Genomic DNA, 576,716 nt, shown 5'->3' with positions numbered 1-576,716 from the left:
GGGACAAAGATTCTGTAGTTTTATATATATAAGCTTTTCTTTTTAACTAATTTATTTATTTATTTATTTTTGGCTGTGTTGGGTCCTCCTTGCTGTGCACGGGCTTTCTCTAGTGGCAGCGAGAAGGGGCTACTCTTCTTTGCGGTGCACAGGCTTCTCATTGCCGTGGCTTCTTTTGTTGTGGAGCACGGGATCTAGGCACGCGGGCTTCAGTAGTTGTGGCACGCGGGCTTAGTAGTTGCAGCTCGCGGGCTCTAGCGCACAGGCTCAGTAGTTGTGGCGCACGGGCTTAGTTGCTCCACGGCATGTGGGATCTTCCTGGACCAGGGCTCGAATCCACGTCCCTTGCTTTGGCAGGCAAATTCTTAACCACTGCGCCACCAGGAAAGTCCCAGATTCTGTAGGGGTTTTTTGGGGGGGACACCCTAATCTTTTATTGGGGGTGCAGTTGGTGGTGGGGGGCTCTCACTGCAGAGCTTGTTCATTGGCGCTGCTTCCTCGGTTCTGTGGCTTCATCACCTCCAGCAGCTCGGGTGCGCTGGAGAAGGGCTGGATGTGCAGGGCCTCAAAGGCTTCATCTGCCCTGAAGGCTAGCCCCACAGTGGCTGGGGCCTGAGGCCATACTGTCTGGCTGGTGAAGCCACACTCGCCCAGTGTCTTTCTGTCATCCAGAAGCTGGTCGTCCTTGTACAGCCGCTCTTCCACCAGCGGCCGCTTGAGGATGCCCTAGGCAATGTGCTTCAGCTCGAACACGGTGCTTGACTCCTTGGCGTCCATGAAGATGGTGGTCTTGTGGCGCCCGATCATGAGGAACACGTCTATCGCAGCAGCTGCCTCTCCCTCTTGACGCACCCGTGCGGCCGCACTCCGCCCTGTTCCCGGCAGCCCACCCCCAAATTCCATATTTTTAACAACTAATTCTATTGCCTTTGAAATCAAGGGCCACACGTTGCATTAACAGGTTCAAAGTAAAATTACTTCTAATGATTCATCTCATTATTGCTTAATCTATGTAAACTTTTGTGATTCAGAATCTAGTACACAATTTCAGTCCATCAGAATCGTCATAAAAGTAAGTTTTTCATAGGGTATAGATGATCAGCTAATGTCCAAACAACCCTGAAGATTATTCAGAGCTTCCAATTACCTAAGTCTTAATTATTAAAATTTTGCTGGGATGGGTCATTATGATATCTACAAAATTTTATATTTGACTCTCCTTTTAATTTGACTCAGATGCAAATTTTAACTTTTTAAATTGTAAAATAAAATTTGAGGTGTTAACTTAAGGTCTGTTCATGTTACTAGAAAATTAACATGTTTTGATTATGGAGTAACATAAGTGACATGAAAGAAATCTGAAAGTAATCAGTGATATGACCCTGTAACCAAGATAGGATATATAGATAGGCCAGAGTGAAGGCACTTAAATATCTGATACACTGCTTTTAGACAAAATTTATGGTACCAGTGGCATTAATACTAAACAAAGAGCAAAATCCTGGTTCAAAATACCTAGCATGTAGCAGAGAGGCTAGTATATACGAAATTCTCTATACCAGTGTGTTGAACTTAGCTGAATTGCAAGGCTCTGCTCTATTCACCAAAAGTCTTTGCCAGAAAAGACCAATGAGAGAAAAAAATACTAACATAGTAGAAAGAGCTTTTTAATATGAGGGATGTATTCCCCAAAGCGTCTTTCCCTGTAGATTATTGCAGCCACCCTCACTCTCCGTTGTCTTTTTGTCATTTTGCTATACCCGATAAATGCTAAACTCAGATAAACACAAGAGTCTGTCTTCTCAGTGCCTGCGTTCAAGTAGCTGAGATCCTCTGGAGCAAATCACATCACCAGGTTGATTGATAGCACTTTCAGCTTGTAATTCCAAGTCTCAACTGAGCTCTCTATATCCTTTATGATCTTATCATATTATTCCAGTTTCTGGAGAGACTCTTTCCTCCCTTCATACTCCTTCAATGACAGACTCCTCCAATATCTCCTTCACCATCAGTGGATGACCTTAGTTAAATGTGGCTTGTAATTAAGACTGTGGACTCTAAAAGTAAGCTGTCTGGCTTTGTATTCATGTTCCAGCAATTTACCTAAATGCAACCTTAGGGATACATTTTTTTTAACAGTTCTGTGCCTCAGTTCCTTATCGGTAAAATAGAGACAATAATATTTCCTGCCTCATAAGATTATTATAAGTAGTAAATGAGTCACTATGGAAATCTTTTAAAATAATGCCTGCTGTCAATAAACCATCAATAAAAGTTTACTATTATCCTAATTCTTTTTTCACAGGAAAAGTAGAAGCCAACGGATAGAAATTCCCTTAACTACCCAACCCCATAACAACAAATCCATCTGCATCCTCATGACCTCATCTGAACCTCATTTCCTCCAAAAGGCCTTACTTCCTAATACCATCACATTGGGGTTAGGGTTTTAATATATGAACTTGGGGCAAACACAAACAGTCTGTGACATCGACCTATGACTAACTGGCTCCCACCCAAGACACTCTAGGTAAGGTTACAAATAATTTCCGTATTCCTAAACTTGGTGGTCACTTTACTCGAGCTCTTCTCTATGTTCAACATTGACTACCTTTTTCTTTGACTTCTATAACATCATGCTGCCCTGCTTTTCTTCTTATCTTCTTACCTCCTTAACTATCTACTCCATAGCTCATGCCAGAAGTGTCACAATATCCAGTCATCATCAAGTCTGATGATTCTACAACCTTAATATATGTAAGTGCATCCCTTTTCAAGACTACTGATTCCATCATAGACAAAATGATATTCTTCTGCCTAACCATCTGAAATCTCATTTTTATTTTTCACACAGCATCCAGTGATCATCTTAAAACCTTATCATATAGCTCTCCTTCTGAATAGTCACTTTTCATTATTTTTAGTTTGAAAGTTACGTTTTTACATTTATATTAACTTTACTATAAAAAAATCAAATATACTTCAAAGTAGGGAGAGTACTATAGTTAATTCTTACATATCCATCATCTATCCCTAATTATTGTTATAATTTTATCATTTTTCCTTCATCTACTTTCTATTTGCTCAATTATTTTTTATTGTGGTAAAATATACACAACATAAATTTTACCATTTTAACCATTTTCAAGCATATCCTTCTATAGTATTAAGTACACATTGTTGTCCAATCATCATCACCATCCATCTCCTGAAGATTACATTTTTGTGACATGACAAGTATGATAGGCATGAACTGTCCTCCACCCTGGGTCACTATAGGCAAGTCGGTCTGGCACTTATACACTTCCATGAATATGGCAGACTTACTCAAAACCTTCCCACCTGATTTTTCCTCTGCTTAAAATTATCCTTCTCTACTCACTGTTGAAGATTCAGCTTAACCATTAGTTCTTTCCTTAATAATGTGTAGTAGGCAAGGTCTCCAGCTATGCCTCCTACTTCCATACATAGAGAGAAAGTACATCATAGGGCAAACTCTAGAGCCAGATTGCCTGGGTTTGAATCTTGGCTCTGGGTGACCCTGGGCAAATCACTGTATCTCTTTGTGTCTCAATTTCTATCAGTCAAATGGGGATAAATGTTTCTAGGTTATTTTGAGAATTATTTAAATATTTAGAATATGGCCAGGAAGTTAATATTATATAAGTACTAGCAATTACTACTCTCCTCAAAGTACTTATGGATTTTGGGAAAGTTTTGTTAAATGTCTGTCTGCCTCCGTGGGTACCACTGCATTTGCAGAGCCCACATGGTGCCTGTCACATCAGTGCTCAATCACCATTGGTTGAAAAATTGAACAAAGCCGTCAGGTCTCTTCTTAAATAATACCAGCTCGGAATATTATTGTGAAGATCAAATTAAAGAATTCACGAAAATTTTCTTTCTAAGCTTTGAATCCCAGAGCACTTCAAAATATTGTTATTTTGGGAAAATCAGGCATAAGCAAACAAAAGTAAAGTGCATTTGAGTTGATGAGGAAGCACATATTAAATTGCCATAATACATAATATGTATTCTTGTATCCCAAAATTAATTCCTTGAAATGCTAGTTTAAGGAAAAATAGGAAAATTTTACTTAGATTAATAAATTTGGGAAATTTTTCAAATAATTGTCCCCTTTTGTAGTTTCACAACGTGGAGCATTAAAAAATGAAATTATTCAACTTTTTAACTCAGAATTTCATCAACGTATTTTTCTGACCACAAAACATTTTTTTGCAGATTATCTATTAATTAGCCATAGGAAGTAAGCTTCATAGAATCTAGCTTGGTAAACCCTGGGGTAGAAGTGATAATGATTTTAGCAAGAACAAGATCGTTGTATAACCAAATGGTCTGAGAATGCTTCAGGTACAAGTTGGAATGTGAGCTGAGCAATAGAAAGAATAGAATTTGGATAGGCCAAGAGAAAGGAAAAAAGCATTCTACATATAGATGACAAAATGTTAGCCACATAAATGGGATTAATTTGGTAAATATACGGCCAAACTTATATCAAATCTCAGAGTCTTTCCAATTTTTTTAATAGTAAAAACTATAAAATTTTTTAAAAATTTGATAGAGAAGCTGAGAATTGAACTAGCCCTTAAAGAGGGATGGGTTGGGGTAAGTGAGTGGTGTGGAAAAGAGAAAAAAACGTAAAGTTTTCTGAAAGGGAGTGGAAAAAATGGACAGACAGATTTGCCTTTATTGAGAGTCCTCCATGAGTTCTTTTCTATATATTTTATCATTAAATCTCCCAACAGCAATTCTCAAAAGCAGTCATCACTATCTGCCTTTTACAAATAAGTAATCTGAGGCTCAGAGAGCTTATGTGATAAGTCCAGTAACACACAGCAGAGTTTCAATCACAGTCTAAAATATATGTTCCATTATACCACACTGTCTTCTAAGTACAATGAAAAATTAAACATATCCACACTTTTCTACCCTTTGCTGCCAACCACCACTATCATCTCATTACACCCTCAATAATGTCTTTCATACACACATACCACCCTCTCCCTTGCCGCATCTCCACACAGACACACAGAAGATGTGCTCTTCATTTTTCTGACTATAATTGTATTGTCCTGGAGGGCAGCCACAAACCACGTGTGGCTATGGAGCACTTGAAATGTGGCTAGTTCAAATCGAGATATGCTGTGATGTAAAACACACACCAGATTCCAAAACCTTAGAACAAAAAGAAAGAAGGTAAAGTGGTTCATTAATAATTTTTATATTGATTATATGTTTAAAGAATAATATTTTGAATATATTGGATTAAATATACCATTGTTAAAGTTAATTTCACCTGTTTCTCTCTCCTTTTTCAAGCAACTAGTAGAAAAAATTTAATTACATAGGCAGGTTATATTTATGGCTCATATTTCTATTGTACAGTTTTGGTACATAATATAAACATTTTTTTGTCCTTTTACATACTGTACTTGAAATTCCCAAGATTTCTCCCACAATTAGGATTAATCCCTTAAAATGCAAGTCCTCTTAAATGTCTGACACATTAAGCCATTATCTTTTTTGAATGAATTTATCAGGAATTAACCCAGTTACCTGGGAAGGCCCTGAATGAATGGGGCTGAGGCAGGGAAAAGGTTTTTTGATTCAGGTAGATTCCAGGTTAGGTACAGAAGGTGGGGGAAATGAATGGGCACTTGTTTTGGTGCTGCAGGAAAGTACCTTGGTTGGCAGGTTGGCAGAGAGTGAGGGGCTCAAGGAAGTTAGAAAGAAACTGCAAAATAAAAGAATTGCCAACCTGCCAGTGTACCCAAGATGGGTCCTAAATATTCATTTTCATGACTTCTCGTTTAAAGACAGGATTTTGTTCCATAAAAGTTATGATCTTAATGCCAAAGATAGACTCTGATCCTGTGACTCTGGTCCCATAACTCTGAGTAAGGCTTCACCTCTGCAGTCTGGCCAGGGCTTTCTGGCAGCCCTCGGACTCATCAGGTACTGTGGACTTTGGTGGGTGTTTGGCTTGAGGGAAAGGGGCAGCAGTCACCCTTGGCAAATAATTAGCAAGGCCCAGTGAAGCTGTTGGTTCAAAGCCTCTGGGCTTGGAAGAGAAAGAATGACAGGCAGTATACTCCTCCATCAGTTATTTTGAGGAAAATTATCAGTATTCCTTATTTCAGGGACCTCCCTTTCTGTCAGTTCTCAATTAGTTGTTTCATTATACCTATAAATTTATTCCTGATATGTAAAACAATTTCTTGGGATATATTACACCAGATGCCTATCTGAGGCAATTTGAGTACTCTTCTGTCTGTACTTGAGAAATTGAGCATGTGCTGTATTTGCTGCTTTTAAATGTTAAAACATGTATAATAGCAAGTGGTGAAGAAAATGGCACTGTTTTAGATCCTTTTGTTTTATGTAACTTAGCATTTAGATACCACTGTGTGTAACTTCTCGAAGAGAAATTTAAAGGATAGAATGTGATCTTTAAAGAGGAGACTTATAATCTTATTGTTTGAGATGTTGTTATCACATAAATGACAATATGTTTTGTATGTTGTAAAAATGAAATGACTTTAACTGCGTTAAGTGATGAGGAAATACTGGGATAAAGATAACAGCCCCGTGATTATTTACTGTGTCACATTGGCCCAATTACTTCATGAAGTTTGTTTCTCTTCTATAACATGATGATAATTAAATCTCCCTCCTAGGGTTATGGTGAAGGAAAAAAAATGGATGGACTATAAGTTACAGTACACACCACCACCCAGAACAGAACAGATAACTTTCTCAGTGTTCTCCCTCCATTTTTAAAGTAGAGGGCATTACCTCTTTCACTCAAATATCAATTAAGGACATGCTAGAACAATTAGGTCTTCTTGGTAAATTCCCAAGTCCATTGTTCTAGCCACAGAGCGTCCTTCTCTGGGACACCCTGTTTGAAAGGCCACTCCATCCCTGTCCCTCATGAACACTTCTGCCTCTTTTGCTAGCAAAGTAAGAAAACAGCAATATTTTCTATCCCAGGTGAGCTATCACCTCTCCTCTTCCAACATTTACCTCTCTCTCTTTATCTAGCAGCCCTTCCTCAAGAAAACAGTCTTTATTTTGCACTTGAGCCATTAACTAGAGAGCCTTTCCGAGTCTGTGATATGATGGCAGGACCAGAGGCAGGACCTGGAGGTCTCAGTCTCCAAGACAGTCGCATTTTTCTCTCCTGGAAACTTACAGGACCACTGATTTCAGTTCATTAATCAAGAAGAGCTTTCAAATAAGGAGAACCTTACAAATGTGGATCCAGCAGCCTCAGGAGGTAATGAGTTTCCCATCGTTGGAGGTGCTCCAACACATGCTAGAAGACAACTTGTTTATTCACTGAGTAAATATTTAATGAGTTCCCACTTTGTGTCTGTGATGAGGTAACGGGGTAAAGAGTGAATAAGATGACAAGGTCCCTCAGTCAAAGTGCTTCTGATCTAGTAGAGGAAACAAATACAAAATCTAATAATGTTATATCACTAATACCTAGTGAAGACATCCCATAGAAAAGAATATCCAAGAGAGGTGTAAAAGCAAAATGAAGGTTAAAAGGGCAGAAAAAAACACATTTGGACAAAGAAACAGGATAAGAAAAGTCTATAGTGAAGAAAAAATATGGCCCCAGCAAAATACCCTCAAAATATGACGAGGATAAAAGAGGTATGGCAGGAGAGGAACTTGGAAAGATAAACGGGAATTCAGACAAGGAAATTTGAAAAGCCATATGCACATGTGAGTTTAGATGTGAAGCCAGGATGGACTGACAGTTTTGGGCAGATTGAGTGCTTGGGAGTCTAGCCCCAGCCCTGAACTCTGAGGGGTAGAAAGGAAACCTGCTTGGGTCCTGTCTTTACATCTCCAGTCCAGGGGAGTGCTCTCTCTGGCAGAGGGATGTTGGCATCTCTGACCTAAATATATGATGGGAAAGAGAAGGTTGTTCTGAAATTTCTGACTTTTGCTTCTTCCATTATCATTTCTTTTAAAAACCCAAAGGAAAATTTCCAAGCAGCCTTTACAGAGCCCATAGAAAAATGAGTGCCCCCTCAACCAGAGATCTATTTAGTGATTATCAGTGAGAAAGGAATTCCTTTCCAAAAAATCTGTTGGTACCCTGAAGATTAATTTACACCACTAGCAAAAGAAAACAAAAACATATATGAGAGATATTCCAGAGGAAAAAAAGGCTTGTATTACTAACATTTCCAGGAACAGGTTAATTCCTTCCCCCACCCCAACTCCTACCTGCCTAGTCACAAAGACATAAAAAATTTCTAGTAGAATGACTCAATCTTTTTTTCTCTAAATAACTTCTCATTAGCATAATAACAGTTAACATTAAATGAGCATTTACTATGGGCCAGAAACACATTAAATGTTTTATATGTGTTGCCTTAGTCAGTCCTCACATGACTGAGAGGTAGGTAGGTATCATTATTTCCATTTTATAGATAGGTAAACTGAGGCTAAGTGAGGCTGAGTAACTCAGTCAGCCACCACAGAGCTGGTAGTGATGGAGCCAGGGATTCAGGCTCAGAATCTCAACCACTATACAAGGGTTTCAAGACACTACCTGCATCATCAGTATCTGGAGTACTTGTTTAAGATGCAGATTCTTCAGGCCCATTCCAGGCCTATGGAGTCAGAATTTCTAGGAGTGGGGTCCAGAAATCACATTTCAATCAGGTACCCAAGGTGATTCTTTTGAACATTGAAGTTTGAGAAACACTCCGCTCTCTCTGTTATTCAAAATGACACTAATAGATTAAAGGAACTGTTCCAGACCTCTAGGGGAAGAAAAAGATCAAGGTAGGAACATAAGCTTGTGTTATCTGTCAGTTGAGTATGCTTGTTCAGAGCAGCAAAATTATCGAATTGGTAGAGACGAAGTCTACATCCTACTTGCCTCAGTGCTACAGCTCTAGTTAAAGCTGGCTGCTCCCCACAGTTGGCAACCCGTGTCACCCCTGGTCTTGTACCTGAAGCAGCCTTTCCTGACTGCCACGATTGACAGCATAGTGAGGAAGTACAAGGAGCAACACCCATAGGGCCTGGCCTCCCTTCTCTGTCCTTCACTAACCACATAAAAATAGATCAGTCATTTAAATTTCCTGGGCCTCAGTTTTGTTATTTGTGGAATGGGGATGATAATGCTCAGGAAAACAGCTTTAGGGCCAAGAGTAGATTAAACTTCATCTGATGCTGTGTGTGAAATTCATCTAGCCTAAATCCTGATGATGCCTAAGAGGTATTCAATAAATGGTGATGGTGGTTTTTTTTATAAATAGCCCAGCACCCTGGCTATTCCTTCTATTTTCTGCCCAATTTCAGGATAACAGGCCAAGAGCCTTGGTTTTTAGTTGAACAAATGTGGGTTCAAGTACTGACTCTGTCAATCACTAGATATGAGATCTTGGGCAAGGTCCTTAAGCTCTCTAACTTTTCTCATTTATGACACAGGGACAAATACCTACTTCTTAGAATTCTTTTAAGAATTAAAAGAAGTAAAGTATGAAAACTTCCAGGTACATGGTAGACACTCAACATCTGTTGTTTTCTCTCTCATTTTAAAACCAAATTACCTTGGTTTCTCAACAACCTCAGAAAGCAGTTTTGTTATAATTGTAGCATTGTGTATTTTATTGAATTCTAATTCCTTTCAAGTCTAATATAGTAATTTCTTATTAGCTTACTGACTAGAACCCAAACATTATCCAAATATTAGATATGGAGCATTTCCTAGGCCTTCCTTACACTGACTTCTCGTCTTTTCTTGTCAGTCCAAAGGAAATTTGGCCAGAATTTTTTCCCTTAGAGACTATATAACTCAAGCTGCTTCTTTTCCAGGCAAGACACTGGCAGCCAAAAGAGGTAAAGTGACAGAAAATCTAGGTGAGCTGCAAAGATGATTAAATAGTTGGAAAATGAGATTTATAGAAAAAGTAATCTTAAAAAATAGAAACTGTTTCTTCTGGAGATACTGAGGACAAGTCAGTAATGATCGTCAAGCACACCAAGGTTTATGCTACAAGGAAATGTGTTAGTTACCTTCCACTTCCGCAAAGGACAAAGGGCTCTGTACCAGAACACAGCATGAGGGATTTAGAGTAAATATAAGAAAGATGTTGGTAAGAACATAGCTGACAGGTGTCTCTGGTTTATTTTCTTTTATCCTTTATAAATCTCCTAGAATCATGATTCACATGTCAGGCTTTGGCCACATCTACTTACTTCTCTAAGCTTCATTCATTCACTCAGCACACAGTTGGGGAGCACTACATCTGCACCAAGCACTGTGCCAGACCCTGGGGACACAAAACCAGATGGGCATGGTCCCTATCTTTGTGCCATTATTGTCTAACTGGAGTGCATGTTATATACAGCGTCCTTAGAAAGGTAGATCTAGAGTATAATGATCATTTCCTGCACTAGGAATTTTGGAACTTTCTACAGCACCCTATTTCTACATACCCTATTTGGTATGTCCTTTCAAAGATCTTACCCTCCTTTTTAGTCTCATCTCTCAACATTCTTGTAACATGCTCTAATGACACACAGTTCCCTAGATATACCTTTGTGAAGAGATACTTTTGTACCTTAGGGTTTCCTCTGTTTGGCATGCTCTGCTCCCCACCATCACTGAGCCCCGGGGAGTAGACTGGTCCTCCCATTAAGTAATAGACAGATTGTCAGTTCTGTGTATCACTATCCCTGTGAGCCCTGAGAAAGAAGGAAACATGGAACATCATTGTGGTTTAGTGGTTAGCAAAGTATATAGAGAATCAATACAAGAAGGAAGGGAGAAAAGAATGAAGGAAAGAATAGAGAGAGGAAGGAAGGGAGGGAGGAAAGAAGGAGTTTCTTATGATGAGATAATATTTCTAAGTCTTGACTGTATTCCTCTCCCAAAGGCCTCTTCCCACTCCCTGCACAATCCACCCACCCCTACCCCTGCCCTCAGGTTGTAACCCACTGTAGTTACTAAAACAAAAATAAAATAGACTTGAGTCAGGAAGACTAAGACACATACCTACAGAATGAGTTTTTAAGCCAGCAGATAATAGATCAATGACCTTGGGTGAGAAAGAAGGAAGAAGGAGGAGTATCTCTCAGATCAGAAAGGAAGACACACAAGAACCTCAAGGCTACTAAGACTAAGGTTTAGAATAGGATGAGGAAGGACCTTCCTTTGAGAGTACCTGGGAGCTGCAGAAATACAAACTTAGTTCTAAGTCATCACACTTCTTCACATCCAAGGAGAACCAATTGCCCAGAGTCAGCCTCCTGCCCAGAGAGCATCAGTTTGGAGATAGCTGGTTAGGGCACTGGAGATGCTGCCCTGACTTCTGCCTACCTGGAGCATCCTGGACTTTTGCCATCCAGAGAACTTGTATGAGGGACCTAGACACTTACAGCATGAGAATGGTATGAAATAATTACAAACTGTCCGTGTTGGTTGAACACAAAGAACTTTATTTTTTTTTAATTAAGGTAAAATTGGTATACAATATTATATAAATTTCACATGTACAACATTATAATTCCACATCTGTATACACTACAAAGTGATCACCACCAAAAGTCGAGTTACAAAAAAAAAAAAAAATGGTGTTTTTTTTGTTCAGATGAGTGATATCATATGGTATCTCTCTTCCTCTGTCTGAATTATTTCACTTAATATATTACTCCCAAGTTCCATCCATGTTGTTGCATATGGCAAGATTTTATTATTTTTTATGTCTGAGTAATATTCCATTGTGTGTATATACCACATCTTCTTTATCCATTCATCCATAAAAGGACACTTACTTAGTTTGTCTACATATCCTGACTATTGTAAATAATGCTCCAATGAATCAAACCACTTTTTAAAATTGAAATAACATTGGTTTATAACACAGTGTAAGTTTCCTGTGCACAATATAATATTTCTACTTATATATACTGTACAGCATACTCAGCACTGAAAATTTAGTTTCAATCCATCACCATACAGTTGAACAACTTTACCCATCTTGCCCTCCCGCCTGTCTCTTCCCCTCTGGTAACCATTACTCTGTTCTCTGTATCTACATGGTTGTTTTTATTTGGTTTATTTATTTTATATTTTGTTTGTTGCTTTTTATATTCCACATATGAGTGAAATCGTACAGTATTTGTCTCTCTCTATCTGATTTATTTCACTTAGCATAATACCCTCAAGATCCATCTATGTTGTCACAGATGGCAAGGTTTTACCTCTTTTTATGGCTGAGTAGTATTCCATTATTATATATGTATGTATACACATACATATACCACATCTTCCTTATCCATTCATCCATCAATGGGCACTTAGGTTGCTTCCATATCTTGGCTACTGTAAATAATTCTGCTATGAACATTGGGGTGCATATATCTTTTCAAATTAACGTTTTCATATTCTTTGGATATATACCTACAAGTAGAATTGCTGGATCATATGTGAGTTCTATTCTTAATTTTTTGAGAAATCCCCCTACTGTTTTCCATAGTAGCTGCCCCAATTACATTCCCACCAACAGTGTGTGAGGACTTCCATTTTTCCATATCCTTCTCAACATCAAAGCTCTTCTCAAAAGGAGCACAATTTCTAAGACTTCTTGGATGGTCACCAATGTGCCCTTTAGCTTGGTCCTGCAATGGATTTTATGAAATGTGGGCAATCAGACCTATGACTACCATAACGGGCATCAGGAAAATTAATTTGGAACCTGTATAAGTTTCTTAGGACTGCTCTAACAAATTACCACAAGCTGGGTGGCTTAAGACAACAGTAAGAACTGACATGAGGACTTCCCTGGTGGCACAGTGGGTAAGAATCCACCTGCCAATGCAGGGGACACGGTCGATCCCTGATCCAGGAAGATCCCACATGCTGTGGAGCAACTAAGCCCACGAGCCACAACTACTTAGCCTGCATGCCACAACTACTGAACCCCACACACATAGAGCCCATGCTCCACAATAAGAGAAGCCACTGCAATGAGGAGCCTGCACACTGCACCAAAGAGTAGTCCCTGCTCGCTGCAACTAGAGAAAGCCCATGCACAGCAACAAAGACCCAACACAGTCAAAATTAAATAAATAAAAAAAGTTTTAAAAAAAGAAGAAATGACATGAAATCTATTATCTCACAGTTCTGGAGGCTGGAAGTCCAAAATCAAGGGAACAGCAGGTCCGTGCTCCCTTGGAAGGCTCTAGGAAGAATGTTTCCCTGCCTCTTTTAGCTTTTGGAGATTGCCAGCAATCTTTGGAGTTTGTTGGTTGTGGCAGCATGACTCCAATCTCAGCCTCTTTATCCACATGGTCGTCTTCCCTCTGTATGTATGTCTGTGTCTCTGTGTCTGTTTTTATAAGAATTAGGGCCAGTCCAAATCCAGTATGGCTTCATCTTAACTTGTATCTTAATTACATCTGCAAAAACCCTATTTCCAAGGTCACATTCACAGGTACCAGGGGTAAGGACTTAAATAGATTTTTCTAAGGGATGTAATTCAACCCACAACAGAACCCTAAATGTTATTTCTTACTGCAAACTACAGTGAAGTGGCAAATTAGATGCAACTATGCGATATGTTACTCTAAACACGTTTTTATTCAACTACGGGGAAAATCCTATCCCAAAAAATAACTCAACTACATTAGAATTTGCTAATTAGTGTTCTTCAGAATACTGTTTCTGAGGATGTAATTAGCTGTGCTGTGACTCAAGGGTTATGTATCTATTACAGCCCCAGTCAGAGAAGAACTAGTAGGTGATATACACTGTGTTGTATATCACATATTCTATATTGTATATCGCATATTATACACATATATATTGCATATATACAAGGGTTTTGATCTTATGTAATTATGCAAACTGTTTAAGGAATCTCTATAAAATTATCTTCTTGTTGTTGAAGCTTGAAGTCCATAGAACAGGCAATCAGGAAGAAAGATGGATGTAAAGTGTAGGAGATCAAGGATAAGCTAAATTCCATGAGTACAGCTGGAACCCATGTTAGTTCTTACTGCCTCTGATCGTTATGATATGGGCATCCTGTAAGAGAAGCTGGTGTCCTTTACCTTGGAGCTAAATATACAACTAGCCCAAGAGCTAGAGAAGCTGAAGGAGGATTTGTGGGAAGGTGGAGTATTTTCAGTGCCAGCTGCTGCCCCACATCAATAAAGTGAACCTGCCCATGACCAACTAAGTGTGAGAACTACAAAATAGCTGCTGCTCCATTTCTGCCATTCCAGCCTTCCACAGGAATGTCTCTTGTGGCCCACCATAACAAAAATGTAATTGCTTTACAATGGTGTGCTAGTTTCTGCTTTATAACAAAGTGAAACAGCTATACATATACATATATCCCCATATCTCCTCCCTCTTGCGTCTCCCTCCCACCCTCCCTATCCCACCCCTCTAGGTGGTCACAAATCACCAATCTGATCTCCCTGTGCTATGGGGCTGCTTCCCACTAGCTACCTGTTTTACATTTGGTAGTTTATATATGTCCATGCCACTCTCTCACTTTGTCCCAGCCTACCCTTCCCCCTCCCCATGTCCTCAAGTCCATTCTATACATCTGCATCTTTATTCCTGTCCTGCGCCTAGGTTCTTAAGAACCATTTTTTTTAAGATTCCATATACATGTTATAGCATATGGTATTTGTCTTTCTCTTTCTGACTTACTTCACTCTGTGTGACAAACTCTAGGTCCATCCACCTCACTACAAATAGCTCACTTTTGTTTCTTTTTATGGCTAAGTAATATTCCATTGTATATGTGTGCCACATCTTCTCTATCCATTAATCTGTCAATGGACACTTAGGTTGCTTCCATGTCCTGGCTATTGTAAATAGAGCTGCAATGAACATTGTGGTACATGACTCTTTTTAAATTACAGTTTTCTCAAGGTATAAGCCCAGTAGTGGGATTGCTGGGTCATATGGTAGCTCTATATTTAGTTTTTTAAGGAACCTCCATCCTGTTCTCCATAGTAGCTTTATCAACTTACATTCCCACCAACAGTGCAGGTGGGTTCCCTATTCTCCACACCCTCTGTTTGTAGACTTTTTGAAGATGGCCATTCTGACTGGTGTGAGGTGATACCTCACTGTAATTTTGATTTGCATTTTTCTAATGATTAGTGATGTTGAGCATCCTTTCCTGTGTTTGTTGGCAATCTGCATATCTTCTTTGGAGAAATGTCTATTTAGGTCTTCTGCCCATTTTTGGATTGGGTTGTTTGTTTCTTTGATATTGAGCAGCATGAGCTGCTTGTATATTTTGGAGATTAATCCTTTGTCAGTTGCTTCATTTGCATATATTTTCTCCCATTCTGAGGGTTGTCTTTTCGTCTTGTTTATGGTTTCCTTTGCTGTGCAAAAGTTTCAAGTTTCATTAGGTCCCATTTGTTTAGTTTTGCTTTTATTTCCCTTTCTGTAAAAGGTGGGTCAAAAAGGATCTTGCTGTGATTTATGTCATAGAGTGTTCTGCCTATGTTTTCCTCTAAGACTTTTACAGTGTCTGGCCTTACATGTAGGTCTTTAATCCATTTTGAGTTTATTTTTGTGTATGGTGTTAGGGAGTGTTCTAATTTCATTCTTTTACATGTAGCTGTCCAGTTTTCCCAGCAAGAGGGAAGAGGTTGTCTTTTCTCCATAGTATATTCTTGCCTCCTTTATCAAAGATAAGGTGACCATATGTGTGTGGGTTTATCTCTGGGCTTTTTGTCCTGTTCCATTGATCTATATTTCTGTTTTTGTGCCAGTACCATACTGTCTTGATTACTGTAGCTTTGTAGTATAGTCTGAAGTCAGGGAGCCTGATTCCTCCAGCTGCACTTTTCATTCTCAAGATTGCTTTGGCTATTCGGGGTCTCTTGTGTTTCCATACAAACTGTGAAATTTTTTGTTCTAGTTCTGTGAAAAATGCCCTTGGTAGTTTGATAGGGATTGCATTGAATCTGTAGATTACTTTGGGTAGTATAGTCATTTTCACAATGTTGATTCTTCCAATCCAAGAGCATGGTATATCTCTCCATCTGTTTGTATCATCTTTAATTTCTTTCATCAGTGTCTTATCATTTTCTGCATACAGGCCTTTGTCCCCTTAGATAGGTTTATTCCTAGGTATTTGATTCTTTTTGTTGCAGTGGTAAATGGGAGTGTTTCCTTAATTTCTCTTTCAGATTTTTCATCATTAATGTATAGGAATGCAAGAGATTTCTGTGCATTAATTTTGTATCCTGCTTGGTTACCAAATTCATTGATTAGCTTGAGTAGTTTTCTGGTAGCATCTTTAGGATTCTCTATGTATAGTATCATGTCATGTGCAAACAGTGTCAGTTTTACGTCTTCTTTTCCAATTTGGATTCATTTTATTTCTTTTTCTTCTCTGATTGCTGTAGCTAAAACTTCCAAAACTATTTTGAATAACAGTGGTGAGAGTGGGCCACCTAGTCTTGTTCCTGATCTTAGTGGAAATGGTTTCATTTTTTCACCATTGCCAACAGTGTTGGCTGTGGGTTTGTCATATATGGCGTTTATTATGTTGAGGTAAGTTCCCTCTATGCCTGCTTTCTAGAGGGCTTTTAATCATAAATGGGTGTTGAATTTTGTCAACAGCTTTTTCTGCATCTATTGAGATGATCATATGCTTTTTCTCTTTCAATTTGTTAATATGGTTTATCACATTGATTGATTGGCATATATTGAAGAATCCTTGCATTCCTGGGATAAGCCCCACTTGATCATGGTGTCTGATCCTTTTAATGTGCTGTTGGATTCTGTTTGCTAGTATTTTGTTGAGGATTTTTGCATCTATGTTCATCAGTGACACTGGCTTGTAGTTTTCATTTTTTATGACATCTTTGTCTGGTTTAGGTACAAGGGTAATGGTGGACTTGTAGAATGAGTTTGGGAGTGTTCCTCCCTCTGCTATATTTTGGAAGAGTTTGAGAAGGATAGGTTTTAGCTCTTCTCTAAATGTTTGATAGAATTCTCCTGTGAAGCCATCTGGTCCTGGGCTTTTGTTTGTTGGAAGATTTTTAATCACAGTTTCATTTTCAAGGCTTGTGATTGGTCTGTTTATATTTTCTATTTCTTCCTGGTTCAGTCTCAGAAGATTGTGCTTGTCTAAGAATTTGTCTGTTTCTTCCAAGTTGTCCACTTTGTTGGCATATAGTTGCTTGTAGTAATCTCTCATGATCCTTTGTGTTTCTGCAATGTCAGTTGTTACTTCTCCTTTTTCATTTCTAATTCTGTTGATTTGAATCTTTTTCCTTTTTTTCTTGATGAATCTGGCTAATGCTTTATCAATTTTGTTTATATTCTCAAAGAACCAGCTTTTGGTTTTATTGATTTTTGCTATTGTTTCCTTCATTTCTTTCTCATTTATTTCTTACCTTTATGATTTCTTTCCTTCTGCTAACTTTGGGTTTTTTTTGTTCTTTCTCTAATTGCTTTAGGTGTAACCTTAGGTTGTTTATTTGAGATGTTTCTTATTTCTTGAGGTGGGATTGTATTGCTGTAAACTTCCCTCTTAGAACTGCTTTTGCTGCATCCCATAGGTTTTGGGTCATCGTGGTTTCATTGCCATTTGTTTCTAGGTATTTTTTTAATTTCCTCTTTGATTTCTTCAGTGATCTCTTGGTTATTTAATAGTGTATTGTTTAGCCTCCATGTGTTTGTATTTTTTTAGAGTTTTTTTCCTGTAATTGATATCTAGTCTCATAGTGTTGTGGTTGGAAAAGACACTTGGTACAATTTCAATTTTCTTAAATTTACTGAGGCTTGATTTGTGACCCAGGATATGATCTGTCCTGGAGAATGTTCCATGAGCACTTGAGAAGAAAGTTTATTCTGTTGTTTTGGGATGGAATGTCCTATAAATATCAACTAAGTCCATCTTGTTTAATGTATCATTTAAAGCTTGTGTTTCCTTATTTATTTTCATTTTGGATGATCTGTCCATTGGTGAAAGTGGGGTGTTAAAGTCCCCTACTATGATTGTATTTATTACTGTCGATTTCCCCTTTTATGGCTGTTAGCATTTGCCTTATATATTGTGGTGCTGCTATGTTGGGTGCATAAATATTTACAAATGTTATGTCTTCTTCTTGGATTGATCCCTTGATGATTATGTAGTGTCCTTCCTTGTCTCTTGCAGTAGTCTTTAAAGTTGATTTTGTCTGATATGAGAATCGCTACTTCAGCTTTCTTTCCATTTCCATTTGCATGGAATATCTTTTTCCATCCCCTCACTTTCAGTCTGTATGTGTCCCTTGGTCTCCTGTAGACAGCATATATACGGTTCTTGTGTTTGTATCCATTCAGCCAGTCTATGTCTTTTGGTTGGAGTATTTAATCCACTTACATTTAATGTAATTATTGATATGTATGTTCCTATTATCATTTTCTTAACTGTTTTGGGTTTGTTTTTGTAGGTCTTTTCTTTCTCTGTGTTTATTGATGTAATGTCTTTTTTTGTATAAATCTATGAATAAATCTTAGAAAAACAGTGTAATGATATGCTGTGTTTCTTTTGATTGTCTGTGTCAATCTTTGTTACTAAGAAGAGAAGAATTTCTTCAATTTACTCATCGATATATAGAATCATTTTAAATTTTAAGGAAAGATATATTCCACAGTCTAGAGAAATTTAAAAATCAATCAAATTTCTCAAATCATCCTTAAGTAACCTCTTTTAAGTGTTGGACCTCTGTTTTTTTTTTCATTAAAGGCCTAATAATAAGTAAAGCTCATTTGATTTCCTATTTAAAAGAGACTATAAGGAATTCCCTGGCAGTCCAGTGGTTAGGGCTCCACACTTTTACTGCCAAGAGCCTGGGTTCAATCCCTGGTTGGAGAACTGAGATCCCACAAGCCACACAGTGTGGCCAAAAATAAAAAATAAAAAATAAAGTGACTATAGTTAAATATCCTGCAGAATCAATGCACACACACCTGCATCTTGCAACATATAATCATTGTATTAAATGTCTTAAAACTAGATTATAAAAATAGCTACCGGGCTTCTCTGGTGGTGCAGTGGTTGAGAGTCCACCTGCCAATGCAGGCGACATGGGTTCGTGCGCCAGTCCGGCAAGATCCCACATGCCGCGGAGCGGCTGGGCCCGTGAGCCATTGCTGCTGAGCCTGCACGTCCGTAGCCTGTGCTCTGCAACAGAAGAGGCCACAACAGTGAGAGGCCCACGTACCGCAAAAAAAAAAAAAAAGCTACCATTTGGGGCAGCATAATAACAGATAAGAGCATGGACTCGGGAACCAGACTGCCTGAACTTAAAATTGTCTTAGTCTGTTTGGGCAGCTACAAATGCTATACCATAGACTTGGTGGCTTATAAACAGCAGAACAACAGAAATTTATTTCTCATGGTTCTAGAGGCTGAGAAATTCAATATCAAGGCACCAGCAGGTTTGGTGTCTGGTGAGGGCCCTTTTTTGGTTCATAGTTGACCATCTTCTCACTGTATCCTTACATGGGGGAAGGGGGAAGGGAGCTCTCTGGGCTCTCTTTAATTAGGGCACTAATCCCATTTCTAAAGGCTCTACCTCATAACCTAATCATCTTCAAAGGGCCTCACTTCCAAATATCATCACACAGGGGATTAGGTTTCCACATATAATTTGGGAGTGGGGAGACACAAACATTGAGTATAGCAAGCATGGACTCTGAAACTAGATTGCTTAAACTTGAAACTCAGTTTTACCACTTATTAGCTGTGTGACACTAGGTAAGTTACTTAACTGCTCTAAGCCTCAGGGTTCTCATGTGTAAAATGGGAATAGTAATGTTTCCCCCTCCATGACTTATAACGAGTATTAAGGGATTTAATATTTGTAAAGAGTTTTAAACTGTGCCTGGTATATTGTGAATGGGGTGTGTGTGTGTGGGTGTGTGTGTCCAGTTCTTCACAGCAATCCCTGTTGTGACTATAATATTATTCCAATTTTATAGGCAAGGAAACTAATTCCTATAGAGGTGAAGTATTCTCCCTCAGGGCAAAACTCTTAGAGACAAAACCCTAGATGGCTCTAACACATGGTCTCCTTCCACATGGCCATGGCACCTTACAAGCAAAGATTTATGGCTCTCTGAGGCTTCTTCTAGAAAGTCTCAAAAGACAAGATCAAATTGGCTAGGTCCAGAAATGGAATTAGTCCCTCCCCCCAGGGGTGCTAAAGTTGTAGCTGTCACTCATTCTTGACCTAGACTAGATATGAATGCAGAACTTAGAATGACAGTCTCCATGGGTTTATTTTGCCCTGAGCTTACATAGTCCCTAGAAAGTTCTTTAAATACTTTCAATCAAGGACTCAGAAAAATTTTTAAAAATAACCTTGCACATACAATTAGAAACTGGCATGTGGGGAATTAAATAGAAGAGATGAAATTTTCTATGATTATCAGGGACTACTTGAAGGGAGGTGCTTTGAAGAAAATACCTCAGACTCTCAAAACCCTTGCAAGGGGGTCTGACACGACTTGTTGACAGCAAAGCTGACATGAGCTGAAGGGCAGAGACTCAGCAAGACACCTTCCTCTTTTAGCAGGTCAGAGACAAGGCTGGAAGGGTCTAGTACAGGAGTAGCTGTGTTATTATGATTTTAATGACTATTACAGAAACATAGGACAGGAAAATATTTTAAAACCAAGTACGAAAGAATCGCTTATCATGTTTCTGTGTAAGTATGCTTGAGAAACAGATTAAAAATAAATTTTCACATATGTCTACAATAGTCTAAGTAATTCTAAAGATACCATCAGGACACCAGATCACTGCTTCACTTTAGGCTGTGAAGTAGTGAAAAGGGAAGGGAGGTTTTGCTCACACTTCTTCAGGAAGCTCTTCTGATCTTTGCTGCCTGCATTGATCATTCACATCTCTGGACTCCTGCTGCCAATACAGTCAGTGCTACATGTTTTTAATCTGTGGTTCTTCTACTTGTTAACTGAGTGACCTAAAGCAATTGACCTAACTTCTCTCATCCTGTTTCCTCAGTGTTGAAATGAGAAAACTTATACCAATCTCATAGAGTTGCAATGAGAATGAACTTCAGTAATTGCAAAAGGACTTACAACAGTGCTTGGCACTTTGTGCTGTGGTTCTTGGCCTCTCTGCAATCCCATTTCCTGTTTCTCATAGTCAGTGGTATTTGATATCCCCACTGGGAACTATTTTAAGACCCACAAGGACTTAGAAATATCTGTTTCTGAGATTTTAACTATAAAATCATCACAATATAGATCAAACCACAGATATTCAAAGTCAATCTAAAGATATAAAATGACTCTTCTGGCATAATAAGCCCTGACTTATTGAATTAACTTTGTAAAAGAATGAATGTATAAGCAGCCATGGAAGCAAATCAGTGGTTTCATTACAACTCATGACAGAAGCCCAACTCAAATAACAACAACAATAATGATAATAACTTGTATATTACTATGATTATTAATCAGATCACTTAGCTGAAAATCCAGTGGCGATCTTATTTGAGCTACTAAACATACCAATTGTTCAAACAGTTTCATCAGAATTGCTCCTCTCCCCATTTCTCTGTTTTGCTTTCCTCTGTATTGGACTTATTATTAAGCAAACCCTCAACTGAGATAGTTGGTGACTCCTGGCAGCTCATATAGCCTTGGCTAGCACCATTATTATCCAAGTACTTACAAAGTCTTTGATCCACTGACATGGAATCCCATAAAATATCCCCAAGGAACCCACTTTACAGTAAAACAGGCAATGCTGTGGACACATAATAATGAGATAAATGTACTTCTCTGAGCACATAACATGCTAATGGCAGCTGGCCTCATAAGCAGGGATATGACTGTTTGAAGGACACTGGCTTGTCATCATGCCTTGAAAGGATGGGAGACCAACTTTTATACACTCTAGGACACCTTAGTACACTAAATTGATGACCATTGTGGGTGCTGGTGCTATTTTCACTGTTAATAGTATATATGCATCTGGGAACTAAGGAGTAGAAATAGAAATGGCCTTACTCACCATCACTCCCAAGGACCCACCTGAGGAATTTTTGCTTCCTGTGCTACAATGTTAGTCTCTGTGTGTCTGAAGCATTGGTTCCCAGAGATAACTGTGCTTCCCATTTCCACAGCTTTATGCTGTGTGGGTCAAAAAGTCCTGGATTCCAGAAATCAATGCTTCCACCAGAAGACAGAGTAAGGGTCCCATTGAACTCTAAGCTACAGCTTCTGCCAAGTCAGTTCAAACTGTTCATGCCAAGAGACCAGCAGGCCAGGAAAAGAGTCACCATTTTGGCATGACTAGGATCCTGATCATCAGGTGGAGGTTGCCACATGAAGGAGGAAGAGAAAAATACGTTTAGCACGCAGGTGGCCCCAGGGCTGTTCCTTGACACTCCCCTGCTCTGTTGGAAACTACAAAGATAACCTTGACCTGAGATGGGCATGGAGACCAAGGACAAAATTCTGTCTCCCCTCTCCACCCCAGGCATGACATCTAGCCCAGGAGAGGTACAAGCTGACGGTGAGGGGCCTCTAGAATGTGTGGTAAGAGAGGGAGATGAAGGGTATCAGTTCTGGTCTTGAGACAACTGCTTCCAGGAGAACTGTATGTAGTTCGTTCCACTAACCTTCCTCTCACATGTTTCTTCTGGAACAGAGACCACGCCCACCCCAACACCAGAATCCTGGAGGCAATGACCCAAGATGGGTGAACTTTCTATGTGAAGTTAATGGATCCAGGCGCTACATGGATGAGTTGTAGTGCATGCTGTGCTACCCAGATGCCCCAGGACTGAACATGCATGCTCCCAGCACCACTGGGAGAGCTGGCTGCTGATTTCTTTCCATGGAATCACTCTCTGGGGTTTTCCCTTAACAAAGGGGCTAACCTTACCAAAGATGACCCCTGTTAAATGCAAGGGTAAAAGAGGTCTGATTCCCTTACCTCAATTCAGGGCAATCTGAATGGCCATCTCAGGACCAGAAGGGTCCTCTGTTGTAACCACACATCTGACCTCTTTCTCTGCCCAGTTGTGCCTCCCTCATTTGCTTATAGGTGATGTTACTGAGATCACGACCCAGAACACCTCCTGCATACTGATCTTCATCTCAGAGTCTGTTTGCCTAGGTCCCTGATCTGAGACAGTAGCTAACATCTATGGAAAGCTTGCTATGTGCTAAATAATTCACACATGTTAACTCATTCAATGGGGATAAAAATAATATTTTCCCCATATGTCAGATGAGAATCTTTAGGTTTAGAGAGGGTTAAATGACTTATGTGAAGTCTAATAAGATAATTTGAGAATTAGACTTGGGACAAATATATACTTCAGATTGATCTCTTATGGAAATCTGGAATTCGAGTAAGATTTTCATTATCTGCAAATGTATATGATGATCCATGACAGGTCTAAATTGTAATTGCTAAGTTTCCATTTATATCACACATGTTCTGAGACTACTAGTGAAAATACCTGGAGATTAACCAGTGACCATATCTCAATGGGCCTTTATTGTACCCTCAGAAATTCCAAGGGTCAACTGTACTTATTGTGACCAAATTCTGGTATACAAGACTGGTGAAAGTTAAAATTAAAATAGGAAAGAAAGATATTAGTATTTATTGACTATCTTCTTTGCTCTGTACCAGTGTTTTTCAAAATTATTTTACCTCAACTCAGAGTAAGAAAAACATCTTTCACAGTGACCCAGTAGATACATTTATGTGTATATGTGTGTAAAAGAAACCAAACCAAAAAAATTTGCTATCCAATATGCACCTCATTAATATGGCAATGATTTTATATTCCATTCACATGATTTTAAGCTAGTTGTACCCACTGTACTGATTTCAAATTAAATGACCATGAAGAACAGTTTGAAAATCACTTCCCAATGCTAAGACGTTTCACATTATTTACTAATTTAGCTCTTTTAACAACCTTCCAAAGAACTTATTACTGTTATCACCCCATTTTTTCTCTAATGAGGTGCATGCTTTAACAACCGCCCTGAGATCCTACAACTCATAAATGACAGAGAAGAAATTTAGACAGATTAAACTGTTTAAACTGATTAAACTATTTTATGCACATTTCAACCATTTTGGTCAGCATGCAAAATGCTTAAAAAGAAGAGAACAGAGGAAAGAAATGAAGAAATATAGGTATTTTCTCCATCCATTGAAGCGGGTGTCTGTCAGCTTCACTGTCAGTTCCAGGAAAGAGGTCCCACCTAAAAATATGCCCCAAACTCAGTGAAGATGCTGGTAACTAAAGGCAGATGGTGACCTAGCCATTCACTGTGAGAATTTGTGGAACTGAGCATGCAGCTCAAGAAAATTCACCTTCCTAGCTAACTAATGTTTTCTAATCTTTGGGCAGCAAGGTATAGAGGTAAGGACGGTGTTTTTTCTCATCAATCTGGTTTAAACACCATTTCTTCTTCTTCTTGAGAAGTAAAAGAACTATCAAGTCAATCAATACTCCTATCGACTCTTTTCTGGAAATCAGTTCAGTGAGACCATTTGCCCTGATGTAACTTAAATGCTTTATTCACTCTGGAATCTTACTGATAAATTCATGTGAATTGTGACATATTCTCTGAGTGTGCACAGGTTTTATGTTTGTTGGCATTTGAGGGAAAGATGAATTTGAGGGACAAAATTCTCTTAATCAGTTTTAACTTCTTAAGCAACACAATTCTCATAACCAATACATTGACATAAGATGCACAAAGCATCTTCCTCTCCATGCAATTTTTTGTTTTCTACTATTCCTCAGATACGTATTTTACAATGAAAATGTATATAGTGACTGCTAAAAAGAACTATACATTTATATCTTTTTCAGTGGAGTGGTGGGGCAGAAACCAGTTTACATGGGATCATGTATGAAAGAAGAAAGAAAAATTGTAGACAAGTTTTTACAAAATCATCTATAGATTTAGTGTTATCTCCATCTATGTCTCAACAAAAATCATGTAAAACTGGCAAACAGATTTTTTTAATGAACTAAAAGCAACAACAGGCAAGAATAGCCAAATCATTCTTTTTTTTTAACATCTTTATTGGAGTATAATTACTTTACAATGGTGTGTTAGTTGCTGCTTTATAACATATTGAATCAACTATACATTTACATATATCCCCACATCTCCTACCTCTTGTGTCTCCCTCCCATCCTCCCTATCCCACCCCTCTAGGTGTTCACAAAGCACCGAGCTGATCTACATGTGCTATGCGGCTGTTTCCCACTAGCTATCTATTTCACATTTGGTAGTATATATAAGTCCATGCCACTCTCTCACTTCGTCCCAGCTTATCCCTCCCCTTCTCCATGTCCTCAAGTCCATTCTCTACATCTGCATCTTTATTCCTGTCCTGCCCCTAGGTTCTTCAGAACCTTTTTTTTTTTTAGATTCTGTATATATGTGTTAGCATACAGTATTTGTTTTTCTCTTTCTGACTTATTTCACTCTGTATGACAGACTCTAGGTCCATCCACCTCACTACAAATAACTCAATTTCATTTCTTTTTATGGTTGAGTAATATTCCACTGTATATATGCACCACATCTTTATCCATTCATCCGTCGATGGACACTTATGTTGTTTCCATGTCCTGGCTATTGTAAATAGAGCTGCAATGAACATTGTGGTACATGACTCTTGTTGAATTATGGTTTTCTCAGGGTATTAGCCCAGTAGTGAGATTGCTGGGTGGTGTGGTAGTTCTATTTTTAGTTTTTTAAGGAACCTCTATACTGTTCTCCATAGTGGCTGTATCAATTTACATTCCCACCAACAGTGCAAGAAGGTTCCCTTTTCTCCACACCCTCTCCAGCATTTATTGTTTGCAGATTTTTTGAGCCACATCATTCTTAAGGAAGAAAGAAAGTTTGTGTGTTCTGGGTGAGTGGACATTTGCCCTGGAACAGTTGTTTTTGAACATTAGTGTGTAATCAATAATAAAGAACACAGAGACCTACATGTGTGTTGAAGTAAGACCCACGCCTCTGTATTTTCACCAAGATTCCGAGCTAATTTTAATACCCATCCAAGCTTGACAATCACAGCCCCAGCTGACAACAAGACAAATTATAAAAACTATAGCAATTAAAACAGGGTAGTGCCAGTATAGGAAAAGATAAAGAGAACAATAGAACAAAAAGCCCAGAAGCACACAGGACTATATACATACTTGACATATAAAGGTGAATTGCAGATGGTGGGAAAGAAGAGTCTACACAAAACTGATGCTAGGAAGGTGTTATCTATATTAAAATAAAATTAGATTCCAAAGATCAACAAAATTTAAAGGACAGTAAAGGCTAATATTAAAAAGCCAAAACTTTAGAACTTTTAGATGAAAGTAAAAGAGAATAAATTTATGTCCTATAAGACCTTAGGGTAAAAAGGGGTTTCTTAAAGACAGATCTTTATAAGGAAAGCATTGATAAAATCTTTCTTTAAAAAACTTCTTGCATTTGCAACTATCTACAAGAAAGCAGATGTTTCCAGATATTGCTCAGCCAAAACAAAAATATTGAAATTCATTGGAGGCTAAGACTTGTTCAAGAATATAGTTGTCATTCCTAACAAGAATTTTAAATGTTTCTTTTCTAATTGTATAAATAAATATCCTGAAGTTCAATACATATGATACATTTATATTAATACTATGCTTTTACATACTCTTATTTTATATTAGATCTTAGTTTAACAAAAAAATCTTGTACTAATTTAAACCTCTTGCTTGACAAGCAAACCCAGGCCCAAAGAAGTTACTTAGCTTGCCCAAGATGACAGATTTAATTAGTCAAAACCAACTTGCCTGATGGAATAAAACCATTAAATACTTTCTAGAATATTATTATTCCTTAAATCCTTCTCTTTCATTGTCTTAATGTTGTTATTGTTAACCTCAGCATCAATAACATGAAAGTGAAATTATAAGGTCTTAAGTGGTGAATTTGGATTGTGATCATGAATAGGTACAGCCATTTAATAGCCAACAAAATAGATTTGTAGAAGTCATTAAGTTTTGTGGCAAGAAATAAACCAGGAATGTCTCTTTATTTACTTTCCCACGTACAATTGCATTATTATTGGGGTTTTGAATAAGTTGAATCAATCACCTTTTCTTCCTCTCAAGATTCTGAACAAATTGATAATCATACACAGGAAATATAAAGATCAAAATATCAATTTGATTACTGGTAAAGCTGGGCCAGAGAAGGCATTTTGGATATATGACCTCAAACTACGCCTCCTAAAATTTACCCCTACTCAGTCATAAGCATCAGTGGGATACAAAAGCCCTGGTCCCAGAAGCTTCCCCACAGAAAGAAGAAGAAAGAACACACAGACTGCTGGTAGGCAGACTGATCCCAGAGCGAGAGCAAGAAGATGCAAGACAATGCTCATGTCCCCATGCTTTTCCCACTCTTCCTCCTGTGGGGAGATAGAATACAAGAAACCTCCAAAATATTTATCCACCACATCTCTTTTTGAGAATGGAACTGAGGAACCCTCACGGAAGCATAAGGCTGGTAAAATATGGTGCCCCTTTTATAAGTTGGGGTCATAACAAGAATCCAATACAATACTTCAGATGGGAGGCTGAGGGGTTGAATGGATGGGCTGCTCACACACTGTGGAAAGTGCTAAAGGAAAATGACAAAGGATAGTGACAGTTCCCAAAGCTAGGAGCTGCACGTTGCATGCATGCTCTTCTCTATCTAAGGACTGAAGGGCAAAGGAAAGACAGAGAAATGGTTACCAAAACGTGGCAAAAGCTACGGTTGTAGGAGAGAGGAACAAAGCATCAGCCAGACCATGACCAGGCAGTGAGGGAACCAAGGGAACAGGTAACATGACCTCCCTTTATCTACTCACCTTCAGGTCTCCTCCCAGTGCCACCTACCATCCCCAGGGAGAACATGGTTGATGCAATCAGAGAAGTCAGTCTTCTAGGACAAAGGTCAGGATGGAAAATGGTTGAAGTTACATCTGGAGTAGCAGAGAATTCCAACACAGCCCCCAACACATGTGAATACAGCCCACAGAAGGGAACGTAAGCTATAATGGCTAAATAATATTATAGCGACCTGTCCTCAGTATCCAGTCATTAAGGGAAAATATTTATCAGGTCTCTAGACTCCAGTTGGTCAGACTGTGATCAGATTAATCACAAACAAGCACTGTATTCACAGGGCTTTTTAATTTAAATTTAAATTTTATTTTATTTAATGATTAAGATGAGAGTATGACTGAGATTCCTGATAATTTTTTAATGGTATTAAAGTATACTTGATTTACAATGTTGTGTTCATTTCTGCTGTACAACAAAGTGATTCAGTTATACATATGAGATTCCTGATAAATTTTTAACATCATCATACGTAAGGTATGTTCTTCTATCCATGAGCATTTATAAAATTCATGAAAGTTATGGAGGTAGACTCATTATAAGAAACACTTCCAATTGCACATGTAAATGTGTGTCAAGACAAAGGGTTCCCAGTGAAAAGTTAACTTTGGTGCCCTGAAGAAGAAGATGATGGGGGTAGCAGGGCAGGATACCCTCAAACACATAGAATTTTCTCCCAAATTTAAGGTTACTTTGACCCAGCTCAGTTTTCTTCTCAAAGAATGCCAAGTCCACTTAGAAATTCCACTACTTAGGCCTGGATCCCACTTAGTCATTTCACCACTCCAGAAGTACTTAGCTAAAAGCTAGACTTCTGCCAACATGTTATCAATTATTTTGTCAACGTTTAAAATTTTCATCTTCAGATGATTTACCTTTTAGAAAAAAAAATCAGCAGAAGAAGAAAACAAAATTTTCCCTAACAGATTAAGAATAGTGGAAGATCTAATTATTCTTTCTTCTAGGTAAAGTCTATACAAACTTAATTCCAAGGGAAGCATGGACCCTCTCTAACCTTTACTCTAGCAACTATATTCTAGCTCATCAACCACAAAAGCTCAGCTGAAGTCGTAGCTGAATGGTCTGCTATACATCTTTCTGTAATCTCTCAACTGTTTCAGCCTATGTGCCATTTGCTTTCTTTGTGGCCCTGTCTAAAAGAGCAATGCAAAGTATATTCATTTTGAAATATCTGAGTTGTACTTCTGGCAGTTTCTAATTCAGTGACCATATAATTTTTTCAGGCATTATATATTTTTTTCAATTTCTAAAAGCACATTCAGTATTGTATAACATGATTCACAATCAAAATTAAGTTGAGAATTTTAAAACCCAGTTTGAGATAAAACAACAACAACAAAAAATACCTATCATCTTAAAGCCAAAGTCAAGAATCACTGTGGTTTGTTCAATAAACTTCTACTGTTTCTGCAACATGCCAGGCAGAGTTCTGGTTCCAGAATAATATAAAGAGGAGAGATGGGGAGATATGATACAGACCCAATTTACCAGGAGAGACAAACCGGTATATAATTAATAATAATATACTGTATTGAACTCTATGTGTAGGCCTACCTATTTTCAATACCTTTTTTCTTTTTTACTAATAGGCATTCAATTTTAATTATAGTAGCAATGTGATCAACTAAAAATGTTTAATTTCCTGGCCTGTCTTGCCCTGAGGTGCATGCAATATTGTTCTGCCAATGAAATAAAGGCAGAAGTCCATGGAGAGGTTATTGCTTCCTGAATAAGCAGTCAAAATCTCCCTAGAATATACAACTTAGCTCCTTACCCCTCTGTTCATTCTCTTTCTTCTCAAGAATGTGGAAAAGATACCAGGAAGTGTAGCAGCCATTGTCCAACTGTGAGGCCTGGACAAAATGCTATATTTAAGGATGGCAGAGCAGAAGTGTGAAAAAAGATAGGCTTCCTGATAATCTCCTTGATGACCCTGTATAACCTCCTCCCAGAATGTTTGTTGCATGAGGTAAATAAACTGCAATCTGTTTAAACCATTGCTAAGACAGGCTATGACAGAAGAATGCCTCAAGTCCTCTAAAATACAAAAGAGGGGCCAAAGGGAGCTTTTCACAAGACACACTGTCCTTTGAAATTTGAGCATCAGTGGAAGGAAGAGGCAGTAGAATCTAAGGTTAGGGGGAGCTGGACTCAGAATGCTTGAGTTTATAACAATCTAGTTTCTGCTTTGTACCTAACTCTTGTGTATATTTAATCTCTCTATACCTCAGTTTCCTCTTCTGTAGAAGGTTAACTTTTGTATCTACTTCATAGCATAGTTGTAAGTATAAAACTGTTATCACTGGTGACACTATTAAAACAATACAGTGCACATCATGTGGCAGGTGCATGTGGGAGTACAGGGGACTGGGCTGCTGTCCTAATAGCTACATTCCCAGAGGCAGTTGTATACTGTTCATGCTGGCTGACTGTTATCACATATTTCTAGATGGATCTGTATTATCAGTTAATTCACTCAGGATTAAGAAGGGCTGATCAAACAATATCCTTTCCTCAGGATTGACTGAGCAATATGCAGTTTGAAGATTTTGCAGCTGTCAGATATATGCCATAGATGGATGCTTGAATAAGAACTTGGTTTTCGCTCTGATGATTCTTTATTATCCACATGTACCTCTCCTGTCTGTCACCTGCATTCTGTTATCAGTCACTTCCAGTTAGATTGATCACCCCCTATTCTTTTATTTCTTCTACTTGGCCAAAGGTGTTTCTAACCCACTCTAGCTTCTGAATTCCTCCTGAGGCCACTCCTGAGTTTCATGACTGCTTTAAAATGCATCCAGGATTTCGTTTTTATTTGGGTATGGTCAGGCCAACAGATCAGGAGACAAATGCCATTGTAAAAAGTTTGTTATTCACCATTTCCAGAGGAAGGGATCCTTCCAGGACACACAGGACCACATGGGGAAGCACTACGGTGAGTCAGGAGGCAGAAAGAGTGAGGGGAAAGCATAGCTAAAGGCTTCATTGTGGTTGTTGTGGGTAGGACAGTTGAGGCCATGTAAACAGTTCAGTATTGGCTAGTTTGAATAAGTTCTGTAGACTCTGGGCTATAAGGGTTGTTCCTAGTTGTCTAGTACCTGGCCCTGGGATGATTAGGGCACAGGAATATTGACTGATAGAGTGTAGAAGCTAGATAGAGGAGGTGATTCAGAGTATGGGCTCTGGACTGGTTGGTTTGCATAGTTTATTTTCTCCAGAAATTATCTGGCCCTGGGAGGGCAGTCTCTCCCTGGTCAGTGATGACCCCAAGATATCAATGTATCAGAAAATTAAAAAAAAAAAAAAAAAAAAAAAGCTTAATACAGGCTTGGGCTCCAGTTTTGTATTTGTTGATTTATGTATTTCAATTGTGTGCTTTTTTATTTTTCTTCTGTGCCATGTAAATGTCCAGTTCTAATAATCTTACAAGTAAATAAGTTATACACTGTTAAAAACATATTTTTTCAAAACAAAATTATTCAAGTGTTCAGATTGTGTTGGCTAGACTCTTTTGGGGTCTTTATTTCCCAGGTAATTGCTATGATTTTCCATTGTGAAGAGGCAAGTTTAGTCAGTTAAGTCTTTGAATAAAGAGGTACTTTCCAGTTTGCATTTAAACAACATTAATTGTTGTGCCTACACAGTTACTACAATTAGTCTAATATATATAATTATTCTGTAACATACACACACCCACCTACTGCTCATCTCACCACCTTTCTCCATCTTTCTTCTGCATCTTCTTTTAGAAACCATATTGTATTTTAGCTGGAGGTGGGGAGGCAGTATAGCAAATCCCAAGATACAATACAAATATTTCTCTAATAAAATGCCATACTTTTTAAAGTGCCTTTTAATCTTCACTTTCCCGAAAGGACACGTCTGTCCTGTGTCCCTCCCTAGTACATAACTCAAGGCTGGCACATAATAGAAGCTCAACAATAATTATTTGTTGAAAGAATAGTGAAGAAATTAATGTAAATAATGAATAATAAATTAATGTAATATAATGGGAGCATGAGCATATTTCCAGTTTGTGAGGAAGAAATTTCTCTAGAATTCTGCTAAATTACGTTGTTAAAGTTCACTTCTCCATTTCTTGTGGGCACAGAAAGATATGTCAAGAACAGTCACATCAGCCAATATAGTACTATTTAAATCACTGCTCTTCAATTTTCCCTACCAAAACTCCCAATACTCCCAAATCACAATCCAGCCAAAACTCCCAAATCGTGAACTCTTCTTAATTTTACTTTGTATTTATACAGCTCAGGTGAGTTTATAAAGCTCTGTTAGTCCATGGTCTCATTTAAACTTCACAACCACCTTGGGAGGTGATTAGGACAAGCTCTTGCTCCCATCAGCCCAGGGATTTACACACACATCAGCTCAATATTTTGAGCCTCCAAAAAAACAAAATCATCTTAGGGGTGATTGGGAATTGGACCCTTCATTAGGCTACCATACTCAGAAATCTCAACAATGGATGCAGCAGCTCAAATTATCCTGTCTACCTACATCTTATATAAAAAAGAAAACTTTTGCTCAAAAGCATAACTAATACACTTAAAGAGCCAGTGAGCACCAGGGTAGTGATTGAAGTTCAAACTGCCTTCTTTTCTTTAATCCACCTGGTTGAATGGTCTTTTAAAATTGTTAATACAGTAAAAAAAATTGCTGACTTTAGCTTCTTTGAAGTCATCAATGTAAGTATTGTGCCCTCTCTCTCTGTGTCTTTCTCACTTCAGGAGATTTCCTACAGCCCCATGCCCTCAGTTTTTCTCTATTTTCCATAACTTGAAAAGCAATCTAATAAACTCATTCACTAGCTCTCCAGCAATAAAAGCCCTGTTTTGTAGATTTTGCCAATTTCTGTGACATAAATACTCCTATCATTGCCAATTTCAAGGATGACTGTCTTTAACAATGGGATTACAATATTTCTGAAAAATTAATAATAATAAAAATTCCGATGATTATCTATCACCATTCTGAAAGGCATTTGTATTTACTAAGGCAGTGCTACTGCCCAAAGTATGGGAGCATCACATCACCTGGAAGATAGTTGGAAATGTAAATTCTTGGACCTCACTCCAAAGTTGAATCAGAAACTCTGATCACGGGGCTCAGGAATTTCTATTTTAACAACCATTTAGGTTATTCTTACACATACTTAGGTTCGAGAAGTATGGTATTAGTTTGCTAGGTTTGCCATAAAAAAAGTACCATAGACTGGATATCTTAAACAACAACTTCCTCATGGTTCTGGTGGCTAGAAGACCATGATCAAGGTATCAGCAGGTTTGGTTTCATTCTGACATCTCTTTCCTTGGCTTTTGTGGATGTTTTTTTTCTCCTTTTGTCTTCACATGGTCTTTTCTCTGTGTGTCTGTATTCTAATCTCCTCTTCTTGTAAGGACAAAAGTCATATTGGATCGAGGCTCACATCAATGACCTCACTGAACTTTACTAGGGGTTAGGACTTTAACATATGAATCTGGGTACACGATTTAGACCATAAGAGTGTCCAATAAGTATATCTTACATAAATGAATAAAAATAAGATGGGAGGGAGAAAAGAGCCAGTCATTGAAAGGCAAGGACCCACATGCTAATCGAACTACTCCTGAATATGGGCTTCATCAATAAGTTAGTGAGCAGAGAATGGTAGTAATTATCAAAAGCACTCAGTAGCTATATGAAAAAATTTGCACCAGCATGTGATTTTAGTTTTTATTAACTACTGTGTTTGTTATTCTTATAAATCAGAGTTAGATAGACCACCTGGAGATACTTTCACTGAGCAGATTTGATACTTGGCATCATCATTTTGGTGCCCCAATTCAGCAGACCAGGTAAGCTCCATTGCAAAATGGGAGCTAAAGAGGGCCTCTTTCTGTTTGTTGTCCTTCCTCTTTTTTTTTTTTTTTTCAGTACGTGGGCCTCTCACTGTTGTGGCCTCTCCGATTGTGGAGCACAGGCTCTGGACGCGCAGGCTCAGCGACCATGGCTCATGGGCCCAGCCGCTCCACAGCATGTGGGATCTTCCCGGACCAGGGCACAAACCCGTGTCCCCTGCATTGGCAGGCGGACTCTCAACCACTGTGCCACTAGGGAAGCCCTGTTGTCCTTCCTCTTACAATGTCAGGCATTAAGAACTGTTTTGCAAGACCCTTATATACCCAGACACACAAACACATAAAATAAAAGTGGGGAAATAATACATTCTCTGTTTTTGTTACAATTAAGTCTGCTATTTAGGGTCACTCATTTATTAAACTCTGATTCTGGAATATTTAATAATTCAACTTTGTCAGATTCATTGAAATGTGTCCAGGAGGGGCATTTGGGATACTTTATCCTAAAAGAAGTAATGCTTTAAATTTATATATAGCATTGCATTAGCAATCTCACATTCTGAAATTGTTCATGATAAAATTATATTCTCAGAGTTTTCCAGCATATTCTTCAAGATTTCTGTTATGAACATATCTTGAATCCTTGCACATGTAGAGTCATTTTAAGTCTTAGTGCCATTCCTATCTTAAGTGTTTTCATATCTTGTACATGAAGGAGGGCAAGCGTGAAAATGATCATTTATCTTTAAAAAATTAAGGTAAAATTAACAAATATCACTCTATGATCCCAAAATTTATCAGGTGGCTTCAAAGGGAAAAAAAAATAACACATCATCATTAGCAAACTCCCCAGGCAGAAACTCTGAAAAATTGCCTTTGATTAAATCTGATGCATCACATGTTTTTTGTAACTAGATCTGACCGATAGTTCCCATGGCATATCGGCCCAAAACTATTCAAATACTACAGTGCAACTCGCCTTTCTAATATAGGGCACAAATTTTCTCAAACAAGAAGGATAAAAGGTTTTCTTATTCTCCCTAGGAATTCCCGAAAAAAGAACCCTAGCATCCCAGAGGTAGAAAGGATGTTGGTGTTCATGTAGTTCAATTTCCCATTTAATCAGGAATTCCCTCTACACTACCCCTAACAAGCTGTCACCAGTCTTTGCTTGCACACTTTCTATGACAATGCAATTGCTGCCTTTGCAGAATCCCATTGGCACTGTCTGCATTATAGGGCAGCACTAAATTGCTGACTCATACACAAATTATAAATTGGATACTTGAACCCCACTTTCAGAACCTTTTATATCTTCTCTTCTGAATTAAAAAAAATCTAAATATGACTTAATGTTTTAACGCCTCTTTACCCTCAATACAGAAACATATTTATAATACAGCAATAAATACGTAAAAAATAAATCTTTGCCATGAACCTATGCTACATCAGCTACTGTCTTAGCTTTCTTCTTCCATAATATTCTGGAAAAGAATATCATATGGTTGGTTTTACTTCCTCACTTTCCCTTAAGTTTGGAGGCAGTTGAGCTTCCACCCCACAACATCACTGAAACCATTATTCTCAGTCTTATCCCTCTACATTTCTAAAACATCTAAATATTCCTGGTTCCACATTTCTTTCTAAAATGTCCTTCTCTCTTGTCTCCTCTGACACAATTCTTTATTCCCACCCATGTCCCCAGTCAATCCATTGCAGTATTCGTCTCATACTTATCTTGCTTATTCACTCCTTTATACTTACCCAGGTTTATCTCTTCTATTTTCTCCTTATTTTTAAACAAAACAAAAAGAAAAATGGCCTTCAGGAAGTTATGAAACCCCAAAAGACTGTATCCAAAATTTTGTATCTGTATGTGTGTGTATATTTCTAGAACTAAAAATATTTACTGAGTACTCAAAGTTTTCTTGAAATGAAATTCTACATTGCTCCTTGCATAAGTGCATCCACTCCTATGACATCAGCTGCCTCCTGTACCCATCACTAGGCAACTCCACCGATATCTCTCAAGTGCCTCAAACACAACAATACAGAAGCAAATAAATCACTATCTTACCACCACCACTAAATTTGCCTCTCATATGTCATTTGCTGTCTTTATAAATTCCAACACTATCCATCCAGTTGTCCAAAATATAAACCAAGTACTAATCCATAACCCCTCCTCCCTACTCTCCACATCCAATTGGTGATGAAGTCCTCTCAACTAGACCTCTTCAGAATCTTCAGAATTCATCCCCTCTCCATCTCTATATACTGCCTTACTTTAGGGTGCCATCATTTCTCAAGTCACTTAGTCTAACAGATCCCTAACTGATATCCCTGTCCCAAATTTACTTCTCTCCAATCCATTCTCTACATTTCTGCTAAGTGTTTAATGCCAATGCCCATATCTGATCTAGGCACGTGGCTATTTAAACTCCCTTTATAGCTTCCAGCTGTCTTCAGGGTAAAATCCATATGTCTTAGAATAGTATGCAAGGCTTTTCTTTACTTCTGCCTGAATGTTGAGCTAATCTCTTGCCACTCTCACCTTCCTATCTCTTGCATTTCTCCTTCTAGTGCCCCCTTACTCCAAGTATTCCCTGGTACCCTCTTCACCCCCAGTCATATGGCTAACTCCTACACATTCTTCAAAACTCAGCTCGGATATCACATCATCCATTCTTTTCTTTAGTTGTTCAACAAATGTTTATTAGGAGCCATCCCTTTGCTAGATATCTTGCAGACATAGTATGAATAAGATAGACATAATCCTTGCCCTCCTAGAATTTATCTTCTATATAGAAAAGCATTCATACCAATTAGTGCATAATTAGTTGTTTTATTAAAACAACAATAAGTTATTTTAGAAGTAAATATAAGGTATACCGAGAACGTGATTATGGTCCTGGTCTAGATTGGGATATCAGGGGAAACTTTCCCATGGAAATCACATTTAAGCTGAGATCTGAAAGATTTATAGCTGTTCCTGGGTGACGGAAGGGAAGGATTCCAGGTGCACTATGCAGAGGTCTTGAAGCAGAAACGTTCATGTTGTACTGGAGGAACTACAGTATGGCTGCAGCCCAGCGTGTGAGATATCAAGTGATACAATTTGAGTCTGGAGACTTAGGAAGGGCCCAGATTATGGTGAGATTCTGGAATCTTGCTAATGATTTAAGTCTTACTATAAGAATATTAAGTAAACCTAAAAGGGTTTTAAGTAGGCTAGTGCTACTATTAGATACACCTTTTTATCACTCTAACTTCTGTTCACAGAATGGATGGGCTACATGGAAAGAGTAGATACAAAGAGAGCTTTCAGGAAATTAGTGTAAGAGTTCAGGCGAGGTATGATGTTGACTTACACCAAATTAGTGCTGTTGCAGTTAGAAAACAGAAAAATATGAAAGTTGTTTGGAAGGTAAAACTAACAGTACTTGATAAAGGACATATAAGGCAGTTAAAGGCAAAGGATATTAAGGGTAACACCTATGTTTCTAGCTTGTTCAGCCATGTGGATGGTTATGCCATTCACTGATATAAGCAACACTGAAAGAGGAGCAAGTTTCATGGGACAGTCATTAGTCCAGTTTCCAACACATTAAGCTTGGAGGTGATGTTAGGTAAGTAAACCTTGAGGGCAAAAGTAGCAATGTCAAAGTTAAAGACATTAATTTAAGAGTAAGTGTATGGGTGGTAATTAAATTCAGAGCCATCATCAGCCCAGAATATAAAACAATAATAATAAAATTAATAATAATAGCTAGTATTTATCAAGATTTTACTACTAAGCCATTTCTTAATGGCTTAGCAGATATTAATTCATTAAGTCCTCACAAAAGCCTATTGGTACTATGATTATTATCCCCATTTTACAGATAAGAAATGTGAGGCTCAGAGAGATTGATGGTCACAGAGTGAGTTGAGTGACAGAGTATGGATTCAAACACAAGCAATGTCAGCTATTTAAGTCATCAAGATGGAAGAATAAGAATTCCCATCACTCCTTGCCCAACAGAAACACTAACAATGATACATGGACCAAAATACCTTTATGAGAAGTACAGAATCCAGCTAAAAATTGTAGTACCTTAGACAAGATCAAAGTTGAGAAGAGACACTTTGAAATAGGTAGTAGACCTGTTTAAGATGAAAACAAAGTAGTATATACCAAGACACACTATAATCACACTGTCAAATGTCAAAGATAATTTAAAAGCAGCAGAAGAAAAGCAACTAATCACATACAATGTGATTTCTCAGCAGAAACCTTGTAGGCCAGAAGGAAATGGGATGATATATTCAAAGAAATATATGTTCTGAAAGAAAAAAACTGCCAACCAAGAATACTATACATGGGCCTTCCCTGGTGGCACAGTGGTTGAGAGTCCGCCTGCCGATGCAGGGCACACGGGTTCGTGCCCCGGTCCGGGAAGATCCCACATGCCGCGGAGCGGCTGGGCCCGTGAGCCATGGCCGCTGAGCCTGCGCGTCCGGAGCCTGTGCTCCTCAACGGGAGAGGCCACAACAGTGAGAGGCCCGCGTACCACAAAAAAAAAAAAAAAAAAGGAATACTAGACATGGCAAAACTCTCCTTCAAAAATTAGGCCACCATGACTTTAATAAATCCACACAAATCCAGACAAAGACACTGCAAGAAAGGAACACTACAGGGCCAATATCCCTGATGAATGTAGAGGCACAAAACCTCAACAAAATACTAGCAAACTGAATTTAGTCGCAATTAAATGGATCATACACCATGGTCAAGTGGAATTTTTCTTGTATCTGCGATACAAGGCTGTTTTACCATACACGAATCAATAAATGTGGTTCACCACATTAACAGAATTAAAAATTAAAATCACATAATCATCTCAATAATAGATGCAAAAAAAGTCTTGACCAAATTCAACACCCTTTCATGATTAAAAAACCCTTAACAAGCTAGGTATAGAAGGCATTTACTGCAATATAATACAGGCCATATGTGAAAAGCTGACAGATAACATCATACCCAACAGTGAAAAACTGAAAGTTTTTCTTCTATGATCAGGAACAAGGCAAGAATGCCCACTTACCGGTTCAATTTAACATAGTACTGGAAGTCCTAACTAGAGCAATTTGGTAAGAAAAAGAAATACAAGGCATACAAATTGGAAAAGAAGAAGTAAAATCAGCTCTGTTTGCAGATGACATGGTCATGTAGAAAAACCTAAAGACTTCACACCCACACAAAAAAAGTTAGAACTAATAAAAAAAAAAAAACTGAGTAAAATTGCAGAATACAAAATCAGTGTCCAAAAATCAGTTGTATTTCTGTACAATAACAAGGGACTATCTGAAAGGGAAATCAGGAAAACAATCCCACTTACAATAACACTAAAAAGAACAAAATACTTAGGAATAAACTTAAACGAAGAGGTGAAAGATGTACACTGAAAACTATAAAACACTAATGAAAGAAATTAAAGAAGATATAAATAAATGGAAACACATCCCCTGTTCATGGATTAGAAGACAATACTGTTAAAAAGTCCATACTACCCAAAACAATCTACATTCAATGCAACTATCAAAGTCTCAATAAGTATTTTTCATAGAAATAGAAAAAGCAATCCTAAAATTCATTTGGAAACACAAAGGACCCTGAAGAGCCAAAGGAATCTTAAGAAGACCAGACCTGGAGGCATCACACTTCATCATTTCAAAATATATTACAAAGCTACACTAACTTTAAAATTATGATACTAGCATAAAAACAGACATATAGACCAATGAAAAATGATACATTTCAGAAATAAACCCAAGCATACATGGTCAACTTATCTTCAAGATAAGTTGCCAAGAATATATAGTACAGAAAGGATAATCTCTTCTACAAAATCATGTTGAAAAAACTGGATAACTACCTACAAAAGAATGAAATTGGACCCTTATTTATTTACAAAAAATAAACTCAAAATAGATTACATATTCAAACATGAGACCTGAAAATGTAAAACTCCTAGAAGAAAATATAGGGGGAAAGCTTTATGACATTAGTCTTAGCAAGGATTTCTTGGATATGATACCAAAAGCATAAGCAACAAAAGCAAAAATAAATAAGTGGGACTATATCAAACTAAAAACTTCTACACTGCAAAGGAAACAATCAGCAGAGTGAAAAGGCAATCAGCAGAATGGGAGAAATAGCTAAAAACCATATACCTGATAAACAGTTAATATTTAAAATATTTAATAAACTCTTACAACTTAATAGCAAAACCAAAACAGAACAAATTTCTAAAATGGGCAAAGGACTTAAATGGACATTTCTCCAAAGAAGACATAAAATGGCCAACAGGTATATGAAAAAATGCTCAACATCACTAATAGTCAGGAAAATTCAAATTCAAAAAATTTGAAAAAAATTCAAAAACCACAGTGAGGGCTTACCTGGTGGCACAGTGGTTGGGAAGCTGCCTGCCAATGCAGCGGACATGGGTTCGAGCCCTGCTCCGGGAAGATCCCACATGCTGAGGAGCAACTAACCCCATGTGCCACAATTTCTGAGCCTGCACTCTAGAGCTAGTGAGCCATAACTGCTGAGCCCACGTGCCACAACTATTGAAGGCCATGTGCCTAGAGCCCATGCTCTGCAACAAGAGAAGCCACCGCTGTGAGAAGCCCGTGCACCACAAGGAAGACCCAACACAGCCAAAAATATATAAATAAAATTAAGAAACTTATATTTTAAAAAAACCACAGTGAGATATCACTGCACACCTGTTAGAATGGCTATTATCAAAAAACAAAAAAAAAAGTTAAGGCACGGATATGGAGAAATTGGAATCCTTGTACAATGTTGGTGAGAATATAAAATGGTGCAGCCACTATGAAAAACACTATGGAACTTGCTCTAAAAATTAAAAATAAAACTACCATATGATCCAGCAATCCCACTTCTGGGTAGATATACAAAAGAATTGAAATCAAGATCTCGAAGAGGTATCTGCACTCCTGTGTTCACCACAGCATTTTTCACAATAGTCAAGATATGGCAATGACCTAAATATCCATTGATGGATGAATGGATAATGAAAATGTGGTAGATATATACAGTGGAATACCACTCAGCCTTAGAAAAGAAGGAGATCTTGCCATTTGCAACAACCTGATGAACCTGGAGAACACTATGCTAAGTGAAATAAGCCAGTCACAGAAGGGCGAAGAAAGCATGATTCCATTATATGAGGAACGTAAAATAGACTCATAGAAACAGAAAATAGAACAGTATTGCCAAGGGCTTGGGAGGGGGCCATGGGGAGTTGCTGTTCAAAAACTTTCAGTCTTGCAAGTTGCATAAGTTCTAAAGATCTGCTATACAGTATTGTGATTATAGTTAACATTATTTATTATACACTTAAAATTTTTTTAAAGGATATATCTCATGTTGTATTCTTACCACAAAAACAAACACACAAAAACACAGATACACAGGCAGTGTCACTCCAAAGAACAAACTCATAAACACTAACCCATTATGGTATATAAAAGGCACAAAAGAAGTATTTTCTGATTGACTGAATGAAGTAGTATTCCTTACAAACCATTCACCATGCTGGTTTACATACCCTAAAAATCCTGTAGTAGTTTCTAATTACTGCATTTGTGATAAAATTAAACTTCTAAGTCTTTTTCACCCAAATTATTGCCAAACCAGTTTTCATCCTCCTGTACTTATCTAATTATAGATTTAACCTCTGAGAACAATGTTATGATTACAACAGTTAAATTCCATGGCATTGCTTTTGCTCTGCTGCCAAATCAAGTTCACTTTGAATCCTCATGATTCTTGGCATTAAAGGGGACCCAGTACATGCACACTTATTTACTCTTCCTTAGTACTGATTCAACAGAGGATTTAGACCAAAAACTAATGCAGATGGTAAATGGAAATAGCACTCGTATTTATGATAAAGCATTGTGAATGTGGCTTAAGCATAAAGCAATGATACTGAACCCCAGAATTACAGAGTTTACCATCCCATCCTAGGCAGCATTAGACAACTAGGAGCCTTCTTGCAAAGTCACCTGCCCCTGTACAGCTTCCAGCAAGAAGAACAGAATTGAATGAATCCATCCAAAAGCATATAAGTTATTTGAGGAAAAGGAGGAAGAGCTGGGACTACTTCCACCCAGATCCTTCCCAAACTCAGCTATTGTCACAAAGAGAAACAAAGGGCAAACAAATAGAAAGGACAGAATGTATAAAATTTGATGTCCCTCAGAGAAAAGAAGACATGTAAATTTAAAAATGGATAATATTTGTCCATAAATGGAAAAATGATAATATTTGCTTAGTTTATCTTAGAGGATTGCTGTGATAATTAAATGAGACAATTAAAATTAAAATTCATTGAAAAAGAGAGAACACTATTAACTTGTTAAGGTAAATTGATCTTATTTATACCCAGGCAACCCTGAGTTTGAGTCTTTCATCTGCAAATAACTGTCAAACTTGGGCCAGTTGTTTAACTTCTCAAGGTACTCATCTATAAAATAATATTCATCTCAGAGTGTCTGTGAGTCTTCTAAAAATAGTATGTGTAAAATCTAACACACAACACTTACAATATGGGAAGCCCAGAAGATTTTCAATAGTAGTAATAGTAGTAGTATTAGTAGTAGTAGTTACTATTAATTAAAGGTATTCAGTATATCAGTGTAAAGCTTTCAAAGACCATAGGAACACTAGCAAAGGTATCATGCTTTTCCACCACCTGCTATTTTCACTCAACCTATAAAGATAAAGGTCTATATTATCTTTTTAACTGCTGCCTAATATTCCAATTGAATGATAATATCATAACTTAATTATTATAAATCCCCTATGGATCCTTATTTAAGTGGATATAAACAAGAAGTCATGAACCAACATGGACATGCATCTTTGTTCACCTTTTCAAATATTTCTTTTGAATAAATGTCTAGTAAAAACATCCATTTTTAGGGCAGTATTAGAATCAGTCTTTTCAGTCTGACATTTGTGGTACCTCCCATCGTCACACATAGTACTAAAAACATCCTGTATTTTTCAAGGCCCACCTTGAGTCTCTCTCTTTTCATGAAGCCTTCTTTGACTGTGAGACCCACACTCCCCTTCCCTGAATCAAGCAGTATAGTTTTTGGTTATAAACTCTCTTTTATTTTTCTGTTTCTCATATATTAACAGGTTTAACTTTCCACTATGTAAAAACTCCTAGAAATTAAAAATATAAATATATATTTCCTTGATGTGACTGAAATATATTAAAGATATTAGACCAAAATTAGGCCTAATTAGGAAGTAAATGAAATTAGTCTAAAACCATTTTCCCAAACTGGTACCATTTGCTTCTCTGCCCTTTTACCTTGCTTATTAAGCATTCCCTAGCAAAGAGAAGGTAAATAAATTTTAAGACCTCTAAGACAAGAGGTTATTTTAAAGGTTAACCAATCAATAACAGGCTGAAGTTCATTTTCTACAATTTTATTCGCAGCTCTTTGAGAGAAATCTGTTCACACACCACAGTGAATTTAAAGAACCAGATCACTTATGCATCCTTGGAAGGGGGCTGCTGGCAGTTGTTAACCAGAAGTGCTGCCTGGTAGATGTGCTTATAGCAGACCTGTGGGACTTGGATAATAGTGGTCCTGCACTGTCAGAGGAATGCATTTAATTTAGTTAGCACTTCTCTGAATACACTTAATTTTCTTCCATATGGCCAATTTTAAACTTTGTATAGGAACATAGGTTCTCAAAATTTACTAAAATTCAAGATTCTTGGAATCATGATCCAAATTTACACTGTGCTCCTAAAGTCAATACAGAGTCGTAATTAATTTACATGTGGGGTCAGCTATACAGATTAAAATACTATGTCATAAAGTTTCAAACATAGACTTTTAAAATAGTCTTGCTTAAAGTAATGACATGATGAAAAGAAATTTTAAAAATCCAAATATTGTGCCTGAACTACATTATTCAATATTTTAAGAGTTTTATGCACAAGTCCTTCCTTTATATTGAAAATGCAGGAATCTAAATTATATAATATTTCCGTGGGCCTATCTTTCAAATTAAGAAGACGGAGATGCTTTTATTTTTGTCTACAGTATAGTTTAAGTAAGATTTGTGGGCTTTTCAGTGGTTCAAGTACCCTAGCTGATTGCTTCTACATCCAGGAAATAGTGTATTTAAAGTTAGTTCTTCTGTGGAGACAACTGCTGATAAGCAAAGCTGTTTCCTTGGAAACGTCTAAGCAGCATCTGACAGCTTGCTGAGCATCTGCACAACAATTTATCTCGGTAGCCTGTCCCTAGACAAGCTGACTTAAGAGGAGTGGGTGGTAAACTAGGCTGAGGGGTCAAATCTGAATATTCTTTGGACAGCAAATTTCTCATTGTCAGTCTTCTTCAAAGACTCTATGCTGTCTCATTTTGTTATCTTGGAATTCATTCAGTGAGTAAAACATATTTAAAATTTAATATATAACAAAATCATAATTTGGGAATGATATTTTCTGGCTTATACTTTTAAAATATGAAGTGCTGGACTGCCTACTGAGGACCTCATCTCTGTTATGTAGAGGCCAGTCAGAGTCCAATCACAACAGACCTTTGGCATCACTGAAATGGACAACCTTTACCACTGTCACTCATCTATACTGTCTGAGAATAAAAACTGAGGAATCATTGGAACAGCAAAAAGAATCACAACTAACCCCAAAGCAAGTATTATGCTATGCATCACTCTAGTCCTGCTGTAAGTAAACAAACAAAAAAGTATACTAAAACATGTGTATCACATATTCTCATTTATTTGACACTGATCGTCTGTGTCACCAAAATGGCAAATCATGTGAAGAAGTTTAACACTAAGTAGTTGGGTTTGAGCAAGAGAGTCTACGGGGCTGAGTGATGACCTTACATTCTAGCTGAATGGTCCTCGACCAGCTGCATCAGCAGCACCAGAGTACTTCTCAGAGATGAGAATTTTCAGGCCACCCCCAAAACCTGCTAAATCAGAAACTCTGGGAGAGTGTCCAGCCATTTGTGTTCTAACAAGCCCTGCAGGGAATTCTGATATAGACTCAATTTTGAGAAGCACTGCTTTTAGCATGTACATTGTGGGATGGTTACACCTGAAAATGGTCCTCACATGTTGCTGGGATGGCTACCTACAGATTGTTGAACATGCCGATGACAGTAAATTATATGAAGGTGCCAGACCTGCCTTGGCAGAGGATTGAAAAGGGGGTCAGTAGGCTCAGAGCAGAGGGCAAACAAGAGACTATTATATGTGAGAACAGAGAATCTACAAGCTGTAGGATACCATGAGAGGGAGAAAAAAAATAACAGCTACTTCACTAAATTAATAGGGTATACTTTAATGAGGAGAACGCTGGCATCGCTGAGAACTTAGTAACGACTGTTCTCTGCAGTCAAGGTCAATGGTACAATATGTTGCTATGGAACTGAGCTCCCTACTGTCAATGGATCAATGCAGATGATGGTATTCTGAAACATCAGAGGCCCGATATTGCACTTACTCATCAGAGGCAAGATGGCTATAATTACTATAACAGGAGGAAGCTAGGCTGACAACAAGGTGCTAAGAGACCATAGGATTCCTAAGGACAATTCAGTCCAGCAGTGAACGAGGACATAGCTTGACGTATATAAACAAAAATGATCAAGAGCTGATGAACAGCTGCTGCACTGGAAAATTATAATCCTTCTTCTACTTTCCAGACATGAGCCAGTTTTCAGTTCCAGACCCCATCAATTGAAGGGGAATCTGGAACCCCTTAAAGAAGGACCCAAAACACCACAGAAGATATATGTGATTGACAGTCCCAAAATCTATCCCCAAAGCACTACACAGCCATTTACTAGATGAACCAAACTGGAGAGAGATAAAAGCCAGTTCTTTTGAGGACTGCTGGATACAGGATCTGAGTGATGACACCAAGGGAACTAAAATGCCATCATGACCATCTGTTAAAATGGAGACATGCAGAGGCAGGGTATAAATGGAGTCTTAGCCCATGTCCACATCACAGTAGGTATAACTGTTCCAGAGATTCACTGTGGTATCATTTCCCTAGGCCCCTGAGAGCAAAACTGGGAAGGATATTCAAAGGTGCTGTACAAGTTTCCCAATATATCCCTGATCTGCAGTGTGAGATTCATCATGGTAGCAAAGGCCAAACCCTTACAGCAGTCCCCCATCCTTAGCCAAGACAGTAAATCAGAAGCAATACCAAAGGCCACATGGAATATCAGAGATTAGTACCACTCTCAAAAATCTAAAGGATGGGCTTCCCTGGTGGCGCAGTGGTTGAGAATCCGCCTGCCGATGCAGGAGACACGGGTTCGTGCCCTGGTCCGGGAAGATCCCACATGCCGCGGAGCAACTGAGCCCGTGAGCCATGGCCGCTGGGCCTGCGCGTCCGGAGCCTCTGCTCCGCAACGGGAGAGGCCACAACAGTGAGAGGCCCGCATACCGCAAAAAAAAAAAAAAAAAAAAAAAAAAAAAAAAAATCTAAAGGATGCACAGTGTAACCCTTGTGTAGTAAACTCAGGAGATTATGGCAGATGATTGGAGACTACCATAAACTTAACCAAGGGGTAGCCCTAATTGCAGCTGCTGTGCCAGATGTAATATCTTCACTAAAAGAGGCCAACATGGCCTTTGGCCCTGGTATGTGCCAATTGATCTGGTAAATGCATTATTTTCAGTGCCATCGGATAGGAGGATCAAAAGAAGTTCTCATTAACATAGGTCCACAGCAGTTCACATTCATTCTCTTGCCTCAACTCTATTCCTCCCTCACTCTCGAAATACATCATCTCCATCATCTCAACCCTGGGCAAAACATCACACTGGTTTACTGTAACATATCAAATTATCTTTTTATTGACTAAAACATGTAATTAAAACATAATTGAGCCTAAGATCTTGGACAATAACAAACTGACTTAACAGACAAATAGGTGAGGACATTCCAAAGAGCCATCTGTGATAGACTCACCAATCTTGGCTGACCTTCCTTTTGTAAGGAATCTCACTCTAGCAAACTTAGATGAGACCATTTGAGCTACAAGTTTTCCACTGGAAACTTCAAGAGCCAGTATAGGCTCCTCTATGTGCACTGTCCTCTGCCACCATTGTCATTGTTCCAGACAGAGGCTGATCCATCATCCTGGGTCCCAGAGTGAATGTGATATGGAGCAAAGTCATGATGGACATTGTCCACAACAGACATTGTTGTAACAAGCTAGAGATATTTTTGGTATCCCCTGTTACACTCATAACCTAGCCTCTCCTGGCCAAACCAACATCCTTCTGTGATGAAGTTGACAAAGACCAGCCCTGCTCCCCAACAGGAATGAAATGAGATGCCTACAAGAAACTTTCCCAACAGTAAGCATCATATAATGTGATTAGTTCTAATAAAACTAAGGACTTCCCTATATGCCAGCTAAAGAGATGATCAATATAAAATGAGTTATGACATGCCAAGAAAGTCTGTTGAAATGATAGATGATGTTGCAAAGTCATTACAAACAAGAGGGAGCAGCACTCCTAGAAACTAGAAGAAAAAAGTTGAGTGGAGATGTTAGTTTTTCCAAAAACATATCTTGGGAAGAAGTCGCCCTGTTCAGTTAACAAAGAACATATGCCAATACTTTAAAAGTTTTCCCATTTTATAGGAAACTGATTCACTAGGATCCCATACTCTGTTGAAAACAATCCTTAAAACCATCTTATTCTATTTTCTCTCATTTTATATTTCCAATATTACTGTCCAAATTAATATCTATGTTTCCTGTTGATTTTAGAGAAAGAACAAATTGATGAGCCAACAAGAACATTCTGATCACTTGGCAGTCACATCTCATTACTAATTAATGATTAACATTCTGATCATAATGGACACAAAGCCTCTTTAAAAATAGTAAAACACTTTACACATTTGGCTTTTGTTCTTTCATTATCTTCAGCCTTGGCAATCTCATTGCAAACAGCTTATTGTACAAGGTAAACACTCAAATTTGTGTCTCCCAAACTGACAACTGTTCTATACTGTAGTCCTGGTGGATGTCTGGTCAACACCTCAAATGCATATAAGCAAATTCCATATATGGTGAATAGAGTCCTTTATCTCCCCGCCCAAAACCAATCCTATTCCTCTTTCCTTTTTTTTTTTTTTTTGTCATTGGTCCTAACCAGATAATAATCCTTCTCTCCTCTCTTGCCCTTGTTTCTTTTTATCCAAAATGGTAATTAGCTCTCTTCCTGCCCCTACTGTCCACTTTTGTCCTCCCTAGATTTTCACTGCTGAACCCACAGATGTCCTCACTAATTCTATAGCCAATCTCAAAACATTTCAGAAGTACATTAAAAACCTTTAGCTACCTCTCCTTCTAATATGTGGGTCTTAAAATTAACACTCTTTCCATAATCAGGGCTGGCATAATTCATGAATGTTTAGATTTTTTTTCCTGTCAACTAGACCTAGGACTCAAATATCCAATGGCAAGCTCTGGGCATACATGTGACCTCTAGGTAAAGTCAGTGCACTTCTAATCTTTCCAATGATCCTGCCCTATAAGGATTAGAGCTCATCCTAATCTCAGTCTAAGTGAAATGGTATCTGATACATTCCTTGGATCTTCTCAGTTTCCTTCCATGAGCCTCAGTTCTTTCTCCATTCCTCTACAATATATTGTTAGATCTGCCAGAATCTCACCATTGCCCTTGCCATATTGTTAGGCTCAACCCACATGTTTGGATGCTCTGACAATAGCCACCACTTCTAATGTCAGTTCTAAGACTATTTCCTCTAAGATTGTATGTCTTAAGCATCAGATGTTCTCTCCCGGGCATGTGCATGTGTCTCCCTTCCCCAGCTTGAGGTCCCCCATGACAGAGTAAGTGTCTGTTCCATCCACATTTCCTCACCTACTACATTGCCAAAGCCACATCATTTATTCATGAATCTATCCACATTCCGACAATCCAGTCTACTCTACCTCCATAATGCTTCTCAAATGTAGATGGCCCTCTGATATACACTACCACAAACTTAGTTCAGATGAGAGTTATTCAATAGAAATTCATATAAACCACATATGTAATTCTAAATTTCCCAACAGCCACATTATAAGAAGTTTGTCAGGTGAAATTAATTTTAATAATATATTTTATTTAACACTATGTCTAAAATATAATTTCAACATTTAATTAATATAAAAAGTATTCATATTTTTTGCACTCTTTTTTTAACTAAGTATTTGAAATCTGATCTGTATTTTATATTTACAACATATTTGAGTTCAGATGCTAAATTTTCATTGGAAATATTGATCTGTATTTAGATTTCATAAAATGTATAGTTGAAAAATAGATTCACATACCCATGTTGTTCCAAACACCAATAAAAATTTTCTAATAGCTGAATTGAGTAGCATTTTTAAAGATTTTTTATTATTTTTATTTTTTGGCCATGCCACATGGCTTGCGGGATCTTAGTTCCCCCCAGACCAGGGATTAAACCCAGGCCCTCGGCAATGAAAGCGCAGAGTCTTAACCATTGGGCTGCCAGGGAATTCCCTGAGTAGCATTTTTTAAATTTAGATTTAACTAAATTAAGAATTCAGTGCCTTGGTCACACTAGCCACATTTCAAGTGCTCAACAGCAGCATGTGGTGAGTGGCTACCATACTGGACAGTGTAGGTTCAGACTCATCACTCTCTCAGACTATCGTTAGAGCCTCCTAACTAATTTCTCTCCAGTTCCTTCCCACCCTAATCCTTTTATATACAGCTGGTAAATTAATCATCCTAAGGCAAATTTCTGATTATTTCTGTTCAAAGACTTTTGAGGTTTCCAGTAACATGATCAATTCCAAACCTCTTAACCTCTGGTCCTCACCGTCCTCAATGATTTGTCTTCAAAAACCTTTCCAACTTATTTCCTTTTATTCTCCTGGGCTTACATCCAAAGCTTTCACTCCCTCATGTCTGCTTATAGATTTCCTCTTTTATAATTTTCTTCTCTTCCACATCTTTCTATTATAATTCTACATAAAGACTTCAGTTTCATGTATAATTCTACATAAAGACTTCAGTTTCATCTTTCTATTATAATTCTACATAAAGACTTCAGTTTCATTTATAATTCTACATAAAGACTTCAGTTTCTGTTTCCTCTTTCTATTATAATTCTACATAAAGACCAGTTTCATGTATAATTCTACATAAAGACTTCAGTTTCATGTATAATTCTACATAAAGATGTCAGTTTCATGTATAATTCTACATAGACTTCAGTTTCAGTTTCCTCTTTCTATTATAATTCTACATAAAGACTTCAGTTTCATGTATAATTCTAAATAAAGACTTCAGTTTCACCTTTCTATTATAATTCTACGTAAAGACTTCAGTTTCATGTATACTTCTACATAGAGACTTCAGTTTCACATATACTTCTACATAAAGACTTCAGTTTCACGTTTCAATTGCAAACACTTACCCCACCACTGCCCCAGCTCCCAAAATCCCACTGAGATGACAACACAGAAATTTTTTAAAGGAAAAAAATCTCAAGGACAGGGAGAACTGCAAAAGAAGGAAGTGATAGCAGATGATGTAAGTCAACAAAATGTAAAATGTGGTAATCAAATGTGAGTGGCAACTGATTTCCAAAAGAAAGAAATGCTGAAATGTAGAGGGTAGGCCAACTACAAGTAAGCCAGTTTGTGTTGCAGAACCCCAGAAGGGTTTGGGAATTGAAGGTACTAGGTGGCTCTGAAGACTGGGTGAGGGGTGGCACTCAGCCTGGGGGATCAGCTAAATGTCTGTCTGAGGAGAAGATAGATTCCAGATTCCATACCTATTTAACTCATATAATTCAAAAATTTCTCCTTCTGTTCTTTGAACAGTAACATTAAGAAACAATTTGTGAACCATAATACTACACAAAAATTTTTCAACAATGTGCCTTTTATCCTCCATTAGACTGTGAGTTCCTGAGTGTAAGCACCATCTTGCACTCATTCCCTCCCACCCTCCAGCTTATAACACAGTGCATGGCACTCAAATATGAATGAGTGAAATGAATCACATGTGTCTAGTGCTTTGCTCTTTCCCTGGAGATTCACATTCAGTCTCGTCTGATCCTTACACTTCCATACGTGGGCAAATCGATTGTCATAATATCTGTGAACACTTATTGAGCTCGGTTTTAAGCCCTCACAGAATGCTACAACACAGATAAACTTAAATCATCCCCATTTTACAACTAGGAACTTAGGTACAAAAAGTTTAAGTAAATTGCACAAAATCATGCAGCTAGTAAGAAGTGAATTGAAATTTGAATGTTGACAGCCTGAATCCTGAGCTTTTGCTATTGACCAATTTCTTCTACTAATCACTATTCAAAAAGCAAACCAAAAGAAAAAATTCCATTTTATAGGAAACTGAGATCAGTTTACAAGTGTTCTAACTCAAGATCTTGAGTCATGTCTATTGTCTTGTTGTTCCCCATTGATATTTAGTGTATCAATGAGTGAATAAAAATGAGATCCACAAAAACAGACAGTTTCTCTCATGTTCATTGCTTTGTCCCACCACCTAAACCAGTGCACTTTATAAACGTTTGTCAACAATTCGAATAAATGGTCATTTGATTGAGAATAACATTAGTAAATATCTCTTCAATCATATCAACTCTGGATAAATTGGCCATCAATTTTTAGATTTTTTAAAAATTATTTATTTATTTATTTCTGGCTGAGTTTGGTCTTCGTTGCTGCTGGGGGCTTTTCTTTTAGTTGCGGCGAGCAGGGGCTACTCTTCTTTGTGGTGCGTGGGTTTCTCATTGTGGTGGCTTCTCATTGCAGAGCATGGCCTCTAGGCACACAGGTTTCAGTAGTTGTGGCTTGCGGACTCTAGAGCATAGACTCGGTAGTTGTGGCGCACAGGCTTAGTTGCTCTGTGGCATGTGGGATCTTCCTGGACCAGGGCTCGAACCCGTGTCCCCTGCATTGGCAGGTGGATTCTTAACCACTGCACCACCAGGAAAACCCAATTTTTAGATTTTTCAAGGTGAGAAATATGCTCTCAAAGCTCACAAAATTACACCAACCTGGGTACTTGGAATAAACAGTCTGCCAGTTCCTTAACCAATTCAGTTTAGTTTTCTAGGGAGAAGGTGAGCATTCAACCACAGAATCATCATTTTGCTGTAGTTTTGATAAACATTATACAAAGAAAAAATATTATATGTACATATATTACAAAGTGGAAAATAAAGTAATTATCTGGAGTTTCAGAGGGAATGAAAAATCATTTGCCTCTAATATAGTGATTTCCTAGGTAAAAGTCCTCCAATCTTTTGAAATAACCTGATTAGTTTATCATTCCTTTGCTATGTGTATAGAAGAGCCCAGGCTGGATTTTTCTGCCTCTCAGGGTGCCTTCCTTCTCTATGTCATGCCCTCCCAAGCAAGTGATAATAGCTATTTGACTTCAAGTCACTTCATTGTCCCTGCAGCTTCTACAGTTCGTCTTCTCTCATTGTTCCTATGTCAGGGATCTGACTTCTACCCCAATGTCTGCAGACTATTGGCATTGTCTCCATCTATACCCTGTTTCTGCCCTTTGAGTCCTACAGTAATAGAATATGATTCTTATACAGCACTACAACACACCTAATCAAATAGGGGATCTGTTTTACAACACAAGAGATAAATGTATGAAAAACCTCAGCCTTCAAGAAATTGCCTTTTATACAATGCTCCCTAGCTTATTCATCAAAACAGCATTCTCCATTGAGCAGCTTATTGAGAGAGAATGGCCACAGTGTTTTGTATTGATAAACTTGCTGCAGCTTCTTGGTCTCTCCTACCTAGAGCAGATTCCTTAAATGTCTGTGCTAACCAATTACCAGGCTTTCAGCAGGCTGCCTGGCTAAGATGAATTTCATAGGCTTAGTCACCAACCTCTATCTCTTTTCTTCATAATCTAGCCCTACCTCAAAATCCTTTTAACTGATAAACAGTAATATCTAGACTTTTCCAAGAGGCTTATAATTTAGTTACTGTTATGTTATAGAACTTTATGGAAATATGCATGTACAAAATGTTAAAAATCATTACCAATTGTATGTATATAATTTCCCAACAATGCATGTCCTTTACAGGCAAGTAATGAATACCTGTCAGAATATTTTAGTATTTATTTGTTCCAATTCTTAAAGGGAAGAAAAAACTACATGGATGCCCTTTACCCTCCCTAAGGGAAATGTGATGCCCAAGCAAGGAAAAAATTTTTCTGCAAGAAGATAAATTTTGTATCAGAAGTTCAGCTATAATTTAAGATTCACCAAAGATCTCACATTATTTTTTGGAACCTATTGTTAAAAGTGGGGAATAAATCTAACAAAGAAACTCCCACATACTTTGAAACCTTAATCTTTGTTTTGTTCAACTTAATCATTGCCGCTTTTCCTTTCTAAGGGACATTGACTATTTCCAGTTTATATTTAAATATCTAGAGGAAATAGAATGCAAAGGTCTTGGATATTTTTCTTCTTCCATTCTCAAAGTTTTCCTACAAATGAAATAACAAGGAGGGTCTACATATTTTCAAAAGCATGTCATCACCATAAACCAAAACTCCTTCACCATTCATGAAGGACCAGCCTTGTGCCAGACATTGGTTGAGCTCTGGGAACATAAACTGAGCACAGTCAACCTGCACGTGTCTAGTGAGAAAGACCCAACTCAGCTCTGACACATGTGAGGCATATGCCTGCATCATTTCCAAAGTCCTGGAGTTGCAGAAAAGGAGGAGGTCTTAGTCTTCTCAGAGGGTTGAGAGGCAAGGAAGCAGTGAAGCTTTTTGCCTTGGAAATGAGTATAATTTTTCCAAGAAGTAGGACAGCCCTTCTAAAACCCAAATCCAAAAGTAAAAGAAGTTAAGAAGACATGGATGAAGAGAAAGAGGAATGGAGGAAGGGGAAAAAGAAAGGAAAGAAAGAAAGAATTTTTATTTTATCCAAGTTACCTACTCATTGAATGCTAATTTTTACATAACAAAATCACATGATTGTAATTTGGGAAATATTCTGTCAAACTGGTCATTTGGGATCAGCTAATCAACAGAAAATGATGCTGTAGAAAAAAATATTTTAAACAAAGTCTTTTAAAATTTCAACTGAATGCAATCAGCCAGACGTTTGATGTATTTTTGATAAAACTTCCTTTTCAGAATGATCTGACAAGGTATTCCAAGGATGTCACAAAGTTAGTGGTCCCAGTGAAACAAGATGGTGGCTGGAGGTGCTCTCCCCAACCCAGAGGCTCTGCCTCTGATGATTCTCTGATGACTTCTCTGATTCATATCATCAAAATAACTCAAGCTTTGATATTTATTTATTACCTCAAAAATACCTTGAAGACTCATAACCCAACTACTTTATGATTCTGGTAATGATGGCAATCAGTATCAACCTTAAGTGACCAGCATAGCACAGAATCTCAAAACTTTGATATCTACATGGCTGGAAAGAAGAATGTCAAAGGATAAAATTTAAAAAAAGAACCAGTTTGTCTTTTCAGTATGGACCAGTTTGGCTTTTCACCATGCCAGTTACGCCACTGTCTCAGTTACTTCTCCTGACATCAGTGAGTAGAAGAATAGAAAAATCAGTCAGACAGTGATCTAGTTAGCATCTCTATCTGGACATGGTTGAATGGGGAGGATGTCCAGAATGGTAGCATTCACATTTCCACTAACTTTCTTGGGTTATTACTTGAGTAACCAGAAACAAGAGCCCTCACAGAAACTACTGCATATTAATTATTTACATTAAAATGTTGGATTATAAAAACAAACATCCAGAGACACTGGAGGAAACCCTGCAGAAAGACTGGTCTCCTATTTTTTTTTCCCCCTCTTACTGAAGGGGAAATATTACTTGGCAACATAATTTCAATGACTTAATCATAGTCTTTTATGCGATATTCCTTAATCTATATTAATATTCTCCTAATTAAAAAAATTAAGATTATTTTCATTTTTTCCTATAAGTTATGCTAAAATGAATGTCTTAATTGTAACCTATATATTGACCTTTGTCCATATCTCTGCTTATTTCTTTGTGATAGATGCCTGAAAGTGAAATTCCTGAGTAAACAATAGAAAACTACTCTTCTTGACACATATGGGCAAACTGCTTTTCAAAAAACATGTATCAGTTAATGCTGCAACCAGAGTAAAATGGTATCAGTCTCTGCAAACCCTGATCAGCATTGAATAATACCGTATTTTTATTCTTTGCCAATTTGATAAATGAAAATTTATAATTTGTTTACATATGCCTTGCCAATGATTAATAGTGAATTAAACACTTTCTTATAGTTATTCACCATTATTATTTCAATCATGTCTTTTCCCCATTTTTTTAGGTTTTTGTATGTTAATTTGTAAGAATTTTATATATTAGGAATTTTAACATTCATATTTGTCATAGATATCTCAGTTTGTAGTTTGTCTTTAATTTTGGTTGTTATGAAATGTGATATACAGGATAATTTTATATAAATATTCAAATATGTTGACTTTTTAAATCAAATTTCCCAATATGTTTATGAATGGAAACTCTCCCTATCTTGAAAATCACACTAAAAAATTAGGGGAAAAAATAGGTGACGGTTTTTTACATTTAACTCTTTGATCTAGTGAGGCTGAGTATCTTGGCCATTTAATAGAATTTTAATACATTCCCATTAATGTCACAATTTAAACATTTAGTCTTATAATATTTTGTTCTATGCTTTTATTTTCTATGCTTCCTCACTATTCTTTTGTTTCTATAGGATTTTTTTCTACTCTAATCATTTGAAATTTAATAATTGTACTTATTGTCTGCCTACAGATTTTTACCATTAAGGTATTTCCAAACTTTCTTTACCAAATATTCCAAGATAAACACCATCAAGAATTAAATAGCATTTTTTACTACCCACTATATAAATGAGGGACTTTAGCCTACTTTAACTTCCCTCCCCACTCCATCTCAATTTCCAGTATACTTTAAAACAATTGTTGGATTGTTTTTGGAGTTGAATTTTTAAAAATATTATATAACTTCTGTTTCAAGAATGTATTTGCCTTCAGTTTTGCAACCTTACCTATAATAAGAGATTCATTGAATTATTATGACAAGAAGTTACACAGATTAGGGAGAATTTATTGATTAGATATTCCATATTTTATTTTATTTTTTAACATCTTTATTGGAGTATAATTGCTTTACAATGTTGTATTAGTTTCTGCTGTATAACAAAGTGAATCAGCTGTACGTATACATATATCCCCACATCCTCTCCCTCTTGCGTCTCCCTCCACCCTCCCTATTCCACCCCTCTAGGTGGTCACAAAGCACCGAGCTGATCTCCCTGTGCTATGCAGCTGCTTCCCACTAGCTATCTATTTTACATTTGATAGTGTATATATGTCAATGCCACTCTCTCACTTCGTCCCAGTTTACACTTCCCCCCAACCCGTGTCCTCAGATCCATTCTCTACATCCACGTCTTTATTCCTGTCCTACCCCTAGGTTCTTCAGAACCTTTTTTTTTTTTAGATTCCATATATATGCGTTAGCATGAGGTATTTGTTTTTCTCTTTCTGACTTACTTCACTCTGTGTGACAGACTCTAGGTCCACCCACCTCACTACAAATAACTCAATTTTGTTTCTTTTTATGGCTGAGTAATATTCCATTGTATATATGTGCCACATCTTCTTTATCCATTCATCTAAATCTAATTTTTAATCAATTTTGTCTCATTGACTCACAAGCAATTCTCAGCTAGCAACCAAGCTTAGAGGGCATGCTATGCTACTGATGGTTTAGGATACACTCCTTGTGCCATCTGAATGTGATGTGAAGAGGAAAAGCTCAGGACCAACACAGAAGAGTCAGAATGTTATATGTCTCTCCATTCAAGAGTTTGAAACGCTCAACACCCACAACAACATAATCCTTTCCTAAGACTTAACACCTGCCATTTTTAGAAATTATTTAAAGTTATGTTTTCATTGTGCTTTTTCTGAATCCTCTTAGCTCTGTATATCTTTGCTTCTCAGTAAAAGATGCTAGCGGTCAAAAGTCATAAAATTTATTTCACTTTTCCCCTCAAGGGGGAAGACAGTTTTGTATATTAAATAAAAGGCAGACTATGGTAAGAGTGATTGTATTTCTAAATGTGATTTCAGATGTACCTTGCTTTACTTGATAGATTTACTTCTGGGTGGCAGTGTAAATTGATTTTTTATAAATCAAGTTATATATTAAATGCATTGAAGAAGTTTGCTATTTTAAACTTATCACATGATGAATCCTTTTATAAAACTATCATCAATTCCTTTGTAACCTATTTTATTTATATGAACTTTGCAATAGCCAGGTAGCTTATTTCCAAACCACTATGTCTTCCTCTCTTATAATATGTTACATTTTGGAAATGAAAAGCATGGTAATTCCTCTGAACAAAATGAAGAAACAATTGTATTGCATCCTTAAATCTTCTCATGGCTAAATAAGTTATTGACCATCAAGAGAGGAATAAAGTGGATATCAACTTAAGTACATGAAAGAAAAAGTATCCAGAAGGTAAGGTCTTGAGGGGAGGAGCAAGGAGATGAGGGTTGGCGTGGAACATCTCACCCAAGTAATGCATGAGACAAAGATAACAAATCTTGAAATGGTAACAAAGGCACAGCTGTGGAGACTATTCCAAATCAGATATCACGCATGTCAAACACGAGACCTCAGGGAAGGATAGAAGATAAAGTATAGAGCCAAAGTGACACTGAGACCAAGAAACTAGGAAAAATGAAGATGAAGAGTGATAAACAATAGGAAGACAGAGAAGCGTATTTTGGATTAGGCAAACAGTGCAATGAATAAACTACAGCTATGCAAATCAAAATGGGGGAATCTCAAAACATAATGATGAATGAGAAAAGCACATCTCAGAAACCTATATGCAGTATGGCTCAACGATACAATCAAAATATACAAAATCAAGGATGGATTGTTTAGAGATAAAATCATGTATGATAAAACTTTAATAAAGTCATGGACTTGAGGACATGGGGAGGGGGAAGGGTGAGCTGGGATGAAGTGAGAGAGTGGCATGGACATATATACACTACCAAATGTAAAATAGATAGCAAGTGGGAAGCAGCCGCATAGCACAGGTAGATCAGCTTGATGCTTTGTGACGACCTAGAAGGGTGGGATAGGGAGGATGGGAGGGAGACACAAGAGATAGGAGATATGGGGATATATGTAAATGTATAGCTGATTCACTATGTTATAAAGCAGAACTAACACACTATTGTAAAGCAATTATACTCCAATAAAGTGTTTAAAATAAAAATAAAGAGTGAGGGGAGGGCTTCCCTGGTGGCACAGTGGTTGAGAGTCCATCTGCCGATGCAGGGGACGCGGGTTCGTGCCCTGGTCCGGGAAGATCCCACATGCCGCAGAGCGGCTGGGCCTGTGCTCCGCAACGGGAGAGGCCACAACAGTGAGAGGCCCACGTACCACAAAAAAAAAAAAAAAAAAAAAAAAAAAAGGACTTCCCCTTACTGAAGGTGATCTTGCCAAAACTACTCCTGATTTCAACACTGAGTCCCCAGTATGGCAGCATTCCATGGAGGCACCAGCCAGTAAACTATTAGCAGGTTGATTATACTACACTGCTTCTATCATGGAGAGGACAGAGATTCATTCTCACTGGAATAGACATATATTCTGGATATGGATTTGCCGTCCCTCCCTATAATGCTACCACCATAACTACCATCCATGGAGTCACAGAATTAATTGGAAAATGAGACTGCCACCTAGCCATTTGATGCTCTTTATGCCACTGACCCAGCAGGCACAAAAGGTAGTAACTCTACTCCTAGAGAGACTGATTCTTATTTCCAAGGGGAAATCAAGTTGTTTCCACACAACAAAGGCAAAGAAACTTGTGTCTGGAAGCCAGGGGTTTCCAGGGCCCCTCATAATAGTTCTGTGCCCAATACTAGTAAAAATTAATGGAAGACTACAGCAACCAAAAAAGGCAGGACAATTGTGAATTTGGATTCCTCAGGAACGAAGGTTTGAGTCACTCCACCAGGGAAAGAACCCCAACCAACTGAGGTTCTGGCTGAGGAAAAAGAAAAAATATATAATGGGTAGTATAAGGAACCTCATAAATGATTACAGAAATGAGAACTATAGTAGTTTTACATATTTTCTCCTTGCTCGTGATATGAATAAGTTTATTTGTGTATGTTAACAATTTTCTTCTTGCAAGTCTCAGCCCATGCTTCCCTGCTACCTAACTTGGCCCATCAAATGTGGACCAGCTTTGGCCCAAAATAACCCAAAGACTTTCACCACCAGCCATGGTGGGCGGCAGCCATATCCTGTTCAACAACGTCTGAATCCTAGCCTCGTGTGGGTCAGAGGAGGAGGTCCAAGTGTGTCCTTCCTTGGATTCTCTCCCTCAGCCCTGGGGTATTCTGTAGAGTTCTCCTTTATTGCCTCTTCATAGCTAATCTCCTATAAATAGTTCATAATGCTTGATGTTAAATCATAACTATTCAAACTATTGCGTAGTTCTGTCTCCTGATTGGATCCAGGTTGAGACAAAAGCAAATGGGATAACCTAAAAAAAAAAAAAAAAAAAAAAAAAAAAAAATATATATATATATATATATATATATATATATATACATGTATAATGGAATCACTTTGCTGTATACCTGAAGCTAACACATTATAAATCAACTATACTTCAAAAAAATTTAATTTAAAAAAATAATAAAAATATATAGCAAGAAAAAAAATTTTAAAGCAAATGGGATGAATGCTCCAATTAAAAGACAATCACAGTTAATTTTTTTAATGTTCTGTTTATAAAATAAATATCTAAAGCTTAAGGATACAGAATGGATGAAAGGACACAGAAGGGGCAAAGATATCCCATGTAAAAGAAAGCTGGACTACTCATATCAATATCAGATAAAACAGACGTTAAGATAAAACATATGTCTAGAGATTGAAAGGACACTTCACAATAATCAAAACTGCAATTCCCCAGAAATATTACACTTTCTATCCACTTAATAACATGGCTTTAAATATATATAAAATGAAAACATGATAATAGTAGGAAGTTTTAATAAACCTCTCTCAGGAACTAATAAAACAAGCAAAGAATTCAATAAGTATATAAAAATTTAAACACTGGGGGCTTCCCTGGTGGCGCAGTGGTTGAGAATCCGCCTGTCAATGCAGGGAACACGGGTTCGTGCCCCTGTCCGGGAAGATCCCACATGCCGCGGAGCGGCTGGGCCCGTGAGCCATGGCCTCTGAGCCTGCGCGTCCGGAGCCTGTGCTCCTCAACGGGAGAGGCCACAACAGTGAGGGGCCGCGTACCACAAAAAAAAAAAAAAAAAAAAAAAAAAAAAAAAAAAAAAAAAAAAAAAAAATTTAAATACTGAATTGACAAACCTGATCTGACAAACCAACATCTGCAGAACATACTTTTTTCAAGAGCACGCCGGAATATTTTTTTTTTTTTTAACATCTTTATTGGAGTATAATTGTTTTACAATAGTGTGTTAGTTTTTCCTTTACAACAAACTGAATCAGTTATACATATACGTATGTTCCCATATCTCTTCCCTCTTGCATCACCCTCTCTCCCACCCTCCCTACCCCACCCCTCTAGGTGGTCACAAAGCACAGAGGTGATCTCCCTGTGCTATGCAGCAGCTTCCCACTAGCTATCTAATTTACATTTGATAGTGTGTATATGTCCCTGCCACTCTCTCACTTCGTCTCAGCCCACCCTTCCCCCTCCCCATATCCTCAAGTCCATGCTCAAGTAAGTCTGTGTTTTATTCCCGTCCTACCACTAATCTCTTCATGACATTTTTTTCCCTTAGAGTCCATATATATGTGTTAGCATACGGTATTTGTTTTTCTCCTTCTGACTTACTTCACTCTGTATGACAGACTCCAGGTCCATCCACCTCATTATAAATAACTCAGTTTCATTCCTTTTTATGGCTGAGTAATATTCCATTGTATATATGTGCCACATCTTCTTTATCCATTCATCTGTTGATGGACACTTAGGTTGCTTCCATGTCCTGGCTATTGTAAATAGAGCTGCAATGAACATTTTGGTACATGAGTCTTTCTGAATTATGGTTTTCTCAGGGTATATGCCCAGTAGTGGGATTGCTGGGTCGTATGGTAGTTCTATTTGTAGTTTTTTAAGGAACCTCCATACTGTTCTCCATAGCGGCTGTATCAATTTACATTCCCACCAGCAGTGCAAGAGGGTTCCCTTTTCTCCACACCCTCTCCAGCATTTATTGTTTCTAGAGTTTTTGGAATATTTTTTTTTAACGTACCGAATGCTAGGAAAAAAAGCAAAACTCAAAACATTTTAAAGATTTTAAAACACACACAATTTGTTGACTGCCAAGTCTATGTACCATCTTCAGACCTCATGCTGAGATCCAAAGCTTTATATCCAACCCATGACGGCTGGAGAGGGCTTGTGAGAGCAGATTTTGCCCATCTCTTCCCAACTCGGCATTAGTGATATTACATTGGTAGCTTACACTTGAGCACAACATGGTGTGAGTATTTACACCATAGAAATGAACAAATGCTACCCCTGAAAACAGCTTTCTTTACTGTTTGAGAGTCACTTATTAAACATTTACCAGCACACCAATGTATCCAATCAGTTCTGAACTGTCTCCACAAGGATGCTGTAAAGGCATCTCAATTTCCATAGATCTTAAACCAAACTTATCATCTCTGCTCTACAAGTTTGTGCAACCTGTATCAATGTTCTAATGTCATCACCAACTATCTACTTACACAAACTAAAACCCCAGATTTTTTAACTCTTCCTCTTCTTCACTCCCACATTTAATCAGTCACCAAGTTCTCTACATTTTATGTTCAAAACTTGTCTCAAATTTGTTCCCTTTTCTCCTGCTGCTTTTTAGTAAAAATACTTTATGATCTATACATGTGCTTCCAGCGTTGCTTTTCAAAATATTTTAAAACTAATTATAACTAGACTTGGGGAATTCCCTGGTGGTCCAGTGCTTAAGACGCCACGCTCCCAATGAAGGGGACCTGGGTGGATCCCTGGTCAGGGAACTAGGTCCCGTGTGCCACAACTAAGAGCCCACATGCCACAACTAAAGATCCCACATGCTGCAAGGAAGATCCCACACACAGCAACCAAGATCCTGCATGCTGCAACTAAAACCCAGCTCAGCCAAATAAATAAATAAATAGATGTTTTTAAAAATAAAAATAAAAAAAATAATTATAACTAAGCTTGACCAATCAGAGCAGAAGATAGCTCCAGTACAGCACAGGACCCTGCAGACACACCAGTTGCTAGATCAAGAGAAGGTCCTGTGTTCCTAGGGGTATATCAGGTAGCCAGAGCTGTGGGAGTGGGACACTCAGGAGCTCAGGAAAGCAATTTAACAGGCTGGAAGGATGTTATTTCAATATTTTAACAACATAAAAGGTATACCAATGTGTACCAGCTGAGTATTTGTCCTGAGTATGCTGTGTGTACCATAGAGGCACACAGGATAGTTTAAAGAGGTACATATAACAAACTTTTTAAAAATAAAATATGTGTTTCTATTACATGTTAAAAAATATAATACACTGAGGCCAAATTTTGAAATACATTTAGTGTAAATTAGATAGATACATAGATAGATAGAAGATAGGCAGATAGAAACTATCCTTGGCAAAAATTAGGTGAATGAGAGGACTTTGGAAACCATGGTGCCCTGCCTCCACTTTCTCCCCATTCCAACATTTCTCCTTCAGTGCTGCCAGAGTATTTTTTCTAAACACAGATTTGATACTTTAATTCCATAATTTAAATTGTTTGACACTTCTCCATTGCTTATGGAATAAAGTGCAAGCTCCCTAACAAGACATACAGTGGTCTTACAAGTGCTGCCTCAAAGAATGACTTTTACAATCTCACGAGAACCTCTACATTTTTAGCCACATCCTTCCATGTCTTGGTTCAGATATTCCCCAGCTGGCAAATGCCAATTATCATTCAAACCTCAGTACAAATGTCACTTATCCTGGGAGGCTTTTCCTAACATTTTACACAATGAATGGCATCTTCCCTTTGATTCTGATGAGCTTTTATAGCATCACCATTTAGAAGGCACAGTGCTGACTGGAAGAGGGTCCTTCTCCTTCCAATGGTCTCCGTTGAAAGGACTTGATTTCTCAGTGGCAACCATCTCCCAATGAATGGGCACAAAATATTAGAATTCTATATTAATTATGGCACACTCTATGTTCTTATAATAAAGAGAATACAAACACATAGTTTCAAGATAGAAGTGTCTTTCTCATGCAATAGCCCAGGAATGGTGAACAAGGTCTAGGAGAGAGAAGGTCCACCATTCTCAATATGCAGTGTCCATCTCTGCTTCCAAACTAGCTCCTCCACACTCATCCTCATGTCTGCATTGAGCAAGTAGGAGAGAAGCAGAAGAATAAGCACGCTTCTTCATCTACAGGGTATTTGGTAGAAGTTGCACAAATCACATCTTCTCAAGTGCCATTGTCTAGAACTTAGTCAGATGGCTCTATCTAATTACAAAAGAGCTTCAGGAACTTAGTCATTACCTGGTTAGCCATGTGCCCAGTCAAAATCTGAAAGGTTCTGTTACCAAAGGAAAATGGGGAAAAATGGACAGTGGATATAAATTATCAGTTGGTGCCTCAGACATGAAACACACATTTCCATTTTACCTACATATTAGGCATTCAGACAAAAGGTTTTATGGAGAAACTAACTGTCTGTTGGATTGCTGGTCCCAGTGAGGTTTCTGGTTACTGTGGTATTTTAGTCATTTATGGTCTCTTTTATTACTGTTATTGTTGCAGCTTATTCTATAAAACCAAGTATATATATGATCACAGTCTCTCCGCTCACATATAAATCCTGCTATTTTATGAGACCGCTAAACTCTGGGTCAGCTTGTGTGTATCCCTTATTTATATAGACAGAAAAGTAAATTAAATCAACCTTATTTTTTTATTTTCCACTCCAATAGTATAAATCTTGTTTCTTACAAGTAAGCCATCTTCCAAAAATACAGTTATCACATCCCTTTTTAAAACTGTGTGCATAGATCTGGAATTATCTATGAGCTCTTACCTTAAAACGTTTAGCTGACTCATAACACTTGCAATGTGGCTTCAGTTCCATAAACGATGCATTAAATCTGAGTAGGAAAGTATTGCAGTCAAAGTATGCATTCAATTTACTAAGCACCAATTATATTTTCTTAAAGTGCTTTCTTGGGCATAGTAGTAAAATCTATCAAGCTCTCCATCTGACTTCAAATTAATAAACGTTTGCCTCTGTACTGAGCAAAACTGCAGTAACTCTAGGATTAAGGAAACTTAATGAGATACAATTATGGACTGTGGGAGTTTGGCTTGAAGCAATAACACAATTTGTTTTGTATGAGAGAAAGATACTTTCATTTTTCCTACTGGGGGTTCTTCTTTCTGGACCACTGAGTATGAATTACTTCTAGAGGCCAAACATGTCCCAAAGTGAATATTCAAGCATGATTGAGAGCTGCCTCAGTGAGCCTGCCTAGATTAAGAGCATTCTCCAGTGCAAAATTAAACTAATAGCCTTTCATGATTCTCTGGATAATCAGAAACTGAGGGCCTGCATGTCAGAGATGGCAAACTGGTCTGTGAGTGCCACCACAATGCTTTCCATGCTATATGTGAAAGCAGCTGCCCTACACACCCTCGCTCGCTGTTTCAAGAGTTGGCACTCAACCGTACTTATATTAGAGGACAAGTTTTTAAGGTAAGGATTTTCCAGGTTTCCTCCTCTGCAGCCCGCTAATGAGGATTCGACCTTGACCCTCTCACTCTCTTCGTGTCCTCCACCATGAGAGGAGAAGCTCTGTGATACAGAGGGAAAAGACAAGAGTATGCAGACTTAGGCTAGAAGAAAAGTCACAGAGGGAGTTTTGAAGTAAGAGATATGGGACCAGCCACTGTACATGAAGGCAGGGGATGGGATAGGAAATTGGAGATACTTAGAATTGAATGGGGATTCTAAGAATCATGATGCTTAGGAAATATAAGAATACATATATCAATTTAAATTCCCACCAACAGTGCAAGGTGTTCCCTTTTCTCCACACCCTCTCCAGCATTTATTGTTTCTATAGTTTTTGATGATGGCCATTCTGACCGGTGTGAGATGATACCTTATTGTAGTTTTGATTTGCATTTCTCTGATGATTAATGATGTTGAGCATTCTTTCATGTGTTTGTTGGCAATCTGTATATCTTCTTTGGAGAAATGTCTATTTAGATCTTCTGCACATTTTTGGATTGGGTTGCTTGTTTTTCTGATATTGAGCTGCACGAGCTGCTTGTAAATTTTGGAGATTAATCCTTTGTCAGTTACTTCATTTGCAAATATTTTCTCCCATTCTGAGCATTGTCTTTTCATCTTGCTTATGGTTTCCTTTATCATCTCACACAGGTCAGAATGGCCATTATCAAAAAGTCTACAAACAATAAATGCTGGAGAGGGTGTGGAGAAAAGTGTACCCTCTTGCACTGTTGGTGGGAATGTAAATTGATATAGCCACTATGGAGAACAGTATATAGGTTCCTTAAAAAACTAAAACTAGAACTACCATATGACCCTGCAATCCCACTACTGGGCATACACCCTGAGAAAACCATAATTCAAAAAGAGTCATGTACCACAATGTTCATTACAGCTCTATTTACAATAGCCAGGACATGAAAACAACATAAGTGTCCATCAACAGATGAATGGATAAAGAAGATGTGGCACATATATACGATGGAATATTACTCAGCCATAAAAAGAAATGAAACTGAGATATTTGTAGTGAGGTGGATGGACCTAGAGTCTGTCATACAGAGTGAAGTAAGTCAGAAAGAGAAAAACAAATACTGTATGCTAACACATATATATGGAATCTAAGAAAAAGAAAAAAAAAAGGTCATGAAGAACCTAGGGGTAAGATGGGAATAAAGACACAGACCTACTAGAGAATGGACTTGAGGATATGGAGAGGGGGAAGGGTAAGCTGGGACAAAGTGAGAGAGTGGCATGGACATATATACACTACCAAACGTAAAATAGATAGCTAGTGGGAAGCAGCCACATAGCACAGGGAGATCAGCTCGGTGGTTTGTGACCACCTAGAGGGGTTGGATAGGGAGGGTGGGAGGGAGGGAGACGCAAGAGGGAAGAGATATGGGAACATATGTATATGTAGAATGGATTCACTTTGTTATAAAGCAGAAACTAACACTCCACTGTAAAGCAATTATACTCCAATAAAGAAGTTAAAAAATAAATAAGTAAAAAAAATTTTTTTTAAAGAACACATTTAAAAGACTTGAATTGCTTTGAAATTACTTATATTTGCTGAAATTTGGTCCATTGATTATGAGATTGATCTGACATTAAATCTAGTGGATAGTAGCTTTTAGGCATTACACCTATTTTCCCTCTGCACTGTATATTCTAAGAAGAAAGGAAGGGGCCAACTTTGACATTATATTTCTCAAATATTGGCAACTCAATGCCAACCTCAGCTTTCATCACTTTTTAAAATCACATTTATAGGCAACTGAGAGAACAGAGTCCCCACTGGTTATGTTGAGTGTAGATAGGACCAGAAAAGAGCTTGAGATGCCTCCATGGTGATGGGTTAAACCAGACACAGTCACATGGCAATTTCATCTTCCTCATGTAATCTAGTTAAACTCTTTAATAACTATGCCCTCTCTTAACTGCTCCACCTTCATTCCTTTGCTATCTGATGTCTGATCTCTGCAACTCTTGAGAAGCCAAAGGGCTCTGGCAACCTCACTAATATGGAGACAGTATAGCAAAGCAGGGGAGAAGAAATACCATTCATAACCAAGCAGAGATGAGTTTAAATTGTTACTTCACCCTTTACTTCCTTGGGGAAGTTACTTGAAATTAAGAAGCTGTACTTTCCTTGTCTGTAAAATAGGGATAATGATAGAAACTGTCACATAGGGTTATACTGAAGATTAAATGAGATAGCACTTGGCATGACACCCAACCCACAGTAAGTCCCAAATAAATGCTCGCCATTTTTATTATCACTAACACATTATAATGCTGTAGCTCAGTATTCATTAGCTGCAATTATTATTATTATTGCCATCCTATATCACCCTCCAACTCCTCTTTATCTCCACACCCTTGCCTTCTTCCAAGGTTGTATTCTGAACCTAATCTGCCTGACCCACTTATGGTGCTACTGTATTTGGGTGTGGTCAGAATCCATCACAATTTCCATCCAAGGCTTTCAAGATTAAAGGCTTTCCTGGACTCCCTGCTGGTATCCATCCTGCCCAACCAGCATTTTCTCACCTTCATCTCCCTGTGTGGGCTGAACTCACAGCTCTTCCCTGACACCATTAAGTCTAGCCTCCAATAGACACAAGTCCAGCGTTTAATCAAAACATTTTCCCCTGCATCATAATCGTTTTTGGAGCCCCCCCTCCCAAAATAAGAACTAATTCAAATGTCAACTTTTATCACATAATTTTCTAAGGATGTCTGAGAAGAAAGGACTTGGATTTTTCCTTTTAAGTCTGAAACATTTCAATGAAGTATAAAAATTTTAAAGGAGAACTTTTAGAGAAAAGCTTTAATGGAATTATTCTGATCCTGAAAAATCTAAACTAACTTACCCACAATTATTTTTCCTCTATTGAGAAGAAAGAAACCCATAGGGGACAGGAGAAAACAATTTTTAAATGGAGCAAATAAATCTCAAATTTTATGATTGTCTATACTCCCAGCAATCTTGTGAGATAGGTAGTGTCATCTCCATTACATAGATGAGGAAACAGATTTAAGCCACCCAACTAGAAAGCATCAAAGCTGAACTAAAAGCCTCATGTCTGACTTCAAAGATTATTACAGTACCAAACATCATACTCAGCAGCAGACTTAATGCTGTGACAGGGGTTTTTTTTTCCCTACACACTTCCTTGCTACTCTCACCAAATGTCTGTGATAACACATTAGTGCACTATTTATAGAAAGGCATGTTTTATTGGCTGATACTTCCTCAGTTTGAGCCAACTACCCTCTAGTGTGCTGCAACTTCTTCATTGAGTCCCCATGAAAGCCTGGTGTTCAGAGTCACGGGTCAACTCAATTCTGTTTACCAAACTCCCAGAGACTTTCAGAAATCACTTTACTGGAGTTTCAATGGTGAGAAAACAAGTTACACAGAGGACCTGCTGAGAGGGCAGCTGGAAAGTGTTCTGAGCAATTACAGACCAGCAGCTTTTCTTCCTCTTTCATCTTCAGAATCACAGCAGATTCAATGTTTGGAGGAGAAAAATAAGAGAACTCATGGAAAATCACCAGTGAGTTAAGTGAGAATGTCTCCAAGTTCTACTGTGTTGTGTAGCTCTGGTGAGCATCCCACCTGCCTCCATGCCAATTACTAGCAAAACTCCACTCTGAACCGATACCATGTCGGAAAGAGAAGAGGGTTGTATTATTTACTAGCACCAGAAAATTCTGCTTTTAACACACTTATTTTATCAACCCATCTTAACAGCTTTGCCCTGTGATTTTTTTCAATAACATCACTCCTTTAGTTTTCACCTGACAGTGAAGATCTCTAATGTGTGCAGTAGACATTAGTGCTTCTCACCAATATTTCCAGGCTCCTCTTTCCAGGCTGTAAGGATACTGTTCTTCTCTGTACTCTTGTGGTTAGTCCTGGCCAGGTGATTTGGCGAGGCCAATGAAATGTGTGCGGCAGATGTGAAGTGTGTCTCTTCCTGCCAGGGTTTTTAACAGCACTTGATAGAATCTCCAACTCTGCTTCTTTCCCTATCTGCAGTGATCAGGGGGCATGTGTTGACATAAAATTGCCATAAGAGCTGGAATGCTGAGCTAGGACATGGAAAACAGCCCAGTAGAGAGTCATTTAAACCACAGCAGGCATACTGTGAGCAAGAAATAAACTCCTTTTGTGCATAGCCACTAAGATTTCCAGGTTGCTCATTTACTGCCTATTGCAACATGTATCCGTTGTGTTTGTCTTGGGCTGAGAGGAGCAGAAAACTACACTGCAGTGGCCTAAACAAATAAGTCTATTTAGCTCACATCACAAGGAGACCCAAGGAGGCAATGCAGGACTGGTAGGATTGCTCAATGATATCTTCCATGATCCGGTCTCCTTCCATCTTCTTACTCTTCCATCTCTGGTTATGGCATTAGTCCTCATGGTATCATATGGTTCCTGCATCATGTCCATGTTGAGAGCAGGAAGAAGAGGCACGGCTTTGTCTTTCACTTTGGGAAAGGAAGTCCTCCTTGGAGATTTTTGCCGTTGTCTCATTGGCTAGAAATGCATGCTAAGGCCAACAGTAGCGTAGAGAGATATGGGAAGATGTTTCAGCTTTGGACTCTCCAAAGTGGAGGAAGATAAGGGAAAGGAGGTTTGGGAGGTAACCAGTCCATAGTTTCTGTTACTATGTGATTATGAAGAAGATAGGACCTTTTCAAGTAGTACTTAAATACAGTTTGTTTGTTTGTTTTGGTTTGTTTTGTATGCATTATAGAATGACTACCACATCCATTCTCTCTCTCTTTTTTTTGGCTGTGCCATGCAGCTTGTGGGATCTTAGTTCCCTGGCCAAGGACTGAACCTGTGCCCTCAGCAGTGAAAGCACAGAGTCCTAGCCACTGGACCACCAGGGAATTCCCCATTGTCTTTTTTTTCCCTTTTTTAATTGAAAAATAATTGACATATAACATTGGGTACATTTAAGGTGTGCAGTGTGTTGATTTAATACATTTGTACTGCAATATGATTACCACCATAGCATTAGCTAACCCCTCTATTAAATCACATCATTCTCATTTTTTGTGTGTGTGCAGGGAAAACAATTAAGATCTTGTCTCTTAGCAGCTTTGAAGTTTATAATACAGTATTGCTGCCTATAATCACTATGTTGTACATTGGCTCTCCAGAACCTATTTACCTACCAGTTGCAAGTTTTTACCCTTAAGCAACACCTCCCCAGTTTCCCAACCCACCACATCTGGTAACCACCATTCTACGACTTTCTACGAGTTTGGCTTTTTCACAGTCCACATAAAAGTGAGATCATACAGTATTTGCCTTTCTTTGTCTGACTTATGTGACTTAGCATAATTCCCTCAATGTCCATCCACGTTGTCCCAAATTGCAGGTTTTCTTCTTTCTCGTGGCTGAATATTCCATTGTATGTATACCACTCATCTGTTGACAGACGCTTACGTTGTTTCCATATCTTGGCTATTGTGAATATTGCTGCAATAAACATGGGAGTATAAACATGCAAATTGTTTTTAAAGACCTATTAGCTCACAAAACCAAATTTCAAATACAGTATTAAGAAGAACATTTATATAATAATACATTTTATGTTATAGCAAAATATATACATATCTTTCACTTTTGTATGGCTCACTCTGTTCCTGTATCAGGGACAATATCACAAAATCACAGATTTCCCCAAAAAAGATTAGCAGAAGAATTGAGCCCATCTACCAAACCACTAATTCCAGTCTTCATAAGCTAACTCTTTAATATCCCTGAGCCTTCAGACACACGTCACCTAATTTCCATGTAAGTCCAAAGCCTGGTCAGGTCACAAAATGGGGGATACTTATTTATTCATTCCACAGACATTTACTGAAACCTGCTCTGGAATAGGCAACTTACTATGCATGATATCTACAATTATGATAAGTGAGGCACCAACTCCACTTTCCAGGAACTCATTACCTGGAAAAATCTAGACGAATCAACAAGTATCTACAGTGCAATGAGAGCAATGACAATAATACTTATATAGTTATACCTCTAAGGGGGAAATACTCAGAGTGCAGAGAGAATGGGAGAAGATTGGAGGATGTGGTATTTGAACTGTGTATTGAAGATTTGAATAGAAACTTTCCAGGAAAAAGAGTTGGGAAAGAGATGATTCCACAATGAGAGGAAAGAAACATCCATAGTATTTAGTACCAGAATCGCAGAACTTGAAGATTCTCCAAGCTTTATGCATTTTGTCAACCCTCATTTTATACATTTTTAAAAAATATTGCAGCAATATCATGGCACAACTATATATGCCTGTTATCACTAGATTTTTCCCCCGATAAATTACACAAAGAGGGACTTCCCTGGTGGTGCAGTGGTTAAGAATCCACCTGGGAATGCAGGGGACACGGGTTCAATCCCTGGTCCGGGAAGATCCCACATGCTGCAATTACTGATGCCCACGTGCCTAGAGCCTGTGCTCTGTACAAGAGACTCCACTGCAATGAGAAGCCCGCGCACCACAATGAAGAGTAGCCCCTGCTTGCCACAACTAGAGAAAGCCCACTCACAGCAATGAAGACTCAATGCAGCCAAAAAAAAAAAAAAAAAAATTACACAAAGAAATGGGGGAAAAGAGAGATAACTAGAGGGTAAGAAGAGAGTCAGCCTTCACTTGTAAGATACACTGAGTTCAAAAGTCTGCCCTCTCAGGCCTGCAGTTATGATTAGGAAAGCCAAATGTGCTATTTCTTTTATATGTGATCCAATAAAATAGAATTTAAAATTACTGACTTTTTTCACCAGGGCTGAGGGAGGCTTTTGTGAGAGCATATGATATTATTGAGAACAGTGGGATTTGGTAGTCCTTTTGTGCCTCAATTTAAAAAGATCCCTCAAGCAGCTGAACTTATATTATCAGACCTGGCTTCTATTCCCTCTTTACTAGACACTGGAATATAGGGGAAGAAAACCTACAGAATACAACTTACCAGATCTTCTAGTTACATCCAATTAAATCATCAATGGGTAAAAATGGGCCTTTTCCTCACTGTAACTGTGTACATTTTATTCATTTGCACCAAGTATGATAGTCTTGGCTTCAGGCCCTTTAGATGAGGGAAAGTTCTGAATAAGACAAGTATCTAGTAAGTTCCACAAAAATGTAAACCATGTTCTCTTTGCCTTTGTTCTCTTCTGTAACTAATGTCGTGCACGTACCAGCTGCATCATAAAAATTTATTGGCTGGTTGGTTGAATGAGTTCATGAATGAGAAGAGAAGCTGTGGAGTTTAAGATAAAATAGCAGAATGTCATTTATTCCAGTGATTTGTATTGTTGCAAAATCTTATAGAAATTTCTCATAAACGAAGGAAAAATAGCTCTAGATAACAACAGCAGCACTTATTAAGTGCTTTGCATATACTAACTCATTTAGTCTTCCAAACACCCCCGTGGGAGTATCCTTGATGATGACTGAGGTCAATCAACCCAAATCACATGTCTGAGCACAAGGGAACTTTGAATTCCCCAAAGGAAAATTAGGGCTCTGAATAATAGATGATTGATTGGAAGCCAAAAAATGCCTACCACACTCAGAATGACTGACATCACCGAGACTGAGCCCACATCTTCTGTTTCAGACTAATGAGCCCTCACAATGCCCTACAATACAGCCCCCAGAACAAAAACATATATGAAGAGTCACTAATCCATTCATTTTTTTCTCATGCATACAATAAATATTTCATTCATTCAACTAACATTTACTGAGCAGGATTATTATTTCTTTCTTGACATGGATGCAGAAGCTATGTCCCAAAGACGTATCTTACTAAGTTTACTAAGAGGCTTTTAGAAGAAATTCTTCAATATGCTGGAAGCCTCATCTTTTCTCCATGCAATACTTTGAAGTGATCCACTTTCAGCTCAGAGGTGTGCGGGACATAATGTTTACAAATGTGGGACTGATATTTGTGAAAGATATTATTAGGGAAAGATCACCACAACTAGGGAGTCATAATCGGTTCATATATTGGGCTACATTCAGCTTAGGTGGTAAGAACCTCCCAAAGTCTTCCCCCACAGACAGACTTCCTCTTAACATCCCATGCAAAGCAGCCCTTCCTGTGAACCCCTATGTGCTCTTTCAACTTACCATACCATCTACAGAGGAGGGTCCAAGCTTCAAGCCAAGAGCACAAAGAAGAGGTTCTATGCCTTCTCTCTCCTCTTTTTTTTTAAATTGAAATGTAGTTGATGTACAATGTTATGTTAGTTTCAGGTATATTACCCAGTGATTTGACTTTTACACATAATATGAAATGCTCACCATGATAAGCCAGTAATCATCTGCCCCACACAAAGTTATTACAATATTTATTGAGCATATTTCTTATGCTGTATATTACTTCCCTGTGGCTTATTTAAAAGACGACAAATAACAAGTGTTGGCAAGGATGTGGAGAAAAGGGAACCTTTGTACACTGCTGGTAGGATTATAAATTTGTGCAACTGCTATGGAAAACAGTATGGAGGTTCCTCAAAAACTTAAAAAAAGAACTACTATTTGATCCAGCAACTCCACTTCTAGGTTTTTAACCAAAGAAAACAAAAAACACAAATTCGAAAAGATATATGCACCCCAATGTTCACTGCAGCATTATTTACAATAGCCAAGCTATGGAAGCAACTCAAGCACCCATAAATAGATGAATAAATTAAAAAGATGTAATACATGTGTATATAATGGAATATTACTCAGCCACAAAAAATTGAAATCTTGCCATTTGTGACAACATGGATGGGTCTAGAGGGTATTATACAAAGTGAAATAAATCAGACCGAGAAAGACAAATACCATATGACCTCACTTATATGTGGAATATAAAAAACAAAAACAAAACAAACAGACTCATAGATACAGAGAACAAATGGGTGGTTACCAGAAGGGGGGCAGTGGAAGGATGAGCAGATTAGGTGAAGGGGATTAAGAGATACAAATTTCCAGTCTCCTCTTCTTTATACACGATTTTAAATTCTACTTCCAGGTAAAGAAAAATGCAGCAGGACAAGAATAAATGAAAATGGAATAAACAGCATTTTAAAGAAGCTTCACTGCTCTCTTTTATTTTTAGACACTGTTCCTTCAACAATTATCCATCACATGCCTAACATGTGACAGGTCCTGTTCTGCACAGTGAACAAAATACACACGCAAATGTCTGCCCCTGTGAAACCTATGTTCTAGTGGACTTTCTGTTCCAGTAATATTCAAAGAAAACTGGCTCGAGCACAGAAAATAATTGAAATGCTTTATTAAGTTTTTTCAAATTGTCAAGAATGAGTCTTCAGTCTCAAAATGTCATGAACAGGACTCTCCCCACCCACAAACTCACCACCACCAGTACCGTAATAGTATTTGAAGAGAACAGGAACATTGCATCATAAATGCTGATATGAAGATATGCCTTGAATGTCAGGAATTTCAAACTTGGGTGAAGGAAAAATTGGGAAGGTGTAGGCTTTTCAGTTAACACTATACCAACTCAAGAATTAGGTTAAAATAGTCCAAAGTCAGCAAGTCAGACCTGAAGTGTTTTAGAGGAGAAAGAGATGGAGTCAGAGATCCCATGGAAAAGAAAACAGATTGTTGAATTACATCATGTAAAAATAACATTTGATGAATTAGATTTCAGGGAAGTTTTGGCTCACTGTCTGTTCATGCTCCCTGACAGCCTCTGTCTAGATATGGAGATCTGGTCAAATGTCCAGAGCCTGTCAGAATCTTATTCTTATTCTGAACAGATGCCTCATTGTGCAGGGTAATTTAGTGTTATCAATGAAGGAATTAACCAAATGACTCATGGAATTCATAACAAGCCCAGGAGTGCTCACCTGTAACACCTACGAACCAGGCCTCATGTTGGGGTATGGGTTTGCTAATGACCATATGTTATTAATCTCAAGGGACACATTTCCCTGATTTTAGACCTGGAAGATAAAGGCTCTTTAATTTCTGTGAAACCATAGGCAAAATTTTCCTGTGATTCATTAAACATGGGCTTGAAGTAACAGCAGCAATTCAGTAATGCAACATCCATCATCTGAGAAGTTATTGTCATTTGAATAGAGTGAATATGCAATGCAGTAAGTCCAGGTGTAGTAAATCCGACTAAATAGAAGTTGTCAGGTGTTTTTTTCCAATAAGTTTTGAAAAAGTAAGAAGGGGAAGAAATGTAACATTTACTAAATGACACCGATCTGACAGGTACCTTCTCACATTTAATCTGTACAGAAATCCTGAGTTTGACAGTATTCTAATCATTTTGTAGATAAGGAAACTGAGACCTAGAGCAGTAAGGTAACTTGAGTAACTTGCCCTTGGCCACACGTTCAAAAAGGTGGTGAAACCAAGATAGGAAAGCAAGTCTTAGCTTTCCAGGTGCTTACACTTCTGCATAAAACTACTCAGCACCATGAGGGTTTCCAGCGGGTGCAGCTATAATCCCTACCTTTGATGGATTTATAGTTCTGTTAAGGAGATGAAACACATAGATACAGAAACTAAAGAACAAAATAATAGAACACATCAGCAAAAAAGGTGCAATAATGCCTTGCGCATATATAGGCTTTTAGTTTCCAAGATGCGTTCATTTATGTTTTCTTCATCAAAAAGCTCCTGACATATTTCAAGCAAGGCATATTCCCATGTCTTTGCGTAGGATTTGGTATTTGAAAGAAATTGGAAGTTATCCTCACCCTTGCAAAAATTTAATCTTTACTAAAATATATTGTACATTCTGAAAACACTGGATGAGACCATTAGTTCCCACATAAGTTCGGGAGGCAGAGCACCCAAGAGACATAGACCTCTTTGAGGAGGGCTATGAGATATTGTTTCATAAATCCAAAATACCGAAAATGAAATAGTGTGATACGTTGAATATCATATTATGCTGGTATAAATGAGTGATAGCCAGGGCCAAAGGTTTAAGAAGAATGTGTAAGGGGCAGCAGAGAGACTTAACATTGAGAATGGATCTTCCAGTGCTTTTGGTTGACATTTCTGCAAACAATGTAAAAGCATCTTTCTCAATAGTGGATTATCTTGATTCACTACGTGGAACTCCCAAGAGGAGTGCTGAGAACCTTCAAGGAGGTGGTCCAGGAATTCTGACCCAAATTAAACCTCCAGCTGAATGATGCTTATTCATTTGCGAGGCTGTAACAACACAGTTTATATTCAACTTGGTTGATCAGTGACCCTTTTAGGGACATACTTTCATTTAGGGAAGTGGACTCGAGGTATATTGAATGACAATTACCTATAGGTTCAATACCAGGTGCTTCACCTTACATATACAAAATGCTGAAGGACGTATTGTTATCTTCATCTTTAGGTGAAGAAAGTGATATCTCCAGAGTCCAAAGCCACACACAGTCACACACAGTCCTCTTTACATGATGATAGCAGTTTTGCTGATCTCATAGAATTACCTTAAGGATCAAATGAGATAACAGAAAAAAAGAACTTTGAAAATTTTAAACTTTCACCTAAGTTTACTGTATCATCATCACTGTAATCATAATGATCATCAACATCACCATAAGATGCCATCAACAATGCATCACATTTTTAGAGTCATTAACAAAACTGTCATTTGATAACGAATATTAGCATCAAAATTATTTTACTTGACTTGCAGATGACTTTCTTTTTTTTTGGAATTTTGGAATTTTATTTTATTTATTTTTTTATAGAGCAGGTTCTTGTTAGTTATCCATTTTATACATATTAGTGTATACATGTCAATCCCAATCTCCCAATTCATCACACCACCACCCCTTTCACTGCCACTTTCCCCCCTTGGTGTCCATATGTTTGTTCTCTACATCTGTGTCTCTATTTCTGAGCTGCAAACCAGTTCATCTGTACCATTTTTCTAGGCTCCACATATATGCATTAATATACGATATTTGTTTTTTTCTTTCTGACTTACTTCACTCTGTATGACAGTCTCCAGATAACTTTCATCAAGATAGTTTTTATAATAAAAAAAGCATATCTCATCAGAGACTGAACAATATGATTTAATTTAGCCTGAAAAAAGAGAAAAATAAAGATCCAATAACTGTTCCATTTGTATTTATATTCACTTTAGTTATAGAAGCAATCTAACAGGAAAGCAAGAACAGTGAGAAACAGAGGAAGAAATATCACGCTTAACACAACCACACTAAGACAACCATTGTCAACATTTTAGTGTAAGTGCTTTCTAGTTTTCTAATATTCGTATTCTATATAACTATATTCAGTGTATGTATAAATATACAGATCCTGTTTTTAATTCACAAACATATCATAATCATTTTAAGGGGTTGTTACATGATCTTTATAACCTTTATTTATAACAGTTTCATTATAGACCACACAGATTATTTAACAAACCTTATCAGTAAATTCTAACTTTTCATAATTACTTATGATTTTGTGATTTAACAAAATTACTTTATGTATATATTCAATCTTTTTGATATTTTTAGGAGACACTAGCAAAACTTTGTACAAGAACAATTTGTGGTTCCAGATTCATCCCAACAGATATTTTTGCCAAAAGTCTATATTAGTATATAGTGTCACCAACAATCATTAGGAATGCTGGTTTTGACAAACATTTGTTACAATTGTTATATTATTATTTAAATTTTTTTTTACTAATTAATAAGAGGAAAAAATAATGCCTCTTTATTCTAAAATACATTTCTTTGCTATTAGTGAAAGTAAACATTTTTCTGTATGCATATTAGTTGTATATGCTCCTTTTTAAAAATTGAGATATAATTGACATTATTATTGTGTACGTTTAAAGTGTACAACATGCTAATTTGATACACTTACATATTGCAATATGACTACCACATTAGCCTTAACTAACACCTCAAATCATGTTTAACAATTATCATTTCTTCTTTGTGGTGAGAACATTTTGTGAATATTCCCATCAAATCCTTTACCCATTGATCCATCCCATTCTTAGTGATATTTCCTTAACAATTTATACAAGCTCTTTTTCTAAAGATGGTATTTTCCTCACCATAAACACTTACTAATGGTTTCCTCCTTTTCATGCTTGCCTTTTGGTTTTGATTGCTTTAAAGTTTAATATTTTAGTTCTACGTTTATGTAAATCTCTTTATTCCAATGTGATTTTTTCTTTCTTTGTTTTTTGGCGCGGGGCGGGGCGTGGGAATTTCTAAACTTAGAAATTTAGGCCCTCTGTAGAGGTTTCATAAATACTCCTTTCTGTTTTCTTCAAAATCTTGTAAAGTATAATTTTAAAATCTATCTCCTTGATCTAGTACAGCTCACAGTTCAGTGATGCCGGTCCCTCTCAGGTCTCATCACTTTCTGCCTTAGGCTCTTCTCTGAAGTTTCTTTATACTCTTCTTACTCTGCCCAACCCCTAAATGCTGGTACTTCTCAGAGATCTGCCCTGACCCTCTTCTCTTTTTCCTGTGCATATTACTGCTCCCCGGGCAGTCTTACCTACGCCCATTAACTTCAGTTACTCCCAGCATGGCTTTGACCTCCACATCCCTATCTCCAGACCTAACTGTCTATGTCAAAAATGCAGAGATCATCCTTGAGTCCTTCCTCCTTCACATCCTTGACAACCAGGTTCAATGGATTCTGCCTCTAATTTAGCTCCTCTCCCTCTTCCTTCATCTGGACAGCTGCAATTGCCTCCTTACCGGTCTTCTTGCCTCCTTCTCATCCCTTCCAACAGCTCCGGGTGATCTCGTTATCAACAGGCTGCAGCTTCCCTGTCCAAAGTTATCTGTTTATCAGCAGACCAGGAGTTACAATGAAGTCATGCAGAGATGGTCCAGAGAGGGGTACCTAACCAAGACTGAGATGAGGGGGTCAAAAAGGAGGAGTTGTTGGGGCATCCCTGGTGGCGCAGTGGTTGAGAATCCGCCTGCCGATGCAGGGGACACGGGTTCGTGCCCCGGTCCGGGAAGATCCCACATGCCGCGGAGTGGCTGGGCCCGTGAGCCATGGCCGCTGAGCCTGCGCGTCCGGAGCCTGTGCTCTGCAACGGGAGAGGCCACAACAGTGAGAGGCCCGCGTAACGCAAAAAAAAAAAAAAAAAAAAAAAAAAAAAGGAGGAGTTGATGGTAACTGTGAACGAAAAGTCAAAAGGAAGGAAAGCAAGGAATTCTTCCCAGAGGAAGCTATGGAGATAGATTCTAGTATCAATGTGTATTGAGGGTGTGACTCTGCCAGGCATTTTACCTATAATTACCCATTTAGTCTTCACAGCAATGCGTTGAAGTAGGTATTGTTATTAACCGCATCTTGTAGATGAGGAACTCCAGCAACAGGATAGCAAAGAATATGCCTTCAGTCACAGTGCTAGGGAATGGAAGAGCCAGACACACTAATCCCCAGGTCCATGCTCTTAGCCATTATGCAAAATTGCCTCTTTGGGGGTAGAGGGGCTATGGGGTGGGGAGAGGGAGAAAGAGATCTTTAGAGATTGAAGATTGATAAAGATATGACATTGGGCATCCTGGTTAGGTAAGCCATTAGTTCCAGTAAGGAATCCTGGGTAATGACCCTACCTTATTGTGTTCACTTTGGAAGGGTGATTAATATTTAAGCATCTCAGTTTCAGCATTTGAAAAAATTGAGTTCTTTGCACTTTCTCTTCTAGTCTCTCACCAGTCAAAAATACTACACCTTAGAGTATTACTAAAATTAAGTGTTATCAGAACCACTAGCATGCGTATCAAGGGAGAAGAGAAACTCATCATCTCTACAAACATTTCAAATATTGCTCCATTTCAAAATGGGTGGAGGAAGCTTAGTTTCCAAAGCCCTTGAGCTCTGCAATTCTTAGAATTTTATGCAATGTCATTCAGGTCTGGAGTCTGCTTTCCTTCTTCCCCCAGCTTTTAGACCCACTGAAGAACTTCTCAAAGCTTGTGAACCTCGTTGTCCAATACTCTATCCATCTTAAAAAGCAGCTTTGGGGAGTATAGTCCAGGTTCCCAAAAACAGGAGCAGGCACCTTCAAGAAATGATCTTTCTAACTGGCATCTTTACCTGCCACCTTAGTTCATCCAGTTTAAGGCTTGGGTCTGGACCTTCCTGAAAACAAAAATGCTGCCAATGAATTATTCTGGGGGAGAAATGTAGATGACCTCTGCCTCCAATGGTGTCAATTTAATTCAGTTTGTCTCCCAAGCATTAATCTTGCTTTCTTTCATTGAAAGAAAATTTTGTTGAGGACCTTTGTGTCAGTGACAAAGTTAATCAAAGGGTGTAAGGATTTCTTTTCCTTCTTTAGGAAAGTATCTTTTAACTAAATTTACACTCAGCCACCTACACTGTTTCAATAGTAATCCATTATTAACCAGGGTCTCCTAAATCCAAAAAATAAGAAGCCTAGACTATCAGCCTAGGAAACATTGAAAATTCTCATATTGTATGTGAAGCCATATTTCTTCTTGTTTCCTTGCCTTAGTAATTTAACGCAATTGCTCAGTGACTCAGTGCTTCTCCTTCTAAATGTGTTTGTTGGAAAGAACTTCAATATATGCTGTGGCTCAGAATAATATATCAACATTTGAGAAGGAAATTATAGATTTGGCAAATTCTCCTCCCATTTTGGGAATCCATGTGTAGATCTATGGAATGTTACTATAACCTATCCCTGTATCCTATTAGACTTTTGTTTTCTATTGATTGCTACATACAAAAGAGGCCAAAGCAATTTGCAGAAAGGTGGTATAAATAATCTAAAAAGAAAATGTCACAGGAGAATTAAATGGCACCTGAAAATTAGCTGCATTGTGTAATGGATCAGTATGAATTACAAAAGCAAAATAAATCTGAGCATTTGGACAAGAAGTTAGAAACGTAAGAGATGGGAGCATAATTTTTCACCCTAAAACCATTATATAACTCACTTCTTAAACTGTAAGGGAAAATACAACTAACAAGTGTTAATGAAATTAGCCTGTCTTACAGGTTAGGATAATATACAAAGAGGCAGGAAATCAGCCTTTGGAAATCTGTTTATCATTACGTATATTCAAAATATTTTTTAAAGTACACTCAGTGCAAAAACCTTGCAACTTTTTAAAATCTGTTATCTCACTGAATTTCTTCCGTTTCATTTTTTTTTGTCTTTGGTGAAATTAAACTTTACATTAGATTTGATTTTTATGAAATATTCTAAAATTCTAACCCCTTGCATAGCTTCTATTTTTATTTATTATAAATAGGATAACTATTTTTCCCTAAAATTATTAAACACTGAATATAAATTTTTAGATTACAAAAATAACAAAATTCACTTAATAATTCCTCCTTAAAAGGTAATATCAGACTGAAGGCTACTATTTAAACATCTATTTCAAAAGAAGCATCTGTAATTTTGCTGACATTTATGGGATCACATTCCCTTCATATTCAGCCCGTAACATACTGTTTGGTCCAAGGTTACATTTGTCTTGCTTTAAATGACATCATTTTGTTTCATCTCATTTTAACCCAGCATCAACAACTTGTATAGCCCCATCACACCTCCTTATACTCTTAGAATTCGTGTGTGTGTGGATGAATGGGTATAAGCCATCTCTTTCAGATTCAAGTTACTGTTGAAGAGAAGGTCATTACTCACAGGTCCAAGTAGCTAACAAGGCCCAAAGTGTTCAAGCAGGGATGCAAGCAGGCTGTTGTGAAGTGGGTCCTTCATTTCAGGCTGCCTAATGCCCACTTGCCATTGTCAGTCGTTACAACTTTGTCCCTTCCTCTCAGGCTGCCTTTGCACAGATTGATCTGCCCCTACTCCTCTGAGACTACAGTTCAATTTGGTTTTGGTTTCCTACAATAGCATAGATAGGTTCTGTTAAAGTGCTTTAGTCAGTTACTGTGAAGAATTTTCCTCACATTCCTTTCACCACTGCCCCCAATTTATTAGCCACGCAATATCTCCTTGTCTGTTATGAAGTAATAAATAAATAAAATAATGTGAAGAAATCCCAAGGAAATTCCAAGTATAGACCCATTCAACAGTTTTGATTCCTATTCCAGTGGCGCTTCACTTCCAAGCCAGTGATAAATGAGATAAGGCGCCCATCTGGAATGTGGTCATTTATCACCCATTAGGTAAAACCTCTACTGCAACTGTTATCATGAAAGGTTTCAGTAATGAGGAGAACGTGCAATTCTGTCCAGCCTCTCTTTCTAAACTTACTGGGAGCCCTGTGCTATGATTCTGAGCCATAAGGGTTGCTTACCAATTAACAAAAAACCCCACAGAAACCAAAACACCACACTCGGAAATGTGTAAATGATTCTTTAAACTGAGCACAAAGCCCAGGAACGAAGCTTCTCTGACCTGTTGTAACTAATGTTACCACCATTACCTCTTCCCTTCAATTATTCAGGCTTTCTCAATGCCTGGACTGGATTCCTGCTGACAATAATGTGCAGCACTCTCATTAATCATTTTCTTGTCATTGTATTCTGGCAGCGGGGAGGAAGTGATGCTCACTTCCAAAAATGGAATGCCTTCTCTCTCTGATAAATAGGAGAAAACTCTGTAATGAACATGTTATCTTGTCATGGGTAATTCCATCTTCAATTGTCTTGAGAAGAAGCATATAATATTGGTGCTGTGTATCTACGTATCATAGGCATACAATCCTGAAAATGTAAATAGATACTAAATTAAAATAAGTGCTTTTAAAAATAGCTATGCAAACATAAACTCTTAGCTATGCTAATAATTTCCGAGTCATGGAACACTGAATTTTTTAAGCAATAAATATTTGATGCATGAAGGCTGACATTTAGGTTTTTATTATTTATATACATGAAAAAGACCCATTCATGTGTGTATGTGTTTGAGTGCATACAAAACCATTTTTATCTCCCTACATTTGTTTACATTTGTTTGCAAAACCTATCATGCTGGATCACAGCTTTCAAAGATTTCTAGATTTCTAGAAGATTGTCATTGCACACAAATCCAACATAATAATATCATAAAGTCTAACATTTTTAAAAGATGGAATCACTGTTAAGCTCCATAAGTCCCATGTCTTCATTTTATAAATGAGGAGGTTGAAGTTCAGAAAATTATTATTCAAGAGGCTGGAAGTCCTTGCCGATCCACGTTCCCAGCTAGGATTTTTTCTTAACCCTGTGTTCATCCATGCTCCCATTCTGGCTTAATGTGAAGTCTCAAGCAAGGACGGGAGATCTTCAGTGCTCCCTGATCATCCGTTCAAACCTTGCTCTAATGTAGTTTGAGTATAATGAAAGACTGTCATCCCATTTTTCAGTTGAGAAGGCAGAGTTAGAAAACTTGAGCTAATTAGTTAGAGGCAGACTAGTCAGTCAGAGTTAGGCAGAGAGTGCATCAGTATCCAGGCTGCCTGGCATCTAACAACCAAAAGTGAACAGTATTACTATTATCAGGTGCCTGATATTCAGCTCCATTTCTCTTCTTTTATTCAGAAAAAATATATGTATATATGTTTCTTTTTCAGTGTATCTGTAGAAATGGCCATGTTTGTCTTTATACAAGTATAACTTAAGGGCTGAAAGGGCACTGGCAACGCATGAGTCTGAACACACCACTTGGATTATTCTCCCAGATGTCCTGCCAGTGGTCTCCCTGGAGGTCTCTGGGAGTCATTCTGGGGGTGTATGCTTAGTAGAAGGATGTTTCTAGAATCACTCCAATTAACTTTTAGTTTCATCCATACTATCTTTCACCTCTACAAAATGATGTAGTAAACGCAAACAACACTTATGGTTTTCAATATACTGGCCTGTGGATGAAAAGCATCAGCTAATCAATTTAGTTGATATGCGTAGTGAGAATGGCTTGAGAGAGGTCACCCCCCCCCACTGTGTCATACAGCAAAGTCAAGTGGAAAAGAAGAGACAACCACCCATTATTGAAAAGGCAACGTCTGTTTTGTAAGTTGTTTTCTTCCTTTTGTCCGTCTTTCATCCACACTTCCTTTCATGTTTCATCTTTTATGATTTTTCTTTTCCTGTACACAGTATTGTCTTTCACAAAACAGAGAAACTGAAATCGATTTCTTCTATAAATTAGCTGTTACATTGCCCTAATGAATAATTTCGCATTGATGAAATGAACCACAGACTGACAAGCATGGGAATATAGGATACATGGATCTGGGTTTGAGTCCTCATTCTGCCCCAAATAAGAAGAAGCTGGGTTACTTTGGGTAAGTCATTTAACCTCTCTGAGCCTATTTCTTCACTTGTAAAATTGATATCATCAACCAGAGTAATTGCAAGATACAAATAAGAGACTATATGTGACAGTGCTTACTAAATTAAGTTCTATATAAATGTTATTTTTAATAGTATCAGATTTTAATTAGTTTCTAATCTTGTTTCATATGGAAGGTAAAAATCAATGACTTTTGCTATAGATTGCATTGTAAGATTTTTATATTCAAGTTTTTGACAACAATATAACTTGAGATAGGAAATTCTGGCCACAGTAACTTGAGAAATGATTTTATCATTTGATCCCTAAACCAAATGTTAATGAAATAACTCACTGTAGCATGTAACTCAATTCACATCTCTGCTGATTGGTTTGACACAGAGCTGCCATTAGTCTGGAAAGAAGATCTGTTTGCAGAATTGAAGTGAAGATGGGGCCCCAGTGTAAATTGCATTTATAAAGTTTATCTGCCATCAAAACCTATCTAAACTTCAACTAAAATTTATAGCATTCTTGGTTATACCATCTCATCAGCACTCCAAGCCACCTCAGGTATTCTTATCTTTGTGTGTCTTATCTGATTGGCTGGAGCAGAAAGAGAAATTATGTTCTACTTCCTGCTGTCCTATCTTTCTGAGCTAAAAGTATCTGGCCCCAGGTTGTCACCATAAGTGAGCCCAGACATTTGTCAAAAACATTGGAGTGCCTTTACTGCGTAAAGGTATCCTCAAGAGTTTTTCCAGAGTTCATCTTCAAGGAGTTTACAATCTTCTGGTAAAGAATACTTTGGAAGATCAGTATATCAACCAAAGTAAATGGCAGTGCACACTTCTAAGGTCACAAGAGTTGCAAAGTCAAACATCACTGAAATGCAGATTACAAATTCAGAAGTAACAGCAATATTTTAAAAGGTAGGTTAGGGATGTGGTGATGGGGAAGATAAAGGTTTGTGAAGAAGAAGAAAGACAACACTTAGAATATTGTCACATCAAATAAAGTTCCCAAATAGTTTTTCATAACTTTCAAGGACTCCTCTTTGCCTTCACAACAAAGCTCAAACCCCTAACACAAAGCACGATTCATTGGCAAAGTAGTTATGGAATATTACTCTGGGCCAGGTAATGGGGAGGCCATAACAAACAAAAACTTCTGGGTCTGATTTTCTACACCTTGCCCACATCTTGCTCTATATAAGAACTCAGTACATCTATAAAGTTCGCCACCAGTCCCCTAATATTTCTGCTTCCTTGCCTTTGCTCTTCAAAGAATGACCTTCTCTTTCCTTTGAAATCCTTCTCATCTTTCAAGGCTTAGTTCAAAGGCACTGCCGTTGTAAACCTTGGGTAATAAAACTTTTGGGGCCAACTTCCAAAGCACTTACTCTGTACTAGCTGCTACAACAAAAATATGATAGACTGGGTGGCTTATATTCAATAGAAATTTATTTCTTATGGTTCCGGAGGCTGAGAAGTTCAAGATCAAAGTGCCAACAGATTCAGTATCTGGTGAAAGACCACTTCTTCGTTCATAGGTGGCCACTTTCTTGCTGTGTCCTCAGGCGGCAGAAGGGGAAAGAGAGCTCTCTGGGGCCTTTTTTATAAAGGCACTAATCTCATTCATGAGGGTTGTACCTTCATGACCTAATCACATCCCAAAGGCCCCACTCCTAATGCCATCACATTGGGGGTTAGGTTTCAACATCTGAACTTGGGGGAAACACAAACATTCAGTCTGTAGCAACCCCTATGATTAACTAATTAATAATCAATTAATAAACAAATTCATTCATTGGGAAGCATGTCATAAATGGAAGGAAAGTACGCCTTGGAGACATATTCATTAGGGGATCCAACATTAAGCTATTCATACACATATAAAGGACCATCTCTCTCGATGCCCTGATCCTCCTAAGGAGATGATATCACAGGTTTGCTTCTAGTGGCAGCTGAGTCAGTAAGGCCAGCACCCACAGCACTGTTAACAATTGAGGTAGAAGAATAAGGAAAGTGAAGACAAAATGATGAGACTTCAGTTCTGTTCAAAATCTAGTTGTGAAGCCAGATATGTAAAAGAAGTAGTTCTCACTGATAAATGGACATAATTCCTGAAAGACTTTGCACATAGCAATTTTACTGCAGAGTATACTACTTCTTAAAAATGACACCAAGAGGAAGACCTCAGTCAATGATAATCAGTGAGGTAAATGTGTTTCCTTTTTCCTTTTGTGCCTAAGGGAGATCATGTCCTAAGGCCTTAGCTAATCATCAAAGTGAACTTGGACCCCAAGGAGAAAGCAGCCCATTAAAAGGATATAACTGGCATTTGAGATTCAGATTTATTACATCTTTTCAATTTTCTCTTGAGAGAAATCTATTTAGAAATAATGAATAATTAAAATTAATATTAAAAAGCATATTTTAAAATCTTGTTGCAAGTCTTTCTCCATTTTTTCTTTTTTATTTCCTTATAATTTATAATGAGCAATATTCTTGACACTGGGAATTGGGAGCCCATGACATTCATCAAGCTCTTATTTTTCACTAGAATTCCTCACAAGGGGTAGTTGGTAGGGTTTTCTTTACTCATTTTTTTTAGTGTAATCTACAACTGTAGTGGGAAAAGTGCCTACAAATATTGCTGATGGGTGAAAAATGGCACATTCTCTGTTAACATTGGTGAGAAGCCAAGTACTGAGTGAACACTACTATTTGCAAAATGATTTCTGTGAAAGAGCCCAAAACTATGGTTACTGCTTTTCACTTTGCCCTGTTTGATGAGAAATTTCTTTCATAACAGGCAGGTTGTCTGCCCAGCTTGTAGCCTACTGACAAACTTCACTTTGCCTTTTCTTACAATTAATGCATTAGGCATGCTAAGTAGATCTCAGGTTCTATCCTATAATAGGAAGTGGGAAAGTTTGCAGAATCTGCAGGCAGGCTGGGATGGGAGAGAGTCTTTTGAGACCATAGTCTTTAACCTTGATGAGGAGTCTCTCTCCTCTGACTCCTTTGACCCCACAATTGCATTTCATCAGAAAACAGAGGTATCAGTCATGATTCTTAAATAGTCAACCAAAAGAACCAACTGATTTAAGCAGGAAAGGGATGTATTAAGGATTCTAGGTAGCTTTTGACATTGCTTGGCGGTTGGAGAACCAGGCTTGGAGGATTTGTTGCCAAATATAATGTCTACTTTACTCAGGAGCATGGTCCCAACAGACTCCCAGTACATCCGGCATTGACAGCACTGGTATGAGCCCTGGATGCACCTTCAGAGCCTCCTCCTCTCCTGGTTCTGGTAGCCACACATCTCTGGGGCTGCCTTCACACAATGGGTTCTTCTCAGTGCCTACTTCTCCTCATCACCACCTTCCAAATCGATAACTTATACATAAATGTCCGGTTAGCAGCACATAGATCCCATGCTTATGCCATAACTGCAAAGAAAGCTGGAAAAATTAGTTTCTGATATCTTCCATAGGGACTCCTAAAATAGAGAACTCCCCAAACTAGGCATGTTCAAAGACCCCAGACTGCACAAAAGAATGACAAAAGTCCACCCTTCCTTGGTTTCTCAGCAGAGCTGAAATATCAGCCAACATTCTAGGTCAGGGGGAACAAGAGGCTTGGGAGGGAATGATGTGTTTCTGTTCAACTCCTCTATTCCCACGGAACCCTTGCCACTTATTCTTGACTTATTAGCTGAGTGTCTTTGGGCAAATTACTCAACGTTTCTAGTCCAAGCCATCCTCCCAACTGAAGTCCCTCTGATTGCACACATGCCCTCCAACAGCTCATTTCCAGGCCCAGTTGAGCTTTAACATCATAAATCTGACGATGTTATTTCTAGGCTAAAGACACTCCAAAACTGCCTAAACACCTTATGGCAGCCTGCAAGACCCTATAGGATCTGGTCTCTGCCTAGATTTCCTTCAAGGCCTCTAGGGGATCATCCTTCCCCTCATTAGTTGTTACTCAACCCAACTGTTTCTGTAACACTGGCAAGTTTGTTTTGACTCAGAGCCCTTGCCCTGGGTTTTCCTTACCTGTAATGTTCTATCTCTAAATCACTGCTTGGGTGGATTCTTCTTATCATTCAGATCTCAGCTCAAATGCCACGTCCTCAGAGGGACTTTCCTGACCACCTTATTTAAATTGGACACCCTTCCCAAACTCTTTATACCATACCCTCTTTTCAAAATCATAGTTATTATCAATACCTAGATTATCTTATTTATCTATTCATCAAACTATTTTCTGTTTGCACTCCTGAAAAATGAGGTTCCTGTTCATCTTGGTATCCCCAGTGTTTAGAACTGTGCCAATTCCCTAAACTTCTGGCTTAATTCCTTCTACACACTTCTCATTCCAGACTTCTCTTCGCCCTACTTCCTTGCACCCTAATTGAGTTCCCTGTCATGTGTTTGAGCAGATGGGAACTCCCACTTCCCCTGAGGCAGATGGCGTCCTTCATGGCTAGTGTAGGCAGGGTATCAGTAGTCTGGGAGTTGATCACATGATCAGAGTGTACAGGCCTGTGAAGTTCGGAAGAAACTGAGTGGGAGAATGGGGAAGAAAGAGATGTCAGGCAGGCCGGAAGTCAGCTGGGCAAAGATGTGACAAAGGTGGCTATGGACACAGGGTTGATAACAAGAGTCAAGAGTCAGTTGACTTGCTGTCTAGCAAGAGCCTGACCTCAGCTGTCATTTCTTCCTGGATTAGCACAGCAGAGAAAAGCAAACAGGGCCAGGCAAACAAACCATATATCTCATCAAAGGTTGGTTTCTTAGAGACACAAAGACAGCAGAATTAACTAAAACATCCATATGCTTGGTAATGCTTGTTAATACCGAGTCCCAAGAGCCAGTGTAATCCAAATGGAAGAGGAGTCCATTTGGGCTTGAATTATCCCAGTGACATCTGAGGTCTCTGAGTTTTCTTAGCTTTAAAGGAAGGATGGCATATTTTTCCCTTCAAGTAAATTGTTTCCTTTTAACGTTTAGCTAAACTGCCTCCACTTTAAGTATGCCTGCAAACGAATATATCCTCAAACAGAAGTGTGTCCTCAGACAGGCATCCACTGAGATCCCTATATCTTAGAACTTGACCTGAATGTTGTGATGAGTGAATGAGGTAGGCAATAGTTTTCAGTCTTAGCTACTTTCTTTTTAATTCTTTGAAATATCTAGATAATCACTTGCTAATGGAGAACTAGCCATGATGTTATAAATTGTGGTTTGTGGTTTATGATTTGCAGTTGCATTAACCCAACCCCATAAAGAAGTCCAAATCTCTTACTCTCTAATCAAAGAACTTACCAGGGCCCAAAACTATTGAATGGCAGGTGGTGAGTGAGCAGGCAAGGAAGTGTTCAACCTCTTAGTTCTTCCACTCTACTCTTTGTCCTCCTGCCTGAAAGTTTTCACCCTTGTCCCTCTAAACCATCCTTCCTCTCCCATTGAGTGTTAGATAAGTTTCTGGCTTCTCTCTCCCTCTCCCCAAGGACAGTAATGTCTAATCATTCCCCACCTGGAGAGAAAAAGACCTTCAGGCAAGCTTCTTACTTGTCACTTATGTAGAAGACTTGTTTGAATCATTGTTTCTACTTTGATGTGAGGCAGTAGAGAGGGAAAGTCCCTCCTGGGTCAAGAGAGAGAAGGGGAGATAAATGCCTAGAAACAACCACATTATTGCTTGAATATATAACATTTACAAGGTTGCAAACCACAGAAACCACTTGAGGCATTTAGACAAACAAGGAGGACTTCATTAAAGAGGAAGTGTTGCTCTCCTCTTTCTATGGCAGGAAAGTCTGGGATGCAGGCAGACTTCAACTGTGACTTCGAGATTCAAGCTCTGTCTGGACCCATTTTCTACATCTTGCCTCTTGTCTATGTGTATGTTGCATGCCTTTCCCTCTCTCTCACTCTCACTCTTCTCTCTTGCTTTCCAGCTCTTTCTCTCCATCTGGTGCTTACTGTAGTCCTCGACCTGCTCTGACTCTGTCTTACCCAGCTTCCATTGCTTCTCTGGTGCACGTGTAAGAAACATGACCACTGATGCCTCCTGGATTTACCTGTTACAGGTCCAGACACCCAAATTCCCAGGGAAAGGACTTTGACAAGCCCACCCTTGAACTGATCAAAAGGGAGGTACTGATTTAGTGTTATATGAACATGGCAGCCAGAGCTAGTACTGCATCCATGTGAAAGCAGGTCACAGAGTGGGAGAGCAAGGAACCAAAGATGAGCAGCACACACAACAAATATCTACCGTATAATTTACTTATAACGCATGGCAAATTGTCTTCCTAATTTGTGAGTGTCATGCCAGTTGCATAGTGTATTTCATCTCACTTGAGAACAAAGAGGAGCACTAGACCCTTGGAAGTATTTGCAAGCCTATCTATTAATACAATAGAGATCATTCCGAAATTTGTATCAGCTACACTTAACTAAAGATGGGATCCTGCTTTTATTATTTCAATTGTGAGAAATTTCTTGGTGCTCTGTGTGGATGCCCACAAGATTAAGTGCTTAATCTACATTTTTAACAGATGGAGAGCTTTCTTCACTTACTGTAATTCTCATGTCTTGAGCCAGATGGAGTAAGGGGATTCAAAAATAATGGTGCATAAAGTAAATATCAATTGCTGCTCCTTCTTTTTTTTGAGTAAAATTTTAATGTCATTTTTTTCCTCCCTCTGTCTTTCCTCAAGGTTCTTTTTCAATCAGTCTTCCTCTTCAAGTCTATATCCTTGGTGACATCACAGTACAAAAATGTAGTAGGTGCTCAATAAATTCTTGCTGAAATAAACTGTGTTTATCTAATAGGTGCAAAGTGTCACATGACTGATTTTGCCACTTCTCCACCGATGCAACAAGCAAATAGGAAAGAGATAGATGTTAACGTACTTATTAATTTACATGAGAAGTCCTTTATGAATATTTCTGTGGTATTATTCATGATTGTCCTTGCAACTCTAGGCTGTGAAGGTATTTACTTTTTGCAGAATTAACTGTAGTGTGGTTCCCTTAGCGAAATACTAAAAATATTCTGTTCCACATATGGCTTTCTTGGTGTTAATATGTGCCGTTGCTAGATGCAACTACTCGTCTTTTATTTTGAATATATTCCAAGATCATTTGAAATGGTATGGGCAATTCATTCTAGAAGCATGTATTAAGAACTTCTTCTGTGCTAAGTGCTGTGTAATTCCCAATAAAAAGCTCAAATAAATGGTTATGGTAAGAAAATGTTTTTGCTTATCACTCCTAGTAGACATTCTACATCTTTCCAAAAACCTAACTATTAAGGTAGGCTATGTAAATTTTAATTTATAGCTTCTTCACTATTCCTAGTTCCAAATGATTCATATTTCCCTATTCTTTCCATAATCATAAGAGTTTTCAAAAATTGAAATCTGTTCCCATATCTCTTAGTTATTTTTTCTCATTTTAAAATAGATTAAACTAAGACTTACATGTGCTAGTGGTAAGTGGTTTTGTTGTTATTGTTGTTTTTTTCCTGACTTTTTAACTCAAATTTTTACTGTTCCCTTCTGGTGGTAGAAGGAAAGAAATATTTTTAACAGAAAAAAAAACTTGTAAAAAAATATTTTAAAAATAGAGACTATTTTCTAGGAATAACTTAACTGTTCTCTCTGTGTTTAGAGTTGTCTGCAAACCAGGTAGTGGAGCATGGCTACTAGTAGGTGATTTTGATCACTGTAACAACCAATAGAGGGGGCTTCCCTGGTGGCACGGTGGTTAAGAATCTGCCTGCCAATGTAGGGGACACAGGTTCAAGCCCTGGTCCAGGAAGCCACAGGGACACAGCTACTGAGCCTGTGCTCTAGAGTCCACAAGCCACAACTACTGAGCCCGCATGCCACAACTACTGAAGCCTGCGTGCCTAGAGCCCGTGCTCTGTAACAAGAGAAGCCACGGCAATGAGAAGCCTGTTCACCACAACGAAGAGTAGCCCCCCTCACCACAACTAGAGAGAGCACATGTGCAGCAATGAAGACCCAACACAACGAAAAATAAATAAAATAAATAAATAAATAAATAAACCAATACTGACACTGGACATGTAAAAAGCTTTCTTGAGGAAAAAGGTCATTTCCTTAAGAACTGAAATTAATTAAGATATATATCTAATAAGAATGTGAAGGAAGTAGAGATTTTTATTTTTTCCAGCCAACACAGCATTAAATTTTTGCTTGAAAGTCCATATACATTGAAAGAATTAGCGACGCCTTGAAAGTACTCTCAGCAATCCTTTTAATTTAGTAACCTCTTCATGATGTAAAAATGACTCAAGTGTATGTGTAACTGCCTAATTAATTTCTGGAAAGAAGGGGGTCTTCATTAAAGCATGTCTGTGAAACTCTAAATTCAGCGGAACACAGGTTTAACTCCAGACAGCTATTAAAGCTTTGACATATTCAACAACTCCATACCCATGAAGTACTGTTTTACTCTCTGATAGATTTTGCGTACAATTCTAATAGCATATTTTATCACAGGGCTTTAAGGTGTTACACAGCTACATTTGACAGTCTTGATTTGTAAAATGAGATTCAGAAAGGTTAAGTGATTTGGATCCTATTCTTTACTGCCCTAATTAAGCTCACGGGGCTCTGCCCAACCCATATCTGGGAAGAAAACAAACTGTGACACAGATAACACCGTCCATCTGGGTCACTGCAGCAGTTCTTAGTGATCCATCTGTACTGATACCAGAGATAGAGATTGGGAACACCCATTACTGTGCATCTGCCACCTCTACTCACTTTGATCTCCTCTTTTCTGAATTCCTGCTGTACTCATCCTTAATCCACACATTGGGCTATTAATCACGCATGGCTCTGCACTGTTGCTTAATTATTTCATGTTTATTTATTCTACTGACACATAATTATGAAACATTTACTGTGAAGAAAGTACTATTCTAGACTGGTGTGTGTGTGTGTGTGTGTGTGTGTGTGTGTGTGTGTGTGTGTGTGTGTGTGTGTTCTTTTTAATCTTATTCATGTAAATACCTCCATCTTATTCAAAAAGAAAAAAAAGAACTTAAGGAAACTATGGCAGTGAGGAAATATGGTTTCACTGTGCTCAGGAACTAAAACCTAGGAAAGAAGATAAGACCAATGTAGTGTTCATTAAGATACTCCACAAATATTCCAGTTCTTTTCTCCTAGATATATAGTTGAGTTGAAATTACCCTCTCTAAAGTTGGGTGTGATCATGTGACTTCTTTTGGCTAATGAAACATGAGTTGAAGTGATGTGTATAACTTCCAGGTGGAGGTATTAAGGGCCAATAAGTCAATTCACCACATTCCTTTTATTTTACCTTAGTGATCATAGAAGTATATGAGAAAGTAGTGCTTCCATCAGCCAGGGTTTTAAAGTGTCCACTATGAGCAAAGCTCCTCTCCCAGCCTTCACTGGATATGCAGCATGAGTGAGAAACTTTTGTTGTATTAAACCACTGTGATTTTTAAACAGTTTTATTGACGTATAATTTATATACAACAAAATTCTCCTGTTTAAAGTATACAATTCAGTAGTTTTTAGTACATCTACAAAGTTGTATAACCATCACCATAATCTAATGTTAGAACACTTTCATCAGAACAACATCAGTTAGAAGATTTAATCAACAAGAACTCTCATACCCATGAGCACTCACTCTCCATTCTCCTTCATCTTCCCAGCCCTAGGCAATCACTAATCTACTTCTGTCTCTATAAATTTACCTATTCTGGGCAATTCACATAAATTGACGTGTACAATATGTGGTCTTTTGTGACTGTTTTCTTTCACCAGGCAGATTATTTTGGAGATTCGTCCATGTTGTAGCATCTCTCAGTAATGTATTCCTTTTTATTGCTGAATACATTGTATGTATGTACCCATTTTGTTTATCCATTCATCATGTGTTGGACATTTGGGTTATTTCCACTTTTTGGCATTTATGAATAATGCTGTTACAAATATTTTTGTAAAAGTTTGTGTTGTTATATATTTTTGTTTATCTTGGAATTGCTCTAGGTGAAAATGCTGGATCATATGATAATCATGTTTAACATTTTGAAGAATTGCCAAACTACTTTCCAAAGTGACTGCATCAGGGACTGCCCTGGTGGCTCAGTGGTTGAGAATCCGCTTGTCAATGCAGGGGACACGGGTTCGAGCCCTGGTCCTGGAAGATCCCACATGCTGCAGAGCAACTAAGCCCATGTGCCACAACTACTGAGCCTGGGCTCTAGAGCCTGCGAGCCACAACTACTGAAGCCCACAAGCCTAGACCCCGTGCTCTGCAACAAGAGAAGCCACTGCAATGAGAAGCCACACACCGCAACGAAGAGTAACCCCCGCTTGCTGCAACTAGAGGAAACCCATGTGCAGCAAAGAAGACCCAACGCAGTTTTTAAAATTAATTAATTAATTTAAAAAAAAAACAAAAAGTGACTGCATCATTTTACATTCACATCAGCAATGCTTAAAGATTCCAATTCCTTCACATCCTTACCAACAATTGCTATTGTCTGGCTTTTTTATTATAGTCATTTAAGTGGGTATGAAATGGTATCTTACTGTACTTCTGATATGCATTTCCCTATTGAGTAATGATGTTGTTCATTCTTTCATGTACTTATTCATCATTTGTAAATCTTTTTTTGAGAAATGTCTAGTAAATTCTTTGATCATTTTATAACTGGTATATTTCTTATTATTGAGTTAGAAAAGTCCATTATATAATCTATACACAAGTCCCTTATCAAATATTTGATTTGCAAATATTGTTTCCCATTCTGTGGGTTGCCTTTTTGCTTTCTTGATGATAAGTTTGCAAGACAAAGGTTTTTAATTTTGACAGTGTCCAATGTTTTGATTTTTTCTTTTATCACTTGTGCTTTAGGTGTTATATCTAAGAAAACTTTGCCTAAACCAAGGTCACAAAGATTTACTCCTATGACTTCTTGTAGGAGTTTTATAGCATTAGCTCTTACCTTTAGATCTATGATCCATTTCAAGTACAATTTTATGTGTGCTGTGAGGTAGGGGTCTAAATTCATTCTTTTTTTTTTTTTTTTTTTTGGCTGCGTTGGGTCTTCATTGCTGCGCATGGGCTTTCTCTAGTTGCAGGGAGCGGGGACTGCTCTTCATTGTGGTGTGTGGGCTTCTCATGGCAGTGGCTTCTCTTGTTGCAGAGCACGGGCTCTAGGCACGCAGGCTCAGTAGTTGTGGCACACAGGCTCAGTAGTTGTGACCCTCGGGCTCTAGAGCGCAGTCTCAGTAGTTGTGGTGCACGGGCAGAGTTGCTCCGCAGCATGTGGGATCTTCCCGGACCAGGGGTTGAACCCGTGTCGCCTGCATTGGCAGGCGTATTCTTAACCACTGTGCCACCAGGGAAGCCCTAAATTCATTCTTTTGCATGTTGATATCCAGTTGCCCCAGAACCATTTGTTGAAAAGATTCTTATTTCTCCTATTGAATTGTCTTGGCATCTTCATCAAAAAGCAATTGATCATAAACATAAGAATTTCTTTCTGGTCTCTTAATTCTATTCTTCTAATTCTATTCTTTTTTTAATTGGAGTATAATTGCTTTACAATGTTGTGTTGGTTTCTGCTGTGCAACAAAGTGAATCAGCTATATGTATACATCTATCCCCTCCTTTGGACCTCCCTCCCATTCCCACCCCAATCCCACCCATCTAGGTCATCACAGAGCACCAAGCTGAGCTCCCTGTGCTATATAGCAGGTTCCCACTAGCTACCTATTTTACACATGGTAATGCATATATCTCAATCCTAATCTCCCAATTCTTCCCAACCTCCTCTTCCCCTGCCACGTCCACATGCCCATTCTGTACATCTGCATCTCTATTCCTGCCCTACAAATAGGTTCATCTGTACCATTTTTCCAGATTCCACATATATGCATTAATATATGATATTTGTTTTTCTCTTTCTAACTTATTTCACTCTGTATGACAGACTCTAGGTCTATCCTCATCTCTACAAATGACCCAATTTCATTCCTTTTTATGGCTATGTAATATTCCATTGTATATATGTACCACACATGTATCTATTCTATGCCAGTACCACACATAGTTACTGTAGCTTTGTAATAGGTTTTAAAATCGGGTAGTGTAAGTCCTTCAATCTTGTCATTCCTTTTTAAGGATTGATATGACTAGTGTAGGTTTTGCATTTCCATGAATTTTAAAGTAAGCTTGTCAATTTCTGCAGAAGGAAAGAAAGAAAGAAAGAAAGAAGGAAAGAAAGAAAGAAAGAAAGAAAAAGAAAGAGAAAGAAAGAAAGAGGGAGGGAGGGAAGGAGGGAGGAAGGAAGGAAGGGGGAAGGAGGGAAGGAAGTAGACCAGCTGGAATTTCAGGGAATTGCATTAAATCTATAGATAAATTTGGGGAGTATTGCCATCTTAATACTGAATCCTCTGATCCATGAACATAGAGTATCTTCATTTATTTAGATCTTCCTTTATTTTTTTCAAGAATGTCTTGTTGCTTTTGGTCTTGTACCTCTTTTGCTAAGTTTATTTTTAATGAGCTTTTACTCTTTTGGATGCTATTGTGAGTGAAATTGCTTTCTTAATTTCTTTCTTGTATTATTCATTGCTAATGTATAGAAGTGCAATTGATTTTTGTAATGTTGCTGAATTCATTTATTAGTTCTAGTATTTTTTAGTAGCTTTTTTGGGATTTTCTGCATAGAAGATCATGTTGTCTGCAAATATAAAGTTTTATCCTTTGTTTCTAATTTAATGCCTTTTATTTATTTTATTCTTAATTGCCCTCTCTAGAACCTCTGGTGTGATACTGAAGCAAAGAATCCCTGAGATTTTGAGGTCGGTTGTTATTGCAACATAACCTTGCCTTTATATCAGTAATGCAAACATTAGATGGAACAAAATAGAGATGGATTCCATTTAGTTGGCAAAATCAGGGAAGGCTTTTGTGAGAGTGATTTGAAAAGGATAAGCCTTGAAGGATGGAAGTGAAGCCATTCAGTACCAAAAACTACAATATTGAGTTTTACACCTTGATTTAGTCAAAGTTAATCAGTAAATGAAGAGTAGAGAGAAGACAGGAAACAAAAGTTAAGAACAGAATATTTGTGAGAAGCTGTACTGGAGAGTTGAGAATGAAGATAGAAAGATCAATCCAGAGGCTACTGGCTACTGCTAAAGCCTAGAGAGGAAATAGCAAGTGCCAGAGCTAAGAAGTAATTAATGCTGCCTGTTCCCAGATCCCTCCTCTGCTCACATTTAGAGCTTCAGCTGTACCTACACTGCTTTGAGCCAGGATCCTAGAGTCCCCCAACTCCTAGCTAAAGGATATTTACTAGCTACTGAGCATGAAATCTATTATGAACCTTTTTCCTGGCTCTATTTTGATCTTGGACCTCAATATCAGGAACAGTATGAGTTTTCCACATTTAAACTGCAAGATAGCTTTTCACATTCTGTGATCTCCTTTTCTGCTTTGCCATGGGCCCAGGAATCAATGTACTTCTCTTGCCTTTTTTCATGTTGCTCTAGCTCATGTCTTACCTAGATTTTCTCATCTCAGCTAGACTGCCTGTAGAGTAAAATCCAATGTCCTCAGCTCCTTTTGGTAGACCTGCAACCCTCATCCCCAAACACACAAAACAAGACACAAACAGCCAAAATTCCTCAAATGGAATTGTAGTCATTGACTGGTTTGTTTGATTTTGTTTGTTAGTTTTTACTAGACCTTATCAATATAAATTAAAATTTTTAAAAACTAAAAACTTTTAAAAATCCAACATAGTTTTGCTGTCACGACCCCCTTTTAAATTAATAACTATGTCTAGCTGGGCTTCTCTTCTAATAATAATCACCATCCCTGAGTACCAGGCACTGTGCTAAGTCCTTTAACACGTTTACTGTTCACCACTGAAAAGTAGTCGACTCATGTCCATTTCACAGAGAAGGACACTGAGGCTTAGAGAAGAAAATTTATTAGGCTATAGTCACAATTTCTAAATGTCGAAGCCAGTATTGGAACCCGCATTTATCAATTTGTTTCCAAAACCCACATCCTGCTATTATAACCTACTACCTTTTTGGGTAGAGCCCATGAAACCCCTTTTAGATTCTTGCTCTTGCATTGTTGGGCATTGTGACTCTGCTTCCATTCAACCCTTTTTTTCTAGAGGGTCAACTGATATCTTTCCAAGTATGTACTTGTCTTACTGGGTTTAGTAATGTTTAAGAAACCTCCAAACTGATTGATGATCATTTCATTAGAGTCTTCCTCTACACAGATAACATCTTTTTGGAGTCCCATACTAGATTGGACTGCCTGAGAACAGGGTTTGTCCTTGGAACAAAGAAATGCTTAACAGGAAGTGTTTAATGAATAAATGAACAAATAAAACAAGCAAATAAATAAAATGGATGAATATATGAATGGACAAGTTCAATACCTCATTCTTGCAACTGGCTTTTGCACTGTTTAAAGGCAGTGCCACCCTGTAGCAGAAAGAGAATGGAGATTGAATCCCAGCTTCACTGCTTAACAAGCTCTGTGAGGATGGATCATTACTTAACCTCTCCAAGCCTCAGATTGTTCCTTTGTAAAACGAGTAACAGCATCATACGGCATATTGAAGGCCATATGAGATATTGAAGGTAATGAATGTAACACAGAGTAAACATTCATTGACTATTACCTCCATTCTCTTACCTTTAAGACAAATTTTGCAACCTGAGTTTCCTCCTACTTTCCTTGTCTTGAGCTAGTTCTCCTTTGCCTGGATAATTACATTGGTATATGCTACCTAGCATCTAGAGATGGAGTATATCATAATGTTTGAAACTCAGATTCTGGAACTAGACTGCCTGCATTAAAGTACATACCCCACCACATCCTGTGTGATCTAGGCAAGCATCTTGACGTTACCTCACCCCAGTTTCCTCATATGGAAAATGGGAATAATAATAATGCCTTCCTCCCAGGGATGACAGCTTAGAATTAAATAAGTTAATGTCTATAAACTCATAGAACCATATATAGCCCAGTGAAAGGCATTTAAGTGTTTACTTTATTACTATTATTGTCATTGGCATTATTACTACTACTACTACTACTATTACTACTACTACTACCACCACCACTGCTTCAGGCACTTAAGTAAAAGTACCCTACAATGTTCTTCTTGAAGATAAGAGAACTGAATCTCTGCCTTCTTCATTTGCTATTGGTCTCCAGCTACTTGATGTTTACTACTGGATATCACAAGTGCCAATTGCCTTTCTGTCTAAACTCTAAGTTTTTTGCTGCTGAAAATTATCCCCAAGTACTTGCAATATCCTGAAGTTAGTCTGTCTCAATTTCAGGATGTATTCATTCTTTGTCTGTCCCATTTTGAGATATATAGAGTTCTACTGTTCCAAAATTAAGTGGTCCCTAGATCACTGACTGGTGTGTGTGGGTGTGTGTGTGTGTGTGTGTGTGTGTGTGTGTATGTGTGTCTGTGTTTGTGTACATATTACCTCTGCTGTCATATGGTTTCTGACTCTGCTGTGAACAGTCATTTCTCATTTCCAGATAGCAGCCCTTCCTCTTCCAATTCATTGTCTCGAATCTGCTGTGGTTCTGCCAACCAGGAAAACCCAGCTTGTTTGAATTGTGAATATAGTACATATGAAGAGACCCTGACAGAGAGCCTCTGGGATCTCCCATGAGTCAAGGGAGCGAGCAGCAGTGTGTGAACATTGTAACATATAGTGTGGTTGCTTAGAGGATTCTTCTTAGCTCACTTTCTTATTCTCGGTTGTGGTCCAAGAGAGGTGAGCTTTTTCAGGTATCTGAGTCTTAAAGAGGTAGAGCATCATTATCCTAATTTTATTCTAGAAATGCAAAAAGCATTCAATTCATCCCTTGTCCACAGCATCCAGATGTTCTGGGCCATATAAGAACAGATACTGTACACTTGCTCAGGGAGGTGTGTAAAGGTTTTAACCATCTGACCTCTGAACCTCCTTCTAGTGTTTAGAAAACTCTGTACTGCCTGAGTCTAGATGCAGGACAGATAGTCACTCTCCCTGGCTTCCTGGCCTCAGAATCCAGAGTGAAGATTACATGGCAATAGTGATGACAACATCTAGTGCCCAGTGGCAATGGTGCCAGTGATGGTATCCAGCGAATGGTACTGGTGGTGGCAGAGGTGTACTGCAGCATTCAGGCTGCAGCAGCAGCAGCAGTGTCAGTGCTATCCTAAGTGTCTGTTCTTGTGACACTATGTTGTGGATCCAGTGAGTTGACCTCTTCTGGTCCCCTCCCATTTTCCAAGCCTGGTTTTTCATCCCTCCCAGCAATGTTATTACTATCCAATAATTTTCCAGAAAATTGCTTATATGCTTAAGCCAATCAGCACCAGTTCTGTTGTTTTCCACCAAAAGCCCTGTGTTGGACAGATGGCTGATTTATTATTTTCTATCTAAACCATATATAAAGCAAACACTTGATTTCAAATGATAGTTTATTCTTTGAATTGAATTGGACCACGTATTGGATTATGGTTAGTAAATTTTATTGTCATATCCTTATTAGCACAATTATTCAGAAAAGGTGGCAAAATTCTATTTTGACTTACCACTTCCTATTTATTATAGTTTTACTCCCTTGAGTATCTTATAACCTAGCAAGTAGTGTTCAAATCATTTTTAAAAATCACTTTTCCCCTGTTTTCTTCTAGGACTTTTACAATTTCAGGTCTTAGGTTTAATCCATTTTGAGTTGATTTTTCTTCATGGTGTAAGAAAAGGGGACATTTTCATGCTTTTGCATATGGATATCTAATTTTCCTGAGAATGCTTATTGAAGAGACTATCCTTTCCTCATTTTGTATTCTTGGCACCCTTGCTGAAGATTAGTTGACTGTGTATGCATGGGTTTATTTCTGGGCTCTCTATTTTGTTCCATTGGTTGATGTGTCTGTTTTTATGCCAGAACTGTACTGTTTTGATTACTATAGCTTTGTACTATAATTTGAAATCAGGAAATGTAATTTGAAAAACAAATGTGCTTTGTTTTTCTTGCTCAGGATTGCTTTGGCTCTTCAGAGTATTTCGTGCCTCTATATGAATTTTAGGATTGTTTTATCTATTGATCTTAGCAATGATTTTTTTGGATATGACACCAAAAACACAGGCAACAAAAGCAAAAATAAACATGTAACATTATATCAAACTAAAAAGCTTCTGCACAGCAAAGGAAATCATCAACAAACCAACAGAATGGGAGAAAATATTTGTAGACCATATATCTTATAAGGGATAAATACCCCCAATATATATGGAACTCATACAACTTAATAGCAAAAAAATAAAGTAAAATAAAATAACCCAACTAAAACATGGGCAAAGGAACTAAATCAATATTTCTCCAAAGAAGACATACAAATGGCCAACGGATATATGAAAAGATACCAATAAAAAAATGATGACAATGAAAAAATCATTGTCAGGGAGATGTGAATCGAAACTACAATGAGATATCTCTTCACACCTATTAAGAAGGTTGTTATTTTTAAAATGAAAGACAAGGGTTGGCAAGGATATGGAGAAAAGAGAATCCTTGTACACTGTTGGTAGGAAGGTATATTGGTACAGCTTTTATGGAAACCAGTATAAGGGGTCCTCAAAAGATTAAAAATAGAACTATCATATGACCCAGCAATCCCACTCCTGGGTATATATTCAAATAAACTCATTTAAGCTCTCTGAGCCTCTTGTACTCATCTTTAAAACTGAGCTGTTAATAGAATTAAATGAAATGGATTTAGCTTTTGCTCAGTAAAAATATAAAAACCAATGTAAATAGGCAATGTACCTAACATTGCCATCCAAGCAGAATGTTTTATACACTATATTATTTGGTTTTCCTAACAACTAGTATAAAATGTATAGAAAATGCAAATGATGTTTATCAATTTGGCCAAATGAATCGTGTTATATATTGGTAGCCATGTGGTATATTATAATTAACCTATAGTTTGGTGTTCAGAGATCCAGTTTTTAGACTGGTTCTACCATCCACCAACTGAGTGAACTTGGACATGCCATTAAAATTGCCTGACCCGCTTTTTCATTTTAGAAAAATGGGGAGTAGGGTGGAGTATAGTTAATCCAGAACCTACTTCACAGGGTTAGAATCAAAATGAGTTAACAGGTATGAAAGTGCTTTGTAAAGAGTGATTCTCCAAATAAGTATCAGATGATGGAAGAGAGAAGAGGGTGTCTAAAGGTACTGTATTTGTGACTAATGTCATGAGGTGGAAAAATATTTGACGATCATAAAATGAAAATAAAATATTCAATTTAGAAATATAAAATAATCTACAGATTTTTTATTAAGAAACTTACCTTACTTTCTTCTACTTTGTATGACGTACATAGTGCTCTCATAACAATGTAATTGTATAGAAGGTTGTAAGAGGCAGACTGCTCAGAAAATACATTACACAGAATTGGAAGGGGGTGGATATAAAGTTAGAATTTCTGAGTCATGAAAACATCAGATAGCAATTTCAGAAAGGTGTAACTTTATTTAAAACCAAGCTGCTGTGAATTCTATCATGCTGCAGACACCTCTGAATCAACAATCTCTGTTGGCAAATTGTTATGCTGACAAATTCTCTCATAAACTGAAAATTTCCATTTTGTAAACAAGTAAGTGGGTTCCTGATGGTCTGGATTATATCCTGAGCTGGAACTCTAGAAAACAGATTCCTTGCTTGAGTGACCCTGCATAATCCATTTCTCATTTTAGCAAAGAGATTCAAATATTTATCACCCATACCAGGGAGCAACTGTGAACTTTAATGTAAAATTAAAACACTTCTACAAGTTTGGGAAACACAAAAACACATGGCTGTCTTCACTGGCTAGATTTTATGTAATAGAGTAGCATGGTGTGTTAATTTGGTCATCTTTATAACACTAGGGGCTCTATTTCCACTTCTATCCACAATAGGAAAAATGCAGAACACTGGTCCAGAAACATCCAGGCCAGAATATTTGATGTACAGAAATGCAAATGTACGTGCAGGTAAATACAGTTTTGATGATGTATCTTCCTTCTCTGCTGGGTCAGAGTCAATGTTCTTTATGATCATCACACCCATTATCTAAGCAGAATGAACTGAACATGTGATACAGCCATGCAGCTAGGTGAAAAATCACCAGCTTTCACAGGAAAGAGATGTAGGTGAGGTACATTTAAATACCATGGACTTTGAAACAAGCAACCTGCACATACATCACAAGAGGTATACAAGGGACAATGGTGTCCAAGAAGAGGCATCAAGTAGGAAGATGAGAGGTATTTGGCCCAGATCCCATATACAGTGGGATTAAATGAGAAACCTATTAAAAGCTTTATACAGTGTCTAGCTTACAGACGTTTAACATATCAATATTATTAGACATTAGTTTTCTTTCCTCCTGTTTTATAAAATTACTTTGTGGGAGGGGCATTATCTATATACTAAGGAGAGTTGGATTCCTTGACTGCAAGGAATCCTTCTAGCTTTATGAGTAGAATGAACCTGTCAGTAATTTAACCTTTGAGCAGCCCTGTTTTATCAAGGGCTGGCATCACTGTTTATAAAGATAGTAACCTCTTTGTGGTCCTCTGGCCTGCAAATTGGGGTGAGTGAGAGGATGGAGAGGGGAATACCTGTTCCTGATCACAACCTTGGTCCCAAGCCCATTTTTCATGTACTTTTATTTTCCTAATTCTATTTCTAGGTGCTTTTCTAGATCCTCCAGCCAACTTCAGGGATGGTATGGATTTACCTGTGGTCTTATGAGGAAAAGACAGGACCCAAGGAAAACAAGGAATTTGGAAGTCTTTGTCATTAGATGAACATCCTACAAGTTGGAAGAGTCTAGTCTTGTGTGAACTTGTGGCAGAACTTCTTTCCTATTTGGTCTGTGATAACCAGCCTTCCACACCTGTGAACACAGGCCTGAACACCTATTTTTCAGGTTACTAAAGATGCCAGCCAGGGTCAGACCTGGGCAAAATTAGAAAACAAAGGTGGAGTGTCAGAAAGACTACTGAGACAGGGGCCCCAGTACCTGGATCCCGGCTCAAGCATTAACTAGTTATATGACTTTGGGTAAGTCATTTCTCTTTTTTGAGCCTTGGTTTTGTGTGTGTGTAAAATGGGAGTAATAATAACATGTTTGTAAAGTGTTTTAAACAGATAAAAACAGAGCAGTCTCCATACTGTAAGTCAGGGCCTGTCTTTCACATTCATGCCCACTCTTTCCCTTCCCTTTCCAGTTTCTCTCCCTCCCCACCCTCCACTTGTACAGCCTACAGTTCCTCAGGGTGGGAAACAGATCTAGTTAATTCATAACAAAATGTTTGCACCGTGAGTGACTCTTCCCTTATGCCATCTGCATGCTAATGAATGAATCTCTGTTTTTAGGCTATCCAATGTTAGCAAGAGACAGAATGGAAGAAGGTAGAAGTGTGTGTTTGGGGGGTGGGGCAGGGGGACGCTGGGTATCCTTAGGTAGAAACCGCCCTGATAACCCAAAGACAGCAGCCTGCTCTACCTGACGCAAAGCTGGCTGTGCTGGGAGCCTTAGGAAGCTTGGTCCCACAGATACTGTGAAATTCTGTCTCCTCTGCATCCTTGGTCTGCAGTGACACTGGCAGATGCTAAACTTCGGCCTGTCTAGAACACTTAATTAGGTTATAGAGGCTGCCAAAAATCCCAAAGTCATCCTAAGAAAGTGAAACACTTTGAGATCTGAAACAAAGGTCAGAAGACACAAACACTAGTTTGATTTTTAAGAGAGAAACCAACAGATAAGGAGGCAGGGTGGGGGAGGGCGGGGGGGGGATGGACGAGAAGGAGAGGAAGGCAGGTGGGCCCTTGACAATATGACAACTCCTCGTCAGTCTCATAAACAACACTGAGATCAGGCATAAAGTGGTCCTGGCTCTCCTTTCTCCAGTAACAAATACTGTATATTCATAAAGGATGATACTGTAATAGACACTGTATATTCATAACCTCTTCCAGGGAGCCCAGTCTGAACCTCCTGGGCATCAGGAGAGCTTTCAGAGAGTTGTCCTTACTGCTGAAGAAAGTTCCCACCTGGGAGTAATGAGGTTGGAGAGAGAAAGGAGATAATTTGCTAAACGGGATCAGTTGAACTAACACATGGGCACGTTCAAGGTTTTCTTTATTGGTTGCATCAAATTATTACAAAGTAAGGACTGCTGTCTGCCCCCCTGGTTCTCAGTACTGAAGAGGCAGCCTTAAAAACCCAGAGACCCAATTCTCCGAAAAGGTTACCCCAGAAAGTGTGTGCTGGTGATGCGGCGGGGTGACAAAATAAACAGCAGTGCGTAGGACTTCACTGCCACCAGCAGGGCCCAGAAGAAGTGCAGGCCAGGAGGAGGCCAGGAGCTGCCTACAGCAGAAGCCCCAGGTGAGAGGCTAAAACTAGCAGCTGAGCTACCTTCAACCTGTGCCCACCCGCCCCCTCCCCAATCTCAAAGATTTGGAAAAGCTATTCTTCCTCTCTAAAAGACAGGGGTTCCTGCCCTAAAGCTCAATATAAGGGGTTTGGAGACCAAAGTCCAGGCTAAGGCTCTAAGCACGCCCTCCTCACTTCTGCCACCCCACAGCACAATCACACTTCCTTCGTGCCCCTGGAATTTGCAGAATTTTGGAGGTGCGATGAAGTGCGGCCCGGAGATGGCAATTTTATGGCTCGGTCCCTTTACATCTCACGTCACCCCGGACATGGATCAGACCCCTTGCACTGTCCACCTCACTGTTGCCTCGACCCCAGGCAACAGTCCCCCATGCGCTCTGGCCACGTTGGATCAGCGTCAGGTGGAGCCAACTCACGCTCTGCACGAACTTGGAAAAAGCTGCTCCACGCCGACTCTGATCTCTAGCACCTGGCTCCAATCCGTGGCCACCTGCACTTTGCGGGACGGTGCGCGGGGCGGCGCTCCCCCGAGTCCACACTGGCCTACGGAGCGCAGGGCTCGCGGGGCTCCCGGCATCCTCCCGTGCGGCGGGGCCCCGGAGCCTCCGGGCTGGCGGAACGGCCCGGGAATGCGACCGGGCGGGAGCAGGAAGGAACCCCTGGAGACTTAGAGACCTCGGGAGGGCTCGCTGCGGAGATCGGCTCTAGGAAAGGTTCCGTGACCACGCGGCGAGGAGCACGTGAGCGGCGCTGCTTCGCTATAAAAACCCCCGGCTCTGCTGGGCGTGGGGAACGAACGGAGCGGCAGGACTCGCCACCTGCGCCAGGAGAAACGGCGACGGTGATATTCCCTCCAGGACGCCCGAGACGGTCCCGAGTTTTGGTGCTTCGATCCCTGGGAGTCTGGGCTCCGTGGTGCGTCCAACTTTGAGGCGGAATTCCCAGCACTTAGGCAAAAAACGCGCAGACGCCGGGATGCGAGCGTTTTTGAAGATGCTCAGGGCTAGTTTGACCTTTAGTAGAGTTGGCGGAGGGGTAGCAGAAATCTCGGGCTAATTTCTTTCTGGTCGTCCACCGAAGAGGCAGCCAGGAGCGCCCGAGATCGTCCTCAGAGAAGCCTGGGAGACCCCTGGCAGCCCGAGACGCCCCGCGCCAGAGCCGCCCTTATTTAATTAAGTCGCGGGATATTCCTGTGCGGCTGGCGATAAACTCCGGACGCCTTTTGTAGATAAAGTTTGGTCCGCTCCACTTGCCCGCTCTGTCCCGGCCCTGTTGACCGCCCCCTCCTGTAGCGGCGGGCGCCGGCGGGGACATGGCCATGGGCTCGGCTTCCCGGCGCAAAGAGGCGCCGCGCGCGTAGCCGCCGCCACGCTGACCCCCCGCTCCCGCCCGCAACTGCGCTGAGCCCTGGCAACAAGCGAAGGCTGACGCCCAGAGCGGCAGGAGGCGGCGGTGAGAGGGGCCCGAGGGTCCGTATGGCCGCTCTCCGCCGGCCGTTGGTGTGCGCCACGGAGCTCGCCCGCGTCGCCTCGGGCTCGGAGCGGCTCTGAGCCGCGCCGCCTGCGGGGATCGATCTAGCCGTTCCGCGGAGCCGCGGGCAGGAACCCGAGAAGCAGGAGTCGGCGGCTCTTCCTCCCTGAAGGCAATGTGGCCGGCCGGCGCGGGCACCAAGCTGCCCTGTCCCCGGGACTCTGCGCTCCGGCGGGCGGCTTTCTCTGGGAACCTCACCGCCCTGCCTTCTCACCTGATGCCAGCGGGCCGCAGCGTCCGGGTCTTCATCAGCGCCAACCCTGAAGGTAAGTCCCTCGCTTGCGCTTGTTCGTCTGTCCTTCTATCCGTCTGCGCGGCGGGAGCCAGAGAGAGTGCCATGGCACAGCCGGGCGCGCCGTGCGTCCCCGGCGCTCCCTTTCTCTAGCTAATACCGAGGCTGTCCTGAGCGCTTGGGACTTTAATTTGAATCACTTTTCTTCTAACCTCGCTCATTCCTTCTGCATGCTGACTTCCCCTGGGACACCCATTTCTCTTGGTCTAAGAAATGTCCGAGGTATTAAAAGACGCTTCTGGAAGCCTCATCCGGCCACTCCCCACCCCCACCCCGTTTTTCTTTCCTTTAGCGGTTTCTTCTCCGAGGTTATCGTGAAACGCAAATAATACGTCCTCTCGCTCTCTCGGCTCCGCGGCAGATTCCTGAATGGGGGGCTACCTCCTCTGCCACTTGTTCAGGCCGAGGCGAAGTGAGATCCTGGGATTCCCCGAGGCTTGCCTCTTGCCGGTGTGCTAGTGGGACCCTTTGTCTGGGGGAGCTAAGGAGACCCTTGTGAACCCAAGATCCGCAGAGATCGAGGGGAAACGCGCTGTGTGGTCCTGAAACAGGCTGACGCGGGTTTCCAGGTGGAGCGTTCAGGATGATTTCATCTCTACAGTTGGGTCTTGGGCTAGATCGCCCCGGTCTAGAACTTGGCCTTCTGAGTCGTGTTCCAGCTAAAGGCTGGGGACCTGTTAGCTGCTAAATGAAAACTTGTTGATTTTTTGCACTCACAAACCACAGCGGCTGAGCTCCGGGTGGTCAGTTTCTCTCTCATCACTGCCTATCAATTCCCAGTCCTGAACGTTAACTTTCATTCCCAGTAAGTGAAGAAAAAGTACGATGCATTTGACTTGGCTTGGATAAAACTCTAAGAGTCGCTCTTTCCCAGAAAAATAAATGTTTGGCCCTAAGATGAGTTTATAGGAGACTGAAATAGGCGTGTGAGATGGGAAACTTGTTACACTCTAACAAGCCTTGGTTCTGACAAAGGAGTAAAGGAAAAAAAGAAAGTTAACGGTCATATGGATAGAATCATCATTTCAAAACCCAGGGTTCTGGGTTCTGGTTGCTTGTGAAAAGCATTCAGAGGATCTATAAAAAATAGCTTTCTAAAAAAATTACTGTTTCATAAAACGCTAGCAGAAATTTCAGGTACAGTTCACCTATGACAAGGGGATTGGGAAAAGAATCAAATAGATAACCCACAGTGATTAGTATTAGAAGGGCTGTATACTTTTGAGGGAGGGTATGACTGTCCTTTTATCAGTTTACAACTCAGTTTCACAGCACTTAGTAATTAAGGAGGCTTTTTGAAAGCTGCAGTACATTCTTTAAAATTCCTTTCATCTGAACTATGTCTTACAGGATTTTTTACTTAAATCTGGATAAAGAAAACTGTGGGGCTGTGCAGCATGTTGAAGGACCTAAGGAAGTTTGCAACTTAAGTTTTTGGTGTTGTTTTAAAAAATATTGGTAAAACAGCAGTATTGAGAGAATTTAATTTTCCTGAGCTTAAAAAAAAAAACCTCATAAGAAGTGTTAAGTATGCTGATGTAAAACCAGTTAAGTAACGCTTTTCTTTTAAAAAGTTGTTTTTAAATACAGTGAAAGGTCTGCTAATATCATTAGTAGTTTATTTTTCTTTGAATTTGTAATTTCTAGGATAAAAATCAGTGATAATGGATTTATATCAAGTTAGCTTAATATTGGATTAATATTCAAGATTAATGTCATTTTTCTTAAGCCAGTACATGTGATTCTATAAATTTTCCCGTTTCTTGAAATACAATAGAAGCTTCAGCGTGTATTAACATTAGGACAGCAGACAAGAGAGGGAGTGGATCATGGCTTCTGGTCACTGAGCTGGGCAGCTTGCACATTGATCTTAAAAGACCAGAAATGTGAATCTTACCTGAGAAATTGCAATAGGAGCAGGACTTCAACTTTTATCCCAAATGGAGAGCCGAGGGTATATTAAATAGAAAAGACAGAGGAAGGTTTTTTTTTTTTAAGATTCTGAACATGAAGCTTTGCGATCTCCGTAAATGCTCTGGCAGAGACAGCACTTTACCACCAGATCTTTATGGATATGACTCAGGAAGCAAATGGTTGTGTTTTGGTGTGATCCAATATTAGATTGTTGGCCAATACTCAAGAGCCTCTCCACTGTCAAATTAAGACAAAGAAAATTATCTCATGCTTTTCTTTACAAGCGGGAATCCAGTTTATGCTCTAAATAAAATCTTCTCTGTGTTGAACTCATAGCAGCTTTTAAGAATCCAGGAAGGATCTCCCTTAGATTGCTTTACAAAGCTTGTATGAAATTTCCCTATCAGTAATTAAGATAATACATGTTTTTAGAACATAGATTAGCTCAGTCAGTAGTTCGGTTTTCATTCTCAAACCCTGTGAGGATGGTGGACCAGAGGGTGTTCTCTCTATTTTACAGACGAGAAAACTGAGGCACCAGGTTAAGCTAGTTGCCTGAACTCATCTAGCAGAATGAAACAAGCTGGAGCCTGCAGGGGCCTCACAACATCTCTCTTGGTACTTAGGTTCATGCCTGATTTCTGTAAATGTCTTACACCCATATGGTCAAGAAAATCAGCTGGCTGTAGTCAACAATGCTGGCCTTCCTCTTGAAGCCTGACAGCTGCAAGAAGCTGAGCAGCAGGAAGGAACCATAGCTGCCCTGACCCACTTTACCCCCATGAAAAGGTAGCCGTTAGAGCATTCAAGGAAATGGCAGGATTTTCTGAACTCTAAAGGACACATTCCTATTCAAAAGTATATTTGCATCAGACCTGTCCCCACTGTATGATAGACACTCGAGAAGAACCAGTATTGGGGAGGAGTAACTGTCCCCCGTTCTCTTGCGTGGACGGACCTTGGACTTCATCTAGTCCCACCTTCCACCAACGTAGCAGTCCCATCTGTGGCATCTTTATTAATCCTTGAAATCTTTCCAGTCATTTAACCACTGTCTCTCTGCCAGAATGGCACTTATACTTCCTTGGAACAGTGGTTCTAAAGCACATATAAATTTCTCCACTGTGATTAGCCTGAATTGAATTGTCTGTGAATATGCAGAGGAGAGGAGCCTGCACAGTTCTCTCCCTGTGACTGAAATTGGAGGGGCCTATTAAATAGTATTCCTCTTCTCTGCTTCAGTTCTTACCCAAGGCTCCTTTTCTTATAAGGACACGTCTCATATTGGGGACTCTACTTTCATCATCCCAAAGGCCCCACCTCCAAGTATGATCACATTGGGAGTTAGGGCTTCAACATATGAACTGGGGGGGGGGGCAAACACTCAATCCATAACATTCTTCCCCAACCCCCCCGCAAAATTCATGTCCTCCTGGCATGCCAAATACATTTATTGCATCCCAGCAACTGCAAAAGCCTTGTCTTGTTGTAGCATCAACTCTAAAGTCTAAAGCCCAGAGTCTCAACTAAATAATATGTGGGTGAGACTCTAGATAGGACTCATCCTGAAGCAAAATTCCCCTCCAGCTGTGAAGCTGTTAGGTAAGTTATAGGCTTCCAAAATACAATGAGGGGATGGGCATAGGATAAAGTTTTTCATTCAGGAAGGAATGAGAAAACTGGGAAAATTGGAAGGAAGAAAAGGATGAAGGGTTCCAAGCAAATCCAAAACCTGGCAAGGCAAATGCCATTAAGTGTTAAGGCTCTAGAATAATCCTTTTTGATTTGATGCTTTGCCTTCTGGACCTGCTGGGGCGGCAGTCTCGCCTTTATGGCTCTGCAGGGAGGGAATCACCCACCCAGGCTCCAGGAGGCCCTGCCCCCAAGTCTTTAGGCAGGGGCCGCCTCCTCTGTTGAAGCCCAGGTGATGCCCTCCCCCCAACTTTGAAACCAAGGAGGCAGCCCTGATGATCTCTGAATCTTTGGGGTCATTCTTCCTTTGTCTTCAAGAAGAACACATGTTCACAGGCAGTAGCCCTGTGTTTCTAGTCCTGTAGGGCCCAAGAGGTCTGACAGCCTTCCTTTCTGTCAACCTGTCTCCTCCAGTTCACACTGGCTGTGTTTCTGCTGGGCAGGGTTGGGGTGGTGGGTAGAGGGGGACGGTCCATGCTTCACACCTATACTCATTTCTTTACCAAATGGTTGTGTGACCACACCCTTACTGTTCTTTTCAGAACAAACCTCCACTTGTTTTTTGCAATATGGATAGGCAGAGCTTTCAAGATCATCAAGTTCTGGTTCCTTTTTGCTTAACAGTTATTACTTCAGTTCATCTCTCTTTCTCATTTTACTATAAACAATTAGGAGAAACCAAGCCAATCCTGCAATAAATACTTTCTTAGAAATCTCCTCAGCTGAACATCCAGTTTTGTTGGTTCTAAATTCTACCTTCCACAAAACACTGTTCAGCCAGTTCTTTGCTACTTTATAAGTCACTTTTTCTCCATTGTCCAATAACATGTTTCTCATTTCTGAGAGTCACCAGAAGGCCTTTGTCTTCGATGGTCTGTCTGGTCATGATTGTTTATGTATTCTCTGAGAAGCCATCTTTCCAGCTCTCCTCTTTTCTTTCTGCGCTCTTACCAGTGTCTCCTTTAACAGTCCTTCATGGCGTTCTTGGCTTTTTCTAGCATGCATCTCAAAATTCTTCTAGCCTCTACCCGGTTCCAGAGCTGTTTCCACATTCTTAGATATTTGTTAGAGCAGCACCCCACTTCTTGGTACCAAAATCTGTCTTAATTTCCTAGGGTTGCCATGACAAATTACCATAGATTGGGCTTTAAACAACAGAAATCTATAGTCTTATGATTCTGGAGTCTAGAGCCTGAAATCAAGGTGTTAGCAGGGCTGTGCTCCCACTGAAGGCTCTAGGGAAGAAACTTTCTCTGCTTCTTCCTACTTTGATGTCAGTCCTTGACGTCTGTGGGCTTGTGGCTTTATCACTCCAGTCTCTGCCTCATCCTCGTATGGGGGAGAGAGAACTCTTGTGTCTCTTCTTCTAAGGACAGTAGTCCCATCATGGGACCCTACCCTCGTGACCTCATCTAAACCATTATCTCCCAAAGGCTTCACCCCAAAATACCATCACATTGGGGGGGTTAGGACTTCAACATGTGAATTTGGGGGGATACAGTCTTTCAGTCCATAATAGGTAACGTCTAAACCTGAAAAAAGACCAAATATTGCCTTTATAACTAATAAAAGCTGAAGCAGGCCAGTACTGCTTATCTGTGATCCTTTGGGCCAGATACGATTTTGCAATTCCACATTTTTTTAGATTTAGGGGGAAAATGGTGCATATACTGTTTATTATTATTAATATCTGATAACCAGATATGAATATATTTATAAGAAAACATGACTAAGTGCTGTACTGTAGAACTTTCTGCAATGCTGAGGGTCTTTATCTGCATTATTCTATGTGAGAGCACTATTTACATATGGCTGTTGAGCTTTTGAAATGTGGCTAGTATGACTAAATTTGAATTTTTAATATTTCATAGTAATTGACTTAAATTTAAATGGACTCATGTGACTATTGGCTGTTGTATTGGACACATAGCTCCAAGTGGGGTAATAAGGACTTGCTGCCAGATGAATTGGGGAAAACATTTGTTTTCAACACTGGGGGATTTTGTAATTGCAGGTAAGGGCTGTGGCTCTTTACTGGGGAATGTGGCTTTTAACTTGAGGCAAGTGAGTTTCCCAGTACTGAACCTCAGAATTGCACAGACTTACCCTCCGCATCACTATCAGCAGTGGACAAAGTCCAGACCCCTCCCCATGGACCGAGTTGAGCCCTCTAAAACTTAAACTTAAGATACGGAGGAGCTGAGAAGAATGACAGGTTTACTTACAAGAGAGAAAGAAGGGGCTGGGCTATTTGTGCTCAGATTTTCCTTCCAAATGCATCCATCAGATAAAGACACTTGTCCCCTGAGGAATAAGTGCCGTCCCTGTCCACGGCTACTGGTAGATCCATCCCTCTGTAAGTCAGGAGACAGCTGGAGCAGAGAGAAAGATACCTCCAATGCCTCTTTTGTTTGTTTCACATCCCCCCACGCCCCCACACACAGATTTATGCACTGGTCATCTTTGAAGATTGTGCACTTTTGTCCACAATGTCAATGATCGGATGCTGAGTCCATTCCCACTTAGACATTTTACTTTACTTGCCTTTGCATCTTCCCTGACTCTCTTCTCCATTCCTTTGGAGTCTTGGTAGGAAAGCTTATTCTCCAACTGGCGGAAGCCGCAGTAACAAGAGAGATAATCGCTACAGTTGCTGCATCCAATGGCCATTGGCTTTAGCTTGGGCTCCCAGACAAGAGGCAAAACAATGTGCTTCAAGAAATTCACAAGAAACCTATGAATATTCTTTACCATGGTTCTTCTTACCTTTCTTACAATGCTAATATCCAGGCTCCTTGTTTTTTCATTGTTTTTATGAGTCATTGGAAAAAATAGTTAAGCACAAGAAGCGTATATATACTCTTCTGATGCTGCAAGAACATCTTTCAAAGTTGAGAGTCTTAAAGGACAATATCGTGAATGGCTATTTTATGAGAAATGCACACAGGACACTTATAATAAATGAATTATAGAATTTTAGTGGTTGAGTCTTCAAGTCCTTCAGCAAACATTATTCAGGCAGGAGAGAATACTAGATACAAGTACAGACTTGAGAGCCAAACTCGCCAGGTTTGACGACTCCTCAGTCCACCGTGTAATGCAATGATTTCTTAAGCAAGTTGTTTAACTTATTTGTTCTCAGTTTCATAATCTCTAAAAGACAGTAGTACCTGCCTCACAGGGTTATTGAGTAGATTAAATAAGCTAATAGACGTAAAGCACTTAGAACAGTGCTGGACACTTATTAAACACTGTTTGCTATTATTATCCTTATTATCTTTATTAGTTTCCACTTTGATCCGGACACTGCAGGTATGGATATGCGGAGAGGAACAAGGCATTTTGTGCCCTCAAGGGAATGCCGTCTGTGAAGCTATCAGAACTCAGTAGTAAAAGCAAAAGCAGTTCCAGATACTGTAGGAAACGAACGTTGTAAGGGTTGAAGGAGTGAAAGTCAGGAGCACCATTAGGCATTTAGGTCACATTGCCAAAGCTGTCACCCAGAGGGCAGGAAAATGTAGAAGCCACTGCCAGGATCACAGCTGCCGCTGGGGACTGGGTAGCTGACTGGCTTCTACAGCACACGCATCTGCTGAACCCGAGTGTCAACCACAGCTGGTGGCAGAAGAACCTCCCTGGTTCCCCTTTGCCCTCCAGATCTCACACAGATTGTCCATCTGGCAGAATGGGATTGCATTCGGACCCTGGCCACAAGTGCGACTAGGACCCTCCAGGCTTCCAGCCCCTCCACCACAAGGGAGAGAGTGAAAGAAGTGCTATCGGATGTTCAACCCCAAGAAACAGTATCTGGCCCGGGGTGAGAGGGAAGGCATAGTCACTCATTCGCTTATTCAACCACTGATAAGTGAATGAGTGAAGCCCCCACTCCATATGGGTGCTGTTCTGGTGCTTAGAATACAACAGTAACAAAACAGGCCAGGTCTCTGCTCTCACAGAGTTTACATGAATCATAAATTATATGTGATGGGCACTGAGCTGAAATATGAGCAGAGCATTAAAGAGACAATGGAAGGAGTACCTCAGCCAGCTTGGGGCTGAGGGTGCGGGGTTGGGAGGGCTCCCCAGAGGAAGGAGTGGAGAGCCACGGTGTAGAAACTGTTCCCTACGATAAATGAATATGAGGCAAAGAGATGGCGAGATCTCTACAGGGAATAGAGAGGGATAATCTTGATTATTCAATGAAGAGCTTTTATCCTTTTGAATAAGAGTGGCGCTGATGTCTTGAGGTGATGGTATCGTTTGTCCCTTGAAAGTGGCTCATTTAGAATGACATTTGATAAAGTGTGACTTGGACCATATAGGTACTCTGTGTCCAAATAGATCATGACTTTATGGTTTAATAAATCATCTACTGATCTTTAAAAATTCTTGTTACACCATAGCAATGGTGCATTTGCCATTTTAAAGGGTGTCTGCAAGTTTGCATTTTGTTTCAGTTTTCTGTTGCTGTGTATCAACTTGCCCCAAAACGCAGTGACTTAAACCAGTGATTTACCATTTCTCACTCCCGTGTCTGGCTCTTCTGTGCTCCTCCGTGAGGGCTCCCTCGCTCCAGCTTATTCTCATCATTCAGGATTCATTGTAGGGGATTGGCCCCCCAGAGAAAGGAAGTGGAAGCTGCTGGGCCTCTTCAGGCCTGGTCTCCAAAGTCCCAAAAGGTCACTTTCCCTGCCCCTGAGTCCTATCTATGTGAGTCATTAAGGTGAGCCTAGAGTCAAAGGGAGGGGAAGTAGACCCCATCTCGTGATGTGGGGGTGAGGCATGTGCATGCAGGGAGGGGAGGATTTCTTGGTGGCCAACTATGAAAGCTACTGAACGTCCCAGTTATATTGTGTGGTTTCTTTGGCTTGGCTTTGTCATAATTAGATTAAATGAGATAACACATGAAAATGTGGTAAACTGATAGCCCGACACATAGCAAGTGCTCAACAAGCATTACTAATCATAATAGTTGCTGTTGTGATGATGATGAGTTGTTGAGGCTTGACAGTGACTCTGTAAACTGTACCCTTCTAGATCCTCCTACAAATTCTGAACTGAGGGAAAAAAGACCAAAGAGTTTGCAGATAGGAGATCAAATTGTCACCACTTTTGCTGATAAAGGTAACACCAGAGGATGCTTTTGTTCTTCCTAACACTAAACATCGGGATGAGACAAGTCTTCTGTCCCCACACTGGCAGTGGGGCTGGGGAGGGTGAGTGACGGAGGGGCTGCTCCACAGAACATGGAGTCTGGGGCGGGGAGCACAGCCACGCTCTCTGTGGACAGACGGGTCACTTCCCCAGGGAGAGGGGTGAGCAGGTGGGTGGAGCTTGTTTGGTTTATTCTTCCCACATTTTCCAGTCAAACAAGTCACCCCTTAACTTCCCACCCGATTCTGGGGAGGGTAGGCGAGGCAGTAAAGAGAGTCCGGGAGTCTTCCGCTCCAGAAAGGCTGCTCTCCCCTAGCACGAATATTCACTTATTTAGATTTTAACATTTGTACACGGTGGAAGCCTTCAGTTACCCAGGATCATTTAAATCAGATCATCTAGTTTGACATACCCCAAATTATATCCCAGTGAAATATCTTAATACAAAGAAGAAGAGACAGTGAGCTATAGGGTGTTACACACCTTATATATAAAAGCAGAAATTACATGCAAATACCGTATCAGAATACTTTTGTAAGATAAGTGCTTAGCATGGCTTTGGGAAAAGTCACTTTATCTCTCTAGAAATAATTTGTGGGTTTCCCTGGTGGCGCAGTGGTTGCGAGTCCGCCTGCCGATGCAGGGGACACGGGTTCGTGCCCCGGTCCTGGAGGATCCCACATGCCGCGGAGCGGCTGGGCCCGTGAGCCGTGGCCGTTGAGCCTGCGCGTCCGGAGCCTGTGCTCCGCAATGGGAGAGGCCACAACAGTGAGAGGCCCGTGTACCGCAAAAAAAAAAAAAAAAAAAAAAAAAAAAAGAAACAATTTGTTTTAAACCACTAAGTTTTGGGGTACATTGATATGCCTCAATAGACAACTAAAAAGTACAAACTCACAAACACCTTTTAAGATGGCAAATGACAGAATTCCTACAGAGTAACAGGCACTCATCTACAAAGCAGTCGAGTTTGATAAAGTAAGTGGACAGTTCTTTTCAACTCAGGAAATTCTTTTAAGTCTCGTTCTTAATGGTCGTGTGATTTAAATAAAAGTAAAACTTGTAGTAGATGCCTCACAAGGATTCATAGGTGCTGAGTTATGTACAATCTAAAAGAAAATGATATTAAAGATTCCTTTGTATAACTTCTTCAGAGCTTTAGTTTCCATCATATTTTTTGCTGTAATTAAACAGAATTCATTCTACAAATTAACATATGTTGGTTGTTGTATAATTAGAAAAAGATTTGTGTGATACTAAGTTACTGAAAGGTTAAAAAAGTGCAGCTTTGGATGCAATTCAAAGGGAATAATACCCACTTCCAATTAAATACTTCCTTGAAATCTCATTTTCAATCCAGAATATTTCAAAGACTTTGACATGGGGGTACACTCAAGACAGAGAGCAAAGCCCAGATGTCAGGTGTCTTATTCCAAGAGTGATTGCAGAATCTAACTCAGAAATGAAATCACAAAATTGAAAGGGTATCCTTCATAATGCTGAATCCAATCCATTATGTATAGTATCATTCAGAGATTCTTGCCCCTGAATATATTTTCTTTAGATTTTATTCTAAGCATCAGCTGCACTATTTGTTAGATAGGCATTGTATACACCAAACTCCTAACTGATTGGTGTGGAGAGTTACAAAGGAAGTAAGAGACACATGCTGCTGCCTTTATTTTTTAGACTCATCCATCTAGGAGGCAGGACCAACACAACTGCCAAAAATATCAATGCAAACACTGGCTGTGAGAGGGATGTTTGTGTGCAAAGGTCAATTGGAATAATTGGAATCAAACTGTCATATCTGATATCCCAGTCAGGCATGAAAACTGGTCAAGTTTTGTTAAAAGGGAAAGACCAAGATGTATCAAATCTAAGAAAGAGACCCCTCTACTGTAGTGGAGTGGCCAGCGGGGAAACTGGTCCAGCTGCAGGTGATGAGAACCAGTCTCTCTGCTGAGACCACTGAAAAGAAGACATGAAAATAAAAGCTCCCTCTTAAGCCCAGGGTCACTCTCTTCGGAAGCCCAAATAATCTATGTAGAGAATCCACTGTAATAACAGTAAAAGGAATATGCAGGAAAAGTGTAAAAAGATCCAGACCTTCCCACCTCTGAGAAGCTACCATGGGTAGGTATGTATATGCAAACTTGCGGGGGATGATTGCATTCATAAAATAGAAATTTCACAATTTAATGAAATCACTCCGAACTAGCAAATCTTATAAAGTGGGAGGCTTTTGTCACGTGGCCCCCCAATTTTTTGGCACTCCTCCCTTTGACAGGTGGAATCTCTGACGTCTTTCCTTGAATCTGGGCTCTCTGACTGGTTTAGGCCAATAGGATACAGAAGAAATGGCTGGGCCCAGGCTTTTAGGAATTGGTCACTTCATTTTCTGTCTTTGAAACACTTGTTCCGTAGACCCCAGCCACCCTTGAAAAGATCCCTTAAGAGAAGTGAGCGGTAGCACCACGTTGCCAGCAAGGAGGAGGAGCTATCTTGGAAGGAGTCTCCCCCCACGCCCCCTCTGCTGAGTCCCCAAACAGGCCAGTGTTGTATGGAGCAGAAACCCCTTCCCCACCAAACCCCGCCCAAATTGCAGACCCAAGAGAATAATGAATGATGACCGTTTTGATTTGTTATGCAGTAATAGATAAGTAAAAGGCATAAAATGAAACAAATGCACTATAGTGTGGAGTGGCTAAGGTGAAAGAATCTGGGGGGCAGATCTGGATTTGCATCCAGAGATTTGTTACAATCTTGGTAAAGCATTTAATTTCCTCAAGCTTCATTGCCCCTCAAACTGCTGAATGTTGAGCATAATATTGGGTTGACCAAAAAGATGGTTAGGTTTTTTTCCGTAATATCTCACGGAATAATAACAATGGTAACTATCTTACAGGGCTAGCATGAGAAATAAATAAGCACCTAAGACAATGCCTGAAAGATAGGGAGAGCTTAAACATCCTAGATCAGAATTTGCTAAAAGCCCTAGGCGATACAGAAAAGAAGAGGTATAAGGTTACAAGGGAATGAGAATTACTTGAATAACCGCCCTTTTGTAAATTGTGGCATGAAATGGGTCATTGTTCCTAAATTATGCCACCTATATAATCATGTAAGCTTTTAGCTAGAGGGGACAACGTAAAACAGTGTATTTTTTTTTTTTTTCTTTTTTTGCAGTGCGCGGGCCTCTCACTGTTGTGGAGCACACGCTCCGGACGCGCAGGCTCAGTGGCCATGGCTCACGGGCCCAGCCGCTCCGCGGCACGTGGGATCTTCCCGGACCCAGGCACGAACCAGTATCCCCTGCATCGGCAGGCAGACTCTCAACCACTGCGCCACTAGGGAAGCCCAAAACAGTGTATTTTTTAAATGTTGGTTTAACACATAAATTTAGCCCAAATTATGAGGCGTTAAGTTAATAAGTTACATCTTTAAATAATAGAGCAGCCACACCTTATAACTTACTTTCAAAAAAGTTATCTGGAGAAAAAAGCCTGTTTTGAAACCAGATGTAGCAAGCAGATTTCAATAAAATGACATTCAAAGAGAATAAAAAGTTAGCGCTTTCTCCTTTTAATGTAAGATGTACTAAAATCTTGTACTAAAAATCATTTCTTTCACACATAGAGTCCCTTTAATGTTGCTTTAAAGCCGCATGAAGGTTCATAGTCATTTTTTAAAACTCCTGTTAATCTTTTAGGCCTTGATGCACAGTTTGCTTTGCCACAGATGTTCCAAAGAGCATGTTGTGGCCACATTTATGTGGGAAGGACCACTCTTGTTAAAAAAAAAAAAAAAAAAAATGAGCAGCCATCTTTATCTAGGAAGGATTTCAATACAAATCTCATGTATGATTGAAAACTGTCTCATTCCAAGTGGCTACTATGGTAGAATGCCCCAACCCTTATGTATGTTGATCATTCTTGTGTGCCTGTAAATGTTACTGTAAGCCTGCATTATATTGAGGAAATAACATAGGCATTCCTGTTGATGTTTGGGGTGGAGGAGAGAAGAGAGGAGACGTGAAGAGAAGGGAGGAGATGGAGCTCTTGGGTGAATCAGTGCATAAATAGAGCCAGGGGTAGATGGATGATAAGTTGAATCTGGAAAGGGTTAATTCATCTGTTCACTAATTCTGCCCTATAAATCTCAGAGTAGCATGGAATTGAGAGAGAAGGCCCTGGCATCTAAGAATTTTGAAACAGAAACAATTTTTGCTTTTGAACTTTGAGTTTGTACTCCTTGGAAAGAGCTAGGTACTTCGGCAGTCTAGTCCCTGTTGGGGCAGGAGAGCCAGAATGCTGAGCGTCAGTTGGGCGGAGGAAAACCAGGAGCCTGCCATCCTGGATGTACCTTGTATGATTAGTTTGAAAAAAAGGGAATAGGGCTTCTCTGGTGGCGCAGTGGTTGAGAGTCCGCCTGCCGATGCAGGGGACACGGGTTCGTGCCCCGGTCCGGGAAGATCCCACATGCCGCGGAGCGGCTGGGCCCGTGAGCCATGGCCGCTGAGCCTGCGCGTCCGGAGCCTGTGCTCTGCAATAGGAGAGGCCACAACAGTGAGAGGCCTGCATACCGCAAGAAAAAAAAAAAAAAAAAAAAAAAAGGAAATCGAGGGCTTAGCCAAATGCTTTGGTACTTCTACCAAGATTTTTTTTTTTTTTTTTTTTTTTTTCTACCAAGATTTTTAAATGTTTGAAACTCACTCTTTGGATTCAGTACTTATTTTCTAATCTTTTCTTTTTGTCGTTCCTTACCATTTTCCTTTTGGAAACTTACAATCTATCGCAACTCTGTCAAAAAGAAAAAAAGTTTCACTTTTGCTGATAATCGTGAATAGGGTCAGAGCAGACCCATGCTCTGCAGGTGGGCTCTAGTGGGTGTGTAAGCGCGAGGGAGGGGTCCCTTTTTACACTCTGCTGACCTCAAAATGCGTAAGTAAGTTGCCTCTCTGCCAGCACCTGCTCATGGGGGCAGGGCAGTACAGGTTTCTAGGCCACGAGTTTCATTCGATACCACGGCATCCAAGAATCACAACACTAGCATCCTAGATTCAGTACTGCCAAATGTTTACCTGTTGTGTGACCTGGGGCAGGTTCTAGAATGTCAATCTTCCTTTTCTGTCAGAAGAAAAAACATCTATATTGTATCAGTGTATCTTACGGAGTTCTGAGGACTAAATTCTAATGTCATGTACACACAGTGAGCCCTACATAGAAACAAAGCATTCTTCTTTTCTTAAAACTCTTCCAAATACATGAATCATAAAGTGACTCTAAGCCAATATTAAGTAATTCGGTTCCCGTAAAATAATTAATATTGAGTACTCACACAGAGTAGGTGCTCAAGAAAGACTTGTTGAATTCAAAGTCATCTTAAGAGAAATGAAAGTGGAGAGGAGGTGGGGGCAGTCTATCCACAGATCCAGCCTTCCCAGGCGTTCCTGCAGGACCAGCTCTAGTGCACAGAACCCATCCCCCTAAGCTCCAGTCCCTGTCACCTCCCACCCTCACCTCCAGCAGAGCCAACCCTCTCTCTGGCAATATACCCAAACTCCTCATACCTGTATGGCTCTCCTGCTCTTCTGGGTGAGACTAGGTCCCTACAGGGGTGGTTGTAGAGACCCAACTGTGCAGACCCCATCTCCCAGGCTAGAGCTGCCATGAAGCCACATTCTATGAATACAGCTCCTGATTTTTTGCTGTAGCCCCCCAAGGGAGCGGAAAATTGGCAGAGAAGGGCATCTTCCTCTCAGGAAAGCAGGGACTGAAGGATGATGAGATGAGAAGAGATTTCTGCCATGAAACCAGACAACAGCAGTGCAGTTTTATGCTCCCGTGCAATTCTCACAAAAACAATGAGAAATCACATACTGCTAATGTTATGGTCTAGCTGCACTGTGACTTTGGGGACCCGTTAGGAACCTTGCCACCTTCTGTAACATTATCTTTATGGCAAGTTTCATTTTGTGTTCCATTTAAATCATGCGCAGTCAGGCTTGCGTATCAGCCATTTAGAAGTTGGAGAGATTTGAGCGTTTTCTCTAGAGAACTTTCTCGTTTTCTAATAGCCTTGTGTGTGCGTGTAGTATAATGTTTGTGTCCTAGAGGCGACCTGTGGTTAGGAGGCATGAAATGGACTGAAACATTTTGCCTTCTACTTTTGGTTTGGACAGTACCTCTGCTACCTTGGGCAGTTCTCCCTGGGACTGTTTTCCTCACCTGTAGAATGAGGTAGATGAAAAACAGGACTTCTGGGACCTCTTCCAGCTTCAGTATTACATTACTCCATTTCTTTGAAACTCCACAGCATTTCCATTTTGTTTTATTTGTTTTTAAGAAGAGGAAGTGTGGGCTCTAGCTCTGCCTCCTACCTTTGTGAACAATTACTCTATCGTTGGAAAAATGATGATAATATCCCCTGACCTCCTTGACTCAGATGTTTGTCATGATAATGGATGGAGAAGCACTTCTGAAACTGCAGTGTACTGCAGAAGTGAACACTGTTGATTATTTGAATGTCGAAAGTACAGCAGGGGACAACCAAGTCGGTGAGAAACCTCACCAGGTTTTAGAAACCCTTCCCACCTGTTCAGTATTAAAACTGGAGAGTGTGAGTAGCATGAAATAAGCATAAACGTCCTCTTCTTCAGGCCCACAGATGAGACTTCCAGGTTGACAAACTTGTTGGGCCTTTGGGTGAGGTGGTTGAATATAAACTCCTGGATAGAAGGAGTTGCATCTCCACCCTGAATTGTGTGATGGGATTCATCATGTGTGTACATCCAGCACAGGATACACACGGGTACTAGTGAGTAATCGAGCTTAAAGGTTCACAATCTGGAGCTGGAAACACTTGAGTTTGAGACCTTGCTCTGTGCCATTTTCTGACTCGGTGACCTTAAGCAAGTTATTTAAGCAAATCTACAATTAGAGAAATTTTCTCTAAAATTGAACATATCATAGGATTCTTGTGAGGCTTAAATAAGATAAAGCTTGTGAAATGCTTATCACCTGCCTGGAACATAATAAGTCTTCATTAAGTGTTAACTAGGTTTATTTTTATCATTCTTGTTATTTATTGGCTCCATTATCTCCTTACCTAGCAGATGCTGACAACTCAGCTAGTTAAAGAGGTGACATCAAGCCTGGCTCAACTAGCTGGCAGTCATTAAAAATACAAAACAAAAAAATTCATCTGCCAGTGGTATCTTTGTTGCCCACTCAATTAGAAGAGGGAAAGATATGTGACATGATGATACAGTTGGGAAACATTTATATTCTGTTTGTTTATATTAAGCCAGAATGTTTATTTCCAACTGTCAAGGTTGACATCTTAAGAGGCCATGGTTGTTACAAACATTTTTAAAAGTGCCTTTGTAGAATTATCGTCAGAAATAAGTTTATGAGCTAGGAGGATAGGCATGCCTTCTTGCTTTACAGTCAGACCTGGTTCAGAAATTCACAACAGTCATTTTACAAATATTGAGGGCTTTCTACATGCAAGACACTGTTCTAAGCCCACATGATATAGAATTTAAATATGTTAAATAACTGTTTATTTAACATACACATCACCCCTACTGTCATGGATTTCATGTTCTAATGGAGGAATCGTGAAAAAAGCAAATAAATGAAAATATCTTTAAAATATCTTTGTAAACTTTGTAAACTCCTTGGGATGACACATACCATGAAGAAAAATGAAGCAAGGTAAGGAGAAAGAGTAATGGGTAGAATTACTTTCCCATCAATGAGTGGTCAGAGAAGGTCTGCCTGATGAGATATTTGAACAGAGCCATGCACGGAAGGGAATAAGGGAGCCAGCGGGATAACATGGAGGACAAGCATTTCTGCCAAGAAGTGCATGCAAAGAAAAAGCAGTAAGTGCAAAGGTCCTGAGGCAGAGCATGCCTTAGGTGCCCAAGGAGCAACAAGGTCAGTGTGGTGGAGAACAGATGGAGACAGGGCAATTTTCACAAAATGTAACACCCCAGTATAGCAGGCACCAGCCAACCAGAACAGATACTGTCTATCAGCAGCCAGTAAGCTGCACCTGTGTGTCTCCACTGAGCATCAGCCTTGGTAGACAATGAGATCAGGGAACATATGGGGGCCAAGATCATGTGCAGCCAGCATGTTATCTAGACTTAGCTCCATAAACCAACTTTACCCACAAAAGATAAGGATTTTTCACTATTTATTTGGGTAGTATCCCATTCATTGATTCCATTTATTTTTAAAAGTGATTCTAAGAGAAGTTTCCAAAAGTATTTCCAACATTGTTGGAAAAGAGGGTGTGTCAATATCCACTTGGATGTATATGTAGGTTTGTTAAAAACGAACCTGATCAGTGTTTTGTTTTGTTTTACATTCAGCAGTTATTCAGTGTCCTAATGATGTAGAAAGATGTGCAGCCTAACCTGCTTCTACTGGCTGCCTGGGTCCCAGGGAACTAGAATGGAAAGGGATGAGAGACATAATAATCATATATTTAGAGGAAGCAGGTGGCAAAAGGCCCCAATCCTTGGAAATAATACCCATACAAGAGAGGAAAAAGCCATTTAAACATATGTGACCTGAGTAGACAGGAAATCCTCTGTGAGGTGGCAGAGAAGATGGGGCCAGCCTTGGTCTCTGGGTGCTGGAAAGTTGCATTGGCTCTGCTTGGTGTAGCTCCAGGTGGATCCTTTAACCAAGGCTCCTAGGAAATCTTTTACAAATTCGTTTTATTTTATTTTTTTTTAATGAGTTCAAAGTTTATTTCCACTGAATGGATGAGAAGGTCTTTCGGATCAAAAGAGGAAAAAGAGTCAAATTTCTTGAACTTTAAAATATTAGTCTATAAGAAACATTAGAACAAAAAATTTAAACTTAAAAAGTAGATTTTAGGGCTTCCCTGGTGGCGCAGTGGTTGAGAATCCGCCTGCTGATGCAGGGGACACAGGTTCATGCCCCGGTCTGGGAAGATCCCACATGCTGCGGAGTGGCTAGGCCCGTGAGCCATGGCCGCTGAGCCTGTGCATCCGGAGCCTGTGCTCCGCAGCGGGAGAGGCCACAACAGTGAGAGGCCCATGTACCACACACACAAAAAATAATAATAGATTTTATATCATCCTTGACTTTTTATCCATCCAGATACTGGAAAGTTTATTTGTTATACATTTCTGAGTAACATAACATTATTACTTGGTATTTATAAAATATCTTCATGGAGAACATATCTTATTTTTTATTTTTTTATTTTTTTAATCTTTATTGGAGTTTAATTGCTTTACAATAGTGTGTTAGTTTCTGCTTTATAACAAAGTGCATCAGGTATACATATACATATATCACCATATATCTTCCCTCTTGCGTCTCCCTCCTCCCACCCCTCTAGGTGGTCACAAAGCACCTAGCTGATCTCCCTGTGCTATGCAGTTGCTTCCCAGTAGCGATCTATTTGACATTTGGTAGTGTATATATGTAAATGCCACTCTCTCACTTTGTCCCAGCATACACTTCCCCTTCCCCATGTCCTCAAGTCCATTCTCTGAGGCTGCGTCTTTATTCCTGTCCTGCTCCTAGGTTCATCAGAACCTTTTTTTTTAAATTCCATATATATGTGTTAGCATATGGTATTTGTTTTTCTCTTTCTGACTTACTTCACTTTGTATGACAGACTCTAGGTCCATCCACCTCACTACAAATAACTCAATTTTGTTCCTTTTTATGGCTGAGTAATATTTCATTGTATATATGTGCCACATCTTCTTTACCCATTCATCTGTCGATGGAGACTTAGGTTGCTTCCATGTCCTGGCTATTGTAAATAGTGCTTCAGTGAACATTGTCGTACATGACTCTTGTTGAATTATGGTTTTCTCCAGGTATAGTCCCAGTAGTGGGATTCCTGGGTTGTATGGTAGTTCTATATTTAGTTTTTTAAGGAACCTCCATACTGTTCTCCATAGTGGCTGTATCAATTTACATTCCCATCAACAGTGCAAGAGGATTCCCTTTTCTCCACACCCTCTCCAGCATTTATTGTTTCTAGATTTTTTGATGATGGCCACTTTGACCTGTGTGAGGTGATACCTCATTGTGGTTTTGATTTGCATTTCTCTAATGCTTAGTGATGTTGAGCATCCTTTCATGTGTTTGTTGGCAATCTGTATATCTTCTTTGGAGAAACGTCTACTTAGGTCTTCTGCCCATTTTTGGATTGGGTTATTTGTTTTTTTGATATTGAGCTGCATGAGCTGCTTGTATATTTTGAAGATTAATCCTTTGTCAGTTGCTTCATTTGAAAATAGGTTCTCCCATTCTGAGGGCTGGCTTTGCATCTTGTTTATGGTTTCCTTTGCTGTGCAAAAGGTTTTAAGTTTCATTAGGTCCCATTTGTTTATTTTTGTTTTTATTTCCATTTCTCTAGGAGGTGGGTCAAAAAAGATCTTGCTGTGATTTATGTCATTGAGTGTTCTGCCTATGTTTTCCTCTAAGGGTTTTATAGTGACTGACCTTACATTTAGATCTTTAATCCATGGAGTTTATTTTTCTGTATGGTGTTATGGAGTGTTCTAATTTCATTCTTCTACATGTAGCTGTCCAGTTTTGACAGCACCACTTATTGAAGAGGCTGTCTCCTCCATTGTATGTTCTTGCCTCCTTTATCAAAGAGAAGGTGACCATATGTGCGTGAGTTTTTCTCTGGGCTTTCTATCCCGTTCCATTGATCTGTATTTCTGTTTTTGTGCCTGTACCATACTGTCTTGATTACCATAGCTTAGTAGTATACTCTGAAGTCAGGACGCCTGATTCCTCCAGCTCCATTTTTCTTTCTCAAGATTGCTTTGGCTATTTGGGATCTTTTGTGCTTCCATACAAATTGTGAAATTTTTTATTCTAGTTCTGTGAAAAATGCCATTGGTAGTTTGATAGGGATTGCATTGAATTTGTAGATTGCCTTGGATAGTATAGTCATTTTCACAGTGTTGATTCTTCCAGTCCAAGAACATGGTATATCTCTCCATCTGTTTGTATCATCTTTAATGTCTTTCATCATTGTCTTCTAGTTTTCTGCATACAAGTCTTTTGTCTCCTTAGGTAGGTTTATACCTAGGTATTTGATTCTTTTTGTTGCAGTGATAAATGGGAGTGTTTCCTTAATTTCTCTTTCAGATTTTTGGTTGTTAGTGTATAGGAATGCAAGAGATTTCTATGCATTAATTTTGTATCTTACTACTTCACTAAATTCATTGATTAGTTCTAGTAGTTTTCTGGTGGCATCTTTAGGATTCTCTATGTATAGTATCATGTCATTTGCAAACAGTAACAGTATTACTTTTTCTTTTCCAATTTGGATTCCTTTTATTTCTCTTTCTTCTCTGATTGATGTGGCTAAACCTTCCAAAATTATGTTGAATAACAGTGGTGAGAGTGGGCAACCTTGTCGTGTTCCTGTTCTCAGTGGAAATGGTTTCATTTTTTCACCATTGAGAATGATGTTGGCTGTGGGCTTGTCATATATGGCCTTTATTGTGTTGAGGAAAGTTCCCTCTATGCCTACTTTATATGGGTTTTTTATCATAAATGGGTCTTGAATTTTGTGAAAAGCTTTTTCTGCATCTATTGAGTTGATCATACGGTTTTTTGTTTTGTTTTTCTTTAACATATTTATTGGAGTATAACTGTTTTACAATGGTGTGTTAGTTTCTGCTTTACAACAAACTGAATCAGTTATATATATACATATGTTCCCATATCTCTTCCCTCTTGCGTCTCCCTCCCTCCCACTCTCCCTATCCCACCACTCTAGGTGGTCACAAAGCACCAAACTGATCTCCCTGTGCCATGCAGCTGCTTCCCACCAGCTATCTATTTTACATTTGGTAGTGTATATATGTCCATGCCACTCTCTCACTTCGTCACAGCTTACCCTTCCTCCTCCCCATATCCTCAAGTCCATGCTCTAGTAGTTCTGTGTTTTATTCCCGTCTTACCCCTAGTCTCTTCATGACATTTTTTTTTCTTAGATTCCATATATATGTGTTAGCATACGGTATTTGTTTTTCTCCTTCTGACTTACTTCACTCTGTATGACAGACTCCAGGTCTATCCACCTCATTACAAATAACTCAGTTTCATTTCTTTTTATGGCTGAGTAATATTCCATTGTATATAAGTGCCACATCTTTTTTATCCATTCATCTGTTGATGGACACTTAGGTTGCTTCCATGTCCTGGCTACTGTAAATAGAGCTGCAGTGAACATTTTGGTACATGACTCTTTTTGAATTATGGTTTTCTCAGGGTATATGCCCAGTAGTGGGATTGCTGGGTCGTATGGTAGTTCTATTTGTAGTTTTTTAAGGAACCTCCATATTGTTCTCCATAGTGGCTGTATCAATTTACATTCCCACCAACAGTGCAAGAGTGTTTCCTTTTCTCCACACCCTCTCCAGCATTTATTGTTGCTAGAGTTTTTGATGATGGCCATTCTAACTGGTGTGAGATGATATCTCATTGTAGTTTTGATTTGCATTTCTCTAATGCTTAGTGATGTTGAGCATTCTTTCATGTGTTTGTTGGCAATCTGTATATCTTCTTTGGAGAAATGTCTGTTTAGGTCTTCTGCCCATTTTTTTATTGGGTTGTCTGTTTTTTTGTTATTGAGCTGCATGAGTTGCTTATAAATTTTGGATATTAATCCTTTTTCAGTTGCTTTATTTGCAATGGTTTTCTCCCACTCTGAGGTTGTCTTTTGGTCTTGTTTATGGTATCCCTCGCTGTGCAAAGGCTTTTAAGTTTCATTAAGTTCCATTTGTTTATTTTTCTTTTTATTTCGATTTCTCTAGGAGGTGGGTCAAAAAGGATCTTGCTGTGATTTATGTCATAGAGTGTTCTGTGTATGTTTTCCTCTAAGAGTTTGATAATGTCTGGCCTTACATGTAAGTCTTTAACCCATTTTGAGTTTATTTTTGTGTATGGTGTTAGGGAGTGTTCTAATTTCATACTTTTACAGGTAGCAGTCCAGTTTTCCAGGCACCATTTATTGAAGAGGCTGTCTTTTCTCCACTGTGTATCCTTCCCTCCTTTATCAAAGATAATGTGACCATATGTGTGTGGGTTTATCTCTGGGCTTTCTATCCTGTTCCATTGATCTATATTTCTGTTTTTGTGCCAGTACCATACTGTCTTGATTACTGTAGCTTTGTAGTATAGTCTGAAGTCAGGGAGCCTGATTCCTCCAGCTCCATTTTTCGTTCTCAAGATTACTTTGGCTATTTGGGGTCGTTTGTGTTTCCATACAAATTGTGAAACTTTTGTTTCTAGTTCTGTAAAAACTGCCATTGGTAGTTTGATAGGGATTGCATTGATTCTGTAGATAGCTTTGGGTAGCAGAGTCATTTTCACATTGTTGATTCTTCCTATCCAGGAACATGGTATATCTCTCCATCTATTTGTATCATCTTTAATTTCTTTCATCAGTGTCTTATAATTGTCTGCATACAGGTCTTTTGTCTCCTTAGGTAGGTTTATTCCGAGATATTTTACTCTTTTTGTTGCAGTGGTAAATGGGAGTGTTTTCTTAATTTCACTCTCAGATTTTTCATCATTAGTGTATAAGAATGCCAGAGATTTCTGTGCATTAATTTTGTAACCTGCTCGGTTACCAAATTCATTGATTAGCTCTAGTAGTTTTCTGGTAGCATCTATAGGATTCTCTATGTATAGTATCATGTCATCTGCAAACAGTGACAGCTTTCTTCTTCTTTTCTTATTTGGATTCCTTTTATTTCTTTTTCTTTGATTGCTGTGGCTAGAACTTCCAAAACTATGTTGAATAAGAGTGGTGAGAGTGGACAACCCTGTGTTGTTCCTGATCTTAGTGGAAATGGTTTCAGTTTTTCACTATTGAGAACGATGCTGGCTGTGGGTTTGTCATATATGGCCTTTATTATGTTGAGGAAAGTTCCCTCTATGTGGGAAAAAAGGAGTGGGGTTTTTATCATAAATGGGTGTTGAATTTTGTCAAAAGCTTTCTCTGCATCTATTGAGATGATCATATGGTTTTTCTCCTTCAGTTTGTTGATATGGTGTATCACGTTGATTGATTTGCGTATATTGAAGAATCCTTGCATTCCTGGAATAAACCCCACTTGATCATGGTGTATGATCCTTTTAATGTGCTGTTGGATTCTGTTTGCTAGTATTTTGTTGAGGATTTTTGCATCTATGTTCATCAGTGATATTCGCCTGTAGTTTTCTTTCTTTGTGATGTCTTTGTCTGGTTTTGGTATCAGGGTGATGGTGGCCTCGTAGAATGAGTATGGGAGTGTTCCTCCCTCTGCTATCTTTTGGAAGAGTTTGAGAAGGATAGGTGTTAGCTCTTCTCTAAATGTTTGATAGAATTCTCCTGTGAAGCCATCTGGTCCTGGGCTTCTGTTTGTTGGAAGATTTTTAATCACAGTTTCAATTTCAGTGCTTGTGATTGGTCTGTTTATATTTTCTATTTCTTCCTGGTTCAGTCTCAGAAGGTATGTGCTTTTCTAAGAATTTGTCCATTTCTTTCAGGTTGTCCATTTTATTGGTATATAGTTGTTTGTAGTAATATCTCATGATCCTTTGTTTTTCTGCAATGTCAATTTTTACTTCTCCTTTTTTCATTTCTAATTCTGTTGATTTGAGCCTTTTCTCTTTTTTTCTTGATGAGTCTACTGGTTTATCAATTTTGTTTATCTTCTCAAAGAACCAGCTTTTCATTTTATTGATCTTTGCTCTTGTGTCCTTGACTTCTTTTTCATTTATTTCTGATTCGATTTTTATGATTTCTTTCCTTCTGCTAACTTTGGGTTGTTTTTGTTCTTCTTCTCTAATTGCTTTAGGTGTAAGGTTAGGTTGTTTGAGATTTTTCTTGTTTCTTGTGGTAGGATTTTATTACTATAAACTTCCTTCTTAAAACTGCTTTTGCTGCATCCCATAGGTTTTAGGTCATTTTGTTTTCATTGTCATTTGTTTCTAGGTATTTTTAAAATTTCCTCTTTGATTTCTTCAGAGATCTCTTGGTTATTTAATAGTGTATCATTTACCCTCCATGTGTTTGTATTTTTTACAGATTTTTTCCTGTAACTGATATCTAGTCTCATAGCATTGTGGTTGGAAAAGGTACTTGATATTATTTTAATTTTCTTAAATTTACCAGGGCTTGATTTGTGACCCAAGATATGATCTGTCCTGGAGAATGTTCCATGAGCCCTTGAGAAGTGTATTCTTTTGTTTTTGGATGGAATGTCCTATAAATAATTAATTAAGTCCATCTTGTTTTATGTGTCACTTAAAGCTTGTGTTTCCTTATTCATTTTCATTTTGGGTGATCTGTCCATTGATGAAAGGCAGGTGTTAAAGTCCCCAACTATGATTGTGTTACTGTCGATTTCCCTTTTTATGGTTGTTAACATTTGCTTTATGTATTGAGGTGCTCCTATGTTGGGTGCATAAATATTTACAATTGTTATATCTTCTTCCTGGATTGATCCCTTGATCATTATGTAGTGTCCTTCTTTTTCTCTTGTAATAGTCTTTATTTTAATGTCTATTTTGTCTGATAGAAGAATTGCTACTCCAGCTTGCTTTTGATTTCTATTTGCATGGAATACCTTTTTCTCTCCCCTCACTTTCAGTCTGTATGTGTCCCTAGGTCTGAAGTGGGTCTCTTGTAGACAGCATATATATGGTCTTGTTTTTGTATCCATTCAGCCAGTCTATGTCTTTTGATTGGAGCACTTAATCCATTTACATTTAAGGTAATTATTGATATGTATGTTCCTATTACCATTTTCTTACTTGTTTTGTGTTTGTTATTGTAGATCTTTTCCTTCTCTTGTGTTTCCTGCCTAGAGAAGTTCCTTTAGCATTTGTTGTAAAGCTGGAGTTGTGGTGCTGAATTCTCTTGCTTTTGCTTGTCTGTAAAAGTTTTAATTTCTACATCGAACCTGAATGAGATCCTTGCTGGGTAGAGTCATCTTGGTTGTAGGTTTTTCTCCTTCATCACTTTAAATATGTCCTGCCACTCCCTTCTGTTTTGCAGAGTTTCTGCTGAAGGATCAGCTGTTAACTTTATGGGGATTCCCTTGTATATTATTGGTTCTTTTCCTTTGCTGTTTTTAATATGTTTTCTTTGTATTTAATTTTTGATAGTTTGACTAATATGTGTCTTGGCGTGTTTCTCCTTGGATTTATCTTGTATGCGACACTGTGCTTCCTGGACTTGATTTACTATTTCCTTTCCCATATTAGTGAAGTTTTCAACTATAATCTCTTCAAATATTTTCTCAGTCCCTTTCTTTTTCTCGTCCTCTTCTGGGATCCCTATAATTCGAATGTTGGTGCATTTAATGTTGTCTCAGAGGCCTCTGAGACTGTCCTCAGTTCTTTTCATTCTTTTTTCTTTATTCTGCTCTGCAGTAGTTATTTCCACTATTTTATCTTCCAGGTCACTTATCCATTCTTCTACCTCAGTTATTCTGCTATTGATTCCTTCTAGAGAATTTTTAATCTCAATTATTGCATTGTTCATCATTGTTTGTTTGCTCTTTAGTTCTTCTAGGTCCTTGTTCAACCTTTCCTGTATTTTCTCCATTCTATTTCCAAGATTTTGGATCATCTTTATTATCATTACTCTGAATTCTTTTTCAGGTAGACTGCCTATTTCTTCTTCATTTGTTTCATCTGGTGGGTTTTTACCTTGGTCCTTCATCTGCTGCGTGTTTCTCTGTCTTCTCATTTTGCTTAACTTACTGTGTTTGGGGTCTCCTTTTACAGGCTGCTTGTTCGTACTTACTGTTGTTTTTGGTGTCTACCCCCAGTGGGTAAGGTTTGTTCAGTGGGTTATGTAGGCTTCCTGGTGGAGGGGACTAGTGCCTGTGTTCTGTTGGATGAGGCTGGATCTTGTCTTTCTGGTGGGCAGGACCGCATTCAGTGGCGTGTTTTGGGATGTCTGTGACCTTATGTTTTTAGGCAACCTCTCTGCTAATTGGTGGTGTTGTGTTCCTGTCTTGCTAGTTGTTTGGCATAGGGCTTCCAGCACTGTAGCTTGCTGGTCGTTGAGTGGAGCTGGGTCTTAGTTTTGAGATGGAGATCTCTGGCAGAGGTCTCACCGGTTGATTTTATGTGGGGCCAGGAGGTCTCTGGTGGACCAGTGTCCTGAACTTGGCTCTCCCACCTCAGAGGCTCAGGCCTGACACCTGGCTGGAGCGCCAAGACCTTATCAGCCACACGGCTCTCTAAAGAGAGCAGTGTGTGTGGTGAGTCTGTCCTCTAGCCAGTGGGTCTGACATTGACACACTCCCACCTCTGCTCCTGTTAAAAATTCTTTAAGAGGGAAAACTAAGGCAGCAATTCTGAAGCCCATTATAAAGTTGATGGACCACCAGCACTATCGTGTCTGCATTAGTGAAGGCAGTAGCAACAGCAATGAGATTGATGGTGATCAGTAGCGGAAGCTTACGTGAATTCACCTGGGGCACCTTACAGCCCAGCAGCAGCTGTGATATGCCCGCTGTCATGGACAGTGGGAATGCATGGTATGGGTTTCACAGCTGCTAAGATCCCAGGTCACTGTATATGTAATAAAACCTATAATTGCAGCAGCAAAATGTAATGGCATGCAAGGAGAATGTGTAAGCCACGTGTTTCATAGCAGATCCCCAAGGTAATCAAGAGTTTCATACTGGCTATTACTTTTTCATTCATGCATGTGTCCGTTTACTCACAGGACCAATAAGTGTATGGTTGGAGCTGTCCACTGCTTCCCCTCCCCCAGTCTGGTTTGGAAGCTGAGGGAGCATGGGTTACACAAGCTTTCAAGATGTTAATAATCACAAAGGATTGTGTGGCTTTTGGCTCTAGAATCTGAAAGTGCCAGGTGTACCTGGATTTCACTACTTCATAGCAGTGTGTCTTCTTTCTGTGAGCCTTTTAAATGGGGCTAGTAATAGGACTTGTAAGCTTCCTATGAGAATTACTGGGATAATATATGAAAAGCTCTTAGCTCTGTGCCTGGCATAATAGACACATTAAAGCTAGTTTTGATGATTTAAAATGGGAATCGAATTATAGACTGGGGAGTGTGGGGTAAGAGGAGGAGAATGAAGAGGAAGAAGAGGAGGAGAAAAGAGAAGGAAAAAGGTCGAGCAGAGGGAGAGGAAAGGAGTTAGGGAGGAGAACATGCAGGGAAAAAAATAGCCGAGAAAAAAAATCAAACAAATGTGCCAAGCTATGTGAAGACAAAATATTCAAGCTCCCTATAAATTTTAAGAGAGTCAGAAATTATTTAAGAACCAGAGACTGATAGACTGGAAGGGGCCCTAATGATGTTTTTTTAAAGGAGAATAATTTTTTTTTACATGAAGAAGAAATGATTTTAGCAGGGTTTTAGATGATCATTGGAATCAAATGATTGCTTTTTTTCCTGACTGTTTGCTGAGTTCCTGTAAACAGTGAGATGAGTAATACTTTCTGAGCATCCCTGAAACAAGATAGTAATTAAAGAGAATGCTAGAGTTGTATCTGATGGTTATTAAGATGGAGATTCCAGAGTACAGTTAATAGCCATTCCATTCATTTCAGATTGAACTAACCAAGCCATTCCAAACCAAAGGAGATTTTGGACTCAAACTCCAATCTGTCTGTCTGCTTCCAATTCTAAGAGGTAACTGTCAGCTTAAAATTCAGTGCCTGGCCGAATTCAGATGTGTGATAGGTGATCATTTTTACCAGTCCCTTCCTACATAATAGGAGGACATGGAGAATTTGAGTGGTTTGCTGAAAGTTACATAGCTGGCATAAACCCCATCTGTCAATAGCATTTCAGAAGATCTTGCTTTATTCTGGATGTGATTTGGGTAGTTTCTCCCCCTTAGGTAAAATGATGTTTTTCTATCCCACCTCATCCTGGAGTTGTTTTATCATTTTGGTTTTTTAAAACTTGCTGACCTTTTTCCTAAATAGGTCATTTGGTTGTACAACCAGTAAACTTTGTGTTCTGGAGATTTTGCCCAAGGAGGTTGAATATAGTTATATCTGAATGTGTCCATATATTTCAATATGTATTTGAAAGCTGCTAAGGTTATATAGCACTATGAAATTTCCTGCTCCATAAAATAAAATGAAAACAATGCCCTTATCCTGTAACAAGACATTTTCAAAAGTTCAAAACATGTAAAAATGAGGCTTTATTCTGTAAGAAGTAAAATCAGAAATAAATACAGGATCTCGCCCTTTTTCATTAATGCCATTATATTCTGTGTACATAGGTAAGTAATTTCCCATTTAAGTTCTATAAAAGACTGATCATATTTAGATGTATGTAATATGTTTCTAAACATTTTAGCCACTTAATATCATTTTCTAATCAAAATGACATCTGCAAGATAAAAATAAAATTTAGAACATTTGTTTTTAGAATAACTTTTCTAACCATAACAGCTATACTATCAAAACACACTGAAGGTGTTTACTGCAAAATCTATAGGGTAGAATGAACCTCAGAATAGGTCTGCCAGCCATGAAGTACTTAAATTAACGCAAATTTCAGCAATATTAAAAACAGATCAGGGACTTCCCTGGTGGCGCAGTGGTTGAGAGCCTGCCTGCCGATGCAGGGGACACAGGTTCGTGCCCCGGTCCAGGAAGATCCCACATGCTGCGGAGCGGCTGGGCCCGTGAGCCATGGCCACTGAGCCTGTGCGTCCAGAGCCTGTGCTCCGCAACGGGAGAGGCCACAACAGTGAGAGGCCCACGTGCCGCAAAAAAAAAAAACAAAGAAACAGATCAAAACATTCTGTCAAGCCCAAGTCCAGACCATTCCATGACTTGATTGTAAACTTTTCTACCCCTCCAAAACAAGGGGGAGACAGAAGAAAAAGGTCTGTTTCATGGTAGTGACAATACTGAATAATTAAAAAGGGGGGTTGGATAAGACCTCAAGATCCAGATATAAAATGATTACAGCTGCCTTTAAACAACGCAGGTTTGAACTGTGCGGGTCCACTTACACATGGATACTTTTTGGTAGTAAAAACTACAGTACTGGGCAGTCTATTGTTGGTTAAGTCTGTGGATGTGGAGGACCTGCAGACATGAAGGAGACAGACTGTTATACGTGGATTAAACCCCCATGTTGCTCAAGGGACAAGAGTACTCCCAAGAGGGTGACCTGTGGGAAATTACACGAACAAGTAAAATGTAATTGAGTCTACTCTGCACAGTCTCTGTAAAGTCACACGGAAGTTTGAGACATGGGATCTACACCCATGAACTTGCAAAATAGCTACTGGCATTGACATCTGAAAAGTTAGGAAGCATCTAACAAACGTAAAACATTTGGATTAATTTAGTATTGCTTCCATAACAAGTTATCACAAATTTAGTGGCTTAATACAACACAAATTGACTGCCTTATAGTCCTAGAGGTCAGAAGTCTGAATTAGTTTCACTGGGCTGAAGTCAAGGCATAGACAGGCTTGCATTCTTTCTGGAGGTTCTAGGGGAGAATCTGTTTCCTTGCTTTTGCCAGCTTCTAGAGTCTGCCTGTACATCTTGGGTCATGGCCCCCTCTGCATCTTCAAAGCCAGTAGTGTAGCATTGTCCACATCTCTCTCTATGACCTCTGTTTCCATTGTCATGTCTCCTCTAATTCAGCTTTCATAGTTACATTTCCTCCTCTCTCTCTGACCTCCCACTCTGGTTTTAGTGTGTTTTTTGAAAACAGATTTGCGTGTTTACCTTGTACCAGGAATTATTATTATTATTACAATATAAGTAAAATAATAACTGATAATAATTACAACAACTAATGATAAGTGGGCTCTGCCCCCAAGGGCTTCATGTCTGATAAAGGGAGAGAAACACAGAAAGAGAAAATAATAATTGGATGTAATGAGAATAGTGAAAGCTGCTTGACCCTAGTGTTATGGGCCCACCACATGCCTGACTCCAGTCCTGATTCCTCAACCATTGTCTACTCTTCTTAATCTGCTTCTCCCTTACCTGCTCCTGTGACCTGTCTTATTTCCAATAGGAGCCCTCTGTGCAAAGAAGATAGCTTTGTAGTCAGAAATTCATCAACCCAGAAGCATCTATACTACCCCTTACCACATGTGGGATAAAGTCTTATCTCCAAGAACCTGATTTGCCAAGCCTTCGATAATTTGGCATTATCCTACCAGCCAGCTAATTTCCTTCTGTACCCTACCCTCACCATATCCCCTCAAATGAAGCTTTTGTGTTTCAATGTTAGGGTCGACCTCCTAGGGGAATTATTTAATATCAATGTTTTAAAAAATCATATAGATCCCATTATTGCTTCACCTTATCTCATGTCTATGCCTTGTTTCCCAATTCATTGTCAACTATTTAAGGACTAGGACTCTGTTACAGTCATCTATCAGTTATGAGCACCTTGGACAGTGCCTTGCCAGACAGGTGCCTAGTGAATGAATGTGCAGTATTACAATACATAGCTTGACTGTTGATAAGACAATTAAAAATGTAGATTGCCATATGGTCCTTTTATACAGTAAGATCACTCACTGGCATTAGTCATGTCCTGTAATTATTAAGAGTTTTCAAAAGGCTATTTAATAATACTTAGGGGAAAAAGCAGACCATTGGCATGAGGAGTTAGTTTTTAAGAAAATTATTCTGGCAGCCATATGCACGAGGGGTTGAAGAGGTGAGGGAAACTGGAGGCAGGTAGACAAGCCGTAAGGCAGATGCAGTAAATCAAGCATAAGAGGTGAGTGAGTATCTGGAGAGAGTTTCCCAAACACCTGGCATAGCCTATTAACATCCATTATTTAAATGTTGCTAGAGCTTATTTGACAAATGGAAATAAGTTATCAGGCTTTATTCCATTAATTGATCAAAAAAAGTCCATTTTTAGGCAAGTAAGATGAGAGTGAATTCCAAGCAGTGATTTTTAAGCCTAATCTTCAAAGAATTCCTTTGACATTGTAAGATTTATTGGTATTACATCTATGTGTACATTGATGGTTTTATAGGAATTAAATAGCCTGCATCTTTCGCTAGAAAAAACACATACTTGTATTACAATCACAAATAAGGTTTTTAGAATAAAAATTGAACATATTGATAGTGGGGATGCCAGTCATAATTTGATTTGATTCAAGACAGCCACTGCTTGTCTCTTTTCATGCTGCTGTCAATGATTGGTTGTACTTTTTAATTAGGGAGAATATGACCTGTGCAAAATTGATGAGTAGAATATTAAATTAAAAAGTGGAAGGTTTATCCAGTCTTCTGAACAATGATCTTTCATGAAGCACAATTTGTGTATAATGAAACACACATATATTGAGTGTACAAATTGAATTTTGACAATGGATTCACTTGTGCATCCACACCATAACAGAGCTATAGAACACTTCCATCACCCCCAAAACTACCCATGTGCTCCCACCTGTCAGTCTCCACCCTACATAAGCATCATTCTTCTGATTTCCATCACCATAGGTTAGTTTTATTTTTGAATTTTATTCCAGTGTAATCATACAGTAGGTACTTGATCTGGATCCTGTCACTCAGCATAAGGTTTTGGAGATTCGTCATTGTTGGGTTTGTATCAGTAGTTCATTCTTTTTTTTTTTTTTATTGTTGAGTCCTATTCTGTTTTGTAAACATACAACTTGTTTGTACATTATCCTTTTGATGGACATTTAGGTCGTGTCCAGTTTTTTGCTCTTAATTTTTTTTTTTTTTTTTTTTTTTGTTGTTGTTGTTGTTTTGCGGTATGCCGGCCTCTCACTGTTGTGGCCTCTCCCGTTGTGGAGCCCAGGCTCCGGACGCGCAGGCCCAGCGGCCATGGCTCACGGGCCCAGCTGCTCTGCGGCACGTAGGATCTTCCCGGACTGGGGCACGAACCCGCGTCCCCTGCATCGGCAGGCGGATTCTCAACCACTGCGCCACCAGGGAAGCCCTAGTTTTCTGCTCTTAAGAATTAAGCTGCTAAGAAAGTTTTTAAGAGTGTCTCTATATTTTTTCATTGTTGATTAAATACCTAGGAGTAGAATTGCTGACTCAAAGGCTGGCTGGATGCTTAACCTTATAAACTGTCAGTTTCTGAAAATAGTTGTGCCATTTTACACTCCCGTCAGCAATAGATGAGCAATTAATATGCTTTACATAATTTGGTGTTGTCAGTCTTCTGTTGCATGTGAAGTAGTACTGCACTGTGGCTTTAACTTGCATCTTTCTGAGTAAAATTGATATTGAGCATCTTTTCATGTGCTTATTGGATGTTCATATATCTTTTTTGTGAGATGTCTTTCAGGTTTTTAACTGATTTTTCATTGGGTTGTTTGTCTTTTATTATTGATTGGTAGAATTATATATTCTGGATACAAGTCTTGCGTCAAATATACATACTACAAATATTTGTTCACAGTCTGTAACATGCCTGTTTTATTTCCTAAACTGTCTTTTGATGAGCAGAAGTTTTCAATTTTGGTGAGGTCTACTTTATCAATTTTTTAATATTTAGTGCTTTTTGTGTCCAAAGAAATCTTTTCCTTTTCCAAGATAGCAATTATTTTCTCATGTTTTCTTCGCGAAACGATGTAATTTTAGCATTTAAGTTTAGGTCTCTGCTGCAGTTTGATTTGATTTTTTATATATGGTATGAGACGGGTTGGGATTCATTTTCTACGTGTTATCTGGTTGACCTTGTGCCATTTGTTTACAAGACTTTCTTTTCTCGCGTTGAATTGCTTTGACAACCTTGTTGAAAATCAGTTAACCATATACATGGATCCATCTTTGGACTGTGTTCTGTTTTATTAGTTACTTTGTCAATCCCTACTCCAGTACCACACTGCTCTGATTACTGTAGCTGTACAGTAAGCCTGGAAATCGGGTAGTTTAAGTCCTTCAACTATGTTTTTCTTTTGAAAGATTCCTTTGGCTATTTCAGATCTTTCTAATTTCCATGTAAATATTAAAATCAGTCCATTGCTATAAAACAGTCTTCTGGGATTTTGGTTGGGATTCCATGGAATCTGTAGATGAATTTGGAGATAATTTGACATCCTAACAATATTGAGTCTTCTAGTCCATGAACATGGATATCTCAACAATGTATAGTAGATTTCAGTGAAGAGGTCTTCCACATCTTTTGTTAAATTATTTCCTAAGTATTTTAAACTTTGTATGCCATTTTAAGTGGAAATATCTTATATGATTTTCTAAGTGTTTGCTGCTAGTATATAGAAATACAGTTGTTATTTTCTATTGACTTTATGCTCTGTGATTTTACTAAGTTTACTTGTGAGTTCAAATAATTCTTTTGTAAATCCCTTAGCATTTTTTAGATAGACAATCATGTCTTTTGGAAATAAAAGTTACATTTCTGCCTTTAGGTCATTACATTTTATTTCTATTTCTTACCTTATTGTACAAGCTTATTATACTCCAGAATAAGTTGTCGAACAAAGGTAATAAGAGGAGATGTTTTCCTTGTTCCTGATCTTAGGGAAAAACTGAATATTCCCAATCTTAGGGAGAAAATATTCAATATTTCACTATTAGATATTAGCTGTAGGTTTTTTTTGCAGTGGCCTTTTATCAGATTGAGAATGTTCAAATCTATTCCTGATTTTCTGAGGACTTTTATTATGACTATGTTTGAATTTCATCAAAGGTTTTTTCTGCATCATTTGTGAAATAATCATAAGGGGATTTTTCTCCTTAATTCTGTTATTGTGGTGAATTATATTGTTTATTTTCAAATGTTAAACCAATCTTTACTTCCTGGGATAAACCTAACTTGCTTGTATTGTATTACCTTTTTATATATTGCTGAATTTGATTTGCTAATATTTTAAGGACCTTTATTCTGTACTCATGAAGGTTATTGATCTGTAGTTTTAACATATTTGTCTGATTTGAATAATGGTACTACTGGCCTCATAAAATTAGTTGAGAATTGTTCCCATCACCTCTATTTTAAAAAATCATTTGTGTAAGAGTAATAGTCTTTCTTCACTAAATGGTTGACAGAGTATACCATTGAAGCCATGTGGGCCAGTGTTTCTTTTGAAGGAACATTTTAGAATTCAATTTTCTTTAATAGATACAGGACAATTAAGAGTGTCTATTTTATCTATTTTATCTTACATCAGCTCTAGTAGATTGAGGTTTTCAAGGAATTTGTGTATTTCATTGAAGTTTTTAAATTTATTAGCATAAAATTATGCATAATATTCTGTTATTTTATTGACATCTGTATGATGCCTAGTGGTATCCCCTCTGTTCCTGAAACTGATAATTTGAGTCTTCTCCCTTTTTTGCTTAATCAATTTTGCTAACATTAATCATCTTAGTATTTATTAATCTTATTCATCTCTCAGATAGCCATCTTTTAACTATGTTAATTTCCTTTGCTTGCTTTCTTTTTCATTGCTTTCTGCTGTTATTTCCTACACTCTACTTATTTGGGATCAATTTACACCTTTCCTATTTTCTTACAGTGAAACTTAAATTATTGATTTTAAACCACTCTTGTGATACAGGCATTTATGGCATAGCATATGGTCTGTCCTGGAGCATGCTCCATGTAAGCTTAAAAAAGTGTGTATGCTGCATACATTGGGGAAAGTGTTCTATAAATGTCAGTTAGATTGAGTTGGTTGATAATGTTTTATATCATTGCTGCTGTTCTGCCCAATTGTTCTATCAATTATTGAAATCTCCAAATAATATCTATTTTTCCTTTTAATTGTATCTGGTTTTGCTCTGTTGTTAGGTACACATATTTATCATTGTTAAATTCTTCTGATGTTTTGACCCTGTTATTACTTAAAACACCTCTGTCTTCACTAATAGTTCTTGACCTGGAGTCTATTTTGCCTGATGTTAATGTAGCCTCTCCAGTTCTCTCATGCTTAGTGTTTGAGTTCATATGTGTTTTCATGCTTTCACATTCAATTCAGTTGCGTCCTTGAATCCAGAGTGTGTCTCTTATAGAGAGCATGTAGTTGGATCTTTTTGAAATCAAGTCTGACAACTGCTATCTTTTGACTAGTTTTTAACCATTCATATATAATGTAATAGTAATATAGTTGGATTTAATATATTTCAGATTTCCCATTTCACTATTTTTCTGTGTGCCTTTTTTTTTGTTTCTCTGTTTCTCCTTGACTGCCTTTTGTCATGTTCTTAGTATACCATTTTAATTCCTCTGTTGATTTTTAAACTATATTTTTATTGAGATATAATTAACATATAACACTATGTTAGTTTCATGCATGTAACACAATTCAATATTTGTATATACTGTGAAAGATCACCATAATAAATCTAGTTAACATTGGTCACCATACATAGTTACAAATTTTTTCTTGTGATGAGAACTTGTAAAATTTATTCTCTTACCAAGTTTCAAATATACAATGCAGTATTATTAGCTATAGTCACCATGCTGTACATTACATCCCTATGACTTGTTTTTGTTTGTTTGTTTGTTTGGTTTTTTGGTGGTGGAATTTTTTTTCTTCACACACACACACTGTATTTTATTTTTACAAGAGATAAATAAACTGACACCAAGCATTGTAAATGGATGACCACAACAAAAGCAACAATGATTGCAATTACCAAACATGAAATACACTCATACTATTTCATAACATTGACATTCAGTCCAGTAGTCCTCCACTGTAACAGCTTCTTTACTTTGCAGTGAAAATTGATTTGTATATTTTTTGCCTCTGAGTCCTTCTGGGATTTTTTTTTTATTCAAACAAAGTCACAAAAATTATAATCATCCTCATCAGTTCACTCAGTCCCATGTAATTAATTTTTTTATCTTGATCTTTTGTTAGTGCTTTTATGAATTCATCAGTTTTCCATTAGAATTCTGAAAATGCTTATTCATTCAGTTGAGCATTACAGTCAGTTACCAGAAACCTGTACTTGTCAGAGTCTTTTCTATTAATTCCTTGAAGATGAAACCCTTTTATAGGAACATTTTTGCAAAAACATCAGAGTAAATGCAATTGACAAGGAAATTTAGTTATTTCTGAGATATATATTTTAAAGTAATAACTAGAATTATGATTTATAACATTATACCAGAACATATAAGATTTTTAGAAATTTCATGTAATGTCTGAAACATTTATATTAACATATTTCCATACAAATAACCCAAAGAAAGTTTAGTATTAATTGTTTTTGTTTGTTTTTTTATACTGCAGTTTCTTGTTAGTCATCAATTTTATACACATCAGTGTATACATGTATGACTTGTTTTATAATTGGAAATTTATACCTTTTAATCACCTTCACCCATAATGTCCACCCTAAACTATATTTTAAAATTATTTTCCTAGTAGTTGATTTAGGGATTATAACATTTTTCACAGTCTCCTTCACCTTAACACTAACTTAATTCAGTAAAATACAGAAATTTGTTTCAAAATTACTCCATTCCCTCCCCCATGTTAATATTGTCATATATAGTTATAGCTATATAAGTAATAAGCCCAATAAAATGGTCCTGTGCTGTCTCATTTCCCATCTAAGTTCTTTAAAAGACACAAGTTGCATAAAGCAATAATCATATTTCTATAGAGTATTTTATATTAACACACAAATTTACCATTTCTAGTGCTTTTCATTTTACCCACTGGATTCAAGTCATTGTCTAGAGTTCAGTCCCTTTTAGTCTGATGGGCTCTTCAGTATTTTTATAAAGCAAAGACTACTAGCAACAAATTCTCTGTCTTTATTTATGAATTTGACTTTCATTTTTGAGGGATAGCTTTTCTGCATATAGAATTCTTGGTTTATAGGGTTTTTAAAAATTCCTTTCATCATTTTGATTTTGTCATTCCACTGCCTTCTGGCCTCCATTGTTTCTGGTGAGAAGACTGCCATTATTTTTTATTGATCCTCTGCTGTATGGAATTACTTATTTTTCTCTTTCCATGTTTAGAATTGTCTGTCTTTGGCTTTCCACACTTTTACTATGATGTGTTCAGGTGTGAATCTCTTTGTATTTATTTTACTTGCATCTTGTTGAACTTCTTGGATATGTAAATTAATAGTCTTCATCAGATTCAATAGAGGAATCAAAAGCTTTACAGACAAGCAAAAGCTAAGAGAATTCAGCACCACCAAACCAGCTCTACAACAAAGCTAAAGAAACTTCTCTAAGTGGGAAACACAAGAGAAGAAAAGGACCTACAAAAACAAACCCCAAACAATTAAGAACATGGTCATAGGAACATACATATCGATAATTACCTTAAACATGAATGGATTAAATGCTCCAACCAAAAGACACAGGCTTGCTGAATGGATACAAAAACAAGACCCATATATATATATGCTATCTACAAGATACCCACTTCAGACCTAGGGACACATACAGACTGAAAGTGAGGGGGTGGAAAAAGATATTCCATGCAAATGGAAATCAAAAGAAAGCTGGAGTAGCAATGCTCATATCAGATAAAATAGACTTTAAACTAAAGAATGTTACAAGAGACAAGGAAGGACACTACATAATTATCAAGGGATCAATCCAAGAAGAAGATATAACAATTATAAATATATATACACCCAACATAGGAGCACCTCAATACATAAGGCAACTGCTAACAGCTATAAAAGGGGAAATCAACAGTAACACAGTAATCCTGGGGGACTTTAACACCTCACTTACACCAATGGACAGATCATCCAAAATGAAAATAAAGAAACACAAGCTTTAAATGACACAATAGACCAGATAGATTTAATTGATATTTATCGGACATTCCATCCAGAAACAGCAGATTACACTTTCTTCTCAAGTGTGCAGGAACATTCTCCAGGATAATCACATCCTGGGTCACAAATCAAGCCTCAGTAAATTTAAGAAAGTTGAAATCATATCAAGCATCTTTTCTGACCACAATGCTATGAGATTAGAAATGAATTACAGGGAAAAAAATGTAAAAAACACAAACACATGGAGGCTAAACAATATGTTACTAAATAACCAAGAGATCACTGAGGAAATCAAAAACTACCTAGAGACAAATTACAATGAAAACACAATGATCCAAAACTTACGGGATGCAGCAAAAGCAGTTCTAAGAGGGAAGTTTATAGCTATAAAAGCCTACCTCAAGAAACAAGAAAAATCTCAAATAAACAATCTAACCTTACACCTAAAGGAACTAGAGAAAGAAGAACAAACAAAACCCAAAGTTAGCAGAAGGAAAGAAATCATAAAGATCAGAGCAGAAATAAATGAAATAGAAACAAAGAAAACAATAGCAAAGATCAATAGAACTAAAAGCTGGTTCTTTGAGAAAAAATAAAAATAGTCTTCATCAAATTTGGGACATTTCAACTATTATTCAAGAATTGTCCTGCCTTTGCCTTTTTCTCTCCTTTCCTGCTAGGGCTCTCACATATGTTTGTATGCTTGACATCCTACAGGTCTCTAAGGGTCTGTTCATTTATCTTTATTCTCAGATCTTCAGATTGGATTATTTCTGTTGATCAACCTTGAATTGCACTGATTCTTCTGCCATTTCAAAGATATTATTACTTTCTAGTGAATTTTTATTTCTGTTACTATACTTTTTAACTCCAGAATTCTTTTTATAATTTATCTGTCCTTCTTGATGATCTCTATTTATTCATTCATTGTTGTCATACTTTTCTGTAATTCATCAAATATGGTTTCCTTTACTACTTTGAACACATTTATAATAGCTTCTTTGAAGCCTTTGTCTACTGTACAATCAGGGAACATTAGAGTTGGTTTCTAAAGACTACTTTTTTCCATGAATATGTGTCACACTTTCCTGTTTCTTCATATGTTTCACAGTTTTTTTATTGAAAACTTGATAATGTAGCAACTCTGGATTCTGATATTTTCCCTGAAGATTATTGTTGTTGCTGTTTTTTGTTTGTTTCACTCTTTAGTAATTTGCCTGAGCAAATTATGTGAAATCTGTCTCCCCTGTAGTATGCTTCCACTGATATCTCTGCTCAGTTTGTATGTAGACATATACATAGGGTTTTTTGTATGTTTTAGGTTTTAGGTCTGGTGTTCTGGGAGTCATCACATATGTCCATATAGGTTGGTCATGAGAGGTTGTGCTCAACCACTTGCCAGTATGTCCTCTGTTCACAATTTATAAATCTCTATATGGGGTGGGTAATGCATTTAAACCTCAGGTTATTTTAAATTTTGCTCTGGTCTTTATCTGGGCACTTTGAGGTCTTTCATGTGTATGTGCATAGCCTTAGATGTGGTTAGGAGTATGAATAGCTTGGATCCTCTCTGGTATTCTCTTCATGTGCATGTAGCCTCAGCCATAATTATGCTTTCCCCAACATGACAGTATCCTCAGGCCAGTAGAACTACTTGGCCCTTCTCACTTGCCCACTATTGAGGTCATCATTTCTATCAAACACACCACTGGGAATGGGCATTCCCCACCACTCCAAATTAAGTGAGCCCCTTTACCTGCAGCAGATAAAATGCCAACCCCATGGCCTGGCCTGGCTTGGCCTGCCCTGGCAGAACCTCCATGTCAGTCTTGCTGGCCAACAGCAATTGTGAGACACCAATAATTTTAAGTGACATTTCTTCAAATATGCAACTAGAAATTGATTAAACATGGTTATATAGGTTGGAAAAGCAGTAAAGCAGCACTTACATGAATCCTGAAATGCATTGCTGCCCTTGTGAGAGTTTTGACCATTCAGCCATCCCCTGAACCTTCATGGAAATGAGCACCCACTTCCTTGACCATTTCAATGTAGTTAAATGGACCCAACCATAACAACAGAGAAATAGGCTATTTCCCAAAACACACACATCTGCAAGGTAAACGTTTAGTCCATTTTCTGACTTTATTACCATCTTCACCCATCCCATTATGTGCAATTGGCTGTACAGCCCCCTCCCTGAAAAGAGCAGGGAACACAGTCAGTCCGTTTTATTAAATGCAGCTTATTCAGCCCCCAGAAAAAGATCTTCTGACTGTTATTGTCAATTCTGTCAAAACATTAGGACAGGGCAGAATAAAACTGACCGACATAGGTATTTACCTCTCTTGCATTTGGCTGTTTTGTGTAACATTCAGAATAATGGGCACAAAAAAAGAAGACAGAATGCAAAAGAAGATGAAAATAAGATGGTGAAATACACATGGTTAATATCAAACCATATTTTTAAATAGAGAAGATATAGAATTCACTGCTAAGCTTTTCTGGGTTTAGGTCTATTTGTGGCAAGGAGCTTTATTATCACTTTGTTTTATAGGTTTCTTCTTGAATATCAGTCCCTTTGGAAGCCAAAATACACAGAAATAGGACAAAGCCTTTGGTGGAAAATCCTCCTCACCAAATGGAAATATTGATTTATGAACAACAACAAGAAGTTGTGTAACAATAAGACTGCACCTGCAGAAGAAAAAAATTAACATAGTAATTTGCTGTATACTTTCATAATTGCATAGTGGTATCTCTAGAAATAATATGTAGAAATAGAAATTCATTGTAAATGAATATCAGTTGCTTACTCCCAAATGTATTTTAAAGTTACTATAACATCTGAGTTTGATTGCAGGAAATACACAGTGAAAAGCAGAAACATTTCTATTATATCTGTATTATCTCAAAAATTATTTTACATTATACTTAATGTAAAATAATTGTTAATGGTATGTTTGTAAGTCTATTTCAAACTCTTATTTACTTATTTACTGAAAAAAAATCAGTTAAGAGCAAAATCTCTTTCAAAAAATTTGCTGCTTTATACTCAGATTATATTATCACCTGTAGCTAATGTTAAATATGGCAGCAGAATAAAATCAAGTGAAATGATGCCTCTAAAAAGTACAAAACAAAACCAAAAATAAAAACAAGAAACAGAAAATTATCCCTAAGTTGTGGCAGAGATCTTTTCTCTAGAAAGAATTTCCTTAAGGAAAAGAATGAAGAGAGACAGGTTTATCATTTCAGAATCCAGGGAGAGTTTTATATAGGAATCATTTAGGACCAGTGAGGCAAAGCATCTGGGTCCCAACTGGTCATAAAAGAGGAAAAGTAGCTGCTATCTGGCTGCATAGTTGTTTTATCGTTCTCCCCTTGTGTATCCATAGTACTGCATTGACCCGGGCTCCAGCAGGAAACAGATGGCACACTCAAACTAGATTATTTCTAGAGAGTTTAAGAAGGGGACTTTCAGCAAAGCTGTGGGGAAAGTGGAGAAAAATTGCAGCACTCTGGGACCAGTAAGAATAGAGCTGTTACCACCTCAGGTCCAAAGGACCTAGAAGAAAGCATATTTACAGAGTACTAGAGAGAAGCCTCTCTTAAGGGGACCCTACAGGGCAGAACCCTGGAGAATAGAGATGTTAACATCTCTTTCCTTTTTGTCTCTGACCTCGTGCTGTGGCGCCCAGGGTCCACACACCACAGGAAGCTGGAGGACAAGAGGACACATTGATAGAGTTTCTACGCATCAGCCTCCTGGCTGAGGAGAGAAAAGGTAGAGAAGGGCAGGGAGCAGAGCTCGAGGGGCAAATGGAAGAAAGCTGATCCCTGTGTTATTTTAGAATGCTGCTCTTATAGAACTTATAGTCCAGTGGGGAGACGTGGTTAAAAACAACCACAACAAAATTAAATATGAACACCAGAGAGAAAAGCATAAATGCACTACTCTAATCCAAACATTTTTATGAAGAACCTTCCTCCTATCTAAGATGAACTACCCAACAGGTATCCCCTTGGGGCAGTCCGTGGTCCCCTCTCTTTTGAAACACAATAGTGTTTCTGGGACCAGTTGACTTTAGTAGAATTATATGTTTTTTGAAAAGCTACTGTGTGCCAGGCATATAGTTTAAATTTGGTAGTATAAAGTTGGTAAAGACTCAATTCCAACCCTCAAGGGCCTGGTAGGAAGAGAAGAAAGGCACGTTCAAACAGTATCTGGATGGACCTATCAAGGGAGACCCGAAGGGGGGTGGGGAGGAAGACTGGGACTCATTGCTCCTCTTAAACGCTTTGTATGTATAAATTCATTCTTCCCCTCACTAACCCAAGAGGATTCGTTAGTCATCCTCATCTTACATATGAGAAAACTGAGTCACAAAAAGTTAAAAGCCCAAGGCTACATAGTCAGTAAGCCTTGGAGGTGGGATTTGAGCTAGGTACTGTGGCTCTAGTCCTGCGGCCAATTCTAAGCCTTACACTGCCCTCCCAGCCACTTCCCAACTCTGAAAGGTAACAAAAAGAGGAAGAATGGGAGGAGGGAAGTGTTTTTAATGATAATGATAGCTGTCATTTAAGGAGGAACTACAGACATACCTTGGAGATCCTGTGGGTTTGGTTGCAGACCTCCATAATAACAGGAATATTGCAATAAAGTCAATATGAATTTTTGGTTTCCCAGTGTGTATAAAAGTTATGTTTACACTATACTGTATTCTGTTAAATCTGCAGTAGCATTATGTCTAAAACAATGTACATACGTTAATTTAAAAATACTTTATCGCTGAAAAATGCTGTCATCTGCGCATTTAGCGAGTCATAATTTTTTTGCTGGTGGAGGGTCTTGCCTCCACGTTGATGGCTGCTGACTGATTAGGGTGATGTTTGCCAAAGGCGGAGGTAGCTGTGGCAATTTCTTCACGTAAAACAACAGTGAAGTTTGCTACCTCCATTGACTGTTCCTTTCCTGAATGATTTCTCTGTAGCATGCAATGCTGTTTGATAGCATTTTATCCATAGGAGAACTTCTTTCCAAATTTTGAGTCCTCTCAAACACTGCCACTGCTTTATGAACTAAGTTTCTATAATATTCTAAATCATTTCTTGTCCTTTCAACAATCTTCACAGCATCTTCACCAGAAGTAGATTCTATCTCAAGAAACCACTTTCTTTGCTCAGCTGTAAAAGCAATTCCTCATCCGTTAAAGTTTTATCATGAGATTGCAGCAATTCAGTCACATCTTCAGGCTACACATCTAATTCTACTTCTCTTATTATTTCCACCATATCTGCAGTTCCTTCCTCTGCTGCAGTCTTGGACCCCTCAGTCATCCATGAGGATTGGAATCAAGTTCTTCTAAACTCCTGTTAATGTTGCTATTTTGACCTCTTCCCATGAATCTCGAATGTTCTTCATGGCATCTAGAAGGATAAATATTTTCAATTGACTTTCCCCAGATCCATGAGAGGAATCACTATCTATGGCATCTGTAGCCTCACAAAATGTATTTCTTTTTTTTTTCTTGGGGGGGGTGGGTGGGTGGGTGGTGAGTATTTGTTCTTTTATTCCTTCCATTTTTATTGAGATATAATTGACAAACAGCACTGTAAGTTTAAGGTGCACAGCATAATGATTTGACTTACATACATCATGAAATGATTATCACAATAAGTTTAGTGAACATCCATTATCTCAGATACGTACAAAAGTAAAGAAATAGAAAAAAAAATTTCTTGTGATGAGAATGCTTAGGATTTACTTTCAGCAAAATTCATATATAAATACAGCAGTGTTAATTATATTTATCATGTTGTACAGTACATCCCTAGTTCTTATTTATCTTATAACTTGAAGTTTCTACCCTTTGACTGCCTTCATCCAATTCTTCCTCCCCGCAACCCCCGCCTCTGGTAACCAAAAATCTCTTCTCTTTTTCTAAGTTTATTTGTGAAGTGTAATTGACCCACCACACTATGTTAGTTTCTGTTACACAACATAGTGATTCACTTCTTCTGTACGTTTCAAACTGATCACCATGACAAGTCTAGTCACAATGCATCACCATACAAAGATATTACATAGGTATTGACTAACTGTATTCCTCACACTGTACAATTTCATACCCTTGACTCATTTATTTTGTAACTGGAAGTTTGTACCTCTTAATCTCCCTCACCTATTTCTTTCCTTCCCCTAACCCCCTCCATTCTGGCAAACACCTGTTTGTTCTCTGTATCTATGACTGTTTTTGTTTTCTTATGTTTGTTCTTTTGTTTTTTAGATGTCACATATAAGTGGAATCATACAGTATTTATCTTTCTCTGACTTATTTCAATTAGCACAATACCCTCTAGGTCCATCCATGTTGTTGAAATGGCATTATTTCTTTCTTTTTTATGGCTGAGTAATATCCTCTTGTATATATGTGTACCACAGCTTCTTTATCCATTTGTCTGTTGATGGATGCTTGGGTTGCTCCCATGTCTTGCCTATTGTAAATAATGCTGCAGTGAACATAAGGGTGCATATATCTTATCTAGCATTTTCATTTTCTTTGGATATAAACCCAAAAGTGGAATTGCTGGGTCATATGGTAGTTCTGGTTTTCGTTTTTTTTGAAGACTCTCCATAGTGGCTCCTCCAATTTACATTCCCACCAGCAGTGCTCAAGGGTCCCTTTTTTGCCACATCCTTGCCAATACTTATAATTTATTTGTCTTTTTGATAATAGCCATTCTAACAGGTGTGAATTGGTATCTCATTGTGGTTTTAATTTGCATTTCCCTGATAATTAGTGATGTTGAGCATCTTTTCATATTCCTGTTGGCCTTTTGTATGTCTTCTTTGGAAAGATGTCTATTCAGATCCTCTGCCCATTTTTTAATCAGGTGGTTTGTATTTTTTGATGTTGAGTTGTATGAGTTATATGTGTATATTTGGGGTATTAACCCTTTATCAGATATATTGTTTGCAGGTTTCTTCTCCCATTCAATAGGTGGCCTTTTCATTTTGTTAATAGTTTCCTTTGCTGTGCAAAACCTTTTTAGTTTTATTAGGTCCAATTTGTTTATTTTTGCTTTTGTTTCCCTGGCCTGAGGAGAAATATCCCCCAAAAGTATTACTAAGACTGATGTCAAAGAGCTTACTGCCTCTGTTTTCTTTTAGAAGTTTTATGGTTTTAGGTCTTATTCAAGTTTTTAATCCATTTTGAATTTATTTTTGTGCATGGTGTGAGAGAGTAGTCCAGTTTGATTCTTTTGCATATAGTTGTCCAGTTTTCCCAACACCACTTATTGAAAAGGTTTTCTTTTCCCCATTGTGTATCCTTCCCTCTGTTGTCATAGATTAATTGCCCATATAACTGTGGGTTCATTTCTGGGCTGTCTATTCTGTTCCATTGATCTGTGTGTCTGTTTTTGTGCCAGAACCTACTGTTTTGATTACTGTAGCATTGTAGTATAATTTGAAATCAGGGAGCATGATACCTCCAGTTTTGTTCTCTATTTAGATTGTTTTGGCTATTTGGGGTCTTTTGTGTTTCCATACAAATTTGGGGGTTATTTTTCTCTTACCAAGCCTTCTCCATTAGAGGAATCACTATCTATGGCAGCTATAGCCTTACAAAATGTATTTCTTAAGTAATAAGACTTGAAAATCAAAATTACTCCTTGATCAATGGGCTGCAGAATAGATGTGTATTAGTAGATGTGAAAACGTCATTAATCTCATTGTATATCTCCATCATAGCTCTTGCGTGACCAAGTACCTTATCAATGAGCAGGAATATTTTGAAAGGTATCTTTTTTTCTGGTGAGTAAGTCTCAGTAGTGGGCTTAAAATATTCAGTAAACAATGTTATAAACAGATATGCTGTCATCCAGGCTTTGGTCCATTTATAGAGCGCACACAGAGTAGACTGAGCCTAATTCTTAAGGATCCTAGGTTTCTGACAATGGTAAATGAGCACTGGCTTCAGCTTAAAGTCACCAGCTGAATTAACCCCTAGTGAGACAGTCAGCTTGTCCTTTGAAGCTTTAGAGCCAGGCATTGACTTCTGCTCTCTAGCTATGAAAGTCCGAGATGGCAGCTTCTTCCAATGTAAGGCTTTTTCATCTATGTTGAAAATCTGTTGTTTAGTATAGCCACTTTCATTATCTGAGCTAGATCTTCTGGATAACTTGCTGCAGCTTCTACATCAGCACTTGCTGCTTCTCCTTGCACTTTTATGTTATGGAGACTGCTTCTTTCCTAAACCTCATGAACCAGCCTCTGCCAGCTTCAAACTTTTCTTCTGCAGCTTCCTCACCTCTCTCAGCCTTCATAGAATTGAAGAGTTAGGGTCTTGCTCTGGTTTTGGCTTTGGCTTAAGAGAATGTTGTGTCTGATTTGATCTTCTACCCAGACCACTAAAGCTTTCTCCATATCAGCAATAAAGCTGTTTCTCTTTCTTATCATTTGTGTGTTCACTGCAGTAGCACTTTTAATTTCCTCCAAGAATGTTTCCTTTGCATCCACAACTTAGCTAACTGTTTGGCACAAGAGGCCTAGATTTTAACATGCCTTCCTCATTAAGCTTAATCATTTCTGGTGTTTGATTTAAAGTGTGACTCTTACTTTCACTTGAACACTTAGAGGCCATTTTAGGGTTATTAATTGGCCTGACTTCAATATTTTTGTGTCTCAGGGAATAAGGAGGCCCAAGAAAAGGGAGAGAGACAGGGTAGTGGCTGGTTGATGGAGCAGTCAGAACACACATGTTTATTAATAAGTTAATTGTCGTATGGGTGGGATTTGTGGCTCCCCCAAGACAATGACAATAGTTAACATCAGAGATCACAGATCTCAAGTATAACAATAATGAAAAAGTTTGAAATATTGTGAGAATTGCCAAAATGTGACACAGAGACATGAAGTTTGCAAATGCTGTTGGAAGAATGGTACGGATAGATTTAATCAATGTAGAGTTGCCACAAACCTTCAATTTATAAAAGCAGGCAGTATCTGTGAAGCACAACAAAGCAAAACACAATAAAACGAAGTCTGCCAGTACTGTGTTCCAGCATTGTTAACCACTTTATTTTTATTTTTTTAACCAGTACTAAATAATTAATGATTATTTAATCTTCTCAAACCACACATGTACTATAAGCAGGTTAAAAGCATGGAGTAATGATTCTCTGAAGTCTCCCATCTTTGCACTGGGTACCTTCTGTCCATCATACATGATGATACAATGAGATTCATCACTGTCTAAAAATAGAAGAAATTATAGTAATAGAATATTAAGATCAATATAAAAACTTTATACTATGTTTTTACTCTATCCTATTATCTTACATTTTAATCATCATGATATAAAATACTTTTATTTTAAGCTAACTTACAGGTATAAGAATCACAACTAGGGCTTCCCTGGTGGCGCAGTGGTTGAGAATCCGCCTGCCGATGCAGGGGATACGGGTTCGTGCCCCGGTCTGGGAAGATCCCACATGCCGCAGAGTGGCTGGGCCCGTGAGCCATGGCCGCTGAGCCTGTGCGCCCGGAGCCTGTGCTCCGCAACGGGAGAGGCCACAACAGTGCGAGGCCCGCATACCACAAACCCGCCCCACCCCCCCCCCCAAAAAAAAAAAAGGAATCACAACTAAAACTCTCTCCTTTACACAAAGACAGTAACATTTTTGTAGCTAAATCAAAGTGGTCTGACTAAATATAGCTTTCTGAAGTGTCTGCAATGTTGTTAATTCCCTAGGGAGAAATAGAAAGGTCTGTCTTTGCCATACAATTTCTCTTCAGTACAGTGAGTATAATGTTGCTTATCTCAGGCAATATTTTAGAGCAGTTATGCATAGCTGTTTAGTGTTCAATAACTTAATAGTCTCTCAATTTAAAATAGCCAGCCTATGTCTTGCAGAAACCACACAGTTCTTTTAATGGAAAGCTGTTAAAATGAAAAACAAAAAAAGGCATCCCATGACCTTAAGCATAGGATATGTAATCCATTGCTCAGACTGGAAAAAAAAAGATTACTTATAAAATGATTACATTATAGCCTTATTTCATTTCTGAGGTAGGAAAAAAATTGCAGAATAACAGTGGTTTCCCCCACCAAGCCTTGCTTTATTTCTTGACTTTGAAGTAATTTATGTGCTTAGGAAAGCCTGTTGAGAACTTTATTCTACTCGGATAGTATTTCTTGCACACTGAATGCAGTTTGGGCTGTAAAAATAGTAAAGCCTCTCTCTCTTAAGCATCAGTAATTCTTTTTTTGGTTTTTTTTTTTTTTTTTACATCTTTATTGAAGTATAATTGCTTTACCATGGTTTATTAGTTTCTTCTGTAAAACAAAGTGAATCAGCTATGTGCATACGTATATCCCCATCTCTCCTCCCTTTTGCGTCTCCCTCGCACCCTCCCTATCTCATCCCTCTAGGTGGTCACAAAGCACTGAGCTGATCTCCCTGAAGCATCAGTAATTCTTTAAGTCAGACCCATTGACCTTTCCAGTCAGTCTGATTCCTTGCACAATTTAAATTGTGGAAATATGCGGTGCAGTACCATCATTGATGCTCAACAATTATTGGATTTGTATTTGGCTCCAGCTATTATACTAGGCACGTTCGCAAAATATCTCTCTGTTTTAGGTTTTGAGGCATTGGTTTCGCCTTTCCTGGGTTCTGCTTGTATGGCACTTACTGATATTGTGGGTAAAGTTGCACCATGAGTATCCTTGGAAAATTACTTTACCTCTCAAGACTCCCATTTCCATAACTGTAAAAGTTGTTTCAGAGTTTCTTCTGTTAGAATTGTGAGAAATTGACAAATGTCAAGAATGTAATGATAATAGGTACCCTCTAATTAACACACAGGACCTTGAGTGATTATTAAGTTATTTTCAGATTATTAGGAAGGCATTACTATTACTTCTCTTTTACTGATAAGGAAGCCTAAGCTCAGAGAGTGTTAGTAACTTGCCCAGCATCACACAGCTGGCATGTACTGGAGGCAGAGCTCACATCTGCATCTGCCTGACGCTGAAGCTCCAAGCCACTGCTGTGCTGCACTGCAGTCATTATAGACTCACCTAATTGCCTCAAATCCAGCCTTCTGCATTCAGTGAAAAGCCTTCTCCCACCCAAAATGTATAAATGATCAGAATTTATACTGGTAATATTTTAATGTAGCAAAATCTGTTGTATCCAACTATGGAAGAATATTAGGCTCAATACATGTGGCTTTAGGGAAAATTCTCTATGAGGACCAATCAGCTTTTTTGACAGACAAAATAATTTCTAAAAGATAGCACTTATGTTCTCTTTAATGTGTGTGTTTAATTTTTTAGTTCTATGTGCTTGTATATGTCACCTAAGAGTTCTTAATGACACTGGAAGATTTTAGTTCTATATTATGATAATCATAGTGGCCAACGTTATAATTAATTACAAATGTAGGACTGTATTGTTGCCACAGTTTATTGAAATCCTAATCTTTCTGTTTAGGGGCATTACATCTTTTGAGAAGCCTGGTATATTCGAGTGATTTGACACTCAACAGGATAAGATTCAACAGTGTTTAAGTCTTAAGATTTTTGTAGTATTCCTAAAGAATTGGAACTTAAATTTTATTAGTGGGTATCATATGGAAATTTACATGTAGTGGGGGAATCAGATAATTTGAGAAAGAGTTTTACTGATACCTTGATAGTATATGAGGAGTATAAAATGATCAAGAAAACTGTCATCTCTGGGAAGGGTATTTAGGATCCTTCTATGTGCTCTTTTTTTTTTTTTAACATCTTTATTGGAGTATAATTGCTTTACAATGGTGTGTTAGTTTCTGCTTTATAAAAAAGTAAATCAGTTATACATACACATATACATATATTCCCATATCTCTTCCCTCTTGCGTCTCCCTCCCTCCTACCCTCCTTATCCCACCCCTCTAGGTGGTCACAAAGCACGGAGCTGATCTCCCTGTGCTATGCGGCTGCTTCCCACTAGCTATCTGTTTTACATTTGGTAGTATATATGTGTCCATGCCACTCTCTCACTTTGTCCCAGCTTACCCTTCCCCCACCCCATGTCCTCAAGTCCATTCTCTAGTAGGTCTGCGTCTTTATTCCCGTCTTGCCTCTAGGTTCTTCATGACCATTTTTTTTTTTTTAGATTCCATATATATGTGTTAGCATACGGTATTTGTTTTTCTCTTTCTGACTTATATCACTCTGTATGACAGACTCTCAATTTTGTTTCTTTTTATGGCTGAGTAATATTCCATTGTATATATGTGCCACATCTTCTTTATCCATTCATCTGTTGATGGACACTTAGGTTGCTTCCATGTCCTGGCTATTGTAAATAGAGCTGCAATGAACATTGTGGTACATGACTCTTTTTGAATTATGGTTTTCTCAGGGTATATGCCCAGTAGTGGGATTGCAGGGTCGTATAGTAGTTCTATTTTTAATTTTTTAAGGAACTTCCATACTGTTCTCCATAGTGGCTGTATCAATTTACATTCCCAACAACAGTGCAAGAGGTTGCCTTTTCTCCACACCCTCTCCAGCATTAATTGTTTGTAGATTTTTTGATGATGGCCATTCTGACCAGTGTGAGATGATAAAGGAAACCATAAACAAGAAGAAAAGACAACCCTCAGAATGGGAGAAAATATTTGCAAATGAAGCAACTGACAAAGGATTAATCTCCAAAATTTACAAGCAGCTCATGCAGCTCAATATTGAAAAAACAAGCAACCCAATCCAAAAATGGGCAGAAGACCTAAATAGACATTTCTCCAAAGAAGATATACAGATTGCCAACAAACACATGAAAGAATGCGCATCATTAATCATTAGAGAAATGCAAATCAGAACTTCTTTGTGCTCTTGAATGGGGTTAGGAGATGAAGATTCTGGGGAATGTCCTCAGAGCTCTTGGGGCTTAAGTTTTCTCATTTAAACTAAGAGGTTGGCTCTTAATCAGTTTACTATACACATTCTATGAGATTGAAGGATCACTGCAAACGTTTTATTTAAGTTGCTTTAAAATATATTTTGGCAACATCCTCTGGAAGGTCATTAGCATTGAGTTATTCTAAATCAATATAGCCCCTCTAATCCATAGCCCAGAACGTTCCATCAGCCTCAGGACCTCACAGTCCATCTTGGGGGACTTCCCTCAATTCCTTGGCTCTACCAGTGCCTGTTAGACTTCTTTCTATGGCCCCAGACCTCCAGGTTCTCCTTTAGCCAGAGTGACCCCATGCATCTGATGGCCTTCTTGCTACAGCTCGTTTACAGGAAACTTTCTCTTGTGATGAATCATATAAAAGTAGGGAGTGAAGGAAGGCAGTTCCGTTGGAAGGGTAGAATGCAGATGAGGGGCACATACCTCTCTGCCCAACACCAGTGAGTATCTGGTGCTCAGGATGCTGTGATAGCCCTTGTGGTTGGTTATCGCCCAGAACCAAGCTTGTACATTTGTCTTTGCAGCCATGCACTCTCTTTATGTCCCTTCAAGACTAGAGACCTGTGGTTGGGGGTATCAGAGAGGGTTGTAGACAGAAATACTGGGAGCTTGTTTGCCTTCAGGGATGACATTCTTAGTAGTTGTTTGACTTGTGAGATGCCTCTCTCTGTCAACTCCACTGTTAGAGATATTCTTCCATGTATAATGATGGGCAGGACTGATTTAAAAAAAAAAAAATCTTTGAACTGTATATGACCTTGGGTACCATCTTGGATACCCTGTTAATTTAATACTCCTTCACATACCACCCCCATCCCACGATACACTCATGTTAAACTAGTCATTATTGACAAAACTTGAATTTAGTTCATGGGTCTCCCTTTCTAACCAACTTTACAGCACACTATGTAACTTTTAAGGAAGTAGTCATTTTATTTTGTGGGGTTTCTTTTGTTGATCTCTGATATGTGTTCCCTGTAATTCAGTAACATTTGGTTATTTTTCCAAAGCTCTGAAATCATTGGGGGGAAAAGGGGTGCTAAAACAAATTTGTAAATAATTATCCTAAAAGTTTCTCCTTTATTTTCAAATATGATTTAATTGGCTAATCTCTAAGACCTTCTGTAATGTACAATATAATGATGTATTTGTACTATTATAGAAGAGATTAATAAGGGCATCCTGATTTGTAATTTTTATAAGTACCCAATAATCGAATCAAAAAGATACTTTGGCATTTTCACAAATTCATTTTTATTATATTAACTGATTTGCTATCCTCATGACGGATGCTATTTCCTAACATTTAATTTTCTTTGAGAAAACATATACGGTTTTAAAAATTTTTTAACCCTCAAATTTGTTTTATTTGATTACAAAAGTAATACATGCTTGCTTAAAACATTTTAAGACACTACAGAAATACACAAGGTAAAATGTAAGTTTCTTCTTTCCATCTTCCCCACTCCCTTCAAGGAATATCTACTGTTAATAGTTAGGTATGTATTCTTCTAGACTTCCTTACTTTTCATACAAACAAAAGTAAGTAATATATAGTTTTTAACTTTTTTACAAAAATGAGGTCATAGTACAGTGTAACATGATTCTGCAACTTTTTTCAACCAACAATATGTTATGGTACTTTTATCAAAGTTATATATAGTTTTTTTAATGACTGTGGAGTATTTCAGTAGTATGGATCAATACTGTATTGATTAACATTTAGGGTTTTTCCCCCAATTTTCACCTTTTATTTTTGTTCACTTATTAACTTTTTTTTTAATTGAAGTATAGTTGATTTACAATGCTGTTGTTAATTTCTGCTGTACAGCAAAACGATTCAGTTATACATATACATATATATATATATATATACACACACACACACACACATTCTTTTTTATGTTCTTTTCTATTATGGTTTATCACAAGATATTAAGTATAGTTCCCTGTGCTAAAGCTGTAGGACCTTGTTGTTTATCCATTCTGTATATAATAGTTTCCATCTGCTAATCCCAAACTCCAACTCCATTCCTCCCCCTTGGCAACCACAAGTCTGTTCTCTATGTCTATGAGTCTGTTTCTGTTTTGTAGATAAGTTCATTTGTGTCATATTTTAGATTCCACATGTAAGTGATATCATATGGTATTTGTCTTTCTCTTTCTGACTTACTTCACTTAGTATGATAATCTCTAGGTCCATCCATGTTGCTGCAAATGGCATTATTTCATTTCTTTTTATGGCTAAGTAATATTCCATTGTATATATTTACCACATCTTCTTTATCCATTCATCTGTTGATGGACATTTAGGTTATTGACATGTCTTGGCTATTGTAAATATTGCTGCTTTGAACATAGGGGTGCATGTATCTTTTTGAATTATAGTTTTGTCAGGATATATGCCTGGGAGTGGGATTGCTGGATGATATGACAACTCTAGTTTTAGTATTTTTGAGGAACCTCCATACTGTTTTCCATAGTGGCTACACCAACTTATACTCCCGCCTACAGTGTAGCAGGGTTTCCTTTTCTCCAACACTCTCTCCAGCATTTGTTATTTGTAGACTTTTTAATAATGGCCATTCTGACTGGTGTGAGGTGTGACTGGTATCTCATTATGGTTTTGATTTGCATTTCTCTAATAATTAGTGATGTTGAGCATCTTTTCATATGCCTGTGGGCCATCTGTGTGTCTTCTTTGGAGAAATGTCTATTCAGATCCTCTGCCCATTTTTAACCAAGTTGTTTGGTTTTTTGTTGTTGAGTTGTATGAGCTGTTTGTATATTTTGGAAATTAAGCCCTTGTCAGTCACATCATTTGCAAATATTTTCTCCCATTCTGTAGGTTGTCTTTTCATTTTATGGTTTCCTTTGCTGTGCAAAAGCTTGTAAGTTTGATTAGGTCCCATTTGTTTATTTTTGTGAGAAAGCATGTATGTTTTGGTTTCATTTGTACTGGATAATATTTTCTAAATTATCTTTAGTTAACCATATTTTTACTTTATTTGGGATTCTAATATATATCTATGTATTATCATCATATTATTCTGTTGAAAGTTTTATGCAGAAGTTTATAGTAAGCTGATTTTTTTCCATCAAAAATTTTATATGCAGAAAATTCTCTCCTCTTTAATGCTCAGAATGTAGGGCATTCTGTTTAGTAGTGTTACTGTTTATACCAATCAAGTGATAGCAATTTTAAAATTACTTTATCAAACCTATACCGAACAGAATTTCACTCCAATTTTTTGAAGACTCATCAGGTATACATAAGGATTTTGAAGCAGCCTCTTAGAATCATGACATCAATTGGCCTTAGGCCATATGTGTGGAGGAGAGTCAATTAAAGGTATTGCCCATAGAAATCTGCAGAGAACAATTTTCTGTTTTAGTTGACTGAACAGTAGGAAATAGAATCAGAGTACCATTTAATACATAAAGGTTACTTTCAAATAAAACTTTTATTGCCATCTATAAGAAAAATTCTTAACTTTCAAGTGTGATTGGTAAGTTCATCATTTTTATGTAGTGTGTTTTCTCTAGCATCAGCTTTAGAGACTCCTTTACTTAGCACTTTTGTTAATGAGAACAGCAGTGATGATGAAATCCCCAAGATACCCTAGTGTTGAAATACGCAAATCACGCATGTGCTTATTGGGTCAGGTTTCCCCCACTGTCAGAGTTGAAGTACGTTAACTTTTTCCTGCCTTGTTACATTACTGTGAACAGGCCCTTGCATTCTGGAACATGAAATTAGCTTCATAATATGCTTACTTAGATATTAGTGAATTCCAGTTGGCATTGAGCTGTGCATGTGCACAGAAAGGGGTAGAAAGGGCAAGAATTAATGGGGGGTAATTACATGGGGTAGAAAGGGTAAGAATTAGAATCAGCGTTGTGTGCCAGTAGAACGAATGTGGACCCTGGAGTGTGTAGCCCGGATTAAACTATGCATTGGCCAGTATGACTTCTGTGCACTTGGGTAAGTTCCTTAGCAACTTTGAGTTTCCTTGTGTGTAAAATAAAGATCATGATACCAACTTCAGGTGATTATTGTGAAGTTTAGTGAAACAATGTATGTCACAGTAGCTGAGCAGTTACTGAGAAGGTCTTTTTTTTTTTTTAAGTACTTTATTTTTTTTTTTAACATCTTTATTTGAGTATAACTGTTTTACAATAGTGTGTTAGTTTCTCCTTTAAGAGAAGGTCTTAAGTGTTAGTTGAGTATGAATCTTTACTCCTTGTATTCTCACAAAGCTTAACTTGGTTTAGTGACACTAAAGGAAAAAAAAAAAACAGTGGAAAGAAGATAGGAGATTTTCTAGTGTGCAGTGTTTTATGTGGATCCTTTATGTCAACAGGAATAAAGCCAATGCAAGGAAAATTAATTTCACACATTAGCTTTCTGCAAATGCCTCCTGTTCCAGGATTTCTTTGGCCAGTATCACTTAACCCTGAGGTGAAAATGAATATAGCAAGAGGGAGAAACAGTTGTTCAATTTATTACAATAGCCAAGCCATCAAATTAAACATGTTATTTATAGTGTTTCTAATTGTCAGCCTAATTGGCATATTTTTCAGGCTAGCATTCAAAGAATTTAATCGGCAGCCCATTCTTCCACAGAGGTTTAAGGTTATATCCTGGACAAGACTTCAAGCATCAGTCTCTTCTGCCACCTCTGGGGATCCATGTGCACAGCAGGAGGGTTTGTAGAAACTGCTCTAAGCTGCCCGTTTGAATTTGTTACTCAGTGCTAAGCAATAGAACTAAATCTGTGGTTGGTTATCATGAGATTAACTGAGCCCAGTTATTGTAGAAGCATAAAGGAATGGGCATGATTATATTAGATGAATCACTTGTTAGCTATTTAAATAAAACAGAGCTCTAAAAAAAACATGTTTATAAATTTGTGATGAATTATTAGTAGTTGGTTTTTATATTTTATGTGAATTCCACATATGGTTTACATCAGTATTTTAGCTTTGGCTTATTTTCTTTTTACTCCCTGAGGTTTGCAATGACTTTTCATGATGAATCTCTTAACCTAGAATTCAGGCTGGTGCCTAAATATTGATGGATATTTGCATAGATACCTCCAACATGGTTTCATTATTCATTTTACTACATCAATTAATATAATCTAGCTTTGGATGCTGTAAATTGGAAATTTCCACATAACTCCTATATTTTGGGGGGAGGATATGTCAAAATATATATTTTTCTTTAAAAAATTTTTTTTTAACATCTTTATTGGAGTATAATTGCTTTACAATGGTGTGTTAGTTTCTGTTCTACAACAAACTGAATCAGTTATACATATACATATGTTCCCATATCTCTTCCCTCCTGCGTCTCCCTCCTTCCAACCCTCCCTATCCCACCCCTCTAGGTGGTCACAAACCACCTAGCTGATCTCCCAGTGCCATACGGCTACTTCGCACCAGCTATCCACCCCACGTTTGGTAGTGTATATATGTCCATACCACTCTCTCACTTCGTCCCAGCTTACCCTTCCCCCTCCCCATATCCTCAAGGACATGCTCTAGTAGGTCTGTGTTTTATTCCCGTCCTACCACTAGGTTCTTCATGACATATTTTTTTCGTGGATTCCATATATATGTGTTAGCATATGGTATTTGTTCTTCTCCTTCTGACTTACTTCACTCTGTATGACAGACTCCAGGTCCATCCACCTCACTACGAATAACTCAGTTTCGTTTCTTTTTATGGCTGAGTAATATTCCATTGTATATATGTGCCACATCTTCTTTATCCATTCATCTGTTGATGGACACTTAGGTTGCTTCCATATCCTGGCTATTGTAAATAGAGCTGAAATGAACATTGTGGTACATGACTCTTTTTGAATTATGGTTTTCTCACAGTATATGCCCAGTAGTGGGATTGCTGGGTCGTATGGTAGTTCTATTTGTAGTTTTTTAAGGAACTTCCATACTGTTCTCCATAGTGGCTGTATCAATTTACAATCCCACCAACAGTGCAAGAATGTTCCCTTTTCTCCACACTCTCTCCAGCATTTATTGTTTCTAGATTTTTTGATGATGGCCATTCTGACCAGTGTGAGATGATATCTCATTGTAGTTTTGATTTGCATTTCTCTAATGATTAATGATGTTGAGCATTCTTTCATGTGTTTGTTGGCAATCTGTATATCTTCTTTGGAGAAATGTCTATTTAGATCTTCTGCCCATTTTTGGATTGAGTTGTTTGGTTTTTTCTGTTATTGAGCTGCATGAGCTACTTGTAAATTTTGTAGATTAATCCTTTGTCAGTTGCTTTATTTGCAACAGTTTTCTCCCATTCTGAGGGTTGTTTTTTGGTCTTGTTTATGGTATCCTTTGCTGTGCAAAAGCTTTTAAGTTTCATTAGGTCCCATTTGTTTAGTTTTGTTTATATTGCCATTTCTCTAGGAGGTGGGTCAAAAAGGATCTTGCTATGATTTATGTCATAGAGTGTTCTGCCTATGTTTTCCTCTAAGACTTTTACAGTGTCTGGCCTTACATGTAGGTCTTTAATCCATTTTGAGTTTACTTTTGTATGTGGTGTTAGGGAGTGTTCTAATTTCATACTTTTACATGTAGCTATCCAGTTTTCCCAGCACCACTTATTGAAGAGGCTGTCTTTTCTCCACTGTATATTCTTGCCTCCTTTATCAAAGATAAGGTAGCCATATGTGTGTGGGTTTATCTCTAGGCTTTCTGTCCTGTTCCATTGATCTATATTTCTGTTTTTGTGCCAGTACCATACTGTCTTGATTACTGTAGCTTTGTAGTATAGTCTGAAGTCAGGGAGCCTGATTCCTCCAGCTCCATTTTTTGTTCTCAAGATTGCTTTTGCTATTTGGGGTTGTTTGTGTTGCCATACAAATTGTGAAATTTTTTCTTCTAGTTCTGTAAAAAATGCCACTGGTAGTTTGTTAGGGATTGCATTGAATCTGTAGATTGCTTTGGATAATAGAGTCATTTTCACAATATTGATTCTTCCAATCCAAGAACATGGTATGTGTCTCCATCTATTTCTTTCAGCTTTAATTTCTTTCTTCAGTGTCTTATAATTTTCTGCATACAGGTCTTTTTTCTCCTTAGGTAGGTTTATTCCTAGATATTTTACTCTTTTTGTTGCACTGGTAAATGGGAGTGTTTTCTTAATTTCCCTCTCAGATTTTTCATCATTAGTGTATAAGAATGCCAGAGATATCTGTGCATTAACTTTGTATCCTGCTACTTTACCAAATTCATTGATTAGCTCTAGTAGTTTTCTGGTAGCATCTGTAGGATTCTCTATGTATAGTATCATGTCATCTGCTTTACTTCTTTACTTCAGTGACAGTTTACTATTTCTTTTCCAATTTGGATTCCTTTTATTTCTTTTTCTTCTCTGATTGCTGTGGCTAGAACTTCCAAAACTATGTTGAATAAGAGTGGTGAGAGTGGACAGCCTTGTCTTGTTCCTGATCTTAGTGGAAATGGTTTCAGTTTTTCACCATTGAGGACAATGTTGGCTGTGGGTTTGTCATATATGGCCTTTATTATGTTGAGGAAAGTTCCCTCTATGCCTACTTTCTGCAGGGTTTTTATCATAAATGGGTGTTGAATTTTGTCAAAAGCTTTCTCTGCATCTATTGAGATGATCATATGGTTTTTCTCCTTCAGTTTGTTGATATGGTATATCACGTTGATTGATTTGCATATATTGAAGAATCCTTGCATTCCTGGAATAAACCCCACTTGATCATGGTGTATGATCCTTTTAATGTGCTGTTGGATTCTGCTTGCTAGTATTTTGTTGAGGATATTTGCATCTATCTTCATCAGTGATATTGGCCTGTAGTTTTCTTTCTTTGTGACGTCTTTGTCTGGTTTTGGTATCAGGGTGATGGTGGCCTTGTAGAATGAGTATGGGAGTGTTCCTCCCTCTGCTATCTTTTGGAAGAGTTTGAGAAGGATAGGTGTTAGCTCTTCTCTAAATGTTTGATAGAATTCGCCTGTGAAGCCATCTGGTCCTGGTCTTTTGTTTGTTGGGAGATTTTAAATCACAGTTTCAATTTCAGTGCTTGTGATTGGTCTGTTCATATTTTCTATTTCTTCCTGGTTCAGTCTCGGCAGGTTGTGCATTTCTAAGAATCTGTCCATTTCTTCCAGGTTGTCCATTTTGTTGGCATAGAGTTGCTTGTAGTGATCTCTCATAATCTTTTCATTTCTGCAGTGTCAGTTGTTACTTCTCCTTTTTCATTTCTAATTCCATTGATTTGAGTCTTCTCCTTTTTTTCTTGAGGAGTCTGGCTAATGGTTTATCAATTTTGTTTATCTTCTCAAAGAACCAGCTTTTAGTTTTATTGATCTTTGCTATCGTTTCCTTCATTTCTTTTTCATTTATTTCTGATCTGATCTTTATGATTTCTTTCCTTCTGCTAAATTTTGGGGTTTTTTGTTCTTCTTTCTCTAATTACTTTAGGTGCAAGTTTAGGTTGTTTATTCGAGGTGCTTCCTGTTTCTTAAGGTAGGATTGTATTGCTATAAACTTCCCTCTTAGAACTGCTTTTGCTGCATTCCATAGATTTTGGGTCATCGTGTCTCCATTGTCATTTGTTTCTAGGTATTTTTGATTTCCTCTTTGATTTCTTCAGTGATCACTTCGTTATTAAGTAGTGTATTGTTTAGCCTCCATGTGTTTGTATTTTTTACAGATCTTTTCCTGTAATTGATATCTAGTCTCATAGCATTGTGGTTGGAAAAGATACTTGATACGATTTCAATTTTCTTAAATTTACCAAGGCTAGTTTTGTGACCCAAGATATGATCTTTCCTGGAGAATGTTCCATGAGCACTTGAGAAAAAAGTGTATTCTGTTGTTTTTGGATGGAATGTCCGATAAATATCAATTAAGTCCATCTTGTTTAATGTAGCATTTAAAACTTGTGTTTCCTTATTTATTTTCATTTGGGGTGATCTGTCCATTGGTGAAAGTGGGGTGTTAAAGTCCCCTACTATGATTGTGTTATAGTTGATTTGCCCTTTTACGGCTGTTAGCATTTGCCTTATGTACTGAGGTGCTCCTATGTTGGGTGCATAAATATTTACAATTGTTATATCTTCTTCTTGGATCAATCCCTTGATCATTATGTAGTGTCCTTCTTTGTCTCTTGTAATAGTCTTTATTTAAAAGTCTCTTTTGTCTGATATGAGAATTGCTACTCCAGCTTTCTTCTGATTTCCATTTGCATGGAATATCTTTTTCCATCCCCTCACTTTCAGTTTGTATGTGTCCCTAGTTCTGAAGTGGGTCTCTTGTAGACAGCATATATAGGGGTCTTGTTTTTGTATCCATTCAGCCAGTCTGTGTCTTTTGGTGGGAGCATTTAATCCATTTACATTTAAGGTAATTATTGATATGTATGTTCCTATTACCATTTACTTAATTGTTTCAGGTTTGTTCTTGTAAGTCTTTTCCTTCTCTTGTGTTTCCTGCCTAGAGAAGTTCCTTTAGCATTTGTTGTAAAGCTGGTTTGGTGGTGTTGAACTCTCTCGGCTTTTGCTTGTCTGTAAAGGTTTTAATTTCTCCATCAAATCTGAATGAGATCCTTGCTGGGTAGAGTCATCTAGGTTGTAGGTTTTTTTCCTTCATCACTTTAAATATGTCCTGCCACTCCCTTCTGGCTTGCAGAGTCTATGCTCAAAGATCAGCTGTTAACCTTATGGGGATTCCCTTGTGTGTTGTTTGTTTTTCCCTTGCTGCTTTTAATATATTTTCTTTGTATTTAATTTTTGATAGTTTGATTAATATGTGTCTTGGCGTGTTTCTTCTTGGATTTATCCTGTATGGGACTCTTTGTGCTTCCTGGACTTGATTAACTATTTACTTTCCCATATAGGGAAGTTTTCAACTATAATCTCTTCAAATATTTTCTCAGTCCCTTTCTTTTTCTTGTCTTCTTCTTGGACCCCTATAATTCGAATGTTGGTGCGTTTAATGTTGTTCCAGAGGTCTCTGAGACTGTCCTCAGTTGTTTTCATTCATTTTTCTTTATTCTGCTTTGCAGTAGTTATTTCCACTATTTTATCTTCCAGGTCACTTATCCATTCTTCTGCCTCAGTTATTCTTCTATTGATCCCATCTAGAGTATTTTTAATTTCATTTATTGTGTTGTTCATCATTGTTTGCTTCCTCTTTATTTCTTCTAGGTCCTTGTTAAATGTTTCTTGCATTTTGTCTATTCTATTTCCAAGATTTTGGATCATCTTTACTATCATAATTCTGAATTCTTTTTCAGGTAGACTGTCTATTTCCTCTTCATTTGTTAGATCTGATGGGTTTTTACCTTGCTCCTTCATCTGCTTAATGTTTTTCTGTCTTTTCATTTTGCTTAACTTACTGTGTTTGTGGTCTCCTTTTCGCAGGCTGCAGGTTCATAGCTCCCGTTGTTTTTGGTATCTGTCCCCAGTGGCTAAGGTTGGTTCAGTGGGTTGAGTAGGTTTCCTGGTTGACGGGACTAGTGCCTGTGTTCTGGTGGATGAGGCTGGATCTTGTCTTTCTGGTGGGCAGGTCCACGTCTGGTGGTGTGTTTTGGAGTGTTTGTAGCCTTATTATGATTTTAGGCAGCCTCTCTGCTAATGAATGGGGCTGTGTTCCTGTGTTGCTAGTTGTTTGGCATAGGGTGTCCAGCACTGTAGCTTGCTGGTCATTGAGTGAAGCTGGGTCTCGATGCTGAGATGGATATATGGGAGATTTTTGCCGTTTGATATTACGTGGAGCTGAGAGGTCTCTTGTGGACCAGTGTCCTGAAGTTGGTTCTTCCACCTCAGAGGCACAGCCCTGATGCCTGGCTGGAGCACCAAGAGCCTTTAATCCACACGGCTCAGAATAAAAGGGAGAAAAAAATAGAAAGAAAGGAAGGAAGAAAGAAAGGGAGGATAAAATAAAGTAGGATAATTTAAAGTTATTAAAATAAAAAATAATTATTAAGAAGAAAAATTTTAAAAAGAAAAAAAACAGGACGGTCAGAACCCTAGGACAAATGGTGAAAGCAAAGCTATAGAGACAAAAATCTCACACAGAAGCATACACATACACACTCACAAAAAGAGAAAAAGGAGGGAAAAATAATATATCTTGCTCCCAAAGTCTTCCTCCTCTATTTGGGATGATTTGTTGTCTATCCAGGTATTCCACAGATGCAGGGTACGTCAAGTTGACTGTGGAGCTTTAATCCACTGCTTCTGAGGCTGCTGGGAGAGATTTCTCTTTCTTTTCTTTGTTCGCACAGCTCCTGGGGTTCAGCTTCGGATTTGGCCCCGCCTCTGCGTGTAGGTCGCCTGAGGGCATCTGCTCTTCGCTCAGACAGGACGGGGTTAAAGGAGCAGCTGCTTTGGGGGCTCTGGCTCACTCAGGCCGGGGGGAGGGAGGGGTACGGATGCGCGGTGAGCCTGCGGCGGCAGAGGCCAGCATGACGTTGCACCAGCCTGAGGTGCACCGTGCGTTCTCCTGGGGAAGCTGTCCCTGGATCACGGGACCCTGGTAGTGGCGGGCTGCACAGGCTCCCGGGAGGGGAGGTGTGGATAGTGACCCGTGTTTGCACACAGGCTTCTTGGTGGCGGCAGCAGCAGCCCTAGCATCTCATGCCCGTCGCTGGGGTCCGCACTGATAGCTGCGGCTCGCGCCCGTCTCTGGATCTCCTTTACGCGGTGCGCTTAATCCCCTCTCCTCGCGCACCAGGAAACAAAGAGGGAAGAAAAAGTCTCTTGTCTCTTAGGCAGGTCCAGACCTTTTCCCGGACTCCCTCCCGGCTAGCTGTGGTGCACTAGCCCCCTTCAGGCTGTGTTCACGCCACCAACCCCAGTCCTCTCCCGGCTTCTGACCAATGCCCAAGCCTCACCTCCCAGCCCCCACCTGTCCTGGCGGGTGAGCAGACAAGCCTCTCGGGCTGGTGAGTGCTGGTCAGCACTGATCCTCTGCAGGAATCTCTCCACTTTGCCCTCCACACCCTGTTACTGCGCTCTCCTCCACGGCTCCGGCTCCGAAGCTTCCCCGTCCGCCACCCTCAGTCTCCGCCCATGAAGGGGCTTCTAGTGTGTGGAAACCTTTCCTCCTTCACAGCTCCCTCCCACTGGTGCAGGTCCTGCCCCTATTCCTTTGTCTCTGTTTTTTCTTTTTTCTTTTGCCCTACCCAGGTATGTGGGGTGTTTCTTGCCTTTTGGGAGGTCTGAGGTCTTCTGCCAGCATTCGGTAGGTGTTCTATAGGAGCAGTTCCACGTGTAGATGTATTTCTGATGTATCTGTGGGGAGGAAGGTGGTCTCCGCGTCTTACTCTTCCACCATCTTCTCTGTCTCTCCAACTTCTATATTTGTTTTTGAGTCATCATTAGTAGCTGTCATTTGAAATATGCTTATACCACATATTGGCACAGAAGCACCATTTTTGAAAAATAAGCAATTTACTAAGAAATTAATGCTTTGATTTAATTCATTTATGTCAGAAATTCCAGTCAGAAATTCCAATATTACTGAGTATTGTTTACTGAGTAAATAGGGTCATTTCATCCATTTTTTCTAGTACATTGATTTGTATGAAAGAGTACTTCTGTAAATGAATCTATTAAGATAAACAGTTTTACTCAGGAGAGAGGTTATTATTTTGATAGTTGCATTTTTTTTCATTTGTTTCCTCTCTCCCCTCCTTAAGTGCATTCCAGAAAACACCATATAGTCTGTGATTGATGTCATTGGTACTTACATTATGGTTTGTCAACTTTTTTTCCTTTAATTATAAAATTTTTAATTCTGAAGAATTTTAGACCTGCTGAAAATGCACCATCGAGGTTTAACCAATGTTTTGCCATATCGGTTTCAGATACTTTTTAAAAGAAATTTTATTCATGTGGTGGAAATCCTGACCACTGCTCTCTGTCCCCCTTCCCTAGAAGGAGCAGAGCATGAGTGTATATATGGTGTAGTATGTCTTAAAAGGTTACAAGATATAGGTGTTCTATATACTGAACATGATACATTCTGCCAGAGCAGATTGTAACATGAGTTAAGAAAATCAAAGGAACTGATTTTTTTTTTTTTCTACTTTGGAAGGCATGCTGATGCTCTACCATGAACTAAAAGTGGTCTCAGCTGAAGATGCTCTTGTCCTAAATGGATTACCATTCCATTCCAGTTCTCAATGCCTTGGTCCATTGTGTGTCCACATGTTTTATTCCCGTCAAAGGATGGTCTTAAGCCTGAAACAGGAACAGAACTGCCACTTTGTCTGCTGCTAACTACCCCCCGCCACCTTTCTTCCCATCTTTGGAGGATTCCCCTTGAAATCATGATGAAAATCTGAAATTCCAAGAAGACCTAGACCTGTATCTATTTTTCTTTACTGTGTCTAAAACAGTTTCTGGTATGTACTAGGAATTCCATAAATATTTGTTGATTAAATGAATGAGTAACAGATAATGAGAACTTTTCCTATTTTCCTGAGATTTTTATAATTTCTTCATTATTCCATCCTAACCTTTCATCCACGACCTTAATTTCTGACTTTGCATAGCCAAAGGACTCCTTGGAGGAAGCTCCATACTTAAGTTTTCAGTGCTAATGTACCTGCATCTAAATAGGGGCCAAGCAACCATTTTCTCCAACATTTTTTAGTGAAAATTTTCGAACATACAGGCATGTTGAGAGAATTGTATAGTAAACGATCATATACCTACCACCTAGATTCTACAACTAATATTTTACAAATTTATGTTTCTCCACCCCTTTTTTATTATATGCATTTCAAAGTAAATTGCAATCATCAGTACACTTCACCCTTAATATATCACATCATGAGTATCATTAAATAGAGTTCAGTACTTGACAGATCTTTCATTTGCTTTTTGAGGTAAAATTTACATGCAGTGAAATGTGTAAGTCCCAAGTGCACCATTTGATATGTTTTGAATAAACCTTAAAGTAAATATAGAATGTTTCCATCCCCTGAAATTTCCCTTATGTCCCTTCCCAGTCATTCACCCGTCCCCACCCCCAGAGGCAATCACTGTTCTGATTTTTTTCTATCGCAGATTAGTTTCAAGCAACCGATTATTGGCAAATGCTTTTTTCCTCATTAAATAAAAAAAAAATGGTTGGATTTGGTCACATGCATAGGTGCCCTGCATGAAGGCTGAATGAGCAATCCATTTTCCATTTTCACATCCATGCAATTTTCTGAGGCTATAATAATTTAACCATCTTCTAATTCCTTTCTCACAGTTACAGGTAAGCTAAGGGAAGAAGAAGCTGTCCTTAGAAAGATAAGCACACCATTTCAGAAATAATATCAGCCGGCATTTATTAACAGCATACTTTGTAGCAGGTACGGGGCTAGACATTGAGGATGCCAAGATGAATAAAATATGTAGATGTAACAGCACAGGAGACTGACGCAAAAGCCAATAACTATTAGTCATTTGTTTACTATGTTCAAAAAATAGTTATTGAGCCTCTCCTGTGTGCCAGGCAGTGGGGATATAGCCCCGAACAAGACAAACATGGTTCCTGCCCTCAAGAGCTTCAACCTAGAGTTGAAGGCAATCCTTAGTGATTTTAAGTGTGCCAAGTATCCCAAATCAGAAGTACAGTGTGTTACAGGAGTGTATAGCAGGCAGAAGGAACTTAGGTCTTCTGGGAGGTTGTAGGTAGTCAGAAAAGGCTTCCTGGAAGAAATTGCCTTAAGCTGATAATCTAGAGGACAAGCAGGAATAAACTAGGTAAAGCAGATTACCTGCAGGAGTTAGATTACAGGCATGTGGAAACAGCGTGAGAAAACAAATGGCAGGTTGGAAAATGGAAATAAGGTATAGAGAGCAAGGAGGAAGCTGCCAGAAAGTGAAAGCTGGAAAAGTAGATGGAGTAAATCCATCTTGGATTCTTGCAACATTTATCAGGAGAAGGTGAAGGTATTTGACATACTGAGTCATCATCATCTTCACTCTTCACTCCCTAGATAAAATTATTGGTTTATTGGATTAGCTTTTGAGTGTCGTCTAGAATTGGCTGCATTGTTGTTTCAGAAAGAAGCAATTCTAAAAGGACAAGTTAAAGAGTCCTAAAGTTAAGAAATGATATGACTAAAGGAATTAAATACTTGGTAATGTATTTCACTAAGGAGGTGAAGAAAAAAAAATGATATGACAAAGTTTTGGTTTAATCGACTTCTTAAACTGTGCAGCTCTGTCTAGTCTGGAACCCTGAGACCAAACCTGAAAGGGATCACAGGGATTCTTTGACCAAAGGCCTGAATTTAGCCATCCACTTCAGAGACCCAAGATCAGCCCAGGGCATGCTGCAGGGGTAACCATTCTCATGAGCAGGCGTTCCCTGAGTAGTTAGTTCAGCAATTTAAAAATAACTAAATGTGGCCAAGTTCTCACTTTCATATCACTTTGATTTTCTTGCATTTTTTAATACCTTGTAATAAAATTGAGATGCCATAACAAAAATAATAGTCCAATCTAAAGATTGCTGTGAGATATTAAAAAAAAAAACCTTAAATGCAACATTTTGTTCATCCCAGATTATACAGGGAAAAAAATGCAATGACTCAGCTGTTGCGTTGAACTGCATGCTGTTGCTGATAAAATCTCCATTACCTTTTTGTAAATTTAATTACATCAGTCTAGTGGGCTCCATGCAGATATTTACTTTTAGTATAATGGATTTTTAAGGGAAAATGTTCCATGAAAGCACTGAGCATTGAATATTTCATTTGAAAGCAAATGCTAAAAGTTTTTTTTTTAATTTTTATTTATTTTTGACTGCGTTGGGTCCTTGTTGCTTCACACAGACTTTCTCTAGTTGCAGCGAGCAGGGGCTACTCTTCGTTACAGTGCTCAGGCTTCTCATTGCGGTGGCTTCTCTTGTTGCAGAGCACGGGCTCTAGGCGCACGGGCTTTGGTAGTTGTGGCACGCGGACTCAGTAGTTGTGGCTCGCAGGCTCTAGAGAACAGGCTCAGTAGTTGTGGCGCACGGGCTTAGTTGCTCCGCAGCATGTGGGAACTTCCTGGACCAGGGATCATACTGTGTCCCCTGTGTTGGCAGGCAGATTCCCAACCACTGTGCCACCAGGGAAGCCCTAAAAATATTTTTATAACATTCAATATTGAGACTTTGGGAAAAAGTAAAGTAAAAATATCCTTTAAAGGATTAAAAGTAAACTTTTACAGCCTTCAGCTATGAGGAGTATCTAGAATTTCACACTAATAATAATATTAATATATTATTGATAAGTGCATTAGAGTGAGGGTTAACTCTGCTAACACTTTGGCTGACTTTTTTTTCTGTGTGAAATTATATTAATATTCTTCATATGGTGTGATATGACTAAGACAGCTCACCTGTTTAGTGACAAGACCAGATGAACACATCCATAAATTTATAAGGATCAAGATATTTAAACATATTTCAAAACAAAATTAAGGCACCATCTTACCTATACCTTTGGTATAGGTAGCATGTTAAACACTTTGCTGGAATTCTCAGTTCTTGAAAAAATGGAAAAATTGAATGTGTGCTGAGTCCTTAGACCCTGTAACTGAAGATCATTTTGGGTTAATTATATTAACAGGATCACATAGCATTAGATTTTAAATATATATATATATATGTGCTCATGGCAAGGGAGCAATACATATTTGCTAATAATTCATTAGCAGTATCTAACGAATCCATGTTCTTCCCTAAAAGCAGTCATTATGGGAGCTCTTTTGATCCCCATTTGATGTCTTCAGGAGGAAGTTTTTTTTAGAACAAAAATGTCAATTTAAATATGATCTTCCAATTTGCCAGTTTTTGATGAACATCAACTATGATGTGAATGTTTATCACTTTTGCATTTCATATGTTGCCAAAATGGATTAATTACCTTCCTTTTCTAATAGCTGTGTATAGTACAGTATAGTACATTATATTAACTCCCTTTAAAGCATTATTTCTCATACATTTGTACATTTAGTTTATTTTGTAACCAGATGGTGGAGGATGGTGTTGATAGTGTGTAACAAGAGCAATTTATATGAAGAATGAATATTTGCTTTTACTAATGATAGTAAGAAGTTAAAGTGCTTTCTTATTAATGTGGAAGGAACCTTCATCTATTGTTATTCCTACTAGTTCTTTCAAACCATGTATTATTGATAAGTACTTAACGAATGTTAAGCCTGGGACACTGCATTAAAATATATATATATATATATTCCGACTTCAGAAAACCAAAGGAGTCCTGTCAGTAAACATTCTGAACTAGTCAAAAGCACAGTAAAAAGTTTATAGGTAAACATCAGAAGACAAGTCGAGTCGAGAGTGTTCCGCAAGTCACAGGAAGTTCCCCCCGACCCCGCCGCCAGCACCCTCATGGAGGGGGGTTTTCTGTGTTGTCAGGTGAGAAAGTAATGAGAGGGGAACCACAGAGCTGACGCAGTAAGACAGGTGTTGAGAGCTTCCAATTTTGTTGCTGTAACAATCGCTAATGTCCCCAGGGCTCCCACACACCAGTGAAAGAGTAGGTATACAACAGTTTGGGAATGAGTATTGATGCTCTTGACAGTTTTAACTTTAGTATACTACTAACTAGCAGTTGATGCCACGCTATTTCAGAGAAATCCTTGGTACTAAAGACCACAACCTAGTACGGAATTCCCAGGACCGTCTTTTTTTTTTTTTTTTTTAAATAAGCTTCCCTCAAACCCCAAGTACCCATTTCCTTCATGCTGACTTTCCATAAGGAGCAGCTAAGAAGGATGTGTCCCAGGCCCCAAATGTCCATCTCACCTGTTGCTAATTTGTAAGACAGCAGCAAACTGAGGGAGAGTGTGGACAACGCTGGTGAAAATGTGGCTTCTGCCTTTATTTCCATGTTCTAGATATTCCAATGAAATGGACTATGGTTTTGTCCATGACAACAATTTTTGCCTATGACAGAAAAATTTTGCTTTGATAGGTTTGATTATTTTTAAGGATCTGAGACCTGCTTCATGATTGATGAAATATATGGTAATCATTTAAGACTCCAAAGAAAAGAGTTAGCAAAAAATTAGAATCATACAGGTCTTAAAAGATCATCCAGAGTATTCCATAATGCTCCCATCCCTGTAAATGACTTACATCCTGTGTTTGAATAGCAGCACATCTGTCTTTTTAAGCAGCCCATTGCATCTGGAAAGCTCTATCAGTGCCTGTATTTTAATAGCTTTGCCAAACCAAAGGCAGGTTTCACTGTGTGCTGCTTTCCTGATTCAACAGGCTTGATTCTGCATTTCTTCATTGTAATTATTTAATTCTCACTTGTCTTATGGGTTAGGCACAAAATCTGAGTCTTCCTTTGCTCTGATTTTGGCTTCCGTTATCTCTACTGTGTAACCAATAATTCCCATAAACTTCATCTGCTACTCTAATTTGGCTTTCATCAGCTCCTGGATTTCCAAATGTATCTGATGCATTTCTGGGACAGCCTTCCAAACAGTATCTTCCCTTCCAGAACAGTTCTCCTGCCCAAAGCCTAACTTATTTTATTGTACTACTATGTTTCTAGTCTTCCAGGTTGAAAGTATATTTCATTAACTTTTTATTTTGACATACAGTCAATCCTCATTATTCACAGATTGCATGTTAGTAAATTTGTCCACTGGATAAAATTTTTAACGCCCCCCCCCCCAAATCAATACTCACAGTGCTTTTGCGGTCATCATGGACACGTGCAGATGGGTGAGACATTTGAGTCACCCAGTGTGCCCAGTTCCCTGCCAAGATCGAACAGGGGAACACTGTGCCTTCTTGTCTCAGCTTAATACTGCAAACAAATGCTCTTTTCATGGTCTATTCAGTGCCACATTTTCTACATTTTTGTGGGATTTTTTCTTGGGAATTTTGCTATGCAAAATGGCTCCAAAGTACAGTGCCAAAGCACATGAGCATAGTGTTCCTAAGTGTAAGAGAGCTGCTAAGTGCGTTAGGGAGAAAACCTATGTGCTAACGAGCTTCACTCAGGCATGAGTCATGAGTCGTAGTGCTATGGGCCAATGTGAGTGAATCAGCAATATATATTAAAGTCTTTGAACAGAACACACATAAAACAGGTTTTGTATTGATCGGTTGAAAAAAAATAATAATACTGTGACCAGAGGCTTGCAGGAACCTAACCTTTTATCTCTCTTAGGAGCAAGGCTTCAATGTTCCCTAATTCTGTGTTGACAGAAACTTCATAGAACATTACTGCAGATAATGAGAAAGGACTGTCATTTCAGACTTACAGAAAAGTTGCAAGAAGAGTAAAGTGAATTTACGTATACCCTTCATCAGGAGTCCCCAGATGTTAGTATTTTACCACATTTGCTTTATGCCCCCTCCCCCCCATGTCTATGTGTGTGTATGTGTGTATACACACACCTATAATTCTAACATATATCTGTATCATTTGCACTTAAATGCTTCAATGTGTATTTCCTAAAAATAAGGACATTTCCTTATATAACAATACAGTTATCAATTAGGAAACTAACATGAATTCAGTATTCCCTAACCTATAGATCCTAATTTATCCCTTGCTGCAATAATACTGGATCATGGGTTGCATTCAGATGTCATGTCTCTGTAGCCATCTGTAATTTAGTACAGTTCCTTGGTCCTTGACATTAATATTCTTGAGGAGCATACATCAGTTATTTTGTAGAATAATGTTTCTTCATGATTAAATTTTTTTAAGATTTTAAAAATATTTTATTATTACTTATTTTTAGCTGTGTTAGGTCTTTGTTGCTGTGCACGGTCTTTCTTTAGCTGCGGTGAGCGGGAGCTACTCTTTTTTTTTTTTTTTTTTACACACACACACACACACACACACACACACACACACACACACACTGTATTTTATTTTTACAAGAGATAAATAAACTGACACCAAGCACTGTAAATGGATAACCACAACAAAAGCAACAATGATTGCAATTACCAAACATGAAACACACTCGTACTATGTCATAATATTGACATTCAGTCCAGTAATCCTCCACTGTAACAGGGAGCTACTCTTTGGTGCAGCGCGTGGGCTTCTCATTGTGGTGGCTTCTCTTATTGCAGAGCACAGGTTCTAGGGCACGTGGGCTCAGTAGTTGTGGCTCACAGTCTCTAGAGCGCAGGCTCAGTAGTTGTGGCGCACGGGCTTAGTTGCTCCGTGGCATGTGGGATCTTCCAGGACCGGGGCTTGAACCCATGTCCCCTGCATTGGCAGGTGGATTCTTAACCACTGCACCACCAGAGAAGGCCTCTTCATGGTTAAATTTATATTATGCTTTTTTTGGCAGGAATATTACAAAAATGATGTGTCCTGCTCTGGACATGGTATCAGGAGGAATAGGTTATTGATTTGTTCCATTTCTCATAATGTTAGTTGATCACTTATTTAAGGTGGTGTCTGCCAGGTTTCTCCATTGCAAAATTATTGTTGATGTCCTCCAGCCAGAGACCCCCCCCAGGAATACACCTCTGGTTAAACAAAGTTGGGTTTGTTGGCTCAGAACAACAAGGGAGAGGGCACACCATGAGGAACCGTGGGGCATCTCAGTAAGAGTGTATTAAAAGGTGCTTATTATCAGATTTGGACTTATATGATCAATTATTGGGGGGAGGTTTCAAGGAAATGTGGTTTTACTCTAGAGTGGGTGCTATCAAAGTGGGCGGTTCACTGTTGGTTATATTAATAATTTGTATATAGGAGACAAGAGGAATGGAGCAAAGCTAAACCTGTGTTTGAAAGAAGCAACACTCACGTCGGTGGGGAGAGGAGGATGTTGGTCATTTTTTGTGGTTTGGACAATATTCCTGTTGGTTTTTTTTTCTGTATCCACATGTGATTATGGAGTGGTTCTGTTTTTGTTTCATTCCAGCATGGCCATAGAGTGTCTAATATTGGCGTTCTATGAAATTATTTACATTCAGCAAGGGAACACCATCACCTAGGTGTGAGAGCCAGATCTGCTCCTGTTTGATAATTGTCAGGGACTGATTTTTTTCTTGTTTATTACTATTTTCACTCTTTATTAATTAATGTAAGCATCCCTACTGAAGTAGGTAGGTGGGTAGACAGATGGGTGGGTGGCTGGGTGGATGAAAGTACAGATGGATGGGAAGGGAGAGAGCGCTTCCTCACAATAGAAAGTTAATTGATAAATGTAAGAAATGATAGAAGTAGAAAATCATTATTTGCCAACCATAATAATTTGAGGCAAGGATCTTCAATAGATGCTCTAACTAGTGGATGAAAGGTTGAGGAACAACAGGACACTTTATAGTCTCAAAGTATTTCCATACAAGATACCTATCAATTACAAAAGAAAAATAGCTATTTTATAAAGCAGAAAAATTGTAATCACTCTGGTGTGATGGTGGTGGTGATAAAAGCCAACTTTTACTGAAAAGTTACTGTGTGAGAAGTACTTTATATTGATTTAATCCCAATGAGGTAGATAGTATGGACATTCTGCGGTTTTTAAAGGCTTATGATCTAGCCCTGGATATGCCCTTGATATTTAACCAAGCCAGTATTCAAACCCAGGATTCCTCTTAACAGCCGTACTATGCCACCTCTTTCTCGCATATATAAAATCTGTCACTCAATTTCCCGTTAAAAGTTTCTCCTTTGTGCCCCTTCTTTTCCCGCTGTAATCAGAGTATAAACTGTCTTTACCTTGTGTATGGATTACTGCCACAGTTTCCAAGAGATCCTCCCTATTCCTGTTTCTTCTTTGTCAAATCTGCCATATGGAGTGTTTCCCTTTGTATCTTTCCATAAGAACACATTTATCATGTCATCACCATGCCTACTTCATCAAATCCACATCCCTCATTTTCAAGACCTTCAGTAATTTGGTCCCATTACCATAATTTGATTCCCTATCCCATTAGGAAGTTTTGTTCACAGACCTCTACCCCCTAAGCTCCAGGTCTTCTTGTCCATCAGGAAAGCTCTCTTTTCTACCCTATTCTTTTTCTGAATTCTACTCATTTTCAAGTCATAGCTTCTCCAAAATCTTTCCCCAGCTAGGGCCTCAAAATCAGTCTGGTGTCTAAATGTTTTCCATTCAGTTTAATATGGAATTGTTTTCTGTTTTCTACAGGTGCCTTAGTTTTGACTCTGTCTAAAGCAAGTTCATTTGTGCGGGGGACCATGCAGTGTTTTGTTTCCCCAACACCCAGCTGAATGTTGGGTACATGGTAGAGTCTGAACAAACGGAGAACTGGCTGACTGATGAATTACTCTAAACAGACAGGTCAGCCAAGTGCAGGGAGACCCCTGTAAGTAAGCGACAGCTGCATTTTGGACATGGTATGAAAATGTTTTTCTTGGAATTGACTGAAGTGGATGAGAAATTGCTTTTGTTCTGTATGTTCCTCTGTATGTATTCTTTCCTCTCCCATTTGATTATGAGAAATAAATGCTGTTGACCCCCAAATTCCCAGAACACAGAGGAACAGCAAAAGACTGATAATTTATAGACTAATTATAATATAACCCCGTACATCGTACAACAAACCACACTACTTGATGTTCCTCTAACACATCCTGAATTTCTTAAGCCCTCCTCATTTTCCTCATGCTGCTACTCTTCTAGAAGATATTTCTTCCTTCCTACCTGAGAAAATCTTGTCTATATTTCAAGTCCTAACTTAACTGTCATCTTCTCTGATAAACTCTCCCTAATCATTAGACAAAATTAATCATTCCTCTCTTCCTGCTTTAGTAGAGTTTTGCTTATCCCTCTATTCTAGAACTTGCTATGCATTACTGGGAACTACATTCTTAGCTGACTGCTGTCTGGCCCCAATATATTGTGAATGCTGAGGGCAGTAGTTGTGGCTCACGGGCTCTAGAGCACAGGCTCGGTAGTTGTGGCACACGGGCTTAGTTGCTCTGCAGCATGTGGGATCTTCCCGAACCCGGGCTCAAACCCATGTCCCCTGCATTGGCAGGGGGATTCTTAACCACTGTGCCACCAAGAAAGCCCAGGATCTAGGGTTTTATTCTTATCATGCTATTTTTATCTAAGATTTTTAAAATTTTATTTATTTGGTTGCCCTGGGTCTTAGTTGCAACATGTGGGCTCCTTAGTTGAGCCTCACCAGCTCCTTTGTTGCGGCATGCAAACTCTTAGTTGTGGCAGGTCTGTGGGATCTAGTTCCCTGACCAGGGATCAAACCCGGGCACCCTGCATTGGGAGCACTGAGTCTTAACCACTGCATCACCAGGGAAGTCCCTATCTAAGACTTTTAAATTCTATCTTTTTAAGCCCCAATATTAAATGTTATTATTTTATGTTACTAGTTTTTAAAGTATAATTGACATACAACATTATTAGTTTCATAGATACAACATTTTATTATTTTCTTTGTTTACATACCCAGAAGTGGAATTGCTGGGTCATATGGTATTTCTATTTTTAATTTTTTGAGGAACCTTCATATTGTTTTTCACAGCTGCACCAATTTACATTCCCACCAGCAGTGCATGAGGGTTCTTTTTTTCTACAGATCCTCACCAACACTTGTAATTTCTTGTCATTTTGACAAAAGCCATTCTGACAGGTGTGAGATGATAACTCACTACGGTTTTGGTTTGCATTTCCCTGATGATTAGTGATGCTAAGCATCTTTTCATCTACCTATTGGTCATCTGTATGTCTTCTTTGGAAAAGTATCTATTCAGATTCTCTGCCCATTTTTAAATTGGATTGTTTGTTCTTCTGTTGTTGAGCTATATGAGTTATTTGTATAGTTTGGATATTAACCCCTTATTCGATATACGATTTGCAAATGTCCCCTCTCTTTTCGCTTTCTTATTGGTTTCATTGGTGTACAGAAGCCTTTTAGTTTGACGTAGGAACTAATTTATTTTTAGGCTTAGCTGTATATCTACCAGTTTATTTGCACACCAATACTTCTTGCATCTCAGATTTTCTTCTACCTGAAATAAATCCTTTAGAATTTCCTTCTAAAGAAATAAGCCACAGAATAGAGAGCTCAGAAGTGAACCAACATTTATATGGGCAATTAATCTACAACAAAGGAGGGAAGAATATACCGTGGGGAAAAAACATCCTTTTCAGTAAATGGTGTTGGGAAAACTGGACAGCTACATGCAAAAGAATCAAACTGGACTACTCTCTCACACCATGCACAAAAATAAATTCAAAATGGATTAAAGACTTAAATGTAAGACCTGAAACCATAAAGCATAAGAAGAAAACATAGTCAATAACTCTTTGACATCAGTCTTAGTATTATTTTTTTGAATATGTTGCCTCAAGCAAGTGAAACATAAGCAAAAATAAGCAAATGAGACTACATCAAACTAAAAATCTTTTGCACAGTGAAGGGAACTATCAACAAAATGAAAAGGCCACCTACTGAATGGGAGAAGATATTTACTGACAATATATCCAATAGGCGGTTAATAACCAAACTATATAAAGAACTTGTACAACTCAACATCAAAAAACAAACCTGATTAAAAAATGGGAAGAGGATCTGAATAGACATTTTTCCAAAGAAGAAATACAGATGGGCAGCAGGCACATGAAAAGATGTTCACCATCACTAATCATCAGGAAAATGCAAATCAAAACCACAATGAGATATCACCTCACGCCTGTCAGAATGGCTATATCAAAGAGACAACAAGTGTTGGTGAGGATGTGAAGAAAAGGGAACCCTTGTGTAGTGTTAGTGGGAATGTAAATTGGTGCAGCCACTATGGAAAACATATGGAGGTTCCACAAAAAATTAAAAATACAACAACCTTATCCAGCAATTTCACTCCTGGCTATTTTATCCAAAGAAAATGAAAGCACTAATTAGAAAAGATATATGCACCCCTGTGCCCACTGCAGCATTATTTACAATAACCAAGATATGGAAGCAACCCAAGCACCCATCAGTAGATGAATGGATAAGGAAGATATGGTGTGTGTGTGTGTGCGTTTATACACACACACACACTAATCAAAATAAGTCAGATAGAGAAAGACAAATACTGTGTGATTTCACTTACAGTGTGGCATCTGGGAAACAAAACAAATGAACAAACATAACAGAACAGAGTATAGATACAGAGACCAAACAGGTGTTTGCTAGAAAGGAGGGGTGTAGGGAGAGGAAAGAAATAGGTGAGAGAAATTGAGGTACTAACTTCCAGTTGCAAAATAAGTGAGTCACAGGTATGAAATGTACAGTGTGGGGAATACAGTCAGAAAGTATGTAATATCTTTGTATAGTGATGTATCTTAACTAGACTTATTGTGGTGATCATTCTGAAATGTATAGAAAAAAATCACTATATTGTGTAACAGGAACTAACATGGGTTAGTCGTAGGTCCAGAAACAAACAAACTCACTCATAGAAAAAGAGGCCAGATTTGTGGTTATCAGGGGGAGGGGTGAGCAATGGATAAAGACAGTCTAAATGTACAAACTTCTAAGATACATAAGTACTAGGGATGTAATGTACAACATGGTAAATATAATTAACACTTTATATGTGAAAGTTAAGAGAGTAAATCCAAAGAGTTCTCATCACAAACAAATTTTTTTTCTATTCAATTTTGTATCTATATGAGATGATGGGTGTTCATTAAACTTGTGATAAGCATGATGTATATAAGTCAAATTATTCTGTACAACTTAAACCTAGATATTGCTATATGTAAGTTATGTCTCAGTGAAACAAAAAAATAAAATAACTGATATGAAACAAAGAAGAAAGGAAACTCACTTTTTGTTTTTCTAAAAATATCCTCTTTTGCCGAAAGATTACTTTGTTGCTTATTTAATTCTAGGCTGACAGTATAGTTATTTTTTAAAAATCTTTATTGGAGTATAATTGCTTCACAATACTGTGTTAGTTTCTGTTGTACACCAAAGTGAATCAGCCATATGCATACATATGTCCCCGTATCCCCTCCCTCTTGAGCCTCCCTCTCATCCTCCCTGTTGCAAAGCACGGAGCTGATCTCCCTGTGCTATGCTGCTGCTTCCCACCAGCCATCCATTCTACATTTCATAATGTATATATGTCGATGCTACTCTCACTTCACCCCAGCTTCCCCCTCCCACCCGTGTCCTCAGGTCCATTCTCTATGTCTACATCTTTATTACTGCCCTGCCAATAGGTTCATCAGTACCATTTTTTTTTTTTTTTTAGATTCCATATATGTGTGTTAGCATACAGTATTTGTTTTTCTCTTTCTGACTTACTTCACTCTGTATGACAGACTCTAGGTCCATCCACCTCACTACAAATAACTCAGTTTTGTTTCTTATGGATGAGCAATATTTCATTGTATCTATGTGCCACAACTTCTTTATCCATTCATCTGTTGATGGACACTTAGGTTGCTTCCATGTCCTGGCTATTGTAAATAGTGCTGCAATGAACATGCGGTACATGTCTCTGTTTGAATTATGGTTTTCTCAGGGTATATGCCCAGTAGTGGGATTGCTGGGTCATATGGTAGTTCTATTTTTAGTTTTTAAGGAACCTCCATACTGTTTTCCATAGTGGTTGTATCAATTTACATTCCCACCAATAGTACAGGAGAATTCCCTTTTCTCCACACCCTCTCCAGCATTTGTTTCTAGATTTTTTGATAATGGCCATTCTGACTGGTGTGAGGTGATATCTCATTGTAGTTTTGATTTGCATTTCTCTAACAATTAGTAATGTTGAGCATCTTTTCAGTGCCTCTTGGCCCTCTGTATGTCTTCCTTGGTAAAATGTCTATTTAGGTCTTCTGCCCATTTTTTTAATTGGATTGGGGTTTTTTTTGATATTCCATGAGCTGTTTGTATATTTTGGAGATTAATCCTTTGTTGTTTCATTTGCAAATATTTTCTTCCATTCTGAGGATTGACTTTTTGTCTTATTTATGGTTTCCTTTGCTGTGCAAAAGCTTTTAAGTTTAATTAAGTTCCATTTGTTTTATTTTCATTACTCTAGGAGGTGGGTCAAAAAAGATCTTGCTGTGGTTTATGTCAAAGAGTGTTTTCCTATGTTTTCCTCTAAGAGTTTTATGGTGTCTGATCTTACATTTTGGTCTTGATTCCATTTGGAGTTTATTTTTGTGTATGGTGTTAGGGAGTGTTCTGATTTCATTCTTTTACATGTAGCTGTTCAGTTTTCCCAGCACCACTTATTGAAGAGGCTGTCTTTTCTCCACTGTATATTCTTGCCTCCTTTATCAGAGATAAGGTAACCATATGTGTGTGGGTTTATCTCCAGGCATTCTATCCTGTACCACTGATCTATATTCCTGTTTCTGTGCCAGTACCATACTGTCTTGATTACTGTAGCTTTGTAGTATAGTCTGAAGTCTGGGAGCCTGATTCCTCCAGCTCCGTTTTTGTTTGTTTTTTTGTTTGTTTTTTGTTTTTTCCCCCATATGTGGGCTTCTCCTGTTGCGGAGCACAGGCCCCAGATGCACAGGCCCAGTGGCTATGGCTCACGGACCCAGCTGCTCCACAGCATGTGGGATCTTCCTGGACTGGGGCACGAACCCGTGTCCCCTGCATTGGCAGGCGGACTCTCAACCACTGCCCCACCAGGGAAGCCCTGTTTGGGGTCTTTTGTGTTTCCATACGAATTGTAAAATTTTTTGTTCCAATTCTGTGAAGAATGCCATTGGTAGTTTGATAGGGACTGCTCTGAATCTGTAGATTGCTTTGGGTAGTATAGTCATTTTTACAATATTGATTCTTCCAATCTAAGAATATGGTATATTTCTCCATCTGTTTATGTCATCTTTGATTTCTTTCATCAATGTTTTATAGTTTTCTGAGTACAAGTCTTTTGCCTCCTTGGGCAGGCTTATTCCTAGGTATTTTATTCTTTTTGTTGCAATGGTAAATGGGATTGTTTCCTTAATTTCTCTTATTTTTCGTTGCTGGTGTATAGGAATGCCAGAGATTTCTGTGCATTAATTTTGAACCCTGCAACCTTACCAAATTCAATGATTAGTTCTAGTAGTTTTCTGGTGGCATCTTTAGGATTCTCTATGTATAGTATCATGTCATCTGCAAACAGTGACAGTTTTACTACTTCTTTTCCAATTTGTATTCCTTTTATTTCTTTTTCTTTGATTGCCATAGCTGGAACTTCCAAAACTATGTTGAATAATAGTGGCAAGACTAGACATCCTTATCTTGTTCCTGATCTTAGAGGAAATGCTTTCAGTTTTTCACCATTGAGTATGATGTTTGCTGTGGGTTTGTCATATATGGCCTTTATTATGTTGAGGTAGTTTCTGTCTATGCCCACTCTCTGGAGAGTTTTTATCATAAATGGGTGTTGAATTTTGTCAAGAGCTTTTTCTGCATCTCTTGAGATGATCATATGGTTTTTCTTCTTCATTTTGTTAATATGGTTTATCACATTGATTGATTTGCATATATTGAAGAATCCTTGCATTCCTGGGATAAACCCCAAGAATTCGTGTGTGTGAGTGCATGTGGCTTAATAGTCTTTGAAACTTTTAATTTGCTGAAATTCATTAGGCCTGTTAGAAATTATGCTTCTCAAGCACTAGGGGTCACAGTGTGACATGCAGTATTTTATTCACTGTGCCCCGAGCAAGGATCGAACCTGTGCCCCCTGTAGTGGAAGCATGGAGTTCTAACCACTGGACAACCAGGGAATTCCTTGTCAGACTTTAAATAAAATGAATTTGCACTGCTAACCTACAAGAGGCCAAGCTTGTGATTACAAATATCAAGGAGGTTGTTTTTTCTTCCACCTAGTGCGAATGGTATAGCAGCAGGTTTTCTTGGTGATCAGGATTGATTTCTGATTCACCCTCACACTGAAGGTCTTAGCTCTTTGGGGTCATGGCCTTTTGCAAAGATTTCCTGTTAGACTCATCAGTTTGGGGCTCTGTGCTTTGTGTCCAATCTACCCTGCACCCACAGAAGACAAAAATCAACACTAGAGGTCACCAGGGCTTAGTGGAAAATAACCAAAAGCTGGCCTCAGAGATCCCTTATTTTCTGAGATTACTGCTTTCACTGTGCCTTGGGCCTCTGTGCATTGCTTAGTTTCATTCAAACTATGTCACACATTTTAAAATATATATTTTAAAATATTTGTATGCCATATTTGGGTTGTTTTAGTGTCATATTTGTGAGGGTTCTTTTCCTCAATATTACCAGAAATAAGCCCAGCATTGTTATCTTTTATAGTTTACTCCTTTTTCCTAAAGTGTATTGAGATGTAGCAATAATACAGTTAGTGAATTCCTACTGGGAACTTTTAAGAGTATTTGGATAAACTGGTGATTTTTTTTTTTTAACTTAAGCCTTCATTTCTTTATTTTTGGCTGAGTTGGGTCTTCATTGCTCCACGCGGGCTTTCTCTGGTTGCTGCAAGCAGGGGCTCCTCTTCATTGCGATGCGCGGGCTTCTCATTGCAGTGGCTTCTCTTGTTGCAGAGCACAGGCTCTAGGTGCACGGGCTCAGTAGTTGTGGCTCGCAGACTCTAGAGCGTAGGCTCAGTAGTTGTGATGCACAGGCTTAGTTGCTCCACGGCATGTGGGATCTTCCTAGACCAGGGCTCAAACCCCTGTCCCTTGCACTGGCAGGCGGATTCTTAACCGCTGCACCACCAGGGAAACCCTAAACTGGTGATATTTTTTAAATTACATTTTAACTATGGTTTTCCTAAACCTTTGAAAACTATCTTGAAAATTTAATCATTTTAAGAACTACAGTGATCATCATCAAGATCATGATTGTTGTAGCTACTTTACTATAAATCTTCCAGTGCTAAAAATTCTCATAAGTAATAAAAGATGCTTTAATCTTTGACTCCCCAAATTGTTTGATACAATAATTGCAACATTTATTGAGTATTTACCATATGCCAGGTGGTGTTGAAAGACTCCATCTAATCTTCACAACAACCTCATAAGCTTGATACTAGTAATTTTGATTCCACATGACAAATGAAAACAAAAAAGACATCTTTTAATTTGCCTGAAATCACACAGCTAGCAGGTGAAGAGCTGGGATTCAGACACGGGGAGTTTGGTTCTAGAACCACAGTTAATCCCTCTACTGTCTTTTCTGTTTGATAACAGTTGGTGTACTTAACAGATCAGATAATGAGCAAGATTGACCAAAGTGTGCTTTAAAACTTCATTTCAATAATGGCACCGAAAAAATAATTGAAAAATATGCTGGGGTTTTGATAGGGACTGTGTTTGATCTGTAGATCAGTTTGGAGAATCTCAAGCCTGTAATTGGTGAGGATTGCCATGCTAATAATATTGAGTCTTCCCATCCATGAAGATGAAAGATCTCCTTTTAGATCTTTCTCTTAGCAAGGTCTTATGGTTTACAATGTATGTATTGTGCTGCTCTTGTTAAATTTGTTTTTCAGTGTTTTATTATTTTAATACTATTGTAAATGCATTTTTTCTATTTCATTTTTGGATTGTTTGTTGTGAGTATAGAGAAATACTGTTGATTTGTATAGTCTATTCAGCCACCTTGTTGAAATCGTTTATTAGTCATTGTATTTTTCCTCTGGATTCCTCAGGGTGTTCTACATACAAGACCTTGTCAACTGAGAATATTTTTTTTCCTTTTCAGTCTAGATGCCTTTATTTTTAATTTTTTCTTCACTGTACTGACTACAACCTCCAGTAAAATGTTGACTATAAGTGATAATGTGTTCCTGATCATAGGTGGAAAATATTCAGTCTTAAGCCATGAAACATGGTGCTAATTGTAGGGTTTTGTGTAAGTCCTTTATCAGGGCAAACAAATTATTTTCTGTTCCCCGTGGCTGAATGGGTATTAGATTTTGGCAAAAGATTTTCTGCCTATGTGGAGTGATCATATGGTCATGCCCTGTATTAATGTGGCATATTCCACATTAAACTAACCTATCATTCTTGTACTATATCCCCTTTGGTGACAGTGTATATATTGCTGGGGTCAGTTTGCTAGTATCTTGCTAAGAGTTTTTTGCCTCAGTGTTCATGAGGGATATATATTGGTCTGCAGTTTTTGTTTTGTGTTTTTTCTTTGATGTTATTGTCTCGTTTGGGGTTTAGGATAATATAGACTTAAAGAATGAGTTGAAGTGTTCCTTCTACTCTTTTCTGAAAGTGTAAGGGATTATTTCTTTAAATATTGAAATATCAGTTAAATACTCTGGGGTGGTGATTTTCTTTGGGAATATTTTAAATAACTAATTGAAATTTTTTAACTTGTAGATCTCTTCAGATTTTCTTTTCCTTGAGTCAGTTTCAATAATTTCTGTTTCTAGAATTTATTCATTTCACCCATGTTTTCTAATTTATTAGAAATAAAGTTATTGTTCACAGTATATCCTTAAATTTTTTTAAACTTCTGTAGCATCAGTATGCTACATGGCATTTCATTCCTAATTATAATAATTATGTATGAGGAAGTCCTTGCCTCCCTTGAATTCACAAGTCTAATGGGGGAGACAGACTAAAAATAAATAAATTTAAAATATTATATTTATAATAAATTAAAATACATGATGTTATATAGGGGTGAACAAAGTGCTATGGGGTGATCAGGGCATGCCTGTCTCTGTCTAGTAAGCATTCACAAACTGCTGCCTTTGATTGGGACTCAGGATCGGAGTCTGCCAAGCAAAGGGGATGCAGTAGATAGGGGATTCTGGGCATGGAAAGCGGTATGTGTAAAGACAAGGCTCGGGTTCAAGTAATATCTGAAAAATACCATGGAGGGTGCATGATAAAGAGCAGTAGATGATAGAAATTAGGTTGAAGATACATTTACACCTGCTGAATATTCTGGCCTTCATCCTCTGGGCCACCAGATGCCAGCCAAGGTCTTTAATGATCAAATTAGTTTTCGCTTTTGTTTTGTCTTAGAATTTATCTCCAGCAGCTCTGTGGAGCTTAAGACTGCAATGAGAAGGGACAGGTAACAGGTCAATCAAATAGGAGACTTTTGGACTCTAAGGGCTGAGAGATGGTGAGTACAAAAATAGAGAGTAGACAAAAAAGCATAGCCAAATTCAAAAGAAGATTATGATAAAATTGACAGGATGTGGTGATATGGAAATAAGGAATGGTGAGGGTCATGGTTGGGCACAGAGGACTTGGAGGGCATGGAGAGGAGGTAGCCTCTGGGAAGCTGCCAGACAGGATATCAACCCAAACAACAACAAAAGTCAGATAAGATGTCCAGATGAATCATTGGCTAAGGGACCAGGTAAAGAGGGAAAATCCAGGCAAGAGCAAACCTACAGAGACTTGGGAACCCAGGCTGGAATGACAGCTGTAGGTGGATCCTAAATAAGTTTTGTGAGCTGCCAAGAGGGAAATGACTTAATCTAACATCCGTGCTCTTAAGGTTGGGTGAGGTGGGACAGTAAGAAGTTCCAGTCCCACATGGACATTTTGGCACTCTTATTTTTAATAAAAGCTTGGAATTAATCTAAACCCTGCTTGAAGTAGGATAATGATATTGACTGATAATTCTGCGCCAGCTAATGTTCTTCCTGCAGGTAACTCAGATACTACACAGAGACCGTCATTAATTCTGAAATCATAGAGGAATTATTTAGAAAGCAACTCTTTGAAAACCTCTGTACTGCTGCCAAAGTGTTAATGCATCTTTTCAAAGCATTTAGGAGCTGGACAGATACAAATGGATGCAGTGACTATAAAGAATAAATGATGACATACCTCGTCTTGATCTACACTTTTGTAAGAGGTCCCTTTTTATGTGTGACATCCTGTGACTTAATTTTTCCTATCCATGACATTCTAGTGTTTTTTAATTGCCAACCGTCCGGATGTGCTGTCAGTATGAATCAGGTTTTTTGTATAATTAAGCCAGTTTATCTGTCATCCAGCATAATTAATCCCTTCTATTTTAATTACTTTTCCATTTCCAGAGCCAATCATCCTATATTAATACAAATATAGGAAAATCTGAGTCACTTTTGTAATATAAGTAATAATACAGAATGCCTGTCATACACTTCCCTCACATCTTTAGAAACATTTAACATAATTTGATAAGATATTAGTATTTTGCCGGAAACGCAGAAACCAGGAAAGACATCAGTATTTCAGTTCATTCACTTACTTCATGAAGTCAACTTTCTAAACCCGATCATGTATTTCCCAGAATTTCACAGTCTTGATTCCATGTCCAACCAATGGCATATTGTAATGTAGGAAGCCTTTCTGTTTCTGGAGGTAATTGCAGAGATGCATTGCCTGTCAGCTCATTTTTATCCCTGGTGCCTGTGTGGGTTTTTTCATGTACTCCTTCCTTAATTGAGCGTGACTCTAGTCACTGGAGATGCAGCAGTGAAAGAGACAGAAGAAGGTTCTGAGTTCCACTGAGCTCACGTGGCAGTGGGGGAGACACATAGTAAACAGATAATTATCACCAATCGTGATGAGTAATGTGCAAAGAATTTGAAGAAGATGGTGTGATAGAGAGGGGTTCTATAGCTGGAGGGCTCAGCGAAAGCCTCTCTGCAGAGGTGGCATTAAAGCTGACACTTAAATGACAGATGACATGAAATGATCATGGGACTAAGCATTCCAGGAGGACGTCATGGCTAGAGCAGAGGTCACCAGTGAGAATATAACCCAGGAACCATATGAACGCCAGCGCTGCTTGAGTGACATGAACAGGGCAAGTGGTAAGAAATGAGCTTAGAGAAGGAGAGAACATTCAAGGTAAGAGTGGGGATTTCATTCCAAGTTCCATGAAGAGCTGCTGGAGGATTTTAAACAAGAGAGTGATGTGATCGGATTTATGTTTTTACATAAATCTGGCTGCTGTGTGGAGAATGGATTGACGGAGGCAAGTATGGAAACAGCAAGATAGGGTCCAGGTGAGAGATGAGTTTGGCTTGTACCAGAGGTGCAGAGAAGTAGATTCATTCAGGATTTATTTAGAGATGGATGGAGCAAGAGAACTTATTGATGGGTTGGCTGTTGAAGGGTGTATTATAGAAAGGGAAAAACCTGTCACGGATAACTGAGATTTTTGTTTGTTTGTTTGTTTCATAAATATTAGGACTTCAGCATCCCTTAACCATTCTGGGAAGCTCTTGCATTTGTCATTTTCAAAGATTGATTCTTTGCACAGTTGCATATTTTCCATGGTTAGAGCAGACTATGGCATTCGGCTCTCTAAGTTCAAATCCAGGTTCTCCAACTTAGTGGTCACATGACCTCAGGCATGTCTCTTAACCCCTTTATATTTGTTTCCTCTTATTTTAAAAATGGACTGATAATTTTCATAGGGTTTTTGACAGAAGTGACTAAGAAAATACACATAGAAAAACTTAGCACACTACTAGTCTACAGTAAGCATTCAGTAAATGTTAGTAATCAGATATTGCATTTCTGTCTTAGCCTCCTTACTATGACACATTCAGGTCTTGGGACCCAGTAATAAGAGTTATAATAACATTTTTAAGAAGCAAATTTCTGCTCATTTCATAATTTTTTTCATGTATTATTTGAATACTATTTTTTTTTAGAATATCTTACCAATAATCCTTGTTTAATATAGTCCCAAATTCCACATCTGGTAGTATCTCTTCATTTTTAAAGTGACTTTTTGTTATTTGGGTCTTAAAACTAGGTTGCCTTTTAGAGAGATTGAATATCATCAGCTTTACTTCAAAGTTAGTGTTTTCAGCCCTTACAGTGGGGTGAGGGAGGATGGGCACCTGATCCCAAGATTATATAAATCATGTGGAAGCTTAATCTGCTGCTTCCACCAGTGCCGTAATGACACATGGGCACTGCTCAGGTGTACCCTCCTCAACGCGGTTCTCCTGCTTTCCCTTTGGACTTAGGTCCATGTTGGATCTATGGGGGGAAAAGACCCTACTTGTTTGGATCACAGAGTAATCTCGAAGACCTTGTATTGAATCTTTGGTTCCCATGTAAACACTGGTTCCTGTCACTCTGTCAAGCTGCCGCTGCATCTCAGACTCTTGGGATTGGTTGTTTGCCTCTCAAAACAGGCTTGAGAGCAGTAGGAAAGTAGAGTAGGTCAACACGGCATATGGTTGAGTTTGCATGGACAGATGTGCTTGAGAATAACAAGGACAGTCTTTTAAATTGGTTCCTGAGTTATAAATGTGGTATGCAGATGTTTCATGGTTATGGCTACGATTGAGGTACATTTAGCAAATGGTCCTTTTCATGAGATAACACATTAACCTAATTTTTTAAGCTCCGATTCTTATCTTTCTCTGAAGTTAACTGGGCGAGGACCATTCTCTTTGCTGTAAGCATCGTACAGCGTCATCACTGATGTGGATCACTGTCCAGCACAAGTGGCTATAGAACCCCTTTCTGTGCAGAACATTCAGCATTAAATACATACATATGTTATGGTTCTTCTGGTTTCAGGTTCTCTGTTTCTTCTCGTATTTTTTAATGACACAGATAATTTTTAAATATTTTATTTCGAAGCTTTTACACACTGTGGCACATGTAAAACGACCCCCTCTCTGATATAACAGGTCCCTAAGCCCAGGGTGGGAGATGCTAATGTTGAGCCATTGGCCAGTGGAATCTACTAGTTTTAGACGTTGTCTCCTACAATTTGTCGCTCCTGACTATTGTGCTGATTGCACAGATGCTGTACTGAATCTTGTAAAAGTAGCATTGTTTCTAAATACTGTAGGGAATGATAGAGTCTGGATGTTTTTGGAAATCAGTAATCAGTGTGTGTGTCTGTGTGTGTGTGTGTTTTGAAATATTTACACTCAATGGAGCTACACCTGATAGCCTTACAATTTTTCCTTCTACCTCTTTGAAAGACAGTGTGGTTGTGGCTATGTAAGAGCACCGTGTGAGGGTCTACATGGGTATAAAGAATGAGCTGTGAATTCCCAGCTCTGCCAGCACACACAGAACTTACCCAGCGTTCCCATTCGCCCTGTGTGCATGGTAAACATCTCGGCTACCCCTGCTCTGTTAAGAGCAAGTCTTCTCCAGCAGGCAAATATCCCATCATTTCATGATGCAGCACCCCAGCTTGATTATATTAATGTTAATGTTTATTTGTAAGCTTTCTTTTTTTTTCCAGAAATGTGTACTATGTGGACATAACTCACTTTCTGTGTGTTTGCTTTTCTTCCACAGACACGGGAGCAGAAAGACAGGCACTAAGAGAAAACGTGTATCCTAAATTAAGAGAATTCTGCAGAGAAAACTATGGATTAGAATTTCAGGTAATGCTGATATTAATTTCATTTTTAATTATGTCAGCTAAATAACTAATGTTTGTTTCTTGTCACAGTTTGGGTGTTATAAAATATGTTTTAAGCTCCAAAATATTTCATTTCTTTAAGCGTGGGTGAAAAGAAACACTGGAAAATGGAAGTAAAATATTTAGTCATTTTTGATGTTTTGCACTTTTATGCTCTGCTTCTTGGACCCTACCCGGTATTGGCTCATCTTTCTCTTCGAATTATGTTTATTTGCTTTTTTGCTAACCTCCACTAATGTCAAAAAGGGCAAGGTTGCTGAGCACCTGCCTTTAAGCTGGCATCTCTAGAAATGTTTTGCATCAAAAAATTGGGACCAACTCTCTCCCAAGTATTTCTTTTTAGCAGCTTGGTCGGTCCTTGCCTTCTGTCCTACCTTTTAGTTTTTGTTTGCATTGAAGAATGTCCTTTTCCCCAAGCATTTTGGGAATTTACCATTTACCAAAAACAAACCATCAGTGTTTCAAGAAACAGTAACTGTGCATGTCATTGCTAAAATTCATAAACATCCTGGCATTTGTAGACACTATTGATGAGGCCACCTAATAGAAAAGTACCAGAAGACATTGGGCATATCTTAGACATCCAAAAACTTTTTTTAAGTGAATGGCTCCTGCAACTATAGATAGCGTTATTTAGTCAGAATTCGTCACCTTCATTTGCAATGGACATCTTAACTCTACAGTGCTATCCTAACTACATGTTTACATTGTTAAGTAAGGACTATGGACTAGAGGTTTGTGGTGTAAGAGTACAAAATATGTCATTGTTTTATGTTTTTTTTACTCTTTGGGTTGGAAGAGAGTTTTTTGGGTTTTTTTTTTAATTTAATTTTATTTTTTTGTACAGCAGGTTCTTATTAGTTATCCATTTTATACGTATTAGTGTATATATGTCAACCCCAATCTCCCAATTCATCACACCGCCCCCCCGCCCCCCCACCGAAAATGTGTCATTGTTAATGGAAGAAAATTTCACCCCTCATTTGTTTCCTTCTGAATACAGTGGAACCTCGAACAATGCAGGGGTTAGGGGTGCTGACCCTCTGTGTAGTTGAAAATACACGTATAACTTTACAATCAGACCTCTGTATCCACTGTCCCTCCATATCCGAGGATTCAACTAACCATGGATCATTTCATACTGTAGTATTTACTACTGAAAAAATCCACATGAGTGGATCCACACAGTTCAAACCTGTGTTATTCAAGGGTTGACTTGTAAATATTTTGTCTTGATATACTTCCTAGTGCCTTCTAATAGGATGTATAAAATAAGAGTTTCAAAATGGCTTTGATCTCAGTGCATAGTGTTTGTTGGCAGCAAGCCATTGTGACGCACATATTGAATAGTTACTCATAAGTCACTGTTTACTTGAAAAATCATCAACCTAAATTCCTTGTTGTGAAGTCAGCACTACTTTCTCTGAGGAATCTCGTTCTACTGATAACAAAGTCTCAACTGTTAAAAATTCTGATATGTCAAGATTCCCAAAGACTTAGGCATTCCTTGGGGACTCAGTTACTGTAAAGAAATGTATCCAAGCCTATTAATCCCATCTTTGAGTTTATTTGGGTTTGCATCACTTTTGTCAGTAGAAGAAAGTTGAGCTACAGAACAGCCTCCATAAAACATGGAATTGATTAGGATTAGCTGAGGGGAAAAAAGGAAAAAATGTATTTTCTACATTTAAGTAGGTACAGGAGAAGACAGATAAAGCCAAAGGAAAACTGTAGAAGGCAAGGTCCATAGAAGAAATTGATGGCAAGGATCATTCCAGGCAGATGTATTGAATCAGTCAGTAAGATACTGGACAGCAGAGGAAACAGCACTGGGTAAAGCATGATATGGAATTGAGCCCCAGCTCTTGACTGTGAGTGACTTAACCCACCCGCTGGTCCTTTCGTGTCTAAAATGGGGGTGGTGACAGTTTACACATCTGAGGTTGTGTTTAGAATACAATATGCAAGGTTGCATTTGGTTCCCACCTTGCAAAGTAGGTTGGTTATAGAGCTCCCTGAGGCTGTGTTTACTAGAGAGATGGTTCTCTTTTCTCAGCTGCAGCAAAAATGTGCCAGAAGCTTCACAAAAAAATGAATTTAGCCGTACAGTGTTCTGGATTCCATCTTTGTGCATTGGACTCAGGAGAAACGCATTTCCTAGAGTTACTCAAACATACCAGTCTGTTTCCTGCTTTCTTGCCTTTGCTGTTCTTACCACCTACAATGCTTTTCCATCTGCTTCTTCCCCTGCTTCACCTTCTAAGTCCTACTCATTCCTAGGACTCTTCCTGTCTGATCTTAAGTCATGCCCCTCTTCTCCTTGCCCACTTCTCTGCAGCTGTGTGTCCTCCATTTGGTCCCTTGAACACTTCAAGCCTATTCCATTTAAGGGTTCTTCTCTGGCTGTCTCTCTATAGGAATGTCTCTCCCTCATCTTTTCATGGGTGCTTACTCACTGTCCTTCAAGTCTCTGCTGAAATGTCACTTCCTAGAGTTGCTTCCCTAATGACCCAATCTAAAGTAACCCCCTAGGTGTGCTGTCTTTTACATCATCCTATTTTAGTTATTTGCATAGCATGTGTCAGTGTTGGATATTTTTCTTGTTTACTCATGTATTGGCTTGTTTCTGTCTTTCTTCCAAGATTGTAAGTTCCACGGGAACGTAGCTGCCTTTATGACAGCTACGTCCTAGAATAGTGCCTGGCACATGGTAAAACTCCAAAAGAATGTTGAATGAATGAAGTCTGAGCCCAAACATTACTTGCTTAAAGAACTGTTCTCTGATACCGTCATTCCTCCCAGGTTATACCACATACCCTGCTCCCCTAAAGTCCTGTGTATAACTCCCAGTCACTGATCCAGTTCATTTAAGAAGTGTTTATTGACCATTGACAACATGCCAGTCAACATTCCACATGCTGGAAATACAGGGAAAAAACCCTCAGACCCTCTTCTTGTGGATCTTCCAATATTGTTGAGAGAGGCAGACAATAAACGGTCAATTCCAATGGTAATAGATGAATTTTGCTGAGTAAATGCTTTTAAGAAAAGTAAAACACGATAAAGGGAGGTAGGGAATGCCAGGCAGTCAGAGAAGGACTGAGTAATAAGACAGCCTTTGAGCAGAGATTTGCAGAAGGTAATGGAGCAAATCATGCAGATGTTTTGGGAGGAGAATTCCAGACATAGGTAACCAGGAAAAGGGTCTGGAATTGGAATGTGTTTAGTATATTCTAGGCACAGTAAAGAAGCCAAGTGGGAATGGAGTAGAATGGAGTAATGAGTAAGATAAATGATTGTAGGAGATAACATCAAAGGAAGATCATACCTTATGGACTAAGAGTAAGGACTTAGAATGTTACTGAGTAAGAAGTGAAAGAGTGACAGGATTTATTTTTAAGAGGTTCGCTCAAGCTTTGTGAGGGGACTGGAGTGGGGGTGGGGAGAGATGGCAGAAGCAGTAAGGCAGCGCAAGTAAGAAATGATCATGGTGCAGACTAGAATGAGCGGCAAAGATAAGGAGACATCCAACTAGGTACGTTTTTCATCGCCTGTCTATAACGTCTAAAACTTCTCTGCACTGGAACTGTGTCTTATTCAACTTATCCCAGTGATTGGCCTACTATGTGCCAGGTACTGGATTATTTAGTTAAATCTCTATTGAACTAAGTTGATAGACTGCAGAGTTACACTTCAAGCTAGGCCATATACTTTTTTCTCTATTCCTGTTCGGCAGACTAGTACTTCCTTTATTTTTTCATTTAAACTAAGAGTTTTAATGAAAATGCACCAGCCTCTCTGATTATGTGAACTTCAACTAATTCCATGTGTAATATACATAGTTGACTGCTTGAAGATGGGAACATTAAATGGAAAGAATGTCAAGCCTACTCAGAGCAGAAAACACACATGGCTCAGAGAACGGCAAGGGGTTTAAATAAGATGTTATTTGATTTGCCAGTGTTCAGTGAGTGCCCTTGACTATGGAGAAGAGGATCAAAGGAAGTACAGGGGAGTAAGTTGGGAAAAATGAAGACAGATTGGGGTAAAAGCAGGTAGTGCAGGACCCAATAAATAAAGGGCTTGTAATTATCTGCAAGCCCTGCTTTGAGATGTTTCATCTCCATTCTTCTTGCTAAGACCCTGATCTAACCTTAACTGCTTCAAAAAATTAGATGAAGGGACTTCCCTCGTGGTGCAGTGGTTAAGAATCCACCTGCCAATGCAGGGGACACAGGTTCGAGCCCTGGTCCGGGAAGATCCCACATGCCGCAGAGCAACTAAGCCCATGCACCACAACTACTGAGCCTGCGCTCTAGAGCCCACATGCCACAACTACTGAGCCCGTGTGCCACAACTACTGAAGCCCACACACCTAAAGTCCGTGCTCCCCAGCAAGAGAAGCCACCGCAATGAGAAGCCTGCACACCACAACAAAGAGTAGCCCCCGCTCACTGCAACTAGAGAAACCCACGCACAGCAACGAAAACCCAAGGCAGCCAAAAATTAAAAAAAAAATTTTTAAGCTATTAAAAAAAAAAAAAAGATGAACAAAGAGGATCTTAACTGATCTTGTTCTCTGCTTACCCACAGTTGGTTGCAAGTCCTGGAGGAAGAGACTAGTCCTCGCTTATTTTTAAGTCTCCTGGGCCTGGAAGAGTGCTTGACATTTACTGGGTTTAGTAAAAGTAGCAAGCAGAGCTGCCTACACCATCATCCTACTTGAGTTCTTCTATACATCACCAGAGTAACCTTACTTAAATGTCAGGTTGTCATTTCCTTTGCTTAAAACCTTATAATGGCTCCCTGCTGCCTATGGGGTCCCTCTTTAATGTGATCCCAGCTGTCTCCCCAATTTCATCTGCCATTTTCCCCAACATAAACACTCCATGCCAGTTTGGCCATCCTCAGCCTATCCTTGGAGCACATCTTGCTGATCACTCATTCTTGACTTGAAAATCTCATTCGCTGTACCTATTGCAGTTCTCCCCTCTTATCAGAAATACCCTTTCTCCTTTCCCGCCTACCCTTCAAACTCCAGCCCAAGTTCTTGCTTTCTAAGAAGTCTTTTCTGATTCCCAAATATTCCCCCTCTATTCCCTGAACTCTTATAATCTGCCCCATCCTGCCCCCACAGGTACCCTGAGCAGGAGTAAACCTGATTGGGGTAGGGACCTCCAACGGGGGTACGTGATTGATTTGGGCGCTTAGCCACTGCTCCATTTTGAAAACAGTTTCATTTCAGTCCAGTCACTCAACTTAGTTGCGTTCCTTAAGAATACCTTCTGACAGCAAACATTATTAGTGGGCATCTAGTATTCCTCTCACATCACTTAGTAACCAAAGTAAATAACCCTGTTCCTTTTTCTTCACTTTTAATATCCAATAAATCCCAAAGACCCGTGGATTCTACCTCCTAAATATTTCTCCAGTGTATCCCAGCTGTTCAAGTCTATATTACTATCATCTTGACTATTGCAGTAGATATGCTGCGGGCCTGTTTACCTTCATCTCATCCTTCTCCTCCCCGGCCTCAACCCTTCCACCCACCTGGACCACCTAGTCCACCCTCCACCATATTTCTGCAGTGGTATCTCTGAAATACACATCTGACTCTTTCATCCACAAGATACATTCTGCACGTCTTAGCCGGGCATACAAGTTTCTCTTTTCCACCCCTGTCCACTGAGGTCTTGTCTGTCCCCTCCCACACAGGTAGCCTGTTTTACCCTTTCTAATCTACGTTCAGTTCCCCAAACAAGTTCTTTTTTTCCCCCTGAGTCTTCAGACCCACTGTGCCCTCTGTTTCAGTTGCTCTTAAATTGTCCACCATGCCAATGACTAAAAAATTTTCTACTCATCCTTTAAGAAACAGTGAATTTCCTTCTTTAAGATTCCATAGTGCTTTATTTATAGTCTTTTTTTAAAAAACATCTTTATTGGAGTAAAATTGCTTTACAATGGTGTGTTGGTTTCTGCTTTACAACAAAGTGAATCAGTTATACATATACTTATGTTCCCATATCTCTTCCCTCTTGTGTCTCCCTCCCTATCCCACCCCTCTAGGTGGTCACAAAGCACTGAGCTGATCTCCCTGTGCCATGCGGCTGCTTCCCACTAGCTGTCTATGTTACATTTGGTAGTATATATATGTCCATGCCACTCTCTCACTTCGTCACAGCTTACCCCTCCCCCTCCCCATATCCTCAAGGCCATGCTCTAGTAGGTCTGTGTTTTATTCCCGTCCTACCCCAGGCTCTTCATGACATCTTTTTTTCTTAGATTCCATATATATGTGTTAGCATACGGTATTTGTTTTTCTCCTTCTGATTTACTTCACTGTATGACAGACACCAGGTCCATCCACCTCACTACAAATAACTCAGTTTCGTTTCTTTTTATGGCTGAGTAATATTCCATTGTATATATGTGCCACATCTTCTTTATGCATTCCTCTGTTGATGGACACTTAGGTTGCTTCCATGTCCTGGCTATTGTAAACAGAGCTGTAATGAACACTGTGGTATGTGACTCTTATTGCATTATGGTTTTCTCAGGGTATATGCCCAGTAGTGGGATTGCTGCGTCTTATGGTAGTTCTATTTGTAGTTTTTTAAGGAACCTCCATACTGTTCTCCATAGTGGCTGTATCAATTTATATTCCCACCAACAGAGCAAGAGTGTTCCCTTTTCTCCACACCCTCTCCAGCATTTTTTTTTTTCTAGATTGTTTGATGATGGCCATTCTGATCAGCGTAAGATGATATCTCATTGTAGTTTTGATTTGCATTTCTCTAATGATTACGGATGTTGAGCATTCTTTCATGTGTTTGTTGGCAATCTGTATATCTTCTTTGGAGAAATGTCTATTTAGGTCTTCTGCCCATTTTTTTATTGGGTTGTTTGTTTTTTTGTTATTGAGCTACATGAGCTACTTGTAAATTTTGGAGATTAATCCTTTGTCAGTTGCTTAATTTGCAACTGTTTTCTCCCACTCTGAGGTTGTCTTTTGGTCTTGTTCATGGTATCCTTTGCTGTGCAAAAGATTTTAAGTTTCATTAGGTCCCATTTGTTTATTTTTGTTTTTATTTTCATTTATCTAGGAGGTGGGTCAAAAAGGATCTTGCAAAAAAAAAAAAAAAAAAAAAAAAAGGATCTTGCTGTGATTTATGTCATAGAGTGTTCTGCCTATGTTTTCCTCTAAGAATTTTACAGTGTCTGGCCTTACATGTAGGTCTTTAATCCATTTTGAGTTTATTTTTGTGTGTGGTATTAGGGAGTGTTCTAATTTCATACTTTTACATGTAGCTATCCAGTTTTCCCAGCACCACTTACTGAAGAGGCTGTCTTTTCTCCACTGTATATTCTTGCCTCCTTTATCAGAGATAAGGTAACCATATGTGTGTGGGTTTATCTCTGGGCTTTCTATCCTGTTCCATTGATCTATATTTCTGTTTTTGTGCCAGTACCATACTGTCTTGATTACTGTAGCTTTGTAGTATAGTCTGAAGTTAGGGAGCCTGATTCCTCCAGCTCCATTTTTCATTCTCAAGATTGCTTTGGCTATTCGGGGTCGTTTATATTTCCATACAAAGTGTGAAATTTTTTGTTCTAGTTCTGTAAAAACTGCCATTGGTAGTTTGATAGGGATTGCATTGAATCTGTAGATTGCTTTGGGTAGTAGAGTCATTTTCACATTGTTGATTCTTCCTATCCAGGAACATGGTATATCTCTCCATCTATTTGTATCATCTTTAATTTCTTTCATCAGTGTCTTATAATTTTCTGCATACAGGTCTTTTGTCTCCTTAGGTAGGTTTATTCCTAGATATTTTATTCTTTATGTTGCAATGGTAAATGGGAGTGTTTTCTTAATTTCCCTCTCAGATTTTTCATCATTAGTGTATAAGAATGCCAGAGATTTCTGTGCATTAATTTTGTATCCTGCTACTTTACCAAATTCATTGATTAGCTCTAGTAGTTTTCAGGTAGCATCCTTAGGATTCTCTATGTATAATATCATGTCATCTGCAAACAGTGACAGCTTTACTTCTTCTTTTCCTATGTGGATTCCTTTTATTTCTTTTTCTTCTCTGATTGCTGTGGCTAGAACTTCCAAAACTATGTTGAATAAGAGTGGGCAACCTTGTCTTGTTCCTGATCTTAGTGGAAGTGGTTTCAGTTTTTCACCATTGAGGACGATGCTGGCTGTGGGTTTGTCATATATGGCCTTTATTATGTTGAGGAAAGTTCCCTCTATGCCTACTTTCTGCAGGGTTTTTATCATAAATGGGTGTTGAATTTTGTCAAAAGCTTTCTCTGCATCTATTGAGATGATCATATGGTTTTTCTCCTTCAGTCTGTTGATATGGTATATCACGTTGATTGATTTGCATATATTGAAGAATCCTTGCATTCCTGGAATAAACCCCACTTGATCATGGTGTATGATCCTTTTAACGTGCTGTTGGATTCTGTTTGCTGGTATTTTGTTGAGGATTTTTGCATCTATGTTCATCAGTGATATTCGCCTGTAGTTTTCTTTCTTTGTGATGTCTTTGTCTGGTTTTGGTATCAGGGTGATGGTGGCCTCGTATAATGAGTTTGGGAGTGTTCCTCCCTATGCAATATTTTGGAAGAGTTTGAGAAGGATAGGTGTTAGCTCTTCTCTAAATGTTTGATAGAATTTGCCTGTGAAGCCATCTGGTCCTGGGCTTCTGTTTGTTGGAAGATTTTTAATCACAGTTTCAATTTCAGTGCTTGTGATTGGTCTGTTTATATTTTCTATTTCTTCCTGGTTCAGTCTCAGAAGGTATGTGCATTTCTAAGAATTTGTCCATTTCTTCCAGGTTGTCCATTTCATTGGCATAGAGTTGCTTGTAGTAATCTCTCAGAATCTTTTGTATTTCTGCACTGTCAGTTGTTACATCTCCTTTTTCATTTCTAATTCTATTGATTTGCGTCTTCTCCCTTTTCTTCTTGATGAGTCTGGCTAATGGTTTATCAATTTTGTCTATCTTCTCAAAGAACCAGCTTTTAGTTTTATTGATCTTTGCTTATGTTTCCTTCATAATTTTTTCATTTATTTCTGATCTGATCTTTATGATTTCTTTCCTTCTGCTAAATTTGGGGGTCTTTGTTCTTTCTCTAATTGCTTTAGGTGCAAGGTTAGGTTGTTTATTTGAGATGTTTCCTGTTTCTTAATGTGGGATTGTATTGCTATACACTTCCTTCTTAGAACTGCTTTTGCTGCATCCCATAGGTTTTGGGTCATCGTGTCTCCACTGTCATTTGTTTCTAAGTATTTTTTGATTTCCTCTTTGATTTCTTCAGTGATCACTTCGTTATTAAGTAGTGTATTGTTTAGCCTCCATGTGTTTGTATTTTTTACAGATATTTTCCTGTAATTGGTATCTAGTCTCATAGAGTCATGGTTGGAAAAGATACTTGATACGATTTCAATTTTCTTAAATTTATCAAGGCTAGATTTGTGACCCAAGATATGATCTATCCTGGAGAATGTTCCAAGAGCACTTGAGAAAAATGTGTATTCTGTTGTTTTTGGATGGAATGTCCGATAAATATCAATTAAGTCCATCTTGTTTAATGTATCATTTAAAACTTGTGTTTCCTTATTTATTTTCATTTTGGATGATCTGTCCATTGGTGAAAGTGGGGTGTTCAAGTCCCCTACTATGATTGTGTTACTGTTGATTTCCCCTTTTATGGTTGTTAGTATTTGCATTATGTATTGAGGTGCTCCTATGTTGGGTGCATAAATATTTACAATTGTTATATCTTCTTCATTGATCAATCCCTTGATCATTATGTAGTGTCCTTCTTTGTCTCTTGTAATAGTCTTTATTTAAAAGTCTCTTTTGTCTTATATGAGAATTGCTACTCCAGCTTTCTTCTGATTTCCATTTGCATGGAATATCTTTTTCCATCCCCTCACTTTCAGTCTGTATGTGTCCTTAGGTCTGAAGTGGGTCTCTTGTAGACAGCATATATATGGGTCTTGTTTTTGTATCCATTCAACCAGTCTGTGTCTTTTGGTGGCAGCATTTAATCCATTCACATTTAAGGTAATTATTGATATGTATGTTCCTATTACCATTTACTTAATTGTTTCAGGTTTGTTCTTGTAAGTCTTTTCCTTCTCTTGTGTTTCTTGCCTAGAGAAGTTCCTTTAGCATTTGTTGTAAAGCTGGTTTGGTGGTGCTGAACTCTCTCAGCTTTTGCTTGTCTGTAAAGGTTTTAATTTCTCCATCAAAGCTGAATGAGATCCTTGCTGGGTAGAGTCATCTTGGTTGTAGTTTTTTCTCCTTCATCACTTTAAATACGTCCTGCCACTCCCTTTGTGCTTGCAAAGTTTCTGCTGAAAGATCAGCTGTTAACCTTATGGGGATTCCCTTGTGTGTTATTTGTTGTTTTTCCCTTGCTGCTTTTAATATGTTTTCTTTGTATTTAATTTTTGATAGTTTGATTAATATGTGTCTTGGCGTGTTTCTCCTTGGATTTATCCTGTATGGGACTCTCTGTGCTTCCTGGACTTAACTATTTACTTTCCCATATAGGGAAGTTTTCAACTATAATCTCTTCAAATATTTTCTCAGTCCCTTTCTTTTTCTCTTCTTCTTCTGAGACTCCTATAATTTGAATGTTGGTGCGTTTAATGTTGTCCCACAGGTCTCCGAGACTGTCCTCAGTTGTTTTCATTCTTTTTTCTTTATTCTTCTCTGCAGTAGTTATTTCCACTATTTTATCTTCCAGGTCACTTATCCGTTCTTCTGCCTCAGTTATTCTAATATTCATCCCATCTAGAGTATTTTTAATTTCATTTATTGTGTCGTTCATCATTGCTTGCTTCCCTTTTAGTTCTTTTAGGTCCTTTTGAAATGTTTCTTGCATTTTGTCTATTCTATTTCCAAGATTTTGGATCATCTTTATTATCATTATTCTGATTTTTTTCAGGTAGATTGCCTATTTCCTCTTCATTTATTAGGTCTGGTGGGTTTTTACCTTGCTCCTTCATCTTCTTTGTGTTTTTCTGTCTTTTCTTTTTGCTTATCTTACTGTGTTTGGTGTCTCCTTTTCTCAGGCTGCAGGTTCATAGTTCCCGTTGTTTTTGGTGTCTGTCCCCAGTGGCTAAGGTTGGTTCAGTGGGTTGAGTAGGTTTCCTGGTTGAGGGGACTAGTGCCTGTGTTCTGGTGGATGAGGCTGGATCTTGTCTTTCTGGTGGGCAGGTTCACGTCTGGTGGTGTGTTTGGGGTGTCTGTAGCCTTATTATGATTTTAGGCAGCCTCTCTGCTAATGGATGACGCTGCATTCCTGTGTTGCTAGTTGTTTGGCATAGGGTGTCCAGCACTGTAGCTTGCTGGTCGTTGAGTGAAGCTGGGTCTTGGTTTCCAGATGAAGATCTCTGGGAGATTTCCACCATTTGATATTACGTGGAGCTGAGAGGTCTCTTGTGGACCAGTGTCCTGAAGTTGGTTCTCCCACCTCAGAGGCACAGCCCTGATGCCTGGTTGGAGCACCAAGAGCCTTTAGTCCACATGGCCGGCCCGCCGGCCCCATGACTGTTGTGGCTTTGGCCGCCGGGGCCCCTCCAGAGCCATCAGCCTCAGTGAGGCCTCCCTCCCCTCGGGCTCCAGGACAGTTCCATGACGGCAGAGGGAAGAGACCCCAAGCTGGGAGTTCCAGCTCTGCCTATTTCTAGTATTTAATAGCATCTGTCATATTGTTTTAATTACTTTAAAAATGCCTTTCTCCCTAACTGGAAGCTCATCAAGGTCAGAAGTCATATTATTTATATCTTTTTATCACCAGTCCTTTTTAGAGTACCTGGTTCATATTATATACATAATAAATGTTGATTAAAGTGAATTTATTAAATGAATAAGACCCAGAAGCTGAGAGTCTAGACCAGTGCTGTGCAAAAGAAATATAATGAGAATCACAGATGCAAGCCATGAATGCAATTATATTCTCTAACTACGTTCTGAAAAGTAAAAGGAAGCAGAAAAAAAAATTTAAGAACATATTTAAGCCAATTTATATCCAAAATATCATTTCAACACATAATCAACAAAAAAATTATTAGTTATTTTATATTCTTTTTTTCATACAAAGTCTTCAAAGTCCAGTGTATATTTTACCACACAACACATCCCAATTCAGACTGGCCACATTTTGGGTGCTCAGTAGTCAAATGCTCCCATGCTGGACTGTGAAGTTCTAGATGGGAGTGGTCAGGCTGAGGCCATTCTAACAGGGATGAGAGCCTGACTGCCCAGTAACAGGTGTCCTGCTGCAAGTGACGGAGAGACTTAATTAGAGGAGCTTCTGTAGGGAATGGAAATTCATTTGTACATGTAAAAAAAAAAAAAAAAACAGATAATGATTAAGAAAATAATTTCACTAGTCAAATTAGTAACTTTTCCTTTTATTTGATCACTTTTGGACATTGCATTAGTAGGGTGTGTCAACTAAAAAGAAACACACACACACACACACACAATGTAGAAACTATGAGTCAGATTTTTGGTGTCTTACTGAGGACTATAGCCTGGGAGACAGCCTCTCAGAGAGCTCCAAGAAACTGTTTGGAGAGGTAGGGGGAGGTCAGTACATATGTGATTTTGGCAAAAGGGGAACGTGCAACAGAGCACACATCTCGGTAGAAGGTTGCTACTAGTCACAAGGAGCTGGTATGTTAGGTAATGGTTTTAGTGCTTTTCTAAGTATGGGAAGATGCAAGAATCCAGGTTCATAAAAATTTTCTCCTGAAAATATCTAACTATCTGAAGGCCTGTTCTGCCAGGTTTCCCAGAGCACAGAGTGCCTCCTTCCTGATCTTGGCCCTGAACTCCTTTCAGGGTATGTTGAAGGTCATACTGCAACATGGCTGCAGTGGCTAATGACTTAATTCTTGTAGAGCCAGATGGTGAGCAACGTTCTTTAGTTGGCAGGTGCATAATATGAAATAGTTAATGTGGTGTTCAAAAGTACTGTGGAATTGGAGCTGAGTAACGATATGAGGCAATGGACTAAAACTTATGTTCAAGCAGTTCATTTGCCTGCTGTCTTAAGACTTAAAGTTTATTTGAAATCAAAAGAGGAAGGTGATGGAAACCTTATTTCCCAATATTAGATGAACAGTCCTTGTCTTGATGGGTGCCATTTGTTACCTTTTGCAGCTTTGCTAAAGATAGCTTTTAAAAAATTCCCCCATAAGCCTTTGCAATTAAGTATGATAGCTTGGTCTCAAAGCAGGAACTCCTATGCCGACCCAGCCCTTTTCCTTCTCTCCGGCAGGCAAGTGTTGAGTCCCTAGGTGTGTAGGGAAGTGTGAATGAAACCTGCAGCTCCAGCCAGCAGGAAGATCTTGCCAAACCTGCTCTCTGCCTCGCAATGCCATAGTGGTGCCACCTGAAGGCACCAGAGAGGAAGATGCTCATCCTTGGTGGAGGTACCTCCTGAGGCCCCTTTGGTCTAGAGTTTGTCCTTCTATTCTTTGCTTGACATTCCATCTCTTCATGTTTCCTTTAGAAGCACAGGTCCAGACCTGTCCACGTGTTTTTTTCATCCCTAGACCCCGAAGTAGATGTCATCTTCTGAAGCTGGTGCCTGTGCATGAGTGAGCCCCACATCAGCATCTCCAACCCTCACCAGTTACATGAAGATAGTTGTTTTTTGAATGTTAAAATATCTAAAATGGAACCCATCCTTCTCCTTTTTCCCAATTTCCCAGTCGCTACTATTCCCCAGTATTCCAGACTTTAAAACTGTGGCTCATAGTTCATTCTTCACCCTTTACAACCTAGATCCAAATTGCACTGTTCCTAGTTGATTCACTTGCCACAGTGTTTCCTGGAAATTGGCCTGGTCTTCCAGTTTCACAAGGCTCCATCTTTATTCAGGCTTCTGTTTCTTGATAGCTGAATGATTATGGCAACGTCTTCTTGATCTTTCCTTACCCTGGGTGATTTTGTGTTCTGCTCCAGACTGTACATAGCAGAGCAGCTGCTCAAATAACCTTTAAACTGTATTTACCAGATCATTCATTCTAAGACGCATTTATTTTTCACATTTTTACGTCTCAGAAATCAGGATTCATCTTACAAACAAATGGTGTGTCGTGGTGTAATTGGCAGTGCGTTTCTTTTTTAGTGGAATGTACAATATTAGAGCAGCCTAATACTGATATTTTAAATTCAGTAAAATGCAGCACATTATGTAATTTATGGGGTACAGTGGAAACAGCATAAGTTTTTCTGTTAGAAAGACTAGGATTCAAATTCTGGGTCTGCAAATTCACCAGTCCTGTGACTCTGGGCAAATTGCTTGATTTCCCTAACACACAGTTGACCCCTCTGTAAAGTGAATGGGGTAGTACTTATCTTCCAGGATTGTTACAAGAATTCAGTGAGATGATGCAACATGCCTGGCACGTGGAAGCACTTAACCAATGTTCATTTCTTTCTTTCACCTTTAAGTCTTTCTCCTGAACAAGAACCTAGTGTAATGAAATTATTCATATGCATTTTTCTTTTGCCTTATTGAGTACAGTAGGAGACCTTTGATCAAGGCCTCTGTCTCTCTGAGGGGTGCTTCGTGTCTGGTGCAGAAGGAATGCTAATGGGAAGAATATTCAAGAAATATTGTCATGCACACAAGAAAGGATTATGTAGCAAGACAAAAACCTTGAAGGTCACACTATCAGCTTGTGAGAAGATTTCTCTAAATTCCTTAAATCACATCTTTAGCATATCAACTAGAACTTAGCACTCTGACTCTGGAGATCTAATATGTAGAGAAGAGGGCCCAGCTTGTCAATAAGGCAGAGCCAGGACCTATCCAATGTGGTCTCTAGAAAAATGGTGGAAGGAGACAGAGAGGGGCAGAGTTCGGGAGATCTGCTTCTCCATCCCCCTTCTCCGAGTTCTGCTTCAGAAAAGGGGAGGTGGGTTAGATGAGTGAGAACAGGTGGGTGCATGGGTAACACTGAGGGCAGCTTACCCCTGCTCTCTACTTAGGACTCTGGAAAGAGATGGCCTTACAGCAATCATGGCCCTGCCCCTCCCTCCGCTAACGGACCTGGGTGTGGCCACATCATGGCCATGGCAGCAAGAGACCATGAAGTTTCACTTCCCAAGCTGCCCTCAATTACTGTGTGTCACATTTGCTAAGTTAAGGGCCACTGTTAGTCTCCATGACAGGGAGAGGAGACCACACCAAAGGGCTAGGGTGGAAAAACTGGATGGAGCATGGGCCCAAGGCCTGGGACTTCTCAGCCCCAGGAGGGGAGGGTGGCCCTGATTGCTGCAGAGCAACACCAGGCTCTGACCAAGCTGAGAGGGAGAGGCCAGCCCATGGGTTACAACTGCCCCAAGCACAGCCATGCTGCCAGCAACCAGGAGTGCAGTGGGCATCACCTGGGGACTGTGCCCTAGGAATCCATTTTTCCCCTTCAGGATATGAGGTCACTCAGACATCATGTTAGGAAAAGAAGGAGGCTTTTGAAAGAGTCGGCATCTTGAGTCAAGGGAGAATAAGCACTTAATAAAGAGTCCTTGGAAACATGAGTTCAAACTAAGGTTGACACTGGATAGAACAGAAGCTCATTTTACCCTGGTACCCAGAGGATAGAGACTTAGGCAGGAGACCCAAACCATTTTAGACAAAATTAAAAAGCTACATTCTCTATGTACATCCAAGCTGTAGGTCAGGTGAAATTATGTGAGTCTTTTATTAGCCTGACCTTATTAATAATTACTGACTAATAATTCCTTAGTCTCACACTGAAGGTCCATCAGTTGTGTCCACCTGCTTTTCTTCCACTGCATCCTCACCACGACCCTCCTTTTCTACTGAACGCTGTCTCCTTCTCTATATTCATTTTTTTCCTCCTGTCTGCCTGCCTGCTCAGGAATCTCAAAATGCATTTTGCCTCCTGAGTTGCCAAAATACATCACTGGCTTTATAATTGATAGGATGTGTTGTGATGCCCTTGGACTTTTCTCCACATTGTCAACTAATCACTCCTTTTCCATTGTCTATTAATCAAATGCGTGCCTCTTTCTAAAATGAAATGCATCTCCCCTCATTGAACCACACATCATTTCACTCAGGCCAGCACTTCAATTTGTCTAGCTCGCTTTGCATTTTGATTCTGTCCATCAAAGCCTGGACAGGCCTTAACCAAGTTCCTATTCTGTAAAAAGTCTTAAAAGCGTGTTACATCATCCTGCTCCCATCCATGAGCCCATTTATAAAAAGGGGAGAGGAAGATTAATAGAGAAGATAAAAGGGAAGGAAATCATTATGTCATTATTGACCTTCCTTGCTCCAGTTGAATTATAAATATTGGCTCAACATCTCTGCAGTGTGGAATGGCTCTTCTCGAATTCTCAGGCCTGACTTCCCAAGCCGGTATTTTTGTTCCTCCTTTACTTTGTGCACACAGGCAATTTTATATAGAGCAGTGGCATTGTGGCAAACTCCAAAATTTACTGGAGGAGCTATACTTTGCTGAACATTTAATTCCGCTAAATTGTGGCTATCAATTATGCCAACTCTGGAAATCACCCAAGAGGATTAGTCCCTCAATAAACAGAATGAGAGATCCCCGTTTGCAGGTGACATTTAAGTATCCCAGTCAGGTCCAGTCACCATGAAGTCTTTCTCAGATTCTGAACACAAGGTAGCTATTTCCACCCTCATTTTCTATTTCTTGTAGGATGGAGAGAAGACCTTATAACAAGTCTTTGCACAAAGAACATTCACTTAAGAGGTCTGCTTTGTCAGTAATTAGTTACAAACCACTGGAAAAGTAACGTAAGCCCAGTTTTCTTATCTATTAAGCAGAGTGTTTCTTCAGCCCAATCTTGTCTCCTCTCAGCTCCCCAAAGGATGATTCTGTGACCTCATCTCTATCTGAGCAGGCCGTGTCACATTTCTGTCTTTGCAGTTCCGTCCTCTTACCCTCTCTGAAGAAGTCTCCTATGCATGTATCCTTCAGGTCCAGACTCCTGTCTTACTTCCTCACTGATGTCTACCCCAAATCCCCAGGGCAGGTTAAGGTGCTTGGTCCCATGGGCTTCACTCATTTATTCACAGACATTTATTGAGCCTCTGCTCTACATAGGCCAGGTTGTGGGTGCAGTGGATACCTCAGTGTTGAAAACAAACATAGTCCCTGTCCTCAGAGTTTACAGTCTCAGCGAATACAGTCATCACAACAGTGGCCATGGTGCTGCTTACTGCAGAGGAAATACAGGGAGCTCTGGGCGTGCATGATGGGGGGGGCCTCGTTGAACCTAGAGGCATCAGGAAGGCCAGCTGAGGGACTGATGTCTACGCTGAATGCTGAACGATGGGTAGATGGCCAGGTTAAACAGAAGAGTATTTCAGGCAGAAGGAACATATTTTCAAAAGCAAATTTGGGAGGGAATTTTAACATTAGGTAGTACTCACTGCCTGCCAGGCACTTTTTCTAAGTGCAGTATATACATTAACCTGTTTAATCTTTGCTAGGAGCCCAGGAGGTAAATTCTATCTTCTACATTTTACTAGATAAGGACACTTAGAAATTCAGAAGTAAATAACTGCTAGAGATCCCACAGCTAATAAGTGGCAGAGTCAGAATTTGAACCAATGTAGTTTGGCCCCAGTGTCTGTGCTCTTAATTACTGCATCAAAAAGCCTCATATTCATACATTCACAAAAATTTAAGTATGTATAGGTATGTAAATGTACATGTATATATGTAAATACATGTGCATATGTAAATATATGCTCACATGTACACACACGTGTGAGGAGTATATACACAGCTGGAGCATGACCCATGAGAGAGAAAGTGGTATAAGGTAAGGTTGGAGAGTTAGGCAGGGACTAGGTCATGGAAGATCTCAGAAATCAGGTCATAGATTCTAGATACTATCTTTGGGTGATGGGAAGCTTAAACATGGAAAGTGCTGTAAAATAATGTTAACAGCCCAGGTTCAAATCCCACCTCTGCTACCTGTGTGATTTTGAGCCGGTTACTTCCCTGTTCCTCAGCTTTTTCATCCATAAAATAGGGATAATATTTCTGTCCACTCATAAGGTTAAGGAGTAAATAAGTTACCCTAGGGCTTCCCTGGTGGCACAGTGGTTGAGAGTCCGCCTGCCGATGCAGGGGATGCGGGTTCGTGCCCCGGTCCGGGAAGATCCCACATGCCGCGGAGCGGCTGGGCCCGTGAGCCATGGCCGCTGAGCCTTCGTGCCCGGAGCCTGTGCTCCACAACAGTGAGAGGCCCGCGTACCACAAAAAAAAAAAAAAAAAGTTACTCTATGTAGTGTCTGGTGGAATGAAAGGAAATCCTAACATTGGCGATCAGATTTGCATTTTAACAAGAACCCTCTGCCTGTGGTGTAAGTGAATGGATTCGAAGAAGCAAGGACATGATTTGGGAAGTTGCAGCAGTGATGCAGGCCCAGGTGCACGAAGCAGATCACTCCCATACAGTGGCTGCCGAAAGCCCGCTGCCAGGAACAGAGCCAACTTTGGGTTTTTCACTCAGGCACATCATTTGTTTGTGGTCAAGTGTCCTGCCCCTGAAGGCAGTTGGTGCCCATAGCTGCAGCCGGGCTGAGGTTCCTTTATACGGTGAGTCCCCAGCTCAGACTCAACCTAGATGCGCACGGCTCCTGCCTTGTGGCAGCTTCTGTCATCAACGACTCCTGACACCTTCTCTGTGTCCCCAAGTTCATTAAGCCTTAATAGGCAGAGGTTCTGCCTCGGTTAAGAGTTCAGTTCTTTCTTACCATCACATTACAATTGTTAGGACTGTCCATAGGCTGAATCTCCCAAGACACAGAGGCATCAGGTCTGAGCAGTTAGTCGCCTTTAGGAGGCTTTGGATGAAACATTATCCTAACTCACACTGTTGGATCCTCTTTCTTTCTGGTGATCGTGTACAACCACTGGGGCCAGCCAGTTCTTTCTGGGCTTGATTTAGGACCTGATTTTCCCAGAAATGTCTGTTTTAGTCGTGCTCGCATATATCCTAGTCAGATAGCTCATGACCAAGATAATAATTGCAGGTGACGTAAAGTCGTCAGTGTTTGCAATAGTTCTAGTAAAAGTGTGGCCAAGGGTTTTTTTGCTTTTGGGGGTTTTTTTCTCTTGTGTCCCATGCAGCTGGGGAAAGTCATTCTAACCAGAGTAAGAATTTGATAAGTATAAACAATAACTTTTCCCTGGTAAACAGTATCTGACAAACCTAGTCTGAGGTCTAAGACTCTCTGCTGACCTTCTCCTGTGAGATGAACATTCTAGTAACAGGACACTGCTACTAAACTACATTCAAATGAGAACTGTCTGCATTCTGCACTGGCCTTGAAAGTTATATCCATAGCACAATAATGTTGCCCCTGTTCAAAATTTTCTGAACCTGCTCTGTGTTCTTTTGAATGTTTTTAGCAGTAACAGATACTTATCCCTTTTAAGAATAGATTTGATATTTTTAGAGAGCTAAAATTCTTTTCAAAGCCATGTCTTATAAATGTAAAGGCCAGTAAGGCTGGAGAAATACCATTTTAATAAAAACAACCTCCCAACTATAAAGGGGTGAGAGTTTTTCAATACAAAATGAGATAATTCCTACAGAGGAAATGCCCTGGGCAATGGCAGAATCATTAGAGTGAGTGTGTAGCGTCCCATGGTAATAACTTTGAGGAACAGCCTTCATCTTAGCACCATGTCTGTTCAGAAACAAAATCAGTCATACTGTCTCGGTAGTTACATTGTTTTGCATTCAGATAGTGTCATATAGCATGGGAAGATTGAGAAGGAAAATATTTTGGAAAATATTTAAATTTCAAAGGTTCTTTCTGAAGAAGTGATCATGTGAAGCCATTATGAATTGAAATTTGACGTTTTGTTATATTTTTGTAAAGCATAAGGCTATTATTTGTTTCTTACAGGTTGCTTTATCGTTTGTTCAGTAATCTTGGTATTTAAATCACGTCTGATTTCGAGTGGTAAAATTTGTTAGGGCTTTTATTCGCTGGCTTTTTGTTTGCAGACCAATTCAGCACATTGTAATGAGCATGATAAATTAGCTTCCCTAAAAATATTTTTAAACAAGTGAAATAAAATAAAATCAATTACTTTCCTGAACTTTTATACTTAATGATGAAATAAGTAAAGGCACATACAATGTGCTATCAACAAGGTAGTATTCCAATAAGTAGTAAATTAGATTCCAGTGTCTGCAGTGCCTGGACATTAGGCCAAAAGCTAAACTTAATTTTTTAAAGTGTGTAATAAATCTTGTCTTATTGAGCACTTTGGGTTCCAGCCACTTTTTGCCAGTTATTGATCATGTGGATATATTGCGTTTCTGTTTGCCCATAATGGTGTTTTGTGTTGCGTAAGCTAAATGTTTCATCTATTTATTTCCTGCTTGCCTTCATGGTTGCTTGATTTTATTTTTCATCATTTTCTGCTCATAAAGACACTTGAGAAAGAACAATTTAAATATTCTCTTACTTCCAGCTTTTCTTCTTTAAACAAAGCTACTAAAGTAAGGACACATGGAGTTATAAAGACCTGGATGAAGGCAGTGGTGGCCAAACTTTAAGGAAATAACAGATGCAAAAACTATTATAAAAGACTCCCATAGGTGTCAAATAAATCATGTGATATTTAAACTTCTATTTAAAAACATAAGTGAAAGCCTTGTTTTGACTTTTACCCTGGTCATTTGGCTCACATATATTTAGTTAGATCTTATTGTTTAGCTCTTAATATACTAGGTGCTTGATTTAAACATTCTGTTCTTGCTCTCAGTTCTTTGAGTTGGAGATGTAAGACCTGTGGAAAATCACAGTCCAAGCTAGCTGTGCAGACTATCATTGAGATACAATTCGGTTCACACATCATAGAATTTGCCCATTTAAAGTGTGTAATTCAATGTTTTTAGTATATTCCCAGTTGTGTAAGCATTACCAAAATTAATTTTAGAACATTTTCATCACCCAAAGAAGAAATCCTCTCCCCTCTGGCTATCATTTCCTAATTGCCCTATTCCCCTCCCTCCCAGCCCTAGGCAACCACTAATCTAGTTTTTGACTGTAGGTTTGCCTGTTCTAGACATTTCATGTAAATGGAATCATACAAAAGGTGATCTTTTGTAACTGACTTCTTTCACTTAGGATAGCATTTTCAAGGCTCATCCATGTTGTAACATGCATCAGTATTTCATTAATTTTTTTAAGATATTGATTGATTGATTGCTGTGTTGGGTCTTCGTTGCTGCACGCGGGCTTTCTCTGGTTGCAGCGAGCGGGGGCTGCTCTTCGTTGCGGTGCGCGGGCTTCTCGTGGTGGCTTCTCTTGTTGCAGAGCATGGGCTCTAGGCACGTGGGCTTCAGTAGTTGTGGCTCGCGGGCTCTAGAGCGCAGGCTCAGTAGTTGTGGTGCACAGGCTTAGTTGCTCCGCGGCATGTGGGATCATCCCTGACCAGGGATCGTACCCATGTCCCTGCGTTGGCAGGCAGATTCTTAACCACTGTGCCACCAGGCAAGTCCCTATTTCATTACTTTTTATTGCCAGAAAATATTCCATTGTGTGGATGTATACTACATTTTATTTATCCATTGATCACTTGATGGACATTTGGATTGTTTCCAGTTCTTAGCTATTATGAATAATGCTGTTATGAACATTCATGTACAAGTTTTTGTCTAGGCATAGGTCTTCATCTGTCTTGGGTATATACCTAGAAGTATTGCTGGATCATGTAGTAACTCTGTGTTTAACCATTTGGGGAACTGCCAGACTGTTTTCCAAAGTGGCTGCACCATTTTATATTCCCACCAGCAGTGCATGAGTTTTCCAATTGCTCCACATCCCTATCAACACTTGTTATCAGTCTTTTTGATTGTAGCCATCCTAGTGGGTATGAAGTGTTATCTTGAAGTTTTGATTTGCAATACCCTAATGACTAATGACATTATCTTTTCATGTGATAACATTGATTATCTTTATTGGCAATCTGTATATATTCTGTGAAGGTATGTCTACTCAGATCTTTTGTCCATTTTTAATTGGGTTATTTGTCTTATTGAGTTGTAGGAGTTCCTTATATATTCTAGATGCAAATCTATTATCAAATATGATTTGTAAATATTTTCTTTCATTTTGAGGGTGCCCTCTTCACTTTATTGATCTTTTGAAGCACAATTTTTTTTAATTTTGAGGAAGTCCAATTTATTTTTTTCGGTTACTTGTACTTTGCTATCATATCTAAGAAACCATTGTCAAATCCAAGGTCATAAAGATATTTTCTATAAAAATAGTTTTGTAGTTTTAACTCTTAATTTATGTCTGTGATCTGTTTTAATTTTTATATATGGCATGAGGTAGGGATTAAACTTTGTTCTTTTGCATATAGATATCCAGTTGTCTCAATACCATTTATTTCCTCATTGATTGTTTTGGCGCCCTTATTGAGTTAACTGTAAGTATGAGAATTTATTTTTGGAGTTTCAGTTTTATTCCATTGCCTATACTTATGCCAGTATCACACTGTCTTAATTATTGTAGCTTTGGTACTAAGTTTGAAATCTGGAAGTGTGAATCCTTCAAATTTGCTCTCCTTTTGCAAGATTATTTTGGCTGTTCTGGGTCTCTTGAATTTCCATATGAATTTTAAGATCAGCTTGTCAATTTCTGTAAGCCAGCTGGGAGTTTTATAGTGATTGCATTGAATCTATAGATTTATTTGGGGAGTATTGTCATCGTAATATTTGGTCTACCAATCCATTTATAGGGAGTGTCTTTCAATGGTGTTTTGTAATTTTCAAAGTGTGAATTTTGCATTTATTTTGTTACATTTATTCCTAAGCTTTTTATTCTTTCTGATGCTCTTTTAAATTGACTTATTTTTTTAATTTATCTTAGATTGCTCATTGCTACTATATAGAAATACAAGTGGGTTTTACATATTGATCTTGTATCCTACAACCTTGCACAACTCATTAGTTCCAACAGTTTTTTAGTGCTTTCCTTAGAATTTTCAATATACAAGATCTTGTAAACTATGAATAAAGGTGGGTCTACTTTTCCCTTTCCTATATGGATGCATTTTATTTTTCTTGCCAAGTTGCCTAGCTGGAATCTCCAATATACTGTTGAATAAAAGTGGTGAGAGTGGATATCTTTCTGTTGCTCCTAATCTTAGGGGGAAAGCTTTCAGTCTTCATTAAGTATGATGTTAGATGTAGTATTTTCATACATGCCCTTTATTCAGGTTGAAGAAGTTAATTTCTGCTCCTAGTTTGTTGAGTGTTTTGGTTTTTTTTTTTATCATGAAGGGGTGTTGGATTTTGTCATTTTTTTTCCTGTGTATGTTGAGACATATGGTTTTTGTCCTTTATTCTGTTAATATATAGTATCCTCCATTAGTTGATTTTCTGATGCTGAGTCAATCCTGCATTCCTGGAATAAGTCCCACCTCACTGTGTTGTATAACCCTTTTTATATGCTGCCAGGTTAGGGTTTTTAATATTTTTGCTGAGGATGTTTATTTTCTTGAGATGTTGCTTTGTGTTTTTCTTCTGATATTTTTGTCTGGCTTTGGTACCAGGATCATACTGGTCTCATAGAATAAGTTAGGAAGTACTCTCTTGTAAGTTTTGGAAGACTAATAATAATAATTTTGGAAGACTGAATAATATTATTATTAATAATATTAATTCTTTTGTAAATGTTTGGTAGAATTCACCAGTGCATCCATCTAGACCTAGGCTTTTTATGCAGCTTTTAAAAAATTACTATTTAATCTCTTGTTAAAAATGTCTTCACATTTTTCTATTCTGTCGAGTCAATTTATGTAATTTGTCTCTCTCTAGGAATTTGTCCATTTCATGTAAGTGATCTAATTCATTGGCATACAGTTGTCTGTAGTATTTTCTAATAATCCTTTTATTTCTGTAAGGTTAGTAGTAATGGCCTCTTTCGCCCCAGATTTTAGGAATTTGAGGTTGTTTTTGTTTCTTTTGGTGAATCCAGTTTTATCCATTTTGTTGATGTCTTCAAAGAATCTTTGATTTCATTCGTTTTTTTCTCTATCATTTTTCTATTCTTTTTTCATTAATTTCCATTGTAATCTATTATTTCCTTCCTTCTGCTTGCTTTGGCTTGCCCTTGATGCTTTTTCTATTGTCTTAAGTTAAATTATTGAAATCTTCATTTTTAATATAGGTGTTTACAGCTCTAAATTTCCTCTAAGTATGGCTTTACCTACATCCCATAAATTTGCTATGTTGTATCTTCATACTCATTCATCTCAAAGTAATTTTTAATTTCCCTTGTGATTTCTTCTTTGATTCATTGGTTATTTAGGAGTGTGTTAATTTCCATCTACTTATGAATTTTCCAAGCTTCTTTCTATTACTGATTTCTAGTATTGTTGCATTGTGTTCAGAGGACACACTTTATATGATTTAAATCCATTGAAGGTTATTGATGCTTGTTTTATGATCTAACATATGTTCTCTCCTGGAGAATGTTCTATGTGAACTTAAGAATGTATATTATGTTGTTGGGTAGATTGTCCTAAGACATGTTAGAACTAGTTCATTTATAGTATTGCTACAGTCTTCCAGGATTTTGTTCTTCCCACTATTAAATTATATATTCAAGTCTCCAACTATTATAATTGAATTGTCTATTTCTCCTTCATTTCTGTCAGTTTGTTTTTCATGTATTTTAAGGCTCTGTTCATTGCATATACATTTATAATTGTTACATCCTCCTGATGGATTGACCCTTTTATCATTATAAAATGTCCCTCTTCATCTTTAGTTATATTGCTTTAAAATTTCTTTTGTCCGATATTAGTATATATTTGTCTGATATTAGTATAGCCCCGTGAGCTTTCTTATGGTTGCTGTTTGCATGATAAATCTTTGTCCATCCTTTTTTTGAAATATTACATTTAATACAAATTCTCTTACATATATAGATTGTTTTATTGATTTTGTCTATTGCCATGCTGGTTCTACACTATTATAACACTTTCCATTTTTAAGTGAATTTTTAAAAATTTTTATTGCAGTATAGTTGACTTACAATGTTGTGTTAGATTCTGCTGTACTACAAAGTGAATCAGTTATACATACACATATATTCACTCTTTTTTAGCTTCTTTTCCCATGTAGGCCATTACAGAGTTTTGAATAGAGTTCCCTGTGCTATACAGTAGGTCCTTATTAGTTATTTCATACATAGTAGTATGTATATGTAAATCCCAATCTCCCAATTTATCTCTTCCCTCCCCTTACCCCCTGGTAACCATAACTTTGTTCTCTACGTCTATAACTCTATTTCTGTTTTGTAGATAAATTCATTTGTACCTGTTTTTAGTTTCCAAATGTGAGTGATACCATATAATATTTGTCTTTCTCTGTCTTACTTCACTCAGTATGACAGGCTCTAGGTCCATCCATGTTGCTGCAAATGACATTATTTTGTTCTCTTTTATGGCTGAGTAATACTCCACTGTATATATGTACCACATCTTCTTTATCCATTCCTCTGTTGATGGATATTTAGGTTGCTTCCATGTCCTGGCCATTGTAAATAGTGCTGCAGTGAACATTGGGGGGTGCATGTATCTTTTCAAATTATGGTTTTCTCTAGATATTTGCCCAGGAGTGGGATTGCTGGATCATATGGTAGCTCTATTTTTAGTTTTTTAAGGAACCTCCATACTGTTCTCCATAGTGGCTGTACAAATTTACATTCCTACCAACAGTGCAACAGGTTTCCCTTTTCTCCACATCCTCTCCAGCATTTGTGTGTAGATTTTTTGATGGCCATTCTGACTGGTGTGAGATGATACCTCATGGTACTTTTGATTTGCATTTCTCTAGTAATTAGTGATATTGAGAATCTTTTCATGTGTTTATTGGCCATCTGTATGTCTTTTTGGAGAAATGCCTATTTAGATCTTCAGCCCATTTTTTGATTGGGTTGTTTGCTTTTTTTTGATATTGAGCTGCATGAGCTGCTTGTATATTTTGGAGATTAATCCCTTGTCAGTTGCTTCACTTGCAAATATTTTCTCCCATTCTGAGGGTTGTCTTTTCTTTTTACGGTTCCCTTTACTATACAAAAGCTTTTAATTAGGTCCCATTTATTTTTGTTTTTATTTTCATTACTGTAGGAGGTGGATCAAAAAAGATCTTGCTGTGATTTATGTCAGAGTGGGGTTTTTAAAAGATTTTTTTTGATGTGGGCCATTTTTAGAGTCTTTATTGAATTTGTTACAATATTGGTTCTGTTTTATGTTTTGTTTTTTTTGGCTGTGAGGCATGTGGGATCTTAGTCCCTCAACCAGGGATTGAACTGGCACCCCCTACCTTGGAAGGCAAAGTCTTAACCACTGGACTGCCAGGGAAGTCCGCCAAAGAGTGTTCTTCCTGTGTTTTCCTCTAATAGTTTTATAGGATCTGGCCTTACAGTTAGGTCTCTAAGCCATTTTGAGTTTATTTTTGTGTGTGGTGTTAGGGAGTGTTCTAATTTCATTCTTTTACATGTAGCTGTCCAGTTTTCCCAGCAGAACTTATCAAAGAGACTGTCTTTTCTCCATTGTATATTCTTGCCTCCTTTGTCATTTTTTCCATCCTTTTAACCTTTTTAAATCTAAAGTGTACTCCTATAGAAGTATATAGTTGGATCTTGTTTTTATCTAATCTGACAGTCTCTCTGTTTGGACTTTGTAAACCATTCACACTTAATGGTATTATTGACATAGTTGGATTTACTTCTACCATTTTACTTTTATTCTATATGTCTGTCATTTCTGTTCCTCTATTCCTTCTTTGCTTTGTGATATGTGAATATTTTCTAGTTTAACATTTTAATTCCTTATAGTGAAAAAATCATTAATTTTTGAGTTATTTTCTTTGTAGTTATTTTAAGGCATATACATCTTAGTTATTATAAGTTATAGGTAGATTCTGATAAGTTAATTCCAGTGAGCTATAGAAAGACTACTCCCATATAGCTCTATTCCCTTTGCTCACTTTTGTGCTATTATTATTATATATGCAACATCTAATAAGTTACAGTGACATAATTATTACTTTATATAATTTTATGTGACAGAAGATGAGAGGAATGGCAGTTGTATATATAGCTTTTGTTACATTAACTTTCATTTTTACCATTTCTGTTTCTCATTTATTCTAAATTCTACCTTTCCTCAGATATCAAACAGTATTAGCCACAAGGATGGGGACCAGGTTCTGTGTATAGTTGTTAGTTTGTGCATGACACAACTAAGTTACCATTCACATTGCAGATTTGTGTGTTTGAAAGTTTATTGGCAGATGGCCAAAAATGGACTTGTTCTAGTAATTTCAGTATATGAAGTTCAGTAAATTACAATTCTGTCCAATTAAACTTCCTGTGATGAAGTATTCTATATCTGCATCTTCCAACATAAGTCAGTTATCACATGTGACTATTGAGCACTTGAATTTTTAATTTTAATTTATATTTAGTTTTAGATAACCACAACTAAGGGCTCTCATATTGGACAGTCAAGTTATAGTCTCAGATGTCCCTCTTTCTTAATATTGTGATTAAATCTTGTAAAGTAGATGAAAAGAAAGAACCCCAAAATCAGTGATGATAGTTACATGTTATAAAACTCATGGACTGAGCCACGGGAATATTTTTTTAAAGAAGTTCTTATATCTCTATCAGCCATCTAAGAACCCAAATGCAGATAGACAAAGATTTGATACAAACATGCCTGTGTGGGGCATTGGCCAGGAGATGGGAAGTACACAGAGCACTTGGGGCACAGTGGGGGACCCCATGCTCTGCTCCTACATCTCACTGAATGCCATGCAAACAGCCAGTAAGGAGGAGAGGTTTATTTTTCTGCTTGTGGGAAATAAAGGAAAAGAAGAAATCTTCAAAGCTACAGTTAGAAACATTTAGCTTATGCAGACAGCAATTGAGTAAAAGGAATGAAACCCATTCTGCTCTCCATAGCAAATTTTTTTTCAGAGTGTACTTGTAAAAGTTTTTTTACAGACTCTTTCCTCATCGTCTTTGAAGTGAGGAGATAGAGGATCCTATTATCCTCACTTCTCAGCAAGGCATACCTTTCATTGTTTTCCATACATGTTTTTTCAGATATGTATTACTGAAAGCCAAGCTGCTTAGAGATAAGATATAAACAAAATGTCTCTGTGTGATAACAGATTTTTCTTTTTTATTTTTTTAAATTTTTTTTACAGAAATGTACCTATTTAACTTTGGGTCAGTATATGTTGAATGCCCATTATGGTTTTCCCTTCTCACATTGAGACATAACAGTAAAATTATACACTGTTATTTGTCTCAGATAATGTAGTAACTATATCCCAGCTGCTTTCAGACTTCAGAAATCCTGTTACCATTTCAATATAATGAAAGCCTGAATTGCAAAGCCTCTGATATTTAACATTTCATTTTCTCTGGGGCCATGTCAACAGCATAATCAGGAACAAAAAAAAATTATAGTGTTCATCCCCAAACCATCATGGGATTTAAAAAAAATACCTCTTAAGATTGATCTTAAAAATCATTTTCCCTCTGCAAGGGAAAACATGGTGCAAAGAGAAAAGTTAGGGCTTCCCTGGTGGCACAGTGGTTGAGAATCTGCCTGCCGATGCAGGGGACACGGGTTCGTGCCCCGATCCGGGAGGATACCACATACCGCAGAGAGGCTAGGCCCGTGAGCTATGGCCTCTGAGCCTGCGCGTCCGGAGCCTGTGCTCCACAACGGGAGAGGCCACAACAGTGAGAGGCCCGCGTACCACACACACACACACACAAAAAAAAAAGTTAGAAGTCACATTAGCTTAATATTGTGAATAAGAATAAAGCCTACACATCAGTTGAGTTTTATGCACAGGTGAATTAACGCTGCCTCATCCATTGGTCCCCAGGTCATAGATCTGTACTGGGGAATTGATGAAGATGAATGGGACAGCCCTGAGCTCCAGAAGACCCGCATGAAGCTGCTGGAGGACTGTTTGAAAACTTCTGCAGGTCCATGTTTTGTTGTGGGTATAAAAAAACTTAATGCTTTCTATTGTAGATGAATGTGAGAATTCTTGATTTGTGATTCTTAAGGGGCTTTTTAGAATGGGGGAAAAAAACCTTGCTTTTCTGTATTTATTTAAAACTCTTAAACTGTCTCTTTGCCCTCAATGTGTGAGGATAAAATCCTCCCCTTTCCATAAGAAGTACTGCAAATTAACAGTGAATAATTTGAAGTGGTAATCAAAGGGTTGACTTGGGGTTGACAACAATTTCCACAACAACTTGTGATCAGCAGTAAGGCTTACTGTGTTAGTCCTCCACTAATTTTCCTAATTTTCCTTGTATTTTATCATGTAGTATTCTATCCTAGTATCTGTTTCTCAACATTAGAATTTCTGGCATATTTTTTTAAATACTGTGGCAGAAACACTGTTAAAGTAAACCAAACATACGGTCTCAGATCCACCAATAGGAATTGATACCCTGTGGGAAAAAATTGTTTTTGCAGTGATTTTTAGCTGGAGATGTTCAACAGGAACATTATTATTAGTTTGTCATTATTTTCTAAAGAATATCCACTCCTCTGTGTAAACACAGTGGTGGTAAGAAGCAGGTCACTCTATGGCAGGTGATGTGCAAAATCACTGCCTCTATTTAGCTGAAGAGAAAGACTTTATCCTGAATCCAAACAGCTCCTACCAATTGATAGGGAAGTTGGCCCTTTCGACACAGGATGTTCCAAGGCTGACGGATGACTGTTAAAATTACTAGTGAAGAAAATGTCATATCTTATATTTAAATGCTAGGTTCAGTGTATCAATAAAAGTTTTTAATATTTATTTGCATGTCCATCTATATTCAACTCCACATAAGATATAAGGTACATAAAGTCTATAATATTCTTAGTATGTGGATAAATTATTCATTTATCAACCAACTACCTACTGAATGCTGTTCTGTGCCAGGGGCTGCTCTTAGTGCTGGGGCAAGTTGACCCATATGAAATGGTCATTGTTTTAGGCCAGTTTCTTATGATTTAAAAGGAGAGTGTGGGAGGGGAGGCCACAGCATGGGGTTTGCCATCTTGAAGTTGGCTGTAAAGATTTTACTTGCATTTTGACACGAGAAGCCGGAGTGCGTTGAGCAGAGGACTGAAGAGACCTGACTCATTTTAAAGCTTACAACTGCTGGTGGTCAGACGGAGGGCAGAGCATGAAGAAACCCATTAGAAAGCTAATGCAATATGCAAAACAAGCAGAATACATGGTTGGAGGCAGGTTGAAGAATGGACATCTAAAAACAGTGTCTTGTGGTCTAAACAGATTGCAGAAAGTTCTGAAAGCCATACAGATACACAAAGAGCTAGTAGTGGAAGAGGAATTAAGACTTTTTCCCTAGACAACAGAGGCTATAGCTTCCTCTCAGGTTTTGGGGTCACAGATCCCTGGGTCTGACTGACATTTCACAGCTGTGGGACACTGGAGGAACTTCTTTACTATTCTAAGTCTTGGCTTCCTTCTATAAAATGGAGATAATAGTTACTTGCCTCCTGGGGTCTTTCTGGGGATGAAATGAATTTACAGGACACTTATAGTATCTCACATATAGTAACCCACAAAAGTGTTACTCATTTGTTGTTGTAATCATTATTTCTCAAAACTGTCTATATTATGGGTGATGCACTCATTACAAACTTGTCATCAGGGCTTCCCTGGTGGCGCAGTGGTTGGGAGTCCGCCTGCCAATGCAGGGGATGCAGGTTCATGCCCCGGTCCGGGAAGATCCCACATGCCGCGGAGCGGCTGGGCCCGTGAGCCATGGCTGCTGAGCCTGCGCGTCCGGAGCCTGTGCTCCGCAACGGGAGAGGCCACAACAGTGAGAGGCCCGCGTACCGCAAAAACAAAAACAAAAAAAGTTGTCATCAAACTAGAGAATAAAAATCAGTCTGGCAGAGGTGCTGTAGGAGAGATTCAAACATTGGAAGACAAGTTAGACCGGATTCTATCATGCTTAGAAAGCCAGATTTAGGAAGCATAAAGAGCTATGTGTATGCCCTGGGGCATATCTATTGCTGTGATCTCCATAGCTTTATACTGATCCAGCCTCAGAAATTCAGGAATGAGAGAGACATTCTTCTTTTATCACCCTGTAGAGTGTTATACCCAAACTAAAATTAGTCATGGCCATTAATCCCTATAATTTGCTGGTAGAGGAATGAATAAAGACTTTCCAAGTTCACGCAGGCTCTGAGAGTAAAGGTTAACTGATAGAACATCAGTAACAACTTCACTGAGCTTAAACAAATCATTTATCCCTCCTTCTCTTCCCTGTTACACGTTGAAACTCAAGGCAACCACGAGAAAACCCTGTGGACAGAGTCAGGATTATTCACCCCAGTGATCCTAAATCACGGAAGGTTTATTTCACTGCTTATAGGAGAAAGCACGCCTCTCATGGCCTGTCCTGTTGTAACTATGGTAACAGCGGGCATATGTGTGTTGCTTCTGAGCTCCGGTTTCCTTGCCCACTGCTCCCTTGTGACATTTCTACAAGTCATGATGACCCCCTGGGCTGCAAAGCATGGCATATTACTTCCCCTAATGCTGAAGTGTTTGGCAAGAAAATTCACCATTGCTGAATGAAAAAAGTGTTTTTATAACTTCAAAGCCTTCACAGATATTAGCCCTTATGTTAGCTACAAATTCAGTACCAAACAAAGCTTTCATCTTAAGTACCCAGGAAACTTCATTTCCTAAAAGTTGTCCTTTGAGATATGGCCTGAGGTCCTAGAGACACGCAGGCTGTGCCTGCTAATCCCAGACAACTCTTTGTATGCATGCTTTTGGTCAAAAGGATAGAGTGATAGAGTAAGGTACCTGGACACGTGTCCAGTTTCACTCTCAGGATTAACTTGGGAGATGTATCACATGGAAATACATCATCTCTACTGAGGAAGAATAGCATTTGTAGACATGTGTTTAGAGGAAGCCTCAGACAGTGGGAAAAACAGAATTTTTAGTTCACAACTGGAGTTAGAGCCCTAGTTCTGACAAGGCAGCTCACTGACCTCACCACACTTTAATTCTCACATCCATAAAATGGGAAAAAATAACAGTAAACTAAATGTTGAAGAAATATCAAAGGTTTGTTGTGGAAACCAAATGCGATGATGTATGTGAGAGTTTTTTATAAACTACAAAGGGCTACACAACCATTAGTTATTATTAAATTGTGATTTGTTATTTTCAAATGAACATAAAATGTTTTTATTCATACTGGGCATTTATGAGACATTGGAAAATTTTCCCTTTGAGAATGTTGACGATAGCCTCAATGTAGAAAGTGTTAAGTCTTGATTCAGACAGTCAAATATTAAAGGGTTTTTGAGTTCATTCATTCATTCATTTATGGCTGCGTTGGGTCTTCGTGGCTGTGCGCGGGCTTTCTCTAGTTGCAGAGAGCAGGGGCTACTCTTATTGTGGTGCGCAGGCTTCTCATTGCAGTGGCTTCTCTTGTTGCAGAGCGTGGGCTCTAGGCATGCAGGCTTCAGTAGTTGTGGCACACGGGCTTAGTTGCTCCACGGCATGCGAGATCTTCCCGGACCAGGGCTTGAATCCTTATAACCTGCATTGGCAGGCAGATTCTTAACCACTGCGCCACCAGAGGAGCCCTGGGTTCATTCTTAACATTGTCAAATGTAGAGCATATATATTAATTTACTGCAATTTACTTAGTAAGACCTTAATCTGCTCCCAAGGAGGGTTTTTGACCAGGATTGCAGTAAACAGGGAGATAGCTCACAGTTGAGTCCAAACTCACTATCTGTTTCTCCTTTTAAGTGCAGAGAATTGCCTCAGCCTTCGCAAAGTGTGGAAACTTTAGCAGAATCTTTCCCCCACCAATTTGTCCTACCCACTTAGTTCATAAAAAATCCTTATGAAGGGGAGAAGAATATTGCCTGTTGGAGAGAGCAGATTCCATGTACATGCTACCTATCCTATCCCCATTTCTCTTCACAGTGTGCATTTATGGGGAGAGGGGAATTTTCTTCTTGTCATCCCTCCAGATTTGGAGTACCCCCAGAGCATTGCTTGGGGAGTTTGGGCATTGACTCTGGACCTTAAGCAAAGGCCCATCTCTTGGCAGAAATTGATAAAAGCAAGTGCTCTGCTGGCTTGAAGAACTGGAGTTTGAAAAGCTTAGGTAACTTTAGTGAAGCTGCCCCCAAATGTGTGGGTGCTCTGGGGTGGGGGGCAGACAGCATCTCATTACATTCCCTCAATCCACAGTTTGGATGATGTGAAGATTTACTGAGGAAAAGGTATCAGCAGCTTACTCTAAGCGAGCCAGGCCAGGCCCATGCATCCGGTAAAAAGAGTGCCAATTAGAGACAGGTAAGAGGAGATTCCATGACTTCACATTCAGAGTCAGGACAAAGAGAATGCTGTCTGTGGTATTGTTTTGTTCATTGCTCTGTCAGTTGCTAGGAGTCTCAAGAAGCCAAAGCCCATGTAGCATTCTCATTGGGGCTACCAGATTGCACAGATATAATATGTTGGCATTGGAGAGAGAAACAGCCAAAGCCAAAGGAATGGGACTATTGCCATCATAGATGCTGAAGCAGCTTCCCCACCTGGCCCCCAACAACACACACACTGCCATCAGTGGCACGGGACAGAGAAAGAACAGGACATGCTCTTGCCTGCAGGCGCTCTTAAAACCAGTATGCACAAAGGGAGAAGATGGAAGCCCAGAGGGCTAGATTTTTAAACGAGAAACATGAAAACTAAAGGAGTTAGACTGCAAAATCTATTATTCAGCAAGTTTAAGTTTGTCCACTAGCCAGAAGAGTAAATACAAAGCCACAGCTGTTACTGGTAAAAATTAAACCATTCCATATTTGTACATCACTGAGTGACAGTAGTGAACTAAACCTACAGGATACAGATCAGCTCATCACCTTCACAGTTAAATTATGCCCACTTGACGGTTCAAGTTTAGTTTCTTACTTTAAATAATTTTAAGAAAATCATTCTGTGAGAGTTCTTAAATCATTGAATTTGAAGAAAATTAGGGTTTTTATAAAAGTTTAGCTTTGAAAAATAGTTCATTTTATCCACATTTCAACTTATGTTTGACTTATCATTTTAGGTACACTAAATAAAATACACATGAAAAATTAAAACAAGTGCTTAGTTTGTACTTTAGCAACATGTACAGGTTTTTTTTATTTAGTTCTCAAATTTATAAGTACAGATTTACTAAAAATAGTACTAAAATCAGAACAGATTTAAACTAGAAAATCATCTAAATTAAAGAATCTATACATTTTTTAAAGTCCTTTTAAAAAAACATTTAAATAAAAATCTACAACCTCAGATTTTCTAGATATATTTTGCTTGCACAATCAAGAATTCTTTACATATAAAATTAAGCTTGTCCAGTTTAAATCAGCTAAGATAGGTTCCATTAATAAATTGGTTCCAATAACAAATCACTTGATCACCAAAAAAAGTTAGAATGGACAAACATTAAAAAATATTGTTTAAAAAAAAAGCTAGTTATCTCACTGGTAGCAGCCAAGAGAGCCATTCAGTTAATTGTTGCTAATATAGAAAATGTTTCCACAATAAATTTTTATTAATGCATAAGCTGTTTTCATAGTTTAACTACTTCACAGCTTATGTAAAACAGCACATTTTTTGTGGAAAAAGAATTATGGAGAAAAGAAAGTGAACTGGAGAGCAGTTAACCTCCTTATAACTTAATTGGTAAGAAAAATGTTCACTTAAAACTAGGACTGTAACAACCTAAAGAGCTAGTAGAGCTATGGAGACAAAAATGATTAAAATTTCCAGAGAGGAGTCCTTCCTTGGTGAGCTGGTTTTACAGACAGAGGCATCCCAAAAGCACCAGCAGTGGTCATCATGAGACATTTGCTGGGCATTGGGCGACACGGATGATAGAGAGCTGGGATGAAAAAGCAGAGTAAGTTCTTCCACAGTCTTTTGGTATTTAGGAGACAAAGTCCACTAGAACCTAAGAGGAGTATTCAAAATTCTTGCCATTGAAACATTTTAGTGCAAAGCAAACTGAATCAAACTATAATAACCTAGTTGCACCCAGTTCAAATATTGAATGGACTGACATGATTAGCTTCTGAGTCTAACATAGGAAAATGAACCACTAAATAAAAACTCTTTTAAATAAAATGCCCAGAATACAATGAAAATTATAAGACATGCAAAGAATCAAGAAAATATGATTAATAAAAGAGAAAAAGTAAACAATAGAAGTCAACCCCCCAGATGAACAAGATGATGGAATGGGCAATCAAAAACTGTTAAAAAAATATGACAATGAAAATAAAAGGTTAAAGCAGAAACTAACACACCATTGTAAAGCAATTATACTCCAATAAAGATGTTTAAAAAAAGAAAAGGTAAAGGAATGAGAAGATAATTTCCACAAATGAAATATATTAAAAAAATTGATTTTAGAACTAAAAGACAGAAGATCTAAAATTAAAAACTCATTTGATATACATGTGGAATCTGAAAAAATTGGTGTAGAAGATCTTATTTACAAAGCAAAAATAGAGACACAGACTTAGAGAACAAATGTATGGATGCCAAGGGGGAAAAGGGGTTACACCTCCCTTTGCTTCAGATGAAACTAGAGCTTCATCACATCATGAAAAATGATCAGTTATGACCTTAAATCATCAGAAAAGAATAAATGATTTTGAGTTCTCTATTGAGAAAGATTTGCATCAAAATAGTTAAAGTCTAGCAAACTTGAGTTCTTCAGAATAACTCATTAAATCCCAGATCTCTAGATAGTGGAGGTGAAACTCTCTGCTCCTTTCACAAAATTCTCTAGTGTGTAGACATGAAGATCAAACGTATGGATACCAAGGGGGAAAGTGGGGGTGGGTAGGATGAATTGAGAGACTGGGAACACTATTGATACTATGTATAAAATAGATAACTAATGAGAACCTACTGTATTGCACAGGGAACTCTACTCAATGCTCTGTGGTGACCTAAATGGGAAGGAAATCCAAAATAAGAGGGGATGTATGTATATGTATAGCTGATTCACTTTGCTGTACAGTAGAAACTAACACAACAGTGTAAAGCAACCAAACTCCAATAAAATTTTTTTTAAAAACTCATTTGATGGGCTTAATAGGAGACTGAACATAAGACTGGATTAGAGAACTCAAAGAGAAGTCAGTAGAAAATATCCAAACTGAAGCACAGATTTTAAAAAATAGGAAAAACAGAATGGAGCAGAAGAGACATGTGAACCACAGTCAGTCTCTCATAAGTGTAACTGGAGTCCCAGAAAGAGATAGAAAAAGAGGATGGGAAAAGAAGTAACAAGTGAGAATTTTCCAAAACTGTTTAAAGACATCAAACCACACAGATTCAAAAAGCTCAGTAAACTGTGAGCAAGAAAATTGCATCTGAGTACATTAAACTGCTGAAAAAAAATAGAGAAAAATTAAAATCCATCAAAAGGAAAAAAATCATTACCTACAGAAAACCCAAACTTTCAGCTGATTTTTAATAGAGAAGCTCTGGAAATCAAAAGACAATGGAGGGCTTTCCTGGTGGCGCAGTGGCTGAGAATCCGCCTGCCGACGCAGAGGACACGGGTTCGTGCCCCGGTCCGCGAAGATCCCACATGCCGCGGAGCAGCTGGGCCCGTGAGTCATGGCCACTGAGCCTGCGCATCCGGAGCCTGTGCTCCACAATGGGAGAGGCCACAACAGTGAGAGGCCCGCCTAGCACCAAAAAAAAAAAAAAAAAGACAATGGAAAGTCCCAAAGATTGGAAACAAGATGGCGGAGTAAAAGGAGCTCCTCTCATGAGCACACCAAAATCACAACTAACTGCTGAAGAACTATCAATAAAAGAAAAACTGGAATCTACCAAAAAAGATATTCTACATCCAAAGACATGAAGAAACCATGACCTGGTAGGAGGGGCGCACTTGTGTTATAATCAAGTCCTGTACCACCCTGCGGGGGCAACCCACAAACTGGAGAATAATTACATCACACAAGTTTTCACACAGGAGTGAGAACTCCAAGGCCCAGGCCAGGCTCCCAAGCCTAGGGGATCTGGCATTGTGAAGAGGAGACTCCAGAGCATTTGGCTTTGAAGGCTATCAGGGCTTGATTGCAGGAGCTCCACAGGACTGGGGGAAACAGAGACTCCACTCTTGGAGGGTGCACACAAGGTCTCACACACATTGGGACCCAGGACAAAAGCAGTAACTCTGTAGAAGCCTGGGCCAGACCTACCTGCTGGTCTTGAAGAGTCTCCTGGGGAGGTGGGGTGTGGCTATGGCTCTCTCTGGGGTCATAAAAGCTGGTGACAGACACAGCGGGGACCTACGTGAACTCTGGCTAGAGGAAGACATTTTGGGTAGTTGGCACTGAGACCTGGCCCCACTCAACAGCCTGTAAGCTCCAGTGCTGGGACGCCTCAAGCCACAACAACAAACAGGGCAGGAACACAGCCCCACCCATCAGCAGACAGACTGCCTAAAGACTTTCTGAGCCCACAGCCACCTCTTGACATGCCCCCTGACACAGCCTTATTCACCAGAGTGCCAAGACCCAGTGCCACCCACCAGTGGGTAGGCATCACCACCCCTGCCCCTGGCCAGGAAGCCTTCACAAGCCTCTAGACCAGCCTCATCCACCAGGGGCAGACACCAGAAGCAAGAAAACTACAGTCCTGCAGAACTGAGTCCACAAACACAGGTCAGAACCTACCTGAGTCTCTGGCCCTAGGGTGACAAGAGAGGAGTGTACTGCTGGGACACATACAACATCCCCTATAGAGGGTCACTTCTCCAAGGTTGAGAAACATAACTAAGCTACTACATACATAAAGATACAAATAGAAATTTAAACAAAGTGGCATGGCAAAGGAATATGTTCCAGACGAAAGAATAAGATAAAACCCCAGAAGAACAACTAAGTGAAGTGGAGATAGACAATCTACCTGAGAAAGAGTTCAGAGTAGGGATCATAAAGATGATCCAAGAACTCAGGAAAAGAATGGATGCATGGAGTAAGAAGTTACAAAAGTTTTTAGCAAAGAGTTAGAAAATATAAATAACCAACAAACTTAAAGAATACAGTAACTGAAATGAAAAATACACTAGGGAGAATCAATAGCAGAATAAATGAGGCAGAAGAACGAATCAGTGAGCTGGAAGACAAAGTGGTGGAAATCACTGCCATGGAACAGGGTAAAGAAAAAAGAATGAAAAGAAATGAAGACAATTTAAGAGGCCTCTGAGACAACATCAGATGCACCAACATTCTCATTATAGGGGTCCCAGGAGAGAAGAGAAAGGGCCTGAGAAAATATTTGAAGAGATTATAGCTGAAAAATTCCTTAACATGGGAAAGGAAACAGTCACCCAAGTCCAGGAACACAGAGTCACATACAGGATTAACCCAGAAGGAGCACACTGAGACACATAGTAATGAAACTGACAAAAACTAAAGACAGAAAATATTAAAAGCAACAAGGGAAAAGCAACAAATAATATACAAGGGAATCTCCATAAGACTATCAGCTGATTTTTCAGCAGAAGCTCTGCAGGTGAAAGGGAGTGGCATTATATATTTAAAGTGATGAAAGGGAAAAACCTACAACCAAGAATACTCTACCCAGCAAGGCTGTGTTTCAGATTTGACAGAGAAATCCAAAGCTTTACAGACACACCAAAGGTGAAAGAATTCACCAAACCAGCTTTACAACAAATGCTAAAGGAACTTCTCTAAGTGGAAAAGAAAAGGCCACAACTGGAAAGAGGAAAATTATGAGGATGGGAAAGCTCACCAGTAAAGGCAAACATACAGTAAAGGTAGGAAACCATCCACATACAAATTTGATATCAAAACTAGTAATCATGAGAGGAGGAGAGTACAAATGCAGGATATTTAAAATGCATTTGAAATTAAGAGATCAGCAACTTAAAACAATCATGTATACATATAGACTGCTATATCAAAACCTCATGGTAGGGCTTCCCTGGTGGCGCAGTGGTTGAGAATCCGCCTGCCGATGCAGGAGACATGGGTTCGTGCCCTGGTCCGGGAAGATCCCACATGCCGCGGAGCAACTAAGCCCGTGAGCCATGGCCGCTAGGCCTGCGCGTCCGGAGCCTGTGCTCCGCAATGGGAGAGGCCACAACAGTGAGAGGCCCGCATACCACAAAAAAAAAAAAAAAAAACCTCATGGTAACCACAAATGAAAACTCTATAATAGATATAAACACAAAAACAGAAAAAAGAATCCAAACAACACTAAAGATAATCATCAAATTACAAGAGAAGAGAACGTAAGAGGAAAGGAAGAAAAAAGACCTACAAAAAACAAAGCCAAAACAAGTAACAAAATGGCAAAAAGAACATACATATCAATAATTACCTTAAATGTAAATGAATTAAATGCTCCAACCAAAAGACAGACTGGCTGAATGGGTACAAAAACAAGACCCATATATATGCCGTCTATAAGAGACCCACTTCAGATCTAGAGATGCATACAGACTGAAAGTGAGGAAATGGAAAAAAGGTATTCCATGCAAATGGAAATCAAAAGCAACCTGGAGTAGCAAGACTGGTATCAGACAAAATAAACTTTAAAGTACTGTTTCAAGAGACAAAGAAGGACACTACATAATGATCAAGGGATCAATTCAAGAAGAGGATATAACAATTATAAATTTATATGCACCCAACACAGGAGCAACTCAATATATAAGACATACGCGAATGGACATAAAAGGAGAAACTGACAGTAAAACAATAATAGTGGGGGATTTTAACACCCTACTTATATCAATGGACAGAATATCCAGACAGAAAATCAATAAGGAAACAAAGGGCTTAAATGACACATCAGACCATATGGACTTAATTGATATTTATAAAATGTTCCATCTGAAAGCAGTAGAATACACATTCTTTTCAAGTGCACATGGAACATTTTCCAGAATAGATCACATGCTGGACCACAAAGCAAGTCTCGGTAAATTTAAGAAAACTGAAATCATATCAAGCATCTTTCTCAACACTATGAGGTTAGAAATCAACTACAAGAAAAAATACTGTAAAAAACACAAACACATGGATGCTGAACAATATGCTACTAATCAACCAATGTATCACGTAAGAAATCAAAAAATACCTAGAGACAAATGAAAATGAAAACACAATGATCCAAAACCTATGGGATGCAGCAAAAGAAGTTCTAAAAGGGAAGTTTATAGAGATACAGGCTTACCTCAGGAAATGAGAAAAATCTCAAGCAACCTAACCCTACACCTAAGGCAACTAGAGAAAGAAGAACAAACAAAATTCAAAGTTAGTAGACGGAATGAAATCATAAAGATCAGAGCAGAAATAAATGAAGTAGAGCATAAGAAAACAATTAAAAAGATCAATGGAACTAAAAGCTAGTTCTTTAAACAGATAAACAAAATTGATAGAACTTTAGCCAGACTCATTAAGAAAAAAAAGAGCATTCAAATCAATAAAATTAGAAATGGAAAAGGAGATGTTACAACTGACACCTCAGAAACACAAAGGACCATAAAAGACTACTTCAGGCAACCATATGCCAATAAAATTGACAACATAGAGGAAATGGACAAATTCCTGGAAAAGTACAACCTTCCAAGACTGAACCAGGAAGAAACAGAAAATATGAACAGACCAACTACAAAAACTGAAATTAAATCAGTGATTTAAAAATTCCCAACAAACAAAAGTCCAGGACCTGACGGCTTCACAGGCAAATTCTATCAAACATTTAGAGAAGAGCTAACACCTATCCTTCTCAAACTCTTCCAAGAAACTGAAGAGGAAGGAACACTCCCAAGCTCATTCTACAAGTCCACCATCACCCTAATACCAAAATCAGACAAAGATATCACAAAAAAAAGAAAATTACAGGCCAATATCACTGATGAACATAGACACAAAAATCCTCAACAAAATACTAGCAAACCAATCCATCAATACATTAAAAGGATCATACGCCATGAACAAGTGGGATTTATCCCAGGGATGCAAGGATTTGTCTGCAAATCAATTGGTCTGATACACCACATTAACAAATTGAAGAATAAAAAGCATATAATCATCTCAATAGATGCAGAAAAAAAGCTTTTGATAAAATTCAACATACATTTCTGATAAAAACACTCAGTAAAGTGGGCATAGAGGGAAACTATCTCAACATAATAAAGGCCGTATATGACAAACCCACAGATAACATCATACTCAACAGTGAAAAGCTGAAAGTATTTCCTCTAAGATCAGGAGCAAGACAAGGATGCCACTATCATTCAACATAGTTTTGGAAGTCCTAGCCACAGCAATCAGAGAAGAAAAAGAAATAAAAGTAAACTATATTGGAAAAGAAGAAGTAAAACTGTCACTGATTGCAAATGACATGATACTATACTTAGAAAATCCTAAAGATGCTACCAGAAAACTATTAGAGCTCATCAATGAATTCAGTAAAGTTTCAGGATACAAAATTAATACACAGATATCTGTTGCATTTCTATTCACTAAATAATGAAACATCAGAAAGAGAAATTAAGGAAACAGTCCCATTTACAATCACATGAAAAAGAATAAAATACCTAGGAATAAACCTACCTAGGAGGCAAAAGACCTGTACTCCAAAACTATAAGACACTGATGAAAGAAATTGAAGATGACACAGATGGAAAGATATACCATGTTCTTGAATTGGAAGAATCCATATTGTCAAAAAGACTGTACTACCCAAGGCAATCTACAGATTCAATGCAATTCCTGTCAGATTACCAGTGGCATTTTTCACAGAACTAGAACAAAATATTTTTAAATTTGTATGGAAACACAAAAGACTATGAATAGCCAAAGCAATCTTGAGAAAGAAAAATGGAGCTGGAGGAATCAGGCTCCCTGACTTTATACTACAAAGCTGTAGTCATTAAAATAGTATGGTACTGGCACAAAAAAAGAAATATAGATCAACAGACATGGTAGAATGCCCAGAAATAAAGCCACACACCTATGGTCAACTGATCTGTGACAAAGGAAGCAAGAATATACAATGGAGAAAAGAGAGCCTCTTCTGTAAATTGCACTGGGAAAACTGGACAGCTACATGTAAAAGAATGAAATTAGAACACTCCCTAACACCATACACAAAAATAAACTCAAGATGGAATAAAGACCTAAATGTAAGACCAAATATTATAAAACTCCTAGAGGAAAACATAGGCAGAACACTCTTTCATATAAATTACACCAAAATCTTTTTGGATCCATCTCCTAGGGTAATGGAAATAAAAGCAAAAATAAACAAATGGGACCTAATAAAACTTAAAAGTTTTTACACAGCAAAAGAAACCATAAATGAAAAGACAACCTATGGAATAGGAGAAAATATTTGCAAATGATATGACTGACAAGGGATTAATTTCCAAAATATACAAACAGCTCATACAGCTCAATATCAAAAAAAAAAAAACTAATCAAAAAAATGGGCAGATCTAAATAGACATTTCTCCAAAGACATACAAATGGCCAAAAGGCACATGAAAATATGCTCATTGTCACTAATTATTAGGGAAATGCAAATCAAAACTGTAATGAGGTACCACCTCACACCAGTCTGGATGGCCATTATCAAAAAGTCTACAAATCATAAATGCTAGAGAGGGTGTGGAAGCAAAAGGACCCCTCCTACACTGTTGGTGGGAATGTAAATTGGTACAACCACTACAGAGAACAGTATGGAGTTTCCTTAAAAAACTAAAATTAGAGCTACCATATGATCCTGCAATCCCACTCCTGGGCATATACCCGGAGAATACCATAGTTAGAAAAGATACATGCACCCCAATGTTCACTGCAGCACTATGTATAATAGCCAAGACATGGAAGCAACTTAAGTGTCCATCAACAGATAGATGAATGAATAAAGAAGATGTGGTACATGTTTACAATGGAATATTACTCAGCCATAAAGAACAATGCCATTTACAGAAACATGGATGGACCTAGAGATTGTCATACTTAGTGAAGTCAGACAGAGAAAGACAAATATCATATGATATTACTTATATGTGGAATCTAAAAAAATGGTACCACTATTGATGAGGAAGACAGAATCTAGCAGAAAAGAACTTCTACAAATAAAGATATGAAGAAGGAACCGCAATGAGATGGGTATGTGCAGTATAGTGAAGACCCATACCTCAGGTTGGGCAACCCACAAACAAGAGGTTAATTACAATTGCAGAGGTTCTCCCAAAGAAGCAATGGGTCTGAGCCCCACATTGGCTCCCCATCCTGGGGGTCCTGCACCAGAAGATAAGCCCCTAGAACAATTGGCTTTGAAGGACAGTGGGGCTTACTTTTGGGAGACCTAGAGGGCTGTGGGAAATCGAGACTCCACTCTTAAAGGTTGTATACAAAAGCTCACATGCTCCAGGACCTGGGCAAAAGCAGTAATTTGAAAAAAGCCTGGGTCAGACCCACCTGCTGATCTTGCAGAGTCTCCCAGAGAGGAGGAGGCAACTGAAGCTCACCCTGGGGACACAAACACTGGCAGCAGCCATTATTAGGAGCTCATTCTACTACATGTTCACTGGTGCTGGCAAGTGCCATTTTGTAATCCTCCCTCTAGCTTATTAGCTTCAGGCTCAACCCCACCATGCAGCCTGTAGGCATTGGAACTAGGATGTCTCAGGCCAAACAACTAGCTAGGTGGGGATACAGACCAGCAGGCAGGCTGCCTTAAAAATGCCTGAACCCACAGCTGCACTGTGACACAGGTACTCCACCAGAGGACCCAGCCAAATGCAGCAGTGTGCATGCACTAGCCCTGGGACCAGCCTCACACACCACTGGGCAGGTACCAACCCTAGGAACACCTGGGATCTGACACTGCCCACCAGCCCCAGGACCACTGCAGCGAGCCGTGGCAGAACCCAGCCCACTCACTAGGAGACCAGCTCAAGAACCCTCAGGGCCTTGCAGGCAGAGATCCCAAGAACAGACTCTGCCCAGTGAGCCAGCACTAGCTCTGGAACACCCTGGTCCTCAGACCCCCCACACAATCAGTCCAAACCAGCTCTGGGACCTCTGGGACCCCTGGGCCCTGCAGCCAGAGACCCCAGGATCCAACTCTGCCTGCTAGTGGGCTGTCACTAGCCCCAAGTCCCAACTTCAACCACCAGTGGGCAGGCAATAATAGCCCTGGGATTCCCTGGATCCCAACCCCGCCCACCAGTGGCTAGTCACCATCACTAGGACCACCACAGCCTGCCCTGTCAAGACCCAACCAACATACCAGCAAGCTGGCACTATACCAGGGAACCCCACGTCCCTGGCTCTGACCACAACTCCAGCTCTGAGACACCTTGGGCCCTTCAGTAAGTGTCCTCAGGATCCAGCCCCACCTACCACAGGGATGACACCAGCTTCAGGAACCCCAGGGCCCTGCAACCAGAGACGCTGGTACACAGCTCCACCAACCAGTGAGCCAGCAATGGGAACCCCCAGCCCAGTCCCTGGCCCTGCCCTTGGGAAGCCCAGCACCAGCTCTGAGTTACCATGGACTCCTCACAGCTAACCACCCTGGGATCAAGTAACACCAGCAGACCAGCACAATCTTTGAGACACCCTGAAACCTTTAGCCAGATGTGTCAGGAACCAGCCCCACCTACAAACAGGCCAACAGTAGATCTGGGAACCCCTACCCTGTAACCACTCATCCCCAAACCTGACTCTGCCCACCAGTGAGTCACCACTAGCCCAGGGACCCCACCCCCAGGATTCCACAGACAGCTGTCTCATGACCCAGTCCTGCCAACCAGTGACTGGCAGCCTCTGAACAAGGCAGGGCCTGGCAGTCAACCAGACCAGAGGCCAGCCACAACTACCAGTCCTCCCCACAGTAGTCAGTCTGCCACAACAGAAGGACCCATACAGCCCACATAGAGGTACCCCTAGACCTTATAGCTCTGGTGACCAGAGAGGCATGTGCTGCTAGGAAGCATAGAATGTCTCCTACAAATGGCCACTTTTCCCAGGTCAGGAAATATGACCAACCTACCAGATACATATAACTTCAGACGGCAAATTAGGCAAAACAAGAGGACAGAGTAACATGTTCCAAATGAAGGAACAGGATAAAACCTCAGAAGAAAAACTAAGTGAAATGGAGATAGGCAATCTACTAAATAAAGAGTTCAAGGTAATGATTGTAAAGATGATCAAAGAACTCAAGAGAAGAATAGATGAACAGAGTGAGTAGTTAGATGTTTTTAACAGAATTAGAAAACATAAAGAAGAACCAAACAGATGAAGAATACAATAACTGAAATCAAAAATACATTAGAAGGGATCAACAGTAGATTAAATGATACAGAGGAATGGGTCAGTGAGCCTAAAGATAGATTAATGGAAATCACTGAACAGAAAAAAGAATGAAAAGAAATGCAGACAGGTTAAGAGACCTCTAGGACAACACTGATTGTACTAACATTTGCATTATGGGGTCCCCAGAGGAGAAGTGAGAGAGAAAGGGGCAGAGAATGTATTTGAAGACATAATAGCTGAAAATTTCCCTGACTTGGGAAAGGAAACAAATATCCAGGTCCAGGAGTAACAGAGAGTCCCAGACAGGACCAACCCAAAGGGGACAATCCAAGACACATTGTAATTAAAATGGCAAAAATTAAAGATAAAGAAGATATATTAAAAGCCACAAGGGAAAAGCAACAACTTACATACACGAGAACTCCCATAAGGCTATCAGCTGACCTTTCAGCAGAAACTGCAGGCCAGAAACTCTACAACCAAGAATACTCTACCCAGCAAGGCTCTCATTCAGGTTTGTTGGAGAGATCAAAAGTTTCACAGACAAGCAAAAGCTAAGAGTTCAGCACCCAAACCAACTTGACAAGAAATGTTAAAGGGATTTCTCTAAGTGAAAAAGAAAAGGCCTTAACTAGAGACTTGAAAATTACAAAAGGAAAAATCTCATTGGTAAAGGCAAATAAACAGTAAAAGTAGTAGTAAATCAACCATGAGCAAAGCTAATAGGAAGGTTAAAAGAAAAAAGTAGTAAAATCATTTTTCCCACAATAAGCAGTTAAGGCTACACACACCAAAAGAAAGATTCAAAATAATGATGTCAAAAACAGTAATTGGGCTTCTCTGGTGGCTCAGTGGTTGCGAGTCCAGCTGCCAATGCAGGGGACGTGGGTTCGTGCCCCGGTCCGGGAAGATCCCACATGCCACAGAGTGGCTGGGCCCGTGAGCCCTGGCCGCTGAGCCTGTGCATCCGGAGCCTGTGCTCCATCCACAACAGGAGAGGCCACAACAGTGGGAGGCCCACGTACCACAAAAAAAAAAAAAAAAAAAAACAGTAATCATGGGGGAAGAGGAGTAAAAATGCAGGGTTGTTAAAATGCATTGGAAGGGGAGCTTCCCTGGTGGCACAATGGTTGAGAGTCCGCCTGCCGATGCAGGGGACACGGGTTCATGCCCCGGTCCGGGAATATCCCACGTGCCGAAGAGTGGCTGGGCCCGTGAGCCATGGCTGCTGAGCCTGCGCGTCTGGAGCCTGTGCTCCGCAACAGGAGGGGCCACAACAGTGAGAAGCCCGCATACCACAAAAAAAAAAAATGAATTGGAGGTAACTAATAAGGACCTACTGTACAGCACAGGGAACTCTTCTCAATACTCTGTCCTGACCTATATGAGAAAATAATCTAAAAAATAGTGGATATATGTATAACTGATTCACTTTGCTGTACAGCAGAAACTAACACATTTTAAATCAACTACAATAAAAACTTTTTTTAAAAAGAACAAAAAGTGCTTGGAAAGTAAGAAATCAGCAACTTAAAATTATGTATGTGTATATATATATATGATATATATTGCTATATATTATCATGGTAACCACAAAACAAAAATCTCTAATAGATACACACACAAAAAAAGAGAAAGGAATCTAAACATAATACTAAAGATAGTCATCAAATCACAAGGGAAGAGAGCAAAACAAGAGGAAAGGAACAAAAAAAGAACTACAAGACAACCCCAAAGCAATTAACAAAATGGTAATAAGTACATACCTATCAATAATTACTTTAAATGTAAATGGACTAATGCTCCAATCAAAGAGAGTGGCTTAATGGATATAAAAAGAAGACCCACATATATACTATCTACAAGAGACTCACTTCAGATTTAAAAACACACAGACTGAAAGTGAGGAAAAAGGTATTCCATAGAAATAGACAAAGAAGGACATAACATAATGATCAAGGGATCAATCTGAGAAGATATAAGAATTGTAAATTTACAAGCACCCAACATAGCAGCACCTAAATACATAAAGCAAATATTAACAAACATAAATGGGGAAGTTGACAGTAACACAGTAATAGTAGGGGACTTGAACACCCCATTTACATCAATGGAGAGATCATTTAGAAAGAAAATCAATAAGGAAACACTGGCCTTAAATGGACTTAATAGATATGTATAGAAAATTCCATCCAAAAGCAGCAGAATATACATTCTTTTCAAGTGCATGTGGCGCATTCTCCAGGATAGGTCATATGCTAGGTCATAAAATAAGTCTCGGTAAATTTAAGAAAATTGAAATCATATTTAGCATCTTTCCTGACCACAACACTATAAGAGTAGAAATAAACCACAGGGGAAAAACTGAAAAAAATACAACCATGTGGAGGCTAAACATTATGCTACTAAATAACCAATAGATCACTGAAGAAATCAAAGAAGAAATAAAAAATTACCTGGAGACAAATGAAAGTGAAGATTCAATGATCCAAAATCTAGGACACCCAGCAAAAGTAGTTCTAAGAGGGAAGTTTACAGCAATAAAAACCTACCTCAGAAAACAAGAAAAATCTCAACCTAACTTTATACCTAAAAGAACTAGAAAAAGAACAAACAAAACCAAAGTTAGTGAAAGGAAAGAAATCATAAAGAACAGAACAGAAATAAATGAAATGGAGACTAAAAAGAAATAGAAAAGATCAAGGAAACTGGTTCTTTAAAAAGATAAACAAAATTGATAAACCTTTAGCCAGACTCATTAAGAAAAAAAGAGTGCCTGTCAATAAAATCAGAACTGAAAAAGGAGAAATTACAACTGACACCACATAAATACAAAAGATCATAAGAGAATACTTCAAACAACCATACTCCAATAAAATAGACAACCTAGAAGAAATGGACAAATTCCTAGAAATGTACAAACCCCAAAAACTGAAACAGGAAGAAATAGAAAATATCAACAGACAAATTACCAGTAATGAACTGGAATGAGGAATGAAAAAACTCCTAACAAACAAAAGTCCAGGATCCGATGGCTTCACAGGTGAATTCTACCAAACATTTAGAGAAGAGTTAACACCTATCCTTCTCAAACTATTCCAAAACATTGCAGAGGAATGAATGCTTCTTAACTCATTCTATGAAGCCAGCATCCAAAGGAAGATATCACAAAAAAGAAAATTATAGGACAATATTGCTGATGAACATAAATGCAAAAATACTCAATAAAATATTAGCAGAATAAATTCAGTGATACATTAAAAGGGTCATACACTATGATCAAATGGGATTTATACCAAGGATGCAAGGAAGGTTCAATATACACAAATCAATTAATGCAATAAACCTTAAACTGAAGAATAAAAATCATATGATCGACTCAGCTGTAGAAAAAGGGTTTTGACAAAATTCAACATCCATTTATGATAAAAACTCTCCACAATGTGGATATCAATGGAACATATCTCAACATAATAAAGGTCATGTATGATAAGCCCACAGCTAACATCATACTCAGCAGGGAAAAGTTGAGCATTTCCACTAAGATCAGGAACAAGACAAGGATGCTCACTCTTGCCACTTTTACTCAACATAGTATTGGAAGTCACAGCCACAGCAATCAGATAAGAAAAAGAAATAAAAGGTATCCAAATTGGAAGGCAAGAGGTAAAACTCTCAAGGGGCTGGAAAAAGAGAAAATTCAACCTAAAGAGATTCAAAGAAAAAGGAACATTCATCAGAATGCAAAAGCTTTTAAAACATTTTCAAAGATTCCCAGTACCATTTGTATACCTCTAAGGATAAAAGGAAGACAGGACTTTAGAGCTGGAAACAGCCTTGAGATCATTAAGTAACTAAGTAGCTAAAAATCCTACATTTTACACAGGTAAAAAATTGAGACCCAAAGAAGTGAAGGAATCCAATATATCCTGAGCTCCTAAAATACACCAACTGCTGTTCTGAGCACTTTTCAGTACACAGCCCATGGTGGCCATTATTCTTCCAGCACTATCAAAGAGGATACTGAGACTTAACTAGTTTCTGCAATCGACCTCAAGTCCTGCAACTAGTAAGAGATGGAGCCAGGATTCCAGCCTTGGTCTCTTTAATTCCAAAGCCCATACTCTTCCTACAACAAGACCCTAAATGGTTTAATTAGAAGCCATAGTAAGGTCTAGAACCCAAGTCCCTTTTTCCCAGTCTATTTTTATTTCCACTACAAAAGTGCAGAAAATGGAAAAATAATGCCCTGTTTTGTGGAATTCTTCTACATACAGTTGAATGAGTCAGATAAAATCATCACTCATCTAGTATGCAGTGTACTTTTCTCCATTGGGGAATGAAGCTTTGTTGCCCAAGGCTTTATTAAGGTTGTTTAAGCCAACCATTAAATTCTGTAATAAACTTTGTTTTTTTTAATCTAATTTCCCTGGACAGAGAAACTTGAAGCTGCCAAAATCTGTACTTGGAAACATCATACATGCAAATTGTGAAAACAACAAAGATTTCTTAGGTTTTTTTTTCCCTCACACTATCCAGTATCTACTCACAATACAAGGTCCATGTCTGCTATACTAAACCAACCTAAAGTCTCCATGTGATTCTGAATATGCACATTTCGCAATGTTGTTCAATAAAACAATCAGCAAATCTATGTAGTGCCTCTCGTGTATAAGACTTGATGCTAAGAGGTATAAAAATAACATACTATCTCTGTACTCTTAACTACCCACCTAAACAGAGAGAGAGGGGAAAGGGGATGTGCATGCAGTTAAATATTATACAATTTGACAAATTTGAAAATATTGTATTAAGTGCTAAGGGAGCCAGGTTGAGAAAATTGTTCTGACTCTGTGGGTCACAAAAGACATCCAGAGGAAGTAATGTTTGCAATGAAGCTAGAAGGACTAAGAGCTTTCCATCTTTAGATCTAAGACATGGGATATAAGGTGCCTTGAATGTCCAGAGGCCAGCAGTTCCTGCATGTAGTTAGAATATAGGTTTAATTACAGGGCATTGGGGAACATCAGGCAAGAAGTATAGTTTGAGGCCAGACCTTATAAGTAAGTTTCAGCTTACATTTTTAGCAGTGAGGAGGACTTTCTCATGTTCAGATGTGTTACTCTGGAGGTAGTGTTGTGAAGAGGCTGGAGGTGAGACACCTAACTAGGAGCCCAACTAATGTCATGATCCAGATGAAAGATAATCGATGTGGTGAGAGGTAAAATAGAGAGGAGGGCATAGATTAGAGACATTTAAGAAATAAAATTGATGTTGACTCTTTAAATGCGGGGGTTAAAGGAGAAGGATGAGTCAAAGGTGATTATGCCAATACCCAGGGTGTTGGCCCCTCCATCATCATATATGCTTACATATACACACAACAAATCACATTACAGAGTAACTCACAATCCACGTTTATAAAAGGTGATTATTTGCTGAAAATAAAATCTATACTGACTAGCAAGAATGTATACTATTCTTCATTCTTTTCTTCATATTCTCTGTGTTTTCTGATTCTTTTGTCTTAGTATGGGAAGAGAGTGAAAATGGTAACCAAGAGTGAGTAAGGAGGAAGTTGAATCACAGTATCAGTGTGTACCATCAATATTCTATGAATACTTCTCATATTGGTTTTTACTTTTCTTCTTTAAAGTATCAGGGACAGAGCAATTTTGTAAACAACTGTCATTGTTCCAATGCAAAGAAAACTCTGGAGTGGAGGTCAAAGCAGGTGTCCCAACTAGAAATATGCACAGATATAGGTCAGCCTTGTAGGTCTTCTGTTTTATGACCCCTTCTGTATTCTCAGCTGTCCATAGCAGCCACACAAGTACTGGGAGGTGCTGCTCTTCTTCCTGTTCTTTCTCTTCCTTCCTTAGCATCTGAGGTGCTGGAGGATGTACAGATCTGACTGTGAGGTTATCATTGCTCCTGACCCCTTTCCTGCTTTATTATGACAAGTTGCAAAACTATCTTCCCAGCCATTCTGCAAATCTAAACTGAATGATTTGAGGCAAATTAAATATTATAGCATTTTTATTTATGTGCACATGACATATGGAGGGGAGGTAATAGTTTGAACTATTAAATTCTAACTTGGATAAAGGGAATCTGTTTATTTTTACTTAGTTCAGCATTTATACTTTGTCTACTGTACAAAAACATGTATTGTTATTAATAAATGCTCCAGGTTTTCCAAACCCACCATTAAGATTAGTGTTTCTGGACTAGAATCAAATATTCATATACCACCAGCAACATCATACATAATTTAAAGCGTATCTTGTCACGCAAATGGATTCACCATGGTGCTTTCCCTTAACTATAAAATTTATTCTTGCCCCAATGGGAGCAGGCTTGTGGATTTTTACCCAGCATTGGAAGAGGCCCCTGAGTGAGCATTTGGAAGATGCTTTAAATTTTGTCCCTGTGAAAATGGAATTAATTGGTCTCCAACTTGAATACATTATAAATATAGAGGTTACCAAGATTAACCAACAACAGGGAAGCAATCATATCTTTAATTGCCTGTAGCAGTCTCAGTGAAGTACTGGGCTCAACTTTTTCCAAAATGTAGCAGATACATATAAAAGGAATCTAGAGTAGTCACTGCATCCATCTCTATACCTCATTTCTTCAAGACAGGAAGAATAATGAGGCTAAAGCTTGATTATAAAATGTTCAGCCTAGCTTAGTTTTTACTAGTTTTATAACTGTGTAATCTGGCACAAGCAAACCTACAGATTAAATGAAAGTGGTGTTTGTTTTTTAGTCTTCCTGTGGGACCCTTTACAGTGTAAGCATGGGTCTTGGTACTCTCACATGGACCACCACATTTGCCTTTACTTTCTTATTAATCATAATTACTGTTTTCTTTTCTAATTTCCTCTTAATAGGTGGCTGAAATAGACTATTAAAACAGCTTCTTTAATAAAGTTTAGGATGGAAAGCTGTTCCTGTGTTTATCAATGATGTCATGATTTCTGCTTTTATTCTAATTCAATCTGTTGAATTTTCTCAGGAAATTAAGGAGACAAGAGGCCTCCCTTTTCTCACTTTATCTTATATAACTGATAATTATGGTTGAGATGAACTGGCTCATACTTACTTGAGGGTACCAAGTATCTCACACAATTCTCTTTTTTGACCTTACAAACCAGACAACTGAATTTGTGTTCTACCTTTTTATTCCCTGGAGAAAATGTTAAAATATGTATTCCTGTTCTATCTAATTTTGCCCTTTAGTGCAGAATAATTTTTCCTTTCTTAAAAGTTTTTCTAATGCAAATAAATGAATTCTTACAAGGGCAAACTTTTTTTATTTTAACACTGTCCTTCTAAATTGAAGCAGACCTGTATTCATGGTAATGACTTTCATAAAGTGTGAAAAATGAATGCAATACATTTTAGGGGATCAAAAAGTCATTCCTATCTTTTGAAGTATCATGTATTTAAATAAGGTAATTAATAGTATCATACTCATATATAGTATACGGAAAATATGCTACTAGAATTTCTTTCAAATCATTGTTAGGTGAAATTAAAATAAGAATTTTATCTGAATAATAATTGTACATTTGAAAAACTTTATTTGTATCTCATTTTACTATCTTTATTATCTCTACCTCAAGACTATTATTAAAACTAAGGATGTTTCTTTGACTCATATCTTCATTCTAAAAAGTGTCCAGTTTCTTATATTTGGAGATTTAAGTTTCTACATAAACATATAAAACATTAGTGGGACCCATATACAGACTGTACTGGGAGTACTTTATGTGGATAATTCATTCACTCTTCCCAATAGTTTTTGAAGAAGTTACTCTTGTTATAACCATTGTACAGACGAGGTAATTGAGGAGAAAAAAGGGGATTCCTGACTGTTGCCAGTACATACTGCTAGTAAGGAACAATGCAGGACATGAACCCAGGTGGTCTGGTGCTAGGATTTACACGTTAACCATTCCACAGTGTTGCTTCTCAATTTATCTTCCCTCAGCTTTTGTTTCCTCTGAATTAAGATGTGTTCATTTCAATGTACAAAGTACTCTTAATCAAAGGGTCTTGAATTCCCCCTGGAACACAGACATCTATTAGTATCTCACCTTTTTTAGTGTGTTTGCAGCTCAGATATAGCAAGGTCTAAGAATAACATTCCTGACTTCTCCCAATATCAATCCATATTTTTTCATTCCTCTTTAAGGCACACTCAGCCACAGCACAGAAAACTGTTCATTTCTAGGAATGATTAGTTCCTAGAACTAATCATGAAGTTAGTTCATGTTTCTTTGTCGCCCATAGAATCCATCACCCCTCCAATCCTTGAGGAGAAAGTGAATGAAAGAATACAGACTTATATTGTAAATACCCTCTGACTCTCCCAGCTTTACAATGAACTGTGAAGATACAAGGCAAAGATAAAAATTTACAATACTAAAACCAAGACCAAATCAAGGAAGAAATTTAACTAGCTGTAAGATGTGTAGAGTGAAATTAAGATTCATGAACTCAAGACATAAATAGTGTTAAGAGCAAACATTTACTTGGCATTATTTATGTGCCAGGCACTGTTCTGCACTGGACATACAATAATTTGTGTAACCTCATAACAGCAGTAATGAGGTGTGGGTACTATTTTTACCCCCATGTTACAGATAAGGAAAGAAGCACACAGAGTTGGGATTTGAAGCCAGGTGGACTGACTCTGAGGCTCATGGTCTCAACTACTCTAACCATTTCTCCTGCACTTGATATGAGATGCTTCATTTGACCATACTACCTACTCTTTGCCTCAAAATCCAGGTCAGTTACATGCAATACAATGGGCAGTCATCATGGCTGTGCATGTACAGCTTTCCAAAAGAATTGTCCAAGTTCAATCAGTAAAAATTCGGGGGCTGCAAATGACCACAAACTAGGAACATGATAGAGGTTTGGTAGCTTACTGTAATTTAACATGGATATTCCCAGTAAACTAGTTGCTGTTTGGAAACACCTTATTAGCACTGCATTCTAAGAATTCTAAATATCCGTATACCCCATCACTGAAGACACAGAGAATTAGCAACAGTTGTGGATGGAAGGTCCAGCTCAAGCTACTAAATGCCTGTTAGACACTGATTTCTAAATTAGGAGAAAGGGCATCAGTTTGTTCTCCAGCAACAAACAGATGGAGAAGGAGAGTTGACAAACACCCAAATGGATAGAGATCAGGACAAAAGAGCAAGCCAGACATCCTGGATATTCACCAACATCAAGTTTGGGAAAAAAAGCTTTTGAAAAATATTTTACATATTAATAAAAATGGATTAAGAAGAAGGTAATACATCTGCAAATGATTTTCTACAAAAAAACAAAAGACTTCAGCAAACACATTGGCATCTTAGTAGCATTTGAGACTGAAAAATCATGTGGTGAGAACAGACTAACATGAAAAAAACAGCTAAATGGTAGGGATGGGTGACTTGCAAGGAAAACGTAGAATTAACACAGTAAAATTCAAGTCAGTCCAATGATACAGAGAATAAACATGAGATGGTTTCTCAGTATTCAGAAGAAAGAGATGAAAAACAAAAGGAAAAAAAGAGAGAGAGAGATCAAGGGCAGAGAAAGGAGTCCAACCCTAAAATTACAAGCATTTCCAGGAAGGAAAACACTAGGGTCAGAAGCAATAATCAGCAACAATACTGGAGAAAGAAAATCTGGACAAATGATTTTTACTAGCAATAAAAACATAGATCTTTGACAAATGTAACAAAATAGGGAAAATACATAGAAGTAAAATTAGGAATAAAGAGTGATTTAGCCATGGATATAGAAATAATAACCAGAAACAACACTAATATGTAGAACTGACTAGGTGCCATGAGTCTAAGAGTTACATATATAGAATTTTAAACATTTTCATAAGTAAGAAAACTTTTAAGTTGAAAATACTGTGTAAAACTCAATGCTGAGAAAGTTTCAAAGCTGAATATATGAATACTTTTCTGAGAAGTGTTAATTACCAAAATAGATTCAAGATGATTTGGATAAACTGGTAGTTGTAAAAAATATTGAAAATTCATTAAGGCATAACTTCCAGATATAAGCTTCCTTTTGCTTCCAAAAAGTTAAAAAAGAAAGAAAGAAAGAAAGAAAAGTGGTTCTACCTGTGTATTCTTCTATGCTTTCAAGAAACATATTCCCATGCTAAATAAATTGTTCCATTGTGAAGACAGAAAAAGGTGTAAAGCCATCCTATTCACTTTTTAAGCTGGCATAATCCTGACCCCAAACCTGACAGAGCACAAAAATTAATACCCCTTATCAATTTTAATATAGATTGAAAAATCCTTTACAGAAAAATTGCTAAACCAAATTTAGAAGTAGGTTTTTAAAAGTATTCACCATACTTAGGTTTTACCCCAGAAAGGTAACAAAGATTATTATTTGAAAGTCCATTAATAAGTAAATCAATGCTAAAAATATGTTAATTTCAACTGATGTCAAAAAAGGAACTTAATAACATTCAAGACCCTTTCCTACCAAGCAGTGAATTCTGTAAACCAACCAAGATTCTTCCTTTTAAGAATATCTACCATATGTTAGTAACCAACTTTGTGATTACTATAGGCATGCCCATGGCCTATCTCATAATTGTAAAATTAATGCTTATTGATAGGAATTTGCAGATGACTATAAAATAAAATATAAAACTAATCCATAATCTCACCTTCCAGAGATACTCATTTAACTAAGTTAGGGGTACCAACCCTCTGCACAGTTGAAACTCCACATATATGGTCTGCCCTCGAATATACCGTTCCTCCACATCTGCAGTTCTGCATCCACAGACTCAACCAACCCGGATCACGTAGTACTGTAGTATTTACTATTGAAAAAAATTGCGTATAAGTGAACGCATGCAGTTCAAACCTGTTTTAAGGGTCAACTGAACTGAACTTTGTTAAGAATATTCTGCCATAGGTATTATTGTTGTAATCCTCATTTTCCTGATGAGGAGACTGACACAGAAAGGTTAAGTAGCTTGCCCAAGGTTGCTGAGTAGGCAGTCACATAAACAAGGTATACATTCAAGCAGCGTTTCTCTAGAATTCACACCTTTAAACAATGTGTTAAATCGTCTCTTTAGAGAACTTTTTTCCAATATTTTATCATAAGCATTTCCCGATAATATATAATGTTCTTAAATTATTATTTCAATAATTTATCATATTCTAGCATACAAATGAACTATTATGTATTTAAATGTTGCCTATTTTTACATATTAGGCCATTTCTGATTATTATTATAAATATTAATGCATTTAACATTTTCATATAAATTCAAACCCATTTTTTCTTTGAGGATAAACTCCAAGATGCAGAATTACTAGGTCAAAAATCATGAATATTTGCGAACCATCCTGATTTTCTACTCGTTTTCTGGAAGGAATTTGCAATTTGTATTTTTACCCACAGAAGATAAAAATGCCCATTTCATAGCAACTTCATCAGCTCAGAATAGTGCCACTATTTAAAACTTTTGTAAATTTGATAGGTGAAAAAGAGTATCCTATTTCACATCTTTGGCTACTAGTAAAGTTTAATAACCTTTTCATATTTTATTAGCCATTGGAATATGGTTTTGTGGTTTGCCTATTAATTCCTACCTCAGAGAAAACAGCATAGCTAACAGTTAAGAACAATCATTTTTGTCAGAGGCTCTGGAGTTCTTAACTTTTAAGAAATTGAACATCCCTATACTATATTGTTCTCACACAAAGGCTGACATGAAATCTAGAAATCTAGGTTATCCTAGAAATCTAGGTTAATCCTGATCCCACAAACTTTAATCTCACTGAGCCTGTTTCTTTGTCTTTAAAGTAGGGATAATGATAATAATACTTCATTAGTTTATTGTCAGTATTAAATAAGATACTATATGACAAGTGTTTGATGTACAAATAGCAGACTTCCAATGGTTACTTTTTAAAAATATTGCTCCATGCTTTCATGTCACTTATTTAGACTTACATTAGACTCTATTTAGACTTATATTAGAGTTCTGTATGTACTTATAAATAGATGAATTCTCAGGAGGAATTTTTGTCTTTTTCCTCTATCCCTAGCATTCTAGTACCTAGCAAAAAGCCTGATACGTATTAGGAATATATACCTACTATGTTGGGCTGAATGTAAAATTATCAATACTTCCAAAGGACATTTTGTGATTAAATGTCAAGATTCCATCTAGCTAGCCTCTAAAACATTTTATCATTTTCCTATTGCAGAATTTAAAAGATAGAAATCCTCAAATTTAAGTTCTCAAAGGCAGCATTTAAAGTTTTAACTATTACTAACTACTTCGTTTAGGACAGAATCAACTACATTTAGGCCAAACTCAAGGGCAAATGCAAGAGTGGTGACCAACCCAATTACAGTCGATTTGATGAATAAAGATAGAGCAACCACAGTGTGGACCTCGGCAAAAGGAGGAGTGCTCACCCCTGCCTTCTCTTTCAATGAAAGATAAATGTTTTCAAAACTGTCTCCCAGTGTTTGGTGTAGTGAAACAAAAAACACTGACTGACACAGTTTTATAAAGACCTACAAATATCAACATGGTTTTTAAAATTATTTTCACTATCAGACCAAAGTTATTACAAAAGTTTAGGGGAAAAAACATTTTTAGATATTTTAGGTTAAACCATATTTTAGGTTAGAACATTTTTATAATAAAAATATAGGGCTTCCCTGGTGGCGCAGGGGACACGGGTTCGTGCCCCGGTCCGGGAAGATCCCACATGCCGCGGGGCGGCTGGGCCCGTGAGCCATGGCCGCTGAGCCTGCGCATCCGGAGCCTATGCTCCGCAACGGGCGAGGCCACAACAGTGAGAGGCCCGCGTACCACCAAAAAAAAAAAAAAAAAAAAAAAAAAAATTTATATATATATATATATATATATATATATATATATATATATATATATATATAAATTTGTAGGCCCGCTTTTGGTTATGATGATTAAGAAAAGAAACTTTGTATGGCTGTCTGTGCCTTTTATCCATCTTCAGCTCACCCCTCCCAACTTAGGAGCCTGTACCTGTTCCACATCCCTATTAATAATCATTTCACAAAAGGCTAACTGCAGTGACTGATTTGGAGAATTTTAAATGTTCTGTTACTATCTTCTTCTATACTGATGCCTGAACTGAAAAAAAAGGCATATACAACAGTCAACTTTATGGACAGGTTTAAGTTCAAGTTTATTATTTAAGCTTTCTCAAAGAGAAAAGTGAAACATAGGCCAAATAATCAAGCGTAATCCTAAGGCTCTTGGTTAAGGAGGTGAGCAGTGTGATAGGGTGTCAGGGTGTCATTTAGTTCATTTAGTTGTCATTCATGTTGGGTGACAGTCCACAATCTCAAGAAAGGTAGGAGGGAGCTCCATTTCCCCTTGCAGCCATGGCTGATGCCAGCCAGATTCTAACCTGGTTTTGCATGGATCTTAGGACAATTCCTTGACCTGTTATGTAATTACCTTTCTTCTGGCTCTTGTGTTTTGCCTTATTTCCCTAAACATTTTTTTTGAGTGACCTTTAAGTCACAGGGACTTATAATTTGGTGACTGTTGTAAAAGTGTTTCTTTCAATATCCCCTCCATGTGTCCTCTCTAAGTGTAATTTTATAAATTGTTTTTTAAAACCCTGCTTTTTCTGTAATGCTGGGCTCAACAACTGATTTCTTTAAAAACTGAGACATTTAAAGAATTGGGCATTTTGCTGAAATTCACAAGGACTTATTTGTTGTTTTAAAGCTGCTGAGGGAACCAATATTTGTGGGTTTTTTTGGTTTTGGGGTGTTTTTTTTTGCAGTATGCGGGCCTCTCACTGTTGTGGCCTCTCTCGTTGCGGAGCACAGGCTCCGGACGCACAGGCTCAGCGGCCATGGCTCACGGGCCCAGCCGCTCCGCGACATGTGGGATCTTCCCGGCCCGGGGCACGAACCCGTGTCCCCTGCATCGGCAGGCGGACTCTCAACCACTGCGCCACCAGGGAAGCCCCCAATATTTGTTTTTATAGTTTTACAATCATAAACTATAAAACTAATGGAATAGCTTGACTTCGTTTTGTTGAAGTTATAACACTGGCTACAATTTCAATTCACATTTTATCACTCAACTTTCAAACTAATTATATAAAGGAAAGCTGGAGCTTAGCAAATTCTTGATAACTTGGGCTCCACCATGTCCCCTACGAGTCCCCCCAAAACTTCTTTTACTCCGGATGTCACGGTGATTCAGTGGAAAACCACATAACAGTCCAATCTTTTGTTGTATTTAAGTTTCAGAAAAAGGCAGCACTTTTCTGGTCTGTTTTGCCACGTTTTCACAGGAAGAACTGTGATGGACTAAGCTAATGTAGTCATTCAAACCTGAGAGTAAGAATAAATATAACAAAACACTTACGGGACACTGTTTCCACATTTTCAACCAGTTAGGGTTTCCAACAGCATGATGAAGGTGCTGGTGTTATCTCCATTTTACAGAACAACTGAGGCACCGAGAGTATGAACGGATCACCCGGAAGAGAGGGAGCCAGACTGAAGATGCCACTGGTCTAGCTCCAGGATACATGCACTCTGGTGCCATGCGTTTGTGTATCACAAAGCACTTTTCATAATACGTTTATCACTTAATCCTCGTAATATCCCCTGGAGATATGAAAGTTGTATTACTGTTTGTTCACTTGAGTAAATGGAGGTGGAGAAGCCTGAGGCGGAGTGGACCAGGGCCGTGTACTGGGGAGTGGTGACATCATTTCAACCCCAGGCTCCCACGGCAAGCCTCCTACTCCCATCTCAAACCTCTGTCTCTCAGGGGGTTTTGTTTTTGTTTTGCCAAGGAACATGTTCATTAAATGAAAACTTAAGCTATCTCTTGACCAGAAAAATGAAGGCTGAAGTGTCCCAGTTGAAGCAGGGCGCTTACACATCCCTCCAAACTTACACATTCCCATTCCACCCCCAAGGCCCCAAGACGGCTCCGTGGAACACAACTGGGAATTCACTGCCTCATCCCGTGTTACCTTTCAAAACGTACAGAATGGATTTGTTCTCCCCTGCAAGGACTGAGTGGTAATAGGGGAAATGAGCATGGAGAGGCCAGAAATTCCTGGCAATAGGAAAAAGAGCATAGAGGAAAAGCAAGTTTTTATTTGGGTAAATCAGGGTTTGAACTTGGCACCTGTGAGCTTCAGTCTATTGTTCATCTATAAAATGGGAATAAGAATTGATGCCTCTCATTGAGCGCTTCTAGTGGGCCAAGTTACTAAGCATTCTTTCATTTAATCCTTACGGCAAACCTGTGAGGTGTAGGTATTGTCATCCCTAATTTGTAGATGAAAAATTGAGGCTCAGAGAGATGAGCTAACCTCCCCAAGGCTACTAGGCTAGAAAATGGCAGAGTTGGAATTCAAAACCACATCTGTCTGACTATAAAGCCTATGCCCCTTGGGCTTCCCTGGTGGCGCAGTGGTTGAGAATCCGCCTGCCAATGCAGGAGACACGGGTTCGTGCCCTGGTCCGGGAAGATCCCACATGCCGCAGAGCAACTAAGCCCGTGAGCCATGGCCGCTAGGCCTGCGCGTCCGGAGCCTGTGCTCCGCAACGGGAGAGGCCACAACAGTGAGAGGCCCGCATACCGCAAAAAAAAAAAAAAAAAAAAAAAGCCTATGCCCTTAACCTACAAAGGATTGGGGAAATTATGAGATAAAGCTCCTGCTTTGTGCCAGGCACATACTAGGCAGCCAATAAATGGCAGGTGTTATTTTGGGGAGATAGCATATTATTTAAGAGTCTAGACTCTGAATTCAGGGTTCAAATATCTTCTTTACTAGTCATAATGTGTGATCATGGACAGATTTTTTAATCTCCCTAGGCTTCAATTACTTCGTTCATAAAATTGGAATAATTTTACACCTATGCCACAGTTTTTGTGACAATCAAATGAGATACTGAGTTACTTAGCACTGACCCTTACCTATTGTGTATGTTAAATAAACACTTTGATTATTATTTGGAACTCTGTGCCAAGGAACCAGGGACAGGAGACTCAATAAAGTGGATTTTACAAGTAGCCTACATTATCTCATTTTGTTTTCACCAAAACTTTTATGAAGTGGTGCTACATGATTCCCATTTTACAGATACTACTTTGAGAGTTTAAATTTTTTTTTTCTCAAATGTTCATAGCCAGTAAGTGATAGAGCTGGAATGTGAACCCAGGCAGGTGGGATTCTGAGCCCTCATTGTCATTCTGCATCAATTCTGACAAGCTAATTAAGGTAGACTTTCCCCAGGGTTGAGGAGTCCAAGTGTCAGGGATTTAGCAGATTAGGAGAGTGCACTTCTTTTACTTGATTAGATTCAGAACCAGTTGAGAGGTAGTTGCAGGAATCAGGTAGATAGAGATTAAAATGTTACTTTCTCATGATAAAGCTATTGAAGAACATGGCTTAGATTTTTTTTTTTTTTTTTTTTTTTTTTTTTTTTTTTTTTTTTTTTTTGGTGGTACGCGGGCCTCTCACTGTTGTGGCCTCTCCCGTTGCAGAGCACAGGCTCCCGACGCGCAGGCTCCGCAGCCATGGCTCACGGGCCCAGCCGCTCCGTGGCACGCGGGATCCTCCCGGACCCGGGCACGAACCCGCGTCTCCTGCATCGGCAGGCGGACTCTCAACCACTGCGCCACCAGGGAAGCCCATGGCTTAGATTTGATACCAAACAAAATTATTAAATCTTTCGTGAGGCAGAATGACCCACCCACTGGCCAACCTAACGCCTCAGCTCCCACCCCTACCCCATAAAGCCTGCCCTGGCGGATTGGAACTGAGTGAGCTCTCAGCAGACAGATCCCAGGAAGAGAGAAGGGCCAACACATTTGGCTTCCATCCTCTCTCCCATATCACCAATCGGATAAGTGATTCCTCCTCTCCTGGATGGAGTGAGTGAAGGTAGAGAAAGGCCAGGGGTGTTACTCTAATGACTAGAAACACCCTGCGTGAGGTGTAGGATCCCATTTAACATTCCCGATTTGTGTTCTCTCAACTTCACTGGGCTCAACCTTTAAGACTATGGGGCATCTGGGTGTGTGACTACCCCCTCAGGTGAGGTTAACATCTGTCAGGGCAGGACAGCTCCTCAGACCAACTACTGCTTCTTTGGGTTTCCTCCCTGGACCATAGCTAGGCAGTATTCATTTTGTCCCCAGAAAGCTCCAAAATAGGTCAGAAATATACAATTATTAAATTAATATGAAAGCTACTCTGTACATAAATCTGAAATTCAGTCTGTATTCTATTTCCCATCCTAAATTATGTGCAACCATATTGTCCAACATAGCCCTTCAGAAGTTCTGTAATGAGGTTAAGAGACAGCATATAGCTATTCCAATACTGAAATGCTAATAATATAAACAGTCCTATTGAATATAAATCTCATCCCATTACTAATTGTACAGGGAAAAATTAAAGTTAAAAGATTAACATCCAAAAAATTAAAGTAGAAAGTAGTTAAGTCAAATTTCAAAATTAATTGATTCTTTTGCTTCTGTGGGATAAAATTTCTAAAATTAAAGTTCAAAATTCATCTTCTTGAATATCTTATTCTGTTCAGTCTCATTCACAGACAGTCTTGATACCTAGGACAAGCTAGGGCTCTCCTCCTCTGGATGGGTGTTACTACTTCAACATCTCAGAAATGATCATTCTGTGTCTCCAAAAAGAGAATAAAACGTCGCTAACCATCGTGGTGCTAATCCCACTCCCATGAAATTCAGAAAACAAGCCAAGCCCACGCCCTAAAGAAGGTAGCCCAGGCACCCTTACGTTCCATAAATCCATACTTTGTGCTGCCAAAAACCATAGCAGAGATTCAGTGGTGGCAAGTGAAAGAGCAGAAAAATCCTGGTTTCTACCTTGCCAGGATGCCAGTTCGTCTGTGCGTGCACTCCAGTGACTATGACCTAGATTCACTTGGGAGAAAATTCCCATCAAGAGATTAATTTTGGCACTTTGTTTATGAATTCAGGAGGACATTTCTCCTTACATGTACTGTCTCCCCTCCCAGGACATAACACTGAGACATTCCTGACTTGCAAACTGAAATTTTTGGAATGGTGGCAACCCCAGGCATCAAGCTTTATTTGAGAGTTGCCTGCCTCTCCCAATGGAAATATGAATGGGAAAAACGGGGCTGTCCCACATCTCTCCATTTCCCCTTTCAGCCCATGTTTCTGGCACCCCAGTCTGCACTGATGGTATGGACTCTAGTTATGTAACCACAGCCTTCTGTGAAACTCTTGTGACAAATGTCTGTCACTATCCCTTGCTATGGCATCACTTACATCTATTAAATGTGGTTCCTAGGGAGGATTTTCACTGAATCCACAGATGTTTCAACTGGAGAATTGCCCAAGGAAGTTTCCTGAACTGGAATTGCCGTTGGTGTCTTGGGAACCTGTTGAGAACCATTTCCTCTGCCGAGTTCCCATTAAACCACTGGCTTCCCTCTGTTTTTGACTGAAGCCTAAGGAGCATTTCTCTGTGTAATCTTTCTCTGCAGTAGCATCATCTAGCCTTTTAGGAAATCTCCGGGGAATTTCTAAGAGTTTAATCCTTAACATGGTCTCTTCCCTTTTCTAACACACATGGGACTAGCCCTGTTTACTAAATTTGAGGGCCTTCCTTCCCCTTTGATTTACAGATAAAACAATTGATTTTCTAAGGTATCTCCTTAGATCTCATTCTGTGGGTCTCCTATGATGAGAAATAGGAAATTATGAGCTCTTGATATGCCCTAGATTTCTACTTTTCAAATCACACCTCTCTGCCCCTGCTACGTTGGAGAATTCACCTGGGTGATATTCTCCCATGGGATCAGCATGGAACCAGGACCTGGACTTGCTCCATTACTGTCCTGCCTGTTTGCACGTAGTATGTCTCACCTTGTCTGTCTTCAAGTTCTCATCTCATCAATTTCTCAAGCAAGTCCCTCAAAGCATAGGAAACACCCGCATGCCTTCTACAATGACTCTATCACCTGAAAACTCATCCAGGAATTCTTTGCTGCCTTCCCCAGGCTACCATAACAAATCTTAAGATAACTACCTTCTATACTGACCCAATCATCAGGATATGGGTCCTCAATGTCTCTTACTGGGGACTCTGCTGGTTAAGGGTTTGCAAATGTTCTCTGGACTTCAGCAGCCTCTAGCGAGTAATTTCAGGTAGTTTTCTGTCCTCTTACTGGGTTTCCTTAGGCTCAAGGCACTCCTTCTGATCTAATATCAACCTTAAGGTCTCTCCTTAATAGGAGCAGACAGGTTTAGGCATGTCTCCTTATGTTTCATAGCTGTTTTTCAGACCTTCAAAGATTAGCCTGTCTTCTAAGATGTCAGCCTCTCCCTCAAGGAAATCTTTCTTTCCTTCGGCTTTTAATCAGTTTATTTTGTTTTCAGTCTTCTACTGCTTTTGATATGACTGTCACACCGAAGCACACTTTTCAAAGCACTTGAGTGCTTCCTTTATTCCCTCATTCTGAGCGACAGGCCTTTGGGTGATAATTTTACTGAGTTCTCGACTTCAACCCAAGAAGATGGCATATTCTACTTATTTATTCTGAATCTACTACCTTTCACGGATGACTCTTGAGGGCCTTTGGCAAGCACGTAATTACAAGAGCTTAGCCATCTTAATTCCCTCTTTTGGCCCTGAATGTAGTTCATGGATTCTGAGGCAGTCAGAATAATGCTGCCTTCCTGGGCCAGTAACTAATAATTTAAAGCTAGGAAGTCAGTCAGAAAGAGAAAGACAAATACCATATGATATCACTTATATGTGGAATCTAAAATACTATACAAATCAACGTATCTACAAAACAGAAACAGACTCACAGACAGAGAACAGACTTGTGTTTTGTGGGGGTGGGTGGTAGGGGAGGGAAGGAATGGGAGGTTGGGATTAGCAGAGGCAAACTATTACATATAGGATGGATAAACAACAAGGTCATACTATACAGCACAGGGAACTGAACTCAATATTCTGTGACAAACCACAATGGAAAAGAATATATATATATATGTATAACTGAGTCACTTTGCTGTACAGAAGGAATTAACATTGTAAATCAACTATACTTCAATAAAATTTAAAATGATAATAATTTAAAGGGCTTCCCTGGTGGCGTAGTGGTTAAGAATCCACCTGCCAATGCAGAGGACACGGGTTCCAGCCCTGGTCCGGGAAGATCCCACATGCCGCAGAGCAACTAAGCCCGTGCGCCACAACTACTGAGCCTGAGCTCTAGAGCCCATGAGGCACAACTGCTGAAGACCGCGAGCCACAACTACTGAAGCCCACGTGCCTAGAGCCTGTGCTCCGCAACAAGAGAAGCCACCGCAATGAGACGCCCGTGCACTGCAACGAAGAGTAGCCCCCGCTTGCCGCAACTAGAGAAAGCTCGCGCACAGCAACGAAGACCCAACGCTGCCAAAAATAAATAAATTAATAATAATAATAATAATAATTTAAAGCTAGAACCTTCCAGTGTTCGCAGTGCACATGGAGCTCAGCTATGTCTGCTCTTTCGAGTCGTGACCAACAGGCCCAGCTGAGAAACAGCAGCAAAAGGTCACTCAGCTCTTGACTATCTAAAAGGCCTGCACCAAACAAACACTTTCCCGATCTTGGCCTCCATTATGACTGCTTTCCAAGGTTGGCAGCTGCGGTCCTGTCTGCATATAAATATCTTCTCACCCATACAGAAACAGCCATTCACCTGTAAATAAAGCCGTCCTAAGCCAGAGTAGGAGTCCCACAAGATCCACACTTGCCAAAGCCTGAAGCCTTCCGCTCAGCTGTACTAGTTAAAAGCCAACAGTAAAAACCAGCTGCAGGGCACAATATTGACACCAGTCAACTACCAAGATTAAAACACGTGACCCCCCCACCACCACCACCGACCCTAGAGGCCCCAAAGCCATGTGCCTTGGCTCCACTAAAACCCTCTCTACTCTTGGTCTATTTCTCAAAGTTCCCGGCTGAATGCACCAGATGTTGGGAATTTAAGGATATCAGTAAACAGCACTCCTCTTACCCATGTTTAAATTCTGAACCTACTGAGATAAACACGGGAGTCGGGCAGGAACTTAAAAACCCACCTTTCCGTGAATTTAGCTGTTGGGAATTCCCAGGTAAGTGTGTCTGTCAAATTTCGCAATCACTACTTACCAGCCACAGCTGGACAGTCTCAGGCCTCCCCTGAGGGGGGGGACCTGTCTGTATACAACCAACTGCTCAAAGGGGAGAGCAGAACACGTTCTGTCTGCCCACAGGTGAATTCCAGAAAGAGGTACCCAGGTCCATCTCCCAAAGCCTCCAGAGACTCACTCCCCCAAATTGGAGAGCAGTGACTGAAGGAGGGCAGAAAAGGAAAGTGTTGCTCTAATGGGGGTCCCTCCACATGAAAACACCAGGAGCACAAAACTCCACCTCCACACAGAGTCGAAGACCACATGCAGCAGGAAAGCATGTGCTGTATCATCAGAACAAGGGCGGGAAACACATCAACTGGTTTGACATAATGTTACATTATATTATAACATACCATACCTAACATATACGTGATATACAGATATGTTACACACAGATCTTCCTCAACTTAGGATGGGGTAGCATCCCAATAAACCCACTGTAAGTTGAAAATATCCCAAGTCAAAAATGCCTGTAATACACCTAACCTACCAAACATCGTGACGTAGCCCAGCCTACCTTAATGTGCTCAGAACACTTAATCTACAGTTGGGCAAAATCATCTAACACAAAGCCTATTTTATAATGAAGTGTTGAGTATCTCATGTTATCGAGTACTATACTGAAAGTGAAAACAGAATGGTCATCTGGGTAAGAATGGCTGTAAGTGTACGGATGATCCCACGGCTTGCTGCCCATGTCCAGCATCATGAGAGAGTGTTAGACAACATATCAGTAGCCCAGGAAAAGATCAAAACTCCCTACTGAATGGGAATGGGGGAGGGGTGGTTCTGGTATTATTAATAAGACAAGAACAACAATAATATTTACCAAGTGCTCACTGCAGGCCAGGAACTCCCCTAAGTGCATTTATAATATTAGCTCATGTACCCGACCACAACATTTGAGCTCTTAACTGTGTGACCATTCATTGTTATCTGAAATTGAGTTTTCTAAAGAAATACTTGAGTGGAGGATTAAATGAAGTTTCTTAAAATTGCTAAAAATGTGTCCCTCTCTCAGAGAACATATCACCCTACCAAGGTGGTTGCCATGAAGAAGCCATCACTTGAGAGCTCAGTGGACATTTTTTCTTCCCCTGATGTTGGATATTTAGGGATTTTGTGAGATTTATCTACAGCACCTGTTCATCATATTGAATTTTGTTATTTCTACATAAAGGAATATTTCCAGAGATTTCTGCCACTAACCTGCACTAATATGTCTAAAAACTAAAAGCAATCCTACGTGTGTATTGAAATAAACTGCAATTCACAAAAAACATGAATCCCAGACAAAAGTACATTGACATGAAACCATAATGAATTTAGAGGTCATTTCTTAGCCAGAAAATTGAATGTAGAAATGTAGCATCTTTTCTGCAATATCCGGTCACCTATTTCTACCCAACCCCTAGCTGTTGGTGTCTCAGGTCTTGACCCTGGGTGCTGACTGGTTTTTCCCACTTATAGATTGTCCAGAAAGGGTCTTCAGTGTCATCTGCAGGTTGATGGGACCTACATGTGCAGTGCCGGCCCTGACCTCCACTTCAAGCTTCAGGCTCCCCATCTCCACCTGGATATCTCACATACATTGCAAACCTCTACGTCCAGAGCATAATTTTTTAATTTTCATCCTTACATCTCCCTCTCTTCCTTTCCAGTTCAGTAAATGCACCACCATTACTTGCATTGTTCAAGCAAGAAACCAGGACATTATCTTAGATCAGCACCTCCAATGGAAATACAGTGTGAACCACAAACATCATTTTACATTTTCTAGTAGTCACATTTAAAAATACAGTTAATTTAATATTACAGGCACACGTTGTCTTACAGTGCTCTGCTTTATTGCACTTTGCAGATACTGCAATTTTTACAACTTGAAGGTTTGTGGCAACCCTACAACATCAGATAATGGTTAGCATTTTTTAGCAACAGAGTATTTTTTAGTTCAGGTATGTACATTGCTTAGACATAATGCTGTTGCACACAATCAGCTACAGTATAGTATAAACATAAATTTTATATGCTCTGGAAAACCAAAAAATTCATGTGACTTGCTTTATTGTGATATTCCTTTATTACGGTGGTCTGGAACTGAACCTGCAATATCTTCGAGGTATGCCTGTATGTTGTATTTATTAATAATATATTGTATTCAATCCAATATATCAAATATTGCCATTTCTACATCAATATAAAATTTATCCATAAGGTAGTTTACTATTTTGTGCTAAGTCTTTGGAATCTAGAATGCATCTTACACTCAACAGAACATCGCGTGTCTTACTCGCCTCATTTCAAGTGCTGAGTAGCTACATGTGACTAGTGGCTACCATATTGGACAGTGCAGTCTTAGACTGAAGCTTTGTCTTTCACAATTAGATCCATTAGCATATCCTAATGGATAGTTGTCTCTATCTTGAGATACATGTAAACCATCCACTTGTCTGTACCTCCATGACCTTCACATCTTTCACCTCCTACAGCAGCCTTCCTGCTGCTCTGCAGAGCTCCTTTCACTCTTCCAGTCTGTTCTCCACCCAGCAGCCAAAGTGACCATTTTGAAGTAGTTATTCTTGTAACAAATGTTAAATGATTACATGCCAGGCTCTGTCTATAACACAGACAGCAATAGTTATAGACAGCAATAATTATAGACAGCAATAGTGGGCTAAGAGCAGCTCATCCAGGTACAAATCCTGCCTCTACATATGAGCTGAGTGACCTTGAGCAAATTGCGTGCCTCAGTTTCCTCATCTGTAAAATGGGAACAATAATAGTGTCTACCTTATGGGGTTGCCATGAGGATCCACTTAGTTAATAGATATAAAGTACCTACTTGGTACATAGAAAGCACTTCATAAGTGATGGTGATACTTTCCAAGTCATTCTGTAGTCTTGAATTTTGGGTTACTGACTTTTTAAAAATTCTTTTATATTATGATAAAATATATATCATAAAATTTGCCATTTTAACCATTGTACAATTCTGTGGCATTAATTGCATTCACAACGTTGTGCAACCATCACCACTAGCTATTTCCAAAACTTTTTCATCGTCCCAAATGAACCTCTGTATGCATTAAGCAAAAACTCCCCATCCCCCCCTCCCCCAACCTTCAGTATGAGTTACTGACTTTTCAGCTTCCATCATGGAGTCTACATCCAGCTGAGGGAAGACGGATGAAATAAAAAGATATTTATCATCATGTCTGCTAATGCTAAATACTGATGAAAAAAGAAAACCTCATAAGGGGATGGAGGACAGGAATGTTCTCACCAATGATCAAGACAGGTCTCTCTGCGAAAAAGATGTTGCCCAAAGAGGGGAATGAAGTGAAGGAGTGGGCTATGCAAAAATCCCAAGTCCTTCCCTTGTCAAAAACCCTTCAGTGGGACCCCTACGCCTACCCTGCCGCAGTTCAAATAAAACCAAAATTTGTTCCTCGGCCCAGGAGGCCTCTCATCACAGCCTCTGCCTCAGGCCCCTCTGCTTCTCCCCTATGGTGCTGTTTATTCCCCTTTCTTTAAAAGTATGTACTTTGAAGCCTAGATTTACAGAAAAGAAAATATTCCAGTGTGCTTCTATTTTGTACGAATTTAATCTGTGTATTGATATTGTTACAAACCTTCAACTTCTTACATTTTGTCATAGTTAGAAGCAAAAGGCGAACACATTTGGACTTAAATTCTGCTTCTGTCTCTTTGTACCATTGTGACTAGATTTCAAACCTTTCTCTGCCTTCTGCTGGCTCCACAGTGATGGGGGCTGCGGTTTATCAAGGGCAGGTCATGTTACTACACCTTTCTGGTACTCAGTTTCCTCAGCTGGGAAAGGGTTAGAATACAGACCTTACCAGGTGCTTGCGGTGGTGAAGGAAACCAGAGTAATGCAGTGTCTTACCTTTCCTTTGGTGTTAGTTACCATTAATAGAACTATTATTTTTTCAATAGCCACACTCCTTTTCTTATAAAATAATTTTTTGGCCAGATGTAAAATTAATATTAAATCATATGCATGTTTATTTTTCCTTTGCTCTGCAGAGTTCAGAACTGGGCTGTGCTTTCCATTCTTTAAATACGAGGGTTCCATCTAGTGGCCAAACTGTAGGACATAGCCTGTGGATATTGTGTTTTTCAATCTGTAGGTCTTGAAAAAATGTTTTTCAATGGAGTAAAATGGAATGTAAAGTATCAGAGTGATGAGAAATGCTTTATAAAATTCAACGGATACATTCCATGAAATTATTTTATTGAAATAGTAAAAACATATCCGTGTGTGTACTTAGGCACAATATGAACAGCTTTTTCTGACAGTGGCCATTTTTAAAACATTGAGCAAGTCACTGGTTTAGGGAACTTGGCTTATTTTAAGTTAGGGGTGAACATTGGGCTTAACTTGGGCTGACTATTGGAATTACTAGGGGAGCTTAAAAAATACTATTGCTTTGTCGCAACTCCAGAGATTCTGATTTATTTGGTCTGGGGTGTTACCTGAGCATCAGGATTTTTTAAAAGCTACTCAAGTGATTCCCAAGATTGGGACTTACCATCTTAGGTCCATCAAAAATTAGTTTTGTATGTGAGAGAACTGTGATCCAGAGTGTTTAAATAACTTGCCAGAAGTCACACTGGTAATTAGTAGAAAAGTTTCATGAAGGACCTTGATGGCTATTTTGAACCTGTCAGAAATTCATGAAATGTTTCATTTCATTTTTTGGAATCCTTTTAAAAGGGAGAGGGAGATAAAATGGAGAATATACAATGTCTATCTCTAGTCTGTTTTCCAAGTTATAAATTGATTTTTATATTTCAATAAATTTGTGGAGTTTATCTGTTAAATTTTCATTTATAGAGTTAATTCAAATTAGATTCTATGTGTCAATGTATTCTACATCACTGATTTTTTTTGTTTGTTTTCACAACATCCAGTTTGAGGGCATTTTTCACCTATATCCCTGATTATAATATAGTTTCACTTTCCTGTTATTTTCTCAGAAACTCTGCTTCTGTGTTGGTGATGCCTCATCTCCTACTAAGAACTAGGAAAGTATGTGTGACCAGCCATCAAAAACTGCACACCCTTGGGGCTTCCCTGGTGGCGCAGTGGTTGAGAATCCGCCTGCCGATGCAGGGGATACGTGTTCGTGCCCCGGTCCGGGAAGATCCCACATGCCGCGGAGCGGCTGGGCCCGTGAGCCGTGGCCGCTGGGCCTGCGCGTCCGGAGCCTGTGCCCCGCAACGGGAGAGGCCACAGCAGTGAGAGGCCCGCATACCACAAAAAAAAAAAAAAAAAAAAAAAAAAAAAAAAAACTGCACACCCTAAAAAGTATGATTAAATGCAGAGGTGCTCGTATTCTAGAAATCTGTGGTCTACAGAGAGAGAAGGCACACACATGGATTTTAGGATTAAAGAGACATATAAAACAGAACATTAGAATATAACACAAGCATATTCGTTATATGTCAAAGTGCCCACATCCAGCTGACAGGATAATATATATGTACCAGAGCAGTGACAGGCAAGGAAAGCTTTAAGAAGGTGATTTTTGAGTGGGGAGAAAGAGGGATTTAGACTTCAATAAAGGCTTGAAGTAAAGTTAACCGTTTTGTTTAGGTTAGAGTAAAAAACTTTTTGTATAGAAAAGAAGAAATTAGGGAAGGTTTTTAGTAGCTAGGAGAGGAGGAAAGAGAAATATCTGGTGAAGACATATGAAAAGGTGAAATGGATGTAGGGTTTCCATTATGAGGAGTTTTGAACGGTAGAAAAGTAGAGCCCCCAAAAGAACTCAGATAAAGCCCATCTTCCTCACCATCCAGAAGAGGGAGCTGAGTCATGGAGACCCCAACAGAGTGGCACCATCCCCCCAAGTTCTCCCTCCTGCTCCAGTGTTTTCCTTGGCTGTAGCACGTGGCCTCACCTCAGTGAATTTGAGGAGAACTAAGAATATCTTAATTCTTCATCAGCTTAAAAATATTCATTTGATGAATTAAAGTATGAATAATACAGAGGTAAAAACAACCTCTTAAACCCATATGCCTGTTAAAAGAAACTGAGGCATAGTAAAATTTTTAAGAATTTGAGCAAAAATCGATCAGAATCAGGGAGCATCTAATCTAGCAGATACAAAGGAGGAGCTGTACAAAACGAAAGACATTCATAGGCAGAAGGGAACAGGAACAAGGAAGTTATACTAGGCAAAAAAGCAGCTGGGTTATTTCAAGGTCATTTTCCTTTAGAGGAAGGCAGGGGGATATCAGGTGGATTACCTAACTAGTGCCTACCAGGCGATTCCTGATTGACTGGTTTAAGATTCCATTTCTAGGAGAGCCAAGACTATTATACAGTTACACCTAGGTTGGGTGACATGGGGCTTAGCATAAACGATTCCATTTGGGGCCTATTGTCCTGTTTTTAACATACTTATGAGTGTATTACACAGGCTTGAGCCTAATAAGCCTCCATTAAAACTAAAGACTAGGGACTTCCCTGGTGGCGCAGTGGATAAGACTCCATGCTCCCAGTGCAGGGGGCCCAGGGTTTGATCCCTGGTTGGGGAACTAGATCCCACATGCATACTACAACTAAGAGTTCGCATGCTGCAACTAAGAGCTGGTGAGCAGCAACTAAGGAGCCCTGGAGCCACAACTAAGGAGCCCACCTGCTGCAACTAAGACCCAGCACAACCAAGTAAATAAATATTTTTTTAAAAACCTAAAGACAAGAGCATAGATAATTAACCACTATCATTAAACAGCTGATACCATACATTTAGATCAGGGTTTGTGAACCTCAGTTCTGTGGACATTTTAGGTTGAGGGTCTATTGTGTGCATTGTAGGATACTTGGCAGCATTCCTGGTCTCTACCCATCAAATACCAGTAGCGACCCTTCCACCGCCCCCCCAGGTTATGACGACTGAAAATGTCTCCTGGAGGCTGAATTCCTTTCCCTCCCTGAACTACCACCCCCTCCTCATTGAGAAACACGGATGTAGATGATGTAAGAATGTCTTGGGATTTCAGTTAGCTGATCTAGGATTCGAGATAAGAAGTGGGCAGGGAGTCGCCAGCAGTGTACTGCCCTGAACTGTGCTATCTCCGTTTGTACAGCTCGAGCTCAGCTCTGGCTGATTGCTCCCGCAGAGCTCTGCACTCAGAGGGGTACTCAATAAACGCCTCTGGGAGCGAATTAGGACTCAGCAGTTGGCAGTTTACGCCCCTCAACATCATCTCCGCCAACCAGAGTTGTCTGACCCTTTTAGAGTCTCCTTAAAACTTAAAACAGGAACTGTCTCCCTCTCAGAGAATTTCTAAGGACGGAGGAATTCTCATTCACACTGGGATGTCTGTGAATGTCGCGGCCGCTTCAGAATTCTGACCCCAAAACACCCCAGTGGGCAGCTGACCCGGATCAGGCTGTCTTTCGGTTCTCCTGTCGGAATACATTGGCTCTGACCCACTGAGACTCAGGAAGTGGGAAGCAGAGGGCAGTGCGGCCTGGCCGTGAATGTTGGGCCTTTTTCTTAGAAAACAAAGGATCCACTTTAGGCTAGCAAGAAACATCCGGAAAAAACTCTGACCTTGATTCTAATCAAATAAAAGATGGGATTAAGAGAAAACTGTCTTTCATGCTATGAATTATCGTCATGTTGTTGGACTTTTTATCATATCGTTTCTGTCAGAACCATGTACATTACCTAATTCATAAAAGAAGCAATTGATCCTCAAAGCAAGTTTTTAGAAGAAGTTCTACAAGAATTTCAGTGGTTTTGATTTTTTAAATTAAGACCCTTCATTATTTCCTGGTCTCTCTGTTGTCATAAGAAATGCCTGAGCATCATAAAGAGTGGAAAAAATTCATAATTATCCAATACAACTTGAAAATTTCCAGAGAAAATAGTCCAGGTTTTATTTTTTGGTTTTTGGGGGGTTTTTTTGTTTTGTTTTGTTTTGTTTTGTTTGCGGTACGCGGGCCTCTCACCGTTGTGGCCTCTCCCGTTGCGGAGCACAGGCTCTGGACGCGCAGGCTCAGCGGCCATGGCTCACTGGCCCAGCCGCTCTGGGGCACGTGGGACCCTCCCGGACCGGGGCACGAACCCGCGTCCCCTGCATCGGCAGGCGGACTCCCAACCACTGCGCCACCAGGGAAGCCCCAGGCATATTTTTAAAGATGCAAAATGGACACAAATACCACCACAGACACCTTAATCGATCCTAGTGACTCTTAGTAGGGCACACTATTTTAGTCTTTTTTTCAAAATGCTTAGAAAACTGAATTCTGTACAGCAGCTAGCACTCAGCTGGCTTGAATTTGGGGTTACTGGCTTCCTAACTTCCCTTCTGCCTACTCTCTTCACAGCTCCTGATGTAACATGGATTTATCAGTTCCTGCTCCTTCTGAGGTTTTCCTCTTAGCCAACATCCCTCTCTCCTGTCAGACCTTTCTTCTCCTTAAGGCTCAAAGCCATGCGCGTTGGCCATAAAAGTTAGCCTGATTCCCTTAGTCCCTAGGCTGTGAGTACAAGGTTAACCTTTGACAGAGAACCCTTCACTTTGGTAAAGAATTGCAAAAAGAATGGTCCTCCGATGGCAAAGAATGTCCCTCCAAACATGAGTATTATTTTCAGGTATCTTCTAAGAACGAAGGAAAATGAAGTGGGGGAAGAGAAACATTTGAGGTGAATATGGAAGGCTTTGCAGCTCTCATCTGCCTAATATTTTCCATCCCTTAACATAACTGCACTAAGCACTGAAATAAATATATAATTTCACCTCACTGTTAATGTATAGTATCAGTTTTCATTCTGAGATCTTTCATTGTTTGTTAGTCTTTCCCTTATGTATTCGTCTGTATTATTTTCACACGATTAAAGAAGTCTCAGTAGGGGTGGGAAAAGGAGACCAAGTCTTTTCAAGAGAGACATTAAAAATAGTTAACACCAGAATGACCCAGAACAGAAGCTGGACATGAACAACAGAATCATTGATTCATAAGGCTGAAAATTCAACCTGTTGCACCTTGTATAATGTCTAGCACAGCAAGTGAGAGTGGTCTGCAGAAATAGGCATTTAAATACTCACAAAACAGAGGCAGACTCTCTCCATTTAATTCAAATAGGGGCTACATATAAGCCATAGCATTAATGTCCTTCAGTCATCACTAACTCCTTTTTCTATTTTAATTATCTGCAAGCTAGTCTCACTCTAGAGGAACAGGAAGATTATAATTAGTGTTTGCAGTGGAGACACAACCACGCACGTGAGAACTCTGCCCCTGATTGGCTGCTTTAGTTGGCACGCTGAAAACCTTGGCCCCTGTTACCCTCCTGGGAGCCTTTGCCTCAATTCCTGACCTCATCCTCCTCCTGGCCCTCGGTTGACAGAGATACAGTGCCCAGACATGTGAAGGGCCACAAAGCATTCCAAATCAGGGCAGCATGAAAATCAGGGCAGTGGTGACACATACTAACTAACTCAGACGGGACTGAGTCTTTTTAAATTTGTGTAACCAGTGTACTGAGAGAGCTGAAGTCAATTGAGGACACAAGGAAAGAGAATTTATTTTTTTCTTGCATCACTGCCTTCAAACATGCTTTGCTGGATCCCTTCCCCACCCTGGAAGCTCTCTGGTCCAGATGCTTTCAAGACTCACTTTCAAGTATTAAAAAAAAAAAAAAGTCCAGGTGAGTCTACATCAAAGTGTCCACTTCACACCCATCATGTTCTCGGGTCTGGAATAGAGGTAGAGAGGCCTGGGCAGTTCTGCACCATGTTTCCTTGTTCTTCCTTCATCCCACACTCAGCCTTGTGGCCCTCAAAATGCTGCTTCTGCCTTCAAGTCAATAAAGGGGAGGGAGGATAGAAGAAAAGAGCAGAAACTAACAGAAACTTATCCAACCCTGTCTGCCATCTTGCATTTCCACATCTGTGTCCAAATGCTGGCTCTCTCATGGAGCTCACCGTGAGGAGAACTTCAGTAGGACCTCCATCCTCCCTGACACGAGCAATATTATCTGATTCCTGCCCCTGCAGCCCCCCTCATTTTCTCTTACTGGTGGTGTCCCCACATTGGCATGTAGCCCTCGTGGGTGAAGCCTCATCAAGATGGCTCGAGCCTGGCTATTTGTCATGCATGATTCCATGAGTCCCTGAGAAACTCACACATCCTTACCCCTGACCTTGCCAGTCTCTGAAGGCACAGGCCTCCCTGCGCCGACTCCGCCTTTGTGGGCAGCTCTCATCAGGTTATTCCTTTCACGGTTCTCTATGAGCAAAGTGGGAACTAGTCTCCATATGTAAAAATCTTCCAAAGCTTCTGGGGCCACATCTTGGGTTCTCTCAAGAAATCTGAGTGTGTTCCACCCCCAGTGTTCACTGGAGAGGCATCTATGGGGGCTTCTCTAGCTCAGCAAGTCATAGTCAGGGAGTAAAATGTGGTCTCCCAGTCCCCACAGACAGTGCCTCCTATTCCCTCCTTTCATGGGGGTGAGGCTGGGGGAAACATCACTCATCCTGAGGCGGAGAACGAAGCAGACTCTCCTCCAGCTTCCTCCAGGGAATCTTTCTAGTCTTCAGCCTTCTGTCACATAGACTGGAGAAGGGTGGTGGGGGTGAGGGTCTCAGGAACAAGGTGATCACTGTTTAGTCAGCCCAGCAGGCGTGTCTAGCAACTCCTCTTTACAGGGTTGCAGTAGCCTATTGCTTGGGTTCCAGTGAAAATTCGGAGATTTCAGGAAGGGTCCCAGTGATGGCTAATTTTATACGTCAAACTGACTAGACTACAATACCCAGATATTTGGCCAAACACCAATCAAGATGTCACTGTGAGGGTTTTTTGTTTTTTTTTTTTTACATGAGATTAACATTTAAATCAGCAGACTGAGTAAAAACAGATTACTCTCCATAATGTGGGTGGGCTTCAACCAGTTGAAAGCTTTTTAAAAAAAGACTGGTCCCCCAAGGAAGGAGGAATTCTGACTGCAGACGCCTTCAGGCTCAAGCTATAATATCAGCTCTTACCCTGGGTCTCCAGCCTGCTAGCCTACCCTGCGAATTTCAGACTTGCTCCTCACCACAATCATGTAAGCCAACTCTTAAAAATATAGAGATACACACACACACACACACACACACACACACACACACTCTGTTGGTTCTAGAAGTTTCCCTGGAGAACCCTGAGTAATACAACCCTATTTAACATTTTATATCAGTTCTACAAAGAATCATAACTTGTTTTGCTCCCTCTGGACACCATGATTTTATTTTGCCAGTAATCAGTGGATTCTATCCACTGTAAACATCTGTTTATCAGTACCTGGAACAGTTCTTCAACTCAGAACTTTAAGAAGAAATAATCACCAAAAACTCAATACATATGATGAAATGAGAACAGTTTATAATTGTCTGGCATATAATTTTATACAGCCACATATACTATCCATGAGTTAGAACCATGTAGAAATACATGGATTCAAGCCCATCCAATTTGGGTGTCCAAATTGTTTTCCCAAAAATATGAATCAAATCTATCATGCTCAACTCCAGATTTCCTCTTGTGTCACCCACGCTCTTGCTGTCTAGTCTTGTGTGACCATATTGTTCTTGCTGTAAAGTAGCCCATGATGGAGTAAGGGTGATTTCAGAAGCCTTATTTCAAATTCATCAACGTTCTCAGGTTCACATCACACTTGCTTTAAAGTTCACTGTCAGTACATAGTATTTTCATTAGATGTAGTTCAAGGAAATCGTATTTCTCCAGCACACTCTACCAAATGCCTCCCCCTAGCAACCTGTTTCCTTGGGAACGGTCTCTCCCTCTCTCTGTGGTTCTACATCTTTCCGTTGCTCTCTGTCTGCTGCCCCTGGGTTCTGCATTGGCCACACTACGACCATAGAAGGTTCTCATCATGAACACTCATTTGTTGGAAGTGTATCTTTCCAGTTAAGTCCAAATTAAAACCAGAGTTCCCATTTGCCCAGAAAATATGAACCCGTGGTTGAAATGGTACCACTTAACTCCACGATTGAGTGGGTCACAAAATTCCATCACTACTGTTTCTAATTGACAGAGCTAACATTTACTAAATACTTCCTGTGGTCCAGGCACTGTTCAAAGCACTAATTCGTCCTCCCAAGAATCTTTGGAGTTTGGCACTGTAATTAGGCCATTTTACAGATGAGAGACCTGAAGTGCACAGCGGTTAAATAATGTATCTAGGGTCACACAGCCAGTGGGGCAGGAACAGGTTCAAAGCCCATGTTCTTTACTACAATGCTATGGCCGGCCCCCAGAAAGAACATCCTGCCTGAGGGTCAGCCTTATCTTTATAAAGAGACACTTTTATATATTTATTTGTGGCTAAATAGGTTTCTGTATATAGCTTTTAAAATTATATGTAACAATGTCTACACCAAAAAAGCTTTTGACAGGAATTTATATTACATGAAAGAATATTTTAAACGACACCAAAAAAAATTACTGGCTAAGCAATAAGGGGCTAGGGAGAGACAACTATATCAGAAAATCATTTCAAAGGAAGCTACCAGACTTGAACAGAAAGCTTAGCTCTGGGGTTCCTGGCAGCCGTGGCCAAAAGAGGAACATAGTAAATTTCACAGTTTTCATCATGTGATGAAAAGGAATCAAGGCAGTTCATGGAGAAAGGTACAAACTTTATAATACTGAATTGTGAGAGGAACCGATCCTATATTTTTATTTTGTTGTTGTTAATGACAGCTGTGTCTTCAACTGCATTTTCAATACAAAGCAGATGTCCACGTATGAAGGTCAATGAGAAGTTTATGTCTTAGTAATTTTCCCACCTGACCCCCTCAAGAAAAATTCAGATAAAGTTTTTCTCACAGGCAGGGCCAATCATATTTTCATTAAATGAGTGGCTCAGGCCCCAGGACTCACTTATTTAAGCCTCTCTGGCTGTCATCTGGCTCCAGGAAAACAGCAGCGAGAGACCTGAATTCAGCCAACATGAACTCCTTATGCCAGATTCTTTTTTTTTTTTTTTTAATTCCAGAAGTCATGGTTAACATAAGTGCTTTTAAATCAATTTCTATTTTTGCTTATTTCAATTTTACTTATTTTATGAGCTATAAGTCTTAAAGTTAGTTCTGAACTAAAATGATGAAAGATTTCCCTTTTAGATCACTCATTTGAAGAATCCATCATTTAACTTTGGTGGCTAAATATTTCCCTTATACCTAACCTTACAATAGATCTCCTTGCCACTTAAGACTACTTTCTCCAAATTCTGCCAATTGTTGATTTGAAGTGAATTTCTGATCCAGTCCTTCATGTGGGTAAGGTAATTGGCGTCTTCATCCTCTTTCTCCAGAATAAAGTCAATTCCTTTATCCTTTCACTAAAGTGCAGTCTCCATGCTTTTACTCAGGATTGTAACTTTACTTCTCCTTCTTCAAGTACAGCCCCATAGCAGCAGCAATTGTATTACCCGGGAGCGGCTTGGAAACAGATTCTCTGGTCCCACCCCAGACCTACAGAATCAGAAACTCTGGGTGGGGCTCAGCGTTACTGTGTTTGAACAAGCCCCCAGGTGATTCTGATGCATGCTTAAATTCAGCACCACTGCACCAGGCTTTCCTTTCTCAAGCTTTTTTTGCTGTCTCCCATGTTTTCTAAATCAGTAAGTAGCAGGTAACTGGAGCTAAGCCAGATTGGAGACTGTATCCCCATCTTAAAACTTGGGAGCTTCAACAACCTTGGAAATCAATGGACTCTAAACAGATACACGTAGGTAAACTGCTTCTTTTAAAATTCCTTCTCATTAGTTTGGTTTTCCATCTACTCTAATATTCCTGGTGTTAGTCTCCAAATGGTCTGATCTGTCTTATAGATCTTAAGTAATGAAGCAGCACAGAGCTAACAGCTCAGTTTCCCCTGGCAATCCTTCCAGTGGGAAAATAAAGAGAAATTACCTTCCTGAATTGTGTTTTGGGGAGTCAGGCTTGCTGTTCAGCACGTATTTTTCCATTTGCTTCTGGCTGTTAACCAAACTGCAGTAAAGAGGAGTTGCCCAGGCTTAGTCAGAAAATTGGAGTGATGGCATGAATTTCCCTTCTCATGGGACAGAGTTCCTAGTCATCATCATTGCGCTTAGAAGGGCCATTTTCGAAATAAAAATAGTCCTGAGTCTTGCCAAGTTTTAGAAAGCCGATTAAAAGTTCTCAGAGACTTCATTTCAACTTTGTGACTAATTGCCTGTGTACTGTTCTTGACAAGTGGCTAACAAATGGGCATTTTATGGAAGCCATGATGGAGAGTTTTGTTTTATTGTGACTATTAGTGCATTATAAACAAAATGCAAAGTGCATATTTTCTAATCTCAATGAACTTGCATTTCTTGAAATGAGACTTGGAAAAGCCAGATAACTTTTTCCTGAAGAACAATGGTTATATGTATTTTTGTTATGGTTCCTACAGCTATGCTTAGAAGTGGACTTAAAGAAGATTAAGTTGTCAAGAAGGAGCATTAAGGATTCAGTGACCTGTGCTGTCATTCATTGATGTTGTATAGTCACTTTGTTCAAGGCACTGATATTTGCCAAGCAGAGCACGTGAGAATAACACTCATGTAAAAAATATATATAGATAAGTATCAATAAATCACTCATTAAATTAGGGACCACACCTTCTGGAAAAGTCCATGATGCATATTTTGTGTAATAACTCTTTTTCACTTAGCCAATCACAAAACCTATCTGCTCTCTCTCTTCCTTGGGAAGAGATCTTCTTTCTCTCTTTACTGAGGGACAGAAGACATCCGCCATAAACCCCCTGACCTCCCCTGTTCATCTCCTCCTCCAATCTCATCTCCTTTTGGCCCGGTCTGTAGAGTATCTCAACAAGAAAGGCTGCTGTCCAAAGATACCACCTCGGCCTCAGCTGCCTCAGGATCTTCTCGGCCAGTTCTCTCTCATATCTTCAATCCCTCCCAGTCTAGTAGTATTTCTACATGGTTCTAATTCACAGAGTCTCTCCCAACTGTTTGGATGCCAAGCGGCTTCAGACCCTCATTTTCTCTTGCCTGGACTCTTACTTAACTAGTCCAACTGCAGCCTTTTTCTTCTTGGCATTTTACACCTGCTTACAAAGTATCGGAATTACCTTGTTAAAAGACATACGTGATTATGTTGGTCCCCTACTCAAAAACTCAGTGATATCCAAAAAGAATTTGAAAAAATATTAATAGGAATCTCAAGGTCCTCCACAATCCACCTCAAGACCCTCTGCCTTCCTTTTCAGAATGACCGTCTTCTTTACACTTCTCTCTGCAGCTCAAAAGGCTGCCTACTGTTCTTTGAGCATCACTGCCCAGCTTCAGACCTCTTGCCATTTCCCCATCTGCAATGTCTCTTCTCTGCTTGTTGAAATGCTTGTCCTCAGTGTGCTTCCAGTTCCAATCAATGGTACCCACCTCTGTGTACCCATTTTACACATTTATTACAACACTGCCTTCCATTGTGGCCAGCTGTTTGTGCCTGAGATCAGAGACAATGTCCTTTTCATTTGCTTATCTTTCTCAGTGACAAATTCGGTAATTTACCAAAATTAGATGTTTAGGCACTGAGTTATTCTAGATTGTGTGCTGTTAACCAAGTGGATAATCACAGAGGTATTACAGGGAAGCAAAGAATGTTAACTCGTTTTTATCAGACATTTCCTTCTTCTGCAATATTACTTAAATGCAATGTCCTTCACCCATGTCTAGAATATGTGTCTATTAACCAATTAAATTCTCATTTGAAGAAAGCATAATGGAAGCCCTTGTGTAAAAGTAGAAAGATAAGGCTGGGATTAGAAATTCAAAGTCCTGGGCTTCCCTGGTAGTGCAGTGGTTAAGAATCTGCCTGCCAATGCAGGGGCCATGGGTTAGATCCCTGGTCCGGGAAGATCCCACATGCTGTGGAGCAACTGAGCCTGTGCGCTACAACTTCTGAGCCTGCACTCTAGAGCCTGTGAGCCACAACTACTGAAGCCCGTGCACCTAGAGCCCGTGCTCCGCAACACAAGAAGCCACTGCAATGAGAAGCCCACGCACCGCAACTAGAGAAAGGCTGCTCACAGCAACGAAGACCCAACACAGCCAAAAATAAAATAAATATATTTTTTTTAATTCCTTAAAAAAAAAAGAAAGAAATTCAAACTCCTAGCCCTGGCCTTCTCCACTAACCTAGTTGCATGGGTTCAGGAATGTCACTTAATCTTTGGGGAAGACAGTTTCCTCAACTGTAAAATGAAAAGTTGGTACTATATTCTCCCTAAGGTGTCTATCATGTCTAAGATCTTATCATTTTTAGCCATCACCATTATCTTTTACCACCTTTTGTTACATAACATCTACTAGTTCAGTTTGATGAACAATTTTCCCTAGCACAGGTAACTATATGTTGAACGTTATGAGGATTTCTTGATGGCTGAAAGGTCTTAACCCAAGTAATTAACCCCCTGAGAGAGATTAAGCTGTTCACTTCTTCCTAGTCTTTCCATGCAATCACAAAGAACAAAGTTTACTGGATGAAAAAGCACTGGGAAGATTGCTAAACCCACAGCACACCACTCCTACCAGCTGCCATCTATTCATCCAACAATATCTACTGAACTTTTATTATGTGCAAGGCACTATTCTAGGCATGAGAATACGGTGATAAACAAGACAGATAAAGACCCTGCTTTCTTGGCGCTTATAGTAGAGGAGAAAACAGATAATTAACAAGAAAATAAAGGAATTTTAAAAAGGTCATTTTAGCTGGTGATAAGGTACAATTAGAAACAATATGACAAGGTGTTGTCGTAAGTACTTCAATGGCTAGTTTAGTTGGAAGGTCTAGCTGAGGTGACATCTGAGCTGATGGCTGAAATTAGAATGACAGAATCAGTCATGCATGCAAAATCTTAGGAATATCAAGAAAGCAACCCAACTGTAAGTCAGGATTTTAGTGGGACTATTTCAAGGGGAAATAACTCCTAGGAGTTATTTCGCCATTCTCCCCAGTGTCAATGACTTCTCCAAAGCTGAGGGAACTTTAGACCCAATTCAGAGTTCAAAATCTCTCTAAGGCAAAGCTACAATCCACAGATCACCTTTGATATCCTATAGCAGGTACTCTCACTTGTTTTTCCAATACACACACAAGATGGGGTTCACATTTGTAAAACACTCCTATGGGCAGACCCAGGTTTTTGATGACCTGGGACACAACAGGGATAGGCTTTGGGTCATGAGCAACTTGTGGAACTCTGCCCCTTTTAGTCCCATTCAGAAGTGTATATCAGAAGAAAAGTTAGTAAGAATGTCACTGTTAGACTTAGTGGTTGCCAGAGGTGAGGCAGGTGGGGGGGTGGGCAAAATAGACGAAGGGGATTAAGAGGAATATAGTCAAATATTATTGTAATAACTTTGGATTTGCGTAAGGTACAAAAATATTGAATCACTATGTTGTACACCTGAAACTAATATTTAAGTCAACTGATTTCAATTAAACAGAGAATGTCGCTGTTAATAGCCCTAATAATTTTTCATTCGCAAACTTTAGCGATTCCTTTTCAGTAACATTTGACATCTAGTGGCAGATGGAGTCTTAGGAATCAGAGACCAAAGAATTAGGTCCGTGCTCCCCAGTCAGTCCACATTTGAGCCACCCATCCTTCAATGCCTTATATCCCATTGCCTTCGGGCTCTGAATGGGAGCTCTGTCCCAGTCATGCTCCAGAGCTTAATGGATAGGACTATGACCTTGAAGTTCTGTTGACCTGAGCTCAGATCCTCGTTCTGCCATAAACTTGCATTCTCAACCTTGGGAACAATAGTACCTAACATAACTTCATAGCAAGTGCTATTATTATTGATAAAAATAAAAGTTTGGTTGTTATAGCCAGGCTTCTAGTTACCTCTTAAAAGCACCCTCCTCATTTATAATTGCAAGCATTATATCAATAGAAGGAGGCTGCTAACTCCATCTGGAAGGTCCTTTCCCACCCTCGCCCCAATCTGTCCATTTAAATCCTTTTTAACCATCAATGGCCAGTTCAAGTTTTGCTTCCATCCCCATCCACAGTCAACGTTCTGATTAGTTCCATTTTCTGAGATCCATGAGCCCCGACTGACACTATCAGGCTCTTTGTCCCTTCAAGTCTACTTGCCTGTCGCATGTCCCATTTTCTTTCCCATCCAACCTGTAACCTCAGGAAGGGCAAGAATGTTGCTCTTCATTTACTGTTACCTTCCCCTTCACTTAAGTGATGAATGAATAAATGAATTCTTACCCTTGATGTGAAGCCTTCCCTTGTGCCTCTAGTTCAAATCAATGGCACCCACCTCTATGAACGCATTTCATACTTTTTTTTAACAGCACCACCTTGCATTACAGTTGGTTGTATGTGCGTGAGAACAGGGGCACTTATATTCAGGCAACCAAACAGTAAGAATGAAGCAATCACTCATACAACTCAATAACAAAAAACAAACAACCCAGTCCAAAAATGGGCAGAAGACCTAAATAGACATTTCTCCAAGAAGACATACAGATGGCCAATAGGCACATGAAATGATGCTCAACATCACTAATTATTAGAGAAAAGCAAATCAAAACTACAATGAGGTTTCAACTCAAACCAGTCAGAATGGCCATCATTAAAATGTCTACAAATAACAAATGCTGGAGAGGGTGTGGACAAAAGGGAACCCTCTTGCAGTGCTCGTGGGAATGTAAATTGGTGCAGCCACTATGGAGAACAGTATGGAGGTTCTTCAAAAAACTAAAACTAGAGTTGCCATATGATCCAAAAATCCCACTCCCGGGTATGTATCCAGACAAAATTATAATTTGAAAAAATACATGCCCCCCCATGTTCATAGCAGCACTATTTACAATAGCCAAGACATGGAAACAACCTAAATGTCCATCAACAGATGAATGAATAAAGAAGATGTGGTATATGTATACAATGGAATACTATTCAGCCATAAAAAAGAATGAAATAATGCCATTTCCAGCAACATGGATGGGCCTAGAGATTATCATAGTAAGCGAAGTTAAGTCAGATCAGAGAAAGACAAATACCGTATGGTATCACTTATATGTGGAATCTAAAAGAGAACACAAATGAACTTTTCTATGAAACAGACTCAAAGACATAGGTAACAGACTTGTGGTTGTCAAGGGGGAGGGGGGTGGGGGAGAGTTGGATGGGGAGTTTGGGATTAGCAGATGCAAACTATTATATATAGAATGGATAAACGAGGTCCTATTGCATAGTACAAGGAACTATATTCAATATCCTGTAATAAACCATAATGGAAAAGAATATGAAAAAGAATGAAGCAATCTTGTGGAGAATGAGTTTAGAACCATGTAGGAGGAGACGGTTTTTTTGAAAATGTGGGTTGCAGTCTAATAGTGCATCAGGAAATCATTCTAACCCAGCAGGTTACCACCAGCAATTTTTATTGGAGTAGAACTGTAGAGAACAAAATGGAAAGCATCAAGGTTGACTGCAGATAATACAATTAACAATTATTGGTGAAACACCTTACGGACCCACTCCCAGAATGTCTGATTCTATAGGTCTGGGGTAGAGACCGAGATTTTCCATTTCTAAGAAGTGTGTGTGTATGTGTGTGTGTGAGAGAGAGAGAACACGATCACAGTATAAAATGTGTTTTTACTGTAGGTCACTGTCAAAGTTTGAGAAACATTGCTCTATCTCATAGATAGAAGAGTCAGGTCTAAGAGACACATCTTCATAATTTCACCCAAAATACTCTACGTATATTATCTCAGAATATTTTAAAATCCTTGGCTTTAGGATAGGAATCCTTTAGGCAGATAGGAATATATGATACTATTTGACCTCACAGAGTAAAAGGGGCCAAGGCATTTCAACAGAAATCTAAGGAACAAATCTTGGTTAAGCAGCCTATTTGGCATAACACAGGCATCCAGGTAGACAGTAACTGATTCAAAATCAGAACCCAGATTCAAAACGGTTAAATTGTAATTTCTTCACTAATTAAATGAGTGCTTTCTGAGCAAATGCCAATCATGCAAATCAAGGGTCTGTGCTTATCATAAGGGTTATGAAAAAATTTTATAAAGTTGTTTTTAATTTGTCAAAGAATCATGTTCATACCGCTTTTAAACTGTAAATATGCCATGGAAGTTGTCATGTTCCCAAATAAGCAACAAGAACAATAAAAGGCTGCAAATGATTAATAAGTACTGAATGGATGTATTAGAAATCTTCATCTTATAATCCCAAAGAGAATAAGTCTGAACAACAAACAGTGGTTGGTGAAACCACTCAGTAGAACAGGCATCAAGTGGATGCCACCCAAGCACTGGCAGTCTCAGCATCACAAACATCGGGTCAAACAGAGCCTATGTACCTCATGACTGATTCAGTAGGAGAGCATAGCATCATCTGTGAAGTATTCTTGCCTTAAAAAAAAAAAGTGGTGAACCTGAATGTAATCAAGGCTCTAAATCTGATTGCCAATTTATAGGAAATATAGATGCAATTAGAGAAGATAAATGGCAACAGGAGGCAGCAATCAGCCAAATCTATGATGTGGGCTAGTCAACAACAGTGGTACCCAGGTGAAATCCTGGAAGGCTTATTAAAACACAAATTGCTGGGCTGCATTCCCAAAGTCTGTTTCAGTAGGACTGGATGGGGCCTGAGAAGAAATGTACATTTCTCACACGTTCCCAGGAGATGCTAAAGCTGCTGGTCCACACTTTGAAAACTACTGGCCTAGAGGACAAATAACCCACTATTAACCAGTGACATGAGAGAGTGGGGATGTTACAGAATAAAAGAAATTTAAAAGGCCTACAAATCCACTGCAATATATGGACTTTATCTGGACCTTGATTTTTAAAAAGCTATAACTACAAAAAAATTTTGAAACAACTGGTGAAATCTAAATATGGACTGAGGTGGGATTAAGTTAATAAATTACACTTAATTCTTTTGAGCATAATAATAGCATGATGATTACATTAAAAACTTTTTTGAAGTTTTTAAAGATACATGATGAAATTTTTGTGTTGTTCTTTGATAAAATAATAGGATTCCTAAGGATGGATGAAAAAAAATTATCAAAATATTGATAATTGTTGGAACTTAATAGGTATCTGGGGACTTGTTATATTAGACTCTACTTTGGGTATTTGGAAGTTTTCATGAGTTTTTGTTTTTTTTTTTTTTAATGACCATTGCCTACACTAGACTTCTCCACATTACTGAGAATTACATTTTCCTCATCTGGAGATCAGCCTTCCAGTGCCCTCAACAATAAAAATCTAACACTAAGAAATAAAGATAAATTACCTTTTATGCTCCAGAAGTAGCTGTAATGAAACTATACTAAAGCCATGAAAAATCTTATTCAGATGACATTCAGATTTAACATACAGTTCTATAAGAATTGGTTGGTCTAGTTTCTGATCCTACATTAGGTCTAGTAAAGGAAGACTGCCAAAAATAGTTATAGAGACAGCAGGAAAAGTCACAGCTCACAGCCTGACATTTATAGGACAAAAGTGAAATGTATAAATGAGTTGGATCAACATTTCAATGATAGATCATTGACTAATTCATCAATAATAAAAGTGTGAGCATTTATTTATCAGTTACCATTCTAATTCCCCTACTTATTTTAATGCTGTTAATCCACATGACAACCCACAGAAATTGGCACTGTTGTAACCTGCAGTTGACAGATAAAGAAGCTGGAGCACAGAGAGGTTAGGTAACTTGCCTAAGATCACACAGCAGAGGGCCTGTGCTCTTAACCAGTTTCAGGGCCAGCTCATCAATAAAAGTTAAACAGAAGACAATGGGTGAAGCTTAACACATATCTAGGTGAAATGAAAGTATGAAAGACAGCTTAGACATGTTTTTCTATTGAAATTTGTTTAAAGAGGTTTTAAGATGTCTAAACGGATAAACTGTCTATTTGGAAGTCTTTCTGAAGAAAGTATGATATGGTAGAAAGATCATGGACTGTGGAGTTACAGACACATGGGCCCAGAGTTGGGCTCCATCTTTAACCAGCTGTGAGATCTTAAGCAAGTTACTTGACCTCTCTGCTCCTTAGATTTCTCAGCTTTAAGGTGGATGCAGTAATGCACAACATTGTCATAAGAATCAAATTAGTTAATGGCTTATAATTTCAATTTATAAGTTTATATTCTTCCCTTATGAAAAAACTAGTGGTGCTGGATAAATGAGTTGTTACTTTATAATAGACACAATCACTGAAATTACTAGAAGATGCATCCTAGAATGATCTTAAATAAACTGCCCTTATCCCAGAATTCAGACAAGTTAGCAGAGATGAGAGGACTGGTGGAGGGCCCCTTCAAAAGATGGTTACATGAAAGCCTACAATAATGTCTTATCTCCAGGAAAGGGAAACCAAGACTTATGAGTTTGGTCCCAAGGAAATGAGCCAACATGGAAGGGAGGGGTGGGTCTGAGCAGAGCCTTTGTGCTGAGATTGGGAAGTGGAGGGACTCAGAACAAGGCAAGAGAATATTATACAAGATATTAGGGTTTTTAAATTGAAGTATGGGTGATTTACAATATTGCATTAGTTTCAGGTGTATAGCATAGTAATTCAGGGTTTTTTGCAGATTATATCCCATTTTAGGTTAATACAAGATATTGGATATAATCCCAGGCTATACACAGTAAATCTTTGTTGCTTATTTTATGTATAATATTTTGTATCTATTAATTCTGTACTCCTAACTTGTCCCTCTCCCCTTTGGTAACCATAAGTTTCTTTTCTATATCTGTGAGTCTGTTTCTGCTTTGTGTATAGATTTATATAATTTTTAAAATTACACATACAAGTGATATCGTATAGTATTTGTCTTTCTGACTTATTTCACCAAGTATATCATTCTCTTTTACGGCTAAGTAATATTGCATTGTAGTGTGTGTATATACATATATATATATATATGTATATATACACACACACACACACACACACACACACACACTACAGCTTCTTAAGCCAGTCATCTGTTGATGGGCACTTAGGTTGTTTCCTTGTCTTGGCTATTGTAAATAGTGTTGCTCTGAACTCTGGGTTGCATGTATCTTTTCAAATTACAGTTTTTAGAAGCACTCAGTTGTGGAATTCCAATTACAGATTAGGCATATACTGAAGGGGACAGTTGCAAGTTGCAGCAGGTCTTCATAAGCCCACGCCTTAGTAATGGGTACCCATTAATAACACTGCTCTTGCCATTAAGACAGCTAACACTTAAAGAGCCAGATTGCTTCTGTCCAGTTCTCAGGCCCATGGTGCACATGTCAGGCTTCCTCCTAGGCCTGTCTGCTCTGTCCCCAGCTCAAAAAAAGAAACTTTTCTTGGAACTGTGGACCAGCAGTATATGCATGGACAATTCAGCTTCTTTTGTAAGGCTTTCAAAGCAGCGCTGAAAGGACTCAGGAAGATCTGCACACGCACACAGGCAGTTCTGAAAGAACCCTTAGACACACTGACCAGGGCTGACCCCTGCAAGGCAGCAGGAGGAGCAGGAACAGCCTGCTCTGGGCCAGGCATTGGACGATGTACCCAGGCCAGGATAAGGACCAGGCCAGCTGGACAGTGGCTGTAAGAACCAGGCTTCACAGGCGCTAAAACATGACTGGAATTCGTATTTTTCAGTATGGAGCTACGTATCAAGTCTGAGCATGGGACTTTTTATATGTTAACATAAATTAATGCCATTTCTACTGACATAATGTCCTCAATATTTGCTAACTTGATGGGATATTTCGTATGGTATTATTTATAAAAGCAAAAAAGAAATTGGAAGAATCTAAATACTCGTCAGTAAAAAAAAAAGTGTTGAAGAAAATGTGGCATATTCTTACGATGGAATATTTTGGTTATACAAAGAATGGACTAGATCTAAATTTATCAACATAGACTAATCACAAAAAAATATAAGAATGAAAGAAGGGTAGAATATGCCCCCTATATAATTTATGTAAATGTTAAAATAGAATGCCCATAAATATATATTTGTATGTATAAAATATAAAAATAGACTGAAAGAGTATATAATATGTGCAAACTTATAATTTGTGCATCTTGGGAAGGAAGAGGAGAATCAGCCTGGATTTGCAGGTCAAAGGGGAATTCAACTTTATCTGCTATGTTTTATTTCTTTTATTTAGAAAAAGTCTATTGGAAATAAATGGAGTCGGTAAGACTAAAGGTAAAAGGAACTATGCTTAAGTACTGTACTCTTGTCAATAAGACCATTTCCTACAGGGATGGAGGCTCAAAATTCTGGTACTGCTATCAGGTATACTGGAATTGAACAACTAAGTAAATGAATGGCAGATGGTGGGATCCAGGTTTCTCACAGCTGGATTCAAAATGTACAGATCAGCAAAGGGGAGGTGGCTAGAATAATCCATGCAGTTAAGGGGTTAGAGTTGGAGATGTTAGTTATGAAGTTTATAAAGAACTCACATTTGTTTTTAAAATAGATTTAAGTGTATGATTAACAACTTGATATGGAGCACAGATGTTTACCTATGGGAATATTTATTGATATGTGTATATACACAGGTTAGCGCACACACATATAATTCTGAGAGGGCATAAAAGAAATGACCTGCAGTAGCAGCAAGCACATCGAGCACCCAGATCTTGGTTTCTAATTCCATTCTCCAATAAAAGGAACAGGGGCTCCTTGGAGAAATGGGTGATTCTGAGAGGGGAGCAGAATATACACAAGCTAAGCCTGGAGCATCTTATGCCAGCAAGTTAGTAGTTCTTCAAAAATAAAAATGGCCACGATGATGGAGGCATGTTAAAGGGACCCAGGAGTGAAGTGAAAGAGCTTCCAAAAGGCCAAAGCTGGGAAAATTTGAGTATCATTGGAATATAACCAAAGTATAAAATAGCCACGACTCCCTACTGATATAAAAAAGTAAATGGATAAATTAATAAATTCTGTGCACAATACCAAGTTAGGTAGATTATGTAAATTTTGTAGACACTCCACCCTAAAGGAGGGCAGCGTAGCTCTCACCCCTTAAGAGTAGTCTACACATGGTGACTTCCTTCTAAAGAGTACAGTATGAAAATGGGGCTTGGGCGGTAACCTTACGGTAGAGAAACCCAGCAAATACTACTTCAGCCAGGTGATGAAGGTCAATATCAACATTCAAATTATGTTAAGAGTAAATACCATTAATATGAGGAAAATAGCACTTCTGTGATCTTCCTCCCCCAAACCCCTAACTCCAGTCTAATAATGAGAAAAATAACAAACAAATTCCAATAGGGCACATCCTAAAAAATACGTGACTAATACTCCTCCAAATGATCAGGTTCATCAAAAACAAAGAAAACCTTAGAAAATGTTACACACCCAAGAGGAGCCTAAGGAGAAATGACAACTAAATGTAATACGGCATCCTGGAACAGGAAAAACATTGCATTGAGTAAAAACTAAGGAAATCTGAATAAACTATGTGTTTTAGCTCATAAAATGTACCAATATTAGTCCAATAATTGTAACAAATGTACCATACTAATGGAAGATGTTAAAATCAGGGAAAACTGAGGGAGAGTGGTGGTATATGGGAACTTCCAGTACTCTGCTCGATTTGTCTATAGGTCTAAAACTGCTCTAAAAACTAATCTAATAATATTTTTTTAATCACTTGAAAATATGACCAAATGTTGAGTTTTCAAGCTGAGCTGTGCGGACAGTTAGTTTATACCTTGTATGTTTCTCTATTTTTTCATTTCTCAGAATTACGAAAGTAGAAATTGAGCAGAATTCTGTCCCGTTATGTGAATTAGTGATTATGGTGGGCAATTTTACTCTCAGTTTTGTTTATACTAACACTGATAAAAGTCACTTATGGAATAAGGCCAAGACATAAGCTAAAAATTGCTGAACTTCTTTGTACACAAATCTTTATATAAGTAGTAGGATGGATTTCTAAAAGTGGAATTTTATACCTACTGCCAGATTACATACTCAGCAAGGTTCTACCCATTTTTACTGGCACCCTGTGTCTGAGTGCCCATTTCATTATTGCCTAGACACCACTAAGTATTATTATTTTTCTCTATCAGTTTGATAAGCAAAAAAGATCTGATCACATGTGTTTATACTTGCAGTTCTATGAGTATTAATGGAGTTGAGCATTATGATTATCTTTCATGCTTACTGGCATTAGTTCTGCTTCTATGAATTATCTGTCCATGTGCTTTGTCCACTTTCCATTGCTTTACAGAGCTCTGTACAAATGTTTGGAATATTACCATTCTCTCCTTTCTGGTCTTCTATGACACCATTCCACGCTTCCTCCTCCTGCTTCTCTGCCCACACAAAGGTTGGTGGTCCTCAGCCCTGTGCTTTTTCCACTCTTATTCCTTCTTGAACTATCTAATCCATAACAGATCTCTGACCACTCTTCCAGAATGAAATCTCAAAAGGAATAGGGACCATGACTGTCCTGTTAGCATCACCAACTGTCCTACCTTGCCTGGGAATGAAGGGGCTCCTGGGACTTTTCAGTGCTCAAACTGGGACAGTCCTGAGCAAACCGAAAGGGTCAGTCACCCTGCGAGTCAGATGCTCTTTAAAAGGAATCCTTGCAGATTTCTCAGTTCTCAGTTGCATAAGACAACTGTTTGAGGTTAGGGTTGCAACTTGTATTGATACTTTGGAACTGATTAAATGAACTGCAAATCCCAGAATGGTTCCATTCCCTGCAGTTCTGTTATGCAACCCTTTTCACCCTTTCAGTCGCTTCCTTTGCTCCAGTGTTTCCAGAGAATTGTCGACCTAAATAAAAGGGTAAGATGAGGCAAGCTCAAAATTGGAAAAAGGTGAGTTTATTCGAGAATAGCAGAACTGCAATCCGAGACGCCCAAACTGTAGCAAACTACAGGTGAGACCACTGAGGGTTTGAGGGAGGCTGTCTTCGTGGGCGGGGAATGTAGAGGGAGAGTCTGTTCAGTGAGAGTCTGTTAAAGTCAAAAACAAACGGAGACCAGCTTCGAAAATTCCCTAAGCAGACAAAAACCAGTCCAGTCATACAAACAAAGCTCAATTCAGCTTATTTTGCGAGACCAACCCCACGTGGGTCATTTCTTATTCATGCATTATGGAATGATGGAAACCATAAGCCTAATTTCCCAGGGTTGATATTAGGCAACCCCTGACCAACTCCCTATCATTTAAGAAAATTCCAATATTATCAGTTTTCTGTAAATCAGGCTTTTAGAAGAAAACAAGTTTCTCAGTCCTCAAGATTTATTTTCCTAAGGGCACATGTGTGAGATTTTCTATTTTATATCCTCTGGTTCCATTTTAGATTGAAATTCTTTCACGGAATAATAGTTGTGTTCAGTATTTTCCAGGTAATGAAACTTGTTACAGAGAAAAGCACACCGCAGTAAGTGAAAGGTAGCAGAATTACTATTGATATAAGTAAAAATCATAGATATCAGTTAAATTCAGCAGTGGGTTTTAGCATGTAATTTAACAACCACAGTTAAACCATGAATATCAGTTTTAAGAAAAAAGGTAAAATTATAATTTTATATGAGCTGAGACTCTCAAAGAAGCTAGATAGAAGCATTAACTTATTCTGTTGTACAGTAAATGAAACGGGTAAGTCACTTAATCAATGACTTTATCCCCTCAGTACACTTTAGGATGAATTGCCAAAGATGCCAGATCTTATGTCAACAAAAACTGCTTCGTTTTGTTCATCTTTATGCTTGTACCAGTCAGCTCAGGCTGCCATAACAAAATACCATAGAATGGGTGGCTTAAACAACATAAACTTAGTTTCTCACAGTTCTGGAGTTTGGAAGTCCGAGTTCAAGGTGCCAGCATGGCCTGGTTGCGGTGAGAACGCTCTTGGCTTGAAGACAGCTGCTTTCTCTCCGTGCTCTTGTCTGGCGAAAGCGACTCTGGTCTCCCTTCCTCCTCTTACAAGGGCACCAGTTCTACTGGATTAAGGCTCCACCCTTATGACTTCACTTAACCTTAATCACCTCCTTAAAGGCCCTATCTCATTCACATGGGGGGTTAGGTCTTCAACATATGAATTTGGGAGGACACTTGTAGTCCATAGTAATGCTGATCTTCTTTTTCAGAAGAGTTGAATTTAAACAACTCAAACTTGGTTATTAACACACCAATAATAATACAAATTGCTTCATGTTTTAACATTTCTATTTTATGTGTGGGTTATCAGCTCCCCCTGAAGCGTTGCCTGTGTTCCCTGTAAAGGTTAACGCCATACTTCTAGGCCGCTAACTCAGTGAACCCAGGTTAATTCGTTTAAGCCTCGTTTTCTCCACCCTGGAAAGTGGTGGAGTTTGTTCTTATCTCACCGCATAGCCTCACCTTCCTACCACCTGTAAACAACCATTTACCCATTCTTTCCTCCTTTCTACCTTGTTTCTCTTTCTTCAGTCAAGAGATGTTCCCCTTCTCTATCCAGCTGTACTTCTCAGTATTTATTTCTATTACATGTATGTATGCTTCAGTGTGCCGAGTATATATGTTTCTCTATAAACTATGTTTAAGTAAAGTAGTGGTGTCTTACACCGCTTATATTGCCAAGTGCTTTACATTTCACAGAGTGTTTTCACCTAGAGTAACTATTGGATCCTCAGAAGAAACCAGAGTAGATGTGTGACCAGATAAGTACACAAGGGTAAAATATTATCTCCGTTTACAGATCTGAAAGCTGATATTTTATACTTAAAATTTTTTTAAATCAGTTGTGAAGATGTTTCTTGACTTTGGAAAAACATTGAGAAATTAACATTAAGTATGTGACGCAGGTTCAGCTGACTCTCAAAATGGTTTAGTTGGTCCTACTCTGCAACAGAGCACTGACTGTAAAGGTTGGCTGTGAGCTCCAGGGAATACATCACAACCATCTTTGTCTCTCCACCCAATGTCAGATAAAAAGAATGCCAACACCTAGGGCCATAACACTGAACAGTCCTTGTGAACAGTGCCTTCTGGAAGTATGCAGTGCACAGCTTGCACAGACATGCATGGTGGCCCGGCCAGGGGCACTGGCTAGAAGAGCCATCACAAGGAAGTAAGCCGTCTGCAGGCATCTCAGGAGGGAGCATAGCACAATAACTTGACGAAGTAGAAAGAATGAGGTTACTGAAAGCCCCATATTCAAGTGCTAGTATTTCCATGTCTTCTTAGAGAAGTGGTCTGGGCAAGCCAGGTGAGGTCTATGAGCTTTGGTGTTCTCTTCTGCAACTCTCCCTATTTCACAGACTCGTGAACGTTAAATGAGATCATGTACAAGAGAAAATTGTATATATGAATGTAGATTTTATTTTAATAAATAAAAGAGAAGCTTATAGAAAGGAAGGAATAGTTCCACCTGCCTTGTATTAGCGACTGGGTAGGAGGGAACAGGGCCTTTACAGAGTATGTGCTTCAGCTTGTTATAGCACCAGTGGTGGGGCGGGGAGGGTGATAGAATCTCTCCTTTCCCTTCCAGCTTCCCCATGAGTGATGGCTCATCAACAGCAGTCCAGGGAGCACTTGCCCACCTGCCGATGAAGCCTAGCCTCCATAACCCCAAAAAGACTGCCCTCACCTGTCTTTCCTGATATCCCACAACAGAGTAAAAGCAAAGACATACTGAGATCACCAACATCATCAGAGAATACATCAACCCCTCTGCTCTGTTTGCTGCAAGAAAAACTGCATTAGCATCAGACTCAGACCCCAAAGATTCTCAATTGCAAGCCCAGGCAGAACTAACTGTACATAAAGAGCTGGGGGTCGGGGGCAGTAGAGGACAGGGGAAAGAATCAATGTTTGGGCAATGGGAAAGAAAAATCAATTGAGGGGAAACAGAATGTTATCTCTAAGCCTTTGAAAGCAGTGGCTTAGATGTATCTGTATCAGTGGCTCAGATGTATCTATAAAAAAGGAAAGGATGATACAAAGAGTAGAGAGTCCTTTTACATTTAAGTTCTCAGTTATAAGGAAATCAATAGTCCAGAAAGTATTTCTTTTTTTAAAAATTGAGGTGAAATTCATATGGCATAAAATTAACCACTATAAAGTGAACAATTCAGTGGCATTAGTACATTAGCAATGCTATGCTACCACCACCTCTATCTAGTTCCAAAGCATCTGGAAGTATTTGGTATACCAGAATTTTATACACGCACACTACTGTTAAAAACAGTAGAAATTTTCTTAGACATTTCAACCATTTGGGCTTAACTCCAAGATTGTATTTGAGTACTCAGTTGGATTGTTGCTTCTTGCCTAACTACTATTGTATATCTTCAGTGTTTCAGGATGGGCCAAATTAAATATGTTTTTACTTAGGTGGGTGGGAGAGGTGATGATAGATTTCTACAGACAAGAGAAATCCCATATGTTTATGTTCATACATGTATTGACAGCATGTTTAAACAATTCAATGAAAAGTTGAAAATTATTTCAGCCACATGCATTTCTTCCACACAGGGTCACACAAGCAGACTGATCAATGGTATAACTAATAAACATGGACCTCAATGCAAAACCAAATATAGTCCCTCAACTCTCCATCAAATTTCTCCAGAAACTGGCAAAGCTGTTTTAACCAAGCAAAAAAAAAAAAAAAAAAAAAAAGATCTTCTTGAACACTGGGGTCAGAAGGATGTAGAAAATCTGATTCTTCTTCAGTTATGGGAGTGAATATTCTATGACAGTGAACAGAAAAGAATGCTTTCTTATGCATACCTTCTGTAGCTGCCCTAGGCTCATATACTCCCCATGGCTACAGGGCTAAGGAATAGTCTGATTAGGAAACCAAGACTGGACCTCCATCTTGCCACCTCCACTTTTACTGCTAGCATTTTAGACTTGGTCCTGCATCTCTACCCCTGCTCTGAGCCACTGACCACAGGAGCTGGACTTCACAACTGAGTTGGACTGTATCTTCCTCTAAACTGACTGTTGCCAGCCCTGGCAGATACAAGAATGCCTTGTGTGTTACCTTATAACTGTAGACACATAGAACCCCAAAAAGTCTTCCTGAAAAACATGGTAGCAAATTTCTCTTTTGCTGTTACTCTTTCTGCTATTTCTCAAATAGCGAGGTAAGATTGAGACAGAATCCTATTTTGGATTCCTGAAAAGTAAGTGCTTCATGATTTATGAGCATTCCACCCAAAGGAAGAATCAGAGAGAAGTAGAAGACTTGGGGAGAACAATCCAATAAGTAACTTTAAGCCTATCTCACATTATTACTTTTCTGAAGTTCTGTATTACTTTTATACAGTAGGTGCTCAATATAATTTGTTATTTGAATTGGATGAGGATATTTTTTCTTCTTTAATAATCTCTACTCTAAGGAACATTTTGCCTTACTATACTGATCAAATAATTCTAGTATTTGGTGCCAGCTGTTCAACTCAAATAATTATTTTTAAATAGCCTTCGATTTTTTGGTAATGATCTGCTGTGTTCTCTGTCCTGTCCCTTTGGTGCTTGTTAACCATTACTCATGAGACCATATATGCATTGCCCATAGCAAGTGGACCTCAAATTCTAGATTCGTTTGTAACCCCATTTTAAAACCCAGATTCCTGGGCTCCCCAAGCACTGTAGTCCTTCGGTCAGAGAAGGGATCTTGTAGCTTATATTTTATTTTATTTTTATTTTCTTTTGCGGTACGCGGGCCTCTCACTGTTGTGGCCTCTCCCGTTGCGGAGCACAGGCTCCGAACGCGCAGGCTCAGCGGCCATGGCTCACGGGCTTAGTTGCTCCGCGGCACGTGGGATTCTCCCGGACCGGGGCACGAACCCGTGTCCCCTGCGTGGGATCCTCCCGGACCGGGGCACGAACCCGTGTCCCCTGCATCGGCAGGCGGAATCTCAACCACTGCGCCACCAGGGAAGCCCTGTAGCTTACATTTTAACAAACACCCTGGGTGATCCAGGTGCATGTCATCATGAAGCACATTTCAGAAACTGATCCATAAATTTGATACTGCCTTAGACTCTGAGACCAGCCTTGTTTAGAGCAGAGCAAAGATGAAGAACCAACAGTAAATTGCTAATACAGAGATGATGGTCCTTCCCTGGGACATGACCTTCTTTCACTGGTCACTATTTTGTCCTCTTTCCCACTTCATGCCTGAAATCCAGCTGGTGTTGCCCTGGATCTTGGTTGCTGCATCCATCTTATTCCTGGGCTTCATCGGCTGTCGATGAAGAATTGTCAATTACTAAATCCCATATTTAATGTTCTGCCTGTTCACCAAGTCCTTCACCCAGGGGCCAAACTCCACTGTTAGCTTTTGGGGATTCCTCCAAAAAGTCCAACTTCTACTGCTTAGAAGTCTACTTAGTCCCTTCCCTGCCCAGGTAGGTTTGCTGGATAATTCTTCCCAGTACTAAAACCTCACTCTTCATGACAGATTTTTCTTTTTAATTTTAATTTAATTTTATTTTTTTAATTTTATTTTTTGGCTGTGTTGGGTCTTCATTGCTGCACACGGGCTTTCTCTAGTTGTGGTGAGCTGGAGCTACTCTTCATTGCGGTGAGCGGGCTTCTCATTGCGGTGGCTTCTCTGTTGTGGAGCACAGGTCCTAGAGCGCGCAGGCTTCGGTAGTTGTGGCACACGGGCTCAGTAGTTGTGTCTCTTGGGCTCCAGAGTGCAGGCTCAGTAGTTGTGGCACATGGGCTTAGTTGCTCGGTGGCATGTGGGGTCTTCCTGGACCAGGGATCGAACCTGAATCCCCTGCACTGGCAGGCAGATTCTTAACCACTGCGCCACCAGGGACGTCCCCATGAGAGATATTTCTGACTGAGGGTGCTGACTATCCTTATCCAGAATTAGCCAAGATGAATAGGATAGTCACCAAGCTGGCTACCCTTAAAAAGATCATCTCCTTCTGTATCTGTGGTAGAGTAAGAGGGCATGTCTGCTCATTTACTCAAGTTTAACATGAGAGATTTTAGAAAAGGAATTGTTAAGTGAAAAACAACTCTAAATAATATTACTTTTGTTGCATACAGCCTGTTGTCAAGAATAGCCCCAAACAAATGCAGATTAAAATAAAAGTGCTCTAGGACTGCTGTGGTGGTGCAGTGGTTGAGAATCCGCCTGCCAACGCAGGGGGCATGGCTTTGAGCCCTGGTCCGGGAAGATCCCACATGCCGCGGAGCAACTAAGGTTGTGAGCCACAACTACTGAGCCTGCGCTCTAGAACCCGCGAGCCACAACTACTGAGCCCATGTGCCACAACTACTGAAGCCCATGCGCCTACAGCCCATGCTCCACAACGAGAAGCCACTGCAATGAGAAGCCTGTGCACCGCAACAAAGAGTAGGCCCCGCTCACCGCAACTAGACAGAAAGCCCGCACGCAGCAACGAAGACCCAACGCGGCCAATAACTAAATAAATAAATGTTTAAAAATTAAAAATAAAAGAAAAGTGCTCTTAATTGGCATTTAGGGCTGAAGTGAAGGTTGCTGACAAAAATGGTACTTTCCCAAATTGTTACTCTACCTGCTGAGATCTGAAATATTATCTTTGAATGGAAGAAGAAGTTTCAAATAAGAATAGTACAAACACTAAGGATTTCTTTCTCTGTATTGGTTCATTCATTTATTCAACAAATATGTTTCTTAATATTTTCTATGTGCTAGGAATAAGCAGTTCTGGTCTCTGCCCTCATGGGGTTTACCATCTTGTAGTACAGTTTAGGTCACACATTTATTTTGGAATCAGGTCTACCCAGGACTTTTATTCCCTCACCTGACTATGTGAGATGACAAGAGCACTGTGGGTTGCAGAGGTAGAGTAAGAAACGCCCCCAAGGAAGCCAAACCACAATTCTCCTTCCAACGGATACACAAGGCTGGAAGTTTATGGTAAAGGTGCTAGTCAACAGGAGGAAAGGATGAAGACACCCACACGTTAAATAGAAATCTTCCCCTGGATACTATAAAGCAGACCAGCTTACCTTGGATAGTATAGATCTTTGTTAGAGTTCTGTATGTTCCTTCCTTGTTTCTACTAGATAAGACATTGAAGATGAATTGAAATACCAGGTGCTATATAAGCTAATATTTTTGTTAGCTTAAGTCAGTGGTTCAGGCACCAGGAGGGCTTACTAAAACACAGATTTCTCAGCCCTATGACCAGAGTTTCTGATTCAGAAGGTCTGGGGATGGGCCTGAGAACTTGCAAGCCTAACAAATTCCCAGGTAACACAGATGCTGCTGGTCTGAGGACCACATTTTTAGAACCATGGGCTTAAGCAAACACTTAGAGGAGCCTTGAAAATGTTGCTCCACAATCGAGGATAGGCAGCATCATCAGGTTTAAAAATTTTAAACACCTGTTGTTTACTTCACTACAAAATAATACATATGTTTTGCCAAAAAACAGTTTTAATAAAAAAGCAATAAATTCATAAAACAACCAAAGTAAATTCAAAACCATCCACCGAAAGATAGCCATGAGTAACCTTGCTTTGTGTTCTTATAAAATCTCTATGTGTATGTGTTATGTTTATGTCTACAAATATATAAGATCTCTCTCATATATATATGATATATATACAACATTGAATTCATCTTATATGTACTGTTTTGTAACTTACCTTTTCACTTAACAGTATATTAGAAACATCCTTCTACATCAATACAGTTCTAAAACATAATTTGGCACATCCTTTGAATAGAGGTACCGAAATATATATAAATGTATTTAAATGTTCCCACTTGCTGGACACTTAGGTTTAACCCTTTTCTGTTCAAACAGGTTCAGCATAAATATGCTAAGTCGTTTTGTACATCCTTAATTATTTTCTAAGGGCAGATTTCTAGAAGAAAAATTGCCAAAACTCATGTATGTTAAGTCTTTTAGTACATATTGCCAGACTGCCCTTCAGAGAAATATTGGATCGATTTACACAACCATCAGCTGTATAGAGGTATTTTCTCACATGTCCACATGACACTGAGCATGTTTTACTTTGCCAGTTCTATGGGGAGAAAATGATACCTTGTTTATATTTTGAATTTTTTTCCAGTTACCAGTGGAAACTTTATGTGATTTATAGTGACATCACATTCAGCGATCTCATACTTCTTTCATTTGTAGCTGTGTAAATCTGCGGCTTAGAATCAGACTATAAACTCTATACAAAGCAATTTTTTGTTTGTTTGTGAGTTTACATGTTTGATATTTCATAGAGTCCAGCATATCATTTTTCTTTGTTACAAACAAACAAACAAAAATCTCAACTTTGGGCTTCCCTGGTGGCGCAGTGGTTGAGAATCCGCCTGCCGATGCAGGAGACACGGGTTCGTGCCCTGGTCCGGGAAGATCCCACAGGCCGCGGAGCGACTGGGCCCGTGAGCCATGGCCGCTGGGCCTGCGCGTCCGGAGCCTGTGCTCCGCAACGGGAGAGGCCACAACAGTGAGAGGCCCGCATACCGCAAAAAAAAAAAAAAAAAAAAAAAAAAAAAAAAAATCTCAACTTTGTTAGGTTATGTAAACTTTGGGAAAATTTCTCTGCTCCAAAATTCTGTATTTTTGATTTGTCTAATATGATATGCAATCTCAGTATGTGAATTTATTATACTACAATATAAATGTTCTAATTTTACTTATGAAATAATCCATGTGAAAACATATCCACTGTGATTAAAAGAGACAATGGATGGAACAAAGTATCTTGTTATCTATTTACTAATATTTATTGAGTGGCCATATGATATGAATACTGAAATGGACTTTCTTGGTGATACACTAAACTGAACTTTCTCGGTGATACACAGGGACTATTAGGTGAAAAATATGGGAACATCCGAATCCCTGGAGAAGTTGAAGCGTCAGAGTTTGAAATGATTTTGGATGCTGCCATAGAGGCGAAGCTGGAGACCAAGTTACTGGAAGAGTGGTACCGTCGTGATGAGAACTCGGTGCCAGCAGCTTATTACCTCAGACCCAAATCGGAAATGCTGAAAAGCAATAAAAATGCAGTAAGTTATCTTTCTCTCCCAAGTATGTCTCTCTCCATGACTTTAAATAGTTTATGTCACCCAGGTGTGGTTTTCGCCACAGAAAAGGCACAGTAGACAGAAAATTATTCTGCCCTGGACCCTAAATTTCCTTTTAACAACTAAATCCAAAGCTAAGAAATCTTCCAATATTTTTTTTTTTTTGAAATCTTCCAATTTTTTATCCACCTTTCTTTTTTGGCATCTCAGACTTTCTTGCTGGGGTCTTTTCCTTCTTCCTGAAGTATATCTCTTAGAAGTTCCATTAATGGAGGTCTATTAGTGATAAATTCTGTTTATCTGAAAATATTTGTATTTTTCTCATTTCGCTATAACATGTCTATATATATTCTGATTGGCGTATGTTGTGCTTCCTACATTTGCGAATTCATGCATTCTATCAGTTTTGGAAATTTCTCAGCCATCATCTCATCAAATAATGTCCCTCCTCTATCCCTTCTATTCTTTCCTTTGTGCTCTTTAATTGGATGTACAATAGATTGCCTCAGTCTATCCTCCACGTCTCTTTTTAAAATTTGTTTAATTTTTACTTTTTATATTTTTAAATTTTATTGAAGTATAGTTGATTTACAATGTGTTAATTTCTGCTGGACAGCAAAGTGATTCAGTTATACATATACATACATTCTTTTTCATTTTCTTTTCCATTATGGTTCATCACAAGATATTGAATATAGTTCCCTGTGCTTTACAGTAGGACCTTGTTGTTTATCCATTCTATATATAACAATCTGTACCTGTATCCTCCATGTCTCTTAATTGTCTTTTACATTGTCAATTTCCTTATCTTTCTGTGCTGCTGTCCGGAAAATTATTTTAGATCTTTCTTCCAGTTCATCAATTTTCTTCTTCAGCTGTGTCCACTCTGTTCATGCTTGAGTTTTCAAGTTCAACAGTTATATTTTTAATTTGTGAAAGATATTTGGGGAGGGGGTCTTTAAAAAATTTGCCTAGCTGTTTTTTATAGTCTCTAGTTTTTTAATTCAGTATTTTCCTTTAACATTTCATACATTGTTAATTTATATTCTTGTGCCTTATGTAGAATCTTGCAGTGAGGTTGACTCATACATGAATATGATGGAAACATTAGCATTGTCTCTCCTCCAACTTGGTTCCCAAATGTATCAATCAATCATGTGTCCCCCAAAACTGAATGAAGGAGGTAGAGAAAATGGGTGGGACTATTCATTGCACAGACATTTTAGAGATTAAAAGAAGGCATAGCTATCCATCCCTCTTTCAAAGAGAACATCCTTGATACACTCAGCACCCAGGCAGCTCTGAGAGGAGAAAAGCCCTGGGTTAGCAACAGCTCTTCATTTAAGGACCCTGTGTCCATACTCCAATATAAAATAAAAAGTTAAAAAAAAAAAGAATTCTGTGTCTTTGTCATTCTGACATTTAACATACAGCATGTTCTCCATGCAAAATGAAATCATGTCAGATTCCTCGATTTTTCTTCTTCTTCCTCACATGCATTTTTCAAAGTAATTATCTGCAAGACTATGGAGATGAATATTGGGGTAAACCCCAAACCATTCCCTTAGGTAAATATGCCAGAAGTAAAGGTAGTAACTGGTAAAGTAGATATCAAAAAACATGATACCTCAAGAAATCAGTTTTACAAAGTTGTAAAACTTACACATATCTTACTATTTAATTGGCTTTAGTTGTTCCTTCTTCATTTGATTCCATGATCGTCTAGGGAAACTTCAATTATTCTCTAAACCCCACATGATATTTCTGCATGAATTGTTGTTAAGTAAATGAATGTTTGAATAAGATTATCAGCAAGACTCTATAAATGTTACTTTCTTGGTAGGTACTCCTATTTTATTTCCTAAAGGATCATAAAAATCAATGAGGAAGAAACAACTAAAGACAAATAGTAACATGAGTACTTCCCCTTTAACTCTCTCTCCTCTTTAGAGCGTAGTGAAGATACGATTTTGTTATGACATTTGTATCAAAACTCAATCCGGAAATACATGGTATATTAAGGAATCCCGACAAACAAATCCTGTTTGTATTCACACCGTTGTGTCACCTGGGCAAGTTCACACCACTTTCAGGGTACTGGGGAGAGGAAATGAGATACTGTCTGTTGGACACCTATCATGATAAGGCATATAGTAGACTTTCAAGTAACAATAGTTCTCTTGCTCTTAAATACTGGGTTTTCTATGATGATTTTAAGACCAATATCTCACTTTTACAATTCCATAGATGCAGCCCTCTGCCAATGCTGAGAATGAGAAGACCTGGCAAGAGATATCAGATGAGATCAAGAAGGTATTTAAGGTTGCTGTAAAACTGTTACATGAAAAGAGGAAAATGAAACACAGCCAAGCCAAGAGGTACCTGTTCTCAGGTAATTTTTACGTATCTTCAGTAAACTGAGGAATAGATAAATAATAGATATATTCGCTGCTTCCCTTTTATGGTTCTGCAAATTTAGTTGCATTTACTGCCCAATGAAATTTAATTTTTCTACATGTTTCCATCTCCTGGGGAGGCAAGTATTCTTTTTATTCAAAGATAAGCCTGTACTTAACTTGAGGAATTCTCCACAAATGTGACTTTAAAAGAACACAGAGGAGGCTGGATATAATAGACCAGACTCTGCCAGTGTTTCTCGGTTGAGCTGCTCATTCATTCACTTACTTGGCTCACTCAGCAAACACTTATGAGTGCATACTATATGCTAGGAACTGGGGCTACAACAATGACAAAGAAGGCAAGGTCTCTGCTCTCCTGGAACTTACTTTTTTAGTGGGGGCAGCAGGGATAAGTGATAGGCAAGTAATCAGATAAATGAACAATATCATTTCGGAAAGGATAAATGCTACGAATAAAACAAAACACAGTAACAGGATAATAGGGACTGATGAAGGCTGTGGGGGTCCAGATTTAGATGGGACAGGCGGTAAGGAAATGACTTTCGAGCCAAATGACACAACGAATCAGAGCCGGCAATGCCATATCTAAAATAGAGAATTCCAAGCAGAGGGATTACCAGGTTCAAGGTCCCTGAGACAGGAATGTGCTTAGCAAATTCTAGGAGCAAGAAGAAGGTAAAGGTAGCCAGGCTTGGAGAAGGAGAGACAAGGTCAGAAGGTGGGCACAGGCCATAATAAGGGCCTTGTGTTTTATTCTGCCATCAACAGAAATAATCAATAAACAATCTATACTAGGAATAGAAAAGAAGTTTATTTGAGCCTGAGGACTATAGCCCAAGAGACACAGATTTAAGAAGTACTTAAACTGTGTTCCACCTGACTGCAAAATGGGGGAGGCTTATATAGGCAAAAATCACAAAGTTAGTTAGTCACAAGAGTCATTTATCAAGAATCACAATTGGAGCTGGCAAGAAGTCAGGATGCTTGTCAAATAAGGATTTTGGGGTCTGAAGTGGTTGCACAGGTACAAGGGGAGACCTTGAGACCTAGGCAGATGCTATCAGATGTTGTTTTAAGAACGACAATATCCTTGTATCTTTGAGTCTGATACAGCTCAGAGAATTCAAGTTCTCAGTGATACAGGAACACATCTGAAAGCACATCCACAATGGCCACCAGGCTCCATTTCGAATGCCTGAACCACAGTTATTCCGTTTTGATTTTTAAATGGTTAAATCAGATTTTAGTGGTTAAATCAGATGTACAATGCATGTTTGACAGGCCAGAAGACAGGCTGTTGTAGTTAGCATAAAGGTCAAGCCAAACCATGTGTAAGCCAGAATGACTTCCCATACCTGTGACAATTTCTTCCATCACTGGGTAAGATGGGAAGCCATCGGAGGTTGGGAAGTAAGGGAGTGGCAGGATCTAATTTAACCTTGAAATAAAAGCCTCCCCAGCTACTGAGCAGAGACTCACTTGTGGGCCTTTCTCAGCCATGGAAAAGAGGCTTTATTTTGAGGAATTGCACAGGAAACCACATATCTGAAGAAATATGTCAGTCATAGTTTCCAGGGGACAAATGCACCTAGGTAAAAGTAATCAGTTAAGTAGCATTTATTTTGAGAGTTGATAGTAAAGAATTATTGAAGAAAAAGCAACAGTAGTTGCATTTTCAGACTGGTTTTGTGAATGATGTAGCAAAACGTTTGTGAAAACCTAAGAAGCACTTGATATCATTCTCCTTGGATATACATGTATTTCAAGCTCAGAGAAATTATATATAATTTTGACAAATTCATTCTCCTGAAGCTGTCAAAAAATTAGGTCTTATTTTAGTTCTCCCTAAAAGTACTAAAATTGGCAGGAATAAATACTATCTTTATTTTTATTTTTTTTTAACGTCTTTATTTGAGTATAACTGTTTTACAATAAAGTACTATCTTTAGAATATACAGGTTAACATATATCCTTATTCCTTTGGGATCTTTTTGACCTATTTTAGAAGCCCTGGTTCTTCATCTTTATCAGGGGCAGAACTACCCAGTTTTTAAAAATATGCTGTATTAGGAAAAAAATACCAAGAGCGAAAACTTTCCTATTCTTGATGTAAGAGACACCAGTTAGGGGAGGGTATCCTCTTGCTTAGAGTCAGACAGCTCAAGTGTTCAAATATTCATCGGCAAACACTTTCTCTTAATTTTCTCCACACTAAAGAACATGGTCCACATGGATAGCCATATGAAGATTAATAATCTCATACTATGTAGTATGAACTACTACACGAGGACTATTTTCTACTTGGGGTTACATCTTAAAGATATGCATGATCATGAAATTTTTATTTACTTTACATTCCAAACTCATTTTAAGACAATGTCTGCACAATGAAAATTGCTGAAGAACGGCCAACTCTTGGAAATGAATAGAATATATTTGTTTTGTGCCTGTCTCTCCAGCCTATCAATAACAAATGTTGTGGTTGGACCAACCCTTGCGTTTCTTACTATGACTGCAAGATACCCTTCGACAATCACCATCAGGAAACTTTGAAAAAATAAAGCCTTATTACTTACAGGAGCTGGCAATTACACAGCACACCTGGGGCCACACAGCAAGATCACAAGCAGAGAGAGAGAGAGAGAGAGAGAGAGAGAGAGAGAGAGAGAGAGAGCACGGACATTGGGTTTTGCTTTTACTGGGCTCACTGTTTATTGGTGAATTTAAAACATAAGAGCGGGAATTTAAAGCACAGGAAGAGAACAAAACAAGTGGCCCCAAATTTCAGTGATTACTGAAATCAACCAAGATCTCTAAAACAAGGAACCTCAGTGAGTAGAGGTGGCCTGGCTCTGTATGTGTGTGTTGGTAATGAGTTTATTCAAGATAGCCATCATTGAAGTGGATGCATCAGCAATCAAAGCTCAAGTCAGACACTTATATTACAAATAAACAAACAAACAAAACCCCTCAAAAATGTCAGGGTTTATGTTACAATATTACTTTAATATTTTTAAGCATACCAGATAGAACCTGGAAATGTGTACTACTTATATTTGAATGTATTTTTTCACAACATTTCCAGTTTTACCTTTTTAAATAACAGGAAAGGAAGAGAAGTAAATTAGACTCCAAAACAGTGCCCTACTGTGAATGCCACAACTGAGTGGTCTTGGGAATAGTAAAGAGCTGAATGTCTCATGAATAATAGTTGCCAGGGCTGGGAATCTCCCCCTAGTGTTACCTTCATCAGGTTCTGTGATGGTTAAACTTTAGGATATTAAGGAAAACGCTAAGACAGAAAACAAATACATTATTCTAGTAAGGGGGAAGCTTATAATATTCATTGACAAATAAATATCAGGAATTATTAATAAAAGTTCCCCAAAATGTTGAGGATACACTTTGCTTCTAAAAATAACTCTATAAAGTTGATTTTGTCTCACATGACTCATTTATTCAGGTATATTTGTCAACCAGACATTCTTGCATACAGCCTCTTTTTATCCCCCTGAGCCAAGCTTGGATGGGCTCTGCCAGCTTGATTTGTCTGTATCTCTTTTCATGTTGCATTTATGATCAACATGCCTGATTGACACTCTGTTTCCATAAAGGTGATAACAAAGTCAGGTTACAGTTGGTCCGTTTTCTGGGAGTCAGAGGTGACAGTGCGTCTCTCTAATTATCATCCATTACATATAGATACTGCAGGTGGATCACCTCCTTTCTCTTCATGTTACTCAGTATACAGCACTGGCTAACCGAGTGTGCCCCTAGCATTGTACCCAGGTGGCTGGAAAAGAGATGGGCCAAAGGCTGCTTTCCGCAGGAGCTCATAAATGTCCAGATTTCTTACACCTTCTCCTATCTACATTATAACAAGTTCTTAATCTTCTATAAAAAGAAGAGTAGACATGTTATAAAAGCTCCTTTAACTGGCCTCCTGAACCAACTTGCCTGAATAAAACCCTTTGTAAAACATACTGATGTGAATGGCACAGCTCATTCAACACTGGTGGCTATACACATGTCTTTTTTACTTAAGTCACAAATTTTTACCAATTGCTATCATTACTGGAAAAAAAACAGTATCAGAGAAGTTCTGCTAAAAGGCACCACTTAAAAATAAAAGTCCCACCTTCCTTAATAGTTACTCTAGAGAATACATCTACGTTCTAGGTTTTGCTCGATGTCAGCGCTGTGACCAGCACATTGAGAGGTTCTCAGTTACGACCAGACCCACCCCTCCCCCCTTCCTTCCACCAGACCCCAGGCCAGTAGTCACCCCTTTAAGAGAGCCTTCCCTGACTTCTCCAAGTGGGTTAGACCTCCAGGTGGGTTTGCTCTCATGGCACCAGGTTATTCACCTTGGCGGGCCTAAAAATAATCACAATACATTTATTTGTGGGACACTGTGATTCATGTCTGCCATCCTCCACTGGACTGTAAGCTTCATAAGGGTTGTTTTTTTTTTTTAACATTCTCAGTTTTCTCTTACCATTGTATCCTAAGAAACTAGCAGTGTACCTGGAACATAGTAGATGCTCGATTAAGACCAACTGGATGAAGAAAAGCAGACAGGCTGGGGAGGAAGGGAGGGCGGCCCGTTTTAAAAGCCTGCTTGCTTTAAATTCATTTCCATGGGTTTAATTATTTTATTTATTTTTTATTTGACTTTCCTAAAACCATGCGTAAATGATATTTTTACTACTACTGATCCAATTTTAAAGGTTCTTATGGGGCCTCAAATGATTTAGAATGCTTATTTACTTTTATGTAAACATATGTATTGTAAGCCCTAACATGGTTTCTCTCACAAGAAATAAACTACACACTAAGTCATTTTCCTGTACCTGCTCTGATGGATATAATGGTATTTAACAGTGACGTGGACAATGGATAAATAAAATCAGCACATAATTATATTTTGAACCCGTTTTTATATTTTCATTTCCACATATCTGTCTGGGGTACAATGCATCTCAAACAAAATGGTGAAACCACGTTGTAAGGAGAGACTGAGAAGGAAGAAATAGACTAGAGACATCATTTGGCCTCTTCCTCATTCTCTCCTGGCCCCAGCTGGTGCCTGCTCTCCACTCTTAGAACTCCTGAAGTCTGGGAGGGAAGCCAAGCAGGAACTTAAGAGTCCACCATAAGCTTGGTATGCTTTCTTTCTTATGCTTATGTTCAACCTCTCCCTCAGGTTGTGGAGGGAATTAAATCATTTTATTTAGAACCCATTGTTCTGGGCTCCAGGCTGTTTAGGAAAAGACAAATAGGAAATTAAGGAATTGAGAAATTATTCTGGAGATGACTCTGCTACACACTATAAGCAAAATAAACTACCACTAGTGACTTGAGAGTTAAGCGCTCGGAGCGTGGGTGCGCTGCACCTTTGTTCTAGACAATAAACTCCTTGTTGTATTTTCTTTCAGCTATAGAGGACGAGTTTGACTTCGCTCTAGGGAAGCAAACTCCAGCATTCCTGAAGAAATGTGTTTGCTATATTAGGAAAATTGCTAACATTGAGCGTTTCGTGAAAATCCCAGAGATGGGAAAATACATGGATATAACTGGAGCAGAACCAAGGATTATTCGGGACCCAGAAGCCCAAGAGAAGCTGATAAAACTCCGGGATGAATTTATTCCTACCATTGTTGCGTCATCTAATCTGAGAGTGTACACATCTGTTACTCATTGTGACATGAAACTAGGCTATTCCCAAGAAATAGAAAACCATTACATAGAAGGACTCGGTAAACAATTTTATGAGGACATGATTGACATAATTCAGGCCACCGTACAACAGAATTTTGACACAGAAACTGATACACTCTATGATGAAATCCTTCAGCATTCATCACTATGTAAAACGTATGCCTCCTTCTACGAGTACAAATGTGAATCTCTAAACATCGTGCATAAATACATTCTTCCAAGCAAAACCGGGCACATCAACCCTCTTATTATATACGGTGGACCATGCACGGGGAAGACCCTTCTGCTAGCTGAAGTAGCAAAGAAGGTAAAAGCCTATTCTTTTACATGTATATTTGTAAAAACTTTTACTTTGGGGAAAAGATCAACTGATCAAATTCACTTCCACTTTCTGTGTTTACTATCAAAATTATAATCGGTCCTTTAGGAATGGATACTTCAGTGTTTCTCTTTTGCTGGTGTAACAGTTATACTGAAAGAATAAGACTCATGGGGTCCAGTTCTAGAATAGCTTTGTTTTGTCTCTTACTGTTCAAACTCATGTTATGGGGCTAGTTCTCACTTAGAGAGAAACTAGGGTAGATCTCACAACTCTTCTCATCACTCTCAGCAAAGACAAGCACTCCAATCGCTTCTGGATATTAACTCCATCTCAGTTCAGCAATTACTATGTCCAGCCAAAGATGATAATTAAAACTTCAGTCTAGGGCTTCCCTGGTGGCGCAGTGGTTGGGAGTCCGCCTGCCGATGCAGGGCACATGGGTTCGTGCCCCGGTCCGGGAAGATCCCACATGCCACGGAGCAGCTGGGCCCGTGAGCCATGGCCACTGAGCCTGTGCGTCCGGAGCCTGTGCTCCTCAACGGGAGAGGCCACAACAGTGAGAGGCCCGCATACCACACACACACACAAAAAAAAAGAAAAAAAAAACAAAACTTCAGTCTACATCTCCCTGCCTGAGCTGAGGTCGACCATATGCAAGGCACCTCCAGTGGGAAATAGGGACATGGCCATCTTCTCTTTTCTTTCAGCACACGGCACTTCTTCCCCTCTGTCCCTAACCCCAACTGCACTTCTGACCCCTGTAGGGTTGTGGTTTAGGGCGTGTAGGAAAGGTAAGGTGGCCAGAACATTCTTATACGACCAGTACCTGGGTTCGGCACTCTGGTCTTGGCAGGGTTTAACACTTCCTCCCGTTTCTTCTGAGGCCTTTTCATGGTTTCCCGAAGGTCCTTTCCCTCCTCCCATCCCCCACCTTGTCCTCACTGAGCATCTCTCACCTACAGTTCCCTAGGGTGACACAGGGAACTGCATTGCTTTTCTATCTAGCTGGTCACCTCCATAGCTCCTAGGCATCCAGCAACACACATTTCTAGTATCTCTCTGTCAAGAGCCTCTCCACAACCCAGCAAACCCTCTTAGACCTGGGAAAACAGAACCGACAGAAACCCTCGTCAGCTCACACTTGCCAGTGGCCAACATATGATACATGGGAAACACTCAGGTATTGTTTTGCCCTGTGAAACTCCAGCTCCAATACGGCAGCTCTCTATCACTCCTCCATCAGAGCAGCTAGCCAGCCTCACTCACTCAACCTCCATATTCCTCAGATGTCATCAGATACAGATGATCATGTCTCCCAAGCCCTAGGGAACATCCTGAAAGTGGTCCATTGCAGTCCCTTTCCCTAGGCTAGAAGTAAGGGGTGGGCATCTCTCAGGCCTCCCCTTTGGGAGTGGGGTGGTGAGAGATACAACCCGCAGCATCCTCATCTCCCACTTTTTACTTGGCCTCTTGAATCTCTTTTTCAGGCTGGAGGTGGGTAGTCCATCAAAGGTACCAAAACCAATTTTCAAAACTCCCTTTCAAGTCTTGTAAGATGGGCTGGAGCTTCTATCTGAATGCGGTATCTATTGTCTAAACTGGGTGACACTAGTACCAGTTTTAACCTCCTGTTACACTTGACATCAAAGTCTGATGGTTTATATTATCCTGGTGCTACTTCAGAATCTTTGTATTGTTCTTCCCATGGTCAGTCTCTTACGAACAGATCTTTCTTTAACTTTGTGAACATTCTCATGATTTATCATGTGCTACACAATTTCAGGTAGATCATCTTGAGGACAAGAACTGGAACAATTGTGTTGCACCTTATGGGAGGATTAGGTTCCAAAGTAAGGTCACAGGAGACAATCGGGTGTATCAAGCTTATTGGGTTGGCCAAAAAGTTCATTCGGGCTTTTCTGTAACATCCTATGGAAAAACCTGAACGAACTTTTTGGCCAGTCCCAATACTTGAAAAGTCCTTAGGAAGGCCCATTTACCATCTCTCAATCTGCCGAGCCCAGATGCTGGTTTTTCTTCTTGTGTTAGGATATTTTTTCTTTCTTTAATTGAACACCCAATGAAATGGCAGGCTTACACTTAAGGGACATGTTGCTTCAAAACAAGCGTGTGCGTGTGCATGTGCACGTGTGTGACTGTCTGTCTTTGAACACTACTTTGTACATGCATTTTCAAATTTTAGAATTATTCCAAGGAAGCAAGATAGTAACACTACAAGGGGAACTGACATCAGATGAGAAAACACTGGTGTATCCATTTCACCCTCACTCTGGGGCTTTTTCCTTGTGGAGCAGGGGAGGGTCAAGGTGGTTGGAGGGAAAATGCGCATGTGATACGACCCTGTGTGTCTAGCATGGGAGTTACATGATGTGTGCTGGTATGCCTGTATACATACGCAGTTCCCGTGGCCAGAGTGCGGTGACAGTTAATCAGCTTTCTGAGCTCTCGCTGTTCTGGATATGTTGTCCAACCACCAGCTCCCCTGAGGAGGCTTGCCTATTTCTAGGTCCCCTGCCTGGACTCTGCTTGCTTCTCCTCCCTCCTGGGGAACATCTCTCCTCCCACCCCCTGCCACCTCCACCAGCAACAACCTGTGCTCTCGTGAGCTCATGTTCCTTGTAAGGATGCAGACAGGCGTCCCATGTTTATCTCCAGGTTATCTCCTGTGCAACCGACATCTCCTTGGACATGAGCTCATGATCAGAGGGCCATTCTTTAAAGACATCACACATCCCACAACACGTGATTGGAAGGAGGGAGGATGATGCATATAATCATCATAAGTCATCCACATAGGAACGAACAAACTGTGTTCTGTTTCTGATTTGCCACCCAACGACAGCTGTAAAATGGCAACATTACCTTCCTCCAAATTAGCTTCAAAGGTTTGGGCCAAACGCCGACAATGAGTTGCTTATTTTCCTTAACAGTTCATTCTGAAAGTGACATCCATGAATCTTTTCTAAACTTACTCATACTTTAACCTGAACTACCAATTGGGGAACCAAGTTTCATAAACTTACTTCTTAATGTATTAAATAATATGTCCTTTTCTAAGAAGTATCCTTGGTGAATTCCAAGGATTACTGAAAAGTATTTTCTCCCTAAAAATATACTTTGGAGTGTTTTATACTTTGATCATATCCCTTTTTGTCTTTACCTTTCCAGACAGAAAACTATTAAACCTAGCACCCCACTCATATACTTTATCTCTTTAACTATACAGTGGGAGAGAGAGAACACTACAATGAAAGTCAGATATGACTTCTACTCCATTTTCATCTCTTGGTAATCATTGAACTCCAAGCAAGCTATTTTTGGCCTTGGTTTCCTCCTCTGTTACATGATACTGTAATCCCATGTGCCCTACAGAGAGACAATATGAGGCCTGATGACTGCCTGTTTATATAGTAAACTGTCTGTTATAAAGCACAAATTCAGCAAAACTCGTTTAACCAGCATTATATAGATTTTTATGATAATGATAAAAAATAATCATAATGATGACCCTATAGCATCACAATAGAGTAAAATGTCTCTGAATCATACAAGATTATATTCAGTATCATTTCAGTGCTGAGTATTTTTATTGCATTCTAATTAACTGGAAATGTGGTCAGCCACCTATATAGCCTTATGTGATCTCAATTAAGGAAAATATTTGACTCACTATAATGTGTAGGTCATTACTTAATCTATTCATTAAACAAATATTCACCAAGCACCGACCATGTGCCAACAACCATGCCAAGAAATGGAAATTCAGCGATGAGAAACTAAGCATACTAGGTATTCAGGTTTAAAGTTTGTGAAATGCTTTGTAACTTTTAGAATACAAGCTAAATTCTGCCTTGTGATTGACCAATACTGTGATCACCATTTTATTACTTTTAGTAGAGGGATCCTGAGGGTCTCAGGATTTAGTGCATGAGATTTACAGACTTTGGTGCATGAGCTTTCTGAGAGCTCTCTGACCATCTCAGGTTTTTCCACTTCCTGGTTCTAAGGGACTTTCTGCCTGGTCAGGGTTACCAGAAGGCTGATCTCTGCAGGGAGGAAGTGTTGTTGCACATGACCATGTGAATACATGTCTCCATTCTAAACACCACCTTTATGTTTTAGGCTTATGGCTGGCTACATGAAGACACAGGACCAGAATCTGACCCAGTCATAGTCGTGAGGTTTCTAGGAACCACAGACATGAGTACTGATCTTAGGACTCTCCTTCTAAGCGTTTGTGAACAGTTGGCCGTGAACTACCGGTGCCTGGTTCAGAGCTACCCTAAGAAGATCCATGACCTCCGCGACTTATTTATAAACCTCTTGAATGAGTCTTCGTTGCAGAGACCCCTCGTGGTCATATTCGATGCCCTGGAGCAGCTCTCAGAGAGCCACGAGGCCAGGAAGCTCTGGTGGCTCCCGGTTCACCTTCCCCGATTCGTACGGATTGTCCTCTCCACGCTGCCCAACAAACATGGGATCCTACAGAAACTAAGGTGCCTTATCCACGAAGAAGACAACTACATCGAGCTGATTCCCCGGGACAGGAAGATGTGCAGCCAGGTGCTCAAACACCAGCTGCTGCGGGTCAAAAGGAAGGTCACGTCGGGCCAGCAGATTTACGTGAACAACGCCTTCTGCAAGTGCACATTGCCCATGTTTGTGAACCTGACCTTTAGGGAGGTGAGAAATTGGCGATCTCACAGAGACGTCGATGAATCCTCCCTCTGTGTCACCGTGCACGAAAGCATAGAGCAGCTCTTCTGCTCCCTGGAGAGGAAGTGTGGGCGGAAACTCGTCTCCCGGGCTCTAGGTTACATCACCATGGCCAAAATGGGTTTGAGTGAAATGGAGCTGGAGGACGTGCTGGCCCTTGACAACAGCGTGATGAATGAGCTCAACGAGAGCGCCAGGCCCAGCAATCCCCTGAGGGTACCTTATCTGTACATCGCGAGGCTCAAGGAGGGGCTCAGCGGATACTTAATCGAGAGACATGTGAAGAACATCACCCTCCTGGTCTGGGCCAACAGACACCTGCAGCTCATAGCCCAGAAGCTATATCTGCAGGATAACAGTGACCTGCATGAAATGCATACCACCCTGGCAGACTATTTCCTGGGGGTCTGGTCAGGAGGGAGAAGGAAAGCTTTCTGCCTTGAAGACCCCTACCTGAATGGCTGCCTTGACTTGGAGAGCAGAAGCCTGTTTGAGGAGGAAAAGCACTTCATGGAGCAGGCTTCCTTCGATAGGCAGGCCCCGGACCAGCCCTGGGTCTTTCAGTGCAACCCCCTGGAGCCGGACATCTTTTTCGTCAACCATCGGAAAATGTGTGAGCTCCTGCACCACCTGACGAGGTGTGGGAAAACAGATGACCTGCTCTACGGCATCATCATGAACTTCAGCTGGCTTTACACCATGATCAAAATTGGCCAGTTTGACAAAGTGCTCTTGGACATCGAGCTGGCTTACAACTACTCACAGGAGAAGGAGCTGAAGTTCCTGGCAAGCACCCTCCGCAGCATCAAAACCAAGGTCGTCGCGTTCCCTGGCTCCCTTTCTGCAGAGCTTCAGCAAAGACTGCTGCCCGTCGTGAGCTCCCTGCCCAAACTTAGACACCTTCTTTTAGAATGTGACAAAGATGGGCCCAAATACTGCTCCATCGTGCCATTACACTCATCCATGGATGTGACCTATAGCCCAGAGCGTCTTCCCTTGTCATCTAGTCACCTACACGTCACCGAGATTCTGCCCACCTGTAACCCCAGTACGGTGCTCACAGCTTTAGAAAACGGTTCCATCAGCACGTGGGATGTGGAAACGCGTCAACTACTCAGGCAAATCACGACAGCCCAGTCTGTCATCCTGGGCATGAAACTCACCAGTGATGAAAAGTATCTTGTGGTGGCAACGACAAATAACACCTTGTTGGTTTACGACAATGTAAATTCTTGCCTCCTGTCTGAAGTGGAAATCAAAGGGACCAAGCATGGAAGTGGCTCCACCTACATCAATGGATTTACACTGTCCGTCAAACATGCTCTGGCCTGGCTCGAAGCCAGCAAAGATGTCACTGTCATCGATCTGCTCTACGGATGGCCCCTTTACCAGTTCCACTGCTGGTACGAAGTGACCTGTGTCCAGTGTTCTCTGGACGGCGTGTATGCCTTCTGTGGACAGTACCTGAACACCACTACCATCTTTCATTTAGGGAGTGGAGAAAAGTTATGTACGGTGACATCTGAATTTTCAGGTGGGTTTGTGAAGTTCCTTCTTATCTTAGACACAGCTCAGGAAATGGTAATGGTAGATAGTGAGGGAAGCCTTTCTGTTTGGAACACTGAGGACATCTCCAACCCCCAGCTGACTGATGACTTTGACTGCCGAAGAGAAGATAGTGAAGTGGTCAGCATTGAACTTTCAGAGGACCAAAGTGCAGTTCTGATCTGTAAAGCCCTCAGCATTGAGCTCTTAGATACCAGTATGTGGAAGGTGGCTGAAAAGTTCAGAGCAAAGCACAACGAACGCTTTATATCGGCTGTGCTCTCCAAGAATGGAGACTGTATCATTGCGACCATGGAAAACACCTCGGCCGTGTTTTTCTGGAGGCGGGACACGGGACAGTGTATGGCGAGCTTACAGGAAATCTCAGGTACCATAGTCAAGTTGGTGAAATCCAGTCATCACAACATGCTGCTATCTTTATCCACCAGTGGTGTTCTTTCTATCTGGGACATAGATATAATCACAGCTATGTCCAACATAGATAAGACTGGAAAACCAATCCAAAGTCTGGTGTTACCCGCTAGGGGGGAAATCATTTACTCCCTCGATGGCTCTGATTGTGTCCACAAGTGGAACTTCAGCAGTGGGTTCCTTGAAGCAGTATTTAAGCATGAAGGAATAGTTGAACACTGTGTGTTGACATCCTCTGGAGACGTCATGGTGACATCGGATGACAAGAGCAGCCAATACGTCTGGCATACCAGCAGCGGTGAAAACCTCTTCCGAATTAATGGGCAGAGAATATCTCAGCTGCTGATTACACACAATGACCAGTTCGTGGTCTCTCTCTGTGAGGAAAATGCCTCCAGGGTTTGGAGACTGGCCACGGGCCACAGGGTATGTAACATCCTGACCACTCTGCAGAATGCCTTCATAACCTCTGCAAATACCTTCGTGGTGGGCATGACCAAAAGCAAGGTGCTGGCAGTCAGTCTCTGGACAGGAAGCATCACCAAGAAGTTCTGCTGTGAAGACGGCACCACCATTGTGAATTTTAAATTGATCCCTGATTGCCCGGACATCATCGTGTTTATCACGTCAGCCGAGATGGTGAATATCTGGAGTCTGACAGATGAAGTGATCTGTCGCCGTGTGCAACTTCCAAACAACTTCCTGAAAAATCTAGAGGATTTTGAAATTTCCCCCAATGGAAAGCTAGGCATTATTTCTAGGGGAGATGAAAATATCAACGTGCTGGATTTACACAGCGGTAAATTACGGGTGGTTCACGCCTCTGGGGTCATCTGGAGGCACAGGTTGTCTCGAGACGGTCGCTACCTGGTATACATTTGTTTCCGAAATGGGGAGGAAGAGGATGAAAATGGTGCGATATCCAGTTTGATTGTCATGAGACTGGCCGATGGCAAAAATATCGGTGCTTGCTCCCTTTACAAAACTCCAACTTTTCTTGCCCTCTCCCAGCGGCACCTGAACATCATTGTGGGTTTTGATGATGGCAGTATAGGGATATACACGGTGGTGGACCGCGTAGATGCTGCACTGAAAATTAAAATAGCCACTTCAAATAGCAGACAAATTTTCAATAATGCGACACAGACATCCAGGCCAAAGTGTAATAGTTACTGTTTTAAAGTGTCTGTGGATTGCTTATGGAGAGAGTCCACTGAGGTCTTTGCAAGAGACAGTCCCATCACAGTGAGTGACTCCATGGAGCCCAACGAGGCGACGCCCTCCAAGAAACACAACTCTTGCTACGACCGGGTGTGCTCTGCCCTGGAATCCAGGGGCCACAGCTATGCCCCTGACAACTGACAAAATGTTTTTCCTGCTCAGCAGAAATACATAATATGTAATAGAAAAAAAGTATCTTCTATATCCCAGATGATAAACACTCATTCTTAAAGGACAGGAAAGATGCTGGAGTTCCAATGCTAATTATTGCCATGCTCATGAAATGTACAGAAATGTGAAATTGGTTGTGAGGCTGGTCTTCTTGACAAGTGTATCCAGGAACGAAGTCTCAACAGAGAATTTCTACAAATCATATTTACATGGCTATATCAACTGGAAGTTAGAGGGTAGTTTTTAAATTAACTGGACGGGAAGAAGCAGCTTAACTCATCCCAATGACCAGATGAGAGAGGCTAGAGCTACACAGAGACCATTTGGACTGGTTGTACAGCAACTGGTTGAAATTGTAAACACAAATTGCTGTTGGATTTCAAGAGATTGTGTGGATAACTAAACACAGCCTTAATCTCTCCTTACATTTTATGATCCTGACAACTGTGTCAATCCAGTCTGCAGATGGAAGGTCTAAAGGTGCAAAATAATGTAACAAAAATGCCCAGATGTACTCCCAGTTTCCCAGGAGAAAGGATGTGAAGTGTGAGGCCACAGACAGACTGGGGCAAGAGCTGCCTACCGCTATCATAGGGCTACTGAACACACAGAGTCGGTCTTCATTAAAATACAGTTGTGACAACTGCATGCAAGGGTTTCTGTATAATGGAACACATGATTTTTAAACTATTTTCTGGGCTGCAAAAGAACACATTTAATAAGAAACCACAATCTTTTCATGTCATTTTGAAATGTCTATTTGTGCTCGGTGTAAAAAAGAGTTACAGAAAGGGCATTACAAATTTGGTCAAAACACCTGTTCATTTCTATCATTGTACTAACAAAAGGCTGTGCTATGGAAGTCAGTTGTACCGAAGCATAAATTATTTCCTAAATCCCTGCAGTAAATCTTAATAGAAGGAAAGCTTTCTCGACATGCCATCTATGGAATACTGATGACACCTGCCTTACTCTCATTCCTCCTCTTTCCTGTGTAAAACGCAGATAGCTGACCAAATACTCTGGGACAAACTGAATATGCCTGTCTTTGTGCTAAAATATTCTGTAAATCTTAAGGGTGTCAAAGGCTCTTTACTGTCACTGTTTGTAATCACTTTCTTACTTCTACACACTGTATGTATCCTTCCTTATCTGTCACCCTTTCTGCCTGAGGACTCTCTAGAGCCTTTTATAGTCTTATCCGTTTCAAAGCAGAAGCTGTGAAATTGGTATTCGATGTTTTTAAAAACTACTCCTCCTATTTAAAAGAAAATATTACATCTCAAAAGGGGAAAGAGATTTTCTTCCTTCCCTATCCTCCTCATGGCATGTCCTTGGATGCCTTTCCAAAGGGCGTCAGTAGTGGTGGTTTGGTTTGAAAGGGACAGTGGTGACTTGAGAAGGCAGAATAATGAACAAGGAACTGACTTGCTTTCAGTCCAGCTCTGCCATGAACTCATACAGTATTCGTAGACAGATCTTTTAACCGCCCAAATGTATTGTTTTTGTAAACTGCAGAATAAGGGTGGTGATAGCTCCTGCTTTTGCTCTCATAGGGATGTGGGGGAGAAATGTGAGAAAAAAGAGAGTGACATCTTAATTGTTAATGCTAATGCAAGAAACAAAGTGATTTAACCCACCGGGAATCCAAGCCAACTGTATGTCAATTTGGAAAGCGGCTTGACAGGTAAGCATACAGAGATATGATTCCAATATAAACACCCACTCCCTAGTGAAAGAATTTTTTTCAGTATACTCCTCCTGGTCTAGCTACCAGCCAGGGAGGTGAGAGCCCAGAGAAGGCTCAGCCTACGTACAGACCACGTGGAGTTGACTGTTTGAGTCAATGCTTCTTTTTTAGCTCTTCGGAGGCAACACATTCTTATTCCTGTCATTATCAGTTGGACCTCCATGGTACACATTTCTAAGAAATAAATGTCTAGATGGATTAAATGTAGTGTGTGAATGTTCTATGTAACAGCCAACCGAGTTTAACAAGTGACTTGAATGATTTTTCCTAACTTGTTTGCAACTGATAGCTCATATTGAATGTTTTTATGTAAACTTTGTATTGTTGGGAAGAATTACCCAATCAGAGATTTATATTTTCATAAATGTTACATTTAGTTAAATTTTATTACAGAGTTGTTACACTAGAAAATTATTGCAGTCTTCAAAAAATGTACAGTCTTGTGTATGTATTGTTTGTATGAATAAAAGATAAACTACTTAGATTTGTGTGGTGTTTGTTTTTCTCCCCCAACTTTGGCAGATGTAGTTAGAGATCTTCAGTAATAATAGTAATAATAATAATAATTGTTCATGCTTACTGAGTGCTTACTGTACACGAGCTTTGCATGTGCTAAGCCATGTAATCTTCACAACAGCCACGTGAGGTAGGTACTGTTAATATTCCAAACGTACAGATGAAGAAACCTAAAAACAGAGGTCCAGAGGGAATCGCTAAACAGGATTTCAATACATCATCAATTTTTTTTTTGGTTAACTTCTCAAAGCACATGAAAATAAAGCATTGAGTATTCAGCAAGAACTTACTGCTAATGACCTAAAAGATATTTTCTAATTTGAAGATTAGAGGCCAGGCTAGGCTCTGAAGACCACTGGAGGTCTTTGCAAACTCCCAGGATTTTCAGGTATAACCGTAACTGCAATAGTTGCAGTATTCATCCAACAAATATTTACTTCGGCATACATTTTGCCAGGAATACAAAGATTAATAAATAGTTTATACCTTCTAGGACTTCAGTCTTAATAGGAAAACAGGAAACAAGTTCTATGTGTAGTACATGAAGTTTGGTTCTCAGAGAAAATGTAGAGGAGTGGATCATTATTATTTGCATAAAAGCATTTCATATACATGGAGTTTGTTGTTTAAATAAATATCTTCCTTCCTAGGGTCAAGAACACAACAAACACTGTGCTTGCTATCTCTAAGTCATTATGCTATGCCTAGGATGATTTAAAAATTAGTCACACACAACCCCTGCCCTCCAGAATCCTATAACCTAAGGGGGGCGCAACTAAATTGGATGTAAGACAGACTGTGGTTGTTAGCCAAAACAAAAAACAGTGAAAGCCAGGTACTGAGGATACACTGCAGAGGAGCAATTAACTCCAACTGGGAATCAAAAAGGATGGCCAAGAGGAGGTGACAGAGAGCAGTGGTTTGAAGGATAAGTAGGACTTAGCTGTCAGAATGTCAGAAAGACATTTCAGGTGGAGGAAGCTGCATGAGCAAAAACAGGGAGCGTCAAAGTATACTTAGATGACTTCAAATGCTATGTGGGGATTTTAAACTTTATTTGGTAGCCAATAGGGAATCATGAAAAAGTTTTTGAGAAGGGGAATGGCCTAGTTGAAATGGTGTTTTAAAATGACTGGGGCAGTAATATGTCAGATGGATTAGAGATGAAAGAGACCATAAGCTGGGAAACCAGTAAAGAGACTATTGCAAAGACCTGAGATAGAAAGTATAAGAACTTGATCTTAGGGCAGGGGCAGTGAAATTGCTAAGAAGAGTGACTTCAGGATGTCACTGATAGAGGTGGGTGATGAAAGAGAAGGAAAACTCTAATTCCAGTTCCAACTGAAATTGAGTGGAGAGTAGAGTTACAAATGTAAAAGGAATAGGTTAGGAGATGAAAATGAGGGAAATAATAAAGTTGGACCCAGAGAGTTTAAAGGTTAAGACATCCACGCAGGCAATTGGTAATACGCGATCCATCCAATGGAGAAACCTGAGCTAAAGATAAAGAATCTAACCAGTAATCTCTTTCTCAAAAGTCTAAAATGCCTAATATGGCACTCGTTTGGTTATAATGTAAGCCAATACCATACCCTTTTAAAAAGTTTGTCTCTTCTTTTCTTTAGAACTATACTGACAAATCCACTCAAACAAATTAGCTTTCTTAGCTTCCATAACTCATCAGCAGAGAACAATTTATATGCCAATGAAAACATAAACACACCTAAAAAACTAAGTGAATCGTGGTGTTTCATTCCCACACGCGTGAAGAATCCATAGGTTTTTCTTCCTTATTCTTTATGAGGGTCCCCTCTGAGCTCCATTTGGCATTCCATGTGAGCTGCATGAAATACAAATTACACTTTGTACAGACACATCAAAGGGTTCAGTTTCAGTGTATCAACATGACAAATTATGTAAAACTGGTACTTTGAGGTTACCAATAACACCACCACCTGTGGCTTTATACAATCCCAGCCTTTAGTAGATGAGGGTAGCTTAGCCAGCTGCATGAGCAGACTCAGGGTGGTGGTGCATCATTTGTTAAAACACAGATTACTTCACCCTCCTTGATTCCACTATCTTTGAATCCATACGTCTGGGGTGGAGAATCTGTATTTTTCCTAAATTCCCCCAGATGATGCTGATTCTACCAGTCTGAGAAACACACTTTAAAACCCAAGATAAATACCAACTGGTCAAAATAACCAACTGATAAACTTACCAGTTTCTAAAGCATGTGCTAGAAGTTGGACAAGAGGGTCCTTTATGGTGACAAAGAGTTTTAGCAGAAAGTGATGTAAAACAGCACACAACGTCCCCTGTAAATCTATCGTTTTAAAGCATGCAGCTACTACACAAGCAGAAAGATTCAAAAAACGAGTTTTCCCCCATAAAGCGAGACAAATGTTGTGTAAATGGCGCTGGAATCACTAGAGTGGACACATCAAGAACTAAGGGCAGTGTGTCCATCTTTAAACAGTATTCTTCCCTGTTGCTTCTCCAGCATCCTGTTTTATCCTGACTCTCCCTGAATGAATGAAGGGGAAAGAGAGAAGAAGGCAAGCCAGGTGGCGCCGTAGCTTAACACATTTTCCTGCCAAGCCCAACACTGACGCACTTTGGAGCACAGGTGAAAACAATCTCCAACCCTTAAGTACTATTTTAGAGTAAGGCAACCCACCTTAAGTGCGTGGATTGCCACAAGCACAGGCGTGGAGCTCAGGAGGGTAAATGGAGTGTGGCAGCCGAGGTTCCAACACCCCAGGAACAGAAAGGGAAGGTGAGAGGCGGGGGAGCATGACTTCGTTGAACTCCCACCGCGGTCTTGAGGGTGCAGGCGAGGCTGTGCAACTTCCCCGGGAATTCTCATTCTAGTAGCGTCTACACTCTTTCCCAGACCATCTATCCCATAAAGGCAGGCGACAGTGCACACACCAGGTGTAAGCGGCTAATGCCAGCACTGGGGGGGGTGGGGGGGGCACAAAACCACAAGTTCACGGGGGGAACGGAGGACAGATCTATTTGCCAGGGTGTGCATTTATGTATCTCCCCCCACTTACGTCCCAAATCTTAGGAAGCTCCCTTCTCCCTGCAGCACGATGTTCCAAATAGGCACCAAAAAGTTTCCCTGCGCGGGCAGAGGCTGGCATGCAGCCTGGGTGTCGGTGATCAGAGGCCGAGCTCCGGGGTTTTCTGTTTGGGTGCGCCCCGCAGGCCAGCCGGGGCTCGGGGGGGTCGGCGGTGGCGCTCCGGAGGTCCGGGCGCGGCGCGGGCAGCTCAGGTAAAGGGTTACGCGGACCCGGGAGGCTCGCCCGCCGGCCGGGCCACGTGACGCGCCGGCCCAATGAGTGGGCCGGGGCGGCCGTTGCGGGCGCGGCGTATCCCCGCGGCGCTGAGCTGCTGGAGTTTCCCGGCGCGGCCGCCCGAGGCTGGCGAAGCCATGGGCGCCGCGACCCCGCCGCCGCCGCTGCCTGGCCCCAGGTAGGGACAGTCTCCAGCCCCGCGCGCCGGGCCCCGCCGCGGGCAGCACAGGCGCTTGACTCCCGCGGAACTCGGGTTTTGTGGCATGGTTTCCCCCACTTCTCTCACGGGGCATTTTTATTTCTTTATTTGCTTTGCCGTGGGAAAAAAAAAAAGAAAAAAGTGGGGTATGGGGAGGTGAGGCGGTTCTTAGTTTGATTGCTTCGGGAAAGTCAGGCCATTCAACAAAGGCTCTGAAAGAGGCGAAATCCAGAATGGGGTGAGGTGGGGGGGACTTTTACAAACTCCCCCAAACTAAAGACCAAGACAGTTTGCAAAGCTTGGCGTCTACTTGGTGTGTGAAACACTTTTGTTTTTAAATACCTTATTAATGAACTTTCAATAGTGCCTGAGAACTTGAACTGGGAAAACTGCAAAAGATTTCCCCCTTATTTTTAAGTACCCCCTCCTTCCCCCATTTTTAGGCATGTGAATGTTTTTAAGTAAAACGGAAATGGAAGGTGATCGCTGCTGTCTCTTTCAAATGTCCTTGTGTCCCAGGATTTGCCCCCTTTGGCGCGCTGGCGACCTGGGTGGCGATGAGTAGGGGTGGAGGGGAGGCGGCAGTACTAGGAAGCAGCACGTGTTGAAGGAGGGTCCCAGGTGCAGCCGGTTAAATGGTCACACACTGTTGGCTGAATATTTGATAATTAGACAAGTATCTCCCAGGTCGATTACTTGGGTCTCAGTGACCTTGGCAGTACAGATGAGGTGAGATTTTCACAAACCACCACTGAACAAATTTTCCAGTGATAAAAATCAATGTTTTGTTTTGTTTTTCCTCAAGCACTGTAATTCGCCTTAGAAACAAAACAAAACTCCCTTTAGTAATTTAGTACATGTTGTTTTCCATTGCAGTATAGATGTTTGCCCAGTGAATTTAGAGGAAGTCAGTGTTCCATGAGGTGGTTCAAAGCATTAAAGAATAGGGTGTTTATTTCTTGCTGTCACTGTGAGACAGAATATTACTGATGGCACTTCTCACCATGGCTTGTGGGTGGTTGTGAACACGCTATTTTGGAAACACTTGAGAGTTGAATGAGAAAGATGGGGAAAGTGGTTGTTGCTTTTAAAGACAATAGATTCTGTATTTGCCACTTACTCTCACATTGAATCCTCCAGTTAACACTATTTTAAGAAGGAGACATGTTAAAGTCATCTAAGGCTAAGCACCCAGGTCTGTAGAACATAACAGTCATGAGTTAGATCACTGAAACAATAACCAAGCTCTGAAGGTAAAGTAGAGTTCTGGGGTTATTTGTATTTCTCTAAAGTGTGAAGAGTCAGTTATAGGAAGCTGCCTTGATCACAGAGGCCAAATGGAGCAGACACTGATACAAGAAGGCAAGGTTTGGCTTCTTTCTCTTCTTTGCTCTCTGTGTCCATACTGATCCTGTTCTTTGATTCAGCAAGTATGTGATAAGCTCCTATCTCATGACATCTGTTCCCCCAGGCCTGGTTATCAGAGGTTCTCAAGATTTAGATATGCAGTGACATCTGAAGATCAAGGTGGCCAGTCTTAGCTATGTTCTAAGAGCTTTTGCATATCTGGAATTTAAAACAAAACAATGACTTGCATGTCAACTAAACATGTTCATTAGCCTAGAATGGAGCAATCCCTCCTGACTTTCCACCTAGTCCCTGTCTGAGACTGGCAACATAACCAGGCTAAACCCTGGCCAGAATCCAGTGTCAGCCCAAGGGCAGAGCAGGTAATACCCTCCTTGCTCTGGGAACAGCCCTACCCTTGGTGCCATGAGAGCCCATTGACTGTGCTTCCAGGAATGGACTCCAGTTTCCGAATAATTGAATACCAGCCTCTTGGTAGCTGGGTTTCCTCTACCTGGACTGTTTCAAATTCCCCTAGCTCCACAATTTTTTCAATAACCCAGAACCTTGGGATCTTTTTGGCTCTTGGTAAAATAGTACCTAGCTCCTGCCTTTTTTTTTTTTTTCTTTCTTTTTTTGGGGGCATTAGATTGATTATTGGTTGCAGATAGACTTACTAGATATCTAGAAAAGAGGAGTTGATAGTCTCATCCTGGGGGAGAGGATAGACCTGAGCCCTCACCCATCTGCAGGACAGCCAGGTCACCCCATTATAGCCTTCCTTAGTCTGGTTATCACCTGAATGCTATGTAAGAAAATGAAATGTTTTATCTACTCTCATCCTTTTCACCTGAGAATATCATGGTCCCACAGAGATTGGAATCTTCAAAAGGACCCTATATCACCAAAATGCCCCTATCCTAAAGCAGGCTTATAACACACCCATCAGGTGAATATGTATCCTCAATCAGAGACTTAAAAAAACTCAAAATACTGACTCAGTGTCATCAAGCATCTTAGAAAAGAGTCTCCTGAGCTGCAGTAAATATCAATAGTATTAACATAAGGCAAGACATATTTGAGACATATCATGTCTCAAATTTTACCACAAGCAGTGAACTCTGTTCTATTCGCGGGTACAACTGGCTTTCTAAAATTAAATGGAACCCTGACCTGGCCAGGGTTTGTAGACATTTGGTCAGGTGCTAGGGACACAGTCCTTCCCTTTGGGGGTCTTACAGTCCTCATAGAAGACATTGGAGGATTTTAAGCAGAGCAGATCTGTATTTTAGAAAGTTCACTCCGGCTGCAGTGAGAAGAATGAAATGCGGAAGATACAAGCAAGGCAGTTGCTAAGAAAATCCCCACTAGAGGGGAGAGAGAAGTGAATTGATTCAAAAGATATTTAGGCAAAGGTATTTAAGATACTAACTCAGAGAAAATATTAGGCGACTCAACTCTCTGAAAAGTTAACAGGTCATTTCAAAATACATGTGTTCCAGGTAGATAACCACAAGCCACGTTTCATTACAATGCTGTCCCTACTGACTGTAGCTACTCCCGGGCCCCACATAATTTATTTCTACCACAGAAAAAAGTTTTTGATAAAGAATGAGTCTAATTTTTTATTCACACTTTCAACAACTTGGTGCTTCTTTATGCAGACTTAACTATATATATCTGAAGGCAAAGTTAAGATAAACTGTTGCCCTCAGATTGTACACACATTCTCTGATTTAGCTTAATTCCTCCCAGGAATAAAAACACCCTGACTTTTGATTGTGTAAGAGTAATGGAAGTGGGCAGTGGAACAGTCTTTTTTTTTTTTTTTTTTTTAAGTTGGCCACAGTATGACCTGCTGTATGTCACAGGGAAGACTGTATTGTATTTGCAGAGGGCACTGTTAGAGCATGTACTAGTGGTGTGTGAGAGGCACTAAATGCCCGTGAGAGAAGAAAAGCCACTCTAGTCACTGCCACGTGTATAGCTTTTTAATACAAATGTTAGTTGGATGTATTTGCAATTTACTTGTCTATTAGTTCCAGGGTCAATCGCTACATGAGAATCTTGAAACTTTTTAAGTTTTAGTGTTAAAGCTTTCTCCCCCCATTTGATAACTATATATCTTGGGGCATTAATGTGCAATAAATGCAGATTTGATTTGTCCTTTATGGCTGTAAAACAGTGTCCTCCTTGTTCAGTGATCACACGGCACAACCTCAGTCCTGCAGTATATTTATTGCAACTTAGAAATGAGTAAAAGAAGTCTACCTGCACGTGCAAAGAATTAAGAGCCACATAACTTCGATTCTGGCTAGAACTTACATGGCATTATTCATCTTTGGATTCCTAATGAGCTTGGCTATCTGGGTTCCTGGTTCTCAGCAAGGAGGTCCACCTTCTAGATTCAGATCATGGCTGTTAGAATAACTGTGATGCGTAGTCACAACCAACTGCTGAGCAGTGAAGGCAATTCAGGGAGGGGTGTCTGTGATCACATCCTGAGTCTATGAGAAAAGAAAAGTTGGGTTCAGAACTATCTGTTAACAAGGAAATAAGCATTGCCTTTGGAAAAATGGATCCTCAGTCCTTTTTAGAGCTAGAAAAAACCTTAGAAGTCATTTAGTCTGACCACCTTAATTTACAGATAAGGAAACGGAGACTCAGAGAGGTTAAATGATGTTTCCAAGGTCATAACGGCTGCCAACTGGAAAAGCTACTGGGACCAGAATCTATGAATCCCGATTTCCAGTTCAGCCATCTTCTTACTACTGACCAAAAAGTAGACATTTTAATGGTATGGAAAATTCATTATCTGTTGACATTGTACCTTTTTCTCAGAATATTGTAATAGCCACTGTTTATGGAGAAATTACTTACATATACACAGTGTCAGTTATCTATTGCTGTATAACAAACCACTCCATAACATAATGGCTTAAAGCCACCACCATTTATTTAGCTTATGACTTTGTGCATCAGCAGTCTGGACCTGGTGAATCTACTGGTCTTGTCCAGGCTCCCTCGTGTGTCTCTGGTCACCAAGGTGGCTCTGCCTCTGGGTGTTGGCTGACTGTTGGCTGAGTCCTCTGGCGAGCAACTGGGCCTCATGCTTCCCATCACTGGACAGACTGCCCTGGGCCTGGTCACATGCTGGCTCAGCATGGTTGTAAGCAGAAGCTTGGGAGCAAGGCTCCTTGAGGCCTAGACTGAAATGGACACAAGTTGCTTCTCCTCCAATCTACTTATGAAGAAACAGACTCTACCTTTTGATGGGCGGAAGTGCAGAGTCTTTAGGGAATGGTATGGATTCAGGGAGGGGTGGGGAATTGCAGCCGTTTTTGCGATCTGCTGCATTGGCCGAGCACTTTATAGAACTTAACTAATTGTCATAACAACGCAAGAGATGAAGGCAGAATTTTACAGGTGAAGTAATTGAAACTCAGGCGTGTTAGTTCACATGAGGCAGGGGAACAGCTGGTGAGCCTTGGAACTAGTGTTGGAACTCGGATCTGATCCAGGGCCTCCCTGGTGGCACAGTGGTTGAGAGTCCACCTGCCAATGCAGGGGACACGGGTTCGTGCCCCGGTCCGGGAAGATCCCACATGCCGCGGAGCAACTAAGCCCGTGCGACACAACTACTGAGCCTGCGATCTAGAGCCCACGAGCCACAACTACTGAGCCCACAAGCCACAGCTACTGAAGCCCACGTGCCTAGAACCCGTGCTCCGCAACAAGAGAAGCCACCATGATGAGAAGCCCGCGCACCGCATCAAAGAGCAGCTCCCACTCGCCGCAACTAGAGAAAGCCTGCCCCCAGCAGCAAAGACCCATCACAGACAAAAATAAATAATTTATAAAACTATATTTTTTAAAAAAAGATCAGATCCAAAGCCCGTGTCTGTAACCATGATGCGGCTCTGCCTCTGTGCCTCTCTGTGTGATGCTGCAGGGGAGGATGGTATTATTAAAGTATCGTAAGCTCAGAGTTTCATATGAACAAAATTAACTTTAAGAATCCTTTTTCTTGATTTATGTGCTGAAAGAAATCAAGCCAGTTAAGTTTCAGAGTAAAGAGGAACTGGATTATCAGAGAAGCATAGTAGGGGACAAGGTGATGAGCTTAGGGGAGCCAAGGGAAAGATAGATTTGAAAAGGATAGTATCTATTTATAGTCAAAAGATCCTCCTATCACTTACATAAAATGGGTAATAGACCCACTATACAGATGAAGATATTTGCCTGATAAAGATTGCATTCCAACCCATGTCTGTATGTCTCCAAAAAACTACCCCCTCCCTATTTTTTTTTCCCACTGAGCCAATAGGGGTTTTGCTACTCCCACTGGGGTCCATGGGTCAGCAACATGGTGGTCACCGGGGAGCTGGTTAGAATTGCAGTCTTGTCCCCGCTTCAGATCTACTGAGTCAGAATCTGCATTGTAACAAGATCCTCAGATGATTCATAAGCACAGTGAAGTCTGAGGAGCACTGCATTAAAGGGACCACGCGGGAAATGATTTGTCGTAAGATGGGCTGGTGGAAAGGCATTCTAGGCAGAGAGAACAGCAAGAGCAAAGGACCTGAGGCTGGAGTCTGTGGGCAGGTGAAGGAATTCCTGGACTAGAGGGGGGGGCCTGTTTTTGGAGTAGAAGGAAATAGGGTGAGACTGATGGAATCACTGTGGATCCTGAGGAAGTCTGCTTTTTAGGAAGGCCAATCAGGCAGCACTGAGGATGGCCTGGAGAGCCTGGTGGCAGTGAACCCAGTTGTGAGGCATGCCGAGGGGAGGGCTCAGACTGAGGCAGGGATGGCGGAAATAGAGAAAAAAGGTCCAGTCTGGGAGACGTTTCAAAGCACATCCCACAGGGCTTATTGCCAAATTGGATTCTAAGGAAAGAAAGAGAGGAAGTGAAGATGGTTCTAGACTGCCAAGTTCTGAATTGTGCTTCCCAAACTTCAGGTTGGGGCATTATCTTTGCATCCTTTGCTACTGAAAAAGAAGATACTTTTTGGTGGTAATGGTGGTTTGGGTTTTTTTTGGTTTGTTTTCAGGCAGCTTTCCCTATTCCTTTGAATTGTGGTAGTTTTTCGCCTTTTACTAAGAGGCAGTTCACATGTTAAAGTTCCAAATCAGCGTGCCCATGTAAATTTCATATAAATATATATACATATATATATATATATATATATACATATATACATACACACACACAGTGAGAGAATTTTTTTGGCAGACAATTAATTATAATGAAACAGTTCTTCATATAATTCATCAGTTTATTCAACCTTCCCAAACTGTCCTGTGACATTTATATAGGTAGAATTATTATGCCCCTTTCACAGTTAAAGATACTGAGATTTAGCAATGTCACCCAGCCAAGGTTTGAACCAAAGTCTACTAACTCCAAGCCAAATCTTCTATCCACTGAAGCATTCTGCAGGTTTTATATTTGGTCTCTGGAGGCAATTAGTCAGTCTGATCAGTTTTAAGTTTTGTTGTTTTTTTTTAATTTTATTTATTTTTTATACAGCAGGTTCTTATTAAGTTTGGGTTTATTTTTTACCCCATATACACTGTGTCAACCTCAGGAAGATGCTTGAAAGTTTATATTGTGACTTTGAAGTAACTGTTTCATGGAAACTTGAAAATGCCTCATAAAAACTGATTTCCTCCCCCGCCTGATTTTCTTATTTCATTGAATCCCTGTGTTGATTCTAATAGCAACAAACCACACTTTAGAGTTCAAAAGATACGAATTATTTTGCTGCCTTTTCCTTTTATTTTTTTGAGTGATAAAAAGATTTAAATATTTTTCTAAATAAATTTTTAAGCCTATTTCTTAAGCAACTAACCTGGGGCTTTTAAAATAATCTGTAGATTATAGAATCCCAACTTGGAAGTGGGCTTCACTGAGCCAAACACCTCATTTTATAAATTAAAAAACAGAGGCCTGGAGAGAGAAGGGGGCTTGTTCAAAGATACCCCACAATCAGAGGCAAAGCTAGGGCTGGAAGCCTTGTTTCTAACCCCCAGTCCTCTACTCTTTGACTAAACTACTTCAAAGCAATTCCTTTCCCTATTGTCGTGTTTGCCAGCCTCTAATGGGCAGTGTGAGGAAGTTGGGAGAGCTCAAAGTCAAGATGACCTGGGTTTGAGTCCTGGTTTGCTAGCTATGTTGCATGGAACAAAATGCATTTACTGCTACCGTCATTTCTAAAGAGAGTTATAAAACGGAGTTAATTGACTATATAGTCGAGATTTAGTTTACAAAGTACAATTTCTCTGCATTCTCTTTTAAACTTGATGGGACAGTTTTATGATCCTCACTGGGATTTGGTTTTGATGAAGGAAGCCAGGTGTTCTAGGAGTGGGTATGATATGAGCTTCAGAGAGACACTGCAACCCAGGCGGAGGTCCAGCTCCAGAAGACCGCTGATGGAGGCCTGATCCCTCCTCCACTGAACTCCATAGAGTTCAGTCTCTATTACTCATGCAACGCTTTCTCTTTTCAAAGCTAAAAGACAGGTGTTTCCTGGTGCTGAAACACAGGCAAAATTGTGACTCTGGGAAGGGATCCCCCAAACAAAGGAGGTGTGGAAAAGTCACATGCCAGTAGCATGGAGAGAGCTAGAGGGTTGTTTTTGTAACCTCCTGCCTACGGTCAAAGGTTTAATGGGGCAAAAGGAGTGTGACCTTTATGTAATCAAAAATAAAAATAAAAAGCTAAAGTAGCTTTAGAGAAAACAAAATTACTGAAATTACAACCCTGGACTGGCGACAGTTCTGTAAGAGTTAATTAGACAAAGAAAAAGCAAAACAAGCAAACTAACGAAATCTGCAGAATTCACCACCCCAGCACCTTGCAGGGCTCCACTGGCAGGTGTGACTGGGTGAGACACAGAAATAGTCAGAATCATACTCTCAGTCACAGGTCACTGCGTCATATGCGTGTTTGGTCCCATTACATGTCTTTTTTAAAATTTTAATTAATTTATTTTATTTACTTATTTTTGGCTGTGTTGGGTCTTTGTTGCTGCACATGTGTTTTCTCTAGTTGTGGCAAGCAGGGGCTACTCTTCGTTGAGGGTGTGCAGGTTTCTCATTGCAGTAGCTTCTCTTGTTGCGGAGCACAGGCTCTAGGTGTGCGGGCTTCAGTAGTTGTGGCTTGTGGGCTCTAGAGTGCAGTCTCGGTAGTTGTGGCTCACAGGCTTAGTTGCTCCGCAGCATGTGGGATCTTCCCAGACCAGGGCTCGAACCCGTGTCCCCTGCATTGGCAGGCGGGTTCTTAGCCACTGCGCCACCGGGGGTGGGGTGGGGAATGAGGGCTAGACTCCCAACAGGTTTGAGTCCTGACTCTGCCATTTGCTACGGGACGGGACGTCAGATATTTCCCGAAACCTCCCTGGGTTTCAGTTTCTTATCTGTAAAGCTGCATGCATCTGCACTTAGTAAATGCTTAATAAATCTGATTCTCAGCCTCTGTAACCTTCAGTTTTCTCGAACGTAAAATGAGAGATTTGGACCAAAGTAGCACTATAGGGTACAGGATGCAAGAAAGGGTCAGGGTAGGGGAGGTGTTCCATCAGCGCATTTCTCCTACCAGCTCACCTCATCTTTACTTTGGATAAAAGCCACACAAAATACAACAGAAAACTTCAAAATTAAACACATGGGATTTCCCTGGAATTTCTAACTAGATATATAACTTTCCTTACTATAGAATGGTCTCCTTAAATATCTGTCCAAGGATCATTATAAATCCTCCCTGGACCTCAGACATGTAAAGAAGTTTGGGCTGAAATGTATTCCATGTTTGTGTTAGTGGGAAGTAGGGAGGATGCCAAGGACTTGACGTGTGGAAACAAAGTAAAAATGGAGTTCTTTGAGAAAGCAGAACTTATTTGCATACTAAAATAATCCTGCTCTTAAGTGTTGAGATGAAAGGAAACTATGAAATATGCAGAAGTGAGTGATGAGGAAGAGGCCTCTCGTCTGGTCCTCCTGTCCATGAAGGATTTTCAACAGAACTAAGTTGGCATGTATAGTATTTAAAAGAAAGGGTCATTGCTTCACCTTTGTATATTATAATATTCTTCACCCTTCACTTTGTGAGTTGGATTGGATTGTGGTTGGATTTTAAAAAGAAGTATTGTAAAGCATTTTCGTTATGGAAGGCCCACTCCACTTAGTGAACCTAGTGTCATAAAAAGCTTTTTTTTTTTTTTTCTTTTAATACTGATGCTGTGGAGACTAAAATCTAAATGCTGTCTATTGAACAAATGTCCACGGAGGCTGCGCCAGGCGGTAGGGACTGAAAGGTGATTCATACAGGCCTTGACACAGTCCCCGTAGACCTCAGTGCCATCAGCATGCGGACGTATCACCCTCCATTCCCATAGGGACCGCAGAGAGGGACACCCCGGCCCCGTGGTGGGTGGGATGGGAGTGTGACCTGGACTGAGAGGCAGGAAGGGCCGTCCTGCCCAGCTGCAAAGGCTGAGAGCAGTCTGACTTAGCAAAGGGGGTCGTCAGGTGGGGAGGCACGCCACGCGCTCACACAGCTCGGGGTGGCCGTGTTCTGGGAAGTGTCCTGAGCTTGAGGAGTACCAGGAGAGGCGGCAGCAGGTGTATCTTGTGGGGTTTTGTAAGCTACATGCTGTAATCTGACCTCAACCAATCTGATCCTTCTTACTGATTTAGGATTGTTTTGGTGGATGTTGAAACCTCCAATATTTAGAGGTGAGTGAGGGTACAGGTCTCCTTCCCCACAGCCTCACACTTGGTCCCAATCTCAGGCCCAATCTAGCCTCACATTGTAACATTGATTAGTAAGCAGGAATCGAAATAATCGTGCAGCCTGTTTTGTAAGCTTGGTGAATTCCCCTGTTGTGTTCTTTTCATTTCTCCAAGTAGATCTTTCATGGGAAGTTCGTTAGAGGCAAATGGGACACTCCTCTTTTTTTTTTTTTTTTTTTTTTTTTTTTACTGTATTCATTTTTTTTTTCCACACACACTGTATTTTATTTTTACAAGAGATAAATAAACTGACACCAAGCATTGTAAATGGATGGGGACACTCCTCTTGAGGCAGGGTTCAGCTAACCTAAGGGTTTAATTGAGCAACAAGAACTAGACAAGGCATTTTTCACAAACGTACCGGGAACCACTGGGAAGGGCACAGGTACTGGATCACCACCTTGTACCATTTGGTGCAAGAGTGGGGTGCCTCGACACTGTTTCCAGCTAATCCACACATCCTACACAAAACTGATTTCACCAAGCAAAAATAACTTCTAACATTTATTTGTTAATTAATCAAGTCCTTTTTGTTGATTGGAGGTAAGAAAGCTAACATACCTATAGAGACCACCTCTGGATTATAGCCTTCTGATAACATTCTTACTAACCATCTCTGAAGTGTGTATTCCTGACTGGGGTAACTAATTTAATCTACATCCTAGAGTGCAGATGAAAAACACACTCATAAGTTGCAGACTGTCTATGCATTATAGACAATAGAACCATTATGAGGCAGTGGTCTTTATCTGGGGAACAGAGAGAGGCTATTGAAGGTCATGAACTGGGAAATAAGATTTGCATCTCTGGCTGCAAGTTGGGAAACTGGAAGGAACACATGGGGAGAGAGGAGACCAAGTAAGGGGCTGTTGGCATTAGATGTTGTTGAATCTCCACCTGAATAAAGTAGAGGTAATTCGACAGAGCGAAGTGGCTGGGTTCCTGAGATATTAGGTGAAATCACCAGGACCTGGTGGTGGATTGGAAGTAGGAAGTGAGGGAGGAGGTGCCAAGATTGAATTTGGGGGCTGAGTATATGAAGGAATTTTGTTGAAGTGTTGTTTGTGATCAGAAAGAAAAACAGTGTATCTGTTGTCAGTATCCGCTGGTTAAATGAAGTACACTTTATAGGTACAATGCAGTACTCTGCACTGATGAAAAAAAAATGAGATACATATGTGATGACATGGTGGAAAGATATCCAGGATACAATCTTAATTTTTTTAATTTGTTAAAGAAACATTCATTTAGTGTTCCATTTTAATACAGTTAGTAGTGATTATAATTGGCACTTAACATGGCAGTAGTAACAATTATAATTAGCACTTATACTATCCAGAAGAAAACATTCCTAGCAGTGGTTATCTGTGCGGCAGAGATTACCAGGGCCATTTGCAATCTATACTATGGATCTTTGCAACTGAGAAATCAGATTTTGCAGAAAATGAGCAAACCACCCTACTTCTCTCATGAAAACTCCTGATCATTCTATCCCAACATGATTACTCCCTCTTTTGAACACACAGTCCACAGTCATTCCAGAATGTTAGATTCAAAAAGGGCCTTAGAGGTCATTTAGTTTAGCGCCTCCGTTTCACAGATGTGGAAATGGAGGCCCAGAGAGGTTAAGGGCTTAGCTGAAGTCATATAACCCTAAATTAGTCACAGGGCCAAGACTAGACCCTGGGATTGTACCAGCTCAGAGTCTGGGATTCTTTAGACAACAGCAAGCAAAGTCTCCTCTAGCAAGCACTGTGTCTATGAATACCTTGGCTTTTATTGGACTGTCCAGTAAATAAATCTGTCTCCTGCCATAAACGATGCTCTCAGACTCAGAGAGTGTTCAGCCTCATGTTCCACAGACTGTAAAACACTCATTAAAGCACTCGATGGACTAGTTAGACTTCAGATCCTAGAGGTGGGACTAAAATTAGGGCAGGAGAAAGACTCCCACACTGGCGCTCAACACAGAGCAAGCTGCCCGCCCGACCCCCGTCTCCCCCCTGCCCCACACTCTCACGCTCCACTCAGAGTAAGAACAAGCTCCCCGCTGTGGGCTGCAATGCCTAATTGGTTATGCTGGGGAAATGGACTTTGGATTTAAGTAAGGGTCAACAATACACCGATATCCTGAACTTCCTGAAGGAAATGGCATGGTTCCTGAAGGATACTTTTCACTTGTTGATGAGGTTGTGATGATTTCTCACAGCTGTCTTCAGAATGCTCACTTCCTACAACTCTCATAGCCCCTTTTCACGGAGTGTGTTTTGGGGACTGTCTCTTATCTTAGAGAAAGGCACCCTGCTTGCGGGCCCAAGAGCAATGTTTCAGGTTGTTCACTCTCACATGGCGGTGGCCCAAAAGACTGAACACTTGCAGACAGCAGTTCACCGACAGAAAGGAGGACAGAGGTCTGGTCTACCTTGTCCTTAGACCTGGAGTTACCCAGGGGCAATTAGGGAGCCACATGCCCCAGTCTGTTCAGGGCTATTTGGCTTTCCCACCTTTGCTACCTGGTTCTTTTTCTCTTTCTCCCCTGAAGCTAATCATAATACTTTTGTTTATACTGAACTACACTTGGCATCTGATGTTCATCACCTAAATGGGCCGCTATCTTTCGGAAACTCTTCTGCTCCCGTTTTGCACATTTGGTGAGCTTGTTTCCAGTGTTTTATTACTTTATTTCAACTCAGTATTTTCCATATCTTAAACGTTACCATTTTTCAAGTTACCATCTGTTTTATTTTTTTTAGACTCTACACCCACACACGTTTATATAGAGATTAGTGGGTTTTTTTTGGCGGTACGCGGGCCTCTCACTGTTGGGGCCCCTCCCGTTGCGGAGCACAGGCTCCGGACACGCAGGCTCAGCGGCCGTGGCTCACGGGCCCAGCCGCTCCGCGGCATGTGGGATCTTCCCGGACCGGGGCACAAACCCGTGTCCGCTGCATCGGCAGGCGGACTCTCAACCACTACGCCACCAGGGAAGCCCAGCAAGTTAGTATTTTGATGTAATGAAAGTAAGGGTAAATTTAAAGTACTAATAATTATTTCCCCTTGGTCAACTATATGTCTGCCTTTCAGTAAGCTCACATTTTGCTTTTCACAAGTGCAGAAATTTAGCTTCCTGAATACTAGGAATACATGTAGAGGCTGAGAGTATAGGCAAGGGGAGAATGTATAACCTTCCACAGACCTCCACTGCAAATAGAATAGGAAGGAATGTGAGCGAACTCAACAGATCTTAAGAGTCAGAAAATTCCAAGATGACAGGATAGCTGAGCCCTAGAGGGGTTATTAGCAATACATAACCCAACCATGGACAGTGTGTGTGCCTTCAGAAATATCTGGAAAAAGTTACATTTCTCATTGTTCAACTATGGTCAGTCCCAAGCCTTCATCTATCTGCCAGTAATTTTGGTATGAGATACAGTTAACCGAATCTTCTAGTAAAATGCAAAACACTTTGGATGAACACAGGATAGACTATTTGAAATCAGTCTTCCCTGAAAACTCAAGAATTCATATTCCCCTTAACTTGCCCAAATAACCATGACAAAGCATTTTTATGACACGTTCCCCATAACTTGCCCAAATGACTATGACAAAGTATTTTTATGCCAACACTGTGACACTGTGTATGCCTAAACATTGAAACATTTTAATTATTAACAGGGATAATAGCCTCTTTGGGAAATTAAAAGTTCCATGAAAGAATTAGAATCTCAGGGTCTGTAGGTATAACTAAGGGCTAGACCAGGTAGATTCACTAATGTCTCTTAATATCCATAATCAACAAACATTTGAGTGCTTTCCATGTTTTTTTTTCTTTTGCTTTATAAAGTTTTGAAAGTAAAGAAATGTAAGACAAAAATTAACTACCTCACAATCAAAAGAGCAGAAATGTTTTCCTGCTAGAACTTCTCAATTGCAGTTGATTAAGGACTATTTATTCCTGATAAAAGTATAGAGGAAAGCCAAAGGAGAAAAGGATGCTGTGTCTTTAAATTTAGAGATATCTTATAGTTGTCCTTGAAGTTTCTGTTTTCATTTGTTTGCTTTGGGTGGGACATGGAAAAATATTTGTCTACTGTGTGGTGCTAATTTTCAAGCATGTGTTCATGAATTTCCTGAGAAAGGTGGTAGGCAATTCATTGGTGATGACTTTTATTTTTAAATGTTTGCAAATGCATGAATTTCTGTCCTAAAAATCAGTAAGTTCAGGTTCATTTAGTATCATAAGAGAAGATGTCTCTGAGACACTCCAAAAGTGTGAAACTTTAGGAATTAAACATTGAGTTTTCTAGTTATATATTATCCCAGAAGCTACCTTAATTATGTGATCAGTATTTTCATCATAAATTGGTTATTAACAAAGTTCTGATGAACTCTAATAAATAACATTGTTCGGAAAATCTTAATTTACTTGTTTAAATAGTTTTTTGTTTTTTGTTTTTTAATGTTTAGGTAGTATCTTTGGTTTCAGTGGCTTGGAGGCAAGCTATATTGTTATTGTTGTTTTTCTTAAGGTAATGAAAATTCCAGTAGTGAAGAAATTCTTATTCAATCAACAAATATGTATTGAGCATTTCCCATATGCCCGACCTACAGGGAAAATATAAATCAGCCTTCTTGCCACCCCACAGTGGACATTTTTCACAAATGCAGAAGTTTAATTTGCAAATAAAATTCTTGAATACTATACTCCTACACCATATACTTGGAATATAAATTCATTCATCATATTTATCAGGCACTATCTCCATGCTAGGCTTTGAACTGTGTGCTGACCAGGAAACAGACGCGAACAAATAGAGTCCCTGTCCCCATGTGGCTTATAATGTCTGCTGGGAAAGAGGAACATTAAATAAGCATGTAAATAAAACTAGAATTTCAACTTGTTCAACTAGGTGCAACAAAGAAAAAGTAAAAGGGACGTAGAACAGCTTTTATAGGATCTGCTTTAGGGGAAGGGGGAGAGGCCAGGGAAGGTTTTTCAGAGAAAGTGATGTGTGCAAAGCAGAAGAATGAGGGAAAGTTAGCCAGGGAAAGAGGTGGAGAAAACTGGTTGTGTATATTTTATAAAGACGGAGGGAGACATGAGCCAAGAAACCCCGTTTGTAGTCTGAGAGCCACCAGTAACTGCTCTTGAGCATGTCTTAATCTCTGGTCTCATCTTCTTTACCTGAGAAATCAGAGTTGAATAGAAACCTCTAGATTCCTTCTGTAACCTGTGATCAATGTACATTGCTACCTTATTGGGAAGGCCTCTGATGGCTCTGTTTGGGCCCTTTCTAGAGCTGTCATCATCCCAGCCCAGATTCCTTCTGTTCCCGGGAACTGTGTGCTGAGTCCTTGCCAGGCTGGCGGGGTGGACCAGATTCAGGCAGTTCAGCTGGACTACCTCTACTTCTGCCCCACCTACACCCACACCTATCTCCCTCTGTATCAATCCTTTCCTCATTCCCTCCATTCTCAGAGGATAAGGTGTTCCTTTTCCTGTTCAAGGTCAGCATTTTAATGGGGCCTCCTTTCCTTTTAGACCAGTACCCTGGCACACTGTCTCACCAGTTACTCCTGTCTCCATCCCAAATCTTCAAACTCTTAGCGCTCCAACCCTCCCCCACAAAAAGGAGTCAACTCTCTCCTCAGTAAACACACTCAAATCTTTTCTTTTTTAATTAAAATACAGAACAAATGTCTCTTCCTTTGAGCCTCATTCTTCCACTTTTTAGCTATCCCTCCCTTCCTCCCTCTCTCCCTCTCACTCTTTCTCTCTCTGTGTTTCCCGTATTAAAATACTAAGTTAAGTTAAAAGGGCTTAAAGAATTCTGAGTTGTTGCTGCCTTTAACTTCAATTCTCATTTCTCACTTCTAGCTCACTCTTCATATGTCTCTCTTTGTCGTCTATGCACATCATGACATGAAAATTTCGCTGATGGAATTTGCATCTTAAATTTAAATGTATGACCATCAAATCTAATGGTCCTATTTCATCCCCTTTATAAACTTCCCTGCTGCATTTCAAACTACTGGTATTGATGATGCCTTCCTTATGGGAATTCTCTCCTTTCTTTGACTTCTGTTATACTATTACATTTCTCCCCCCATGGTTCTTCATCTATTTCTGTGACCTTTCCCTATTCATCTGCCACCTGTTACCACGTCTGAAGGGGGGTGTTGATGCAGAATCCATTTGCAGGTCCTCTGTACACCTGTGAGTGATGACCTTCATCAGGGAAGGGTGTACAGAGAATTCAGAATAGGGTTAAACAGTGACTACATTCACTGATTTGGATCAGTTGGCAAGGCAGCCTGTGTGGGAGATGGAAGAATCAAAGAGGTCTTGAGAATTAGGTGACTAGTGATTGGAATCTTGGGGACAGAAGTGAGAAGGTGGTACCCATTGTCAGGTTTGGGTTCCATATTAAAACAAATTATTTCCTTACAAAACAGTGTTTTAACCCTGGGAAAGTTTAGAATCAAGTACAAATGTGATGGACTAAATAAAACCCAAAGTATTTATATTTTTAGATAAGTTTGTGGGAAAGTCTGTCTTTAATATTTTATTTTATTACTTTTTTAACATCTTTATTGGAGTACAATTGCTTTACGATGGTGTGTTAGTTTCTGCTTTGTAACAGTGATTCAGCAGTAAATATACACATATCCCCATATCTCCTCCCACTTCCGTGTCCCTCCCTTCCTATCCCACCCCTCTAGGTGGTCACAAAACACTGAGCTGATCGCCCTGTGCTATGCGGCTGTTTCCCACTAGCTATCTGTTTTACATTTGGTAGTATATATAAGTCCATGCCACTCTCTCACTTTGTCCCAGCTTACCCTTCCGCCTCCCCATGTCCTCAAGTCCATTCTCTACATCTGCGTCTTTATTCCTGTCCTGCCCCTAGGTTCTTCAAAATGCTTTTTTTTTTTTAGATTCCATATATATGTGTTAGCATATGGTATTTGATTTTCTCTTTCAGACTTACTTCACTCTGTTTGACAGACTCTAGGTCCATCCACCTCACTACAAATAACTCAGTTTCGTTTCTTTTTATGGCTGAGTAATATTCCATTGTATATATGTGCCACATATTCTTTATCCATTCATCCGATGATGGACACTTAGGTTGCTTCCATCTCCTGGCTATTGTAAATAGAGCTGCAATGAACATAGTGGTACATGACTCTTTTTGAATTATTGTTTTCTCTGGGTATATGCCCAGTAGTGGGATTGCTGGGTCATATGGTAGTTCTATTTTTAGTGTTTTAAGGAATGTCCATATTGTTCTCCACAGTGGCTGTCTCAATTTACATTCCCACCAACAGTGCAAGAGGGTTCCCTTTTCTCCACACCCTCTCCAGCATTTATTGTTTGTAGATTTTTCGATGATGGTCATTCTGACTGGTGTGAGGTGATACCTCATTGTAGTTTTGATTTGCATTTCTCTGATGATTAATGATGCATCTGTGTTCATCAGTGACACTGGCCTGTAGCTTTCTTTCTTTGTGACATCTTTGTTTGGTTGTGGTATCAGTGTGATGGTGGCCTCGTAGAATGAGTTTGGGAGTGTTCTTCCCTCTGCTATATTTTGGAAGAGTTTGAGGAGGATAGGTATTAGCTCTTCTCTAAATATTTGATAGAATTCTCCTGTGAAGCCATCTGCTCCTGGGCTTTTGTTTGTTGGAAGATTTTTAATCACAGTTTCAATTTCAGTGTTTGTGATTGGTCTGTTTATATTTTCTTTTTCTTCCTGGTTCTGTCTCGAAAGGTTGTGCTTTTCTAACTATTTGTCTAGGTTGTCCATTTTACTGGTGTATAGTTGCTTGGGTAATCTCTCATGATCCTCTGTATTTCTGCAGTGTCAGTTGTTACTTCTTTTTCATTTCTAATTCTATTGATTTGAGTCTTTTCCCTTTTTTTCTTGATGAGGCTGGCTACTGGTTTATCAATTTTGTTTATATTGTCAAAGAACCAGCTTTTTGTTTTATTGATCTTTGCTCTTATGTCCTTGATTTCTTTTTCATTTATTTCTGATTCAATTTTTATGATTTCTTTCTTTCTGCTAACTTTGGGGTTTTTTGTTCTTCTTTCTCTAATTGCTTTAGGTATAAGGTTAGGTTGTTTATTTGAGATTTTTCTTGTTTCTTGAAGTAGGATTGTATTGCTATAAACTTCCTTCTTAGAACTGCTTTTGCTGCATCCCAAGATATTTTTTTATATCCTCTTTGATTTCTTCAGAGATCTCTTGGTTATTTAGTAGTGTGTTCTTTAGCCTCCATTGTGTTTGTATTTTTTACAGATTTTTTCCTGTAACTGATATCTAGTCTCATAGCATTGTGGTCAGAAAAGATACTTGATATTATTTTAGTTTTCTTAAATTTACCAGGGCTTGATTTGTGACCCAAGATATGATCTATCCTGGAGAATGTTCCATGAGCACTTGAGAAGAAAGTGTATTCTGTTGGTTTTGGATGGAATGTCCTGTAAATATCAATTAAGTCCATCTTCTTTAATGTATCATTTAAAGCTTGTGTTTCCTTATTTATTTTCATTTTGGGTGATCTGTCCATTGGTGAAAATGGGGTGTTAAAGTCCCCTACTATGATTGTGTTACTGTTGCTTTCCCCTTTATGGCTGTTAGCGTTTGCCTTATGTATTGAGGTGCTCCTATGTTGGGTGCATAAATATTTAGAGTTGTTATATCGTCTTCTTAGATTGATCCCTTGATCATTATGTAGTGTCCTTCTTTGTCTCTTGTAATAGTCTTTATTTTAAAGTCTATTTTTTCTGATATGAGAACTGCTACTCCAGCTTTCTTTTGATTTCCATTTGCATGGAATATCTTTTTCCATCCCCTCACTTTCAGTCTGTATGTGTCCCTAAGTGTGAAATGGGTCTCTTGTAGACAGCATGTAGATGGGTCTTATTTTTGTATCCATTCAGCCAGCCTATGTCTTTTGGTTAGAGCATTTAATCCATTTACATTTAAGGTAATTATTGATATGTATGTTCCTATTACCATTTTCTTAATTGTTTAGGGTTTGTTTTTATAGGTCTTTTCCTTTTTGAAAAGGAAAAAAGACCTACAAAAACTTTTTTGTAGGTCTTTTCTCTTGTGTTTCCTGCCTAGAGAAGTTCCTTTAGCATTTGTTGTAAAGTTGATGTGGTGGTGCTGACTTCTCTTAGCTTTTGCTTGTCGGTAAAGGGTTTAATTTCTCTGTCAAATCTGAATGAGATCCTTGCTGGGTAGAGTAATCTCAGTTGTAGGTTTTTCCCTTTCATCACTTTAAATATGTCCTGCCACTCCCTTCTGGCTTGCAGAGTTTATGCTGAAACATCAGCTGTTAACCTTATGGGGATTCCCTTGTATGTTATTTGTTGCTTTTCCCTTGCTGCTTTTAATATTTTTTCTTTGTATTGAATTTTTGATAGTTTGATTAATATGTGTCTTGGTGTGTTTCTCCTTAGATTTTTCCTGTATGGGACTCTCTGCACTTCCTGGACTTGATTGGCTATTTCCTTTCCCATATTAGGGAAGTTTTCAACTATAATCTCTTCAAATATTTTCTCAGTCCCTTTCTTTTTCTCTTTTTCTTCTCAGACCCCTATAATTCGAATGTTGGCACGTTTAATGTTGTCCCAGCAGTCTCTAAGACTGTCCTCAATTCTTTTCATTCTTTTTTCTTTGCTCTGTGGTAGTTATTTCCAGTGTTGTATCTTCCAGATCACTTATCCGTTCTTCTGCCTCAATTATTCTGCTATTGATTCCTTCTAGAGAATTTTTTATTTCATTTATTGTGGTGTTCATCATTGTTTGTTTGCTCTTTAGTTCTTCTAAGTCCTTGTGAAATGTTTCTTGCATTTTCTCTGTTCTATTTCCAAGATTTAGGATCATCTTTAGTATCATTAGTCTGAATTCTTTTTCAGGCAGACTGCCTATTTCCTCTTCATTTGTTTGGTCTGGTGGGTTTTTACCTTGGTCCTTCATCTGCTGTGGGTTTCTCTGTCTTCTCATTTTGCTTAACTTACTGTGTTTGGGGTCTCCTTTATGCAGGCTGCAGGTTCATAGTTCCCGTTGTTTTTGGTGTCTGCCCCCAGTGGCTAAGGTTGGTTCAGTGGGTAATGTAGGTTTCCTGGTGGATGGGACTGGTGCCTGTGTTCTGGTGAATGAGGCTGGATCTTGTCTTTCTGGTGGGCAGGACCATGTCCGGTGGTGTGTTTTGGGGTCTCTGTGAACTTGCTTTGAATTTAGGCAGCCTCTCTGCTAATGGGTGAGGTTGTGTTCCTGTCTTTCTAGTTGTTTGGCATAGGGTGTCTAGCACTATAGCTTGCTGGTCATTGTGTGGAGCTGGGTCTTAGCGTTGAGATGGAGATTTCTGGGAGAGCTTTCGCTATTTGATATTACATGATGCCAGGAGGTCTCTGGTGGACCAGAGACCTGAACTCGGCTCTCCCACCTCAGAGGCACAGACCTGATACCCAGCCGGAGCCCCAAGACCCTGTCAGCCAAATGGCTCAGAAAAAAATGGAGAAAAAATGATGAGAGGGAGAGAGGGAAATAAAATAAAGTTATTAAAAAATTTTTTCTTAATTATTAAAAAAAACAATTTTTGTAAGTAATAAAAACAAAAAGAAAGAAGAGAACAACCAAACCAAAAAACAAACCACCAGTGATAATAAGTGCTAAAAACTATACTAAAAACAAAACAAAACAACAACAGCAAAATGGACAAACAGAACCCTAGGACAAATGGCAAAAGCAAAGCTGTACAGACAAAATTACACAGAGAAGCATACACATACATGCTCGCAAAAAGTGAAAAAGGAAAAAAATATATATCTATATAGTTTTAAAAATGGAAGAGAGCAACCAAATCAATAAATCTACCAATGACAATAAACTCTAAATACTAAACTAAGATAAACATAAAATCAGAAACAAATTAGATGCCGGAAAGCAAACCCCAAGTCTACAGTTGCTCCCAAAGTCCACCGCCTCAATTTTGGGATGATTCCTTGTCTATTCAGGTATTCCACAGATGCAGGTACATCAAGTTGATTGTGGAGCTTTAATCCGCTGCTCCTGAGGCTGCTGGGAGCGATTTCCCTTTCTCTTCTTTGTTCGCGCAGCTCCTGGGGTTCAGCTTTGGGTTTGGACCCGCCTCTGTGTGTAGGTCATCCGAGGGCGTCTGTTCTTCGCTCAGACAGGACGGGGTTAAAGTAGCTGCTGCTTCGGGGGCTGTGGCTCACTCAGGCCATGGGGAGGGAGGGGTACGGAATGCAGGGCGAGCCTGCGGAGGCAGAGGCCATCGTGACGTTGCACCAGCCTGAGGTGCGCCGTGCGTTCTCCCGGGGAAGTTGTCCCTGGATCACGGGACCATGGCAGTGTGGGCTGCACAGGCTCCTGGGAGGGGAGGTGTGGATAGTGACCTGTGTTTGCACATAGGCTTCTGGATGGCTGCAGTAGCAGCCTTGGCGTGTCATGCCCGTCTCTGGGGTCTGCGCTGATAGCCACGGCTTGCGCCCGTCTCTGGAGCTCATTTAGGCGGTGCTCTGAATCCCCTCTCCTCGTGTACCCGAAACAGTGATCTCTTGCCTGTTAGGCAGTTCCAGAGTTTTTCCCAGACTCCCTCCCAGCTAGCTGTGGCGCACTAACCTCTCCCTGAGATCTGACCTCCGAAGCGGGAGCCTCAGCCCCCAGCCCCCACCCGTCCCAGCAGGTGAGCAGACAAACCTCTCAGCCTCGTGAGTGCTGGTCGGCATCGATCCTCTGTGAGGGAATCTCTCCACTTTGCCCTCTGCACCCCTATTGCTGCTGTCCTCTGTGGCTCCGAAGCTTCCCCCCCCACCGCCATCCCCACACCCCCGCCCCCCCCCCGTCTCCTCCAGTGAAGGGGCTTCCTAGTGTGTGGAAGCATTTCCTCCTTCACGGCTCCCTCCCAGAGGTACAGGTCCCATCCCTATTCTTTTGTCTCTGTTTTTCCTTTTTTCTTTTGCCCTACCCAGGTACGTGGGGAGTTTCTTGCCTTTGGGGAAGTCTGAGGTCTTCTGCCAGCGTTCAGTAGGTGTTCTGTAGGAGTTGTTCCACATGTAGATGTATTTCTGATGTGTTTGTAGGGGGGGAGGTGATCTCCACGTCTTACTCCTCCGCCATCTTGAAGGTCTCCTTTAACATTTTAAATACATATAGTATTCACAATGTTTAAGATAATATGTTAATTAACATGAATAGCCTTGTGATTCCAATTTAAAATATGTCATTGAGTGATTGATTTAGACCTTGGATCTGTAAGTTGAAACTTTTAAGATAATTTTGCTGTTTTATACTCAACTGAAACTTTTAAGAGAACCAAAGATTTGCATTATTTGTGAGTTTATTAGTTTTATAAAATGACTTAAGTACTAGGGTAGGGTTTGTTTACTGGTGAGAAAACTGAAATAACTTAAAGAAGAAAATGCAATATATTACACCACTCTTAAAAGACAAAATATATAGGATTTTAAATAGAATATAAGATTTATAGTTGATCCCAACTCAAGAGAAAATTAAGTTTTTGGATTTGTTATTTCAATGACTTACACATTAATTTTTAAAAATCTAAGTAGCCTCACATAATGTCTTTTGGGGCCTTAAGGGGACACCCAGAAAGCCCTGTTGCCATCTCCCATTCCCAAGCATTGGTGTGCCCTGGGCTCCCTCCCCACCCCATGGAGCCAGACCAGCCTCTGGCGGTGTCAGAGTGTGTGCACCCCAAAGGGTACCCATATGCACATGACACCACATGCATCCCTCCTGCCCTGCTCTCCCCATACAGCTACAGATCCATTGAAGACAGCTGCCTGCGGGGCAGATCTACTGGCACATCCTCAGGCCCCTTTAAGCTTAATCCATCTTACTAGCCTGAGTTCGTCACTGCCCCATGCCCACCCACACCCACACTGATTTGCCCTCCCTCCTGTGTTACTGTTTTGGCTGATGACACATCATCTGGTTTCCCTTCCCCTCAAGATCAAGAACTAGACAGTGGCTCAGGCATCTTTGACTCCTCAGTGCCCACTACCCGACAACAGTAGGTGCTCAAAAACTCCATCTGTGAATACGAAGGCTAAATAAAATAGGGGGTGGCATGAATACATGTTTTAGGACAAGTGGATGGGGAAGGCCTCAGGAGAGCAGGAATAGCTTACATTTATTGAGCACCTACTATGTGCCAGGCACTCCAAGTAGTTTATATACCTCATCTACCTTAAAGGGATGGGCTCAGAGAGGTTAGGCAAGCTGTTCAAGATGACAGAGCTAGTAAGTGACAGCTGGGACTCAGTCAAGCTTCCTGTGACTCTGGTACACACTCTCTTAGCCAGCAGACTGCCTCCTCAGTGGCGGCCATATCACCTCAGAGTGGCTGCTTTCACGTTAGGCTAGATTTCCTCAAACTGATGTTTTTTGTTTTTGTTTTTGTTTTGCGGTACACGGGCCTCTCACTGTTGTGGCCTCTCCCGTTGCGGAACACAGGCTCTGGACGCGCAGGCTCAGCGGCCATGGCTCACGGGCCCAGCCGCTCCGCGGCATGTGGGATCCTCCCAGACCAGGGCACGAACCCGTATCCCCTGCATCGGCAGGCGGACTCCCAACCACTGCGCCACCAGGGAAGCCCCAAACTGATGTTTATGCAGTGGCATTACTGATGATGATCAAGTGATACTTAGCAACTCAGAAATTAGTTTATAATCATTTAGTCCATTTTTTTCACTTCCTTATGAAAGAACTCACTTTACCTTTTTAGACAGATCAAAATACCCAAGCATAATGATTTCAAAGATCAATCCCGTTACTTATGGAAGATATATCAGCAGAAGCAGTTCTCCCAGCTTTGCTGCCTGACCTTTTGCTGCTTTAGGAAAATTCCTTCTTGGTCTTTCCGTGTACTGCCAGACCAAGAAGGATGTGTTGCAGTCCAGTTGGACACAAAACACTGGGCTTAGGAGGAAATGCAGCCACAAGAGTGCCTTTTAAGAAATAAAATTGAGATATCATCCTTCTCACGTTTCCTCCTTCCCTCTCCTTTATACAGTTCATAGAAACAGTGCTCTTTTTTCCCACTGGACACTTCAACCCTAGTTCAAGATTAATAAGAGTGTTAAAACTGGCGCTGCTCTCTCATCCACATCCACCCCACCCATGACCTCACCCCTCACCCCCTGGAGAATAAGCCATTTTAATACAGGCTGTCTAATGCACCTTAAAGATTGAGATAATAAGGATCCTTTGCTCAAAATAAACAGTTTGAAACTAATGAGCATTCTAATCTCTATTTCTCATTCCCTAGTTAACTCTGTCCCGTCCAAAACGAGTGTGCTTCTTTTTGTTAAGATTCTTGAAGTTAGAGGAACTTCTGTCTAGCTTCATTATAGGAAATTATGTGTAAAAATATACCACCTTTAGCAGTGTTTGGGAATTAGTTATTTAGAAAGTTGATTCCCTGAGCTCTTCTATTTAATTAAGTCACATATATAAACTTGAAAATTGGAAGGAGCCTAGCTAAAGATATAATCATTATATATGACGTGCCATGGAATACATTTCTAGAAAGGGGTTGTAGTGAGCAGGAACTTTTTACCAATAATGTTTAACTAGAGCCTGAGGAATTTTAATTTCCGGAATTGCTTGTGATTGTGGCCAATCTGCAAAATCATTTTTCCTCAATTGCAAGGAGTTAAAAAAGAAAAAAGGAACTACCTTATGTAAGGTGAAAAAGAATCGCAAAACTTAATCACCTCTCTGGCCTCATTCAGAGAATACAGTGATTCAAGAGCACCTGGCCTCAGTCTCTTAAGTGCACAGACCTAAAGGAGAATACACTTAGCACATGTTTCAGTGCTATTTATCACCATAGCCCTCGACGATTAATGTTGTCCTTTATCCGGGGCGGGGGTGGGGGAGTGATAAAGAAAATAATTTACCCAAAGTGACATGGGACCGCTTAGTTTCAGGTCTTCCTTTAAATTGCTCCCTGGTCACAGAAGTCACTTCTCTGTTCCTTAATATCTCAACAGATAATGTGTCACCTGTTGCTATAATGCAAAAGCCATGTTCCTTCAGCATCTTACTCATCATCACTAGATGCTTTAAATTCATAAAGTTTAGTTGCTTCCATATCCCATTTGATCCCCACAGGTTTATATATGCACATAGTAGCCACTGAAACAGGATAAAGCCATGGTGAAAAGCATAATCTTTTAGACACACCTGGTTTCAAATCCCATTCTGGAGCTTCTTAAGCTCTGTGAGCCTCCATTTCTTTGTAAACTAGGGATAATAATTGCGCTGATACATAGATGATGGGATTGTTGTTGGCCTAGAAGCTAGGAATCAGATCAGTGCATACATGTGAAGAAATTTTCTATGTTAACTTGCATGACTTCTGTAATCAGACAGAAAACAGTTCTTGAAAACACATTAAAAACAATGAAGTGTACCACTTCATGATAGGTACCCACGAGAATGGCTGTAATCAAAAAGATGGGCAATATCAAGTGTTGGCAAGCATGTAGAGCAACTGGAACCCTCATACACTACCAGTGGGTATGTAAAATGGTGAATCCACTTTGGAAAACAGTCTGGCCGTTTCTTAAAAGGTTTTCTTAAACACAGAACTACTATATTACCCAGCAGTACACTCCCAGGTATACACCCAAGAAAATTGAAAACACATGTCCACACAAAAATGTGTGTATGAATGTTCATAGCTGCATGATTCACGATAGCCAGAAAGTGTCCATTGACAGATGAGTAGACAAATAAAATGTGATACATCCATACAGTATTGGCTACTGCATGGCCATAGAAAGGAACAAAGTGCTGATATATACTACAGCATGGATAAACCTTGAAAATATCATGCTAAGTGAACGAAGAAGCCAGACACAAAAGTCCACATATTTCATGATTCCATTTATATGAAAGGCCCAGAATAGACAAATACACAGAAAGTATATTGGTGATTGCCCAGTGCTGAGTAGGTTGGGTGATCGGGGGTTCTTTCCTAAAAGGTGCAGGATTTCTTTCTTGAGGGTGATAAAAATGTTCTAAAGTTGTGTACAACTCCATGAATATACTAAAAACCATTGAACTGTACACTTTACGTGGGTGAATGGTAAGGTATGTGAATTATATCTCAAAACTGTTAAAAAATAGTAAAGTAAGGGACTTCTAATTACTTAACCTTCGAAGCTCGAAGTTTTCAGACAAGAGGTCAGTAGACATTTGTTGATTACCCCATCAGAGGTGTGTCCCCATATCCATGGCCTTTGACTTGCCAGAAGCGTTTTGAGACCCTGCCTTACCCACAGCAGTAGTTTTCCCACGTGTACAAATGAGAAGCTTCAGCTCTGATCTTTAATAGTTTGATTGGTTTCTTGCTGATTGAAAAATTAACATAAAGACATTGGGGGAACACTCAGATAAGTAGGAGTTCAGAGCATAAATTAAAGAACACAGGTAATGCTGTGACTCTGAGAGCAGGACCCCTTCCTGATTCCTTTCCAGGTTGGAAAATCTGGTCTAGAATTCAGGTTTTAGGGAACCAAGTTCTCACACCAAGGCCATAGGTGAACTCCATTTTGACAGAACCTTCTCAAAAATTATCACTTGGACCTGAAGAGCTCATCTTTCTGAAGGCAAGTTTCCAGTCTAGTATAGGTTAGATGGTGCCCAAATGCAGTTAACAGCTTGTATTAATTTTAAAACAGCCCCCCATGCACGCTGCCCTGCTGTTAGTGGTCCTTCCCTCCCCAACACATTTGTACCTGGTTGTGATCTCATTCATCATTTGCCTGGTTCTGACCTCTCTAGACCTACATGCGATCTCTGGAAATAATGGGTTAAGAGGGAAATCCCTGGATCTCTAGGCCTAGGGGCCAGTTCACTGGGAGTCACCCCCTCCCCAAGGCAGCAGGTCTTAGCGAGAGAGACTGACTGAATACGTCAGGTGAATATAGTAGCCTATTCTTTGTCAGGGGAAAGAAAAAAAAAAAAGGGTTAATTATTTGGCTAAAGTCCACCAACTTGGTTGACCCTTAAAGGAACAGATACTTCCCTGAGCTTTGGATTGTCCTTCTAATTAAGAACTAAAACAATTGTAAATACGGCTTACATAAGGAACCAGACCTTTCACGCTGTGTGTGTGCTCACGAAAGACACACTTGTTTACGATTTGCCTTATAAAGTTAGTTTTCCAAGTTGGTATTTTAGTACAAGGAAATTAATGAATGACAAGATGTGCTGCTTTTCATAGGGAATCCATTTCTGTGAAGAAACATAACTAGCAACAGTCTCATCCTCTTCATGCTCTCCGTGCTATCTGCCTCCCCCTCAGTCGACACTTATCTGTTATTTTTATTGCTGGTTATTCTTTCATTTGAAAGTGCTTTGTTTTCTCAAGTGGCTGTAAATTTTTTAAAAGTATGTCCCATAAATGTCATTTTATCTTCTGCAGTACCTTATTTAAGATCCAGCCCTGACTATTTCTTGATTAATCATTTGCCAGCAGGCATGTCTAGCCTTCCTGAAATATGAGCATTTCTGATCAAATTACGTAGTCATCTCTTTCTGAAGGCACTATCAGAATTACACTGACTACAGTAAAGCAGAAAAGAGCAGCTTTTCTGGAGCAAAATCACATCATTAAACAGGTTGCTCAAAAGTATGGGGCGGTTTGTTGTACAAGTCTTCTGTAGGTTTGAAAATATTCAAAATCAAAAGTTGGTGTTTTTTTTTTTTTTTAAGTTAAACACCCACATATACCTCCGGAACTTAGACCCAATATCATATTTTTTTCCATATTCAACTTTTCACATGGGTTGTTTAGCTAAGCTGCAACAAACAACTGCCTGTTTCTAAGGACCCAAAACCTTTCTCCTTGAACCCTGCTCATTGTCTTTCTTCGTAAAAATTCTTCACGGTGTGTTTCAGAGGTGTCCTTCCTGGACCTTCATTAATAAATTAACTGGGTATTTCACAAAAGGTGTTCGACAAACTCAGAGTTTTCAATGTAGAAGAGGAAGATTCAGTTATTAACCAAATAATCACATGCAGGTAAATTTTCAGTAGTGACAGGTGCAATGGGAATCAGTGGTACAGGGTTTTGACCCAAGAATGGAAGTGAAAGAAAGCTTCCCCGAGGAGGATCGGGGGTGTTAACCAGGAAGAAGAGACGGCATGAGCAAAGGCCCTGTAGTGGGTAGAGGCAGAACAGTGTGGGACTAAAAGAAAACCTGTGCGGATGGATGGAGCCCAGGGAGGATGATGGTTCAGTATAAGCTTGTAGAAGTGGGTAGGAATCTTAAGAACAGTGGGACGCTACTGAAATGTCTTTGCAGTCAGGGAGCTGGCATAATCCCGCCTGTTCTTTGGAAAGATTCCTGTGGCTGCGCTGTGGACAGCTGCCTGGAGAGCCCCCAGTGGGTGTGGGCAGACCTGTCAGGAAGGTCTTGCAGTGGACTAAGCAAGAGACATAGGTCACCTGGTCCAGGTTTCAATGGCAGTTCAGTAGAGAAAAGTGAACTAATTCAAGAAATATTTAGACAATGAAATTGTCAGGCAATGTTGGTACAGCCCAGGTTTCATGAAGGTTCAGATAGAAGTGAACTCGTTCAAGAAATATTTAAAAGATAAAGTCATCAGGAATTGGCCATGGATTGGAAATGAAAAGTGAGGCAAAGAGAGGTGTCAAGGATGGCACACAGACCATGTGAATCAAACTCATAATATGCGGGCTTCCCTGGTGGCGCAGTGGTTGAGAATCCGCCTGCCAATGCAGGGGACGCGGGTTTGTGCCCCGGTCCGGGAAGATCCCACATGCGGAGCGGCTGGGCCCGTGGGCCATGGCCACTGAGCCTGCGCGTCCGGAGCCTGTGCTCCGCAACGGGAGAGGCCACGGCAGTGAGAGGCCCGCGTACCACCAAAAAAAAAAAAAAAAACTCATAATATGCACCTCAGCACATTGAAGGCTCCAAGAAGTTCTGCAGCAAAGAAACCTGGCTGACTGTCTAATCCAGCATTTCCCAAATTCACTTGAGCCCAGAATCCCCCTTTCTTTTTCCCAGTAACAGTTACTAACTTACTAGGAACCCAATCTGGACAACTCTGAGGTAGCCTAGATAGGCTCTTGTACTTTGAACAATTCCAGATATTCTTCACGTTTTCTTTGTAAACCCCTGTATTAGACCACTAGGGCTGCCATAACAAAATAGCACAGACTGGGTGGCTTAAGCAACAGGCATTTAACTTCTCACAGTTCTGGAGGCTGGAAGTCCAGGGTCAAGGTGTCAGCAGGTTTGGTTTCTCCTGAGGCCTCTCTCCTTGCTGCCTCTTCAACATGGTCCTTCCACAGTCTGTGTTGTCTGTGTGTCCTAACCTCCCCTTCTAATAAAGACACCGGTCGGATTGGGTTAGGCCTCACCCTAATGACCTCATTTTACCTTAATTCCCTCTTTAAAGGTCCTCTCTCTAAATACAGTCCCATTCTGAGGCACTATGGGTTAGGGATACAGTTTAGCCCGGAACAACCCCAGGAGCATAAACTTTTCTTTTTTTTCTTTTTTTTCTTTTTTTTTTTTTTTTTTTTTTTAGCATAAACTTTTCTGCTAGCGCTGGTGCCACCACTGAGCATCCACGGCCTACACCACATCCAAGGTCTGGTGGTCCTGTGTCATGAAGGGTCATCCGTCATCAGCACTCTCCATAGAGAAGTGCCAATACGTGCTGGGGCAAGATTTTTGTTACTTACTCAGATTTCTTATTAGTAATCCTATAAAGTACCAATAGAGGATAAGAAGAATGCAACAAACAGTTTCCCTCTGATCAACCCCATGCCCAAGTTATCAAAGATGGAGATGTTAGTGGAGGAGAGGAATGCTTCTGGATTTTTCTTCTAACCCCATGAGACCAGCATTTCGCCTTGAAACAGCAGAGCACTTAAGCCAGGTGAACATGGGGCTGCTCCATTCCACGGTACCAGCCAGTCTGTAGCCTGGCATCCATGTAGCCAGGTCTCTTAAATGTGAAGTGTGTGGGAAGCAGTGTGTGAGATGCATTGGGACTAAAGTTCAGATTCTTACTTCACTCTGTGCTCAGAAAGCAAGTCCTTCAACTTTCTTCTGTTTCTTGTCCTGGGAGAATGGCCGAGAAGACTATGTTGATAGATCATTCTATCTTAAAAAACAAAAACCACTCTGTGCATGTGAAAGTAAGGCTGTCACTCATCGCACACCATCAGACTGGCAGAGTAGTCAGATGGCCAAAACAGTATGGATGTATTGAGTCAGCAATTCATAAAACCCACCTAAAGAGTGAACGTCTTATTATTTTGCACACTATTTTACATTCTATATTTTCCACCAAAGTCACCTTCAGTTTTCCTGTTTCTAATTTCGGCCAAGCCTTTAAATGTCACCACATCATCTTTATCGGAATTAAGTCCCAAATGAGTCACAAACCAATGAAAACTGCCTACTGATTTGCTGATTGTATACAATTTATGTTAAGGAAGGAGCCAAGATTTTTTTTTCCCTCCTGAATCCTATTAAGTTTCAAAGTCTGTCTGCTACTTTTTGGAACCTGGCTACCACTAAGTGTTTCATTGTATGAAACACGTCTGCTGTATTATTTCAATGGGACGGAGGCAGAAGATGCTTGGTTTGCAAGTCAGTCAGCTGCTTCTCAGGAAGAGATGGTTTGATCTGGATTTACAGAAAACCACCCTTCTCTCCCTAATGACAGCAGAGAGGTGTCCACGCAAATAAAATGAACCAAACAGATTGCCCTGAACTTGTACGGTGTGGGGTTACTGTAGCTAATCCAGTTCTGATACATTCCCCCTGTCGACAGCCAGAACTGTTAGACACTGTTTCATGAATCAGGTTTGAATTATGGCTCCATCCAGAGTAAAGTTAATCAGAAACTGATGTCTTTGTTGAAGTCTGGCTTATTGTCTTTTTTTCTCTGAGTAGATATTTACCTAATTCACTACCTTCCTAGTGCCGGCACAGCTGCACCAGCGCTCCTGAGATCCCTTTAGTTCAAATCCAACTTCTGCCGCTTTAGCGCCTTGGCATTTTGTCAGTCTGAGTTGAAGTTCAAAGCCTGACTCCTGGTTTTAGGTGAAGATACTTTATCCCTGCCCTCTTCTTCAGTGCGTGGCTCTGCAGGTGTCAGGAGCTGCAGCCTGGTAATTACATTGTTTACCTACTAGTTTCACACAAAACCAAAGCAATCCCAGGCACACCACCAAGCAGCCTTCAGGGAAATAGATTCCAAAAAGCTTCACTGAAACCACTTATTTATTGACACTCAGAGACATTTAATCATTCTGCTGAGCAAGAAACGCTTTGACCAAACAAGGAAAAACCCAGCCTTTCAAACAACTGGCCTTTGTCAAAGGTTTATTGAGAAAGGGAAGCTAGAAAAGAGCTGGAGGTGCCAGATCTGGGCAGCCTTTGTCACACCCCTTTGCCAGGTGACAGTATCATATGGCATTGGATACGAGCTTAAGAAAAAAGAGAAAAGGAAAAAGTTTTCTCTCTCTACAGAATTTGGAATAAAGTTACTATTCCTTTTTATGACATAATGTGTACCTTCTTTCTAAAATATATTTTCCTTCTCTCACTTCCGGCTCAGTACACAAACACACACACACACACACACACACACACACACACACACACACACACAGAGTCGCACACCTTCATAACACATTTGAATAATACATTCTGCTAAAAATACCCACCATCATAGACATAGTCTTCCTCTTGGACATCTGTCCTAGTTCCCAGCTGTCTGGAAGAGTTGAAGATGTGTTCTAGAACTTTTTGTTAGACAATAAAGAAAACCACTGAGTTCTCTATGGGAGGCTGACGTGTGTAAGGTAATTAGCCCGGTGGTGCCTGGACAGCTCCAGCGATCCAGAGGTGGTGGTGGCACATAGTGTGAGTGATTGTTGTTATTCACGGAATGGAGAATAAGTGTGACATTTTAGGTTCCATTTATTAAAATAGAGCAAGAACCATATGAAATGCTTTGATGGTTCTCAAGTAGCTTTTTTGGCCCAAAGGTTAATGAAATACTTCCAAAAGGCAAAAAGAGATACACTGCCATACACTCATGTTCTTTAGTATGAAAATTTTCAAGCTATGGAAAAGCTTAAAGAATTGCACATCTCACCATCTAGAATCTACAATTAAAGTTAGGTGTCTTGGGCTTCCCTGGTGGCGCAGTGGTTGAGAATCCGCCTGCCAATACAGGAGACACGGGTTCGTGCCCTGGTCCGGGAAGATCCCACATGCCGCGGAGCAACTAAGCCCGTGAGCCATGGCCGCTAGGCCTGCGCGTCTGGAGCCTGTGCTCCGCAACGGGAGAGGCCACAACAGTGAGAGGCCCGCATACCGAAAAAAAAAAAAAAAAAAAAGTTAGGTGTCTTTTCTCTATCACATATCTAACCACCTGGCTATCCACCAATCCCTCTTTTCTTTCTTTCTTTTTTTTTTTTTTTTTTTTTTTGACTACATCTCAGAGTATGTTACAGACGTCATTTCATTTCAAATATTTGGTTGACCGTGAGTTCAGTTTTCATTTGCCGTTCTCTTCCTCTTCTTCTCCTTCACCTTTTCCCCTGCCCTTCCTTCTCCCCTTCCTCTGGTGTAATTTACATTCAGTGAAATGCATAAATCCAAGTGTACAATTTGGTGAGTTTTGGCAACTGTATAATGCAACTCCTCATCAAGAAATATAGAGAACATCATCACCCAGGAAAATTTCCATGCCCCTTCCCAATCAATTCTTGTTTCCACTCCAATGGAGTCAGTCACTATTCTGATTTTTTTTTTTATCACCATGGCTTAACTTAGCCTATTTAAAACTTATATAAATGACTCATACAGTCTGTAAGAATGTATGTTCTCTTTTGTGTAAGGCTGCTTTTCCTCAGCATGTTCTGGAGTTCCGTATGTGTTGTTGCATATGTCAGCAGTTCATTCTTTTTTCTTGCTCAGTAGTATTTCATTGTATGACCACACTGCAGGGCATTATACTGTTGATGGACATTTGTGTTATTTCCAGCTTGGGACTACTGTGACTAAAGCTGCTGTCAACACTCTTGGACAAGTTTTTATGTGGATATATATTTTCATTGCTCCTGGGTAAATACCCCAGGAGGCAAATTGCTGGATCATAGGGTTGCTTCATATCCTTCACAGCCATGCCACCTGTGCTCAGATTTTCTGGGAGCAGCAACCTCCAAATCCATTCAAGTCCAGAATATACCCACCCTGCTTCCTGTCGCTGCTATTCTGGACAATAGAAGAACAAGGGGGCAATAACAGTTATTTTAAGTTCTAAATGTTCTCATTTTCCTTCTGCTTGAATAAAGTGTTTTTTTCATCCAGCATGTTAAGACATGTTAGCATTTGGATCAGGGGAAGAAACAGTACTTCAGACATTGTAGGTAACTCCAGCCCATGTCATTTGTAAGTCAGCACCTATATCACAAATGCTGTTGATGGTAGACTGTCCATCATTTGAATATTCATCATGTATGCTGAGTAGAAGAAAACTTGAGGGGCTTCCCTGGTGGCGCAGTGGTTAAGAATCTGCCTGCCAATGCAGGGGACACGGGTTCGAGCCCTGGTCCAGGAATATCCCACGTGCTGCAGAGCAACAAAGCCCATGCACCACAACTACTGAGCCTGCGCGCCACAACTACTGAAGCCCACGTGTCTAGAGCCTGTGCTCCACAACAAGAGCAGCCACTGCAATGAGAAGACCGCACACCGCAATGAAGAGTAGCCCCCACTCGCTGCAACTAGAGAGAGCTCATGCGCAGCAACGAAGACCCAGTGCAGCCAAAAATAAACAAACTAAAAAAAAAAAAAAAAACTTGAAAAACCTCTTATCCGTGGGCTACTCTATACATTCAGCCCTCTATATTTGCAGGTTCTGCATCTGTGGATTCAACCAGCTGCAGTTCAAAAATATTTGAAAAAAATAAGTTCCAGAAAGTTCCAAAAAGCAAAACTTGAATTTGCCACACACCAGCAACTATTTACATAGCATTTGCCTTGTATTTACAATTATTTACATAGCATTTATGTTGTATTCGTTATTATAAACAATCTAGAGATAATTTAAAGTATATGGGAGGGTATGTGTAGGTCATATACAAATACTCTGCCATTTTATATAAGGGACTTGAATGTCCTTGGATTTTATCAGTAGTATCCATGGGGATCCTGTATCCCCCAGGGATACTGAGGGATGACTGTAGATGATTTCAGCTGGTCCCTCAACATCACTCAATTGCATGTTTTCTTTAGTCATTTCTGTCTGCCATCCTCTATTGCATCCATTTTGAGCCCTCTCTCCTCCAGTCAGAACTCAGACCTAGTCACCTTCCTCACGCTTAGCACTACTTTAGTGATTCTCAACCAGGGTCACTTTTGCCCTGCAGGTAACAATTTCTTTGATTGTCATGTGGTCAGGAAGGGTGCTACTAGCATAGTCAAGGCTCCCGAACATCCTACAGTGCAAAAACAGTCCCCCGAAATAAAGAATTATCCATCCTAAAATATCGCTAGTGCCAAAGTTTAGAAACCCCACTTTACAGGCAAAATAGAAGACATTAAAACAGGCTTCTTAACATGTTTTATGCTATGGAATGCTTTACCAGTCTGTTGAAGCCTATGGACCCCTCTTCAGGATGATATTTTTAAATGCATAAAATAAAATACATAGGACTACAAAGGAAATAGAGTTATCAGTTTTTAAAAATTGTGATGTAATGTGCTTTTTTATATTCCATTTTTTAAATTGAAGTGGAGTTGATTTACAATATTTGTTTCAGGTTTACAGCATAATAACTTAGTATTTTTACAGATTATACTCCATTAAAAGTTATTACAAGATAATGGCTATAATTCCCTGTGCTATACAATATATCCTTGTTGCTTATCTATTTTATGCACAGTAGTTTGTATCTCTTAATCCCATACCCCTATTTTGCCCCTCCCCCCTTCTCTCTCCCCTTTGGTAACTACTATTTTATTTTCTATATCTGTGAGTCTGTTTCTGTTTTGCATATATAGTCATTTATGTTATTTTTTAGATTCCACATATAAGTGGTATCATATAGGATTTGCTAACTCTGACTTATTCTACTAGGTGTAATATATGCTAGGTCCATCCAGATTGCGACAAATGACAGAATTTCATTCTTTTTATGGCTGAGTAATATTCCAGTGTGTGTGTGTGTGTGTGTGTGTGTGTGTGTGTGTGTGTGTGTACATGTTCTTTTTCTGTTCATCTGTTGATGGACACTTGGGTTGCTTCCATGTCTTGACTATTGTAAATAATGCTGCTATGAACATTGGGGTGCCATGTATCTTTTCGAATTACTGTTTTCTTTTTGCTTTTTGTTTTTTGAGTTTTTTTGGATACATACACAGGAGTGGAATTGCTGGAGCATATGGTAGTTCTGTTTTTAGTTTTTTGAGGAACCTCTATACTGTTCTCCATAGTGGCTGTACCAAGTTACATTCCCACCAACAGTGTACGAGGGTTCCCTTTTCTCCACATCTTCTCCAACATTTGATATTTGTAGATTTTTTTATGATAGCCATTCTGACAGGTGCGAGGTGATAGCTCATAGTTGTTTTGACTTGTATTTCTCTAATAATTAGTGATCATGAGCATCTTTTCATGTGCCTGTGTGTCATCTTTGGAAAAACGTCAGTGTGTGTTTCTTTATAAATGTATTACAGAACAAGATCTAACAGGAGTCTAATAAATACCATAGTTAGGAGCATAAACAATGTTTTGAGATCTACAACAGCTCTAATATAATATGAAAATATCTGCTTTCTATTAGAGGCGAAGTCACAGAACTGCCAATGATGCTGTGGTTTGATGCCTACGTTCAGAATTGAAGAAAATACTAAATTTAACTTAGATGTTAGGTAAGAAGGAGATGTGACTTTTACTCATTTAAGTTCACAGATGCCATGAACCCTATTTAGGAGCTCCTTGAGGCTCTGCACGCCGCAGCTTAAAAAACTCCTGCAGGGCTTCCCTGGTGGCGCAGTGGTTGAGAATCCGCCTGCCGATGCAGAGGACGCGGGTTCGTGCCCCGGTCCGGGAAGATCCCACATGCCGCGGAGCGGCTGGGCCCGTGAGCCATGGCCGCTGAGCCTGCGCGTCCGGAGCCTGTGCTCCGCAACGGGAGAGGCCACAACAGTGAGAGGTCCGTGTACCACCAAAAAAAAAACCAAAACAACAAAAAAACAAAAAACAAAATCTCCTGCATTTGAGGAGATTGCCATCACGCGCACGCACACACAAATTTATCTACATGTATATCCATCCTTCCTTCCCTCCTGATACAAGAGTAGATGTCCCTCTCAATCAGAGTTCACTTGCAGGAAACAGAAGTTATGTTAGCTATGTCAAGCAAAAAGAAATTTAATACAGGGAATTGAATGCTTACAGTATCCCTGGAAAGGCTTGAGTAGCAGCCTCAATAAGACTAAAAACAAAGACGACAACAAAAAACTGCCACAGAACTAACCCTTCCAGGGAGCTGCCTCCTCTTAACACAACCAAAAAGAGGGGGAGTTGGAAATGATCTATGGAACGCCGCCTTAACTGGGATTAGCTGGTGAGCTGCCGCTACAGGTGATGGCCCTAGAGTCACACCATGCCTCATGGATCTGCACAGACAAAATCAAATGCCCCCAATCCTGCCTCTTGACATCCACAAAGCACCAGGATGCTGGAGCACTGCTAACGTGCTAACGGAAAACCCAGCATGTCCCTGTGGGGCTTGCCAGTAGAAAGAGCGGGAGTAGCCAGAGTACAGCCTCGCCCTCCCTTCCTTCTGCCTTTCTCATCTTGCATAGGATTGTCTGAATCTAAGTCGGTATGGGAATGCTTCTCTCATCTCTAGCTTCTGTGGAACAGGAAGACACATAAAATGAAGACAGTGAGCACAGGTCCGCCTTATTCCCCACCGTCTCCTATCTGAGGCGGATTAATCCTTCCTTGTTTCCTTCTGTCTGCTAACAGACCTTGCTCAAACCATGATCCTGTCTCTTACCTCTGTCTTCAATTCCTCCCTTTCTTCCAACTGTCTTCTACTATCATATCCAAATAACTTGAGAACTCCCAACTTAAGCAAACTTTCCATTAATGCTGCTTTCTTCTTTTTCGCGCTCTCTCGCCTTCCATTCACAGCCCATCTCCTTCTAAGGGTTTTTATGCCTAATGTTTCCACTTCCTCACCTCCAACTACTGGTTAACCCATAGCAATCTAGCTTCCAGATTCACCACTGTACCAAAACTGCCTTTGCCAAGGTCACCAGTTACCTTTCTTTGTAACTTCTTGGTGCTAAACCTGAGAGGCATTTACAGTCATTTGCTTCCTAGACCCTTGAGTGTCATTTAACACTACTGGTCAATCCTTGCTCCCTGAAACTCTTTACCTGCTTTATTACCACACTCACTTCTATTTATGTATTTGTTTGTTTTTCAAATAAAAGTTTTCATATATTTATTACTGAACCAACCTACTAGTACAGAAGCATAGAAATATTGTTTTCCCAGTAAGACTTGTCCAACTGTCCAGATAATGGTGATTTTTTTTCAGCTTGATTTAGAAAGATGCTAATGACTTTGATACAGCATAAATGGTGGCATGTCATGTGCAATTCCGTATAGGCCCAGCTTGGTCTTTCTCCATTGTCTCCTTTTGGAATCATATCTGGTTTTACTACCAGTTTTCATCTGGAACCATTGCAGAATGGGACAATTCTGCTTTTGTTTCTTGGCCAGAAATTACCTGATCTTGAAAGTCTCATGAGAAGACATGGCAAGGAATGGAGTCAACCCTCTTAATTTTTTTTTCCTACCCACTTATAGAGTCTGCCTGCCAATGCAGAGGACACGGGTTCGAGCCCTGGCCCGGAAAGATCCCACATGCCGCAATTTATTAATCTCCTTTGTAGTTTTTTTTTCCTTCTTTTTTTACATTAAGCAGTGTTCATCAGGATTCAGTCATTTCTTTAACACTACATACTTATTGCCTCTATTTTGTTATTCAGTCTCATGACCCTGTTTATTAGCTATATTGGTAATGACTCTGAAATCTTTATATTGAGCCCAAAGCTTTCTTCTGAGTTTCTGACCAATATATACTACTACCAACAGAATACCTCCCTTTGAATGTTCGTCAACCACCTTAGGTACAGAATACACCAAAGCAAAATCTTCTACCCACCCCCAAACTTGCACCTCCTTATTCCTATCATCCAGAGGTAGGATGACCATCCATCCTATTTGCCCAAAACGCTTCTAGTTGAAACCTGTTGTTCTTGCATAGTTAGTATAAGTACTGCCTTTATCCTCAAAAGTGACACAATCAGTGTTGAATTAGAAAGCTTGCATTAGGGCTGCCCTGGTGGCGCAGTGGTTGAGAGTCCGCCTGCCGATGCAGGGGGCGTGGGTTCGTGCGCCGGTCCGGGAGGATCTCACGTGCCGCGGAGCGGCTGGGCCCATGGGCCATAGCCACTGGGCCTGCGCGTCCGGAGCCTATGCTCCACAACGGGAGAGGCCACAGCAGTCAGAGGCCCGCGTACCATAAAAAAAAAAAAAAAAAAAAAAGAAATCTTGCATTAAAACTTCATCTGGGTACCACTTCAGGTAAATAATGCCTTTTAAAAAGGAGGATAAAAAGAGAATATTTTCTCTCATGAGGAGAATTTTTAAAACAAAACATACACCTTGCAACATGCTGGAGAAATTTTAAAACAAAGCAAAAAGTAAAAGCAGAAGTCTGAAAATAAAGGAAACAACCAGGAGACATTAAGAAAATGGCAAAATAAGACAAGAAGAGAGAGTCGGTGCATAGCATAAATGTAAGCAGTTTAAGCTTCTCTATTAACAGGCACAGACTCTTAGGTTGGGTCAGAAAAGAAGTAAAGGTCAATTGCTGTTCACCCAGAATAATGTGACAAACAAAATAAACAATAAAAGGAGAGGCCAAGAGAAGGCAAACAAATGCAACAGAGAGAAATCAGGGGCTGCATACTAATATCAGAAAAAAATACATTCAAAGAGAAAGAGACATACAATAATAAATATGATCTTTCAATTTTTGATCTAGGGTATAGTTTCCAACAAAAAATAAAATTATGATTTTTGTATGCCAAATAACTCGGCTTCTTCAAATACAAGTATGAAGTATAGATAAAAAAGAAATTGAAAAAGGCAAATGTGGAGGAAGAATTTCACACAACTCTCCCAGTATTCCACAGTAGTCCCTGAATCTGCAGGATAGACATAATTTTTAACATCATGCTTATTAATTCTTTCCAAAATGTGCTTTAGAAGAATATTCCCATCCAACATCATATGATACCTGCTCTCTTTATGTAGCTTATCATTGTAGTCTAAAATAAAATCTATTATGGAAATACTGCCAATAGATATATTTCATGGTTTAAAAAAACATCTGATCCAATATAGACAAATCATAAGCCAAACCTACTGCTTACCCCAAGATGACCTTTTTCATTTAAGTATGTTCCCTTTGACTGTATATGTGGTGATTTGTTGATAATAAATCTTACATTACATTTCATATACATACCCTGCTTTTTTTTTGCTTAGTCTCATACCCTGCTTTTTTAAAACTTAGTGTTACTTTCTGGGCTTCCCTGGTGGCGCAGTCGTTGAGAATCCGCCTGCCGATGCAGGGGACACGGGTTCGTGCCCTGGTCCGGGAAGATCCCACATGCCGCGGAGCAACTAAGCCCGTGAGCCGTGGCCGCTAGGCCTGCGCGTCCGGAGCCTGTGCTCCGCAACGGGAGACGCCACAACAGTGAGAGGCCTGCATACCGCAAAAAAAATAAATAAATAAATTTTAAAAATAAAAAAATAAAATAAAACTTAGTGTTACTTTCTATTTCCAATTTATGAATATATCATAATTTGTTTAAGGATAATTCTAAGTGGAGCAACTTTTTTAAAGATCTTTACTCATTGGACTTCCCTGGTGGTGCAGTGGTTGAGAGTCTGCCTGCCAATGCAGGGGACATGGGTTCAAGCCCTGGTCCAGAAAGATCCCACATGCTGTGGAGCAGCTAGGCCTGTGAGCCACAACTACTGAAGCCCACATGCCTAGAGCCTGTGCTCCGCAACAGGAGAAGCCACCACAGTGAGAAGCCCACACACCGCAACGAGAAGTGGCCCCTGCTCACTGCAACTAGAGAGAGCCCATGCACAGCAATGAAGACCCAACACAGCCAAAAATAAATAAATAAAAAGATCTTTACTCATACCTCTCTGATTCTCTGATTATGTTCTTTGTTTAGGCTCCAAGGACTAGAATTTTTGGAGCAAAAATTACTGATATTTTAAAGACTTTTTAACACTGGCTGTTATCATTAAACAAAAAGTTCAACTTACTTGACAAAAGTGTTATACAGTTATATGCATTTATTTATTTCTGTAGTTGATTAATTTTTCATGTTCATTGGCTTTAGTATTTATTCATTTCTTAATTCGTTGGCCATGTCCTTTGTTATTTTTTTATTGATATTTTTAATAAATATCCTGTTGAATTATGAACCCTTTTAAAGATAAAGATAGTAACCCTTTATCATCTGTGTCATTAATGTTGTTCCATTTGATCTTTGCAGTTTTTCACCTCTTAAGGTGAAAAATATTTACTTTTTATATAATCTGTTAATCTTTTACTTGTGTTTCTTCCAGACCTTTAGTAACTGAAAAGCCCTTCCTTATTCTTAAATTAGATAAATATTCACTTGTATTTCCCTCCAAATATTTTTGTTCTCATTTAATTCAGGATCTAACTTTTCCCTAATAACCTGTTTTCCTACCACCATTTATGAAATGATTATAAAAATTCACAGGATCTTACATGTTAAAAAGAATAAAGATTATACACACGCACACACAAATTATAACTAATATGGAATTCAGTGAAGTCACAGGATATAGAATCAACTTTAAAAAATCAGTTGCATTTCTATGTGCTAACAACAAACTATCCAAAAAGGAAATTAAGAAAACAATCCGAGTTAAAGTAGCAGCAAAAAAATAAAATACTTTATAGGAATAAGTTTAACCAAGAAGGTGAAAGACCTGTACACTGAAAACTACAAAACATTGTTGAAAGAAATAAAGAAGACAGAAATAAACAGAAAGACAGCTCATGTTCATGGATTGGAAGACTTAATATTGTTAAAGTGTCCATACTACCCAGTATGATCTACAGATTCAGTGCAATGTCTGTCAAAATCTCAATGGCATTTTTTTTTTACAGAAAAATAAAAAAAAATCCTAAAATTCATTCAGAACCACAGAAGACCCAGAATAGCCAAAGCAAACTTGAGACAGAAAAAGCTTGAGGTATCACACTTTCTGATTTCAAAATGTATTACAAAGCTACAGTAACTAAAACAGTATAGTACTAGCATTAAAAAAGATATATAGACTAATGGAACAGAATAAAAAGTCCAGAAATAAGTTTATAAATATATGGTGTCTTAGTCCATCCAGGCTGCTATAACAGAATACCATAGAATGGGTGGCTTATAAACAACAGTAATTTATTTCTTACAGTTCTGGAGGCTGGGAAATACAAGATTAAGATGTTGGGATTGAGTATTTGGTGAGATCTTGCTTCCTGGTTCATAGAGAGCTGTCTTCTTGCCATAACCTCATGTGGCATAAGGGGCAAGAGAGCTTTCTGTGGTCTCTTTTATAAAGACACTAATCCCATTCATTAGGGCATACAGACCTATAGTCTACAGCATAAGTTCAACTGATCTTTGACAAGGGTGCCAAGAGTGTACAATGAGGAAAAGACAGTTGGGAAAACTGGACATCCACATGCAAAAGAACGAAATTGGACCCTTATCTTAAACCATACACAAAAATCAAGTCAAAAATGACTAAAGATGTAAACCTAAGACCTGAAACTATAAAACTCCAAAAAGAAAACATAACAGAAAATCTTCGTGACATTGATCTTGACGATGATTTCTGGGATCTTACACCAAAAGTGCAAGAAACAAAAGCAAAAATAGACAAATGGGACTACCTCAAGCTAAAAACCTGCATGGGGGACTTCCCTGGTGGTCCAGTGGTTAAGAATCTGCCTTCCAATGCAGGGAACATGGATTCGATCCTGGTCAGGGAACTAAGATCCCACATGCTGCAGGTCAACTAAGCCACAGCTACTGAGCCTGCATGCCACAACTAGAGAGAAACCCACGCCCCACAATGGAAGATCCTGCGTGCTGCAACAAAGATCCTGCATGCCACAACTAAGACCCAACACAGCCAAAAATAAAATTAATTAATATTTTTAAAAAATTTTAAATAATAAAAGCTGCATAGCAAAAGAAATGACAGAGAGAAAGGCAACCTATGAAATGGGAGAAAATATTTGCAAACCATAAATCTGATAAGGAATTCATATTCTTTGGGGGTTTTTTAGGTAAAAATAGCTCACAACTAAACAGTACTACTTCCATAGGATAACAGTCTTCTTTATTAATTTCTTTAAATGTAAATTACACACACTATAATATGATACACTAACATTCCGTTTAATATAGTGGTTTAACCTATAAAAGTTTTTAGTATAAACAGAAAAATGAATGCGAAAAATAAGATTTCATTCTTAGATGAGAGAATTGTGGGTGACTATAAGGTGTGGTTATATAACTTTTAACTATGAGAAGCATATCAATGTATTTTTTTTTTCATTTTAAATTCAACAAATGAGCTCCTTCTCTGTATGCCAGATATTGTTGAGGACCTGGAATAACAAAAAAGGATGAGGGCATGTCCTTAAACCAGTCCTTGGACTCCTTGACTGGGCACTAGAACATAGTTTGTCCATCCCCTCCAGAGTGCCAAATATATCTGGCAACCAAAGGAAAGCTTCAGCATCAGATACTAAATGTTAGCGCAAATGAATGTAACCTGAGATTTTGCCAAACACGTTCCTTGACTTTTTGAGACTGACTTGACCAAATCTGTCATGGGAAAGTCTATCCTCTTAGAGCTTCCATTATCCTGAAGACCAGGTTACATAAATAAAGACCAGGTTAAAGAGAGAGAGAGAGAGAGAGGGCTTCCCTGGTGGCGCAGTGGTTGAGAATCCGCCTGCCGATGCAGGAGACGCTGGTTCGTGCCCCGGTCCGGGAGGATCCCACGTGCCGCGGAGCGGCTGGGCCCGTGAGCCATGGCCGCTGAGCCTGTGCGTCAGGAGCCTGTGCTCCGCAACGGGAGGGGCCACAACAGTGAGAGGCCCGCATACCGCAAAAAAAAAAAAAAAAAAAAAGAGCCCATGCAAGTGCATGCCAGCCAAGAATCCAAGACCCCTATAAGTCAGTTCTTTGCATCTCTTTTTAGAGAAGATATATCAAGGCACTGTTTTCAGTGTTCTACGGGTGTTAACACGTATACTTCTAACAGCTACATGGAATATATATTTATGGACGAAGAATTCAGGGCATAGAGAGATTAAATGATTTACCAGTCACCAAGCTAGGAAGAAATCACCTTCACAATCCTTGTATTTCTCTTTCATTCAAAGTTCCATACCCGGCCCTCCCCATTTTAGTGTTGGTTTTGTTGAGGGACTCCCCATGTTCTTCCTTGGCCCATGCTAGAGAGGATGCAAGTGACTTGGCTATGCTACCAAGATTAATATTGACTTGAGCACAAATCTCCACCAGAGTATGTAGCACTTTCCTTTTTCTCCCCACCCCCCAGTTCTCAAGCCAAGTTTAACTCCCTGAGATGGATAAATATTAACTTTGAGGTCCTCGTCACAGTACGTGCGTCACAGGCCAGAGTCTAACCAGCAGGGAACTTTAGTCTCTTCCTGTGTCTCCTCTCACATGGACAGAGGAAGACAGAAATGCAGCCTCGGGTGTTTTTCTACAAATTGGTAGATGGTTGAGCCACCTTTTTCTCCTTCATTTGGTAGTATCGGATTGTATCTTTGCAGATATGTGAATAATATATATTAATTTTTAATGATCAAATAATCAAGGGAGTTCCACTATTGATTATCAGATCTTTGTGTGTTTGTGTTCACAAGTCCAGACACGTACAAAGAGATACAAAAAACATACACGTGTGGAGGTCAAGGGACCATAGTAGTTATGTAGTCCAAGCCTCTCAATTTATTAAAAAGGAAAGTAAACACCCAAAATATTTACCAAAATATTTACCAAAATCGCATAGATGTTATTATGAAAAAGCAGTCACATGTTAGCTCTCTATATACTATTACATTTAAATTTTTTTTTATTTTCATCAAAGTTGTATATAGCAGGGTACAATTTTTAAAACCTGCTAGTTCTACGAGGTTTCATGCGAGAAAGAACAGGCCCCAGACCCCTGCTCCTTAATTCCCTCCCCAGAAAGACCACTTTCAACTCTGCCTCCGTATACCTAATGGCAAGTATTGCCACCTCCTGCATTTTCAGTTTGAGGCACCGCACATTAACTTTCACTGCTGAACATAAGGACTTAGCTCTTTATTCTCCTGGTCTATACCATGTGCAATTGCCATCCTCACAGTATAGTTATATCTCAGTTTTGATTAGAACAGTATTCAAAATTTACATTATTATGACTATATGTGCTATTCAGAAATGGGGCATATACTAAACTATTTTTTTTTATCAGCACAACTTATCCCTGGAGTTAATAATTTTCTTTTTACTTGTTTATCTATTATTGTCTGTTTGGTGTGTGTGTGTGTGTGTGTGTGTGTGTGTGTGTGTGTGTGTGTGTGTTTTATGTACTTAACATTCATTCAGTACTGAAATATTTGCCAGTTGTCTAGATATTCTCTGAAGGTGTTTCATGATTCTATCAGTTTCATATCAGGTGTTATGTCAATTATGTCAGTTTCATGCGTCTGAAGAAGTCTCTCAGAAACTGCTGACCTGCTCATCAGGACTGGTTGCCCCCTCTGCCTGATTATCTGAGGTCTTCTGCATTACCATCCAGAGTCCCTTTACTTCTCTCCTGTGTCAGAGCTATTTCCTAGACCTCATGTCTTTTTTTTTTCTTCCTTGTTTTATTCCTTCATTTTCATGGACCACATCCTACAGTAGCTCCCTAAGAAAAAGCATATGGAGGTTTAAAGTTATGTAAGAATTTGCCTGTCTAAAATGTCTGTATTCTATCAATACCTCACTTGACTGATAGCATGATTGCCTAGAGAATTCTATGTTGGAAATTATTTTCTAGCAAATTTTTTTTCTTCAGAATTTTGAAGATATTGCTCCATTGTTTCCTTATTCACAGTATGGCTGTTGACAAGTATTCTAATACCAAACACCATTCCAATTCCCAGTCCTTTATACATGTATAAAACTGTATTTTCTTCTCTGAAAGTTGGTTGAATATATTGAGAAATTTCACAATGATATTCCTCAGTGCCAGATGTTGTTGATTTTTAATCCACTGCACTGGACACTCAGTGAGCCTTTTAAATCTAGAAAATCTACCCTCCAGTTTTGGGGAATTTTCTTGAATTATTTTGTTGATGTTTCTTCTTCTGTGGGTGTTTTGTTTTACTTTCTAGATCTCCTGGAATTCCTGGATTATTTATCTGCTTTTCTTATTCTTTCTCTCCTGTTACCTATTTCTTTGTCTTTTCATTCCAGTTTCTTAATTTTAACTTAGATTCCTTCAATTGAAGATTTTATTTATGCTGTCATGTTTTTAATTCCTAAGAGGTCTTTTTTGGTTCTCTGAATGCTTTTTTTAGCAGTATCATTTTCTTGCTTCATGAGACAACGTATTTCTCTTATCTCGATGAGTTTTAAAAAAATAATTTTTGAAATTTTCTTTTTACTCCACAGTTTCTGATCTCTCCGCATTGTTTTTTTGTTTGTTTTCTTCAGCTATTTGATGATCATTAGTGTTCTCAGATATAAGAGTAAGGAACTGAAAACTGAAGTTCCGAACAAGAATGTGAGGGTGGGGGGAAGGTTGCACTTACTGATGATGCCTTTTGTTGTAATGAGCTGTCTGAGCCAGCTGTTAGGGAACTTCTAATGTCAGTGTCTTTAGGGCTTTCCTCATGTGTTGGCCAGATCCCCTAAGAAAATACCTGCAAACTCTCACCCAGAGGGTAAGGGCCTGGCTGCCCGTGTTTGTTTAGGAGATTGAGGGTGAGAAGTAGACTGGAGGAATCCTGGGATGCTTCGTGCCTATTTACTCCATCCTCCTATCTTTATATGGTCCCCACCCTGAATACCGCCTGGACATCCCCTGTTTCAGAGACCCAAGGCACCTACTGCTGCTAGAAGACAGGTGGATGAGTGGCCATGAACTCAGTGGACCTGAGAAAGCTGACCCAGAAGCTGGAAGCAGGACAGATGAGCCCCACCAGTTTTCAGGGCAGGGTCCTGCAAAGGCTCCAGGACTAGGCAGCAGCCGGCTCCTCAGGCTGAGAGGAGGCTGCGGCCAGAATGGCAGGAGTGGCTGAACTTGGTTTAACAAGCAGCTGGTACCCTACTTCCTTTTGCTACTGCAAGCATCTGGGTGGCAGCATCGCCTCCACCTCAGCAGAAGCCTGGAAATTTATCCTGCGGTGAGGGCAAAAGAGAGGGCTGTGAATTTGAGAGGTGTGCCTTTCTGGCTTGGGGTCTTTCCTAAGGGTACAGTCAGGTGTCTGGCTGTGGCTTCAGTCACTGAGGCTTGACTGGCACTGGAGGATGTACTTCCAAGGTGGGTCAGGTGGGTTCCTCCCCACAGGGCCTCTCCACTGCGTCAGTGTCCTCACAGCAGGGCAGCTGGCTTCCTTCAGAGTGAACCACCTGAGAGACCATTACAGAAGCAATTATGCCTTCTCTAATCTAACGTTGACAGTCACACATCATCATTTCTGCCATGTTTTATTGAACATGCAGCCTTGATTCAGTGTGGGAAGAGGACTGCAATAGGATGTGATACCAGGAGGTGAGGATCATGGGGTCCCAGCTGGGAAGCTGGCTACCACACCTAAAACCATTCTGTGATGACTTCTCATCTTTTACTGCGTAGTGAAGAGAGGAGTATTTTTAATGAAATGAAGGTTAAAGAGATACCCTCTTCTGAAGTGTGTCTAAGGCAAATGACTGAGGTGATATTGAGAGAGGCCAAAGCAGTAATCCCCCATGGAGAGCCCAAGAAGAGTGAATGAGCACAGTGGGTTCCAGAAGAGGGTGAGGAAGGACCCTGGGTACTAGAAAAGGAAGGAAAGGAAGGGAAAGGCCAAAGGACTTCAGCCTCTCTGATGATTCAAGGCATCCAGATTTAAGTTGGAGTAATTATAGGCACCACATTTACAGTTCCGAAATTTGTTCAGTCCAAAGAAACTAAAACAGGAGAATAGAGAGAAAGAGATTATTCATTTCAATTCTACAAACATTTGTGTGTTTCCTCTGGGATAGGAAAATAACATAAACATAACATAAAATAACATCAACATAAAATATTTACTGTTACAAGTTACCCTTTGGGTCTGTGCTAAAACTCTCCAGTTACAAGTTTCCCTTCACTTTTGTGTGTGTGTGTGTGTGTGTGTGTGTGTGTGTGTGTGTGTGTGTGTGTTTGTATTTCCTGAGCAGAGATGAAATAGTGATTTGGGGAGCCAGGTAATTATCTTTCATATAATCAAGAAATATGATTGTGACCTGGCTTGCTTGTCTTTCACTCACATTTGAAAAGTGCTTCTCTCTTAGGAAGCAGCTTCCTGATGGATCCATGTGTGTCCAGAAAAGGAGTCTTTTACAGTGATCCTGCCACCATCTTAACAATAAACAGTTATATTCAAGGCATTATTTTAGGACTTTCGTATGCCTTATCTCTAATCCTTATAATCGTGCTAGAAACAGCGTCATCCCCATTCTACAGGTGAGGAAACTGAGTAATGTCTCTGAGTCATGTGACTGTGCTGAAGTCATTTCCTCCCTCCCTAAGTGTTAATACTCTACTGAGAACCTAATGCCCGACAGCCCACTGCTGGAGATGGATTAACTCCCAGCAGGGAAAGTTGGGCCTGGGGTCACTGCTTATTGGAGGTTAGTGGTGTGTGCCTGAGGGAAAATTGTCTGAGAAATGCATTTGCCCTTCAGGCCAGAACCCTGAAACCTTGTGCTGGAGCCACCAGGACTGGCTGAGGAATTTTGGAATTTCAGAAATGTTGTGAGGTGATATGAAAAGTTAAATTCTATTAAAGTATAATTAAAGTAAAAACAAAGTTAATAAATACTCAAAACTCATCACTTCCTAATTATTTTACTGTTTTCTGTGTTCTTGAGGGTATTTACATCTATCATATCTGTGTGGTAGAAACACTCTGTAATGGTGTAAAACCGTACATCTCTCCAGCTTTGTGTTCAGGGACCTAACATTGCTAGCTTGAAATCAGCCATGACAGAAGCATTTACACCATGGGAAGTGGCGAATGCTATAAAGCCGGGCTTGATTTAATATTTGGTTGCTTGATGACACTTAAGACTATGATGAAGAAAATGTTAATGCAAGTTAAATGTAAAAGTTTGCTGAGTCTGTAGCTTTTACATGAGGATAACCCAAAAACTTCCTGGAGGAAGTTTTCTTCCAGTATTTAAAAGCTGTTGTCTGATTCAGCAAAGAACTAACTAGTCGTTAACAACCAAGTGAAATTCCAAGAAATGTGTTCCTTTATTCACTTTTGTCTAATTTATTAACTCAAATGAAAATATCAACTAACATTCAAATCAGATCTATGCTTACTGGCAAAAGAGTCTGGCAAAACTCAGTTAAAGCATTCTGTGAAAATCAGTTGTCCCTATGGAATTCGTTATAAAAAGAAACTATTGGGGTTTTGGGTTTTTTTGCGGTACGTGGGTCTCTCACTGTTGTGGGCCTCTCACTGTTGTGGCCTCTCCCATTGCGGAGCACAGGCTCCGGACGCGCAGGCTCAGTGGCCATGGCTCATGGGCGCAGCCGCTCCGCGGCACGTGGGATCCTCCCAGACCGGGGCACGAACCCGTGTCCCCTGCATCGGCAGGCGGACTCTCAACCACTGCGCCACCAGGGAAGACCCGTGCTTGCATTTGGAATACTCTTCCTGCCTCCTACCATTTTTGTCTTCAACAAGATGATTTCTACTCATTTTCCGAATCCCTATAAAGTCAGAAGTTTGTACTATTACTTATAAACTGTGTGCTACACATGCCTTATTTATAATAAACATTTTTTTTTTCTGTAGAACCAGTTGTTAAACATTGCCAGTGCAGCACTGCCTGTGGGGTATGATTGGTGTACAAATTTTGCACCTGCTAGAACCGCAGAGCAAAATTCTTGCATTCCCCCAAAGCACTGGCACAATTTTGAACATAGTTGAAATAGGAATACAATTTTTTTATCCCATTGTTAAAATAGAGAAGCTAAAAAGCATGCCAACTTCTTCTGGTGTTAAATTTTCTTCATTAGTCCACCGGCGAGAGGGATTACTGTCAAGAAATCTTCAGACTACCCCAAAGCAGGTTACAGATAAATGTCTCCTCATGAATTTTGTTGCCATGCATCCATGTACCTTTTATTGCTAATGAAGATTGTAGGATTCTTTTCCAGCTATATCTGGTTTAAGCGGCAGTATTTTTTCCCCCAAAGACAGTAAGTTAATACACGTTATGTGTTACTATATCAGGCTAAGAAAACATTAAGGATTGAAAATTTGGGAATTTAAGCCAGTCTCACATTTACTTAGTTGAGTGAATTAAAAGGTTAAGAGCTTATCAATTTCTGGTTTTGTTTTCCTTCTACCCTGTACCACTCTCTAGAAATACTCTAGAAATCTGTGGATTGTTATGCATATTTTTATATGCTCAGTTACTTAAATCTACTTTAATTGGTTTTGGACTGTTTCCACAAACTGGGTTTTCCATGTTGCACTCCACACTGTGGGAAGTGGGGCTGGCTGTTGATTTTAGCTTACAAATAAGCAAATTTCCTTTGACCAAATTTTTTCATTTTCTTTGAGCAAACTTTAATATGCAAAATTTTGAAAACTGCCCTCCTTCCTACCTTAATCTTCTGGATGTCTAATATTTATTAATGAAAAAAAAATGAAAGAAGGAAAAAAAACAATAGCTAGGGACACTTCCAATAATTGCTTACATACGATTAAGAATGCTTAAGTGGGAGAGAAAAAAATAATAACTGGGCAAGATATATCTGACTCAGGTTTGTACAGGCATCTTGATGGAGACAGATAATGCCTGCAGAGTTCTTGGTTCCCTTAGAAAAGTAGGTGGATTGCCGAGTAATGGTGGGAAATACTTACAGTGCACGTTTTCTGGGTGATTATTAGGCAGCATTTTTTTCTGGTTTTGATGTTAAGAATATGTCAGGTTCTTTATTTTCTTGGGATGTCCATTTTACCTAACTTATCAGAACTGATACTGAAAGGAAACCTTGAGGAAGATTTTGATCTCTTGGGATTTTGTTAGTTAGAAGAGAAGCAGTGTTGGTTTTTGGTATTTGTGTGTGTGTTTATCAGTGGCATTTAAGGAAGCAAGATGAAATAGGTAGTCCATACAGACGTACCTCTCTTTTTTTGTTTGTTTTTTTTTAACTTTTGAAGATCACTGCTCCAAGAAAACATACAATTTAAATACAAGGTCATTTGGCTGCAGTCTGAGCAGAATAGACAGATAATGCTTTTCCTGGAGGATGAGTGCACACACTGATGTTATAGCATCATGAAGTCTAGGAACTTAAGTCGCAAGAACCCATGTCCAGGAAGCTCCTGGGAATCCATTCTAGTGTGGCCACTGTTGGGTTGTCTTCTGAACCTCGAAGCCATTCCTTGAATTCAGCTCCCTTTAAGCAAACCATACTGCCCTGGATCTAGTAATATGAGGCCAAACGTTTAGGGCCAGCTGGTTAACACATATTTATTGAGCTTCCACTACATGCCTGGTGCCGGATTGAGCACCAGGCAGTTTCCTTATGGGATTTACATTCTAGCACAGAACAGCCTTAGAAGTGGGTGAAAATTCTTTCCTTTATTCATCTAAAATCAGTCTAATGTATGTCAAGCACTCTGCTACACACTAAGGATGCAACTGTGAAAAATTCAGAGTCTCTTGTATTGAGGTATGGCAGGTACTGTGGGAGTTCAGAACCAGGACCACCAGTCCAGCCTGGGAGATCCAGGACACTTTTATTTCTGGAAGAGGCCGAGATGTAGTGAGAAGTCAGAGTCAGCCAGATAATATGAAGAGGGCTTTCCAGGGAGGAGAGAGCTCAGGGCAGTCCCAGTAAAAACTCCCAAAGCGTGAAAGAACTGAGGATTTTTCCTCATTATCCATCCCACCACTGTTCGGGGGATATTTGCAGATGGGGCACGGGGGCCACAGTGATACCAAGAGCAGGAGAGGGAGGAACAGGAAGTGGGAAAGGGTGTCGGAAGCAGATTCCAGTGTCCCTTTTCCCCTCCCTCTGGGTCTTCCCTGAAGTGCCCTCCCACCTCTGTCCAACTCTGCTTGTTTTCCTGATCTTCTTTTAGGTCTGCCATGGGTTCCTGGTCAAAGATCAGAAAATCACTTCATTTTGATTCCACATTTGCTGTGAACTAAAGATCAGTATTTCAGCACATGTGCTTTTTCTCACAGTAACTCTGAGAGATAGGAAAGGGACATCATCATCATCATAGCCACCTTATGAAGGAGGACACTGGTGTCCTCTGCGTGAGTGACTTTTCTGGGTCCACAGTTAAATGTGGCAGTGCCAAGACCGGAGCCACCTATCCTGGGACTTTGGGTCCCAGTCAACAGAATGTGGCAGCTTCAGGGTCAGTCAGAGCTCAAATATTGGTGCTCCCACTAGCTCACTAGAGGACAAAAGGCAGATTGCTTAACCTCTTTAACCTTTGCTTTCTCCCCTAATACATGGGCTTAAAAATAGTATCTACCTCCTAAGGTGGTTGTGAGGGTTAAATGAGATAATGCACATAAAGTGCTTGATGCATAGTAAGCAGTCAGCAAATATTATAATTCCATTATGAATAATAGGTACTAAATCAGATTCTGTGGTAACAAAATTGAATGAGACACAGCACCAGCCAGAGAGACAGACATCTACATAACTGACCACAAGGCCAAGGGATAGACTCTAAGTAAGCAGTTGGCATAGATGGTTCCATTTGGAGATGGGGACCAGGGGTCCAAAAGGCTCCACAGAGCAAATTGTAGTGGCACTTTGACCCAGGAGGTAGTGAGCCCAGCTAATGAGATACAATTGTATTAGTTATCTATTGCTATGTAACAAAGTACCCCCTCCCCACCCCCTGCATTAGTAGTTTAAAACAGCAAACATTTGTTATCTCACAGGAACCCAGGCGCAGTTCAACAGGGCACCTCTGGTTCAGGGTCTCTCGTGGGGTTATAGTCAAGCTGTTGGCCAGGGCCATGTTCATCTCCAGGCTGCATATGAGCTAGAAAGCCTGCTTCCAAGCTCACTCAGATGCCCATTGGCAGGCCTCCAAAGACCCAGTGCCAAATTCACTCACATGGTTCTGGCATGGCTTGGTTCCTCCTCATCTACTTTGTTCATCCTGTAGAGCCAGACTCAGCACTTTTTCTGTAGAGGGCCAGAGAGTAAATATTTTAGGCTTTGTGGGTCATACGACATCTGTTGCGACTAGTCAACACTGCTGTGTAGCTCGAAAACAGCCATAGACAACTCATAAATGAATGGGAGTAGCTGTATTCCAGTAAAACTTTACTTAGCAAAAGCAGGTGGCCTGACCCCTGCTCTAGATCTCTACAAGGACAGCAGCATGGTGTAGCAAAAATAATACTGGCAGGGAACTTCCCTGGTGGTCCAGTGGTTAAGAATCCGCTTTCCAATTCAAGGGACGCTGATTCGATCCCTGATTAGGGATCTACAGGAGGAACAAACTAAGATCCCACGTGCTGCAGGACAACTAAGCCTGCACGCCGCAACTACTGAGCCCATGTGCTCTGAAGCCCGTGTGCCACAACTAGAGAGCCCACGTGCCACAACTGTTGAGCCCATGTGCTCTGGAGCCTGCAATCCACAACTAGAGAGCCTGTGCACCACAACGAAAGACCCCTCATGCCTCAACGAAGATCCCACGTGCCATAACTAAGACCTGACGCAGCCAAATAAATAAATAAATAAATATTTTTTTAAAATAAATTTAAAAAAATAATAGTGGCAGTCACAGCCTCTCTGGGCTGCAGTTCCCACTCTGTAACACATGTGGGCTAGAGTAATATTTTCTCAGGGCCTTCCCACCCCAAAATGCTGTGACTAACTCTAATCTTTATTCACAGCAGTTTAATAGCCATTTATTTGTTCTCATTGCCTCTCTGTACTAAGACTAATAGCTTAGCCAGGGTGTCAAAACACTTCACAAATCTCACTGTAGAATGGGAGAAATTTAGCAAGGGACAGCTTAACTGACATGTTCAAGTCCCTCCTTTAATACATGTAGTCTCAGTCAGTCGTGGCGTGTCTGGCCAGCTTGGGGCAGAGAGTGATGGCCTCTGGGCAGCAGGGCCCTTGCCTGCCTACACAAGAAAAGAGAGACCCAGGAACTGGAGGACCAGTAGCATCATAATAAAATATGCTAGTGATGGATTGCTTACCTGTGCCAATACCATGTATGTAATCCATGGGATAACAGCTCTTAGGTTCTTAAGATGCATATACTTAAAGAATCACAAATAGTGGAGTCTCTACAACAGGTACATGCGAGTTGACTCCCTGCCCCTGAAAATTTCCCTTGAAGTAATTGCACAGAAACCTGTCCCTACCTTTTCTTTTTTGCATTACACTTACAGTTAATATACAACCTGGTATTTCTAGGACAACCATAATGTCAGATCAAGGTCACTCAGAGGTTGAAAGAGGCCTGGATTACTTTCTTTTTGTTGTTTTCAAGGCAATTGATATATTAAAGAAGTAAATAATGACAAAGCAGGATTGTGAAAATTGAAGAATATTTTAAATGCTTATCTGTACAAATTTGCAATATTGCACACATGCATAAAGGTGATAAAATTTTCCTATTCTCAAGGTTAAGTATTGGTTCATAGGGAACTTCTGGTGATTTACTATGGAAACGTGGGGCTGAAGTTCAAAGCTGTGTGATGAACATTGTTTTCTTTCAATCCTGTCCGTGTAGCTCTGGGTGTATATTTGGAGATACTCGTCAAGAGTCTACATGGAGGCCCTTCAGGAATGGGAAGCCCAGGTTAGTTGACCTCTTGTGTCCCATATTCCCACATTTCCTACCTGCCCCCATCATGATAGGCTTGATGACATGAATCCTAGCATATTGAAGACTTTATGGTGTGAATAAAAAAGCTTGAACTTTGAATCCTGGCTCCACCATTTACTAGTTGTATAACCTTATATGAGTTAGTTAAGCTTGATAAACCAGTCTCCATATTTATAAGATGGAGCTAGTAATGCTTATGTCACAGAGTTGCTGAGAAGAAAACGAAATAATGAGTGTTAAGTACCAAACACATACTGGATATTCAAGTGTCAGATACCATCACTACCACCACCACCCCACCACCCCACCACCCCCACACACACACTCTCTCACTCACTCACACATCAGATCCAGAGCCCAAGTTTGGGTTTTGAACATCTGTTGAGTGTAACTACACTGCCTTCCTGGGCCCAGTGAAGAGTCCTCTGCCCACAGCTTCCCTGAGCTCCCGTTCACAAGTGAACTGACAGCCCCACAGCTACGGTGACTTGGCCCCCAGGCTCTGCCTCCATTTCATCCCCTCACCTGCCCTTGGTAAATGAAGGTGTGAGAGACAATATGCAGCTCTGAGACACACTTCTTAGGCCACTTATGTGAGAAAACTGAGACAGAATAGGACTTTATAAGTAGAAAAGGTAATATCCAAAGGGCATTGGAACACCTACAGGTTTACAGGATGACTGTCAGCCATTTCTCCTGGGGTCCCTGCTGTTAACAGGGATGCACCTTAAGCCTCTGCCTGGGAAGAGCTTGTGCCGCAAAGAGAGAAAAAGATTAACTTAATAGAAGTTAAAAATTTGGGTCTAATTCCCTGGCATCTATTGTTCAGGGTCTTTAAGTGTTTGGGAAGAGAGGATTTCTGCCTGTATAGGTAATTGCTGGGCAGGTTTTCCTTGGTCTTTTACCCGTATAGAGCTCTGAATTTGAAGAGTGGTGATGCCTTGCAGATCCAGCATTTCCTGGCTGTCTCTAATGACTGGGTCCTATAGATCATCTTTACTTTGTATCAGAAGAAAATTAGGAAATGGAAAGGCAAGAAAATCAAAATCATGTCACACGTTACAGTTATGTAAAGTTTATACTCAGCACCATAGACATTGAACTTGGAAACTGCAAGGAGGGTAACTTTACTGAAAAGGAAAGTTCCAAAAATGTTAAGCAGTAGTGAAAAATGGTTAATTAGCTGGCATAATATATCTTCCATTATTAATTATACAATAATTAATTGGAATAACTTGCAGCCATTTAAAAATATCATTATGGGGACTTCCCTGGTGACCCAATGGTTGAGACTTCGCCTTCCAATGTAGGGGGTGCAGGTTCAATCCCTGGTCAGGGAGCTAAGATCCCACATGCTTTGTGGCCAAAAAACATAAAACAGAAGCTATATTGTAACAAATTCAATAAAGACTTTTAAAATGGTCCAAATCAAAAAAATATTTTTAAAAAATTTTAAAAAATAAAATAATCATGAACATTATGGATTGTCATGGAAAAGGCTTGAAACATAATGTTAAAGGGGAAAAAAGCAGGACGTGAAGTTGTTTATATATTGTATAAAACAGGTATGCAGTTCTTGGATTGGAAGAGTCAACATTGTGAAAATGACTATACTACCCAAAGCAATCTACAGATTCAATGCAATACCTATCAAACTACCACTGGCATTTTTCACAGAACTAGAACAAAAAAATACACCATTTGTATGGAAACACAAAAGACCCCGAATAACCAAAGCAATCTTGAGAAAGAAAAATGGAGCTGGAGGAATCAGACTCCCTAAGTTCAGACTATACTACAAAGCTACAGTAATCAAGACAGTATGGTACTGGCACAAAAACAGAAATATAGATCAATGGAACAGGATAGAAAGCCCAGAGATAAACCCACACACATATGGTCACCTTATCTTTGATAAAGGAGGCAAGAATATACAGTGGAGAAAAGACAGCCTCTTCAATAAGTGGTGCTGGGAAAACTGGACAGCTAGCTACATGTAAAAGAATGAAATTAGAACACTTCTTAACACAATACACAAAAATAAACTCAAAATGCATTAAACACCTAAATGTAAGGCCAGACACTATAAAACTCTTATAGGAAAACGTAGGCAGAACACTCTATGACATAAGTCACAGCAAGATCCTTTTTGACCCACCTCCTAGAGAAATGGAAATGAAAACAAGAATAAACAAATGGGACCTAATGAAACTTAAAAGCTTGTGCACAGCAAAGGAAACCATAAACAAGACGAAAAGACAACTCTCAGAATGGGAGAAAATATTTGCAAATGAAGCAACTGACAAAGGATTAATCTACAAAATTTACAAGCAGCTTATGCAGCTCAATATCAAAAAAAACAAACAACCCAATCCAAAAACGAGCAGAAGACCTAAATACACATTTCTCCAAAGAAGACATACAGATTGCCAACAAACACATGAAAGAATGCTCAACATCATTAATCATTAGAGAAATGCAAATCAAAACTACAATGAGATATCATCTCACACAGATCAGAATGGCCATCATCAAAAAATCTAGAAACAATAAATGCTGGAGAGGGTGTGGAGAAAAGGGAACATTCTTGCACTGCTGGTGGGCATGTACATTGATGCAGCCACTATGGAGAACAGTATGGAGGTTCCTTAAAAAACTACAAATAGAAGTACCATACAACCCAGCAATCCCACTACTGGGCATATACCCTGAGAAAACCGTAATTCAAAACGTCATGTACCACAATGCTCATTGCAGCTCTATTTACAATCGCCAGGACATGGAAGCAACCTAAGTGTCCATTGACAGATGAATGGATAAAGAAGATGTGGCACATATATACAATGGAATATTACTCAGCCATAAAAAGAAATGAAATTGAGTTATTTGTAGTGAGGTGGATGGGTCTAGAGTCTGTAATACAGAGTGAAGTAAGTCAGAAAGAGAAAAACAGATACCATATGCTAACACATATATATGGAATCAAAAAAAAAATGGGCATGAAGAACCTAGGGGCAAGACGGGAATAAAGACAGAGACCTACTAGAGAATGGACTTGAGGATACGAGGAGGGGGAAGGGTAAGCTGGGACAAAGTGAGAGAATGGCATGGACTTATATCTACTACCAAAGGTAAAATAGATAGCTAATGGGAAGCAGCCGCATAGCACAGGGAGATCAGCTCGGTGCCTTGTGACCACCTAGAGGGGTGGGATAGGGAGGGTGGGAGGGAGGGAGACTCAAGAGGGAAGAGATATGGGGACATATGTATATGTATAACTGATTCACTTTGTTATAAAGGAGAAACTAACACACCATTGTAAAGCAATTATACTCCAATAAAGATGTTACAAAAAACAGGTATGCAGATGGACATAAACTAAAACAAATCCTGGGAAAAAAAACTGAGCATCCAACACAGGTTAGATTGCTATGATTACAGCTGGCTTTTTTCTGCCCTTTTCCCAAACTTCGTATGTATTTGTGCATGTGTGTGTATAATCACATCTATTTTATATATATGTATTTTACATATAAATATGTACACATACAAACATCTTTTTTTAATGAGAAAAGTTCTTTAAGCATTTGGAAAAGATTGGAGATATTTATGAGCAGAGCAGCTGCAAAAGAAAAAAAAAAGTTTTTATACTTAAAAAAAGTACTTAGACTTTGTACCAAGGACTAAACTTTAAAATCCATCAATAGATGAGTGAATTTAACACTTTATACTGCAGATGACCATGATTTACTGAAGTAACTAGGGTCCTTCTTTTTTTCCATAGAGATTCTAGATATCAATCATGGTTTTGTTTTCCCTTGGTTTAAATGGCATTCCTCTTTGATCATTACTTCTCACTGGGAAAAGATAGTTCCTTGTGCAAATTAGTGGTTAGCTTCTCATAACCTCAGACAACAAAGGGCCCCTGTGTGAGAACGCAGGAATTCCTCTTGGAATACAGGGAAGGCCCCCAGCTGAATCGTATCCAAGGAAGATGCTGCAAAGCTTGCAAAGCTAGTTCGGAGAAAGGAGCCCAGCTGGAGATCTTTTCTTTCTATTCATATATTGGCCCTGCTTGAGGTGGGGGGGTGGGGGGAAGCCCATAAAAGGAAACCCGAAAACAAGCCTGAATGCATTTACAAATTACAAGGAAAAGTTAATTCTGGCAACCAGCGTTGGTGCCAACTCAGGCTTATCGTGTTTAGAATTTAACTCCACTTGGGGAAAAACTGTTTTTCTTCTCATAGAAGTTAAAGAAGGCAACAGAGATGGACTGTATGGTGTAAGTTCTGAATGAAAACCTGTCTGTGGGTAAGTCACAGGCTGGCTCATTTCCCCTCGGCCACCTCTACTCTCGGCTCACTGAGTCCCACGTGCTGCTGCCAGTTAATTATTTGTGAACTGCAAAGCTCATCAAGCGGGGCCCTGAGCATGGCGTTCGCAGCCCTCCTCTACCTAACTCCTGTGGGGTTTATGTGTGACCATGCTTCCTTTTCCACCGCCCACAAGCCTCTTCCCCTCCAGCCACCTTCTCATGCCCTTCAACTTCCCCTCGGCCTTGGGAGGGTTTATAGAATGACACGTAGTACCTGTGGGTGGATGCTGGCATGTCCTGGGCTTTGGGTAAATGCCAGCACACTTCCCCTTTCTTCACTTTGCCCTTCTTTGAACTTAAATTCCTCTTCCTCTCATAGGTACTAAAGTTCCTGGTCAATGATAGATCCTTTTGCAAAAGCCAGAAATCAGGGCAGTGATGAGAAGAAATGAGAGGTGAGGAGAGTCAGCCCTCTTCTTCACTGAGGGCCCCTCTTCACCTCTAGATTAAGAATGATGAGGAGAATAGCAGCTGCCATTGTTGTGCTTCTGCCACCGGCTTATCTTGATTCATGCATTATCTATAAACCTCGCATCTGAAAAAACAAAGGCCCAGAGAGGTTGAGAGATTTGCCTGAGGCCACACAGCTATAAGTAGTGGAGCTAAAATTCAAACTCAGGAGTTTCTGAGTTCCAGAACTCTCCCCTCTTTTCACGACACAAAAGTGCTTTCCCAAAGGCTCAAAGACTATTTGTCACCAGCAGCACTTGCCCCCAACATCTGTGGTCAAACAGTATCAGGACATGTAAGAAAGACGCATTTCTAGTTCCACCGGTGGCTCCAACTGAAAACTAAACTTGGAGTAAAAATTCCACTCCGTGTACAGATAACTAGTTAAATATCAAACTCAGCAAGGCTCTACTTACTAATAGACCCATGGAATGTGATCCCTTCAGGGGTTTAATGTACTTGAAAACCCTATAAAAATCACCATTTAAGAACCTGTAGACCAGTATCATCTAACAGAATTTTCTGTGATGAGAAAAATGTTCTGTGTCTACCCTGTCTGATACGATAGCCACTAGCCACATGTGGCTTTCAAGCACTTGAAATGTGGCTGGCTGGTGTAACCAAGGAACTGAACTTTTAATGTACTTAATTTTTGGTAATTTAAATAGCCACCTATGGCTAGTAGTTACCATATTGGGCTGTGTGGCTCTAGAATATTCTGACAGGTTGATTGCTGGTCCCCACATTTTCATGATGCTTTGCCTCTAAGCTCTGTTATGTCACTGGATCATAATTATTTGTTTTTGTTTTGCCCACCCCACCAGGCTGTAAGCAGTTCATCCTGCTAAATCATCTCTTTTTAGCACATGACCTGGCCCACGGTACTAGGCATTAAATAATTAATGTAGGTTAAATAAATGGATGGGAGTCAGCTTTTTTCAAAAGCATCATTGTTATTGCTTGCTATCATCTGGTTTACCGTTTCTCATGACTTTGCTCTTAGGACTAAAGTTCCCAAATCTTCAGATAAAGCCCAGACTGCTTACTCATGAGCACATCTTTCTTTCCTCAAAGGAAATCACTTCTTTCACTGATTATTTTGGTTATTTGCCTCAGTTTCTCTAAATGAATGTTTCTATTACCATTTCTTGATTATTATTATTATTTTATTTTATTTATTTATTTATTTATTTTTTAGTGTTTCAGACATTATATCTTCCAGTGTGGTAAAAGATGGTTCAGCTTCCACCCCCTGCCCCGGCACACATAAGAAATGTTCCCACTCCCTAGTGAACGCCCCTCTCCAGTTTTAGTTAGATGAATAACTAGTATTTATTATAACTATGTAAATGCAGTTCACAGCTAAGCCAGGTAAGGAAGTATATTTCCTTTTCTGAACATCTTTTTCTCTAGAGGTAACAAATGGCTCGTTTTTTTCATCTGTTCAGTATTCTACATCCTTACCACTGATTTGACCCCAAAGTCTTTCCCTATTGTATATATCTTTCTCTTTGGGACACTTCAGTGATTTTATCAATTTCATCTCTTAAAAGAAAACTGCCCAGAGCCTTCTCATCTTCTCCAGTCAGAATGAGCTGTCCTCCAGCCTGTGCACATTGCTGGCATTCTGGGATCTCCCATCAGCATCGTCCTGGGGGTTACTTTTGTCTCTCTCCTGTGTTTAATGCCCTATTTCCTGTTTTCCTTGCCTTCCGCTCTTGGTTTACTACCTCATTTGTTTGTTACATCTTCTAATAGCCTCCGTCCCAGGAGGCGAAGGTATATGAATGGTAAAATTTTTGAGACCTTTCTTATCTGAAAATGTCTTTATCGTACCCTCTCACGTCATTGGTAGTTTGGCCAAGTTTAGAATAGTGTGTGTGTGTGTGTGTGTGTGTGTGTGTGTGTGTGTGTGTGTGTGTTTAAGAAGTCTAAAACCATTCTGATCCCCAGCTCTTTGTATATGATCAGTTTTTTCTTTCTTAAAGCCTGTAGGAGCTTTACTTTTATGTCAGTTCTATTTAATTCTTAATGTCTTTATCTCCTTTGAGAATTTATATGAGATTTCCTCATGTTTCTCTTCTAGACTCTCCATTGAAATACTCATCTTTGCTGTCTTGTTTTCATTTCCAAGAACGTTTTATTGTTGTTCTCTCATTATTTTTTTATTGAAGTATAGTTGATTTACAGTGTTTCCGGTGTAATTCAGTTACACGAGTGTGTGTGTGTGTGTGTGTGTGTGTGTGTGTGTGTGTGTATATATATATCTATATATACTCTTCTATATTCTTTTCCATCATAGGTTATTACAACATACTGAATATAGTTCCCTGTGCTATACAGTAGGTCCCTGTTGTTTATCTATTTTATATATAGTAGTCTGTGTCTGTTAATCCCAAATTCCAAATTTATCCCTCCCCTCCCTTTCTCCTTTGGTTTGTTTTCTATGTCTGTGAGTCATTTTCTGTTTTGTAAATAAGTTCATTTGTATCATTTTTTTTAGATTCCACATATAAGTGATATCATGTGATATTTGTCTTTCTCTGTCTGGCTTACTTTACTTAGTATGATAATCTCTAGGTCCATTCATGTTGCTGCAAATGGCATTATTTCATTTTTTATGGTTCAGTAGTATTCCACTGTATGTATGTACCACATCTTCTTTATCCATTCCTCTTTCGATGGGCATTTAGGTTGCTTCCATGTCTTAGCTATTGGAAACAGTGCTGCAATGAGCATTGGGGTGCATGTATCTTTTCAAGTTAGAGTATTCTCCAGATATATGCTCAAGAGTGGGACTGCTGGGTCGTTTGGTAGTTCTATTTCTGTTTTTTTAAGGAACCTCCATACTGTTCTCCATGATGGCTGCACCAATTTATGTTCCCACCAACAGTGTATGAGGGTTCCCTTTTCTCTGCACTCTATCCTCTGCTGAAGTCTTGAACCCCTCAAAGTCATCCACGAGGGTTGGGATCAACTTTTTCCACACTCTTGTGTATGTTGATATCTTGACATCTTCCCGTGGATCACAAATGTTCTTAATGGCATCTAGAATGGTGAATCCTTCCCAGACTCTTCAATTGACTGTGCCCAGATCCATCAGAGCAATCACTATCTACGGTAGTTATAGCAGCCTTTCAAGTCATATTTCTTAAATAATAAGACTAGAAAGTCAAAATTACTCTTTGATCCATGGGCTGCAGAGTGGATGTTGTGTTAGCTGACATGAAAACAACATTAATCTCGTTGTACATCTCCATCAGAGCTCTTGGTGACCAGGTGCATTGTCAATGAGCAATAATGTTTTGAAAGGGATCTTTTTTTTCAGAGCAGTAGGTCTTAACAAGTGGGCTTAAGGTAGTCAGCAAACCATATTGTAAACAGATGTGCCGTCATCCAGGCTTTGTTGTTCCATGTATAGAGCACAGGCAGAGTAGATTGAGCATAACTTATGAGGGCCCTAGGATTTTCGGAATGGTAAATGAGCATTGGCTTCACCTTAAAGTCACCAGCTACATTAGCCCCCAATAAGGGGGGCAGCCTGTCCTTTGAAGCTTTGGAGCCAAGCATTGACTGCTCTCTAGCTATGAAAGTCTTAAACGGCATCTTCTTCCAATGTGAGGCTGTTTCATCTATGTTAAAAATCTGGGGCTTCCCTGGTGGCGCAGTGGTTGAGAGTCCGCCTGCCGATGCAGGGGATGCGGGTTCGTGCCCCGGTCCGGGAAGATCCCACGTGCCGCGGAGCGGCTGGGCCCGTGAGCCATGGCCGCTGAGCCTGCGCGTCCGGAGCCTGTGCTCCGCAACGGGAGAGGCCACAACAGTGAGCGGCCCGCGTACCGCAAAAAAAAAAAAAAATCTGGTGTTTAGTGTAGCCACCTTCATTAAGTGTCTTGGCTAGATCTTCTAGATAACTTGCTGCAGCTTCTACATCAGCACTTGCTGCTTCTCCTTGCACTTTTGTGTAATGGAGGTGGCTTCTTTCCTAAACCTCATGAACCAGCCTCTGCCAGCTTCATACTTTTCTTCTGCAGCTTCCTCACCTCTCTCAGCCTTCACAGAATTGAAGAGAATTAGAGCCTTGCCTTGGGTTAGGCTTTGGCTTAAGGGACTGTTGTGGCTGATTTGATCTTCTACTCAGACCACTACAACTTTCTCCATATCAGCAATAAGCCTGTTTCACTTTCTTATCATTCGTGTGTTCACTGGAGTAGCATTTTTAATTTCCCTCAAGAACTTTTCCTTTACATTTACAACGTGGCTAACTGGTGCGAGAAGCGTAGCTTTCAGCCTATCTGAGCTTCTGGCATGCCTGCCTCACTAAGCTTAATCATTTCTAGCTTTTGATTTAAAGTGAGAGACGTGTGGCTCTTCCCTTCACTTAAACACTTAGGGACCACTGTAAGGTTATTAACTGGCCTAATTTCAATACTGTTGTGTCTCAGGGAATGGGGAGGCCTGAAAAGGGCAGAATGGGGAACAGCTGGTTGGTGGGACAGTCAGAACACAGGAACATTTATCAATTAAGTTCGCTGTCTCACATGGCTGCGGTTTGTGGCACTGCAAAACAGTTACAATAGTAACATCAAAGATCACTGATCACAGATCACTGTAACAAATATCATAACAATGACAACATTTGAAATAATGTGAGAATTACCAAAATGTGACACAAAGACACAAAGTGAGCAAATGCTGTTGGAAAAATGGTGCGATAGACTTGCTCAATGCAGGGTTGCCACAAACCTTCAACTTGTAAAAACAAAACAAAACAGAAAAGCATGCAATAGTTATGAAGCACAATAAAACGAGGTGTACCAGGACTTCCCTCATGGCCCAGTGGTAAAGAATCTGCCTTACCATGCAGGGGATACAGGTTCGATCCCTGGTCAGGAAACTAAGATCCCACATGCCGCGGGGCAGCTAAGCCCGCACACCACAACTGCTGAGCTTGCGCGCCTCAACCAGAGAGCCTGCATGCCACACACTACAGAGCCCACGCACTCTGGAACCCACACACCACAACTACAGAGCCCACGCATCCTGGAGCCCATGTGCCACAACTAGACAGAGAAAACCCACACACCACAACTAGAGAGAAGCCCATGCACTGCAATGAAGAGCCCGCGCACCGCAACAGAAGATCCCGTGTGCCACAGCTAAGACCCAATGCAGCCAAAAATAAATAAATAAATAATGATAAATAATAATGAAACGAGGTGTACCTACACTGTAATCCAAGGCAGAAAGTGATCAGAGCCGTCCAAACAGTTAAAGATTCTGTGGAAATTAAAAGAGTGGAGTAATTACCTTTAGGTGGGATTTTTTAAAACCTTCATGGAGTTTTGAAGGATCAGTAGAATTCTGCAAAACACCAATGGGCATGGAGGCATGCCAACTGGGGGGAACAATATGTGCAAAGGTATAGAAATAAGAAAAAGTGTACATAGACATGTTTAGAAAACAGTGAAAAATCCAGGTTGGCTGGAAATAGTAGTGGCTAGAGGAGTTTCAGGGATAATCTAGGAAGGCCAGTTGGTACCATATCGTGGCAGGTCTTGAATGCTTAGCTGGGGACATTAAAGATTGGTAGGCAATGCAGAGCCAGTTAAGGCTTCTTAAAGGGGAGTGACTTGTTGAGAGCTACTCTTTGCATGCCTGGCTCCATCTCATTCTTTGGGTCCCAGTTTAAATGCTCCCTCTTCAAAGGTACATCCCTCACTCTAAGGAGGTTCTCACTTGTAACTCCAAATTGCCACATCTCATTGGTTTCCTACAAAACACTTGTAGGAAAGTTGTAATATCTGTCTACCAACCACATGGCAAGTTCCAAGTTCTTTAAACACCAGCCAATCCAGAATATTCACTCTCCCGCGCATAGGACTGTCATTCTGCAGGGCACACAGTATGGTGTCCCATTCGCTGCAGTTTAGTGGTGCCTGACACACAGTAGGGGTGAATTATCTGGTGACTAAATAATACCCCATCCTTTCCTGACTTCTCTTTGTCACATGCCCTCTGCCTAAAAGGCCCTCCCTGCACACTTCACCATCATCATTTTTCTCTCTGCCACAGTTCTTCCCATCTTTCTATGAATGCATAGTTCAGGTGCTGTCAGCCCAGTTACACAACCTCCCAATCCTGAACGCCCTCAGCCCTTGTGTTCCTTTGATGGCATTATGTGCACCCTGCCTAATATTTTAGTGATTTGTAACCTAACCTTTCGTCTCCTTGCCCTTCCCAATAGATGGCTAGCTCGCTGAAGGCCTGGACTTTGTCTTTCTTGTGTCTTCCTTTTCAAATAATATTTGAGTTGAATTATAAGTACTTGGTAAAAATTAAGAATAACAGAATTCATGTGACATTTGAGCAATGTATTAGATTTTAAGGAATTATTAAGCAGTAAGAAGTAATACTGAGTGAAAAGACATTGCTGACAGAATATGAAAGTGAATTTCCAAAAGGATATAACCATTCTAATGTTATATGATAAATTTAAGGCAGAATTCATTATCCCCAAATGTAGTTTACTTGGGAGTGGGCTAAGAGCATTTCTCTAAAAAGTTTTGTCTATGTATAGTGAATTATTCTAATAATCACAGAGAAGTTGGTAAAAATCTGAACATTTGCTTTACTTTCTCAAATTCTATACCTCGTTATTTTCATTATAAGCAAAGCTATTTTCTAAATTAAGTATTTTATTGAACTATTATGCATATATTCATTGAAACTTTGATTGTTTGATATGTCTCCAAGAAGTAAATTCCTTGAATTATTTTTCTGCTTAGTTGAAACTTTATCCATCAGAGAAGAGGTGTATTGTCATGTAATGCTTATCAACAGCAATAACTAACAATAGCTTCTGGTTATTGAACAATTCCAACATGCCTAGCATGTGACAAGCAGCTTTCCTGTTGTTCCATTTAAATCTCACTATAATATATTATAGATGAAACACTGACATTTGGGTAAATGTTAATTGATCATTAATTGAGTATCAGGAGCTGGGCTGCAAACTCAGGCTGGCAAATTTCAAAGCCCTTGCCTGCCTGGGCTAAATGTTCTAGGCCAGGAATTCTGTTCCCGCACATCACTGCCTGGGCCCCTCAGGAAATGCTTTCTGCTGTGGCTTTCAAGATGCAGCTTGGCTGTGAAAAGGAGGCAACTTGCAGACCTCAGTTTTCAACTTTCTTTTTTTTTTTTTTTTTTTTTGGTTGCAGGAAGAGAAGTTAAACTTCTAGAGAAACCTAATGGACAATCTCCACAACAGGTAAGCTGTTCTTTGTTTTATGCTTTGGGAAGAAAGTCTATTCTTTCTACTTGCCATTACATTTTATATTATTCAGTCTTCCACTACAGTTCTTTTTTTTTTTTTTCCTTTTGTGGTACGTGGGCCTCTCACTGCTGTGGCCTCTCCCGTTGCGGAGCACAGGCTCCGGACGCACAGGCCCAGCGGCCATGGCTCACGGGCCCAGCCACTCCGCGACATGTGGGATCTTCCCGGACCGGGGCACGAACCCGTGTCCCCTGCATCGGCAGGCGGACTCTCAACCACTGCGCCCCCAGGGAAGCCCCCACTACAGTTCTTATTACCTGAAACATTAAAGCCAGTAGACAGAGCAATCCCCAAAGTCTATCCTTTCTGACTCATTCAGGTTTGAGTAGAATTGTTATTTCCTTTTTACTTTTGTTGTTCAGGGGATACAGTTCTAAAACGGGACAAATGGTATGACCCATACAAGTCTTCTCACTGAAAGGTTTACAATGTGGGGCTGAATCAAGAAGGCTGAGTGTTACCTTGTTTGAGCTCAGCTAGAAACGTGCACCTCAGGCCACTCCAATTTTTCACCATTCTGCATATGCCCAAAAATGACCCCCCAAACACAGCAATTATTCATCTGGGACTTGCAATTAAATTTTAGCCAGTAGATAAATTCACAACTACGGAATCCACAAATAATGAGGACCAATTGTACACATAAAGCACTTGGATTAACACCTGGTACATAAGAAGATCTGTGTAAGTTTGCTGTTTTTATCATCATCTTCATTATTCTATGTTATTAAATATCCTGAGGGTCTTAGCCACCTTTGAAAAGTTTTAGGCCCGGGGAAATGATAAGATTCAGATTTATGTCTTAGATCATGTGACTTCCATGTGGCAAATGTATTATTTTAGAAGACACAGGTGGATGCAGGAGACAAGAGGATTTTGCAGTAAATTCAGGTAAGAAAAAAAGTGATAATGTTTTAGGACAAGGCAAGGGTAGTGCACACGTAGAGAAAAGAGTGGGCTTACTAAGAAAGAGAGTGCAAGTGGTAGCATCCCCTGGAATGTGGTCCGGAACCCCACCAGCCCCATTATCTACTCCCCTGTGGCCACACGGCTTCTCCAATCTTTTCCCAAGATTACTCAGGTGCTCCTTGCCTTATGTAACATGTTGCATGACATAGTTTAATCTCATAGTTTTAATACTCTATTAGTCATGTATTTATATGTCTGTCTTCCTTGCTAGACTGTGAACTCTTTTCAGCTCCCTGGAATCGAGTTCAGTACCTGTACATAATAGGTGCTCAGGAAACATTTGGTGCATGAATGATGGGTGGTGAGCGCTTTAACAAACAGCAGAGATCTCTACCTCTTTGTGTCCTAGTTACTAGCAGAGTGTCTTGTCCTCAGTTAAGTGCTCAGGGATATTTGAGACCTCAGAACCATGCTCAGTCTTTTCAAGTGCAAAAACTATTTTTACTGTACTTCAAAGAAACATTGGTGACCCAATTCTGCACATACAGGGTTTTCTGCAAACATGGGACACTCTGTTTTTTCTTGTCCTCTGACCAGTCCATGCTTCCAGCCTTGAGTCCAGAAGCACATTTATAAAATAAGGTGGTTGGGTGGTAGGATGTTCTCTAAGATTCGCTGAGGTTTGGACATCTAGGATACTGGGAATTACCCAGAACTACTTCATTGCAAGCATCCAGCCCTGAGCTGTGCTTGCTTTTAAAGCTATCATTATTTATAGCTTTACAAGACTGTATTATATAAACGTCTCTCCACGTCGCCTCCTCTGCAACTTCCTCATCATTTCCAGAACTTAACTTTTTCTAAATGCTTCAGGTTTCTTCCACACTTCTCCCACCTCCCAGGTAAGGCTGCTTATCAACGTTGGAGACATACTGTGTGTTGGAGACACGCCTAATTCCCGTGAGGTTTCAGGGAGAATTTGGCCAGAACATCACCCATTTCTATTCACAGTGTCTAAAAGTCATTAAGCCAGTGGTTACATAATATTCTCATAGACGATGGCCATGAAGATGAGAGCAGCCCACATTTACTAAGAACCTACTACTTGCCAGTCATACTTTGCCCATCACGTGTGTAAGCCATGTGATTCTCATAGGAACCCTGCACAATTAGATGTTACTGTTTCCCCTGTCTAATGGTTGGCAAAGCTGAGATTCAGAGAAGTTAAGCAGCTTACTCAAGATCATCCAGCTTAGAACAGGCCAGTCCAGATTTTGACTCCAAAGCCCACTCCCTTAATTACAATAGACAGACTGTCTTTTGTGTCCTGGATCTTAAAATTCTTCCTCCTCTTCTTCTAAACCCATATATGATTTTATACATGTACTTTGACCAGTCCTTCTGTTAACGTGGCCGTAAAAATGAAATCAATCATGCACTAATGCAAGGGTGTCTCGGATGTTTTGAAGCAGATTCCCTACTAAAGATTGGTGACGCTGAGCTTCCAATCAGCCAGAGTCAAGATCAGCCCACCAAGCTGAGTTGAGATGAGTTTTGTCAGATGATATGGTTACTATGGTGGTCAAGAATATGAAGGAAGGGGGCCACTGAATCCCACATGAAAAAGACATAGAACTGCACGTGTTAAGTGAAAACACGTCATCTTCACTTCAAATTTTTTAAATCCTCTTCTCAAATAAACTCTGTTTGTACCATCTGAAGATTCTCCAAAGTGTACTTGTTCATATTCCCTGAAGGTCATGGCTTGCCCCCATCTTCAGTTGGGTCTGAATCTTGGTGCTGTGGTCATTTATCCCTGATAATGGTCTGGTTTGGTTTGGTTTTCAATGATATGGTATATTGGTTCATCAGTGAACAAGATTCTACCCAAGTAGTAGAATTCAGGGTAAATTCCTAATCCTGTATCATTGATGATAAATTGTCATTTTAAGTGAGATTGTGTACGTGATTAGTTGAGCTCTCTATAACGTCTCTTCCACTTCAGAGCTGTCTGTGATAATTTGCATGACTTCCTCAAGGCATACTTCAAAAGCAGTTGATAAGCACATGGTGATATCTGGATTACCAACTCTAAGAGTTTTAGATATTTGTCTTGAACTGTTGAATTAGAGACTCACTGAAGGATTTAGGGGCGTATTAAAAATAAACTTCCTGCCCCTACACTGATAATGGGGAGTGGGTTAATACGGCCAGGTGCCCATGTGAATAATAGGAGATACCCTTCGTATTTTAGCAGACATGAGGAACATCGAAACATATATTAACGACTGTCACCCACAGGCGTGAATGATGTTGAGTACTTTCACGAGATTACTAAAAATAGTGCGAAGGTCCATGTGTCCCCTATACTTTCTCCAGTGGCAGTTTTAGAATATATATAGGAAGAGTTTAAGAGCTTGGAAGGGAAGATAGGAGACTTGTCTGGAAGTTACATTACACAGCAAACAGACTGATTTTGGGTGGGAAAGGGAAGAGAACTTGATGGAATTGATGGAGGGGCTAAAGTCCCTTCCCCAGCCACTGTGGACACCCTTCCCATGTCAGGTATGCAACAAGCAGCAACCTATACAATAGATAATACCAATTTTTGCAGAGTCCAATACTGTTATTGTATATTACTTAATAACTTAGCTAGAAAGCCTTTGACCAGGATATTATTTGTATTAGGCAAGGTCCAGCCAGGAATGGGAACTCTTCCTTTCAGACAGAGGGACGTTATAATCAGTGGGTTATGTGGGTATTGGAAGAGCTGGGAAACCAAATGAGATGGTGAGGCAACACAGAGATGGTCAAGGCAGGGAGACATTACCACCCCAGGATGAGACACAGAGCCAGATACTGGGGCAATGGCTGGAGCCATGGTGAGGCACCATGGTTCTTTCTGGCACCATGGAGGGTGGGGCTCTTGGGCATCTATTGCTGTGGAGGAGATTTGGCCACTACTAGGAAGAACAGCATACTGTCCAAAGGAGAGAGAAAGGGAAACGTACCCTGACGTCCCCCATGCTCCCCCTCCAGTCTTCCACCAGCACCTTCCACTGGTGGGACTCCCCAGATCCAGAGGGCAAGGGCTCGTCAGCATTACGGTGCCTTGAGAAACTGAGTGAGCAAGGGGCAGGAACCAGTCTAAGAGCAGACAGGCAGTGGGCCAGCCCAATGTCTTGGGTTTGTTTCATCTATTCCTCAGTTAGTAAACATTTAGGTTGTCCAGATTGATCCCCTATTCTTGGACACGTGGTTTATTTTAACTTTTTTAAAATTTTAACTTTTTCCTGTTATAACGCCCATAGAGAAGGATAAATAGAACATAAATTAAAAACTGTTAAAAAGCAAATTCTGAAAAACAGACACAATTTTTAGAAACTTAACAGGATTGTAAACTGCACCAGTTGGGAGTGCAATTGGCAGTAGTGACTACAGGTATTAGTTTCAGCCAACTTGGTTTGGGCCATATCATCAGTCACCAAAAGGGGCCAGTGGTAATGTAGCCACCTCACTGTTGCCAGGAGCTGCCCAAGCCACAAGCGTTTTTAAGGTGTTAGTCCTTCCCCTTTAAGTAGAGCTCACCTAGACCAACCAGCAACATAGCAAAACAAAGAGGCCTGCCTGCCTTCATTTCCATAAAGCTGTAAAGCAGGAACTCTCAAAGTGTGGTCCCCAGAGGGCAGCTTTAGCACCCTGGGAGCTTGTTAGAAATTCGAGTTATGCAGACCCGGGAGGATGCGTTATGCACCCCATGCTCTCTACCTCTCAAAGTGCTCGCCAGGATCCTCGCCCCTGTCACCCATACACCCTAGTCTTTATTCAATAGTGAGCTGCATCTCATCTGATCCAGACAGGAGCCTACTCCCAGGAATTTACAGTCCAGAGAATAGGGACATAGCTTCTCAGACTTTCCCTAGAACTGTTCCCACCAAGAGTACAGGAAGAGGGAACTGGTCTAGAGGGCTGACCATAAGCTACCAACAGAATTTGAAATTTTCTACAGGGCAGAAACTGAGACACAGAAGTAGAGAAAAAAATGTGTGGACACCAAGGGGGGAAAGCGGCAGGGGGTGGGGGTGCTGGTGGGATGAACTGGGAGACTGGGATTGACATGTATACACTGATGTGTATAAAATGGAGGACGAATAAGAACCTGCTGTATAAAAAAATAAATAAAATTAAATTTAAAAAAAATAAATTTCTATGAAATTGCCAAGAGCTAAAAATATCCAAAAACATCTTTTAAGAAAACAAGATAGAAGAACTTTCTCTGTTACTACATATTGCAAACCTAGAGTAATAAGAACAGTGGTTTTGGCAAAAGTAGATCAATGACACAGAATAGAGAGCTTAGTAACAGCACTAAGTATAAATGGATACTTGACTTTTTACACAAATATTACTGCAGATAAGTGTAAAAAACTCACAAAATTTAACTAAGCTATGCAGGCATAATTGCTATCAATAGTTTTTTAAAGTAAACAACAAAAAGATGAATAACTCTATTCAACAACCCTCACAGAATTTCTGTCTTATTCCCTATCTTCTTCTATTCTGTTATAGCTACTGTCACATGCTTATAGCAGGTTTTTTTCCCTTCTTTACATTCACTTTCCTCTCTCTAAAAAAAAAAAGACAAAAAAAAGGCCTTCTGTTTAATTCTAATAATTCATGCAAATTTTGCCTTTTCAAACACAATATTCTGAATTTATTTTAAATTAAAAATAATGGGCTTTGTCCACAAAAACTTTCAAATTGGGCCATATTTATTTTATAGCTTAGCTTTACCTCCTAGTTCATGGCCAGTTACCCTCATCCAGAAGATGGGGCCCCAAGACCAGCTCACACCATCGGCAGCCCACAGGGCCTGGGGCAGCACAGGGATGACCATATAGGGAAGGAGAAGTGAAACGGGCAGGCCCAGCAGCATCAGAGCTAACACGGGAGAAACTGAACCCCTCCATACCCCATAGGCTCCTCCTTCCTGAAGCCTCTTGCACAGAATTATTGTCCAGAAAGACAGATCCCGTTTGTGTGAAAAGAGGCGTCTATAGAATTGCCAGAGTTTTTTTGACCCCGCCATGGTCTGGCCAGACTACAGAATAAATCCCATGCCCAGCCAGAGCTGGAGGAAACCCTGCCATAAGGTGGTGCCATGGCCACCAGGACTTAACACAATAATTGTCTGAATATTTACCACATCACCTACTCCCTAACTTCACCACATGGCAAAGCACCTACACTATTTGTGCCTTTAATTCTGTGTTTGAGGCCTTTCCCATACCAAGTCCTTCCCTTGAAATTAAATTAAATAACCACTATATACTGCCATCTGGTGGCCAATAGCTGAAACCACACCTATGAAATTCTATCAGAGCCCAAATCAAGAGGATCCAGTTCCCTTTTGCTAAAGCTAATGGATCACAAGCTGCTTCTTATTGTGTAATGCAGTGGACTCAGAAAACAATAAAACCTACAAGAGGTATTATATTAATATGAAATATATAAATATTATATAATAAGTAATATATAATCAGGAAGTAATAATGAAAACAATAACAACAGCATTAATAATAGCCACACTGTACCACTTTCTAACTTTTATGTCCATTTACTTATCTATAAAATACTGGCTCCCAACCTTTGTGCAGTGTTGGTGGGAATGTAAATTGGTGCAGCCACTATGGAAAACAGTATGGAAGATCCTCAAAAAATTAAAAATAGAGCTACCATATGACCCAGCAATTCCACTCCAGGGTGTATATCCAAAAAAGAGAATAAAACACTAATTCGAAAAGATCTATGCACCCCAGTGTTCATAGTGGCACTGTTTACAATAGCCAAGATATGGAAACAACCTAAGTGTCCATCAACAGAAGAATGGATAAAGAAGGTGTGATATATATAATTGAATATTATTCAGCCATTAAAAAAGAATGAAATTTACATTTACTCATTTACAACAACATGGATGGACAGAGTATGATGCTTAGTGAAAGAAGTCAGACAGACAAATACTGATATATAAATATATCATATGACAAATATGATATATATGATATCATATGTGGAACCTAAAAAATAAAACAAACGAGTATAGCAAAACAGAAACAGACTCACAGATACAGAAAACAAACTAGTGGTTACCAGTGGGGAGAAGGAAGGGGGGAGGGGCGAGACAATGGTATGGGATTAAAACTATTATGTATAAAATAGATAAGCAATGAGGATATATTGTACAGCACAGGGAAATATAACCATTATTTTGTGATAACTTTAAATGGAGTACAATCTATAAAATATTGAATCACTATACTGTACACCTGAAGCTAATGTAATATTGCAAATCAACTACTCTTCAATTAAAAAAATAATAGGGAATTCCCTAGTGGTCCAGTGGTTGGGACTCAGCGCTTTCACTGCCATGGCCTGGGTTCATTCCCTGGTCAGGGAACTAAGACCCCACAAGCCGTGTGGTTCGGCCAAAGTAATAATAATAATAATTACTGGTTTCCACCTTAAAGGATTATTGTAAAGTAACAATCTAAGATTCATTCAGTTCAATTCATTCAATCTTAAATTTCATTTAAGAAATGAAATTTCTTAAAACAGTACTTGATGCATATCAAACACTCAAATGTTAACCACTTGTAATCATTAATAAGTACTGGCAGGATGCCAAACATTACAGTAAGTGCCATACATACTTTTATCTCATTTAAATTTCAAAACAATCCCGATAAGCAGGAACTGTTATCATTCCCATTTTGCAGATTAGACAGCTAAAGGTCACAGAGGCTAAGAAATTTGCCTAGAGGTCACAAAGCTAATAAATGGTGGAGGTAGAATTGGAACCCACAACTCTGGCCCTAAATTATTCATTTAACCACTGTGCTGACTTGCTGGTGTGATACGTCTCGCCTCACGCACATACCCCAGCCCTGCCACACACACACACACACACACACACACACACACACACACACACACTCTCTCTCTCTCTCTCTCTCTCTCTCTCTCTCTCTCTCTCTCTCTCTCTCTCTCTCTCTCTCTCTCTCCCCCCCCCTGCCCCCCCCGCCCCAGCGCATCCCAGAGAAGGAGGTCCAGCAGGTGCACCTCCTCCTCCCTCAGAGTCCCCCTGACCTGAGTCCTCACCCCTCCCAGGGAAGTTGCTGTTACACACACACTTCCCATCTCAAGGCTCCAGGGAGTTGGTCAGCAGGACCCTATGGCAAAGAAGCCAAGGAGACCTTTTCAAAGAGCTGCACACCTAAGGGAATGAGATGAGAACTTGGGGCCGGCCTGAAGGAAGGAAACAGGAGGAGAAGCTTTGTGCATTCAGTCAGGATCGTGGGTTGGGGTGACTGTGGACTTGGGACCCAAATGCAGCCCATCAGTATTGGGATGGGGTAGTTCACACACCACTGAGCAGAGCTCCCCACCTGCAAAATGGTGATACTGGTGCCTGCCTTGTCTCGGTGTTCAATGATAACTAACGGTGTGTGAGCCAAGTCAGAGACAGGGTCATGAGGGGAGGAGCCTTCCTTCGCTGATTCACCTTTTTTTTTTTTTTTTTTTTTGTCGGTACGCGGGCCCCTCCCGTTGCGGAGCACAGGCTCCGGACGCGCAGGCTCAGCGGCCATGGCTCACGGGCCCAGCCGCTCCGCGGCATGTGGGATCTTCCTGGACCTGGGCACGAACCCGCATCCCCTGCATCGGCAGGCGGACTCTCAACCACTGCGCCACCAGGGAAGCCCTGATTCACCATTTTGATTGTTAGATTTGGAAGAAAGCTTTGATATTATGGACTCATTGGGCAGATAAAGAAACTGAGGAATAAGGAGATTACACAACTTTCCCACATCCACATGGTTGATGATGAAGCCACTGCTGGAAGGTGGATTTCTCACACCTGACACAGACTTTGCCTGACTTGAGTTCACCCAAACACCAACCACCACCTGGCAATAATTAGTTTGGGGCGTAAAACCCCTCCTGATAATTAGGACTGTCATGACAGTTGTTTTAACCAGAGTTCCACAAAACACAAGTTCTGTTGGTTGTTAATATCTTTTATGGGGGAAAAAAAAAGTTCTGGGGTTAAATAATTTTGGAAAATACTGAGTTAAACAAGGTGAAATCGTTCTTTTTCATAACTATGAATGTGTTTATCTTTCATCTCTGCTGTTTCCAAACCTGTTTGACCAGGGAACCCTTTGGCAGGGGTTTGAACACACCTCTGCACAAATATTCCATGAAACCCATTTCTAAGTGATGCTGATACATATATGGTAGCACATTGACTATTGGGAATGCGTCAAATGGACTGTTTGATGGTGCTGATAATAACAGTCTTCTTACAGTCTTTCCAGTTCTCCATAATCACTAAAGTTCAACCTCTTTAGGTGAAAAGGGAACACACCAGAAAATTTTGTTCCAGAGAGTTTTCAAAGCCTTCCCGGAAAGGAGGATATGATTCTGCTGAGGAAAGAGATTGGGTAGTAGTCAAGAATTATCTTCTTGTCCTTTTTCCACTATAGATTCAATACTGTCTATGGAGTTGGGCAGGCAGTCTTTAATTTCTTTTATAAAGCACCTGGTGGTTTCTTCAGTGTGTGGTAGTTATTTTTATCCAATCCTCTTGAGTCTAAGAGGTCAGTACCCAGAAGTGACTCACTACATATTTTTCAACTTCACCTGCTGGCCAGATTAAGGTGAAATCCTGGACTGTTTTCTAAACACTGGCAAGTTGGTTTTTCAAAACGGAGTTGAAATTTAAATGTTTAATTTTATTGTGTCTCTTCCAAACACTCCGACTTCTATCAACTCAAACCACTTGCCAGCAGCTGCTCTGAAAGCTCATTCATTGACTAGAGCCCTCGAAGCAGGATGTCCTTGACCCTTGGAATTACGTGACTGTAATTCCCAAGCTGGGAAGAGGAACCACGGTTCCTCCCTTCTCTCTCAGCTCGTCTCATGCACTTGGCTTTTGGTTTTGGACCACTGGGTGGAGTGAGATTTGATCAGGGAAAAAGTAGACCTTCTACTGGAATAATTTATAAAAGCTCATACTCACCATTCATTCATTCGGACCTGTCACTCACCAGTCATTCCTTCATTTGAATAACAGGTGTGACGTGCTCCAAGCAAGCTGGATGCTGCCCTGGATTAGGCATTACCTGCCAGGGGCTTGTGTTCAGTAAGGGAGGCTGACAGCTGATGAACATCAATGCCCTAAACTATAAGTCCCCTTCTGAGATGGGGCAGCCCAAGGACAGGAAGCATCTTTGCCTTCAGTGTTCTAGTGCCTGGGGCTGGATATTGAGGAAAGGTCTTTAGTACATACTCAGAATGACAGCTAAATCCAGAAAGGCCAGTGGGCTTTTGATGAGCTCCTTTCCAAGACTTTTTTCCGTGTGCTTCTTTATAGGGAATAGCTTAATAGCAATGGTTTCCTGTAGGTAATGGATCCTAGCCCGGGGACAAGCAAAACAAGAACTGACATCAGATTAGTGCCTTTTTTTTTTTTTTAAACGTCCCACTTTTTTTTTTTTCTTTTAACTTTTGATATTGACATCATGTCAGACTTACTGAAAAGTTGCAAGAAAAGTACAAAGGACCCTCATACAGTCACAGTCCCCAAACATTAGCATTTGCTTTATTTTTCTCTCTTTCTCTACACATACACACACAATCTTTTTCCTGAATCATTTTAATAAGTTACAGGTACCATGCCCTTCTACTCCTAAATACTTCACTCTGAATTTCCTAAGAACAAGGGCATGCTTTTATATAACTCCAGCACAATAATCAAAATCAGGACATTTACATTGGTTTAATACTACTACGTAATCTACAGACCTTATTCAGATTTCACCAGTTGTGTCAATAATGACCTATTACAAAAAGATCATGATTGCATTTGGTTGTCGTGTCTCTTCCGTCTCCTTTAATCTGGAATAGTTCTTTAGTCTGTCTTTGTTTCTCATAAAGTTACATTTCTTTAAAGAGTACAGACCGGTTGTTTTGCAGAATAGCCCATAATTTGGGTTTGACTGATGTTGCCCCCTACTTCAATCCAGATTATACTCTTTTGGTAGAAAAATCACAGAAGTGACTCCGAGTTCTCAGTGCATCACATCCGAGGCTGCTGACTGGTCTCGTTACTCAGGATGTTACCCTTGATTATTTGATTTAGGTGCTGTGAACCAGGTTTCTCCACTGTAAGGATACTATTTTACCCCTAAGCGTGTGGTGGGGAGCTACTTTGAGACTAAATATCCCATTCTCCTCAAGTTTTCACCCGCTGGTCTCAGCATCTGTTGATGATTCTTGCTTACCTCAGCTGTTACTGTGATGGATGTCAAATGGTGATTTCTCTAGTTCCATTATTCCTTGTATGTTTGTTAGCTGACCGTCTACTTGTAAGTCAGAGCTTTCCCCTTTTTAGATTTATATCCTAAGGACTGGTAGACCCTTGTTTTATTCAATGGATTGTAATCCTTTGTGTTCGTATTTATTCTGATGTTCACGTTGTTCCATATGTGGCCAGTAGAACCCCTGCAAGCTGGTCCTGTGTCCATTTGACCTGTCCCTGTCATTCTTTAAGATCATCACTATTCAAAGGCAGCCCTTTCCGGCTGGGTTGAGCCTTTTTCTATATTCCTTGACTTCCTGATGGATACTCAGTCAATTTCTCTGTCTGGTTGCAAAACTCCTGCCTCCCCCCAGTCTCCCCGTTTCTCCCCGCCTTCATCACTAACTCCCTTGTGAAACCAGATTTTCCCGCAAGGGTACTTGACTAGTAACTGATGGGGCTGTAACATGCCCATCTTCAAACACACACGAAACACAGGACAAGAGTCAACCTCCAACACAGGAGTCCAGGAGCAGGCAGGCGCCAGCAGTGGGTGGACATACCATCCTAATGGTGTTTGCTTTTCTCCTGTGCAAACCAGATGGTGGTTGCTAAGGCTTTGCCTTTTGCTTCTCTGTCGCTCTTTTACACTCCAAAGAGAAAGCAAATTCTGATTCTGCTCCATAATAAAGGGCCCCAGAAAACTGAGTTCTCACCTTTAAGCCAGATGTTGTCAAAGTGAGGGGGGAGAGAAAGAGACAGACTGCCCGTTTTGAATTCGGTTTCACTTCAAAAGAGCATATATTTTTTTCCCCATGTCCGTGTGCCACGCTGGACCTGGAGTATTTCCTTTTTGCATCTGGAGATGGGAGACCTCCTCGATAAAAGCAAGCTGTGGTGTGGCAGGGACACATGAAAAGAGAAACAGATCAGGTTTGATGTTAGGAATCATCATAGAAAGAAGAGTCACTGTAGACACAGGCAGGCAGGGGTTGGGTGTAAGGGCATTAGTCCTCCCACCCTTTTCGTTAGCGGTCACCCAACCTTGGATGTTGGAGCCTATCTCATTGAGAGAAGGAATGTCGCTGGGGAAGGAAAACACAGGGTGGTGAGAGAGGGCAGGACCTCTAACCAGGAAGAGGCTGCCTCTGCTGGGCTGGGGAGAGAGAGGCACAGAGCGTGGCCCTCAGTACGGGACCAGGTCTGTAGGAACCCCAGGGGGTGCACCCTAAAGGGAGGCAGCAGCGGCGGGGTGGGGTGGGAGCTGGAAGCTTGACTTGAAAGGGGAGAGTCATCAAAACACCTTTTATAACTACATGGCTTTGAAGAAAAATACAGATCCTGTGGTTTTCCAGGGAAAGGAGTGGGTGGTGAAAGCCACAGATGACATGTCAGTTCTCCTAGAAACAGGGAAGCAGAGGCTCTGGAGTTGGGCTCTTAAATCTCAGCAGTAATCTCACTTCCACACTGCGCTTGTGTGGCCACAGCACAGCAGCAGAGGGTGGGGACAGCCAGCCAGCCTGGTGAGGGTGCCTCAGGGTCAGGATGACCTTGATCAGCCTCAGAGACGCTGGGAAAGCCAGATGTCGCTCAAGACAAGCCTCTTTCGTTCTTTCTTCTTTCCAGAAGAAAACCTTCCCTACCTACTACTCTGGAACCCACCTGCCTGACATTTTTCAGTAATTCACATCTCAGGATTGCTTCAATTACATTATTGAGACCTGAGTCTGCCCCTCTCTCAAACACTCCAAAGCCCTTTTTTTCTTTTCTTTGACTTTTTTTTCTTGCCTCCTATCCTCCTGACTTTTTAAAAACAGATTCCAAGATAAACAAAGGTACTGCAAGCATGGAAACGCGCCAGATTTTGAGGGCGCAAGTGGGGAGGGGAGGGGCTGATGGTGGGGAGGAAGCGCACAGGGGGCTCTTTGAACCTGTTTATCCAGCTGATGTGTAAATTATTTGCAGCAAATGGACATAAGTGGGAAGCAGAGGCTGGAAACAAAATCCTGGGGTTGGAAAATGGGGTAATTTCATTGAGAGTGCATTGAAAAAGGAAAAGGTTGTACACATATTGCCGGCCAAGTCACCAATGATTTCTCTCTCTGTGGAACTCTTGTTGCACTTGGGGTGTGTATCTTTCAGTTGGTGCCACAGTTGATAGAAATATACCATTTGGCCCTTATTCTGGAAACAAGTATTACTTGGTATTGTTAATGCTCTTGTTCGTATGTGTATGTACGTCATGACAACTAGATTCTTTCTTTCTTAGGTGCAAAGCTTCCGTCTTTTTTTAAAAACATGCTGTATCCAGACAGAGCTGAGTAATAAGTATATGCTTATTATGAATATTAACTCATATAATCTCCAACAACGCTATGTGGTAGATGCATCATTATCCCCATTTACAGATGAAATAGCTGAGGCCCAAAGTTACGCGGCAGAGCTGGGCCCTGAACCAAATAATCCAGGCAATCTCCCCGTCTCAAATCTGTAATCACATCTGCAGAGACTTTCTTTCTTGATCACATGAGGTAACAGTCACAAGCTCCAGAGATTAGGATGTGGATGTTGGATCTCTTTGCAGGGGGCGGAGGGGTGGGGGGGGGCGTAAATCTAAATCTAGTTTCCTCTAACCAACCAACTAGTCTATACTTCTTAAAAGGCACCAGTAGTTTTCTCTGTGGTTAAAGGCTTATGAAGTAGCATCCTGGGAAATTCATCCATGATTGAAAGGAAGGAGAGAGAACAGAGGAAGCAGTGACACAGCTGACCATGAGCGATCCCTCTCTCTGCCTAGCACGCACATCTTATGGAGACAAAGGGACTAGGGCTTTAGATTCTGTCACTGGCTTGTCTTCTTAAAGGTTGTAGCTGTTAGAGATGGAAGATGACTTAAAGATTCTTCCATACTAATTTTTAGGATTTTCACAGGAAAGACCAGAACAGTGTGGTCAGTCTTACATGAAGAGAAGGTTTTATTCAGAGGGCAATCATGAGGGAAAAAACGCAACTTGGGAAAGGCCAGGGGACAGAGGGCAGGTGGGAAATGAAAGAAGCAAAGACAGGAGTCCATGTGCCACCAGCAAGCCTGAAGGGGCGTGTCCTTGAACTGCCAGAGAGTGGAGTTCGTGGGTCGTAGCCAGGATGGGACTCGTGGTGGGAAAAGCAAAACAGGAGCAGTTTAGTCCAAGTAAAGCTTGCGATGATCCCTCCAGCTCTAACCTCCTCAGGTCTGTAACGTGGAACATATAGATCAGCTGCCGTATCCTGACATCTTCTAGTACTGAGTAGCTAATCCCCTGGCGCCGAAACCTCTCCACTCTCTGACACCATCTGCTGCTGTGCGGGGGCTGCACCCTGGTGAAGTCCATGTCCCCTGTGGAAGGCAATGAAAGAGAAAACGCACAGGGCCTTTTCAGTCCCACCTTTCTCTCCCTAGCATTCGTCAACCTGTTTTTTCCTCATTTGCAAAGTGGAGATGGCACAATTCCCAGGATTGGGGAAAGGTCTGGCACAAGAGACAAGTGTAAATAAATGTTTGAGAACTCTGAATCGGTGATTTTAGATACGTGAAGGTATTCCGGGTAACCAGTGCCCTCCCTGAATCACGTTATCCTTTTGCCAAAAACTGTAACTCTACTAACTCTGAGTGTATCTAGGAAAGAAAAAGCAAACTTAGTTCCTATTAAAATGTCATTCAGCCTCCCCGGCCCAGTCCAGGCCGAGAGCGCCCGCCTGCTGCTTCGGCTCTCCGCACAAGCGCCCGAAGCTCGGCCCGAGAGCGGCGGGGCCGCCGGCGGGGCCGGGAGAGGAGCGGGCGCCGCTGGCCGGGAAGGTGCTGGAGACCGCGGAACGCATGTTGAAGGTGAAGCTCCCCGCGTTATCTTATGCAGCTCCCAGTCCCCAAGAGCATTACCGGGATCGCCCGGCTCACAGTTTCAGAATGTCTCTGGTTACTGCCTTTCCTCGGTGTACTTGCAGTACCTTGAGGTTCGTCCATTCCTCCCGAAGAAAAAGCAGCAGAAGGGATAACTTGATTAATCTTAAAATGCAAAATGGGAATCCCAAAGTGGTGAATGAAATAAACATTGAAGATTTGTGTCTTACTAAAGCAGCTAATTGTAGGTGTTGGCGTTCTAAGACGTTTCCTGCCTGTGATGGTTCACACGATAAACACAAGGAATTGACTGGAGATAACGTGGGTCCACTAATACTGAAGAAGTATAATGGTAATGAATTAGGATGGAATTCATTACCTGTGCTGTAAAACCTTATAACAGTATTTTTTCATTCTTTGTTTATAGAAGATCTTTCAAATGGTAGTCTTAAGTATTGCTACTGGTTGAATAATTATTTCTGCCAATTTATTTTACACTACTGTTTATATTTGACACTTTGTATATTCAGTCATTTATATAGAATTAAATCATGCAACCCTTTCACTCTGATTTCAAAGAATTAATGTATCTTCCTACAATAAAACGCACACTTTTTATTTTTAAAATAAAATAAAATGTCCTTCACTCTGTTCTCTCCTTTTTATGCCTTTTTTTCCAGATGATAACAAAAAGTAATCCAGATGGGGTGCAGGTGCTGTAAAATGCTACAAAGGTAACATTGAACAAAATGTCCTATCCGAATGGAGGAATTTGTGATTACCATGCAAGCACTTTAAACACCCTGCATGGGTTCAATGCATTTACCCAGCTTGGGGCACGACCACCATTGCAAGGAAATTAAGAGTTTGGAACCACTTTAATGTCATTTAAAAGAACACGAAGCCTGGATTTTTAAACTTTTTTTGCACAATGCTCAGAGTGTGTTGGGAATGCTGTCTTTCTCTGAGGCTGAATTTGATTTGGGTTGAATTTACATTTCTCCAGAGAGCTTCAATGCAAAGAAAAGTTTGAGTTTTAGAAGATGCCTGAAATGGGATCACTGAAAACACCCCAGTCACATATGTGCTTTTAATTTTGTCCAGATTCTATTTCATAAAAATTTGGGCAACATGAATATAATTCTGTATAAAATAAGGGGGAAAGATTAACTGATGATTTTGCTTCCTTAACAAAACTATCTTTATCTTTATATAGATCTATATAGAGATAGATATAGATATATACACACACACACACCCCTACATACATATATAAGTTTTATTCCACTATAATTATAATCTGATGTTAGGCTCTATTCAAAAAAATATTTATTGTAAGTATGCTAGTCCAGACTTCATATTTTAATGACTACATAATATTCCATTGAGGGGTTGAACCATCAGTTCTTAACCACTTATTTTCCTGTTGTTGGATATTTGTTTTATTTATTTACGTTTTTTGTTTGTTTTTCAATATCATGACCCACTTTGTTCTGTAACTTCTTCCTGTCCTTTTTTGAATCCCTTCCTTTTTTTTTTTTTTTTTTTGCGGTACGCGGGCCTCTCACTGTTGTAGCCTCTCCCGTTGAGGAGCACAGGCTCAGTGGCCATGGCTCACGGGCCCAGCTGCTCCGCGGCACGTGGGATCTTCCCGGACCGGGGCACGAACCTGTGTCCCCTGCATCGTCAGGCGCATTCTCAACCACTGCTCCACCAGGGAAACCCTGAATCCCATCTTAAGATCTATTTCCAGTTGGTAGGACATTTTTATACCAACTATATCTATTTAATGAGGTACACATATAGACTTAAAAGAGTAATCACGGAAATTAACAGGAATCGTAGGAAACAGCAGAGCCTGTAGTAGAAATATTAATAATGAAAGTTAGTTATTAATAAAGTTAATACTTAACCCGACTGGTCTCCCTTCTTCTCACCCCAGCTATCTCTTCGATCCAGTTCAAGTGCCCTCCCCTGGTTACGTCAACGAAGTAAACAGCTGCAAGTTTGATGAAGACGATGCCGTTAAGTTAAAAAGCAAACAGAGCCGCGAAGTGCTGGTGCACAAGGATGGCCCTCCGAGCGAGAGCTCCAAGAGGACCGCGAGGAGGAGCCAAACGGCTGCTCCGCAGGAGCCCCGCGGGCCGCCCCAAGGACCGCTTCTCCCGGGGGACACGGCGGGGCGACCCTGCGCTGAGAAGACTGGCGGGGCCATCAATGGCCTCGGCCCCGCTGCTGCCCCGCAGCTCGCTGGCGATCCCGGGTGTCTCCAGGGGGACAGGGGCTCCCGGGCCAGTGCCACAAACAAGGGTCACACGACTCGGCCCTTCCTTGAAGGAGGAAGTGCCAGGCAAGCGGACTGCGTGCTGCTGGCTTCAGGAGAGACCCGCGTCATCGGAATTGGCGACTCCAGCGCGTTTTGCGCGGCAGGGCATCCCGCCTGGGAAGTCTCAGACCACGACCACGTCCTCCAGATACCCGCCCCGGATTACCCTCAGCCGTGGGGCTCAGCCGACGACGACGCTGATCACGTTGGTCGCGATGAAAAGGACTGCCTTTTCAAGAGCCACGCAGAGGAGGAGCCCCGGCAGGGCGCTCACCCCAGGGCGGCGGGGGAGCGTGGTTTGAATATGCCCTTCTCCGTGAAGAGAAGCTGGGATTCGTTAAACGAGGCCGTGGTAACTGAAGTTCTAAGTGTATACTTTAAAGAAGAGGATCCTGCTCAGGACGTGCCTGTGGTCGATTCGAGAAACGGGTGGGAGGAGACCCAGGGCTCCCCTGGAGATGCGAGTGGGGAGACGGCGGATGAGGACGCGGAGGTGGCCGAAGCCCTGGCCGCTTTAGAGGCAGCTACTGCGGGAGAAGATGTGGATGAGGCAGAGTAGGGGAGCGGCTTTGCGCCGGCAAGGAAGCCAGCCAGCGTTGCGCTGGGCGTATGGGGCTGGGTTTGCTCCTTAGACACAGAGCTGATGACTGCAGCGCTGATGGGTGCAGCCTTACCGGTGGTTGACACCCAGCACCTGTCCTGATGGCTGTGAGCACCTGGGCCACACCGCTTGTTAAATATGGAGAGTACCACCGTCTAGATGGGCTAAAACTCGAGACACGAGAATAAAAGTCAGAGTGGGCCACAGTGCTCGTGTCCACAGCGCATGCAAACATTAAACAGCCTGCTCGGCACCCCGCACGACTCCCCCAGAACATCGGGTGCAGATGTCCTTGAGAATGCGCTGACATCCCAGCGCTTAATCCCAAGGGCACAGATTCACAGAACATTCTGTTTGACTATAAATTCTCTATCTTGCTTTTGAGAGCCAAACGGTATACCCAACCCGAGAAAGGTAACTACCCCCACTTAAAGTGCCTAATGTATGGTTTACCTTCAGGTACAATCACCCAGGGAACTAATAACTAACCACTTGTTGGACCCAGGGTGAAGCCCAGCAGCTTTCGGGGTGGAGCAGGAGCCACTGTAAACACATGGTTAGTCAATAGCTGTGATATCAGGACACCTTGACCTTAATCTTTTTACATTATTACTTTTTTTTTTCTGGTGTGTTTTTTTTTTTTTTTTTTGCAGTACGCGGGCCTCTCACTGCTGTGGCCTCTCCCGTTGCGGAGCACAGGCTCCGGACGCGCAGGCCCAGTGTCCATGGCTCACGGGGCACAGCCGCTCCGCGGCATGTGGAATCTTCCCGGACCGGGGCACGAACCCGCGTCCCCTGCATCGGCAGGCGGACTCTCAACCACTGCGCCACCAGGGAAGCCCACATTATTACTTTTTAATCTCCTTTGGGATTGGGGAGTCTGGTCAAAATAATTATTTAAAACTGCTTGTGTCAAATTCATGTTTTAAGTTCATGAGATTTGGAACAGCAATGAGATAGATGGAGTGTTTTCTGCCATGTTAATGTCTGATTGTGATTAAAATATAGCAACATATGTGTCTGTGTGTCTTAACTCAAAAGTGTTTCTAATTTTCCCAGACTGAGCGTTAGTGACCCTTGATGTTTCATTCAATTTACACAGCTAGACTATTAAATTACAGATGAGGAGGAGACTAGGTTGGTTTGCCAAGAAAAGCTTTGACTCTGTCCCTGTAGTTCAAACTCTTGACACCATGCTTACCTGTGCAGATCTGACCTGTAGGATGGATAGCCCTCTCTGGGTTTCAGCTTTCTAATTTATAAACAAGGACAACCGTGGCTTGGTGGAGAATTTAGAGGATGGTGAAGAGTATCTAGAAAAATACGAACATGGAGGATGCTTTATTATGGTGTTTCATAACACAGGCTCTGAAATCTGACCTTGGTTGGATTTCCAGCTTTGCATGTGACCTTGGGCAAGTAATGTATCCCTTCTATTTGCCCATTAATTAAGTGAGAATAATAATAATATGTATTTCTAGAGATTGTCATAATGTCATCGCTCCATTTTGGTAATTATTTAACATAAACATGATTTCTGAGCCTAACAGACAGACATTTCCCTGGGTTTGCTTGACGACAAGACATCTCTACGTGCAAGGTCACTCAGAGCTTTTAAAGGCTAAGCTGTTGGCATTGCTAATTGCATTGTTGGTTTACTCTTCTATTTAATACACCAGCTGCTTAATATTTCAAAGTGGTTCCTTCAACAATTTCCTAAGTGTACCTGTTGGGATCAGGTCCAGCTGCATGTGATAAATGTCTTATAAAAATAGAGATTTATTTACCTTTTATGTAGAAGAAGTCTGGAGGTAGCGGTCCAGGCTGGTAGAGGATGCCATGGTATCAGCGACTTATGTTCCTTCTATCATTTGGCTTCCTTCTCAAGATTACTGCTTGGTCCACAATGGCTGCTGGGGCTCCAGTCACTCATTTGCTTTCCATGCAGGCAAAAGAATAATGGGTCAGAAAATCTCACTCCCTCTCTATTAAGGACCTTCTAGGAGTGTAATTCAACCTTTCCGCTTGTATCTCATTGGTCAACATCTGGTTACTTGGTCACATCCAGCTGCCAGAAAGGCTAGGAAGACTTACCTTTCTAGCTATGAGCATGGCTTTCCCAGCTAAAGTCAGGATTCAGTTACGGAGAAGGGGGAGAACGGATGTTGAGTTATGAGATGGTCTGCTTACAGTCTGCCACGCCAGGCCCTCAAAACACAAAAGCCCGGGAGAGAGCTGATTTGCAAGAGATTGAAAGATATTGTTTACAGTTAGTGTGACACAGGAGGGGTCTGAACCTTTGGTCCAAGGAGGAAGGAGGACTGGACAGCTACAGCCTTCCTAGCTTCCCATGGGTATCTCCAAAACAGGAGGATGAAAGAAGAAAGACTCGGACAAGGAAAGGGGAAGGTGAGGTATTCCTGCAGACAAGTCTCTTTCCCTGGCACAGAAACACACTTCTGCTTTTACATGTTTACCTACTTTTACACTTTAGGACTGCTACAGAGAGTTCACCATGATTAAAAACTCTCGACTTTTAAAGATTCTTTATATGTGAATAACTGCTTCAAAAAGGTTAACAGAATTTCATGTGTTTTGTTCAAAGCAGCCCTGGCCCCAGTATCCAGGCTCCACCAAAGGACATCAGGGCAAATGTCAGAATCTTTAGGTTGAGAAGAAACTCCAGATTTTAGCTTTTTCCCGCAGCTTGTCTAGCAGCTGAGAATCCTGCTCTGTGTAATGTCTTCTTTGTGCAGCCTGGTGCCACCCCTTATCAAAAGTGATGCTGATGATAGTGATGCTTTTCAAACATTCTGGACAGTCTGACAGCATAGATGCACTCTGCATGTAAGGCACTGGCTGTAATTAGAAATGGACGTCACAATCCAGAAAGGAGGGGATATATGTATATGTATAGCTGATTTACTTTGCTGTCTGTACAGTATAAACTAACACAGTATTGTAAACCAACTATGCTCCGATTAAATAGATATATATATTAAGAAGTGGACATCACAGTCTCCTTGATCTTAGCAAACTGCATTGCATGGATATTTACCATGTTAAATCTGGATTTTGATATAAGATTATTTCTATATTACATGTAGTTTTCTTGAGCTTGGAAGTTACATTTCACTTTTTACTGATAGTTGAACTATCATATAAATATGAAATTAGATGTTTTTTCCTGGTTTCCAAGGCAGATGGTAGCATATTGTTACAACTGTCAAAGCAGATCCGCAAGGGATTAAAGAGAATTTCAGGTTCTTAGCACACGCCCATTTGTCCATGTTCAGTAACTGTTAGCCAGTCACCATTTTCCTCTTTCTGTCTTCCTCTGCCCTGACCCTACGGGCAAGATTATCTCTTTTCTTCCTTTTTTTTTTTTTAATTGAGGTATAATTGATGTACAGTATTATATAAGTTTCAGTTGTACAGCATAGTGATTTGCAATTTTTAAAGGTTAGACTCCATTTATAGTTATTATAAGATATTGGCTGTATTCCCTGTGATGTGTATTACGTCCTTATAGCTTATTTATTTCATACATAAAAGTCTGTATCTCTTGATCCCCGAGGCCTACCTTGCCCGCCTGTCCCCCGCCCATTCTCATCTTAACTCTTCATCAGTATCTCCCAGCAGGAGGCCTTAGGAAGATGGAAGGAAGCACCAAATGCAAGTACATGAGTATAGATCTGACTTCCTTAGTTTTGTCATCTGTGTGCAGTCACAGGAATGTGGCCTCTGCTCTTGAACTTGGACTTTATTCTTCATCAAGGGGACTCCTATTTGTACAATGAGTCTTTAGATGAAAATGTGGAGATTCTTGCTTTCTTTTTATTTATTTTTTTCTTCTAGAGTAAACCTCATTCCTTTTAAAACCTGCTGTCTTAGAGCTAGTGATAATTAAACAGAGACAAGCTGACATTTATTTTTCATGGTAAACGCTTTCTCTGTTAACTTACGGAAATAAGTTGCTCATTTATTTATGTACTAAATTTATAAGTTCCTCCAATGTATTAGGTTATAGTAGACATATAACAGGCTGACTTTTGAAGCACTCTCAGCCACTCTAGGAAACAACATGCTAGGCAAATCTATTAAATATGCTTGGAGTTGACCATTAGCAATTTTTTTTTCTACTAAAGTGACTATAATAAACAAGCACCTTTTGCCTAGATCTAGGATGGTGTGTGGCACAGGTGAGACTCAGTACATTATTGAATGAAAGACTAAAAGCTTTTCACATGTAGTGGAGGAGACATCATGCAGCTGGTTAAGATTCCGAATGCTAACTGTGAGATTGGGATATGTTGTGATAAAGGTATAAACGCAGGGCTGTGGAAGCACAGTCTAGATGAATATGAGAGAAAAGAAATTACATGTATTAGTCACGCGTTTCATTCCGGCGGCCCTGCTCCGTTTGAATAAGGAGGCTGCCTGGTGGTCTGTGGAAAGACAGGCACAGAGTGGAATTGAGTAGCCAGTGGAGGTTTGGTCTCCACCACAAGGCCATGTTACCCTGAGGACCTTACTCCCAAACTGAGACAAAAACCTTATGAAAAACCAATGTTTGGGGCCAAGCAGTGGCCCCAACTTGGCTCACCACATTTTTCAGTCATCTTGAACTCAATCTTTCAAATCCTGGAGGGGAAAGAAGGAAAGGGTGTGTATTTCTGACATGAGACTCAGATGTCACTTTTCTCTTGGTGCCTCATGGTAGAAAAAGTACATGGGGGTTGGCTCCGCGATTAACCCCTGCAGCCATGCGCGGTGACCTCCAGGTCTTCGGGGGTTCTGACCACACAGCATGGGCCAGGCACTCACACTTGGGACCCTCTTCAACCCTAATCAACGTGGGGTGGAATCAGCCTGTGTCTCTTGCTCATTGTATGACCTTGGGTTTAAGTTTCTTAACGTGGCTGAGCCTGAGTTTCCTCATCTGTAAAATGGGGATCCTTCCTACATCCCAAGTGGAAGGCAGCCATTCTCAAATTGCAGGGTGCTTGTTTTATAAAAGCAGGTTTCTGGGTCTCAGCTCTTAGAGACTTGGATTCAGCAGGTCTTGGGTGAGGCCCCAGCATCTGCATAGTTGATGTGGGTGTTTCTCCAGCCACACTTGGAGAAACTCTGAGACTAGAGCAGGACTTGCCACACCTTTTTGATCTTGCATCAGTTATCAGTAAAAAATGTCACACTCCTACCCCTAATAGAAGTATGTTTACAAATAAATGTACTGTCCTCTTGTACTATGTCATATACTTTGTAGAGCAGTATTAACATAACAAATATCAATCAGGGTTTTAATATTTTCTTCCCACACCCCTGGGGTATGTGAAACCTACTTTGAAAACCACCGATTTAGAAGCTCAAATGAACTATCTATAAGAGCACTCTAAATAGACAAAACTGGACTAAGATTTTCAACAAGATAGATGGCCTACATATGCATGTGAGCCATACACTTAGAATACAAGCAGACGTGAAAATACCTCCCCAATACCACTCATCGCTAGTGTTCACCCTCATCTCACCCTTTGAGCTTGATTTTTTAGGAGACTTCTGTATTTTCTGCTTTTAAGCATTTTGGATTAGTTACTACAAAACAAGGGTAAAATATGACCCAGAGACCAGAAGGTAGACAAAGAATTTTACTCATTTCCCTTATCAAATCGACACATTTCCAATTCACATAAGTAAGACAGTTGGAGGACAGGCTGATTAGAATATTTGTTTAGTGAGGCTTTTGCTGTTTTGAAAACAAAGCCATGAAGTTTTCTCTTGACATCAGTTACCAACCTTAGAAGAAGATCCCACAAAAATAATTTCATTTCCAGGTTCTACTCATCGTTTTTCATTCTCCAAAATAGCTCTAAAGCCATCAAGATTGGTACATATAAACTTTGGTCCTTGTATAAACAAGGGAAGATTTTTACAGGCCAAGGGGAGTTGCTGGTCTCTTCTCATTAACTAATGTGCTCTCCCTGTCTCAAATGTTCATGCCTAGAACAGAATCAAAAGTTTTAAATTACCCATTTATGAAGCCATATGATCATAGGCTCTAAGATTTTCATGATGTCAGCCATTGGCCAGGAGACAAACCAAGAACTGTACAGTATTTAAATTAAAAGTTTTTAGAGATGGACTTCCCTGGCTCAGTGGTTAAGAATCCACCTGCCAATGCAGGGGACACGGGTTCGAGCCCTGGGCTGGGGAAAGCCCACATGCCATGGAGCAGTTAAGCCCGTGCGCCACAACTACTGAGCCTGTGTTTTAGAGCCCATGAGCCACAACTACTGAAGCCCACCTGCCTACAGCCCGTGCTCCACAACAAGAGAAGCCACTGCAATGAGAAGCCCGCACACCGCAACAAAGAGTAGCCCCTGCTTGCTGCAACTAGAGAAAGCCCGCGCGCAGCAATGAAGACCCAATGCAGCCAGAAATAAATAAATAAAATTAATTAATTTTTAAAAAGAAATGGACTAAAATTATTTTTTAAAGTTTATGGAGAAAAATTTTATAACAAGAAAAACATATCTGCAGACATTCAAAATAATTTGCCAAAGAATACAGTTATTGCTATAGAAATTTTATTCAGTAATAACATCTGAGAGACAACAAGTTAGTTTTTGGTTTTTTACAGGCGCAAATATAACTTAACTTTTTTATTTATTTTTTTTAATTTTAATTTTATTTATTTATCTGTGTTGGGTCTTCATTTCTGTGCAAGGGCTTTCTCTAATTGTGGCAAGCGGGGGCCACTCTTCATCGCAGTGCACGAGCCTCTCACTATTGCGGCCTCTCTTGTTGCGGAGCACAGGCTCCAGATGCACAGGCTCAGTAACTGTGGCTCACGGGCCCAGTTCATCTGCAGCATGCGGGATCTTCCCCGACGAGGGCTCGAACCCGTGTCCCCTGCATTGGCAGGCAGATTCTCAACCACTGTGCCACCAGGGAAGCCCTAGCTTAACTTTTTAAAAAACTACCATTTGTTAAGCATTTAGTACAGTTTCAGTTCTGCATATGCATCATCTTTCTTAAGTCCACCATGACCCTATAAGATGTAGGTATGATTATCCCTATTTCACAGATGAGGAAATGGAGGCTCAAAAAGCTATCTAATTCATCCATGGTCACACAGTCAGTGGCAGAATCTCAACTGAACTCAGTTTGAACAACAAGCTTCCTTTAAAGGAATAGGTAATACAGCCTCTCTGTGGAGACAGCCGTGTTGCCATCAGAAAAAAAGAAGGGCTGAATCAAAATGTGAAATTTCTAAGAAAAAAAGCCTTTGTTCTCCATTATTTCAGGGAATGCAGCAATCACAACAATCAAGTGAATTCTGAGATCTGAAAGTTGGGGGAACTTTAAACCAAGGTGGTGGAGATAAGAACAATCCAATATTGGAAAAGTAAACTTACATGTATTGTCAACTGGGAAAGAAAGGCTTTTGGTTTTCGTTTTGTTTTTTTCTTTTTCTGGTTCTGAGGAAGATGTAAATAAAGAATTGAAACGTTAGTCAAGGCGTTATCTATAAAATCTCTGAGATTGTCTACGACCAATGATATTTGTGTTTTTACAATGATCACATGAACGGCCAGTGCAAAGTATCTTGAAATTCCTTTCCTCAGTATTGTCACCTGTAAAATGGAAGTGGTGGTTATGCCTCCCCCAAGCTGTAATGCAACTTACAGGAGATACAGAATATAAAGTGCTTAGCACATACCCAGCACCAGGTAAATAATAAATGTTAGATGTGATTCTATTACCCAGTGAAGGTCATCTCACATTGGACCACTTTTTTATGAGTAGCATTTACACTTTTTTTAATAACTAAATTTCGATTTCTATGACCACAAAGCTTTCTGCACCACTGCTAATAATATTGAATTATTTCTAAACTAGATAAGTCCTTTTCTACTTACATTATTAACAATCATCTCAAGGTAAACATGCATCTTGGGGGCACTTCAAATTTAATACATTTTGTATTCTCATCATTATTATTTATTTTCATTATTTTCATCATTGAACCATTGGAGAATACACAGTAATTTATGCGTAGTCACAATTTCGTCATGCTGTTTGAAATGAATATTTGAGACACTAAAGCTAACGTATTTCTTTAATCCTCCCTTGCCACAAATACATTTTTATTAAATAAAAATGCATTTTTAATGCAAGATAGAAATCTTGGGTTGGGTAGGGTTGGTTAGTTATTTCAGAGGGATTGTTTTGTTAGGTGTTTTTTTTAATTTGGCCAACATTAAGATATTCATCCATAATCAAACCCAGAAATTTTGTAATTTAGGTTTCATGTTATGATTCCAAGAGCATTTTCTTTATAATTTCTCAGTTAGAATGACTTGCAAAATAAAAAGAAGTCAAGTTCTTTTTAAGACTATACCACATTCATGTCTTATCCTAAGAGTGATAAGATAAAATGAGAGCCTGAACATGCAGAGAAAGAACACACCCCTTGTCTTGTAGAACTGGCTCCATTTAACATTGGAGCAATGAGATCATTCTCTTACTTAAGGCATTTGACCTGGTTCCAGAAGAATCTCAGGCCCAGAAAGAATCTCAGAAGTTGCTTCTTCTACCTGATCCCTCCTACTTCCAATCGCCCCCATCCCCACCCCAGATCCATCTTCAATGTGAAGCAATTTTAATGTGGCAAAAACATCAAGAACCCACACTCAAATGGCCAAATACTCATCACTCTATCATTTATTTCACTAAAGAGGGTCTGAGTTTGGCAACTCCAAGGCAGCTCATTGAGTCAGCACTGGCTGTGTCCGGCCCCATGCTACATGCACTACCTGCCCACACTCTTATAATCCTGACGGCCTCCCTAAAAGGCACATATTATCTTCAGTTAGAAGATTGGGATCTGAAAACCTTAAGGTCACAGATGACCAGAGTCATCTGAATGCCAAAGTTGTGCTCTGACGGGAGCTACAGTCACGAGCCCTATGGCAAATCAAGGAAAGATGGTGGAAGGGAGGTTATCCTAAGGCAACAAAGTCCAGAGATGTTTTGCAAGAGCATTTCAGAGCAGATGCCACACCAGGGCCGGGGCCCCTGGCTTTGGATCTGAGGCAGCGCTGGGCAGCCTCAGCTGTAGGGCTGGATGTCTGATACTCCTCGTGTATCTACTTTTCTGAGAATAATTCCACCGACCGTGGGGTTTTGTGGTTGTTGTCAGAAGTGATAGAAACTCAACCCAAAGGAGGTAAGACAAAAGAGGGATGTCCTTGGAATGTTCATAAAGCTCGGAAGGGCAGCTGGGCCTCAGGGTCAAATGAATCTAGGCCTTGACAGCAAACCAGGACTGCCTTTCTTCCCTCTGCATGTTCCCTTCCTTTCTTCAGACCAGCTTCCTCGGCACGGCCTCGGTCACATCCAGTTGCAGTCAGGGCAGCGGGGCGCCTGGCTGGGTTCTAAGAGGGAGGAGAAGAGTTCTCCCACGGAGGTGGCATCATCCCAGAAGGGAGAGGTGCTGGGCTGATGGAGTTTCAGCTGCCCACTGCACACACTACCTCTTCATCCTCAACTCTTTTTTCTACCTCTGTGCTTCTGCCTTCCCAAAATTTGGACTCTCCTCTACTCTGTGGTTCTTCCACGAGGCTTCTGAACTCTAACTGTGGTTCAGCAAAAAGTGTCCTGGCTCAGCTCCACACTTGGGCAAAGCTATGTGTGCTTGGCCTCTTCACAAGCCACCTTGATCAGCTGTGGTGGGACAGACACACACAGACCCTTTACCAAGCTACCAAGCTTGGCTGCTGACAATGACAGTGCACTCCATCAGGGTGGCTGTGGAGACCATGGCAGGCACCATGACTTTGTCTGCATTTTCCTAGTCCTTAAAAGTCCTGAGAGATAGGTCATTTTACAGCTGAGGAAATTGCATCTCAGAAGGCAAGGTAAGGGACTTCCCTGGTGGTCCAGTGGCCTAAGACTGCGCGCTCCCAATGCAGGCGGCCCAGGGTTCAATCCCAGGTCAGGGAACTAGATCCCCACATGCCGCAACTAAGAGTTTGCATTCCGCAACTAAAGATCCCACATGCTGCAACGAAGATCCTGAAAGCCGCAACTAAGACCCGGCGCAGCCAAATAAATAAATAATTTAAAAAAAAAAAAAAAAAAAAGAAAGAAAAGAAAGTAAGGTAATTTCCCCAACATTACACAGCAGTGAGTGTCAGAGCCGCGGCTCAGACCCAGCAGCAAAGGCCCGGGCTACTGCTCTGAGACTGCACTGCCTCTCAGTCACACCACTTCCCTGGCAGCATTCAGGGCATGGGGTTTCCTCCAAAGTAGAACTCAGTTATTTCTACCAGCATCCACACGTGCAGGGAAATAAGTTCCCAGGTGAGAAACTGGGATTTCCTATGAGAAAGACAATAGAGATCAGCGGGTAGGGTCAGAAAATGAGTTAGGAAAAATCCAAACTTCAATTTTTACTCCCTTAAAATAGATGATGATAATCTTTCATTTTTAAAGGTAGACTTTTGTTTATTTATTCATTCAGCAAATCATCGTGAAATCATGCCTACGTACTTTCTGAGCGCCCGGCCCTGAAAGACACACCACCACCAATAAATGGCCCAGGAGCTATGCTTCCTGCACTTCTCTCATTTGGCCGGCAGAGGGGGCAAGTGCCAGCTCTGTGCGAGGCGGACAACCGCCTGCCTGGACAGCAGCTGAAGCGGGTGGGCAGCGACACCTGCTGGGAGGCCACAGAATGCCGGAGACAGAGTCCCAGGTGCCCTTTCAGGTGTTTGGAGCTACCATGAGGGATCTCCAGGAAGATCTGAGAACAGTCCTGAAGAATGGTCCTGGGAGGATGAGGAATGAACAAAGGAAGCCCTGGACAGAACCTGCCCTGCAGACAAAAGGGTCAGAGGATTTAAGAACTGGTAAGGACCTCGGGTGAAACACGGAGTCTCCTTTGACCCCAGCCAAGCCCTGAATGGTGGGACCCCACTTCCAAAGCACCAACATCCTTCTGTCCTCAGCGGGAGGGAAGCAAGTGTTCCTCCACACTTCCACTGATCAGATCAGGGTGAAGGAAGGCTCGATATCTGGATTTGAAAAGGAAGTGCAGGAGCGTACAAGGCCGTGGACCGTCAGTCCCCATGGCAATTTCACCCCGGACCTGCCGGTGAGAGAGCTGAATCCTAGGGAGGCTCTTAGAGAGGATATCAGAAGGCTGACTGATTAAGAACAAAACCTGTAACCCCAAATGACCCCTTTCTACTATAAAATGAGATTTGGGGGAATTCCTGACATCCTCCCTGGTGCATATATTCTGGGTTTCCTGGTTTTCAGGAGCTGAAAATTGTAAAATCAGCTTTTCCACTTCCTTAGCATAAGCTGTTATTGATCATCTTGTTTTCAAGGCAAACACGCACACACACGTACACGAAAATTCAAAATCAGAATCCAATGAGGCACCCCAAAGAGTGAAGTTTGCTGTATATAAATTTTTTTAATATTTTAATTATTGTTTGTCAAATTCGAATGTGGCAGTAAACATCACTTTTCATGAAGACATTACTTCTATATTAACAAATCCATCGATTCATTCAGTCTGGTAGCTTTGTAAGAATCCATGACTTCAGTTTTTCTAGCTCAGCTTCGCTTAACTCATGGTAAACACCTGGGAAACCATGAAACTTTGTGCTCACTCCTAGAGATTTTAACACTGAGTTTGTCTCTTCACCCCAAGAATGAAGAACTAACTCATCTGCAGTACCGTGACACTGAAATAATTCAGGAAAGACACCATCACGTTTCTGAAGAGGTTGGTAAACAGCAGGTGTTTTATTCAGAAAACTAGAAAGAGCAAGTACTCCTGCCACATCTTGATGATTTCTGTATGCTAAATGCATCGCCACGCACCCTCCCATAGGAAATCCTCTTACTGATATTCTTGTTCTTCTTGACACCACTTTTTACTTCACCATCAATCAAATCTGTAAGCACCTGGCACATTACATCAATTGATTCAAGGTGCTCTGGATAGTCATTAGATATTTTAAATCTGTCAAACCATACATTGGAGATTCCTCCTTTCAAAGAAGTATATGGCCTGGGAGGAGCTGTTAGATAACTAACTTTTATGTGTTGGAATGTTAAATCTTGATTTAAAACTTGCCTGACCCACGTTCTCAATCCTTGTCCAGAATCACCTGAGCCGTGCAGGAAGATCAGAGAGGCGCTGTGCCTCGCAGCCGGCAACCCATGCAGCGGGGCAAATACTTATTAATTATAAAGGGAAAAATAGTGACTTTACCAAAATGAAAGCTGGTGGCCACCACCTTGACCAAATGGTAGAGGTTGACATCACTAGCGATACATATCGACATTATGGCCTCCCCCACCAGCCCCCGATACGGAGCAAAGGGAAGGGCGTCCTTTGCATAATGCAAACCCTCAGCCTAGTCAGGAGAAACAGCTGACACACCGAGGTTGAAGGGCACTCTACAACATGACTGACCAGTACACGCTATAACATGTCAAGATCATGAAAATAAGAAAAGACTGAGGGAAAATCACAGGTCACAGGAGATTTAGGAGGCCTAAACTAAGTGCAGTGGGAAATCTGGAACAGAACAAGGATGGTAGTGGGATAATTTGTGAGACCGGAATAATGCTGTGACTTAATTCGTAGTATTATACTGATGTTAATTTCTTAGTTTTTTAAAAATAAATTTATTTTATTTATTTTCATTTTTGGTTGTGTTGTGTCTTTGTTGCTGCATGCAGGCTTTCTCTAGTTGCAGCGAGCGGTGGCTTCTTTCGTTGTGGAGCACGGGCTCTAGGCGCACAGGCTTCAGTAGTTGTGGTGCACGGGCTCAGTCGTTGTGGCGCACGGGCTTAGTTGCTCCGCGGCATACGGGATATTCCTGGACCAGGGCTCGAACCCTGGTTCGAATCCCCTGCATTGGCAGAAGATTCTTAACCACTTCGCCACCAGGGAAGCCCTAATTTCTTAGTTTAGATCATTGTTCTGCGGTTATGTAAGATGATACCATAAGGGAATGTGGGGTGAAGAGTATACAAGAACTCTTTGTACTGCTTTTGCAACTGTTCCTTACATCCAAAATTATCTCCAAATTTTAAAAATAATAATCGGGGGTAAGGATGGAATTACTATGGGGGGAAGGAGGAATCCAATGGGGAAAGTCAGCCAAATGATCACTTGACAATTCAGATGTAAGAAATCAGGCACTGTGATATTAAGCTCGATAAATTATACCAACCACAATTGTACTTTCAGTACCCAAGGCACCAACAATTGGATCATTCAAAAACAACTCACTGTGTTTAACGTTTTTATTTTTAACTCTGCTTTGGTAGTACAAAAGTCATAGAAGTACAAACCAGACAGTTAAAAATACATTTGACACTCCGTGAAAAATTTCCTTTACAAATTTTTACATTGAGGCGGTAGTGAACTCATTTATTACATCAGAAGTTAGTCCATCATTAGTGTTTTATATAGTAACTTTGTTGTGGGTCTCCAAGCCTTCTAAAGGAGGAAAAACACAAAAGGCCTGTAAACATCTGTTGCTTTGGGAACACTTAAAGATTCTTATTAGGTAATATAAATCAGTAAAAAGCATACATGTTGAAAATACTGAATGCTTAACTTTTGGCATATTTGGAAGCCAGTCAGACAACAACTGCTCAAGTATTAGAAAATAGTTAAAACGTACTCTTGGTATAAATACAATTTAAATATTTTGAGTATTATCTTGCCTGTTGTATTGCTATTTTTTAAAAAAAGCGATCTGACCTGAATAAAATTATAAAATAATTAAAGCTGAAGAATATCTTACACTTTATCCCTTACCATTCCGGGGGCATAATATTTGTAAAACAAAAAATGATTCCTCTTTATAAAACTAAAACTATTGGTCTAGACTGCACACATATTATTTACACTAATACACACCCCCAAAATTCCTATATTGCTACTTTCTGGACCACTGTGAAATTTATTTCCATATTGCCTTCCCTGGTCTACTGTGTGTAGGCACGTACACATGTATAGCTTTTAATTCGTTGTCAGCAAAAATCCACATGAAATTGAACCTACCACTCATTTAAAAGGTTAGAAAATTTTAGTCTGGTGACAGAGAAAGAGTGGATACTTTGAAGTACATTTTCAATGGGAATCATCTTTTGGGAGTCAAATGAGAATTGTGCTTTCTTTTTGAAATAAAGGAAGTGGCCAAGGCACCATACCGACACGGAGGCAGGTCTTGAAGATTTCCCTATACCTGGACTCTCCAACCTCTTGGCCCAGACCTTCCATAAATGTACTACTACCTTCACCTCTGGGTTCTCTGAGGTGTTTTGTAAACTGTAAAGCTTTTTTTTTTCTTAAAGTGGGGCATTCCACACCTACAGGGGAAAGGAACCCTCAAGAATCCTTTAAATAACAGACACTAGCTACAAGATGGAGAACAGGAAGAACACCAAGGAAAACATACCAGAGGAAGGTGTGGGTCCATCTTGCACCAGAGGTGGAGATTGTCTTGTTTTGTTTTAGCCTTGAGTTGTCAAAACAAGACTTTTTTTTTTTTAGTGACTTTAAACCATTTCCCCCTTTATTCAACGGCTAAATAAGATTTGCTTAGCTTGCGTTAAAACAAACAAACAAAAAACAACCAAAACTCTCAATATTTTATGAGTGACCTAGGAGTGGCATGCTGGTAGCAGGTCAGTGCTGACTTCTCGTCTCTCAATCCAAAGTCTAGCATCTGGTTCCCTCTGACTCCATGATCTCTTGGGGGATCAACTGCCCAGGGTTAGACTATATCTTCGAGGAGCCTTCACCACCAAACATTCATCTTTTATCTTTTGTAACAGTTAAACTGTCAGGGGATCGTCTTACAACCAGTAGCAAAATGAGATCTAAGGGTTGGGGGAACAGAAGCACAGGCACACAGACATGTGTGTACACACACACACACACACACACACCCTGAGCACGATACACATATAGTTCCACTGTACATAGTTATCATACTGGAAAAATTGCAGTGTGTACACCAAGGCCACAGATGGGGGACTGGGAGGGGTGGTGGTTGGCAAGACAAAAACATGAGCTCTTTTCCTCCCTGGAAATGTAATACATTTTTCATCAGACATTTTTAAACCAAAACTTGTTTCAAAGCAAACTGACTTCTGTATCCAGCATAGCAACAATATTCCCTTTTAGCTTTCATCCACATGCCTGCAGACTCCACCATAGAAATTCTATAAAAGATAAAAAAATAATTCCCTAGGCAACTTTATATGTCATAAGTTTTCAGTCTCTTAGAACTCTTCAAATAAAGTCACTCCTGCAAGAGAAAACACAAAAAGGTAAAGCTTGGCAAGCATCATATCACATGGTAATCTGGCATAAATATTTAAGAACACAGAGGAATTGTAATCCATCCTCACCCCGTCCCACCCCATCCCACTGCATTCCTTCCCCCATTACACATTTCTTCTTTGAAATCAGTCTAAGGAAACTGAAGCACGAACATTTCCAAAGGACCTCTTTATTGAGGTTTTATAAACCAAGAAAGAACAGAACCCGAGAACCACAGTCTCCTGACGGCGACTTCAGTCGCCTGACGGCATCAGTCTTAATACAAGTTTCTGGGGTGACAGGTGGGTATTCTCCCTGTGAGTCCTTTAGCACTTCTTCTCAGGAACCTGTTCTTTAACTCTTCAGCTACATTTTGTCAAGTAATGAGCAACAGGGTGAAAGTGGTCAGTCACAAGGAACCCTGTATGTGTCAGGTAATGTGACTTTCCCAGGCCACACCAAATTGAGTTAACTCTGCATCTCCACCCAGCAAAGCGTGCAGCTTGGCTGGGGCTTCACTGGGTAAGAACGAACACAATGATAAAATGCTCAATCTTCAGTCTTCATTGTACCTTGGAAGGCTCTGTATTATATTTTTAAGTTCTTCTAACAATTGGCCCATGTCAACATCTGTGTTTACATTACAAATGAAGCCCCCTATAAACCTGCAAAATAATTTTTTATTTTTCAAAGTTTTGTGTTTGTGTTTTGTTTTTTTTACAGTGGTCTCATCTACGTGACAGTTATGTACCCCTTTACTTTCCTGTTTTGAAGACCCAGGATAGGATTAAAATTCTACACTTGACTGTGTATATTGAAACATACACACAATGCAGGCAAACCTACACCAGGTTAAGGAACAAAACATTTTCTTGTCTCCCCAGATTGTGTTTCCTATAAATGCTAAACAAAAACAGAGTTGAAACCAGCTTACAGAAATATGAAGAAATAGCAAAAAGTCAATAGGTTGTCTTCACTGAAGTATTACTTTGTACTTACTTTATAGCTCATCCTTCACATGTAGCCTAATATTATCCATATTATCCTTTTCTGTACTATGTCATTTATAATAATCATAGTGTGTGTGTGTGTGTGTGTGTGTGTGTGTGTGTGTGTGTATACATGAAGGAGAGAGAGACAGAGAGAAGGATCTCCCAAACTAAATGGGTTGGGGAAAGAACCCTTACCCCCTTAGCTGAAAAGGAAATAAAGCATTGTCCTCTAAAACAGCAAGAACCAAGTTCTTAATTATAAATGAATAAGTAATTCCCTGCTCTGCATTGCTACAACCTAGCATGGCTAAACTATGGATTTGTACAATAAAACTGAACAAAGTCAAGTCTGGGAATACTGTCATTTGAGAGTCAATTAATGTGGAAGACACTAGCAGGGAAAAAAGTAGAAAAGCCAGAGGTGGAGAAACAGAAAAATTGTCCTAAGAGGGAAAAAAAAAAAAAAAAAGTTAAAAGATGGGAGAGAATTTTCCCAGTAAACTTCAAACTAGGCCATTATCTAGAAAAAGGGGGTCCAACTACTTGTATGTCTCCTCTTTTTATCAGCGGCTCCCTTAGACCTGGACTGTTTTGCATCAAGGAAAACAAGAAGGTCAAGAGCAAGGGACGTCAGAATGAAATGTTTCATCACAGTAAGAGTTTTCATTCCAACATAGTAGAACTTCCCATTTAGAGTTCTTTGCACAGGTTTGACCAACTTTAAGGAGTGGGCATGTAAGACCAAGGCTGGGCTACGAAGGAGGGGTCTGGAGCCAGTGGCCTGTCCCCAGATGCAGACCCCTGTGACTAGCTGTTGAACCCTGACGTCTCTGCAGCATCCCTCGTAGGGCTGTTGGGGTTTTTACATGATATATGTACAATGCTTAATACAGGGCCAAGCAGTCAGTACCCTCCTAAAAGTTAGCTATCCTGACAATTACCAGCATCCCAGCACAGTGGCTTCGGCAATGGCCTTCCACAATGGCCTTCTGCAGCTGATTAAAACTGCACTGCACACAATATCTTCGAAAGAGAATGTGAAAAGTACAAAATGCTGCTTAAAAGTCTTCATTACTAATACCAGAAGCAAGGCAGAAAAAAGGAAAGTTAACCTTTCCAGGCTCTATTGAAAACTACCCAGCACGGATTCACAGTTCTGGGCTCTCTGTCTTCACACACACTTAACAAAAGGGAAGCTTTGACCGGAACAGCAGCTCTCAATTTCCAGATAAATACCTGTCTTATCTGAGTGATAATCTAGAGGAAAGAAGATACCACATTTTGTACAGCTTGTAAATTTCCAACTGCAGCCTTATTTCTGGGACTGTGTCATGGTGCATCTGACACTGTTAAATTTCTTCTCATTTCATTCTACAGCTGTGAATATGACCATACTGATAAACAAACACATACTTTTTTTTTTTTTTTGTGGTACGCGGGCCTCTCACTGTTGTGGCGTCTCCCATTGCGGAGCACGGGCTCCGGACGCGCAGGCTCAGCGGCCATGGCTCACGGGCCCAGCCGCTCCGTGGCATGTGGGATCTTCCCGGACCGGGGCACGAACCCGTGTCCCCTGCATCGGCAGGCGGACTCTCAACCACTGCCCCACCAGGGAAGCCCACAAACACATACTTTAAAATAGTATTTCTTTACCACAACACGTTAATATTAAAAGGTGCCTCCTCTACAGGCGCACAGCCGTCAGAAACCAGGCTGGCATGAATGCTAGGGAAGGCTACCAGCAGCGGACTGGAGGACCACCTGTTCTCAGGTCGCATCACCATGGGACCCCACCACATTTAACAAGACTGATCTATCTTTCTTGGGTGGAATAGGGTGGGGAAATTTGGTGATTACTGTCTTATACAAGTGAGTGCTCAAGCTGGGAGACATGAAGCAAAACTTCCTTACATTGAAAAGCCGATTCAGAAATCCCAAGTGTGACCACATCCATCATATAACAAGACTGATGGAGAGAAATTAAGAACCTCAGAAAAAAATTATCTGGAAAGAAAAGGTCATCTTTTTCTCTAGAGTTTATTGCTTTTTACACAATTCTAATTAGATAAAGCTAGAATTCCATTATGGTGTTATGGTTCCACAGAAGCCACAACAGAGTTTTGATTAGGATGAATATGTGCCCTGTTAAAAAAGGATTCTCTATGGGCTTCCCTGGTGGCGCAGTGGTTGAGAGTCCGCCTGCCAATGCAGGAGACACGGGTTCGTGCCCCGGTCCGGGAGGATCCCACATGCCGCGGAGCGGCTGGGCCCGTGAGCCATGGCCGCTGGGCCTGGGCGTCCGGAGCCTGTGCTCCACAACGGGAGGGGCCACAACAGTGAGAGGCCCGCGTACCACAAAAAAAAAAAAAAAAAAAAAAAAAAAAGGATTCTCTAGAAAAAAAGGATCTGGTCCCTTTAAAAATGAGAACCACGTCTTAAGAAACTAGAAGCCTAAACAGATTAAGGGACAGTGAACACTAAGCCCTCAAAGGACAGGGGATTAAGGAAGGAAGACTATCTGATTAATAACAATAGGGGCTGACATTTACGGAGTGCTTTCTATGCACCAGGCACTGCAGTGCTAAGCGCTCCAGATTCAGTGACTCAATCTTTTCAATGACTCCATGAGTCAATGACAATTCTCATTTTCATAAGTGGACACTGAGGCTTGCAGGTTTAATACCTGGCCCAAGGCCACGCAATTAATAATAAGAAAGCAGTGATTCCAGCCCAGGCAGTTCCACCTGGAAGCCACAGTCACTGCCACACCAATCACACGGAGATACCCACCGAGCCATGAGGTCTTCTGCGGCCTGTCCTTCTCTGCTCTTTCCTGAATAACGCCAATGGGAAACTGTGCACTCCTTGTAGTTTTGAATTTTCTCACATGAGAGTTGGATCTTACTGGGAAGTCTGAAGGTTGCTCTCTCCTGAGTTATAGCTTCACAACAATGTAAATGTGTTCATATATTTAGCAATAATGGGCTTCCCAAGTGACAACAGCTGAACGTTTGTGATTTACCAACCCTTGGGATGGTGAGAATCAGAGCACTTTATTCCAAGTAAAATGTAATTGACATCAAAAGTTATTCTGTATCTGGAAACACAAGGGTTCTCCTGGGAAGGATTTAAATGCAATTCAGCAGTTCCCTCTCAGTCTCAATAAACCTCTGATTCAACGTCTACAGCTTGCTACAGGTAGAATAATTTAAGACTCTGAATAGTCCCACCTCTTTCTGATAAGGAAAACAAAACAAGTTGAATGTTGCCTCTTGACTGCCTTGTGAGCAAGAGTCCAGCTACCTACATTTAGTAAGCCTCTACCTGAGTGTCAAACAAAACTACAACACCTTATAGGTTATGTCTAACCTGCCTCTCTGAGCCTCAGAAAAATTAAGAAATATCAAAAACCATTAATTTTTCACACTTTTACTTGCTAAGTGTTTAAATAGGTCTCACCTGACATAATATTATAATAATAACATCAAGTATTTGGCTATTTAGCACTTGCTAAGCACCAAAGAACAACATCCCTATGAGGTAGGTGGTATTTTAAACCCACTTTACAGATGGAGAAGTTGAGGCATCAGAGGCTAAGAAACTTGCCCAAGATTACACAGCTAAAAAGTGCCCGGCCAGCACTTGGGCACAAGGAGTCTGGTTCCAGAACCTATACTGTGGAGCTACCATAGCATCGTACATCCTTGCAGAAAATAGACAACTTACAGAAAACAGGGACTAGTATTTCCTTAGCTATTTAATGTTAGTAGATTCAAAGTCTCGAGTTACAAATGAAGAAAAATAAAAATCCTGATTATAACTATTAATTCCCTCTCCTATCTCATTCTAGGTTAAAATGTCACCAAAAGCATTTCGTTTTCTGCCTCCCTCGAGCCCCTTAGGTCTGCCTTTTCGTCCTCCAAAGTCTCCGTGAGCCTCCAGTGCTGCAGTTTCTGCAGCAAAAAGGCAGATGTTGCAGCTCTCTTTCCTAAGCCTTGTCAGAGGGCTGGCAGGGCCACGGGGGAGGACAGATAAGCTCCCAGAGGGGTCACCTTCTGGTCAGCACTAGGGAGGCGCCCTGGAGCAGACCCTGCCGAGGGAGATAACTGAGGAGAGGAGACAGCTTTGGTGGCAATTCAAAACAAAACAAAACAAAACCCTCTGGGCCCTCATGTTATCTAAATTCTGGGAATACTCGCAAATATGTTTCAGTCTCTTCTGTACACAGAACAAGACTGTGGAAGAATAACTTAGAACATCAGTGTTGATGACAGCAAAATATGTTTGTAGGTCCACACAAAACTCTCAGATTATGTCCATAAATGTTTCGGGACTATTCCCAACGACAAAGAAAAAACAGGACATACAACATTTTAAACGTGTCCAGCGTTTTCACTCCTCATGGCTCAATCAATGTGGGAGCATAAAAAATAGTCCACAGACCTTATCAGTCATCAATTTCAATAAAAAGCAAGGTGCAGACAAGTATCTAAGCTCTCATTCGTGGAAGGGCAAAGGAGGGGGCTGTAGACACGTATATATGTTGTTTAAGTAGGTATACGCATAGAATAATCCTGAAAGGCTATAGAGGACACAAACAACCCTGGTCCTCTGTTGGGAAGGGGACTGAGAGATGACCTGTGTGTGGTGGGTAGAAGGGCGTAGAGAGGGTGAAGACATTTTTTTTTCATCCTGCAGCCTTTTATGGTGCTTAAATATTGTATCGCGTTCATGCCTTATTTTTCTATTTTAAAAATGATTCCATTTCAAACACTTGCAATATCCAGGACCTCAGAGACAGTGAAGGGACTGAACTATCAGGAAGCCCAAGTCCAGGCTCTGGAATAAACCCCGCATGACCTTGAACAACATACATAATGTCCTAGGGCCTCCTTACTCTAAAACTAGGGGACCAAGGGGGCATGAGGAGAAAAATTACTACAAAAACTAGAACAGAAGCTCCATGAAAGCATGGCCCTTGTCTGTCCTTTTTCCACACTGCTGCATCCCTAAGGCCTGGCACAAAGTAGGGGCTCAACAAATACTTTTTTTTTTTTTTTTTTTTTTTTTTTTTTTTGCGGTACACGGGCCTCTCCCGTTGCAGAGCATAGGCTCCGGACGTGCAGGCTCAGCAGCCATGGCTCACGGGCCCAGCCGCTCCGCGGCACGTGGGATCTTCCCGGACCGGGGCACGAACCCGTGTCCCCTGCATCGGCAGGTGGATTCTCAACCACTGCACCGCCAGGGAAGCCCAACAAATACTTTTAAAAGATGTTAACTGTACTTGAGTTGGCCTGAACTAGCCATCACAGCTCCTCTGAGATCTCGAAGTCTATGATCTTAGTCGACTTGTTAGAAAACAGAATAGCTCACAAACCTGGACTGATCCAGGCACAGCTCTAACAGCCAAAAGACATCAGATGGTCCCCATAGGAGACCAAGCCTGGGGAAGGTTGACAATGTTGAAATGATCAGTGCTGTGAGTTACCGAGCTAAACTGAATGCAGATTTTTTTCTTTGTTGAAGCAAAGCTCCCTTGAACTTCAAAGCCACTGAGCATATTGGCCCCAAAGTATGGATTTCTTCCCACCCAAGCCTCTCCCTCCCCAGCCCAGGGATCTGGGAAAACTTCACCCTTCTGAGCCTGGCTCTTCCACTGTAAACCGGAGAGATGAGATGAGATGGTCACCCATGATCCATCAGGTTGTATTTAAATTTCTGTCCCCCACTCAGCTCTTCTCCTCATCTGCCTGGTTCTACTGCCTATGCTTTGCACAGACAGTGAATGGTCAAGGACAGACATTAACTTCCCTCCACTTCCATATTTAAGATGGACTCAGTGGGACTGGTCTTCCATGTAAGAACAACACAAGTATCAAAGTACTGCTTTTGCTCTTTAGAAATGTATTCAGCCATTTCTAAATCAAGCCAGGTGTTCCTATCCATGCCTATTTGAGGTGCAGCTTCTGTTTATAAAGGTCAATGAATTACATTAAGGGGCTTCCATCAAATTTGTCATCCTTCTGCTTTAAAAAAAAAAAAATATATATATATATATATATATATATATATATATATATGGGCTTCCCTGGTGACGCAGTGGTTGAGAGTCCGCCTGTGGACTCTCATGTGGAAGATTCCACATGCCGCGGAGCGGCTGGGCCCGTGAGCCATGGCCACTGAGCCTGCGCGTCTGGAGCCTGTGCTCCTCAACGGGAGAGGCCGCAACAGTGAGAGGCCCGCGTACAGCAAAAAAAAAAAAAATGTGTTTTGCCCTGAAAAAAATATAAGCTATGGAGAAAAAAATTAACTCGTGATACCTAAAGTTTCACACCATCCTCTCCTTCCCTGGAGAGTTAACAAAAGAATGAACCATGCAGAGGACTGCAAATAAAGCAACACATCATCAGGGGAGGCCACCACCGGACCGTAACTGCACTGCCTGTCACCAGAGTTCAAAAGCAAAAAGGAGAAAAAGCTTGCCTTTCCTCACTGTTAGAGGAGGAAATGAAAAGGCCCCGAAGATCTGGAGAGCTGACCTTGTGCCCTGCTGTGGTCCTGAGGGGGGAGGGAGCGTGATCCATGAGTCTTGGCAAAAAGGAGACTTTTATCCCAGAACAAAGCCCCAGCCCAGCAGTAGCACAGTGAGGTGAAGAAAGTTCAGTCCACACTACCTCTTAATATAACCCCTCCTCTGATCTGTATAATAAAAAGAACTTAAGTTGCAACACTTTTCAATTGCCTTGTTACTAATTCTGATTCCACCTCCAGTAAGAGGGGCATGTTATCTCTAAGGCCCTCTTAACACACACAAGAAAATGGCCCAAATTCCTAAGGGACTTGCCAAATATCTATTTCTGAGATGTCATCAGACTCCAAAGCTCTAATGTTCTTAAGAAGTAAAAAGGGAGTTACAGTATCTAAAAGTGATGCTTGAAGAATGGGCTAATAACTAACTAGGACCCCTTAGAATGGGATGAAAATTATTGATAATAGTGAATAGTGAGTTAGTGAATACTAACTCTGTGCCAAAGCCTGATTTAAGAACTGTACACATATAGCATGTCATTTACATCCACCACCGCAACTCTACACCACTTTAAAGAAGAACCTGAGGCTTGGAGAGGTTAAGTAACTTGCTGAAAACAACCGTTAGTTAGTGGCACGGTTAAAATGAAACCTAAGCAGTTTAAAACTAGCTCTTAATCACTAAACTAAATGACTGAAATAAGAATTAATAGAATAGGGCTTCCCTGGTGGCACAGTGGTTGAGTGTCCACCTGCCGATGCAGGGGACAGAGGTTCGTGCCCGGGTTCGGGAAGATCCCACGTGTCGCGGAGCGGCTGGGCCCGTGAGCCATGGCCGCTGGGCCTGCGCGTCCGGAGCCTGTGCTCCGCAGCGGGAGAGGCCGCAACAGTGAGAGGCCCGCGTATCGCAAAAAAAAAAAAAAAAAAAAAAAAATTAATAGAATAGCTTCAATAATAAAACGATTTAAAACAGAGATATCTAATACGATGAATTTCTGTTTTGATAAAAAATATTTTCTGTAAACTTACCAAATCAATGTTTTCAATAAGATATTACCATAAACTGGAAAAGGGGGTAGATACTTCAGAAACATGTGGGAGAGAATGCTTACCACGGCATCCTTTTTAAAAAGCAAAAGCCCAATGATAATGAAGACAAGGCAGTGGCATTTGGAGGCTGAAAGCAATTTGATTTATTTAACTTTGAAGAACAAAAGCTTATTCTTCTAAGAAGAAATCAAAACACATTTTCTGTGGAAAAAAGAAACCATTTTAACTGCATTGCCAAAATAAATCAGGCAGAGTGCAAGTCAGATCTAGCTACAAAAAAGAACTCAGGCAAAGTACACAGGGGGGGAATAATAAAGGGAGGAAGAAATACCAAACAGCAGATTTTGTTTTTTAAAAAGAGAAGGAGAAAGAGAGAGAAATCCTAAGTCTAGTTGGTGGTATCAGCCACTGAATTTTTTTTTTTAAAGAAGGAAACCTAACCAATGAGTAGATATGCATTTGCATTTGAATATTTGAATCAGTTCTATATTAAAACAAGGCATTCCAGTAAAATAGTTTGGCCAAAAATCCAAATTTAAACAAAAATATTTTTCAGGAAAAAAAACACAGTTCTAAAAACTGTATTAGACAAAAGGTACATAACACTCCTGTCTTATTGTATTAGTTACATCCCAGTGCAGATCTTCCAATTCAGCTCAGAACCAGAGATCTTCTGGGCCTAGAAGGAAAAACTTCAGGATCTCTCTTGTTGGAAAATCAAGTCACATTAAATCACCCAAACATACTCTTTTGGAGGATGAGAAATATTAAGAAACCAAGCAAGAAAAATTTTCATAAGTACATACATATTTTTGAGTGTCAATGTATAGTTCCCTTCCCTCCTTTCTCAGAGTCCATTCTCTGTTGGGCTCATCCGACATCGTCACTCAGCAGGTCCCAACCTCAGCAGGCTCTAACCACAGGACCTGTTTTTCCTCGGACCCGGCTGAGTGGTGAAGTCTGGGACTCCAGGAGCCAGACTGCCTGGGTTGGACTCTAAACTCTACCACATTCTTGCTGGTAACTCGAAACAAGTTGCTTCAACTCTCTCTGCTTGAACTGGCCCCTACTTATTGCTGTTGTGAGGATTAAATCAGTTAATACATGGAATATGCCTTCTAAAGCATGCTCAGTACATAGTAGATACTCAATACGCAGCACGTATTATAATTAAATTAGTCCATCGGCATTCGTGACATTATTCTCTCTACTTTTTTTTTTTTTTTTTATAAATTTATTTATTTTATTTATTTTATTTTTGGGCTGCGTTGGGTCTTCATTGGGCTTTCTCTAGTTGTGGCGAGCAGGGGCCACCCCTCATCGCGGTGCGCCGGCTTCTCATTGCGGTGACTTATCCTGTTGCGGAGCACAGGCTCTAGGTGCTCGGGTTTCATTAGTTGTGGCACCTGGGCTCAGTAGTTGTGGATCACGGTCTCCGGAATGCAGGCTCAGTAGCTGTGCCACACAGGCCCAGCTGTTCTACTGCATGTGGGATCCTCCCGGACCAGGGCCCGAACCCGCGTCCCCTGCACTGGCAGGCGGACTCTCAACCCCTGTGCCACCAGGGAAGTCCTATTCTCTCTACTTTTGAGTCTGTTTGAAATTTTCCATAATAAAAATTATTTTTTTAATTCCAAAATTAATTACAATTATGTTGAAGGCTCGGAAAACCCATCCCCTTTCTAAGGTCACTCACGTGCTCGTTGCACCTTTGGATGGCACAGCACCACTGAGAGCCAATGATATGTCAGATGCTCTCCTGGCACTCACCTTCAATCGATGGATTTAATATCCTATTTCACATTCAAGGAAACCTGGAGTAAGGGCAGTTAAGGACAATTTCCAAGCGGCGAAGCTAGGATGAGAGCCCAGGTCTTGTAATCAAATCCAATGCTCTTTCACAAAATCCTGGTAAGAAGATTGTGTGCTTTGCAGAGAGTATCAAATTGTAAACCAGTTAGATGTGGTCAGGATTTTCAGATGACTGGATCAAATCCAGATATGGACAGAATTTGGACCAAGAAAACCAGCTCAGCAATCCTAATTCTGTTAACCTTCCCAGATCTTGAGTGCCTCCCTCCGGGCAGTAGTGGCCAAAACCTGCCTGGGCACTTCAGCAAGGCTGGAATCTGGCTGAGCCTAACCCAGGATCACCTTGCACTTCCTGCCCGAGGGCAAGCAGTGTCTTCTTACCCACGGTCTGCTCCGTCTCTCAACACACTGCCAGGTTGATGACTCATATATGCAGAACTGTCATTACAACTCATGCTTTCTCTTTCTTTGCAGCCAGAACGGCTGGGCCTTCCACCTTAGACTTGAATAGCCACATACTTCTCGTCCCAGAAGGCAAGCCCTCGCGACTTCAATCAGAATGTTTCTCTAATTTACCAAAGTCACTCAGGATTCCAATTCTAACATCTAAGGTACCGTCTACTCTGTTGGTAACGCTTTCTGCAATGATGGAAATTTTCTGTATCTGCACTGTCCAGGGCAGATACAGTATCTGGCAGACCCTAGTCATCTATGGCTACTGAACACTTGAAATGTGACTAGTGCAATTGCAGAATGAAACTTTTAATTTTAATTAATTTAAATTTAAGTAGCCACAGGTGACTAGTGGCTACCATATTAGACCACCAGGTTCCAGATCACTGGTGGAAATGTTCCTCATTCATGGATCTAGGGCTGCCCCTTCATGAGCACCCCAGGATGGCAGAAGAGTGCAGCTGGTCTTACAGTCACAGACCTCAGTTCAAATCAGCTCCCCTTTCCAGTCATGTGATCCATAACATGTAACCTACCCTTTCCGTGCACTGGTTTCCTCATCTATAAAGCTGGGGTAATAGTATCCATTCCATTAGGAGATGTTTATAATGGTGGCATGTGAGATACATCTCAGTACAACACCCAGAAGACTAGAATACTGAATTGATATTAGTTGCTTTTATGATCTTCAACATCCTCTTCCTTCTCCTAAAATCCTCTTGGTTCCCTTCCCAAGGCACCAGTAACTGGCTGAGAAGCCAAAGACAGACTTTTCTGCTCCATGTCTCTTCTTTAAAGAAAGCCCCTGTTGGGTTCCTCAACTCAGGGGAAGGGGCCAGATCTCCCCAAGGGAGAAATGGCAAGAACCAGTGCTGGAAAGCTATCTGTCAGAGCCCCTACGTCCTACAGAATTCAGGAGCACAACTCTTCCAGATGACTTCTGGATCATCCTCAACCCCTCTGAGCCTGGGCAGGTTATCAGAAGCTTCACTCAAAAGTCCCTTCTCCGCCAAACTGGCCACTTAAAATAATCAGTACCACTGACTGGGCATTTCCTATCTGCCAGGCCCTGGGCTTCCCATGTTATTTCCCTGATATCTCATTGCCATCCCTCAAGGAAGGCAGCATCATTTTTATTTCCCAGTGAGGAAAGTGAGGCATAAAAAAGCCCAAGCACCTTGTCCAGGTCCCAGGGCTAGTGAGTGGGGAACAGGGACCTGAACTAGGCAGCCTGACTCCAAGGCTCAGGTTCAACCTTGCCGTTTCCCTGTACCTTCTAGGACCTGGCTAGTCCCCTCCCCCTTACCCTGCCTCCCCCTCCCTTTGGAAGTGAAACCTCTTCTGCCTTAACATTCAGGCTCTGACTGTTCCATTGGAGCTGGTCACTCCGAGTCCTCACACTCATCCTTTTACATATAATATGTAACATGAAAGGGATGAATGGGACTCAAGCCAGAACAGAAAGCAAAGAAGATGAAGGCTAAGCCAATATCAAATTATCACAGGCTTTTTTTTTTTTAAGTAATATCTCCCAAAGTTAAAACTGCCAAACCAAGAAGCATTCACGTTTGCTTTTTTTTTTTTTTTGCGGTACGCGGGCCTCTCGCTTTTGTGGCCTCTCCCATTGCTGAGCACAGGCTCCGGACGCGCAGGCTCAGTGGCCATGGCTCACGGGCCCAGCCGCTCCGCAGCATGTGGGATCTTCCCGGACCGGGGCACGAACCCGTGTCCCCTGCATCAGCAGGCAGACTCTCAACCACTGCGCCACCAGGGAAGCCCCACGTTTGCTTTTAAATTGCTTCAGAATATTTGGTGGAAAGAGTAATACTTCTACTGGGGGTATTTTAGAACTGTGACACATCAAAGAAAACTGGTTTCCAACTCAAAGGAAAAAAGCATTGCTTTGCTTGCTCAAGCCTTTTTCAAATCATAGTATACCTAGAAATGACGACAAGATTATATTTCATTTGGCCTGCGTGGTTGTTTAAAGGATTTTTAACAAGCCGCCAACATTTAAAAACCTGTTGATTTCACCTGTAAGAAAGTCTAGATTTCCACCTTTTTTTGCCTAAGATCTAGCCACACTAAGTGCTTCCTGCCTTGTGGTAATGCAAACCCTAACAGATGGGTTATGTGATTTCTAGTTTGCTCCAGTCCCCACCACTCCACATTGCCTCCTAAGTAATCCTCCCCACTCATTATCATGCAGGCCAGGTCCCTGGAGGCACCTGTGTTGATGGGCTCTTCACAAAAAGCTCTGGGCAGACAAGTGATGGTGTTCCGTCCCCTACTGCCTTACCAGCTCCAGGAAAGCACTTCTCATTTCCCTGCCAAGTCACTCCCGTATTACCACAGACCCCAGGGAGGCACTGGGCACCTTCCCCCTGCCGTGTACCACCCACCCCCAATGTCACCACAACTTCAACTTACCTGCTACTCTGTGCCACTTCGCTCTCTCTTCAAGGGTGTCATAGGCACCTCCCCATTGATGCTGTCGGGCCCACTAACTGACATTAAACTTCTCCGCTCCTTCTGATTTGACTTGTGTTCCACTTTCGTAACTCTAAACCTGAGCAGGGGAAAGAGGAGATGTGACGGGTTTTGCTTTTCCACTGAACAAGAATCATGAATGAACTAAAAGTCATCCACCTGGTGGATCCCAAACCAACTCAGCCAAAAGTTAGGACAGCAATGAAAATCACCATATTCACATATGCACACGACTATATATAAAATAGATAACCAACAAGAACCTACTATATACCATAGGGAACTATACTCAATATTTTGTAACAACCTATAAGGGAAAAGAATCTGAAAAAGAATATATATATATTAATATATACATATTATATTAATATATATATAGCTGAATCACTGTGCTGTACAGCTGAAATTAACACGACATTGTAAATCAACTATACTTCAATAAAAAATGTTTTAAAAAGAAAAGAAAATCACCATATTCAACAGGAGGAACCGTCCTACACAGCAAGGCCCCTGTCCCCTGCCAAACCTCCCAGCTCATATTCACTCAACACATCACAGACTCTGCTGCACAGTTTACAGAGCATGGGAAATGCACTAAGAAACACGGGTACTCAAATATGAAACAGCCTCAGAGCTGTGGTTTCTAACAAGGACCTGGGCTTAAACATCAGCTGTTTTAACAACAGAAGGCTGGATAAAAGCCAGACCAGTTTGCAAATCTGATGTTCACTAGGGAACTGTCTTCTCAAATTTCACCCAGCAGAGGGTCTATCTCTATAAACAGGGCTCCAAACTCACATTTATCAGCATCAGTTGGGTGGCAGAGTTTTTGTGTCTGCTTGGGTTTTGTCTGGGTTTTTTTGTTTTTGTTTTTGAAGCAAATTTGGGTTTTCATTAAGGGTTAAGGAATTTAAGAAAGAGATTTTCCTTAAGAATTAAGAGAGAAGTTAAAGAAATGTACTCAGTTGGACTGCTTTTCTCATCCATCACCATCAAAACCCTAAAATCTTTCACAGTAGTTTCTATCTAGTCTTGGTCTTCATTTCCCTGAAACTATCTAAAATAAATTCTCCTTCTTTGTCCAAAATGAGCTCACCCACCAGAAGGAAGAAGGAGACTCTGAAGGAGTGAACGCAGGATCAGGAAAAAGTTGTCACCACAGGGCTTCCCTGGTGGCACAGTGGTTGAGAGTCCGCCTGGCGATGCAGGGGACGCGGGTTTGTGCCCCGGTCCGGGAAGATCCCACGTGCCGCGGAGCGGCTGGGCCCGTGAGCCATGGCCGCTGAGCCTGTGCGTCCGGAGCCTGTGCTCCGCGATGGGAGGGGCCACAGCAGTGAGAGGCCCGCGTACCGCAAAAAAAAAAAAAAAAAAAAAAGGGGTGGGGGGTTGTCACCACAAACCTATTCAGTCAAACTTTAAGACTCTCTTTAAGCAACACTTGCTGAAAAGCAGCCTGTAATCATTTAGCAGTCATAGTATTTATTCTATCTCCAAGACGGAGAGTTGGATTGGGGGCATTTTAAAAAGCCATGTTGAATTTGAGTTGAAAGTTTCAGCAGATTTTTTTTTAAAGCAAACAAAATACACTTTGTCCAAACAAGTTACAGGTTCTCACCACATTCCACATTCATAAGTTCCCATGACTCTGCTCTGAATAAAACAGTGTGGTCATGAGTTGCACTGTTTTGTTTTAAGTGGCAAAGAGCCAAGGAGTCTTCTTCTTGTTGCTTGTGCAACACATGATGAAACTCAATGGAATTCAAATAACAGTAATAATAATAGCCAACAATTCTTTTTTTTTTTTTTTTTTTTTTGCGGTACCTCACTGTTGTGGCCTCTCCCGTTGCGGAGCACAGGCTCTGGACACACAGGCTCAGCGGCCATGGCTCACGGGCCCAGCCGCTCCGCGGCATGTGGGATCTTCCCGGACCGGGGCACGAACCCATGTCCCCTGCATCGGCAGGCGGATTCTCAACCACTGCGCCACTAGGGAAGCCCTAGCCAACAATTTTTGAGTATATAATAAGCACCAAAAACTGGTCTAAGCCCTTTACCTGAGTCACCTTATTTAGTCTTCACAGCAACCCAATAAGGTGAGTGCTACTGTCATCCCCATTTTATAGAGGGGAAAACTGAGACACAGAGAGAAGTAACAGTTTGTAAGTAGTGGTGTCAGGAGTCAAATGAGGGTGATTCAGTGAGTCCAGGCTACTCTTCCCAGAGTTTGTCAGTAAGGAGAGAAGGATCATGTAGGCAACACTGTCAGCTTTTGCTCAGGGCTTCCCCAGTCTGGTGACAGCAGGCATGCTCTCGACCATTACTCTCTACTGCCTTTGCCCATGCAGCATTAGCCTTGCAGTTCCTGCAGGAGGCTCAAAATCAACCAAAAATGCTCTGCATACAGTATCGTCAAATTGTTTATCACCTGAACTGCAAGATCTCCACATCACATATGGGTCACAGGTAAGTGGAACTTTAGGGCTGGGAAAGAAGGAGGTGAACTAAAAGCAAGCAGTCCCAGGGGTCCAGGTGGATCTTACACGGCAGAGGCTGGAGAGCAGTGGACCAGGCTCCATCTCTTCCCTTCTTCCTGGCTGACGCTACCTACCTCCCTGGCCATTAGGTGTGGCCTAGTGATTGAGTTCCAGCCAGAGGAAGAAAGAGTGATTTCAAGTTTGCTCCAGTCCTCACTCTTGTGAGCAAGAGTGAAATGTGCCACTTCAGGCCCATCTCCTGAAAAACCTCTTGTGAACAATCCTCTGCGTACTTTCTCCTGCTAGCAAATCCAGCAGAGGCACAAGATGGAAAGGACCCAGGGCTCTGGGTGACTGCTTGAAGAGCCACCCCTGATCTTTCGATTTCCACAAGTGAAATACAAACTTCCATTCTGTAACAGTTGAGATTTGGGCTTTATCTATTAGAGCAAGTGTGATGGTTAATTTTATGTGTCGACCTGACCAGGCTAAGGGCTGCCCAGAGAGTTGGTAAAACATTATTTCTGGATGTGTCTGTGAGGACGTTAGCAGAAGAGATTAGCATCTGAATTGGTAGATTGAGTAAAGATCACCCTCACCAATGAGAATGGGCCTCATCCAATCCCCTTGAGGGCCTGAACAGAACTAAAAGGCAAAGGGAGACTGAATTTGCTCTTTTTACTTGAGCTGACACATCCCTCTTCCTTTGCCATAAGACATGAGCATTCCTGGTTTCTAGGCCTTCAGACTGGGACCAGGGCTAATACCATCGGCTCCCCCAGTTCTCAGGCCTTTGGACTTGGACTGAATTACCACCAGCTTTCCTGTCTTCTTGGCCTCCATAATCGTGTGAGCTAATTCCCATAATAAATCTCCTCTTACATGTGTGTCTGTGTGTATATATATCTTATTGAGTCTGCTTCTCTGTAGAACCCTAATACAGCAAGTAATTAATTTGTTACCTTAATTAATACAAGTCACACCTGATCTTGCAATAGCCACCTCTTAGAATTCTTCTGCTGTTGGAAAAATGCAGGACTCAGACCAGAAAACATCAAAGAAGCCCAGAGATGGGACCTGAGCCAGGGTCAGGAGAACACACTCTACATTTAACGGGTGTACCAATCCACACAGCACAGCAACCGTGTTACACAAACCCAAAGCACCCCCAAGACTCACCTGCCCACAGAGAGGACAGTAACTTCTCCTTGGCGCCTTGAGCGGCCCTCTTTGGACTTGTTGGTGGGTTTTATGAAGTGCCACCGCTTGTGCCTACATCGATGACACACGTCCCGCTCGACAGCACCACCCACTGTGTGCAGATGGTGGCCGCAGATGTGCTTCCCTGGGGTGCCACCTGGCGACAAGGGCCCGGGGCTCACAGGGCTCCCAGGAGTGCTAGTGGTCACCGGGCTAAGGTGGGGGGAAAAAAAAAAGGAAAAGGTCGAACTGGTTATTAAAAGAAATATCAGCTAAGGCATTCTCTCCCCCTGAAATATAAGAAGCAGGTTTAAATCAAAAGAAAAAAATGCCTCTTCCAATTATACAATTGGGCTTTGTGAACTGATCTCAGGCAGCAGGTACTCAGCTCTTATGACTATACAATGACACAGTTCATTTTAAACAGTAACAATGTGATTTATCACTTCCAGTATGGAACTAACTGGCCAGAAATAAACCACTGCTTCTAATGATGATGCACTGTTTGTCTTTCAAGTATTAGGTCTCTTTCCAAATGGCTGATCTCCCTTCTCATGCAATCTAATTTCAAGTAAACTAATTTCTCACACATACCCAAGCTCCTCCTAGATCTCTAAGCAAAGACATGCCCCAAATATATGTACCCTGGAGGAGAGAAAAACTTAAATTCCAATCAAATTATTGGATGACTTAAGATAGAATATTTGATCCAATCTGACTATTGTGTCAAAGGAAGAAAGCTTTTAGGTCAAGACATCAAAAGTGATGCTCAAGACAGATGTTGATCATAGTAATAATAAAAATAGCTAACACTTAGCAGTCTACACACTTGATATATATTAATTCCACTGATCTTTACAAAACCTTGAGGTAGGTATTATTAGTTTCCTCATTTTAAAAACGAGGACACTGAGCCTCAGAGCAGTTAAGTAACTTACCCAAGGTCACACAGCTAGTAAGTGACAGCTGAGATCCAAATCTAGAAAGACTAAATCTAGAAACCATGACCTTAACCATCATGCTACAGTGCTTCAGAAACAGGGGAGATCACTCTGATAACCTGGAAGAAACCCAGCCATACCATCCAAAATATAAAAAGCAGAAGTATATAGGTCAGATGCTGGCTGCTTTCAAAAGGCACGTGTCAAGGCTCTGGTCCACTAGGAAAGGAGGAAATAAGACAGGACAGGACCAGACCAGCCCAACCAGGAATCAGCCCTCTGACCTGGTGTAGGTGGGGTGGGCAGGGCAGCACATAACAGCAGAGCCTGACTTCTGAGACTGGGCTGAGAGCCCCAAAGGCATATAGAAGTCTCAGGACAGCATAAGCCAGCCTTTATGCTGCTGATAACCAGCCCACTTGCCCACTTCAAAAGTAGACAAAAAAGTGCCTGATTGAAGAGATAGTCTCAAACACCACAGAGAGCCAAAAGTTTCCTGGTGTTCGTTAGGAATGCTCTTTAGCTTGTTAAAATAAAAACACACAACCGCAGCTTTCTGAGGTAAACAAGTGTTCACACCACATATTAGGAGGTTGAATTTGAAAGTTTAACAGCATTCATTCAACAAACGTTTATCTAGCACACACTGCGCACAAAACCCAATGACAGGGACTACAGGACGCCCTACGATGACTGAGGCAAAGATCCGATGAGGTGACATGGTCCTAACACAAGGAGTCTTTGGTCAGGGCTGGAGTGTGGCGGAAACCACAGCTCATCTGTCTCTATAAACTACACCACCAGAGCTCCTTCCACTGGCCTTCCAGCACTAAGTCACTTTGCTAAGATGCAGCTCTAACGTGGCCTGTTTGACAAACATGCATGAAATAGCTAAGATGCGCTGGGTGTACCACCCACAGAGTGAGCAGGAAAAGGTCCAAACTCCTTGCCATGTCACTCAAACCCCACTTGCCTTCCTGGCCCTTCTTGCTTCTGTCCATAGCATAGACTCGGGCCACCCCAGACTGAACCTTACCGGAGGCATCCCACACTTTTCACTCTCCCGGGCCTTTTGTCCTGGACTTTCTCTGCCTACAAGCAGCCCCTGCTTCTTGTCTCCACACCCCACTAGACTTCGTCCTCAATGGCGAGGATCTGTGAAGGCCCGGCTCCAGCATCATGCCCAGCACACAGCAGGCACTCAATAAATGCTCCATGAAGCATGAAAAATTACATAGAAATACAGTTACCTGTAATTAATTAGGAAGGACTATGATACTCAACCACCATAACCTAAAACTGGTAATACAAAAACAGAACTTAGCAGGTGCCCCCAAACCAGCCTAGTTTTTCGTTTAATCATCATTGTTCATAGAGGTCTCTCGATGCCCGAGGTATTTGGTATTCCTCATAATATGCCAATTAAGTTGGTACAGTGGTTATCTCCAGTGTATAGATGATGGAACTTGAGCTCAGGGTGGTCAGTTAACTTGCCCGAGAAGAGGGGATCCATAAGTGGTGGAGGTGAGACTCACCCAGGTCCCCAGTTCCAGGGCTAACTCCTTTCCTCTCATCACTGTTCTCTAATGCAGCTGTTCTCAACCAGGGGTGACTTTGCACCCTGGGTACATTGACAATGTATGGAGGTGTTGGTTTTGGGATGTCACACAGCCGGAGAAAGGGACAATGGTATCCAGTAAGTGGAGGCCAGGAATGCTGTTAAATGTCCTATAATGCACAGGACAGTTCCTCACAGCAAAGAATTCCCTGGCCCAAATGTCAATAGTGCCAAAGTACAGAAACCCGCTCTAGCAGATAACTGAAAATGAAAGCCCCATAAAATCAGGGGAAAAGCACTCACCTTTCAGGATCACACAGGTTGTTATCTGCTACCATTGCCTTTAAAACATCAGCATTAGCTAAGGAAAAAAAAAAAGGTCAAGAATTAAACTGGGGGACTTCCCTGGTTGAGCAGTGGTTAAGAATCCGCCTGCCAATGCAGGGGACACAGGTTCGAGCCCTGGTCCGGGAAGATCCCACATGCCACGGAGCAACTAAGCCCGTGCGCCACAACTACTGAGCCTGCGCTCTAGAGCCTGCAAGCCACAACTACTGAAGCCCACGTGCCACAACTACTGAAGCTCACATGCCTAGAGCCCATGCCCCACAACAAGAGAAGCCACCGCAATGAGAAGCCCACGCACCACAACAAAGAGTAGCCCCCACTCACTGCAACTAGAGAAAGCCCGCTTGTAGCAGTGAAGACCCAACACAGCCAAAAACTAATTAATTAATTAATTAATTTTAAAAAAGAATTAAAATGGAATCAATCAGATGAGTGATCATAGAATTACCATATCAGAAAAACTGTTGGAAAAACACCTAATTGAGTTCCTTCAGTTCACAAATGAGGCCCTGGGGCCCTGGAGAAGGGAGGGTCTTTCCCAAGAAAAACCCAGATGTGGCACCATCTGCCAATACTTTTCACCACGCAGGAATTTAGTGAGAGTGACAGAAAATCTATGCAAAGGAAAGCAGATCTACTACAGAGCTTTGTTTCCTACACGTCATTAGCTATATAACATAGAAGACATATCTTTCTCCCCTTCTCAAACCAAAAGGAAACTGAATTTAACTCACTTTACTAAATACGTCATAAAATATATGTCTCAAGAGACCTGTATTTTAATAACTTATACATGCTCAATGAATTAGCCCTAAATTCTGGATACCCATGTAGTATCGAGTCCATCCCACATAGAATCAGGGATGAGAAAGGGTTAATTTTCTAGGTGGGCCATTCAGACCATAGAAGACCTTAACTCTAGCCAGATAGCTTTAAATTTCAAATGTTGGTCACACCCAACAGTTAAATTAGACTTCTAATGTTAACTTTAAAAAAAAAAATCCAAATTTCTAGGGGGAGCCTAGGCTGTCCACTAAAGCAAATTGAATCTAAGCTTCTTGGGTGCCTACCCCACCACCATGCACAGACACACGTGTTCTTTTCGTCTTTTGTAGGGTGACAAGTCTTAAGGATAAAAGACTAAAGTGAATAGTCAAGTTTCTCTTGGGTATTTCCTGGCAAGGCCAGATGTTATGACCGACTCCTGATTTTTAAAGCATTGACCTCAGGACTAACCACAACAAATTCCCCAGAGACAATGAAACAATTAAAAAATCACTATTTATCATGTGACCTAACACCAACATTTACCATCTCAAATGACATCTGAGAGGAGGAAAATTAACTCTAGTTTCAACACTGCTGCTTTTAAGTGCTAATAGCAAGGATGTATCCAGTGTTTCAACTTTTTTTCATTATTGTTCCACCCAGAAGCCTTTTTTTTTGACATTTTGTTCCTAATCACCCTCTCATGAAACTATAATACTGCAGATATACATGTTTATGTACTATATGCATATCTGTGTTTTACATATAAAATAGTAAGGGGGTTTTGCCCCCTACAATCTAATTTTCTCCCCTTCACAACCCTTGCAAATGTATGGGGTTTCTGAAGAAATACTGATGGAGCATACCATCCTTTTCAAAAAGAAATATTTTCTTTGCCTTTCATGACTATCTGTGAAGATGCACAAATGCCTTTCCACACACAAGTTTTGATCTAAATAAGACTCTTATCATTACAAAAAAAGTGCTGAAATGGACCAGCAGTATCTTCTCCCACATGACAAAAAAGGCACATTACCCTCTGTAAGACAAATTTAAGTACAGTCTAATCATTTTCCCTTTAACTAATACTAAGAATTCAGAACAATAATTTTCTTTCAGATAAAGAGTTTAGGGAATACACAATAATTTGCCAGTTGAGATTTATATTCTGCCATCATTTACTAAACTTCAAAACTATAAACAGAAAAGAGGGAAAAATAACAACAACAAAAAAGGTATGAAAACAAAGATAACACTAATAGCATTCACTTACAAGAAGGAGCTTTTCAAAAACAGAAGTTTAAATAGTCACCTGAGAAAATTAATTAATCAAAATGATGACCTCTGTTAGAAACATCAGATGATAAAATGCTGCCAGAGAGATTATGAAAATATATTAAAATCATTACTAAAACTTGTTTTCATGGGCTTGTGTTGTTTCCCATGTATTCCTGTATCTTGCCCTTATTTCTTAGAAACAATAGTAAACAACCCCTTTGTTTGCTATGAGTGATGCTTTAAGAGTAGACTCAAGTTTTGATCATTCATACCCATTGAGGGTGGGTGTGTGAGACCAACACACACATACACACGCACATACATCCTTGTCTCTAGTCTACCCTGCAATCTATACCAGGGAGTAAATCTCAGTAAACTAACCCTTGGGAAGATTTTTGGTTTCCTGTGATGAGAAAACTCTAACAGAACACCACCATTAGCACATAAATACATGCTTTAATTTGGCTGTAAAAGAGCAATAATCCAATTAAGTTCTAATAAATATATTTCCCCTCCTTGTGATTACTCATAACTCCAAGAAGCTGCAAAAGATGGTTTCCCCTACAGTTGTCAACATTCTGTCCAACTATATTTCCCTTCATGGGCATCCAAAGGATGGGAGGAGTCAATTATAGGGCAAGCAAAGCCTGTCAAGAACAGGGGAAATTTTCCTGGGCAATAATTTCCAGAAACTGCTTCCTCTCTTCTTTCCTGAATTTCTGCCTGATAATATGAATAGACCAGTCAAAATCAGACAAGAAAAATGCCTTGTCTTCTCTCCCACCATTACTCTTTTCAAAGTTTTCCCTTACACTCAAGGAAGATCCTGGTATGTGCCAATCACTGGCTAAAAGCTTTACAGACCCTATCATGTTTGATTCTCCCCAAGAGCAGGCAGAATTATCATCTCCATTTTAAAGATAGACACTGAGGCCTAAAGACTATAACTGACTGGCCAGAGTCCCACAGCTAGAAACAGAGCTAGAAACAGACCTCCATACAAACCCTGGTCTATCTGACTCTGGGGTGGGTGCTTTTCACCCCAACCTACCCCGACCTACTCCTTCAATGTCCAAGTCTCTATCTAAATGATGAGTAGTTTAACAGCTCACAGGATGTCTGCATAACCATTATAGCAAGTTTCGGAGATCTACTTAGTAATGATGGTAGTTTATGAAGGAATCCTTTTGGCCACCACACAAATTGAGCCCCAAGGTAAGAATTTCATCAAGGGATCCCTCTCTCTGCCTAGTGTGAATAACCATAACCAGGGCGCTTGGAGAGTAATCACAATACTCTGAATTGTTGCTATTTTCAGACAGTGTCAGGGCCTGGCAGAGAAGCTCAGCTACGGAGTTACAGGTACTTTCCAAAACTTCCATACAGTGGCCACCCAAACGCTCTTCAATTTGGCTCTATTTAGAAAGGATTAGGAATTGGGGGAAAATAATCAGTCTGCAGGTCAGCCAATAAATTCATCCTTCAAGAGATATTTATCTGAACGAAACTTGATTTGCAACATTCAAGACATGATAGGTTTAAACCATAAACAAGAATGTCACCATGAGTACAGGTGAAATATTACCCCATTAGCCAAATTAAAAATGCAAAGCAGAAGACGAGTCATATATCATGACTGCAAATGTTTTAAAATATGTAAATATAGGCAAAGAAAATGTAAATAAACATGGGAAAATGGTAATGGTTTGTGCTCAATTTTATTCCTTTTTTCTTCAATGTGTAAAGAAAAATTATGTTATAGTGTGCTGATAATTTTTTTTTAAATAGTTAAATTAACCTCAACAGGGAGGTCTTAATTGATATTAATTTCAGAGTCTGTTAATGACAAAGAAAAGAAAAATACATTTTGTTCTATAGAGAATTTAAGTCTCAAAGGCATACTAAAAAAGCTAGGTTATCAACTGGTAAGAGACCCAAGTATGTATCTAATACCCCAGCTGCTGTTTTGGCACAGGCTGTAAGCTAGAGAGGGCCACAGCTGGAAAAGGGGTGTCCAGTGAGATCAGATGTCTCCTGGTGGCCAAGGAGAACCAAGGCCACACAAAGGATCAGAGCCCCCAGCCTTTCTCACAGGTCACTGGAGAAATCACAGGCAGACAGATGAAGGCCCTGACAGGGAAGAGGGTAAAATATAATAAAGACAGAAGGGAAAGAACTGGGGAGCAGAGGAGAAAGAATGAAATCAGTGCCTTGGTATTATTCCAACATACCTACTGGTAATCAAGGCAGCAGAAACCAAAAGGCTACTTTCTGAAAGGGAAAGGACATAATTAAAAAAGAAAAGAACAGCCCTATAGTTTATGAGTATGGAAGGTGAGGAAATTATATAGTCTGCTTGCTCCGGGGACCCAAAGCCTTCTGGTCTGCTGTAATTAGGAGAAGGTGCCCGCTGCTGGCACCATCCTGCCACATACTGGCTGTGTGACCTTGGGTGACTTTCTTACCCTCTGGGCCTCTGTTTCTTCATCTGCAAAATGGGGTGATATAACAGGATCTACCTCATAAGGTAGTTTGGAGAATTTAATGAGTTAATGTTTAGGAGTTCTATAAAACACCCCAGCTGTATACGTTGTGTCTTTGAAAGGAGGAAGTTTATCATTTGTCTTTCCTGCTACCAGGAAAGAGGCAGTGACAGCACATGGGTAAGTATAGACTCTGACATCAGATACTAGAGTTCAAATTTCAGCTCTGCTACTTGTAGCAGGGTGACATTGGCAAGTTAGTTAAGTGCTGTGGGTCTCAGTTTCTCAACTGTAAATTGGAAACGAAGTATATGAATCACAGCGTTCCCAGAAAGCGCCTAGAATGAGCCTGGCACATAGCAAGCACTGTGTCTACTATGAAGTTATACATGAGAATTGCAGCCTCCGGCAAAGTTTTCACAGCTGACTTATTTCAACCAGTTCACCTGTCAGTAACCCCCTCATGCAGCACTCACTAAACTCAGCAACCGCTCCAGCTTTCAGAAGCCCAGGTCCCAAAGGCCTCCAAGCTCCCCAAAGCCCTGAAGGCAGTTTGAACGCACAAGGCACAGGAGCAACCTTACCCTGTGCACTTTTTTCATGGCTGGAGCTTCTATGCCAAGAATGTATTTGTGTATTTCTTATGCACATTAAAATCCACTTTTTTATGTAAAAGAAATATGCACCACTGAGTCCTCAAGGATAGCATCACCAAATACTGTTCCCTGAACAAAGGTCTTTAGAAAACAGACATCAAATCCAAGCAATTGCTGTCTTGTTATTTTAAACACCGTACTATTAAGTTTGGCAATCTGGTTTTCCATCCTATAGAAACTGAAAGCTACAAAGTAGAAGAGAGGCGAGGCAAGGCAATGTTGTATAGATGAAAGAGACCCAGGTAGGGCCAGGCTGCTCCTTAACCATGTGACCAACCACTTGGAGTCTTCCTTTCTTCATCTGTAAAATGGGTATAATAATATCAACTCCAGAGGAATATTTTGAGGATTAGATTATGCACATAATGCACCTAGATCTATGCCAAATACGTAAAGTCCACTCTGTAAAGAACAATGAAAAGTATGCTGAATCATTTGAAAATGCTGCTTCTAAGTCAGAAAAACTGACCAGCAGCCCGGGCCAGGCAGGTGCTCCAGTTGATAGTGAGGATATGGGGGCAGAGGACCCCCAGGGAGCATCTGGGGCTGGAAGAGCAGGTATTTACTGAGCAGCACGGAGGTATTTCTCCTTTTGGACAAATGGCTCAGGTGCAGCAGTGCATGCTGCATGTGTCAGCACTGACCAGGGCACAGACAGAGCCCAAGGAAAACACTTTCTTTTAAATTCTCATGAGAATTCAAAGTATGGGGATCTGCGGATACTGGATATGTCGACTGAAAAAAATGCACAACCTAAAAGTTGAGAGGTTATGTTTTATTCGGTGGACAAATCTGAGGACCTAAGGCCGGGACACTGCGTCTCAGACAGCTCGGAGGGAGTGCTCTGGAGAGGCAACCCCAGAATATACAGGGGTTTTTGCAACAAAGACCAGGTAGTCGGAACATCAAAAGATGACTATTAATTAAAGAAAACCAGACATCTCGAGTTAAGGAATGTAGCTCTCGTCTATGTATGGGAAGATGCAAGAGTCTGGGTTCACTGAAGTCATTCCTTTGATATGCACCTCAGCTCTCTGGGGCCAGTATCCTGTGCACCCTGAGTCTCCTCAAGGTGCACCGCTGGGGCGGCTGTAACATGATGGCTTGATGGCTGCAACATCCTTTGTTTACTGACATGACAGGTGACATTTTTAGTTCACAGATATATGGGTAGGAGTGCCACACACCTCAAAAGTCACTCGGGGTGTGGAATCTTATGGAGACAATCACCTTCAAAACAATGACTCTGATTTATCTAATCAAGATTAAAATCATCCTGATTAGTTTAGGAAGATGGGGAAGATTAGGAAGATGGGGGTTTAGAATACATTTCAGAAGGGAAAAAAGTGCTTAAAGCCACAAAAGTTAGACTTTTTAAAAGTTTTAACACTTAAGAATAGATCACAGGGCTTCCCTGGTGGCGCAGTGGTTAAGAATCCACCTGACACTGCAGGGGACATAGGTTCGTGCCCAGGTCCAGGAAGATCCCACATGCCACGGAGCGGCTGGACCCTTGAGCCACAACTACTGAGCCTGCGCGTCTGGAGCCTGTGCTCTGCAACAAGAGAGGCCGCGACAGTGAGAGGCCCGCACACCGCGATGAAGAGTGGCCCCCACTCTCCGCAACTGCAGAAAGCCCACGCACAGCAACGAAGACCCAACACAGCCAAAAATAAATTAATTAATTACTTAAAAAAAAAAAAAAGAATAGATCACAGAATGGGCAAATCCATGGACAACAGAAAGCAGAGGAGGGGTTGCCAGAGGATAGAGGGAAAGGGGATACAGAATGGGGAGTGACTGCTTAGTGGGTACAGAGTTTGGGATGATGAAAAAGTTCTGGAACTAGATAGTGGTGATGGTTGTACATTATTGTGAACGTACTTAAGGCCGATGAATTGTCCATTTTAAAATGGGTATAACGGTACATTTTATGCTATGTGTATTTTACCACAATATGTTTAAAAGCACAAAAACAGGAATAGATAATAATCAAGTGCTTATTATACAAGCACTTTATGTGCAATATGTCACAACAATGCTATGCGGTAAATATTATTTTAGAGGAGGAAAGTGAGGCTCCATGATGTAATATGACTTTCCCCAAATCGAGGTGAGGCCAGGATTAAAAGGTAAGCCTCCGGAGCTGACTCTACAATGACTGACTCTTAGAAAACACTTCTGTGAAACTCTCCCGGTCAGATAATGCTGGAAGCTGAGCTATTTGTGAGCTTAGGTAAAAGGTGTCAATAACTTCAGAAACACTGACAGGACAATCCATACAAATCATGACTCTTTGAAGCAGGTTTTTAATAAAACATATGAATACTAAATTGTTCTGGACACTAAAACAACCATACCTTCGTTTTTCATGATGTAGTGGACAATTTGCCCAACGGTGTCACTATTTTCATTTACACTGTCGTTCAACTCTGAAAGAGAAAGGGGAGGGAAGGACAGGTTACAGTTGGTCACTTGCATCAGGTCAATGAGACATGCAGTCCTAGAGCCCAAGACCTCTCTGAACAGTCTCCAGAAAGTTCAGCTGATCACCCATGGTGCTAAGAGCTCTGCTTTCTTCCTTCAACCCCAAGCTGCCTGACTGAAAGCACACAGTGACTTCCCTGGCACAAGAGGCATAAAAAGTATCAGAGTTGTCCATCGATCTCAAGTCCAAACACACACTCAGTTTCCAAGACAACAATTCCATGTATCTATATCAGTCCTTACAACTGTTATTTCTCGCTCATCATTTTGTTAAACCCTTAAGGGAAATGGAAAGAAAAAAGACAGTTAAAAGAAAAACTTCTTCGATTTTATTTATTTATTTATTTTTTGCGGTACGCGGGCCTCTCACTGTTGTGGCCTCTCCTGTTGCCGAGCACAAGCTCCGGACGCGCAGGCTCAGCAGCCACGGCTCACGGGCCCAGCCGCTCCACGGCATGTGGGATCTTTCCGGACCGGGGCACGAACCCGTGTCCCCTGCATCGGCAGGCAGACTCTCAACCACTGCGCCACCAGGGAAGCCCCCTTTGGATTTTATTTTAATTGCAGACGTACTATATACATTTAGAAAATTAATTCATTTCTTAAATTGGGTAATTATTCGTCTGTGTTTTTACAAGACTCTTCTTTTAAATGTACTTCCAAATGATCTAAATGTTGGTCGCAGTTAATTGCCTACAAACTCAGTTTACTTTGAGAGACTCTGCACATGGGATAGTCCTTGAAAAAGGAAAATCAAATCTCCACTCTGAAACTGATCCTTACAATTTGCTTCCATAACACAGGAAGGAAGAGGGAGGGTTGACCTAGCTCACAAAGAATGAATCAAGGTGTGCGGTGTCCTATCCGTGTATCTGGAAAATGATCTACTCCATCCAAGCTGCTTCCTCTCGTGAATACGCATGTTTGGTTGCACAGTGCACATGCTAATGGCTAAGCTGACCTACAGAGCAACTAGGAAGGAGGAGGGGGAGGCCCCGCCTTCTGTTGACAAACACTCAGCCTAGGTTTGCTCATAAGCTCACACATGACTCATCCTGTGACTGTGCTCTCTCTTTGGCTCAAAGGTCAGTGGGGGTGGGAAAAACCAACAGGCCAGAAGCTCCCGCACTCTGTCCTTGGGGCTGGCTTGAAGGCTGACCTACTCCAAATGTCACCTTTCTGCAAAAACTGTCCTTTGAGAGGCTGAAAGGGATAAGGAGAGTTACCTACTACTCCCCAAGGCTCTAAAGGGTGGTTGGAAAGTACATCTGTGGAGAAAACAGGACTCCATCTCTCAGCATTTTCCAAACACAATCCAGCAACTCCATGTTAAGAGGAAAAGCTGAGACGGTCTGAAGTCAATACAAAGGCACCAGCTGTTACCATATTTTCACTGTAATGTTCACACAACCACTTACTTCATAAACATAGACTCTAACCTCATAGATTTAAGACAGAACTCCCCCAGCAAAAAGTGAGACGTATTCAGTTTTCCCATCGTGCTTATCGGAATCTATTTCAATAATAGTAAGGGTTAATATTTACTGAGTGGCCATTTATGACAAACGCCAAATATATATTCTCTATAAATTTCACAATAATCTTACAAGGTGGAGACTACTGTTCTCACTTAAATTAAAAATTTAATTAAATTAGTATTAAATTAATGAAATTAAATTTAAGTTAAATTATACATAGCAGCATATATAACATATATAACTTGCCCGAGGCCACAAGGCAAATAAGAGTAAATGATTTAGTAGGTATTTAATAAATGAAAGCAAGGTTTATAACTCTAGGTGTGCTTCCTGTGAAATCTACAGTGACACTACACCACACCATCTGCCTTTAAGATGGATCATTTTGTAAAAGTGTTGGCGAGGACGCGGAGAAAAGGGAACACTTCTGCACAGCTGGTGGGAGTGTAAACTGGTGCAGCCACTGTGGAAAACAATATGGAGGTTCCTCAAAAAATTGAGGAACATTCCATTCCCAAAGGAAATGAAAACAGGATCTCAAAGATTTATTTGCACTCCCATGTTTATTGCATAATTATTCACAATAGCCAAGATATGGAAACAACCTAACTGCCCATCAAAGAATGAATGGATAAAGAAGATGTGAGATATATATGTATAGATATAGATATAGATATAGATAGATATATATAATGGAATAGTATTCAGCCATGAGAAAGGAGGACATCCTGCCGTTTTTGACAACACAGATGGACTTTAAGCACATTATGCTTAGTGACATAAATCACACACAGAAAAAGACAAGTACTGTATGTTATCACTTGTATGTGGAAACTAAAAAAGCCAAAGTTGTAAAAATATAGAGTGGTTACCAGGGCATAAGGGATGGGGAGAGAGTGAAATGGAGCAGGGCCCTGTGGTCTATACGCCCAAGACCTCTGCCTGCCTTTTGCCTGTGGAAAAACTTTAGCCAAAGAATAAGTTTAATCAGAACAGTGAGAAAATGCAGAAGCAGAGAAAAGCAGTCAAACAGGACAAGACAATAATAGTCACTAAGCAAAGTCAAGCTAAAGCAAGGACCTCTAGTTCCTTTTCAAGGGCTGTAGATAATATTCTGAGCCTTATCCTGCGAGCTGTCTTGTAGATACTGAAAGCCCCACCAGGTGGAGGAAGTTAACTACATGATGACCAGACTGTAGCCACGACATAAGCTGCCACAATTCTGAGAATTGGCCTCACGGAAATGGGAAAAAACTGACCCTGGAACTGAAGATTAACTACACTTAAAACAATCAAGATGGGCTTCCCTGGTGGCGCAGTGGTTAAGAATCCACCTGCCAATGCAGGGGACACGGGTTCGAGCCCTGGTCTGGGAAAATCCCACATGCCGCGGAGCAGCTAAGCCCGTGCGCCACAACTACTGAGCAACTACTGAGGCTGCGCTCTAGAGCCCGTGCTCCACAACGAGAGAAGCCACCGCAATGAGAAGCCTGCGCACCAACAACGAAGAGTAGCCCCCGCTCACCGCAACTAGAGAAAGCCCGCGCGCAGCAACGAAGACCCAAGGAAGCCAGAAATAAATGAATAAAATAAATACATTTATAAAAAACAAAACAAAAAAACAATCAAGATGACATTGGTCAGACCACCACATGACCAATTACAAGATGACTGTCAGAGCTGACTGTGCTGTTTCTGCGTGTAGCCCCCTCCCTCCGTCTATAAAAGCTCTTTTGCCCCCTGATTGTCGGGGGTGGGGGGTAGGCAGCCTTTGGACAGGAGTCCATTCACCCTCCCCCCGACCCCCTGGTTGCCAGCACCCAAAATAAACCACCAACGTTGCCTCTTTATTGGCTTTTGAGCAGCGAGCCGCCAGACAACACCTTCGGTTACAATAGGGCAGATGTTGCTTAAGGGTACAAACTTAGAACACATAGTAAATAAGCCCTAGAGATCGAATGCACAGTATAGTGAATATAGGCAACAATATTGTATTATAATCATCAAACCTGCTAAGAGACTAGAACTTAATGATTCCCGCCACTAAAAAGAAATGACGGGCTTCCCTGGTGGCGCAGTGGTTGAGAATCCGCCTGCCGATGCAGGGGACACGGGTTCGTGCCCCGGTCCGGGAAGATCCCACATGCCGCGGAGCGGCTGGGCCCGTGAGCCGTGGCCGCTGAGCCTGCGCGTCCGGAGCCTGCGCTCCGCAATGGGAGAGGCCACAACAGTGAGAGGCCCGCGTACCACAAAAAAAAAAAAAAAAAAAAAAAAAAGAAATGACAATTGCGTACTGTGACAGAGGTGCTAAATATCACTACAATGGCAATCATATTACAATATACAAATGTACCCGATTAACGTGGTGCATACTTTAAATTTACATAATGTCAATAGATTAAAAAAAAGATGGATCATTTGCCTTATAGAGATGGAAAATACACATTACTGGTTTCTGATTTAAAAATCGTCTGCACTCACATTCCCATAAAAAGAATCCACGTTATTTACCTATCTTTTCAACCTTTTCTTCTTCCACGTCTTGCTCGGCTTCTGTTGTACAACGATAGCCTTTCTTCTTAAGCAGGTGGCAGATGAGGACGCCGAAAAGACCCATAATGAAGAACACAGGGACAAGCGCGTACGCAATGTATTCTGGGTGTCCATTTCCATTGTTCCTGGGCGAGGGCGTCGTCTCAGTTCTGGAGTGAAACGGGCGGCTGCCATCATTGTCTGAGGAAGAAACATGCACGGCTGCATCAGACGTCTACTGGGGACAAGGAAATCTGACAACCTTGGGGAATGTTCCTGTTAAATGCGAGACTGCTTCCAAAACCACGGGCCACGCAGAGACTGGCAGGTCTGGCAGGACAGGCACACAGGCTTGTGCTGAAACAGACTTGAGTTCCCATCCTGTCCCTGCTACTCAGAACCTGGGTCCCACCCTGGGTAATTTTTTTTTTAATCCTCTCCAAACCAGCCTCTGCTTCTTCTTCTAAAAGAGTACCTACACCGCGTGGAGTGAATGTACAGTTTCAGTGAAAGGGCCACACAGAGCAAACACACCATCACTAGGTAGTATCACAGCAGGGTACTTAGTGGTTAAGAGCACAGACTCAGGAGACGTGTGGTCACATCCTGGCTCTACCGCTTAGCAGCTGTGTGACCCTGGACAATGACTTAATCTCCACGCCTTGGTTTCTTGTAAAATAGGCACACTAATAGTAGCTACCCACCCTTCTAGGCTTGTTATGACGATGAAATAAATTAATACATGTAAAACAACCAGAACCATTTCTACAACACAGTAAATGCTCAGCTTGGCTCAACTACATTCCAGGCACCATTCTAGGCATCTGGGACATACCACTGAGCAAAACAAAGATCCCTGTCCTCATGGAGTGTATGTCCCAGAAAGATTTAGTAAACTGACAGATCTAATGTATGAAAAAAGAGAGAAAAATCCACGACGGCATCAAGTTTTGGCCCAGGGATACAAACATAAAAATGGAAGCACGTGCATTTGTTTATTTGTTTACTAACCCAAATTAGCATTTATGTCATGCCCATTATGTGAAAAGCACCAGCTGGGAGCTGGAGAGAGAGTGGAAAATGACACAGCATGACCAACACCATCTTGGAGCTTGTAGGGTAGTATCGGAAACAGGCACTAAACAAGTGAACACCTGCGCAGGCATGAGAGATTGGGAGAAAGGTCGAGGAAGGTACGCATGGGGCACTAAAAGAAACAGTAATAGTGGGGACCTATTTTATGACTTCAAACATGGGGCAGCTGGGAAGGGGGCATGTTTGGGAGAGAAGGAGACATTTGCTTTTGGACAAGTCAAAATGCCACGTGGAATTACACCAGAGGCAGCCGGATATCTGGGCCCAAGAGCGTGCTACGTAGGCTCCCAAGAGGTTCCCATATATGGGGAACTGAGTCACATCGATGAAGGAGTGAGAGGGAAAAACAGTGAGCCCGGCTCGTACAATCATAAGATATGGCCAGTTAAGATAACGGAGAAAGAGCCGACTGTGTGGAAAATCAACAAAATACCAGTTCAAACACATAAAATGAGAAGGGAGTTATCAAACAAAGGAGAAGGGACTTTCCTGGTGGCACAGTGGATAAGACTCCAAGCTCCCCCAAGACCCCCAATGCAGGGGGCCCAGGTTCAATCCCTGGGCAGGGAACTAGATCCCACATGCATGCCACAACTAAGGAGACTGCCTGCCGCAACTAAGACCCAGCACAACCCAATAAGTAAATAAATAAATAAATATTTTTAAAAACACAAAAACAAAGGAGTGGGTCAGGTAGGATGTGGACTAAAGAAAAATGTGGGATTTCACTGAAGTGGTCTCATTATTTGGGATACCCAGATTCTGAAGTAATAAAATAAGCTTTTCTACATCATGGAGATTCACACATATTGCTTGAGAAACCCAGAAACTGGAAAGCTAGATGCATTTAACTATAAACTCTCTCAAGAGTATTTTGATGAAAAAAAAAAAACCCTGTGTTGTAATGATTACATGGGGACAAAGACTAGGTGTGAAGTGACCACATTTCTTTACTGCAGCAAATAGTATCAAACAGAGGCCACAGGACAAAAGGCTCTCTCTCTTTCACATGGAACTATCCATTATTTTTGAACATTAAAGGAAATTGCTGGTTTCTCAGGTTTGTAAAAGGTTGCATTCATTATTTTATCATGCAACCTCTAGAATTTGGCATAATCTATATATTTTTTCTGATTTCTCTTCCAAGAATCAATATAATTAATAAATGAATGAATAAATAAATAAGAGTATACACACACACACACACACACACACTTCCCTAAACATATGCAAATATATCATCTAAATTAGGGTTTAATCTCAAGACTTACTTTCAGTAAAAACCAGAAATATTCAACTCCTTTTATAATTCTAAGTGTGTTATTTATTAATTCCTTTTTAAAAACACATATGCCATGCAACAGGAATACGTAAAGCAGGCAACATGCTAAGACTGAAAGAGTTTTACTCAGAATCGTGGTCTGTTTCAATCTGAAGGTGATAATAAATTCTCTTTGGGAAGCAGTAGAAACAGAGATGAAAGCAGAGGGGCTCTAAATTGGAGCCAAACAGCTCCTCCTGAATCAGGTGGTTGAGAATGTGTGTTCATCATTAATTTGACATCTAGCAAACCCTTGCAAATACTATGTATTTACAGTTTGTGATTTACAAACATATAGCAGTCATTTAATCTCATAATTATTGCACCATGGAAAAAAACTGAAGAAGATATGAATCTAAATTAGTGAAACATGAATTACAGAGATGCACTGTAGTTAAAAAAAGGTCAGACTGCCTGGCATAAATAACAGCTTGGCCACTTACTAGACATGTCACCTTGGGCAAGTTTTTTAACTGCGAGGTGCTCAGTTTTCTCACCTGTAAAACAGAATCAAAATGATTGTACCTTTCTATGATGACTTTACAACATGTCCCCAAATTCTTTGGCACTGCTCCCATGGAGCGGTGAGGTCTATATCTCCTCCCCGTAAAGATATATTCCGTGCATTGCCTGAACAATAGTATATGTTGGAGGTGATATTTTGTCAGTTTCTAAGTCCCAGGCCTTAAGAAACTGACAGCTTCCACTTCCTGTCTCTTGGGACACTTGCTTTTGGAAGCCAGCCACCATGCTGTGAGGAAACCCAAGCTGCCCCAAGAAGAAAAACCAATAATAGTCATCGACATGACAACTATGTAATTGAGATATCTTAGAAGTAGACTCTATAACCTCAGTTGATGCTGCATTGAGCAAAGATGAACCATTTCTGATGAACCCTGCCCAAATTGTAGATTCACAGGCAAAATAAATGACTGTTACTGTTTTAAGCCACTAAGTTTTGTGGTAATTTTTTATATAGCAATAGTAACTGGAAGACTACTTCCTAAAGTCATTGTGAGGATTAAATACATTAATATGTAAAACACTTAAAAGGGTATGTAGGAAAAGATAAGCATTATAAAAGTGTTTAGTCATCACCTTGATAGAACTGCACTCTCCAATATGGTAACCACTAACCACAAATAGCTATTTAAATTTAAATCGATTAAAAATAAATAAAATTTAAAATTCAGTTCCTCAGTTGGACTAACCACTTTTGAAGTGCTCAATAGTCACATGTAGCTAATTGCTTCCATATTGGACAGGTCAGATGAAGAACATTTCCATCATCGCCAAAATTTATATTGTACAACCCTGTTATAGACTATAAAGAATCACTGAAGAGCAAAATGTTGACTGGAGACTCTACTGTGATCTACCTTAACAATTTAATTAAGAATAACTTTTTTTTTTTTTTTTTTTTTTTTTTTTGCAGTACACGGGCCTCTCACTGTTGAGGCCTCTCCCGTTGCGGAGCACAGGCTCCGGACGTGCAGGCTCAGTGGCCATGGCTCACGGGCCCAGCCGCTCCGCGGCATGTGGGATCTTCCTGGACCAGGGCACGAACCTGTGGTTCCTGCTTCGGCAGGCAGACTCTCAACCACTGCGCCACCAGGAAGCCCAAGAATAACTTTTAAATCACAAAGTCACTGCTCACAATTAACGCCTAAGATATTTGTTAACTTAGGTAGGCTTAGCTTTCCTTCAATTTACACTAATAATTTGCTTAGAGATACTGTGTCCACCTTTTTTCTTCATCCCCTGCTGACTCACACCTGAATTCTAAAAAAAATATTTATTTGAGTCCAAATTAATAGTAAAGTTTGTCATAGAATTATTTATTAAAAGTCAAAAAACAGCAACGACCTGCATATTTGACAATGGGATAATAATAAAATATCTAAGTCAATCATTATCTATCCATTTGATGAAATAACACACACCATTTAAAACTATTTATGAAGACTTTGTGACGATATGGGAACACACATGATTCAGTGTTGAATTGTAAAAAGTTGGATTCAAAATCTTACATACAGTATGCTCTAACTAGGAAAAAAAAAAAAAATGCATGAAGACTTTGTGACGATATGGGAACACACATGATTCAGTGTTGAATTGTAAAAAGTTGGATTCAAAATCTTACATACAGTATGCTCTAACTAGTAAAAAAAAAAAAAAATGCATGAAGACTTTGTGACGATATGGGAACACACATGATTCAGTGTTGAATTGTAAAAAGTTGGATTCAAAATCTTACATACAGTATGCTCTAACTAGTAAAAAAAAAAAATGCATGAAGGCATAAAATGTATGAGAAATGACCAAAATAATAAGTGATTCTGGGTAACTGAATAATAGGATAATTATTAATTTTATTTTTATGCTGTTCTGTAGTTTTCTAAAATTCGTATGTATGTATAACTTTTGTACCAAGGCGGTAGACACTTAAAAAAAAAAAACAGATACAGAGCAGAGGTTGTCAGCCATTTGGGAGTCACAGATCCCTTTGTAAACCTGTTGGATGCTATGGTTCCTATTCCAAAATTGTGCCTCCAAGTTCTACAAGCTCTAGATGCTAGGTTACTATAAAGGCACGTGATTTGATAAGGATGATTCCCAAGTTTTTTCTTGAGTAACATGGTGGACATTGGTGCCATTCATTGAGATGAGAAATATCTGAAAAACAATCAAGTCTGCATGGTCCTATGGGTTGAATTTTGCCTCACCCCCAATTCATATGTTGCAGTCCTAACCCCAAGTACCTCAGAATGTGACTAAATTAGGACATAGGGTCTTTACAAAGGTAATCAAGTTAAAATGAAGTCATTAGGGTGGGCCCTAATCCCATATGGCTGCTGTCCTTTAAAACAAAGGGAAATTTGGAGGCAGACAAGCACAAAGTAAAAACACCACGGGAAGATAAAGGCAGAGATCAGGATGATGCTTTATAGAAGCCAAGGAACATCAAAGATTGCCAGCGAACCATCAGAGAATCTAGAAGAGAAGCACTGAACAGATTCTTTCTCACAGACCTCAGGAGAAGAAACCCTGCTGACCCTGATCTTGGACTTCTAGCCTACAAAACAGTGAGACAATAAATTTCTCCTTTTTAAGTCACCCAGTTTGTGGTACTTTGTTTCAGGGGCCGTAGCTAATATACTTGCATGGAGAAGACAATAGCACATGTTCAGTTTTGAACATGTAGTGATAAAGGTAAGCACAGAGACATCCAGATGGAAATATCCATTGAGCGACTGGATCTACTCCATGAGGACCTGAGGAAAAGAAGCCAGGGTTCTACCTTAGGTACAGAGAAGAAGTTTCCAGAAGGAATCAGCAGTCAGCTAAGTCAGATGCTTCAAGAGAGAGGAGCTAAAATAGGAAGGAAACATAAAATGGTACATCCACTATGGAAAACAGTATAGAGCTTCCTCAAAAAAACTAAAAATAGAACTACCAAATGATGCAGCAATTCCATTTCTGGGTATCTATCCAAAAGGATCGAAATCAGGATCTTGAAGAGATAGCTGCACTCCCATGTTCTCCGCAGCATTGTTTACGATAGCCAAGACATGGGAACAACCTAAATGTTCGCTGATGGTTGAGAGGATAAAGAAATGTGACATATACATATAATCGAATCCCATTCAGCTTTAAAATAGGAGAAAATCCTGCCATAAAGGACAACAAAGATGGACCTGGAAGACATTATGCCAGGTGAAATAAGCCAGTCACAGAAAGACAAATACTACATGATTCCACTTACATGAGGCATCTAAAATAGTCAAATTCATAGAGAGTAGTTGCCAGGAGCCAGCTTTGGCTGGGGTGGGGGCGGGCGGGGTAGTTGTTATTCAATGGAGATAAAGTTTCAGTTATGCAAGATGAATAAGTTCCAGATATTTGCTGTACAGCATTGTGCCCTCGGTTAACAATACCGTATTGTGCACTTAAAATTTTGTTAAGAGGGTAATTCTCATGTTAAGTGTTCTTATCATAATTTTTAAAAAGTAAAGAAAAGAAAGAGAGAAACACCCTAAGAAGAATCTTTAGAAAGAAAATTGAGAAAAACTCAGACAAACTTGGCCACATAGAAGTTCCAAAGAACACACGGAAAGCCTTTAGTTGCTAAATCAGGAAGTAACTTGGAATTTTTTTAACTTTCCGCTTGTTGCACTTTGCTCCCTTTCTGTTTCCCCATAGCTTCTTGAAGTAACTTAAAATCCTAAAATAATCTTTAAAATCCTAAAATACATACATATATCATACATAAAATGAAAAAATAAAATAAAATAAAATAGGAAGGAAAAAACGGTTGGCAGGAGATCTTTGTGGCCTTGGAGGGACCAGTTTTTCATAGACCAGAAGGTGAGGCTAGATTCCCTGGGTTGAAGAGCAGAAACAGCTCAGTTTGCTCTTTCTAGAAGCCCTCTATGGACATTAAGCGGAAGGGAGTTCACTTTCAGAGTGAAGGGAAGAAATTTTTATTTGGAGTTTTGAATTTTTTTAAAGTGGCTGAAACCAAAGTGTTTATTTACATGCAGAAGACAAGGAGCAAAAAGGAGACGGATTAAAAACTTGAATAGGAAAAAAGATACTTCGTCCTGAGGCAGGGTGTCCATGAGTTAGTTCTTTACGGTGGATGGAGGGAAGGTGAGCAAACAGATGCCTGAAGATGAGAGATGGCAACTCTTGAGAACTAGAGGGGCCAGGGCAGAAGAGGGGCTTACGGAGACAGTGAGGCTTAGTGGAGAGACAGAAGGAATGTGAGAGGCCAGTGAAAGGACGGCAAAGCTATTCGGGGCACAGCTGAGATGTGCACCCCCAACCTGTAACTGGGCTAACTCATGTAGGGTGGGCCACCCAAGCAGGAAAGAGAATAAGAGACCCAAGGGAATCGGACACCAGGGATCAGGGTCAGAATGGAAAGTAGGCTGAACCAGAGGCAGGAAGGGGATGGTTTCAGGTGGGAGGGCTCCAGAAATGATGGAAGTCAGGCTCAGACTAATTTGTTATACCTCTGTAACTACTAACAATAAGCAACACCACATTTATGGAGCATTTGCAATCCAGCACTAAGCCAAGCAGTGAATCGTCACAATAAACTTATGACATAGTTACTGGTATTCTCCCCACGTCACAGATGTGAAAAGGAAGCACAGAAAGGTCAAGCAGCCTTCCCAAGGTCACAGAGCTACTACGTGTCAGTGGCTGGATTCAAACCAGGCAGTCTGGATCCTGCCTGCTTGGACGCTGCTTCCTCTTACCTGACCTAAGGTCATCATTTACCAACTCTTCTGTTAAAATGCTAAATGCTGGTTTGCTCTCATATTTCACAACTTAGATTAAAGGCTCCCCAAGTCGCAAAACTATGGATTCCAATTAGCACAGCAGGAAGTAGGATGTTTTGAAAATACCCACCACCAGACCTCAGAGCAGCTTACCCGATGAACAACTGCAAAACTCTATTTGTCCCCCATCCCTGACCTCCCTTCCAACTCCCAAATCACAGCCCACCTTATGCAGACCACAACCTCGGGTCCCCCAGCCTCTTCAAAACAAGCCCATCACCTCATCTCCAGTATCCTCTGCACACAGCAAGGGCCATAGAAACAGAGTTCTCAGCTCTTACTGATAAAAGTGATTCCCCTCCACATTACAAGTAAAACAAGTCCAGCAAAAGCCAGCGGTTATCAAAATCCTTAGCGTTTTTCTTAGACCCAGCCAGGTTTGGTTAATTCACTGTATTTTGAAGACCCACTATGTACTGTGTTTTGCCAGGATCCTACTGACCAAGTCACAAAAGAAGATGTTATATAAAAAACATTAGGACAGCAAGAAACTGAGGAAGAGGTATGAGGAATGGCTCGAAGTCAACCCAAAAATTCAAAAGCAGTTTCTAGCGTGGTTTCCAAGTAATACTTCATTTCCAACTGACCCCAATGGTCAGAGGAGCTGAGAAGAAATGGCGCAGAAATGGCATTCCTCAAACCCAGTGGGCATAGCTCGAGGGTTGCTAAAATACACTTAGTGGGGATGACGGTAATAACCTGAGACTCCAGATAAGGAGGCCCTTGTGACTTCTCCCAAGCAGCTTTGCTCCAACCAGGGCCAAGAGCATTTTGATGGTTCTGATAGCAATTCTTCCTCTCCTATCAGGAAAGGGTGTACATTCTCAGAAACTAGGGTTCCCAGCAGTGACCCAACAACTCTGTGATGGGAAAAAGACTTGGCTGGTAAGTAGATAACCCACTAAGCTTGGCTGGAACCTTGCTTTTAAACACAAAGATACACACCCTATTTTTTTTTTTCAGCAAACATTCAAATCACAGTATCCAAAAGTAGTCTATTTTTTATTTAGATTACTGACTAAGATGGCTAGATATGCATTTCTCTAGAGGGGTTTTTCTTCCTCCAGCTTTGTCCCCAGCTACCTCTGTGATACTAAACAAGTCCCTTCACCCCTCTGCACCTTGGTTTGCTCAGCTGAAAAATTATGTGCTGGACTTCCCTGGTGGTGCAGTGGAAGACCCCACACTCCCAATGCAGGGGCCCCGGGTTTGATCCCTGGTCAGGAAACTAGATTCCTCATGCATGCTGCAACTAAGAGTTCACATGCCGCAACTACAGAGCCCTCGAGCCACAACTATCACCCAGAGCAACCAAATAAATAAATAAATATTTTTTTAAAAAGAAAATTATTAACCATTTAAAAAAAATTATGTGCTGGAACCAATGTCCTTCCTGGTTCTCAAAATTCCATACTCCCCAACCTTTTCCAGCCCTCTCCATATTCACTCTGAGTTGATGCTACTGGAGAGGAAAACACAAGCCTACCCTCCCGTGTCCACAAGGCAAAACCCAAAAAACTCTGAAACAAAAAGTTGTATAACTCATTTCATAGCAAAACCAAATCTGACAAATTCATTGGTAGCAAAACCTGTTCTGATCTGATGTGAGGCTATTTACAACCCCTATTCCGCTGAGTCTGCTGCATAATCATTAATATATTTGATCAGATCTCTCGAGGGGGACTTACATATTTAGAGTTTAGGCCATGGGCCCCAAGGGTTTCTGACGGTCACAACCCTATGAGGTGGGTACTATTATTTTACACAGAGAAGCTGGAAGTTAGGGAGGGTATGTCACTTGCCCAGGGTCACATGGTTGAAAACTGGTAAGCACCCAGAGGAAAACCCAGGCAGATACTGTTTCAGGACAGAGCCTCTCAATCCTACTCTGGCAGAGCTAAGATCTACTAGCTCCTGAAAAACAACCCCCTTTATTAAGCTAATTGTTTAAACACGTTTTAAATCAATTATGTACACTAATGAAAGGGGAGAATGCAAAGCAAACTCCACAAAACAAAATCATCTCCAAACTGTTTCTGGTTTTATCTGTGGGGATAACGGAAACCACAGAGCTTTTAAGATATTCCCCCAGCACCAGTGATTGAGACACAGCATTTGCCCAAATTTTAAAAACTTAAAATGTATGAAGAGAACAAACGAGCTTATATGGAAACTGGAAAACAATGGAAGTCAGTATATAAGTAAGTGCTAAACTTTGTAGTGGAACTTCAGGCAGCTGCCAACTTCCAAATGACTCCCAGATAAGCAGCTGCTACGGTCCCACCCTCCCCCCACCCCAACTCCGCAGCTGTGACTAGGCAGGGAGGGACATCCAGACAGGACCCACTTGCCCAGAGTCTACTCACCCATGATACAAAGTCCCTCCCAAAGCATACAGCTACTCAGTTACCTCTATCATGTCAAATTCCTTGAAATGCTCCACTGATGCTGGAAAACTCTTGATACTGGACAGCAAAAACCACTAGGGGAACAGATGGAGGCCCAGAAGGCTTCCCCAGCAAAACATGCATAAATCAGCAATGTCCGGCTATGAACCCCTGATTTACAGATGCATTTGGCTAAGAGGTCCCTGTGCCCTGGGGCTGGGGGTCTGGCCACAATGGAGAGCTCAGGGGAGCAGGAGCACCCCAGGATCCGGAGACAGGCATTAACTGTGGGAGAGGAAAACAGGGAGGGGCGATTCCACAAAGATTTCAACATACTACCTGTGCCCAGGAAAGTTCCTTCCCTCCCCCAGTACTTGGCTAAATGTGGCTTCAAATAGCTTTTGTTAGAAACTAATAGGACAAAATGCAGTTAGTAAACCTCGATTGGAGCCTGATTCCAAATTCTAAACAATAATAAAAATTTTAAAACAGCAGTAAAGGATATTTTGAGGTCAACAGGAAAATGGCGTAGACGGTAGTACAAATGTATTGTTTATTTTTTTAGCTATGATCGTGGTATTGCAGTTATGTTGAGGGAAGTCCTTAATCCTACAAGATGATGGCGGAGGGATTTAGGGTGAAATTAACACTGTCTGCGGCTTGATTTCAAATAGTTCAGCAAAAAAAGTAGGTAGATGGAGGTATGTGGATGGGTGGATGGGCAGATAGAAAGGGTGAGCAAGTGAATATGGCAAAATATTGAAACCAAGTGGTTAGTGTACAGCAGTCCACCTTACTTTCAACTCTTCTGTAATAAAAGTTCACTAAGTCCCATTTTATCATTTTTAAATACCCTTTATGGGAGCCTAATTATTATTTTTAATGGGAAAATGCATTTCAATTTCTAACCCAATTACTCAAAAAGGAATGTCTGGAGCACAACCCTCCCCTGATCTGCAGTTCCTTTGTATAAGTACCATAGGGGTTGAGAAGGGAAATAATTAGTGTGGATTCAGGAAGAAAAAGGACTTTATATTAGGTTTCAAAAGAAAAACTTAATTTGACTGGACAAAAAAGGGAACAAACATTCTTGACAGGCAGGAGGTTTGGGGACAAAACTGAATTACTCCTGAACCCCAGGTAGCTACAAGAACAAAGAACCAAAACTGGGGTGATGTCAATATAAAGAAACAAAGATACAAAAATTATGATGGAAACTATAAATATTTACCATCTCAGGTTTCCATTTAGACTAGAAGGGGAAAACTAACTTTGCAGGGTAAGAGAAAGTCCCTAGCATTCTCCACAACTGTCTTGGATTTACCAATTCTTCAAGAGCACCAAAAGATTGAAAAAAACAGAAAAGAGCTACAGCCCCACAGCTACTCCTTGGGGAGGGATTCAGTTTAGGACACCAGTGTTTTGAGAAGTCAACGATCTCAACTTCTGGACTCTTTCTGAATCTTCCAGAATACTTCAAACAGTGGTTTGCATTCAGATGACACAGAAGGCTCATCTGACCTGAGCTCACCCCACATGGGGCAAAGGTCAGCTTGCCAGTGTCTGCAATGGGATACAGGCCAGGAAGTCACCCGCCATGCCTCTAAGACAGAAAAGGCTGAGGAGTCCCAAGGGACTTCAAGGGGTGGGGCATATCATGGGGTCCTCAGAGAGGGGAATAAGCGAGGGCGATGCCCAAGGGGCTGCAGGGACCGGGAGAGCTCAGCAGTGTGGACCCCAGCTGAATCTCCCCACTCCTCTTTTCCTATTCTCCTACCCCTTCCTCTGCCTCTCCTCTTTCTCTTGCTATTTTCAGTGTTGTCCATTTGGGGATTTTTACTGTAGCACTGTCAGTCTCCTGGAGATGGGGTGGGTGGGTGGCTGGAGGACAGGAGTGGAGTGAGACTTTGACTGTAGACCCTTCCTCACCTTTCAAATTGTAAATTACATCAACTCAAGAAAAATTAGAATTTTTTAAAAGACATTTGCTTGATATGACTGCAAAGCAATGGACTTCAGAAATTTAATAATCACTTCAGATTCTTTTCTAAAGGTGGTGTGTCATAAAGAATGAGTGGCTACGTTAAGGTAACTGTAGGGCAGCATTTACCAAGTGTTTGCAGTGCTTCGTGCACAATTCCATTTCATTTCCACATCTTAAGGTAGGTTCATTATTCCCATGTGCAGATGAGGAAAATAAGGCCCATGGGGGTTCAATAACAAGTTCTAACATATACTGGGACAGGATTCAAGCCAAGCCTCGAGACCCCAGAGCCCTGCACTCTTATCCACATTGTTTAGCAGCGTCTGTTAAGAGTGGAGATTGGTTTTCAGTTTTACCTAGTAAGTGACACATGCCTCACAGTAAACAGGTGGGTTAAACCATCACCAGTTGACCACAGAGTTGGGCTGGAGCCCAGGTCTGCATCCACCCACCCGAATGCCCTTCAACACTAAAAAGGTGCCTCTCGCCAAATGACCCTATCATGTGTGATAAACATTGGAATCTGCATGCATCTTGTTAAATATAAGAATCACCTTCATGAGAAAGTATTAAAGTCAGCTACAGCAAGATAAATTTGTATTGACTTCATTTTTTAAAATATTCTCAGCAGCATAAAATTTCCCGATATTAATTTCTACTACAAAAAGCAAAAGATCACTCTAAAGTAGAATGCTATTTTACTGCTCCATAACTATTATGGAAGTAAAAGGAAGACTTTTTTCTATCTATTGAAAAGCATCGTGTTCACAGGTATGTTTTCACATTTCACATTATCACAAACAATTATACTTCGAAGCAATTCAATAGTTGTCACAAACATAATTTGTGCTAACAATGTTAGTTGCATGGCATCTAAAAATCTTTCAGAAAGAAAGAAGGGAGGGAAGGAGGGAGGGAAAGAAAGAATGGAAAAGGCAAAAGAAAATCTTCAATCACATACATTATTAGCTAGAGACATCATATAAAAGTTTCTGCTCAGATGACACTTGATGCTGTCATTGTCTTATCTGAAATGTCTAATCCCAAGGAAGTAGCCAAGAGGGCGGATGAGATCCTCATTTGGCAAATAAATCGGTGGTCTAACATGACTTCACTGGGGAGATATAGAAATGAGCCAGGCAGAAGAACCAACACTCAAGAGCCACTGACAGCACCCACCACCCACTTCACTACAAGCACATCTCTTGGGCATACTGTGGTCAACGTTAGGAAACCCAACGTGGGTGACAGAACTTGCAGGAAAAGCCTGATTTAAGCCAAACACTCCTGTTTCCCCAAGTAGCAAGGAGAATGTCCTATCATTGTACCCTGAACCCCTATCACAGTTCCTGGAACACAGTAGGAGCACCTTAAACTTTTGCCACATGCAACCTGTGAATTCTGAAAGCAGATTCCATCCCTCCAGAAGGGTTCCTCGATTACTGATCAAGTGTCCACTTTCACTGCAACTGGATCAGCAGTTTTGTTAAGACGCTATTTGGTGGGACAGAAGGTCCAATGCACTTGTACCTTCATTTGCCAAATGCTGACAGCTTTTAAAAACTTATATAAATAAGTTCTTTTCAGAGCTGGACGACTGATCCACCCCATAGCTTTACCCACTTGTTGGGTAAGACCTTTCCAAAAGATGTAAATATACCAGCAAACCCCTGTACTCATCAAAATCAACAGAAGGTTCCAGTTAGCAAAGATTCAAAGGAAGGCCACAAATGGCAGCACGCTCCCAAGCCCAGCTTTGGGAACTGGCCCTCCACTGGATTTTCACAGGACTCCATCATATTCCACACTGCCGCGTGCGTCAAGGCGCGGAGCTGACATACCCTGACATACCAAAGACGCTGCCCTCTTTCCACAGGGATGCAATCCCTAACAGATCTGTTCCTGAACATTCCTCGCAAGAGGCCAAGCAGGGACTAGGTTAGAAATTATTTAAACTACGGGAGGAAGCTAACCAGCAAGTGCCAGGACAAAACCACCAAATGGGGAGAGGACAGGCCCAGATAGTCTATTTCTCCCAGAAACTGCAAGAGGGGGGCCCAGGGAGGAGGGGGTTCCCGTAGGAACCAGTGACTGCCCTGGAGCTCCACAGAGAGGGCGCTGACTCAGAGGACCAGGCCACCAGGAGCTAGGTCCCCGGTTTCTGGCTACAACCCGCCCCTGCCAGGGTGGGAGTACAGCCAAGTAATTTCTACCGTGCAGAAGACAACACAAACTACCCACGTGGGAAAACTAGGGGGTGGTGCCGAGCCGGATGGGCTTCAAAAGGGAAAACAGCCGGGTGACTGGCCCTACAGAGGGAGAGAGGGAGTTAGTGACTGATTCTCCAGGGGTGTGTTAGGGGTTCACCATCCCACATCCAGGGCCTCTGGGAGTTCAACCACTCTACCACCAATCAGTAAGAACAGCAAACCTCTACCGAGTGCTTATTTCTGAGCTGGGCATCTTTACTCGCATTATCTTTTTTTTTTTTTTTTTTTTTTTAACCTTCAGGACTCTTAGATAGGTGTTGCAATGAAACCCATCTTAGAAATGGAGACATTAAAGAACAAAGTATTGAGGTCAAGGTCACTCATCTGGGGAATGGCCAGGATTTGAACCAAGGTCTGTTGCAAGCAGGGCCCAAGCTCTCAACCAAAGCTGCTCCCTAGAAAGAAAGAAGGCAAAAAGCAGAAGCTAGCTTTTTCTTGCTTCCTGCCTGTGAGACCCCAGGCAAGTCCATTAACTTCCCAGTGCCTCAGTTTCCTCATCTCTAAAATACAGATAATAGAATGGTTTCTGAGCAGTAATGATATGAACTCAGGTTTAGCCGAGGTCCTAGAACAGAGTAAATGCTCAATAAACATTAGCTAGCATTGCTGTGATGCTTGTTATCAGTGGTAATAAGTGTAAACACTGCTATCCTCACAAAGCTTCCAGCTCAGCTGGGAATACAAAGCCAACAGACAGGAATAGACACTGAAGCACGTGAGCCCAACTGGAGGGGCAGAGTTAAATGTGGGGGGCAGAGAAATACCTTAAACCCTGGAGGTGAGGGAGCAGCTGCCCAAGGCGGCACCGCGGGGGCCAGTCTGCAGCTCCCATAACATTGACATCAGTCCAGTTTCTCTTCCTTCCAGGAACAGGAAGGGGTAACAATTAAACAGAAAACTACAAAAGTCCTAAATGCAGGGTTTTCCAATTAGTCACAGGTTAAGTCAGGCAGTGTTCCTGCTAGACAGGCACGTGGCCAACCTTGTGCGAATATGGGAACTGGCGAGCAGAGATGGTATATGTGGAGGGCCACGGTCCTGTCCTGGGGAAGTCATGAAGTCCTCTGTCGGGAATTCTCCCCTGGGGCTGTTAGAGAGAGCAAAGGAACAGGAACTAAGATAGAAAATAAAGACCATTTCGGAAAAGGCAAACAAAGGCAAGATTAAACAGAAGTAATTAGGAAAACCCTAGATACAGAGAACCTGATTTAAGGGAAATAAATAAACGTCAGTAGTCTGAAACTCAAATAAGAACTCTGAAAACCGGTAGCAAGGGTAAGACACTTAGAAGAATACTATTAATATTCGTCACGTACTGATGCATACTTTGTATAATTACTATTCCAAGCACTTTACAGGTATGAACTTGTTCAACCTTTACAATAACCCTATGAGGTAGGCACTATTGTTTTCAACCCCATCTTACAGATAGGAAAACTACAGCACAGAGAGGTCAAGTAACTTATACCAGGTCACACAGCTAGCCAAGTAGCAGAGGTGAGATTTTAATCCAGGCAGCCTGGCTCCAGAGCTCCATACTCTGTGCTCAATTGCCTGTGAGAGTTACCAGCTTTGATATTCAGTAAAGTTCCACAAAATGGGATTAATCATAGCTCATATCTATGTTGAGTTAGTGTCTTGAGTAGAAGAATCTATGAGTAATCACTACTCATCTATTTCAATAAGAAACCTAAAATGAGAGAATGGTTTTCCCTAGTGAGTCAACTATTGGGAAGAGAAGGTGCATTTAAGTTACAGTCTCTCCAGGTCAACTTATCTATTTTTTTGGCATTAAATACCTACTTCAAAAGAAAAAAATCCTGCTACCATTATAAGGAACAAAATCAAAAAGCCATCTGATCTACACTCCACACTGTTGAAATTGCTGATTACTTACTGAAAATCCTAAACTTCCCTTTGTTTTAAAACAATAGAAACTATTTGTATGAAGGGATTGGATTTGCCATATCCCTTTTCCAAAATGATCGAAATTGTTTAAAAAAAATGTTAAGTGAAGAAATTAACACAAAGCAATATTTTGAGCTAACATGATCTCAGTTTTATTGAGACGAATTTTTTTTTAATTATTTATTTGGCTGCGTTGGGTCTTCGTTGCTGCGCATGGGCTTTCTCTAGTTGCAGCGAGTGCGGGCTACTCTTGGTTGCGGTGCTCGGGCTTCTCATTGCAGTGGCTTCTCTTGCTGCGGAGCACGGGCTCTAGGTGCGAGGGCTTCAGCAGTTGTGGCTCGCGGGCTCAGTAGTTGTGGCTCACGGGTTCTAGAGCGCAGGCTCAGAAGTTGTGGCGCATGGGCTTAGTTGCTCTGCGGCATGTGGGATCTTCCCAGACCAGGGGTCGAACCCGTGCCCCCTGCATTGGCAAGCAGATTCTTAACCACTGTGCCACCAGGGAAGTCCCATCTCAGTATTTTGAAAGAAAAAGTACCAAAATGTTTACACAAAGCTACGGCACAGAGAGGTCAAGTAACTTATACCAGGTCACACAGCTAGCAAATAGCAGAGGTGAGTTTTTAATCCAGGCAGCCTGGCTCCAGAGCCCCATACTCTAAGCTCTATTGCCTGTTATCTCTGAGTAGTGAGATTACAAGTTATTTTTATTTTCTTTTTAGTATTTTGTATCTTTTGTTGGTGGAACTTGGGAGTATATATTTTTTTCTTTTTTGCCTTTTAGTATTTTCTCAAATGCCTTTTTTTAAAAAATATTTATTTATTTGGCTGCACCGGGTCCTAGTTGCAGCATGTGGGATCTTCGTCGCCGTGTGCAGGATCTTCCTTACGGAATGCAGGATATCTTAGTTGCTGGCATGTTAACTTTTAGCTGTGGCATGTGACATCTAGTTCCCTGACCAGGGATCGAACCTCGGGCGGCCTGCATTGGGAGCGGGGAGTCTTAGCCACTGTACCACCAGGGAAGTCCCTTAAATGTCTTGATGGCAGTCACAATAGTTGTTGGGTTTTTTTTAAACTGCAGATAGAAAGTCAATAAGAACTTAATTCCTCTTAAGTTTGAACCATATGAAACTGTTGTCACTGTAGGTCAAAAACAGTAGAATACTGGTAATTTCCTGTGGCTTATCCTAATAGTAATATTAATGCTGTGGAGGTAAACCAAAGCTCTGAAAATCCCTTAGTGAGGAGACAACCTATAACTGCAATCCATAATACTTACGTATGAGATATTTCCACTGACTGAAGGCAGAGACAAGGCTATGAAATCTTTGGTCGACACCTTAGGAGAGACGGGTCAATGGAAACCACAGAGTGGTGTAACTTCTACTTTATTACACTATAAAACACAATGTAAATACATAAATAATAAGGCACTGGCCTGATAACTTTTTTTCTTTCCCACTATACTTTTTTCTTAAAGGACTTTTCAGTCTTTAAATAGTAAACCACCATAATTTCAGAGATTATTACAGCCACAATGTTTTAATATTATGCATTGATATTTCACAATAAGAAAGACTTGACTGCTTCATTTTCCAACAACTAATTCTCCATCACCAACTGGGTGTCCTGCAATGCAATTCATTTCTGACACCAATTGCCTGGAGTTAGTGCAAACCCCACGTTAGACACGGGCAGCAAATGGCATCTAACCACTTAACCAGGCTAACCCACTACAAAGTCAGGGCTTCCCATCATCTCCCTCAGGTTTGACACTTTGCTATGATGGCTCAGAGAACTCAGGAAAGCGCTATACTTATTATTATCATTTTATTATAAAGGATACAACTCAGGAACAGCTAAATGGAAGAGATGCATAGGGCAAAGAATTGGGGGTGGGGAGGGGAGGTAGCATAGAGCTTCCATGCTCTCTCCAGACCCAGCACCCTCCCAGCACATCCATGGGTTCACCAACCCAGCAGCTCCTTTAGCCTCCTTGTTTCAGAGTTTGTATCGAATTTTTAAGAAATTTCACTACACAGGCATGATTAATTAAGTCACTGGCTATTGGTGATTAACTCAATCGTCAAAACCTCATCCCTCCCTGAGTTCAGGGGATGCAGCTAAAAGTTCCAACCCACTATAATCATAAAGTTGGTTCCTCTGACAACCTGCCCTCATCCTGAAGCTATCTAAGGGCCCACCAAGAGGCCCATTCATTAGGGTGAACTCAGGTATAGTCTAAAGGGCTCATTAAGAATAACAAAAGACACTCCTATCACTCAGGAAATTCCAAGGGTTCATGAGTTTTGTGCTAGGAACATGGGACAAAACCCAAATATATATATATATATATACACACACACACATATATATTCACACACACATATATACACACACACACACACATATATATAGCCTTTATTATACCACATTGACTCAAAGTCAAGAGTCTGATTTATATATCAAGGTGCATCACTGAATGACATGGAAAAGATCAACTACTTTATCCTATGGTTCAAGCAAAAGAATTCTCCTTCCTTCCTTGAAGACTCCCCGCTTCCTATCCCACTGGCTCCCAGGCACTAAGACACACCAAGTCCTCTGCCTCTGCAAGCACCACGTCCATAATATGAAAGCACCGAATGTACACTAAATTACTTTCAAGTGAGTTATTTTTCCTCCCCCAAATCTATTCGGTCACGTTATAAGAAATCAAGGGACTAAGAAAACGGACTTGCCAAAAGTGACAGAGAGATAGAGCCCTTAGACAAGCAGGGTTTTATAAATCAATGCAGTGTTGATCTGCGTGTTTTATTTAAAGACACGACCCTAAACACTGATGGCCAGCACTGCCCTCCTGACCTGAGCTCGCCCGGAGAGAGAAGAAAACAATGAGAACTTGACCAACAATAGCTAGCGCAAAAGCTGGACATGCACAACAGTCCTCTAAAAATAAATGTTAAGCAATGAAGAATTCAAGAGGCAAGATGATTTATACAATTTCAGAGGATTTACTCTAGCCTTTACCATTCATGAGCACTTTCTGGCCTTCACACCACCAAGACGATATACACTGCACTTACTTCACGGTTCTAATTTCCCAGCAAACTTTGAAAACTTGTTTCTGTCTATACATCATACGCATTATATTAAACCTATACACTATATAGGTCATATTTGTATTACTTACAAAGGACTACATTATTCGTTTGATCCTCCAAACAACTTTGAGATGTATAAAGAACGGGTATATTCATTCTCTCTCCCTCTCCTTCCCTCCCCCTCTCCCTGCCCACCCCTAACCCTCCCCCTTTTCTCCAGATGAGGAAACAGCACAGCAATCTCAATGGCCTTGTTGAAAGTACTGGGGCCCACGCCTCTCGCAAAGCTCAACCTGATCCCACTGGCTTGTCTGCCCGCCACGGCCGACAAGGAAGCAGCCTTTGATGACGCAGTAGAAGAACGTGTGATCAATGAAGAATACAAAATATGGAAAAAGAACACTCCTTTTCTTTACGATTTGGTGATGACCCATGCTCTGGAGTGGCCCAGCCTAACTGCACAGTGGCTTCCTGATGTAACCAGACCAGAAGGGAAAGATTTCAGTATTCATCGATTTGTCCTGGGGACACACACGTCAGATGAACAAAACCACCTTGTGATAGCCAGAGTGCAGCTCCCTAATGATGATGCTCAGTTGGATGAGTCACACTACGACAGTGAAAAAGGAGAATTTGGAGGTTTGGGCTCGGTTAGTGGAAAAATTGAAATAGAAATCAAGATCAACCATGAAGGAGAAGTAAACAGGGCACGCTATATGCCCCAGAACCCTTGCATCATTGCCACAAAGACTCCATCCAGTGATGTTCTTGTTTTTGACTATACGAAACATCCTTCTAAACCAGACCCTTCTGGAGAGTGCAACCCAGACTTGTGTCTCCGTGGACATCAGAAGGAAGGCTACGGGCTTTCTTGGAACCCAAATCTCAGTGGGCACTTACTTAGTGCTTCAGATGACCATACTATCTGCCTATGGGACATCAGTGCTGTTCCAAAGGAAGGAAAAGTTGTGGATGCGAAGACCATCTTTACAGGGCATACAGCAGTAGTAGAAGAGGTCTCCTGGCATCTGCTCCATGAGTCTCTGTTTGGGTCAGTTGTTGATGATCAGAAACTTATGATCTGGGATACTCGTTCAAACAATACTTCCAAACCAAGCCACTCAGTTGATGCTCACACTGCTGAAGTGAACTGCCTTTCTTTCAATCCTTATAGTGAGTTCATTCTTGCCACAGGATCAGCTGACAAGACTGTTGCCTTGTGGGATCTGAGAAATCTGAAACTTAAGTTGCATTCCTTTGAATCACAGAAGGATGAAATATTCCAGGTTCAGTGGTCACCTCACAATGAGACTATTTTGGCTTCCAGTGGTACTGATCGCAGACTGAATGTCTGGGATTTAAGTAAAATTGGAGAGGAACAGTCCCCGGAAGATGCAGAAGATGGGCCACCAGAGTTGTTGTTTATTAATGGTGGTCACATTGCCAAGAAATCTGATTTCTCCTGGAATCCCAATGAACCTTGGGTGATTTGTTCTGTATCAGAAGACAATATCATGCAAGTTTGGCAAATGGCAGAGAACATTTGTAATGATGAAGACCCTGAAGGAAGTGTGGATCCAGAAGGACAAGGATCCTAGAGAATGTCTGCACGTCTTGAGATTTTAGACTCCCCTTTTCTTCCTCTCAACCCTGAGATTGATTTAACACTGGTTTTGAGACACAGACTTTGGTTATCCCTCTATAATAAGTTCTATCAACAATGTTCTTAGTCCAAACAGAAGGTGTTTTCTAAATATTAACTGGGGGCTTCTTGATTCAGCAAAGCCACAGACTTATATTTAAATTTTCTTCAGGAATTTTCTAGTAACAGAGGTCTAAAGTAGCCACAAAAAGGGGAATATTGTGTGTGGTTATTTTTCTTCTTATGCTGTATCCCCATGTTTTTCTGACTCATTTAAGTAAATGCTAGAGTGAGTAAGAAATAGAGCCAAGTAAGGTAGGTGTCTGAGCCATGAAGTATAAATACTACAAGATGTCGTTTTTATTCAGGAAATAGGGGAGATTCAAGTCATATAAATTCCTGCTCTAAAATCTTCACACCGAACTTTCCAGGATACACATTTTCTTACATGGACCAGTCTCCTCTCAGTTTCTTCAGTTAAGTCAAAACAATGTGTTCCTCTTTCCCCATATATTTTTGCTTGTTAGTGTATTTCTTGAGCTGTTTTCATATTAATTTCTTTCCTTTCTGTGAAATGGTTTAAAAAAAAAAAAAAAAAAAACTTGGGACCACCAAGTTGTAAAGATGTATGTTTTTACCTGACAGTTATACCACAGGTAGACTGTCCAGTTAAATTGAGAAGAGCGAATCAATAGCTTGTATTTGTTTTTAAAATTAAATTAATCCTGGATAAGAGTTGCTTTTTTTTTTAAGAAGTTAGTCCTTGACCACTAGTTTGATACCATCTCTATTTTGGGTGACCTGTTTCACCAGCAGGCCTGTTACTCTCCATGACTAACTGTGTAAGTGCTTATAATGGAATAAATTGCTTTTCTACATAAAAAAAAAAAAGAAAGTACTGGGGCCATGTCTTGTACTCAGGTCTTACTCAGCTCAGCAACTGGAGCTCTTCCATCACACTGCAATGCCTGAGGGCCCTTCTGGTCCCCTATCCTCCACTGCACCCCATCCTTAGCCCCCAACTGCCTGCACAGTCAAGCACCTAGTTTCAGGAGCCCCAGAGCCTAGCCTCAACCTGCCCTCTGCAGTCTCACCGGGTCTGCACTGACCTCTCCTGACCTATCTCCATATCTCTGCACAAACTGTTCCTTTTGCTGGGCTGCCATCCCCACACTCCCCTTTAAGGTCTGCTTAAAATGCCATGTTATAGGCTCTCAAGGCTTTTCCATCCCTTCTATCAGAAGGAAAGTCTCTCTCCTCTGTGATGCCACGTGGCACTTTGTCTGTAGGTCTCTGATGATACCAAATACATCCTCCTTATTCTGTAACAACTTGTATTCATAGCTTATCTCCTCTCCCTTCTCAATCACAAGTTAGTAGAGAACGGAACAAGTTTGTTGTTCATTTTATATACCTACACAACACCTAACAGTACCTCAAAGAAGGCCCTCATTTTTAAATGAATTGCATGCTGTTTATATGGAATATCTACATGTTTTACCTGCAAAGACTATTAAGACACTGACTTGGCAATCATGCATTGGAAATGAGTTTTACCTTCAAAACCCAGCTTCCTTGGGCCTATCATCTGGCTTTAAATGATAGCCCATGCCTCTTTTTTTTTTTTTTTTTTTTCCCATGGGTGGTTGTTTTGTGTTTTGCTTTAATAGAGGAGGAGGAGGTTGGAAAGAATTGAGGAAGCCTCAGAAGCATTCAGGCCATACAACTATATAGCATAAACATGCAAAAAAAATGAAGGAATGCCTGTTCATTAGCCATCTGCCACTTCACCAATGCCAGGAAATTCCAGGCTGCCGTTTCTTATAATGTGACTAATTCACATGATTGTGTTGGAGACTTCCAGCTACGGGAGAGCCATTGGAGTATTTGAAAATTAGTGCTCCCGAGTTATATTGTGAGACAGAAAACCCAGTGAATTCTTCCAACTTTTACCCATTACAGGAATCTCAGAGAACCACATTATGTTCGTATATGCATGGGGGGAGGAAGGATTGGCATGTTAGTGATATTGAAAAGAATTTGTTGTCTGTTTGTGACCCTTACCTACCACGTGACATTTTATAAATGTCCGACTACTCAGCTAAACTTAGCTGGCCACTTAAGAAGGGTAATGGCATAATTGTTTAATGTGTCTTTTCAAGAAACTGAAATCGTTTTTTTTTTTTTTTTTTGGTACGCGGGCCTCTCACTGCTGCGGCCTCTCCCGCCGCGCAGCTCGGCAGCATGTGGGATCTTCCCGGACCGGGGCACGAGCCCGTGTCCCCTGCATCAGCAGGCGGACTCTCAACCACTGCGCCACCAGGGAAGCCCTGAAATAGATTTTTTCAAATATCTCCCTCATACCAAAACTTTATAAAAATCAGTTCGAAATCTAATTACATGTAAATTGAATTAGTCCCTTCAAATATTTACTCTAAAAGTAAATAGACAATTCCTGAAGAATTCCTTGGATAATCGCTCATTTTCCACTAAGAACAAAATCTACATTCAATAAATAAACTGCCTTAGTTTTCTCTTTCAGTAGATGGACCTACAATGAAAAAGTAAAAAAAAAATAATAGTAAATAAATATAAGACCATCCTTCCACCAGTAGCTCTGAGCATAGAGTACATGCAATTTCACATAACAACAACAAAGAACATTTGAGAACAATGAACATATATATAGCTTTGGCTTCCCCACATCTAGGACTTGAATGAGACATTTCACTTCTCTTCATCTTGGTTATCCCTCTGTACATGTTTCCTCATCTCTACAAAACAGAATAGAGCAAACTGCTCCTCATAGAGGTTGCAAGAAATAAACCTGATGAAGTAATCAAATATTTGAGTGTGTCTTATATGCTCTGCTGCCTAGTTAACACAAAACATAGTGGAAACAACTGCCTATGATTCTGTGTTAAATAACAGACAATAGATCCAACATGTATGTATTCATGGACTCGAGATGTATATTCACAGGAGATAAAATCACTGAGAATGCCTAGGAAGGGTTTCCTGGAAGTGTTATCCTATATCTCGCTTCAAGGATGGCAGGAAAACAGGACAACTAGCCCATGAAGAGGGGATGGATTTCCAGGTTAAGATACTTACACAGCATCATTTGGGAAGCAGTTAGAAATTCAAATTCTCCAGTCCCTTCCCAGACCTACAGACACTGGAGGAGGGGGAGAGCGACCTATCTGTGTTGTGACCAGCATTCTAGTTAATTCTGATGCATGCTCAAGTGTAGGGATGAATGCTCTGACTTTGCTCGTTCTAACCTCCTCTATTCCACAACCACGTGTCCCCTTCACCTGGCTAATGCTGACACTTTTACAACTATAAATTCAAACTTCATTTCCTCCAGAAAGTCTTACTCAACCTGTACTCAACTCTCGTCCCACCCCCAGCCCCAGGTCAGGTACTCTGACCCTGTGCCGTACTTTCCTTATCGAGGTAGTAATGACATTTTATCATTATTGCTTGTTTAATCATTCTCCCTGATAACCTGCGCTGGCTCTGTAAAGGCACAGACTGTCTATTCTGTTCGCATCACTTCATCCTAGTGTCTTGCACCCCAGTAAGGCACCTGGTTAATATTTGCTGAATGAGTAAATAATTTAAAGAATTAACCTGTGAAACAAAGGTATAAAGGAAAGGTATAAAGTATCATAAAATTGGGAATATTATATATATATATATATATATATATATATATATATATATACGTAAAACTAATAGATGCATTTAAAGTACTGGTGCAGCAACACAACTGAATTCAGTTTGTCTTTGAAAAGAACTTCATGAATGGATTTGAGTTTTGAAAACCTTTGCACTGAAAATTTTCACTAACACTTTCAAATGTGTTGACGTCCCAGCATATTCACCTGATAAGGCAGTACTTGTTTACTTTTTTATTGTCATTCTTTTTTTCTCCTAGACCAGAGTCTCTGCCTCAGGGCTTTCGGAGCAATATAGCCCTAGAGGCTGACAGACAAAGCAGCCTCTTTCCATTTCAGAAGGGAAGAGGGGGGAGGAGACTTAACAGCTAAGACTTAGGGATGATTTTGGAAAGCAAAGATTTTGGAAAGCTTAAGTCTTCGCTTTATTTTAAAGAAAACGCCTTGGGCTGAGTCAGAACACCTGGATTCCAGCCCTGGCTTCTTTCCTTCCTTCCTTCCTTCCTTCATTCATTCAAATGTTTTTAAGCATCTGCTCTGTTCCGGGTCCTGTGCTTGGATCTGAGACTTGGACAGTGACCAAGACACACACACAGGCCCTCCCTCACCAAATCTAACATTCTGCTCCTCGACTACGGGCTACGGCCCTTCCTGATTCCCGCAGGCTCCTCAACCTGAAGCTTCCCCATCTGCAAAGGGAGGGCTGAATTATAAGAGGACCACTGAGTCCCCTCTGACGCTAACATCACGTGACTAAGAACGACACAATTACCCTCAGGAGTCAGTTAGCCAAAGTCATTCTTCTCAGGGTCTGCTCACCCCAGATCCAGAGAGCTGAGAAACCAGGCCCCGGAGCGCGAGGACCAAGTATAAGTGTAGACCTTGTCAGAAGCAGCAAAGGGGGGTCCACTGCAGCAGAGAGACAGCTTTCACACAGTGGGAAATGTCCTAGACAGAGTCAAGAACCCCCTTAAGACCTGGCTAGGCCGACCCAGTATCCTCGTCTGCTAAATAAGCTTTGAGGAGATGGTCAGCCTTAATGCTCCAGGGTTCTACCTCCTCACTCCAGCATGTGTTTCCCCCACACCACCAAGCAACTAACTCAATTCCTACACTACCTGGAGAGAGCATCCGATCCCACAAGTTAAGGGCTCAGACCCAAAGACTCCCCACTGCCCTCCCCGGCCCTCCATCCATCAGACGCCAATGCTAAGTCCAGGTTGTCACCTGGACTTCTGATCAACTGGCTATAGATTGAAGGTTCCAATGACCCCCTCCTTGAGTTCAATTTGCTAGAGTGACTCACAGAATTCCAGGAAACATTCTGCTTACTAGATCACCAGTTGATTATAAAAGGACACAACTCAGGAACAGACAGATGGGAGAGGTGCACAGGGCAAGGGATGGGGAAAGGGGTGGGGTTTCCGTGCCCTCTGGGTGTGCTACTCTCCACACATCTCTATAGGGCCACCAACCCAGAAACCCATCAAGTCTTGTTATTCAAATTTTTAAAGCGCTTAATCTGTGGCCCTCCCCCTGCCTCCTCCCCTCCCCTCTGGGAAGAGGTGGCTGGGTGCAGCTGAAAGTTTCAACCCTCTACTCCCACCCTCCTTCAGGTGACCAGCCCCATCCTGAGGGTATCAGGGGTACCACCCAAAATCCCCTCATTAGCATACGCTCAAAGGGGGCTCCTCACAAAGAAAAGACACTCCTATCATTTAGGAAATCCCAAGAAACTTTGTGTCATGAACTGAGGACAGAGACTAAATATATTTCTTATTACACATATATTATACATATCATATATTATATATTATTATTTATATTATATATATTTCTAATTATATTCTACTTCAACATAACATTCACCGGTGAACAATGAGAAGATGAACAATGACCAGTTCAACCCTGGATAATCAAACAGGATGTCAATGGGATGATTACACTAATCCTAGGGGAAAACTGTCAAAACTTTGTGACTGTAGCTACAGATCCACTGGCTAAAGAAAAACCAGTTGGTGAATTTTTCAGAATTCTTCCCAAAGAAACTGCCACATTCTACCCTTGTAAAAGATGAACCATTTCTTTCTTTTTTTCCTTTTCTCCTTCACTGCCTAATTTTGGTAGCTAATGGCTCAGCCCCACATATCCCCTTCACCCCGAGAGCTCCCCTCCAGGCTCACTGGCCCCTACTCCTCCCCTGGGACCTTGGCTCTGCCCAGCTTGCTTCCTCAACCTCGTGCCCATGACACCGCAGCCTCAGCAGCCTGGGCTCAGGAGCAAGATGAGTCAGGGGACACGTCAGGCAACGGCAGAGACCCCGAAAGGAAAATTCTGGAGCAACCAGCAACTTTGTCCCATCTGAGAGCTATGACAGGTAGTATCTGGTTAAGGACAAAGTAATAATAATATATTTTTTTAGCATTTACTACATGCCAAACACTGCACAATGCACCCTTATATTTTTATCTCATGTAATTGTCACAATGATGCCAGTGAGGCAACTCTGCCATATTTTCTCCACAACACAGATGAGGAAAGTGGTTCAAAGATTTCTTTGCCCTCTGTACAATAGGCACTTTCTTAGTGGTTGGAATGCAGTTATACCCAGGGGTGTGCAAACAAAATGGGGGGAGGGGAGAGTCGGGAAAGAGCTGGCAGCTGTTTGGGATCCTGAGATGAACAAAGACAAGAAGGCAAGAAACTTGGGGCAATGCAAAAGGGGGATAGGAGATCCCTGAGTTCAACAAGTTTGGCACAAGGATCCTCAAGGTGAGATGACTGGGCACAGGAACTCAGTTTGCCTGGGATATCCACCACCCTCTACCAACCTTCCCTCCCCAAAAAGTCCCTTGGGCGGATTCCGTTTCTTTTCTCCCTTACAAAGAAAGCTGTGTCAAAAACTGGCAGAGAAAAACAGAGTTTCCATTATAATGGGCACCCATCCCTAAACCCACCTAGAACAGACGAAACCTCAGCTTTGCCAAAGTATCTTTACTTTATTAGATTCCCCACTAAAATACCAAAGCAGTGCTTCTTTTCACGAAGTGCCACTCATTTGAGGAGCTCTTTTTCTCCATAGGGTATTTTACTGTTTTGAGCAGTTTTACACTTGGCTGACCACAAACAAGAGCAGATGAGTCAGGGAAGAGGAAATGCAGGACCATAATCCCTTATCTGAAAACCTGGAAGTCAGATGTGCCTCGAAATTCAGACTTTGTAATTCTAGAAAGGTAACAATGCATTTAGCACACATTATTTAACACTCAGAAATCAAACTCATTAGTATTACTGCAGCCAAAACTTAGCAATATTCACACTGGTTCAGGTTAGGTTTCACCACCAACCAAGTATGCAAAAAGCCTCAAAAATCTTCTGGTTTTCAGAGTTTTTCAGATTTCAGAATTGTCCGTAAAGGATTACAGCCATGTGCAAATGGCTCAAATATTATACTAGAAGAAAACAGTCAACCTATTAGTGATCAAAGACATACACATTTAAACAATCAAGGTATAAATTTTTGCCTTACAATTTAGCAAACACGTTTTTCAGAGAAAATGCCAATGGTATGAAAAGTGAGTCCTTTGACCACTGCTGTGAGAATGTAAACTGGAACAACCTTCAGGTCACTAAGATTGGTGGCATCAATGGCCTCAAACATGAATACCTTTGACCCCAACATTGCCTTTTCAGGAACCCATTTTCTATGGAAGTCATCGATATCCAGACAAAGCTTTGCATAGATGTTCACTAAACAATGAGTTTTAAAATTCGTTTAAAAATAATTAGCAAAAGCTAAAATCTAAAATGGAAGCACAGTGAGGTAGAAGACAGAGAACCATGTAGTGGAATATTATGCAGCCACTTTGTGAGTGTGTAGGGAAATGGAGAAACCTTTAAGTATAACATTAGGTAAAAAATACCAGGTAAAACAGTATCTTTGCATTATGGTCCCCTCCAAGTAGAAAATACATACAAAGAAGACCAGAAAGAAATAGGCTGACAGTGACAAGTATCTTGGGAGTAATGAGATCAAGCGTTATTCTCTCCCTTTCCCCCAAAACTTTAGACCTTTGGGGGAATTATCCAGAAATACCAAGAGCACTGTATTTTAGCTGAGGAGAAATGGGGGAAAAAAAAGGTTTGGCTACTTAACTCCCAGTCAATGGCAGCAAACTCATGAATCTGAGGTGTCACTCCAGACTTTATATATTTACAATGAACTTATAACTGCAAAACCATCACCACTTCCAGAATGAAAACATGTGTGGTCTACATTTATTAGACAGTTTGGTTGACATTATAAGTCTAGTCTAATGGGCACTTTGGGTAAGAAATACAGGAAAAAAGATACACAGGGTAGAAGATATATACCACTCTGCCATTTGCCAAGACCTTTCAGAGACACCAGCTCATTTGCTCCTCACTAGCAGCCAGTAAGGCAGAAAAAGATAGGGGTTGGCACACACCCATTTTCCAGGCAAGAAAATGGAGGCAGAGAGAGCCACACTCCAGAAAGCGGCAGGCACACTTCAAGTCCAGGGTTCTGACTTAGAGCTTGGTGCTCTTTCTACTCTATCATGCCATTACCCTATTAATGATTCTTTATAAATATCTTACAGTAAAAAGAAATTCCTCACTCTAAAGAAAAACGAAATGATTTGGTAACAATAATAGGCCTCAGAATTGAATAGATGTGAGTCAACGTCAAAATCCAACTTACACGTGTAAGTGCCTTTTTCAAGTTAACTTCTCAGAATTCAATTTCCTCATCTATACATGGAGTAATAAAACTATATAGCTGACAAGATGTTGTAAGAATTAAATGATCTGAGTAATTAGACCAGAGCCTGCCACAAAACAGGTATAATAAACACTGCATTCCTTCCTCAGAAAAGGGCCCACAGTGTACTAACTGCAGATTCCAATTTTAGCCAGACTCACTGTTCTCCCTGCTTTCAGCAGCCCACCAAATCTTTAGAATTTCCAAAGTAACTGCCCTAAAATTCTCAGAAACAACTCAACATAATAGTTTTAACCAATGACAATTTAAATCATTTTTTGTCGGTTTCAAATAACGACTCTTTGTCCCAAAGTGTAATTAAACTTCAACATCAGAGACAATTCTTTAAAAAGTAAGAATCTTTTTTCTCTATCACCTGGGGCTTTGGTCTCTCTCATTCAAATGTGACTACTGAAACTCCCAAATAGTTTGTTTTATTTATTTGGGGGCGGGGGTGGGGTGGGGATGGGGAGATAGAGAAGGACAGGCACGCCTCGAATTTTGCATTTTCTCCTTAAATGAAATTTGGGCACGGAAGCCCAAGCTCCAAGGGGTGCCTTCTAAAAACATTCTGTCCACTGACTAAGATTAATGTACATATACAGCTAGGCAGCTACCTGGCCAAAGGAGAACCCAGAATTTAATAAAGCTTATCGTTAGCATCTTAATGAGGAATCAGGAGGCTGGATGGAAGCCCACAGAGCCCCAGGAGAGGGCACCTCTCATTCACCAGCCCCTGGTCCTTTTCAGCTCACTCCTTACTCAAAGGCTATGCCCATTGTCTGCAGAGAAACTAAGCCGTAAGTAACCAGAGAACTTAAAAGACATAAATAAGCCAAGATGTGGAAAATCATCCCTTCTGGTGCTGGTGGTATATAGTTTCAAATGCTGCTACTAAGACAGAAGCTTAATGAGATTCTTCTACTAGGCAGGAAGTCAAAGACATTGCCACTACCCACTGTACACTTAACTGTCCTTCTTTTCTCTACTTCCCATCTTCTGATAACCCCATGCTTACAATATTATGATGTCCTAAACTCCTTATCTTAGAATCTCAACAAGACGGCTGAAGGTGATTTCTTTTCTATTTTCTCTCTGAGGAGTAGTGCAGTATAGTGGAAAGAGAATGAACTTTGGAATCAAGCAGGCTGGGTTATCAAAGATAAAGATACATGTAGACACACACACACTCCCCTCTTAGTGATTCTGCTTCTAGGACTGAATGTTGACAGATACACTAGCTATGTGATGTTGGGCCAATTGTTTAATCTCTCTGGGCCTCAGGTGCCTCACTGGAAGTAAGAACTTCACAGAACTGAGAAATAAGTATAAAAATGAATATAAAGTGCCCAACTCAAAGCTTGACACATAGCAGGCACTCAACATTACTCCCCATCTTTCTCCCTACTTCCCTAAAACATTCCCTACAAACATTAACACGGTCTTAGATTCCATGGGGATCAGATGTTGGCTGGTCAGAGCATCTTTTCTTCACAAAACAGGTCTCAAGTCACACTGGCACATTTGTACACTGTACCCTTTCCTTTTTAGATACCTCATTCTTCTAAAGTGTTATACTGTGTAATTAAGAGTTTTGTCGGGCTTCCCTGGTGGTGCAGTGGTTGAGAATCCGCCTGCCGATGCAGGGGACACGGGTTCGTGCCCCGGTCCGGGAAGATCCCACATGCCGCGGAGAGGCTGGGCCCGTGAGCCATGGCCGCTGAGCCTGTGCGTCCGGAGCCTGCGCTCCGCAATGGGAGAGGCCACAACAGTGAGAGGCCCGCGTACCACAAAAAAAAAGAGTTTTGTCATCACATTCCAGTCCTGAAAGCTGTGTGTTGCTCAAAGATCCATCAAAACACAAACTCACTCTACAGATGATTTCTCCTGCTTTGACTGATTACATGCATCATGTGCTGAATTTTTAACAGTTTCCCTCCCAGGTCAAGCTCTTCAAATTCTGGAGCAACTGACTCTAGCCCTCTAAGTACTGTCTACAACCTGGGGTCCAATTTGAACCTGATGATGCATCTACCTGTCTCAGCAATGAAATGCAGGGTGAAAACCAAAATCTCTCATCCAATAATACATGTCACTAACGGCCATTTCCTCAGGGTGGATGGCTGAAGGAAATACAGATCTGCTAATAAAGACTCAGGAGATATATGTTCCCTTCCTAACGTATTCTGATTTCCACCAAAAAGTGAAGGCTAGAGTGATAAGCCAGTTTAATAGCTGTAAGCAAATGGATTCTTCTTAGGAGTGAAGAGCACTTATATGTGTCTTCATGGAGGAGATAGTTATGGTTGGAAGGCTTCCAGTTATTGCTTATTATTTGGACTGAAGAGGAGCTGCTCAAGCTTGGAAGAGCTTGCTGATGTAAGATTCCAGGCTCTAGTAACCCCAGCTGGACAAGAAGGTATACGTTTATTTATTTTTTTTTAACTACTGCTGTAAAGTGGCAATTAAGAGGGGGCTCGGTGGTAAGGAATCCCTGGTGTCTATTATTATAAAAACAAGAGTGTGAGAAAGGACTTCGGTAAAAGTTACACCTCTTCTTAGATTTCAATTAAAAACTGATCCAAGTTCATCATTGGGGACAGCATTTTATCATCTCTGCTGGTGGCTTCCTGCTCTGACCACAGAAGGTTCCTTTCGTGGTGACAGGAATCAACTCAAAGAAGAAAAACAAAAAGGTAAGTTTACAAACGCGCCTTCCGTTTTTCCAAGCCTGATTTATCCAGGATATGTGGGAGGAAATCAGAAATCCCCAACCTGTTACAAGAATCCATCAACCACGAAACTAAATGAAAACTTGGAAAGGAAAGAAATTGTAACTCCTCAAGGTTTTAAGATTTAAAAAAAAAAAAAAAAAAAAAGGAGCGGGGAGGAAGGTGGCGACAGCGCACCCGGTGCCCGGTGTCACGATCTTCCGCTCGCGGGGCCTTTGAGGATAAGGGCAGGAAAGGGGTCCGCAGGGGTCCAGGTTGCTGGGCCCGGGCGGAAGGACTCCCGAGGAAGACAAGAGCCGGCCGGGTCCCTACACGCCAGACAGCTCAGAGGTGGGGCCGAGGGGGTAACAGGTCCTCGGAGGAGGGACCTCGGAGGAGGGAAGGCGGGAGCCAAGCAGGCTGGGAGGGACGGGAGCCATCTCCACGCGCCGCACCCGGCCCGGGCCACCCCCAGACAGCCAGATGTTCAGCGCCGGGATCCCACGGCTGTGCCGGGACCACGGCAGCTAGAGGAGTATCGGGACTACAGTCCCGATCCCTCGCCTCCTCCTGCGCGCCCCGGCCGCTCGCTACAGGGCACTCACCCGGGGCCACGAGCGGCGAACTCACGGTGCCTCCCACGAAGACAGCAGCGGCGAGGACAGTGGACTCCAAGAGTCCCGGCGGAGCCATCGCCGCGTCCCTTCGCCCTCCTCCCCCGGGGCGCCGCGTCCCGGACTCCGGCACGAAGAGCAGCTCTGGAGCCCGCGCGCTGACAGACTGACTGGGCTCAGCCCCCGCGCGCTGCTCACCCCGCCCCGCCAGGGACCCTCCCCTCAGGCCCCACCCACCTCCGCTCGGCCCTGCCTCTCCCCGTTTAGCCCCCGGCTCCGCCCGCACTGGCAGGAGGCACATCCAGTGACCCCGCCCCCTGACCCGCCCACCTAAGCCTGGTCCAGCCTCTCCCCTTCGCCCCGGCTTCCTTTCCAAGTCCGTCCGCAGCTCCCGCCTCCCGGATTAGGCCATGGCCCCGCCCCGTACCCCGCCCACCGGGCGAGGCCCCTCCTGTCTGCTCGCTCGTTCTCTTTCCCAGACCTTCTGGACAGCAGCAGCCGCCCACATAGCGCGGGAGCCCGGGGTCGGGGCAGGCTCGCTGCGGCTTGTCCTCCAGGGCGCTGGGACTAGGCAGGGGCATTCCCCTAGGTGACTGGTCCGGGGTGGGGCGCTGCGCGAGATGTCAAGTTCCAATGTTTGAAAATGAGAAAAGCCAAATCATTAAATTTCTTCCTATCTCCACTTCCATTTAAGCCACTCCTATTGGGGGAAAAAACCTCTACATACCTCCAGGAACAAATTGCTTATTTTAAAAATGCTGTGCCCACATTGCACCTTGCAACTTCTACGAAGTAACTCTTCAAGTGCCTGGTCACTTATTATCTTCTTGTATCGTCCCGCCAGCTCTGTGAGGTAAGTAGTATCCTTATTTCACAGGCTAGAGAGTAAACCTCCGATGGCCAGGCCACCGTGATAAATTGGGATTAGCTCTTCATTGTGTTTGCTCACCCCTGTGCCCTCCCCGCCTAGCTCAATGACAGCATACACTAAGTAAGAGATCAGAAGTTGAAGAGAAAACTTCTGAAGAGATCAGAAGTTTTGAAGTTGAATCATCATCACGAGCAGCAATTGGAGTCAGGGTCTTTCTATGACTAGTTCCTTCTTTACTGCTCTTTAGAGACTCCTTCTGAAATAAGGCGGTCAGGCCTTGAACAAATGTTCAAGAATACCAGCAAAAGGAGGGAGTGGGCATTGGAGGTTTTCACAGAACCAGGCTCTTCCTTGGCCTGTCAGCCTCAGATTTTCAAAGGAGGACTCTTTCATCTCCTCGCTGAGTTCTCTACACAGTCCACTAGACTTTTACAAACATTTGTACTGATGTGGGAATTCCTAGAAGCTCAGGCCACTACAGATGGCTGGAGCCAAAGGATGGAGCCTCTGCCCTTTGAAGCCAAAGAAGGGCACTGTGTTTCCTTTGCACAGTTGTGTGCACATCCTCAGTCTGGCAGGTGAAGCAGTTTTATACCAACACAAATACAGAGTGGCTGCAGGGGAAAGAGGTCCATGTGGGTTTCTAACTAAAAAAAAATGAAAGAGTCCTGGGCCTAGAAATTAAACACACACCTATAAAGCCAGCTCTGGTTTTGGAACTTAGAATGTAGCCAAATGATTGGACCTAGATACCTATTCAAAATGTAAAATATCATTTTAAAAATGAGTAGTGTTTCACTCTTTCTCACAGACTGAACTTACTATTAAAAAGACAGGGCCATTTTTAACAACCTATTTGAATTGGATGTCTGTGGCTCTCCAGAAATAAGAGTACAATCCAGTAATTAAAGCTAGAAGCAACCTTAGCAATCATCTACCAAGCCACTTATTTTACAGATGAGAGATAGTTAAGTGACTTGCCTGCTATCTCATTGCTAGTGTGAGCCAGGGTTGGAACCGAGGCTCTAAAATTTCCCTTCTCAGACTTTTCCATAACACTTAGCTGCTTGACACACTCTCTAGAGATATTTCACTGTCACAGAACCTCATATACATGCATTTGCACATCTTGTTAATGGAGGGAGGGAGAAAGGGAAGAAGGGAGGAAGGAAGGAAATAAATGAAGCTTAAATTATTTTCTAGGTACTTAACCCTACAGATTTGTTCAGCTGATTAAAAAAAGCCCCATATATGCATATCTAAAAGCTATTGCTTATTGTTTTATTTTAAATGTGAAGACTTCAGTGTGAGCAAAGTTCTCATTCATGTTAGCAAGGGGATGTCATATTTCTTCTGAGGAAATAAAAATTTAACATCACAGGACTAAACAATCTTCCCATTTTTTCAGAAATAAAATTAAAGGATCATAGGTAGAAATAGTTTTAACATTAGCTCTCCTTTACTCAGCTCTTAGATTTAGCCTGATCCTGGGGCAAGCACTTTTCCTATGTTCCTTCATCAAATCCTCACAATTTTATGTTTGGGGAAGTATTATTACTGATCCCCACTTCAAAGCAGAGAAGACTAGGATTTGTGGGATAAGGCATTCACCAAAGTCACACAGCTGCTCCGAGTGCTGCCAGGACCCAAATCCACAATCAGCTCACTCCAGGTCTACACTTGAACTTCTGCTTATATTGCGCTGCCTCTGAAATGCAGAATACTAGCCAATTAGCCCTCCTTTTCCAATATAAAGTCTTATTGTCATTTTTTACTTAACCTGGACATTTGGAACTCTGTGTCAACAATTGATTAAATGCACTTTTTTCAGGGAAAATTAGTTATTTATATATGGGAAGAGCTTCTAGTAATCAAATTTACAAACTTATACAATCTTCTGTCCTTTCTGGTTTTTGTTGAATTTTGTCTTGTTTTTTCCAGTTTCTCTATAAAATTCAGTTAATCCTTCCCCTTAGTAGAAACCTTTCCTGTTTTCCTCTGTGCTGTAAGGTGGTACTTTTCATCACCATCATTTAAATGTGTAAGGCTCATTTGGCTGGTATTTACTCTAATTAATGTTGAAAATACTTCTGCAGAAGGTCTCTGTAGAATTCCTTCTTTCTGTGATTTAGATGTAGTCATCTTTCCTTTTGAGAGGTTACATCTAGGAAAGAAGGCTTCAGTTCTTTTAAAAATACGTTTGCAAGGATATCAAGTGATATTTTATAAAATCTGAGGCTATTTTGATCTGACAAGTATGTACTGTGTTCCTAGTACTGGGCTGAGGGGAGGAGATTGAAGAAGAGAGTCACTACATGTGTCATAATAGATCTTAACCTGGCTTATAGAAGCCAGGTTAAGAAAGGAAGAAAGGAAACAACTGCATCATGAAACGGAAATGGTCAAAGGCCCAGGGATCAGGATAAAGCTGTGCCACTGACTCACTCTATGACTTTCACCAGCTGCTTCTTACCCAGAAAATTCAGGCAGACGATATGATGATTTCTAAAGGTTCCCATCCAGCCCTAAGATTCTACACCATAATGAGCAATCAAATGATAGGGTGCATGGTGCCAAAGTTGGGCCCGACTGTAGGGTTTCTCAACATTATCGACATTTGTGGACTAGATAATTCTTTGTCGGGGGGCCTGTTTTGTGCACTGTGGGATGTTTAGAAGCCTCTTTGGCCTCTACCAATTAAATGCCAGTAGCGCTCTCCCCTTTCCTGATTGAAACAAACAAAAGTATCTCCAGGTGTTACCAAACGTTACCTGGGGGCAAAATCGCCCTTGGTTGAAAACCTCTGGTCTATAGGAATTCCAAAACCAAAAGGATTGCAACCGGAGGATCTGAACAAGCCTTCATGGAGAAAGTGCAGGAGCTCCAGAGACTGGCGCGAGCCGCGGCTATCAGCGCGGACTCCAGAGACGGGCAGGAGACGCTAAGGCTGCTGCTGCCGCCACCAAGAAGCCCGTGTGCAAACACAGGTCACTGTCCACACCTCCCCTCCCGGGAGCCTGTGCAGCCCGCCACTGCCGGTGTCCCGTGATCCAGGGACAACTTCCCCTGGAGAACGCACGGCGCGCCTCAGGCTGGTGCAACGTCACGCCGGCCTCTACCGCCGCAGGCTCGCCCCGCATCCGTACCCCTCCCTCCCCCCGCCCCGGCCTGAGTGAGCCAGAGCCCCCGAAGCAGCTGCTCCTTTAACCCCGTCCTGTCTGAGCGGAGATCAGAGGGCCTCAGGCGACCTACACGCAGAGGCGGGGCCAAATCCAAAGCTGAATCCCAGGAGCTGTGCGAACAAAGAGGAGAAAGGGAAATTTCTCCCAGCAGCCTTAGGAGCAGCGGAATAAAGCTCCACAGTCAACTTGATGTACCCTGCATCTGTGGAATACCTGGATAGACAACAAATCATCCCAAATTGAGGAGGTGGACTTTGGGAGCAAGATAGATTATTTTTTCCCCTTTTCCTCTTTTTGTGAGTGTGTATGTGTATGCTTCTGTGTGAGATTTTGTCTGTATAGCTTTGCTTTCACCATTTGTCCTAGGGTTCTGTAAGTCCGTTCTTTTTTTCTTTAAAAAATTTTTTTCATAATAATTATTTTTTATTTTAATAACTTTATTTTATTTTATCCTACTTTATTTGATTTTATTTTATTTTATCCTCTTTCTTTCTTTCTTTCTTTCTTTCTTTCTTTCTATTTTTTCTCCCTTTTATTCTGAGCCGTATGGATGAAAGGCTCTTGGTGCTCCAGCCAGGCGTCAGGGCTGTACCTCTGAGGTGGGAGAGCCAACTTAGGACACTGGTCCACAAGAGACCTCCCAGCTCCACGTAATATCAAACGGTGAAAATCTCCCAGAGATCTCCATCTCAACGCCAAGACCCAGCTTCACTCCACGACCAGCAAGCTACAGTGCTGGACACCCTATGCCAAACAGCTAGTAAGACAGGAACACAGTCCCATCCAGTAGCAGAGAGGCTGCCTAAAATCATAATAAGGCCACAGACACCCCAAAACACACCACCAGACCTGCACCTGCCCACCAGAAAGACAAGATCCAGCCTCATCCACCAGAACACAGGCACTAGTCCCCTCCACCAGGAAACCTACACAACCCACTGAACCAACCTTAGCCACCAGGGACAGACACCAAAAACAATGGGAACGGGCTTCCCTGGTGGCGCAGTGGTTGAGAGTCCGCCTGCCGATGCAGGGGACACGGGTTCGTGCCCCGGTCCGGGAAGATCCCACATGCCGTGGAGCGGCTGGGCCCGTGAGCCATGGCTGCTGAGCCTGCGCGTCCGGAGCCTGTGCTCCGCAACAAGAGAGGCCACAACAGGGAGAGGCCCACGTACCACAAAAATTAAAAAAAAAAAAAAAAAAAAAAAAAAAAAAAAAAAAAAAAAAAAAAAACAATGGGAACGACGAAACTGCTGCCTGCGAAAAGGAGACCCCAAACACAGTTAGATAAGCAAAATGAGAAAACAGAAAGACACACAGCAGATGAAGGAGCAAAGTAAAGATATCCTCCAAGTCAACATGGAGGTTACTGAGAACTCCTGTGAAAGAGCATTAAGGAAATGATGGGGGGATACCAGAGTGTAGAGGATGAAGAAGTGGAAATTATCATGGAGAGCTCTCTTCGCAGAAGCCTGGCTGAGAGAGAAGAGGGAGGGAGTGTTATACGGACCTTGGGAGCCAAGAGAAGGTTTTTATGGAATGGAATTGATTGTATGGGACAACTGGAAAATAGAAGTGAAGACGTGAAGAAGGGCTTAACTAACGTCACAAGGTCCAGAGGAGACCCCTAATAGAAGCATAGGGGTTGTTAGCCTTGAATAAAGGCAGACACCTCATGCATTAAAATTGAAGGGAAAAGGCCAAAGAAAGGCACCAAGATGAGTATATTTGCAGTTGAGAAAGAAAGTCGAGGAGGTTCACACTGATGGAGGCAAAACCATCCTTTGACAATGGAAGGAGTGGGAATGATGCAAGGGCTCTGAGGACACCATGGTCAGATCCATCAGGACAGGTGTCCAAGTCATGTACCACACGAGGCACCATATATGAACTTATTCCAGAATGTGAAGGCAAGAGATTCTGGCCTCCTGATCAACTCTTGGAAAAGAAGGGGAGAGCCTCGTGCATATAAGCCCACACTGCAGACAATGCCATGCACACACTTGGAAGAGTCACATGCACACTGTCACTGGTGTTCACACTCACATACGCACACATGCATGCATGATTGTGTCCTATGTCAGTCTTCACTGAGCATCCCTTGAGGGATGCAGAATCTTGATTTGTGACAATCAGACTCCAACCCTACTTCTCTTTCCCTGGAGATGTGTGGAGTGTGCAGGCTGCTGACGCTGTGAGGACCCAAAGTCTGGAGGTGGGGGGGGGCGATTTGTCAGAATTTGGGCACATGTATGTGTGCAGCCAGTGATGCTTCCCCCTGGGACTCTGGAAATCCCATTCCCCCCTATCCCGAGGGCAGAGCTGTCCAGATTGTACAATAATATCAGAATAAACTAACTGGAGGGAGGGGCACTTTTTGCTGATTCTCTGAGATTCTGAGAGTAGTAGAAGTCACTGAAGGGAAGAGGAGAGATGCCCAGTACATACGCTGCTGCACATCTCGGAGGGTACAGCTGGGGCTGCAGCCCATGAATTTTTCATGGACCAATCTACTTGACTGAGTGATTCTCTGTAACTGTGCCTAGTGGCCCAACGGTAGGAATGAAGGAGGCAGTTTAGGAGATGGATCCCAGTTTAGGGAAAAGCGTGACATCTTAGAGGTTTTTCAAGGCATTTGGCAGTTTTGAAGGATAAGGGTTTGAGGTGATAAGCTTCAGTGTAGGCTGGTTAGGACACCAAAGGGCTGATGTACGGAGATATGTACCACCAGGGCAGTGGGGTGGAGAGGATGAGAGCTGAAGGAGGGGAAGGCCCTTTCTCAACATAGTCCAAGACTCTGGGAATCCCATATGGGCCATTCTGTTGCCAAGACCCAGGGGGCTTCCCTGGTGGCGCAGTGGTTGAGAGTCTGCCTGCCGATGCAGGGGACACGGGTTCGTGCCCCGGTCCGGGAAGATCCCACATGCCACAGAGCAGCTGGGCCCGTGAGCCATGGCCGCTGAGCCTGTGCGTCCGGAGCCTGTGCTCCACAACGGGAGAGGCCACAACAGTGGGAGGCCCGCGTACCGCAAAAAAAAAAGACACAGGTCAGTAACAAGGATTCTCCCTGTCTTCCTTTCGGCCCGGCCAAAAAATTAGTCTGCTTGGTCAGCTCTTAGTACCAGCTGCCACCAACTCTGCCCCTCTGCGTGAGACCATTAGTACCATGTAGGTCTGGGCTAGAGACCCTAAGACCTTCCTGAGGAGGTGACTAGAAGGCCGCTGGTCTTCTCCCCTCTGCTTTTACTCCCGAGGGCCATGCTTATCAAGACTCCTCTATTCCTTGAGGGTAAATGCACTTCTGTGCATGAACCTGTGGCAGCTCATTTTGCAGGCAGGGTTAAAGGTTGTAGCATCTCCATTTTCCACCGGTGAAGAGTCACAACATGGCTTCTGCCAAGAGGGTGCAGAGTACCAGGGAGAAGGGCCTGCTTGGTCATGCACGTTGATTCAGCTGTTGATTTTGATCACAACCCCTTGCGTGGTCTTATATCTCTTTGTGCTTAAGGCAGATAAAGCTATTGTGGTCCCTGCATAAATAATCTATTATTTTAAAATATCAATTTTCCCATTACCCTGTCAGCCATAAATACCTTCTTTGATAACATGTTGTTCAGAATGACCGTAATCTGGAGAGGACCATTTTATATCCCCTGTTCACATGATCTAAGCAACATTTTTGCATGACTTTGGGGAATAAAACTAGGAAAAGGGGGAAATTTTTAAAAATAGAATAAGCTTAATGGCTTTTTCACTTATCATTTCTTTAACCACTTTAACATATGGTGGTGGGATAAGCACTAACCTTTGGTAGAAAGGGGTCCTATTTTGCAATCAAAAGAAAGTGGAAAATATTTCTGGAACATTTTGACTTTCTTTCAACCTGTTAAATGACTCAAAAGAAATATGGAATAATAAAATAAAAACTTGAAGGCTGCCCCCCCAAAAAATTCCTCCATTCTTGTTGTAACTTATATAATATTGTACATTAAATATATACTTCCGTAAAAAAATTTTTTTTTAATAAATTTTAAAAAATGATTCACCATCCTTCTGACCCTCCATTCTCTGCTGATACGGTGAAGAAGCAACAGTACAAACTAACGATATTGCAGGGATGGCATGAACTAAATAGAGCTTCACAGTTGTGGCTGACGCCCAGCACTTGCGAATGACTCTTTTACCAGAAACCCTCTTGGCCGGAAAGGGAGCCTGAGGGCAGTTGACATCCCTTCCCCTGCCAGCACCCCACCCCCAAACCACTCCCCACCGTCAGACTTAATGAGGAACTTTCAGTGCTGACATTCTAAACAATCTTTTCTTCTGTGAGCACACACTGAGATGGAGGAACTTGGTGGCCAGTTCCATCTGCTGCAAAGCAATCACACAAGTTGTTTTGTTTTATTTTTTTCTTGCTAAAGAAACAGTACAGTTCTGTTTGACTTTGGAAAGGCACAGCTATGTCCACAACCGCTTCTCCCTAAAAGGCACGATTCTAAGGGACTCATCCTCCTTTTGTGTTCCTGGTGGTTCCAAGTCCTGCAGTTGCCTCTGAACAGTCTGTCTCCAGCATGTACTGTTCTACCTGATCCCACATTCACCGCCACGGTGCTACTTCTAAAAGCCCACTGATAGCAGACATTTCTCTGCTCATTTCCCTTCTAGGACCCAACCCTTTGTTGCCTACAGGGCCACGTTCAACTCTTTAATCTGCTGTAACCTCAATGTCTACCCTCATAGCCATGCAGGCAGAATCCAGCTTCTCCCTTTCAGTCACGGGTCACTTGGGCTTCCCTGGTGGCGCAGTGGTTAAGAATCCGCCTTCCAAGGCAGGGAACATGCGTTCGAGCCCTGGTCCGGGAAGATCCCACATGCCGTGGAGCAACTAAGCCCGTGCGACACAACTACTGAGTCTGCGCTCTAGAGCCCGAGAGCCACAACTACAGAAGCCTGCACGCCTAGAGCCCATGCTCCACAACTAGAGAAGCCACGGCAATAAGAAGCCCACGCACCACAGTGAAGAGTAGCCCCCGCTCACAGCAACCAGAAAAAGCCCATGCGCAGCAAGGAAGACGCAACACAGCCAAAAATAAAATAAAAATAAATAAATTTATTTTTTTTAAAAAAGGGTCACTTACCTCTAGCACATTTGGATTGAAAAAGGGTGGCCTCTTGGCCAGCCATCCTGACTCAGTCCACACTGCCAGCTGCTTATTCATGGTCACCTGGCTCCTAGCGGCTCTCTGTGCAATTCTGGATGGCCACCCTGGCCTCTAGGAATGGCTGCCACTCTCTTCATTGCCCCCTCCCCAAACATGTACGCTGCCCATTCTTTTTCCCCCAAACATACTAACACAGAGGTGCTTTGTGTAACAGGCTGTTCCTGAAGGTTTGGCCAGTATCATCTGTGGACCCAGCACAGATGGAACAGGAAATGAGGTGTTTCTCAGAATCCCCTCAGCCATCACAGCCATGGAAGTTTCCTCACTGTAAGTCCACCACATTCCCTGGGTCCCCACTTACCTCTTTGCTCTTTTTCTTTTTAAAGGAAATTTCCTTAATCTTTTTTTTTTCCTTTTTAAAATATTTATTTATTTATTTATTTATTTATTTATTTATTTATTTTTGGCTGCATTGGGTCTTAGTTGTGGCGCACGGGCTTAGTTGTCCCGTGGCATTTGGGATCTTAGTACCCCGACAAGTGATCAAACCCCAACCCCCTGCATTGGAAGGCATATTCTTAACCACTGGACTACCACTTAGGGTCAGAGCAAAGAGCCCTATCTCTCCTCTCCTAAAATTCCAAGGCCTTCAATACACTCTACTGCCAGCTCACTTCCCCCAGAAAACACTCTAAAACTTCTCATTACCTTATTATCATGTAGAGGATCAGATGATCCCATTCCAGATTGCAGGGGTTCTGACCCAGAATCCAAGGGGACTGTAAATAGAACTCAGGGGAGGTTGTTGTTTCTAGTGGGGAAAACATTACATCCTTATTAATCTTTAAATTATTCAAAACTGTTTTCAATAATCTTGAAGTGAAATTTTACATTTCCTTCTTTGATAAATGTAGCAACAGACCACAGTGCCTGTGACACTGGCACCAACAGAAAACACAGATATTTTCATATTATATTATAGTCGTGCAGATATCTCAAAATACTGCTTATACCCATTATTATTTGGGAATTACTTTGAAATTGTCAATTACACGTTAAATAACAAGACAAAATAAAATCTTGTTTAATGTGTGAAGTAGCACACATATTGCTATCACAATTTTTTAAATATTTCAATAACAAAAGATTTCAACATAGTTGGTTTTCTTTGTATTACTAATTTTAATTATGCATTTGAAAATATGATTATGAGATGAGGCTCCATAAGCCGTACCAGACTGCCAAAGGGGTGCAAGACACACACACACGCAGAAAAAAAAGTGTAGAACACCTGCTCCAGGGCCTGTCTTTGCATAATCACACCTACTGAGGAATTTTCCTCTGCAAAGCTTATCTCCCCTGACGCTGCTTCTCTAGAAACTGATGCAGTTATAACCAAGGTTTGGGGGATGTAAGTAAGTTTACCTAGCTAGTTAGCTAGATGCACATTTCTGTACATTTATGCTATGGGGATATTTCTTTCCTTCCTCATGGATGAAATTTAGAGCAAGCTTCATGATTTTCCCAGTACTTTAAGGTAATAAAAGCTACTCTGCGCACTAATTAAAAGTCCGGTGACTGGGCTTCCCTGGTGGCGCAGTGGTTGAGAGTCCACCTGCCGATGTAGAGGACACGGGTTCGTGCCCCGGTCCGGGAAGATCCCACATGCCGCGGAGCGGCTGGGCCCGTGAGCCATGGCCGCTGAGCCTGCGCGTCCGGAGCCTGTGCTCCGCAACGGGAGAGGCCACAACAGTGAGAGGCCCACGTACCGCAAAAAAAAAAAAAAAAAAAAGTCCGGTGACCGATAATGGTTCAAAACTCCTCCCTCTCCACTGCCCATGCTCCTGCAGACAGGATGCATGCACTGGGAGGACGGTGTTGTCAGTGTAGTGATGCTGTGTTTGCCATCCACGGGCATGCCCCCCCCCCCAGTTGTCCCCCAGCTGCGGGAGGATTGGTCCTGAGGGTTCTCAGCTGAGAGGCTCTCTGGAAATTGGCCTCAGCCAAAGAGAGCTGCCTCCTCCCCAGGGGCAGCCCTTATTCAGTGACAGATTAGTGGGGTAAAGGAGGATAGAGCGCCCTCTGCCAATGATGACTTCAGAAGGGCAACTCTGCTCTAGAAGTACCCCGTGGGCAAGGCTGCGGCCTCTGTAACAAACAACTGCACCCCAGTTCAACGTCTTCCTCTGCCCCATCCCACTCACCAACCCCTGCAGAGTCAGTCTTGGGGACTCTCCCTAATCAGCCTTCTGCATGCAAGTCTCCATCTTGTGTCTGCATCCTGGGGAACTCGGCCTTTTCCTCTCCTTCCCTGTCAGGTCCTTCTGTTCAACATCCCCATCCTGCTGACCACTTTTTTTTTTTTTTTTTACCTTCACAGGCTTGGGCTGTGGGGGAGAAGAGAAGAGAGGACAAGAAAGTTCCACTTTAGAGCTCTCCTCAGAGCTTAACTGGTAAGGAAGGGGTTAAATGCAGACTTTGCTCTCTTACGAATTTCCAAGGGTTCTTTGGAGACACCTGCAGCCACCATATCGCCTTCCAGCCCAGGAATCTATCTTCCTCAATTCTCATCAAAGAGGGGGGACGTCTTCTCTGGCTGTCTCTTCACTACGTCCTCAGGCTCTAGGCATCCGGTGGTACTTCTGGCTTCTTTTCCCTGAAGGCTGCTTGCCCCTCCAGATGCCCTTGTAGACAGGACCCTAGACCCCCTCACAGTCTCTGCTCCAAAAAATTGTGGGCATCACAGTCACCCCTTCCTCCAGTGAAGCCACTTCTCCTCTGCTTCATTGTCAGAGCAGCTGACCAGGCCATTCCTCACCATTTAAACTTTTCAGATGGAAGACAGGCACCAGGAAGGGGACACACACTAAGCTGAGCAGTGTTGCCAAAGGATCCCCTTGCCTTGAAGTAAAGGATAAAGCACACCTCTCTCTCTCCTCCTTGATGGTGATGGGGGCTGTGGTTAATACCCAGGAACACCAGCAACTCTTTGTAAAACTCCTCACTCCTTTTCAATTATTTCCAACCTTTTTTATACCTCAATTATGAGTGAAGAACTCAGAGTCATGTTACTGGTGTTCAAGGACCTCATTGGTAAATCAGTGACCCACACTTCACTTTGGAACGTGGTATCAGTTATAGCTTGATGACTTGGCTGAAACAGCCATCTGCCCCTATTATAATCCACCTTCTTTCCTTCCTTCATTTCTTTCTCTCTCTTTTTTCCTTTCTTTATCTCTCTCCAAAATGTTGACCTCTATTTCCTTGATCTCTCATTATTGCTTTACTTAAAGTCTGTGTTCCAGCCAAGTGGGTCACTTTCACCTTCACCAAAGGCCCCAGAAATATTTCTACCTGCTCCATCTTCAACATCTCTCACCCTTCAGTGTCCTGTGTGCTCTTCACCTTTAGGGATCAATTCATGTCCCGATTCTTCTGTAAACCCTATTCTTGACCACACCTGTTATCAGTTGCCATTCTGTCCCCAAATTGAGCAACTTGGTTCTCTTGTTGTGTTTTATTACTTACAGATCTGTGGGATGCCCCATCCTCCCAACTAGACTGAAAGATTGCTAAAGATACCAACAATGTTTTATGTGAGCAACAGGGGCCCAAAGAAGTAGAATTTTAAAAAGGATACCAGCACATTCTCTGCCTAGATGTTAAGGGAATAAGTCCTTTTGAAATAGATATTTCCTATTAACATGGAAGGGGTAACTTGAGTATTTCCCATTGATCCAGGATAAGGGTGTGACTAGACTTCTCTGGCCTGAACCAAGGTGCCCTCCAACCCCTGTGGGTTGCAGGGCTAGTAACTACAAAGGTGGTAGGCAGGTTCACAGAGGGGAGCTTCTTGGGGAGAAAGGGATCCCCATATTTATAAAACTTTCGTGTGAATATATAGAACACCAGAGGATCTTGTCAAAATGCAGATTCTGATTTAGTAGGTTTGGGATGGAGCCTGGGTTTTTGCATTTCTAACAATCTCAGAGTCCCACTTTGAGTAACAAGCATCTACACTTCAAGCTACACTTTGTGTTTTTTTTAACAAATTATTTTTTCCAAGGACTTAAAAAAAAATTTATTTATTTTATTTATTTTTGGCTGTGTTGGGTCTTTGTTGCTGCGTGCAGGCTTTCTCTGCTTGTGGCAAGCAGGGTTACTCTTCCTTGTGGTGCATGGGCTTCTTGTTGCGGTAGCTTCTCTTGTTGCGGAGCACGGGCTCTAGGCGTGTGGACTTCAGTAGTTGTGGCACGTGGGCTCAGTAGTTGTGGCACACGGGCTCAGTAGTTGTGGCACACAGGCTTAGTTGCTCTGTGGCATGTGAGATTTTCCCGGACCAGGGCTCAAACCCATGTCCCCAGCATTGGCAGGTGGATTCTTAACCACTGTGCCACCAAGGAAGCCCCAAGCTACACTTTTGAGGTTCAACTTTATAAGCAACTGTCTTATGGATTAGGATATTCCCCACTGAGATCCTTTGGCAAGTGCATTAGATAACAATTGCTCTGTAACAAAACTGTCACAAAGCTAGTGGCTTAAAACAGCACACATTTATTAACTCATAGTTTCTGTGGGCTTGGAATCTAGGTATGGCTTAATTGGATCCTCTGCTTCAGGGTCTCTCATGAGGCTACAACCAAAGTGTTGATGGAGGATGAGGTCATATCTGAAGGCTCAAGTGAGGAAAGATCCACTTTCAATTTCATGTGGTTGTTGGTTGGATTCAGTTCTTTGTGGCATGTTGGCCCTCAGTTCCTTGCCATGTGGGCCTCCCCAACATGGCCACCACTTGCTTTATCAAAGCGTGTAAACTGAGAAGGCAACAGAGAGAGTCTGTATCAAGATGAAAGCTATAATCTTATGGAACATAATCATGAACATATCATTCCACTGCCATTGCCATCCTATTGGTTAGAAGTAAGTCACAGGTCCCTCCCACACTCAATGGGAGGGAATTACACAAGGGCATGAATACCAAGAGACAGAAATCATTGACCGGTCTCTAAGAGCCTGCCTGACACAGTAAGAAAGACTGGAATAGGCTTCAAGAGAACATGACCCTCAGGGAAGAGAGTCTGAGCTAGTGTAATAACCAGAATAATGACCTCCCAAAGACGTCCAAGTTCTAATCCCTGAAACCTGTGAATATATTAGGTTTCATAGCAAAGAGGAATTAAATTTGCAGAATAGAATTAATGTTACTAATCAGCTGACTTTAAAATAGGGAGATTACCTGGGGGTGTTCAACATCGTCAGAAGGGATATAAACACAGAAAAGGGAGGCTGAACAATAAAGTCAAAGGGATATGTGACTATGGAAGAAAGACACAGAGGGATGCAATGTTGCTGGCTTTGAAGAGAGAAGGAGACCATGAGCCAAAGAATGTGAGAGGCCTCTACAAGCTAGAAATGGCATGGAATCAGATTCTTTCCTGGAGCCTCCAGAAAGAAACAAATCCCAGTGAGACCCATTTCCAACATCTACCCTACAAAACTGTAAGGTAATAAATCTGTGTTGTATAAGTTGCTAATTTGTTGTAACTTGTTACATCAGCAATAGGAAACTAATACCACTGGGTAACTCAACCTCCATATAATGGCTCTTGGAGGGTTAGTGGAGAGAGGCAAGACTGTAAACCTCTTAAATCCAGTCCCATGGGTTTTACTTTGGAAATAATGTCTGGGTGTGTAAACATGAATTAAGAACTATAACCTTTGAACAACTCCAATGTGATGCTGAGGGTCTAGACCAGCAAGGGATCACAGAGTCCTGAAAAAGAATTTACAACTTTCAGAGACTCCACTCATCATCAGTACTGGTGCAGGGACCAAAATAAAGATACAGGTGCACTGACCAAACCCTCCCTCCCCCATTCTCTCTCTCCCAGCGAATTCAAAGTAGGACAGTCTCCATATTGTGTTATACAATGTATTAGAAAAATGCCATAAGGCTGCAAATGCTGAAGCTGGTTATATCTGTCATTGTAGTCTGGCATTGGCCATATACTCACTACACACTCAGTAAATGTATTGACATAGTATCTTAGACTTTCTTTGTGTTGTGAATAAATTCAGCTGTGCTATGATAAGACACATAAATTTAAATGACAATCTAAGCCAAGACCATTATGCCAAGTTCCAGGGAAATAAAGAACAGATGAATGATGCTTTTTTCTCTAATGAATCTCATCATAATTTCTGAGTTGGTACCATAATGAAAAGATCAATTCCAATATTTCTAACACCCACATTTTGCTGATTAAAGCTTTACATTCAAAATTAACATTTGGAAACTTAGTGCAGTTTGTTTTTTTATTCCCTCTCTTGGAGCTGAGGACTGTCAGAAGTGATAAGCAGTCTGATCATGGACATGAAGGAGCAAAAGAGTAGACTGAAATGTCACCTGGAGAAATCTATTTCTAGACCCTTCTTAAGCAGTTGGCAGCCAAATGGTGGGAGAGGGGGAGGGAATGCTGGAATGTTGTTTTATATGCATAATCCAAATAGAGTCCCCAACATCTTTGCAGGGGATTGGTTTCAGCCCCTCACCCCCACCCGTGGTTACCAAAATCCAAGGATGCTCAAGTCCCTTATATACGTGGTGTAGTATTTGCGTATAACCTACACACATCCTCTCTTATACTTTAAATCATCTCTTGATTACTTGTAATATCTAATACAATGTAAGTGCTATGCAAATTGTTGCCAGTGTGACATTTAAGTTTTGCTTTTTGGAACCTTCTGGAATTTTTTTCTAATGTTTTCCACCCAGGTTGGTTGAATCCATGGATGCAGAACATGTAGGTACAGAGGGCTGACTGTACTCTGAAATGCAACAAATATCTCCACAGGGGGATTAATGTAAAAGTTTCAAATTATTTGATCATCAAATGAACCAAAGGTGACTTGGCAAGCTCTCAGTTGATAGAAGGGTCCTTTGTCTGGTCTGCAGAACACTCCAAGCAGACTAACACATATGGGCCATGGCAAGAGGATTTTTAGGATCTCGGCATCCACCATGGTTTAGGACAACATTGTAAAATGGATGAACTTTGCTTTTAGTGCCTTCACACATTGTATAATTCACTCTCTTCCAATTCTTCCCCTACAAGAGGTGTCCCCCAGCCTAAAATTATGTCTTTCCCATTCTCCAGCTCAAAAGCCAATGTACTGGTCTCTACCAGATGACAAGTAAGTCAAAGATTGACTCTCAGTCCTCCCAATAAATTTTTTTAAATTGGAGTATAATTGCTTTACAATGTTGGTTAGTTTCTGTTGTACAACGAAGTGAATCAGGTATATATATACATATATCCCCTCCCTCTTGTACCTCCCTCCCACCCCCCCATGCCACCCATCTAGGTGATCACAGAGCACCGAGCTGAGCTCCCTATGCTACACTGCAGGTTCCCACTAGCTATCTATTTTATACGTGGTAGTGTATTTATGTCAAACCTAATCTCCCAATTCATCCCACCCTCCCCTCCACCCATGTCCACACATCTCTTCTCTATGTCTGTGTCTCTATTCCTGCCCTGCACATAGGTTCATCTGTACCATTTTTTTAGATTCCACATATATGCATTAATATATGATATTTGTTTTTCTCTTTCTGACTTACTTCACTCTGTATGACAGTCTCTAAGTCCATCCACCTCACTACAAATGACCCAATTTCATTCCTTTTTATTGCTGAGTAATATTCCATTGTATATATGTACCACATCTTCCTTACCCATTCATCTGTTGATGGACACTTAGGTTGTTTCCATGTCCTAGGTATTGTAAATAGGGCTGCAATGAACATTTTGGTACATGACTCTTTTTGAATTATGGTTTTCTCAGGGTATATGCCCAGTAGTGGGATTGCTGGGTCATATGGTAATTCTATATTTAGTTTTTTAAGGAACCTCCATACTGTTCTCCATAGTGACTGTATCAATTTACATTCCCACCAACAGTGCAAGAGGGTTCCCTTTTCTCCACACCCTCTCCAGCATTTGTTGTTTGTAGATTTTCTAATGATGCCCATTCTGACCAATGTGAGGTGATACCTCATTGTAGTTTTGATTTGCATTTCTCTAATAATTAGTGATGTTGAGCAGCTATTCACGTGCCTCTTAGCCATCTGTATGTCTTCTTTGGAGAAATGTCTATTTAGGTTTCCACTCATTTTTTGATTGGGTTGTTTGTTTTTTTTGATATTAAACTGCATGAGCTGTTTCTATATTTTGCAAATATCTTCTCCCATTCTGAGAGTTGTCTTTTCATCTTGTTTATGGTTTCCTTTGCTGTGCAAAAGCTTTTAGGTTTAATTAGGTCCCATTTGTTTATTTTTGTTTTTATTTTTATTACTCTAGGAGGTGGGTCAAAAAAGATCTTGCTGTGATTTATGTCAAAGGGTGTTTTTCTTATGTTTTCCTCTAAGAGTTTTATAGAGTCCAGTCTTACATTTAAGTATTTTTATTTTTCACTAAGAATTTAACCGGTAAATCAGCCCCTTGCTAATGTTCTCAATTGACTACTTTTTCACATTCACTAGATGACTACAAAATGTCATGTATGTGATACAGTCACTGAAAAGAAAAAGTTGGACAAAGTTATATAAAGTTTGATATAATAGCTAATATAAAATACTTGTACATATTCCATTTGTCTTTATATAAATCATTATATATGTATATGCACATTACAAATATATATAAAATGTACAGTGCATGACATTAGGATGCATTTATAAAATTGCTAAAATTTCAGTTAGGCAGATTCATCTGCAAAATGATAGGGAAGAACTGCCTGAGTGTTGAGAAAGAACTTGAAAAAACTGATTGTATCAAAATTACTTGTAAAAAGTTGAGAGTTTAATTTTAAAATCATGAAAGTTAAGAAAATGACTTTTAGAATGACTTGATCGTTGTAACTGAAGAAAGATGAGCTTTTAAATTAACTTGCTTTTTATGCCATGACATTTCAATTTCTCTGTGTTTGGAACGGTTTCCTCCTTGCCGTCTGCAGATGGCCTGGCGTGTTGTAATTCACTTTATTATCACCTTCCTTAATGCCACCAGCCCACACACTTATCTTCTAAATCACACTTATTAGATCCATGATGGGTAATAAGAATGAACACAGACTGAAGACAAGTCCTATACTTTGAGATTGCTATCAAAATGTTAATAGCACCGACCTTTCAATTTACCATTGAAACAGAAAAGCAATTCACCAATGACTTGCTTTTTGCTTTGGATTTTACTTATCTATCTGCCCTTAACTGCAAATATTTGTACTAAAAAAAAACCCAACTTTTTTCCTCTAGCAACTAAATAGTTCATGCTCATTGGGAAAAAAAAATGTGAAAAAATTGAAAAAGCCAACATAAGCTAATTGGCAAGAATTCGGCTCAAGGGACTTCCCTGGTGGCACAGTGGTTAAGAATCCGCCTACCAATGCAGGGGGCACGGGTTCGAGCCCTGGTCTGGGAAGATCCCACATGCCGTGGAGCAACTAAGCCCGTGCGCCACTACTACTGAGCCTGCGCTCTAGAGCCCGCAAGCCACAACCACTGAGCCTGTGTGCATAACTACTGAAGCTCGCGTGCCTAGAGCCCATGCTCCGCAACAAGAGAAGCCACCGCAATGAGAAGCCCGCACACCGCAATGAAGAGTAGCCCCCACTCGCCGCAACTACAGAAAGCCCGCAAGCAGCAACAAAGACCCAAAGCAGCCAAAAATAAATAAATTAATTAATTAAAAAAAAATTCTGCTCAAGTGTCTCCCCCTGAGGGAAGCCTTCCCTGATCTCACCAGCCAGAGCAAGTTCTACCTCCATGCTCTGTCTATGGTAACTTCTATCTGATGAATAAATGAGACTTACGTGCTCTTTTTTTCCCTTTCATTCTAAAGACTTTATTTATAACATATGTTTTAGTTTGCTAGGGCTGCTGTAACAAAATACCACAAACTTGGTGGCTTACAACAACAGAAATTTATTCTCTCACAGTTCTGGAGGCTAGAAGTCTGAAGTCAAGGTGTTGGCAGGACCATGCTTCCTCTAAGCCTCTATCGAGGACTCTTCCTTGCCTAGTCCAGCTTCTGGTAGCCCCAGGCGCTCCTTGGCTTGTGGTAGTATTTCTCTACTCTCTGCCTCTGTCTCCGCATGGCTGTGTTCCCTGTGTGTCTTTCTCTCCTCTTCTTCTAGGACACCAGTCATATTGGATGAAGGTCACACTGTACTCTAGAGTCACCTCATACTAAATAATTACATCTGCAATGACTCTATTACCAAATAAGGTCACATTCTGAGGTAGCAGGAGCTGAACATATCTTTTTGAGGAACACAATTCAACCCATAACAATATAAAAAAATATTTACTCAAGTGTGCTATACTAACTCAAAGTGAGCTGAGCCATGTAACCAATACCCAGATCAGGAAACAACATGACAAGCACCCCAAACTCCTCTCACTCTCCCTTCCATCACTTGCCTCCTCCATCACCAGTAACCACTCTCCTGCCTAACAAAATGGATTAGCTTCTTCTTTTCGTCATAATTCACACACCATAACATTTATCTTTTAAAGTATACTACTCAGTAGCTTGTAATATATTCACAAAGTTGGGAAACCATCACCACTATCTGATTCCAGAACATTTTCATCACCTCTAAAACAAACCCTACACCCATTAGCAGTCATTGCTATCGCCTACCCTGTTTATCCCCATCCCTGATAACCATGAATCTACTTTCTGTCTCTATTCATTTACCTCTTCTGGATGCTCATATCAATGGAATCATACAGTATATGTCTGACTTCTTTCATTAGGTATAATATTTTCAAGATTCATCCACGTTGTAGCATGTATCAGTACTTCATTTCTTTCTAGGACAATAATATTCTGTTGTATGGATATACCACATTTTGTTTATCCATTCTTCAGTTGACAGACATTTGGGTTGTTTCCATTTTTTTAGCTCTTATGAATAATGCTGCTATGAACATTCCTGTATATGTTTTGTGTGGATATATGTTTTTCACTTCTCTTGAGTGTGTACTTATATGTTTTTGTACCCTAATCATCCAGCAAAGTTCAAGGCTTATGGTGGATATCAATTGATTGATTGCAAGTTAAAAGCAACCCTAGACTCTGAAAAGGCGCTCTTATGTCAGGGAATAATTTGGACACCTGAGAGAATTGTAGCTCTCCTTTGTTTGATCCCCATTGTCTCTTGGCATAGTTAGTAGTCAATAGTTAATAGTCATAGATAGTTAATATTCATCTGCTTTTCCACATCAGTGTTAGTGCAGGAAGCAGCCCGCTGCTCATGTGCTCAGAAAATGTCATCTGGGGTCACAGTGAAAGAGCATGTGCTTAAAATAACAAAGTAAAATATTTGGGAAGCTGTTGATTTGAAAAAAAAAATTGCAGGAAACAAAGCATATACCCATCATTTTTCCCTGGTGAGGACATCAAAGTACAGTGTTAGCGAAATCCCCTGTACTCTGCTCTGTACACCTGACAACTATGTGGACATAGTAATAGATGAATGCTTCCAACTCTCTCTCTCTCTCTTTACATTTTATGTTTTGAAAGAGTGGTTCCTTAGTTAAACAGGTAGGTAGATAGATAGATAGATAAATTCTTATGGGTGTATAGTATACAAGACATAAAGATTAATAAAATGGATATATGTGTACCTACCAACCAGCTTAAGAAACAGAATATTATCAAAACTGTTGAAATCTTTCTACCTTCCCCAATGAATCCACCATGCTGAATTTTGCAATAATTTTGTTATAATTTTACTACATTTGTATGTATCTCTAAACAGTATATTTAGTTTTGTACCTCTTTGACTTTTATATGAACAGTATCCTATTTCTTGTATTCTTCTGCCACTTGCTTTTTTGACTCACTATTGTGTTTGTAAGATTAATCCATATTGATACATTTTGCTTTAGTTTACTCATCTTCACTACTCCATTTTATGTAATTACTACAAATTATTTGCCCTTTATGATATCAGACACTTGGATTCTTGGCATTTTTTGCTATTACAAACAATGTTGCTATGAACATTCTTATACACATCTCTGGAATGTGCATTTTTCTAAGATGTACATGGAAACACACATACAACAGGAATGTAACTGCTGGGCCCTGAGGTATTTTCATCTTTATAAGATAATGGTACATTATTTTCCAAAGTGGTTATACTAGTTTGTGCCACTAGTGTGTTAGGAGTTCCCATTGCTTTGTACTCCCACTAACTCTCGACATTGTCTTCTTAATTTTGCCAGTCTGATGGCTGTAAAATAGTAACAATATCAGCTAGTCATTGCCACATACTATCCCAAAATTTAGTGTCTTAAAACAATACCCATTTATTATTTCTCACTAGTCAAGGTTAAGCTGGATGGTTCTGCTGATCTGGGCCATGCTCAGTTTATCTCACCTGGGCTTGCTCATGGCCTGCAGACAACTGTCAGGTCATCAGTGCATTGGCTGAACTAAAATGGCCTCATGATTCAGTTCTGTTCCATGGGTCTCTCACCCTCCAATAGCAAAGTTTAGACTTGTCCTCATGGATAAGACAAACAAGCAAGAGAAAGAGCAGAAACACACAAGGGCTTATATAAGCTCTGCTTGCAATAGGTTTGCTATTGTCAGGTTGGACATGGTCAAGTCCAGATTCAGTAAGGGAAGGCAGTGCCAAAGAGTGTGTATACCGGGAGGCATGAAAACTTGGGGCCATTGGTACACCCAATCCTCCTAAGTGGTTTTAATTTGTATTTCCTTGATTAGTATGGTGGTTAAATATCTTTTCATATGTTTATTGGCCATTTGTGTTTTCTCTTCTGAAATGCCTCTTCATGTCTTTTGTTCATTTTTATACCAAGATTTTATCTTTTTATTCATTCAGAAGAGATTATTATTATTATTATTATTATAAATGTTAACCCTCTATCAAGTATATGTGTGTTTCAACTCTTCTTCCAGTTTCTATCCTTCTTTTTACTTTTTTCTTTACTATAATTGATTCATAATTTTTTTCTTGTGTTTTTGGTGTACATGTATTTTTCTATATCTTATTTATGACATCTTTCTATATTCCAAATATTTGGATACTTTCTTATATTCACTTCTAATATTTTTTAAGTTTTGCTTTTCACAATTTGGTCCTTAATATATCAGGAATTGATTTTTGTATCTGATATGAAATAGGGATCCAACTTTCACTTTTCCCCATATGGAAAAACTCCATATCCTGGCACCATTTATGGAATACATTCTCCTTTTATGGAATACACTCTCCAATACATCTCCATTTTAGTCCATTGATCTGACTTGCCTCAATTATCACATATGAAGTTTCCATTTGTGTATTATCTGTACCTGGGCTTTCTGTTCTGTTCCACTCATCTCTTTGTCATTCTCCATGCCAGCATTATACTCCCTTAAAATTGTAGCTTTACATTAAGCTTTAGTATCTATTATAGCAAGTTTCCACACTTTGCTCTTCTTATTCTTGGCAATTTGCTTTTTCACTTAAGTTTTAGAATCCAGTTGTCAAGGTTCAAGAAAAGCCTGTTGGAATTTGGATTGAAATTGGAGTTTCCCATAGATCAAATTTAGGGAAATACCATATTATGTGTTCCTTGCCATTAACATGGTATAATACTACATTTATTTAGGCCTTATTTTGTGTTTTTCAATAAATTTTTATAATTTTCTTTGTAAAGTTTTTGCCCACATTTGCTAGATTTTTTCATAGTTACCTTAATTTTCTTTCTGTGGCTATTGCAAATTCTCTTTTATTTTAAGTATGATTTTTTTAGCTATTGCTAGTGTATGAAAATATAATTGATTTTTATAGTTCCTTGTGAGTTTTTGGTGCTTTTTGTTTGTTTGTTTGTGTGCAGATAATCATATTACGATTATAGTTTTGATTAGAGTTTTGTTTTTCTTTTAATGCTTATACTTTTTAACTTTTGTCCTGTTATTCTGGCTACAACCTCTAGTACAATGTTGAATAGACTATAAGTGGTGTTAGTGGCATCTTTATTTTGATCTTGATTTTAAAGGGAATGCTCCTAACATTTTATTCTTATGTCTTTCTTCTTTTCTTCATGACTTCACTGCTCCAGTGGGTTGGCTCAGAACCCTGAGAAATATGCAGCAGCCGCAACTGTAAAATATTTCTTTCTATTTAAAAAAAGAATCAGTTTGCTGATTTTTTTTAGTATTTTTACAATTGCAAAGCACAGTTATTTTCTAATCTTCATTAATTGGTTTCTAAATTTATTAGACACAATTCTCACTTCACTTCAGAGTTTAATGCTCTTTTCTCTCTTATTTTGCCTCATCAATTATCTAACATATCAAGGTTCCATTGTTTGCAGAGCTCTTTTTTTTTCAAACAAACTTTCTCAGTATTTGTACACTTCCTTTCCTCTATCTGGTTGAATATAATAGTATGAAATTAGTGTTTTTCAAACATTTAAATTGTTTACTAAGTAGTTAAAGGGAGGAGGAACTAATTAATATTTATTAATTGTCTTCTATATGTGCTTTACATATTTTAACTGTAATATATATTTACTATATATTATTGTGCTATAATATATATTATAAAATATCCATTTTAAACCACACAAGAATAACTTCTTAAGGTAGTTATTGTTCCATATTTTATTGACTCTGAAATGTATCTTTGTTCATATTTTAACATCTCTGAATTCAGAATGCATCTTAAAACCCCCATGATAAAAAAGCATATTATTATATTTAATCGTCTGCTTTTTAAAGTTCTTAATTGTGCGTAAAATAATGGTGCATCTTATAACTAATGACGTCTTTGATTCAATGGAATACAGTGTGTACCAATTTACAGATGAGAAACCCTGGCCTCAAAAATGTCAGGTAATTTACCTAAAGTACTCAGGTAGCAATTGGCATGAACCCAAGTCTATCTTACACCAAAAGAGTGCCCAAAGTATATGGTAATTAGAACATGATCATTAACTGTTAGTTTCAACAATAGCAATTGCCAGCTACCTTGTTAATAGCTTTCATACCTATTATCTAGTCTAATGATAGACATTGTCTTTGATAAACATACATTTTTAATAAGAAGCTCAATTTAATAATTTATATCAAATGAGATGATGATAAGATTCCAAGGGCAGACTCTGGCATCCAACTTTGTTGGTTAAATTCTGCATCTCCACACCCTCCTATGCCTCCTATATTTCTTAGAATAGAGAAAATGATAATATCTCGCTCACAGAGCTGTCATGGGAGTCGAATGGATTAACACTGTACAACACTTAGAAAACTGTCTGACACATAGGGCTCAATAAATATTAGCCATTTTTCAATTGGTCCCTGATTACAGCTTACACTTTCTTTTGATGTCAGGATTTTTTTGAGCCTGCTATTTAGTAACTAGAGAGTAAATACAATAACTCTATTATGTTGTCACTTTAAGCAAAGGGAGAAGTTAAAGGAAATAACTTATTTTCTTTGTCACATGCCATAACTAATTCAGGACTGAAATCGCTCTGAATTGGCGAAGGATGATTATCTTGGAAAGCACCATCTTACCTCTCATCTTAACCTATATTGACAGGAAACCTGCAAAATGAACTAGCACAGTCCTGAATTGCCTCTTCTCTCCTCCAATGAATCACTTAACTTGAATTATCTAGTAGTTCACGTGAAGGAAGGAGTAACTGCAAAAAGCTGGCAGGCTACCAAACACCTGGTGGCACAGTTGAGGTAAAAATATAGGTGTTTATGTATGATGAGATTATTGGGGTCACAAAGTTTTCCTAGGATATGCTCTGGCTAGCAAATGGCTCTGTTCTCCACTCTGTCTGCAGGCTTGCCTCTTGCAGGGATTTGTTGATTTTAGTAAAGAAACGTTACAGTCACTGTTCTTAGAGTTGACTTCCGTCCATTAGCTCACTTTATCCTCACAATAATCTGGTGAAGCACGTGGAACCGGTAGTTTTATATTCATATCTTACAGACCCATTCGCTGTTAGGCTTAAGATTGTGTAGTTATTCATATTCAGCCCTAAAAGTAGGACCCGCTTTTAGGGCCATTTGGACTAGAACCAGGTGGTTCCTCTCTTCCTTACCCTATTTTTCTGCCTGGAGATCAAATCAAACCTAACCAAATAACAACAATAATAACAGCAAAAATATAAAACAAAACAAAAATGCTTTGAGTCTGTACCTAACTTCAGTCAGATGTATCTAAGAAGCTTCCTTCTCCTTTATGACATCTTACAAGATGATATAGGAACTTAAGAAAGTTTACTTTCCATGGGTTGTTTGTTCTGGAGGAGTGGAAGGAAAATACAGATAGGTAAACAGGCTTCCAGAGGAAGACTCAGCCCTGAGGTGGTCTCAGCCTGATCAGAATAGTTTCAGCAGGAATATGGGTTCACTCTAAATGTTCGGGTGCCAAGACAGTCAGGATGAGACACAAAAGCATGAACTTTGGAGTCAGACCTTGAGTAAGTGTTTAACTTCTCTGTGCTTCAATTTTCTCTCCTATAAAAGCTAAGGCCCATAACACCACGCATACCTACCTTGTAGGATTAAGTACAATAATGCAACTTTAAAACAGGCAAAGTGGACTTCCTTGGCAATCCAGTGGTTAAAGCTCCACGCTTCCACTGCAGAGAGCACAGGGTCAATCACTGGTCAGGGAACTAAGATCCTGCACATTGCACAAACAAAAAAAAACAGGCAAAACTTTCTTTTTTTTTTTGCGGTACCCGGGCCTCTCACTGTTGTGGCCTCTCCCGTTGCGGAGCACAGGCTCCGGACGCGCAGGCTCGGCGGCCATGGATCACGGGCCCAGCCGCTCCGCGGCATGTGGGATCTTCCCTGACCGGGGCACGAACCCGTGTCCCCTGCATCGGCAGGCAAAAGTGGTTTACAATGTTGTGTTAGTTTCAGGTGTACAGCAAAGTGATTCAGTTATACATACCCATGCAACTATTCTTTTTCAAATTCTTTTCCCATTTAGGTTGTTACAGAATATTGAGCAGAGTTCCCTATTCTATGCAGTAGGTCCTTGTTGGTTATCTATTTTACATATAGTAGTGTGTATAGATCTATCCCAAACTCCCAATTTATCCCTCCCCCCCACCTTTCCCCTTTGGTAACAATAAATTTGTTTTCTAAGTCTGTGAGTCAGTTTCTGTTTTGTAAATAAATTCATTTGCATTTTTTTTAGATTCCACATACAAGTGATGTCATATCATATATTAACGCATATATGTGGAATCTAGAAAAATGGTACAGATGAACCGGTTTGCAGGGCAGAAATAGAGACACAGATGTAGAGAACGAATGCATAGACATGTAAGGAGGGAAAGTATATTGGGGGGGGGGATGAACTGGGAGATTGGGATGGACATATATACACCAATATGTATAAAATGGATAACTAATAAGAACCTGCTGTTTAAAATAAATAAATAAAATAAAATTCAAAAATAAAAATAAATTTTTTTAATTTAAAAATTAAAAAGAAATAAAAAGCCTTAAAATTGTATGGAAAAATAAGAAACTCTAAAATTTTAAAACTGGTAGCAAATATAACCTTCTAGATAAACCTGGCTTTGAAAGAATCATGGCTGAAAACAAATAAACAAACAAACAAACAAACAAACAAAACAAAACAAAACAAAACAAAATATATATATATATATATATATATGGGCAAGAAGATCCTTAACAAAAAAGGATTTCCAAATGGCCAGTAAGTATATTAAAAACTGTTTGACATCATTGTCATTGGAGAAATACAAATTAAAACAGGATAATACCACATGTGTACCAGAATGGCTAGAATTAAACATTGATTATATCAAGTGTTGGTGATGATGTGGAGCAAATGAAATCATCGTAGAAACTGCTAGTAAGTGTGCAAACTGGTATAACTATTTTGGAAAATGGTTTGGCCATATCTACTAATATATACTAAATGTATTTCTTGATCCAGTAATTCCACTCATAGGTATGTATCCAAAACATATTCATCAAAAAAAGACTTATGATAACAGTCATAACTTTATTTATAATAGCCTGAAACTCAAAATAAGTCAAATGTCTTACCAAAAGAACCATGGATAAATAAATTATGATATAGTTAAACATGGAAAACTACATAGCAATAAAAAATGAACAAACTACTGCTACATGCAATAACATGGATGACCCTCATACACACACTGTATGATTCCATTTATTTAAAGTTCAAGAACAGGCAAAACTAAACTATGGTGATAGAGGTCAGAACAATGTTTATCATGGGGGAGGTAAAGGTATTATCTGGGAATGAGGAAGTCTTATTGGGTGTTGGAAATATGCTATATCATGATCTGGGTGCCGGTTACACAGTGCATACGTATATAAAAATTCATTGAGGTTTACACTGTACAGTTAGGATTTATGCACCTTTACTACATGTTATACCTCAATAATGCACATAAATGTTTAAATGCACATAAAGCACATATCACTGTGCTGTGCATATAGTAAACGTTCTGTAAATGTTTGATATCATGATCCCAGCAGCTCCTTGCAATAGCCAACTAGTACTGAAGATTGGCAAAGCACCATAGCCCTGGTGCTTTCCAGTGGGGTACAGTGCGTTCCCTGTGAGTCTGAGTTCTCTGAGTTGTTGAATGTGACTGGAAGAAGAATATGGAAGAAGCAGCCTGACCACTTTGTCTTCTGAGATCCAGGTTTGATAAAGCTCCCAGGCAAATCTTTCTTTACTCCCAAGTGAACTATCCATACAGAGGTCCCAGGAAGAGTAAATATAAAATAGAGTTCTGGGACTTCCCTGGTGGCACAGTGGTTAAGAATCCTCCTGCCAATGGAGGGGACACGGGTTCGATCCCTGGTTCAGGAAGATCCCACATGCTGTGGAGCAACCACAACTACTGAGCCTGTGCTCTAGAGCCCGTGAGCCACAACTACTGAGCTCACATGCCACAACTACTGAGCCCACATGCTGCAACTAGTGAAGCCCGCACACCTAGAGCCCGTGCTCTGCAACCAGAGAAGCCACCCCAATGAGAAGCCCGCGCACTGCAACGAAGAGTAGCCCCCGCTCGCCACAACTAGAGAAAGCCCACATGCAACCACGAAGACCCAACACAGCCCAACTAAAAATGAAATTTAAAAAGTAAATAATAAATAATAAAATAGAGTTCTGTTTATCAACCCCAGGGCTGGATCTAAGGTGATAAAAAGGCTACAATAAATGTAATATCTGTTAATCCAGAGACTTCTCCAGGGTTACCCTTCCTCAGAAAACAAACGACACTACATGAATTGGTGTATGTTACAGGGAATGTGGCAAATTAACTGCCTAAATAGATAATCTGCAAATGAAATGTGTGTTTTTAAGACTGGAGAAAATCTTAAACACAGATGGACTAGTTTGATTCAGAGTTTCTTTGTCATAGTTCAGAAGGAAGCTATGATTACCAAAGCAGCCATCAACAACAGAAAGGAACTTATGGCCACATGGACCAGAGGAAATTTACCAGTTCCTCGAGTGAGAATGGGATTAAGGTAGTTGACATGCTTGCCAACTGCCAGTTTCTGTGGGGAATGTTTAGCGTTTAACCTATATGTTTGGTCTTCCCGGTGAACCACCCTCACTAAGCTCTGATGTCCTCAACATGATGATCAACAACTACATTTGACTGTAAACTAAATTCTCCTTAGCACATCCCCATTCCCTAATTTTTTAAGATGAGCAGTCTATCCAAAAATTATAATGTCAAAGGAACCTGAAAATATGAACACAAAATATTTATGGGAATAACTTTGATCCCTCCAAATAGTCTTTCTCTGTTCATCCTTGAAACCTCTCTTTGCTCGTTTCTCATATTCAAACCATCACTGAGTTCTAAATATACCTGGCACCCACCCTCCTCTCTCTATATCCACCCCCATAGATGCTGCTTCCTTCATTTCTCACCTGGATTACTACAGTGGTCTGATCAGACTGTTTCCATACTTACATCTTAGCCCTCACCTACCTCTACCCTACACTACCACCAGTGATCTTTTCAAAACATAAGTCTGATGACTTTACCACTTTTCCCCCTCCAAAGCACTTCAATGGCTTCCCATTGCTTTGAGAATAAATACAAAATCTCTATCATGACCATGAGGCCCTGCATGATTTGCCCCCTGCCCACTTTTCCAACTTTATCTTGGGTCAGGCCCTCCCCAGTCACCAATCATACTCAGGCCACACCTTGCTTTCTCTTACCACAGGGCCTTTGAACATGCTGTTGCCACTATCTGAGAAGTTCTTTACCTCTCTCTTCACCTAGCCAGATTCCATCTTTTCTTCAGGTTTCATCTCTGCAATCATCACTTATCAGGGAAGGCTTCCCTAACCTCATAGCACTTACCACAGTTTAAAAGTTTCCACTTATTTGTTTGATTAATTACCAACCCAACCGGGTAGACAGCAAGCTCCTTGAACACAGAGATGATGGAGTTTTTGGCTCATCATTGAATCACCAATGCCTGGCTTAGTGACTGGCACATGAGTGTGCTCAATAAATATTTGTTGAAGGAATAAATGCAAGAATTACTGAATGACATTTCAAGGTCGAACAACCAATAGCAATCTTCAGCCAGAATTTGGGCTTCCCTGATGCTATGTTAGGGGTAAACCTGCCTCCAGGAATTGAGGAAGACACATGACTCATGACCCAGAAAGCAGTGACTATGTCCCTACTCTGAGAAGCACTGACTGAAACTGATGAAGCGGCTCATCCATGAGAAAGGAGACTATAATAGGATGTAAAGGGAGTCACCTAGTAAAAATATCCTCTAAAGACACACTGTGCTGTTCTTCATCCTGTAAGAGAGAGGCTCATCTTGAATGGAGATATGACCAGCTGCCATTTTCCTAGCCTGGCATCAGACTTTATTGTAATGATCACAGAATCAGGGTTCTCAATGTACATACCCAATGAGAAATTCCTAGTGTTTAAAACAGAGGAGAGTGCAATGAGGGGAAATGAAAGCCTAGAATCCATTACAGAGGTGATGTCATCTGGAAAGAGAATGGAGAAAAGTCTAGATGTAAAGTTGGAAAAGACCGAACTAACTATATAAAGGAAAAATATTTTTCCACATCTCTAGCATAGTTAGGTCCAAGGGAAGTAGGGAAGTGCTGGTTATAATGGTTAAAATTAATTAAATAGATTAAGATTAGAGCACATCAGGTACTCTACCATCAAAAGGTTAACGTTTGCTGCAAGTTTCTGCTTAATCCTGAGACAGGAGATGCCTTGTGTTTGCAATTCATCTGAAACCACAGAGATGCATTGGTAATAAGATTACTTGAGTGACCTCTTAGAGTGACGGTCTCTCTAGCTTCCAAGACAAACTGTCCTTGTCACTTCTCCCTGTCAACACTAAAATGTTGAAAGCCATTTTATTTCACTGGGAAATAAACTTTATGTCTTGGAGAAAGCCTCATATAAAACGTTCCAGTCCAGGTCAGAGATATTTAGCGTAGGTCACATTCACATGTGAGACTCAAAGCTCTTTTGAGTCACGAGCTTTCAGTTACAATCTGAGAAACTACAGCCACAAGAGACCCTCAGTGCATGGAATGTGGACTCAAATAATAGTTCTGATATGGCATGGGGTGTATGCAGTCACACATCCAATAATGAAATCTGGGTCAGTGAAAGGAACAAAAAAGGAACATGCAAGATGTGTTTGCCCCAGCTTTGAGACAGAGCATGATTAGGATCATTATTCAGCACCATGACGCTTCCATCCTGCCTGATTAGTAGTTCTGTCACTGTCTATGGAATTGTGAAAGTTACTCCAGGGCAGATAGGCTCAGTATGTCACAATACCGGCCAGCTGCCAATGCTCTTTTCTCTTAGTCTCCATTCTAAGAATGCATGCTCTTTAAAAATTCAGTGCTCAAAATGTTACCAAGGGGACCTCTGGTGCTTCTGGTGGTATACTAGTTCCTGGTTCCAGTGTCTGTAACTGTACCATAAAATTCATGGAATAGGGTCATCTACATACCCTAAATCAATCCCACGCCTCTCTAGTACCAATTATTGGGAACAAGGTCACAGTGATGGAGAGAATACAATCAATAATGAAGGGGAAATGTTGAGCTACTGAATGTACTCTACTTGAATCAGAAAAATCACATGATTCAAAACTGCACTTGGCAAATCTCCACAAAGCCTGGTTGTGGGCACTTTTCAGTGTTATTAATAAGAGTATTTTTATGTGCTTCAAAAACATGCATTATTTGAGGATAAGCATAAAATCAGCCTCCTACCAAAATCTATATGCACTATGATCATATCATACATTTCATTTTCTAGGAATACAGTGACCCACTTTAAGGTTTACAAAATAAGAAAAACAACAAATAATTTTCAGTATTATCGTAGATCTGTTCAGAATCAGATGGATCTATGTTTGAATATTATCTTCTCAAATCAAACACTCTATGGAAAAATTATTTTTACTTACTTATACTCTAGTTTTAAGTGATAAATTCTAATAGAAGCTGTTTAACTCAGTAAAACACAGGTTTCCAAAGGGACTTGGAGAGTAACAAGAGATAACTACAATCAAGTAAAAAATATTATAGTCAAGAATTCAAATGAATTACTCATAGCTTACTTGCTTGATTTCATAAGTGGAAATCAAGCTTGTGTCAACTTTTTAAATGCTAAGATCATAAAGAAACCCTAAAACAACAACAAATCCACAAATCAATTGGTGGATTTTCCAACAAATAAATGTAAGCATATAATAGGAGCAAGAAAAATATCTTTGAGCAATTCTTTCCACTTGCATTTGAGTTTCAACAATTTCCCTGTGAAAGGTCACACATTATACTGCAAATGTGTCAGTCTTTGTTGACTGGCTGTCTCTGAGTAATCACTTTACACTGAAGTGGACATTCTGGACACCATGTCCAGACATCTGCTTATTCAGCTAGAACGTGGGGCTTCTTGGGACTCATCCCAGGCTTGTACTCTCTTCTTAGCCCTATAGGAGAATCACTACCAATCCCCAGAGTCACATTTTTCAGCCTATCAAATGGATGAAAATCTGCCAGCCTTTTCATCTTCTGTTTGGTACAGCTCTCAGTGCTAGGTAAAAATATCATCTCTGAGGATTCTTTTTTTTTTTTTTTTTTTTTTTTTTTTTTTTTTTTTTTTTTGCGGTACGCGGGCCTCTCACTGTTGTGGCCTCTCCCGTTGCGGAGCGCAGGCTCCGGACGCACAGGCTCAGCGGCCATGGCTCACGGGCTCAGCCGCTCCGCGGCATGTGGGATCTTCCCGGACCGGGGCACGAACCCGTGTCCCCTGCATCGGCAGGCGGATTCTCAACCACTGCGCCACCAGGGAAGCCCTCTGAGGATTCTTACGAGGTTTAAATATATGATGCTGAGGAGCAGTAGTTGCAGCATGTGGGCCCTAGAGTGTGTGGGCTTCAGTAGTTGCGGCACGCGGGCTCAGTAGTTGTGGCTCGCAGGCTCAGTAGTTGTGGTGCGTGGGCTTCAGTAGTTGCTGGGCATGGGCTCAGTAGTTGTGGCTCATGGGCTCTAGAGCGCAGGCTCAGTAGTTGTGGCGCACCGGCTTAGTTGCTCCACGGCATGTGGGATCTTCCTGGACCAAGGCTTGAACCCGTGTCCCCTGTATTGGCAGGCGGATTCTTAACCACTGCGCCACCAGGGCAGTCCCACTAATAGAATATTGTAAGTCAACTATATCTCAATTAAAACAAAACCCATCAAGGTCATAAAAAACAAGGAAAGTCTGAGAAACTGTCACAGCTGAGAAGAGCCAAAGGAGACAAGACAATGAATGTGATGTGGGATCTTGGATGGGATCCTGGAATAGAAAAGACATTAGGTTAAAAAACAAAATCTAGGGCTTCCCTGGTGGTGCAGTGGTTAAGAATCCACCTGCCAGTGCAGGGGACGCGGGTTCTAGCCCTGGTCCAGGAAGATCCCACATACCATGGAGCAACTAAGCCCGCGAACCACAACTACTGAAGCCTGCGCACCTAGAGCCCGTGCTCCACAACAAGAGAAGCCACCACAATGAGAAGTCTGCACACCGCAACAGAGTAGCCCCCGCTCACCGCAACTAGATAAAGTCTGTGTGCAGCAACAAAGACCTAATGCAGCAAAAAAATAAATAATAATAAATTATTTTTTTTTAAACTGAAATCTAAATAAAGTATGGACTTTAGTTAATAATAACGTATCAGCATTGGCTCATGATTGTGACAAATATACTATACTAACGTAAGACACTATTCGGGGAACCGGGTTTGGAGGAGGGTATATGCTGTACTTGTCTCACAACTTTTCTCTTGTAATCTGAATCTAAATGTAAATCTAAAATTGACCTAAAATTGAAAGGTTATTATGTGAAAAAAATCTAACTATAAAATCAGTTTTATAGGGGCTTCCCTGGTGGCGCAGTGGTTGAGAATCCGCCTGCCGATGCAGGGGACACGGGTTCGTGCCCCGGTCCGGGAAGATCCCACATGCCGCGGAGCGGCTGGGCCCTTGAGCCATGGCCGCTGAGCCTGTGCGTCCGGAGCCTGTGCTCTGCAACGGGAGAGGCCACAACAGTGAGAGGTCCACGTACCACAAAAAAAAAAAAAAAAAAAAAAAAAAAAAAAAAAAAAAGTCAGTTTTATAGATTTTATGGAGAGGCTAAGGAGATGCTTATATCACACCTCACCCAGTTAACTTTAATCATGCTCCTCCACTAACTCTATCTGTTCTGTCTCCAGACTCTTCCCAGAAGTCCTCCCAACCAGGTGTCTGTTCTCTGTATTCTCTACCCCTCAATCCTCTATTCATATCCAATACACGCAGCTTCTAGAAATCCCCAAGCAACTCAGTATTTGACCTCAACCTGCACAGTCCACTCAGCAGAATAAATCCCCAAATTTACTGAACAGCAATCAAACCTTGTTCCTCAAGCATGTTCCTTGGTTGGATTCACTCTCTTACCATATTCAGTTTAGGGAGATGTTCTTAAATGCTTTCACTCTGACTCAGTGTGTGGTTTCCAAACAAATTCCACAACAACTCCTAAAGTAAAAAAATTATATGGAAGAAGCTCTTAAATCTAACCTCAAACAGAGACACAACATTCAAAAGCCTGTAGGATTCCAGGAGACTCCATTAAGCTCAATTATAATTGCCATAAAAATTACAAAGTAAAGAAAGAGGCTCAGCATACAGACGTTTAACAAGCTGAGAGGCAAAATGGATGCCTGCCAAGGGGACACAAAAAAGCAAAGCTCAGGGAAAAGATTCCCCTAGAATTCTAGGTTCCCCACTGCCCAATTATCTCCTGATGTTAGATGCTGCTTACACAGGGCCTGAGTGCTCCTCAGATGTGGTGATGCTTGCACAGATTCGCCCACTTGGCCTCCTGATTCTTCTGGGTTAAACAACAAATAGTCACCTGAAAAAGAGCTGAATGCCCAGGGTGACCAGGAGGCAGCAGTGTCAGATGCCCATGACCTTGGCCGCATCCTCATTTTCTCCTACCCACAGTGAGTTCAGTAGGCAGAGAGGGAGACACCTTAACTCTGAATAAACCACAGCAGGAAGGCACTTTAATGGTTAACTAGCTAGTGCATAAGCCAGTGAGGCCTGCCAGGGTAAAGGAAAAACAACAGAGTGAATGACCTTCTTAAGAGAACCATTGTATATAAATGTATGTGCACAGTGATAGCACTCTACTTTTAAAGTCTTCAGTGTCTTCAAGATACCTTTGTTTTAAGAAACAAATACACAGGGCTTCGCTGGTGGCGCAGTGGTTGAGAGTCCGCCTGCCGATGCAGGAGACACGGGTTCGTGCCCTGGTCCGGGAGGATCCCACATGCCGCGGAGCGGCTGAGCCCGTGAGCCATGGCCGCTAGGCCTGCGCGTCCGGAGCCTGTGCTCCGCAACGGGAGAGGCCGCAGCGGTGAGAGGCCCGGGTACCGCAAAAAAAAAAAAAAAAAAAAGAAACAAATACACAGTTTTACTTGGTGCTGACCTTACAGTAAAGGCTGAACAGTCTGGACCCTCCTCATCATTCTTTGCACTTGCACACAAATCTCTACAGGTCACCTGTGTTTCCCGGCCTCCCATTATTGGGACCTCAGAAGAATACAGGCGGGCTCAACTGAAGGCAGAGAAGGAATCAGAGCAGCAGCCAGGAGGCTTGAGGATCAGGAAATCAGAGAGCCAGCCGGGGCAGGCGAGGAGCTCACCAGCTTCTGCAAGGGCAGAAGCTCTAAGATGGGAGGAGGCCAGCAGAGGCTTGGAACAGACCTACCCAAGCATCACTATGAGCGGAGGAGACTTAGGGACCACACGTAAAATCTTCAAATCCCAAAATCATACATTACCCACCTCAAGAAATTCTGGTAATTTATTTTATCACTCTTCCTACTATTGCATTATTCATGTAGTAAATAACTGATTGGGGGAGGTTTTATGGTATTCATGCATTCCTTTCTTCAAAGACTCATCAGCGATTTCTTGATGAGAGGAGTGTCAAGAATTTGGGGCCATGTTTTAAAACTGCCACAGTAACTTTTGATATTAACTCATAGCTCTGAGCTATGAGTGTGGCTAGGAGTGTGGCGACCCTGAGGTTGCCGTGCTCTAAGGAAGCCAAGCCATGTGCAGAGGCTGTATGTAAGCTCTGCGGTGAACAGTCCTAGCTGCGCCCATTCTTCAGCCATCTCAGGTCCAGGCACTGGATACTTGAGCGAAGAGGCCATCATGAAAGTGGATCCTCCGGCTCCAGCGATTCCAGCCTCCCCCCATTCGATTTACCACCCACCCACCCCCAATTTGAGTCACTCTAACTGAGACCCCAGACATCATAGAGAAGAGAACAGTTGTTTCTGCTTTGCCCTTTTTGAATTTCTGGTCCACAGAATCCAGAAAGTTGTTGTTTTAACACCAATAGTTTGGTGTCGTTTGTTACTCGGCAACAGATTATGGGCCACTGCTCTGTACCAAGCACTTATTCTGTACCAATGTTCTGCATGTGTTCTCTAATCCTTACAATGCTATCAGGTGAGGAGTATTATATAGATGAGAAAACTGAGGCTTAGAGAAGCAAAGAACTTATTACAGATCACACCTCTGGAAGTGATGGTGGTAGGGTTAAGTCCCATGTTCATTCAAATCTGAAGCTGGAAGCTCTTACTCACTCCAGGGCCACAGGATATCCTTCTGACCCAAAGGGAGAGAGAGGTGGAAAAGGGTGGTGACCCTGAATTCCTCCCAAACATGTGTTGATCCTTCCACCTTAATAAATATTAGCACTAAGTGCTTCGTTCTCTTGAACATTTCTCTTCTTCATTCTAAATCTTCCCAAGGATGAGAGATGCTTACCCACTAAGAAATGTCTCCATGTTCTTCATCATTTGAAGGGAAAGAGGGACTACGTTTTCATACAATTTTTGAAGTTGTTGTCTTTGCTTGCTCGAGATTGTCAAATGACCCGACTGGTCTGCTGACTGGGATTTTGCTGGTGACCCAGACGGGACATCCTCTCTCTCTTTCTCTCTCTCAATCTCTTTCTGGTTTTGTTTGTTTGTTTGTTTGGCCTTACATTCTGAGCCCATTTGAAGTTTCTGGGCCATAACTCTTCAACTTCAAGGAAAGAAGGTGTTACATGGCCCACTTGACTGGATTCAGTTTATACATCACCTCATCTTTCTGCCACTTCTGAAAGTCTGCAGCCCCTACTCACACTGGTCACTGCAATCACAGCCAAAGAAGTGATGAAGGAAACGATGATTGCTTCTGTTAAACACCTCTATATAAATGAACAAACACTTTGAACAAACACCTACATGCATATCAATATTTGAAGTCTTTGATGGGAAAAATGAACTGCTTCCTTTTTGTTCATATAGCCAATACGGGTTAGATGGTGACAGCATTACTTATTGAGGAGGAGTTAAACTGCTTCTATATTTTGTCTTACTAACACTCATAGCAGAGAAACCAGTGTCACAGAAGTATGTTGACAGAAATGGAATAGAGATGTGAAAGCCATTTTAGTAAGCTCAAGATATTTATTAACTCTTACCAAAAATAATTCATCTCAGTGCTTCATTAGCAGCCAGTGTTAATAAGTCATTCTGTAAAATTTTAGCTCAATTTATATTATCTTTGGATGAAACACTAGTTCACAGATCAGCATCGTTGCCAGCAGCGTTGTGAGTTAATCACACTCAGATCATCTGCACCAGTAAGCTTTTGGCACAATAAAGGAAATTTTGCATTAATAAACTAATTCCAACCAGTGCCAACGCTCCCCACAGTTAATAAAAGCTGAAGTGACAATATGGAACAGCATCTGGTGTACTGTGACACGTGGAAATTTACTGAGGGCAAGTTGAGTCCTGAAAATGTTCCTTCATACTGTAACTATTGATAGGGTCTTGGCTTGTTAGACAGTTAATCTAGTTATTATATAATTAAAATAATATTGTATTCTAAAATATAATGCAACAGGAAAGAACCTGTCTTTAAAACTGATAAAACTTTCTTATCAACTGATGGTGGGTATCATATTCTCCAGTTAACTTATTCTTGAAATATACATTAGCTTCTCAAGTATCAGTGGTTATATGTTTGAACAAAGGTGTTTTGCAATATGGCATCTGAACTAGAGTCCAAAATGGGGTTGTTAAAATCTCCTCCCCTGCTTTCCCTTGTTTACTCCATTTTAGCCATGTTGGTCCCCTTTCTACTTCCTGTGCTCTCCTGGCTCGATGCACTTTCGGTTCCCTCTATCTGGAACTCTCTTGCCACCAGCTCTTGAAGACGCAGCTTCCTTCGCATCCTCAGATTCCATTCAAATGTCCTCCTCTGGGAGGACTTCATTCAACGCTCAGTCCAAAGGATGGCTCTCTCCCTCTCACATCTCTCTCTCAAGCGTCTGCAAAGCATTTCGCATTACTTAGGTTTTCAGTGCCTGTCTAGAGCTTCTAGAAGGGGACTCCATTTAGAGAGCGACGTGGTTTTTCTTGTCCACTGCTATGTCACCCATACACATCAGAGGGCCTCACCCATGGTTGGTGCTTAATGGTTACTTGCTGAATGAATGAACGGTGGGTGAAGGCTGCAGCATAAGTCCAGGTTCTGTTCCTTAAGCATGAGTTGGGCTCTGTGCTCAGGGCTGCAAGAGATACAGAGATGTGTGGCACTGTCTCTGCTCACTGTTTACAGTCGAATGGAGAAATGATACATATACAAACCACTATAAGTCACATCAGAGTAAGGTAGGTGCCACAAGGAAGCCATAAATTAGTCTCATGACTCAGAAGAGAAAGAAATCACTTTTGGTTTAATAGAGAGTGTGGTATTTGTGCTGAGCTTTGGCAGATGAGCACAGTTTGGATGAGGGGAGATTCTTACAGGCAAGGCAAGAATGCCAGTGCATCCCTCACCTTAGTCTACAAACCTGAGTCCTTATATGGAGCCAAGCCCAGGGACTTGTTAACATAAGGGCTTAGAGTGTCCGTAGGAATAAAGCAGCAGTCTGAACCCTGAGGCTCAATTTCTCTGAGACTGTTTTAGCACTATGTATACCTTCACCGGAAGTACGCTGAGATAAACAGTGAGCAGACAGTTGCTCAGCTACTTTCTGAGCAGTCTTGTAAAGTTCCAGTTATGCAAGATGAATACATTATAGAGATCTTGTTGTATGACATAGCACCTATAGTTAATAATATGGTATTGTGCACTTTAAAATATGGTAAGAGGATAGATCTCATGTCAAGACTTCTTCACACACACACACACACACACACACACACACACACACACACACACACAAACTCAAACCCAGAAAAGAAAACAAGGAAATTTTGGAGGTAATAGATATGTTTAGTACCTTGATTTTGGTGATGGCATCATGGGTGTTTGCCTATGTCCAAACTCATCACAGTGTATACATTAAATATGTGAAGTTATTTGTATGTCAGTTATACCTCAGTAAAGCTTTTTAAAAGATAAATAAATCAATATAAAGTATCTGAGTTTGATGTAGAGAAGAAATGAGAAGATTTTCAAGAACGGTTTCGAGAGAGATGATTTCTCGTGCTAAAGAGCTACGTGAATCAGGAAGAACTGGGGGCAGTAGCTGAGATAGCCATAGTTTAGATATTTCATTTAAAATTCAGTAGGAGAAATTTCCTTCAGATTAAATTAGAAATTTTAATTATTCACATAACCTGCTAATAGGAAATTCTAAATTAAGGTTTTAGGTGTATGAACCCAATTTAAATAATCCAAACTACTTTCATTATCTTTAGCCTACATTTGATGGATTTTTTTTCAAAATAATATACATGTGAATCTGGCCCTAAAGTTTAAAAGCACTTCACATACATCATTTGTTAAGCAAAACAGTTGTATGAGGGAGGTAGCTAAATCAGAAATTACCTCAGTTTTAGAGCAATAAGAACAAAAGCCTTTGGCAGCCAAGTTACTGAGAGTTATAGGCTATTTAGTCTCAAATCTGGAACGTGAATTCTGTTCAGAAGTGTTGTCTCTGTATCTCTTATAGATGTGGGTACAGTGAGGGAAATGAACTTTAGAAGACAGGGCAGAGGGCACTCATATGCCACGAACTTAGAAAACCTGTGTCTGGAAACCCCTGAGCTATACATAGTCCGCTACCAGTTACTTACCAGCACCACCGGATTTTCTCTGCTGTGTCAGTTCTTAGGGTGCTTCAACATCACGCAGCAGCAGGAGTCATTGTGGCCAGAGGTCCAGGCCCAGTGAAACAATCTTCAAGCCCCAGGATCCCACCTAGACCTGATATTTCTGGTTGCCCGCCCCATCATTCATTCTCCCCTTATTCCTTACTAATAGAAACACTGATCTTTATCTGGGCATACAGATGCCTGGGGAATAACCAATACATTTCTGCATTCCTTGCAGCTAGGTGAGCCAATATTAATAAGTTTTAGCCAATGAGATATATACAGAAAGGCCTGACAAATTTTAGGAAGTCTCTTTAAAGGATAGCTGGCTCTCCCTTTACCCTTTCTTATCTCTGTCTCACTGCCTGCAACGATGCTGTGACAGATGGTTGTATAGTTTCCATCTTGGACCATGAGGTTGAGGGTCCCACACCCTCAGGATAATAGAATGGAGAACTAAAAGTCTCCTGGCAGAAACTTAGCAACTTAGTGAAGCCACCATCCCAACCCTAGAGCACTTATCTCTGGATCTTGTTTTCAAGTAAGAAAAATAAACTTCTACCTTGTATAACCACTGTCTTTTTTTTTTTTTTTTTTTGGTAACACACAGAACCCAACTGAATGCTAACAAATATGCCAACTCTGGAAAGAAATCTAGGATTGGAGTCACCAGTGGAAAGGACAGGAAATGTGGGAAGTAAGGGGAGAACACACCCCTTGTACCACTGTTGTACCCTCTCAATCTCATCATCTCACTAGTTTCCCACAGCCTGTGAACACCACTTGAACAAACTAAGCAGACCTATTTGGGGGATCTGAAATTAATTATTGATTTTCTTTTCTATCTTCCCTGTTAAATCATAAGTCGGTATTCTCACAGCCTGTTTCATGGACCACCTGCATCAGAATCTCCTGGGAACTTTATTAAATCCATAGAGTCCCTTGCCCAAACCCGGACCTATCACACCAGAATCTCTCTGGTGGGATGCAGGAATCTGCATGTATAACATGCCTTCCACCTGATTCTTAAACCCACTCAAGCTGAGGAGTACTCCTGCACTCTCCTTATGTGTACCACTCATTTGTTTGCCTTTAAAAATTATTTGTCTTTCTTTTCACATCTGTATTCCCCAGTGCAGGGATTATTGTTCTTGTTTCACAGAGACTAAAATAGATCCAAGACGGTAGGAGGGTTTTTTCCTACGTTTGTTTGTTTTTTAGTATTTTTAGAGCTTGTCAGAAGTGAGTGTTTAAACCAAGATCTCACTCAGAGGTCAAGACACTTTCATCCACATTTGGTGATCCTGAGCAATGTGTACTATGCATTCATCTGAAGATCTAAAAATTCTTTACTCTGAATATCTCATTCACATTCTTAATATAAATATGCATTTTATATACATTCGTAATCAGCCACCAAGACAACATAACAGACAATTAATTTTCTTTGCAAACAATCACCAGTGTCATTGAGTAAAAACCCTGTCATTGATACTGGTGGAGATATGACCTAGACACTCATGGGGTGTAATTCAACAATTTGGTTCAGATCAACACAAATTCATTGAACTCCTACTAAGTGCTCCATGCTGTATTAAATACTAGGGACACAACAACAAAATGAACAAAAACGACTCCTGCTGCTAAGAATGGAAAACTCTGGGTGTGTTTAAGAACAGAGGCCTAGTTTAGGCAGAATGCCAAGGTCTCACTAACACGTGAGAGTCCTCAAAATGCGAGATTTTAGAGATTTACTTGTGGAGGGTTTTGCAGCGTCGGCAGTGCTTGTATCTGGATGTCACCCGGGTGACGGACTACAATACACTCTTATAATTTTCAACTGTGGCTCCACAATAGGAGTCATTATTAATGTGCTTCAAACGTTTAAGCCTTGAAAATATACATCTAATTTCAGAGGCAGATGTTATTTAGAACTGGGTGTTTAAAACTTACTTTATAGAAGCGTTTTGATAGATGATTTCCCTGCTGCCAGAGGAACCACACAGGAAGTCACAGACAGATGGCAATAACAGAAGCTCTAGGGAGCACATAATAATATTCCATATGGCTTATGGTGTGGGGCTCATAAAAGTGGTTCTAATGTCCAGAAATGAATTAACCAGCAGTCACAAAGGAATTACGTCTTCTCTCATGACCTTTATTGCCGTGCAGGACTCCATTACAAATCAGCACACAATGCAGCAAGAGTAAGAGTGGCAGAGTTAAGGAGAACAAATGCAAATTAGTTAAACCAAAATGAAATGCAAATCAAGCCAACAGCAGCAGAACCATAAGGGTTTAGTAGACCAGCAGAGCTAGCTCCTAGAGCCAGCTAACGGTTTGGAGAGGAGCTGAGATTTTACAGGAACAGAATTGGAATTTGAACATGGGAGTCACATTTTGACTTAGGGGTGAGCAAACCACAGCCCACAAGTGAAATAGAGCCCATTGCCTGTTTTTGTATCACCTGCAAGCTAAGAAGGGATTTTTTTTTTCCTTTTTCAAAGTAAACCTTTTAATTGAAAAAATTATGTATACAGAGAAAGATTAACATATGATAATTGATTAATTTTTGCAAAGTAAGCACATCTATGTAAACCACCATCCAGGTCAAAACTAGAAACATTACCAGACCCTTCCCCCGCCCTCTGGAAGTCTCCCTTGAACCCCCTATCAGTTAAACAATCCCTCAAGCTAAGAAGGGATTTTACATTTTTAAAGGGTTGGATAAAAATCAAAAGAAGAATAATATTTTATGACACATAAAAATTATATGACAGGGCTTCCCTGGTGGCGCAGTGGTTGAGAGTCCTCCTGCCGATGCAGGGGACACGGGTTCGTGCCCCGGTCCGGGAAGATCCTACATGCCGCGGAGCGGCTGGGCCCGTGAGCCATGGCCGCTGAGCCTGCGCGTCCGGAGCCTGTGCTCCGCAGCGGGAGACGCCACAACAGTGAGAGGCCCGCGTACCACACACACAAAAAACGATTATATGACATTCAAAGTTTTATTGGAACCACCAACAGACTTGCAAAACTTCCAATCATTTTATAGGACCACAGACATGCTCATGTTTTAGGTATTGGCCACGGCTGCTTTGTGCTGTAACAGCAGAGTTGAGAAGTTATGACAGAAACAGTGTGGCCCGCAAAGCCTACAATATTTACTCTTTGTCCTTTACAGAAAAATGTGTGCACCTCTGTTCTAGCTCTACATCAACAATATAAAATTGAGAAACAGAGGCATGCTATTGGGAGGTTTGCCACAGGAATAAAAAACTTCTTCCACACGAAGGACTGTGCACTCAGAGCAAGGATTTGTTGTCTTCACCTGGTTAGGGTTCCAGAGCCCGTGTGGTTGCCTTACCTCTTGTCTAACTGTCCTCTCTCTTAGATTGTAAACTCTTGTCTAGGCAGGGGCAGGGTCTACCGCCTTCACTGCCATGTCCATACAGGTACTCTGATGCTCAGCTATAATTGTTGAGTGAAATGATCTCCTTCAGAATCCTCTTTACTACTTCCAGTGTGATCTTCCTAACGTTAAAAATGGTTTTCTCAGTATAATGTAAGTTTTTACATTAATAAAGAATAGTCTGACATGGTACAAACTTAGAAATGCACAAAAAGGTATATGGTAGAAAGGGAGTTTTCCTCTTAATCGCACAATCACCCAGTTTGTCTCACTGAAGACAAATGCAGCTGTTGGTTTCTCATGTCTCCCTCCAGAGAAATTCTATGCAGAAATAAACATACATATATTCTTTATTTGAACCAATGTTAGCGTATTGTACATGCTGTTCTGTACTTGGGGGTTTTTTTAAATAAATAAATAAATACATTTATTTATTTATTTTTGGTTGCGTTGGCTTTCCTCTCGTTGCTGAGAGCGGGGGCTGCTCTTCGTTTCAGTGCGCGGGCTTCTCACTGCGGTGGCTTCTCTTGTTGCGGAGCACGGGCTCTAGGCGCGCGGGCTCCGGTAGTTGTGGCTTGTGGGCTTTAGAGCACAGGCTCAGTAGTCGTGGTGCACAGGCTTAGTTGCTCCGCGGCATGTGGGATCTTCCCGGACCAGGGCTCGAACCCGTGTCCCCTGCATTGGCAGGTGGATTCTTAACCACTGTGCCACCAGGGAAGTCCTGTACCTTATCTTTTATTTAGAGCACATTTTGGCACCTGTTTTATACTAAAATATAGGGTGACCATTCAGTCTAGAAAGATAAGGAATACATTTTTTAAAATTATTTATTTATTTATTTATTTTTTGCAGTACGCAGGCCTCTCACTGTTGTGGCCTCTCCCGTTGCAGAGCACAGGCTCCGGACGCGCAGGCTCCGTGGCCATGGCTCATGGGCCCAACCGCCCCGTGGCATGTGGGATCTTCCCGGACTGGGGCATGAACCCGCGTCCCCTGCATTGGCAGGTGGACTCTCAACCACTGCGCCACCAGGGAAGCCCAGGAATACATTTTTTAAAAGATAAAATATATAATATATGATAAAATAATACATCTATGTTTCTAGACTTTATAGCCAGGAAATATATTAGTTGGGATAAAAATCTTTATATGCCTTTTAAAATTCCTCAACAGGCTCCTCCTTTCTCTTTTGGATGGTCTCCTCCTGAGACTAGTTGCCCCCCACTTTGGGACCTGAATGAAACACACCTGCAAGGCACATGGCCCAGCTTCCTGGGTGCTGCCAAGGGCCAGATGACATCACTGGGGAGTGTAAACCTCCACCAATTGGAAACAAGAAATGGGAGGAGCAAGCAGTAGACTTCTCCTTCCTTTCTCTCCTCCATGGACTATTCTGAGATGGTTCCTACCTATAAGCCACCTGCTGACTGAAACGCTGTGCCCCTTGCAATTCGTTGAACACGTAGCATTGCACCTTCTCTTGCCTTACTTCCCATTAGCTTCACCCTTACCATCCTGGGCTTGCACCACCCAAATAAACTGTTAGCTTTTCTTTCCAGAGAATCTGATTTAGGACACTCTAGATTTGCCTCATTCTTTTAAAATAGCTGTATAGTTTTTCATTCACGTATATACAAACTTTATTTAACCAATCCTCTATTGGTGGACATTTAGGTCATCTCCAGTCTTTTGCAGGAATGAATATTTAAAATATTAATTGCTTTTGGACCTCTGTGTTTTCATAGTCATCTCTTATTTGATGATATTACATCGCTACATAATTATTATTTTTATCAAAAAAAAAAAACAAAGAAAAGCTAAACCATAAAGGATCTGGCACTTTCTTTCCCCCAGGGACTCATTTTCTGCCACTCGTATCTTTAAATTCCATGAGCGGAACTGCTTGTAATTCCCAGAGCTCTCTTAAATCTGCTTGCCTTTTCACAGACTGTTCTCTCTCCCTGGAATGCCCTCCCACAGACCATCTGCCTGGATAACTCCTCCTTGTCCTGAAGCCAGTGCTTGTGTCAAAATTATATCCTTCGTGAATCTTTCTCTAATCTTCTTCTAGCTTGGAATTTCTTTTTTTTTTTTTTTGCGGTATGCGGGCCTCTCACTGTTGTGGCCTCTCCCGTTGCGAAGCACAGGCTCCGGACGCACAGGCCTAGCGGCCATGGCTCACAGGCTTAGTTGCTCCGCGGCATGTGGGATCTTCCCGGACCAGGGCACGAACCCGTGTCTCCTACATCGGCAGGCGGATTCTCAACCACTGCGCCACCAGGGAAGCCCTAGCTTGGAATTTCTTTTTCCAAGATCTACCTTATTCTAAATATGTGACCATTGTAGCTGTTATCATTATGAATAGTCATTTTTTGGCACTTATGCTTCTTCACTGGTCTGTAAGTTCTCTGAAGACAAGAATCACATTTTTTTTACCTTTGTAAACTCCATGGCTGTAAGGGCACATAGCTGTGCCCTTTTCCACAAATAACTAAAGCTTTTACCCATACACCATATATTTCACCTTATGAATCTGTCAAAAAAAAAAACAACAAAAAAAGAAGAGGCATGTTTTCTTAAGAAAAGCATGGCTTGGTCGAGACAGACCTAAGTTAGCTTTGCTGCTTATTAATGTATTATCTTGCACAAGTTACTCCAACTTTCTGAGCTTTCATTTCCTCACTGGTCAAGTGGCTGTAATAATACTTACTGGGTGGGGTTGGTTGTGAGGATTAAATATAACAACACACGTATATATATTGTCTTTCCTGAACCTGGAATAGGGAGGATGATCAAAAGGTGTTAATTCTCTTAACCCTTTCCCTCTCTCCACTGCTCGCTCATTAACATGCTATCTTTGTGTAAGTTGTGTGGTCTCTTTTCATTTCAAAAGAGTTTTCAGATCGATAACAACAACAAACACTATACAGAGCTCATATAAGTCAAGCAGTATTTTATGTGCTTTGCATTTGTTGACTTAGTTACTGAAGTTGATTAGAGCTGTGCCTTGGGAGAGTTACCCTTTAATGGTCTGAATTAACTCACAAAACATTGAGGTGATAGACTATTTTTTTATATTATCTTGGGTTCCAATGATGAGTTTACAAGACTAGAGAACTCCCATGAACAAGGCTGCTTTACCCAAAACAGAGACTAAGCACATACTTTAGGGCATCAGAAAAGTTGCAGTCACCAAAAAAAATATTTTTAAGTTGCTATTGTTATTTTAAAAAATAAACAGAACCATTAAAGTGGATACTAGTCATGGAGAAAACTTTGGATGCTATGGGTTAAACATTGTATTTATTTTAAATAACTTGGGGTGGAGAAGAAAGGAGAAAGACAGGTGCCAAAATCTGTTCAGTGCTTCAGACTTGTTTAACTGACCCTTCTCATTGCCACCAACAGGAATTTCTCAAATGGCTTTTTAAAAAATATTTATTTATTTATTTATTTATTTTGTTGCACCAGGTCTTAGTTGCAGCAGGCAGGCTCCTTAGTTGCAGCAGGTGAACTCTTAGTTACGACACGCGTGCGGGATCTTGTTCCCTGACCAGGGATCAAATCCGGGCCCCCAGCATTGGGAGCACGGAGTCCTAACTTCTGTGCCACCCTCGAAGTCCCTCAAATGGCATTTGAAGGTGAATCCCAGGCAAGTCCTTTAAACTAGTACCTGGAAGATTCCTTCAGAATCCAGAAAAAAAAAAAAATGCATTTCCAATGTGGTGCCAGCAGCCTCAGCCAGAGCTGCTGTAATAGGCATAGCTAGAGCTCCCATCTTGCACAACTGAAGTCTGTGGTTTCCTAAGTCTTATTTCTCCTCTTCTTCCTCCTTTTAGTCATTTCATTGCTTGATTATTGCAGACAGCTTGTTGGCTGCCTAACAAGCAGTCACCCCACTTCTTCCCTAGTAACAGAACATCAGCATCAAGGAGTGGAAATCCATTCCCCTCAGGGAAGGAGGCATAAGCATTCCAGGCATAGGTGATTAACGGTGTTTGGTCTAAACAATCATGTTGTCCCATTTTCCTTTGAGAGAGTTAGGTTAGAAGCAGACCTGTGAGGCTGCTCTGGCCAAAGAGATGCAGGAGAAAGTTGGTTGGGAGAGTCTCTATCTCAGATAAAATGACAGAACCTCAAAGGAATAAAGCCTTTATGTACCACCCCCCTTTGTTCTACCTTGGAAAGCTGATGTGAAGCCAAAATACCTAAAGCTGCAGCAGCCATCTTGTGACCACAAGGTAAGAAAAACAGGACAAGAAGCCAGTAGCTGAGAATGTCTTTCTTGGGGCAGAGCAGGAGTCCTTTATGACATCATGGAGTCTCAGAACAAACCCTGGAGTCACCTTGAAGCCAAGTGGGGCCCTGCGGGCCTCCCGGGCACAGAGGCCTTTTTGTCTCCCATTTCTTGTAGACAAGACTCCAGCCTGCATGATCTTCCCTGAGTTCCAAAGGGCAGATTCAAACTGTTGCTAATCAAAAACCACCTGAGGCAAGATTAAAGGGACCAGAGAAGCTCATCAAGATTAGGAGACCCAGGGTTTCCCTGGTGGCGCAGTGGTCGAGAGTCCACCTGCCGATGCAGGGGACGTGGGTTCGTGCCACGGTCCGGGAAGATCCCACATGCCGCGGAGCGGCTGGGCCCGTGAGCCGTGGCCACTGAGCCTGCGCGTCCGGAGCCTGTGCTCCGCAACGGGAGAGGCCACAACAGTGAGAGCCCCGCGTACCGCAAAAAAAAAAAACCTCTTGTCTTCGGCTGGGCACCAGTGTACAGAGAAGCTGAACTTTCGACATCAACCTCCAGACTTCTTGTTAAGTAAAATTTGCGCGAGTTTAGTTGCCATTAACTGGTTTCGCTGCTAATTTTTGCCAAAAACATTTCCAACTAACATACTTGCCTTCCTGAGCAAGCCAAAGCTCTCTTTTTGGAAAACAGTCTCTGGAGCAGTGGTTCCAAAACTTCGCTGTACATTGGAACCACCTGATATCTTGAAAACATTCTGATGCCTGGTTCACATGCCCAGACATTCCTCTTTAATTGGTACAGGGTGTAACCTGGCTATCAGAAGCCACAAAATCTCCCCAAATGATTCTGATGTGTAGCCAAATTTTGACAACCACCGTTCTGGAAGAAGGTATATGGTGTCTTGATGTTACATGGTGACACTACGATTACTTTTTTTTTTTGAAGTACAGTTGACCCTTGAACGACACAGTTTGAACTGTGAAGATCCTCTTATGTGCAGATGTTTTTCAGTAGCAGATACTCCAGGACAATCTGCTCCAGGGTTTGTGGAATCCTTGGATGCAGAATGGCTGATACAGAGGAACGACGGAGAGGGAGGGCAGACTATAAATTATATGCTGATTTTCGACTGCACAGAGTCACCGCCCCTACCCTTTCCCCACCACACCCCGCATGGTTCAAGGGTTAACTGTAATTTCTTTTTCAGTGGTTCCCACCTGGGCTGCCCCAATAGAATCACCTGGAAAGCTCTTAGAATATACTTATGCTTGGCCTCACCCTCATAGATTCTGATCCAAATGGATCAGAACACAAATCTAAAGCTCTCCAGATGATTCAAATGCATAATCAGGGTTGAAAGTCCCTGTATTAGGAGTACTAGCCAGCTGGGAGCCCATCTGTGTTGTGAATCTGAAAACTTTGGATGCTGGTGGAGAGTAAAGGAGGTTTTCATAGACCAGTTGATTCCTCCACTACCCGTGACAATGTTGAAGTGTAAATGTTTCCCGCTGTCCCCGACAGGGAATGTTTACATGTATTTGCAGAATTTCTCTATCAGTATTTAGCAAGATCTTGCTGTTTTTGAAGAACAGCCAAGTGAACGCTTATAACCTAGAATTCATAAGAAATACCAAAAAAGTTTGTTGAAGGTGTTCTAGAAATAGTGCTATGAAGCTATCATGAGTTGCTCCCAAGTGTGTAGGATGGACTAAACCATTCAGGGAAAGATTGTTGCCCACAAGGGTATGGGCAGGGTGTTAAGGTATCTCCCACTGGTTTCTAATTGTAAAGCGTGGGGGGATAGCATTTCAATGGAAAGTTCTAGCAGTTACCACCTTAACCTAGTGGTCACATTTAGTGTCAGTCATAGTAGGACACCCTGACATTATGTGACTCCTGATGAGATGCAGTTGATGTGCACAGGTCACTTATGCAAGTATTCATGCCAGAGATGTGTGACCTGAATCTTGTCACACCTCCGGACCTACCTTCCGGCTGCGGGAAATACCTGGTCAAAAGGGACGAGGTGAAAGGCACCAGGAGAAAGCAAGCAGATGAATCCAGACTGTGGAAACTTCTTCAAGACCGCTGCCTGTCTCTTCAAAGGGACAATGTTTTTTTTTTAAAAGCACACAATTCTTTTAACATAAAGGAGAATAAAGAGATGTAACAAACAAATGCAATGCATTGATTAGATCCTGGTTTGGAGAGGGTGGAGGAAAAAACACCTATAAAATAAGTTGTAGGGACATTTGGGGGAAATCTGAGTAAAGACAAGGTAACAAATGATATTAGGGAATATTGTCTCGTGTGATAAAGTTTGATGGTGTTATGTTGGAGAATATCTTAATATTTAGCTCAATTACTTAGGGGCAAATTGTCTCAATGTCTGAAAATTATTTTCAAATGGTTCAGCAAAATTTTAAATATATATACATATGTATATATACACATACATGCACACAAACACATACCCATACAAACAAAATGTTAACAGTTGCTGAATAAAGGTGGTAGATACATACAGTACTCTTCTTTCAACATTTTAGATGTTTTAAATGACTTTCATAATATCTGGGGAAATATCTCTATTCCTAATCTCTCCATGTGGGAAAACGCTTCACCCAGATTTGATCACTAGGAGTGTTAGAGGTGGAAATCATTCCTGCAACTTCTTCTCAGAGTCTCTTCCGTTAGACTCCTGGCAGTGTTCACCAAGTGCAAGCCACAACAATGACTGTTTCCTTCTCAACCGTGACCTTCTGTTTCTGGAGTGAGATAAGCTTTCTCAGGCTCAGCTAAGGAGCTGGTTCACCTTCCAGATACCAGCTAGAGTCACCAGAGTCCCTAAAGCAAATAGCTCGATGCCTTGTCTCTGTTGGATACTTACTTAAAAGAAAAAATAATAAGGTGTGAGCATAATATGATGCAATTATTTTTATTTTTTTAAATTGTAACTTTTTAAAAATATTTATTTATTTATTTAGGCTGCACCTGGTCTTAGTCGAGGCATGCGGGATCTTTGTTGCCGCATGTGGACTCCTTAGTTGCGGCATGAGGACTCAGTTGCAGTCGTGGACTCTTAGTTGCAGCATGCGGGATCTAGTTCCCTGACCAGGGATCGAACTCAGGTCCCCTGCACTGGGAGCATGGAGTCTTACCCACTGGACCACCAGGGAAATCCCTGATGTGATTATTTTTAAAACAGCACACTGTGACATATGTATACAAATGTCCTCTTCAAAAGCGTAACTTCCACAAACAGGTATGGAAGTCTGCCTTTTAGGATCACCTTCAGGGCCAATGTTACATTCCCCTCAATGGTCACATACGTGTGTCCTTCAAGGGTGAATTTGATTTGTGTGAACAGCTAAATATCATTGAGGGTCACAAGGAGTAAGCAAAGTAATTAAGCAAGCACAGGAATGCCCTTATAGCCAAACACAAAATGTGATTACACACTGAAATAGGTATTTTCTGAAATAAACTGGCTCTAATAATAATTCCTTTTAAAGACAATTCAAAAATGTTTAAGGTAATGTTAGCATCATTTGAAAAACATTACAAACTAAGCTTTTTGGATGATCCAGTGCTCTCTTGAATGTGTAAGTTTAATCCTGACTCTGAAATCACTGGCCAAGAAACCTTTCTGTACCTCAGTTTTCCCATCATAAAACAGGAGTAACAATAGGTACCTCAAACAGTCCTAAGGCCTAATTGAGTTGATACATGCAAAGCACTTAGAACAGTGCCTGGCATCTAATAAAGCTCAATAAATGTTATCTATTACAAGTATTGTTACTGCTATGTATCAAACATTCAGTCATATTACATACAGGATGCTTTAGTAAGATGGTCCTTTCAGTTGCAAATGAGAGACACCAAACTCAAAATATCTTCAGTTAAAAAAAGAAATAATAGAATTATCTAGTTGGGAAGTTCAAGTGCCATGGTAACTTCAGGTATGGCTAGATCCAGGATTAAAACAGTGATGTTAAGGCTCTGTTATTCCTCTCCACCTCTCAGCTCTGCTTCTTTTTAGGTGATGGGCTATGGCAGCCTCCCTCCATGAAGTTGCCAAGTTGCTCACTGGTAGCTAAGCCTTAGGCACTATTGCTCACGATCCCAGAAAAAGGGATCCTCTCTTCTCTAGCAGCTATATTCATCATTCAGAGGTAACCCCAAGTGGCCATACTTGATCCCTGGCCACCTCTGTGCAAATTTCTGTGCTTAGATGAAGCATCGAGATTGGCTGGTTGTGAGTCCCAAAGTCACCCTAGGTTACTCCAGGCTCCCTTGGAGGGGGGTGGGGTAGGAAGGAAGGAAGGAAGTCCTTGAGGACAAACCTAAGTCTGCTCTCTCAGAACTGAACAACCGGCTTCAGATGGTTCCACATCTATTTGTTTATCACCTGATAGTTATTTTTTGAACACTTACTACATGGTAGGAACTACACTGGGACTATACATAAAAGTAAAATGTAAAAATATCTAAATTTGATTGAATGGTTGATATGTACCAGATTCTAGGTTTTGTATTCCAGATGTATTATCTTATTTAATCTTCCTAATAATCCCATGAGGTAAGCACTATTATTATCCCCAGTTGAGAAAACAGAGGCCCAGAGAAATCAGTAACCTTCCCAAAGCCATACCCCTTGGTAAAACAGTTAGGCTTTGGACGCAAGGAAACCTGACCACAGAGCCCTTGCTTTACATGTTCTGTCTGTTTGAGTCTCATAATAGTCCTATTAGACAATGCCTTATTAAAACAACCGTATTACAGATGAGGAAATAAGTCTGAAAAAAGCTAAGTAAATCTCTCAATGTCATGCCCAGGCACTGTGCTAGGCAGTTGGGAACCAGAGATGAATATATGGCCCCTGGCAGGTATGCTGTGTGTGGTTGCACAGCTCACGCACTGCACAAAGGTGCCTGGCCCACTGGGGAGCAGGGGAGGATGTGGGTTGAAATTCAACCAGAGTCCTGCTCATAAACTATGATCTTGTCCCTGGCTACACCTGCACAGAGGTGCCTTCTATTGGCCAAGCCATATCCACAAGGCTGCAGCTAACCATAGCGGGAAGCTTATCACAAATCGAGCAAAGCCTGTGCATGGGTTAGCAGGGGACTTGACCCAGACCTCAAAGGCAGCCCGAAAAACAGACATCACAATGGAACATGGTAGTACTGAGGTCGAGGTTTCCACAAAGGGCCAAGTGACACTGGGCAGGGGCAGTTTGGCTACTCACTTTGCCAAGTTTGGACTTGACTAGGTCCAGTAGCCCACCTGGTCTGGTCTGAGGATGCACAGGGCTGCCAAACAAATGGGTCCCATTTGAAGGGGAGCACTGGGCCCATCCAGAGCCTCTCTGACTCACTCTCAGGTGAGCAGCCCCGGTGACCATTCCAGCAGTCCTGGCCTGACAGAAGCATCATCTCTGTTCCAAGACAGTTGTAAAACATAGAAAAGATGCGTTCAAGAGTATGTGAACAGCTAGCTATGCATTAATCTGGATATAGAAAGATAGAGTTCGCTAAGCCCCCTGGGGCAACTGCTAGCTGCCTACACAATAATTATTCCCTTTATTCCTAGTGTGACACAGTGATTTATAAGAAATGTATATATTTGGTCATTCTGATGACCAAAATACATTTCTCACATATATTTGGTTTTTGTCCACAGTTCCTGGCTCACAGCTCCCAAAACCCTTGAAATTTTCTGAGCACAAGAGCAATGGAAACATCTGTTGTTGTAACATTTGGTCCTTTGTCCTCAGTTCTTGAAAATCTTCAGAGCCATAAAGGTAAAATTGCATCTCATCATTCTTAGCAAGTTCCTTTCCAACAAAACTGGGGTTATGTTAATGAAGTAACTTTTGGAAAGCACCTAAGAATGGGGGCTGGTTGCCAGGGGAACTGACCAAGAATAGAGGGTTGGAACTTTCAGTCCCACTTCCTGATTTCTGGGGAGGGGCTAGACATTGAGTTAATTGCCAAAGGCCAATGATTTAATCAATCATGCCTCTGTACGAAGCATCCATAGAACCCAAAAAGATGGGGTTTAGAGAGCTTCTGGGTTGGTGAACACGTGGATACTTGGGGCGAGTGGTGCCTAGAGAGGGCATGGAAGCTCTGTACCCTTTCCCCATACCTTGCCCTGTGCATCTCTCCTTCTGGCTGTTCCTGAGTTATATCCTTTTGTAACAAACTGGTGATCTAGTACATAAAAGATTTCTCTGAGTTCTGTGAGCTAATCTAGCAAATTAATCTCCAATCTATAGCTTGTAGGTCACAGGTGACAACCTGGACTTGTGACTGACATATGAAGTAGTGGTTGCAGGGGGCAGTCTTGTAGGACTGAACCCTTAATATGTAGACACGATCTCTGGATAGATAGTGTCAGAAGTGAGTTGAATTTTAGGACACCCAGCTGGTGTCTGAGAATTGCTTGATGGTGTGGAGGAAAAAGACCCCTCCGGCACACGTTGAAATTGGGTCTCGGAACAATTTTACCTAGCTATCAGAGCTTCTGTAATGTTGGACACTCATATGCTACATGAGTCTCTCCTCAGCCCTGGGAGTAGATAATGATTAATCTAAGATGACTATTGTAGTTTGGGTTCCTTCCAGAGTAAGGAACAAGGATTTGGGGAGGTGATTCCCAAAACTGCCTAGAAATATAGTTTAAGAGATTAAAGAAAATGTGTGTAAAGCACCAAGCCCAAAGCCCTGATTATAGTAGGCCCTGATATATGACAATTATCATTATTACCTTGATATAAGTCCCTCCTGGCTTAACATAGAGGAATCCAAAGCCATGTAGGGTCTGAGTGGATTGTGAGCTCGAATTGGTGGTTTCCTGGTGTCTAATCATTCAACATTGTGCACTCACTTTCAACATGTGCTAGAATATGCTGCACTTGGGGCCAGCTGGGACGTTGGAAACCCACAGCAACAATGTTTGACTCATGGCAAAAATGAATAGTGTACCGAGGAAGAAGGAAGGTAAGGGCAGGACTGTACTTGCTCTATAAGTGATGAGGCAGTGGCCTCTGGGGCGAGGAGGGGAGGCATGGAGATTCTGCTCTGTGTGAACAGTCTCACTGTGCATGATGGAAATTTTAAAAGATAACTACACCTCTGGTAAAAGGTGGGAGAAAAGGAGAAGGAGTTTTGGTGTAGCACTAAAATCCATGCCATAGTGAGGAATTGCTCCACCAAAATCTCTTCTCACTTCCTTTCATGTAACAAAGCTTCAGTTCCACAACAGGACTGCCAGCTGGAGACTACATTTCCCAGCATCCCTTGTAACTTTCATGGCCCCATGACAATGTTGGCAATCAGTGCAGGGGGAGTGGGCCACATCTACCTCTTTTGTTTAGAGGAAATCGCTGTCTCAGATTATTTCTTTTTCCCGTCCTAGAAGCTGGATCTTCTCTTAACTCAGCTTTGACCATACTGAAGAGGCCTGTTTTATTCTGAGTATTAATTTAGAAAAGGCTGCCCCTCCCTAAGATAAGACCCAGAAGTTCAGGCTGTCAAAGGGCAACCAATATAAAAAAGCTACTGACCACACACACACACACACACACACACACACACACACACACACACACACACACACACACACACCCAATGCAGTATTTGCATTTTTTTCCTTCAATAGGCAAGCAGGGAGAGAGTTGGTGGAGAGGGGGTCGGGGGATGAGCACACACAACCTTATCAGTCTGGCCAGTCTTTCTCTGCCTCCTTCCTGCTGACCCCCACGTGGTATGTCGGTGTCCTCTGCTAGCAAGATGTCTTTCCCTTGTCTACGGGAGGAGATTGGAATCTCCTCCAAACTGCATGCCACCATCTACAACACCCAGTTCAGCATTCTCCAGAGAGGTGCACAAAATCCATAGTCAATGCTCTGTGACAGTAGGGCAGGCTGGGCTGGAGTTAACAGGAGTATTAGCTTAGATACTCACCCAGTGCCTCCACAGACTTTCACTCCAGCGCAAATAACTTGTTTATACTGCTTGCTTTTCGTGTACAAACATGTTTTTCTTTGTTTTTTAAATTTATCTCAAAAACAACACACGCAATAACAAATTTCCTGAAAATGTTTTTATGCCATCTCTTAAGTGCAACATGTTTACAGTTTGTCAAACTAGAGTGTAAACACTGTCAAAATAGGTTCCCTTGCGTGGAAAGGGGGAGTGAGACATCCTCTAAATACTTGTACAAACCACACACATCACAGGACAGAGTCTACAGAATGGAGAAGCAACAGATGGTCCAGTAACCATGTGTAGCCAAGCTGTCCTGCCCACCCAGACTGCCCAGACTGTGACTGCAAAGATCAGAGGCTGCTTTCTTTCTGAAGCCACTGCATTTTTGGATTTCTTTGTTCTAGCTGCTTAACCTTCATCCTGGCAAATATACTTAGTAAGACAGAATAAGGAGGCAATCAACATTTGCTGAATAAGTGAATGAAGGCATAAGTGAAGTGCAATTGAATGCATATTTCCTCATACTTCTAGAAAAATGGAGCATCTTGTATTGTTTTGTCTCATCTGTTTCTTGGACAGTATGTCTCCAAAGACAGCTCCACCGTGAAGAAGGTCACAGAGTGAACCGGGATAGTAGTGCCAGTTGCAGAGGGACAGACAGATCCACCTCTGCCTCTTGCAGCTGCTGGCAGCCGCCGAGAAACTAGGGCATGAACTCTGGCCTCCAGGTGCTCTGGGGGAATCAGTACAGCAGAATCACCACCTCCCCCCAGCACAAATCTGCTCTGTCAGAGATTTTTTAGTGAAAAATGGAAGAACAGATGGTAAAATAAAGAGTCTTTACAAATGTGAAGTCTATGCTTTGTATGCACATTACGCTTGCTTGCGTGTGGCCAACATTTACGCCACTTCTGATGAATAATGAGCTCCCTTTGCCAGACCCATCTGCAGCAATAATCAATAACCACAATTACAAACCACAATTATAAACGCAGTTCTCTTCACTGCCACCTTCTACCACATGAATGTTTATTGTCAACCCTAATCCACAGGAAAGAAAATTTTGAAGAGAGCTACCAAATCAGGTCTCAGGATAAAAGTAGTATTGTCTTGACTGTCAATACTTTGATGCAACCACTGCAAGAAAAAATATTGGAGTGGTAGATTTCTTGAAAGAGTACACTGATTGTTAAGATGAAGGGGGAAAGTGAGCCACAGCCAGTAGGATATGTTGGGTGTGTGATATTCCAATAAGAACTGCTTAGAAGTTCTAGATTTATTAGAGCCCAGACTAGCTCTAAATATTATCTTAGGTTCAGAGATCATATAAATGAGCCCCATTTCCTATGCCTGACAAAGTGGCTGGCTTCTGACTTAACTATAGAAGGCACAGGCTACCTTACTGAAAAGACAGTCTGAGGGCAGAGTCTATACATCTGTTCCAAACCGTAACTGGTGGTAATTCTAAATTATAAAATTCTATGTTCTTTAAACCACTACAATTTTAGGTTTCCTTGTTTCAACAGCTTAGCTTTTATCTTTTCTTAAAAATTTATTCATTTTATTTAATTAATTTATTTATTTGTGGCTGCATTGGGTCTTCGTTGCTGCGCACGTGCTTTCTCTAGTTGCGGTGAGTGGAGACTACTCTTTGTTGTGGTGTGCTGGCTTCTCATTGTGGTGGCTTCTCTTGTTCCAGAGTACCAGCTCTAGGCACGCCGACTTCAGTGGTTGTGGCACGTGGGTTCAGTAGTTGTGGCGCACAGGCTTAGGTGCTCCGTGGCATGTGGGATCATCTGGGACTAGGGCTCGAACCCATGTCCCCTGCATTGGCAGGTGGATTCTTAACCACTGTGCCACCACGGAAGTCCCTACTTAGCTTTTGTCTTAACAAATACACTAGACAAGACAGATTAAGTTCTTAATCAAATATATGTTTAAATATGTCTGCATGCAAGCTTAGCTCCCAGACAAATTCACTGGTGTCATCAGGGGTTCAAGGAAGGTGAGGTAACAGTGAGGATACTTCTAGAATGGCAGAGGAAAAAAAGGGTGAAAAGAGGTCCAAGGCCTGGGATTGGAAGGAAAGAGAGAATGGGGGACTCTCTTTCCTGCCAGTAAATGGTCTTGCAGCTCTGGTGATCATAATGCTGTCTCACAGCCCTACTGTTGCTTACTTTGACCAGGAACAATTCTAACTTGTATGTGTACTAAGTCATTGCATCCTCACGAGAACCTTTGAATAAGTATAGTTATTCTCCACAATTTATAGATAATGAACCCAAGTCACAGAGAGGTTAAGTCAGTTGCCTAAAGTCACACAGCAGTGAGCTGTAGAGCTATGATAGAATCCCAGAAACTAGGCTCTTACCCATTGTGCTATACTCCCCAGGGGGCAGTGGAGATTAAAATGCAACCAGTGTCTGCCTTGGCAGGGGACTCTGCCTACACACAGGAAGGGGGACTTTTTCTAATGGGCTCAAGGCAACTTTTTTTTTTTTTTTTTTTTTTTTTTTTTTTTTTTTTTTTTTTTTTGCGGTATGCGGGCCTCTCACTGTTGTGGCCTCTCCCGTTGCGGAGCACAGGCTCCGGACGCGCAGGCCTGGCAGCCATGGCTCACGGGCTTAGTTGCTCCGCGGCATGTGGGATCTTCCCGGACCAGGGCACGAACCCGTGTCTCCTGCATCGGCAGGCGGATTCTCAACCACTGCGCCACCAGGGAAGCCCTCAAGGCAACTTTTGCTCTCCAAGTTTGCATCTATCCAGAGAGGACCCTTTTTTCTATTCTCATATAGGTGAGGTGTAGCCTGGCAGCAACGCCTCTCATTAACACAGGCTAAGACTTAGGGTGGCCGCTGGTGCCTGTGGAGTCTGCTGATGTGCGTGCTGGTACAGCTACAGCCGCGATGACTTTTACGCCCGTTCCCACTAATTGTGGCTTTTGTGTTCTCTAGTCAACCACTTCCCCTCACGTGACCAGCCCAGCAGATATGAACTACAATGAGCAGGAGCTCAGAGCTGTGGGCTGGCTGTCCGCCAGCACCTCTGGGTGGAAAAGTAAAACTTTATGCCGCCTGCCCTGCTGGGTGCAGCAGGAACAGGGCAGTTCTTTGGGGACAGGTGTGGACTCTCAGAACAATGTCAAGAGCCACACCCAAAGTTAAAACTCCACTACAGAAGGCTTTTGTTGTTGTCGAGTTTTGGGGGTTTTTTTTGTTTTTTAAAGATTTATTGATTGATTGATTGATTGATTGATTGATTTTTGGCTGCCTTGGGCTTCGTTGCTGCGCGTGGGCTTTCTCTAGCTGCGGCGAGCGGGGGCTACTCTTCGTTGTGGTGCGCGGGCTTCTCATTGTGGTGGCTTCTCTTGTTGTGGAGCATGGGCTCTAGGCACACGGGCTTCAGTAATTGTGGAGCGTGGGCTTCAGTAGTTGTGGCTCACGGGCTCTAGAGCACAGGCTCAGTAGTTGTGGCGCATGGGCTTAGTTACTCCGTGGCATGTGGGATCTTCCCGGTCCGGGGCTTGAACCCGTGTCCGCTGTGTTGACAGGCGGATTCTTAACCACTGCACCACCAGGAAAGCCCCTGTTGTTGTTTTATAAGGGAAAAAAAAAACTAATGTTCTGACTGTTCTACCTTTGAAGATAAGTAGCAAGCAATTAAAACTTTACCAGTGATGAAATGTACACTGTGGTTCTGTGCCATAGACAGCTGTGGAGTCAGGAGACCCAGACCAGGGTCACAGCTCAGCCACCTCCTACTACATGGACTTGGTCAATTGCCTCAACACTCTGGATCCCCTTGTGCCCACCTGTGACAAAATAAGAAATATATATTTGGTCACTACCCCCATTTCCTGACACAGAGCTCCTAAATCCCTTGGCATTTCCCGGGTGATAGGAGTGTCTCTTGTTGTAATGAGGTGACTCTCGGTAGGCTCCTGGAGAGTTTCAGGATGGTCGCCGGAAAGACCAAGCCATGATTAGAAGCTTGGAATTTTCGGCCCCATCTCTATCTTCTGGGTTGGGGAGAGGGACTGGAGATTGAGTTAATGATCAATCATGCCTACGGGATGAAGCCTCCATAAGAATCCCTAAACTCTGGAATGTGGAGAGATCTGTGCTGGTGAACAGGTCCATGTACCAGGCGGGTGTGCACCTCAATTCCACAGGGACAAACCTCCTGTATTCAGGGCACTTCCAGACCTTGCCCTGTGTACCTCTTCTCTGGCTGTTCATCTGTATACTTCATTACATCCTTTATAATAAACCAATAAATGTAAGCAAGTGTTTCCCTGAGTTCTGTGAGCCATTATAGCAAATTATCAAACCTGATCATGGGAACCCCCAATTTGCAGCCAAGTAGGACAGATGTGTGGGTAACCTAGAGATTCACTACTTGTGATTGGTGTCTGAGGGAAGGGCAGTCTTGTGGGACTGAGCCCTTAGCCTATGGGGTTTGCCCTAACTCTGAGCAGTTAGTGTCAGAATGGAGTTATAGTACACCCAGTTGGTGTCCAGAGAGCTGGAGATTTGGTTGGTGTGGGTAGAATCACCACAGATTTGATGCCAGAAATATTGTGAGTAGAGTAAGAAACAGAGTCTCCTTTGCCATCAAAAAGGGGAAATAAACAAATATGTCTCACCAGGTTGTAGCAAGGAACAAATGAGGCAATGTGTGTGAAAGTGCGGAGAAGAGTGACTAGCACAGAGGGAGTGCTCTAGAGAGGTTCACTGCTCCCCAAAAAGATGAGAGGGAGGACTGGGAATTATTCTCCCAGTTATTTCGTCTGTCTTCTTGAGAGAGGAAAACTTGTTTTCAAGTCAGGTATTTTCTCAAAAAGTTATCTCATATTATGTTTTGCAACCCTCCCCTCAGGTTCATTGTCCTTACAACTATCTCAATAGATAAGGTATTTCAGGTTCAGAGAGGTTAAGTGATTGGACCGAGGTCACGAAGCTTGGGAGTGATTAAACCAAAATTCAATTCAGGTGATTATGACAGCAAGTCTCATGCTGCTTCTCAACACAGAGAGGAAGGAGAGGAAGAGGAAAGAGAGGGGGAAAGGAGGGACACACATGAAGAGAGACTGGGATTGAGAGACACCAGGAAGGTGAAGAAGGCAGGAGACAGAGTCAGTCAACAACCTGCTTCTTTTGCTATGAGTGGTCACAGGGACAGGGCTCATGCATATATCCTGTCATCTCATCACCTGCCTTCATTATGTTTCTGACTAACTCTTCAGTAGTTATTTACTGTCTGAAATTAGCTTTCCCAATGTGCAAGTTTTCCTTCTTGGAAATTCCGTTTTCATTCCCTGGGTACCTGAGCTAGCCTAAATAACAGCCCCAAAGATGACCACATTCTAATCCCAGAACCTGTGAACACATTACCTTATTTGGCAAAAACAACTTGCAGAGGTAACTATGTTAAGGATCTTGAGCTGGGGAGAGTTTTCTGAATCACCCAGGTGGGCCCGATGTAATCACAAGTGTCCTTATAAGAGGGAGACAGCAGCGTGAGTGTTCGAGAGAGCAGTTGCAAGGACAGAAGCAGGGGCCAGAGAGGAGAGAAGATGCTCTGATGCTGTCCTTGAAGATGGATGGAGGAGGCTATCAATCACCCAAGGAATGGAGTCAGACTCTCAAGACAAGAAGAGACAAGGAAACAGATCCTCCCCTAGAATTTCCAGAAGGAACCAGCCCTGCCGCACCTTGACTTCAGCCCATGGAAATGAATTCAGTCGTCTGATCTCCAGAACTGTAAGAGCATAACTTTGTGTTGTTCATAATAATTTGTTACAGCAGCAACAGGAAACTAATACAGGGCCTCACCCTCCCCCCTTGTGAATTTTCACCTCTACAGCTTGGTACTCTTGGGCTTTAGAATTATGAAATTAGTAATAGCTGCAGTGCTTCAAGATTTGCAAAGAGAATTATTAACACTTGAGCAATTATCCTGTTCCAGGCATGTGTAAAGCTCTCTGTGCGTTGACCTTTAGGTACTGCAAATATCCTATTACTTTCCACAGCACCCTGAGAGAAGATTCAAGCCCACATGTATCCAACCTCACAACACATACTCTCAACTAAAACTCCAAACAGCCTCTTCATTTTATATTATATGTTCAATACCTCACTTGATCTTTGTGCCGAGCCTTTAAGGAGGGTATTTTTTAATCATCCTTCATTTATAGATGAGGAAATCAAGGGTCAGAGAGTTGAAGTGATTTTACCAAGATCTTTCAACCAGTAAGAGTCAAAGCCAGCCCTCAAACAGATCAAATACTTTATTTCCTCTGATCCATTCAGGAGAAAGACTTGCTCCTCCCTTGAACCCAACAGGACTTTGTAAATACCTCTACCACCACAATGCATTCCAATTATGTATGTATGTAATGGGAGTCTTTAGAATGTCTTTCTATGACATCAGGATGAAGGAGGCACAAGCAGCCAAAAGCATTCAAAAAAGAAGTCTTTGTTCTTTAACTTATCTCTCAAAAATAGAGGAGGGTGGTCCCGTTCAAAATCTTGTTACACTTTTACATCCCCTTCCCCTTCTCCCCAGTTCTCTTACCCCAGAGGCCCTCAGCCGTTACCAACCTCCTGGTTCTCTCCTCTCCCAGGCCCAAAGGCATTTTCCTTTCACTTCTCATCTCCCCTCACTGAATTCCTTACTATTTAGACCTACTAAGCCTCTCCTCTAACTCTCCCATGAGCTATTTTTTTTAACATCTTTATTGGAGTATAACTGTTTTACAACGGTGTGTTAGTTTATGCTTTATAACAAAGTGAATCAGTTATACATATACATATGTTCCCGTATCTCTTCCCTCTTGCGTCTCCCTCCCTCCCTCCCACCCTCCCTATCCCACCCCTCTAGGTGGTCACAAAGCACCGAGCTGATCTCCCTGTGCTATTCGGCTGCTTCCCACTAGCTGTCTATTTTACGTTTGGTAGTGTATATATGGACCTGAGGATATGAGGAGGGGGAAGGGTAAGCTGTGACAAAGTGAGAGAGTGGCATGGACATATATACACTACCATGAGCTATTTTTAACTCTGCATTCCAGCCTTTTGCCTCGCCTCAGACAGTGTTTCACACCTGAAGAAGGCCATCGGTGAGCAACCCAATAAAGCAGTCTCTTCATCTAGAGCAGGGTTGGAGGTGGGCAAGGGAGAGCCTGGAGAGATTTTCACTCAACCTTAACCCTGCCACGCTAGTCATGACTGTAAACCATTTTGTGGGTACCATTTTTGTTCCAGACGCTGTCCTGGTCAGTTTATCTATGCTATTTCCATTATTCCCAACAACGCTGAGGAGTAGGTATTTTCATTGCAAGAAACCAAGTCAGAGATTATGTGGTTACCCAAGGTTCTACAGGACTCCCCCCAATGCCTTCCCCCTTTCCCCACCCCACGCTACCCCCCACCAAGTCTTCTAACTACACTGAGTTCTTCAAGGTCAGCTACTATCTTACTCATTGTTTTATTCCCAGAACCTAATAATGAGCTGGGCACATCAAAAGTATTTGAACAAAATGCAAGGCTCTCATGGCACCTTTGGCACAATTCTAAAAAGTGAACCCTGGCATTATCTCACCCCCACGCACGAGAGTAATACTCTTCCATGCCCTCCATTACTGAAGCCACAATGTCCATACCTATCTAGGTTCTTTGAATCCTCAGGCCCAGGGTTGGGTGGATTTTTGCATACATCTAGTCCACGCCTCTTACATTATGAAGAAACTGAACCCAGGGAGATTACTCATCTGGTCAATAACCTTGTCCAGTACTTTTTTCATGATATTACAGAGTTTCTCCTTGCTGAAGGGCAGTTACAAATACAAAGCAGGAATTTGGCACTGACACTCTTCAGGTGGTTTTCTAGGTGCCAACCTGGACCTGTTCCCAGCAAGCTATATGGCAAACAGGGTATCTTTTACATAATTTTCCAGGAAGTTTTATGCTCTATCACTGAACTCAGAATAGGTTGAACCCAAATTCTCCTTCAGTTCTGGGAAAGGCATTTGACCTCCTAAGGGTTTTATTTATTTGCCCATCAAAATAAAACAGGAAAAAAGGAAAGAACATTTGGGTTCTAGTCTGACTCTGATACTCGGGCACCAAAATGTCTGAGAGCTGACTCTGATGCAAGGGCTCCATGATGGCTTTCATAAACTGCACGGCAGTCTAAGATGCTTCTACCCCAGCCTTCCTCTCCTCTCCCCTTTACTCATAGTCTGGTGACTCCCCTTGCCTGTACCCTCCTCATTTTGCCTCAGGCGCTTCCCTTAATAGAATCCCTGCACATTTAATCCCATCTTGGTGTCTTCTTCTTGGAGGATCCAAATTAATACAAGGTTCCAACCTCCCTTTCCAAACACATTGCTTCATTATTCAAATTGGTCTCATTAGAGTCCCTCAATCATGCATCTATCCCCCTTCCAGACCCAGAATTCATTTTTGTTCAACCAGTATTTACAGACTGCCCATCTTGTGCCAGGCACTGTGTTGGGTGTGGTGACAGCAGTGATGGACAAGCCAGATATATATATATATATATATATATATATATATATATATAATAGGTCTATAGATAGATAGGTAGATAGACAGATACATAGATAGATAGGTAGATAGATGGGTCTTGTTTTTGTATCCATTAAGCAAGCCTATGTCTTGGTTGGAGAATTTAATCCATTCACATTTAAGGTAATTATCGATATGTATGTTCCTGTTACCATTTTCTTAATTGTTATGGGTTTGTTTTTGTAGGTCCTTTTCTTCTCTTGTGTTTCCCACTTAGAGAAGTTCCTTTAGCATTTGTTGTAGAGCTGGTTTGGTGATGCTGAATTCTCTTAGCTTTTGCTTGTCTGTAGAGCTTTTGATTTCTCCATAGAATCTGAATGAGATCCTTTCCAGGTAGAGTAATCTTGGTTGTAGGTTCTTCCCTTTTATCACTTTAAATATACCATGCCACTCCCATCTGGCTTGTAGAGTTTCTGCTGAGAAATCAGCTGTTAACCTTATGGGAGTTCCCTTGCATGTTATCTGTCGTTTTTCCCTTGTTGCTTTCAATAATTTTTCTTTGTCTTTAATTTTTACCAATTTGATTACTATGTATCTTGGTGTGTTTCCCCTTGGGTTTATCCTGCCTGGGACTCTCTGAACTTCCTGGACTTGGGTGGCTCTTTCCTTTCCCATGTTAGGGAAGTTTTTGACTATAATTTCTTCAAATATTTTCTCAGGTCCTTTCTCTCTCTCTTCTCCTTCTGGGACCCCTATTATGCAGATGTTGTTGCATTTAATGTTGTCCCAGAGGTCTCTTAGGCTGTCTTCATTTGTTTTCATTCTTTTTTTCTTTATTCTGTTCCACAGCAGTGAATTCCACCATTCTGTCTTCCAGGTCACTTATCTGTTCTTCTGACTCAGTTATTCTGCTATTGATTCTTTCTAGTGTATTTTTCATTTCAGTTATTCTATTGTTCACCTCTGTTTGTTTGTTCTTTAATTCTTCTAGGTGTTTGTTTTTTAATTCTTCCAGATCTTTGTTAAACATTTCTTGCATCTTCTCGATCTTTGCCTCCATTCTTTTTCCGAGGTCCTGGATCATCTTCACTATCATTATTCTGAATTCTTTTTCTAGAAGGTTGCCTATCTCCACTTCATTTAGTTATTTTTCTGGGGTTTTATTATGTTCCTTCATCTGGTACATAGGCCTCTGCCTTTTCATCTTGTCTATCTTTCTGTGAATGTGGTTCCCCCCACACACACAGGCTGCAGGATTGTAGTTCTTCTTGCTTCTGCTGTCTGCCTTCTGGTGGATGAGGTTATCTAAGAGACTTGCTCAAGCTTCCTGATGGGAGGGACTGATGGTGGGTAGAGCTGGGTGTTGCTCTGGTGGAAAGAGCTCAGTAAAACTTTAATCCACTTGTCTGCTGATGGGTGGGGCTGAGTTCCCTCCCTGTTGGTTGTTTGGCCTGAGGTGACCCAACACTGAGCCTACCTGGCTCTTTGGTGGGGTTAATGGCAGGCTCTGGAAGGGCTCATGCCAAGGAGTACTTCCCAGAATTTCTGCTGCCAGTGTCCTTGTCCTCACAGTGAGCCACAGCCAGCCCCCGCCTCTGCAGGAGACCCTCCAACACTAGCAGGTAGGTCTGGTTCAGTCTCCTATGGGGTCACTACTCCTTCCCCTAGGTCCTGATGAACACACTTCTTTGTGTGTGCTCTCCAAGAGTGGAGTCTCTGTTTCCCCCAGTCCTGCAATCAAATCCCGCTAGGCTTCAAAGTCTGATTCTCTAGGAATTCCTCCTCCCGCTGCCAGACCCTCAGATTGGGAAGCCTGACATGGGGCTCAGAACCTTCACTCCAGTGGGTGGACTTCTGTAGTAAAAGTGTTCTCCAGTTTGTGAGTCACCCACCCAGCAGTTATGGGATTTGATTTTATTGTGGTTGCGCCCCTCCTACCATCTCATTGTGGCTTCTCCTTTGTCTTTAGATGTGGGGTATCTTTTTTGGTGAGTTCCAGTGTCTTCCTGTCGATGATTGTTCAGCCGTTAGTTGTGATTCCGGTGCTCTCGCAAGAGGGAGTGAGTGCACGTCTTTCTATTCCACCATCTTGAACCCAAGAGCACTCTTTCATATTTTTGTATGCTAAAGCACAATTGGCATGCAATAAAAATGATGTTTATCATTTAATGAGTCCTTACAATTTTCCAGTCAGATTTTCAGTGCTGTGCAAGTGGGTAAGTGTATTAAGCATGTCTTTTATTTTCTGGATTCTGATGACATCTGGAGCTTTGCTGACCTGGAGGGACTGCCCCTGCCAGGGTCAGGCAATTCCTAGAGATGATAAGCAGCTCACTCACTAGCGTGCTCTTCAAATATAAACCAACCAATCCAGAATCCACACCCCAACTCTCTCCTTCTCTCACGCTCTGGCCTATAATCCACCTGCCCTAATCACCCCAAAGCCAGGTATTGGACAATTACAGCAGCCCCTATGCCCCAGAGTCTGCTGAAATTATTCAAACTGGCCAATTCCTAAGACTGCTTACTCCTACTCACCCACTAATTCCTGCAGAAACAACAATAAAGACTGTGCCACAGTCGTCCGCCCCCCCGCCCCCCCCCACACACACCCTCCTTTCCCTCTCTCCCCTACCAACCCTGGTGCTTCCGCATATGGCCACAGCTCCCAGGGCATGGCATGCCCCTTCCTCTTGAGATCTCTAATAAATTATCTTTTCAATAGCCATCGAATCCGTTGGCCATGCTGTACCTCAAATTTTCCATTAATGCACTATCTTAAAGCAAAAAGGAAGGTATCAGCCTTTTTTGTAAGAGGGAAGTTGTATGGAAAAAATATAATATCATTTTATATTTGGTAAAAATATCCAATTGTTATAGAACTTCAAATGACATAAAATCTGACTCCATTTTCTTGGATGGATGGAAATATCCAGAATCTGTAGTGATTTTCCACAAGAGTGGAGGAAATATATGAAGAGGGAGGAGAGAGATGTTTATGTTTGTCTAAAGAGGGCCGTATTCATTAGGTTAGGACTAGGATGTTGAAACAAAGGAGAACAATAAATAACCAGGAGCATAAAGAGGATAGAAGTGTATTGCTCTCTCATGGAACTTTGTTAGGTGAGTAGTCAAGGCTGTTGGAAGCTCTGCTGCATATAGTCATTCAGGGCCTTGGGGTCTTGGTCTCATCCACATGGTCAAGGCTGAACCTCCACTGGTTCTAATCAGGGAAAAGGCATGGAGAAGGCATACCCTGTGTCTTAGCCAGTGTTCACTCACATTCTACTGCTGAGAATGTAGTCACAGGACCACATCTAACTGCAGACAGGCTGGGGAATAGATGACAAATGAGTAGTCACATCCCCAGGTACCACTGAATCACCAAGGAAGGAGAGAGAACTGATCTGGCAGGAGAGGGGCTGAGTCTGCTACAGTATCATAGACCAGATAGCCTTGCAGGCATTTTATGAGATATTATTATTTTCACGTGAGAGTTGGGGACATTTGAACTCAGAGTAGTAATTAATTAGGTCACAGTCTCATTGAATGTGGAACTGAAATTCGAAGTCAGAACTGTGGGATTTTAAAGCTTGTTTTCCTTCTTTTTTCCCCCAGCTTTATTGAGGTATAACCGACAAAATTGTAAGATATTTAAAGTGTGCAATGTGATGATTTGATATACATATACATTGTGAAACCCTCCATCGAGTTAATTAACACAGCCATCACTTCACATGTTTACCTTTTTTTTTGGTGGGGGGTGGGTGAGGACATTTAAGTTCTACTCTCTTAGCAAATTTCAATCATACAATACAGTGTTATCAGCTATAGTCACCGTGTTCTACATTAGATCCTTAGACCTTATTCATCTTATAGCTGAAAATTTGTACCCTTTTACCAACTTCTCCCTACTTCCTCCACCCCCAACCCCTGGCAACCACCATTCTACTGTTTATATGAGTTCAACTTTTTTTTTTTTTTTTAAGATTCCACTTATAAGTGATACCAGCGGTATTTGTCTTTTTCTGCCTGGCTTATTTCACTTAGCATAATGCCCTCCAGGTTCATCCATGTTGTCACAAGTTACAGGATTTCTTCCTTTTTCTTAAACATTTTACACTCTATATTCCTTTCTCTCCTTGCTAATAGTCTTCAGTTAATATGTCTTGTCTCACTTTGGTGTGGTTTTTCTTATTCTCCCTTTTTTTTAATGCCTAAATCTACAAAATGTTTACCTATATTGATTTTTGTTTTTCTTCCAGCTCAAATATCCCTTATTTGATTACCCTTATGTTCATTATTCTTGCATTTGGTCACCTTTCTTACTTTAAATTATCATAAATTATCATAATTCAAAAGTTTTTCTGTTCTATTCACTGTTTATATCATTATTTTTGTTGCTTTTTCTTACCTTCTTTTTTCTAACAATTCATTCCTGTGGGGATAGGCTAACACAGACCAGAGATAGTTCTACCTTGATTGAAATCAGTCAATAAAGTCCACAGAATAATAAAAATGTTTCTTTAAGTTTCCAAAATATTTTTGTGTATTAAATATCAAGACATCTTATTAAATAAACTGGAATTATAGTATTGACTCTTTGAATTCAGTGTACAAAACAAAATGTCATTCAGTAGGGTCATTAAAATCACACAGTGGGTTACTGGAAACATCTAAATTCCAACATTTAAGCATCTAAGCAATGATATCATTGTTCATAACAAAGAAAGGTAAGAAACGCGAACTTGAAAATGTAGGGGCTGGACTTCCCTGACAGTCCAGCGGTTAAGACTCTGCACTCCCAATGCCATACCCTGTGGCCAAAAAAAGAAAGGAAGGAAGGAAGAAAGAAAGAAAGGAAAGAAAAAAAGAAAGGAAAGAAGGAAAGAAAGGAAAGAAAAAAAGAAAGGAAAGAAGGAAAGAAAGGAAAGAAAGAAAGAAGGAAAGAAAGGAAAGAAAGAAAGAAAAGAAAAGAAAAGAAAAGAAAAGAAAAGAAAAGAAAAGAAAAGAAAAGAAAAGAAAAGAAAAGAAAAGAAAATGTAGGGGGCAACTTGATAAGCAGCACTTTATCTCCTGGTTTTCACTATGTAGCCTCTCAATATACTTGGGCTTTAGTCGGGAGCAATGTTTATATAGATTAATTAGATTAATAAAAGGAAAATCAATTAGATTTGTAAATACTAATTTCAAGAGAACATTTTAACTAATAAGAGAAAAGTTAAGTTATTTTCCTGTTACAAGTAGATTCATGCAGATATTGTCCTAAAGCTTCAATTGTTTAGTCAAAAAAAAAAAGAAATTGAATACTGTTTAATACCCCCAATATAATAAATATCAGTATTTTCTTACATTTGCCAGGTTCTAATAGGATAAGGTATAGATTATGCTTTTTGTTTAAAAAATAAAGTAACAAAAGTAATGACAACAAATAGATTAATGATACAGCTGCCCTCATTAAGGACTGGGGATTGGTTCTAGGACCCCTGCAAATATCAAAATCCGTGGATGCTCAAGTCCCTTATAAAAAATGGTGTAGTATTTGCATATAATCTACACACATCCTCCCATGTACTTTAAATCATCTCTAGATTGCTTATAATAATTAATACAATGTAAAAGCTGTGTAAATATTTAGTATTTTTACAATAAAATGTAATTGTACAAAGTAAATGTTATGTAAATAGTTGCCAGTGGCAAATTCAAGCTTTGCTATTTGGAACTTTCTGAAATTTGTTTCAAATATTTGTTGATCCATAGTTGGTTGGATCTGCAGATGCAGAATCTTCAGGTACTGAAGGCCTACTGTACATGTATAAGTGTGAGTTATGTGCTCTGTGGCCATAGGCAGTGTAAAATCCAGCTGTACCAGTCAGGGGAGTTTCACTGCTGTAACAATCAGCTTCAGCGTGTCAGTGCTTGACACGAACAGTTTACTTCCGCTAATAAAATAGTTCAATAGAGGTGTTCCTGGTCAGGCAGCCCTCCTATGTGACTCTCAAACATTTACCCGGGACTCGGGCTCCTTCAAATTTGTGTCTCTACCATCCCCCAGGGCATTAGAGTCGTCTGATTTCTAACTTCCCATATGGCAAGAAACGGAGGCAAGGGAGGATTGTGTAGGAGGGAAGTTACCAGTCCACATGGCTCTATACCCTGGAGAAAAAGGAAATAGAGGCAGCTTAACACATGGCAGTCACTGCCACTCCAACCAAAATAAACAGCAACTGATTTTCAATGTGTTCCCATTTATACCCGCTTTCATAGGGGAGAACCCTGGAAATGCAAATAATGACAAAGTACTCTAGAGTGTTCACTAGTGGCCCATTTTATTATTTGCACAACTGGAAAAAGAAAATAGCAAGTTAAAGCCAACTATTCCGGAAGGTAATAAATCATAAAGATCAGAGCAGAAATAAATGAAATAGAAACAAAGAAAACAATAGCAAAGATCAATAAAACTAAAAGCTGCTTCTTTGAGAAGATAAACAAAATTGATAAACCATTAGGAGACTCATCAAGAAAAAGAGGGAGAGGACTCAAATAAATAAAATTAGAAATGAAAAAGGAGAAGTTACAACAGACACCACAGAAATGCAAAGCATCCTAAGAGACTACTACAAGCAACTCTATGCCAATAAAATGGACAACCTGGAAGAAATGGACAAATTCTTAGAAAGGTATAACCTTCCGAGACTGAACCAGGAAGAAATAGAAAATATGAACAGACCAATCACAAGTAATGAAATTGAAACTGTGATTAAAAATCTTCCAACAAACAAAGGTCCAGGACCAGATGGCTTCACAGGTGAATTCTATCAAACATTTAGAGAAGAGCTAATACCTATCCTTCTCAAACTCTTCCAAAATAAAGCAGAGGGAGGAACACTCCCAAACTCATTCTATGAGGTCACCATCACCCTGATACCAAAACCAGGAAAATCTACTACAAAAAAAGAAAATTACAGACCAATATCACTGATGAATATAGATGCAAAAATCCTCAACAAAATAGTAGCAAACAGAATTCAACAACACATTAAAAGGATCATACACCATGATCAAGTGGGATTTATACCAGGGATGCAAGCCTTCTTCAATATATGCAAATCAATCAATGTGATACACCATATTAACAAATTGAAGAATAAAAACCATATGATCATCTCAATAGATGCAGAAAAAGCTTTTGACAAAATTCAATACCCATTTATGATAAAAACTCTCCAGAAAGTGGGCATAGAGGGAACCTACCTCAACATAATAAAGGCCATATATGACAAACCTACAGCAAACATCATTCTCAATGGTGAAAAACTGATAGTATTTCCTCTAAGATCAGGAACACAACAAGGATGTCCACTTTCACCACTATTATTCAACATAGTTTTAGAAGTCCTAGCCATGGCAATCAGAGAAGAAAAAGAAATAAAAGGAATACAAATTGGAAAAGAAGAGGTAAAACTGTCACTGTTTGCAGATGACATGATACTATACATAGAGAATCCTAAAGATGCCACCAGAAAACTACTAGAGCTAATCAATGAATTTGGTAAAGTTACAGGATAAAAAATTAATGCACAGAAATCTCTTGCATTCCTATACACTAATGATGAAAAATCTGCAAGCGAAATTAAGGAAACACTCTCACTTACCATCACAACAAAAAGAATAAAATACCTAGGAATAAACCTACCTAGAGAGACAAAAGACCTGTATGCAGAAAACTATAAGACACTGATGAAAGAAATTAAAGATGATACCAACAGATGGAGAGATATACCATGTTCTTGGATTGGAAGAATCAATATTGTGAAAATGACTATATACCCAAAGCAATCTACAGATTCAATGCAATCCCTATCAAATTACCAGTGGCATTTTTTATAGAACTAGAACAAAAAATCTTAAAATTTGTATGGAGACACAAAAGACCCCAAATAGCCAAAGCAGTGTTGAGGGAAAAAAACAGAGCTGGAGGAATCAGACTCTCTGACTTCAGACTATACTACAAAGCTACAGTAATGAAGACAATATGGTACTGGCACAAAAACAGAAACATAGATCAATGGAACAAGATAGAAAGCCCAGAGATAAATCCACGCACCTATGGTCAACTAATCTATGACAAAGGAGGCAAGGATATATAATGGAGAAAAGACAGTCTCTTCAATAAGTGGTGCTGGGAAAACTGGACAGCTACATGTAAAAGAATGAAATTAGAATACTCCCTAATGCCATACACAAAAACAAACTCAAAATGGATTAGAGACCTAAATGTAAGACTGGACACTATAAAACTCTTAGAGGAAAACATAGGAAGAACCCTCTGACATAAATCACAGCAAGATCTTTTTTGATCCACCTCCTAGAGTAATGGAAATAAAAACAAAAATAAACAAATGGGACCTAATGAAACGTCAAGGTTTTTGCACAGCAAAGGAAAACATAAACAAGATGAAAAGACAACCTTCAGAATGGGAGAAAATATTTGCAAATGAATCAATGGACAAAGGATTAACCTCCAAAATATATAAACAGCTCATGCAGCTCAATAATAAAAAAACAAGCAACCCAATCCAAAAATGGGCAGAAGCCCTAAATAGACATTTCTCCAAAGAAGACATACAGATGGCCAAGAAACACATGAAAAGCTGCTCAACGTCACTAATTATTAGAGAAATACAAATCAAAACTACAATCACGTATCACCTCACACTGGTCAGAATGGGCATCATCAGAAAATGTACAAACAACAAATGCTGGAGAGGGTGTGGAGAAAAGGGAACCTGCTTGCACTGCTGGTGGGAATGAAAATTGATACAGCCACTATGGAGAACTGTATGGAGGTTCCTTAAAAAACTAAAAATAGAATTACCATATGACCCAGCAATCCCACTATTGGGCATATACCCTGAGAAAACCATAATTCAAAAAGACACATGCACCCCAATGTTCACTGCAGCACTATGTACAATAGCCAGGTCATGGAAGCAACCTAAATGCCCATCAACAGATGAATGGGTAAGGAAGATGTGGTACATGTATACAATGGAATATTATTCAGCCATAAAAAGGAACAAAATTGGATCATTTGTTGAGATGTGGTTGGATCTAGAGACTGTCATACAGAGTGAAGTAAGTCAGAAAGTGAAAGACAAATATTGTATATTAACACATATATGTGGAACCTAGAAAAATGGTACAGATGAACCGGTTTGCAGGGTAGAAATTGAGACACAGATGTAGAGAACAAACATATGGACACCAAGGGGGGAAACTGGCGGGGCAGTGGGTGTGATGGTGTGATGATTGGGTGAGTGGGATTGACATGTATACACTGATGTGTATAAAATTGATGACTAGTAAGAACCTGCTGTATAAAAACATAAATAAAATGAAAGCATTAAAAAAAAGAAAGAAAGAATCACAATGTCAAGTATTTAATACCTTCCCTTCCACCTTGAAAAGCATTGATAGTAAAGTGCTAATATAATTACAAAAAAAGAAAAAAAAAAGCCCACTATTCCAAACCAGGGTCCCAAATCTGTAGCTCTGACTGCTGCTGTCTAGGATGAGGAAAGCATTTAGCAGAGGTAAACAGAGGTATCCAAAGGTAACCTCTGAGAGGTGAGCATCCTTTTGTAAGGATACTTACAGTGGGGAGAATTTTAAGATGATCTTCAAGATTGCTATTCCATGTAAGATATCACTCCCATGATTATTTTGTATGGCATAGGAAAAGGGATTTTGCAGCTGTAATTAAGGTTCCTAATCAGTTGACTTTAAGTTATTCAAAAGAGAGATTATCTTGAATGGGCCTGACCTAATCAGATGAAACCATGGGGGGAAAAGTCTAGCATCAGAGACAGACGTCAGGGACATTCAATGCAGCAGAAGACACTCTCCTGTTGGCCTTGAAGAAATAAATTGCCATGTTGTTGTGAAGAACTCAGAGCCCTTTACAAATGTAGATAATGCCTATACCATTTACAAACAAAGTGTAGCTTTCCAATTTAACTATTTTATATAGATGGATGGATCAACTAGTAATTTTATGCTGCACAGATCACCACATATTCTCTGTATATTTGGGCATGTGTCCATACTAGGATACTGCTCATACTATGTCTTCTCTAATGGTGTTTTTTTTTTTTTTTTTTTTTTTTTTTTTGTGGTACGCGGGCCTCTCACTGCTGTGGCCTCTCCCGTTGTGGAGCACAGGCTCCCGATGCGCAGGCTCAGAGGCCATGGCTCACGGGCCCAGCCGCTCCGCGGCATGTGGGATCTTCCCGGACCCGGCACGAACCCGTGTCTCCTGCATCTGCAGGCGGATTCTCAACCACTGCGCCACCAGGGAAGCCCCCCATAATGATCTTTTTAATTCACAAATATGATCATGTCACTTGACTGCTTAAAATTACCAGTAATAGACCATTGTCTACAGGATGAAGTCCAACCAATGCCCTGACAATCTAGCCCTTGCTTTCCTGTCTAGATTCATCTCTAGCCCCTCTCCGTATGCAGGCTTACCAATCTTCTTGTTCTAAATGCAAGTTGTTATTCCTTGTTTGCATGCCTCAGCCATTCTGGCTTTCTCTTTCATCTTTGGGCTAACATTTATGTATCCTTGAGGATTTTACTTCAACTGACCTCTCCTATCACATTCATTATTCACTCCAATAACTTCCTAAGTTATTCAGTTTCTAATACTGAATAGTGAGAGTTTAGATAGCTACTTTGCATAACAAGGGACACCACATTGTCTAAATATATTTTGTCCCTATATTTCAAATAGCACATAGAAAACGTATGGTTAGAGAGGGCTCTGAGCAGTCTAAGTATATATTAATACACACATACCTAATCAGTTCCTGATTTTAGAATGCTAGAATCCAGAAAGTGAAGACTACTTTATTACAGTTTTGTTTTATAACTTAGTTTCTGTATGTTATGTAGTCTACAGGGTTAATGGCATGAGAACTACAGCAAGACTGCCTGGGTTAAAATCCCAGCTCTAGGGACTTCCCTGGTGGTCCAGTGGTTAAGACTCTGTGCTTCCACAGAAGGGGGCACGGGTTCCAACCCTGGTGAGGAACTAAGATTCTGCTGCCATGCAGCCAACAAAACAAAACAAAACAACCCTTGTATTTAAAAAAATAAATCCCAGCTCTACTGCTTAACAGCCTAACTCCCTCTCTCCCTCACTTTCCATAGCTGTATATTGAGGATAATAAGAACATCAGTCTCATTAAGTTGTGAGGATTAAATGAGTTTTGTTTGCTCCAAAGAGGATGTAAGGATATAAGTTGGAGTATGTATGTATGTATGTGTGTGTGTGTATGCATTTGACTCTTCAATTAGCTTGCATGCTCCCTGGAAGCCGCAGCCATACCCTGTATCTCTGCATATTTCTGTAATGGCTAGCACAGTGCAATATATGGTGAGCACTTATTGAATATTAATTCCTCCCCCTCTTACTTGTTTAAAAAATATTTTTCTTATTTATTTTTAAAAATTTTATTTATTTATTTATCTGTTTGTGCCAGGTCTTAGTTGCGGCATGCATGTGGGATCTAGTTCCCTGACCAGGGATCGAACCCGGGCCCCCTGCATTGGGAACGTATAGTCTTATCCACTGCACCACCAGGGAAGCCCCATTCCTCCCCCTCTTCCTCACAAGAATACATGCCATGCCAGTAACTTTTGATCTACTCCCACGATGCTGAGCCTTATGCTTGGCTCAATGGCAAATGTGCGTTTGTTGGTTGGACTGTAATTGCTGTTGACAGTCATGCCCTCAACCCAGGAGGGAGAGTCATTGACCCATATAACAGGGTTTCGACGTTCTTGGTCACCATCCAGCCTCCAGATGAGGTGAGCAGCAATGACAGGCTCTGTCAAGACAGGAAAGAGCAGGCTCATAATAACAATTTAAAATAACTCACTATTCTAAATGGCAGAAAGCTAGAATTATGGTGATGTATATTGCTTATAAAGAAAGTCAAGACTGACCTCCATTTGAAAATGTTTCTTACATTTAAAACTATGTGAAGATCGGGACTTCCCTGGTGGCGCAGTGGTTAAGAATCCGCCTGCCAATGCAGGGGACACGGGTTCGAACCCTGGTCCGGGAAGATCCCACAGGCCGCGGGGCAACTAAGCCCATGCACCACAACTACTGAGCCTGCCCTCTAGAGCCCACGAGCCACAACTACTGAGCCCATGTGCCACAGCTACTAAAGCCCGCGTGCCTAGAGTCCGTGCTCCACAACAGGAGAAGCCACAGCAATGAGAAGCCTGCACGCCGCAACTAGAGAAAGCCCATGCGCAGCAACAAAGACCCAGTGCAGCCAAAAATAAATAAATAAATAAAAACTTTTAAATAAATAAAAATATGTGATGATCAATGATACTAAATGAATACAAATAGTGAACTAAACAATTACTGCTGCCAGAAGACGGAAAACTGCCCTGAGGAGACATTCCATTCTACCCTTTCTCAAAAGATATCCCACAGAAGCTTAATGATGAACTAAAGCCTCATAGAAAACTTATTAGGAGATTCAGGTGTGGGAGGATGGTTGTTTCAAGCCATGGCAGAATGCACGGTTATTCTTCATGACCTTCTTTTATAACCTAAAGTATGTTATCTACACATCTAACATACTTAGATAACTTAATGTAACTAAGTTATCTAAGATAACTTAGATAACATAACTACACATCTAACACATCTAACATCTACAATGTTATCTATTGAGTCCACAAGAACTACTTTGTCCTTTGCAGTCTCCCCCATGGCCCCACCCAATGGAGAAGCAAGTCCTTGACCAGAGAAAGAGTTTGTACTATGCAAATGTGGTGATATCACTTAGGAAGGGAGGACTAGTCAGGCTGAACTAAAACAAGACAAAACTCTGCACTGATGCTCATGCATTTAGACACTAATATAAATGAACTCTATAGATTCCTGGTCTCTTCCATATGTACACCAGCCCTTCCATACCTGGATTATCCTGGGGTTTAAGGTGATGAGCTTTTGTTCCTCCCACAATATTGTGGCAGCTCATGGGGAGAATAAGTAAGGAGGGGAAACAAAGGCAAAGAAGGACATAAAAATAAATGACCTGCTTTTTACTCTGTCCCCTTTCTCCATGGCATCTGGAAACTTCCTTTGTAGATTCTTTTATGGCTGCTTCTGGACTTTCAAAGCTGTCTAGGCTGAGACACAGGTAAAGGGCAGAAAGAAGCTGGGCTGGAAATCACAGCAATTTCCTGGGGAGGGAGTTCCCCAAGGTGGTCCATTGATCTTCATTGCCCTACTAGACAAATAGACTTCTCAACCTCAAACAAAACTTAGCTCAACAAAGCTTTGTTTGGGACAATATATATATTTATATATATTTCTTTATCCTTTTAAAATATTACCTGCAGTTCTTGAGTATATATGCCAAGATGAAAAGACTTTGGAAACACAGAGAAAGGGCATCCTGGCTCCACACCCTAAAGGTCCGGGGAAAAAATTCTGGGAACACAAAACATATTTGCATACCAGCTGAACAGCACACAGAAGCTAAACTACTTGAGTTTCTACATACTTTTAAAAGGCAGCATTACCAATTTGACTTATCGCATGCTCAGCATGAGAAATCTAAAACAAATTCTCCTGTTGCACAAGGCAGTCTCTCTTAAGAATCAATTAAGCATGGGAAAATTCAGAATTCTTAGCTCTGTAGCTGCAACAATATAGTGTGGTTAGCAAAAACCAGGACTGTACACAAATAAAGAAGTCACAAAGCTGATAATCCAAAAGAGAAGGGTGGGGCTTCCCTGGTGGCGCAGTGGTTGAGAATCTGCCTGCTAATGCAGGGGGCACGGGTTCGAGCCCTGGTCTGGGAAGATCCCACGTGCCTCGGAGCAACTAGGCCCTTGAGCCACAACTACTGAGCCTACGCGTCTGGAGCCTGTGCTCCGCAACAAGAGAGGCCGCGACAGTGAGAGGCCCGCGCACCGCGATGAAGAGTGGTCCCCACTTGCCACAGCTAGAGAAAGCCCTAGCACAGAAACGAAGACCCAACACAGCAAAAATAAATAAATAAAATTAATAAACTCCTACCCCCAACATCTTCTTTAAAAAAAAAAAAAGGGAAGGGTGGAGCAAAGGTGTTCTGGGAGTAATCTTGATTAGTGAGTTGTAACCCATTTTGATTAGTGAGTTGATTTGTTTGTTCCTAAATATGGCTGGATTTTCCCATCCCCTGTACTGTCACCCTATTGGAAATAACCACGTGGGAAGACCTTTGCAGATCCCTGTCTTAAAGTCGAGGATGGCAGATCCCTGGGGCCTAAAGCTGACCCCAGGGTGGGGTTAGCTTCTAGAATCTGCCTGGCAACTTTTGTAACAGGCTCTACCTTCAAGCTGCCAAGAAGTGCTTGGAAAGAAAAAATGTCAAATGAGCACTGTCAATGAACTTTTATCATCTGATTATTTTTAAGTAACTTTTTTCTGATTAGAAAAGTACTCTGGCTTCACTGTAGAAAAATTAGACAATATAGATGAGAATAAAGTTTTTTTCATAACCCCATTTTCAAAAATAAATGCTATCAACTTTCTCACATACATTATATCTATTTGAATCTTTTTTTAAATGTAAATAAGGTAAAGTAGCAAGTGCTTCAAGGTTTAATTCTAAAGTCAGCTAATAAGGGGGAAAAAGCTTGCAAACTATGCCTGAACTATCTCTAAGTTACTCATAAGGTACAGTATACATGGTTTAATGTTCGCAACCCGGTAAAGTGCTGCTATGCATACTAAAGTTTGAGAACTCCTCAGCTAGACTGAAAGCAAAAGCAAAAACAATACCTTAAAATAACCTAGGGAGGGGGGTGGACAATTCTAAAGTCACTCAGCTTGCTGGGGGTATCGTATCTGTTGTGTTCTAATATTAAGCAACTGTAACTTTGATACATATTAATAGGTTAGTTTATTGTGTGGATTAAATATGATAATGGAGCCACACCTTACTGGAGATTAAATTCTAAACTTAGTGCCAAAGATGCATATATGATGCCATGTCACCCCACTTCCTCTCACTCTCTGGATGTGAAAAAAACTCAGATCATAGAGTGCTGTTTTGGAGTCCACTTCCTCCATTTAGCAAGATATTTTAAGCATTTTCCCAAGATAATCAAATGTTATTCTAAAACATTCTATTTATGGTTATTGTTCAAAGTTTGTTTTAATACAATTATATTTAGGTTGCTGGTTACAGAGAGATGTAACTCATGTATTTGAACTTTAAAAGGAATTTGTGCCACAGATTTTTTAATGTGGGACTTCTTTGTACCCGGGAACCCAAAGGGACTCTACGCTACTCTGGCAGGAACTGAAGAATAGAGTCACAGGACCTCTGTGTTGGAGGAGTGAGCTCTCAGGAGCAAAAGTGGAGACACCTGGGCTTCCCTGGTGGCGCAGTGGTTGAGAGTCCGCCTGCCCATGCTGGGGACACGGGTTCGTGCCCCGGTCCGGGAAGATCCCACATGCCGCGGAGTGGCTAGGCCCGTGAGCCGTGGCCGCTGAGCCTGCGCGTCCAGAGCCTGTGCTCCGCAACAGGAAGAGGCCACAACAGTGAGAAGCCCGCGTACCGCAAAAAAAAAAAAAAAAAAAAAAAAGTGGAGACACCTCAATCCCAGCATTAGGACGAATAACTCTGTTGCTAATTTCTTACCACCATCCAACACATTCCATTTTGTAGTCATGTATTTATTATGCTATTTCTCCCTGAAAGCAATTTTGCAGCTTCTAGGTATATACAGGGCAACAGCTAGACACGAACAGGCTACATGAGGCTGAACTAGATGGAGGAAAACTGAAGGCAGAGAAACAAGGCAGTGATGGAAGGGCATGGAAGACATTAGCAGTAAAGTTAAAGAAGAATGGAGTGTGTGAAAATGGCAGATTTGAAGACCGTAGGCAAGAATAATCAATAGGAATTGGGGATTAACTAGAGGTTAATATAACCCAGACATCAGCCATGAGATCCAATGGTTGTGATTGCTCCACCCCTGAAATCCACAGCCTGTGGAGGCCCAAAGCTCTCACCACCATTTCTGCTGATTCTGCAGGGCTGCATCCTTCCAGCCTCCTCGGCTTTATGCCCTCTGCCTTTCCCATGAACTCTTCTGCTCACACCAGATCAATTTCCAATATGAAACTCATCACCCTCTTTCGTTTCCCAAACAAGCTCGCACACAGCCAACATTCATGAGTACAGTAGATGTAGCAGATCGTATAGGTTGGCTGACCCAGCATAGGCCTTCTCCCTTGTCTGCCTCTGTTAAAGAGGATATAAAAGTTAATTATTTCCTTTCACCCCTTGAGTTTAGGGAGGGCATGTGATGTAAGAAACTTGCTGGGGGTGTTTCTGTGAAAGATGTTACTTTCTTTAAAAAAGAACATGCCCATGATTGGTAAGCTTTCCCTTTTTTCCTTTCTTCCCGCTTTGAATATAGATTTTAAATGTGAGCCCATGGCAGCTCCCTGAGACCATGATGTGGCAAGCATGAGCACAAAAGCCAACAGAGTAAGAATGGCAAAGTGGAAATACAGAAAGTAACTAGGTCCTTGGGACTTCCCTGGTGGCACAGTGGTTAAGAATCTGCCTGCCAATGCAGAGGACATGGGTTCGAGCCCTGGTCCAGGAAGATCCCTCATCCTGCGGAGCAACTAAGCCTGTGTGCCACAACTACTGAGCCTGAGAGCCACAACTACTGAAGCCCGCCTGCCTACAGCCCGTGCTCCACAACAAGAGAAGCCACTGCAATGAGAAGCCTGCGCACCGCAATGAAGAGTAGCCCCCGCTTGCCACAACTAGAGAAAGCCCGCACGCAGCAACGAAGACCCAATGCAGCCATAAAGAAAGAAAGAAAGAAAAGAAAATAACTAGGTCTTTGATGGCAACACTGCTTAGCTGAATCCATGCCAACAGCTACGTATCTCTGATTTTAAATAAACTCCCATTTATTTTAGCCACCAGGTGCCTGGTGTTCTATTACTTGCAGCCTACTATGCCCCTAACAGATAAAGAAGATTTTGGTGCGATATTCTGGGAGTCCTAGGGCAGGTAAAGATTTCACCACCTCCTGCCCTTGTCCTCTCTCTTTCTCTCTTCTCTTTTCTCTCTTCTCTATCCCTTTGTTTCCCACGAGGTATTTGTAACCATGATAACCTGTCTCACAAAAATGTAACTTAGACTTCTCTTCCCGCATTCCAAGTATTCACCAAATGTTTTTTTCTAATAAAGTCAGCTCTCTCCCTAAAAGGAATTCTGGTCCAGATGTTCAGGTAAAACTATCCTCTACTTTCATACATAAAAGATAATGCATTTCTTAAAAGGATACCAACACTTACAGCCCTAGAGATTGAGAACATTGCCAGTATTGATGAAGTAATTCTGCACAGCAATGAGAATCGATCCCAGTGTTGGCTCCACCTGCCTGGAGAGCACTGCCCAGCAAAGGCTGAGCAATTCAGCTTGCTCTCTCCATACAGGGAAGGTCATTTCTGTGGGACTTGGTCAACTGAGCATGCTCCCCATATCTAGTACATCCACTTTGACATTCTAAATCCTGGGGAAAGGCCATCTGCCTCCACTAGCTTCACTCAAGACCCTGCCCTGAGCTTGATCAGTCACACAATGCTCACCAGATAAAAACATGAGAGTCTGCACCAGACAGGGCTCAGAAAGGTCCTGCACTCAGCCAGTAGAGGTCAGCTGCCCAAGCCTGGGCTTGGAGAGCTCAAGATAGCTGGTGGCTTTTTCAGAAATATTATTTTGTGTGTTTTCTACCAGAAATAATTGAGACTAAGGGGAATAAATGAAAGTGTACCTCCTTACACAAATGTTGTCAAATGTCTTTTCCCCCTCTTTCTCTGTGCTACATCACACCCTACTTCCACATATGTGGTCCTTTGTTAAACCTATTCAGGACTTAACGTTTTTTAAAAAAATTCGTTCATTTGTCTAAACCAATGGTTCTCAACGGGAGTGATTTTTGGCCCCCAGGGGACATCTGGCAATTACTGCTGACATTCTTGGTTGTCACAGCTGGCAGGTGGGGGAAGCATGCTACTGGCATCCAGCAGATGGAGGGTAAAGATGCCGATACGCATTCAACAATGCGCAGGACAGCCCCAAACGTCAAAGAATTATCCTGCCCAAAATGTCAATAGTGCCAGAAACCCCAATCAAATTCAAAGACCAGTAAAAGTAAGGAGAGAGAGAAAGTGTGAACTTTGAACCTTCTCAGAGTCATGTTTTATTCTTAGATGTACCGATATCTTTTTTTTTATTTTTAAAATTATTTATTTATTTATTTTGGGCTGCGTTGGGTCTTTGTTGCTGCACGTGGGCTTTCTCTAGTTGTGGGGAGCGGGAGCTACTCTTCCTTGTGGTGTGTGGGCTTCTTTTGTTGCAGGGCATGGGCTCTAGGCGCACGGGCTTCAGTAGTTGTGGCTCGCGGGTTCTGGAGTGCAGGCTCAGTAGTTGTGGCTCACGGGCTTAGTTGCTCCACGGCATGAGGGATCTTCCCGGACCAGGCCTCGAACCCATGTCCCCTGCATTGGCAGGTGGATTCTTAACCACTGCACCACCAGAGAAGCCCTGTACTGATGTATTTTTAATTTATTTGTTTTGCCATTAGTTGTCAATGCCTCTTGTTACACCTATTGTATCCTAATATAGTAAATATACTTTTATAACCCATTGACAGTACTGGATATCTAGAATCACTTGCCAATATTGTCTTTCTCACTTACCTTCTTTTGTACTACTTTTTTTTGTTTTTTTGTCTCGAAGGGAAGCAATCCCTTAGCAGTGAAAGCACTGAGTGCTAACCACTGGACCGCCAGGAAATTCCCTTAACATCCTTTCTAAAGTGGAATCATTTATCCAGTTTTTTTTTCCTCCATCACAGTCTGAGCATTTTCCTAGGAAAGATTACAGACATGCTCATTAGTGCACACAACTCTCTGGCCCACCAGAGTCAGAGAGCCCAGCACTGTGCTGCTACAATTAAACTGTTTCCTCAGGGTTTACACATTTACTGATTCCATGGTTGAAAGAGAAATCAAGTTCAAGGGGGTAAATAACAAATCTCTGGGAACCTTTGCTCACCTCATTTCCTCCACCAACCCTTGTTATTTCAGATTCCACCAATCTCATCTCCTTTTCCTTTTTAGAAACTTCTCTGAATTATCTTCAATCAGCTCTCTCTTTTCAGAACTCTAGATGTATATTCTCTTTTCCACTCAAATGGTGCATAATTAAATATACCCTGTGATGACTCTCACATTTCCATCTGCCTAGTTATTAAATTAAACATTTATTTTCTCTCCAACTAGAGAAGCTCTTTTGGGGCAGGGACCATGCCTCACTTTTCATTCAATCCCTAGAGGACCAAGTATAGGGCCTAAACAAAGAGCCACCCAATAAACAGTGAATTCATGAACAAAATATAGATCACAAACAGATATGTTTAAGACTACAAGGACGTACTATTTTACGTCTTCAGACTCTTAATTTGGCCATCATGAACTGAAGGAAAAACGTCTTGTCTCCCCGAGAAAATCTTTCCTACAATAAAAGTCAAAGGGAAGTTGGCCAAAGTTCACATGACTGAGTCGTGACCAAAAAGAAACTTGATCTGAGACCTTCAGTGACATGCTCAGTGTAGGAAATGTGAGTGAGCTTAATGATTAGTGATGGCTGTTAAAAATTAAGGCTTTAGGGCTTCCCTGGTGGCGCAGTGGTTGAGAATCCGCCTGCCGATGCAGGAGACACGGGTTCGTGCCCCGGTCCGGGAAGATCCCACATGCCGCGGAGCAACTAAGCTCGTGAGCCATGGCCGCTGCGCCTGCGCATCCGGAGCCTGTGCTCCGCAATGGGAGAGGCCACAACAGTGAGAGGCCCGAATACCGCAAAAAAAAAAAAAAAAAAAAAAAAAAAAAAAAAAAAAAAAAAAAAAATTAAGGCTTTAAAAACTCTATTTATATGAATACTAAAGCTGCACATATCTGGAGGTAATAGGTTGATACCCTTCTGACTAAATTTCTGTTTCTAATATTTTCCTTCTAACAGTCTTCAGAGCAAATAAAGCAATGAAACCAACCAGAAAAATGACAGGAAACAGGTTTTCCATATACCTATGGTCTGCTTTCCTTTTAGACACATGCTCGATCCTCGGACAAAAGACTTGTCCCAAAGTAAACTGACTTACAATATACGGAAACTTCATTTCTATGACGTTTCATAACAAAGCTATGTCTATTATTTTAAAAAGTTTTTGTAACTTTTTAAAAAGTTTCTCTTTTGGGGCTTCCCTGGTGGCACGGTGGTTGGGAGTCCGCCTGCCGATGCAGGGGACACGGGTTCGTGCCCCGGTCCGGGAGGATCCCACGTGCTGCGGAGCGGCTGGGCCTGTGAGCCGTGGCCACTGAGCCTGCGCGTCCGGAGCCTGTGCTCCGCAAAGAGAGAGGCCACGGCGGTGGGAGGCCCGCGTACCGCAAAAAAAACAAACAAAAAAGTTTCTCTTTTGCCAGTAAATGCATATCCTATTTACTGCAGCCCTGGAGTAGTGTTGATTTATTACACACTATTTCTCTTTACAATATTTTTCTGAGCCCCAAATGATAAAAGCGTCATATGGAACAGTACACCATTAAGGAAAATGTTAACAGACCCTACAGCCCACCCCTACTGCAACCAGTGAAAGCCACTGTCCTGCCCTGAGTTGAGATGTTCTAAAATAAGTACCCCTCCTCTGAAGTGCCCTCTCTGTTGCCTTAATGTCTAACAGTTTTTAACCACTGCTGACAAAAGGAGCAACTGACAGTGCTGGACCTGCAGTAAAAGGAAGAATATCAGCCTGAATGTTAAAATGCAGATTTTGGTGAGCACAAGATGTCCGGGACATCTAGGATGAGGAGTCACAGGCAACTGGGCATTGATGGAAGCCCTTTGACTTTGTAAAGGGCTTCAGAAACAGCACTGCAGCCTGGGAAGGCTGACCTACCCTGGAGGACTCAGTGGCCACAGGCCAGGAGTGACCTGAGGGGAGAAGAGCAATTGCCTGTGCACGATGAAGGATGGATGTCAAGGACTGGGATGCCAGGGGCTCAGGAAGCACTGATTGCCCTGGTTTAGTTAGAGCTCTCATTTCCAGGAGGGAGTTTCTTCATCCCCAGGGCAAACTAAGGATAGAGGAACATTATTTAAATGTTAACATTTCTTCAAATTTAAATGCAAGCATCTTTGTTTTCCATATTCATTTGTTCATCTACTATCCATTAAGTGTCCTTTGCAAAGAATGGAGGATACAAAAGCAACGAGACAAAGAATCCACTACTCATAAGAAGCTCACAGTTCCATGGGGGCAGCGTACTGGATATTCTCCTCTGCCCTCTCGATCCACACTCCACCTTTCTCCACCCTGCCCAGTGCCCCTGGAGGCTGACTTTTATGGACATCAGTGACTAGGCTCCCTTGCCCTCCGGCTTCAGATTGGGATCAGTCGATGGAGGTAAAGGCCGGAAGGAGAGAATGATAAAGCTTGTTATTGGCTCCCTCCCTGCCCTGCTGAGGCTGATGGTGGCTGCATCCCCTATGGCCACAGCCACAGAGAAGCAGCCATCTCCCAGAGCCACAGGTCAAGCCAGGTTCCAGTAGCCATTCCTTCCCATTGCTCCCTCAGGCCCAGGGAACAGTGGCTCCCACACTTGTAGCCTGGGAGTGCATTATTAGCCCCCTCTTGGTTCTCCTTGACCCTTCATTAAACTTTCATTTATTTCCTGTATGCTGATGCAGAGGGGAAAGCAAGTAAATGTCATAGAGTCAAACGTACAGTGAAGGAGGAATGTACAGTGAAGTCAAAGGTACGGTCACAGGAAGGAGTCATCAGTCATACCTGAGGAGGTCCGATGAGGCTGTGGTTTATAAAGTCCTGTTCCTATTTACCCTTGCAATTGCACATTGAAGTTTCCCTAGGAAGATGGAAGCAGCCACAATTTCTTCCAGCAACTGCAGTGGCAAAACCTAATGACAACACTGGGAAGAAAGTTCCACGGCCATGTGACTGACTCTATAATGAAGTTCCATTTATCTAAAAATGGTACTTTGTTTAACTTATATTGATGCATCTCAGGTTATGTGAGATACACATAGAGCAAGGAAAGCTATTTTTAAGATCTACTTTCTAGTTGACTAATAACAGAAATGGCTAACAGTTATTGAATTCTCATTAATTCTCACTAATTGAATTCTCACTGAGGCTTAGAGAGAGTTAGTGACTCACTCAAAGTCAGACAGCTAGTTAGTGGCAGAGTAGGGTTCCCAAGCCCATCTACCTCCATTCATAGCCATTATGCTCCCCAATAAAACATTTTCTCAGGCTATATATATATTAGTTAAAGGAACATTCAACGCTGTCACAGACAAATCCCCAAATCTGCCAGTATGGATAGTCATACCGTATTTATCTGTCACTCGTCTCCCACTCATCTCAAGTCCAATGGGCAGTGGTTTATGTGAGAAGGGTATGCTCCCTACAGGGAAGGACCCAGGCAGATGGGAGGTCTGACATCTTCAACATCTACTTCCAGAATTGCGCTGAATGTTGAAGTCCAATCTGCAGACAGGGGAAACAAGACAAAAGGAAGAGTTTTATGGATCAGGCCCGGATGTGCCAGACACAAATTCTATCTACATTCCATTTGCCTGCTGGCACATCCATTATATGGCTTGGAAATGGAGTGTAGCTGAGTGTCTGGGAGGAAAGAGCAAGGATCTGATGGATGACTAGGCACATTTTGCTTCCGATCATACCTACCCGTCTGAATAGAAGTGTTCTTAGGTAACAGGAAGCTCTGTCTGAATCAGATGACTTTAGAATTCAGCTGAAGATCAAGTGAATTCCACAATATTTAGTTTTCACTATGAATGTTGAATCCGTCAGGATCCTGTCAGGAGAACAGAAAACAAATTAGGTCGTTCAAACAATGAGAATTTAATACAATGAGTTTATAAAAGGATTTGAGAAGCCAAATAGCGGGCAGTGAGACTACCCAGAGATCAGAGATACAGGAAGTCACCACCATCTCCAGGAGGAGGAGGTCAATAGGGAGATGGTGTTATCAGAGCACTGAAGCTGGGGCTTTCCAGTGGGACAAGGCCAGAGGACAGCAGGGCTGATAGACAGGAGGCAGAGTCACAACTGCCACTGGAGACTCCACCAGGGACAGAGAGAGAGAGAGAGATGGAGAGCGAGAGATATGGAGGGAGGTAAGGTGGGAGGAAAAGAAGGAAGGAGGGATACCCACCATACAGAGAGAAATGTTCTGGCTTCTCTCCTCCTCCTTAACCCAAACCTTCCTTTCTTGCCTCCCTTTAGCTGAACTTATCAAGAAACCAGTCAACAAACGAGCCTGAGAAATGTTGGCCCCTACAATACAAAGCAGAGCAGGGAGAGGGCAGAGAATGAATCTAATGGCAAACAGGCAAGTGATCAACAGTAACATCTAACTCCCTCCAACTTACCCTTTAAACCTAATAGCAGAGAGATGTACTAAATTTGTTTATCTGTATCTATACAAATAAGGGAATATGAAGACCTAGTTAAAGCAAACCGCCAATAAGGCTGGGTTTTTTAGTCCTGATGGCTCTGTTGTGTCATACCTCAAAGTCATGCAGAAAATCAGATTAAGTTATTATCAGGGCAAATATTAAGTATAACTTTCTGCCTTTTTTATAAATCAGAAATATAGAAAACTCTATGGAAGGAAAGAACCCATTCAACATTCATTCACGTATTTATTAAGCGCCAGGCTATCTGCTATGGGCTGGGGTAGGTCTAAGACATAGAATATTACCTCTTTCCTATTCCTGTCATTCCATATTTTCTCCTGGTTGTCTCTGATGCATAACTACACTGTGTCCATGCCTAGAAATCTCTTGTGCCCCACCTTTGAAATCTTAAACTCTAATACTCTACTCTCTGACACTCTCCTATCTTTCAGCATTCTCATTCTTGACATTTAAAGATGCATCAAAACCTCCAGTACAGTTACCTCTCTCTTTTCCCCCAATTTTCCAACTAATCTTTTCCCACAACTTCTCCTATAATCCCAGAACCAATGGTCCAACACTCAACCACTCTCTCTTACTACAGTGAATAGTAGGGTTTGTTGTTGTTTGTTTTCCTATTCAGTGTCTAAACCCCCATTTCCAATCGGGAAGAATCCCTAAGGTAAAGATTCCTGCTGGGAGGTAAAGACTCATTCCCAGTATGGAAGCTGGGAGAAGAAGCCAGATACTTATCACATCTTCCTGGAAGTAGAGGTTGGACACATTACCAAGGGTTAGCCAATCGGATGCTCCTGCCTGAGACCTCAACTCTTGACCACTAGGGACAAATGGATAGTTTAGTATGTTTTCATGGCTGCAGAGTCTATGTATAGCAGGTGTAGAAGCAGGGGGAGGAGCCCCACTGGGAGTGGGGTCCCTTGGCAACAGTGGCAGCCACTCCAGCAGGGTATCCTGGTCATTCATTTCTGTGTTGGCTGCCTGATCTCCTGTGGTTCCCATCTGTTGTTTTAAACTTGATTCTCTAACCTTCCCTTTGATCTATGAGCTATTCATTATCTACTTAAGTTAACCGTTCATTTCCATTACATTCAACCAAAGGACTGATATATTTACCATACTTCAACTCACTTGTTCCTTTGTCATTCTTTTCACCTTTCCACAAATTCTAACATTAGTTTACTGATTCAATCCCCCTTTTTTTTTTTTTCTGCTCCTACATTCTGACTTTGTATTAGTGCCAGGAGAAAAAAAAATCACTATTTAGCCTGGAACAAATTCATGATCTGTAACCTCAATCATAGTCCTTCTCAGAATACTTGGCTCCTGATCTCATTCCCCAAAGTGGCTACTTCAGTTCTTAGAGATTCTTCCCAAATTTGCCCTCCATCATCTCTTGCCCTCATCATTCCCAAGTACTTTCAACAAACAATTCAGTCATCTGCTGCATAGAGGAAAGAGAGGCCATGAGATGTAAACTCAGCTGAACAAACAATCATTTCATAAATGGTTACAGCTGCAATCAGTATATAATTACTATCTTGTGCTTCTCTTTTTCACCTTAAGATTATTTTCAAAAAAATTCCAAGTATTTACACAGACCACATAAACTTTTTCTGCCCAGAGAATATGTCAATGTGTATTATGTGTGTTTATATACACACAAACACATATACATATATACATACACACATGTATGTATATGTGTGTATGTGTCAATATTTATTTCTTTTTGTTGGAATAAACTCTTTCCCTTTCTATTTTTTTATTTTGTAGTCAAAATGGAGCAGCTATATTTGTGCTTCTACAACTGATGTTTCTTTTTAGTTTATTTCCTTAGGGTATACTTCCAAAATAGAATTAGTGGGTTAAAGGATATGAAGTTTTTAAAGAGCTTGCTATATATTGGAAAATTATTCTCCAGAAAGATGCCCCTTCTGCAGTGAGAAAGCACATTCTGTTTTCCCATGATGACCATGTAACCCTACTCCATTGGGCATTATCATTTATAATAATTTTTGCTACCTTATTTTATATTCCTTCCTTCTGTTGGCACATAGACTCTTTCCATGAGACAATGCACTGTCTCTTGTACTGGATGAGCTTTAATGGCTACTAAAGGAATTGTACCTGTTGACTTTTAATTATAGTCTTATGCTTGCTATATTTGAATAGTAAAGATTTTACCAGATGTCATCATTACATTTGTTTCCTCTATTCTACTAATTTCTTTTAATATTTATTTTGACACATTGGGTGTACACAAATTTTAGTTTGACCTCACACATTTGATCATACACATTGCATCTCTGGTCATAGCCTACACTACTCAAGATTCAAAAATGTATTTCTCCTCCATGGCTGGATTATATTTGGCATTTCATTTTTCCAAGGATTTTTTTATTTAATAGATTGGTTTTAATATTTAATTCTTTGACCCATCTGAAGTTTACTGTGATATATAATATGAAGTACAGATACAAGCTAATTTTTCTCCCTATTGTTCTGCTTGCCTGATAATATTCATTAAGCGGTGATTTATACCTCACCCCCACCATCAGCATTTTTAAAATTCCTGACAATGATTTTCAATCCAATATTTTTCATTGTGTAAGTAGTGACTTATTTTAAGAAGCTAGTGTAGATAATTCAGACCTGAAAATTCCCCTCTGAGAAGCTGGGATTTTGGGCTTCAAAAAACCACCTGAGGAGCACATGGAAACTTAGGGCTATGAGGAATTTTAAAACTATTTTGTCCAACCCCTTCCTCCTAATACAAATGAGGAAACAGAGGCACCAATGAGTTAAATATGATACAAGGGGCTCTGCTAAGGACTGTGGGAAAATGTAGAAAATTAAGGCATGTAGCTAGAAATTAAGAGATGAATTTCAGATGAAAATGCATATAAGCATTAAATAATAGCATTAATACAAATATACAGTTAATAATATACAAAAATACACAGGTAAGGAAATAATAATAAATATACAACTAATAATAATGACAGCTACTATTAATTGAAGATCTGTTGTGTTCCAAGCACTGTGCCTCTCTTTTAAGCCCCATGACAACCCAATAGGGTATGTATTATTATTCCCATTTAGATACCTAGTAATTTGCCCAAAGTCTGCCACCAAGTGGGGAGAGCCAGCTCCCAGCTCTCTCTCTGACTTGAAAGCTTTTTTCCCCCTACACAACACTGTCTCCCAACTACCCAGAGACAGAAGACTAGGCATATCAAATGACCACTAAAGAAACTACTGCATTAAGATAAAAACCTTTTACTGGGGTGGGAGGGAGGCTCAAGAGGGAGGAGATGGGGGATATATGTATACATATAGCTGATTCACTTTGTTGTACAGCAGAAACTAACACAACATTGTAAAGCAGTTATACTCTAATAAAGATGTATTTAAAAAAATAAGAAGATATTAGGACACAGACAGACACAGAGGGACCATATGAAGACACAGAAAAAACAGTCACCTACAAACCAAAGAGAGAGGCCTCAGAAGAAATCAACTCTGCAGACACCTTGATCTTGGATGTTGAGCTTCCAGAATTAAAAATAAATATCTGTTGTTTAAGCCCAAAGAAAAAGAAAATGTGGTACATATATACAATGGAGTACTACTCAGCCATAAAAAAGAATGAAATAATGCCATTTGCAGCAACATGGATGCAACTAGAGATTATCATACTAAGTGAAGTAAATCAGAAAGAGAAAGACAAATACCATATGATATCACTTATATGTGAAATCTAAAATATGGCACAAATGAACCTATCTATGAAACAGAAACAGATAGATATAGAGAACAGACTTGTTGTTGCCAAGGGGGAGCGGGAAGGGGGGAGGGATGGACTGAGAGTTTGGGGTTAGTAGATGCAAACGATTACATATAGAATGACTAAGCAACAAGGTCCTACTGTATAGCGCAGGGAACTATATTCAATATCCTGGGATAAGCCATAACGGCAAAGAGTTTAAAAAAGAATGTATATATGTGCATAACTGAGTCACTTTGCTGTACAGCAGAAAGTAACACAACATTGTAAATAAACTATACTTCAATAAAAATAAACTTAAAAAACTAAAAAAAAAAACAAAAAACCTTTTACTTAAGTTCATTTGCAACTGATTAAAAGAGTTGCTTCAATTACTAAAATTGTATAATTTGGGAAAAATCAAGTGACCACTTTAGAACTCAGTTTACTCAGCCCTCAGTGGACAGCAACAGACAAGATGATCTCTGAAATCTTTTCCAGTTTTAAAATTCTAGGATTCTAATTTCTGCTGTCCACTTTTCATGGAAGGAACAAATTTTATTTAACTAAATTGCAATGCCTGGGCCAAAAGAATAGATTTATTAATTTCACTATATTTTTACCAATTGCTGACTAAATGGTAATTTTTGTATAAACCATTTTCATAGACTGTACTATAATATACACATTAAATGAAGGCTTATGTTGAATATTAGGGTAAACCACAAGATCTTAGATCTGGATAGAGTCTTTCTCTTTGAATAGAAATAGAATTCTGAAATACTTGCAAGAATATGTAAGTTAT

At 40.5% G+C, this 576,716-nt stretch overlaps 3 protein-coding genes and 4 pseudogenes across 10 annotated transcripts; 4 read left to right on the top strand and 3 right to left on the bottom strand.

Moving 5' to 3' along the window:
- Positions 1-465: 465 nt before the first annotated feature.
- LOC131758953 (elongin-B pseudogene) lies at positions 466-816 on the bottom strand (annotated as a pseudogene).
- A 104,703-nt stretch (positions 817-105,519) lies between these two features.
- NWD2 (NACHT and WD repeat domain containing 2) lies at positions 105,520-316,214 on the top strand. 2 transcript variants are annotated; one of them, XM_059067598.2, is made up of 7 exons: positions 105,520-107,584; positions 194,355-194,443; positions 223,488-223,604; positions 297,199-297,402; positions 299,668-299,812; positions 305,279-305,868; positions 310,027-316,214. In XM_059067598.2, exons 1-7 carry the CDS (start codon positions 107,434-107,436, stop codon positions 313,957-313,959), a joined length of 5,229 nt encoding a protein of 1,742 aa, XP_058923581.1. In that variant the 5' UTR covers positions 105,520-107,433; the 3' UTR covers positions 313,960-316,214. The 2 variants fall into 2 exon arrangements, with proteins under 2 accessions (XP_058923581.1, XP_066892411.1); XM_067036310.1 differs by lacking the exons at positions 105,520-107,584; positions 194,355-194,443 and having other exon boundaries at positions 223,548-223,608.
- A 3,413-nt stretch (positions 316,215-319,627) lies between these two features.
- On the top strand, positions 319,628-405,550 carry C6H4orf19 (chromosome 6 C4orf19 homolog). 6 transcript variants are annotated; one of them, XM_067036307.1, is made up of 7 exons: positions 319,674-319,738; positions 374,207-374,275; positions 378,550-378,613; positions 378,997-379,072; positions 386,345-386,394; positions 402,290-402,343; positions 403,552-405,550. In XM_067036307.1, exons 6-7 carry the CDS (start codon positions 402,312-402,314, stop codon positions 404,492-404,494), a joined length of 975 nt encoding a protein of 324 aa, XP_066892408.1. In that variant the 5' UTR covers positions 319,674-319,738; positions 374,207-374,275; positions 378,550-378,613; positions 378,997-379,072; positions 386,345-386,394; positions 402,290-402,311; the 3' UTR covers positions 404,495-405,550. The 6 variants fall into 6 exon arrangements, with proteins under 6 accessions (XP_058923604.1, XP_066892409.1, XP_066892408.1 ...); XM_067036304.1 differs by lacking the exon at positions 319,674-319,738 and having other exon boundaries at positions 374,249-374,275; positions 378,550-378,584; positions 403,552-405,540; XM_059067621.2 differs by lacking the exons at positions 378,550-378,613; positions 378,997-379,072 and having other exon boundaries at positions 319,628-319,738.
- On the top strand, positions 400,877-401,999 carry LOC131758180 (CDGSH iron-sulfur domain-containing protein 2 pseudogene; annotated as a pseudogene).
- A 10,574-nt stretch (positions 405,551-416,124) lies between the features above and the next one.
- Positions 416,125-416,907, bottom strand: LOC131758179 (lysophospholipase-like protein 1 pseudogene; annotated as a pseudogene).
- Positions 416,908-417,845: 938 nt separating this feature from the next.
- RELL1 (RELT like 1) lies at positions 417,846-484,482 on the bottom strand. Of its 2 annotated transcripts, none has more exons than XM_059067620.2 (7): positions 484,285-484,482; positions 451,417-451,638; positions 447,301-447,372; positions 439,711-439,768; positions 436,888-437,121; positions 433,175-433,313; positions 417,846-419,895 (listed from the first exon to the last, which is right to left on the bottom strand). In XM_059067620.2, the coding sequence occupies exons 1-6, from the start codon at positions 484,370-484,372 to the stop codon at positions 433,178-433,180; spliced, it is 810 nt and encodes a 269-aa protein (XP_058923603.1). In that variant the 5' UTR covers positions 484,373-484,482; the 3' UTR covers positions 417,846-419,895; positions 433,175-433,177. The 2 variants fall into 2 exon arrangements, with proteins under 2 accessions (XP_058923603.1, XP_066892410.1); XM_067036309.1 differs by lacking the exon at positions 484,285-484,482 and adding an exon at positions 454,297-454,345 and having other exon boundaries at positions 417,861-419,895.
- On the top strand, positions 471,136-472,626 carry LOC131758949 (histone-binding protein RBBP4 pseudogene; annotated as a pseudogene).
- Positions 484,483-576,716: the final 92,234 nt, after the last annotated feature.

Source organism: Kogia breviceps, chromosome 6, assembly GCF_026419965.1.
Source record: "Kogia breviceps isolate mKogBre1 chromosome 6, mKogBre1 haplotype 1, whole genome shotgun sequence".
In the NCBI taxonomy this organism is placed as follows: domain Eukaryota; kingdom Metazoa; phylum Chordata; class Mammalia; order Artiodactyla; family Physeteridae; genus Kogia; species Kogia breviceps.
The sequence above is the reverse complement of the archived record's forward strand: the minus strand, read 5'-3'. Positions and strand labels throughout refer to the sequence as shown.

Coding starts and splice junctions, on each gene's coding strand:
- NWD2 (XM_059067598.2), top strand. CDS start 107,434: ATGTGGCCGGCCGGCGCGGGCACCAAGCTGCCCTGTCCCCGGGACTCT. Junction 107,585..194,354: donor CATCAGCGCCAACCCTGAAG/GTAAGTCCCTCG, acceptor TTTCTTCCACAG/ACACGGGAGCAGAAAGACAG. Junction 299,813..305,278: donor CAAGAGGTACCTGTTCTCAG/GTAATTTTTACG, acceptor ATTTTCTTTCAG/CTATAGAGGACGAGTTTGAC.
- C6H4orf19 (XM_067036308.1), top strand. CDS start 402,312: ATGGGGTGCAGGTGCTGTAAAATGCTACAAAG. Junction 402,344..403,551: donor TGCTGTAAAATGCTACAAAG/GTAACATTGAAC, acceptor TTCTCACCCCAG/CTATCTCTTCGATCCAGTTC.
- RELL1 (XM_059067620.2), bottom strand. CDS start 484,372: ATGGCTCCGCCGGGACTCTTGGAGTCCACTGTCCTCGCCGCTGCTGTC. Junction 437,122..439,710: donor AACCTGTGTGATCCTGAAAG/GTGAGTGCTTTT, acceptor CCCCCACCTTAG/CCCGGTGACCACTAGCACTC. Junction 433,314..436,887: donor ACTGTCCTCTCTGTGGGCAG/GTGAGTCTTGGG, acceptor TCCCCTGCTCAG/GTTTAGAGTTACGAAAGTGG.